Source organism: Oryctolagus cuniculus, chromosome 15 (assembly GCF_964237555.1).
Source record: "Oryctolagus cuniculus chromosome 15, mOryCun1.1, whole genome shotgun sequence".
Lineage (NCBI taxonomy): Eukaryota > Metazoa > Chordata > Mammalia > Lagomorpha > Leporidae > Oryctolagus > Oryctolagus cuniculus.
The window spans coordinates 36,244,159-36,782,328 of NC_091446.1; the positions used below are offsets into that span (position 1 = coordinate 36,244,159).

Sequence of the window (538,170 nt, forward strand, 5' to 3'; positions counted from 1 at the left end):
CAAATTTAAGAAGGTTTCTATAAATAGTTACAATCCAAAAAGTATACATCTAGAAAAACAAGAATGTAGATGAATATAGCTAACTATCAAGAAAAGAATGCTTGGAAAGGCAGCACAAACTACATGGCCATTTTAGTACTTACCTGTTGAATGATTTTGGAAGTTTTCTGAAGATTCTCTCTGGGAGGGACTTTACCAAATAATTTCCAACCAGGAGCACTAGGGACAACTGATTTGAGTTCCTTAGTCCTTTTTGGAAAAAGGTTTCTGAAACAAAAAATTACATGAATGTGTTTTTTGCAACCCGGGAACTATTTAGTAATTTTTAAAATATGTTTATTCCTAACGCAAATATAAAATACTTGTAAATAACATTCCTACTTATACTACTATTATTGTGGTTATTAACAAGACACAATAGTATCTGGCTTTATAGAAAGGTTGTAGAAGAATTATCATTAGAAATAAATAACAAGGGACCGGAGCTGTGGTGTAGCAGGTAAAGCCGCCAACTGCAGTGCCAGCATCCCATATGGCTGCCAATTTGAGTTCCAGCTGCTCCACTTCCCATCCAGCTCTCTGCTATGGACTGGGAAAGTAGAAGATGGCCCAAGTCCTTGGGCTCTTGCATCTTCGTGGCAGACCCGGAAGAGGCTCCTGGCTCCTGGCTTTAGATTGGCGCAGCTCTGGCGTTGTGGCCAGTTGGGGAATGAACCAGTGGATGAAGACCTCTCTCTCTCTCTCTCTCTGCCTCTCTTTCTCTCTCTGTGTAACTCTGACTTTCAAATAAATAAATAAGTCTAAAGGAAGGAAGCAAGCAAGGAAAGAGGGAGGGAGGGAGGGAGGGAGAAATGACAGCCATAACCAAATAAAATAAAAATGTTTGCTTTGAATTTATGACTAATGTCCTTGGCAATAAAAGCTGAGAATCCAGAGTAGGAATTGTGGCACACCAGGTTAAGCTACTGCTTGCGATGCCCGAAACCCCTATCAAAGTGTCAGTTCAAATCCCCACTCCTCTGCTTCTGATTCAGCTTCCTGCAAATGGACTTAGGAAAGCAGTGGATGATGGATCAAGTAATTAGGTTCCTGCCACTCACATGGAAGACCCAGATGGATTTCCTGCCTCCTGGCTTGGGTCTGGCCCAGACCTGGTTTTTGTGGACAATTGGGAAGAAGACTGGTAGATGAAAGAGAACTCTCTCCCTCTCTCGATTATGCTTGTTCTCACTCTGCCTTTCAAGTAGATGAAAATAAATGAGGGGCCGGCGCTGTGGCGTAGGAGGTTAAGCATCTGCCTACAACACCAACATCCCATATGGGCGCTGGTTCAAGACTTGGCTGTTCTGTTTCCAATCCAGCTCTCTGCTGATGGCCTGGGAAAACAGTAGAAGATGACCCAAGTGTTTGGGCTCCTGCACCCACATGGGAGACCAGGAAGAAGCTCCTGGCTCCTGGTTTCAGAATGGCCCAGCTTTGGCTGTTGCGGTCATTTGGGGAGTGAGCCAGTGGATGGAAGACCTCTCTCTCTATTTCAATATCTCTCTCTGTAACACTGCTTCTCAAGTAAATAAATAAATCTTAAAAAAATGAAATGAATAAATAAACTTTGTTTTTAAAGCTCAGAATTTGAGAACAAAAAGAATCTATTAAAATAGTTAAAGGCCGGCACCGCAGCTCACTAGGCTAATCCTCCACCTGCGGTGCCGGCACACCAGGTTCTAGTCCCGGTCAGGGTGCCAGATTCTGTCCCGGTTCCTCCTCTTCCAGTCCAGCTCTCTGCTGTGGCCCCAGAGTGCAGTGGAGGATGGCCCAAGTCCTTGGGCCCTGTACCCGCATGGGAGACCAGGAGAAGCACCTGGCTCCTGGCTTAGGGAGCCATTTGGGGAGTGAACCAGAGGGTAGAAGAGCTCTTTTTGTCTCTCCCTGTTTCAGTCTGACTTTCAAATAAAATAAAAGCCTGTCAAAAAAAAAAAAAAAGAATATATAACCAAAGAAAAAAGTATCTCAATGAAAAGCCTGAAAGAACAAGTATCGAGAATTGTTATGTATTAGCTCCATGTTCTAACCAATAACATTAAGTACCTATCTATTTGCAAACATAAGCAAGCATCATATTCAAAACAGGTATTCAGGGTGGGTGTTTGACCCAGCAGTTAAGACACAGATTGACATGTCATCATACAATGTCAAACACCAAACACCAAACCCAAGACTCTATCATATAAATATATAAATATATATTAAAAGTATAGTATATTGATAATAAGGAAATGTTCTTCTTTACATATTTATCTTTTGAAAGGCAGAATGACACAGAGATAGAGAGGGAGTGTTGAAACAGATACAACAGCAAGAAAATATAAGATACTTGGGAATAAACCTAACTGAAGTTTTTTATAAAAAAATGTTTTATTTATTTGAATGGCAGAGTTACAGAGAGACAGAGGGAGAAACAGAGAGAGAAACGGCTTCCATCCTCTGGTTTACTCTGCAAATGGCGACAACAACCAGGGCAGGCTAAAGCCAGGAACCAGGAGCTTCTTTCACATCTTCCACGTGGATGCAGGGGCTCAAGCACTTAAGCCACTTCCACTGCTTTCCCAGACAAATCTGCAGGGAACTGGATCAGAAGCAGAGCAGGGGCTGGCGCTGTGGCATAGTAGGTTAATCCTCCACCTACAGCATTGGCATCCCATATGGACACTGGTTCGATCCAGCTCTCTGTTATGGCCTGGAAAAGCAGTCGAAGATGACCCAAGTTCTTGGGTTCCTGCACCCGCATGGGAGACCTGAAAGAACCTCCTAGCTCCTGGCTTCGGATCAGTGCAGCTCTGGCTGTTGAGGCCATTTGGGGAATGAACCAGTGGAAAGATCTTTTTCTTTGACTCCTCTCCCTCTCACTGCTCTCACTGTCTGTAACTCTACCTCTCAAATAAATAAATAAAATCTTTAAAAAAAAATAAGAAGTGGAGCAGCCGGTACTCAAACCAGGCCACATGGGATGCCAGCATTGCAGTTGACAGCTTATTCCATTACACTTACAGCATCAGCCCTAATTAGCAGGGAGCTGGAATGGAAGTAGAGCAGCTGAGACTCCGATTGGCACCAATATGTGACACTGGCACCACAGAAAGCAGCTTTACCCGCTACACCATAGCACTGGCCAGAAAGCTCACTATTACAGAAAGGAAATCACTCTCATAAAAATGTTCATTCTCCTCAAATTTACCCATATATTCCATGCAATTCCCATTAAAAGCCCAACAATATTTTGAGGAACTTGAAGGAAAAAAACCCCTAAAATTTATATTAAAATATCAAGAATAATCAAGACGCTTTGAAGATGAACAAAGTTAGGCTGAGTTAGTTGCACTATCAGAAACTCAGATTTACCATAAGTATGGTAAAAGTCAGGAATAAAGAAATCAATCAAGGGACTGGCACTGTGGCACAGAGGGTAAAGCCACTGCCTGCAGTGCCGGCATCCCATACGGGTGCCGCTTCAGGTCCCTGCTACTCCACTTCAAATCCAGCTCTCTGCTATGGCTTGGGAAAGCAGAAGATGGCCCAAGTGCTTGGTTCCCTGCACCCGCATGGGAAACCCAGAAGAAGCTCCTGACTTCAGATCAGCACAGCTCCAGCCATTACAGCCATTTGAGGAGTGAACCAGCAGATGGAAGACTTTCTTTCTTTCTCTCTCTCTCTCTCTCCCTCTCTCTGATTCTGTCTCTGTAACTCTGCCTTTCAAATAAATGAATCCTTTTTAAAAAAGAAATTAATCAAAAGAAAAAGAATACTCTCTCAGAAACAACTTCAAGCATAAATAGAAACAGAACACACTGCAGATCAATGAGGAAAAAATAGATCATTTAATAAATAGTGCTAGCAACTTTGGTTATCAATGTTAAGTAAAAATGAAATTGGATCCTTACTGCATACCACACATAGGAGTCAGTTGCCAATGAATTAAACAGTTATAAAAGGTAAGCTCTAGGGCTGGCGCTGTGGCATAACAGGTAAAGATGCCATCTGCGGTGCCAGCATCCCAAGTGGGTGCTGGTTTGAGTCCCAGATGCTCCGTTTCCAATCCAGCTCTCTGCCGTGGCCTGGGAGAGCAGTGGAAGGTGGCCCAGACGTTTGGGCCCCTGCACCCACGTGGGAGATCCGGAAAAGGCTCCTAGCTCCTGGCTCCAGATAGGCCCAGCTCTAGCCATTGCGGCCATTTGGGGAGTGAACCAGCGGATGGAAGATTCTTTCTCTCTCTCTTCTCTTCTATCTATAGCTCTGCCTTTCAAATAAATCAATCAATCTTTTTAAAAAAAAGGTAAGCCTTTAAAAAAAATTTATTTATTTATTTGAAAGCCAGAGTTACAGTTAAAGAGAACAAGAGGGAGAAGCAGAGAGATCTTCCATCTTCTGGTTCATTCCCAAAACAGCCACCCTGGCCAGGCCAAAGCCAGGAGCCAGGAACTTCATCTGGGTCTCCCCAGGTCTACCCTTCTATGTGGGTACAGGGGCCCAAGCAGTTGGGCCATATTCAGCTGCCTACTAGGCCATTAGCAGGGAACTGGATTGGCTGTGGAGCAGCCAGGACTCAAACCAGAGTCCATATGGGATGCTGGTGCTGGCTACAAAGGTAAATTTTTAAAGTTTAGAAAGACACACAGGAGAGGCTGGCATTGTGCAAAAGAAGGTTAAGCCACCACCTGCAATGCTTGCTTCCCAAAGCATTGGTTCAAGTCCCAACTGCTCACTCCCCATCCAACTCTCTGCTAATCCACCTGGGAAAGCAGCAGTTTGCCCATGTGCTTGGCTCCCTACCACCCACATTTAAGACCCAGGCAGAGGTCCTGGCTCCTAGTTCCGGCCTAGACCAGCCCCAGCAGTTACAGCTATTTGGAAAGTAAAGCCAGGAGCCAGGAACTCCATCCTGTCTCCCATGTGGGTGGCAGGGGCTCAAGTATTTGGGTCATCTTCCGCTGCCTTCCCAGGTGCATTACTGAAAGCTGGATTGGAGGCAGAGCAGCCAGGTTTCAAACTGGCTCTCCAATAACAGCTGTCATTATTGCAAGTGGTGGCTTAACCTGCTGCGCCACAATGCTGTCCCCAGCATTAATGGCTTAAAACTTGATGAAGTCACAAGAATTAAAGATTTTTGTTCAAAGAACAGAAAAGACACAAATTTGGAGGAGCAATTCCAACACATATTAAAAAAATGTAAGTACAGGTTAAGCATTTCTAATTCAAAATCTGAAATCCAAAAATCTCCAAAATTGGGAACTATTCAAGTGCCCAAAAAGTTTTCAACTTGGGAGCATTTCAGATTTTGGATTTCTGGCTTAGAAATACTCAACCAATAAAGTCTATGCAAATATTCCAAATCCAAAAAACTCCAAAATCTGAAATTCTTCTGGTCCTGAGCATTTCAGATAAAGAATTGGCAACCTGTGTACAGAAAATATAAAGACCACAAACTAATCGCTTTCATAAAAGGCAGCAATGAAAAATAAAAGGTATTAAAAAGTTTTATACAAGGAGGGAAAGCAAATGGCAAATAAAGACAAAGATATTAAACTAGAATAATGTTTTACATATATTGAACCAGAAAAAACTCAGACAACTGACAATAACAAGCTTAGAGAGAAGACCACTGTGAGAAATTTGCATTGCTTTGATCACACTTGTTTCCAGCTCATACAGCTGAACAGCTGCGTACTCTACCATCTAGCAATTACACTTCTAGTTACAAGCCCCAGAGAAAATCTTGGACATGTGCACTTGAAGATGTTCTAGGCACTATTGTTTAAAAGACCAAAAACCTCTCACAATCCAAAAATTTACTGACAAAAGAATAGAAAACTTCAATTGTAGTATATCCTTAAATGTAATAGTATTCCACAGGGAAGATGAACCATCAAGCAAACTTCAGAGAATTTCAGATTTAGGATTTTCAGATTAGGAATGCTTAATCTGAAACTGATTAAAGCTATTCAAAGATTTTTGTATTTTTAATCCACAGTTAAGGAGCTATAAATTTGCCTCTTCCTGCACTGTGTTGGGTATCTACATTTGCCACAATATTAAGTATACTTCTTTGGTCCAAAGTTGGTAAACATTTCAGATTTTAAGCACTCTTCTTAGAATCAATTCCAGAACATCTACTACATCTACTAAAAATCTGTCTCATTTATCATTTTGAAGTAGTTACTGGGTCAGAAGCCTTTATACTATTTGTATTATTTTTATTAATTGGGGGGAAAGTCTATAATGTACTATCCCTTTTTTTTAAGCTACTACCAACTCCAATTACTGACCAGAACTATGAATAGCTGATACATGAGGGCAGAAAGACAGTATTTCATTCTTTATACCAAAAATTCAGCATTATACATACAATTAATTAAATTTAAATTCAAATAATTTAATTGAATTTAAGTTGAAGATAACCAGAAAAGTACTTAAGGAATTTTTTTGCAAACTCAGCATTGCTTTGAATAATGTGATCTTAGAAAAGAGACATAATAGACTGAGAAGATCACAAGTGTAAGAAGAAGTTATACCAAAGGACAGTAACACTCACAGATCAGAAAAGACTTCATGTGCAATTTTATAAGGAGCCATTTGGGTTGGTTATGTCTCTAAAATTTTACCTATAATTAGATAATGTAATCTCTAAGAAATATATTCTCATGAAAAACTAAAGGTTATATATTTCAATACTGTGCAAAAGACATCTTTAAGTCACAAAGTTTTTTTTTGTTGTTGTTATTTAGTAAAAAATTGTATGTACTTAGGTTATTCAGAATGTCAACAAAACAGCTGTAACTTTTTTTGCAATCACACAGAGTGTATTCAGTTAACAGAACAATGGTTTTGTATAAGCGGCATCAGAGACAAAGAAACAACTGAAGATAAAAAAAAAAAAACTACCATCTCCATATATATGTAATTTGTGCTGTGTATCAACCAGAATCTGCTTTAAATTTCCATTGCAGCTTACAATCCTCAAACTGTCCCAGGCAAGGTTAGCAGATACAGAAAATACCACCAGGACAGGGCTATTCAAAGACAGATTTAATAGTATATTAACTATTAAAAAAAGATACTATATATAGTTTAAAAACAAATCTTACACAGCCTTACATTTCAATTTTTTTGTTGTTTTTGTTTAAAAGGAGTTTTGTACAGGGGAGTTAGATGCGTTATAGACAAGAAAAAAAACAAAAAACAGCCAGACACAATTTATTCATCATCTTCCTTTTCTTTCTTGCTGTTTTCAGCCTTGAGACGTCCTTTTATATTCATTGAGCTTTCCTTGGTACGCAGCAATATCCTGTTCTTTGTTTTTTGTTTTTTTTTTTTTATGTTTATTTATGTATTTGAAAGTCAGAGTTACAGAGAGAAGGGGAGACACACAAAAAGAAAGGGATCTTCCATTTGCCAGTACATTCCCCAGATAGCTACAATCGCCAGGGCTGGGCCTGGCCAATGCTAGGAGCTTCTTTCAGGTCTCCCACAAGGGTGGCAGAGGCCATCTTCTGCTGCTTTTCCTAGGCCATTAGCTGGGAGCAAGACAGGAAGCAAAGCAGCAAGAACACCAACTGGCATTCCAGGCATCACAGGCAGACACCATAACATCCATCCCTCTGTTTCGCAGTTTTCCTTCAGTTCAGCAACCATCTTTTCATCAGGCTGCTTGTCATCTGCAGCACTGATATTCCACATCTCTTCAGTTTCTTTGCAACATCGCTAATGGATAGGCCAAGATGTTCTCCTTTGGTGGTCTGAGGGCAAAATACTCAGAACAGAAAAAGAAAAAGGCCCAAGGAGGCCTTTTATGTGCACTGGTATCCCGGAACTGCTTTCATTTCCCCTTCAGGAGGGATATAGGATTTCATTTCTCTTTGACAACCTGCTCTATCCACCTTTGTCATGTCTTCATATTTTCCCCTCTCTAAGCACTTCTTAGAAAACTATGAATACAAGCCAGAGATATGGTGTGGCGGGTTAAGCTGCTGCCTGCAGTGCTGGCATCGCATATGGACGATGGTTCTCTTCCTGGCTGCTCCACTTCTGAACTGGCTCCCTGCTAATGTGCCTGGGAAAGCAGCGAAGATGGCACAAGTGCTTGGGCCTGTGCACAAACTTGGGAGACCCAGAAGAAACTCCTTACTTCGGCCTGGCCCAGCCCTGGCTGTTGTGGACATTTGGGGAGTGAACCAGCAGATGAAAGATCTCTCTCTGTCTCTCTCTAAACTCTGCCTTTCACATAAATAAAATAAATCTCTTAAAAAAAAAAAAAAGCCGGCGCCGTGGCTCAATAGGCTAATCCTCCACCTTGCGGCGCCGGCACACCGGGTTCTAGTCCCGGTTGGGGCGCCGGATTCTGTCCCGGTTGCCCCTCTTCCAGGCCAGCTCTCTGCTATGGCCAGGGAGTGCAGTGGAGGATGGCCCAGGTGCTTGGGCCCTGCACCCCATGGGAGACCAGGAAAAGCACCTGGCTCCTGGCTCCTGCCAGGATCAGCGCGGTGCGCCGGCTGCAGCGGCGGCCATTGGAGGGTGAACCAACGGCAAAAGGAAGACCTTTCTCTCTCTGTCTCTCTCTCTCACTGTCCACTCTGCCTGTCAAAAAAAAAAAAAAAAAAAAAAAAAAAAAAAAAAAAAAGATAACTATGAGAAATTGACAGAAGCATCTGGGTGCTGCTTCTTGGGCTCCTCCAAGCAAGTCTGCACAAAGAATGAGTATGATGACATTTCATTAATCGGCCTCTTAGGATCTTTTTTGCCTGTTTTTAGTTATTTTTCCTCATTGAGACACACAGTTGCCTGTGGGGAGCAACTCGGACTAGACTAAGTTACTGGAATTAAGACTTATTCTATGCATCTGCTCTCCCACAATATGGCGCTGGGAGAGGAGAAAACAGCTTCTACGCAGCTGCCTCTTGCCAACTTGAGTGATGACCTCCAGGAGCTGATCCTGCTCCTGATTGGAGGAGAGCAGCGTACTCGGCGTGTGGGCAGCCGAGTTAGGATTGGCGGAGGAGGACTATAAAGGAGGAGAGAGACAACATGCACCAGGAACATCTAAGGGGAACATCTATCTGAAGGAACACCTGTGCAGCTCCCGAGAGAGCCGGCCGGCGGTGTGCCGCTCCCCCGCGGAAGTGGGGAAAGTGGCAGGGGGAACCGCCCTTCCACGGAGGTGGAAGGGATGGTAGCCAACCCGGGAAGAACCAGCAGCAAACCCGGGGAGGGCAGAGCAGACAAAAGAACAGCGCAGGGTCCTGTGTTGCTCCTCCGCGAAGAGGGGGAGCGACATAATGGTGCCGTGACTCGGATATGAAGCCTAGGCAGGGTTTAGTGTCGTTCCTCCATGAAGAGGGGGAGCGACAGTCGCCTAGTGCCCATCCAGCTCTCAATTGCCCCAGTGTTGCCTCTATGTCACAAAACTTTTTAAAAAAAAAATCACACCTGGTGGGGTCAGTGCTATGGCGTAGCAGGTAAAGCTGCCACCTGCACTGCCAGCACCCCATATGGGCACCAGATCAAGTTCTGGCTGTTCCACTTCCCATCTGGCTCTTTGCTATGTATGACCTGAGAAAGCAGCAGAAGATGGCCCAAGCACTTGGGCCCCCACACCAATGTGAGAGACCCAGAAAAAGCTCCTGGCTCCTGGCTTCAGAATGGCCCAGCTCCAGACATTACAACCATCTGGGGAATGAACCAGCAGATAGAAGACCTCTCTTTCTCTCTCTGCTTCTGCCTCTCTGTAACTCTGCCTTTCAAATAAATAAAATAAATCTTTAAAAAAATCATATCTGAAACCAGTGCTGTGGCATAGCAGGTTAAACAACTGCCTGCAGCTCTGGCATCCCATATGAGTGCCATTTTGAGTCCCAGCTGCTCCACTTCTGATCCAGCTCCCTGATAATACACCTGGGAAAGCAGCAGAGAATGGCCCAAGTACTCACTTGGACCCCTGCACCCAAGTGGAAGAAGTAGAAGATCCTGGCTCCTTCCTGGCCCAGCCCGGGCTGTTGGTGTCATTTGGGGAGTGAATTAGAAGATGGAAGATATCTCTCTCTCTCTCGCTCTCTCTCCATCTCCTCTCTCTCTCTAACTCTGCCTTTCAAATAAATAAAATAAAATCTTTTTTAAAAAAATAACAACTAAACTACCAAATACACAGGAATCTTAGAATAGGACTATTAGACATTATCATTTATCACGTCGAAATATGTATTCAAAATACAGTTAAAACAAAAGAAATTATATTAAAACATAGATGAAATAGGCTCCTACTGTACAGACTAAGAAGAGAATCACCACCTTATTAAATCGTGAGAGCCTGGACCAGTGCTGTTGAGTAGTAGATTAAGCCTCTGCCTGAGGCACCAGTATATTATATGGACACCAGTTGGAGTTTCGGCTGCTCTACTTCCCATCCAGCTCTCTGCTGATGCCCTGGGAAAGCAGTGCAAGATGGCCCAAGTGCTTGGGCCCCTGCACCTACATGGGAGACTAGGAAGAGGCTCCTGGCTCCGGATCTGCCCAGCTCTATCACTGCAGCCATTGGGGACTGAACCAGCAAATGGAAGATTTTCTTTCTCTCTCTCTCTCTCTCTCTCTATCTCTATCTCTATCTCTCCTTCTCTCTGTCTATAACTCTGCCTCTCAAATAAATAAATAAATCTTTAAAAGAAAAAAAAAGGTGAGGGGCAGGTGTTTGACATAGCATGTTTCTTTCTTTCTCTCTCTCTCTCTCTCTCTATCTCTCTATCTCTCCTTCTCTCTGTCTATAACTCTGCCTCTCAAATAAATAAATAAATCTTTAAAAGAAAAAAAAAAGGTGAGGGGCAGGTGTTTGACATAGCAGTTGATACACTGCATCTCAGATAGGACTCCCTAGATTTGATTCCTGGCTCTGCTACCAAATCCAGCTTCCTGCTAATACACATCCTGGGTAGCAACAGATAAAGGAAGGAGTTGGGTCCCTCCGCTGAAGTGGGAGACCAGGACTAAGTTCCAGGATCTTGACTTCAGACTGGCCCAGCCCCAGCGGCTGGTAGGCATTTGGGGAATGAACCGTGCCTGGGAGCTCTTTCTGCATTTCAAAAAATAAGTGTGTCGACCAATGACAGAAATACTTTATTTTTTAAAAAAGGGAAGAGAACACAATGAAAATCTAGATAAATAGACCCAAAATGTGCCATACTCTTTCATTCTTTTCATGCACCATCCCTTGTCCCTCAATCCACTGTTAGGGAATTGGTGAAATTGAGGTCCCAGTGTAAATAAATGTGTAAGATTACGTTCTTTTCTCATCACATTTTCAAACAGAAGACACACATTCTCTTCCCTTTCTCCTAGCCAAGATAATCAGATTTCTTTAAATTCAAATCAATATTACAGAGTTCTGAACCAAGCAAACCAAATGTGTTCAGGTATACACACCCAAAAGTGAATAATTTTTCAGGATTTCTGGAGTTAGAGTTGAGTGTATGAATAAGATACATATGACAATGTTAAGGGAGGAAGTGTCACTGTTACTTGATAGTCTTCACAGCTGAGGGTGGGGAGGAAAGAGAAGGATAACCCTGTCTCACCCCTTACTGATCTCTACCTCAGAGGTTGAATTTGGATGGCTATTTGCTGCAGAAATAGCAAAGAGGATACAGTCTATTCTTTGAGAAGCCAACTTACCTCTGCACCCCCTACTTCACATCCCACAGGTAAGACCTGCTGTGATAATGACTTCCAGATAAATTTAATTTGAGCAAAATATTAGGAGGCCCACTGCAGCTGTATTTGAAACCATGTGTTTTGATGCACATTTTGTGTATATTCAAACTGAGGTTTTTGAGTCCCATCTGTTCCCTATGTTTTTCCCCTATTGATTCCAAACTCATATGAGTTCATAAAGAATATTATTTATTAGTCCTCCCCAAACCCCAAGAGTTTCTCTCATGCACATTTTAGAATCTTTTCTTTATGTTTTACTTTGGTGAGTTTGATTACAATGTGTCACGGTAAAGATCTTTTCTGGTCATGTCTATTAGGAGTTCTATGTGCTTCCTGTACTTGATGTCCCTTTCTTTCTCCAATCATTTCACTAAAAAGGCCTGCTAATCCTTTCTGTCTTTCTACGCCTTCAGGAACTCCTAGAACCTGTATGTTGGGTTGTTTGATAGTAACCTGTAGATTCCAAACAGTGTTTTTTAGTTTTCTAATTTCCTCTTCTTGTTTTTGGTTTGACTGTATAATTTCCTGTGCTTTGTCCTCTAAGTCCAATATTCTTTCTTCTGCCTCACCGATTCTGTCACTTATGCTTTTCACTGCATTTTTTATTAGTTCTATTGAATTCTTCATTTCATTTTGATTTCAAGATCTCAATTTCATGGGAGAAATTTTCTTTCATGTCCTGTACAGATTTTAGTAGTTCATGCATTTGCTTCAGATTACTTCTATGTAATCTTATGATCAATTTTTTAAATTCCATTTCTTGCATTTCTTCCATCTCATCATCTTCACAATCTAGTACTGAAGTGATGTGTTCTTTTGTGGGCATCATGTTGTCTTCCTTATTCTTATTTCTTGAATTGGTGTATTTGTTGTTAGGCATTTGTGGAGATACCAGTTGGTTTCTTCTTTGTTTTTCTGCTGTAGCAGCTTTTATCATTGTGCTATGATTGTGTAGATAACTGGAGTGTCTGCTTTCAGTGAATATCTAGAGGTTTGTAGTGGGTGTGGCCAGGGAGCTCTGTTCAGTTCTCAGGGGTAAAAGGCATGTCAAAGGTGACACACCCAGGTTTGGCATGGTAAATCTCTTCTTTTTTTTTTTTTCTTTAATTAGATGGGAAGTTTATTCTGCTCAGCTGAGCTGCTCTCCTCAAAGGAGACCAGTGCCTGAGCACTAGCCCCAGTGGGTATAATATTCATCTACTCTGCTCCAAGGATCACACAAAGGATCTGTGCAGTCTCAGTGTAAGTTCAGATTCCCCAGCAATGTCGCTCACCAGGTAACCAGGAAGCCCTGAATGTGTGGAGTCTCCCACTGGGACTGCCCAAAGTCCCAGTCACATTGTGAGTCCTCCCATACACCCTCAGATTTTTTCACAGTCCCAGCACCGAAGCCTCCCACAGTCAGGAGCTCCCAGCCCCCTGTTAGTTCTCCCCACCAGAGTCAAGAGTTTCCACTCGGCTGGTTGCTGAGCACAGATACAGGCTGGCACAGCTGTTAACGTATGTTGAAAATGACGGCCACTCTATCAGCTTGTCACAGGACGCCATTGTCTAGTGATAGGGGAGAAATATGTCCTTCCAGTTTTTTTTCTCCTCTAGTTTGGCAGGTACACTATCCTCCGCAGGGCTCCAAGCTGGGTTCCCTGCAGGCTCTTCCTGCAGCTTTATCACCAGTGGCTTGGGCTGCTATGGTCTGGTCTCATCTCACTTTCCAATGCTAGTGGTAGGCTTTCGGCTGCTGGAGTCCAGAGTTGTGGGCGTCCACACCCTCCACATAGGTTCACCATGTCCCTCTAATTTGCATAGAGTTTCCTCTGTTTTCTAACTCTTCCCTGAGACTGCATTCTCTACACTTTTTTTAAACTATCTTCTTCTGGACGATAGCAGTAAGCTCCCTCTCTACTCTGCCATCTTGGAACTCCCCTAGAAATCCAGCTTTCTTTTTGTTGTATAAGATTGTTTTAGCTATTCAGGGTCTCCTGTGTTTCCATATGAATTTCAGCATAATTTTTTCTATATCTGTGAATATCCTTGGTATTCTGATTGGTAACACATTAAATCTGTAAATTGCTTTAGGTAATATGAACATTTTGATGATATTGATTCTTCTATTTTTTTTAATGTTTTGTAATTGTCATCATAGAGATCTTTGACATCCTTGGCTAAATTTATTCCCAGGTATATGATTTTTTTGGTAGCTGTTGTGAATGAGATTGATCTTAGAAGTTCTTTCTCAGCCATGGCAGTGTCTGTGTATACAAAGGCTACTGATTTTTTTGTGCTGATTTTATATCCTGCTACTTTGCCAAACTCTTCTATGAGTTCCAATAGTCTCTTGGTGGAGTCTTTTGGATCCCCTATTTATAGAATCTTGTGCGAATAAAGATAGGCTGACTTTCTCCTCAATTTGTAGCCCTTTGATTTCTTTTTCTTGCCTAATGCTCTGGCTAAAATTCCCAAGACTATACTGAATAGCAGTGGTGACAGTGGGCATCCTTGTTTGGTTCTGGATCTCAGTGGGAATGCTTCCAACTTTTCCCCATTCAATAGGATGCTGGCCATAGATTTGTCATAAATTGCTTTGATTGTGCTGAGGAGTGTTCCTTCTATACCCAATTTGCTTAGAGTTTTCATCATGAAAGATGTTGTGTTTTATCAAATGTTTTCTCTGCACCTATTGAGATAATCATATGGTTTTTGTTCTTCAATTTGATAATGTGATGTATGACTTTGATTGATCTGCGAATATTGAACCATCCCTGAATATCAGGGATAAATCTGACTTGGTCTGGGTGAATGTTCTTTTTGATGTCTTGTTGGATTCGATAGGCAAGTATTTTGTTGAGGATTTTTGCATCTGTCCTCATCAGATGAATTGGTCTGCAGTTCTCTTCTCTGTTGCATCTTTCTTAGGTTTAGGAATTAAGTTGATACAGGTTCCATAGGAAGAATTAGGGGGGATTCCCTCTCGTTCAACTGTTTTGAATAGCTTGAGAAGAACTGAAGTTAGTATTTTTTTCTTTTTTTAAAGATTTATTTATTACTTATTTATTTGAATGGAAGAGTTACAGAGAGGCAGAGGCAGAGAGAGAAGTCTTCAACCCACTGTTTCACTCCCCAAATGGCCGCAATGGCTGGAACTGCACTGATCTAAAGCCAGGAGTCAGAAACTTCCACCAGGTCTCACATGTGGGAGCAAAACCCAAGCACTTGAGCAAAATTCTACTGCTTTCCCAGGCCATAGTAGAGAGCTGGATCAGAAGTAGAGCAGCAGGGTCTCAAACTGGTGCCCATATGCAATACCAGCACTGCAGGTGGTGGCTTTAACTGCTATGCCACAACACTGGCCTCTGGAGTTAGTTCTTCTTTATATATCTGGTAGAATTCTGCAGTAAAGCCTTCTGATCCTGGGTTTTTCATTCTTGGGAAGTTCTTTATTACTGATTCAATTTCCATCTTGGTTATGGGTCTGTTTAGGTTTTCTATGTCTTCATGGTTCAATTCAGGTAGGTTGTATGTGTCCAGGAATCTATCCATATCTTCTAGGTTTCCCAGTTTGCTGGCAGACAGCTCTTTGTATTAGTTTCTGATGATTCTTTTTATTTCTATAGTGTTTATCATTACATTTCCTTTTTTTTTTTTTAATTTAAAGATGTATTTATTTACTGGAAAGTCAAAGTTACACACAGAGAGGAGAGACATAGAGAGACAAAGAGGTCTTCCATCTGCTGGTTCACTCCCCAACTGACCACAACTGCTGGAGCTGTGCCGATCCAAAGCCAGGAGCCAGGAGCCTCCAGGTCTCCCACGCAGGTGCAGGAGCCCAAGTACCTGGGCCATCTTCTGCTGCTTTCCCAGGCCATAACAGAGAGCTGGATTGGAAGTGGAGCAGCCAGGAGTCAAACTGGGATGCCAACACTGAAGGTGGTGGTTTTACCTGCTACACTACAGTGCCGGCCCCACATTTCCTTTGTCATATCTGATATTATTGATATGGGTTTTCTTTCTCTTTTTTTTTAATTGGTTAGTTGTGCCAATTGTGTATCTTTTTTGTTTATTTAAAAAAAAAAAAAAAAAACAGCTTTTGGCCGGCACCGCAACTCACCAGGCTAACCCTCTGCATGCAGCACTGGTACACCGGGGTTCTAGTCCTGGTCAGGGCACCAGATTCTGTCCCGGTTCCTCCTCTTCCAGTCCAACTCTCTGCTGTGGCCCAGGAAGGCAGTGGAGAATGGCCCAAGTGCTTGGGCCCTGCACCCACATGGGAGACCAGGAGGAAGCACCTGGCTCCTGGCTTCGGATCAGTGCGGTGTGCCGGCCGCAGCACGCAAGCAGGCCGTAGCACCCATTTGGGGAGTGAACCAACAGAAGGAAGACCTTTCTCTCTGTCTCTCTCTCTCACTGTCTAACTCAGCCTGTCAAAAATAAAAATAAAAATAAAAAACTGATTTTTTTTTATTTTTTGTTTCAATTTTATTTCTTTTCAAATTTTAATTATTTCTTTCCTCCTACTAGTTTTGGGTTTGGTTTGATGTTGGTATTCTAGGTCCTTGAGATGCACTGATAGCTCATTTATTTGGTACATTTCCAGTTTCTTCATGTAGCCAGTGATTCCTATGAACTTCCTCTTAACACTGCTTTTGCTGTATCCCATAGGTTTTGGTATGATGTACTGTCATTTTGATTTGTTTCCAGAAATTTTTTTATTTCTCTTTGGATCTCTTCTATGACTCATTGTTCATTCAGAAGCATGTTGTTTAGTCTCCATATGTTTATGTATGTTCAAGAGATTTCCAGCCGGCACCACGGCTCAATAGGCTAATCCTCCGCCTGTGGTGCTGGCACCCTGGGTTCTAGTCCCGGTTGGGGCGCCGGATTCTGTCCTGGTTCCTCCTCTTCCAGTCCAGCTCTCTGCTGTGGCCCAGGAGTGCAGTGGAGGATGGCCCGAATTCTTGGGCCCTGCACCCACATGGGAGACCATGAGAAGTACCTGGCTCCTGGCTTCGGATCAGCACAGTGCGGCGGCCGCAGTGTGCCAGCCGGAGCAGCCATTGTGAGGTGAACCAACGGAAAAGGAAGACCTTTCTCTCTCTCTCTCTCTCTCTCTCTCACTGTCCACTCTGCCTGTCAAAAAAAAAAAAGAGAGAGAGATTTCCGAGTTGTTGATTTCTTGCTTTATTCATTGTGGTCAGAGAAATTGTATGGAATGATTTTAATAATTTTTAATTTGCTGAGACTTGGTTTGTGGCCTAGCATATGACCTATCCTAGAGAAAGTTCCACACACGGATGAGAAGAATATATATTCTGCCACTGTGCGGTAATAGGTTCTGTAGATATGCGTTAGCTCCATTTGGTCTATAGTGTCAAATAACTCCATTGTTTCTTTGCTGATTTTCTGTCTAGCTGATCTGTCCACTGCTAAAAGTAAGGTACTGAAGTCCCCCATTTCTATTGTATTGGAGTCTATGTCTCCTTTTCAGTTTATTAACATTTTTTTAAGTAGCCAGGTATCCTGTAATTGGGTGCATATATGCTTATTATAGTTCCATCTTCCTGCTGGATTGATCCCTTAATCATTACATAGTGCCTTTCTTCATCATTTTTAACAGTTGTTATGTTAACGTCTATTCTGTCTGTTATTTAGATGGCAACACCAGCTCTTTTGAGGTTTCTGTTAGCATGGACTATCTTTCTCCAACCTTTCAGTTTCAGTCTGCATGTATCTTTGTTGGTGAGATGTGTTTCTTGTAAGCAGCAAGTAGATGGGTCTTGTTTTGAGGCCATTTACATTCAAGGTGACGACTTGGCCTTTCCATTTTTCTATAATTATTCCTATTTACTTTGAATTTTTTTTGTACTCTACTGGTGGTTTTTCAGCATTCTCATTCTTTCATAATGATGGCTAACTTCCTGTGTTTCTGTGTGTAGCACATCCTTAAGTATCTTCTGTGGGGCTGGATGAGTGTTGGCAAATTCTTTTTATTTCTGTTTGTTATGGAAGGTCTTTATTTCACCTTCATTCTTAAATGCAAGCTTTGCGGGTTACAGTATTCTGGGTTGACAGTTTTTTAAGACTTGGTCTATATCTCATCACCCCCTTCTAGCCTGTAGGGTTTATAAAAAGTCACCTGTGTGTCTAAATGGAGATCCTCTGAAAGCAGTGTGGTGTTTTTCTCATGCCCATTTTAGAATTTTTCTTTATGTTTTATTGTGGAGAGTTTGACTACAATATGTCATGGTAAAGATCTTTTCTAGTCATGTCTGTTAGGAGTTCTATGCACTTCCTCTATTTCAACATCCCTTTCTTTCTCCAATTCTCTGTAATTATTTCACTAAATAAGCTTTTTATTCCCTTCTCTCTTTCCACTTCTTCAGGCACTCCTAAGACCCTTATGCTTGGTCGTTTCATAGTATCCCATAGGTCTCCCACACTGTTTTTCAGTTTTCTACTTTCTTCTTGGTGTTTTTTTTTTTCTTGTCTAACTGTAAGATTTCCAAAGATTTCTCTTCTAGTTCAAATATTCTTTCTTCTGCCTCATCAAGTCTGCTGTTAAGACTTTGAACCACATTTTTTATGTGATCCATTGAATTACTCATTTCTTTTTTTTAAAAAAGAAAAGATCTGATTTATTTATTTGAGAGGTAGAGTTATATAACAGTGAAAGGGAGAGACAGAGAGAAAGGTCTTCCTTCCACTGGTTCACTCCCCAGTTGCCCACAATGGCCAGAGCTGCACCGATCTGAAGCCAGGAGCTTCTTCCCAGTCTCCCACGTGGGTGCAGGGGCCCAAGCATCTGGGCCATCTTATATTGCTTTCCCAGGCCATAGCAGAGAGCTACATTGGAAGAGGAGCAGCCAGGACTAGAACTGGCATCAATATGGGATGCTGGAGCTGCAGGCAGAGGATTAACCTACTGTACCACGGCAGCAGCCCCTGAATTCCTCATTTCTAAAATTTCATTTTGATTTCTCTTTATATTCTTGATTTCCTAGGAAAAATTTTTGTTCATGTCTTGTATAGTTTTCTTTAGTTCATAGATTTGCTTCTGATTTTTTTAAATAATCCTATAAATAATTTTCTAAATTCCATTTCTGGCATTTCCTCCATCTCTTCATCTTCACATTCTAACATTGAAATGTTGTTGTGTTCCTCTAGGAGGGTTCATGATGACTTTCTTATTCTTGTTATTTGAATTTCGGTTCTTATTTTTGGCATTTTTGGAGTTGATTTTTAATTTTTTCTTCCATTGACTTTTATTTTGGGGGGCTATGCTTCCGTGCTTCCTGGAATGTCTGCCCTTCCAGTCAGAACCAGGAGGTGTGTGGTGGGGGGAGGGGGTTGCTCTGGTCAATGTTCTAGGACAGGGCAAGTAACAATTCCCAGCTGCCTCCTGCAGTTGTACATTTAGCTACCTAGGCCTCAAGGTTTCAGCACCTAAGGTTCCCCCAGATGCAGCTGGCACGGGTGCCCCTCCGATTCTGGTAGTTGCCCAGCCACTTCCCAGTTGATCTCTGAGATAGTGGTGGCTGTGCGCTGTTCCCTCCATTCCTAGCTCTGGATCACATGCTACAGTCACTGAATTAACAACCACCTGCTGCTGCTGCCAGTGCTGCATTCAGGAACCACGTCTCAGTGGACTATTATGTCCGTGCCTGCAGGCTTCCCTGGTTGTAGTCCTGATTTAAAATGGCATCTACCCTCTCTCAGCAAGGTCGTGGGTTTTGTTTTGGAGAGATTGGTTTGAATCAGCCACCTCTCTCCACTTCCACTTGGACTTAAGGTGACCACTTGGACTTCAGGTGACCGACACCAAACACCAGCTCTCTGGGTTCACAACCAGACCCACACTACATTCTCATAAATTCTATACACATGGATTGCTGCCGTTAATCCTGCCCAACCCCCATCTCAAAAATGCCACCGACTCTGGCTGTCTGGGGCTCTGGCTTTCCAAGCTCTCTGGGTGTACACCAACACTCACCACACCGGTTCAAGCTAGTTCCCCTCCTCCCACTGGGCTTCCCAGGCAGTTTTCTCTTCTATTCTCCATCGAGTATATATCTCCTATACTTTTCCTCACTGTCTCTCCATAGCACTGTGAAGCATGCCTCTCCCTAATCCACCATTTTCCCCATCTCAAGCCTCTGAAAGACTTTTAAGCTTTTAGATTCATTAGATAAAATTTATATTCATTTCTATCATATTATAAAAAAGGACTGAAATATTTTCCCAAACAAGGAAGAAGCCAACTCAAACAAATGATTAAGAACAGCTTAAAAAAATAAGAAATCATAAACTGATCTAAAAACTATCTCAGGGGGCGAGCGCTGTGGCATAGTGGATTAAAGCCCCCAGCTTGCAGTGCCAGCATCCCATAAGGGCACCAGTTCTAGTCCTGGCTGCTCCACTACTGATCCAGCTCCCTGCTAACTGCCTGGGAAAGCAGCAGAAGATGTCCCAAGTCCTTGGGTCCCTGCACCTACATGGTGGACCACAAAGAAGCTCCCGGCTCCTGGCTTCAGATCAGCTCAGCACTGGCCATTGCGGCCATTTAGGGAATGAAAAGCCAATGGAAGACCTCTCTCCTTCTCTACCTCTCTCTGTAACTCTGCCTTTCAAATAAATAAAATAAATCTTTAAAAAAAAAAAAAAAAAAACTGCCTCTGGAGAAAGTGGACCACTAAAACGTATCATCTTCCTAGGCCATATACTTAAAATTTTCCCTGAAGTGTAGGCCAACATTATGGCACAATGCATTAAGCTTTTTTGCTACCTGTAATGCCAGCATCCCATACGCTGTAATGGCATTGCTACCTGTAATACCAGTATCCCATATGGGTACCAGTTCTAGTCCCGGCTGCTCCACTTTCAATCAAGCTCCCTGAAAATGCACCTGGGAAAGCAGCAGAAGATGGCTCAAGACCTTGGGGCCCTGCACCCACGTGGGAGACCTAGAAAAACCTCCTGGCTCCTGGATTTGGTCTGGCCCTGCCCTGGCCATTACAGACATTTGGAGAGTGAACCAATGTATGGAAGATCTCTCCTTGTCTTTCTCTCTGTAATTCCGACTTTCAAAGACATAAATAAATCTTTAAAAAAAGATTCAGTATATTGGCTACCCTTGAGTATTTTGAACTTAATATCTGGCAAAAATTACTTAGATTCTTTCCAAACCTCAATAATTTGCCATTTGTAAAAGACTTTCAACAGAGTAAGCATGAAAAAATATTATTTTGCCAGATAACTCAGGCTTTTTGCTAATTCCAAGAATTTTCTTTTTTTCAGGCTGTCTCTAGATCTTGCCTTTGACATTATTTTAAATCCTTAAAAAATTCAAAACTTTTATTTACTAAACACTACTTAGGTAACTTAGATATTTTCAGGGATCACAGCTACCAAAGGAGTTTCAATATAATTCTTCGTCAAGAAATAAAAAGAAATAAATAGAAATTCAAAGGATGAAAGTGGTTATAATATTTTAGTAATCTTTTGGAGTTGTCAGAGATTTAAGAGAGTATCCAGGTCAAAGTTTCCTCATTAAGGATGAATAAACCATGGCCAGCATTGTAGCATAGCACAGCAGATTAGGCTGCTGCCTATGATGCCAATGGCATCCCATATGGGCGCCAGTTCAAGAACCAGCTGCTCCACGTGCTTGGGCCCCTGCACCCACCTGGGAGACTAGGAAGCAGATCCTGGCTTCAGTCTGGCCCAGCCCTGGCCGTTGCAGCTGTTCCAGGAGTGAACCAGCAGATGGAGGATCTTTCTGTCTCTCCCTTTCTCTCTGTAACTCTGCCTTTCAAATAAATCGAAATAAATCTTGGTGCCGGGGAGGGGGGGGGGAGGTATTGCAAGATGACCAAATAGGGGGAAAATGTACTGATTCTGATCAAGGGAAAATAGTGGAGGAAGTGTATTCCCAGGGAGAGTTGGAGAGAAGTTTGTGGTGGAAATTCTACAGAAAGAGAAGGAACACAATGAAGCAGAACGGAAAGTGCGAATGTACAGCAGCAACCTGGGACACCACCCCATTCCTGCAGCCAGGGACTCGGGGAGACATGCCAGGTTCTGAGAGCAAAGTGAGAGTAGACTGAAGCAGCCCATGCCACTGGTGATACTGCCTGAGGGAGAGCCCTGTGGACCACACTGACTTTGAATCCAGCCTGGAGCCCTGGCAGAAGGCAGGGTACACACTTAATCCAGAAAAAGAAAGGCACATTTCTTTCTCCCTGCTCCCCAACAAGGGTGCCTCGCAAAAGGTGAGAAAGCACCACCTTGACACCGGTAGAGGCTGCAGTGGCTTTCCCGCATGTGACCAGGGGATTTTACCACAAGGAAAAATCCATGTTTGACTCAGTCTTAGAGTCAGCATGGGAGGGTTTACAGGGAGCAGGGCAACCATGTAGGATTGTGAGGTGCCTCCATCCTCTCAACCTATCATAGGCTAAGTGTTCTTACCAAGGTGGAGCACCCACAGGCAGCTGGCTCTGGTAACGACTCTGTTCTCTCCACAGAAGGGGCAGCCTTGTGGGGCAGAGAGGGGATCCTCTGCACCCTGTGACTGTGGAAGCCTTGCCTGCTGTGAATATGGGAATCCTGTAACTGCATGACAGGGAGTGGGGTGTAGCTGTGTCTCCAGGCAATCACTGCATCTGGCGTCAGAGGCTCAGAGCTCCCTGACTGCCTGGAATAGGTCATTGCAGAGGGTTCTATGCTCACACTGAGGACTGCAGATATCCTTTGTGTGGTTCATATGCCAGCGTGGGTGAGGGTGGTACCCACTGTGGGCTAACCCTGGGTATTGATCACCTTGGAAGAGAGGAGGTAAGATTGTGATTAAGCCAACAAGAATGATAACACCCTCCCCCTTCACACAACAGAAGAGATTAACCACATCCAACTTAGATGTCAACCTGGATTCTCACACCACCCTTGAGCAATGACCAGAACTCCCCAGTCCAACATAGCACACACCTCTGAGTATTCACTGAAGGAGCAGACATTCCACTAAGCCACAGGGGCATAGTTCAAACATAAAACCCATCAGTAGAGAAAACCAACAAGTGTTCCTGCAAATGACTGAGAATAAATGCAGATATACAAAATAAGAACAAGGAAGACAACATGATCCCCCCCCCCAAAAGGAACACAACAACACTTGAATATTAGAATATGAAGATGAAGAGACTGATGAAATGCATGCAAAGGAATTCAAAAGAATGATCATAGGTTTACTCAGAAGCAATGAGAAGCAAATTCCTGAGTTAAAGAAAACCATACATGACACGGATGAAAAATTCTTACAAGAGACTGAGATTCTGAAAAGAAATCAAACTGAAATATTAGAAATGAAGAATTCAATATGTCAAAAAATAAAGTCAAAAGCCTTAACAAAAGACTTTATGAGACAGAAAAAAGAGTATCCAAGCTAGAAGACAAATCTTTGGAAATAGACAAACAAGAAAAAAAGAAATTAGAAAAATTAAAAACAGCGTTCGAGATTTATGGGCTATTATCAAATGGCCAAACATATGGGTCTTAGGAATTCCTGAAGGTGTGGAAAGAGAGAATGGTTTAGAAGACCTATTTAGTAAAATAATTACAGAAAATTTTCCTAATTTGGAGGGAAAAAAAGGGACATTCAAATATGGGAGGCACATAGAACTCATAAACATGACCAGAAAAGATCTTCACCATGACACATTGAAGCCAAACTTTCAACAGTAAAAGATAAAGAAAAGATGCTAAAATGTGCAAGAGAAATGCCAGATTACTTCCAGAGATCTCTCACTAGACTCACAGCTGACTTCTCATCAGATACCCTGTAGGCTAGTAGAGAAAGGAGAGACAGTCAAATCTTAAAAGAAAAAAAAAAGAAAAAAGAAAAAAAAAAACACACATTAACCCAGAATACTAAAAACTCTCATGTATGAATTAAGATGAAATAAAGACATTCCATAACAAACAGAAATTGAAACAATTTGTCACCACTCATCCGACCTTACAAATGATGCTTAAGGATGTGCTACACACATAAACACAGAAAGATAGTCGAAAGAATGTAAAGGCAGAAAATCCCCTAGTAAAACTACAAAGCAAATTCAAACTAAACAATAGGAATATTTAATGGCAGGGCCAAGTTGCTACTTATCAGTCATAATCTTAAATATAAATGGCTTAACTATTCCAATTAAAATATACAGAATGGCTGAATGGATTCAAAAACAAAACCCATCTATTTGCTGCCTACAAGAAACACACCTCACCAATAAAGATACATGCAGACAGAAAGTGAAAGGATGGAAAAGGATATTCCATGATAAAGGAAAGCAAAAATGACCAGGTGTACCTATCCTAATGTCAGACAAAATAGACTTTAACACAAAAACTGTTAAAAAGAGACAATAAATATATATGCACTCAATGCCAGGGCACCTGGCTATTTAAAACAAATGTTAATGGAGCTAATAGGAGATATAGACTCCAATACAATAGTAACAGGGACTTCAACACCCCACTTTCATCAATAGATCATCTAGAAAGAAAATGAACAAAAAAATAACAGAGCTAATCAACACTGTGGACCAATATCTATAGAACACATCATCCCACAGTTGAAGAAAACACATTCTTTTCATCAGTGCATGAAATTTTCTCTATAAAGATCATATGATAGTCCATGAAGCAAGTCTCAGCAAATTTGAAAAAACTGAAATCATACCATGTATCTTTTCTGACCACAATGGAATGAAGCTAGAAATAACAACCAAAGAATCTCTAGAAAATATGCAAACACATGGAGACTGAAAGACATGCTCTTTAATGAACTATGGGTCATAGAAGAAATCAAAAGAGAAAACAAAAGATTCCTGGAAATGAATGAAGATGACAATACAACATATCAAAACTCATGGGTGACAGAAAAAACAGGCTTAGGAAGAAAGTTTACAGCAATTAGTGCCTACACCAAGAAATTGGAAAGGTATCAAATAAATGAGCTAATAATGTATCTCAAGGACCTAGAAAAACAACAACAAATCAAACCCAAAATTAGTAGGAGGAGAGAAATAATTAAATTTAGAGAGGGAGGAGGTGTATAGTTGCACATGCTCACTCGGACTTACTCCTAATAATAGAGCTAGAAACGTGCCAGGGGATTCCAAATCCATTCCATCAAGATGGCATGTACCAATGCCATCTTACTAGTCAAAGTGATCAGTTTCAGTTCATATTTGATCATAATGATAGGATTAAGTGTCAAAAGGGATCACATAAACAAGACTAGTGTTCACTAATAATAACTGATAGAATTAAAAAGGAGAGAACAATCCAACATGGGAAGCTGGATACATAGCAGACTCATAGAATGGCAGATGCACTAAACAGCACTCTGGCCTCAGAATCAGCCCTTAAGGCATTTGGATCTGGCTGAAAAGCCCATGAGAGTTTTTCAGGCATGGAAAGCCAAGATACTGTTGGGGGGGGGGGGGGGGGAACTAATTGAAAGATCTCTGTGAGTAAGATCCCAGCAGAAAGAATGGGCCATCAAAGAAGGAGGTACCTTTCTCTGAAGGGAGGAGAGAACTTCCACTTTGACTATGGCCTTGTCTAAATAAGGTCAGAGTTTGTGAACTCAAGAGGCTTCCATAGCCTTGGCTGCTGGTGACAAGAGCCTCGGGTGATTACTGATGTCATAAACAAGAGTGTCAACTGTTAAATCAACAACAGGAGTCACTGTACACTTACTCTCCATGTAGGATCTCTGTCCTTAATGTGTTATACTATGAGAATTAACGGTAAAACTAGTTTTCAAGCAGTACTTTATACTTTGTGTATCTGTGTGGGTGCAAACTGTTGAAATCTTAGTATATACCAAGTTGATCTTCTGTATATAAATAAAATTGAAAATGAATCTTGATGAAGAATGGGATGGGAGAGGGAGTGGGAGATGGGATGGTTGTGGGTGGGAGGGAGGTGATGGGGGGAAAAGTCACTATAATCCAAAAGTTGTACTTTTAACATTTATATTTATTAAATAAAAGTTTTTAAAAAATTAAATTTAGAGAAGAAACAAAATAAAAAAATTCAAACAATTCAAAAAAATCAGCAAAATAAAGGGCTTTTTTTTGAAAAAAAAAATAAAAATTGACACACCACTGGCCCAACTAACCAGAAAAAAAAAAAGAGAGAGAGAGATAAAATAATCAATAAAATCAGAGATGAAAAATGAGATTTAACAATGAATACCACAGAATCATTCAGAATTAGTACAGTTATATGCTAACAAATTGGAAAATCTAGAAGAAATGGACAGATTACTGGACACAAGCAATCTACCAAAACTGAGTCATGAAGACATGGAAAACTTAAATAGACAATAACCAAGACAAAAATTAAATTAGTAATAATGACCCTCGCAATAAATAAAAGCCCAGGACAAGATGACTTCAATGCTGAAATCTTACAACTAATTAACTGCCTAGGACTGAACCTATTATATTGTAAGTATTTAGAGTACTCACTATGGCTAACACAAAACTCAATTTACTTGGCTTCCTAATGTGTTTCAATTATGACTTCCCTCTAACAATCAATTCTTCAATTCCATTTTTATATTGACCCAACTGATCTTTCTTCTACAAAAACATCTCAAAAAGACAGGCAGCAAATATACTTTAAGATTGACACCATTAAAGTAATAAGTAGAAAAGGCCCCAGTGTGACTGTGTAAGCAAAGCTCTGCTACCTTTAAAAAGTTTCTACTCCAGTAAGTCTTCACAGTATTATCTTACATGAGATTCCATATGTCTCTACGCAGAGATAAAAAAAGACAAGGCCCCCAAGGAGTTTGTTATTTAATAGAAGAGGCACACATAATACTACTAGTAATTATGGAAGTCAATACTTTTTATCTCATTCAAACCTTAAAAAAAGGCTAACAGGTTGGGGGAGGCCAGCATTTGACACAGTTGTAAAGATGCCAATTAAGATGACTGCGTATAAAAGTACCTGGGTTAGGCATCTGGCTTCAACTCCTGACTTCAGCTTCATGCTAACCAAGACCCTGGAAGGCAGTGGTGATGGTTCAAGTAACTAGGTTCCTACCTACCACCTGGGTGACAGATCTGGATTGTATTCTCAGCTCCCATCTACGGCCTGTCCCAGTTACAGCTCTTGTGAATGTCTGGGGAGTGATACAGCAAATGAAACTGCACTTTGTCAAATTTTTTTGTTAATGGCTAATGGATACAGTGTCATGATCCACTTTTTTTTTTTTTTTTAACAGGCAGAGTTAGTGAGAGGGAGAGACAGAGAGAAAGGCCTTCCTTCCATTGGTTCACCCCCTCAAATGGTCGCCACGGCCAGCGTGCTGCACCAATCCGAAGCCTGGAGCCAAGTGCTTCCTGCTGGTCTCCCATGCTGGTGCAGGGCCCAAGCACTTGGGCCATCCTCCGCACCAAGCACTTGGGCCATCCTCCACTACCTTCCTGGGCTACAACAGAGAGCTGGACTGGAAGAGGAGCAACCAGGACAGAATCCGGCGCCCCAACCGGGACTAGAACCCAGGGTGCAGGCACCACAGGCAGAGGATTAGCCTATTGAGCCGTGGCGCCGGCCACCCTTCTCTCTTTTTTTTAACTTCAATAATCATGTTTCATTTTGAAGGCAGAAAAAGAATTCCATCCACTGGTTCACTCCTCCAAATGCTCACAACTAGGGCTGGACCAAACTGAAGTCAGGAGCCCAGAACACCATCCAGGCAACCCAAGTATTTGAGCCATCACCTGCTGCCTCCCATGTACACTAGCAGAAAACTCAATCAGAAGCAGACTAGCCAGGACTCAAGCCTAGCACATGTGATATTATGGGATGCAGGCATCCGAAGCTGCAACTTACACTGTGCATACTCTCCCTTGTTTAAAAAAAGAAACATCCTCTATTCTATGAGTCCGCTGAGTATCTCGCTTCCCATGTTGGATCACTCTCCCCTTTATTTATTCTATCGGTTAGTATTAGCAGGTACTAGACTTGTTTATGTGCTCCCTTTGACTCTTAGTCCTTTCATTATGATCAATTGTGAACTGAAATTGATCACTTGGACTAGTGAGATGGCATTGGTGCATGCCACCTTGATGGGATTAAATTGGAGTCCCCTGGTATGTTTCTAACTCTATCATTTGGGGCAAGTCAGCTTGAGCATGTCCCAAATTGTACATCTCTTCCCTCTCTTATTCCCACTCTTATGTTTAACAGGGATCACATTTCAGCTAAATTTCAACACTTAAGAATAACTGTGTATTAATTACAGAATTAAACCAGTAGTATTAAGTAGAACAGACAAAAAAAAAACTACTAAGAGGGATAATGTATTAAGTTGTTCATTAACAGTCAGGGCTATGCTGATCAAGTCACCGTTTCTCATAGTGTCGATTTCACTTCAACAGGTTTCCTTTTTGGTGTTCAGTCAGTTGTCACCGATCAGGGAGAACATATGGTATTTGTCCCTTTGGGACTGGCTTATTTCACTCAGCATGATGTGTTCCAGATTCCTCCATTTTGTTGCAAATGACTGGATTTCGTTGTTTCTTACTGCGGTATAGTATTCTAAAGAGTACATATCCCATAATTTCTTTATCCAGTCTACCGTTGATGGGCATTTATGTTGGTTCCAGGTCTTGGCTATTGTGAATTGTGCTGCAATAAACATTAGGGTGCAGACAGCCAGGACTCTGGCCTCAGAATCAGCCCTAAAGGCATGCCGATCTGGCTGAAAAGCCCATGAGAGTATTTCAGGCATGGAAAGCCAAGACACTCTGGCAAAAAAAAAAAACCTAAATGAAAGAAAAGATCTCTGTGAGTGAGATCCCAGTGGAAAGAACAGGTCTTCAAAGAAGGAGGTACCTTTCTCTGAAGGGAGGAGAGAACCTCCACTTTGACTATGACCTTGTCTAAACAAGATAAGAGTCGGAGAACTCAAGGGGCTTCCATAGCCTTGGAAACTCATGACTGGTGCATAGGGAGATTACTGATGCCATAAACAGGAGTGTCAATTGGTAAAGTCAACAACAGGAGTCACTGTGCACTTACTCCTTATGTAGGATCTCTGTCCTTAATGTGCTGTACATTGAGACTTAATGCTATAACGAGTACTCAAACAGTATATTTCACTTTGTGTTTCTATGGGGGTGCAAACTGTTGAAATCTTTACTTAATGTATACTAAACTGATCTTCTGTAAAAAAAAAAAAAAAAAAGAAAGAAAGAAAGAAAGAAATTATCAATTCCCAACTTGACTCTCACTGGGATTAAACATGACAATAGGTCTGATCTGATTTCATCATCAGTTAAAAAATCATCTATTATTTTACACTTTATGTTTCTGTGTGGACCAAACTGTTGAAATCTTTACTTAATGTATGCTAAACTGATCTTCTGTATATAAAGAGAACTGAAAATGAATCCTCATGTAAATGGAAGGGGAGAGGGAGTGGGAAAGGGGAGAGTTGCGGGTGGGAGGGACGTTATGGGGGGCAAGCCATTGTAATCCATAAGCCGTACTTTGGAAATTTATATTCATTAAATGAAAGTTAAAAAAAATAAAAAATAAATAATAAAAAAAAAACAGGCCATGCATTTCCACCTCTCACTGCAGCAGTTCAAATTTCTTAGTTCTGCCATACAAATTATAGGCCCTCTATAATTTAGCCCCAACCAAAAGGTAAAACCAAAAGACAAAAATGCCGAGGCCGGCGCCACGGCTCAATAGGCTAATCCTCCACCTAGCAGCGCCGGCACACCGGGTTCTAGTCCCGGTTGGGGCGCCAGATTCTGTATTATGTGTGCCAGATTCTGGTTGCCCCTCTTCCAGGCCAGCTCTTGGCTGTGGCCAGGGAGTGCAGTGGACAATGGCCCAAGTGCTTGGGACCTGCACCCCATGGGAGACCAGGAGAATCACCTGGCTCCTGCCTTCAGATCAGCGTGGTGCGCCGGCCGCAGCGCGCCAGCCGTGGCGGCCATTGGAGGGTGAACCAACAGCAAAAGGAAGACCTTTCTCTCTGTCTCTCTCTCTCACTATCCACTCTGCCTGTCAAAAAAAAAAAAAAAAAAAAGACAAAAATGCCAGGGTTTTTGACATTCTATCTCACTGCCTAAGGGCAGTCATGCTAATGGGTATCTGCAATCCCAAAAAGTACTATGTTAGTATATTAAGAATAATTCTTCATATGCTATTGTGTATCTATACTGTCATCATGCTTTCTTGTTCCATCTACCAGGAAGAGTTCTATAACTTTTACTCCAAAGACAATCACTCCTTCTTCAGTGTTAATGATGCATCCTTGTACTGCCTTTTGTAAGGCTAATCAAGTAACAATGTAAATACTGACTTTATAGGATTTCTCCCATCTTAAGTTTCTCAAAAGGTTTTATCTAATTTCCTTGGCATCTAGTGTACATTACAGGGCTCAATACCATTAGTTAAATGAATAAATGGTAAGAAAATGAAACCTAGTTCATTAAGAACTGTATGTGCATAGCTAGGACAGTAGAAAAGGAAAAATAAAGGTTTAATACCAATCTTTACATTTCTATAGTGTTATCCTGTAAATGAATTGACTTGTTCTTTGTGGCTCTGATGGGCAAATTGGGACCCTGAACATTACAAATAGATATACTGTGCTTGGACATAAAGAACCTTCTGGGTCTGGCATTGTGGTACAGGGGGTAAAGCTATCGCCTGCGATGCAAGCATCCCATATAGGCAGAGGTTTAAATCCCAGCTGCTCCATTTCCAATCTAGCTCTCTGCTAATGTGTCTGACAAAGCAGAGGAAGATGTCCCAAGTGCTTGGGCCCCTGCACCCAAGTGGGAGACCCAGAAGAATCTCCTCGCTCCTGGCTTCAAACTGGCCCAGCTCTGGCCATTTGGGGAGTGAACCAGCAGATGGAATATCTCTCTCTCTCTCTCCCTCCCTCCCTCCCTCCCTCCCTCCCTCTCTCTCTCTCTCTCTGTAACTCTACCTTTCAAATAAATAAATAAATCTTAAAAAAGAAAAGAGCCTTCTAACAAACCCTCAATAGGTTGCCTTGAGGAATGAGCTTCAACACCAGTAAACAAATTTTCAAGCAGAGGCTAACTCTAAAAACAAAAAGGCAGTCAATTAGCTCTAGGGTCATTGTTGCTGCTTTGCTTTGTTGACATTTACTCATGACTGACCTAGAATTACTTCCTGAATTGATAGTATGTTTGATAGAACCTGTCTTCCAGTAGCATAGCTCAGCATTACTTGACCTAAGTAATGGCCTTTTTTTTTTTTTATACTACACAGTGTTATGTTTCCACTATATGGAAAACTAAACCAAAAGATTGTGTTTCAGTGGTCTTACAGAAACACAAAACAATCTTATCTCCTCATTAAAGTAAGTGTATAGAGGTGGATATTTGGCATAGGAGTTAAAGTGCCCACATCCCAGAGGAACTAGGTTTGAGTTGCAGCTCCACTTCTAGTTCCAGCTTCCTGTTAATGTGAATGTCGGAAGGCAGCAGGTGATAGCTCAAAAAGTTGGGTCCTTGTCATTCATGTGGGGACCCTGACTGAATTCTGGGCTGCTGCCTTTGATTTGGCCCTGCCTCAGCTATTGAAGGCATTTAGGAAGTGAATGAACAAATGAAAAGATCTTCCTTTCCCTCTTTCTTATTCTACAGTCGTTTCTTCCAAAATTCTTCCCTCAAGCAATATAGTTTCTGTTCTCATTTATTTTAATTTTCTTTCACTTATTTGAAAGGCAGAAAGGCACAGACATAGAGAAGTCTTCCATCCAGTGGTTCACTTCCCAAATGACCACATCAGCCAGGGCTGGGCCAAGCCAAAGGCAGATACCCAGAACTCAATCTGGGTGTCCCAAATGGATGGCAGAGATCCAAATATTGGAGCTATCATATGCTGTCTCCCACAGTATGCATTAGCAAGCAATTGGAATTGGAAGCAGAGTGAAGACTCAAAATGCAGCCATTCTGATACGAGGTGGGGGCATCCAAATCAGCATCTTACCAAACACTCACCCCAGTTCTGCTACTTTAATTGTATATCCAGTTTGTTTCTTATTTTAAAATTTATTTATTTATTTGAAAGGCAGAGTTAGAAAGAGAAAGGAAGAGACAGAGAGATCTTCCATCTGCTGGTGAACTCCTCCAATGGCCACAACTGCCAGGCCAAAGCCAGGAGCTTCATCCAGGTCTTCCACGTGGATAGTAGGGGCCCAAGCAACTGGGACATCTTCCACTGCTTTTCCCAGGTGCATTAGCAGGGGCTGGATCAGAAGTGGAGTAGCCAGGATGTAAACCACTGCCTCCATGGGATGCCAGCAGTGCAGGCAGCAGCTTAATCTACTATGCCACAACACCAGACCTTGTATATCCAGTTTTGAAAATAAATCCCTATCTTAATATTCTTGAAAATATTTTTGTGCTTCTGGGAGTATACCAGAAAGATAAAATCATCCTGGGAGTGGGAGGGGGCTGATGCTGTGGTGCAACGGGTGAACGCCCTGGCCTGAAGCCATCCCATATGGGCACCAGTTCTAGTCCCAACTGCTCCTCTTCCAATCCAGCTCTCTGCTATGGTCTGGGAAAGCAGTAGAAGATGGTCCAAGTCCCTGGGTCCCTGCACTCAACGTGGGAGACCCGGAAGAAGCTCCTGGCTCCTGGCTTCGGATTGGCGCAACTCCAGCCGTTGCAGCCAACTGGGGAGTGAACCAACAGATGGAAGACCTCTCTCTCTCTCTCTCCGTGTAACTCTGACTTTCAAATAAATAAATAAATCTTTTAAAAAAATCATCCTCTGGTTATATGTTTGATTATTTTGCTAGTTCACTTAAATAATAATTGCCTATCAAAAGTTTTATTTCAGATAACAAAGTTTGGTGGTCAATGCTGTCGCTCCCCACCTTCGTGGAGGAACGACACTAAACCCTGCCTAGGCTTCATATCCGAGTCACGGCACCATTATGTCGCTCCCCGTCTTCGTGGAGGAACGACACAGGACCCTGCGTTGTTCTTTTGTCTGCTCGGCCCTTCCCGGGTTTGCTGCTGGTTCTTCCCGGGTTGGCTGCTGTCCCTTCCACCTCCGTGGAAGGGCAGTTCCCCCTGCCACATTCCCCACTTCCGCGGGGGAGCGGCACACCGCCGGCCGGCTCTCTCGGGGGCTGCACAGGTGTTCCCCTTAGATGTTCCTGGTGCATGCCGTCTCTCTCCTCCTTTATAGTCCTCTTCCACCAATCCCAACTCTGCTACCCACACGCCGAGTACGCTGCTCTCCTCCAATCAGGAGCAGGTCCCACAGTTTATTGGTTGAACTAGAGGCAGCTGTGTAGAAGCTGTTTCCCTTCTCAGCGCCATATTGTAGGAAAGCAGATGCATAGAATAAGTCTTAATTCCAGTAACTTAGTCTAGTCCGAGTTGCTCCCAGTTGCTCCCCACAAATGCTAATTCTCTGTTTTCCAAATTACATTCAAAGATTATTAATTTCTTTTAATTCTAGGTAGTATATATAAAGCTAAAAAGTAAATGAGGAGGTTTTAGCATTGGCCTTAAGACAACAGTTGGAAGCCCACATGCCATACTGGAGTGCCTAGGTGCAGACCCCAGCTCTTCTCATGATTCCAGCTTCCTGCTAATGGGCACCATGGGAAGCAGCAGGTGATGGCTCAATTACTTAGGTCCTTACCACCCATACGGGAAACCTGGATTGAGATCTGGGTTCCTAGCTTTGGCCTGCCCCATGCATGGCTGTTGGGGCATTTGGAGAATAAACCAGAGGATGAGAGATGTCAGTCTCTGCCTTTCAAATAAAATATAAATAAATAAATAAATAAATTTTTAAAAATCAATGGAGACAAAGGATGTATGCAAGTGAAAAAAGTAAATTTTATCACTCTTCAAAAACACAGGATACAGAAACTACTTAAGTCGCTGCTTACCACCCCTGCATCCCAAATCAATGCACCTGGTTTAAGTCCCTAGTTTGAGACCCAGTTTCTTTGTTTCTGATCTAGCTTCTGCCCACATGCATCCTGGGAGGCAGAAAGTGATGGCTCAAATACTTGGGTCACCACCACCCTTGTCGAAGGCCCAGATTGAGTTCCAGCTCCTGGTTTCAGACTGCCCCAGCCCTGGCTGTCGCAGGTATTTGGGGAGTAAACCAGCAGATGAAAGATGGATGTCTCTGTGTGTGTGTGTGTGTGTTTCTCTCTGCCTCCCCCCACAAACCACCTTGAAAAAAAATGAAAAATATAAAAAAAGAAAGAAAAAAAAAATGTTAGAAGGATATGGAGATAATCTGTGGTAATACTCTGAAACCCACAGGCCAAAGTACTAACCACAGGGCTAACTTTCACCCATTCATTCTCTCCAGAATTTTTTCTTTTTACAAACCTCTTCAGATTCATTCATCTGCAGTTTCTTATATCTCTAATGGTATTTCCATACACTTTAAATTTCTTTATCTTTTCATTACCTTAACAAGAAAAATACAGAAACAAAAATACTTATCTTTTCCTTTATATTCCTTTTCCTACTTTTCTCAAGCAGATAATGTGAACACTTTTCTAATGCTTTTCTAATCCCTAACCCCCCCTCAATTAAGTTATTACAGTCCTTGAATAACAACAGAAAAGTATTTCCCCTACTTGACTAAAAGATAGCTACAGTCTAAATGAAAACCAGATCTGGAAATTCTAACTGTCCAATGTATAACGGGTAGTTGAACATTATAGTATTTGGGAAAATATGAGAAAAGAGCACATAATTTAATTTCAAAACTATCATGTTCAGTTCCAAATTTAAAACGTTTTAATCTGTATATGGTTAGAGAAAGGCAGACAAATTTTTTTAACCAAAACAGTCTCCATAAACATAAAATTCAAATTAATAAGAAACTGAAAAGCCTAATTCAAAGGTATCTAAACACTTTATCATGTTCACTCTCCAGCTAGCTCTAAGTAGCAGCATGACTTGTAGTTGGTTTCCTAAGGCAAACTTCTCTTAATTGCAGGAAAGAGCCTGCTGAAAACCCAGACAGTCACATGCGTTTTCCTCTTTCTTCTTTTAGCCACAGAAATAAGAAGTGCAAGAAAGGCTGAAGCAACAAACTGTGGAGGGGAACAAGCCATGTGTAGCTTGTGGGGTTTCTTCTTAAAGTCACGGAAGAGTTAAAACTAGCAGTAGACAGAAAATTGACAACTTTTTGGATAAGGTGTAAAAAGGTAAGAAAAGTACAGTTATATTGCCACACTGAGGAAATCTTAAACTTTCCTTAGGTTTAAGATTTTTAAATTAAGATTTAATTAGGCAAAGATAATTTCTCAAAGAAGCAAAGGTTGGCAAGGTAGCATATACTTGTATTTGTTTTTCTCTATTTTCTACTGCAGTTTTTGTTTTTACTCATTAATTACAGAGTACCTACAAATGATCCCATCTTAAAACAATAAAGCAATGTTAGCTACAAGTGTGTATGATATCTCTTTCAGTTACTACCTGAGAAAAGTCGCCTATCTGCTAGGCCAGTCCAGACTAGGAGCCACCTGCATCAGAATCACCTGAGGCCATCATTAAAAATTTTGATTCCCGGGGTTGGTGCTGTGGCATAGTAGGTAAAGCCAACACCTGCAAGGAAGCATCACATATGGGTACCGGGTCTAGTCCTGGCTGCTCCATTTCCAATCCAGCTCCCTGCTAGTGTGCCTGGAAAAGTAGTGGAGGATGGCCCAAATGCTTATGCCCCTGCACCCATGTGGGAGACCTGGAAGAAGCTCCTGGCTCCTGACGTCAGCCTGGCTAATCTGATTGTTGTGGCCAACCGGGGAGTGAACCAGTAGATGAAAGATATCTCTCTCTCCCTGTCTCTTTTTTTTTAAAGATTTATTTATTTATTTATTTGAAAGTCAGAGCTACAGAGAGAGAGAAGGAGAGGCAGAGAAAGAGAGGAAGAGAGGAAGAGAGGGAGGGAGAGGGAGGGGGAGAGGGAGGGGGAGAGGGAGGGGGAGAGGGAGGGGGAGAGGGAGAGAGAGAGGTCCTCCATCTACTAGTTCACTCCCCAATTGGCCACAAAGGCCGGAGCTGAGGCAATCTGAAGCCAGGAGCCAGGCAGGTGCTTCTTCCAGGTCTCCCATGCAGGTTAAGGGGCCCAAGGACTTAGGCCATCTTCTGCTGCCTTCCCAGACCATAGCAGAGAGCTGGATTGGAAGTGGAGCAGCCAAGGACTTGAATCAGCGCCCATATGGGATGCCAACGCTTTTACCTCCTACGCCACAACGCGGGCCTCTCTCTCTCTCTCTCTTTCTGTGTGTGTGTGTGTGTGTGTGTGTGTGTGTGTAACTGCCCTTCAAATAAATAACATAAATGTAAAAAAAAAAAAAAAACACAGGTTATGGTCTGCATCCCACATTAAAGTACCTGAGTCCAATTCCTGGCTCCAGTTCCCAATTCCAGCTTCATGACAACACAGATCCTGGGAGGCAGCATGTGATACCTCAAGAAGTTGTACAGTGGATTAAGCCACTACCTGCAACACTTGCATACCATAGGAGCACCAATTCAAGTCCTGGGTGCTTCACTCCAGATCCACCTCCCTGCCAATGCACCTGAGAAGGCAGCAGAAAATGGCCCAAGTGCTTAGTCTCCTACCAGGAGTTCCAGGCTCCTGGCTTTGGCATTGACCAGTCCTAGCTATTGCAGCAATTTGGGGAGCTAACCAGTGGATGGAAGATATCTCTCTCTCCCTCTGTTTCTCCTTCTGTCTCTGTATCTCTGCATTTCTCACTGTAATTCTGCCTTTAAAATTATAAAATAAATAAATCTTTTTTAAAAAAATTAAAGTCTAAAATTCACTGTAGTAGGGTTCAAGTGATTATCAGAATGGAGGACAACTCTTAGCATAGCTAACAGTTCCTAGGAAGAAATAAGCAGTCTCCAAAAGGACTCATTTTCCCTTGATGAATGCATTTAGAGATGGATAACAGATGTATTGCCTCAAATTCTCCAAATGTTTCCACTCTTTCCCAAAACCATCCTACCACAACATACTAAGTATGAAATGTATGAGTAAGCCAAGTTAAACATTTCATGAACTTAAACTAAAAAATTGCCTTTGTCTATAAAAGCCCTATAAAACAACAAAGGATACATTTTAATCTATCTCAACCTTCTCATTCAGTTCTTTTGCAGATATGCTTTTCATTCAAATCTTCAGACTTCTGGAAAATTTTTATCACTATACCAGAATCCATTTTAATAGCCATCCAAATCCATGTACAAATTATGTCTTAAATTCTCTTACTACACAAGTTGTGTCATGCTTCCCTAGTACACAAAAATTCATTCCAGTCTCTTCCTTTCCTGTGTTGGAAAATGGATTATAGTAATCCTGCCATAGTGATTAATAACATTTGAACCCTCACTATGTATAACACATAATAAACACAAAGCTTTTGGAATATTAGCTCATGCAGCCCTCATGACAATCCCATGAGGTAGGTATTATCATTCATCTCCCATTTTACTGAGGAATTGTCTAAGATCCAGAAAAGTCCAGACGGACAAGGTAAACGAATTCAAAATCAGGCAGTCCAATTACAAACTCAGCACTTTTAATCACTATGTCATTCTATAATTTAAAGGTGCCATCTAGGAATAAGGTATCTAAATCTTCAATCCACCAAAATTCAGATGACAAACTAAATCAATTGGAAGTAGCTTCCTAAAAATGCAAACTTACCTGCCAGGATCAGTCCCCTGAATCTGCCTAAATGTAGGGTATAGATTACATAATATTTTTAAACGTGTTTTTAGATGATTTTGAAGTATACCAAATATTAAACTACTGCACTAGTTCACCAAAGTGGAACCCTGGAAACTTTTAAGAAACACACAATCTGGAAGTTAAAGTCTTATATTCTAGTTAATTGGTTAACTAACTTCCTACCACCCTATTCTCTACCCCATCTGCCACATACCAAAGAAATGAGAGAAAGAGAAGGACAGAGAAACAGATCTAGGGATCTGTTGGTCTGTACTGTCTACACAGTGAAGAATCAAACAAAATCTTCAGCATGATCACTCTAGACAGAGTTCACCTTTACTGAAAAAAACATTCAAGGTAGAATGTAGAGTTGAAGGTGATAGTTCTATCTCTGGCAACCTTTTCAATTTACAGATGAAAAGAAAATTCTGGGGCCAGCTCTGTGGCACAGCAGGTTAAAGCATTAGCCTGCAACACCAGCTTCCCATATAGGCACCAGTTTGAGTCCAGGCTGCTCCACTTCAGATCCAGCTCTCTGCTATGGCCTGGGAAAGCAGTAGAAGATGGCCCAAGTCCTTGGGCCCCTGCACCATACAGGAGACCCGGAAAAAGCTCCTGCTTTGGATCAGCTCAGCTCTGGCCAATGCGGTCATCTGGGGAGTGAACCAACAGATGGAAGACCTCTCTTTCTCTCTGGCTCTACCTCTCTCTCTGTAACTGTGTCTTTCAAATAAATAAAATAGATATTTTTTTAAAAACTATTTTTTAAAACATCCTTTTTTAGGAGAGTGATCCAACATGGGAAGTGAGATACTCAGCAGACTCACAGAATGGAAGATGTCCTAAATAGCACTCTGGCCTCAGAATCAGCCCTAAAGGCATTCGGATCTGGCTGAAAAGCCCATGAGAGTATTTCAGGCATGGAAAGCCAAGACACTCTGGCAAAAGATCTCTGTGAGTGAGATCCCAGTGGAAAGAACAGGTCTTCAAAGAAGGAGGTACCTTTCTCTGAAGGGAGGAGAGAACCTCCACTTTGACTATGACCTTGTCTAAACAAGATAAGAGTCGGAGAACTCAAGGGGCTTCCATAGCCTTGGAAACTCATGACTGGAGCATAGGGAGATTACTGATGCCATAAACAGGAGTGTCAATTGGTAAAGTCAACAACAGGAGTCACTGTGCACTTACTCCTCATGTAGGATCTCTGTCCTTAATGTGCTGTACATTGAGACTTAATGCTATAACGAGTACTCAAACAATATATTTCACTTTGTGTTTCTATGGGGGTGCAAACTGTTGAAATCTTTACTTAATGCATACTAAACTGATCCTCTGTAAAAAAAAAAAAAAAAAAAAAGAAATTATCAATTCCCAACTTGACTCTCACTGGGATTAAACATGACAATAGGTCTGCTCTGATTTCATCATCATTTAAAAAAAATCATCTATTATTTTTCACTTTTTGTTTCTGTGTGGGAGCAAACTGTTGAAATCCATACTTAATGTATACTAAGCTGATCTTCTGTATATTAAGATAATCGAAAATGAATCTTGATGTGAATGGAAGGGGAGAGGGAGTGGGAAAGGGGAGGGTTGTGGGTGGGAGGGATGGTATGGGGGGGAAGCCATTGTAATCCATAAATCGTACTTTGGAAATTTATATTCATTAAATAAAAGTTTAAAAAAAAAAAAACATCCTTTTTTAAGTCAGTTCACTTTTGTAATATTTACCCAGTAAATGTAGTCCTCCGCTGTGTGCAAAAGAACTGTATAATATAATATCACAGTATATTAGAACCAGAAGGAACTCTGAATCTCCCAGTTTCACAAATGAGTAACCTAAAATCCAGAAATTCCATGATTGCCCAAGGTCACACAATTATTTAGTGGTAAAAGAAGCCACCCAGGACAAAAGCCAATTTTCTTATCTCTCAAGTCAATAGTATTTTCACTTCACCAAAAGCTGTGTTTTTGTTCTTAAATTTATAGTTCGTTAAAATTTAAAAAGCAGCTCCAAGCCTTAGGAATATGAACTAAACCTAGTTCTAATTCTTATATTTATTAGCCACCTGACTGTAGATGAGTAACTGTAAGATGAAAATAAACCATAGGTCACAAGCATATTTTACAAACCAAAAAGGCAAACTTAGAAAATACATAAAAATGTGAAATTATGTAGGGCCGGCGCCACGGCTCAATAGGCTAATCCTCCGCCTGCGGCTCCGGCACACCAGGTTCTAGTCCGGGTCAGGGCACCGGATTCTGTCCCGCTTGCCCCTCTTCCAGGCCAGCTCTCTGCTATGGCCCGGGAGTGCAGTGGAGGATGGCCCAAGTCCTTGGGCCCTGCACCTGCATGAGAGACCAGGATAAGCACCTGGCTCCTGGCTTCGGATCAGCGCGATGGGCTGGCCACAGCGCACCAGCCGCGAAGACCATTGGAGGGTGAACCAATGGCAAAAAGGAAGATCTTTCTCTCTGTCTCTCTCACTATCCACTCTGCCTGTAAAAAAAAAAAAAAAAAAAAAAGAATTAAGATATACATTTGTACTTTTTCTAGAGGCAAACGGATTCTATAAACACTGTCCCAAATAATCTACAATGAAATGCTTAGAAATCATTGTTCTTGGTCCACCTGAAGAACAAGTTGTTAACTAAGTCACTTCCAATGTTAACACCACCTTACCAGATCATATCTGGCAAATAAAATATTTCTATGATAACAGCGTCCTTGGTTTTTCATAGAGTACTAAGGGATGAATAAAGTGAGCCCTAAAGTTCCTCCTACTTCAACCATCTCTGATTTTATAGAATACAACCACCCCACCCTAAATGAAATAACCTAGTGAAAATCCTCTTCTGAATAACGTGTAAAGTGATACCAATTTACCAACTTCAGTTCTTACTGTGCCAAGTGTACCACTGTAATGTGATGTTCCATCAGACGAACTGGGTGAGGGGCACACAGGAATTCCCAGTGTTCTCTCTCAAACTTTGCTGTAAATCTTAAACTACTTTAAAATAAAATGCTTATTTTAAAAAATAAGAAATAAATCTATAATGCTCATTTTGGATAGTTCAGAAGACTACCAAGCAACTCCAATACTATAATAATGGCCTGTTTATTTATGCAAAAGGCAGAGTTACAGAGAGAGAAGGAGAGGCAGAGAAGGAGATCTTGCATCTGCTGGTTCACTCCCCCAATGGCCACAACAGCTGGGGCTGGTCCAGGCTGAAATCTGAAGATAGGAACTTCTTCCATGTTTCTCATATGGATGCAGGGGTCCAGGCACTTGGGCCGCCATCGCTGCTTTCCCAGGCCATTAGCAGTGAACTGGACGGGAAGTGGAACTGCCACTTATATAGGATACCAGCGCTGCAGGCAGAGGCTTAACCTACTGCACCACAGTGCTAGCCCCAAAATGTTCATTTCATTTAGCACTTCAAAATAATACGCAAAGGCTTGAGTGCCTAAATTGTCTAGTCTCACAAAAACTGCAGTTTCCCATCAGGTTATCAAATTTCTAAACTCCCATCTTAACAAATGTTTAAGGTGAAGTCTTTACACCAATGCTGGATTTCCAATGGTTTATTAGTTCAGATCCCTAAAATGTTACTTACTGGTTTATTGGTTTTGGGGTAGGCATTTAGCCTAGCAATCAAGACACCAGTTAAGATGCCTACCTTGTCTATCAGAGTACCTGGGTTGGATACCTGGCTGGAGTCTCCTGATTCCAACTTCCTGCTAATGCAGACCCTAGGAATCAACAGTGATGGCCCAAGTAACTGCGTTCCTGATAACCACAGAAAACACCTAGATTGAGCTCCCAGACTTGGGCTTTGACCTTATCCAGTCCCAGATGTTGCAGGGATTAGGAGAATGAACTGGCAGACAGGAGTGTACTCACTCTCTCACCTCTTACTGGCTTTAATTTTTTGAATGTTAACAGATATCCCTTCATTCTCCTTGTAAATAATTATATCACAAGAGTATTAATGAACTGCTTGCTTCAGGGATCTTTAAAAATCTTTTAAAACTTACAAGAAGTTTGATATTTTATCTTTTCTTTATTGAAGAAGGATTTTTTTTTTTCCTTTTTCTCCTAGAAACTAGCTTTGAAGTTACGTTATAGTCTATTTTGGGGCTTGTGCTGTGGCATAACGAGTAAAGCCACCACCTGCGGTGCCAGCATCCCATGGGAGTACCCGTTCAAGTCCCGGCTACACAACTTCCCATCTAGCTCCCTACTCGTGTGCCTGGGAGAGCAGTGGAGGATAACCCAACTCCTTAGGCCCTTGCACCCTCATGGGAGACCGGGAAGCTCCTGGTTCCTGGGTTCAGACCAGCCCAGTTCCAGCCATTGAGGCCATTTGGGGAGTGAACCAAGATGGAGGACCTCTATCTCTCTTTTGCTCTCTCTGCCTCTTTGTGGCTCTGCCTTTCAAATAAATAATTTTTTTAAAAAGTTATAAAATATAGTGTATTTTACTAAGCTGAAAGGAATATGCACCATGGAACAAACCTGAGAGCCCTATCTGACAGATATCTATGATGGCTCAAATGAATTATGATTCTGTCAACTAGTGAAGTTATAGGTGGAAAAAAAAGTGGTTAATTATGTTGTTTCTGAGAATCTCAAATTTAGAAAAATTATAATCATAGGAATTTAAAATTATCAGTATCATTTTTAATGAAATCATCTACTTTCATCTCTTTTCATACTGGAGAGAATGGAGACTATGTGGTTGTGAAAAGAACTTTTCTTCTCTGTTCAGCCCACCTGTTCTAAGTAGAGCTCTGAAACAGTTTTTGCTATCATTTAGGAGGTTTCAGAAGTCAAAAACTACAGGGAAAGCTACAGGAATCTGTATGTTCCAGAATCTAGAAAGTCAACTGTCTTTTCAGATAAAGGAGAAAAAATCTTCAATACTTTCTTCCCTACTTTATAGGGAAGCTATAGCTATAGCTATAGCTATGTTCTTTAGGGCTACCAAATTCTTTTTTTTTTTTTTAAGAAAACTTTTATTTAATAAATATAAATTTCAAAAGTACAACTTTTGGATTATAGCTGTTTTTCCCCCTGTAACCACCCACAAACCATCCCATCTCCTACTCCCTCTCCCATCCTATTCTTCATTAAGATTCATTTTCAATTATCTTTATATACAGAAGATCAACTTAGTATATACTAAGTAAAGATGTCAACAGTTTGCACCCATACAAACACACAAAGTATAAAGTACTGCTTGAAAACTAGTTTTATCGTTAATTCTCATAGTATAACACATTAAGGACAGAGATCCTACATGGGGACTACATACTACACAGAGATCCTACAGTAACTCCTGTTGTTGACTGAACAATTGACACTCTTTGTTTATGACCTCAGTAATCACCCGAGGCTCTTGTCACCAGCAGCCAAGGCTAAGGAAGCCTCTTGAGTTCACAAACTCTGACGTTATTAAGACAAGGCCATAATCAAAGTAGAAGTTCTCTCCTCCCTTCAGAGAAAGGTACCTCCTTCTTTGATGGCCCATTCTTTCCACTAGGATCTCACTCACAGAGATCTTTCATTTAGGTCATTTTTTGCCACGGTGTCTTGGCTTTCCATGCCTGAGAAACTCTCATGGGCTTTTTAGCCAGATCCAAATGCCTTAAGGGCTGATTCTGAGGAGGGGCTACCAAATTCTTATGACTCATTATGTAGACTTCACAAAAAAAAAAAACTATCATCACTATAAGGACACACAGATAGTTACTTGTGTATTTCTAAATAACAGTAACTCTGCCACTGTAACCCCCAACAAGTCTCAGAAGTATTAAATGGACTAAAAATAAACAAAAAAGAAAACCATTAAGATTCTATCTATGTAAAAAATAAATCATTCTAGCTTGAAAACATCAAGACATGAATTTGCTTGAAGAACTCTTCTGACTGTTTTTGTAACAATCTAAAACTACTATATTTTTTTCAAAGAGTAACTGGTACATGGGGCCAGCGCGGTGGCATACTAGGTTAACCCTCCACCTGCAGCGCTGGCATCTCATATGGGTGCCGGGTTCTAGTCCCAGTTGCTCCTCTTCCAGTCCAGCTCTATGCTGTGGCCCGGGAAGACAGTGGAGGATGGCCCAGGTGCTTGGGCCCCTGCACCCGCATGGGAGACCAGGAAGAAGCACCTGGCTCCTGGCTTTGGATCAGCACAGCGCTGGCTGTACCGGCCATTTGGGAATTGAACCAACGGAAGGAAGACCTTTCTCTCTGTCTCTCTCTGTCTCTCTCACTGTCTGTAACTCTACCTGTCAAATAAATAAATAAAAAATATTACAAAAAAAAAAAGAGTAACTGGTGCAGGCATTTAACCTAGCAGTTAAGACACCCACATCCCACATCAGAGAAACGGGTTTTATTCCCAGCTCCTGTTGCTGATTTCAGATTCCTGCCAATGCAATCCTTGGGAGGCAACAGAGACAGCTCAAATAACTGGGTTTCTGCTACCCATGTGAGAGACCTAGATTGAGTTCCTGTCTCCCAGCATTGGACCTGCCCAGACAGGCCACTGCAGCCATTTGGAGAGTAAAATAGTGGATGCGAGCTTTCTGTCTCTCTGTCTCTCAAACAAGTAATTAAAAAAAAAAAAAAAAAAAAAAACACACACACACACAGTAATAAATGGGTCCTTAGGAACAATGCCTAGCCTCGAAACCCAAGAGATTTCAAAAGTTTTCAGTCTTCCTCATTGCTGAGTTGGTGAAAATGGAGCAGTGCTGTTCACTCAGCATTTTAGTTTTTATAAGGTCAGGGATTTGAGGGAATGTTACTGCTAGGAGTCCCCTGGACAAGTCACCACAAACATAGGGAGGTGCCTATGTGAAGGTGAAACAAGACCCCAGCAGGCACTGGAACAAAACCCCCCTAATCTGGAAGCAAAGATCCTCCACAATGACAACAGTCCTAAACAAATTCTCTGTCTCCTACGTGATTTCTACCTAGTCAATGAAGCTCCTGTCAATGATGGGTCTTAACTGACCACAACAATGTGTATAACAATAAATATATTGCCATAAAATGTTCCCTCCATGTTTAAAGTAAAACAAACACAAAACTACTTTTTCCAAAGTTTTCTGTTACAGACTTTTTCCCAGTTAAGCGAGGGAAAAGGGAAGCATGGAGAATAAAAGGGGGAGCAGAGAAAAAAGCTGTAAGACAAACAGGTGATGAGCGAGCATACGTGTGGACAGAAATCAAGAGTGCTAGTTTCGAATCCTAGTCTGCCACCAGCTCACTCGAGCTCTCTCTCTTTCTCACTTAAATTAAGTGAGAGCAGGGGTTATACCCAAGAACATGAATCTATCCCTAAACATGCCACTCCCCAAGGGAACCCTGGCCCCAAACTTCAGAGCTAAAGATGTCAACTAGAAGGTAGGAGGTAGGGGGAACCTCTAGAGTTGCTCAGAGAAGCCTAATTCTGATTATTTTGCCTGAGGATAGAAAATTTTTTACAATTACACCACCTAGAGAACAGTAAAAAAGAGAAGTCCATCAAAGCTGTTAATTCAACTCAGTCTGAAAGGGGTTCTTCACACCAGTGCTGTGTATTGTAGATTCCCGAATGAATGTCACAGTCCCTGCTTTTAAGAATTGCAGAATCCAGGTAACAGGCTGACATTATGCTGTAGCCGCCTGCCATGCCAGCATCTCTTATCAGAGCACCGGTTTAAGTCCTGGCTACTCCAATTCTAATCCAGCTCCCTGCTATGTGCCTGGGAAAGCAGAAGATAGACCAAGTACTTGGGCCCCTGCCACTCACATCAGAGACAGGGATGGAGTTTCTGGCTCCTACCCCTGGCCATTGCAGCCATTTGCCGAGTGAACCAGCAGATAAAAGATATCTCTTTATCTCCCTCTCCCTATCTCCCTCTAATTCTGCCTTTCAAATAGATTTTTAAAAATTAAAAAAAAAAAAACAGTTAAGCTTTATCTAAATGCTAAGAGAAAAACTATGCCTTTGATTCTGCCCTTTCCCAAAAATCTCATATTAAAGCAAGGACTCTTGAAGTGTTTTTTTTTTTTTCCTTAAGATTCATTTATCCATTTGAAAGGTAAGGCAAGACAGAGAGAAGGGGAGAGACAGAGGGAAACATATCTTCCATCTGCTGGTTCTCTCCCCAAATGGACTAGGCCAGGCCAAAACCAGGAGTGAAGACCTCCTACATGGGTGGCAGGGCCATCATCTGCTGCCTTCCCAGGCACATCAGAAGAAACCTGGATCCAAAGCAGAGTAGCCAGGACTCAGACCAATGTGGGATGCAATTGTCACCTGGTGGCAGTTTAACCTGCTGCACCAAAACTCTGGCCCAACCCCTAGACTCTTGACATCAGATCTCAATTAAGAAAAATGAGGCCTAGAGAAATTAACTTTTGAATACCTAAGTTTTCTGATTTCATACCCAGTGCTCCAATATGTATGAATAATGTAGCCACATGAATGCTATCTGGCTATATTAATAAAAAGCTGCTAATGCTGTATAAGTTAGGGGCTGGCGCTGTGGTATAGCAGGTAAAAGCCACCACCTGCAGTGCCAGCATCCTATATGGGTGCTGGTTCAAGTGCCAGCTGCTCCACTTCCAATCCAGCTCTCTGTTATGGCCTGGGAAAGCAGCAGAAGATGGCCCAAGTCCTTGAGCCCTGCACCCACGCGGGAGACTTGGAGAAAGCGCCTGGCTCCTGGCTTTGGATCGGCACAGCTCCAGCTGTTGCGGCCAATTGGGGAATGAACCAGCAGATGGAAGACCTCTCTCTCTGCCTCTCCTTCTCTCTATATATAACTCTTTCAATAAATAAATCTAAAAAAAAGTCTATAAGTTAAAGAAAAACTTTAATTTGATAAAATTTTATGCTTACTGCTAACAATATGAAAGCCTCTTATACATAAGTTTGCGCTGTCATTGTTCATAAATTACAATGCATTTATCTGTCTTCAAACTTAATCCTCACGAAGAGACACTCCACCTCCAGGTCAAGGATCATTATTCAAATCATCTCTATTCCCAACATCTGGCACAAAGCAAGCACTCAGGATGATCTCCAAAGCTCCTTCCAGGTCTAAAACTCCTCCCACCTGACCTTAAAACATAACCAAGACAGATACAATAACCAATAGATGCCCAAAGGCCACATAGTATCACAAAGATACAAACTCATCTCACCTTGAGACATTTTGGAATATAATTTTTGCAACTACAGACCCAAACACAGATCTCCTTATTATATATTTTGTCCTAGGAATACTTGAAATTAGAATTTCCCATTCTTGTTTTAAGAAACTTTGTAAATTTTTTGTAAACTTACATAAGCAGGAAAAATAAGGGATAATATCAATTGCAATCATAAAACTGCATCTTTGTGTCCAGCAGCTTGCACACTAATTGTACAACCTCCTGAAACCTAAGCTGCAGAATTGGTTGCTTTCACTTCCGACTATACTCAAGATCCCTCAAAAAGGAAGGAAAACAGAAAATTCTAAAATGGAAGGTTTTACAAGTACAAAATACTTTCTTATTTGCCCAAAAATTTAAAAAACAAAATTTTATAAGCATGTCAAAATCTATCTCAAGAGAAACTGTTTTCTCAGTAATGTTAATGTTTTCTATAAACTTCTCTGCTTATGCATCCCCATTAATCAACAAAGCCCCATTCTTAGACTCACAATGTCCAGCACCGTATTTCAAGGACATCTTATCAAATCACCAAAACAAGATAAAAAAAACTAATAAGAAGCTGTTGAAAAAAAGTGAAGGGATATCTGAGCGAAGCAAAGAAACCGAGCTTCCTAAGCGCTACAGTAATTTGGCTTAGAAGGCTAGAATCAAATTCTAAACACAAATTAGTTTAATTTTTAATAAAGATCACAGTGGGGGAAACCGATTAAACACTATGAGCCGCAATCCCTTCGAATTTCAAGCATCCCCAAACTACTTAAATGGGTTTATATGTTCCACGCAAATAAAACAGCTCTGCAAAATGACTTCCCTTTCACAACCACACCCGAACGCCCATACCGCCCCTCCAATCTTTGCAAATCCTTGCAGTACAATTAAAAAAAAAAAAATCGGAGACATAGAGACATAGAAGGTTATCGGCTCTTCAGGAAAAGACAACTGGAGATAATGGCACTAGCAGGCTGGCCAGATCTGAAAGCAGAGAAATCAGGTGTGACTAGCACGTACAGCCCCCAGTCGACAGAGCAACAGAAAAATCCGCTCCCCACGGAGCGCGCAACTTCTCCAGAAACACAAGTAGATCCAGTTCCTCTTCTCTCGGCAACAAATCAAAGCTAAGCACGGACGCGCGCGGGGGCCGGCAGGAGGCGGCCATCCCGGCCCCGGCCCCGGCCCCGGCCCCGGCCCCGGCCCCGGCCCCGGCCCCGGCCCCGGCCCCGGCCCCGGCCCCGGCCCCGGCCCCAGCTCCGGCGCAGGCTGCGCTGTACCTGGCGAAGAAGTCGGCGAAGCCGCCGGTCCGTCGAGCCCGGGCAGCGGTCCCCGCGGAGCCCGGCTCGGAGGCGGCCGAGGACTCCGGCAGCCCCGCCGGGGGCAGGGGGTCCCGGGCGCTCTGGCGGCGGCTCACCTCGAACGTGTTCCGAGAGTTCAAATGAACGTCCGGCAAGCACAGGCGCGGCTCGGCGCCCAAGCCCCCACGAGTCCTCTCGGCCGAGGTGGCCGGGGGCGCGTCCTCCTCCAGACCCCGACCGCCGGCTCCCGGCCGCCCCAAGTCCTCGCTGCTGCTACCGCCACTGGCCAGGCTGCCCCCGGATCCGCTGCCCGCGCCCTCGGGCTCCGTGCTGTCCGCAGTCGCCAGACAGCAGCTCCGCAGCGGGTCCTCGAGCGGCGCGGCCCAGTCCGACGGGCTGCTCGCGCGGTCCGCGCTCTCGTCACCAGGCCCCTCCAGGCGGAGGCGGCCGCAGGGGCGGCGGCGGCGCGGCTCCGGGCCGCCGGCGCGGGCCAGCCCGCGAACCTCCTCTAGGTCGCGACCGGCCCGGCCAGGCAGAAAGCCCGAGTCCCCGTTGATCATGCCTCCGTGCCGTGGCGCGCGGACATCCGCCGCCTCGGCGCCAAGGTGCTTGGATCCCGAGCCCGGCGGGCAAGCGTCCGAGCGAGGCGCTGCCGCGAACTGCGGGGCGCCGGCCTGGCTGCTGGGCACCGCACAGTGGCAGAGCCCCGGCTCCAGCTGTGCACCGGCAGCCGCGAGGTAACACTGAAGGAGCTGCCGCGGCGGCGTCTCCTCCTCCTCCTCCTCCTCCTCCTCTTCAGGCGGCTCCACAGCGCTGACGCCTCCGCCAAAGCCGCCCGTGGCCCGGATCATCTTCCCGTCCTGGTCCACGGGCTCCGGCGCCGGCACCGGGAGCAACTTGGGGTTTCTTCCCGAACAGGCTGCGGCATCCTCCGGACCCACCATCTGGGGTCCGGGTGGCTGCCACCCAAGGAGACGGCGGAGAACTCCCCGGCGCAGTCTCCGCCAGGGAACAGCCCTGGGTGTGGGGCCGCGGCGGTCGCCGCAACGTTCCCAGACCCACCCCTCCCACCCGCGGGGTCGCACAGTTGGGCGAGGGCGGGCACGCGCCTGGGCTCGCGCACGCGCAAAAGCCAGATCGGTCAAGCCCCCGACCTGGAGATTCCCCGAACCATAGAGACGGAAGCTAGAGAGGCGCACTCAGCCAATCTGGGATCGGCCGTCCGGGTGGTGGAAGCTGATTGGCTGGCTCCGGGCGTGACAGTGCTCAACAGAAGCGCGGGTGCTGCTCGCCTAACAAAAATTCACTGGGCGTACTATGTGCATGGGAGTAGAATTGCAAGACGCCAGCGCGTTAAGTCCTTCCAGTGCTAACTGGCCACCGGGCGGCTCTTCAATTTTTACATCCTTTTCCATCGTCATAGCCATAGCTCAGGGCTGTTATGGCCTCAAGTCAACACCCTCCCTTTGCTTCGGCTTCCACAACGCTACCAAAATTATCTGTCATTCGTCATTAAAGGAACCCGAAGCAAAAGTACAATAAAGTCCACTTACCGTCCACTAGGCTGTCTGTGGAAAATAGCAAGCATTGGAAAGGATGTGGAAAAAGTAGAACCCTTCTATGAGGGTACTTCAAAAAGGTCAGGCAAATGGTACTACAAGAAAAGCTTATTTTGCTGCAAAAACTTTTTGAAATCCATGCACAATTTTTCCTTAACGTTCATTTTCCGTGAACTTTTTGAAGACCCCTGTGTGCATAGATTTCAAGAATTGTGTAGAATGTGAAATGGTACAGCTATCCTTGGTAGGCAGTAGGTGATGGCTCAAGTATATGGGTGCCTCCTACTCACTGGGAAACCCAAATGGAGTTCCTGGCTCCTGGCATCTTCCTGGCCCAACCCTGGCTGTTGCCAGCATTTAGCATGAACAAGTAGATGGGAGATCTCTCTCTCTCTTTCAAATAAAATGATAATAACTACATTTTTAAAATAGTTTAGCAGCCATGAAAAATAGTTTGTTGGTTCTTCAATAAATTAAACTTAGAATTTTATTACATGACCCAGCAATCCCACTCCTAGGTATATACTCAAAAACTTGAAAACAAATGTTCAAACAAAAATATTTTAATAAATGTTCATGGTAACACTATTCATAACCAAAAGGTACAACAACCCAAATGTCTTTCAACAGAGGATGGATAAACAAAAATGGTATATCCAGACCATGGAATATTACTCAATTATAAAAAAGAATAAACTAGTGATACATGCTACAATGTGGATGAATCTTAGAACATGCTAAGTGAAAGAAGCCAGACACAAAAGATAACACGTTGTCGGGTGTGCACCTTGACATAATAGGCTAGGCCTCCACCTGCATCGCTGGCATCCCATATGGGTGCTAGTTGCTGTCCGGGCAGCTCCATTTCTCATCCAGCTCTCTGTTTATGACCTGGGAAGGCAGTAGAAAATGGCCCAAGTGCTTGAGCCCCTGCACCCATGTGGGAGACCCTGAAGAAACTCCTGGCTCCTGGATTCGTATAGGCCCAGCTCCAGCTGTCGTGGCCATTTGGGGAGTGAACCAGTGAATGGAAGATCTCTGTCTCTCCCTCTCTGTCTGTAACTCTGCCTTTCAAATAAAATCTTTAAAAAATATATAACACATCTGCTGTGGCCAGGGAGTGCAGTGGAGGATGGCCCAGGTGCTTGGGCCCTGCACCCCATGGGAGACCAGGAAAAGCACCTGGCTCCTAGCTCCTGCCATCGGATCAGCGTGGTGCGCCGGCCGCAGCTCGTCGACCGCGGCGGCCATTGGAGGGTGAACCAACAGCAAAGGAAGACCTTTCTCTCTGTCTCTCTCTCTCACTGTCCACTCTGCCTGTCAAAAAAAAAATATATATATATATATATATAACACAGTATATACTTTACTTATATGAAATGACCAGAATGGGTAAATTTGTAGAGACAGGAAGCCAAGCGATGATTGCTAGTGACTGGAGGAATGGGGAAAAGAGAGTTATTGCCCAGTGGTTATAGTGTTTTCTTTCTTTGAGAAGCAGAGTTACAGAGAGAGGGAGAGATAGAGAGCAATATCTATCTTCCATTTGCAAATTCACTCCCCAAATGCCTACAATGGCCAAAGTTGGGCCAGGTTGAAGCCAGGAACCAGGAACTCTATCCAGGTCTCCCACGTGGGCAGCAGGGGCCCAGGTGCTCAGGCCATCTTGGGCTGCTTCCTCAGGCACATTAGCAGAGAGCTAGTTTGAGTAGCCAGTACTAGACCCAGCACTTAACCTACTGGACCGCAACACCAGCCTCTGTTGGTGTTTCCTTTTGGGGTGAAATGAGGTGAGTGAATATGGAACGGATATGAAAATATTTTGGAACTCGGTGGAGTTTGTGACTGTACAACATGATGTATGTGCTAAGGAACACTGAATTGTATACTTGCACATGGTTAGTCTGATGTAATGCAAACTTTACCTTAATTTTTAAAAAGCGAAGTAAAAACAGATATCTGGACATAAGATGAGGAAAGCGGAAGGAGTCTACTCCCAGTCTTCTGTCTCTTCAGCCTGTGTCTTCTGCCTAGGGAATTTATCCTGCAATTTTCTTCCTGGTGTGAAGTATTTCTCAATTTGTTAATGCATTACTTTCTAGTTACCACCATAAGTATCCCTCTATAAAATTATACTGTTTCTTTAAAGATTCATTTATTTATTTCAAAAGTCAGAATTAGAGAAAGAGAAAGAGAGAGCACTTCCATCCATTGGTTCACTCCTCAGATGGCTGCAATGGCCAGCGCTAGGCCAGGCCGAAGCCAGGAGCCAGGAGCTTCCCCTGGGGTCTCCCATGCGGGTACAGGGTCCCAAACACTTGGGCCATCCTCTGCTGCTTTTTCCAGGCACATTAGCAGGGAGCCTGGTCAGAAGAGGAGCAGCCAAGACTCGAACTGGCACCCATTTGTGATGCCTGCATCACAGGCAGTGGCATTACATACTATGCCACAATGCAGACCCCTAAAATTATACTTTTTTTTAAAGATTTTATTGATTTATTTGAAAGGTAGAGTTACAGACAGTGAGAGGGAGAGACAGAGAAAGGTCTTCCTTCTCTTGGTTCACTTCCCAAATGGCTGCAATGGCCGGAGTTACACCTATCTGAAGCCAGGAGCCAGGTGCTTCATCCTGGTCTCCCATGCAGGTGCAGGAGCCCAAGGACTTGGGCCATCCTCCACTGCTTTCCCAAACCATAGCAGGGAGCTGGATTGGAAGAGGGTCAGCCAGGACAAGAACCGGCGCCCATATGGGATGCCGGCCCCACAGGCAGAGGACTAACCAACTGTGCCACAGCGCTGGCCCCATATACTGTTTTTAAATTCTAAGTTCTTTTGTAAAAAAAGAGTTTAGTTATTTGGAAGGCAGAGTTAGAGAGAAATAAGCAGAGAGAGAGAAAGAGAGATCTTCCATCTGCTGTTTCACTCTCCAAATGGCCGCCACAGCTGGGCTGAGCCACCCAAAGCCAGGAGCTAGGAGCCAGGAGCTTCTTCAGGGTCTCCCATGTGGGTGCAGGGGCCCAAGGACTTGATCCATCTTCCACTGCTTTCCCAGGCACATTAGCAGGGAACTGGATTGGAAGTGGAACAGCTGAGACTAGAACCGTGCCCATATGGGAAGCCAGCACTGCAGATGGTGGCTTAACCTGCTATACTACAGTGCTGGCCCCTAAACTCTATTTTTTTTAGATTTATTTATTTTTTACTTGAGATTCATAGTTACACAGAGAAAGGAGAGGTAGAGAGAGAGAGAGAGAGAGGTCTTCCATCTGCTGGTTCATTCCCCAATTGGCCGCAACAGCCAGAACTGCACTGATCCAAAGCCAGGAGCCAGGAGCTTCCTCTGGATCTTCCCATTCAGACACAGGGGCCCAAGGACTTGGGCCATCTTCTTTTGCTTTCCCAGGCCATAGCAGAGAGCTGGATAGGAAGTGGAGCAGCGCCCTTATGGGATGCCAGCACTTCAGGCCAGGGTGTTAACCCGCTGTGCCACAGCGCCAGCCCCTAAACTCTAATTTCTTAAAATGGTTTATTTTGTTCATCTCCTTCTCCCATGGTCAACAGCAGTAAAGGTTTTATGAACCATGATAGCTCATATAACCCTAGTGCAGACTTCAAAACTAGCCGGCGCCGTGGCTCAATAGGCTAATCCTCCGCCTTGCGGCGCCGGCACACCGGGTTCTAGTCCCGGTCAGGGCGCCGGATTCTGTCCCGGTTGCCCCTCTTCCAGGCCAGCTCTCTGCTATGGCCAGGGAGTGCAGTGGAGGATGGCCCAGGTGCTTGGGCCCTGCACCCCATGGGAGACCAGGAAAAGCACCTGGCTCCTGGCTCCTGCCATCGGATCAGCGCGGTGCGCCGGCTGCAGCGGCGGCCATTGGAGGGTGAACCAACGGCAAAAGGAAGACCTTTCTCTCTCTGTCTCTCTCTCTCACTGTCCACTCTGCCTGTCAAAAATTAAAAAAAAAAAAAAAAAAAAAAAAAAACAACTAAAGCACAGGCCGGCGCCACGGCTCACTAGGCTAATCCTCCGCCTTGCGGCGCCGGCACACCGGGTTCTAGTCCCGGTTGGGGCGCCGGATTCTGTCCCGGTTGCCCCTCTTCCAGGCCAGCTCTCTGCTGTGGCCAGGGAGTGCAGTGGAGGATGGCCCAAGTGCTTGGGCCCTGCACCCCATGGGAGACCAGGAGAAGCACCTGGCTCCTGCCATTGGATCAGCACGGTGCGCCGGCCGCAGCGTGCCGCCCGCGGAGGCCATTGGAGGGTGAACCAACAGCAAAAGGAAGACCTTTCTCTCTGTCTCTCTGTCTCTCTCACTGTCCACTCTGCCTGTCAAAAAAAAAAAAAAAAACAACTAAAGCACATTTACATTCTCTAACTTTGTCTAAAATAAAATGTATAATAACTTATATTAGAAGTTCTTGCTATTATTCCCACCTTTTCAACAACAAAAGTTCCTGTAATATCTGGTAATATTATATCCTATTTCACAAAGAATAGTTTTAAGATGCAGTATATCCTTTATATGGTCCCTTAAAAATATGACATTAAAAACTTTTGAAAATTAAGTATGCATTTGGTGAAGGGGTTAAGAAGCCACTTGGGATGCCCGCTTGCCATATTGGAGTCCCTGAGTTCAAGTCCTGGCTCCGTTTCCAATCCAGCCTTTGGCTAATGCACATCGTGGGAGGTAGAAGGTGAAGTCTCAAATATTCGGGTCTCTCTGTCATCCACATGGGAAACCTAGATTGAGCTCCTGGCTCCTGATTTCAGCCTGGCCCAGCCCTGGCTGTTGTTGGTATTTGGGGAATGAAACAGCCATAGAAGACCTCTTTCTTTCTCTCTGCCTTTCAAATAAATAAATAAATAAAAATGGAAAAAACAACAACGAAAAACTTTTGATACCATATTATATTACCACAACTCTTGACATAAATAATATATCCTTATACCTTCCTATAAATCAGATGGAGCAATTATGGTGAGAGAAAATCTTCTCAGCCTCAGTCATAGAATATTAATTTATTCAAACATGGAAAATCTTGGTATACTTACTCATATTTTTTAATAAAATTTTACTCTCAAAAAATTGTCAAAATATGGGCCGACGCTGTGGCATAGCTGTAAAGATTCTGCCTGCAAGTGCCAGCATCCCTTATGGGCGCTGGTTTGAGTCTCAGCTGCTTCAATTCCAATCCAGCTCTTTGATATTGCCTGGGAAAACAGTGCAAGATGGCCTAAGTCCTTGGGCCCCTGCACCCATGTGGGAGACCCGGAAGAAGCTCCTGGCTCCTGGTTTCGAATCAGCACAGCTCTAGCCGTTACGGCCATCTGAGGAGTGAACAGCGGATGAAAGACCTCTCTCTGCTTCTCCTTCTCTGTGTAACTGTTACTTTCAAAATAAATAGATATTTTAAAAAAATGTAAAAATGCAAATGACTGGCCATATTCTACATGTATGACCCATTCCTCATTATTGATGTGTGAGATGTGGTACAATAATCTCGTATTATTACTTTACTACAGTTGGACTCAGGGTACAAAGTTCTCAAACAAAAGACCTCAAGCTCCTCATATACTTTTGCAATCCACAAACCATGTCTGGCTGTACTGGATTACCAAATAGCCTTCACAGACACTTTTCCTTCTATGGTGTTAAGTCACCACCAGATTTCCTTACAGCAGTGTTTCTCAAAGTTGGCTGCATATGAGATACACTTAGGAAGGTTTTTAAATTACTGAGGAATGGGCCTCACCCCACAACAGTTAATCAAAATCTCCAGAGGAGGAGCCCTGGTTATTCAGTCATCATCATATTAACTTTTCAAACTTGTAAGAGAACCACTGTTTTTTCTTAGTTTCCATAATTCTGTTCTCTCCATTTTTTTTTTCTGCTACATTTTGACTATTTCTTCTAAGTACTCCCTGGGAGGATTCTTCTTCCTTAATCCAAATGCAGTGGCTTTCTCTTCTCTTAAGGCCAGACACAACATCTTTTCTGTGGCTGTAAGACTCCATGGTCTACCTGTGCAGTGCTCTCTCCCACTTCTCTCTCAAACTCTCCCAACTTCGATAATAATGGGGTTTGTCATGGTGGTGGTCGCTGTCGCTGTCGCTGTGCTATCTACTACAATGCCCATTCTGAAAGCTTCTACGTCTGGGCTGTTCTCCAGGACAATTTAGGTCTTTGTGATACTTTTATCTCCCTCACCAGCATCATCTCACATTACTCTCCTCACTCATCATGTTTCAAATGTGATGTCTTTGCCTCTGTTTCTGAAATTATGTGCTAAGTCCTCCTGCCTAATGCTCTTCATGCATGTTGGTCTCTCACCCCGGAGCACTCTTCCCCAGTTGTTATTCAGCTCTGATGAAGGGGACTCTTAACCTAACAATTATTTGTTTTGTATGTGTCAATGAAACCTAAAATAGCCATAGGAAGTCCTCAGTATACCGATCTGATAATGAACAGATTAAACCAAAATATAGTCAATACGTCCCTTTGAAAATTGTTTAACTAGATATGGAATAAATCTGATGTCAAAATCCAAATGAAACTTCTGTAAAGCAGTACAAATGTACAAGCTTCTGTAAGACTGTCCCTCTTGGTTTGCTAAAGAAATCTTCAACTTCTGCAAATGATCTAAATTCCATGCATTCCTGGTAAAACCCCAGCTGGTAAGAGAGGGTCACTAGGACTAAGGTTGAGGATTATAGTTAGATAACAAATATTGAAAGGATGCGTATTGCAGATTAACTCAGCAGGGTGAGACATGTGTGGGAAATGAATGAGAGCAAGATCACAAAGCGGCTGCTGTTTGGTAAGCCACAGCGGGACAGCAGCAAACCAAGAGACGGATGAAATGCTTTAAAAATGCACACTGATCCTTTGGGGCAGCAAACCGATGCCACATATTAAGAGGCCTGTAATTGTGCTCCTGGGAATTCGTCATAAGGAAGTCGTTCCAAAGAATAAAATAAAACCAATACTAAAATGCTTATAGCAAAATGTGGAAGAGTTAGAAATTAGAAAATGCTTAAATAACCAATAATATGGGAAGTGTAGGAAAACTAACTATATCAGCGAAACAGTATGTAGACAAAGTGACAGAAATGCAGAAATACAGGGAAATTTTACAAAATATTATTAAATAAAAAAGTAAACATACACAATTGTGTCCATAATTACAATGATGTATAACATTTCATACATAGCTTGATAAAGTCATGAAAAGAGAATGATGGGTTTTTAAATTTTTATGTTTCTTCTTATGGTATTTTACCAATCCTCCTCTTATGGTATTTTAAAAATAGATTAAATGGTAACTTTTAAAGGAACATTCTGAAGTGCATTTCCAAATGCATATCATAGCTGTAGATTGTTCAGAAATGGGTTATAATAATTTCTTATGTAGCAAGAGGACATTAAGCTACATTTAGAGGAAAACTCACCTAAAACTCCTCACCAGTTGCTACTGGTGTAATCAAATGAGAGTATTTGCATAAATCCAGTATGAGACTGATTAAAGTTCATTAATTGTTAAACCATTTTGCAACAGGACAGAATATAGAAATTTAAAAAACAGGCTGGTTATTTGGCTTAATGGTTAAGTTGCCTGGTTTCTTTGTTTGCTTGTTTGTTTTTTAAACATCTATTTATTTATTTTGAAAGTCAGAGTTACAAAGAGAGATGGTGAGGGAGAAACAGAGAGAAAGAGATCCTCCATCCACTGGTTCACTCCCCAGATGACTGTAAAAGCCAGCACTGGGTCAGGACAAAGCCAGGAGCCAGGAGCTTCATCCAGGTCTCGCACATGAGTGGTGGGGGCCCAAACACCTGGGTCATCCTGCACTGCTTTTTTAAACCATTAGCAGGCAGTTGGATAACAAGTGGAGCATGGACCACCACTCATATGGGATGCCAGTGTTGCAGGTGCCAGCTTTACCCACTATGCCACAATGCCATCCCCAAGCTTTACCTACTATGCTACAATGCCACCCCCCATAAGGGATGTCAGCACTGCAGGCGCCCCACCAGCTACGCCACAGCGCAATTCCTGGAGAGTAACATTTATTTAAAGAAAAAAAAAAAAAAGAGGCAGCCCTGAGGGCTCACGTGACTGGGTTCTTGGCACCCATGTGGGAAATTCAGACTGTTTCTGGCCCTCAGCTTTGGTCATAGCTGGGAGCCTTTGCAGGCATTTTGGGGAATAAACCAGCAAATGGGAACTTCTCAGTGTGCTTCTCTCACTCTGCCTCAAAAATAAATTTTCTACAGAATGTTACAGTGAAAACACTACTTTCATAAAATGAAAATATGGGACAGCACTCTGGCGCAGCAGGTTAAACCACTGCCTGCAATGCCAGCATCCCATATGGGCACTGATTTGAGTCCTAGATGCTCCACTCTGATCCATTTCCCTATTAATGGGCTTGGGAAAGCAGAAGATGGGCCAAATACTTGGTTGCACCCATGTGGGAGACCCAGATGAAGTTCTTAGTTCTTGACTTTGGCATGGTGCAGCCCCAGCCATTGTGGCCATTTGGGGAGTGAACCAGTGGATGGACGATTTCTTTGTCTCTCCCTCACTGCAACTCTGCCTTTCAAATAAATAAATTTTTTTTAAAAATAAAATAAAAATAAAACCCAAGATACTCACCTGTTACTCTAAAATAATTAATATTAATGTTAATTGAGTACTCTTGTAATGTTGGAAATAAATAAATCCCTATTGTTGGCCATTTTGATAGTGTCCAGATGTTTTCTATTATAAACCACACTATAGCAATAAAATTCCACATATGCAGGGGCAGGTGTCGTGGCACAGGGGGTTGGGCCACTGACTTGGATGCCTGTATTCCATATCAGAGTACCTGGGATGGAGTTCCAACTTCACTTCCTTTCCAACTTCCTGCTGATTCACACCCTGGGAAGCAGTAGATAATATCTCAAGTACTTGGATTACTGCCACCAGTGGGAGAGACCCGAGTGGAGTTCCTGGTTCCTGGTCTCGGCCTGACCCAGCCTTGGCTATTGCAGGCATCTGGGAAGTGAACCAGTGAGTGGAAGATCTCTCTCTCTCTCTCTCTCTCTCTCTGCCTTTCAAATAATTTTTTTAATCCACATACATAAATAGTTGTGCTTATCTTTGTTATTTTCTCTGGAAAATTTAATAGAAATGGCATTTACAAGGAAAACTGTATAAATAAATATTTTTATTAGACTTAAAAACTAAGAACTTTTTATTACTTTACATGCTTTCTACTTATGACCAGTTAAAATATCCTTTTTTAAAAGATGTATTATTACTATTACTATTATTATTATTATTTGGAAGGCAGAGTGACAGAGAAAGAGGGGTAGAGATAGAAAGTTCATGTTATCAGGACCAATTTTGTGGGCCTGCTCCCTGTGCAGTCACCCAGAGCCCTACAGATTTGGTTTAACGCTCTGCTATTTTTTTTTTAAGGATTGATTTATTTAATTTGAAAGAGTTACAGAGAGGAAGAGGCAGAGGCAGAGGTGGAGAGAGCGAGAGAGAGGTCTTCCATCTGCTGGTTCACATCCCACATGACTGCTACATCCAGGGCTGAGCCAATCCGAAGCCAGGAGCAAGGAGTTTCCTTCAGGTCTCCCTCATCAGTGCAGGGGCCCAAGGACTTGGGTTGTCTTCCACTGCTTTCCCAGGCCATAGCAGGGAGCTGGGTTGGAAATGGAGCAGCCAGGATTCAAACTGGCACCCATATGGGATGCGGCTCTGCAGATAGAAGCTTTACCTGCTGTGTCATGGTGCTGGCCCCAACCTCACATTTTATATACAGTTCCTGTAAATTAGCTAGCTGATCCTGTGTAACAGTCCTGTGTAACTTTGACACTTTTTTTTTTTTTTTTGACAGGCAGAGTGGACAGTGAGAGAGAGAGACAGAGAGAAAGGTCTTCCTTTGCCGTTGGTTCACCCTCCAATGGCCGCCACGGCCGGCGCGCTGTGGCCGGCCACCGCGCTGATCCGATGGCAGGAGCCAGGTACTTCTCCTGGTCTCCCATGGGGTGCAGGGCCCAAGCACTTGGGCCATCCTCCACTGCACTCCCGGGCCATAGCAGAGAGCTGGCCTGGAAGAGGGGCAACCGGGACAGAATCCGGCGCCCTGACCAGTGTGCCGGCGCCGCTAGGTGGAGGATTAGCCTAGTGAGCCGCGGCGCCAGCACTTTGACACTTTTTTAAAAAGACCAGCCAATTATTTGTAAGATGTCTCTCAATTTTAGTTTGTTTAATGCTTCCTCATAAATTCAGGCTCTGCGTTTTGTAAGGATACTACAGAGTGATGTTATGCCCTTCAGTGCATCATATCAGGGAGCACATACTGTTGATTTATCCTGATATTGATGATACTAATTTTAATAACTCAATTAAGATGGTTTCTGCCAATTTTCTGCATTGTAAAGTTATTATTTTATCCCTTGTGGTTTTTTTTAATTAATTTATTTATTTGAGAGGCAGAGTACAGAAAAGGAGAGACAGAGAGAAAGGTCTTTCATCCGCTGGGTCACTCCCCAATGGCTGAAATGGTGAGAACTGGGCCAATCTGAAGCCAGAAGTCAAGAGCTGCCTCTGGGTATCCCACACGAGTGCAGGGGCCCAAGTACTTGGGCCATCTTCCACTGCTTTCCCAGGTCGTAGGCAGAGAGCTAGATCGGAAGAGGAGCAGCCCGGACACGAACTGGCACCCATAAGGGGTTGCCTGTGCCACAGGCAGAGGCTTAACCTACTACACCACAGCACTGGTCCCACTTTGTGTTTTACGAGTTCTTTTTATTTATAATTAATTGGCAAAGAAAAATTATATATATACTTATTATGTGAAGCATGTTAGTTTGAAATACATATATATTATACCCTTTAAGATAATATAAATTTCTGTTTCCCCTCATACTTTTTTTTTTAAGATTTATTTATTTATTTGAAAGGCAGAGTGACAGAGAGAGAGAAGGAGAGACAGAGACAAAAACTTTTCGTCTGCTGGTTCACTTCCCCAGTGGCCAGATGCCAGGGCTGGACCAGGCCAAAGCCAGGAGCCCAGAACTCGATCTGGGTCTTCCACATGGGTGGTAGGGACCCAGTTACTCAGGACATGTTCCACCGTTCCCAAGCTGGAGAGGAAATGGGGCAGTGCAGTGATCCAACGTAGGTTGCTGGGCCTTAAAGCGGTGGCTGAATCTGCTGCACCACGACACTAACCCTTTTTAAAGCTGAAATAGCTTTCATATTATGAACCAAATGGCATTTATATCTACACCATTTTTTCTGGCTTCAGCCTGGCTCAACCCCGGCTGTTGCAGCTATTTGTGCAATGAACTAGCAGATAGAAGATCTGTCTCTTTCTCTGTCTTTCCCTCTCTCTGTAACTCTGCCTTTCAAATAAAATAAATAAATCTTCGAAAAAAACTCCCCATTTTATATGAGTAAAAGGACTTCTCTTTACTACTTCAAGTTACATTTCTTTGATCATTAATGGTGCTACACCTCCACACTCCAACCCCTACCCTGACATTACCCATCTATTTGTATTTCTTCTTTTGAAACTAGATAAAAATGGTGTTTGTTCCAATCCACCTCTAGTCCACCATCGTGACTAGATAATCCTAAGAAATATTTAGGGATAAAATTGAGAAGTGTACAAATTGTGGGCTATAAAACAATCTCACAGCACTTTAAATGTTTAGGAAAAGACAACAGAAGCATCTGAGATGATTATCTTTAGCATGCAACCACAAAGAGTTGTGAATTCCTGAAGGGGATAGGTATAGTGGCTCTGGCTCTAGGCTCCTGGGGGACAATGTAACACCAGTAACTTGCTCACAATAGCTTTGTGAAGGATGAAAGGGGTTTGGGAGAAAAAGGAGTTGAATAGAAGAGTCCAGGATTCTCTGGTGGAGGTAATCATATACCAGAAAACCTCTGATAGCTGCAGCTACTCCAGAGAACACAGCCGGCATGGCTCACTCAAGTAAAATACGTGCATAGCTAGGGACCTAGCAGTTCCACTTCTGCTTAAACCCTTCAAGGGAATTTTCTCACAGTCCCTAAGAGGAAATACTTGAGAATGTTTATTAATGGGTGTGAGTGTCCTTTGAGGTGGAAAGGAATTGGAGACAGTCCAAAATTGGAGTAAATATGTAATCAAGTTAGGAGTAAATATATAATGAGTGACAGATGAACCACCACAGGGCACTATGCAGTGATTAAACACAGCACATTAGATGTACACAGGCAATGAGGCAATCCTGTGTGTAGCGGGTAAAGCCTCCTGGCTTTGGATCGGCGCAGCTCTGGCCGTTGCGGCCATCTCGGGAGTGAACCAACGGATGGAAGAACTCTCTCTCTGGCTCTACCTCTCTCTGTAACTCTCTTTCAAATAAATAAAATAAATATATTTTTTAAAATGTACACAGCAGCTTTGAGAGACAGCAAAAACAGTGTCAATTTTAAAACTAAGAAATGAGATGAACAAAAAATTATTATTTGCATAATTAAAACTATGAATAGACAATTTTTTCACAACAACACACATTTAAGAAGCACATTTGTTGTAGGCAGGCATGTAGGATAGAATTGATCAGGTTTGTGAGCTGGAAGACCACGCTTTCACCACGCCCTCTGTGTGACTTCATTCCCCTACCAGACCACACCTGTGCGCCCACCTGCCTATCAGAGTAATTAACCACGCCCCTTTGGAAGTAGATTAAAGGCCTGAAACACTGTGGGCCCAGCCTTTTTTGCCCTTTCCCCTTTTTTGCCCTTGTTAGCCATTGCAGGCCCTGCTGCCCTGCGCCTTCGGGGTGCATGGCCTTCGGGCCACCTGCCCCATGCTTCCTGACCTGCATGCTCCTGCACGTGGCTGGCTCCTGGTGCTCGGTGTGAATCTACATTTCCCTCTCTCCTTTAGATAGGGCCCTCACTCTCCTATGCATCTCTCTCACTGAATAAAAAGCTTAAAACATCACGCTGCCTGGATTATTTGTGCCAGTATTCAGAATATGAGGCAAGAACCCACAAGGCTTATTAATATTGTGAATTTATTAATAAGCAGACTGGTAACACATTTAGTGAATTAAAATGGTACCTGTTTAATGCATTAAAATAGAGAAAGGAATTGCTGAAAGAAGATAAACCAATATACAGAGAAATTGTAAGAAGCAATAGAGGAGCCAGCACTGTGGTGCAGCAGGTTTAAGTCCCAGCCTGCAGCTCTGGCACCCCATATGGGCACCAGTTTGAGTCCCGGCTGCTCCTCTTTTAATCCTGCTCTCTGCTATGGCCTGGGAAAGCAGTAGAAGATGGTCCAAGTCCTTGGGCCCCTGCACCCATGTAGGAGAACTGGAGGAAGCCTCTGGCTTCGGATCAGCTCAGCTCTGGCTATTGCAGTCACTTGAGGCATGAACCAGTGGAATGGAAGACCTCTCTTTCTTTCTGGCTCTACCTCTCTCTGTAACTCTTTCAAATAAATAAAATAAATCTTTAAAAAAAATGCAATAGAGGCTCTTTGCAGAGTGGAATGATAATGTGTCAACAATTGAGGAAGTTGTTAATGCATCGCTGAATTCAAGGTGAAGGAAGGAAAGAGCCAGAAAAAAATGAAAGGCAAACCATAACCAATACATAGCACATGACAGTACATGTGCTTCGTGTGATCACAGGGCTTTGCACATGCTATTCCTTTTGCTAGACACTTTAGTCACCCCTAACACACACACGGAGTGACAGCGAGAACGAGAGCAAGAGCAAGTTCTAATTTTTACTTTCTTTGGATCTCAATTCAGTAATTTCTTGAAGAAAAGCCTTCTATATCCTACCTGATCCTGCCATTTTCCCCTTTTATGATAAGTCATTACACTATATAATCTTTCGTTTTGGGCACTAATTACAATTTAAAAAAAAATTTTTTAAAAAGATTGAGTTTGAAAGTCAGAGTTACAGAGAGAGAGGGAGAGGGAGAGGGAGAGGGAGAGGGAGAGGGAGAGGGAGGGAGAGAGAGAGAGAGAGAGAGAAAACTTCCATCCGCTGATTGATTCCCAGATAGCCGCAATGGCCAGCACTGGGCCAGGTCAAAACCAGGAGCCAGAAGCTTTATCTGGTTCTCCCATGTAAGTGGCAGGGGCCCAGACATTTGGGCCACCTTCCACTATGTTTCACAGGCCCTTAGCAGGGAATTGGATCAGAAGTGGAGCAACCAGGACATGAAGCACCGCCCATAAGGGATGCTGGTATCACAGGTGGCAGCTTTACTTGCTACACCACAATGCCAGCCCCTAAAAAACTTTTACATCTATGTTTGTGGTTCTTTGGTTAATAATCTGCTCTACCTGCTCTAGTTTGGATGTGATTTGTCCCCCAAGGGTTCATGTGTTGAACCTAATCCTTAGTGTGATGGTGTTGGGTTGTGGTATGCAACCTTTAAGAAGGGGAGCCTCATCAAAGATAATTAGGTCATTTGGGACACTACCTTCAGAAGAGATTAAAGTGGTTCTTGTGAGACCCTGGTTAATTATTTCAAGAGATGCTATAAAACTGAGAGCCTGGCACCTCCCTTGGTCTCTCTCTGCCTTCCTGTCTCACCATGTGATCTCTTCCTCCCACACACACTCCCACCATTAGGATGCCATCTAAATCTAGTCGATGCCAATGCTGTGGCCTTGAAACTCTAAAACCATGAGCTTAAAAAGCCTCTTTTCTTTATAAGTACCTAGCCCCAGGTACTTCATTATAGGAACAGAAAATGGACCTATAGACCATATTCTCAATGGCAAAAATGGTGTCTTGCTTATTCTCAGCCCCAAACACACTGGCAAAGTAAATGGGTAATTCCACAATTCATAATTGTGGAATAAATGAATTAGTAAAAGCATAAGTGAATGGACCGAGAAAGATAGACATGGGAAAAGAGATTCAAAATGAAAAAGCTGTGTGACTGGTCTTGAAAGAATTAGCCAGAAAGGATCAGGGAAATGATTTGGAAGTTTACATATCCTTTGAGTGCCAGGTACACACATTATCTCACTTAGAGGCAGGCATTGTTATCCTCATCTTTAAAATGAAGAAATACTAAGTCATTGTGACCTTAAGGGTTTAGCAGTATATAGACTTAACTAAAAAGGAAGATAGCTGCCATAACAACACTTTGATCTAAAGTCAAAAATAAATTTACAGAAAATAGTTCACCTTTGTGATGGAGAAGAAGAAGAAACTGGACTAATAATAAATAGTACAATCCTGGCTTGAAAATCTAGATATAAGAGTCTCACAAACAAGTGCCATTAAGTATAATCAGGCTGAGAGATCAGACAATAGGAAGTAGTGGGCTATGTAGGAAACCAGAGAGTGTGTACAGAGTGCTTGCCCCACCTAAACATATTCAAAACTGTAGTTAAACACACACACACACACACACACACACACACTGTTTTAACCAAACAAATGATTCCAATGATACCATCTGGTTCACAGTCCTCCAGTTTGTGTCCATGATTGCCTTAAATTTGGAGAGAGCATGCAAGAGGAGCTGTCATATCAAAGAAATAGATAACAGAAAATACCTTTGAGAGCCATAGTACTTAAAATCTGCAACAGGGGCTGGCACTGTGGCATAGCCGGTAAAGACTCCACCTGTAGCTGGCAACCCTTATGGGCGCTGGTTTAAGTCCCGGCTGCTCCACTTCTGATCCAGCTCTCTGCTATGGCAGGAAAAGTAGTAGAGGATGGCCCAAGTCTTTGGGCCCCTGCACCTGCATGGGAGAAGAGGAAGAAGCTCCTGACTCCTGGCTTTGGATGGGCACAGCTCCGGCCATTGTGACCAACTGGGGAGTGAACCAGCAGATGGAAGATCTCTCTCTCTCTCTGCCTCCCCTTGTCTCTCTTTGTAACTTTCAAATAAACAAATGAATCTTTAAAAAAAATCTACAAAAATCCAACAGGAGTTCAAAGCTCTGTATTTAGGATCCATCTTAATTAATCACTTAAATTTAATTGGACAAATCAGCTAATATTTATTGATTCTTTCTAGGTACAGAGTACTGACCCAGGTGTTCGGGATTAGAAGATAGAATCAATCACCATCTCTGTACTTTGGTGTTTGGTTATCAGCTCAGGTCCTAACTGCATTTTATGAATTGGTAGTAACACAGGGTACGAGATAACTTTTTCTCTGCTCAGCAAAAAAGCAGTCCCTCACAGTGTCCAAGATTTAAATCTGAGCTCAGGTCCAATTAGCTTTAAATAGCTCTATAATTCTGTTTCTCTCTCTCTCTCTTTTTTTTTTTTAAGATTTATTTATTTTTTATTTGAAAGTCAGATTTCACAGAGAGAGAAGGAGAGGCCGAGAGAGAGAGAGAGAGAGAGAGAGGTCGCTCACCGATTGGCCGAAACAGCCGGACATGCGCCAATCCAAAGTCAGTAGCCAGGAGCTTCCTCTGGGTCTTCCCATGTAATTGCAGGAGACCAAGGACTTGGACCATCTCCTACTGCTTTCCCAGGCCATAGCAGAGAGCTGGATCGGAAGTGGAGCAGCTGGGTCTCAAACTGGCATCCATATGGGATGCCAGCTCTTCAAGCTAGGGCGTTAACCTGTTGTACCACAGTGCCGCCCCCCTCTCATCCACCCCCTCCCCGTCTGTTTTCTAAAATTGACTTGTCTACCTACATAAAAACTCCTATTTATTTAGTGATAGGAAAAGAATTTGTATTTGTTTTCCAGTTCCTACACAGGCCCCAATAAAGATGCCCAAAAGATGTTCACTGAACCTGACTCTGGTGGCTTTAAAATATGTCCACAATTCTTTCATGCTTCTCTCTTCAAGAAGTGAATTCTAATTCACCTACCATTGAGTGTGGTCTGGATTAACAAATAGAATAACAGATGATGTCCAAGATGAGGTCTTGAATAGAAGTATTAGAGCTTACCCATCACTCATTCTTGGGTAATGTGTCCTGTGGGAAGACAGTTGCTTGGTCATGAAGAGAGTTAAGTGCTCCTATGGAGAGGTTCACATGGCAAGAAGCTCAGTGTTTTTGCCACAACTGTATCAGTGACTCATTTGGAAGTTAATCCTTGAGCCTCAGTAAAGTCTTCGGGTGATTATGGCCTTGATCACCAACACCTTGACTGCAGTGTGCAGAACCAGAACAATCCTGCCACGTCACTCCTAAAATACAGAGCTACAGAAACCATGTGAAATAATAAATATTTTCTATTGGTTTAAGTTGCTAAGTTTTAAGCTAATTTGTTGGGCATCAGTGGGTAACTCATTCACCTGCTAGTACTGACGCCGCATCATTTTATAATGCTTGAAACCTAGCTGTTTTGGAGCCCGTCTCTTTTACTTACCTCTTTCCCTTTCTCCACTTCTGTTTTTTTGCACTTTCAGAAACCACCAATTCCCCTTTTTCAATGGGTGTTAATAAGTCCTTGGGGCCAGCCCTGTGGGGCAGTGTGTTAAAGCCCTAGCCTTCAGTGCCGTTGTCCCATATGCACCGGTTCTCGTCCCAGCTGCTCCTCTTCCAATCCAGCTCTCTGCTATGTCCTGGGAAAGCAGTACAGGTCCTTGGGCCCCTGCACCCATGTGGGAGGCCTGGAAGAAGCTCCTGGTTCCTCGCTTCGGATTGGCACAGCTGCAGCCATTGCAGCCAATTGGTGAGCGAACCATCGAATGGAAGACCTGTCTCTCTCCAGCTCTACCTCTCTTTGTAACTCGTCTTCCAAATAAGTAAAATAAATTAAAAAAAAGAAAAAGTCCTAATTAGGATGTTTAAAAGCTCTTTTATCCTAATAGGCTCAAGAAAAAGACACTTGAGGGCAGATAGGTATCTTCTTTCAAGTCTGAGTGATGTTGGAGGAAATATTTTGCATCATTAAGACCTTTGGTCAATCTCATAGATATCTGTGGGGAGCAACTCGGACTAGACTAAGTTACTGGAATTAAGACTTATTCTATGCATCTGCTTTCCCACAATATGGCGCTGAGAAGGGAATCAGCTTCTACACAGCTGCCTCCAGTTCAACCAATAAACTGTAGGACTTGCTCCTGATTGGAGGAGAGCAGCGTACTCGGAGTGTGGGCAGCCGAGTTAGGATTGGCGGAGGAGGACTATAAAGGAGGAGAGAGACACTATGCACCAGGAACATCTAAGAGGAACATCTGAGGGAATACCTGTGCAGCCCCCGAGAGAGCCAGCCGGCGGTGTGCCGCTCCCCCGCGGAAGTGGGGAAAGTGGCTAGGGGGAACCGCCCTTCCACGGAGGTGGAAGGGATAGTAGCCAACCCGGGAAGAACCAGCAGCAAACCCGGGGAGGGCCGAGCAGACGAAAGAACAGCGCAGGGTCCTGTGTCGTTCCTCCACGAAGAGGGGGAGCGACAATATCCACTTATTTTATTTATGTATCCATTTGTTCAATCAAGTGTGTTTTAAATTTTCTTTTTACTTGAGAGGTAGAGAGTGCATGTGTGAGAGAGTGCTTCCTCCACACTGGCTTGCTCCCCATATGCCTACAAAGATCAGGGCTGGTACCAGGATAAAGCTGAGAGACAGGAACTCAATCCATGTCTCCCATATGAGTGGCAGGAACCTAATTACTTAGTCTATCACTATTGCTTCTCAGGGTCTGAAATAACAGGAAGCTGCAGTTAGGACCCAGAGTCAAATATTGAACTCAGGAATCCGATGTGGGTGCAGGCCTCTTACCTGCTCTGCCAAATGTTTGCCCCTAAATGGATTTTAAATGTAATCAGCAGAGGCAGACATTTAGTGTAATGCATCCCATATTGGAGCGCCTGGGTTCGAATCCCAGCTCCACAGCAGGTGATGGCTCAAGTCCCTATCATTCATGAGGGAGACTCTGATTGAGTTCCTGGCTCCTGGTCTTGGTCTGGTCCAGTTTCAGCTGTTTTGGGCATCTGGGGAGTAAACCAGCAGATGGGAAATTTTCATCTGTCTGCCTGTTTCTCTCTGCCTCTCTGCCTTTCAAAATTAATAAAACAAATAGGCATATATTTTTATGTATTATTTATTTATTTTATTATTTAATAAATGTGAATTTACAAAGTGCAACTTTTGTATTATTGTGGCTTCCCCCCTCCAACCTCCCTCCCTCCTGCAGCCCTCCCCTCTCCCACTCCCTCTCCCATCCCGCCCTTCATCGAGTTTCATTTTCAATTACCTTCATATACAGAAGATCAACTTAGTATACACTAAGCAAGGATTTCAACAGGCTGCACTCACACAACCGCACAAGGTATAGGGTATTGTTCGACTAGTAGTGTTGTCTTTAAGTTTCATAGTAAAACACGTTAAGGACAGAGATCCTACGTGGGGAGCCTGTACCCAGTGACTCCCATTGTAGATTTAACAATTGTCACTCTTATTTATGGCATCAGCAATCACCCGAGGCTCTTGCCATGAGCTATCTAGGCTATGGAAGCCCCTTGAGTTCACCAACTCTGAACTTGTTTAGTCAAGGCCGTATCACAGTGGAGGTTCCTTCCTCCCTTCAGAGAAAGGTGCCTCCCTCCTTGATGGCCCGTTCCTTCCACTGGGGTCTTGTTCACTAGGATCTTTCATTTAGATTGTTTTTGCCAACAAGTCGTGCCTTTCCATACCTTTGAGACTCTCATGGGCCTTTTAGCCAGATCCGAATGCCCCAAGGGTTGATTCTGAGGCCAGAGCATAAGCATATATTTTTAAAGATTTATTTATTTATTTGAAAGTCAGAGTTACAAAGAGGGACAAGGAGAGGCAGAGAGAGAGAGAGAGAGAGGTCTTCCATCTGCTGGTTCACTCCCCAAATGGCCACAACAGCTGGAGCCGCGCCAATCTGAAGCCAGAAGCCAGAAGGTTCTTCCAGGTCTCCCCAGTCTACGCAGGTGCAGGGGCCCAAGGAGTTGGGCCATCTTCTAAGGCCTTCCCAGGCCATAGCAGAGAGCTGGATCAGAAGAGGAGCAGCCAGAACTTGAACCGGCGCCTATATGGGATGCTGGCACTGCAGGTGGTGGCTTTACCCACTACGCCACAGTACCAGCCCCGATAAGCATATTTTTAAAATAAATAAATATAGTCAGTTTGGAAAATGAAGTAAGGCAATCAGAAGCATAAATTCCCAAACATGTTTTTGTAATGTCTGTGGAAAAACTCCTTAGTAGAAGTAATTCCAAATTTGTAACCAGAAGAAGGACTTGAGCTTTGGTGATAGGTAGAGAATACATTAGAATAAGCAGGGGAGGCATTCTGAGAAGTGTGAGAATGGTAGACACAAAACCTTAGATACTAGTTTCGTTCTATAGTCTCTTCCCTCCTTGTATATACTTCCCAGCAGTTTTAGAATAAAGGCCTCAAAACAATACATCCTTGTTTTACAAAACATTCTTTCACAGAGAGCTCCTAGCAGAGTCTGGTACAGAGAGGATTGTAGAACTATTACTGCCCAAGGGACTGTTAGAAACTGTACATGACTTTGTGCATGGAAACAACTTCTCCTACCCTAGGGATTTTGAAAGGTAATGAATAAATAAAGACTAGTTCTGAATAGCCAGTGCAAGTAAACAAAGAGGAAATGTCACGACTTGGGTTAATTTGTCAGTAAAAATCTGAAAAAGAAAAGAACCTACATCACAACTCTAGGGAAATTCCTTTTGATTTTTGCCCTGATCTATAATGTTGCAATTTAGGAAAAAAGCTTAAGATATTTGATCCTGTTTGCTGAAAATCTACTCCCACTGGTGGGACTGGCATCTTGTTACACTCCCTGTCTGGTGTAAACACAGGCTTCGCTGCACTCTAACATCTAATCATCTGATTCATTAATTAAATAAAAATAAATTAACTAAATGGCTAATATTTATTTTGCAAGATTATTGAGAATAAAATGGAATGATTTATATTTAGGGAAACATAAAGGTGCTTAATAAGTGATTCCTGTTTTAAGCTGCAGTCCTCTGAATCTGACCCTGAGTCAAAGTGTTAGGGGTTGAATTGTGCTCCCCTAAAAAAAAGACGTATTCATACCCTGGTGTCTGTCTATGAATGGGATATTGTTTGGAAATAGGGCCTTTGCAGAAGTAACCAAGTTAAGACGAGGTTGTCAGGGTGGGCCCTTGCTATGATTTGAATGTGTCCCCTCAAATTTCATGTTGTGGAAACTTAATCCCCAAATTCATCTGTTAATGGGGTGTGGAAGTGGGATCTTTGGGGTAGTAATTAGGATCAGATGAAGTCACGAGGTGAGGCCCACATGATGTGGTTTTATACGTGGAAGAGGAGCCCGAGCTAGCATTCTTGCTCTGTCTCGCTGTGTGCTGCAGCAAGAAGGCCCTCGCTAGATCTAGACTCTGGAATTGTAAGATAGAGTAACCTTTAGTCTTTTTTTTTTTTTTTTTTTTTAAAGAAAAAAGATTTATTTATTTAAAGAGAGGGAGAGGCAGAGGTAGGGCTGGGCCAGGCTGTAGCCAGGAGCTGGAAGCTTCATCTGGGTCTCCCACATGGGTGCAGGAGCACAGCCACTCCTGCCATCTTTTGCTGCTTCCTCAGGTGCACTAGCAAGGGACCTGGATGGGAAGTGGAGTAGACAGGAATTGAACCTGCACCCACATGGGATATTGGCGCTACAGGCGGTGGCTTTACCCACTACACGCCGGCCTAACCTTTAGTTTTTATAAATAACCTGGCCTCAGCTGTTTGTTACAACAACAGAAAGTAGACTAAGAGAGCCCTTAATCCAACATGACTAGGTGTCCCTATAGGAGGGGAAGATGGCCACCTGAAGCCACAGAAACCCAAGCAGAACGTTACTTAAAGGTGGAGGTAGAGATTGCACTGACACACCTATAAGCCAAGAGATGTTGCAGATGGCCAACTGTCATCAGAAACGAGGACAGAGACATGGAACGGCTTCTGCCGCAGGGCCCTACAAGAAGAACCCTGATTTCAGTCTCCTGGCCTCTAGGACTGTGGGAAAATCAATTTCTATTGTTGTAAGCCACCCAACTTGTGGCATCATCTGCTGCCTCCCAGGACTCAGTAGCAGGCTTAAATCTTTGGAAGACATTTCTCAGCCTATTTCAATTGGTCTATTCCTATTTATTCTGCAGATTCCATTTGTTGCTGGTTGAAGATTCCTCCCGGGGTGGAAATTCCTTGGCATTTCTGGCTTGCTTTGTAGGGTCCAGAAAAAAATTTTTAAGTGAAAAATTTCAAGCACTAATGGAGTATATTTTGGGCATATATGGAATAGGAAGTGCTGAGAAAACATAAGTGGGAAACCAACAATGTCTGCTATATCATTATTTGTTCTTATGTTTTATTAATAATTTTAATATCATACTTAAAATTATTAATGGGTGATGGTCCTGATGGGCTACAATATAACGCATTTATACTGCCTTATGTGACTTGCTTAGAACATATTATCTCATCTATCTGACTTTTTATTTTTATGCATAATTATCTTTCTCAACTCCATACATTTGGATTTTTCACAACTGTATTTTAATATTGTCAAAGGTAGAGACTGACAAAAATGTTTTCAAATTCTTGTTTTTAGGATGCTGAAGATTTACATTTTTTTAAAAGATTTTATTTATTTATTTGACAGGTAGAGTTACCAACAGTGAGAGAGAGAGACAGAGAAAGGTCTTCCCTCCGTTGGTTCACTCCCCAAATGGCCGCAATGGCCTGAGCTGCGCTGAACTGAAGCCAGGAGCCAGGAGCTTCTTCCTGGTCTCCCACGTGGGTGCAGGGGCCCAAGGACTTGGGCCATCTTCCACTGCTTTCCCAGGCCACAGCAGAGAGCTGGATCGGAAGAGAAGCAGCAGGGACCCAAACCTGTATCCATATGGGATGCTGGCACTGCAGGCGGAGGATTAACCTACTGCACCACAGCACTGGCGCAAAGATTTACATTTATAACATGGCATTATTTAATAATTTTTCCTAAGAAACATAAAGCATCCTGAGCTGGCATTGTGATACAGTGGGTTAAGCCACTTCCTGCAATGACAACATCCCATATGAGTGCTGGTTCAAGTCCTGGCTTCTCCAGTTCTAATCTAGCTCCCTGCTAATGCACCTAGGAAGACAGTGGAGAATGGCCCAATTACTTGGCCCCCTATACCCATGTGGGAGACCTGGATGGAGCCCCTGGCTTTGGCCTGGTCCAATTCTGGCCATTGTGACCATTTGGGGAGTAAACCAGTAGATGGAAGATATAAAGTGGCACTTCAAAGTGCCACCACTTTGAAGGCATCCTGTGCAAGAAACACACCTATGGGGAACATCAAGCCTGGTGCAAATAGAGCTGTAGTGTTCCAAGATATATATATCTGCCTTTCAAGTAAAATAAATAAATGTTTAAAAAACTGCGAAGTATCTCTTTGAACCTCTTACAGGCATTATTTACTGATTTCTGTAAAGGATTTATTAGGCACGGGGAGGGGAGCCCAGTCCTTGGCAACTGCCTTCCTTATGGCTTTCGGGACATAGCTCAGCTCCTCCTGCTTCCTCTTTGCATGGATGTGCGTTCCCACCCCTTCCTCTTCCCTTTCTCTCTCTCTTTGAAAGATTTATTTATTTATTTGAAAGTTAGAGTTACAAAGAGAGAAAGAGAAACAGAGACACAGACAGAGAGATCTTCCATCCCTGGTTCACTCCTCAGATGGCTGCAATGGCCAAGGTTGGGCTGGGCTGAAGCCAGGAGCCCAGAGCTTCTTCCAAGTCTTCCACTTGGGCAGCAGGGACCCAAGCACCTGGACCATCTTTAGCTGCTTTCCCAGGCCATTAGCAGGGAGCTGGTTTGAAGGTGGAGTAGCCAGGACCTGAACTGGTGCCAAAATGGGATGCTGGCATTGCAGGTGGAGGCTTTACCACCTATTCCATAATGCTGCCCCCCCCCTTTCTTGATGAACTTGAGGGCCCTTTTGTCCTAGGAGACCTTGAGTAGCTCCTTGGCACTGCACTCATGCAGAGCAAAGCCACACACCTGCCAGATAATGTCCCACATAAACTAGGCTGCTTGGTGAGTACCCATGACTATGGCTGTGCCTCAGTTTGTCCATGGTCTTGGCCACCTTGTGGCCAGCTGAAGCCCAGAGCCACAGAGTAGTGCAGAGCCGTGGCTACTGCTCTTCTGTGTCTGTCCTGGCAGAAGAGCTGCTATGAGCTTTTAATTTCTTCAAGGTAATCAGCCAATGGGACGAAGCCCAAAATATAAACACAGAGACAGATATGAGACAGGATACAAGCAGGACTCACAAAATCAAGTCCCTCCAGCCCTGACACATATCCATCTCTACCCACATGTTCCTCTACCCAGTTTCAAACCAAGAAAGGGCCATACCTTAACCGCAAGACCCACTACTGCCTGGGGGCATGCCCAGTTAGATTGATATGGGACCTTCCTGAGGAGGCAGTAGTGACCAGTGCCACCACTTTGAAGGCATCCTGTGCAAGAAACACACCTATGCGGAACACCGGGCCTGGTGCAAATAGAGCTGTAGTGTTCCAAGGGACAGGAGCCAGAACCCTGGGCCAGGTGCAGATCAAAGTGGTATGTGCCAATGGGGAGCTGTCATGCCTCCCCACCCAACAGAAGTCCTGCCTGGTTGTCCTTATTGGGCCAGTCAGCAGTTGTCTCCCTTGTGCTAGAGCATAAGCCCCTAATAAACCTTGTCTGGATTGCACATTAGCCTCTTGTCAATTTCTATTACAAGGGAGTCGAAGATCCTCGGGTTGGTATCAGAAACATGATTTTGAAATCCAATTCCAATGAAATAATCAAACACAGATATGTCTTCCACATCTATGCAGTTTTGTGGAGGACAGTTCTCAGATGTCACAATGACATGATCCTAAATAACTCAAATTTAATTTATTTTTATTATTATTATTATTAGGGACGCAGAGAGAGAAAAAGAGGGAGAGACAGAGACAGATACATGGAGCTTTTCTCCACTGGTTTACTCCCCAAATGTCCAGAACAGCTGGGGTTGGGCCAGGTTGAATCCCAGAGCTCACATGGGTGGCAATGACCTAAGTACTTGAGCCATCACCTACTGCTTTTTTAAAAATGATTGCCTTATTCCATTTTCTTATTTATTTATTTATTTGAAAGAGTTTCACAGAGGGAGAGACGGAGAGACATCTTCTATCCACTGGCTCACTCCCTGGATGGCTGCAATGGCCAAAGCAGGGCTAATCAGAAGCCAGAGCCAAGAGTTTCTTCCGGGTCTCCCACGTGGGTGCAGGGGCACAAGGACTCAGACCATCTTTTGCTCACCTGCTGCCTCTCACAGCGCACATTAGGAATCAGAAGCAGAAGTGGGACATGAGCCCATGTATTCCAAAATGGGATACAAGTGTCTTAACCACCAGGCCAAATGACAGAACCAAGAACTCACATTTTTAAACAATCAAAGATGAAACCATCTGTACCTCTGGAAGTGACATCTCTCTTTGTCCTTGCTAACTTCCATTTAGGAGTTAACTGATAGCCGTACAACTCGAGTCTGCCCTCATAAGAGGTGCAAAATAAATAAATGGGTTCTTTTTTACAAATTACTGAGTGAAAGGTTTAGAATTCTACAAGACTGACATCTCAGAAGTATTTTTCAGTAAGTTCCTTTTATTTTGTAGTCAAGATAACTCTAAGTAATACTTAAATATTCCCTACCGAGATGTCTTAACTCTCTGATGGCAAGATTTCCTTCCTAACTGAGTACATTCTAGACTCCTTCCCTCCCCTGATTCATAGAGCAGGAAACAGAATGATGATTGAACATAGTCAAGCACTTTGAAGTAGGAGGGAATTGTACTCACATATTGTACAACTCTAGGGGGCAACACTCAATTTATTTGTAGAGACAGTTTTTTTTGTTTTTTTTTTTTTTTTTTTTTTGTCTATTTTAAAAGTCTTCAGAAGGGGCTGGCGGGTAAAGCCGCCGCCTGCAGTGCCGGCTTCCCAGATGGGTGCTGGTTTAAGTCCTGGCTGCTCCACTTCCAATCCAGCTCTCTGCTATGGTTTGGGAAAGCAGTAGAAGATGCCTCAAGTCCTTGGGCCCCTGCACCTGCGTGGGAGACCTAGAAGAAGCTCCTGACTCCTGGCTTCGGATCGGCACAGCTCCGGCTGTTGCGGCCAGTTGGGGAGTGAACCATTGGATGGAAGACTCTATCTCTTTCTCTCTCTCTCTGCCTCAGACTCTCTGGAATTCTGCCTTTCAAATAAATAAATCTTTTTAAAAAGTCTTCAGGAAATGGGGCCGGCGCCGCGGCTCACTAGGCTAATCCTCCGCCTTGCGGCGCCGGCACACCGGTTCTAGTCCCGGTCAGGGCGCCGGATTCTGTCCCAGTTGCCCCTCTTCCAGGCCAGCTCTCTGCTGTGGCCAGGGGGTGCAGTGGAGGATGGCCCAAGTACTTGGACCCTGCACCTCATGGGAGACCAGGAGATGCACCTGGCTCCTGGCTTCGGATCAGTGTGATGCGCGGGCCACAGCGTGCTGGCTGCGGCGGCCATTGGAGGGTGAACCAATGCCAAAGGAAGACCTTTCTCTCTGTCTCTCTCTCTGTCCACTCTGCCTGTCAAAAAAAAAAAAAAAAAAAAAAGTCTTCAGGAAATGGAAGCTTTTTCCAATTTCTACAAGGTCTTCTTTGTGTGATTATTTTATGTCCAAGATGATTGACAATAATGACATCCAATTTCAACTTAATTGTCTAATTTCAGACACTGAGAGGTAGGTTGCATCTAACACCAAACAGATACTACAAAGTGTCAAACCTTAAAACAGTCCCTTGTTAGAACTTACATAAGCTGTCTTGAGGGACTGGAACACCAGAACTTTCTTGTGCTGTGTCCACTTAGTGACAGTTTCCAAACCCATTTGTTTAGAGAAAACAGAATTGTAACATGTGAATGTCCAAGAAAGTTCTGGCCTGTTCACAAAGATCCCTGGAATCTTGGGATTGTAGTTGTGGGTCCTTGAATGAAATAGGGAATACTGAAAGAGGTGTAAGCAAAACAAGTTCAGTCTTGAACATGGAGATTTGAACTTGCGTGGGTTCCACATGGATATGTCGAGAGGCAGCTAGCTACAAAACTGAAACTCAGAGGAGAAGCACAGGTTGGACAAAATCTTTTTGCAATAGATGGATTGATGAGATCATGCTGGAAGAGCAAGTAGTACTAGAAGTGAAGTAGAAAAGTGGGCCAAGAGTAGAACCCTGAGTGCCACCACCTACGATGAAGAGGCATGAGGAGGAAGCAACAGAGGTGGAACTCAAGGAAGAGGCTGTTAGCAGAGCCAAAGGAGTCAATATTCTAATGGAAGAAAGGAGAAAAATGTAGCATCAACCTAATGGAGAGGTCCAGTGAGGTTAAAAAAGAAAGAAATGATAGAATTCACCGCTCACTTGGAGAAGTGCTTGGTGACTCTAGTGAGATCAGTGTCAGTGGAATGGTATAGGCAGATCTAGCTGCGTTGGTAACAGGTCTCCAGAAGGGCTCACAGCAATCTCGGGGTACGATCCCTGCAATGCCAGTTTGGGATAGCCCAGTGACCCTTCCTAGCCCAGCTGTTCAGGAATGCTATGAATGACCTAAGACAATGTGGGGCCCAAGCTGGGCTTAGCAGTGGACTGAATGGGAGATAATACAAAGCAGGAGAAAATATGATTAAGAAACCAATAGCATTTAAGAGTCATGGAAACTTCATTTTTCGTTAGTTTTCACACAATAGGCTGCTCAAATTTGAGATGGAAGAGATTAAGCTTGGCAACAAACACTTAAACATGATCCAAAGATTTTAGTTTATTGTAAACTTAGAATGGGCCAAGTGTATGATGCTGTTCCTAAAAAAGCTATGCAGGCTTGGGCTCTGATAAAAGAGGAAGTGGAGACACCGGGAGAGTATTACTTTTTCCTGGAAGTAAGGACAAGCAGGGCAGGAATACAAAACAACAAGCAAAACGAGATGTGGTTGTTAGGAAACAAATTTAAAGCTAGGAGGACTAATGAATCAACAGAAAAGGGCGAAAGGGCAGAAGAAGAAAAAGATAATTAATGATCCAGAGTCTGAAGAGGCTGGGAGGAGTTGGTTTTGAACTGGAGTGGGAATGCCTCATCCCTGGAGAGACTGCAGGGAGGGTGGAAAGGATGGGAGTGACTGAGATATGCTGATATGGCCGGGAAGGAATTCAGGCACTTGAGAAAAGCACAGGCTGATGTTTTCAATTTGGTGAAGTAATACCCCAGTGGGACAGGCTCTGCCATTTCTGCGACAGGGTGTGGAGGACACGGCAAAGGAGGCTGAGAAGGCAGAAAGAGAGGCGCTGGACGAAAGGGAATTCTTGTCTTTGAGATGGGATCTGGAAATTGCTAAGCTTCAGGGCCGCCAGTGTGGTGCAGAGGGTTAAGCCATCACTTGCGGGACCTGCACCGCCTACTGGAGTGCCAGCCAGTTCAAGTCCCTGCTGCTCCACTTCCGATCCAGCTCCCCGCCAATGTGCCTGGGAAGGCAGTAGATGGCGGCCCAAATGCCTGGGCTCCGGCTACCCGTGTGGGAGACCAGGACAGAGTTCCCGGCTTCTGGCTTCTGCTTGCTCCGGATCTCGCTGTTGTGGCCATTTGAGGAATACACCAGTGGATGGAAGATCTCCCTGTCGTCACTCTGCTTTTTAAATAAATAAATAAACCAAAAGTCTTTGCGCGACAAGCATTTTGAAAAAACATGCTTGCAATGAATAAATCTTCCTGCTAAAATTAACGACGTTGGCAGAATTGACAAGCACATAGAAGAATTCATCCAGAGTCAACAGTGAAATGAGGAGCAGATGAAGCTCGCTGATAGAGCTCTTCATCAGACAATGGCTAAAATCAAAGCAAAATGATTTCGAAGTAGAACATCAAGAACCACAGGCTTTTGAGTGGCAGAAGGCGGTGAGAAGTCATTTGTCACTCCACGAACACGCCCAGAGCGTCCGTGGAGGGGTGGGCGAAACAACGCAAGGAGTAAGCTTCTCCCTGTCGTCAGGTTTCACGGAGGAGAAATTACCAAAATCGAGAACAGCAGCTAGGAGGGTGAGGACAGGCACAAACCGCCGGAAAGTGATTGTAAAAACAAGTCCTATTTTCCTCGGCTTTAAGAGACCTTGGACAAAAGTCCAAGACTCAACCCCATAAAGTGCCCGCCGTCCGCCGGACTCCGGCCTCGACCCCGCCCCCACCCACCCCTTGTTGGCCCCGGCCCGGGCTCCGGCCCCACCCCTTTTTGGCTCCGGCCCCTCTCCGGTACAGCGCGTGTCCGTGCGCGCGCACGCTGGCGGCGTGCCGCTAGCCCGTCACCGCCAGAGGGCGCGCGCCCAAGCCAGCCTGCGGAAGTCCCGCCCCCCGTTTCCGGCGGCGGAGGACTGGGAGGGCGTGTAGCCAGTTTCCGGCTCGCGCAAAAGCGGTGTGGTTTTCGCACGTGTGGCGCTGCTGGGCTGCTCGTGGATTTTCCGGGACTCTTAAGGCCTAAGGATGAAGGCGGTAAGTGTCCTCGGCGGCCCGGGGCCTGCGACTGGAAGGTTCTGGGCCTCGCTTAGGTTCTCGGCCGGTTTTCAGCCTTGTGTTGGGGGTCGCGGTGCCTGGAGCGCGCGGATGCTGAGCGGTCCGCTTCCCGGTGCTTAGACCCGGCTTCCTTAGTCTTCCTCGGTGGTTCCAGGGACGCTGCGGTGGGACGAGCGCAGGTGGTCTGACCTGGAAGGGCTCCTAAGAGCGGCCTTTTGGACTCTGGTGCTGCAGATAAGAAGCGAGGTCCTGCCCTCTGAGTTTGAGTCCTGGGATCCGGGACGCGCTCGTCCGGGGAAAGGGACTCGCTTTGGTTCTCACAGAAAATTAGAGCTAGTTCTGAGATTTGGGTTTCCGGATGAATTTCCGAATGTGGGGTCGCCAGAGAAAGAGTGAGAGGGGCGGAGACCGACGCCCCGAATTCGGCTTCCCCTCCTTCGTTGAGGAGTCCTTGGCAAGTTGCACAGCTTCGCTGAGCTTTGGCTGCTGCGTCGGTAATGAGAGGACAGCAGCAGTCACTATTTCCCTAGGCCCTTTGAGCTGCCTCTTTGGAGGTTTTAAATGGTGAAACAGCATAGAAACGTCAGCTGTGAACGGCCGGTGTTCTGCCCTGAACTCTTAACCCACAGATGGTGGTGAACTAGCTCCGAGCGATCGTCTTCCAGTAGGTCAGCGCTTCTTAATCTTTTTTGGATCTTAGACCCGTTTGGTTAGTTGTGGATTCTAGTCACCGGAAGACCCGTGGTTGAATGGCTGATGCCCTGTTGCTGTTATGTGCAATTAATGCCATAGTCTGGTTTTAGCTATTATATTCAAGATTGATGACGGTGGGACATTCAGACTGTGGAATTGATTTGATGGCATTTAAAATAAGTTGTTTTTCTCCTTAACCTGCTTTTAAAAAAAAATAATTACAGTTGACATTGCCCCTCTTGCAATTCTTTTCTAGAGAAGAAATAAAAAACAGGTCCCAAGCTTTCGCAAGTTGATAAAAACTAGTAAAGTTAAACTTGAAAATAAGCTAAAAAATAAGCAGTTTAAACAACAAAGCACGCTCAAGAAGTACCGTAAAGAACAAAGGAAGCTAAGGCAAGCTGTAAAAGATGCTGTGTCCAAGAAACCTGTCCCATTGGAGGACCCAAAGAAGAAACGAACAGGTAATGGTGGAGACGTTCACGGGCTTTAGTTTCCATGGGTTATTCTGAAAAGTTCTTCATGGAAACAACTTGGCTTTCTAGTAATTGCTCTTGTTTTTAGATCTTCCTAAGAGTAGGTGAGTGTAGTAGTCCTGTGTGCTTTATCACAGTCAGTGTGAGAAAACATTTCGGTATTGTACTCACTGTGCAAAGCACAACTAGCTGAAGATGAAATAAAAGGAGAAAGAAACTCATAGTAGCCATGAAAATAAAGGTTGCACATCATGCCAGTACTGTCACTTGCCCATTCACTGGAAGTTTGTTGAGGATAGACCGCTGCTTGTCTCTGGTTCATTATTCACACCATTATCAAGGGATACTTGATTTACTCATCTGTGGCTTAGAAACTTGGCATAAAATCAAGCTATAAATTGTCAGATTTATTTAATAAAACTACTCATGATCTCCAAATAAGGATCGTAGTTATTTGAGTCAGGCTGGTTTTACATCTTACTGGTGCTTTTAGCATATTTAGTGTGTGTCTGTGTATATATATGCACACACATTTAAGTTTTTATTTTCATGTTTTCCAAGGCAAAGAGACAGTCTTCCATCTGATGATTTGTTCCTGAAATGTCCACAATAGCCAGGATTAGGCCAGGCTGAAGGGAGGAGCCCAGAACTCAGTCTGAGTCTCCCCATGAGGGTGCAGGGACCCAAGTTCTTCAGCCGTCATCTGTTTCCTGGGGTATGTGTTAGCAGGAAGCTGGAAATGAAAGCAGAACGAGAACTCAAACTAGGCACTTGGATATGGGATGCAAGTGTCCCAAGTGACAACCATTGTGCCAAACACCTGATAAATATATTTTAAAAGGTGTGTGTATGTGTATATATATAAAATGATTTTATTTATTTGGGAGGTAGAGTTAGAGATCTTTCATCTGCTGATTCACTCCCCAAATGGCCTCAATGGCTGGGGCTGGGCAAGGCTGAAGCTAGGAGCCAGAAGCTTCATCTGGGTCTTCCACATGTGTACAGGGGCCTAAGCAGTTGGGCCATCTCCTTTTGTTTTCCCAGTGCATTATCAGGCAGTTAAATTGGAATTGGAGCAGCCAGTACTCAAATTGGCATCGCAGGCAGTGGCTTAACAATGCTGGCCCCAAAAGATATTTTTTTGGTGGTAGAAGGGAGTTTATTTTGCGATCTGTAGAGTGAGGAGTCAGCTGTCACTCAATTCCTGAACTCTTAATTTAAATTTTTATTTGATAGGCAGAGAAATGGAAAGAGAAAGGAAGCTACCATTGACTGGTTCATTTCCCGAATATCCACAACAATTGAGATTGGGCACAGGCTAAAGCTGGGAACTGGGAACTCAGTTTAAGACTCCCATGTGAGTGTCAGGAACCTGATTACTTGGGCCTTCACTACTGCCTCCCAGGGTCCTCATTATCAGAAATATTAGTCAGAGCTGAGTATTAAACCAAAGGACTTGGATATGGAACATGGGTTTCTTCTTTTCTTAAAAGATGTATTTATTTATTTGAAAGGCAGAATGACTGAGAAGGAGAAACACACAGAGAGAGATAGCTATCTTCCATCTGCTGGTTCATTCCCTAAATGTCTGTGACAGCTGGACCAAGAACTCCATCCTGTGTAGGTAGCAGGGCCTCTAATACTTGAGTTGTCATCTGCTGCTTCCCAGGTCCCTTAGCAGGGAGCTGGATTTAAAGTGGGATAGTTGAGACTTGAACCAGGTACTCTGATATGGCATGTGGGCATCTCAGGCTGCAGCTTAAGCAGCTGCACCACAATACCTACCCCATGACATGGACTTTTTCATTGTTGTTGGTAAGTGCTAGACTTAATGCCTACCTCTTAGGGTATTCATATTAGACTGTATATAATTATTTAATAGCTATTAAGTCTTCCCATGGCTGTGTCATTCTTTTATTTATTTTTATATATATATGTATATATATGTGTGTGTGTATATATATATATATATATATATATATTTGACAAGTAGAGCTACAGACAGAGAGAGAGAAAAGTTTTCCTTCTGTTGGTTCACTCCCCAAATGGCTGCTAAGGCCAGCGCTGCGCCGATCCGAAGCCAGGAGCCAGGAGCTTCTTCCTGGTCTCCCATGCGGGTGAAGGGGCCCAAGCACTTGGGCCATCTTCCACTGCCCTCCGGGCTATAGCAGAGAGCTGGACTGGAAGAAGAGCAACCGGGACTAGAACCCAGTGCCCATGTGCGATGCTGGCGCCGCAGGCGGGGGATTAACCAAGTGAGCCATGGTGCTCTCCCAGCTGTGTCATTCTTAATCCTGGCATGTAGTTTGATCCATTGGCAACATATTATTGTGATGTATAAAAGAATGCTGGGGTTGGGGTTAGCTTTGTGGCTTAGTGGGTAAAACTGCTGCCTGCAGTGCCAGCATCCTACAGAGCTCCAGTTCGTGTCCCAGCTGCTCCACTTCTAACCTAACTCCCTGCTGGTGGCCTGGAGAAAGTAGCAGAAGATGGCTCAAGTGCCTGGGCCCCTGCTACCCACCTGGGAGACCTGGTCCAGTGCTGGCCGCTGTGACCATTCATCTAGAGAGTGAACCTGAAGATGGACGATATCTGTTTGTCTCTCCCTCTCTTTAACTCTCTTTCAAATAAATAAATAAATCTTAAAAAAAAAAAAAAAGAGATTATTAAGCTGGAAGTCAGGAGACCTCAGCTTTTCTCTTGATTTTATTACTGGCAGTGTGGCCCTGGTTGGTTACTTAGTCTGCAAGCATTTCATCTGTAAAAAAATGAAATGATTGAGTTGGATACTTTTAAATGATTTTATTCATCTGAAGTTTTAATAAATTTAAAAAGCATGATATGTTAATAGTTATGTAATAAAAATGAAAGCAAATGCTTTATTCTTATAGTTCAGTATGTAAATGAAGTTTATCAGACAGTTGGATATAAAGTGTAAATTTCCAAGCTGGTGTTTGATGCAGTGGTTAAGGCACTTCATGGAATGCATGCATCCCATTATTAGGTTGCCTGGTTTGAGTCCTGGATACTCTGCTTCTGAGCCAATTTCTTGCTAATGTGCACTCTGGGAGGCAGCAGATTTTCACTCAAATACTTGGATCCTTGCCACCTATATGGGGGACTGGGATTGAGTTCTGTACTCCTGGCACTTTCCTCTGATTCAGTAATTCTGCTAGAAATTCATCCTGTGACTGTTTGAAACAGTTTGTGAAGACTCATATACCCCAAGCCTATTCATACCCAGCAGAAGTTGCAAGTTCATTGCAACATTGTTAATGGCAAAAACACAAAAACTCAGAAATGATTAAAATGTCCATCAACAGAGAATTGTCAATAAATTTTATAAATGTGTAGTATACCTATGATATGATATACCCAGCTGTTAAAGCTGGGGTAGATCAATTTCCCATCTATATAATCTCTGATCTATGCAGCAGATTTAAAGGATCTGGTTGTCAACACTTCGTGCTTTTAGGATCTTCAAATTTTTTTTAGCAGCAGCATATTTTTAACTCATAGGGAAATTCATTTAACCAGTAATAGGATGACTTTTTAATTTTGGTAAGATATTGACATGTTGCCACATGGAAAATGACCATCTTAAAAATGCCAATATGAAGAAGTCATAGATTGGAGAGGTTGAAGATGCAGGATAGAGAAAGCATAAATGATTAAAGGCAAGAGTTTGGGGGATCTAGAGCGCAGGAAGAGAGACATGCTGCAATGTTATAAGAGGGGCTGGTGCTGTGCGGGCATCCTATATGGGCTTGGGTTTGAGTCTCAGCTGCTGCAGTTCCCATCCAGCTCTGCTTTGGCCTGGGAAAGCAGAAGATGGCCCAAGCATTTGGGCCCCTGCACCCATGTGGAAGACCTGGAAGAAGCTCCTAGCTTCGGATTGGCCCAGCTCTAGCCATTGCAGCCATCTGGGGAATGAACCAGCATATGGAAGACTCTGACTCTCTATGTAACTCTGCCTTTCAAATAAGTAAATCTTTAAAGAAAAAGAAAAGAAGAGGGGGGAAGAAAAAGATGGTTTTAAATGCTGTTGCACTTGGTATGGACTTTGAAGGAGTTTCTAATGTATGGGCTGTCTTCTCAGTAAAGTAGGAAGCTAGGTCCTCTGATGATTATGAAATGAGGTAGGTGATGGTATTAGTAGAGAGGGAAAAGATTGACACTAGGATTTAGGATGTGGCCTTTGAAAAGATTGGCTAAAGTAGGATGGAAGTGAAAATCACTGGAGATGAGAAAGAGCTACGAGGCTGAGTCATTGGTTCTCAAATGACCTGAAAGGCATTTGATAATGTGTGGAGTCATTCAATTTTTTCACTGGTACAGTGACCTGGGAATGCTCTTGATATTTAGATTTAACGACATGCTAGCATTTTGCATAGCTTAGGACACTCAAATAAGAAAATTGTCGTGCCTAACATGTCAATAGTGCTTCCTTCTGGAAATACTAGGCTATGGTATTAGAAAAACATAAGCTTTTCCTATCTATTGTAAACACAAAAATTTAGAGTTCTTTAATACTTGGTGTGTTTTTCTTTTTTTGTGAAACAGCTAAAAGGATTGAGATGGAAGAGGAGGAAGAAGAGGAAGCCCTTCCCTTAGATATGATGGATGAAGATGATTTACAGTTAATGAAAGATTTAGGACAAAAAGCATCTTTTCTAACAAGAGATCTTTCCTCTAGGTAATACTTCATTTGGATTACAATCGTGATATCCCTTCAGTGGTGGAAACTTGACTGTAAATTTTACTTTGGTAGGCAGTTCAAGATGTTTACCTCTGAACACAGTGTTTACAAAGTGTAAACTCTTACTCCTAAGTAAAGGAAGAGCGTGAATAGACAAGCTTATTTGATTTGGTGTACATGTCTTTTTATCTAAATAGTGAGGTAGAGTAAATGAAGGAAGAATGTTGTTCTGTTGCAGGCATTGGCACAGTACTCAAGTTCTTCATGGCCATGATCTCACATAGTTTTCCCGGTTAGGTATTACTCTCAAATCCAGAGAGGAAACTGATCTTCTCCCTTATCACAAGTAACAGCTCTGGAATTTAAACTTAGATCTTTTTAATTCTGAAATCCTTAGCAATACTATGAAGAATTTTTGAAAAGTGTAAGAGCGTGGTGTCATCCTTGGATCTGAGGAATGTTCCTCAAAAAGAATCTACTATAACTTCCATCTTTATTTTGCATCTAAAGGGAAAGGTAGATACAGCTCTCATTTGAGTCTTGGGGTAGGCTGTTCATTTGAGTGGCTGCTATGTGCTAGGCATTGGTCTAAGGTATATATCTATACACCTGTTGAAGATTCAGCTTGTCGCTTACTTTTCTTTATTTTTAAAATGATAGATCTCTAGATACCATCTAAATGTCTTAAATCTGAAAATTGTTTTTTTTTTCCTGCAGTGAGCCTATTCATGCCAAGAAACGAAAGCATGAACACATTATAGATAAATATGAAAAAATACCAAGAACTTTGCAAACTGCACCAGAGAAGGAACTGATTCATTTGCTTCCTATCAAAGATAAAAGTGGTATAATTCCACAGACCAGGGAGAAGCCAGGTAAATCTAATCAGCTGGTATATTTAGCTTTTCTCTATATCCTCATGGGTTTTTTTTCATTCAGAATTTAGTTTTTTTTTATTTTTTTATTTTTGACAGGCAGAGTGGACAGTAAGAGAGAGAGAGACAGAGAGAAAGGTCTTCCTTTGCCGTTGGTTCACCCTCCAATGGCCGCCGCGGCCGGTGCACCGCGCTGATCCGATGGCAGGAGCCAGATGCTTCTCCTGGTCTCCCATGGGGTGCAGGGCCCAAGGACTTGGGCCATCCTCCACTGCACTCCCGGGCCACAGCAGAGAGCTGGCCTGGAAGAGGGGCAACTGGGACAGAATCCGGTGCCCCGACCGGGACTAGAACCCGGTGTGCCGGCGCCGTAAGGTGGAGGATTAGCCTACTGAGCCACGGCGCCGGCCCAGAATTTAGTTTTAGAGTGGGAGTTTGGCATAGCTGTTAGGCTGCCACTTGGGATTCCTACTTGTTATATTTTGAGTCCTGGCTTCACTCTCCATTGTGTCTTCCTGATGATGTGATCCTTGAGAGGGACAGGGGTTAGTTAAATACCTGAGTCCCTTCCACCCTTGTGGGACACCTGGATTTTGTTTGGGGCTTCTGGCTGTAGCCTGACTCAGCCCTGACCTGGCTATTTGGGGAGTGAACAGTAGATGACAGTCCTGCTGTCTACCTCTCCCTCTTTCAGATAAATACACTTTTAAAATAATAATAATCTTATTTTGACTTTTATTCATATCTCCAAAGTAGGGGAAGGTGCAGTTAGTCATAGAGCAAGCTTGATGATTTTGGTTAAAAATATGAGAGGACTTCAAAAAGTTAGTGGAAAATGGGATTAAAAGACACTTCAAAAAAATTGTTTTGCACTAAAACTTAATTTCATTTTGAATTAACCCTTGTACAGCTGATTGTCTCAGTTGACCATTGTGTTGTGATTATAATTGAAGCTACAGGGTTCAGGTGTTTCTGTCTTCAGTCTCTTCACCAAATCCTGTTGTTTCTAATTATTCTTGATTAGCTTCCTTTGTGTTTAAATGTTTCTTTATGAAGTAAGATACAGGCAAAAGTCAGAGATGTGATGTTAACAGGATATTTTGGGTAGTGCACCCTGTAAGACTACCAGGCAAGAAACAAATACTTTCATTGTTCAGAAACTTCCCTTGTGCTCCTCTCAACCACTAATTGCTTCTTCCCCTAATTACTATCCCGAGTTTTACAGCAATCATTTGTTATCACACTTTTAATGCACATTTTTCATACAGTTATTGACAGTAATAAAGAAGAAGAGGACCAAGAAGAGATGGATATTGAGGAAGGTAATGGGATATATATTTAGATTTATCAAATTATTCATTAAGAATAATATTTTGCATAGTTGCAAATGTAAGTTAACTTTAAAATCTGGAATGTAAATTATGGAGTACTGCTCATTGCAAGATCATTTTGAACATTTAAAGTTCTTAAATTATGGAATTGATTTTTTTATTATGGAAAAATTTTAATGCGGTTTCATTTGTAATGAGAATGGACACAGTCTTCTTAATTGTTACTGTTCTTGATTCCTCTTAATTCCAAGAGAAGGACCTGCCTGCATAAAACTATTAACCTTTTAGCTTTTAGTTAGAAAAATGATTTAGTGATAAGAAGCCATTTTCGTTTGCTCTGAAGAGCAGTTAGACAAATTCTTTATATACTTGCATGTCTGTTTTAGATAAATGAATTGGGTTCCTGAAAGCTAGAGTGGTTTTAACTAATGAGAGTTAAATTGAAAAAACATTTTATTGTTGGAAATTTGTAAAACAACAAGTTTGTTTAATTTTACTTTTAATTTAGTAGACCTCATTAATGATGTAAATGAGATTGCAAATGAGCTATTTGTTTTCAGCCATCCACTATAAGCTATTGTAGAATAGCTTACTCTAATGAAACTAAAATTACCTTTCTCTAAATTAGTGTGAATTGTTGTGGATTTGATAGCATAGGTGTGAAATTGAGACAGATCTAGAGATAGTTAGTTGAGTTACTTTCTCTTTGTCTCATTTTCCTTGTGTTCAAAATGGGTTTAATGATAGTGCCTGTCTTACATGATTGTTGAGAGTATTATATGTAGTGATAAAAAAATTTAGGCATCATTACTGTAAGAAAATAATTTTATTAAAGGCTTTGATGCTCTTACTTAAATATTTAAGAGGGAAAATTTCTTCTGTTTCAGAGGTCATTGAAAATCCTGTTCGAGAGCTGACTATAGAAGAACATTTGGTTGAAAGAAAGAAGAAACTACAGGAGAAGAAAATGCACATTGCGGCGTTGGCCTCTGCCATTGTATCAGATCCAGAAAGTAACGTAGGTAGTATTAATTGTTTCAGGCTCTTCAGATTAGATATGGTATAGATGGCTAACATTTTCTTGTTACTCATAAGAATGCACAAAACGTATTAACAAAATGTAGTAGCTTAGTTAGCACACAGAATCTTAGCTTAATCTTGTGTCTGAACTTAATTCCTTCTGTGAGCTTAGATAAGTCACACTGAGTCTTATTTTCCTGTTCTCCAGTTGAAGACATGGGACTTACTATTGTAACTCTCAAAGTAGTTTATACAAATTGGTTGCTTTAGGAAGAAACTGCTTGTGAATTTGCTTGACTGATTCATAGTTTTTGCAAATCATGGAGTATTTTATTGAGTAATTTTAGAAGCTGTATGAGCAGAAATCTGTAACCAATTAGTTTTTAATAAGGAACATGCTACATGGAAGTCAGTGAAATTCAGAAAAAATTTTAAGCGGGAAATAATTTAGGAGAAATGCAACCACAGTTGTGATGAATTATTATTGGGCCATATGTATCCTGGTGAAAATAATCATAGCATATGAACTCAAGAATCCTGAGCTTCAATCTTGATCCTGATTGGTGGTATGTGTGCAAATTTCAATAAATTGTTTTACCCAAGACACATTTTCTTCATTTCTAAAGAGAGAATGAGATCTGTTTCAAAAATTTTGTTGTGTGAGGATTAAATGATAACATGCATGTGGAGTCATATAAAATGATACAATTTTATTTCTGTTTTTAAAGATTTATTTATTTAAAAGACAGAGGGAATGAGAGACAGAAAGCTTCCATCTGCTGGTTCACTCCCCAAAAGGCCAGAGCTGGGCCAGTCCAAAGCCAGGAGTTTCTTTGGGTCTCCCATGTGGGTACAGGGGCCCAGGGGGCCCAGCCTGGCCTAGCCTTGGCGTTTGTGGCCATTTAGGAAGTGAATTAGTGGGTGGAAGATCTTTTCTCCTCTCCCTCTCTATAGCTCTGTCTTTAAAGTAAATGTAAAAAACAAAATCTATGTATTTCTTTTTATTATTTTTTAAATTCATTTATTTGAAAGTCAGACTTACACAGAGAGAAGGAGATGTAGAGAGAAAGGTGTCTTTCATCTACTACTAGTTCACTTCCCAGCTGGCCGCAATGGCTGGAGCTGCACCGATCCAAAGCCAGGAGCCAGGAGCCTGTTTCAGGTCTCCCACATGGGTGCAGGGGCCCAAGGACTTGGGCCATCTTCCTCTGCTTTCCCAGGCCAGTGCGGAAAGCCAGATCGGAAGTGGAACAGCCGGGACTCTAATGGGTGTCCACATGGGATGCCAGTACTGCAGGTGGTGGCTTTACACGCTATGCCACAGCACCAGCCCCGGTCTGTATATTTCTACATACAAAAAATATGATTACCTAGGGCCAGCGTTATTGCTCAGTGGGTTAAGCTGCCACCTACAGTGCTGGGATCCTACATCTCTACTTCCAGTCCAGCTCACTGCTAATGTGTCCGGGAAAGCAGTGGAAGATAGCTCTAGTGCTTGGGTCTTTGCTACCCACCTGGGAGACCTGGATAGAGTTTTAGGCTTCTGGCGTCTGCCTGGTTCAGCCCTGACTATTATGGCCCTTTGGGGAGTATACCAGCAGATGGAAGATCTCTTTCTCTATATAATTCTCTCCTCCCTGCCCCTGTCACTCTGCTTGTCAAATAAATAAAAAGAAATCTTTAAAAAATATATGATTACCTTGTAACTTCAGTGATACATCGTTTGGTAAAGTAAGCAGTATGACTTAACGAGTCACTGGATCATTGCGTGAATTCTTCTTGTTGAGCCAGATATGGAGCTCTTGTTTTTTGTTCATGATTGTTTTGCCATGCTTTCACTAGCCTTTTATGTTGTTTCTTTAACAGATTAAGAAACTTAAAGAATTACGTTCCATGCTGATGGAACAGGATCCTGATGTGGCTGTTACTGTTCGAAAGCTGGTGATAGTTTCTCTGATGGAGTTATTTAAAGACATTACTCCTTCCTATAAAATCCGGCCCCTAACTGAAGCAGAAAAATCTTCCAAGGTACTCCTGGATAATAATTACTGTATAAGAAAATGAACATTTTAAAACCTTGGGAAGAGAAATATTAGATTTTTCTTGTTTTATTTTCTTTGTACATTATGAGACATATACTAGACACTCAAATTTTGTGCTTATTTTTAGATTTTCATATTTTTAAAAATGATTGACCATTTTTTTCTTTTCAGATCCGCAAAGAAACCCAGAAGTTAAGAGAATTTGAAGAAGGCCTGGTTAGCCAGTACAAATTTTATTTGGAAAATCTGGAGCAAATTATTAAAGGTATATTAAACATTTTTTATTTTTAAGATTTCTTTTATTTATTTGAAAAACAGAGTTACAGAGAGAGGTGGAGGCAGAGAGAGAGGTCTTCATCTGCTGGTTCACTCCCCAGTTGGCCACAATAGCTGGAACTGCGCTGATCAGGAGCCAGGAGCTTCTTCCTGGTCTTCCATGTGCGCGCAGGGTCCCAAGGACTTGGGCCATCTTCTTTTTTTTTAAAAAAAGATTTATTTATTTGATAGAGTTACACAGAGAGATGAGAGGCAGAGAGAGAGAGAGAGAGGTTTACCATCTGATGGTTCACTATTCAACTGGCCGCAACGGTCGGAACTGCACTGGTCAGAGCCAGGAGCTTCTTCCAGGTCTCCCACATGGGTGCAGGGGCGCAAGGACTTGGGCCATCTTCTACTGCTTTCCCAGGCCCTAGCAGAGAGCTGGATTGGAAGTGGAGCAGCCAGGACTCAACCAGCGCCCATATGGGATGCTGGCGCTTCAGGCCAGGGCGTTAACCCACTGCGCCACAGCACCGGAACTTGGGCCATTTTCTGCTGCTTTACCAGGCCACAGCAGAGAACTGGATCAGAAGAGGAGCAGCCGGGACTACAATCGGTGTGCATATGTCTTGCCTGCGCTTTAGGCCCGGGCTTTATCCCACTGCGTCACAGCGCCAGCCCCAAGCATATCTTCAAAGTATGTAACATGTAAATTAACAAGAGGCACTGTGTACTCTGTTCCCATGTAGAACCTCTTTCCTCAGTAAGTTGTATTATGATAATTTACTGTAAAACTTGTTCTCAGTTCTTTTTTTGTATGTGTTTGCAAATTGTTGAAATCTTTACTTAGCATAGAGTTGGTTTTCTGTGTTAAAAGTTAATTGAAAATGAATCTTCCTGTTCGGTGCCGCTGCCGCCTGGGGGCTGTGAGCGCAGAGGAGGCCAAGGCAGAGCGTGAGTGCAGCCCACCCTGCCAGCCGCTCTAGGGGCTGTCTTGCCCTATGCCCTTGCTCTCTTCCTCCTCCTCCTCTGGTGGCCCTCAGCTGTCACTGCCCCGCTCTGTGCCTGGTGGTGCCCCTCCCCCCGCCCATGCCTAGCCCAGCAGACCGTGAGCAGCAAGGCTCAGGTCTATGCCAAAGTGAACAACCTGAGGAGCTATGAGTACTGGGACTACGAGGCTCGCATCCAAGCTGGGATAATCAAGGTGATTACCAACTGGTTCAAAAACTTGGTCAGGGAAAGTATATCGAAGTATTTGAGGCTATTAATAACATCACCAACAGTGAGAGAGTAGTTGTAAAAATTCTGAAGCCAGTGAGGATAAAGAAGATAAAATGAGAGTTAAGATTCTGGAGAACCTTCATGGTGGAACAAATATCATTAAGTTGATTGACACTGTAAAGGATCCTGTGTCAAAGGTACCAACTTTGATTTTTGAATATATCAACAATACAGATTTTAAGCCACTCTACCAGATCCCTACAGACTTTGATACCAGGTTTTATACGTATGAACTACTTAACGCTCTGGATTACTGCTACAGCAAGGGAAACATGTCCAGGGATGTGAAACCTCACAGTGTCAAGAAAAAGCTACGACTGGTAGACTGGGGCCTGGCAGAGTTCTGTCGTCCTGCTCAAGAGTGTAATATTTGTGTAGCCTCGAGGTATTTCAAGGGATCAGAGCTCCTTGTGGACTGACATACAGTTATAGCCTGGACATGAGGAGTTTGGGCTGCATGCTGGTAAGCATGATCTTCTGAAAGGAGCCTTTCTTCCATGGGCAGGACAGCTGTGACCAGCTTGTTTGGATTGCTGAAGTTCTGGGTCTGGGTGAAGAAGTATAGACTTAGATCCACACTTCAGTGATACTCTGGGAGAACATTCGCAGAAACACTGGGAGAACTTTATCCATGATGAAAACAGACACTTTTTCAGCCCAGAGGCCCTAGATCTTCTGGACAAACTCCTGCGACAAGACCATCAACAACTGACCACTAAATAGGCCATGGAGCACGCGTACTTCTACTCTGTGGTGAAGGAGCAGTCCCAGCCTTGTGCAGATAATACTGTGCTCTCCAGTGGTCTCATGGCAGGACGATGAAGATGGGAAAGCAATGGGTAATTTTGTATTGATGCTTGCCAATAAAATCAACCAACCAAACACAAATCTTGAAAGAACTACAGTGTGATAAAAAGAAATTCCAATCATTCCTTCTATAAAGAAGAGTAAAGACCTAAAAGCCTGTCAAAAAGAAAGCAACTCCCCAGTACTAGTCAGCAGGGAGCTGCCATGGAGGTGGCCTGGCCCTGCATGTAGTTCAGGCACTCTCCCTTTGGAATACATGGGAGATGAGAAACTCGGAGTTGTTGTACATTGCCCTTATTTCACAGGACAGCACTGTGGAATTAACCCGTGCAGTCAACAAGCTCTGAATATCTGAATCTGACTTCCTATCTATTCCATTGTGGTCTGGGTTTCCTTTGACGAGAATTCAGGCTCAAGTTTTAGTAAATGTCAGCAGTCTGTACTGACACACCAGCCTCATGTACAAGAAAGAGATTAAAACAGTGACTATTTTTTTCAACTCTTACAAATTCATGTTTTATGTTTTTTTCATGACATGAGCTCTCCAGGAAATGTGTCTGATCCCTGTAGCTTTCCGCTAAGTGTGCTATCCATCACCTACTTTCACAAGAGTCCTCTCTGATGTCAGAAGGCAACACTTTAAATCTGATGCCATGAACAGGCCCATGGGTCTCAAAAGTTCCATGCTAAGTGGGTCACGATGAGCACACTGTAACCTTTGTGGATTTGCCTAACCATAAAATCTTGCTGCTATTTTTTAAAAAAATTGAATAATTAATGGAGAATGGAACAGGGAATAGGAGAGAGAGGAGGAGGTGGGGTGGGAGGGCGGGTATGGTGGGAAGAAAAAAAAAAGTAGTATATTTACCCTTGAACATGAAGATGAATTCTGTATTCTGCCTTGCATAATGAGAGGCAGGTATAGTGTATGGACAAGAGCAGAATTTAGAGTCAGATTTACTAGATGCAAATCCTGTGTCTACCACTTACTACCTATGCAATGGGCAGATTACTTTCCGTGTTGCATTTTTCCTGTCTGTAAAATGGGAACAATAATAGTATTTATTTCATAGCATTATTATGAGAAGTAATTGAATTATAGGTGTAAAGTGCTTATAGCTTTGCCTAATGTGTATTTTATTGTGGCTGCAGTCTGTTACCTAGTAAGTCATTATACAGTCCTTGAATTTATGAACAATTAGGCTTTATTTTTTATTTGGAGGTGGTAGTTAGGGAAGAAAGCTTGAAATGGATGTGAGTACTTTGAAAATGGATTATGACTCAATTATTCAAGATGATAAATTATTCTATCAAACTTTTTTTTTCCTTCATTAGAAAAGGCAGATCATAGGGAAAACTTGAGAGATTAATTGGGAAAGGAGTTGGTTGCCTGGGCCAAGTGCCTTCATTTGACCTACATGGGCCCCTTTACTCAGTGCTAGACCTAAAAAGCACCCAGTTACTGTCTGCTAAAACAGGACTACTGAATCCTGTTGGCTCAATAAAGGCAATAAGGTAGTAGAATATAGTGGGGTGGGAGTGGGTGGGATGGGTATTGATTCTGTGCTCTGACATCTCAACTGGAACCTATTTACTGGCATTTGTTTTCTCAAGGATAGAGCCTGGGAGCTTTATGTAGACTAGTACTTTCCTTTTTTTTTTTTTTTTGGACAGGCAGAGTGGAAAGAGAGAGAGAGAGAAAGGTCTTCCTTTTGCCGTTGGTTCACCCTCCAATGGCCGCCGCGGCCGGCGCATCGCGCTGATCCGAAGCCAGGAGCCAGGTGCTTTTCCTGGTCTCCCATGCGGGTGCAGGGCCCAAGGACTTGGGCCATCCTCCACTGCACTCCCGGGCCACAGCAGAGAGCTGGCCTGGAAGGGGGGCAACTGGGACCAGAATCCGGCGCCCCGACCGGAACTAGAACCCGGTGTGCCGGCTCCGCAAGGCGGAGGATTAGCCTACTGAGCCACGGCGCTGGCCACTAGTACTTTCCAATAGCAATAGGACATAACTACATGTCTCATTAAAAAAAAGTCATGGGGGCGGCACTGTGGTGTAACAGGTAAAGTCGCCACCTGCAGTTCCGGCATCCCATGTTGGTGCTGGTTAGAGTCCCGGCCGCTTCACTTCCGATCAAGCTCTCTGCTGTGGCCTAGGAAGCAGTTGAGGATGGCCAGAGTCCTTGGGCCTTTGTACCCTCATGGGAGACCTGGAAGAGGCTCCTGGCTCCTGGCTTCGGATTGGTGCAGGTTCAGTTGTTGAGGCCAATTGGGGAGTGAGCCAGCTGATGGAGAAGCCCCTCCCTCTCTCTCCCTCCCTTCCCCCCCCCCCAACTCTTTTAAATAAATAAATCTTGAAAAAAAGTCACGAGAAAACAAAAGCCTACTAAAAAGCAGATTAATATTAAGAGCCAATTATATATATATGTATGTATATACTTTCAACATGTAACCAGGTTTTAATATTAGTGAGATGTATGTTTTATGCTTACAGCATATCTTAATTTGGACTAGCCTCATTTCAGATGCTCAGTTGCCATCCACATGTGACTAGGAGCCTCTGTATTGGAACATGCAAATGTGAACCTTTCCTAAGCATATTGAGCCATTATGAAGTCATTTATTTTTTAAAAGATGTATTTATTTATTTGAAAGGCAAGTTACATAGAGATTCCCTCATCCACTGGTTCACTCCCCAAATAGCCACCATGGCTAAGGCTGGATTGGTGAGGCAAGGAGCTTCATTCAGGTTTCCCATGCGAGAGGCAGGGACCCAAGCACTTGGACCATTGTCTGCTGCTTTTCCAGGTGCATTAGCAAAGAGCTGGATCAGATTGGAACAGCCAGGGCCTGAACTGGCTCCCATATGTAATGGCTGGTGCTGTAGCATTATGCCACAGTGCTGGCTCTGAAGTCTTTATTTAAAAAATTATCTTTTTTAGGTTTTCAAATATTGTAGTAAAACAAACATTTATTTTAAAAGAAAGCTAGTTGTTGGGACCAGTGCTGCAGCACAACAGGTTAAGCTTCTGCGTGGGATGCCGACATCCCATCTGGGCAAAGTTTTGAGTCCTGGCTGCTCCATTTCCAATCCAGCTCCTTGCCTGGGAAAGCAGAGAGGGATGGCCCAAGTGCTTAGGCCCATGCACCCATGTGGTAGACCCAAATGAAGCTCCTAGAGGCTTTGGCCTTGCCCAGCCCTGGCCATTGTGGCCATTTTGGGACTGTACTAGCAGATGGAAAATCCCTGTCTCTGTCTCTCTTCTCTGTATAACTCTTTCAGATAAATAAAAAATCTTATAAAGAATGAAAAGGGACTGGCACTATGGGGTAGTAGGTAAAGTTGCCGCCTGCGGTGCCAGCATCCCATATGGGCGCCGGTTTGAGTATTGGTTGCCCTACTTGATCCAGCTGTCTGCTGTGGCCTGGGAAAGCAGTAGAGGATGGCCCAAGCGCTTGGGCCCCTGCAGCTACGTGGGAGACCTGGAAGAAGCTCCTGGCTTTGGATCAGCACAGCTCTAGCAGTTAGCAGTTGTAGCCGTCTGGGGAGTGAACCAGCAGATGGAAGACTTTCTCTCTCTCTCTCTCTCGCTGTCCTTCTCTGTATCTCTGCCTTTCAAATAAATAAAATCTTTAAAAAAAAAAAAAGCTAGTTGCTTTGAGGTTTGGCGACCAGTGAGTAAAGTGATGAACTGCAATTATCTTTTAGATTGGAAGCAAAGGAAGCTGAAGAAAAGTAATGTAATTTCCTTAAAGGCATACAAAGGGCTAGCAGAAGTGGCTGTGAAGAGCCTGTGTGAGCTGTTGGTGGCACTTCCGCATTTTAATTTTCACAACAACATCATTGTATTGATCGTCCCTCTCATGAATGATGTGTCAAAATCGGTAGGTTGCTTTAAAGTAATTATTGCTGTTGTCCTTAACAGAAAATTATAGACCATGCGATTTCTTTTTTCCACAAAGTTGTTTTGGAACTATTGTTAGTAAAATAGTGTCAATTTATTAAACACTTTCTTTTTAATTATTTATTTAACTGAGAGAGAGGGTGGGCTTTCGTCTGTTCACTCCTCAACTGCTTGGAATAATCAGAGCTGGACTAGGCCAAAGCCTGGAGCTTTGAATGTCATTCAGGGTCCCCCATAGGTGGTAGGAACCCAACCACCTGGGCTGTCGTCATTGCCTCCTATGGTCTGCACTAACAGGAAGTTGGATTCAGGAGCTAGAACCAGCAGTGAACCCAGGCAGTGCATGTGGGACACTGTCATATTAATTGGCCTAACCACTAAGCCAAACTCTGGTCCTAAAAAGTGCCTCTTGAACATATTTATTGTAGTGGGTGTCAACAGGAGGCATTTTGGCCCCCCAGGGAACACTGGGCAGTGTTTCTGAATGTTTTTGGTAGTTATGACTCCGGTGGGCTGAGAGGGGTAGTACAGTTGGCATCAAGGAGGCAAAGGTGAGGGAGGCTTTTAAACATACTGTAAGGTGCAGGACAGTCCCTCCACAACAAAGAATTATCTAGCTGAAATGTCAGTACTTCCAAGCTTGAGAAGCACTGGTTTAGTGTCACATTTTATTTTTCAGGTATCTGAAATGTGTTGTGAGGCAGTAAAGAAACTCTTCAAACAAGATAAATTAGGCCAAGCTTCTCTTGGTGTAATTAAAGTGATTTCTGGTTTTGTGAAGGGCCGAAATTATGAAGTTAGGCCAGAGGTAAGCCTTTTTTTCCTTACATTGGATTTTTAAAAAATTAGTCAATTTTCAATAGGACGGAGAGAGAGAGAGAGAGAGAAAGTCTTCCATCTGCTGGTTCGCTCCCCAGACGGCTACAACTGCTAACTGCTAGAGCTGTGCTGATCCAAAGCCAGGAGCTTCTTCCAGGTCTCCCACGTAGTTATGAATAATATATTAGAAACAAATTTGTATAAAATGAAAAAGCAGTCAAACTCCTTAAATGTAAATACTGTTAAAAGTTTAGTATGTATCTTTATAGATGTTTTTCTGGATACACAGAGACATACATATGTGCTTGCTTGTATTTTAAAATAAACATCCATTGGTTAATGCATAGAACAGCTAGGGTTGTGCTGGGCCAAAGCCAGGAGCCTGGAATTACATCTGTGTTTCCTACATGAGTGTCAGAGCCCAAGCACTTCAGTCATCTACTGCCTTCCAGGATGCATTAGCAGAAGCTGGGAGGTAGACTAGTCAGGACTTGAATTGGCACTCTGATGTGGGTATGCCCAATAGGAGCTTAACCCACTGCTACGCAATGCCTGCCCTAGTTGCTAAATTTTTTGTTTGTTTTTAAAGATGTATTTATTTGAAAGAGTTAGATGGGGCCGGCGCTATGGCACAGTGGGTTAATGCCCTGGCGTGAAGTACCGGCATCCCATATGGGTGCTAGTTCTAGTCCTGGCTGCTCCTCTTCCAATCCAGCTCTCTGCTGTGGCCTGGGAGAGCAGTGGAAGATGACCCAGGTCCTTGGGCCCCTGCATGCATGTGGGAGACTGGGAAGAAGCTCCTGGCTCCTGGCTTTGGATCAGCTCAGCTTCGGCTGTTGCGGCCAATTGGGGAGTGAACCGTCGGATGGAAGACCTCTTTCTCTGCCTCTTCTCTCTCTGTGTAACTCTGACTTTCAAATAAATAAATAAATCTTTAAAAAAAATAAATCTTCGGGCTGGCGCTGCGGCTCACTAGGCTAATCCTCCACCTGCGGCGCTGGCAACTGGGTTCTAGTCCCAGTTGGAGCGCCGGATTCTGTCCCGTTTGCTCCTCTTCCAGTCTAGCTCTCTACTGTGGCCCGGGAAGGCAGTGGAAGATGGCCCAAGTGCTTGGGCCCCTGCACCCGCATGGGAGACCAGGAGGAAGAACCTGGCTCCTGACTTTGGATCAGTGCAGTGTGTCGGCCGCAGTGGCCATTTTGGGGGGTGGACCAATGGAAGGAAGACCTTTCTTTTTGTCTGTCTTTCTCACTGTCTAACTGCCTGTCAAAAAAAAAAAAAAAAAAAAAAAAAAGAGTGAGGAGACAGAGATCTTCCATCTGCTGGTTCACTCCCCAGATAGCTGCAACTGCCAGGGCTGGGCCAGGCCAAGGAGTTTCAGCCAAGTCTCCCACATGGATGGCAAGGGCCCAAATAGTTGGGCTACCTTCTGCTGCTTTTCCCAGGCCTTTAGCAGGGACATGACCTGATGCCTGTAAAGGTTTCTGGTGTCTTAAGGTGATGGCATCACCAGCTGTACCACAACACCCCCTGCACCGCCACCACATCACTAAATTTTTTGAATGACTTAAGGCAGTAGTTGTCACTTTAGTCCCTGGACCATCATAACCTGGGAATTAGAAAAACAGATCCTGTCGCTCCACACCAGACATACTAAAAAACAGTTTTTAAAATTTTATTTTTCAGAAGATTTATTTGAAAAGCAGTTACAGAGAGGGAGAAGCAGAGGCAGAGAGGAGTTTTACATCCTCTGGTTCACTCCCTAAATGGCCTCGATGACCAAGGCTAGGCCACAATGGAGCCAAGAGCCAGGAGCTTCTTTTGGGTCTCCTACATGGGTAGAGTCCCAAGTACTTGGGCCATCTTCCACTGCTTTCCTAGGCACATTAGCAGGGAGCTGGATTGGAAATGGAACAGCCAGGATTAGAACTGGGGCCCATATGGGCTGCTGGCACCACAGGTGCGAGCCCCCTTTTTTTTTTTTTAAAGTTTTTAAAAAAGTTTTGATGTAACATTTTTAGTTTCTACTACAAAGGCTTAATACTACACTAGAAGAGTTCAGCAGTTGAAAGTAAAAAGACTGTAAGTAGTTCAGTAGGAATATATGTGAGGGTATAAATGGTAATCAAATGAAAGATGATGTCATTTTCACTAATATACAGTAAATTTTAAAATAATCACATAATTCAAACTTAGCAACTTGTTTGAGAAAGTTATAAAACAAAGTTTGACAGAACCATATTTGCAGCAGTACTATTAGAAGTATTTTTTTGTTGTATTTTTTTTTTAAATTTTATCTTCCACATATAAGGGAGAACATGTGATATTTAAAGTATTTAATGTATTCTATCGGCTGCTCGTTTTTGGTTTCTGTTTGCCTAGGATATCATTTTCCAGCCTTTTATTTTCAGTTATGTGTATTTTTTTTTTTTTTTTTTTGTAAATCCCTTCAGTCATCTTGAGTCTTTTGGCTGGGGAATTTATTCCATCTAAATTTAATGTTAGTATTCATAGATAAGAACTAAGTCATATCATTTTGTTGATTGCTAACTGATTGTATTTGCTCAGTTAGTGAACTTGGTAGTATCAAGTGTTTTCTTGATGGTTACTTTTTTTTGTTTTTGTTTTTTCTTAAAGGTTTATTTATTTACTTATTTGAAAGAGTTAAGGAGATATCTTCCTTCTGCTGGTTCATTCCCCAGATGGATGCAGCAGCTAGAGCTGGGCCAGGCAGGAGCCAGTGGATTCATTTGGGTCTCCACGTGGGTGTATAGGCCCATGGACTTGGGCTATCGTCTGCTACTTATTCAGAGAGCTGGATCAGAAGTGGAGTAGTAGGACATGAACTGGCAGCCGTACGGGATGCTGTTGTTGCAGGTGGTGGCTTTACCTACTACACCACAATGCTGGCCTCTGTTCTTTTTTTTTTTTTTTTTTTTTTTTTTTTTTTATCTGGGAAATAACTTATTTCTCTTTTACTTATAAAGGATAGCTTCATTGGATATGGTATTCTTGGTTGGAAAGTTTTTTTTGTGAAGACCTTGAATATATCATCCCACTCTCTTATGTCATGTAGGGCTTCTCTTGGGGGGGAAAAAAAAATCTCCTGTTAATCTAATCTAATTGGTTTTCCTTTGTATATGACTTGATGCTTTTCTACATCTTTGGGATTCTTTCTCCTTATCCTTAACTTTTGATAATTTGATTATAATTTACCTTGGAGAAAATCTCTTTTGGCTGAATCTGCTTGGGGTCTTTTGAGCTTTTTGTATCTGGATGTCCATGTCTCTTAGGCCTTGGGAAGTTTTCAACTATTTTTTCATTTGGTAGATTCTCAACTGCTTTTTCTCTCTCTTCTGCTTCAAGAATCCCGTAATACAAATATTTGGTTGCTGAATGGTATACCACATTTTTCATAGGCTTTCTTCATTCTTTTAAATTCTTTTCTCTATTTTTATCTCAGTTTTATTCAGAAGTCTTCTACAGATAAGAAATTGTTTCCTCCACTTGGTCTGTTCTGCTGTTGAATCTCTCAGTATATTTTTTATTTCATTGATTGAAGATTTGTTTCATCTCAAAGTCTGGTTCTGTTCTTTTTAATGATTTGTCTCCTTAGTAGGTGTTTTATTCATGTCACTTATTATTTTCTTCATTTCTGTATCTATTTTCTTGCATCACATTGAGTTTCCTTGCAGTCATTATTTTGAATTCTGTTTCTGACGTTTCATAAATTTCTCTCAGATCAGGATCTGTTTCTGGAGAACCATTGTGTTCTTTTGGAGATGTCATGTTATGTTGCTTCTTCTTGTTTCTGGTGTCCCTATATCTGCATCTGGTGTAATAATCCCTTCTTTATGGAATAGGTTTATTTGAAAAGAGTTTATGTTTTAGATGGCTTGTTGCTTTCACTTTGGTTGTAGTTGAGCCCAGAAGTGTAACCTCTGAGTGATTTCTTTTGCTTTAATCAGTGTCAGCTGTGTCTGTAAGTATAGTGGTCTAGTCTGCTGCAGTTTGTAGGGGTAGAAGTGGGGCTTTGAAGTAAGTGTGGGCTTCCTAGGATGTGTATCTTCAGTCGCCAGAGAGTTGGATTGTGATAGCCAGGGCCTTGTTGCTTGTGTCTCTTTATGCTGAGGGACACAAAGTGGGCTGTCCCTGTATCCCACTAGCAAGCCCAGGTGATGCTGGGCTTTTGGCACCAATAACTGTGGCTCTAGCACTGTGTGATGTCGATGGGACCTTCTTCATGTCATGCTGGAAGTGCAGCTGGTGCTGGGGTTTAAAAACTAAAAGCCCTAGTTCCAGGACAAGGGAATGTGAACTGAACCCTGCAACAGTCCTGTTGGTTGACTGCAAGGTATACAGAAGATTTTGCACTGGCAGATAAGGGTTCAGAATGGTGGAATGCAGGCAGGTTTTCCTCTAGTTCCCACTGGGTAGATCCATGGGTTTGAGGAAATTAGTATTGACTATTAGAGTCCTGGTGTTGCAGGATACAAGAGAGTTGTTACTCAGATTGCCCAGGATGAGACCCAGGTGTTGAGGATGGTGGTAGCCATCTGCCTGAAGCAGAATGATGTAGTAGAGCAATCTAGATACCAGGAGTGAGTGCAAGTTACTTTAGAATTTGTAATACCAACATCAAAAGTCCTGGTTCCACAATGCATGGATTAAACTGCCCCCAGTTCTCATGAAGCATGTGAGTGTGATACTGGCATTTGTGCCAGGGGCTCCTGGTTAGGAGTTACAGAGGAACTTCCTCAGGTCAGTAGTGGATTTCTTATGGGCTGCTACTGGTGCTAGCTCCAAAAAAGCAGAACAGAACCACCCTGGACCACAGAGTGAGTGAATGCAGTAACACAGAGCTTAAACACAGAATTCCCACAGTTGCAGAATGCATTCCACTCTACATTGCCCTAACTCTGGCTTTTCTGAGAGCAGCAAGATTGTGTGTTGTCTGCTGAGTCAGAGCAGGAATAAACATACCTGATTGTAACCAGCCTTTTGGGAGGGTGGAGGAGGAAAGGGAGGCAAAGTGGCCACTCAGACTCTGGTCAGCTCCTCTAATGCTAGACTTAGAGTCAGTGGGGGACTGTGGAATGCTGGAATTCTTTCTCAGTTACAGCTGATGGTGGCAGGGAGCCACAGCATCTTCTGCCTTGTCTTGGCAGCCGCCTGCAAGATTCAGGGTTGGCTCGCTTCATTGGTGTATTTGTCCTATTACTTCATTGTCCTATGGAGTCTGTTCTGTCACTTTTCCACTGAAAATTTGTTAGTCCAAGGGAATGTGCTCATTCCTTTGGTTTTCTGTTATCTTTTTTTTTTTTAATTTTTTTTTCCAAAGAGAGTTTTTATTAAGGAATATAAACTTCAGGCATTTCATAAGTACAACTTTAGGAATATTGTGGTTCTTCCCACAATCAGAAGAGGAGCAGCCAGGATTAGAACTGGTGCCCATATGGGATGTTGGCACTTCAACCCACTGTGCCATAGCACCGGACCCTCCCACTCTTATTTTGTACTGAGATCTATTTTCTTTTTTTTTTTTTAAAAGGTCTTTATTTAAGAAATACAAATTTCATATGTACAGCTTTTAGGAATATAGTGGGTCTTTCCTCCCATTCCCACCTTCCCACTCCCACTCCCATCCCACCTCCTACTCCCTCTCCCATTCTATTCTTCATTAAGATTCATTTTTAATTGTCTTTATATACAGAAGACCATCTCTATATTAAGTAGAGATTTCAACAGTTGACACTCACACAGACACACAAAGTGTAAAGTATAGTTTGAAGACAAGTTTTACTGTTAATTCTCATAGTCACCTCGTTAAGGTCAGAGGTCCAACATAGGGAGTAAATGCACAGTGACTCCTGTTGTTGATTTAACAATTAACACTCTTATGTATGACATTAGTGACCACCTGAGACTCTTCACATGAGCTGCCAAGGCTATGGAAGCCTTTTGAGTCCACAAATTCCATTGGTATTTAGACAGGACTATATGCAAAGTGAAAGTTCTCTCCTCCCTTCAGAAAAAAGTATATCCTTCTTTGATGGCCCCTTCTATCCACTGGAGTCTCACTCACAGAGATCCTTCATGCAGAATAGTTTTTGCCACTATGTCTTGGCTTTCCATACCAAGAATTTTCATGGAATTTTCAGCCAGATCCAAATGCCTTTGGGGCTGATTCTGAGGTCAGAGTGCTGTTTAGGGAGTTTGTTATTCTGAGTCTGCTATGTGGACTGCTCTTTTTCTCCTTTTTTAATTCTATCTATTGTTATTACCAGACACTTCGTCTTATTTATGTGATCCCTTTGACATTTAACCCTTTCTATATGATTAATTCCACACTTTATATGATCACTTTATCACATAAGTTGAGATTAGGATGACCCAGCTTAATGGGAATTGGAGTCCCATGTCAAGTTTTTAGCTTTACCCTTAGGGTAAGTCTGTGGGAATGTGTGGTGAACTATACAGCTCCTCCCTCTTTCATTTTCACTCTTATTTTTAACTGGGATCTATTTTAAATTGACTTAATACACTTATGATTAATTCTATGTTTAAAGTTCAACAAATGGTATTAAGTAGAGAAAAAAAATAGAAAATTATAAAATAATAAACTATTCCTCAACAGTCAAAAACAAGGGCTGTTCAAGTAATGCTTCTTGTGGTTTCAATTTCACTTCTACAAGTTACCTTTTAGGTGCTCTGTTAGTTTTCACAGATCAGGGAGAACATATGGTATTTGTCCCTTTGGGACTGGCTTATTTCACCAAGTATGATTTCCAGATTCATCAATTTAGTTGCAAATGAACGGATTTCATTTTTTAACTGCTGTGTAATAGTCCATAGAATACATATCCCATGGTTTCTTTATCCAGTCTTCTGTTAATGGGTGTTTAGGTTCCATGTCTTAGCTATTGTAAATTGAACTGCAATAAACATGGAGGTGCAGATGACTCTTTTATTTGTTGATTTCATTTCCTTTGGGTAAATTCTGACAAGTGCAATGGCTGGGTCGTATGGTAGGGCTAGATTCAGATTTCTGAGGTATCTCCAAACTGTCTTCCATAGTGGTTTTATCAGTTTGCATTCCCACCAACAATGGATTAGGCTACCTTTTCCCCCACATCCTCATCAGCATTTGTTGTTTTTAGATTTCTGTATGAAAGCCATTCTAACTAGGGTGAGGTGAAATCTCATTGTGGTTTTGATTTGCATCCCCCTGATGGCTAGTGATCCTGAGCATTTTTTCATGTATCTATAGGCCATTTGGATTTACTCTTTTGAGAAATGTCTGTGTTCTTTGTCCACTTCTTGACTGAGTTGTTTGCTTTGCTCTTTTTTTTTTTTTTTTTGACAGGCAGAGTTAGAGAGAGAGAGAGAGAGAAAGGTCTTCCTTCCGTTGGTTCATTCCCCCAAATAAGTTTTTTTGATAATTTTATATATTCTGGTTATTAATCCTTTATCTGTTGCATGGTTTGCAAAAATTTCTCCCATTCTGTTTGCCTTTTTACTGTTTCTTTTACTGTACAGAAGCTTTTAAATTTGATGTAATCCAACTTGTTAATTTTGGTTTTTTATTGCCTGTGCCTCTAGGATGTTTTCCAGGAACTCTTTGTCTATGCCGATATCTTGCAGGGTTTCCCCAATGCTCTCTAGTAGTTTGATGTTATTGGGTTGTCGATTTAGATCTTGAATCCATTTTGAATGGATTTTTGTATAAGGTGTAATGTAGAGGTCCTGCTTCATATTTCTGCATGTGGAAATCCAGTTTTCCCAGCACCATTTTTTTTTTTTTTTTTAACACAGGCAGAGTGGACAGTGAGAGAGAGGGACAGAGAGAAAGGTCTTCCTTTTGCCGTTGGTTCACCCTCCAATGGCCGCCACAGCCGGCGCTCTGCGGCCAGTGCACCGCACTGATCCAATGGCAGGAGCCAGGTACTTATCCTGGTCTCCCATGGGGTGCAGGGCCCAAGCACTTGGGCCATCCTCCACTGCACTCCCTGACCACAGCGGAGAGCTGGCCTGGAAGGGGGGCAACTGGGACAGAATCCGGCCAGGGAATGGTTTTAGCTCTTTGGTCGAGTGTAAGTTGGTTGTTGATGCTTGTATTGATTTCTGGAGTTTCTGTTCTCTTCCATTGGGCTATCAATCTGTTTTTGTACCAGGCTGTTTTGATTATAATTGCCCTGTAGTATATCTTGAAATCTGGTATTTTGATGCTTCTGGCTTTATTGTATAAGATTGCTTTAGCTATCCAAGGTCTCTTGTTTCAAAATTAATTTCAGCATTATTTTTTCTATATATAAGAAGAATGTCTGTGGTATTTTGATTGGTATTGCATTGAATCTGTAAATTATTTTCAGAAAAATGGACATTTTGATAATATTGATTCTTCCGATCCATGAACATGGAAGTTTTTTCCATTTTTTCTTTTTCTTTCTTTAAAGTTTTATAATTCTTGTAGAGATCTTTGACCTTCTTGGTTAAATTTATTCCAAGGTATTTAATATTTTTGTAGCTGTTGTGAATGAGATTCTTTATTGGGGCCACTGCTGTAGCGTAGCAGGTAAAGCCGCCACCTGCAGTGTTAGAATCCTATATGGGTGCTGGTTTGAGTCTACTGATCCACTTCCGGTCCAGCTCTCTGCTATAGCCTGGGAAAGCAGTAGAAAATGGCCCAAGTCATTGGGCCCCTGCACCCGTGTGGGAGACCTGGAGGACGCTCCTGGCTACTGGCTTTGGCTTTGGATTGGCATGGCTCCAGTCATTGGGGCCAACTGGGGAGTGAAGCAAATAAAGATTTATAAAGAAGTTCTCAGTCATGACATTGTCTGTGTATACAAAAGCCTGTTTTTCTGTGTGTGTGTTGATTTTATATCCTGCTATTTTACCAAACTTTTAAGAGTTCTAGTAGTCTCCTAGTGGAGTATTTTGGGTCCTCTCTTCATATATAATCATATCATCTGCAAATAAGAATAGTTTGACTTCATCCTTACTGATCTGAATCCCTTTGACTTCTTTTATTCTTGTCTGATGGCTCTGGCTAAAACTTCCAGGACTATATTGAATAGCAGTGGTGAGAGTGGGCATCCTTGTCTGGTTCTGGATCTTAGTGGGAATGCTTCCAGCTTTTCCCCATTCAATAGGAAGTTGGCCATGGGTTTGTCATAAATTACCTTGGTTATGTTGAGGAATGCTCCTTCTAGATTCAATTTGCTTAGAGTTTTCATCATCAAAGGGTGTTGTATTTTCTCAAATGCTTTCTCTGCATCTATTGAGATAATCATATGGTTTTTGTTCTTCAATTTGTTAATGTGATGTATCACATTGATTTGGGAATGTTGTACCATCCTTGCATACCAGGGATAAATCCCATTTGTTCCGGGTGAATGATCTTTCTGATGTGTTGTTGAATTCGATTGGCTAGAATTTTGTTGGATTTTTGCATCTGTTCATCAAGTGAAGTGGTCTGTAGTTCTCTTTCTGTGTTGTGTCATTTCCAGGTTTAAGAATTAAGGTGATACTGGCTTCATCGAGTGAAGTAGGGAGAATTCCCTTTCTTTCAATTGTTTTGAATAGCTTGAGAAGAATTGAGTTAGTTCTTTAAATGGCTGGGGAATTCAGCAGTGAAGACATGCAGTCCTGGGCTTTTCTTTGTTGGGTGGGCTTTTATTGCTGATTGAGTTTGTCTTGGTTATGTGTCTGTTTAGGTTTTCTATGTTTTCATGGCTCAATTGAGGTAGGTTATCTGTCTCCAGGAATTTGTCTATTCCTTCTGGGTTTCTGAGTTTGTTGGCATGTAGCTCTTTGTAGTAATTTCTGATGATTCTTTTTATTTTTGTGATGTCTGTTGTTACATTTCCTTTTTCATCTCTAATTTTATTGATTTGGGTCTTCTCTCCTTTTTTTGTTTAGTTGGGCCAGTGGTATGTCAGTTTTTTTTTTTCTCCCCAAAAATCAGCTCTTTGTTTTGCTGATCTTTTGTTTTTTTTTTTGTTTTTTTTTTTTTTTTGGTTTTAGTTTTGTTGATTTCTTCTCTAATTTTAATTATTAATTTCCTTCTACTGCTTTTGGGTTTGGTTTACTGTTTTTTTTTTTTCCCTAGATCCTTAAGGTGCATAGATAGTTTATTTATTTGGTGCATTTCCAGTTTATTGATGTAGGCACTTATTGCTATAAACTTTGCTATTAACACTGCTTTTGCTGTGTCCCACAAATTTTGATATGTTATATTATTTTTTGTTTCCAGAAATTTTTTAATTTCTCTTTTGGTTTCTTCTATGACCCACTGTTCATTCATGAGCATGTTGTTCATTCTCCATGTGTTTCCATATGATGTAGAGATCCTTTTTTTTTTTTTTTTTGATAATTACATATTTAATGCATCTTGCTTTTAATGGCAGTTTTTAAACACATCATAGACCTTATAACTTACTAAAGATTTTATAATGCTTACAAATTTTATTCTAAAAATATACTTATTTGTTCTGAATGAATAACATTGTCTAGAATATAGAAAAATTAATTATAGTAGCATGTTTACCACCATTATAGTTAAGTTTGTGTATACATACTCAATGTGAAATCCTCTTAGGACTTTCATATCATTAGCCTGAAATCATAAAAGCAGATTAAAGTTTGGCATATGAGATCTCAGTTTGATAGCAGTCGCTTTTTTTTTTTTTTTTTTTTTTTTTTTTTTTTGACAGGCAGAGTGGATAGTGAGAGAGAGAGACAGAGAGAAAGGTCTTCCTTTGCCGTTGGTTCACCCTCCAATGGCCGCCGCGGCCGGCGCGCTGCGGCCGGCGCACCGCGCTGATCCGATGGCAGGAGCCAGGAGCCAGGTGCTTTTCCTGGTCTCCCATGGGGTGCAGGGCCCAAGCACCTGGGCCATCCTCCACTGCACTCCCTGGCCACAGCAGAGGGCTGGCCTGGAAGAGGGGCAACCGGGACAGAATCCGGCGCCCCGACCGGGACTAGAACCCGGTGTGCCGGCGCCGCTAGGCGGAGGATTAGCCTAGTGAGCCGCGGCGCCGGCCAGCAGTCGCTTTAAAACCAGAAACTTGAAGTATCTAGTCAATGTTCTAGGAAAGCTTGGGTATGTGCACTTCCATATAAACATATACATTCTCTCATCCCCCCCCCCCCCCACCAGAATACTCAAGAGGTTCTGCCCTTGTATATCAGTGTCATCAAAAATGGGAGAAAAAGCTAGCAAAGAATATGTCTAAACCATACTTAAAATGGTCTCATTTTTGCAGATGTGCCCAAGACAGTTACCAAGATCTTTAACATGTACTAATGCCATCTTAAACATTCATTCTTCAACAGACTTGAACTAATCACTAATTAGTGACTTGTGAATACATAAGAAATCCTGTACCCATTCATTCCCCAGATTGCATATAGTAAGGCAGCAAATCCAGGCAAGCCCCTGGCAGATCCCAGCTAAAGTGGTTTGCTTATAGAACCCAATAGATTATAAAATCCAATAGAACTAGAAACTTCATTTGATCTGTTTGAAGTTTCTTATTATATTCCCTGTGCAAAAGGGAGATTCTGTATTGCAAGGGACAGCTACAATCACTGTGCACTTTGTGTTACTCTAGAAGTCCGTGTGTATTTCAAAAACACATATTCTAGTTAAATTCCCTAATAGTGTCTATGTTTAATTATATATGCTCTTCCAAATCAATCATAAAACAATTTAAAATGCTGATAGCCTCTGCTACTCACCACATAGACCTGCAGTAAAATATGTTGAAACAAAAAATTAGTCTTCAGGCTCTCTCTAGCAATGCAGATTTGAAAACACTCTGTGAAAGTTCATCTTCATCTGATATTAAAATACTCAGAAACTGAAACAAAATTAAAATGGAAACTAACCACACCACAGGGCATTTATTTTATTTTTTTATTTTATTTTATTTTTTGATAAGCAGAGTTGGACAGTGAGAGAGAGAGAGAGAAAGAGAGAGAAAGGTCTTCCTTTTTCCATTGGTTCACCCCACAAGTGGCCACTATGGCTGGCGTGCTGTGGCTGGCGCGCTGCGCTGATCTGAAGCCAGGAGCCAGGTGCTTCCTCCTGGTCTTCCATGCGGGTGCAGGGCCCAAGCACTTTGGCCATCCTCCACTGCCTTCCCGGGCCACAGCAGAGAGCTGTACTGGAAGAGGAGCAACCAGGACAGAATCTGGCTCCCCGACTGGGACTAGAACCCCGGGGTGCTAGCGCCGCAGGCGGAGGATTAATATAGTGAGCCGCGGCACTGGCCGTCCACAGGGCGTTTGTAAGTCATACTGCTGTGATTAGAAGAAAGGCATAACAGTAAGTGAAAAGGAAAATACCAGTTTCCCATTTGTTCTTCTTGGTGAGTTTTTTATTTTTGTTTTCATTTGGCTTTCTTCTGATTTTATTTCATTAAGTTTATAAAGTGTTCAAAGTACTGTTGGGGCCGGCACTGAGGTGTAGCAGGTAAAGCTGCCACATGTAGTGCCAGCATCCCATATGGGCACCGGTTCAAGGCTTGGCTGCTCCTTTTCTGATCCAGCTCTCTGCTATGGCCTGGGAAAGCAGTGGAAGATGGCCCAAGTCCTTGGGTGCCTGCATCCACATGGGAGACCCAGAAGAAGCTTCTGGCTGCTGTCTTAGGATTAGTGCAGCTATGGCCACTGTGGCCAGTTGGAGAGTTAATCAGTGGATGGAAGACCTCTCTCTTTCTCTGCCTCTCCTTCTCTCTGTAAATAAATAAATCTTAAACAAACAAACAAACAAAAAACAAAAAAAAACTTATCCCTGTTGTAAAGCTTTTGTGGTATTGGGGGGAAATTACTCTGAAATGTAATCCTGGTTCCTTGGGTAGGGGGTGGTGTGGTGAAGTGGCTACCGCAATTGATGGGGGTGTGCATGGGAGGCAGATGAGATAGCATTCTGTTTACATTCAGAGATGTAAACAGAAAACATGGCTTCTCCCAGCAGGCTGCAGATACAGTTGTGGGGAGGGGGTGGCGTGGATGGGCAGGGGTATGCCCAAGTTATCCATCTATTTCCCTATTCTTCCCACTTGAAATTTGAAACACAGTTTGCCTGGCTCTACCGCCCTCTGCTAATCGCAGTTCTGTGGACCTTCAACTTCATATCTTACCTGGTCTGCCCGGGGACAGGGGAAGGTGTGGCGTCAGTCGCCCCATTCTGCTTCTCCACTGCACCTCTGCTGTCTCTGTGACTCTTTGCTCCCTCTGTGTGGACCTGCTCGCTCTCTGCTGGACTCCTGGGCTTCTCCACGGGAAATGCTTGCTGCTCTGTAGCCAGCCTGTATCCCCTTTTGTTATTAACTATCTGTACTTTTTTCCCCACATCCTCACCAGCATTTGTTGTTTGTTGATTTCTGTATGGAAGTCATTCTAATTAGGTTGTGGTAAAACCTCATGGTGGTTTTGATTTGCATTTCCCTGATGGCTAGTGATCCTGAGCATTTTTTCATGTGCCTGTTGGCCATTTGGATTTCCTCTTTTGAAAAATGCCTGTTTAAGTCCTTTGCCCGTATCTTAACTGGGTTGTTTTGCTGTTGTTGAATTTCTTGATCTCTTTATAGATTCTGGTTATTAATCCTTTTTTTTTTAAGATTTATTTATTTATTTGAAAGTCAGAGTTATACAGAGAAGGGAGAGGAAGAGAGAGAGCAAGGTCTTCCATCTGCTGGTTCACTCCCCAGTTGGCCGCAGCGGCTGGAGCTGTGCCAATCCAAAGCCAGGAGCTAGGAGTTTCTTCCAAGTCTCCCACGTGGGTGTAGGGGCCCAAGAGTTGGGCCATTTTCTTTTCTTTTTTTTTTTTTTTTTAAATAGCAGTACACATTTTTTTTTTTTTTTTTTTTTATTTAACAGAGTTAGTGAGAGAGACAGAAAGGTCTTCCCTCCATTGGTTCACCCCCAAAATGGTCACCACGGCCGGGGATACACTGGTCCGAAGCCAGGAGCCAGGTGCTTCCTCCCTGTCTCCCATGTGGGTGCAGGGCCCCAAGTACTTGGGCCATCCTCCACTGCCTTCCCAGGCCACAGCATAGAGCTGGACTGGAAGAGGAGCAACCGGGACTAGAACCGGCGCCCATACAGGATGCCGGCACCGCAGGCGGAGGACCAACCAAGTGAGCCACAGCACCGGCCCTGACTTAGGTCATTTTCTATTGCTTTCTCAGGCCATAGCAGAGAGCTGGATGGGAAGTGGAGCAGCTGGGCCTCGAACTGGCACCCATATGGGATTCTGGTGCTTTGGGCCAGGGCATTAACCTGCTGTGCCACAGCGCCAGCCCTGGTTATTAATACTTTATCAGTTTGCAAATACTTTCTTGCATTCAGTCAGTTTCCTCTTCACATTGCTGAGGTGTTTTTTTTTTGTTTTTGTTTTTGTTTTTGTTTTTTGTTTTGTTTTGTTTTTTAATTCATTTATTTGGGAGTCAGAGTTACACATACAGAGAAGGAGAGGCAGAGAGAGTTCTTCCCTGGTTCAATCCCCAATTTGCCACAATGGCTGGAGCTGCGCCAATCCAACGCCAGGAGCTTCTTCTAGGTCTCCCACGTGGGTGCAGGACCCCAAACAGTTGGGTCATCCTCTACTGCTTTCACAGGCCATAGAGAGCTAGATCAGAAGTGGAGCAGCTGGGATTTGAACTGGCACCCATATGTCATGCCGGCACTTCAGGCAGCAGCTTTACCTGCTACACCACAGAGCTGGCCCCACTTAGTGTTTACTTTGCAGTATAGAAGCTTTTCAATTTTGATGTAATCCTGTTTGTTAATTTTTGCTTTGATTGCCTGTGCTTTTGGGGTCTTTTCCAAGAAGTCTTTGCCTGTGTCAGGGTTTCCCCAATGTCCTCTAGGAATTTGATGATATCAGGTCGTAGATTTAGGTCTTTAATTCATTTTGAGTGGATTTGTTGTATAAGTTGTAAGGTAGGGGTCTTGTTTCATACTTTTGCATGTGGCAATCCAGTTTTCCCAGCACCATTTGTTGAAGACACTTTGCTTCATCTGCAGGTTGTTATTAACTCCTTTGTCAAAGAGAAGCTGGTTGTAGATGCTTGTATTGATTTCTGGAGTTTCTGTTCTGTTCCATTGGTCCATCTGTTTTTGAGCCAGTACCAGACTGTTTTGATTGTAACTGCCCTATAGTATGTCTTGAAATTTGGCACTGTGATGCCTCCGGCTTTGTTTTTATTGTATAAGATTGTCCTAGCTGTTTGAAGTGTCCTGTTTTTCCATATGAATTTCAGGATCTTTTTTGTATATCTGAGAAGATATCTTTGGTATTTTGATTGATATCGCATTGAATCTGTATTTTGCTTTGGGAATTATGGACATTTTGATGGTATTTATTCTCCCAATTCATGACCATGGAAGATTTTTCCATTTTTTTTTTATCTCCAGTTTTACTAATTTTATCTTTGTTCTTTTGGTATTTTCGGCCAGTGGTGTGTCAATTTTGTTTATTTTTTCAAAAAACTAGTTCTTTGTTTTGCTGATAATTTGTATTTTTTTTTTTTTTGGTTTAGATTTGGTTTGCTGTTGTTTTTCTATGTCCTTGAGATGAATTGGTAGCTCATTTATTTGGTGCCTTTTCAATTTCTTGATGTAGGCACCAATTGCTATAAACTTTCCTCTTAACACTGCTTTTGCTGTATTCCATAATTTTTGATATGTTGTACTGTCATCTTCATTTGTTTCCAGAAATTTTTTGATTTCTTCTATGACCCACTGTTCATTCAGGAGCATGTTTTCCAGTCTCCATGTATTTGCATATGTTCTAGAGGTTCTTGAGTTGCTGATTTCAAGCTTCATTCCATGTGGTCCAAGAAGATGCATGGTATGATTTCGATTTTTTTAAATTTGCTGAGACTTGTGACATAGCCTGGTATGTGTCAATCCTAGAGAAAGTACCATGCACTGCTGAGAAGAATGTGTATTCTGCAACTATGGGATGAAAAGTTCTGTGGATATCTGTTAGGTTCATTTGGTTTCTCGTGTCGATTAACTTTGTTGTTTCCTTGCTGATTTTCTGTTTTGTTGATCTGTCCATGCTGAAAGTGGAGTTTTGAAGTTCCTCATTACTATTGTATTGGAGTCTGTGACTCCCTTTAGATCCCTTATATTTCTTTTAAATAGCCAGGTACTTTGTAATTAGGTGTGTATTTTGTTTATAATAGTTACATCACCTGTTGAATTGAACCCTTAGTCATTACATAGTGTCCTTCTTTGTCTCTCTTAACAGTTTTTGTGTTAAAGTCCATTTTGTCTGATGTTAGCATGGCTACACCAGCTCATTTTTGGTTTCTGTTGGCATAGAATGTCTTTCCATCCTTTCACTTTCAGTCTGTCTGCAACTTTGTTGGTGAGATGTGTTTCTTGTAGGCAGCAAATAGATGGGATTTGTTTTTTAATCCATTCAGTCATTCTGTGTGTTTTAACTGGAGAGTAAGGCCTTTTACATTCAAGGTGCCTATTGATAAGTAAAGATTTTGCCCTGCCATTTTCCATAAATATTCCTATTGTTTAATTTGAATTTCTTTTGTACTTTCACTGAGAGATTTCCTGCCTTCACATTCTTTTGTAGTGATTTACATGCTTCTGTGTTTTTGTGTATAGCACATCTTTGAGCATCTTTTGTAGGGCTGAGCAGGTAGTGACAAATTCTTTGGAAGGTCTTTATTTCACTGTCATTCATGAATGAGAGCTTCTCAGGGTGTAGTTTTCTGGGTTGATAGTTTTTTTCACTTGAGATTGTAATATATCTTGCCATTCTGTCCTAGCCTGAAGAGGTCCGATGAGAAGTCCACTCTGAATCTGATTGGAGATCTTCTGAAAGTAATCTGGTGTTTCTCTTGTGCACATTTTAGAATGTTTTCTTTATGTTTTACTGTGGAGAGTTTAACTACAGTATGTTATGTTGAATATCTTTTCTGGTCATGTCTCTCTGAAAGCTGTGTGCTTCCTGTACTTGGATGTCCCTTTCTTTCTCCAAGTTAGGGAAGTTTTCTTTTATTATTTCACAAAAAGGCCTTCTAATCCTTTCTCTTTTTCACTGCTTCAGGTGCTCCTAGGACCCATATGTTGGTTCGTTTGATAGTACCCTATAGATTCCTAACAGTGATTTTTTAGTTTTCCAGTTTCTTCTTGTTTTTCGTCTGACTGTATAATTTCCTGTGCTTTGTCTTCAAAGTCAGGTATTCTTTCGTCAACTTCACCAATTTTGCTGTTAAGGCTTTCTGTTGCATTTTTTATTCTATTGAATTCTTCATTTCCAAGATTTCATTTTGATTTCTCTTTAATATCTTAATTTTGTGGGAGAAATTCTTTCATCTCATGTACAAATTTTTTAGTTTGTGCATTTTTTAAATTCCATGTCTGGCTTTTCTACAATCTCTTCATCTTTATATGTAGTATTGAAGTATTGTGTTCTTTTGGGGGCATCATGTTGTCATCTTTATTCTTGTTTCTTGAGTTGCTGCATTCATTATTGGACATTTGTGGAAATACTGTTGATTTCTTTGTTTTTTCCCCTGTGGTGCCTTTTATCTTTTGACTGTGCCTCTGTGGGTTGCTGGAGTGAATACCTAAAGGTGTGTGGTCTGTGTAGGCAGGGAGCTCTGTTCAGTTTACCTGGGTGAAGGGTGTGGTAAAATCTCTCTCTTTTTTTTTAATCAGAGGGTAGGTTTATTCTGCTCTGTTGCCATAGACTTAGCTCACCTCCTCTCCTCAATGGAGACCAGTGCTGGGGCACAAATCCCAGTGGGATTAGTCTGCTCTCCCACAGGAACTACACAAAGGATCTCTGTATAAGTACAGATTCCGCAGCAGTGACCATCACCAGGGAATCAGGGAACCTTGAGCCTGTGGAGCCTCCCACAATGACTGCCCAAAGTCCCAGCCATACCCTGAGCCCTCCCACACAGCCTCCTGCAGTCACAAGCACCCAGCCTGTTGTTTGTTCTCCCCACCATACTCAGATATCTCCACTCAGCTGGTTGCTGGTTGTTTGGACATGAGCTGGCACAGATGTTACGTGTGTCATAAATGACACCCGCCCTCTATTGGCTTGTTAGAGAATGCTATTGCAGGGCTATGGAGAGAGAAACCTGCCCCGCACCCCTGCCCTTTTTTTTTTCTCCTCTAGTTTGGTAGGTGCACTATCCCCCACGGAGCTCAGAGGCAGATTCCCTCCAGGCTCTTCCCACCGCTTTATCGCCAGTGCCTTAGGCTGCTGCAGACTGGTCTCACCTCAGTCCAGTGCTGGTGCTGACTTTCTCGGCTGTTGGGGTCTAGTTTTGCATGTCCACACCCTCCAAGTTGTCCACAGTGTCTCTCTAATTTGAATGGAGTTTCCTCTGCCGTTTTTCCCTAGCTCTTTCCCTGACTGTACTCGCCAATTTTTTTAAACTTCTCCTACAGTAGAATAGTAAATTCCCTCCCTGTTCCACCATCTTAATCCAATCCCTGTTAACTTTCGATGGCTGAGGCCAGTGTGGCTCTCACTGTTCAGCCATCTTGGATCCTTGGAGAGTTTTCAATTTGATAAATTAAAGCTAGATTAAAAGTGTCTCAATTGATATCTCCTCCATAGTGGTGAAACCTTTTCCTGGCCTATGTACTCTTCATAGTTCTTTTTCTAATGATTGTTTTATTTATTCGAAAGGCAGAGTTAGAGATATCTTCCATCTACTGGTTCACTCCCAGCTGGCCACATGGCTGTAGCTGGGCAAGGCCAAAGCCAGGAGTCCAGAGCTTCTTCCAGGTCTCCCAGGAGGGTACAAGGGCCCAAGGACTTGGACCATCCTCTACTGCTTTCCAAGGCCCATCCTCAGGGAACTAGATTGGAAGCAGAGAAGCTAGAATTCAAATCCATGACATTGCAGGTGGCAGCTTAACCTGTCATGCCACAGTCCTGGCCCCTCTTCATAATTCTACTCACCAGCAGCAGATAATGTGTTCTGTCTTCCTTATATCCATTAAACTCCAAAGAAGGTTTGTTGTTTTTTTTTTTTTTTTTTTTTTTGGTAGCCAAATCTTATTGTCCTTTCATAGACATAAATTGCTGAATATGATTAAGAGAAACAGGACTTTGTTAAAATGTGATAAAAAGTTTCAAAGTTTTTGTATATGTAAATGAAGAATATAACATTGTGAAAAGCATTTTTCTATATGCCATTTTTGATAGTGATGTAAACATTAAACTATGTGTTTGCATTTTTTTCAATATTAGATGTTAAAAACATTTTTGTGCCTAAGAATCAAGGAAGTAGAAGTGAAGAAAGATACTGAAGACATTAATAAACCAAAAAAGTTCATGACTTTCAAGGAAAAGAGAAAAACTCTATCACGAATGCAGAGAAAGGTTTGATTTATTTCCTTTTTTGTTAAATGTTTGTTTTACTGTATCTTGGCTAAAATCATAATATTGGCATAGGTAAGAATTCATAGTTAAATCATAAAAATAAAAATTTTGAATCTTTGATCTGCTGGTTCACTTCCCAAATGGCCACAATGGCCAGAGCTAAGCCAGTCCAAAATGAGGCGCTTCTTCCGGGTCTCCCATGTGGGTGCAGGGGCCCAAGTACTTGGGCCATCTTCCACTGCTTTCCCAGGTACATTTGCAGGGTGTTGGATGGAAGTGGGGCAGCTGAAACTCAAACTCGTACCCCTATGAGATGCAGGCACTGGCCCTTCAAATTTATTTAAAACTGAAAAAATAATTTCCAGAATATCTGTTTTTGAATTGGTTTAATAAGTTTTAGAAAACATGGCAGAATTGTCAAAAAGATGATAGTTATAAACAAATGAAGGTAGGCCGGTGCCAGGGCTCACTAGGCTAATCCTCTACCTGCAGCGCCGGCACGTCGGGTTCTAGTCCCAGTTGGGGCTCCGGATTCTGTCCCGGTTGCCCCTCTTCCAGGTCAGCTCTCTGCTGTGGCCCAGGAGTGCAGTGGAGGATGGCCCAAGTGCTTGGGCCCTGCACCCGCATGGGAGACCAGGAGAAGCACCTGGCTCCTGGCTTCGGATCAACGCAGTGCGCTGGCCCCAGCAGCCATTGGGGGGTGAACCAACAGAAAAAGGAAGACCTTTCTCTCTGTCTCTCTCTCTCACTGTCCCCTCTGCCTGTCAAAAAATAAATAAGTAAATAAATAAAATTAAAAAAAAATAAACAAATGAAGGTAAATAGTTTAATTATTTATACCTGCCATTCTAATATATTTGAGTATCTATTGGGTATAGCACATACATAGCCATGGTTGGGAGGACAAAAATTAAATTAGAACAGCTAGAACTTAAAATTTTTTTATTGATATTTGGGAGGTAGAGAGAACAGAGACAGAGGCAACAGAGAAAGCCCCTGTTCACTGGTTCACTCTTCAAAAGTTCAGTTTAGCAACCATTGTTCACTACTCTTATAGGGTTAAGAAGTTGGAGAAACAAGTGTTTTACTGAGTTTCTATTTAAGGTCTTGTTTCATTCATTGTATGTAAATGTGATTCTGTTTTTCTTTTTATTTATTTATTTGAGAGAGTTACAGACAGGGAGAGACAGAGAAAGAGGTCTTCCATTCACTGGTTCACTTTCCAAATGGCCACAAAGACTGGAGCTGGGCCAGTCTGCAACTAGGGGCCAGGAACTTCTTTCGGGTCTCCCACGTGGGTACAGGGCCCCAAATAGTTGGGCCATCTTTCACTACTTTCTCAGACCATCAACAGGGAGCTGGATTGGAAGTGGAGCAGCTGGGACTCAAGCTGGCACCCTTATGGGATGCCTGTGCCACAGGTGGAGGCTTAACCTACTGTGCTACAGCACTGGCCCCAAGCTGGTGTTCTGATATGGATAGATGACATAGCAAGAGATGGCTTAACCTGCTGTACCCTCAGTGCTGGCCTTGGAAGTGTTGTTGATGCCTGACATCCATGTTATAGATTATTTTAACTTTAGGAATTATTTTGAGGCTTAGCATGTTCTTCCTTTTCTCTTTAATCTTCTTTGAAAAATTTAAATTGAAGTTGTAGAAAATGATAGCATATCCCATATATCCACCATTCAGAATGAGAAGATATTAATAGATTGACTTCAGTTTTGCCCTTGAGAAGAAAGAAACCATTGAGAAGAGGTGGGAATCACCTTTGTTTCTCTTTCTGATCTCTCTTTCCTGCCTTCCTCCCAGGAGGCAACTGCCACTTGAATTTGGTTTGTATACCTCTTTTTTTATTTTTGCTTATATGTGCATTTATAGATAACTTGTAGGTATTGTGTGTGGATTGTTTATAACATACACATATTCTGCTGTTTTCATGTAGTGGCATGTGCTCTTCCTTTCTTTCCCCCCTGATCTATTTCCAGTGGAAGAAAGCAGAGGAGAGACTGGAGCGGGAGCTTCTGGAGGCGGAGGCTTCAGAGAGCACGGAAAAGAAGCTTAGACTGGTAGGCAGTCTCACATTCTGCTACGCTTTAGGCAGTTAGGATTCTAACAAGAAACCTGTTGTCTGAATTTGTGGTTGTACAGCTCTGGTTTACTTCATGAGACTTAGATACGTGAATTTTATAATATGCAAGAAACATGATGTGATCAGTGCTAGTTTTATGAAATTATTGGATGTGTGTTCTCATTCTGTTAAAATTCCTAGTACTGAATTGCAGGGAAGGGTGGTAAGGAAAAGAGAAGGGAAGGTTGAGCTTTGAAAGTCAAGATTTATTAACTCAAGAGACAACATACCATATTATGCTAATATTGTTGTGTCTGTTTTATCTGCCAGCACACAGAAACTCTGAATATTGTGTTTGTAACCTACTTCAGAATATTGAAGAAGGCACAGAAGTCACCTCTCCTGCCAGCAGTTCTAGAAGGTCTTGCCAAGTAAGGGCTGTGTTGGTTAAAACCTTTTAGATTATAAATAAATAAATAAATAAATAAATAAGACCAAAGTAATCCTGAATTTCACAAAATTCATTGATGATGAGCCAGTGCCCTCAGTTCTGCTTCCCTTTTAGTCAGCCACGTTGAATCTGTTTACAACAATGGACTCTTGGTTTTCTCATCTCAAAACTTGTATTTTGAGGGGCCGGTGCTGTGGTGTGGTGGGTGGGGCTGCTGCCTGCAGTGCCAGCATCCCATATGGACACCGGTTTGAGCCCCAGCTCTTCCACTTCTGATCCAGCTCTTTGCTATGGCCTGGGAAAGCAGTGGAGGATGGCCCACATCCTTGTGCACCTGCACTTGGGTGGGAGACCCGGAGGAAGCTCCTGATTCCTGGCTTTGGATGGGTGCAGCTCCAGCCGTTGTGGCCATCTGGGGAGTGAGCCAGTGGATGGAGGACCTCTCTCACTGCCTCTGCTTCTTTATGACTCTGCCTTTCAAATAAATGAATAGATCTTTTTTTTAAAAAAAAGGGGGGGGGGAGGGTAACTTTATTTATTTTTTTTAAGATTTTATTTATTTGAGAGGTAGAGTTACAGATAGTGAGAGGGAGAGACAGAGAGAATGGTGTGCCTTCCACTGGTCACTCCCTAAATGGCCTCAACAGCCGGAGCAATGCTGATCAGGAGCTAGGAGCCAGGAGCTTCCTCCGGGTCTCCAGCTTGGGTGCAGGGGCCCAAGCACTTGGGCCATCTATTGCTTTCCCAGGCCATAGCAGAGAGCTGGATTGGAAGAGGAGCAGTCAGGGCTAGAACCGGCGCCCATATGGGATGCTGGTGCCGCAGGTGGAGCATTAACCTACTGTGCACAGCACCGACCCTGCAAAAACTTGTATTTTAAGATCTTCACAAATTCTTCCCTTGTGCTTTAGTAAATGCTAGATATCTGTAAGGTCTTAAGGCTCATGTCTCAGTTCTTGGTTCTTTTTACTTATGTTGATTATCTACCATCACACTTTGAGTGGCTCATGCCAGTCGTCTATTTTAATCCAGTTTGTACATCATTTCTCTAGTCCTGCATAATCTATTCCTGCTGAAAAAGGTCTTTGTATATTCTCCCTCTCTCTCTCTTTCTTTTTTAATTGATTAATTTATTTGAAAGGCAGAGTTAGAGAAAAGGAGAGACAGAAATATCTTCCATTCGCTGGTTCACTCTTCAAATGGCCACAACTGCCAGGGCTGGGGTAGGCTGCAGCCAGAGACCAGAAGTTTCTTCCGGGTCTCAGGGAAGTAGCAGGGGTCTGAGTACTTGGGCCACCTTCCACTGTTTTCCCAGGTGCATTAGCAGGGAGCTGGATTGTAAGTAGAGCAGCTGGAACCCAAATTGGCACCCAAATGGGATGCTGGCATTGCAAATCACTGTCTTTACCTGCCACAGTGCCTTGCATATTCTTTCAACACTGGTGAATGACCTTGTAGGAGAATGAGAGTTGTATAATGGTTGTTATAATAGCTTTTCATAATTATTTGAGGTAGTATCTAGTAAGAATATTATGTGAATTATGCATACATACAGTCCCTCTCCCTCTCTCACTCCCTGCACCTCCTCCAAAGCATCTGAGTTTCCTGCATGGGTGGCCAGGGCCCAAGTACTTTGGCTGTCTACCAGTGCTTTCCAAGGCAAATTAGCAGGGAGCTGGATTGGAAGTGGAGCATCTGGGACTTGAACTGGTGCTCATGTAGGGTGCCAGTGTTGCAGGTGGCTTTACCTGCTACACCACGTGCTGGCCCTGAACATGTTATTCCTAAGGTCTTTTTCTAAGATTTACATAGGGTCAAAGACTTCACTAATATTGAATGGTATTCTGACTTTAATCTACACAGTATCTGATATATTAAATGGAATATTCACATTTAGTAGCCCAAAATATCATTTCTCTTTAATTCTGTTAGTACTCTCCATTATTTCTAGAAATAGAAACCCAGGGCACTCGTAATTTTTTGGGTATCACTTAGATAATTAAGAGCAGAGCCTAAACTAGATACCAGTTCTAGTATTATTTCCTTAAAAAAAATTATTTTCAAAGGCCAAAAGAGAGACACCTTCCATTCACTGATTCGTCCCCTACCAGACGCTCTGGAGCAGGTTGGGTGGCAGAGACTCAACTACTTGAGACATTTGCTGCCTCCCAGGACCTGCAGTAGCAGGGAAGTTAGAATTGGAAGCAGAGTTGACTCAAACCTGGGCTCTCCCATGGACGCAGTTGTTTTAATAGGTGTCTTAATGCTTTGTCTAATGCCTAGCCCCTATTTCCATTTTAAAGCTATCATAGCATATAGTCCATATTTTTATGAGTGGCAAAATCTTTCCTCTTTTCTCTCTTCTTAGCACTGATTTTCTTAGAAGCTGATACTTCTGGCTCCTCCTGTATGACTTAGAGTAGTGCTGGAGAAATTATCAACTTTGCTCAGGGATATTTGATCTCAGTGACTTCCTTCTCAGGGCAGAGGTCATTTTGTGGTATTTTTAGTCTGTTTCGTGTATTTTAGTCTGTCTCGTGTACTCTAGTGCTCAGTGTGTGAATTGTCAGGCCAATGAATCAATTAAAAGTATTGATAATTGCCACTACCTCTATCGTAGCTAATATTCTGAAATAAACAACATTAAAAAATTCAGAAATCAGTGTTTATCTGCTTTATTTCTGCTTTCAGGATTTCTGATAACTAAGTTTTGTTTGATTTTAGGTTTGCTCACCTTATAAATGTCGAGTTTTTTGATGATTTATTAGTAGTTCTTCATACTCTCATTGAGTCTGGTGTAAGTAACTCTTATTGCTGAATTACTTTTTAAAGATATTAATGGTAATTATAATTTTTAATGATTTTTTTTTTTTTAAGGAGCTAAGCTATCAAGAAAGTCTGCACTGTGTCCAGACTGCTTTTCATATTCTTTCTGGGCAAGGTAAGCCTTTTTTTTTTTAAAAAAAAAAAAAAAAAAACCAAAACAAAACATTGATTGATTTGTTTGAAAGTTAACTCTAAACAGAGAAAGAGAAAGATCTTCTATCCACTGGCTCACTCCCTAGATTACTGCAACAGCCAGGGCTGAGTGAGGCTGAAGTCAGGAGTCAGGAGTTTCATATGGGTCTCCTATATGGGTGGCAGGGGCCCAGACACTTGGGCCATCTTCAGCTTCTTTTTCCAGGCCATTAGCAGGGAGCTGTTTTGGAAGTGGAGCAGCTGGGATGTGAACCAGTGCCCATGTGGGATGCCAGCTTTATAGGCAGTGGCTTCACCATTATCCCACAGTGCCAGCCCTAAGATTTTTTTAAGATTATTATTTTAAAATAGAGCTATAGAGAGGGAGAGACAAAGAAAGAGAAATCTTCCATCTGCTGGTTCACTCCCAAAATGGCTGAAACAGCTAAGTCTGGGCCAGGCTGAGGCCAGTAGTTCAGGTGGGTAGAAGGGACCTAGGTATGTGGGCCATTCTCTGCTGCATTACCAGGGAGCTGGATTGGAAGCCGAATAGTTGGGTCTCTAGCTGATGCTCTCAGGAGAGATACTAGAGTCAACAAGCGTGGCTTAACCTGCTATGCCACATCACTAGCTGCAAGATATTTCCCCAGTGAATTTTATTTTTTTAAGAATTATTTACGGCGGTTCCACGGCTCACTAGGCTAATCCTCCGCCTGTGGCGCTGGCACTTTGGGTTCTAGTCCAGGTTGGGGCGCCGGTTCTGCCCCGGTTGCTCCTCTTCCAGTCCAGCTCTCTGCCGTGGCCCAGGAAGGCAGTGGAGGATGGCCCAAGTGCTTGGCCCTGCACCTACATGGGAGACCAGGAGGAAGCACCTGGCTTCTGACTTCGGATTGGCACAGCACGCTGGCCGTAGCGGCCATTTAGGGGGTGAACCAAGGGAAGGAAGAACTTTCTCTCTGTCTCTCTCTCTCACTGTCTAACTCTGCCTGTCAAAAAAGAAAAAAAAACTAATTATTTATTTTGGAAGGTAAGGTTATGGAGAGGCAGAGAGAGAGAGAGAGATTGTCCATCCTCTGGTTCACTCCCCAAATGGCTGCAGCAGCTGGAGCCAGGAATTTCTTCTGGGTCTCCCACGCGGGTTCAGGGGCCCAAGGACTTGGGCCATTTTCTGCTATTTCCCAGGCTATAGCAGAGAGCTGGATCAGAAGTGGAGTGGCTGGGTCTAGAACCGGCACCCATATGGGATGCCAACACTACAGCTGGCAGCTTTACCTGCTATGGGACAGCGCTGCCCCCCAGTCAAGGAGTTTTTGTTTGTTTGTTTGTTTTTATTTGAAAGGCAGAGTTGCAGAGACAGAGAGAGAGAGAGGTCTTCCATCTGCTGGTTCACTCCCCAGATGGCCACAACTGTGGGAGCTGCGCCCATCCGGAGCCAAGAGCTTCTTCTGGGTCTCCCACTTGGGTGCAGGGGCCCAAGGACTTGGGCCATCTTCTACTGCTTTCCCAGGCCATAGCAGAGAGCTGGATCGGAAGTGGAGCAGCTGGGACTCTTACTAGTGCCCATATGGGATGCCATCACTGCAGTCAGAGGCCTTACCTGCTATGCCATAGTACCCCCACCTTCCTTTCCCCCCCGGACAAGTTTTGTTTGCTTCATTTTTGGAGGCTGTAAATATACCTAATTAGTATTTATTATTATTTAAAAGGTGATGTTCTGAATATTGATCCAATGAAGTTCTATACACATCTCTACAAAACACTGTTCAAGTTACATGCAGGTATGTATGTTTAGATATTTCTCTATTACAGACTTGCCTCTTAAGAATATATTACGTCTAGAATTACAGTCAATCGTGGATGAGAAATAAGAATGGGTACATAAAATGTTGGCTTCCCAGTGCCATAAATATGTATTTAACTTGGGTAAGACTTGGAGAGAGAATTTTCAGAATTGACTGGAGGTGCAGTAACTATAGCCCACTGCATCTTTTAGTAGTTCACCAGTACTACTTCATTGGTTAGGAAAATGGTTTAGGATTAGTGCAACAGTTCATCTTGGGTTTTTCTCAAGTTAAGTGAAATTTGCATAATGCAGAAATAAAGAGTACAGCCCTGATGGATGTGTGTGCTGTTTCAGGTGCTACCAATGAAGGTGTAGAGATTGTACTCCAGTGCCTTGACATCATGCTAACCAAGCGCAGAAAGCAAGTTTCTCAACAACGAGCCCTGGCTTTCATCAAGCGCCTTTGTACCCTTGCTCTTCATGTTCTTCCAAATTCAAGCATTGGCATTTTAGCTACTACCAGAGTATTAATGCATGTAAGTAGTAATACAGATGAACAGAGCTTAGTTCTTAGTGGTGCAGTGACATTTTGTTGTTATTTTTTAAAGATTTACTTATTAAAGTCAGAGTTAGAAAGATATTCCATCTGCTGGTTCATTCCCCAGATGGCTGCAGTGGCCAGTGCTGAGCCAGGATAAAGCCAGGAGCATCATCTAGGTCTCCCACATTGGTGTCGGGCCCAAACATTTGGGTCATCTTCTGCTTTTTCCTGGCCATTAGCAGATAGCTGGATTGGAAATGAAGCAGCCAGGACCTGAATCAGAGCCCATATGGATGCTGGCTCTGCAGGCAGTGTCTTTACCCAGTATGCCACAGCAAATATTTCTATAAGAAAGATTTTTTTTTTTTTTTTTTTTTTTTTTACAGGCAGAGTGGACAGTGAGAGAGAGACAGAAAGGTGTTCCTTTGCCATTGGTTCACCCTCCAATGGCCGCCGTGGCTGGCGCGCTGCAGCCGGTGCACTGCGCTGATCCGATGGCAGGAGCCAGGTACTTATCCTGGTCTCCCATGGGGTGCAGGGCCCAAGCACTTGGGCCATCCTCCACTGCACTCCCTGGCCACAGCAGAGAGCTGGCCTGGAAGAGGGGCAACCGGGACAGAATCCGGCGCCCCGACCGGGACTAGAACCCGGTGTTCCGGCACCGCAAGGCGGAGGATTAGCCTAGTGAGCCGCGGTGCCAGCCAAGAAACATCTTTACAAGTGGGATTTCAGGGTGAAAAGAATATCTTCTGTTGGAAGGTAAATTATATTCAAAGCAAGCCAAGATAAAACATAATCTTGCAATTTTTGTTTTATAATATAAACCCCCTTTTTTCCTTAAAGATTTATTTTTTGTGGCATAGTGGATTAAGCCTCTGCGTTTGATGCTAGCATCCCATATGGGTGCTGGTTCAGGATCTAGCTGTTTCCTTCCAATCCAGCTCCCTGCTAATGTGCCTTGGAGAGCAGCAGAGGATGAACCAAGTGCTTAGGCTCCTGCACCAATATGAGAGACCTGGAAGAAGCTCTGGGCTCCTGGCTTTGGGCTGGCTTGGCCCTGGTAATTGCAGCTATCTGGAAAGTGAACCAGTGGATGGAAGATTTCTCTCTGTGTGTGTGTCTCTGTCTGTGACATTGCCTGTCACATAAGTTAAAAACAACAAAAAAATTTATTTATGTGAAAGAGTCACGGAGAGATCCTCCATCTGCCAGTTCACTCCCCAGGCAGCTGCAACAGCCAGGCTGAAACCAGGAGCCAAGAGTTCTGTCAGGGCCTTATAGCTCTTATACAACCATAAATTAAAACGTAAATACAAGTACAGACCAATAATATCTTTCTTTAAAAAGATATTTATTTGAAAGGCACAAAGAAGGATATAACTTCATCTGCTAGTTAACTGCCCAAATGCCTGCAATAGCTTGTTTTGGGCAAGGCTGAAGGTAGGGGTGAGGAATGCCTCCCACTTTGGTGGCAGGAACTCAAGTACTTAAGCCATCCTCTGCTGCTTTCCAAGTGGCAATAGCACAGAGCTAGATTGGAAGTGGAATAGTCAAGACATGAACAGGCACACCAATATGGAATGCCTGCAACCCCACCTTCAACTTAACCTATTGTTCCACAGTGCCTGCCTCAACATTCTTTAAATAACAGTATTCATTTTAATTAATTTCTCTCTCTCTCTTAAGATTTATTTTTTTATTTATTTGAGGGACAAAGTTACAGAGAGAGGGAGAGACAGAAAGATTTTCCATCTGCTGGTTCACAATCCAAATGGCCTCAATGACCGGAGCTGAGCTGATCTGAAGCCAGCAGTCAGGAGCCAAGAGCTTCCTCAGGGTCTGCCATGGGGGTGCAATGACCAAGCCCTGGGGCCATCTTCCACTGCTTTCCAGGTCATAGCAGTGAACTGGATTTGAAGAGGAGCAGCTGGTACAGGAACCGGCACCCATCTGGGATGCCGGCGCTTAAGGTGGCAGCTTTACCTGCTCCACCACAGCACCGGCCTTAATTCTTTCTTTTTTAAGAAGATGTATTTAATTGAAAGAGGGAGGGAGAGACAGAGGTTTTCTATCTGTTGGTTCATTTCCTAAATGGCTGCAATAGCCGGAGCTGGGCCAGGCCAAAGCCAGAAGCTTCATCCAGTTCTCCCAGAAGGAATCAGGGGCCCAGGCACTTGGGCCATGTTCTGCTGCTTTACCAGGCCATTAGCAGGGAGGTACATCAGAAGTGGAGCAGCCAGGACTTGAACCGGCACCCATTTGAGATTTTGGCATTACAGGTGGTGGCTTAATCCGTTACGCCACAATACCAGCCCCTAATTAACCTTCTTGTTTGTCGTTTTTGCAGACTTTCCCCAAAACAGATCTCTTGCTTGACAATGAATCTCAAGGAAGTGGAGTTTTCCTCCCTGAGCTGGACGAGCCCGAGTACTGTAATGCTCAGAACACTGCTCTCTGGGAATTGCATGCACTGCGGGTAAGAGCAACCTTCTTTTTTTTTTTTTTCCCCTATTTTTTAACCACAAATAGTTATTGCCACAATACCTAAACTTTATTTTTCTGGGCCTGCCTTTTTCCCCTTTTCTTTTTAAAAATTATTACATTAATATGTCTCATTTTTACTTTGCTCTTACTATTCTTTCATCCATTGAGGAAAAATTCAAAGCAGAAAATGGTAACAGTTTTGTGGGGCAAATAAATATGTATGTGTCTGTGTGTGTGTATGGCTTTTTAAAGAAAATTTTCGCCATGATGAATCTTTGTATTGTAAAGTAATGACCTTTGTAAACTGTGCTTGTCCTCTTCAGAGACATTACCATCCCGTAGTGCAGAAATTTGCAGCGCACCTGATTGCTGGAGCACCTGTTGAAGGCTCTGAAGCACTTAGGCCCGAGCTGAGCCGAAGGTAGTGACACCTTTGCTGTATTTCCATTGACTGTGAAAAGTCTGCTTTGTAAAGTAATAGACCATGAAATACAAGGTGCCAGTTGGATATGAACTTACTTCATACTCCTGAATTATTCTAAACAGAAAAACATGCTGTGATTTTGTTAGTTTTGTGTAATCACTTAAAACCTTTCTTTTTAAGTGATATTTGAAAAGTTTCACATATTTACTTTATGTGCAGATAAATCACCAGTCCAAGGGAGCTTCCATTTATGTATTTACTTACTTTCTTAATTTGAATGGTCCTGCTGTGGCAAGAAAGTGAGAAAATAAGGAGAGAGAGAAAAAGAGATGCCTTGGAACACTGGCACCAGAAGGGCACCACTTTCTTTCCTTGGCCTTCCCAGGAGTACTTCCCATCCTACAAAAAGCTTGGATGGATTCTTCCTACATCTACCTTATGTTCTTCCAGATAGGGGAAGGGGTCTTCCTAAAAGAAATATCTTTGTTTTCTTAAAAATTCATTTATTTATTTGAAGAACAGATCAACAGAAGGAGAGGGAGAATAGGATATTCTGTCTGCTGGTTCATTCTCCAAATGCCTGCAATAGCCAGGGCTGGGCCAGGCTGAAGCCAGGAACTGGAAATCCATCCAAGTGTCCCACATGAGTGGCAGGGCAAGTACTTGGGTCATCCTCTACTGCCTTCCCAGGTGTATTAGCAGGAAGTTGGTTCAGAAGTGGGGTAGCTGGGATTTGAACCAGTGCTCCAATATAGTATGCAGACATTAAGAGGTGGCTTAACCCACTGCACCACAGTGCTTGTCCCAAGAAGCTCCTTTTTCCTCAACTTTTTATTTTGACAGTTTTAGAAAGTATGGAAAAGTTGAAAAAAAATTTTCCTCTCCACTCTTCCCCATTTGGGAAATACTTCAATTATTCATAAGAGGGAAGAAATATAAAAATTACAGAAAAAATTTTTAAAGGTTGATTTATTTGAAAGGCAGAGTTACAGAAAAAGAGGGGGGGGGAGGGCAGGCAGGAGAAAGAGGTAAAAAATATCTCCCACGTGCTGTTTCACTCCCCTAATGACAGTAATGGCCAGGGCAGAGCCAGGCTGAAGCAGTAGCCTGAAACTGTATCCATGTCTCTCCTACATGGTTGTAGGGGCTCCAGGACTTGGGCCGTCCTCCGCTGCTTTCCCAGGCACATTAACAGGGAGCTGGACTCAGACTGGTACCCACCTGGGATCCAGGCATTGCAGGTGCTAGTTCAACCCACTGTACTACAATGCTGGCCCTATAAAGAACAGAAGTTTATTGCTTACAGCTCTGGAGGCTGCAAAGTTCAAGAACAAGGTGGCCACAACAGTTTTTGTTGTCTGATGGAAGCTGCTCTGTGCTTCCAAGATGGCACCCTGGTGCTCCATCCTCTGGGGGATGAAGCACCTATGACTTCATGTGACAGAAGGTCAAAGGGCAAACAGGACAATACTTTAATCCTCTTTTATAAGGGCCTTAATCCCATTCACAAGGGAGGAGCTCTTATGGCCTAGACACCTGTTAAAACCCTACCTCTTTATACCATCACATTGGCCATGGGTTTTGGAGGGCACATATTCAAACCATAGCACTTTGTAATGCCCACCACTCAGGAGTAACATTGTGCTCTTCGCTGCAGATTTCTCTCTTTTACAAGCCCACTGCTTTTTCAATTCAGAGATCCTAAATCAGTGACCTATGGGCCAGGCTGATAGTTTTTGCCTCTTAGAGTTTGTACAAGGATTGAATTAGTTGCTATCTTTTAAATATTGTAAGAATTTGGTTAAAATTCACATTTATTTCTTCTCTAGATTTGGTGACACTGACTGTATTTTTAGATTTTTAGATGGCAGTGGTCAACTGCTGCCCTTACTAAATGAGTCATGACAGTTTTCCATAAACCCTTTCCTTCACACTTGCCAACTGCCCCCATCCTTACCTTGTCACCTGCCCCTCAGCCTTGTTTTTTGAAAGCAGAGAAAAAGGAGAACAATTCTTTGTCCCTCTTTTTAAGAGAATGGAAACTAACCCCAGATCATTAAGGATTCTTTAGCATGCCCATGGGTATAGATATATTTTCTGTCCTAAATGGCCCCTCCTTATTTTTCATCCAGGCCAGCAGCTGCAATGTTGAGTTGTAGCTGAAGCCCATGCTTCAGTCCTTTGGCTACCGTGACTGAGTCAGGCTTCATTGTGTATTGTTCGTGGGACTGTGGTTGGGTTGGGATTTGATCACACTGAGTCTTCTAGGCCTACATTTCAAAATGTATACGAGGTTTCTCTGAGGTGGGTTTAGTTGGATAGTGTTGACATTATGTGAGAAACTAGGATTTTTTTTTAATAAGTAGGTTGGTTGGTTGGTTTCAAAAGCAGGATAGCGTTACACCTTTTATGGGTTTAAAATATGAGTCATTCTTTGGGTGCAATCTAATTATTTTCAAGTTATACGTGGTAGTATCTCCAAATTTCTTATATTTGTGATTATAGATCTGCTGCTGAACTTTTTGAGACTTACAGCATGGCAACAATGACATTCAATCCTCCTGTTGAATCTTCACACTCCAAAAAGAAGGTATGTAATACTTTTTTTTTTTTTTTTGACAGGCAGAGTGGACAGTGAGAGAGAGAGACAGAGAGAAAGGTCTTCCTTTTTCTGTTGGTTCACCCTCCAATGGCCGCCGCGGCCGGCGCGCTGCGGCCGGCGCACCGCGCTGATCCGATGGCAGGAGCCAGGAGCCAGGTGCTTTTCCTGGTCTCCCATGGGGTGCAGGGCCCAAGCACCTGGGCCATCCTCCACTGCACTCCCTGGCCACAGCAGAGAGCTGGCCTGGAAGAGGGGCAACCGGGACAGAATCCGGTGCCCCAACCGGGACTAGAACCCGGTGTGCCGGCGCCGCTAGGCGGAGGATTAGCCTAGTGAGCCGCAGCGCCGGCCCAGTATGTAATACTTTTTACCTTTTAAGAAATTATTTATAAAGATGATTCACTCCCCAAATGCCTACAACAGCTAGAGCTGGGCCAGGCTGAAATCGAGCCTGGAACTCAAGTGGGTGGTGGGGACCCATATACTTGAGCTATCACCTGCAGCCTCTTAGGATGTGCACTAGCAGGAAGCTGGAATTGGAAGTAGAGCTAGAATTCAAACCCAGAGACTCCAGTATGGGATGTGGCAACACATGTAACAACTTAACTGCTGTGCCAAATGCCTACCTCTACTTTTATTTTGAAAAAGAAAAACCAAAATAATAAGTCTCCTAGTAACTCTAACTCCAGCTTGCTTAATTGTTTTATACATAGATTTTTTTCATTGAGGTGTTGATAATAGGATGGATGGTTAGGCTTGGAATTATACAGAGATGGTCATGAGACTTTTATTCAGTACAGGAAATGTTCAAGACTGAGCAAGCATCTGTCATTGTTATGTTTCATGTGTTCATGTCAGCTGTAGCCATTTTTAACTCTGCCTATTAACTGACTTTTGCTTATGGCCAAGAAAACTTCAACTCATACTTTTAATATTTTTCAGGATAAAATTGTACAAGGGGATTCACTTTTAAATGAAGATTTAAATCAGCTAGTCAAAAGACATTGTAATGAAGTTGCTACTCAATCACCCCTGGATTTCACCAAATATTTGAAAACATCGTTACGGTAGTAGAAAGAATGAAGAATCAGTAGACTTTGTTATATATTTGTGTGTGTGTGTGTGTGTGTGTGTGTGTGTATGCAGATACGCATCAAGATATGTTGTCTGCTCAGGACCTTTGTATACAAGGAAAACTTCCTAAGAGTGATTAGGAAGAGGACACATTACCCTTTGCATGGCATATGGCTTCACTCTATATTCTGAAAATGTTACTCATTAAGAGAATCAAGCCTTTTTTTCCTGCAGGTATTTGGAAATTTCTTTCTTCATGATGCTGTTTTTTGAAAAATTAATGTACATATTATAGTTAAAAAACACTTTGGATTGATTCATACTGAACTGTAGTTGCTATATAGAAGAGAAAAATCAAGACCATGAAAAGGTTTTTATTTTACCTAGTTAAGCTGCTCTTTATAAGCAAATACTCTTTAAAACTAAATATTTTTATTGCAATATCATAGATGCAAATGAGAAACATTCTAAATTTGAGTGAAAATATATTTATGAAAATTTTTGATAAAAAAAGCTGGAAATTAGTCCCAGGTTCATTATTATTTTTTTTTTAAAGATGTATTTACTTACTTGAAAGACAGAGTTACAGAAGGAGAGACAGTGAGGTCTTCCATCCTCTGGTTCACTTCCCAAATGGCCTCGATAGCCAGAGGTGGGCCTATCTGAAGCTAGAAACCAGAGCTGCTTCTGGGAGTCTCACGTGGATGTTGGGCCATCTTTCACTGCTTTACTAGGCTATTAAGAGGGTTGGATGGGAAGTGGAGCAGCTGGGAAATGAACTAGTGCCCTATGGGATGCCTGTGCTGCAGGTGGAATCTTAACCTTACTATTGCACAGCGCTAGTCCCTGCTCCCCATTAGTTCTTTATAAATGATATACTTCAGCAGGTAGCCTCATTTAGCCTTCATTGTAGCTGCTTTCAAAGAATGTTTAATACAGTTGTAGTCTCTAAAGTTTTTTGCATTTTTAATTGACATGTCCTGGAAGGTAATTGGAAAAATTTCTCCAGGGTGGTAAAAGCAAGTCTAAGACTTTTCTGTATAGATGGTGGTGGTGGTGGTGGGGGCTTCATTTCGTTTTCCCTTTGTATAGGTAAAATGCCTATTGTAGCAGTACTTTATAGCAGCTTTCCAAATATTTTAGGGCTATCCAGTGAAATGCATGTGTCAGTGACTAACTTGTAAGTATTTTCTACTGTTGATAGTTGAATCAAAACATCTGTTTGATTCTTGTGAGAATTTGAAACATTGTACAGGAATCATATAGTAATATGGCCTGTTATTTTGGTCTGAAGCATAGAGCTCTTTTTCTCATGAAGTAAATGAAAGAAAATTCCTTTACTATTCCAGTAGAGTGGTAGGATATCAACTTAACAGTTGATGTCAATCTTTCAGCATAGTCTTGGGTGAATTATTGTTTATTTTGGAAAGGCAGAGAGACAAAAACAGAGAAAGGTACCTTTGATTAGTTCACTCCTGAGATGCCCACAATAGCCAGACTGGGCCAGATTGGAGCTAGAAACAACGAGCTGGTTCTCTCGTGTGGATGGCAGGGACCCAAGTTCTTGAACCAACACTTAATGCTTCCTAAGGTGCACATTAGCAGGAAGTTAGAATCAGAAGTGGAGGGGCCAGCGCTGTGGTGTAGTGGGTAAAGCTGATGCCTATGGTGCCAGTATCCCATATGGGCGCCAGTTCGAGTCCCAGCTGTTCCACTTACAATCCAGCTCTCTGCTATGGCCTGGGAAAGCAATAGAAGATGGTCCAAATCCTTGGGTCCTTGCACCCGTGGAAGAAGCTCCTGGTTCCGGATTGACGCAGTTCCAGCAGTTGCGGCAAGTTGGGGAGTGAACCAGTGGATGGAAGACGTCTCTCTCACTCTCTGTCTCTCCTTCTGTGTAATTCTGACTTTCAAATAAAAATCTTAAAAAAAAAAAATCAGAAGTGGAGCTGGGGAACCAGTGCTGTGACATAGCAGGTTAAGCCACAGTCTGCAGCCTAGGCATCCCCTTTGGGCACTGGTTCAAGTCCTGGCCACTCCACTTCTGATCCAGCTCCCTGCTGTGGCCTGGGAAAGCATTAGAAGATGGCCCAGGTGCTTCGGCCCCTGCGCACATATGGGAGACCTAAATGGAGCTCCTGGCTCAGCATGGCCCAACCGTGGTCTTTGTGACCATTTGGGGAGTGAACCAATGGGTGGAAGATCTCTCCTCTCTTTTTCTCTGCCTCTCTTGCTGTAACTCTGACTTTCAAATAAATAAAAGTTGAGGCCGGCGCCGTGGCTCACTTGGCTAATCCTCCGCCTGCGGTGCTGGCACCCTGAGTTCTAGTCCTGGTTGGGGCACCGGAGTACTAGTTGTGGTTGCTCCTCTTCCAGTCCAGCTCTCTGCTGTGGCCTGGGAGGGCAGTGGAAGATGGCCCAAGTGCTTGGGCCCTCGCACCTGCATGGGAGACCAGGAGGAAGTACCTGGCTCCTGGCTTCGGATTGATGCAGCGCCAGCCATGGCGGCCATTAGGGGAGTGAACCAACAGAAGGAAGACCTTTCTCTCTGTCTCTCTCTCATACTAACTCTGCCTGTCAAAAAAATAAATAAAAAGAAAATAAAGTTGAGCTGGGACTCAAACTTGGGTATTTCAACGTGGAATGTGGGCTTTCCAGGTGGCATTTTAATCACTGCACCAAACACCCACCCCTGTGATTTTTCTAGAAGTATTTTGTGAGGTCAAACTTTATTTTTAAATATTTATTTATTTTAGAAAGTTGGAGACAGAGAGAAATCTTACATCTGCTGATTCATTCCCCAAATAGCCGCAACGACCTGGCCCAGGCCAAAGGCAGAGCTTCTTCCATGTCTCCCACATGGATGCTGGGGCCCAAGCACTTGGGCCATCCTTCACTGCCTTTTCAGGCCATTAGCAGGGAGCTGGATTGGAAGGGGAGCAGCTGGGACTCAAACCGGCACCCATATGGGATGCTTACACTGCAGGCCATAGCTTTAACCTGCTGAGCCACAGTGCTGCTCCCTGAGGTCAGACTTTTTAGGCTTGATTGCTTCATGATGAGAAAGGTATGATTCAGCATGTAAATATTGGCTTACATATAGCCCATCCTTTAGATAGAAAACAAAACCTAGGAGTGTTACTAATTTGTGGGTAACCAAAGGTCTGTCCCCATAAGAGCACAAGTTACCATACCATGTCACAAATCATTTATTTTCCAAACATATACAAATACATTTATACTTCAGCAACAGGAACTGTAGTTTAGATGAAAATTCATTTGTAAAATAGAAATTCATCAGCTATTTTATGCTTGTATTATGTTTCTAATTTCTTGTTACATGTATATTTGCAGAGGGACCATAAAATTATACATCTAATATTTGAATGTCCTGTATGAATTTGATGATGAAATATACTTGTGCATTAACTTTATATGACCTTATGTTGATGAGTTTCTTTTTCAGAACCAATGCCATTATTCATCACATATGTACTTTGCTGAGGTCATACGAAGGTTTACTGTAGTTTTTTTGTGTCTTAACCTAATATTGAGCATTTACCATGAACTTAGCACTATGCTATGCACTTAAAAGTGAATTGGGGTAGTAATGGGCATAAGACAGTTTTAGTCTTTCATGATTTATGCTGAGGCAAATCATTCACACAGCACTTAAAAAAAAAAAGCAGTATTATCTAATCAATATTAGGAATTATTTCAAAGTTCAGATACTTATGTCATCTGATATAGGGATGGTTTCAGAGAATGCTTTTTGACAGGCTTCAGCATAGTCTATTTTGAATCTAAGACATGTATTTCAAAGATACTCATTTCAGGTATTCTTATGTCAAAGTTCTTAGCCACCAGCCAAGAATTGCTTATAGGAAATTTAAATATAGATACGGCAGAAAACACATACATTGTTAACAGAGGATCAAGAAAATGTGTTGACCCAAATCTGAACTCTGTGGAAGAGGTAGTCTCCCTTTTCTGATACCTTTTTGGGGGAACAGGTATGTTCTTTTTCTGGACTCACTGCTGATGTGAGAGAAGCAAATGAAAAGGGATCAGAGACTGCCATCTTGAGAGCACTTGCCGTATAGGATGCCTTTCACTCTGTCAAGTCTAAGATCAAAAACAGTAGTGAGGAAAATCCTAGTCTTGTTTATTAGCATGGAAGCACATCTGTAAGAGCTTTGTGTTTGAGTTTACTTAGTTTTACTGGATCAGAAAGCACCCCCAGTTACTTTGCAGAATTAAGGAAAGCCTGTAGGTAAAGTGGAGAGATGTACAGAGATACTGATAGGGAGGATTTAGGATCTTGATAGGAAGATTGAATTAAAAAGGAAACTCTACAACATCCTTGGGGACATACTTTGATTAATGAGCCTCAGTGTCTCCAGAGCCACTGAGATAGAAGGACTTGACAAAAGCCAAGTTTGGTAAAAAACAAGGCACTTGATCCTCCACTTTTGCTGAGTCTACACTCTGTATTTATCCCCAGCTGGAGGACTGTAAGTAACACATGAAACAAGGACAGCACTTTCTGCTCAGATAATATTGTTATTTGCTATAGTTTATCCCAACTAATCCTAACTTTGTAGCACAACACTCTGGTAATCTTACATCATATTGCAAAACAGCCAATTCTAGATGAGCAAGTGACTGAGAGGAAGTTAAACTGTATTATTTCTCCATGTCACACATTGTCTTTTTAAAGTGGGCAGACTGATAGAATTCATACTTTAATTCTCCTTTCTTTTCACTCTTAGTGAAGCTTATTAAGTACTATAATAAAACAAACTTGGATGTTTATTCTTTTCATTTCAGGTTAAAAGTATGAAGTGGTAGTTGGTACAGTCCTGGTGGCTGTTTTAGATGCATCATAAATGCATTTGGTATACTGATAATGGCTTTGTAATTCAGATAGGCTCTAAAGAAATGTTCATATTTTTGACAGACACTAGGTTGTGCTGGTCAGTTGTAATGTAAAGTAGACCCTCTACTTAAAAACCCAGACTCAAATAGAGTATATGCGTTTACCTCAAAATGTGATGAACTACCAGATTAGGATGCAATATAGGCAGTAGTCTGGGTTCACTCTTGCAAAACAACTTAGTCTCCCATTCAGTCTCAGAGTAGGATTCAGATTTGTGCTGTATCCAAACCAACTACATTAAAGCTTATGGGGGTGAGGTAGGTGGACTAGTGCTTAGAAAGAGTCAAAGCCAAATGAAGAACCTAGAGAGAACAGTCTTCCTTTTCATTTCTTGTTGCCTCTAGAGTAGTAATCCAGTTTCCAACACATGGTAAGGCAAACCATTTGATCTATTATAGAAGTTTGAAAGTGTTTTGAATGCTGCAGCATTGTGCATTTGTTACAGACTATTTCATTTAAAAGAAAGCTTATAGTAGCACTGTATCAAACTGTTATAGTCTGAATTCTGTTGACAAGAAAATGGTGGTGGTTCTGGTGTTAAGGCTTTGACTTACTAAGATCTTTAAATGACATGAAAGCTGTGTGATGTATTTTACCACTGCAATTTTTGGGATATGCAAGAAATATGAGGACTACTTTATTCATTTTTAGAATTCTTAAAAATTTCTGAAAGCAAAAGTTAGGATTTTAGTGTGCTTCATAATTCAAAGAAAAATACCTTGAAATTTAATAGCAATTTAAAGATAGTTTGGGATTTACTTTAGAGGAAAATGTAATTTGTTTCGTACCAAGAAGAATCCTTTACACTGAACTAATAGTTTTGTACAGCAAGGTCTTAAAAAATAATTTACATTAAATGGCAAGTATTGCTTGGATCGATAGCTCTTAAGCAGAAATGAAGCTCTTTTACATGAAACTCAAGCCCATTTCAGATATTCATAACATATATTTTCATTTTAGGAGGGTTGTCTTCAAATAGTGAAGTAGAAAAGTAACACTTCTAACCCATTGAATATCAAGGAAGTTATGTCTAATAAATATATAAGTACAGTGTCAGTACAAACTTTGAAAAATAAATAAGTTTACCTTAAACACCAACTCAAATCTATTTTTCTTTTAAAAAATGGTTAGGTTCCTTGTTAAGACATCACAACTCAGTAGAATATAAATTACACATCATTTTAAATTCATTTTGTGAAAAACAGGAAGGCAATAATCTGTGAATATATAAGCAATAACCGTTTTTAAAAAACTCATGTCTTTTCTATATGTAAAAAATTCTAAAGAAGAGTGCACTATTGTACACAGTATAGGAACTGCATTGACTTAATTTTAATGAATTTTACGTTGTAGGACATATTTACATTTGCAATGCCCGAAAGCTTCCAATTCTCAGCCAAAATGTATGGCTAACACTGGCTCCTTGTCCTCAGTTCTCAGGTTGGAAAACTATGGCTCTTGGGCCACATCCAGCCTGCCAACAGCTTTTGTGTGGCCTTTGAACTAAGAATAGCTTGTACATTGTTAAGTGGTTGAAAAAATTATAAGAAGATATGTGAAATTCATACCAAATTCTAATTTCAGTGTCCATCAGTAAATTTGTTTTACCAGAATCTAACCATGTTCCTTCCTGTACGTACTGTCTGCAGCTGATTTTGTATTACAGTGGTAGAGGTGAGTAGTTGGAACAGAAACCATTTGGTTGCCAACTCTAAAATATCGCGCATCTGGCCCTTTACAGATATAGCTTTGCCGACCCTTGTTCTAATTCAGTTATTGCAAGCTTATGATGGGTTTTCCAACTGCTTACATTTATAAAATGGCAATCCCTTGGGCTTCCTTCCTTCATTGGTCAGTACATTAACTGGTAGTTACCAACTTGTGCCATTCTGCTTGTCTTCAACATGGACCTTACATCGTGTGTGACAGTTTCAGTTCAGAAATAATCAATTTCCAGTTTTAAGTGTAACAGAAATAAGGAAATTATATTTTTTCTGCCATGTTTGTTCTTTAACTTCTTGCTGGGAGAGCTTCACCTGTAATGTAATATACATAGACTAATTAGTATATTGAAAATGAAGCAGAAACTTTTATAGCATAGCAAGTATTCAGAGTTGTTTAACCAACAGAAACCCAGCAGTGGTGACTAGGTTTGGGGGGACAGCTTGTTTGCTAAAAACACAGTGTTAGAACATGATGTTCCTAATGTTGGAACATGAGCTATTTCTGCCCTGGAACACTACATTCTTTAGGAAAAAAATTTTATTATAATGTTAAACTCTTCAACTTGAAGAGAAGGCAGAATTCTTTCAATTCATTGTGCATTCAGATAAGAGTAAGGTGAATATTTACTTCAGATTCTTAGAATTACTGTAACTTCTTAAAGCAGATAGCATGAATTATGTCAAATGAATGATGCCACATGTCTTTTTTCTATAGGAAAGCAGAATTTAGAGGCAGTCATCTAAATTACTACCACCCTTCCCATTCTAAAATACAAGTAATGAAAAATGTTCACTACAGGGGCTGGTGTTACGGTATAGTGGGTTAGTTGCCACCTGTGATGCCAACATCCCATGTGGGCACTAGTTTGAGTCCTGGCTGTGCTACTTCCAATCAGGCTCTCTGATAATGCGCCTAGGAGAGCAACAGAACATGATCCAAGTGATTGATCAGATCCCTTCCACCCATGTAGGAGACCCCAGTGGAGTTCTGGGCTCTTGGCTTCTGCCTGACCCAGCCATGGCTGTTGTGACCATGTGGGGAATGAACCAATGGATGGAAGATTCACTCCTTTTCTGTTCCTCTCTCTGTGTAACTTTGCCTTTCAAATAAATAAATCTCTTTAAAAAAATGTTCACTACAGCATGCATATTAAGACAAATTTCTAGTGGAGTTGTATTTTTTTTTTTTTTTAAACATATGAAAAACAGAGTGACAGGGGAATGGGCAGAGAGAGACTGAGATCTTCAGTTTACTGGTTCGTTCCCTAATTGCCCACAAGGGCTGGGCCAGGCTAAAGCTAGGAGCCTGGAACTCCATCTGGGTTTCCCACATGGATTGGAGGGACCCAAGTACTTTGACCATCATCTGCATCTTTCCCTAGCACATTAGCAGGAAACTGGATTGAAAGTGTAGTAGCCGGGACTCAAATTGGTACTGTGATACGGGATGTGGCAGTCCCAAGTGGCTGATTAACTACCTGTGCCATAACACCCTCTCCTGGAGTTGTAGTCTTAGCCTACTAAAGCAATCGTACAGTATACAAAGGGCTTCTGAAATATAGGGTGGTACATTCACTACCATGAGTGTTAATTTCACTCTATCCTTCAACGAGTTACAATATAGGTGTGATAAGCACCTATACAATTTATTTGCTGCTAAGTTCTGAATATGAAAAACAATATTTAAGTTTTGACTGCTCTCCTTAACATACTCACAAAGCCATTACCATACTTTGTCACTTCCCTAAAAAGGCCTCAAGCTCACTTGACTTTTGGAGGAGGGACTGATTTAGCAACACTGGGACAGTAAACAAAGTCTGGAACTTAAAAAATTGTAATCCCAGATGTAACTCAGCAGAAAAAGGGTGCTGAACTTCCTTGGAGCTTCATTATCTTATTTACACTCAATATTATCTGAGGCTGTGATGGGAATTGTTACTATAGTTGTGAGATTTCTTTCTGATGAGACTACATACAGAATCTCAACAACCTTGATCAGAATAGATGTATATACAGATTCTTTGAAAGGGGAGATTTCCTGTATTTGGCATTGCTTTTTAATTTTTTTAAGGAATACAAATTTCATCAGTACCACTTTAGGAATATAGTTATGCTTTTCACAATACCTGCCTTCTCACCCCTCCTCCCTTTCCCCCCCTCCCTTCTCCATTAAGATTCATTTTCAGTTAACTTTGTATACATAAGATCAACTCTATAATGGTAAAGAGTTAAACAATTTGCACACACATGCACATTTTGAGGCTGTTTAAAATCAAGTTTGGTTCCACCAAGAAGTGTCAGTGAATTCTTTGTGAGCTTGTGTAATTTTGCAGCAAAATATATATTTATTTGAGAGAACATTTCCATCCACTGGTTCACTCCCTCAAATGCCCTTAACGGCTGGGGCTTGGCTAGACCAAAGCTAGGCGCTGTGAACTCACGCCAGGTCTCACCCCAGGTGGATCACAGGAACTTGATTACCTGTTTCCCAGGGTCTTCGTTAAGAGGAAGCTGGAATCAGGAGTGGAGCTGGGACTGAAACTCAGGTCCTTTGATATGGCATCCCAAACCAGTATTTTAAACTGCTAAACCAAACTCCTTCCCCCAATTTTATATGCAAAATCCCTGATTGTGATAGATATATGGTGATACTCTCTATAGTATAATCCTGCCACAGTGCATTCACTATACGATTGGTCTTGTGAATTTTAAATTTTGGAACTACAGTGAAATAGGTACAGTTGGGCTTTAATTCTCCCTTAACTTCATTACAAAATTAAATGATGGGTGAGTGGATTAATGGTTAAGATGCTGGGTCCCACTGCAGATTACCCAGCTGTGGCTACTGGCTCCAACTTCTTGATAATGCAGACCCTGGGAGGCAGTGATAATATCTCAAGTAATTGGGTGTTTGCCACTCACATGGGAGACTTAGATTGAGTTCCAAGCTCCTGGCTTTGGGTCCGGTCAGCACCGGCCATTGTGGTCATCTGGAGGAATAAACCAGCAGATGGGAACTATCTTTGTGTTTATCCATCTCTCCCTCAAACAACGTAAAGACAAATGAAAGAAACAAAAACTCTTAAGTGAAAAGAATAAGCTTATGTTTTATTTCCTAACATGCCTTTTTGTTCAGGTTCCATATAATATGCTTTAAAACAGAACAAATGATACTCTCTGTGAATACCAGACAGTGAGTTCTAGACTGATAAAATAAGGCTTTGAGATACGTTGGTTAAGTTGGCTGCCTTGGGGTCCTTTGCTTAGTTATCTACAAAATAAGGAGGTCTAATATTATAAAAGGTCAAGCTACATATGAGGATACTGCAAAAACTTTGTGGAGAAATGAATTTTCTTTTTTCTTTTTTTTTTTTTCTTTTTGACAGGCAGAGTGGATAGTGAGAGAGACAGAGAGAAAGGTCTTCCTTTGCCCTTGGTTCACCCTCCAATGGCCGGCGAGCTGCGGCCAGCGCACCGCACTGATCTGATGGCAGGAGCCAGGTGCTTCTCCTGGTCTCCCATGGGGTGCAGGGCCCAAGGATTTGGGCCATCCTCCACTGCACTCCCTGAGTTTATTTTGGTGCAAAAAATTTTAAAATCTGTACATTTTTCATGATATGCATATTTCATGAACTTTTTAAAGACCTCATGTGTGCATGAATTTCAAAATATTTTGCCCCTCAGTAAACTTACAGTCTCATTTTCCATGACCTTTTTGCAGGATCCTTGTGTATCTTCAGAGTCCCTTCCATAGTAAAGGTACCAGTCTTACCTGACTTCAGGTGAAACCCTCCTCTTGGACAAGATCAAATGTAGTACTAACTGTGCCTCACAGAGTAATTTAAGTTGAAACCTGTCTCAGAATGGTGCAATGACAGCATACCTGGGTAAAACATGCTGCCCTTGGTCACTGCCGATAATCCATTGTGTCTCCAGGGGACAAACCACACATGGGTTTCTCCTCCTTGTTTTGGATGTTTTCTGAGGCTAAGAGCTGAGAAGGTGATGTGAGTCCTCGAGGCTGTTTAGTTGACTTGGTGAACTTTTTGAGTTCACTGGCAAAAGAAATGCCTTTTCTTTTATCTTCTCGGGAAGCCTGTGGGGAAAAAGAATCTTTCATTGGTACTGGGTTAAACTGAGAGTCCTCAATCCATGTACCATGTCAGAAGGAGCTCTTTCCTCTTCTGCTAAATAGAGCTTTGGAAAGAAAGGCTCTTCTCAGAGGGGAGCACCTGTTTTTTCACCGTGAAAACATAGCCAAATAATTTTCTCCCAGCTAAATTCCTTGACTTTAAGAACTTTCTCCTAGATTTCACTAGCTCTCAAATCTGATTCTGGTGTGGTTATGAATATCAAAAATTTATGAAGAGTGTAAAGTAACTTTTAAAACATTACCTGCACCTGTTCCTTTAGCTTAAGGATGAATTTTCCCGCACCTTTCCACTTGCTTTGGGCTTGAAACACACACTCCTGATCCAAAAGGACTCGCTGAGAGGGCTTTGGGGTAGAAGACTTCTTGGTGCCAGTGTCTTTCACCACCTCTTCCAGAAGCACGTAGTCACTTGGGTTGGGATTGCTCAGGATGCTGTAGGAATATTTGGCTTTGCACAAGGTCTGAAAGATAAGTTAAAGTCAACTGCATAAAGAAAGACACAGTACCTCCAATATTTGCATTCATTCTAAATGAAACTTTATGGTTGAAAAATGCAGACTTACAGATGGAAGGGATCTTCCAAAGCAGATCACCAAACTCCTCATTTCACATTAGTGTAGTTACAACTTTTAAGATACTTTACCACATTACCTTACTAAACTTCCCAATAGTCTGTGACTTAGGTGGTATTATCCCTATTTTGAGATGAAGAAGCTTAACCTTTTAGAAGGTAAGTAGATTCCAGATTATGCACAACTGATAACATAACAAAGACTTGAACCTGATATTCTTCACAACGAAATGCTGATAGGAAGATCATTACAATCACCAAGGAGCAGACTCCTGCCTCTGGAAGCTATTCTGTCGCACAGGCTGCCTCCTTGTCACAGTCTTGTATTCTGAAGGAATTTCAGAAGTCACTTGGTCTCCTTTTTCATTTAGTACAAGAGTATCTTTGATTTATGATGTGTTGGAGCCAACTGGAATAGGCTAGTGAATTTGGACAGGAGTTGTTTCTACAACAGAAATAAGTTAGGGAGGTTTTTTCTTTTAAAGGGAGCTAGACTAAGGCACAGACCCAAGGTCTTGTTCAGGATCTCATAGTAAGATGCAGAGCTGTAGTTTGAACCTGGATCAATTTGATGTGGGTCTGTGCTCTTAACCATTATTATGCTGTATCATTTCTCAGGCAAGTGCTTAGTAAATGCAAACCACAACAGGCTATGAGGGAAGTACACAGTTCTCTGAACCTGTGTGGACAAAGAAACATGATCTAGAGGAAGGGAGTGGCCTTCTGCTTGTCTTCTGTAGGGTCCTTAAGAGATGGTCAGGCATCTTTGGGACAAGGGAATGATCACTGCAGCCTCGCTTCCTAGATCTGGTATCATCAGTGCCTGATAGAGATCCAAACTCCTGGTAGATACCAGTTCACTGTTGAAGGAATGAACCAATAGCTTCCAGCCTTCGGAGCGCTCTCTTCCTTTCCCCCCATTGCTCTAGAACTTGATTCATAAATTGAGCTGTTGACAACTAATTCTAACAACTGATGTCAAGGAAAGGACTGAGGTGGGGAAGGAAGGGGCTGTCACCTGCTGAATGACGTCCTGTGCAGTGCTGACACGGGGTGCCTTGATGACTGTCCGTGGCTGCTCTGGGGAAACGTCATGCACCTGGACAAAGAAGCTCTCTTCCTCTGAGCTCAAGATCACCTCTCTGTCATCTTGAACAATGGTTTTCTCTTCTGGGATCTTTGTTGAAAGGAGAAAAAAGTATGAGTAATTGGTAGAGAAAAATCTAGCAAAAACAGAGCTGTTACTTAGGAATGTGGAAACAGTTCTTAGTTCTATATCTTGTATACTTTGTTTCATAAACTAGTCTAAAAGAAGACACCTGTCTTTGGAGAGGAAGAAATGTATTTCTCCTGATATTGACAAACCCACAAGGTCTGACCCACAGTAAGCCTGTTCACCTCCTATTAGCTATGGATTTGGAGAGTCCAAAAGAACACAGTGAAGTTCATTTAAGAGAATCCCACCCATTTCCATGTAGCTTGTGAGCACAGAAGAAATGCTGGACATCTGAAATGTGAAACAAGTGAAATTGTCAGCCAAGCTGAAGGAAGCAAAACCCACAGTACAAAGGCTGAAATTGGCTGGAGGCAAGCTGCATTGAATACAAGTATCAGCAAAATTTTCAAGCAGCATAGAAGTATATCAATAAAACAAACTTGTCCCCTACTCTTTTTTTCTCCTTTTTATCTCCACCTCATTCTCCACACAAAAAAACCTCTGATGTTAGGATATGTCCTGAATTTAGCCAGGGGTATTTATCTCCACCTAATTCTCCACACAAAAAGCCCTCTGTTGTTAGGATATGTCCTTCTGAATTTAAGCCAGGGGTATACAAGGTTATTTTTGTCTGAATAAATATTTTATATACACAATAAACCCCTGCGATGCTATGAATTGAGATATATGATTGTAAGGTGGCTCCTGTTCTTTATCCCCATTGTCAGATGAGGGTAGCTTAAAGTTCTCTTTAGAAGGGGGACTTAAGAGGGTAGGAGTGTCAAGGCAAGTAAATGGTAGGCAAACCCATCCAGAAATGAGGACTTGCCAGAAACTCCTGTCCGCAGAATTCTAACCTATTCTCCCATCCAAGCTACTGAAATGGTGCAAACTAAGCAGAGAAAGCCAGGAATCTAACTAACCTGGAACTTCAACCAGCCACATGACCCAGAAGGGTCTCCACTGATATTTAAATAAAAGAAAAAAACTGCATCTAGGTGGCACCAAACTAACAAGAACTGGCTTCTGGAGCTTGCCCCTCATCTGCTTATACCTGTCCCAATCATTTCCTTAACCTTCCAACCATTTTGTGTTAAGAGTTTGCAAGACTCAGTTGTTTGGCCCACCTACTAGATAGTGGTGAGAGGGGAGAAGAGTTATAAAATGAGACTGTACTCTCCTACTTAATACTCTTCTACAATTTGGTTTTTCTCCCCCATTTAAAGGAGTGTGCTCTTTGGGGACAGGGCTGTAGTGTTGTGGGTTAAACTACCTGCAATTCCAGCATCCCATATGGACGCCGGTTCAAGTCCTGGCTGCTGCACTTCGGATCCATCCCCCTGCTAACACCTGGGAAGGCAGTGAAAGATGGCCCAAGTCCTTGGGCCCCTGCACCCACCTGGGAGACCTAGATGAAGCTCCTGGCTTTGGCCTGCTAATGCACCTGGGAAAGCAGTGAAAGACGGCCCAAGTCTTGGGCCCCTGTACCCACGTGGGAGACCTAGATGAAGCTCCTGGCTCCTGACTTCAGCCTGGCTACTGAACCAGCAGATGGAAGACTTCTCTCTGCTTCTCTTCCCTCTCTCTCTTTAAAATAAAGTTTTAAAAAAGTGTGCTCTTTATTTCATGTCCATTTGCAGGGATCTTAGTGCATAATAGGATATGGCTGCATAATATGTCATTGCATTGATCATAATTAGCCAAATTGGGAGTAACCAAAAACCAGGTAGAAATTAAAAAAGGTTCTCTAAGTTATCACATAAAATGTTCCAACAACAATGCACTAAGCATTACTTTTAAGAGATCAACTTGGAGCCTCATTCAGAACATTTTCACTTTCTGGGTTTCATCCATGTTAGAAGCCGCAGGTTTGTGAACAGATGATAAAACCAGGAGAGGGGTTCCAAGATGGCAGGAAAGCAATAGATCGGTCTGATTTAGGCAGGCGAAATTAATATTAAAAAAAGTGGAGAAAGTACACTTTCAAGGGAAACTACAGGGGGAGGTCCTGGGAAAGCAGTGGAAATGCCCTGGACCCATATGGGATGTACAGTTGGAACAAGAAGCAATGAAACAACAAAGAACCCAGCAGCTTAGATCTGGGGGAAAAAAGCACCTGCCCTGGCAAACCAGGTGAGATTGGACTACACCGGCCTGTGCTGCTGTTGATAGAACTGGAAGGAGAGTTGCATGAACTGCACTATTTTTGAGTCTGGCCTGGATCCCGCAGGGCACCAGGGCAACTACTCAACCTGCGGTGGAGGGGTGGGGGAGCAGGAAGTCTCTCGCTCCCCCCTTTCCCCTACAACAGTGCCCTGCAGCCAGTGGTGGGAGGGTTGGCGCCATTTTTGGATATAAGGAGGTAGCAGCTGCTCCAGCTCTTGCGTGTGCACCCAGCAACTATCAGGGCCACCCTACACCCAATCAGGAAGGGTAACCACAGCAGTTCAAGAGCAACTAATGACACTATCCACTGTGTGAGCTGCAACCACTCGGCAATGGGTGTGGAGGGGGAGCCATCCCTACAAAGGGAAGTGCCACCTGCAGGACTCCATTGTACCAGTTGTGAAGTGAGTGGTGCTGTGGCTGATGGGTATTGTGCACATCTGTGACCCAGGGATCATACCAGAGAGAAAAACCTGTGTTCCCCACAGACTTTGAATCTGGTTGGGAGGACTGGACTCTATCCAGCGGGCTGGAACACACACGGACAGTGGCTCTGGGAACACCTCAGGCTCTGTGGACGGGGCAAGCTAATAGGGTGGAGGCACCCCACCTCTACGCCTTGTTCCTGAGAGCCCTGGGTACTGAGACTTGAGAATACACTGAGAGGAGGTAGCATTTACTTGGTTTCCAGGCAATCACAGTGTGCTGCTGCACACTCTCAGAGATACTTGGTTGCTTAGAGCAGCTTATAGCACAGGGAACTGTGCTCACAGGAAGGACTGTGTGGCTCATGTGTGCATTCATATGGCAGTGCAGATGAGTGTTGAACACTGGGGACTAACACCTGGGTATTCCTCAGATTGGAGGAGAAGGGAAAGAGTGGTCCCACCAACAGAGGTGACAATTCCTCTCCATCCAGTTACCAGAGAGTTACCACACACAACTTGGGTGTTATCCTGGATACTTGCCCCATCCTGGAGCATTGACCAGAGCTCCCTGGCCACACCCATCACACACCTCTTGGTATCCATGGAAAGTGTAGACATCCCATTAAGCCACGGAAGCATAGCTCTAAGCCAACAGAGGAGGAAAAAAAAAAAAACTCTACAAATGCCTCAAAATAAATGCATAAACTCATTGAACAACAATAAGGAAGACAATATTTCAATATTAGAATGTGAACATTAAGAGATTGAGGATATATTGGAAATGGAATTCAAAAAATTAATCAGGATTACTCAAAAGCAATCAGAAGCAAATCTGTAACCTAAAGAAAATCATATATGATATGAATGAAAAATTTTCCCATGAAATTGAGATTTTTAAAGGGAAATCAAAATGAAATACTAGAAATGGAAAATCCAATAGAACAAATAAGTACAGTGGAAAGCCTTAACAACAGAGTTGGTGAGGGAGAAGAAAAAATATCTGAGCTAGAAGACGAATCTCTGGAAATTTTACAGTCAGAGCACTCCCCCCCCCCCCAAAAAAAAAAAGAAATTAGAAAACTTAAAAACGGTGTTGGAGATCTATGAGATAACTATCAAATGACCCAACCTATGGGTCTTAGTGCCTGAAGGTATGGAAAGAGAGAAGGGACTAGAAGGCCTATTTAGTGAAGTGATTACAGAAAACTTGCCTAATTTGAGAAAAGAATGTACAAGAAGCACACAGAACAGACATGACCAGAAAAGATATTCACCATAACACACTGCAGTCAAACTGTCCACAGTAAAGTATAAAGAAAAGATTATAAAACGAGCATGAGAGAAATGTCAGATTACTTTCAGAGGATTTCCAATTAGACTCACAGCCAACTTCTCATCAGAAACCCTATAGGCTAGAAGACAATGGCAAGATATAGTCCAAATCTTAAGAGGAAAAAAAAAAGAAACTCACCCAGAATAGTGTACCCTGCAAAGCTCTCATTTACAACTGAAGGTGAAATTAAGACCTTCCATATCAAACAGAAATCGAATTTGTCACCACTCGTCCATCCTTACTAAAGGAGCTAAAGGATGTGCTACACACAGAAACACAGAAAGCAAGCCATCATCATAAAAAAAGGTAAAGATAAAATCCTCCAGTGAAAGTACAAAAGAAATCCAAATTGAATGACAGGAATATTCACAGAAAAATGGCAGGGCCAAGTAGTTACATTGAATGTAAATGGCCTCAACCGTCCTGTTAAAAGATACAGACTGGGGACTGGCACTGTGGCGTAGCGGGTAAAGCTGCTGCCTGCAGTGCTGGCATCCCATATGAGCACTGGTTTGAGTCCTGGCTGCTCCATTTCTGATCCAGCTCTCTGCTATGCCCTGGGAAAGCAGTAAAGGATGACCCAAGTCCTTGGGCCCCCAAACCCACGTGGGAGATCTGGAAGAAGCTCCTGGCTCCTGGCTCCTGGCTTTGGATTGGCACAGCTCTGGCCGTGTGGTCCATTTTGGGGGGTGAACCAGCAGGTGGAAGATTTCTCTCTCTCTCCCTCCCTCCCGCCCTTTTTTCCTCCCTCCCTCTCTGCCTCTGCTTCTCTGTAACTCTCTATCTTTCAAATAAATAAATAAATATAAAAAAAAAAAAAAACAAAGAAAGCTACAGACTGGCCATATGGATTAAAAAATCAGACCCATCTATTTGCTGCCTACAAGAAACATACCTCACCAACAAAGATACACATAGACTGAAGTAAAAGGCTGGAAAAAGATAGTCCATGCTAACAGAAAGAAACAAAAGGGCAGGTGTAGCCATTCTAATATCAGAAAAAATAGACTTTAATACAAAAACTGTTAAAAGAGACAGAGAAGGACACTACATAATAATTAAGGGATCAATACAACAGGAAGACATGACTAATAAAATTATATGTACCAAATTACAGGGCACCTGACTATTTAAAAGAACTATTAACGGATCTAAAGGGAGACATAGACTCCAATACAATAGTAATGGGGGACTTCAACACCCCACTTTCATCAATGGATAAATGAACCAGACAGAAAATCAACAAAGAAACAACAGAGCTAATCGACACTATGGACCAAATGAACCTAATGATATCTACCTAACTTTTCACCCCACAGTTGCAGAATACACATTCTTCTCAGCAGTGGCTGGAACTTTCTCTAGGATAGACCATATACTAGGCCATAAAGCAAGTCTCAACAACTTAAAAAAAATCAAAATTATAATACCATGCACCTTCTCTGATCACAATGGATTAAAGCTCAAACCAACAACTCAGGAATTTCAAGAACATACACAAACACATGGAGACTGAACAACATGCTCTTAAATGAACAGTGATAGAAATTGAAAGAGAAATCAAAATATTTCTGGAAACAAATGAAGATGACAATACATATCAAAACTTATGGGATACAGCAAAAGCAGTGTTAAGAGAGAAGTTTATAGCAATTAGTGTCTACATCAAGAAACTGGAAAGACATCAAATAAATGAGCTGACAGTGAATGTCAAGGACCCAGAAACACACACACACACACACACACACACACACACACGAAACAAAACCCCAAATTAGGAGGAGGAAAGAAGTAATTATAATTAGAGAAAAGGGGCTGGCACTGTGTCTTAGTGAGTAAAGCTGACACCTTCGGTGCCAGCATCCCATATGGGTGCTGCGGTTCAAGTCCTGGCTGCTCCACTTCTGATCCAGCTCTCTGCTAAGGCCTGGGAAAGCAGTGGAAGATGGCCCAGGCCTTTGGACCCCTGCAATGACGTGGGAGACCTAGAGGAAACTCCTGGCTCCTGGCTTTGGATTGGCCCAGCTCTAGCCATTGCAGCCATTTGGGGAGTGAACCAGTGGATGGGAAGACACTTCTCTCTCTGCCGCTGCCTCTCTGTAACTCTTTCAAGTAAAATAAATAAATCTTAAAAAAATTAGAGAAGAAATAAACAAAATTGAAACAAAACAATACAAAAGATCAATGAAATGAAGAGCTTGAAAACAATCCCAGAAGCACAAAGCCAAAATTAACAAGTGGAATTACATCAAACTAAGAAGTTTCTTCACTGAAAAAAAAAAAATACACAGCAAAGTGAAGAGGCAATCGACAGAATAGGAGAAAATAATTGCAAACTATGCAACTGATAAAGGATTAATTTCCAGAATATATGAAGCACTCAAGAAAACAACAACAAAACAACCAACCTAGTCAAGAAATGGGCAAAGTACCTGAACAGACATTTTTCAGGAGAGGAAATTCAAATGGCTAATAGACACATGAAAAAATGCACAGGATTCCTAGCCATAAGGGAAATGCAAATCAAAACCACAATGAGGTTTCGCCTCACCTCTGTTAGAATGGCTAACATGGCTAATGGTTGTTAGATTTCATACAGAAATCAACAAACAACAAATGCTGGCAAGGGTGTGGGGATAGGCCGGCACCATGGCTCACTTAGCTAATCCTCCACCTGTAGTGCTGGCACCCCAGGTTCTAGTCCCGGTTGGGTTGCCGGATTCTGTCCCGGTTGCTCCTCTTCCAGTCCAGCTCTCTGTTGTGGCCTGGAAAGGCAGTGGAGGATGGCCCAAGTGCTTGGGCCCTGCCCCTGCATGGGAGACCAGGAGGAAGCACGTGGCTCCTGGCTTTGGATCGGCATGGCGCGCCAGCCATAGCGGCCATTTGGGGGGTGAACCAATGGAAGAAAGAGCTTTCTCTCTCTCTCTCTAACTCTGCCTGTCAAAAAAAAAAAAAAAAAAAAAAAAAAAAAAAAAAAAAAAGGTGTGGGGATAAGGAAATCCTAATCCACTGTTGGTGGGAATGTAAACTAGTGCACCCGCTGTGGAAGACAGTATGGAGATTTCTCAGAAAGCTGAATGTAGACCTACCATATGACCCAGCCATCCCACTCCTGGGAATTTATCCAAAGGTAATGAAATCGACATATAAAAGAGTTATCTGTACCCTCATGTTCATTTCAGTTCAATTTACAATAGCTAAGATAGGAATCAAAGCCAGATGTCCATCAACTGAAGACTGGATAAAGAAATTACAGATAAAGAAAATACACTATGGAACACTACACAGCAGTAAAAAAAAAAAAATGAAATCCTGTCATTTGCAACAAAATGGATGCAACTGAAAACCATTATACCTAGTGAAATAGCCCATCACAAAAAGACAAATATCCTGTGGTTCATCTGATCTGTGGTAACTAATGGAGTACTTAAAATGTAATCTACAGGAGTGAAACTGACACCTTGAAATACAATGATTTTGAAAAGCCCTTGCCTTGACTGTCAAGGAACAATGTTTTTCTTGTTTGTTTGTTTTTGTTCTCTTTTTCTTTTTTCCTCATTCTATTTGGTGAACTCAGTGTAGGTTTAATCTTATGAGTATAAAATCAATTGGAAATTGATCTCTGTAAAAATAAGAATGGGAAAGGAAGGAGGGGGGAGGAGGAAGAAAGGTAGAAGTATGGGCAGAAGGGGGGAACAAATCACCATGTTCACAAATTTGTATATATTAAATGGTGAAGTAGTATTCTTTAAGCAAAATTAAAAAACACCCACACAATGGAATAATACTGAACCTTAAAAGGCTGCAGTCTTGTCATTTACAACAATGTGGATGGAACTGGATGGAACTGTGTGAAGTGAAATAAGCCAAGCACAGAAAGATAAGTGCCAGATGATTTCACTCATATGTTAAATCTGAAAATATTACTATCACAGAAATTAATCGTATTAAAATATTCCAAATATACAGGAAAATATAAATGTTTGTATTGGGGGAAGGAATGAGAAAACACAGGTCCAAAGATAAAAAGTGGAAGATACACAGGATGAATAAATCTGAAGAGCTAATGTATGATGTGAAGATTGTACTTAATAAAAATTGTGTTAAATACTTAGATTTTAACTTCTATTGTCACAAAAATAATTATGTGAGGTGATATATTGTAATCTGTTTCATTATAGAAACAATTTTACTTCCTATAAGTATCCCATAAAATTTACTTTTTATAAAAATTCAGGCATTCCAAGTGGTGGCTTATTTATTTGAAAGACAGAGATACAGAGAGAGACAGAGCCAGAGGGAGAGAGGTCTTCCATTCCGTTGGTTCACTCCCCAAATGACCACAATCAGCTGAGCTGATCCAAAGCCAGAGCCAGGAGTTTCTTCTGGGTCTCCCATGTGGGTGCAGGGTCCCAAGGACGTGGGCCATCTTCTGCTGCTTTCCCATGCCAGAGCAGAGAGCTGGATCAGAAAAGGAGCAGCTGGGACTTGAACCAGCACCCATATGGTATGCCAGTGCTGTGGGCTTTAACCCTCTGTGCCACAGTGCTGGCCCCATTGTCACATTTTTGATATGAGTCTTCTGATAGTTTTTTTGAGCAGTAAAGCAGTTTCTATTACAGGTTACACAAATTAGGACAGTGAGATTTACATAAGTTAGATGACCTGTTCAGTGTTATCTAATTTGTTGCAAGGCCCAAGTTTGTCTAGTTTCAAATCCAATAGCAATTAGAGGAGGGCACACTCACCACAGATGTGGTATCTGGGAGCCAGCATTGTGGTGCAGTGGGTTAGGTTACTGCCTGAAATGCCAGCATTTCATATGGGTCCTGGTTCGAGTCCTGGCTGCTCCACTTCTAATCCAATTACCTGCTAATGTGCCTGGGAGAGCAATGGAGGACAGCCTAAGTGTTTGGACTCCTGCCACCCATGTGGGAAACCTACATGAAGCTCCTGGTTCTGACCTGGCCCAGCTCTTGCTGTTGAGGCCATTTGGGGAGTGCACCAGAAGACAGAAATTGTTTCTCCCACTCTTTCTGTAACTCTGCTTTTCAAATAAGTAAGAAAATATTTTTTTAAAGATTTATTTATTTTTTGAAAGATAGAGTTACAGAGAGGCAGGGAGAGAGAGGGAGAAGGAGAGAGAGAGAGAGAGAGAAAAGGAGGAGGAGGAGGGGGAGGGGAGGTGGAGGGGAAGGAGAAGGGGGGGGAGGGAGGGAGGGAGGGGACAGACTTCCATCCAGAAGAAGAAGGAGGAGGAGGAGGAGGGAGGGAGGGAGGGGACAGACTTCCATCCGCTGGTTCACTCCCCACATGGCCACAATAGCCACAGCTGGGCTGATCTGAAGCCAGGAGCCAGGAGCTTCTTTGCAATCTCCCACATGGGTGCAGTGGCCCAAGAACTTGGGTCATCTTCTTCTGCTTCCCCAGGCCATAGCAGAAGGCTGGATCGGAAGAGGAGCAGCCAGGACTTGAACAAACACCCATATGAGATGCTGGCACTGCAGGCAGCGGCTTGAGCCGCTATGCCACAGTGCCGGCCCCAATAAGAAAATCTTTAAAAAAGGAGGGGGGGAATACCTGACAGCACAGGAAACAAGGAAATGATAAAAGGCAAGCAGGAGACATCATAGATCACAGACAATTTGGAGACTTTGTATATGGCTAAACTGCTTGTTTATTTCACTGGTACCACAGAATAAATTAAATGGAAATACTTACAACCCAAAATCTATCATCTATGATATGCCATCTTGCTTTCAATAATTGCTAAATTCATTTACCCAAGTGGTAGATATTTATTGGTATCACTATGCACCAGGTAAGCTTACATACACTAAATGTCATTTGTTCTCTTTTTGAGATATATTTAATCATTTAAAAAATTTCCCATTAATGGAGCAGGGATTTCAAAAGTATTTTTTTGCATTAAAATAAACTTACCATTTAATTCATCTTGCCACACAATTTATGAAATATCTTCATATATTTAAGTTGCGTATGGGTACCCTATGGGTACCCTAACCTCCATAGTAGCTTGCTCCCTCCCTCCCTTCCTTTTTTCCTTTTCCCCTTCCTTCCTTTCTTTGAAAGAGGGGGGAGAGAGGAAGAGGGAGAGAAAGAGAGAGAGCGAGCCAGCGAGAGAGATATCATCTGGTTCATTCCCCAGATGCCTGCAACACGTGGGCTAGGCTAGGTCAGCCAGGAGCCAAGAACTCATTCTGGGTCCCCCACATGGGCCACGGGGATTTAAGTACCTGCTACTTTCTAGAGTACACATTAGCAGGAAGTTAGAATTGGAAGTGGTGCCAGGACTTAACCCCAGGCACTCTGATCTGGGACACAAACATCCCACATGGAGGCTAAACCACTGCACCGAACACTCCTGGACCCAGTCCTTCTAATCATGAAGTGAAGTCCCACGAGTGTTCTCAGTACCCCCCATCTCTCCTGCTCTCTGCCTCTCGCTGCCTCCCATGGTGCTGGGTGTACATAATCCACACAGACTGACACAACTCAAGCCCAGATAGCACGAGATGGGTATGGTAGAAGGAACAGTGACCCAGAAGCTTTGAGACTTCAGTTCTTTCTACTTCTGATCCTGTCATGATTTAAAGTTTTTGGATCTCGGTTGTGTAAAATGGTTTCCATTATATCACTAGATCACTCAAGACAGTGGCAGTTTGAAAGCTCAGTGCTGTAAGGAGTGATGCAAATACATGGTTTGAAAAATGTATACTTGGCACCACATGGTACTCCTATATCCCATATTGGACTTCCTGAGTTCAAATCTCAGCTCTGCTTCTTTTTTCTTATAGAAAGCTTTTATTTAATAAATATAAATTTCTTAAGTACAAAAAAAAAGAGAAAAATGTACTTATTCACTGATGTTGTAACTCAAGGATATTTTAGTGGCTGCTGTTTAATGAGAAAAAGACAATTAGAAATGGGCAAAACATTTAAGAGAGAATTTGAAGATGTGTTCCATCAACAGAAGCCAACCAATTTGGAATCAACAGAGCACTGGCTGCATCCCTTCATTCATCTGAGTGATCCTGGGCATTTAGCACATGTGAACATATACTTTCACTAATTCTGACCAAAGCTGATAGACTTTTCTGGCTTTGTGTGAAGTTATGGGATATTTTCAAAGAAATATTATTGGTTTGCTTACCAGCACAGAACCTTTTACAGGTAGAGTATCCTTTACCTGAAATAGTTGGGGCCAGAAATGTTTCAGGCTTCAGTTTTTTGGGGGAGAGTTTAGAATGTTTGCGTAGACTTTACTGGTTGAGTGTCTTTAATCAAAAATCCAAAATCCAAAGCCTTTTGAGCATGATGTTGATGCTTAAAGTTTCAGATTAGGGCTGGTGTTGTGGCACAGCAGGTTAAGGCACTGCTTTTGATGCTGGCATCCTATACTGGAGTGCTGGTTTGAGTCCCAGCTGCTCTTACAATCTAGTTCCCAGCTAATGCACTTGCCAAGGGAGTAGATGATCGCTTGAGTACCTGGGCCCCTGCCACCCATTTGGGAAAACTGGATGGAGTGCTGGGCTCCTGGCTTCAGTCTGGCCTAGCCCTGACTTGTGGCCATTTAAGGAATGAACCAGTGGATGGAAGTTTCTCTCTGTTTCCCCACTCTCCCTGTAACTCTGTCTTTCAAATCAGTCAATGTTTTTTAAAGGAGGGGGGCAGTATTGTGGCACGGCAGGTTAAGCTGCTGCTTGTAATGCCGGCACCCCATATCAGAGTGCTGGTTTGAGTCCCAGCTACTCTGCTTCTGATCTAGCTTCCTGCTAGTGTGCTTGGGAGGGAAGCAAAGATGGTTCAAGTGCTTGGGTTCCTGCCACCCACATGGGAGATATCTGGGTTTAGTTTCTGGTTCCTGGCTTCATCCTGGCCCAGATCTGGTTGTTGTGGCCATTTGGGGAGGGAACCATGGATAGAAGATCCCCCTACCCCCACCCTCATTGCTCTGCTTTTCAAATAAATTAATCTTTAAAATTTAAAGTTTTGCAGTTTGGAGCATTTCAGATTTTGTATTTCACATTAGGGATACTCAACTTGTATGACCTGGGGCCAGTATTGCTGATACAGCAGATTAAATGACCTCCTGTGACACAAAACATCCCAGGAGTACTGGTTCAAGTCCTGGCTGCTCCATTTGCAATCTAGCTCCCTACTAATGTACCTGGGAAGGCAGTAGAAGATGGCCTAAGAAGTTGGACCCCTGCCACCCATGTGAAAGATCTGGATGGAGTTCCCGGATCCTCACTTTGGCCTGGCTCAGCTCCACCAGTCGTGACTACTTGGGTAGTGACCCAGCGGGTTGAAGATCTCCCTCTCCCTGTAGCTCTGCCTTTCAAATAAATAATATAAATCTTAAAACAACAACAACACTGTATGAGCTAAAACTTTAGCAGGCACTAATAGGAAGGCCACCAACCCACAGCTGTACAATACCTACAGGCTTTGTAGTACACAGTACAGTAGTTCCCCCTTTATCTGCATTTTTATTTTCTACAGTTGCTACTGTCAATCATGGTTCAAAAATATTAAATGGAAAATTCCAGAAATAAGCAATTCATAAGGCTCCATTCTGAATAGCCTGCTCTGTTCCAGAATGTCCATAACTAACCACCTGCCCATTTGTCACTTTAAGTAGCTGAGTTAGTTATCAGATCAACAGTCAGGGTTATGGCAGTATTTTATATAGGGTTCTGTGCTGTCTGTGCTTTCTTTTTTTAAAAAAGATTATTTATTGGAAAAGGTTACAGATAGAGAAGGAGAGACAGAGAGGTCTTCCATCTGCTGGTTCACTCTCCAAGAGGCCTTGATGGACAACGCTGAACCAGCCTGAAGCCAGGAGCCAGGAGCCAGGAGCTACTTCCAGGGCTCCTGCATGGATGTGAGGGGTCCAAGTACTTGGCCATTTTCCACTGCTTTCCTAGGCACATTAGCAGAGAGCTAGACTGAAAGTGGAGGAGTTGGGACTCAAACCCATATGAGATGCTGGTGTTGTAGGCAGCAGCTTAAGCCACTGGGCCACAGTGCCAGCTCCTGCTTCCTTTGTTTTATAAGGGATTTTTAAAGACTGGATGTTAACTAGAAATACAATTCTGAATATGTGTAGAAGAATACAATCATTTCTCTACATTTACTTAAGGTTAGTGTAAACCAAGTTGTAATTAGAAGAAACGCTGAACTTGAGGGTGGTGGCAAGCAGGGAGATGGTTACTGACACTGAGCTCTTCTAGTGTAGGCTATTCCTGGACACACTTACTTCCTGCTGAGTTTTGAAGACGATCCTGCCCACATAGCCTTCTTCTGGGAACCAGCTGCTCAGGATCTGCAGGATCTCTTCTTCTGGGCCAATGGCTCTCTGGAAAGGCTGCTTCCTGCACTCATTCTTTTCTTTAGATATAAAATACTTCTCTTCCATCAAAAAATAGTCTGTGGCAACAGGTTTGGTGTCATGGTCCATTTTCAGAATCTAAAAGAAAGAACAAAGGCAAATTTTGGCACACCTCTGAAAAGTGAAGAAAAACCTTGAAAACAAAACAAGTCTGTTTTCGTGGTGTTCAGATAGGTTTGCTGTGCAATTTACGAGTGCATTTTCCTCTGGAGGGATGCATCACTCTGCTGGGAAGATCTAAGAGTTGTTTCAAGTCCAAGAAGGATTGTTCACGTCCACCTGGGCAATAGCACACTTTATTCATAATCCCTGGACAGCGTAACTATGTTTCCCACTGCTGGAATAAGAACTGACTGAATCAAAAACTGTAGATTTTGCAGTCCACAAACTTAGCCCTTTGTAATCTCCCAGCACAGGACCAAGGGTAAAGAACCTAGCCCAACTTTTACTAAAATAATTGTTTTCTCATGTTGGAAATAATCATCTTCTCAAGGCAGGTTCACAGGGCTAAATTCTCATCTGATCCAAGTTCATGGGAATTTCCTTTCAATAAACTCTTGACAGTATGCTTAGAGGGTTCTTTCTCCCTCTTTCCTCCTCTTCCTCCTCTTCCTTCCTTCCTGATTTATTCATTTATTTAGAAAGTAAGAGCTACGGTGGGGGGAGAGACAGACAGATCCTTCATCCACTGGTTCACTCCCCAGATGGCTGCAACTGCTGGGGCTGGACCAGGCCAAAGCCTGGAGCCAGGAACCTCATCTGAGACTCTCACCTGAGGCAGGGGCCCAAACACGTGGGCCATCTCCCGCTGCTTCTCCTAGGCGATCATCAGGGAGCTAGATTGAAAGTGGAGCAGCTGGGACACATACCAGTACCCATATGGGATGCGGGTGTCACAGGTGGCAACTTTACCTGCTATGCCACGATGCCAGCCCCAAGAGTTCTTTGTTAATTAATAACCCCTGTGCAGTCAAACAGAAAGGCTGTGGAGACTGCAGCTGGGCTGACCTGAGTCTGAGGTTTGCCTTTAACACTTATGGGCTGTGAGGCATGGCATAAGATACTTAACCCCTTGGAGACTCGATTTTCCCACCTATAAAATGGGAAATAGTAACTATAATAGTCTCTTAATTTTCTTTTGTTTTGTGGTTGGGGCATAAAGTCTGGCATGGGTATATTATGAGAAATCAATAAATACTAGCACCATCCCAGGTACTTTTTACTGTGTTCTTTCTCACTCCTATTGCACAGATTTCTGATAACAGACTGAACTTGGGAGTGAACGTCAGTGGCGTTGAGGAAGCTCTCACTTCCTGTGAGAAGTGGCTGAGTGCTGAGAGGAAGCTGCCACCACCTGGTCTAGATGAAGCAAAGGCCCTTCTCTCTAGGCCCCAGCAAGGATGCAATGGCCAGAGTCAACACTGTGGCCTCTCGCTGGAGCCAGAGCAGAAAGGAATGTGCTGAGGAGGCGGGCAGACCCTGCTCCTTCCAGCCCAGCCTCTGGTCTGTAATGGAGGCCATTCTAAGCTTTGACTACAGGGGCCAAGACAAAGGGATTACTACATCATTGCTGCTATGGGAAAATTCAGGACCTGACGTTTTTAGGCGGCCATTGGCCTGTCCCCTCCATGAGGGGGCGAGCATCACCCCTTCCTCAGGCCTGCTTTATATCCATGTGCTTATTTGCAAGAGGTGACAAAAAAGCAATGGGTTGCTTCTTGCAGGTGGCCCATGGAATGGTTTCCTTGTCCCTCCACAGTCTCAAGTGCTTTATGGGAGTGCACACTGAAGTTCACAGGATGACGGATTCCAAGCAAAACCCAAAACCCTTGACAACAGCTGCCACTTGATAAACTATGAAATTTGACATCTAAACTTATTTCCTAGGATTCTATTTAAACCCTATATAAAGTTGTGGGCAACATATTGCTGGTCTGCAGAAATACACTCTCTCAAGGGACACAACCATTTATTAACACTTTTTAATGTAAGGTTTTTCAGTAGTTTTTTCTTTTTAAAGATTTATTTGTTTGAAAGAGTAAGAAAGGGGAGGAAGAGGGAGAGGGGAGGGGGGGAGGGGAGAGCAGAGAGCGGAGAGTGGAGAGTGGAGAGGGGAGAGGGGAGAAGGGAGAGGAAGAGAGAGAGAGAGAAGTCTTCCACCTGCTGGTTCTACCATCCGGTTCACCAGATGGCTGCAATGGCCAGGGCTTACCCAGGCACTTCTTCTAGGTCTCCAGGGTAGCAGGGGCTCAAGCACTTGAGCCATCTTCTGCTGCTTTTCCCAGGCCATTAGCAGGGAGCTAGATTGGAAGTGGAGCAGCTGGGACTCAAACCGTCCCCTGTATGGGATGCAGGTGCTACTGGCAGTGGCTTTACCAGCTATGCTACAGTGCTGGCCCCTCAATAGGCTTTTTTTTCTCTCTTTTTTTTTTTTCAATAGGCTTTTGATCCCCTGTGACCGTCCATTCATTACACGATTGCAGCTACATTTCAGCCTAACTTCTAAGGGAGCTCAAGGGTCACTCCACTTGGTCATTGTTCCCCTTGGTCTACTCCAAGAAGGAGAAGGAATTCTGAAATGAATTAAGGATAACATAGTCTGCAGAGGTAGTAGGCCACTGTGTCAAGCACAGTTCGAGCTTCTGGTGTGGACAGAAAAGGGACTACATACAGGCCCTGCCTTGCCCTCCCTCCTCTGGGTGCTGCTCTGCCTTGCTGACTCATACTCCAAGTCATTGCATGGATCACAATACTGCCTACCGAAGATCACAGAGATCCCTAAGGGGATCCACAGCTGATGTGGCACAGCATGAGAGCCCTCAGGAGGTTCAGCTACAGAGTCTTGGGTAATAAGCTGGCATTCTCTTGTTCTAGGCTCTCCATTCTTCCTTGTAGCACCAGGAAGGTGACTCAAGGGTCAAGGTCAAGTGCCAGGGGAAGGAGGCTGCTGGCTGTTCAACATGCAAAGGCAGGCCTTAGGCAGGAGGGGCTGGAGATATCTTCTCGGCCCCTGTGGACCACGCTAATGCTCTTAGAGTTTGATCCAGCTCCTAGGATGGCACGTAGATTTCATTCAGCTAACTGCAACTCTGACTGATGAGTAAGTTCTGAATGAGGAAGGAAGATGAGGCCCGTGTGCCAGCACAGAGGGAAAAGCACACAGGGTTGCAGGGCCATTCATTCTGGTCTCCCCCCTTCTACATCCCAGTGTTTTATGTGGCTGAAGAATTGTTAAAGTTTTTTTCTTTGGTCTAGGTAGCCTGTTTAGTGGTACAAAGATCCCTCAGAACATTTTTAGAGTGCATCTCAATATTAAGATATTTACAAAAAATTCAAAGGCATATCATGAACATCTATGAATTAATGCACGTGTGTGTTTAAACACACACATACATGTTTATATATACACACACCACATACATACAATAGTGGATTCTCCCCACCATGGGCTCAGTGGACTCACTTGCTGGAGAAGCTGTTTTGCCTTGGTGCCTCCATTTATAGTAAAAACCACAAAGGGCTCTGGGCCTGGGACCCCATGTACCGTGACTCTGTGAGTCTGCAAACATTTTCTTTCTTCTGTGTTAAACATCTGTCAAAGAAAATCACAAGGTTTCTCATTCATTCTAAAAAAATATGGTATCTCTAGGCTATATTCAATACAGAAATGCTTATGCTTAGAAGTATATACAGAATATGTAAATACAAAAGACAAGAACGCCTTCACAACCTGAGGCATCTCAAGAGGTAGAGGAAGCAATGGTACATCTTCCTCAAGAGCCTGTTGAGGGTTTTCGGCAGCACACCACCAAAGTATGAATTTATTTTAAATCACAGTGTCTCTTTCTATTTTACTTAGAGACAGATATTATCTGAAAGGCAGGATAGTCTTTGTCCATGGCCTGACATTCCACAGTATCTACTGACTTTCATTTCCCTGGAGTGCATTGGGCATAGGAAGATGCTAAGTGCTCCACCTTTGGAGAACTTACTGTCTAGGAACATAAATAATATTACAAAAACTATGTCTGTAAGAGTATGGTAGGTGTATAACTTACAACTTTTGAGCATTTTGTGGATGAGGGTACTACAAAAAGTTCATGGGGGTGGCTATTTGGCATAGTGGTTAAGATGCCACTGGAGTACCTGCAAACCACATCATAGTGCCTGGGTTAGAATCCCAGCTCTGCTCCTGATCCCACCTGCTGCTGTGTACTCTTGGAGGCAGGGTGATGGCTCTGGTGGTTGGGTTCCTGCCCTGGATTGAGTTCCTGGCTCCTGACTTTGGCTGTTGTGGGTGTTTAGGGACTAAACCAGTGAATGGGAGATGGAGCTTTGTCTCTGTCTCTGTGTCTCTCTCTCAGCCTTTCAAATAAAATAGTTTTAAAAAGGAAAATGTGTTTTGATGTAAAGACTTTTAAACCCCATATTCAATTTCTCATAACATTTTCCATGAACTCTAAAAATATATTAGTATATATTAATTCATTCAAAATATGAATTAATTTATGGGCAGCTAACAGTGAATCAAACATTATGCCTTACTGTGGGGACTCAGGGACAAATGGGAACCTCAGTGAGCTTTGTGATTGACAAGCTGGAGGAAGAAATCCTAAAGATGCAAGCAAAAATACAACCACGCAGGCCTTTGACTAATTGGCTAAAATTCAGATTGAATCTGGCAAAATGGTGACTGGAGGTTTGACATGTTTTAGCGTGTATTTTATTTTTATTTGGGGTGGGGAGGCAATCTTGGCTTTTTCATTCTGCTTGCACAATTTATTTTCATTTGATCAGTTTTACTGAGGTAAGAATTGTGCATTATGTAAACCTATGAACTGTCACTATGTGTTTACGTGTGTGTGTGTGTGTGTATGTTTGAGAGACAGACAGAACTCAGAACTCAATCTAGGATTCCCCTGTGGATGGTAGGACCCAGTCATTTAAATGATCACCACTGCCTCCCACGTCTGTATCAGCAGGAAACTGGAATTGGGAGCTGGAGCCAGGTATGGAACCCAGGTGCTCCTATTTGGGATGTGGCCATCTTAACCAGCATCTTAACTGCTAGGCCGAATGCCTGCCCTGGCCTGTGCTATATTTTTTAAAAGGGGAAATGGTCACCAATGTTTATAGAAATCACGGTGTCCGGATTCTCTTGAAAATACAAAAGATCTGTTGACACTACATGGCAACAAACAGCTGGAGCTGAGAGCTGGATAGCAGCTGCCCTCTGAATGACCCATGAGCTCTCTGCTTTCAGTCTCTGCCCAACCCCTGAAATGCATTTCCATCATCCCCTTGTCACTTGACCCAGCTCTGGATTTTGTTATCTCTGGTATAAACTTTACCCTGAAGGCAATGGAGACCTAAGGGAGGGTTTTTAACAGGGAAGTGACACAATCAGAATAGGTTTGAGATAGCTGTGCTAGGGGGGCACCTAGAGGACAGAGGAGGACAAACCCAGAGGAAAAGAGATCAGTTAGGGACTCAATGCTGGAAGCCAGGTGAGAATGAATGACAGCCAAGGTAGCCAGGGGTAGAGCCAGATGAATAGATTTGAAAGATACTAAGGAAACAGAATCCTCACGTGGTCAATGGAGGGCCATAAGAAAGAGGGAGAAGTCAAGGATGACCTCTAGCAATGTAGGGTGATGCATGCCATGGTCAAAGAAAGTGTTTAGCAAGCAATAAATGCTGCTTCCTGGGAACCCAAGGGTGGCAGGGTGTGATACAACAGGAGCTCCTTAACTCCTAGCACACAGCTCCTACGAATCTTGGAGTCTACAGAGCAGTAAGAGCATCTCTTATTGCTGATGAGATGACTGGCAGCTGAGTAAGACCAACGCGTGATTAGGGGTGGAATTGTAAGCCCAGCTGCCAGACTCCAGGGAGACAGAGGAGATGGAGATTGAGCCAATCAGCTCTGGTCAGTGACTGGATCAGTCACATTTACACCATGAAACCTGCAGAAAAATTCCAATAATGGGGTTCTGAGAGGGTCCAGGTTGGTGAACACACCAAGGTTCTGGGAAGGTGGTCTGGATGCTCCATACCCTTGGTCCTATACCTGGTGCTATGCATCCCTTCCACTAGGCTGATCTGGAGTTGCACCTTTTAAAGGGAACTAGCAATAGTAAGCAAAGCACCTTCCTGAGTTCTGTGAGTCAGTCTAGTGTGGGAACTCCCTGAATTTATAGTGGCTCCGCCAGAAGTCCCAGGGACAAGCTGGGACTTGTGACTAGCATCTAAAGTGGGCCTGAGGCCTTAACATGGGGATGTGGCATTACCTCTAGGTAGACAGTGTTAGAACCAAATTGAGTTGTGGGAAACCCAGCTCGTGCTCAGAGTAGGAAAAGTGGTATGGAAAGACATCAGGTGTCTGGGGTGAGCAGTGTTGAGAGTCAACAGCTCACTCACTGAAGATCTGTGGGATCTTCAGCTTCCTGTGAGATACTGATGTCATGAAGCTCTGTTGTGCTCCTCTGAAAGCCTCTGATGCCTGCTCTTTGGAACTAGACGGTCCCTGCTTGTCAGTCCTCCACATAGGGCCACGGCCTAACCCTCTCCACCTTAGCTATAGTGCTGTTCTCAGCCTTGGTGGCACACTGCAGTCACCTGGCAGTCTTTAGAAACACCAATGCCTGGGGCCCACCCTGAGAGAGGGTGGTTTAATCAGTGCAGGGAGTGGATGGGCATGGGGATTTTTTTTAAAGTTCTCCAGGTGATGCAAATGTGCAGCCAAAGTTGCTATAAAGCAACGAAGCAGAAAGGAGGAAAACCCAAGAAAACAAGGTCAGGGACAGAGATAAAAGAAACTGACAGGGAGGAAGGAAGGAAGAAGGATGAAAGAAGAAAGCAGCGCTGGCTATTTGGAGGTGGCGGTGGAGGTTGTCCAAGCCAGTGCAGAAGCTGCCTTTCTTAGCTGAAGTACAGGATTGATACAGAAGTGACCAGGTTATTAAACACATCAAGAGGGTAACCAGAGGACACACTTCTAAGTGCATTTTCAATTTACAGGAAGCACAATGGAATTAACCAGCTAATTAAAGCAGCGTTTCTTGTTTAAGTGAAGCCATCCTGCATTAGTGGGTTGAGCTCTGGTTCAATGGTTCTTGAACTCTAATGGACATAGAACTTATGCAGGGAGCTGGTTAAAATTCTGATTCTGCAGCGGTAGCCCTTTTCACGGTGTCCAGCTCCCATCCCCAAGGGTGCACATTCTGCCTCTCCCCAAGCAGCAGGTTATACACTGCCAGCAATGCCTCCTGCACACCCCGATCCTGCTCTGCCTGTGACTGTTGCCCCTGGACTGCTGAAGAAGCAAAGGATTTTCCTGGTTTAACTTGAAATTTCCAGAAGTATTCAAGTGGCTCCTACTAGGATTTGGCTAACTAGCCTTCTCCCCATTTTATTTATTTGGGCTGATTTGCTTATTTAGCTTTGCCCTACTTTATTCATTTTGGCTGACTTCCCTAGCAAGCACATTAATATCTGCCTACTCATTAAGAGTATGGGATTTGGTACTAGATGGTCTTAAGTTTAATACTGTTCTGCTGCTTGCTATCTGTGTGACCTCAGATATACTTAGCACTTACCTCCCTCATCTGTGAAATGGAGATACTAATACTACCACAAGAAGTTATTAAGGGGATTGAGTTAGTACATAAGTAAAGTGCTAAGAGCCAAGTTTCATCCACTGTTTTTTTAAAAAATTTTTATTTTTATTTTTATTTATTTGACAGATAGAGTTAGAGAGAGACAGAGAGAAAGGTCTTCCTTCTGTTGGTTGGTTCACCCCCAAAATGGCTGCTACAGCCAGCGCTGCGCCAATCCGAAGCCAGGAGCTGGGTACTTCCTCCTGGTCTCCCATGTGGGTGCAGACACCCAAGCACTTGGGCCATCCTCCACTGCCTTCTCGGGCCACAGCAGAGAACTGGACTGGAGGAGGAGCAACCGGGACTAGAACCTGGTGCCCACATAGGATGCTGGCGCCACAGGTGGAGGGTTAACGAAGTGAGCCATGGTGCCGGCCCTTTTTTAAAATTTTTTAAAAATGATTTAAGAAAGAGAGTGTATGTATATGTTCCTGTTCACTGGTTTATTCGCCAAATGCCTACAACAGCTGGGACTTGGCTGGGGCTGAAGCCAGGAGCTGCAAACTCATGCCAGGTCTCCCAAGTGGGTGACAGGAACCCAATTACTTGAGCCATCACCAGAGCCTCCCAGGTTCCACACCAGCAGGAAATTGGAGTCTAGAACCTGAGCCAGGAATTAAACCCAGGCACTCCAGTGTGGGACCTCTCAGCAAAATGCCCACTCTCACTATTGTTATTATTTTTATAGCTGCCTAATTAATGACTCTCACTGGCCACTTTGTTGTACGACAAAAAAGTCCACCTTCAGTATAGCGATCTCCACAAACACGCTGAGCAGAACAGAAGTTAATTACCAAAGAGGCTGGCAAGGCACTGCCTGAGGGATTTTCTTCCATCCTTCTGCTGTTTATGAATAAACTGGAGATTTCCAAGACTTCATTGTGGAGGTTTCGCAGCTGAAGATGTCGATATCCTGGAATAATGCACAATTGGGAGACGCTTGTTAACACACACTGTTGAACTCTGCAAAGACGACACGCCAATGAAATCAGCAAATGACAGGCAGAAATGGCCCCTAAAAAGGGCTGCGGAGGGCAAGTCCAATGCCTTTCAGCAAGAGAATGCTGCCCTCTGCCCTCTGGAGAGGGTCCTGGGCCACCCAGGGGGGATCAATTTTTCCACATTCTACTGTTTCTAACTTAGACTCAAAACCAGAAAACCTCAGACTCAAAAGGCTGTGGGACAATCTGATCTTTTTGATACTAAAGCATCTACAGATGCCGTTTGACAAACATTCTGTCTTAGAGACACTTTAGTGATGCTCCAGTAATAGATTTGTTAACTAAGTCATAGTGTGAGTACTGTATGTATAAGATGGAATAATATGCAGCCACCAAAAGCAGTAATGTGGATGTATAGTTACTAACAAAACAAATTGTTCACTATATATTTTAGTAGGTGAAAATCAGTAAGTTGCAAAATGCTAAAATTAGCAGGAAGCCAATTTATTCAAAATATATCTGTATGCTCATGTGTTATATACATGGACAGAGAAAGCTTGGAAAAGATGTGCAGCAAGAGGGATTATGTTGAAGAGATGGAAAATGGATAATTTTTTTAAAAGATTGCTTTTGTAGCTCTGTATTTTTTTCTTAATTCTATAATAACTGTGAGGGATGAACTGTGTTTCCCCCATTGTACCCCTGCTACTCGTATGCTGAAAACTTAACCTTTAGTATCTCAGCATGTGACTGTATTGGGAGACAAGACTTTTAACCGGGTTACAATCAGGATCATTAGCGTGGGCCCTCATCCAACATGACTGGTGGCCTTTTAAGAAGATGAAATGAGGACACAGCTGGAGACATTAGACATGTGCACAGAGACCAAGTAAGACTACGAGAGGACACAGCCAGAGGGTGGCCAGTGGCAAGCCAAGGAGGGGGCCTCTGAAGAGAATACACCTGCTGACACTTTGTGATCTTCCAGCGTCAGAACTATGAGACAATAATTTATGTTATTGTGTTCTGCTTCGGAGGTCCCAGCAAACACACACAGTGGTGGGCGGCTACTGGCACAACGGAAAGAGAGAACTAGGAGGAGACCAAGGAGGAGACTGTAATGTGTTTGTGGGGCTCAGAGGATGGCAGCTTGGTGTGGCTAGAGGAGGAGAACCTTGGTACTCAAAGTAGATCATCAGAGTCAGCATCTGTGGGAGTGTGTTAGAAAGGGAGAATCTGGGGCCGATGCTGTGGTGCAGCAGGTTAACACCCTGGCCTGAAGCGCCAGCATCCCATATGGGCACTGGTTCGAGTCCCGGCTGCTCCTCTTCTGATCCAGCTCTCTGCTATAGCCTCGGAAAGCAGCAGAAGATGGCCCAAGTCCTTGGACCCTGCACCCACGTGGGAGACCTGGAAGAAGCTCCTGGCTCCTGGCTCTGGATCAGTGCAGTTCTGGCCATTGTGGGCATCTGGGGAGTGAACCAGCGGATGGAAGACCTCTCTCTCTCTCCTCTTCTTTCTCTCTCTGCCTCTCCTCCCTCTGTGTAACTCTAACTTTCAAATAAATAAATAAATCGTAAAAAAAAAAAAAAAAAAAGAAAAAGAAAGGGAGAATCTTGAGTATTACCCAGGCCTGCTGAATCAGGATCAGCACATTTTTACCAAGAGCCTCCAGGGATTCCTACACATATCAAAATTTGAGAAGCAATGCCCAGGCCAGGTGCAATAGGCCAAAATTTCTTGGAGGGCCACACAAAGCCAATGTGGAAGCCAATAGCTCCGGCCTTTGCTCAGGAGTTTCCATCTTTGCCCTAATCTGCACCTAACACTCATCCCCCATGTGTAACACTGGACATCCGCCCCGCTCGCCTATGCCACTACCACACCCTGAAGCTCCCGCCCTTTGCTTTCCTCTCCTTACATCAGTGCCTGCTTTCAAAGTGCCAGGGTTAACTGTGGGTGCTCTTGGGAATTTTATTCTACCTCTTTTTAAAGCCTTGAGTGGAATGATTCTCTGGGCGGTTACTGCTGAACTGTTGTTTTCCACAACTGCGAAACGAAGAAACACAAGGTCTTCAAAGTGAACCCGGAACAGAAACTGTTCGTTCCACATGGGGTTCAGGGTGTTTCGGTGGATGGGCTTCGTGCGGAAATGGCAGCTGTCCAGGGGCATGCCCAGGACGTCCACTTCAATGCACGGGCTTCCTGTGCTGTTACTGGGGCACACGTTTTGACCAGAGACAATCTGAAGGGGGAAGAAAAGAGTCAAAGTCACTGCAGACGAAAGGAAAACAAAGATGACCTCTGCACCTCACCTCTTCCCTCCACGGAGAAAACCAGACTGGACAAGGTCAAAGATGAATAAAACTACTGAGCCAAGAAAAGTGATTATAATCAGGTGACCCCATGGCTGGAATCATGTGAAAAGCCGATTTTTGTCAACGGCATTCGCTTAGCTGTGACCTTTGAATTGCCAAGACTTCAAATATCTTCAAAGCCAAGTAATTAAGATGAAATTGTTTCTCATAGGAGAGAGCAGGAGACCTTAGGAAAAGAAAAGTTGCTAATATTCTGCTCAAAATGCTGCAGGAGTACTTTCTACAACTTCAATTCCTTTTCCTTGAATAGTTTAGTTTTGGAACACCTCACAGGGTATATGTTGCTAAAATGAATTTATAGCTTTCTGTAAACAGATAAAATGCCACTCGACTCTAACTCAACTGGTCAAAGAGAAAAGGGACTATTGTCCTACTGTCTTAGGGAAAGAAAGAAAAGCAGTTCGGATGGCAGGAAAATCTGAAAATGCGGTTGTCCCAGGGGACTGGGGTGTCCTGCGCGGAGGGCTGCTTGCCATTCTTCCCGCGGAGGGAGAGACGAGATCTAAAGGAGGAGGGAGGAGATGACCTTGACCACCCTCCCTCTCTTTCCTATCCTCCATGCTGCTTTTCTTTCTCTGTTCACTAGGAGGGAGCAAAAGAGCTTGAAATTGAAGTGAAGAGTTAGGGCTGCTGTGTTCTTAAGCAGAATCGGTACAGTTTAATAAGCTAATAGGTGACAAAAGCAATAGAAGACAGACGCAAGCAAGACAAAGATTAACCAAAAGGGGGAAAGGTGCTTAATTGTTTCTGTATATTCATGCCAGTTCGTCTGATCCTACAGCTTGTTGGAGCTTATGAGGAAATGACTCTACTCATGGTTGTGGGGCAGACAGAACTACATCAGCAGTGCCCCTGGTGAAGGGGACCTCACAGCTCCACCACAGTTCCGCCTATGTCTAACCAGGGTACAAGATATCACTTTGGGAACTAAATCTGCACCCTCGGTGACATGACAGCTTCGTAAGGCCTTGAATTCAAAATCTGTTCCTACTCCGGACATGTGATGATGAGTGCCCTACTTACAGTTAAAGAGTAGACAGCAGGCTCCATGTTGTCCAGATCCCTTTCCAGTGGAGAAAACTTCTGGTACATGGGACAGCTCTTGTCCCACAGAACTGGGGGTTTCAAAACATAACCGCAGCCACCATTTGCCTCAAACATCGCAGCATTTAAATGCAAAGGGAGATCTGCAAAACAGAGAGAGCCAATATTTCCTGCTACTCTGTCATTTGAGAGTTGTAAATTTAAAGTTCGAGAAAATCTTGCATTGATTTTCCCTAAGCTCGAGCCTGAAGAAGACATCATCATCCACTCATCCCATAGACTGATGAGTGCCTACTCTGTGCCAGGCTGTTAGGCGCTGGAAGAGGAAGCCAGGAACAAGAGAGAAAAAGCCCTGTACTCCTGGAGCTCACAGCCTGTGGGTGAGCCAAGTGTTTCCACCACAACCAGTTCTGCCACTTAAAATCTCTTGCAAATAAAATTTACCACATCCATTTGAAAAGTCTTGTATATTGCCTCATTTTATACTGATTTTTGGAAAGAAATAATGGTATTTCTTTATCTCCAAACACCAAACCATGCAGATAATTATATGGTCAGCTCTTGCTATTTTATATGTAAGCTAAGGGGTGGGCATCGTAGCAGAGTGAGGACACCTGCATCTCAGAGCACCGGTTCAAGTCCCAGATACTCCATTTCTGAGCCAGCTCCCTGCTAATGCATCCTGGGAGGCAGTAGATGATGGCTCAAGTACTTTGGTTCCTGGAACCCATGAGAGAGATCTGGAAGAATTTCCAGGCTTTGTCCTGGCCCAGCCTTGGTTTCTGTGGGCATCTGATGAGCAAACCAGTAGATGAGAGATCTCCCTGTCAGTCTGCATTTTCAAAGGAATTTTAAAACAATTTAGAACACAAAATGCAAGAAAGTTTTAATTATACAAGAACCCATAGAAAAATAGCTAGAAAAATAACTTCTTGAAATATCAATTTCAACCCATTAATCACAAAACTTCTGTCTCTTTTTAAATTGTAGTTAAATACGAAAAAAGTCATCACATATGATTCACATCATGTCCACAATCCCCTCAACCATAAACTTCAGAAATCTTCACAAAGGCTCTGAGTTTTTTGGGGCCAAATTTTATTTGGCAGAGTTCTCTGATGAATGATCCAATACCTGCACTGTTTCTGGACTCTTACACACTCACACGCTCATGTGATGGCTCCAGTCTGTATCAAAGTTTCCCAAATGAGCAAAAAGTTTATGGGACACACCTGCTGAACGTTTCCTCTGATAGATTCCTTCCATGTACGGCCTGAACTTTGCTCTATGGACCAACATCAAGGAAAAGTGTGGTAAGTGCTTTGGAGCAAGAAGTTGGCTTTTGTGTCTTCTGTGTGTGAAATAGTTCCGTGTATGTGGGGTTGGCCTGGCTTGTGTGCAGGGATTCCTGGGCTAACATGTCTGAGACATACGAAAGCTCCTTGGGTATTGGGGTCAAGTCCGTGCACTGCACCCCATCTTTCTTTAACGTCCTGATGGGACCAACTCATGGTAGCCCTGTGGTCTCATCTGCAGAGGCAGAAAATCCTCTTCTTTGGCCACTCTGTGACAGGAACGTTGACATGGCTAGGATGGCTAAGAGGGTGAGGCAGACTGGCTCAACAGAGAGGAGCAAATATGAAATAGACATATAAAAATACTTCAAAAGCTCCTGGAACATGGAATTCAGATAGATTTATATAGGTATCAAAATTTTTTTGAAACCCATATAGTTTTTTTTTTCACAATACACATTTTCAGGAACTTTAAAAAAATCTCTTTGTATATTAATAACAGGAATAGTAGCTCATACTTTCTGCACTCTTGGACTCCCACTCACTCATGAGTAGATTCTTTTAGTATTCCCATTTTTATAGATAAGAACACTGAGGCACTAGGAAGTAGAAACATCCAAGGCACACAGCTGGTAAGTGGTGGGAACAAGGATTCCAACCCAGATGGCTGGAACTAAGGCCCCTCCTCCTGACACTGAACCACATAATACGATAATGTATGAGAGTCCCTATTCTAGCATTTGGTGCCCAGTGAATGGAAATTATATTATGATCATGCTACTTATGGTTTGAAGTCTGATTTCATTAGCACTCTATCTGTCCTAATAGCTTTCCAAAAATGTAAAGCACGTTTTTTGTTGACAAAGATCTCATTTAGTGACCCAATATGTAAAACTGATCCATGTGGAGCCACTCAATTTTAAATAAAGAGGAGGCTTCACATTTAGCTCTCCTCCTGTTCCCTGGGAATGGTCCCAGAAATTCATCTGGGGTTATTATTTGAAAACCCCTGTTCCAGCCAAGTGAGAGGGCAGGCATGAATCAGTGTCGCCCTATGATCTCTCTACATCTCATACACGATGGTGGTAGGCCAAGAATACCTTTGCCTTTATAGTCTTCTACTCATTTGGAGGCCCTGTTGTAAGTGGACACCACAATCATACTATTTTCCCTGCATTTGGGAGCTCAATGTGTTCTGCTGCACTGAAGGATGGCCCAAGAAGTAGCAAATCCCTGTGTCTTGTTTGCCTGGGGCTCCCTTTGCCATTGGTGGAGCCGGCGTGTCTGCACTGCACTTGGCACTAAAGAAGATTGGGCATATCCCAAACCGAATGCATTTCCATTTCCTTGATAAAATTGCTTTGCTAGTTATTTCAGTTTACTTAAAATATTTTGGTATCAAGGGTGCCAGTGGACGCAGAACCACAGACTGGGCCAGAGATGTGATCCTACAAGCCACTCGGGAAAGATTGAAAAGAAATGGAAACTGACATTTTTACAACTTTCACCCCCAAAGTATTTCACTATTATTTCCATTTGCGAGCCCAAATCATACTGTTTTTATAATTTATCAAACACACTTTATGATGGTTAATATTTGTGGAATGCTCTTCATGTGCCAAGAGCTATGCTAAATATTGTCCTTCATCCACATCATCTTATTTCATTTCAATAGAAAGATGTGTATGCGACAAGGGCCAAAACAAACAAACAAACAAAAAAGACTGCTATCTCTAAGCAGATGTCTTTGAGGTCAGTCACAACTGGGTACTGTCGGCATCAGCACTGAGTAGCTAGCTGGCTGGTCCCAGAGCTAAAGCTGCGGTTTGACCTCCGCTGGAGTCAGGGTTGTGCTGTGGTTTATGGTTCAGCACAGTTAGTTAGTATCTGATACAGTTCACGTGAGAGGAATGATAAGGGCTGCTCACTGCTTGACTGTTTTGTTTAAAGGAGACTGTGGTTTTGATTGTGCTTCTAGGAAACATTCTTTATGGAGTCTTTCCTTACCTCCTGTAGCTTCCCTGCTGCCCTCTAAAACAGCATGGAAACAAAATGCTTTATCCTCCAAACTCCCAGAGTCCTTGGACTTCTCATTGCAAGCCATCCTGTGACCTTGGGCTAATTGTTCATCTGAGAAACGGGGATCATGACGGTACCTGCACCTTGGGGTGTTGTGAAAATTAAACGAGATCAGGGTACACCCGATATAAAGGGTCAGGTATTCACAGTGCCAGGAGCACGGTGAGCATGCAGGAAGTGGTAGCTCCCTCTGGAGGCTCAGGCCTGGTGTCACAGTCTCGTAGATTATGGAAACATGAACACCGCTCTCTCTCTTCCTGCAATTCACATCCTTGTTATCCCTTGAATAGCTACTGTTAAGGTACTTCCCTTTATTCTCCTTTTCACATTTCAAAGTGGTGACAAGAATGTAAAAAAGAAAAAACGGTTTTAACTCACAGCATGTTAGACAATTTTTTTTTTTTTGGCTGCAAGAATTGCATAGTGAGACAGGTTCTAAGTAGCATTAGGAGATCCCTGCTCAGAAATATTTTTATAAACCAAGTGGGCACAGCTCTAGTTTTTGCTTAAAAAGTGCTTTTCAAAAATGGGAGCAAGGGGTGGTGTTCAATCTAGTGATTAAGATGCCCACTTCCTGCACTAGAGTGCTTGGGGCTGGTTCCTGGCCTTGGCTCCTGAGTCTAGCTTCTTGCTAACGCAGACACTGGGAAGCAGTGGTGATGGCTCAAGTAGTTCAATTCCTGCCACCCACATGGGAGACCTGGACTGAATTCTTGGCTCCCAGCTGTGGCCCCAGCCCAGTCAGCTCAGGCATTTGGGGCTGAACCCATGCATGGAGGCTCTCTAACCTGCTCACCCCCCCCTTCTCTGCCTCACAACCAAATCAGTTTAAAAAGGGAGGAGGCAGGGCCAGAAGACTTTGGAGGCCCCTTCGAGGTTCTTCTCTATCACCTGAACTATGAAGTCTCAGGGCCACAGTTCAGTATCAAACACCCTTGCTTTCCGCCCTCTGTATTTTGACCCTGGGGTTCTGTGTGTAGCAGTCTGGAAGCTCCTCCCATTGAAACAATGGTGCTTGTCAGCCGCATTTACTGCAAGGTCAGATACAAAGGAGAGAGGGGAGGCTGCGCCCATTACCGTCCGTCTGGTAGTTGAGGGCCACGAGCTGTATCCCATGGAGCCAGAACATGAGGGGGCTGGGGTTGGAGGAGTCGATGCGGGTGGCGGCCGGGTAGGTCCTGAGCAGCTGACAGGCGGTGTGCTGGATCAGCTTCTGCGAATACCTGCGGCACAGCCGTTTGGCGGCATTTTCGTTCAGCGACGAGATGTGGTAGCATCGGGGAGTTCGAATGAGAGCGCTGAGCGACGTGGCGGGGTTCAGAGCGGAGGGCGTCTCCTCCCAGTTCTGGCGAATGCCTTCACAGAAACCTAAACCCCCCCACAAAAGATGAGGCTCAGGTTAGGGGTAAAAACCCCATCCTTTCCCAAGGGAAACCCGCACAGCTTCCCAGCAAACAGGTGTAACACAGAAAGACAGCAGAAGTCAGCTCATCACCCTGAAACATACAGCTACAGAGTTGTAAAATGAGTGTGTGGGGGGCGCAGCGTTGTGGCATAGCGAGTTAAGCCACCACCTGGGAAGCTGCATGCCACAGGAGTGCAGGCTGGAGTCCCGGCTGCTCCGCTCCTAATCCAGCTCCCTGCTAAGGTGTCTGGGAAAGCAGCAGAAGATGGTCTGAGCGATTGGGCCCCTGCACTCACATGGGAGACCTGGATGGAGTTCCAGGCTCCTGGTTTTGACCTAGCCCAGTCCCAGCTGTTGTGGCCATTTGGGGAGTGAACCAGTAGATGGAAGATCTCTCTTGCTCTCTTGGTAACTTTGCCTAATAAATAAATAAATAACCTTTAAAGATAAAATGAGGCCGGCGCCGTGGCTCACTAGGCTAACCCACCACCTAGTGGTGCCGGCACACTGGGTTCTAGTCCCGGTCGGGGCGCAGGATTCTGTCCCGATTGCCCCTCTTCCAGGCCAGCTCTCTGCTGTGGCCTGGGAAGGCAGTGGAGGATGGCCCAAGTGCTTGAGCCCTGCACCCCATGGGAGACCAGGAGAAGCACCTGGCTCCTGCCTTCAGATCAGCGTGGTGCGCCGGCCACAGCGCGCCAGCCGTGGTGGCCATTGGAGGGTGAACCAATGGCAAAGGAAGACCTTTCTCTCTGTCTCTCTCTCTCACTATCCACTCTGCCTGTCAAAAAAAAAAAAAAAAAAAAAAGAGTAGCAGTACTGATTTGAATTAAAAGCCTGGGCATCCCTGGCCTCAGGACCTCACTGTGCCATAGGTATACTCCCACAAATACACAGCAAAATAAAAATTAAAAACTGGAAGCAATCCAAGTATTCGACCAGCAAGGAGGTAACTAAATCAATGAAATGCTTAAATAAATATCTACCCAATGGAATACCACACAGGCATTAAACAGAGTAAGGCAGACACATGTACAGAAAGTTATGTGAAAAGTTATAGCAAGTATAAAAGTTATACAAATATGTTCATATTCCATTTGGATCATCTTAAAAAGGCATTTATTTTTCTTGAAGAAAACACAATAAACTTAACAGTGGTTACCTCTGAGGAGCAGCACCAGGACACTGAGAGAGGAAAGATTTTTAATAATATTCTGTATTGTTTGAGCTTTTAACTATGAGGATTTATTACTTTCACAATAAAAAGTAATTAGAAATAAAATGGATATATCATCTGGCGTTACAATGGCAAAGAGAGCAGTTTCCAAGAACCACCAGAATGTTCCCAGGTGCCTTCAATTCTTACTTTTGAGGCAAATAGTATGAGGGCATGTTCAATGAAATGCTATTTGTAGTAAGTTCAAAGTGAAAATTAGCAGTTTTAAAGACATTTATACCACACTTGGACAATGAGAACATTCACGAAAATAAAAAAGGAATTAAAAACTTCGACAGTGAAATATCCTAACCATGGCACATGCAGAATCAAGCAAAAATATTGTAAGAAGGTGACTTTACTTTTTCCAGATGTTTTGTTAAACGATGCTGTCTCCCCTGGGCTCATTCTGCCCGGATTGTTGCCAAAAATGGACTTCCTGCTTTTCCTTTCTTTTCCTCTGCTAGAGCCAGATGCATTTAGAGTTGACAGCCCTGTTCCCATAAAATGAAAATAAATAAGCCAAAAACTCCAGGCAAGGGAACTCAACATTTTCCATCCCTGTTCATGTTTATTTTGAAGTTCTACTACTCCCTTATAACCCAGCTCAGAAGATCTGCTAGCATTTTTAGCACCATTAATAATAGTATCGGAGGCAATTATAGCAAAGTTTTTATCTCTGCAATAAAAATGATGTGCTTCTAACCTCAAAGTCATACATGTACCTGATTGGTTGTATACCAGAGAGATTTTGAAAAATTCCATGAGAAGAAAGTGCTGCAATCACTATTTAATTGTCAGGGCCTAATTACTCAATTTTGGGAGATTAAAAGAAATAATTCTGGGACTGGCACTGTGGTGTAGTGAGCTAAGCCGCCAGCATTCCATATGGATGCCGGTTCATGTCCCAGCTGCTCCTCTTCTAAGCTAGCTCTCTGCTAATGGCCAGGGAAAGCAGTGGAAGACGGCTCAAGTGCTTGGGCCCCTTGCACCTGCTTGGGAGACCCGGAAGAAGCTCCTGGCTCCTGGCTTTGGATCGGCTCAGCTCTGGCCTTTGTCGACATCTGGGGAGTGAACCAGCGGATGGAAGACCTTTCTCTCTGTCTGTAACTCTCTCAAATAAATAAATAAATAATCTTAAAAAAAAAAAAAATGGTTCCTATTGTCCCAGGTTAAATTCATGCCAGTGAGGCTTGACCTCTGTTCCTCAATTTCCTTATCTACAGAATGGGTGTGATTATAGGAGCTCACCCATAGGTTAGTCTGAGGAGTCTGTGGGGAATCAACTAAGATGATAATGCGTTTTCATGGCTTCTCCTTCTTGCCTTGTGCCCAACCATTCCCTGGGTGCCCCATGACTGTCACAGTGCCTTCAGCACAGCAGGAGTTCAGGACATATTTGCTGAATAAGGAAATGAATGCACTTCACACAGACCTGGCTCCAGTGTGACAAGGAGGATGACAAAGCACCAGTGATCTACAAGTCTACAAGTACGTACACCTTTGAGTCATTCATCAAGCTGAAGCAGCATTTAGGAAGTCCTCTTAAAGATGAAAATGCACCTTCCAAGAACAGAATTAGAGAAGACAGGCTGGAGTATTGTTAAGAACATAACTTTAGGGGTTGGCATTGTGGCGTAGGGAGGTAAGCCACTGTGTGGAATGCAAAAAAAAAAAAAAAAAAAAAAAATCTTAGAAAAGAGAACATAGACTTTAAAGAGAGGAAATTGAGGCCCAGAGAGGGGAATTATTGGGGTCAAGCTCACAGAGCATGGTAGTCACAAGTCCAGATCTCTGACCAGTGATCATGCCATCTCTAATATTTCTCATAGAATGCTGTACTGTAACTGTGGATAACTAGAGTCCCTGTAGGTACCTGAGCACATGCCTGTACATGCAAGCAGTTCCCAGAAGAGACACCATGATGACTTTAAGAGTCCCGGTACTTCACAGGGAACCCTGGCCTTGTGACTTTGGACCATGCATGGCAAAGGGGAGCGGGAAGAGCTGGCCAGGTTGAGTGCTCTGTGCAATGGCCTGGAAGCTGCAAAGACTGTGATGTGTATAGGAGAGTGAGGGACACAGGGGGCTGGCGGGAAGTAGCTGGAAACTGAGTTGTAGGGCGAGATGATAAAAACGCCGGGTCCTCCCATTTTCCTCTTAGAAGAGCACAAAATACAGGTCAGTTCACAAAGTGAATGTAACTGAGAAAGAAACCCTATGCGAAAGCAGGTATGGAAGTATGGAGGGATGCGTCCTTAAAGACAAGACAGTGTGACGGAAAGAACAGGACGCAGGGAGCTGAACGTGATCATGGGGGTCTCCGTTACTCGTGGGGGCCTCAAACCACATGATCTTTGAGTCCCTCACTGCTCTGAAGTTTTTTTTTTTTTTTTGGCATATGACTCCTGGGAAGGGAATTTGGAAGGACGAAAAGTGAAATACATTGAAATTATAACACAGCAAAATCAAAATCAATGCTGCAGCCACTGAACATTTTATGGTATTTTCTTCATGGTCATCAGAACAGCCATGGTAACAATAAATATTTTAAAGGTGTTCCAGCAGCGATTCTGGCAGCACAACTCAGTTATTTGGAGAAAGGAAATAAAGTTGGGGAAAGAAAAATGTAAGACATTTCAATTACTTAGAAAGCATTAAAGTACAGTATGCCTGTAGGAATGTGTGCTACATAAACACTTTAGAAAAAAACAACATACTTGGACTTTTAAAAATAAGCCAAACCACCAGGCGCTTAGCCTATGCCTCAAGTCAGAAGCGGCAGCAAACGAGCCCTTGACCTCTCTGTGATTCTCTATTGGCACAGAATCTTTATCTTTCGCGCTGATTTCAGACGTCTTTGGGGATCTGCGCTCCTCATCTACTCTGCGCTCCAGAAGCCAAGACAAAGCCAGTGGAGCGGCTTGGCGGTTGCATCAGCTGCACTTCTAAGGCATAAGAGTTGCAGCGAGCAGGAGCCTCGCACGGAGTGGGCTTCATACAGGATCCCTCGGGGAAGGCCAGGCCGGCCAGGTGAGCAAATGTGACCCAACGTACTTGTGTGACCTAAGGTCATGACCTCTGAAACGGAAGCGAGGCGTCTAAGTCCCGGCATTCCTCTGAAATCTCTGCTGGCTATGCGGCCGTTCATCTCTGCCTTGACACGAGCGGACGAGCAGCTAGCAGACAAGTAGCAGCAGCTGCCAGCAGTTTAAAGACAGTTTACGGGAGAAAGCTTAACAGGAACAAAGTTCGATTTATGGTATATTTGTTCCTTCGAGGGTGTGAAAAGGCCACCGGTGCCTCATTTTTTTTAATAGTCCAACACCTCTGTCTCATTTTTCCAGGTGCAGTGTGAGAAGTGGGGTTTAAGACGTGCTCTGGGGGCCGGAACCCGCATTCAGCTCATCTTGGGAAGAGGAAGGCAGGTGTGTGAACGCCCCCCTCTAGACCGTGGCCACATACCCTGTTTACCAACACTCAGGCTGCCCCTCCAAACCAGCCCTCCCTTGTCCACAGACAGCCTGTGCAAGGGAATCCCTTTTCTCGGGACAAAGAAATGAATTTTACTGACTTCCATAATTTATGGGCTTCCCTGCTTGCCCCCCGTCTTCTGGGGTCCCGTCTATGAGCCATCTGATTGGATGAATACATTGACCATGCTCCCTGACAAGAAGGGCACTGCTGATGTTGTGTTTTAAAATGGAGACAGTATAACCCCTACCTCTTAGAATTAGTGAGAGTCATCAAGGAGAGGACCTCCATAAAACACTTAGCACAAACTTCGATACTTAAGTAGTTAATATATTTAATTATTAGATTTCCTTTGTTTTTATCGTTGTTATTAACTATTATGCAAGGAAACTGTGTGGTCTGGAAATGAACATCTTATACTGTTTTTCCTCATAAACACCAAAGCCAATGATAATCATAACAGATATTTAGAGAGTGTTAATACGATGATTTCAGCAACATGATTTCTTTATTTTGGTAGCATTCACAGTGCCCACTGAACTAAACAATATATTTTCATCCTGTGGTGCAGTTAAGTGTTAGAGATGATCTTGCCCATTCTTACCTGGAAATTTCACAGCTTGGCAATAGATGACGAGGTCAGAAAGCTCTGGTGCAATCTGTCTGCTTTCTTTTTTATTTTGAGGAAGATAAAATTCCTCTCCCAGTTCCATGTCATACACCTACCAAGGGGAAATGATACCCTTTTACATGGAAGATTTATGCTGGTTCCCCCAAAGTCCCAAAGCTCATTACCTGCACTTGGCTGCCACCAGGAGAGTTTCCCCCTGCTCTGTAATTATCCATACATTCGTACCAGTCCTCACACTTTCCCTGGGGTGAAAGCTGCTAGGTCATGGGGCGAGCTAGTGCCTCCTCCATCTTCCCTCGGGGCTCAGTCCATGGTCTTACTTGTGCAACAGTCAGTGGACACTTGTTGAATAGGTGGAGGACTATCTCCTGAAGCACAGGGTGTTAATGTATTTTGTTTATTTTCCAGCAACATCGCTGCCGCTGGCTATGATGCACTCAGAGTCCATGTGCTGTGAGGTGCTCGAGGGAAGGGTCTGGGGACTGCAGGTGTCTTTTCTATCCTCAGTGTCTAACACGATGCAATCTGTCCCCATTCAACTTCCTGCCCCTCCCTTTGAAGCTTCTTGCAATTCCCTGAACACAAACACATCAGCTTGTCCTCTTGGCCTGAATGCTCTATTTTTCTCCTTCTCAAACATCACCTTCCCCAGGAGCCTTCCCTGATCCTCTGACAACCCGGGGCACGTATCTGAGCACTGGTGATACGTCTATCTCCGTCACTGGACCACCTAAGCCACTTTGGTGTCTACCACACTTCTACTGTCAATAGGCACTGGTCGGATGAATCAACGCCTGGCCTTGCCAGAGTTGGCGTCTAAAGGAAAACCAAGGGAAAGTTGGTAGGAAGGGACAGAGGAGGTGGAATCTCGCCTGGAACTGACGGGAGTACCACAGCCCAGGTGACACTGAGCACAAACCGTTCACCTACCTTTCCTTTGTTGCAAGCCGAGTTATCTGCTTTCTTTATCCTTTTGGGGATTTCTTCACTGTACTCAAACTGAAGCTTGTCATTACAGGACTTGTTTTCAGGTCTGTCTTCCAGAATGTTGTCTGAAAACCAGTTAGCAGGCTTCAGTGAAAGAGAACCAAACGACTTTCAAGGCTTTGTGTCCACCCCGCAGGGATCCAGCTACTTGTACCTATCTGACGGATGGAGGTTCTGGCTACCTACTACGGAAATGATGGCTTGAAGCACAGTTTTAACAACGGGGTTGAAGTGTTTATTTTCAATTTAATTAATAGCATATAGACAAAATAGAGATGGAATACTCATTTTCATAAAGATGATGAGAACTGTGAACCCATTATGGAAGATACTCTGTGTTGAGAAGCTGACAGCACACAGGTTTGGGAAGGATTTAGTGGCCGAAGCACTTCTAGGTAGGAACACATGATGGAATCACTCTCACTTTAAAGTGAACCTACTCACTTCTTCCTGGAGAAATGTCAAAACCAGAGGGGAAAAGATATATTGCTAAATACAATGCAAAATTTTCACAATTATAATTAATTTGAAAGTAAGGTTTTCATGATTGGTATTAAGTTATTAAGTGATAATAACAAATTAAAATATGCTATATCATAGTACGACAGATAAGTTTATGCTTTGCTTTTCCCCCCCAGCATTTCTATTCCAAATGATTCTAAAGGTGCTTGGGCTATGTTATGATCATGCTCTCTGAAAATGAAAACACCCTCAAGACTTCATCCTCTCATCAGACCACAGACGTTTACACCAATACATCCTTATTCCAAATCAGGGCCACGCAGGCTGCCAAGACGTAAACGAGATAAATCATTTCTTTACATTTGGATTCACAGAGGTGTCACACTTTCATGTGAATCAGGCCCAAGAAATTGGAAATGAATGCTGCCATCCATGCAGTGAAAATGCCCGGTTCAAATGGCCTTTACCTTCCTGACCGTTAGGAGCAGGGGAAGCAGTAAGGACGTCTGCTACAGAAAAACACAATCAGAAAGGGGACAAAAGGAAGGAGAAGTGAGACAGAAAGGCAGACAAAGTAAATTAAGATATGCAGCCAAACATAAACAACAACAGCTTAGACTACAAGATAAATGGAACAAGAAATGTTTCATAGAGTTATATTTTGAGTATTAAGAGGTGCAACCATTAGCAAGAGAAGACATTATGGTTAATATTCATCATGCCAGTGGCTGCCACACTCATGTCATCTATTTCCAGTTCCTTCAAATGGACAGAAATTGATTAATTTATTAGTAATGTGCAGTCATTGTAAAAGAATATGCCTACACTGGGTTATTAACTCAAATTTGTGCTGCAGTAAATATTCAAAACTAGTCAAAGTAAGCGACAACATTGGGGAAAAGAATCTACTTTACTTCTTTAAATTTCATTATATGTCATAAAATTCAGAGAAATAAAAAGTGAGAAGAATCAGACAAAAAGCCAACAAATTAACATAAGATAGAAAGCAAAGCATAAATAATGATAGCTTAGATTATAAGATAAATGAAACAAGAAATATTTTAGAGATTTAATATTTTGACAATTAAGGAGTGCAACCACTAGCAATAAGACATTATTGCTAACATCAAATTTAAATAAATAAATATTCATTAAGAATTTGTTACACAAAAGGTAGAGTCATGATTCCTAAAATGTGTAACCTCACTTGCAACTTCCTTAGGCTTTTTGGGTGCCACAATTCTGTAGGTTGTAATCATGGCACTTTTATAGACCAAAGGGGCAAAGAGGTTAATTCCCCTCCTTTTGCAGCTGTCTGAGATAAACCTGGCCCCTGACTTTAGAGATGGGATCTTAACCTGGCACACCTGCAAGGGCCCTGGGAGACCTGAGAAGCTCCTGCAATTGCTTGTATGCAGGGTTGATTTCTCTTGGAGGTATGCATCCATGGCTTCCTTCTGACTTGCAAAGGGACCCATAAGTCAAGAGCCCTAGAAACCTTTGAGGCCCCTCTAAAAGCTGGAGCTGGTTCTCCACTCTGCAGGCAGGTTTTTGCTTTCCTTTCATCCCAGCTGGAGATTGTAGTAACAGTGGAGAGATGAATGAGGCACCACAAGCACAATCAAAAGCCTACGCTTGACAAGGCATTTAACAGTCCTTGTACATGTACGGAAGGTTCCATGGGACACGCTTCAGTGAGGGACAGCGAAACTGCAAGGTCTGTTTGGGAATCCTCCAGTCCGAGGACCTTTCAGTGAAATGGGAAATGGTCAGGTGGCGGGAGTGGAGTGGCACAGTCAGAGATCACAGGTGTTAGAAGCTGGGAGAACGTCACCAAACACTGCTCAGACCCTTCTCATTGCGCATCCGAGGGACCCATGGTGACAACAGGGAAAGGACGTTCCCCAGGGTCTCGTAGCCCACTGGGGCAGAGCCTGGTGGGGCCCCATTTTCCACTGAAACTCTGCATCAGTACGTGTGGGTTTTAAAAAATGCGTGCAACTAACTTAGAAATTCAGTTTGGGTAGGGTTACATTTTGCTCTCCAGACTGAAAATAAGCCAGAAAGATCCTTCCTCCATCTGTTCATTTTATTTGCAAATCAAAACATCTATAATAATAATTTTTTACAAGGCTTCTCCTTTCTCTGTTCTCAAAAGTAGAGAAAGAACACAGGAGTAATTGACGATAGAGAGTGAATTTGTCTTTCACTGGACTAACTTCTTACAGAGGTAAAGGACATCTGGATTGGTTGAATTCTTAAGTGTGGTTTTCGCTTCATATCTGAATTGTTTTAGTCTTTTCTGGGATACTACCATAACTACAGTAGAAATCCATGGGAAGAATAACTCCATATAAAAATATTCACATTCCCACGACTTCTCAAGAACAGGCTACAAAGAAATGATCTTGATTCCTTTTAATCGTCTGTTATTATATGATGAGATCTATCCCTTGTGTTATCTGATGGAGTTTCAGATCAACTAAATAGATTCTTAAATTAATAGTATGAAGCAAAAATCAATAATTATTAAGGACACACATTAATTTTTAAAATTTATTTTCATTTCATATGAAAGAGAGCCAGAGTGAGTGAGTAAGAGTGAGTGTGAGTGGGCGGGGGGGATTGAGATTTAATCTGCTAGTTCACTTCTCAAAATGCCTGTAATAGCTGGAACTGGGCCAGGCCAAAGCCAGGAGCCAGGAATTCAACCCAGACAGGAATCCACATACTTGAGCCATCACCTGCTGCCCCTCAAAGTGTGCATTAAAGGAAGCTGGAACCAGAAGCAGAGCCAGGGCTTGGACCCAGGCACTCTGATATGTAAGGTGGGCAAACCAAGCAGCATCTACTGCACCAAATGCCCACTCCTAAGGACACACAGGAAGTGAACTTAGTCTGGTATCATATTTGGGGGTAGAAGATGGGGCTGTATCAGTGAAGGAAGCTCGTGGAGCCAACTGTCTGGAGCCAGAGAAGTAGCAACTTGGAGGAAGGTGGCTCACCTGATCTTGGCACCAGTGGCAAACAGCTGCTAGTCTGGGAAGAGCTCCATGTTGAGTTAAACAATGTTCTACACAGAAACAGTATACTCTGCATGCATAATGTGTATATAAGTAGGAAGCTTGGCATTTCCCCATAAGCACATTGTTATCTTTTAGAAGTTATCAAAACAGTCTACCATCAGCAATGGTACCTGAGAAAGCAGTTTGCAATCTCTGGCAAGTGACACTAATTTAGTACACAGGAAATACATTTTAAACCCAATTCTGATGTGAATGGAATGCTTCCCAAGTTATCTGTAGTTATCTCTCTGGTAGGCCAGAGGGAGGGAAATGAGGATTTTTTTCTATATCTCCACACCACCAGTGTGAGCCAGAAAAGGAGAGCACAGAGTGGCGATGCTGCCCCCTGCAGGTGGTGCTGGGGAGAGAACAAATTTGGCCACAGACTACAATTCCTCTGCAGAACTGAGAGGATGGGCTTCTCTTTCTCCAAGAATCCATCTCAGGAATGCCTCACCCCACCCCCACCCCCCGTGTGGCATCCTGCACCTTCTCTTCTTTCCCTGAGAGGTGACCATGGTAACTAACAGAAGTCTTCTTTTACTCTCTTGGTCCTTGCTAAGTAACTGGGTTCAGAAAGTCTTGGACAGGTATACAACAATCTGCATTATTGGTCTATGGGAAAGTCAACATTTATTTTTGGGAAAAAATTGAAAAAATACCCCAAACAAGCAAAAGCCAGAAAACCAGCCAAGCATTTCCCTGCACACAGCATTAGGTTCTGAATCTCTTACCATCTGAAAGGGATTCATAGTCATAGTCATATTCATCCTCTTCATCTTCTTCTTCTTCATTATTGGCAGGTGGGGGGTTGCCATTCCCACCATTATAAGCCTGTGCTTGCATGGAAGCTAACTGATGAGCCTGTAGAGAGAGCAATACTTCAATGCCCAGCTACCGAACTGTCATCTGTAACCGTCAAAACTGCATTTAAAGCTCAGCACAGTCACTAACCCATTTTCACTCATTTGGGATAGGCAAAAAATATCTTGGACTCACTTGAAATGCAAGTCAACACTTAGGTGGATGTCAACCTCATCCAGGAAGAATCCTGGACCTTTTAGAAACAATCATGAGGAAACTGTGTGGTGCCTAGGACAAACCATCCAAGAGACACCTTCAGGGCCCTGGGGAGCCACCAGCAGTCCCAAATGACTGAAGAAGTTACTCAGGGGGCTGATGCTGTGGTGTAGTGGGTAAAGCTGATGGCTGAAGAGCCAGCATCCCATATGGGTGCTGGTTCAAGTCCCAGCTGTTCCACTTCCAATTCAGTTCCTTGCTAATGCACCTGGGAAAGTAGCAGAGATGGCCCAAGTCCTTGGGCCCTGTGCCCTCATGGGATACCAGAAAGAAGCTCCTGGCTCCTGGATTTGGCTGGCCCAGCTCTGGCCATTGCAGCCATTTGGGGGAGTGAAGCAGTGAAAGGAAGATTCTCTCTCTCTCTCTCTAACTCTGCCTTTCAAATAAATCTTAAAAAAAAAAAAGAGTAAATTAATGCTATAACTAGTACTCAAACAGTACTTAACACTTTGTGTTTCTGTGTATGTGCGAACTGTTGAAATCTTTACTTAATATATACTAAATTGACCTTCTGTATATAATGATAATTGAAAATGAATCGATGTGAATGGAATGGGAGAGGGAGCGGGAGATGGGAGGGTTGCAGGTGGGAGTGAAGTTATGGGGGGGGGGAAGCCACTGTAATCGAAAAGCTGTACTTTGGAAATTTATATTTATTAAATAAAAGTTAAAAAAGAAAAAAAGAGAGAGAAGTTACTCAGCCCAGCTGTGTAGGAATGCTACGTCTCTGCTAAAAAAAACCAATTTCTTAAAATAAAGCCCTTTGGCCTCCAGAATCATGTCAGAATCCCTATGGACAAAGAGATTAAAGGAATAGCTGGATTGGGGCGGATGTTATGGTGCAGTGAGTTAAGCCACTGCTTAGGAGGCCCCCATCCCATATCAGGGCACTGGTTTGAGCTATTTTGCTTCAGGTCCCATTTCTTGCTAATGCACCTGGGAAGGCAGTAGATTATACCCAAGTGCTTGGGTCTCTGCCATCTCTGGGGGGCCTGGGTGGAGTTCCTGGCTCCTGGCTTCAGCCTAGCCCAGATCTGGCTGTTGTGGGCATTTGGGAAGTGAGCCAGAGATGGAAGATCTCTTTCTCTCTCTCTCTTTCCTTCTCAAATAAACAAACTTAACAAAATGAAAGATAGTTGGTTCAAATAAGATTTTTTCCAAGAGACATCATCTGAATGGTAAATCAAATCAACAAAACAGGCTTAGAAACTTTAGGAAACCTAATGTGTCCAGCCAGGGAGGTCATTTATTGAACATAGAATTGTGTGTATATTTAATATCTGTACATGTGAATATATACACATATCTTTTAAAGTATGTATAATTATATTACACAAAATGGCATTCATAAAGAGGCCAGTTAAGGTTGACACCACAGGCTGCCTACCTGTTTCTGTGTCACAGAGCCCTCTGGTAGTCTCATAAGCTAGGATCCCTTCTCAGAACGATGTTTAAATGCATAAAACAAAATGATTACAGAAGGAAATAATGTTCAATATAGTCGCCACAATGTTACAAGGCACATTTGTGCTATCAGAATGTGTGTGCTTCCTTTACCAACAAAGCAAACACATAATAATGGTGGGCCGGGCAATGATGAAAATATGATGAGCATAAATAATTCTCACGGAGACAAGTGTTAGCAGAATGGTGAAGTTACAAGAAAAAGCCATCATCTCCGCTGGTGACAAAGGCATAGGTGCTGCCAATGTTACCGTGGTCTGTTCCTCACACAGAAGAAATGCCAAATTTCAAGTAGAGGTTAGAGGAAATAAGGATTTTTTTCCTTTTATGTTCATCTGCTGCTTGGATTCTATCTGTAGATATTATCAGGGTTAAGAATTCCTGTGATAGAGTCTGTATTCAACCTTGGAATTATGTGTGTTTAAAAATAATCCTCTATTCTAAAATGTGGTTATAATAACTTTATAATAGAAATGTATACATAAGGAAGACATATTTAGGCTGTGTCTATACCTAAAGTATTTTACAACATGGTCTGTCCCAGAAAACTGAACACTGTCTGGGCTGGGATTTTCCAAGTGGGTATATGGACCCCTGTGGGTGTTAAAATATATCATGGGAAAACTGAAAAAACAGTAACCATGAAGCACAAGGAAACTTTTCAGATGGTGGCTTAACCAAACTGAAGCCCACCCCTGCCACAGGGCTTCACAGAGCCTTCCTTTACTGTGCTAAAAGGCAATCACGGTTCCTCAAAAGTCTGTCTCCAGGGCAACATCTCCCACACTTATTTAACCAGGGATTTGTTTCCCCTTCCTTTTCTCAGAGCGTCTCATAGGATGAGTGCCAGACAGTGTTTGAGGTAGGGGTAAGAGGAGACAGCTGGCTCCAGCGGGACTAGGCAGGAGCAGGTCTCACTCTTCCTTCTCCCCAGTGCTTGCCATCTAGTGGAACTATTTGAGTCTAATGGATCAGAGTTCTGGGACCAAGTCAAAATCCTGGAGGATTCTGCTGGGGTGCAGTAGGAGGCTCAAAAGAGCCTTAGCACAAGACTGAGGCAGAAGAAGGCATCGGAATCCTTGCTGCGGGAGAGCTCTCTGCATGCAAAGAGCTCAGGCCTTCTAAGCCAGGGCTGGGGTCTATGCACACTGGCCTCCGGGCATCCACTGGCCTTATGGGAGGCCAGATCACCAGGTCTAGACCCACTGCCTGTCAGAGCACTGAAGGGCCTTGCAGTGTGACAGTGGAATCACTGAAGGTGTTCCCTGGGAAATCGTCCTGGGTTTGCAAGCACTTTGAGACAACAGGGAATGGGATTCCACTGCCCCAGTCTTTCATAAGGAGGAAGAAGTAGGTTGTGGAAATCATATTGTGGTCAGCGTCAAAAGTTCAAAATGGTTTGTTTGTTGGTTTTTGAGAACTTGAAAATGTAAAGAGGTGATTTAGCTAGAGTAAGCATGGGTTTACAAAGAACAAGTCTCCTGAAGTCACCTCTGTCCACTCCCCAAATGGCCACAACACCTGGGGCTGGGCCAGGCTGAAGCCAGGAGCCTGGAACTCCATTCAGATCTTCCATATGGACGGGAGGGACCCAAGTACTTGGCTCATCAGCTGCTGCCTTCCCAGGAATTAGAAGAAATCTGGATTGGAAGCAAAGCAACCAAAACTTGAACTACTACTCCAACATGGGATGCTGGCATTGCAAGTGATGGTTTAACCTGTGATACCACGATACCAGCCCCTTTATTATATATCGTGTAGAATAATATATGAAGAAATACAGTCTTTTAAACTATTTGAACTTGTGATATTTAATGTTGCCTTTCAAAGGCATGAGAGGTGCACAGTTTTTCAAAATTCTGACCCTTGAACAGCAATGTTGGAAGAGCCCAGGCCCAGAGGATCTGGGTTGCGGGATAGAATGTGATAGAGCAGTCTGCCATGCTGACAGGTCCCACAGTCCACCTTGGGAGATTTCTGTGAGATTTTAATGTCAGGAGGTTCTATGAGGCCAGTTACCTTAAGACTCCCATTTTACAGAAGAAGCCATAAAGGCCCAGAAAGACTGATGGCTACATGGTCACAGGGCGGTTTGTGACAGTCAGTGGCTGCTACCTGGCTTTTCTCAGTACCACTTCTCGCCAACGCCAGGCTGTGTACCATTCAGGCTTTCAACCCAGGACCTGCCTGTGAAGCTTACAAATTAAAGCTTCGACGATTACTTCAAGTGGACTATTCAACAAACCCAAATGAACACTTAACTTGACAATTTTTTATTAATGACCTGGGACAAGGGTTCTAGATTTGTTGGGCTTCTAGAACTCTCGTGCTGAATTCCCCATTCTCTGAAAACCTCTACTGCAGGACTGGAACAGGACTGGGAGTTTGGAGGTGATGGCACGGGAAAAAATGAAAAGCTCTAAGCCCCGCCCTGGGGTTGGCTCTGCACACCTGCTCCTGGTACTGGGGCCTGCTCCCTGCGTGGGCTGGGGCTCCTGCAGTGCTCCTGGCTGCTCTGTTTCAAAAGTGAAGCACTTGGGCCAACAGTGCCCTTTAATGGGATAATTAGCTTTGGCAGCTGTCTCTCTATAGCATAAGCAAGTGTGGCCTGGTACGCGGCCTTAGCCTCCTGGATCTGAACCTTTGAACACATTCTTGGGCTGTCCCCCTGCACGGACAGGTTTATGGAGCTAAGGCACAGAACTCTGTGAGCGAGGTGGGCGTGGCAGCAGCTTGAGGTCAACATGCTGCAGACACACCAGGATCACAGGGCTGCTGCTATTGGGCTTTCCCCAAGAGCTCACATCCAAGGGCCATCCCTAACGGGGGCTTCCCTAGTGGGGACTACCACAACCACTTGTGGTATTCCTGCAGGCTGGCTCCAGAGATAACAGTTACACATCATCCATTCCAAATCACTAAATAATGGTGGCGTATTCTCCATGGGAACAATTCCATAAAGTAGAATTTTAGGTGAGGGGGATGAGAGACTTCACTGGCATATGAAGTAGAAATCCCAAAATCAAATACATCCTTTAAAGAAACTCAGTTTTCAAAACTGGCTTCCTGGGACTGGTGCTGTGGCACAGTAGGCTAAGCCTCTGCCTGCGGTGCCGGCATCCCATATGGGCACTAGTTCGTGTCCCAGCAGCTCCTCTTCTGATCCAGTTCTCTGCTGTGGCCTGGGAAAGCAGAAGATGGCCCAGGTGCTTGGGCCCCTTCACCCACATGGGAAACTTGGAGGAAGCTCCTGGCTCCTGGCTTTGGATCGGCGCAGCTCTGGCTGTTGCAGCCATTTGGGGAGTGAACAGTGGATGATCTCTCCCACTCTGTCTCTCCCTCTTTCTGTAACTCTATATCTCAAATAAATAAATAGAATCTTAAAAAATAAAAAAGCAACTGGTTACCTTGTAAATCAAATGAAAGGTCTGAGGGATGTTAATTTCTTTGTTCTAAGAACACGCACAGTCATAACCTGTATAGCAAGAAGGAGGTACCTTTTGCTTTAAGATATCCACTGGTGTCTGATGGGCCTTGAGCTTCTTGTTTTTAAGAAGCACTTTCCTCCTCAGCTGGTCAGGTGAAGGAAGCATCGGATCATCTGAGAAGTCAGTCTCAAACAAGAATTTAGCCACCAGCTTTTCCCCAAACACTGTCTAAAAGAATAAAGGAGAACACACAATCAATGCCTTTTATCTATATTCGATAAAATCCATATTCTGTAAATACACCAGCTATTTCAGTATTTCAGTCTGGATGATTCATTTTTTTTTTTTTTTTTTTGACAGGCAGAGTGGACAGTGAGAGAGAGAGACAGAGAGAAAGGTCTTCCTTTTGCCATTGGTTCACCCTCCAATGGCCGCCGCGGCCAGCGCACTGCGGCCGGCACACCGCGCTGATCCGATGGCAGGAGCCAGGTACTTATCCTGGTCTCCCATGGGGTGCAGGGCCCAAGCACTTGGGCCATCCTCCACTGCACTCCCTGGCCACAGCAGAGAGCTGGCCTGGAAGAGGGGCAACCGGGACAGAATCCGGCGCCCCGACTGGGACTAGACCCCGGTGTGCCAGCGCTGCAAGGCGGAGGATTAGCCTAGTGAGCCGCGGTGCCGGCCTGGATGATTCATTTTAAAAACCCAAGGAAGAGGACTAGGAAAGGAGTTGTCTTTTTCCTGCTCTGCAGTTCCTTCCTTCCTTCTTTCTTTATTTATTTGAGAGGCAGAGTTACAGGGAGAAGAGAGACAGAGATAAAGGTCTTTCATCTGCTGGTTCACTCCCCAGATAGCCCCAATGGCTGGAGCTGTGTCAATTCAAAACCAGGAGCCAGGAGCCAGGAGCTGCTTCTGGGTCTCCCATGAGGGTACAGGGGCCCATGCACTTGGGCCATCTTCCACTACTTTCTCAGGCCATAAGCAGAGAGCTGGATCAGAAGAGGAGCAGCCAGGACACGAACTGGCACCCATGTGGGATGCCGGTGCCACCGGCAGAGACTTAACCTACTACGCCACAGCACCAGACTTTCTGCAGTTTCTTATTAGAAAGAAGAGAGGTGTTTAGAAGGACAAGGAGAGAAATCTAGGTCATTCTGCAGGTGAGGCCAGAGTTAACTCTTTAGTAAAAGATTCTGGGGTCTGATGTATTGAAGAAGAAAACAGATTCAGGTAGAAGCTGTAGTTTGCAGATTACAGAGGAGGATAAGGAGTCAAAAAGATATAAACAGGGAGAATTTGTCCTCATCTAGTATAGAAAACCACAGACGCCATTCTCACAAATATTCTGAGCACTGGTCTCCACAGTGGAGCATGCAGGTGGAGGGGGGTAGACACAGGGTGATTCATTTGGGGAGAGGGCAGAAAAAATGGCAATTTCTGTTTCTAGTGGTTTTTTTTTTTTTTTTAGTTTAAAAAAAAAAGAACAAAAGTCAATGCTTGAGACAAGGCAATATGAAAGTCTACTTAGTTTGTTGGCATTAGCATTGCAGTACAATTTCCTTTGTCATTGTCCTTCCCTCCTACTGACAGCCAGGTTTCCATAAATGCCTGCGGCATTTGGAGGAAGGCCATGGTCTAATGGAATATCCACTCCTAAATCTTTGTGCTATGGCTTGGATGTGGTTTGTCCCCCAAGAGTTCATGTGTTAGAAGTATGGTCTCGATGTGGAGTTATTAAGAGATGGTGGAACCCTCCAAAGGTGGGGCTTGGGGTGAGGTAGTCAGGTCCCTAGGGCACTGCCATCAGAAGGCATTCCTGTGGGTCTCACGGGACCCCAGTTGGTCCCTGAGTCACTCTGCCTTCCCGTCCTACCAAGTGATCTCTTCTGCATGTACTCCCACCATTGTGATGACATCTGTCATGGGGTTCTCACCTGAGGCTGGACTGAAAAGGCCACCCAATTTTAGACTTTCAGCTTCCAAAACTGAGCTAAATAGACCTGTTTCTTTTATACATTACACAACCTGATATTTCGTTGTTATAACAGAAAATAGACTAACGCACTTGTACTCACGCCAGTCTGAGCTCTTTGCTAACTCAGATCCCCATGCTTTAGTGTGGGCCTCTAGAAGCTTTGACTGGCTCTGAGACTGTCAGCTTTTCCTCAAACAATTGACAGGGGAGATTGTGGCATCCCTGACTGAGGTATTGGGAAGTGGTGGAGGGTTGCTTATCCTTATCTCCTGAAGTTTTTTGGAAAGAGTCAGGAGACCAGAAAACAACGCTTATATCACTCAAGTTGAAAAGATGGACCATTCAAGAGAGAGCCCAAGGTCGAATACAGCCCCACTTCTCAGACCTGTGGGACCTTAACTATATAAGCTTCACAGCCAAGGTTTGGCTGTGGCATGGTCCATAGTGGGCCAATATAAAATTCAATGATGATTACGAGACGAGGGCCAAGCTACATCTCTGCTTCTCAGCTGAGCACTCACCTTGAAAATCTCGGCCATTTTTCGTTGCTGAGGCAATGAACAGTGGTTCTCAATTGATATGATGATCGGCAGGTCAGAGGTGATGAAAGCATTTCGATCAATGGCTTCAACTACTTCCTATGGGAGTCAGACAGCTCATCAGAGTCTACGTCTCTGTCCAGGGAGGTCAGGAGGTAAGGGACTTACAGACACAGACAGCCTCTCGACTGCTGCATGCAGCAGACTTGGGTCCAGGGTAGTTTTAGTCTTTCCAAATTAAATATGAGGATAGGGCTATTTTGTAAAAAGACATTAAACTATTCATTTTGAGTCTTCCATACATACTATAAGGAACAGCTATCACTGCTTTGTTTAATGAATCTATCATCTATTGGGTATATTATAGGTAAAAGATACTGTTTTAGTTATGGCATTAAGCACAATGAGACATAAGAATTTCTTGCTTTCAAAGGGTTTAGATTTTATTTTAGGCAACAAAACATATACCACATCTACTTAAATGTGTAAGTAAATGCAGTTATCAACTCATCCTCCCACAAATATTGAGTACAGGCATTTTAAGAGTTAAAGCGAAAAATACATTTTAGCCACCACCATCTCTGCATATAAGATGAAAATAACAATATTGCTTCCCCACCTGAACACAGTTCAGAGAAAAATCATGCCACATAGTCTAAGACTCTGAATAAAATAACAACCTAGTAATACACTAAATACTCAGAATTTGAAACAATGATCCCATGAGACTACTTTATAATGCTAACTATTCAATCACACTCTAACATATGATGTTGGCCTTTGTCAGCAGGACACCAGGACAAATGACCTTGAATTCCTTTAGCTAGAGAACAGTCTCTGTCTTTATATAGCTAAATCATCACATTCTATAAAAATGATAACAATATCATTATGTGCTAATTAACATAAGGTAATACTTACTAAACTTTGGCTAAATGAGAACTTAATAGGAGTTCTAGATCAACTCCTGGACAAATTAACAAATGTACATCCCATACAATACTGCATACACTTTCAGGAAGTTTCCATTCAGATCCAGCATCAAAGCCCTTGACAAAAGGCATAATTTGGTAGTCACTGATTTAGATGACAGAGGAAGACAAGCTCTACTTGTGATTTGATTTCAAGAACATTATGAAGCATTACCTTGAAGGGGATCTTGGTTGTCAGTGTATGTCCATGATAAATGATGGGCATCCCATCATCTCCATCCCAGCAGTCCAACTCTACACTCCTACAGCCTTGCAAGAGGACCTGTATGATCAATAAATTAATTCACCCCAGATGAGAACCTGCAAATAAAGCCACTAACTAAACACAGAACACAGTCTGATATATCCATTGGTGTCAACATTCATGTGTTAAGCAGATGAGCATAAGATGTAACACAAACATTGCATTTTGGCCAAAGGCCACCATGAATCTGGGGCAGGGGAGAGAGAACAGATTGAGAAGGAAAGAGTGTTCACCAGAGCTGAAGATTACTGGAAGGCAAAGTTTGATAGCAGAAACATGTGACCACTTTCTTAGCAACTTTGATCCCCTGGAAATGGTACATCTTGAAATTACAGAGCCAGGTAGGCGCTCTATCTGCAAAGATGTCAGTAGAGGCAAAGGTGCCAATGCCACACCCCAGAGCAAACAAGGCCACTAATTCCTTAATGAACTGACTAAACATTTATATTATGCCAACCTGGACAAAACTTCTTCCATTAACACCCAAGATCTTTGCTAAGAACACGTAGCATCTAACAAAAGTACAAGCAAAGAGTTATCAAATATTTGCCTGGCTAGCTAATTCCAGAACAGCAGCTAAAGTGATGGGCAAATCACCCAAACTCCCTTCTCCCACACCCAGTGCAGACATCAGCAATCAATTACAGCACACTTTATGCTGTGCTAGGCTTTGATATGTTATCACACACCTTCTTCAGCAAAGTGGTCCAGGAATCAAGTATCAACAATCAGATGAGATGATACCTATCTGCTATCCTGGATCTAAAACCAGAAGCAGTGCTCCAAACACATGTGCTTAGGTTACAGCTTGTGAGATTTGCATGGCGCATCCACTTCCTTTTTACACTCTATCTGTAGACGACCTCAAAAAATTATAACATACTGGAAGGGTAGCCCAAACCAAGAGTGACTGGGATGACCCACAGAATCCACTTCTTTACTAATATCTCCATGTGACAGCAATCCATTAAGGGGCCTCTAGTGGCCACTAGAGTTTCTGGAACAAAACTCAGTAGAATGCCTTTTATTTTAATATTTTGGTATAAGACAATAGAATCTTCCCATTACATAGCATCATCTGTGGCCTTCAGTTCCAAGGCTCAGTTCCTTCAGAAGCTAGTGTGTCTAAAGAAGGGGTAGGAACCTTCTTTCTGCCAAGGGCCATTTAGATTACTTATGACATTTGCGGGCCATGCAATATTATCTAGTTAAAAATTAGTTCCCTATAGATTTATTGAATTTATCTGCTGTTGTTTTTAAAGATTTACTTATTTGAAAAGCAGAGTTAGAGAGAGAGAGAGGGAGACAGAGAGAAAGAGAGAGAGAGAGAGAGAGATCTTCCATCCGTTAGTTCACTTCCCAAATGGCTGCAATGGCCAAGGCTGGGCCAGGCAGAAGTCAGGAGCTTCTTCCAGGTCCCCTACATGGGTACAGAGGCCCAAGCACTTGGGTTATCTTCTGCTGCTTTCCCAGGCACATTAGCAGGGAGCTGGATCAGAAGTGGAAAAGTTGGGATTCAAACTGGCGCCAATAAGGGATGCCAGCCTCATAGGCGGCAGTTTTACCCGCTGTGCCACAATGCCAGCCCCAGATTTATTGAACTTCAAGCCTCACCTGAGGTTGCCTTGGCAGGGCCAGATCTAATGATTTCATGGGCCATATATGGTGCTATGCAAAATGCTCTCCACCCTTGATTCTAGAAGTATGTAGGGTCTTTACAAAGTTCATTGCAGATGCTTTTTATGAAAGAATTATGTATGGATTTCAAAATTTTTTGCACCAACATAAATTTATCTTTTTAATTCTGTTTTTCTGTGACCTTTTAGAAGTATCTTCATTTACTGCCTTGGGCTGAAGACTGCTATATAATACGACACCCAGGACCTGAGGCTGCTTCACTGCTGTGGCAAGCAGACTGGGTAGGAAGTTCAGCGACTGGCATCAGATTAGAAGGCTTTGCAGCCTGCAGAGACCACAGGTTTTTATCGACGTCTGCATGACTGGAAGACCTCTGCAAAAGGTTAGGAAATTCCTGGTGAAGAGAACAGAGCCTACCCCCACTTTCCATCTGCCCACAGAGAAGAGTCGGGAGGCAAACAGGAGGGCAGAGAACGGTTAGAAACGAGGTAAAAGGGGCCTGCACACAGCCTCTGCCCTGTGTGAGGCCATCTGGAGGGGCTCCTGTGCCGTATTCAAAAGTTCTGATAATTTCTACTTGAGGTTTGAGAGCTGAAACACTCTTTGAGAGTCTGGCGCTGCACTGTGGTGTAGTGGGTTAGGCCACCACCTGCAATGCCAGATTCCCTGATGGGCACTGGTTCCTGGCCTGGCTGCTGTACTTTGAATCCATTTCTTTCCCTGCTAATGGCTGGGAAAGCAGCTGAAGATGGCCCACATGTTTGGGCCCCTGCACCCACGTGGGAGACCTGGGAGAAGCTCCTGACTTCCGGCTTCAGCCTGGCCCAGCCCCTGGCCATTTTACTCATTTGAAGAGTGAATCAGTGGATGGAAAATTTCTCTTTGTAATTCTAACTTTCAAATAAATAAGTAAATCTTCAAAAAAGAAAAGCTCTTTGAAGTCAAACAGAGAAATAAATTAGGAATTAAAGCTAGGATAGTGGGCCTCACTTTTCTGGGAAACGCACACACACACACAAGTATGCAGATACAGACACACATGTATGCACTTAATATATGTATATATACACATGTATGTATATATGTATATATGAAACATATATAGTATCTGTGTGTACGCGTGTGTACATGCACATCTCATTTCTTTCCCATAGGACAATGGCTTTCAAACTTCTTTTGACGTTGGAATTCTCCATGCAAATGTCAATATGTAAACCAGGTAAAAGAGTAACTAACCATTCAGTTGCAGTCTGTTGCTTGCCCATCTCAGGCCTCTGGATATCACTCTTATTTTGAAAATCATACTACATGGACAAATCTTCATTTAATAATAAAAGTTCCTTAGAAAACAATTTAAGGGCCTGGTGCTGTTGTGTAGCAGATAAAACCACCATCTGCAGTGCCAGCATCCCATGTGGGCACCAGTTTGAGTCCTGGCTGCTCCACTTCCAACCAGTTCCCTGCTGGCATGCCTGGGAAAGCAGCATAGGATGGCCCAGATGCTTGGGCCCTGCTCCCACGAGGGTGATCTACAAGAAGCTCCTGGCTCCTAGCTTTGGATTGGGCTCAGCTCTGGCCATTGCAGCCAACTGGAGAGTGAACCAGCAAATGGAAGATCTGTCTCTCCTCCCTCTATCTGTAACTCTGTCTTTCAAATAAATAAATGAATCTTTAAAAAAAAACTGGGGGCCAGTGCTGTGGTGTAGCGGGGGAAAGCCTCCACCTGCAGTGCTGGCATCCCATATGGGTACCTATTCAAGTCCCGGCTGCTCCACTTCCAATCCAGCTCCCTGCTCAGGCCTGGGAAACCAGAAGATGGCCCAAATCCTTAGGCCCCTGCACCCCACGGGAGACCTGGAAGAAGCTCCTGGCTCCTAGCTTCGGATCGGCTCAGCTCCAGCTGTTGCAGTCATTTGGGGAGTGAACCAGCAGATGGAAGACTTTTCTGTATCTCTGCCTCTGCCTCTCTGTAACTCTGCCTTTCAAATAAATAAATAAACAAGCCTTTTTTTTAAAAAATGTAAAATATATATTCCACGTAAAATAAGCTTTGGGACAAAAATTTGTCCCATGCTTTGAGGACTATCTGGACAAATTTGGAGAACAAAGAAATCTCATTGCTACTAGAGTTGTGTAAGCAACACAACCATAATTTTCAACCTTGGACCCATACGCACATAACGGCCCATTGATACACTCTGTGGACCTGGCCTAGCTCCTTCCTCATTAATCCTTCTTGTAGGAGTTCTGGAAACAGGCAGCATAGCTGAGGAAGCTGCAGACAACACAATAGAGCAGCAACAGACAGCAGACTGTTCAAAGTTGGCCGTTTAGGTCAAAAGGATGTGCTTTTCCCAGCCCAGAGAACCTGCTGACTTTCAAAGAACATTCCCATGGATCTGAGTGCCGAGGGACAGTGCCTACAGTCTGTGCAGACTTTTTTCTCAAGGTGGTTACCATAGAGATGGACTGATTGTCTAACAAATTGCAAAGCAAAACAAACTATATTTTGGTATTATCTTTGTAGAAAGTTTCATTTTCTACTATGCTTTCCCACTACAATGTATTGATTTATTTAGCATTTTGTGAAACGATTAGATAATTTTCCCATGAGAAAATCTAATTTTAGTAGAAGTAGGTCAGATTAACTAGGATCTAAAAGCTATGAGTCTCCAACAAATCCTTTTTTTTTTTTTTTTCGCCAGAATAAAGGTTAAGTATAGATGGGGGAGGAAACCAAACCAAACAAAAAGCAGAAAGAAAACAAGTGCTGGATGTATAGCTAGTTTTCCCACACATCATGGCTTCTCACATGTCACATATAAACCCTTCAAAGCAGTCTGGGGTCAGGTTTTGTGACTTTGCCAGCTATGTAAATAATGAAACTTAATGAAAACCATGTTCCAAGTGACATTCTTGGTACCTGGCTGTAGAGTTCTACTGAGGACTCCCCTTTCAGCTGATGGCCTGTGAGGTAGGTATTGTGTGAAGACTCAATGTAATAGTAGGACAGGGGTAGCTGCAATTCTTTAATGTTCTCCTGTGACTCATCATTTTTCGAGGCAAAATTCTCTTTATCCATCAGAAACCTAGATGAAACAAATGTTCTTAAGCTACGTGGGAAAAACACATGCTTTTAAATGATGATCAAGAGACATTTTCAAAATTACCTCGCAAATCCTTCAAATGACATTAGACCTTGGTGACACATACTGATGCTAGGCTCGAACTTCTGCAAGGGATAGAAAAAAAAAAGTATAATTTAGGTAAAGGAAACCATGAGGGGGGAAAAAAACCACATCATTTTTTAAAGCTGTTCTGTTTTCATCAGGAAACATCTAAACCAAATATTTGAACTAATTTAGTAATGTAATGGTAAGATGTAGTTTTTAGTCCAAAAGAAAACATTTATTATATGTGAGTTTATTATACTGAGCCTATTTATTTAAGAGGAAAAAAAAGGAGCAAGAGAAAAGAATAAGGCTGATTTATATGAAAACAAAGGGAATCAGTTTATCCAGGTGAAAATGGGGATAATAATAGCAGCTCCCAGAGACAGGGAGCACTTAGGACTGTGCCAGCACTCGGGGACGCTACAGGGAGCACCCAGCACTGTGCTGGTTCTCTCAATTGTTGCAAGGCTGGTGATCAAATCCAGTGTTGGAAAGCACGTCCACTGGTCCCCCATCAGGCCCAAGAGTACCTCTGCGGCAAGTGACCCAGCCACAGGGGACGCTCCCGCCGCCTCTCGTCCCCGCCCCTCTCTGGTCTAACCGCCACCACCACCACCTCCTAAATGATCTCTGACTCCCACTCCTTCCCCAGCACAGTTTATTCTCCAGTGGGGCCAGAGTGACCTCTTAGAAACATAAATCATGTGACTCTCCCGCTCGGAAAACCCCAACGGCTTCTCCTTTCTCATGGACTGAAGGCGACCTCTCCACCACAGGCTGGCTGGGTCCCGGCACACCTGTGTGGAACCAAGTCCACCTGGCTTCCTCAGACCCCAGGACATTAGCTCTGCCGTGGCTCCCCAGCCTGCGCCTGCCCAGCCTCGGAGCTGCTGCCCCCTGCCTGGGATGCGCTTTCCTCAGACCTTTCCATGACATTTGGACTAAACAGGGCCCAGCTCCGATGCCAGCTCCTCCGAGTGGCCTTTGCTTACTCCTCTCAGCCCTCCTCCACGACTCCAGCCTCTGCCTGGTTCTTTTCAGAACCCACTAGCACCTGCAATTATATCGTATCCTTGTTTCTTGTCAGTCTCAGCACTGGAATATAAGCTGCACTGAGGGACAGAGCTCTGATCTTTTCCCCAACTCTCTTCCCCGCTCCAGGAACTGAGACAGCATTATAGGGGCTAATAACCACTTGTTAAATAACAAAAGAGGTAGAAAATCCAGACTAATTATGTTGCCTGTGCAAGAATAAGAAGGAATTAGGTAATGATTCCTTAGTCACTGAGTCAGACATTGCCTGGGACACATGTTAATTATACAATAAGTAAGAATACATATATTTAGCATTTAAAAAGCCCCTTTTGGGGCCGGTGGTGTGGCACAGTAGGTTAAAGCCCTGGCCTGAGGTACCAGCATCCCATATGGGTGCCGATTTCTAGTCCCGGCTGCTCGTCTTCCAATCCAGCTCTCTGCTGTGGCCTGGGATAGCAGTAGAAGATGGCCCAAGTCCTTGGGCCCCTGTACCCAGGTGGGAGAACCGGAAGAAGCTCCTGGCTCCTGGCTTTGGATCGGCACAGCTCCGGCCATTGCAGCCATCTGGGGAGTGAACCAGTGGATGGAAGACTTCTCTATCTCTACCTCTCTCTGTAACTCTTTCAAATAAATAAAATAAATCTTAAAAAAAAAAAGCCCCTTTTATTTCTTATTTCTGTCACAGGTGAGAGTTTTGAAAAGAAGTATAGAGGCCGGCACCACAGCTCACTAGGCTAATCCTCCACCTTGCGGTGCCGGCACATCAGGTTCTAGTCCCGGTCGGGGCACCGGATTTTGTCCCGGTTGCCCCTCTTCCAGGCCAGCTCTCTGCTGTGGCCAGGGAGTGCAGTGGAGGATGGCCCAAGTGCTTGGGCCCTGCACCCCATGGGAGACCAGGAGAAGCACCTGGCTCCTGCCATCGGATCAGCGTGGTGCGCCGGCAGCGGCAGCCATTGGAGGGTGAACCAACAGCAAAAGGAAGACCTTTCTCTCTGTCTCTCTCACTGTCCACTCTGCCTGTCAAAAAAATTAAAAAAAAAAAAGAAGTATAGAAAAAAACAATAAATACGTCGCAGCAAATTGTTAAGAGTTAGGAGCATCAGCCACACGCGCACAGGGAAAACAGGTACCAACCTGGATGATGCTGAGGATGTCATCGTACGTGCAGTGTTCTCCTTGGCAATTCACTAGGAAGTCGTTGAGCTGGAGAATTCCAACCCCAAATATGCCCAGGGATGTACTCTCGATCCCAGTGCCATTTGTCACGATACTCGCAGCAGCAATGGCGTCAGAGATCTGCCTCTGGTTGTCTGACAGTTGCTGCTTACTCTTAATGAACAATCCCAAATCCGAGACATTTCTGGTCAACAAATCTGCAACAGAGCCACCCAGAGAACATGCACAAGCCAGCCGGCACCTTCTACAAAGTTCATTTCAGAGATACCATACTACAGAAGCTCGTTACTCATCTGTCAACACAAGCTACCAAACTACGGGTTTATTCCTGGCTTCATACATTTGAGAGAATAAGAAACAAATCAGTGGGTCTGGGAATTTGGCATGGTGGTTAAGATGGTGCCTAGGACACTGGATCACATATCACAGTGCCTGTCTTGGCTCTACTCCCGATTCTAGCTTCCTATGGGAGGCAGCAGGTGATGGTTCAAGTTCATGGGTTGCTGCCACCCACACAGGAGACCTGGATTGAGTTTCCTGGCTCCTGGCTTCAGCTTGGCCCTGCTTGGGTTGTTGCAGGCATTTGGGGTAATAAATCAGCAGATGGGAGCTCTGGCTGTGTCTCCTTCATAAATGAAAATATTATTAAAAATGTAACTGTAACATTTTGTACAGGTTTTTGCATGAGTATAAATTTTTCAACCCAAATGGGTAAATACCAAGAAGTGTGACTGCTGGATCATATGGAGAAAGTATGTTTAGTTTTCATAAGTCATAAGCCTTCCAAAAAACATTCCCACCAGTAACATTCCAATGTTCTGGTGGCCGCACACTGTGGTTCTCAACCGTGACACACCACACCTAGTTTGGAAGTGGTTGAGAAAGGGTTTCGGTTGTCAGGATGATGAGGCCACGAAGGGTTAAATACCCAGGAATACACGGATGAATTTCCTTGCCCAACATCCCAGTAGCACCTGCTCCCATGACACCAGGTGATACCTTGAAATAATTCTCCAAGTGTTTCACCACCTCTGGGGGTCAGTGTGCCACGTGGGACAGCTTGAGTTTGTGTAACTGGTTCTCTTTCATTAGTAGAAAGGATTTCAAAAGGCAATTCTAAAACATTAAACAAACCTAGGTCTGGCTGCAGGTCGCTAGTGTTTTCCTCAATGGTCAGGTTGGTGTAGAGCGGGGCCGACTCGGAGCCAGATCGGTTGCAGGGCACCGCGTACACATCGAAGAGATCCTTCAGGTCTTTGCGGCTCCTTACACTGAGCAAAGAAACAAAAACATCTCCCATTAGGATCATTATAAACCTGTGGGCTTGCGAAAGGCTAAGAAGGGAGGTTATGCCATACCTGAACGATTTGAACAGCTCAACAAATTCAACAAAACTCATGTTACTGTCTGAAACCATGAAGCTCTGAAATCCCTTCATTCCTCCTTTGATCCGCCCATGCCAGCTGCTGCTGCTCCAAGCACTGCAAACAAAGACAGGGCCTTCATGGGCAAAATGCTGGGCTACTTGTATCATCTGCCTCAACACTGTTCGCTGATTAGCAGCAACATGAGCAAAATGATGGGTGGCAAGTCATTCAAGGCTTAAGCTAGTCTCCTGCACTCTTTTTATTTTCTCTAAGATAATCTCTATTGTGTCAGAGGAAATAAAACATATTATATGTTGAGACCATGTCACATGTCCAGCCTATTCAGCAAGGGAACAAAGCTGAGGTTCATGCCCCTCTACTAGTCAGAACAGTTCTTTAAAATCCTAGATCAACGTGGGGTGCGGTATTCAGGGTTTCTGAAAAAGTTTCTTTTTTAAAAAGGGTCCAAAATTATTCAATCATAATTTATAAGAAATAATGTCCTTCCGTATGTTCTAAATTATAGAAATACATTTTAGGAGAAAGTTTTGGGTATGTCCCTGTCTTTTCTTTTTCCTTTATTAACTAGTTTTTAGATAAAAACAGGGAAGAGCTTTTCATATTAATGGAAAATGTGAGTCAGAAAAATATTAGCAATGGAAACAGGCCAACTCTGCCTAGGATTTTATTTGCACCTGCTAAGACTACATCCCTTCAATATAAAAATATCAGTCAACCCAGTCAAAAACTCAGTCTCACTGCTTCTCAACATTTTCAATTTTCTACATGATTCCCCAATGGGATACACAGTATAGAAATGGTGACTGTTTTTTAGTCACATCATGAACCAGATCTTCTTTTTGGTCTTGGATTTATTAATTTTTGGCAATATTTCAAATACATGAGAAAATACAGAGAATGTTATAAGGAACAGCCAGACTACTCTCAATCCTGCTGATAATGTTTCCTCAGGGGAAATCAATTTGTGTTGACATATGGAGGTCACTTTCATTCATGGAAAGTCTTAGGGATCGTCGGATTTCTAGCAGTGTGTAGGCAGAGGCTGTAGGTGGCTCATCCCCCAAAGTGGTGTGGAAAACAACAGGGTGGGGGCTCAGGAAGGGGACAAACGTGGCTTGATCCTTTGCGTTTCAGCGAGTAAATCCCTGTCTTCCTTGTGCTGCAGGTGCAGCTAGTGTCTGCAGGCACCCGTTCCCTTCTGAGTCCAGGGACTGTCTAATCATCCCCCTGCTACCGAGACTTGGTCCTCTTTCTCCTTTAACAGCACTCAGGCTGACTTTTCTTCTCTTGCCTCGTCTTCCCTTCAGCGTTTAGAACACTGCTCGAGAGGCCACTGAGCCCTGTCCTGCAGAGGCTGGGCCCCCTAATCTTGCATCCGGCACATATAGCTCTCTTTCAGAGAGAACTCTTCCTCTGCCCTTCCCTTTCCTGCTCTTGAGTGACTCAAATAAAAGGAAAAGCCATTGAATCCAGGTTATTTGGCTATTTCCCCAGGTTACTGAATAGGCTGAAAATATAACATATACATACATAAAACATATCTGTATAAACATACTGTTTAATTATAAATCTAGATTTACAGAAAAGTTGCAAGAAGGGTACAAAGAATTCCTATATACCCTTGAACAGTTTTAACCAGTTGTAACACCTGAATGCATAAATCTTAAATTACACGTTCATCACTCACAATGGAAAATAATTGCTCATTTTTCTTTTCTAAAAACATTATTCTATTTATTTGAGAGGCAGAGTTAAAGACAGAGAGAGGGGGAGACAGAGAGAGGTCCTCCATTTGCTGGGTCGCTCCCCAGATGGCCGTAATGGCCGGAGCTGGGCTGATCTGAAGCCAGGAGCCAGGTGCTTCTTCCTGGTCTCCCACATGCATGCAGGGTCCCAAGCACTTGGGTCATATTCTACTGCTTTTCCAGGCCATAGCAGGGAGCTGGACCAGAAGAGGAGCAGCTAGGACATGAACCAGAGCCTATATGGGATTCTAGCACTGCAGGCAAAGGCTTAGCCCACTACACCACAGCACTGGCCCCAGAATTGTTCCCTTTAAAACATAATTTACTTAGGCTCTCTTAGCAATAGGGAACTTCCAAGAGACAGAGAGAACAAGAGCTCTGTGGGTGTGGGTGTGGGTGTGGGTGTGGGTGTGTATGTGTGTGTGTGTGTGAGAGAGAGAGAGAGAGGGAGAGAGAGAGAGAGATATGGAGGGAGATGAATGTTTTCAAAGTTAGGGTCTGATGGCCCCACTTCTCTGTGTGATGCAGTAAAGAGTACCTGTTTTATCTTAGTTCTGCCTGGAACCTCCAAGTTTCCTCAATGTAATATGGAATACAGGGAAGTCGAGGGACATTTAGGTTCCTTCTGGAAGGCTTGCTTGCTTTCCTTTTTTTTTTTTTAAAGATTTATTTATTTATTTGAAAGTCAGAGTTACACAAAAGAGAGGAGAGGCAGAGAGAGACAGAGAGAAGTCTTCCATCCACTGGTTCACTCCCCAATTGGCCACAACAGTTGGAACTGCGCCAATCTAAGCTGAGAGCCAGGAGCTTCCTCCAGGTCTCCCATGCAGGTGCAGGGACCCAAGGACCTGGGCCATCTTCTGCTAGTTTTCCAGGCCATAGAAGAGAGCTGGATCAGAAGTGGAGCAGCTGGGACTCAAACCGACGCCCATATGGGATGCTAGCACTGTAGGCGGTGTCTTTACCGCTACGCCACAGTGCCAGCCCAGAAGGCTTCCATTTTACTATTAGCTTTTCTTCTGAGAGGGTAGATATTTCAAATCTGTAACTTACATGGAATTTCTAAAAATAATTTATTATAATATCAGTTTTAGAATTATAATGAAATGTAATAGACTTGTTGTAATGCCTGTATTTATTTTTTCAGGCATGTCAAACTTATCTGCAAGCAGGGGCTGGTTGTGGTACAGTGGGTTAAGCTGCCGCCTGCAAAGCCAGAAACACACATGGGTGCAGGTTCAAGTTCTGGCTGTTCTGTGTCCAATTTAGCATTCTGCTACTGCTCCTGGGAAAGCAGAAGATGATGCGTGTGGGAGACTGAGATGGAGTTCCAGACTCCTGGCTTGGGCCTGGTCCAGCCCTGGCTGCTGCAGCCATTTGGGGAATGCACCATACGAGGGAAGATCTCTCTCTCTCTCTCTCTGTATCCCTATAAATCTGCCTTTCAAACAAATCAAATCTTAAAAAAATTCTCGAAAGCAGTGCTATCCAATAAAACTTTTTGCAGTGTTAGAAATGTACACTATCTGCCTTGTGTGGTGTAGTGACTGACAGGGAGCCCCTCGTGGCTGTGCAGCACATGAAAAGGGGCTACTGTGAGTGAAGAACTGAGCTTTAATTGAGTTTTAATGAATTTAAATTAGAATTTAAATATCCACATGCAGTCAGTGGGTAACATACTGGACAGTGCAGATTTAGACAATCACGTTTGGGTTTTGTTACTGCTGCTGACCATTGAAAGGTTGGTTTTTCTAATACTCAGCAGCAATTACAGTTATACGGGAAGGCAGGGATATAAAAACAGGAATATTAGGGTTATTTAAAAAGTTGGGGGTTTTGGTCTTCAGTTTCACTGTAAGTCAAAATTACAGAGAGTGTTTTGATAGACAGCTGAGAACAGGCCCTTCCATGTGACTGGAATGACATAAGGGCCCTCCTGCTTTGTCATGTTAAGGCCCCACCTGGACGGGCTCTTGTTTGAAGAAGACAGCACAGGGGAGGACACTGGCCTGATGGGAGACGACGTCCCGGCAGCCAAGTTGGGGGACGCAGCCGTGGTCAAAGAGTGGGCTCTTCTGGAAGGGAGGGGGTTGGGAGGACTGGAGATGGCATTTGCCTCTGTGAGGATGAAAGAGAGAAAAGAAACAATGACTCACACTGTACTTTCACTCAGAAATCAAAACAACCAAGGATGCTCTCTGAGCCAACCAACCTAGACAAGAGTCGTGAGAGCATTTTTATGAATGGGCCAATCTGGTAGGTTCTCAACTGGCTACACATCAGAATCATCCAGGGAGCTTCGAAAACATGGACGCCCAGGTCCCAGACACGGAATGCCTAAGCCAGTTGATCTTGTGTGTGGTCAGATTATTTTTTTAAAAGCTCTAATATCAAGCAAGGGTAGAAACTTGCTGATCTAATCCACCAGATTGGACCGTGTGCACCTACTACCTCCTGTCAGTAACAGAAAGTTCATTTATGAGAATTTTCTGCCAAGCACATCAGGCTTGCAGAAGTGTGTCTTCGGTTTCACCATCTGGCTAAAACAAAGTCAATTTATATAAGAATGTCCACAATATTTAAACCACAATGAAGAGCCAAATGGGTAATTTTTCCCAATAAAATTAAAAAAAAAGAAAAGAAAAGAAAAACTCTGAGATGTGACCATGCTGCTTCACCTGGTTCCTCCTGTTCATTAATGTCTTGAGGATCCGAACCGCTGCGGCTTCGACACTCTTTGTACATCTTGCCCTTTCGGGTCACCATTTCGTCATCTGTTGCATCTCCACTCTCACCCTGGGAACACAAAACTCATGATGGTTCCTGTCACTCCCCCATTCGCGGAGGAACGACACAGGACCCTGCGCTGTTCTTTTGTCTGCTCGGCCCTTCCCGGGTTTGCTGCTGGTCCTTCCCGGGTTGGCTGCCGACCCCTCCACCTCCGTGGAGGGGCGGTTCCCCCTGCCACTTTCCCCACTTCCGTGGGGGAGTGGCACACCGCCGGCCGGCTCTCGGGGGCTGCTCAGGTGTTCCTTCAGATGTTCCCTCAGATGTTCCTGGTGCATGTTGTCTCTCTCCTCCTTTAGAGTCCTCTTCCAATCCCAACTCTGCTACCCACACGCCGAGTACGCTGCTCTCCTCCAATCAGGAGCAGGATCAGCTCCTGCAGGTTATTGGTCGAACTGGAGGCAGCTGTGTAGAAGTTGTTTGGTCTCTCTCTCAGCGCCATATTGTGGGAGAGCAGATGCATAGAATAAGTCTTAATTCCAGTAACTTAGTCTAGTCTCAGTTGCTCCCCACAGTTCCCAGCCTGCATTGCTTTCCCATCACTGCTCTAGTTCAGGTAGATCTCTATTTTTTGACCCATCTACCGACAATACCGTCTCCCCTTGGTGAGACCAGTGAAGACCTTCAAGAAGGTGACCAAGTATTCTCACGTCACTTTATCTCACTTGTTCTTCTCAATGAAGCAGCGCTCCTTAGGAGGAGGCAGACAAGAAGAGGCACACAACTCCTGCAATCTGTGCTCACACAGAATTATGAAGCAGATAAAGTTCAACTTTAGCATCAATAGGCTTCCATACGCCTTTTCTTAGGTAGCTTGAAGCAAATATATTGCCATGTTACAGTGATGACATATATAACATGCTTTATAAAGGACAGGGATGATATATTTTAAATTATATTCTACATACAGCATTGTGGCCATCTGAGATCTTCATCTGTCCTTGGCTCTATGAAGCCATTCCTGCCTGCCTTTCAGTCTTCTACTTTCCCCCTGTCTGTCCCAGAGCACTTTGCAGGTGACAAGGACTCTCATTTAGACTGCACTGTGTTTCCTTGTCTGTGTCTTTTCCCTGCTATTGACTCAATTCCTGGCACTGGTTCTGGTACCCAACAGGTACATGGAAACCCTTGCAACATTTGTTTTATGTCTCATCTTGTGCCCAACCCAAATGACTTAAGGAGATTTCTGCTGGTGTAGACTGTACAACAATCCTGAAGATTGGGTGTGGTACTCAATAAACAAATCACACAGTACCCTCATAAGCATTTTCTTCTTCTTCTTGGTGGTGCTTATGCCCAGGGTGTTGTTTCTCTGTACATTAGGCTTCTCGGCATTCTTTGCTGATGTCCCAGGGCTGGGGTTTCGAGTACTCCACCGCCTGCCACCAAACAACTCCACAGCATGAGCCAATGTTGGGCCTTCATATCGCCCATCCTCCTGTAAAAGAACCACCTGCTGAACACACAAGGAAGCAGCAAGCAATGAAGAAGGCAATACATTAACGGCTTCCAGTAAACTCTCAGATGAAAGTCTGCAGGCAGCCACAGAAGAGTAATGGTCTGGTCACCCAAGGGGCTCTGTTCACCAACTTTCAAGAATCTCTGTTGGGAATTTCATTGTCCTCTGTCCCCTGCTGTCCTGGTCACATCTCTACTGAGTTCCAGTGATGTGCTTTAAAAACATCAACAGGGGAAAAAATTCTCATCCCAGTCACAGAGATTGTATTCCAGAACCTATACCATTGGAAAATTCATTAAGACTTACTTACAAAATTAGAGCTGTGGATGTCTTGGGGGTGGGAGTTAGGGTGGGAATCTATTTAAGTAAAATCAAGTTCCACTTGTATGCTATTGTATCATTCCAGGTAGATTTTTACCTACTTTGATGCTTGTGTCTGACTTGAAATACTCAGATAGGGTGTGTGGCATACATGAAATTCACTTCGGAGGGTCCTGAGGAGCTCCTTAAATAGTTGAGCTGCCATCCTTTTGAGTGACTGAAATCCAAAGATAGATACAGAACCCATGGGACTCAGAATGTCATGCGTATTATGCTCTGATCAGCTAAAATACAACTCAATGGGCAGGCAATGGTTTGTAATCACTACTGCATAAGACAACTGTGTAGCATTCTTTGAGTGAATAATAGTAGATATTTACTTATTAAATAATGGTCAATGATTTTCCCCCATAAGTCATGAAAGTCAGCAAACAGAACTATAGACAGTGGCACATGCAAATGTCCATCAACTGAAGACTGGATAGGGAAAGTATGGTATATGTACACTATAGAATACTACACAGCAGTAAAAAAAAAAAAAGTGAAATCCTGTCATTGGCAACAAAACAGATGCAACTGGAAACAATTCTACTTAGTGAGGTAAGCCAGTCCCAAGAAGACAAATATCATATGTCTATGGTAGCTAATAGAATACCTAAAAGGCAATCTATAAAAGTGAAATTGACACTTTGAAATGTGATGATTCTGAACAGCCCTTGTCTCAACTGTTAAGGAACAGTTTTTTTCTTTTTTCATACTATTTGTTGAACTCTTTACCTAGTGTAGGGTCAATATTATGAGTATAAAGTTAACAGAAAACAAATATTTGTAAAAAAAAAATAAGAATAGGAATACAATAGAGAGGAGGAAGAGGGTGGGAGTTTGGGCAGGAGGGAGAATCACTATGTTCCTAAATTTGTATATATGAAATGCATGAAGTTTGTATGCCTTAAATAAAAGGTTTCTAGGTTAAAAAAAAAAACAGTGGTGTTTGAACTACAGATAATATTAATGAGATTTCACAATTTTACAAAAGGGCTTCTTTAAAATTAATTTCTACTGACTGCCTTTACTTCCTGAAAACTTTTAGAGGTAGTCTTCCTTTGCAATTCCAAGGAAGTACCTGTAAATAGATTTTGCTTCCTTGCAGATAACAGGTAAATAGTAGAGAGGCTTCTTCCTTCATCCTAATCTTCAGTGACTTGACCTGTGACTAAAGCCCAAGAATGTCAACTTGGGTATTTGACATGGAAACCTTTGGGTAACCTCCTCTAGTAGCATGTCTGTGACTGATGCCCATCCATTACATATTTCTCAATTCTCTAACCACACCCACTTTTTTTTTTTTGGACAGGCAGAGTTAGACAGAGAGAGAGAGAGAGAAAAAGGTCTTCCTTCCGTTGGTTCACTCCCCAAATGGTGCTACAGCTGGCGCGCTGCGCCAATCCAAAGCCAGAAGCCAGGTGCTTCCTCCTGGTCTCCCATGCGGGTGCAGGGCCCAAGGACCTGGGGCATCCTCCACCGCCCTCCTAGGCCACAGCAGAGAGCTGGCCTGGAAGAGGAGCAACCAGGACAGAATCCGGCGCCCCAACCGGGACTAGAACCCGGGGTGCCGGTGCTGTAGGATTAGCCTAGTGAGCCGCGGCACTGGCCACCACACCCACTTTTACTTTTATCTTTTCCCCACAGGGTTTACTGTCAGTGGGACTGTCAGTCAAGGTTGACTATCATCCCTTGACCAATGATTGGCACATGATCAGAATAAGCTAGTTGGAACCTCTTTCCCTGGAGGAAGATTCTTGAAAGTAGTGATACAGACAGTGAACATAGCTAGAGACCAATCCACCTAATGCAGGACTGTGGAAAAAGGCCTGCTAAGTGACTAGAATAACAGAATAAACTAGAATAAGCATTGCATGATATCATTGAATAAACAGGGTTCACATACCTTATTGAATATCATTCTGAATCTAAAAAAAAGCTTGTAAACATTTACTTACAGACTTCTAACCAACATATCTTTGAAAATGTAATAGATCCATTATATCTCACATATAAAAAACACCACCACCATTACCTTCTACTGCTTAGATTTTCCAAATTTCAGAAAATCCCAACATGGACAAAGTATTAACCTTAACAGAATTCAGATTGGGCCAAGAAAAGCTAGGATGCATTTGTCTAATGTTTTAACAACGCTTTCTGGGGCTGGCACTGTGGCATAGTGGGTAAGGCTGCCGCTAGTAGTGCCACCGTCTGTGGCATCCCATATGGGCGCCAGTTCAGGCCCCAGCTGCTCCCCTTCCAATCCAGCTCCCTGCTATGGCCTGGAAAGCAGTGGAAGATGGGCCCCTGCACCATGTGGGAGACCTGGAGGGGGCTCCTGGCTTTGGATCAGCCCAGTTTCGGCCATTGCAGCCATCTGGGGAGTGAACCAGAGGATGGGGGACCCCCTCCCTTTTCTCTCTCTCTCTTCCTCTGCCTCTGCCTCTCTGTAGCTCTGCCTTTCAAATAAATAAATACATCTTAAAAAAACACAAGGCTTTCTGGGAACTAACGTAGCTTGAATCTTTCTTTTGTTTTACACAAGACAATAAACTTGCTTGGGGAGGGTGAAGGATATAGGAGGGATCTTCATGAAGTTTATGGAAACTTTATGAAAAAATGCATGGATTTAAAATTTTTTCCATAAACTTATTTTTAAAATTCATTTAAAAATTTATTTATTTGAAAATCAGAGTTATGGGGTTGGGTGGGGGAGAGAGAATGAGAATGAATCTTCCATCTGCTGGTTCACTTCCAAAATGGCTACAACAGCCAGGGCTGGACCAGGCTGAAGCCAGGAGCCAGGACTTTCTTCTGGGTCTCCTTCTTCCTGGGTAACAGGGACCCAAGAACTTGGGCCATCTTCTGCTGCTTTCCCAGGCCATTGTAGGGTGCTGGATCAGAAGTGGAACAGCCAGGATTCAAACTGAACCCCATATGGGATGCTGGCTTCGCAGGCTGAGGCTTAACCTGCTATGCCACAATGTCAGGCCCTAAATTCATTTTTTAAAAGATTTATTTATTTTATTTGAAAGGCAGAGTTACAGAGAGACAGAGGCAGAGGCAGCAGCAGAGAGGGAGGGAGGGAGGGGAGAAAGAGAGAAAAAGAGAAAGAAACAGAGAGAGAGAAAGAGAGAGAGGGAGGGAGGGAGAGAGAGAGAGAGAGAGCAAGCTGGGCTGATCTGAAGCCAGGAGCTTTCCCTGGTTCTCCCATGTGGGTGCAGGGGCCCAAGGACTTGGGCCATCTTCCATTGCTTTCCCAGGTCATGGTAGAGAGTTGGATTGGAAGTAGAGCAGCTGGGAATCAAACTGGAGCCCATATGGGATGGGGGCACTGCAGGTGGCAGCTTTAACCACTACACCACAGAACAGGCCCCCTAAATTCATTTTTAAACATCTATTTGAAAGGGAGAGAAGGGGAGGGAGAGAGGAGGAGGGAGAGAGAAGGAGAGAGAGGGAGAGAGAGAAAACACTTCTCTGATGGTTCAGTCCTCAAATGCCTGCGTTTCTGGGGGCATGGTGGGGGCAGTGTAAAGCCTGGAGCCAGGAACTGAATCTAGGACTCCCACATGAGTGGCAGGGACCCAACTTCTTGAGCCATGATCATTGTCTCCCAGGGTCTGCATTAGCAGGAAGCTGGAATCAGAAGCCACAGCTAGGAACTGAACCCAGGCACTCTGATACAGCACATGGGCATCCTTGGCATTAGGCCAAATGACCATCCTTAAACTTATCTTTAAATTCATTTCTCCACACACTTTTTAAAGTACCCTCATACCTTCTTTTTAATGTAGGAGAAGGACCATGTTGAGTGAGGGCACATTCTTCTATGAAACAGTACATAAGGAAATCAATTTCTTAAAAGGTACCCAAGAAAATGGGCATTTGGTGAAGATGCTACTTGGGACACCCACATCTCATACTGGAATGCCTGTGTTCAAGTTCTGGTTCTGTTTTTTTTTTTTTTTTTTTTTTTTTTTTTTTTTGACAGATAGAATTAGACAGTGAGAAAGAGAGACAGAGAGAAAGGTCTTCCTTCCATTGGTTCACCCCCCAAATGGCCACTACAGCCGGAGCTATTCCGATCCAAAGCCAGGGGCCAGGTACTTCTTCCTGGTCTCCATTGTGGGTGCAGGAGCCCAAGCTCTTGGGCCATCCTCCACTGTACTCCCGGGCCACAGCAGAGAGTGGGAATGGAAGAGGAGCAACTGGGCCTAGAACCAGCACCCATAAGGGATACTGGTGCCACAGGTGGAGGATTAACCAAGTGAGCCATGACGCCAGCCCCTGGTTCTGCTCTTGATTCCAGTTTTCTGACCTTGGAGGACAGCAGGTGATGGTGCAAGTATGTGTGTGCCTGCCACCCACAGAGGAGACCTGGACTGAGTTTGAAGCTCCTGGCTTCAGCCTGGCCTAAACTTGGCTGTTGTGGGTGTTTAGGCAGTGAACTGGTAGAAGAGAGATCACTCTCTCTCTCTCTCTGCCTTAATAGAAAGTGAAATAAGGCTGGCGTTGCAGCTCACTAGGCTAATCCTCTGCCTGCGGTGCCAGCACTCCGGGTTCTAGTCCCAGTTGGAGCGCCGGTTCTGTCCCGGTTGCCCCTCTTCCAGTCCAGCTCTCTGCTGTGGCCCAGGAAGGCAGTGAAGGATGGCCCAAGTGCTTAGGCCCTGCACCCCGCACGGGAGACCAGGAGGAAGCACCTGGCTCCTGGCTTCGGATCAACGCAGTGCCGGCCATAGCGGCCATTTGGGGGGTGAACCAACAAAAGGAAGACCTTTTTTCTGTCTCTCTCTCTCTCTCTCACTGTCTAACTATGCCTGTCAAAAAAAAAAAAAAAAAGAAATAAAATAAAAATTCATGTACTTTTACCTCTTGGTACATCCTTACGTATGCTGCTTTTGAAGACTTAAAACTAATCCCCATCCTTTGAACAAATACTTTCTTTCCTTTTTGAAGACAGCCAGAACCTATTTCTGTTCCTTATAACGAAAGCCATCTACCTGGTAATTCTATTTTCAACCTTCTCAGCTTCCTAGAGTCCCTTCTAAACACCCAAGATTATGGGTCCTCAGCCCTGCCATCGGTCGCGCCAAGCCAAAGCTCTTGATATCTGTTTTTCCTCTGTACCCAATGACAGCATCTCCGTAGTTTAGTTTCTGATTTTCCTGTATTTTTTCCTAAGCTTCGCTATCAATGTTACTAGTTATTCATATCTTTTGTGTTATGTCCTACTACTGTGTTCATCAAATCAAATTTCACTTATAGTACTAAAATACCTGTAGTACTTCGAAGTAACTTCCTATACATTTCCAACACAACTCCCATATCAGAAGGGTGATTTTCTACACAAGCACTTCTCAAATTGGCAATAAAGGAATATCTTTAGAGGGCTGTCAACAGAAGTTTGGAAAAACCAAAAAGACATCTCACAAATCCCTGAAACTTACAGATAAACTTAAATGTGTGCATTCTAGGGCAGGGTGGAGCATTTAACATGCTAACGTTGTACAAGTCACCAGGAACAGCTTTTAACATTAACAAAAGATCGATATGAACCTGCGTGTCTGAGGACCAGATTAGCATCTTTTCGGTGCTCCTTGTAACACTCTGGGAACTGGTCTCTAGGGTGAGAAAATGATCACTGTCCTCCTGCACTGTTGTGTTTTGAAAGAAATCTGGGCGTCTATTTGAAAGGCCTGCAGCCTGTCTTTGTACACGGCTCAGGTAGAATCTATGTTTTCAGAAGCGACTGACATATGGAGCTGCTTGGCAGGGGTAGAGGGGAGGGCTGGGGCTGTGAGTGCAGCTGGGCAGGGCCAAGTCTTTTCTAGAGAAATCCACAACATGACAGGTCTTCAAAATGTCCCTGGAAAGTGCGTTTTATGAAACAGTTATGCAGTTTCTTGGAACTTTTCATTCCATTTCCACGAAGCTTCTGAACCACCCTCACCTATGAATTCAGTTACTTAGGCTACACACATGGAGCAACGAAATCAGTCAGGCCTAGTGACAGGGAATATGATTGAGGTCCATGTTTGGTGGGTGTTCCTGAATTTAGAAGGCTGAGAAATAATCAGAATTAAAAATCAATATTCATAATGGCTCCCGAAGATGTTTTTCTCAGTCACTAGCTGTGCTGAAAGCACTCTGGAGTACATGAGTAGAGATGTTGTGGTTTCCATTTCAGATGAGTTAACTAAAACTGGCTCTGTGCTATGTAGCATCACTATAACCATGTCCATAGGCCTATTTGATTATTAATGAATTAATTGATCAAACTGGTTACTCAGGATCTGAGCTCTACTCATACTCAATATGGTACGGGGAGAAAGGAGAAAAAGGAGTATTAAATGTACTGCTACTGGGGCCGGCGCTGTGGCGCAGCGGGTTAACTCCCTGGCTTGAAGCACCGGTTTCCCATATGGGCGCCAGTTTGAGATCTGGCTGCTCCACTTCCTGTCCAGCTCTCTGCTACTGGGAAAGCAGTAGAAGATGGCCTAAGTCCTTGGGCTCCTGCATCCATGTGGGAGATCCGGAAGAAGCTCCTGGTTCCTGGATCCTGGCTCCTTGTCGCTCCCCCTCTTTGTGGAGGAACGACACAGGACCCTGCGCTGTTCTTTCGTCTGCTCGGCCCTCCCCGGGTTTGCTGCTGGTTCTTCCCGGGTTGGCTACTATCCCTTCCACCTCCGTGGAAGGGCAGTTCCCCCTGGCCACATTCCCCACTTCCGCAGGGGAGCGGCACACCGCCGGCCGGCTTTCTGGGGGGGCTGCACAGGTGTTCCCCTTAGATGTTCCCCTTAGATGTTCCTGGTGCATGCCGTCTCTCTCCTCCTTTATAGTCCTCCTCCGCCAATCCTAACTCGGCTGCCCACACGCCGAGTACGCTGCTCTCCTCCAATCAGGAGCAAGTCCTACAGTTTATTAGTTGAACTGGAGGCAGCTGTGCGGAAGCTGTTTACTTCTCTCCCAGCGCCATATTGTGGGAGAGCAGATGCATAGAATAAGTCTTAATTCCAGTAACTCAGTCCAGTCCGGATTGCTCCCCACAGCTCCTGATTGGCGCAGCTCCAGCTGTTGTGGCCATATCGGGAGTGAACCATCAGATGGAAGATCTCTCTCTGTATAACTCTGACTTTCAAATAAATAAATAAATCTTTTTTAAAAAATGTACTGCTACTAACTTCCTTGGGTAAAAAATGTTTTTAATTGTCAGAAACATGTTAGAACTGCATCTGTCATTTGAATAATAAAAGTCATAGTGCTATCTGTTCTGTGACACTAATAAAAAACATAATATTTTCCCATGAAGATAGAGAAGTGTAACAAAAGCTGAATGCACTGACACAATTCACTTGACAATGCCATTTTAACTGTCACCTGGGGCAGCTTTCATGATGCAATTCCAAGCAAACCATACCCACGTCCCATGGCAAGCCTGCTACTCTGGCTATGCCCAAGTCTCTTCTCACCATCCCATTTAGCTCAGCCCTGTCCTCCCCCTTAGCTGCAGTGGTAAAGCATCTGATAACCTAGCATTTATGAGAAACTCACTCAATTTTAGTAGCTGACTGTGAAAACCTGCCTGCTAATGGCTGCTGCTGCCAGGAACCTGGTAAGGCAGAATGCCATCTAAGAATTAGCCCATATTTGGAATGGTTTCTTTGACCCTTAAAAGTTCTACAAATATGCAGCAACATAAGTTAGCTACATCTCTCCAAGAGTCACATAGCATGTTAGGTGATAAATCAGGATTCAATTCCCAAAGGGAAATTTTCCAAGGCATCCATTAGTCATGAATTAATAATAAAACATTCCATATTACAATACTTCCAGCTGAAACCTCTGGTAAGTGAAAATATCTCTATTAACTGGTTTCTTTCCAGAGAACTACAATGACCACAGTCACTAATTTCACATGAAATAATAACAGGACCTACTATGGGCAGACACCATTCCTTGCACATCTGAATTCACACTGTGGTTTCACAGACATTCACTCAGTTAATTCTCACAGGTACCTTATAAACAGGTGTTACTATTTACCGTTTATAGACAGGGGGACAATGGCACCAAGAGCTTAAGTAAAAGCTGTCCAAAGTCACTCAGGGGGTAAGTGGCAGAGCTGGGACAGGAACCTGGTGGTTTCATTGCCATCTGTATGCACCCAAGAATCACACGACTGAGGAGAGAGAGAGGGCCACATCCCTTACCTGGTAGAGGCTGACATACTGTTTCCGCAGCCACTGCTGTCTTTGGTCGGGGAACTTCCTCATCTTTCTCACAGCTTTAGTGAGTTCCAACAATCCACTGAAGAGCATTTTAGCTGTGTGCTTTGGTGCCACAAAGTGCAATAATCTATTGTCTGTGGTCTGAAGCCCATAGAGCAGTGTCACACCGGTCTCAGACAGAAACATGCTACTCAGTTTGTTCTGAACACACACAGTGTGTATATCAATGCCAGGGTGTCCCATGTACACAGCCTTCACTGAAAACAGATCCAAGACCCCCTCCGCTAGGCCATTTAATCCAGCATTGCCCAGTAACGGGAATTTGCCAGGCTCGGTTGTGTTACTAAGCATACCAAGTTTTGCTTTAGTGCTGGCTGGGGAGGCAGTGGTGGGCTTTATCCAGGTCAAGGTGCTATTGTCAGGCTGAAGCTGGAGGAAGCAGCGGGCAGATAGGTGTGTGTCCTGGTCGTAGTGGATGACCGTGGCCCCCTGCAGCAGGAACTGGTGCACATCAGCTTGGATGGACAGCACATACCATGGGATGAGCTCTGTCCCATGATCAAAGGCCTTCTGCGACTCCTCAGATCCGTGCGAGTCACAGTCCTTGGGCTGCTCAAAGATATCATTTTCTGAATCCAGCAAATCTCCAATTATAAACCTGATAGGGACAGACAGAAATTGGGTCTTATAATCGGAAGTAAGAACAACCCAAAGCCTTTCACTGACACTGGGTTTCATTTTTTGTCCACTATGTATTATAATTACCATTCGGTTATAAAATGATAAACATGAGTAATTTTTCATAATCATGTTCTAAAACCTTATATCTATTGAGGTGTCTGACCATAGCCGTAAGAAAGGAACTACTAATGAGTTATTGTACTTTTATTGTTAGTAATAACCTTTATTATGTATTAGCTTTCCCTCTTGTATGTTAAATACTTTACATATATTTTTGCACTACTAAATTTGACCTACTTGCAAAGCTTTCTCTCCCCTCCCCCCCTTTTTCTTAATCTTCGTGGAAACAGATTCAGAAAGGGGAATTAATGTGCTAAAGGTTAGCCAGCCTATAAGAGGCCCAGCCACGCTGGGGTTGGGTCTGTGTGATTCTACAGCTTGGAATCTTTGTCACCAGGCTTATTTGACTTCCACTGAAATCATAAACAAAAGTCATTACCTGAATACAATGGGGCTGGAAGAGGCAAAAAAAAAAAAAAAAAAATTAAATAGGCTGGCCTGAGAAGAAACCTCTGTTAAAAATAAAATATGACTGGTTCAAAGACTCTCATTGAGAAATATGGGCATGGTGGCCAGACACGCAACAATGGCTCTCCTTGATCTAACCTTAGATTTTCACTCCTTGCTTATTTTATTTATTTGTTTAATTTACTTATTTGAAAGGCAGAGCTACAGAGAGGCAGAGAGAGGTCGGTTGGTCTTCCATCTGCTGGTTTACTCCCCAATGGCTGCAACGGCTGGAGCAGTGCCAATCCAAAGCCAGGAGCCAGGAGCCAGGAGCCTCCTCCAGGTCTTCCATGTAGGCACGGGGCCCAAAGACCGAGACCATCCTCCACTACCCTTCTAGGCCACATTAGAGAGCTGGATTGGAAGTGGAGCAGCCAGGACTCAAACCGTTGCCCACATGGGATGCCAGCACTGCAGGCGGTGGCCCCACCTGCTATGCCACAGCACCGGCCCGCCCCTTCACTCCCTGTTTATATGTGGGCACACACAAGTGCAGATAGAAGACTTGTCTAACTGGAAAATTTGGGAAGTTCCCTTCCCTGGGTCAGGACTCTGGATTATCTGAGCCAAAGGGGTCTTGGGGGAGGCCAGGGAGACCTTACTGCTTCCTTTTTGGACACTTTAGCAGGAACCTGCCCCAGAGAGATCCATTCTCTTCAAATTAATCTGCTGGACCACAAACAGCTCTAATGTGGTGGTGGATAAGGCTGTGAGGGAGCCAGTCCCAGGCTGGTCCAAACATCTCTGGGAATTATGCTATTATCAAAATATACTGGATAGTTTTTCCAATGTCTTGAGGCACTTGGGCAGCCACTGCCTCTTGGTGAGGGATGGGCAGAAGCACTGGGCTTTCTGATGCTCCTGAGCCTGGGCTGTGGTCCCTGAGCAAGATCCCCATTCTCACCTCCAAGCAGTAGGTTCTTCTTCCTTGTCCCACATAACTGAATAGTCTTTTGAAAAAATATCTACAATACATTTTGAATTTAGCATCTCACAAAACTGATGGTTAGAAAATTCTTTTCAGAGCCCCATATCAGAAACAACCTAAACAACCAGCAACAATAAAATGTATACACAAACTCTGGTGTGTTCATATAGTGTAATTCTGTATAGCAATGAAAATGAGTAACCAACACCAACTACATGCAGCAACACAAATTTTAAGCAAGACACACAAGAACACATAGAATATGATGACATTTATACAAACATAAATTTCAAACCAGGCAAAACTACCCTATACTCTTTAGGAATGTAAATTAGCAGAAAAACTTTAAAGAACAGCAGGTTATCATAAAATATTTTCCTCTAGTGGGAAAGCTGATGATATAACTGTGAAGAGAAACAGGCTTATAAGTACTGGTGATGGTCTAACTCTGGGTGGTCATTTACATAGGCAGTCGTATGATAGTTATTACCTTTTAATAAGCTTATTTTAGAACAATCTTAGATTTATAGAGACATCTCAAAGTACTTCATCCTGCACAGAGTTTTCCCTTTTATTTACATCATACTTTAGTGTGGTACATGGTTAGTGTTGTCAGAATTCAGAAATAAATATTGGTACATTACTAATTAAAGTCCACACTTTATACAGATTTCCTTAGTTTTTACCTCATGTCCTTTTCTCCCAGGATCCAACATCACATTTAATCATTGTGTCTCTTTTTTTTTTTTAAAGATTTATTCTTTATTTGAGAGACAGAAACAATCTTTCATCTGCTGGTTCGCTCCTCAGATGGCCACAACAGCCAGTCGTCATTGTGTCTCTTTAGGTTCTCTTGAATATGATGGTTTTACAGGCTTCTCATATTTTTTGATGATCTTGACAGTTTTGAGGAGTATTGGTCATGTGTTTTTTGTAGAAGTTAACTTAAGTTCGAATTTTTTAGATTTTTTTCATAGTTAGATAGGAGTTAAGGGGCTTTGGGGAAGAAGACCACAGGAGCAAAGTGCCTTTCTCTTCACATCACAGAGAAGGTACCCACTATCTTTCTTGAACTTGAACAGGAACCAGAATACATTATTTGTTTTTTGAACTTGGAAGGTACCCACTACTAATAAGACTTATCCCTGTTAGTATCAATCCTGATCTATTGGCTGAGCCAGCATTTGTCATGTTGCACTGTGATTTAAAACTCCTTTCCAGCCGGCGCCGTGGCTCAATAGGCTAATCCTCCACCTTGCGGCGCCGGCACACCGGGTTCTAGTCCCGGTTGGGGCGCTGGATTCTGTCCCGGTTGCCCCTCTTCCAGGCCAGCTCTCTGCTATGGCCAGGGAGTGCAGTGGAGGATGGCCCAGGTGCTTGGGCCCTGCACCCCATGGGAGACCAGGAAAAGCACCTGGCTCCTGGCTCCTGCCATCGGATCAGCGCAGTGCGCCGGCTGCAGCGGCGGCCATTGGAGGGTGAACCAACGGCAAAAAGGAAGACCTTTCTCTCTCTGTCTCTCTCTCTCACTGTCCACTCTGCCTGTCAAAAAAAAAAAAAAAAAAAAAAAAAAAAACAAAAAAAAACCAAACTCCTTTCCATACTGTACTTTGTGGAAGGAAGTCACCATGTGCAGCTCACACTGAATGGGGTGGCGAGTTACACTCCACCTCCCATAGCATGCAGTATTAATAAAGTCTTTGGAATTCTTTTGCCTGGAAGATTTGTCTTCCTCATTTGTTTCATTTGGTCATTTGTTCATCATTTACAGGTATTATTTACTTATCATTCTATGAAGTCATGACTATTTAATACCTTTGGTGGGTAATAATTTAATCCTACTTTACTCATGTTGTTGTTTTGGCTATGGGGCGCTCTTCCAGTGGGCTCTTGTGTTCCTTTCTCATACTCCGCCATTGTGGGGGTGTTCTGAGCACTTTCTTAGTTTCTGGCACAACATGCCCTTGGCTCGTTTTGTATATTTTCTGCCCTACTCCTGCAGTCAGCCATTTCTCCAAGAAATCTTGCTTCCTTTTATTGAAGAATGGTATTAAAAACAAATATCGAGGGGATAGTTGCAAATATAATTTGTGCGCTTTTCTTATTATTTCATAACAAAAAGTAAAAGAAAGATAATCACTTTGATTTATCTCTATCCATCTGAAATTGCCACCAGTAACAGTGAAAAATCAATACTTATGTCCTCTTACACAACTGCTTCCAACATGGAGTGTGAAGGCTCGGGATCTGCCCTTGGGATTCACCTTGGGTTTAGTAATCAGCTCCTGTTTAATGATCAACTCTACCACCTGTTTGCTGTGTGATCTCATCGAAATACTCAGCCTTTCTGTGTCTCCCTTGTCTGTTAAATGGCAAAAAGACAATGCTCATCTCACAGAAGTGAGAATCAAATACAATAACACTTGAGAGCAGTGTCTGAGTATGGTGGGAAGAATCAGCATGTTCCTAAGTTGTAATTATGAAATATATGAAGTTTGTATCCCTTAAATAAAAGGTTTCTGTGGGGAAACTAAAGAAGGCAGTGTCTGGCTTGGTCAAGGGCACTGCCATGATTCAATATAGAAAGTCCAGTTCCCATTCCTTCCACTGCTTCCCCACTTCCTCTTCTTGAGCCTAAATCACCTGGCTGCTCTCTAGAGGAGCTTTCTCCAGGGGCACCTGCAAGCTTCTCTCTGATCTTTTTTTTTTTTTTTTAAGATTTATTCATTTATTTGAGAGGCAGAGTTACAGACAGAGAGAGGGAGAGACAGAGAGAGAGGTCTTCCATCCGATGGTTCACTCCCCAGAGGGCTGCAATGGCCAGAGCCGGGCCGATTTGAAGCCAGAAGCCAGGAGCTTCTTCCAGGTCTCCGACGTGGGTGCAGGGGCCCAAGCACTCAGGCCATCTTCCACTGCTTTCCCAGGCCATTAGGAGGGTGCTAGATGGGAAGTAGGACAGCTGGGACTCGAACCAGTGCCCATGGGATGCCAGCACTGCAGATGGAGGCTGAACCTACTACGCCATAATTACCAGCCCCCATTTCTACATTCTCTATGTCACATTTCTTTTTGTTATTTCTTTAAAGAGAACACAGGACTTGATTGCTCTGCATCAATATCTATTAAAATATAACATGCTAATTTGGACAAAGAGCCTCTGATTTTACTTTAGCAAAAGGAATGGTGTTTCTCAAACTCCATTTAATCTACCATTCTGAGTGAAATCAAACATTTTTCAGCAAAAACAGGATCTTTGAAAAGTAATGTCTGGAAAGAAAAATTCTATGGCTTTCCTGCAGCCTGTTTTTGCCTCTCAGAGATGATGTAAACTGGAGAGAGGGGACCCTGTCTCCCCTGGCATCAGCTTTTATTTTGGAATGCACAAAGAAGTAAGGCCAGATGGCAATAATTCCATTAAAAAACATTCTTTTAGGGACTAATGTCCAAAATAAAATTGACAATTGTTTGTAATGAAGTAAGTTCATTTTAAGCAGGAAACTAGTGGTAGCTCTGTCTGTTAGATAATATAGGGCATTTTATGCAATTATGTGCCTGATTCTCTCAGGAGACAATTTTCTGTGAATTTATGAGAAGAAATAATGTGAAACACTAAACAGTTATTTAGGAATTAAATACCATTAAACAACATTAGCCCAACATCAAAAATGTAGTTTAGTGGTGAAGACATCACCTTGTCACACTTAGGTCGTGAGCCTGAGGGAGAGGACCAAGAAATGAAAATAGAAAGAGGGTTTCTATCCTACCCCCAAGGGGCTGCTGCAGCACCGTCAAAAACCACACACTGACACATGAACACTGATGTTCCCTGATGACAATCTCATATTAGGTGACAAGATGGGTATTTGTCAGCTTACTTAAATATTTTCTTTGCAAGGGTTCATTACCTTGTACAAATTTAATAAGATTACTTGAACATAAATCATCAAGTGATAAAATAAGGCTAAATTTAACTTTTTAAAAATATTTTTAATCTGCATGGCAGAGTTACAGAGAAAGAGGGAGAGGGAGAGAAGGAGGAAGAGAGGTGGAGAGAGGGGGAGGGAGGGGGTGGGAGGGAGAAGGAGGTGGAGAGGGGGAGGGAGGGAGAGAGGGAGAGCGAGGGAGCCAGGCTGAGCCAGGAGCTTCATCCAGGTCTCTCATGTGGGTGCAGGGACCTAGGCACTTGGGCCATCTCCCACTGTTCACTCAGGTACATTAGTGGGGAGTTGGATCAGAATTGGAACACCCAGGACTCAAACCAGCCATCATGTGGCATGCATGACAGTTTAACCCACTGTACCACAACACCGGCCCCTAAATTTAATTTTAAGATGGAAGAAAATCTATACCTTTTCCAAAGCACTTGCTATCTCTTTTGCTTGTGATAAAATCTAGCATTTTTAAAGCTCTTCTCTGGAAAACGCTTTCTTTAATTAACCTAGCACCTTCCTCAACTATACATAGTCTCTAAGTTATAACTAGGTAATGCGTAGACATGGAGCTAGCCTTCCTGAATTTAAATGTTGGCCCTACTAGCTGATTAAAATGTGAATGTTGTTCTTTATTGCAGCTCAATTTGCAATAGCTAAGACATGGAATCAACTTAAATGCCTGTTGTGGGGAGCAATCCGGACTAGACTAAGTTACTCGAATTAAGACTTATTCTATGCATCTGCTCTCCCACAATATGGCGCTGGGAGAGAAGTAAACAGCTTCCGCACAGCTGCCTCCAGTTCAACCAATTAACTGTAGGACTTGCTCCTGATTGGAGAGCAGCGTACTCGGCGTATGGGCAGCCGAGTTGGGATTGGCAGAGAAGGACTATAAAGGAGGAGAGAGACGGCATGCACCGGGAACATCTATGGGGAACATCTAAGGGAACCCGTGCGGCCCCCCAGAGAGCCGGCCGGCGGTGTGCCGCTCCCCTGCGGAAGTGGGGAATGTGGCCAGGGGGAACTGCCCTTCCACGGAGGTGGAAGGGATAGTAGCCAACCCGGGAGGAACCAGCAGCAAACCCGGGGAGGGCCGAGCAGACGAAGGAACAGCGCAGGGTCCTGTGTTGCTCCTCCACGAAGAGGGGGAGCGACATAATGGTGCCGTGACTCGGATAGGAAACCTAGGACGGATAGCAAACTTAGGAGGGAAGAAACGGGAAGAACTAGGGAAAATATCGGAGAGAGAGACTAGCAAATAGCCTAGGGAAAAGCCGGACGAAAAAGGTGCCGGAAGAAGCTATTGAAAGCCTAGGCATAGACTCGGATACGGACTACGGGGGGAAGCTGGGAGGAATCTCTAAGGTCGAAAGCGAAAGTGAAAGCTAGAACAAACAGACTCGGACGCGGACTGTGGGGAGAGGCCAGGAGAAATGAGGGAGGAATATCGTTGGAGGAAAGCTTGGGGAAACATACCGGGTAGAGAAAACTGTTAGGGAAATTGAAGCCGCGGGGGGCAGGCCGAGGCGGAAACGAAAGCCACTTTGGGGTTCTCAAGTTAGCCCGGGAATAGGGGGCGAGAAGTTGAAACCAGAAGCTGAGACGTAAGCCAGATTGGGATCCGTCTGATTAGCCCGGGGAGCAAAGGACGGGAAGCCAAATCGTGGGGCGGAGACGTACGCTGGGTTGAATTCGCCAGGCTAGCCCGGGGAACTTAGATTGAATCCTAGTGGCGGAGACGCAAGCTACGCTGTGTTACTCGCGGAAGCCGCCGCGTGCAGAGAGAGCACGGGGCGTGAATAGATAGGGAACGCTGGCGTAGGCCGTGGTTCAGACGCGAAAGGGTTAAGCGTGGAGACCGCGGAGCGCGCAAAGCCGAGCCGCGCAAAGCCGGGAAGCTGCGCAGATGAGAGAGGCGCGCGGGCTGAAGCGGTGCAGAGCCGGGAACCCGCCGGCGGGGCGAGGTGCCGGAAAGCTGCGGGGATAAGAGAAACAGAAGTTTAGAAGTAAAAGAGAAATAGGAATGTTGGCAGACAGAAGTAAAATGGGAGAAATAGAAATGCCCGGAGATAGAGAAATAGAGAAAAATAAGGCCTCCCCTCAACATGCCAATTAGGAGGCTCGGATTCGGTCTGCCTGATTTAAGGCGGTAAGCGCCAGCAAAGCTCGACCAGAGTATGAGCTGCAGGTCACCGAAGATAGGCACGAACCAACACTAATAAGTCTCCCCCACAATACGGCAATGAGAAGGCTTGGATTCGGTTTGCCTGATAGGTTTTGTAAACACCTGCGGGCAGTTCTAGCAGAGCAGAGCATGCGCTGCAGGGCACCGAACACAGGCACGCATCAGCGCCTAGAAACCTCCTCACAACATGGCGAAGAGAGGACCCGGATTCGGTTTTCCTGATTGATAGGACTTGTAAGAGCCTGTGGCAACTCTAGCAAGTACAGCAGAGTGTGTGCTGCGGGACACCGAAGACAGGCGCGTATCAACGCCAAAAAATAAAAAGAAAGGGGGATCTGTGGGGAGCAATCCGGACTAGACTAAGTTACTCGAATTAAGACTTATTCTATGCATCTGCTCTCCCACAATATGGCGCTGGGAGAGAAGTAAACAGCTTCCGCACAGCTGCCTCCAGTTCAACCAATTAACTGTAGGACTTGCTCCTGATTGGAGAGCAGCGTACTCGGCGTATGGGCAGCCGAGTTGGGATTGGCAGAGAAGGACTATAAAGGAGGAGAGAGACGGCATGCACCGGGAACATCTATGGGGAACATCTAAGGGAACCCGTGCGGCCCCCCAGAGAGCCGGCCGGCGGTGTGCCGCTCCCCTGCGGAAGTGGGGAATGCGGCCAGGGGGAACTGCCCTTCCACGGAGGTGGAAGGGATAGTAGCCAACCCGGGAGGAACCAGCAGCAAACCCGGGGAGGGCCGAGCAGACGAAGGAACAGCGCAGGGTCCTGTGTCGTTCCCCCATGAAGACGGGGAGCGACACCTGTCAATGGAAGATTGGATAAAGAAACTATGGGCCAGCGCCGCGGCTCAATAGGCTAATCCTCTGCCTGCGGTGCCCGCACACTGGGTTCTAGTCCCGGTTGGGGCACCGGATACTGTCCTGGTTGCTCCTCTTCCAGTCCAGCTCTCTGCTGTGGCCCAGGAGTGCAGTGGACAATGGCCCAAGTGCTTGGGCCCTGCACCTGCATGGGAGACCAGGAGAAGCACCTGGCTCCTGGCTTTGGTTTGCGCGGTGTGCTGGCCGCAGCGCGCCAGCTGCAGCGGCCGCTGAGGGGTGAACCAACAGAAAAGGAAGACCTTTCTCTTTGTCTCTCTCTCTCACTGTCCACTCTGCCTGTCAAAAAAAAAAAAAAAAAAAAAAAGAAACTATGGGATATTTACTCTATGGAATACTACACACAGTTAAAAAATATTAAATCTGGTCATTTGCAACTAAATGGATGAATCTGGAAAACATCATACTTAGTGAAATAAGCCAGACCCAAAGGGACAAATATTATATGTTCTCCCTGATCTGTGATAACTAACAGAGCACCTAAAAAGTAACCTGTAGAAGTGAAACTGACACTACAAGAAGCAATTACTTGAACAGCCCTTGTCTTGACTGTTGAGGAATAGTTTATTATTTCATTTTCTTATTTATTCTTTTTTTCCTACTTAATACCATATGTTGAACTCTTTCCTTAACATAGAATTAATCATATGTGTATGAAGTCAATTGAAAATAGATCCCAATTAAAAATAAGAGTGGGGATGAGAGAGGGAGGAGCTGTACAGTTTGGCACACATTCCCACAGACTTACCCCCTAAGGATGAAACTAAAAACTTGCTATGGGACTCCAATTCCCATTAAGCTGGGTGGTTTTAATCCCATCTTATGTGATAAAGTGATCTTATAAAGTGTGGAACTGATCATATAAATAGGATTAAATGTCAAAGGGATCACATAAATAAGACCAAGTGTCTAGTAATAACAATAGATAGAATTAAAAAAGAGAGAAAGGTCCAACATGGGAAGCAGTCCACACAGCAGACTCATAGAATGATAAATGCCTTAAACAGCACTCTGACCTCAGAATCAGCCCCTAAGGCATTCAGATCTGGCTGAAAATCCCATGAGAGCATTTCAGGCATGGAAAGCCAAGACATAGTGGCAAAAACTGTTCTGCATGAAGGATCTCTGTGAGTGAGACCCCAGTGGAAAGAAGGAGCCATCAAAGAAGGATGTATTTTTCTCTGAAGGGAGGAGAGAACTTCCATTTTGCATATAGCCCTGTCTAAATACTGATGGAGTTTGTATATAAAGTCAATTAAAAATGAATATTAATGAAAAATGGAATGGGAGAGGGAGTAGGAGGTGGGATGGGAGTGGGGGTGGGAAGGCAGGAGTGGGGGAAAGAATCACTATATTCCTAAAAGCTGTATATATGAAATTTGTATTCATTAAATAAAAACCTAAAAATAAAAAAATGTAAATGATGTAAGCATTAAATTACTTAATACATGCAAAGTATTTAGGACACTCTTTGCTTAAAAGTAGGTTCTCAATAAGTATTAGCATGTTAAATATTTCTAATATTCTCTACATATTTATTTATTTTTTTTGACAGGCAGAGTGGACAGTGAGAGAGAGAGACAGAGAGAAAGGTCTTCCTTTGCCGTTGGTTCACCCTCCAATGGCCGCCGTGGCCGGCGTGCTGCGGCCGGCGCACCGCGCTGATCCGATGGCAGGAGCCAGGCGCCAGGTGCTTTTCCTGGTATCCCATGGGGTGCAGGGCCCAAGCACCTGGGCCATCCTCCACTGCACTCCCGGGCCACAGCAGAGGGCTGGCCTGGAAGAGGGGCAACCGGGACAGAATCCAGTGCCCCAACCGGGACTAGAACCTGGTGTGCCGGCGCCGCTAGGTGGAGGATTAGCCTAGTGAGCCGCGGTGCCAGCCTTCTACATATTTTAACATTCCTAATTTCCATTTTCTAGCAATGGCACTGCATGACACTCTTAAATCTCCCTGACTTAAAAATATTCACATAGGCATAGCTTATTTATTTTTCATGATGATACACACAAAAGCTATTGTTTGTATCTCAGCTGCTCCACTTCTGATCCAGCTCCCTGCTAATGCTCCTGGGAAAGGCAGTGGAAGATGGCGCAAGTGTTTGGGCTCCTGCCCCTCCTACGTGGGACACCCAGATGGTGTTCTTAGCTGCTGGCTTCAGACTGGCTCAGCCCTGGTCATTGCTGCCATTTGGAGAGTGAACCAACTAATTGAAGATCTTTTTCTTTCTCTCTGTAACTCTTTCAAATAAATAAATACACCCTTTTCTTAAAAAAAAAAAAAGAAATATAATTGGAAAGCTTTAAGATGATCCCACTGTACGGGAACTAGACATATAAAGAAGTCGAGGGTTAGCCCCTGTCCAGTGGAAAAGCAATGCCTTAAACATTGCTGGATAAAGGATCCTGCCCTGTGACTGACCACGGCCAGACCCAGGCCCAGCTCTGCTGCTTACTGCATCGGCAAGGACTTCAGCTGTCTGGGCCCCACTTGTTGGTCAGTGCAGAAGTTCAGCAAGCCCATCTTTAGGTCCCATTGATATCCTGAGAGTCCTCAACCCATTCCTTTCCTGCCGAAGTCTTTCCCTTTTCAGAACGGCTTTCCCAGGGCTTCTGTAAGGGCACTGAGTGGGTGTTCTGGCAGGAGTAGCTGAGAGGTTTGAAGAATCTGAGTGCCCTGGAGGACCAGGAGATGCCCCTTCTCTCCTGGCTGTCATCTTCACAGATGGTACTTGCCGAGAGCGGGGGCTGGAGGCTGTTGTTCAGAGAGTCATTTCAGCACAGCAACAAAGCACACTTCCTCTGCGCTTCAGGATCTGCGGTTCCTTTAGCCACGCCCTGCCCCCCACATTGGACACGTTAATGCCAGGATCTGAACCAGCGATGGATTCCCCAGTCCCGGGGGATGGTCACGGAAGCAGTGCTCGCTGTCCCGGTTTAAGTGAATCCTGGTAAACACGCCTAACCTTGACCTTGTGTGTTTTCTTTCAGAGTAGCAGTCACCTGGAGGTAAGGAAACTGTGACTGGTACTCAGGTGCAGAGGCTTCAAAGTGAGGATTTCAATAGGACTTCAAAGGCTTTGTGAAATAAATATTTGCATTTTTGTATTTTTTCCTCCTGCCTAGGAGTACTTACAGCATGGTCTGAAAAGAATGCATTGGAAGAGAATGTTCTCTAGGATGCAGATGATAAAATGAGGACCAGGGACTGCGCAGAATATTGGGGGAACATAAATTCCTGGGAGGTGATGGAACCATGCAAGAAACTGATCACTTGAAGAAACCCCTGGGGAGGGGAAAGCTCAGAGTTTACATATCTGAGGCTCCAGCCAAGCCAGCCTTCCTGAGGGTAAAGCAGACACACACAGTCTCCAATGAAGACTGCGATTTTTAAAAGAAGCCCTATGAAATTCAGTACTTTATCTATTTAGTGATGATGTTTCCTTCACAGATTTAAGGAAAGATGTCAGCCAGATGTCACTCTGAGAAAAAGGCTGGCTTCTCCCAAACCTCTGGCTACTTTTCCTTACAAATGCTGGGAAACTGGCAATGAACTGCAGTCCAATGTCTCCTTTTTTTTTTTTTTTAAAGATTTATGCATTTATTTATTTATATATTTATTTATTTGAAATACAGAGTGATGAGAGAAAAAAACAGAGACACAGAGACAGAGAGAGAAATAGAAAGAGAGAGATATCTCTTTCATATGCTGGTTCACTCCCCAAATGGCCCAATAGCTGGTTCTGGACCAGGCTTGCACAGGGAGCCAGGTTCTCAATCTGGGTTTCCAGGTGGGTGGCAGGGCCCCGACTCCCTGAGCCATCAGTACCGCCCTCAGGAGTGAGCAGCAGCAGGAAGCTAACACTGGAAGCAGAGCCAGGGCTCCAAACTGGGATGTGGGCACCATGGGAGGCGTCTGAACGCTGTGCCGAACGTCTGTCCCCTAAGGAAGTTACTTTCCAGAAATACTGCTGTCCTTCCCGACGCAAAACAAACAGCCATGCCTTACAAACACCCAGACTCCAAGACAACCACCCAACCACGATGCGGGACCCACGAGCACGACCACAAATACAACTTCTCGACACAAAGTCAGAAAAACCAGAGGACCTGACAGCTGTGAGGGGCTTCACAGGATTCTCTCCCCCGGGCCGAGCTCTGCCCCTTGAAGTTAGGCTTGGCCATGAGTAACAGACACCGGAGAGATGCGAGGGCGCCTCAGCCCCACTGACGTCTACGCCTTGCCTTTGGTGGGGGTGAGCATGACTGGCTGCTAAACAGCAACTGGAACAAGTGGGCAACTTCCCAGCTTCCAGGGGCTGAGGGGAGTGGCAGGAAAATGCCTCACAGGACACTGCTTCATAAAGCGAGGTCTTCGAACCCTGACTTAGTCACCTAGAGCCTGGGTAACTGCTCAATACTGATTTCTGGGCGTCACCTGTTCTATCACATCTGTCTATTTGACTTAAAAATATTCTAATACCCACCATGGTACCCCACCTGAAAATTAATGAAAAAATTACAGGAATGGTGAAAGAAATAAAAAATCATGGTTCTAATCTTGAAATTTAACTTGTTGAATTTTTAGAAATGGCAAGAGAAATAGCCCTAGAAATTTTTTTAAAAAGAAATGAGATGACAAGAAGTTAAATTATGAGCAATAATTTTAGAAAAAAGCAGTGAAATGAGAAAGGTAAATTCTAATTTGGAATTGGTAAAGTTTCAAGATAAAGAAGCATGACTTTGTGATAAAAAGGGGTGGATTTTATCAAGTGTCTTTGTGAAACTAAACTGAGGTAGGGCAGAGACTAACCAGCAGGAAAAAAAGAAGCAAATGAGCATTCTCTCTTTTAAAGTTTTTTTTTTTTTAATTATTTATTTGCGAGGCAGAGGGAAAGGAAGAGGGAGAGGGAGAGAGTGAGAGCGAGAGTGACAACAGTGACAGACACTGTTGAGAGACCACCTGTCCTCTGGTTCACGCCCCAAATGCTCACAACATCCAGGACTGCAGCAGCGGATGAAGCCAGAAGCTGGACACTAAATCCCGCCTCCCGTGTGAGTGGCAGGGACCCAACCCTTGAGCCACCACTGCCACCTCCCAGGGTCTGCACTGGCAGGGATCTGGAGGCAGGAGTGGAGCTGGAAATTGAACCCAGGTGTGAGTGTCCCAGCTGCTGACCTAAGTGCCAGGCCCAGTGCCCATCCCGTCCCCTGTTTAGAATGTCTGAAACTTACTGCCACCTGGCTTTGTCCTTCAAGGAATTTTTCCTGGAGCCACCGCCTTCACTGGGGCTGTCCTCCTCTTCTGTCTCCAGACTCCGACTGCAGCTTCTGATGACCTGGAAGATGCTGTTGACCGTGGACTCCTTCTCCGAATTCTTTAAGCCATTCTGTCCCACGCGTTGTAAGAAATTATCTTGGCCACTGTAGTCGGCTACAAACTAGAGAAACACATGGACAAGTCGCCGTTGCAACTTAGGCTGATACGTCTGAATAACCCACTTGGCTGGGGAAAGGAAACCATAATAGTAATAAATAATGGCATGTGTGCCTATTTTATTGGAAAGAAAACAAGAACCTCCAGGAAAAACATTTTTTCATTTCACCACGTGGAATAGCAAAACTTACTCTCGCTTCTACTCAGACAGTTTTAGTCACCCTAGGAATCAACACTCCGCTTCGGCTTTAAAACACAGAAAGCAATATTATTGCAGGGCTCCCTGGGGAGAAGATTAGCCACTTTACAGAGGAAGGGCAGGGATATTTTGTCCTTGTAGTGAGAACTGAGGAAAACCATGACAAAAGCGTCCCACTCACTGGAACCACACAGAATCACGGAGGACCCAGGAAAGCCCTGGGCAAAGGTGCTTTTAGCTGTACGGAGCCCATGTCTACAGTAATACGGCAGCTTACTGGGGGCTTTTCAAGCTGTCACTGATCTGGAAGTGTCTCCCAGGGGAGGGGAGAGCTGCTGCCCAGCCAGGAGGTGAGGGAGTCCCTCTGCCCAGGACCAGAGGGGCTGGGGCGGGGGCAGCATGGGGGGCCTGCTTGAGGCCTGCTCCCTTTTCCTTCCTTTGTGTCCCAGCTGGTAAATCAGGTGAGCCAGGGGTGGGGCGTGTACCTGCCAGCGGTTCTCAGGTCTTCTGATACCAGGGATGCCTGTGTTCCCAGAGAGGTGGGTGTTTGAGGAGAGTCCTCCCACGCTCACGGAGAAGAGGGATGGGGGGGGGAGGAAGAGGGGGAGAGAGAGAGGTGGGTAGCGAGTGCACCAGAGAGAGAATGACCCTAGGTGTGTGTTTGGGATTTCTGGGAATGGGATTTCTCTATTTCAGTCCCTTCTTTCATTTAAAAAATGATTTATTTATTTATTTGAAAGAGTTACAGAAAAAGGAAGAAGAGGAGAGAGAGGTGGGAGGGGAGGGGGAGAGGGGAGGGGGAGAGGGGGAAGAGGGGAGAGGGAGGGGGGAGGGAGGGGGAGAGGGGGAAGAGGGGAGAGGGAGGGGGGAGGGAGGGGGAGAGGGAGAGGGAGGAGGAGGGGAGAGAGGGGGGGAGAGGGGGAAGAGGGAGAGGGGGAAGAGGGAGGGGAGGAGAGGGAGAGGGAGGGCAAGAGGGAGAGATCTTCCATCTGCTGGTTCACTTCCCAAATGGCCACAACAGCCAGGCCTAAGCCAGGCCAAAGCCAGAAGCCAAGAGCCAGGGGCTTCATCTGAGTCTCCCACCTGGTGGCTGCTTTCCCAGGCACATGAGCAGGGAGCTGGATCAGAAGTGGAGCAGCCAGGTCTCTAGCCGGCACCCATATGGGATGCCAGTGTTGCAGGCTGTGGCTTAACCTGATGCACCACAATGCTGGCCCCTCTTTCTTTTATTTTTAAATACCTCAGGGAGGTTTCCTGATTTTTTTCCCTCTAGTTTCTCAGTGCCCCTTCTCTCCAATGCCCAATGCCCTGAGTCAAAGCTCACACCATCCCTTCCACTCTGGAAGTCCGGAACAAGGGGCACTGAGCCCAGGAGTGCCGAGGCAGCTGGGACCAGGAGCCTGGAGCTCGTCTTAAGATGAGGCCCCAGATTCCCCAGCACCTTCCCACAAAGGATGGAAGGAAGGCAGCATCGACTTATTCCTTCTCCCACTGGTTTGGAAAAGCAAAACTCTCACCTGACTTTCTCTAGTCCCTGCATCTAGATATTCCCACTCAAAAAGAAAACCTGTCTACCTTAAAACCCAAATCAGAAACCAACACCTTTTCCCACTTGTGCTTACACACTGTCACATTAAACTAACTGAACAATAGGGAGGCCCTGACAACACTCTTTGGCATTCTTTTCCACAGGGCACTCAAGGACATATCTGCTACTCAGAAACAACATAACTACTATTAACCTCAGGCTCCATACAGGCAAGCGGGGGTTGGTTGTAGTGCTGTGGTGCAGCCGGTCAAGCCACTGCCTGTGACACCAGCATCCTTTGGGCCATTATCTGCTGAACTCCCAGGGACATCAGCATGGAGCCAAACCCAAAGCAGAGCAGCTGGGACTAAAATCGGTGCTCCAACACGAGATGCTGGCATCGCAGGTGGTGGCCTAACCTGCGGCACTACAGTGATACCTGTGCACCCAGATGACACAGAGAGGTGGGAGTTTTAGGAGAGTCTTCCTACTCCCACTTTCCCATCGTACCAGTGTGTGTGTGTGTGTGTGTGTGTGTGTATGAGAGAGAGAGAGAGACAGAGAGAGAATGGCAAGTTCAAGGATTCAAGTCTCGGTCACTCCATTCAAGCCCCCTGCTAATGTATAATGGCCAAAGGACCCCTGCTAACCCATGTGGGAGACCCGAGTGGAGTTCCAGGTTCCTGCTTCAGCCTGGCCCAGCCCCAGCCATTGAGATCATTTAGGGAGTGAACCAGCAGATGGAAGCTCTCCCACCCCCGCCCTCTTTCCTGTCCTACCTCTCTCTTTCTCTCCCTCTCCCTCGCTGTCACTCTTCCTTTCAAATAAATAATCTCAAAAATAAAATAACTCCAGGCACGAGATCTCTTCCTGCTTTAAGCGGTACAGACACAGCCTGATGAGACAGGTGGCCACGGCGGCGAGGCTTCACCTTGTGACGACCGAGCGCGGCCTCACCTCTAAAGTCTCCTCCTGGGAATTGTAGCGTGGGCAAAGCTTCATGAGGCCGGAAGCTCCGTCGAGGACCTCACAGAGCTCCTTCAGGAACACACCGCAGAAGGGCACCACCCTGCAGCCGGGGATATGCAGAGCTCGCGTCACCGCCTTCCGGTACTCCCGCGAGGACTCGTGCAGGGCCATGGCATCCTTTAGGCTTCTCATGGTATCCATGTCTGACTGCTCCATGAACTGCCACATTTTCAAAACTTTTCTCGACCTGTTGCAAATCAGTGACATGTTTTAGACCAAAGGGAGACTAATTTGGCTTTGGGCAAACAGCCGAAATTCCATACCAATTCATTCTCTTTACCTTCTAAATGTTCCTTCCTTGTTAACATTTATTGAGGACTCCCACCTATGTCTCATTTCCAAAAGGCTAGGAACATTGCTTTTGTGAGTTGAAGCACAGAATTAAATCAGACAAACAAAAATGGTCATATGGGATGGGATAATTGTGGGAGCGAGGCACTGAGTGTAGGTTTGAACTCCTCTGGAAACCATGGGCAAAAGAGAAGCATGGTGGGCGGCGTGTTTGCACAAATATTGACGGAGGCTTGCACGCAGAAAGCCTGCTCACTCACCCTTCTCAATCGTTGTAAACGTTACCCTTGGATTAAGCCAGTGATACACACGGAATCTGTTACTCTGGCCTCTTTGGTAGAATTACTTTTTACAGAATTAGGCTTTGGCATTGAGTTCCATCCCACTTTGCCTAACAGGATGTGAAGTGAGACTTCTCTTACTTTGAATTGCTGCTGAGAACAAACAGGTGACACTGTACCCGGCCTTCAAAAGAGCCGTCAGGTTGTCCCGGGTGATTCCCAAACTGCCCAACCTCAGCGTCCTCTCACCCCCAGTGGCCCCCACTCAGCAGTGAAGCAGGAAGGCAGGGAAGGTTTCCAGGGAGAGGGCTGCAGGAGGAAAATTGCTCCAAGATCGGGGCTTCAAGCGAACTCCACAGAGACACTGACCCGTGTCCTGGGCAGTTTGTGGATCGCACAGCCTGGCGGGTGACTCTCGCCTAGAGACGGAAGGCTGGCTGCAGCCCCCCGGCAGTACAGGGAGGGAGAAGCGTCCAGTGGACACTCCTGCATTTGCAGAGTTGGGAGGACAACGTGCTAAGCGCCCCCTGTGAGTCAGCAGTGGACGCTGGGAGGAGGCTGGCCCAGAGCTACCTTGAAAGGTCTGCCTGCCGAATGAGGTGACTACAGTGGAAAGAGCCTGTGAGGGCGGGGCCTCCACAGTGAGAGCCTAGGGGTGGGGAGCGTGCACTGCATGTTGCCAGGCTGTGGGGGAGGTCCCTATAAGACGGGGTTTGGGGGGCGTCAGAAGGAATAACCAGGAAAAAACCCTAAAATCACCCCTCTCTGGGAGGGCACCAAAGATGGCTCTCCCCGGCCCCAGGCAAGGAAGATGCTTTGTTTGCTCCATTCATTTCCCTTCCCCTCTGCTCTCCTGTTCATGTTTTCTGCAGGGACGGGGAGCTGGTAGGAAGAGAATGAAAACAGATAATCCACATCTTCCCACCTGAGACTAGTTAAGCTGTGAACGGTGGGGAAGGGAGGAAGCTACAACGTGAATGAGACTGAGATTCTGATTCAGATCGGACTGGTTTAAAAAGTCATTACACAATACAGAGGCATCCAAAAGACATAAAGGAGTACAAGACAAACACCACACGCCGGCCTCTCAGTTACAGCGTGGCTGAGGCCGCAGGAGATTGCACACTGAGCGCCTGCTTCTCGCCCCTCCTCAGAGGGACCATGACTGGAACTCCGCTGCTCTCTTTCCAATTCTTTATGCTTTCCCAACATGTGTATATATCACCAGGCACGTTGTAGAACTACCTGTGTATCTGGAAACTTCAGGTAAATGGGTCACACTGTGGGTTCTCTCAGGCAACCTGTTTTTCTTGAAAGCCTTGCCTCTGGGATTTGTTCATGTCCCTGAGTATGGAAGAATGATCCTGCCTGGTAGCCACAGAAGTCTTTGGGAAAGCGAATAGCATTTCTCCATGGATAACCAGCAGGGCAGGTTAAAATGCATGAAGTCAGACAAATAAAATCATTTTCTGATTTCACCCCACTCAGTCCAGCTGGTCTCATGACTAGATTTTTATAAAGCAGTGAGAATCATTTTGGGGGGATGAAGAAGAGTTATAATCAATGAATGAGACCAGGTTCTCATCATTTAATGATCCCCACTTCTGTAAATAGAGGAGCTGTCATGACATGCTTGGGAACAAAGATCAATAAGTCTTCGTTAGACTGAGACCTGACACTATTTTTAAAAACTTTTATTATTTTTATGATAAAAGTACAAGATGCTCATTGTAGAAAGTCTAGAGAATGCCAAAATACAGAAGAAAGCATCCATAATTCCGTAACACATAGACATTAGGTGTCACTCCCCGTCTTCGTGGAGGAACGACACAGGACCCTGCGCTGTTCTTTCGTCTGCTCGGCCCTCCCCGGGTTTGCTGCTGGTTCTTCCCGGGTTGGCTGCCGTCCCTTCCACCTCCGTGGAAGGGCGGTTCCCCCTGGCCACTTTCCCCACTTCCGCAGGGGAGCGGCACACCGCCGGCCGGCTCTCTCGGGGGCTGCACAGGTGTTCCCTCAGATGTTCCCCTTAGATGTTCCTGGTGCATGTTGTCTCTCTCCTCCTTTATAGTCCTCTTCCACCAATCCCAACTCTGCTACCCACACGCTGAGTACGCTGCTCTCCTCCAATCAGGAGCAGGTCCTACAGTTTATTGGTTGAACTGGAGGCAGCTGTGTAGAAGCTGTTACCTCCTCTCCCAGCACCATATTGTGGGAGAGCAGATGCACAGAATAAGTCTTAATTCCAGTAACTTAGTCTAGTCCGAGTTGCTCCCCACATTAGGTATATTTCCTTCCAGTATTTATTATATTTACATTCTCCAGGTGAACAAAATATTGCTGAAGTTATTAAGTATAGATGGCTTTGTTATCACGTTTTATGAATTTTATGTTATTTTCCAATGATTTAGAAATTTTTCATGAACATCATTTTGATGGTTAAAATATCTTTCATTATGTGGATGCATATTATTTTCCTATTATTATTCATTCAGATCATTTTAAAGTGACACCATAAATATCAAATACACCATAAATACAAATTTGTAAAATTTGTATTTTTTTAAATGAGGATTTATTTATTTATTTGAAAAGCAGAGTTACACACACACACAGAAAGAGAGAGAGAGAGAGAGAGAGAGAGAGAGATATGTTCCATCCACTGGTTCACTCCCCAAATGGCTGTAATGGCCAGGGTTGGGCCAAGACAAAGTCATGAGCCAAGAGCTTCCTCTGGTCTCTTCTGTGGGTGCAGGGGCCCAAGCACTTGGGCCATCTTCTGCTGCTTCCCAGACACAGTAGCAGGGAGCTGGATGAGAAGTGGAGCAGCCGGGAATCAAATTGGTGCCCACATGGAATGCCAGCATCACAGGCAGCAGCTGAATCCACTAAACCCTATACTGTCGCTGTTAATCTTTGTATTTCTCTTTAAGAAAGCTGAGAATTTGTACAATACCAATACAAAACCAGAGTCATTTAACAAAAAGTCTGCTCTTTCATCACATCAAATTGCTAAAAAATTTTTTTTTAAATAAAAAACCGCCAGTGAGTCTGGGGTGGGAGATAAAATGCATAGGGGTCAGTGGTGAAGTGTGGCTTGGCTTGACCTTATTCCTTATCTTAGAGAATCTCCTGGCACTAAGGCCTTCTTGAATTTTGAATTCAAATGAAGTTGGGTCTGAAAGTCAAATTCACTCCAGGCCTGCTAGGGCCATTCTTGCAGCAAGAGAATCTAAACATAGCCTGTGGCAGCCAGTCTCCAGGATGGTCTCTAACCACCCCTGGCTCCTGGTAGAGAGTCCCCACCCACAGTGAGTCAGCGCTGATGCTGAGGTGATCGGTACAGGATGGCGGAGGTGACAGAGACCTCTGAGTGAAAAGCCCTGCTGCCCCTGCCTCACAGTCCTGGGTCATTCACTTGGAGGGGGCCAGGCAGCATGCTGTGAGGTCCCCAGCCAAGAGCCAGCACTAACATGCAAGTGAAACAGAAGGCTAAGCACCGTTAACATGGACCGTTATCTTGAAATAATCACTTTTTTCCTTAAAAGAAATGGAACACAGGTTCCTCGTAGAGCTTATTGCAAAGAGAATCAGAATCATCTAGATAAAGTCTCGGTACTCCAGTTTTTCTTTTTCTTTTTTCTTTTTTTTTATCTTTTCCATCTTTTGAGCCATGCCTGGGGCATGGTATGATCATTTTAAATGCCAATGACATGATCATCTCAGTTTATTGTTAGTTAAGAGAGTTCAAAAGGACAAAAAAATTTCAAATTCTTGGAATTTGCATTCTTTGTTCCAACCCAGATCCCTGTGTAAGGCCCTGGAGAATCAGTCTTCATAATGTTATGAAGGCAGATTCATTTTTAAAAATATGATCTGCAGTAGCTGTTTTCTTTTTAAATCTATCTATTGATTTTTTTGAAAGGCATTGGTAGAGAGAGAGAAGGAGACACTGACAGAGACAGATCTTCCATCTACTGGTTCATTCCCCAGAGGGCCACAACAGCCAGGGTTGGACCTGGCCGAAGCCAAGAGCCAGGACTGGGTCTGTCACATGGATGCAGGGGTCCAAGCACCTGGGCTATCTCCTGTTGCTTTCTCAGGCCATAAGCAGAGAGCTGGATCAGAAGTGGAGCAGCCAGGACTTGAATTGGCACCTATATGGGATGCTGGTGCTGTGGGCAGAGGCTTAAAAAGCTATGCCACAAAACTGGCCCCAAAGCAAGATTCATTTATAGTGAGAACCCTCATTGGGACAACAGCTTCTCTTTATGGAGACTTCCTATACGCCAAGTTGCATATCTGATGTGATTTTACTCAATCCTACCCACAGAGGTGCATGTTTTTTAGTATTATCCCTATCTCACAGATACACTGAGGCTCACTGAGGCCAGGCGACTTGCTCAGACCATACAGCTATTCTATGGGGTAGCCAGGAGCAGATTCCCTGTTACTACTCAACAACTCACGTGCTGCATCCTCACACATCATGCTTCTTCCCACAAAGGTGACAGCAATTACTCCCAGCCAGGTCACTGAGGCCGAAAGGGGTTAAGGTGGGAGACTTTATGGACAGAACGACAATTCTGTTGTTAGCTCAATGGAGAAGGTGTAGGGGCAGGATATCACAGTGGTTAAGGGCATGGGCTGGGCAGTCAAGGCTGCCTGCGTGACATCTCAGACACACCAGGTGACCTAGGCTGATTAGTTCCCTTGTTGTGTAATATGGGAATGATCGTAATATCTAGCTCAGAAAGTGATTTTGAGAATTAAAATACCCAGTGTGTGGAGTGTGTCTAACCTGGGCTTAACATATGGTAAGTGTTCAATAATAATGGGAACCAATATTATTGGATGCTTATTATCGACGTTAGCCATTGTAACTACTAAGGGTAGCTGATGGACAGGAGTGTACAGTGCTGAGGCAATTAATAGGGCAGAGCTGGGCAGAAATCAGTTAACAATGGGGTTTAGGGGGCAGGCAGAGGAAGAGGGGGATCAGTAATGGGGCTGAGGGGTTACAAAATCAGGTCATTTCACTTAGCTTGGACAAGAGCCTGGGATCAGAGCAGACATTGTGACGAGGGACAGTCACTGGCCTTGGGCTGGTGGTGTTGGAAGAGGAGGATGCATTTCCCTAAATAATCACTACAGTTGCCTGGCTTGGTAAAATGTGGCTCTCTGGGGAATTTAACTTAGCTGGTAGGAGGAAAGCACAGCTGGGTAACTGTCTTCCCCGCTGTCCCTACCTGAGGCCAGCCAGGAACTCCATGACAGCGTTGTAGTTGCCCATGTTCCAGCAGCATTTGGCCACGTGCACCAGGTAAGAGAAGACTTCCCGCTTCTCCTCCATGGAGCCTGCTGTGAGGATCAGCCACGTCACCCAGGAGCTCACCTGGAAGACACAGAGAGGGGCATGCACTGAATCGTGTCTGGGAAGCTTGATACATTTTTTTTCCCACAGGAAAATAAAAAATCAATTTGCTATCAGGAAACAAAGGATCCAGCCAAGAACCCTGAAGTGATACCCCAGCTCCTTCACTGCTTTGATAGACAATTCTGGGAAAGCTACTCAGTTTCTATATCTTCGTCTTAAGATAAAGAGGTTAGGGGCCAGTGTTATGGCACAGTGGGTTAAGCCTCTGCTTGCGATGTTGGCATCCCATATGTGGGATGAATCCTGGGGTGCCGGTTTGAATACTGGCTTCTCCACTTCCCGTCCAGCTCCCTGCTTTTTTTTTTATTTTTATTTTTTTTAATTTTTGACAGGCAGAGTGGACAGTGAGAGAGTGCGAGACAGAGAGAAAGGTCTTCCTTTGCCATTGGTTCACCCCACAATGGCTGCTGCGGCAGGCGCATCGCGCTGATCCGAAGCCAGGAGCCAGGTGCTTTTCCTGGTCTCCCATGGGGGTGCAGGGCCCAAGGACTGCCTGGGAAAGCAACAGCAGATGGCCCAAGTACTTGGGATGCTGCCCCAATATGGGAGACCCAGATGAAGCTGCTGGCTCCTGAGTTTGGCCTGGCCCAGTCCCAGCCATTGTGGTCATCTGGGGAGTGAAACAGAGGGGAGACCTCTCTCTCTGTCTCTCCCTTTCTGTCTGTAACTCTTGCCTTTAAAATAAATAAATCTTAAAAAAGAAAAAAGATAAGGAGGGTGAAGACAGCAATTCATAAAACCCCTCTTGATCTACACAATTCCATCAGATTATAAGAAAATAAGGCCCATGGGTAATTTTGATTGAAATACATTTTTCTGCTGAGCATCAAGACTAAATGAAACCAATGCACTTTGCCTGAAAATTAAATATATTCATCAAGCAGTAAAATAGGTAATACAAATTGAAAAAAACACAAAAATATTTTTGAATGATTGTTCATAAATGCATATTCTTTAAGTGGCAAAATAATGAGAAAAGTAAATACTTAGAGAGCACCTATTATACACCAGGAACCATTCTAAGCACTTTACCTATCTCTGTCAACAGTCTTGAGAGTCAGGGACTATCCTTGTCCTCAGAGGCTTACTAAAAGTCTTCAATCAACAAGTAGCCATGCCTGGATTTGAACTTCAGAATGTTTGCTCCACAGGTCGCACTATTAATTACTGAACACATGCTTCACTTGGACATACAAACTTGGATGCTTTCCAACTCTGGGCTTAAATTTATTCTGACATGATTTTTTCTATTAAACAAACTATACTACTTAGCAATATGCCATATTCATACCCGCTTTATGATATACAGTCTTTAAATAATCTGCTTAATCTCTAAGATTATGAGTGGCTTTCAAAATTCATGGAAAATACATATTATGAAAAATCTATATATGGCTTTCAATCTTTTTGCATCAAATGAAACTTACATTTTTTAATTAAATATTTATTTATTTATTTGAAAGGCAGAGTTACAGAGAGTCAGAGAGAGAGAGAGGGCAGGGGAGGGGGACGGGGAAGAGAGAATGAGAATCTTCCAACAGCTGGTTCACCCTTCAATTGACCGCAATGGCCAGAGCTGGGCTGATTTGAAGCCAGGAGCCAGGAGCTTCTTCCTGGTCTCCCATGCAGGTACAGGGGCCCAAGCACTTGGGCCATCTTCTACTGCTTTCCCAGGCCATAGCAGAGACCTGGATCAGAAGTGGAACAGCTGGGTCTCAAACTGGATCCACAGCGTCGGTCCCAAAACCCATGTTTTTATAAAAAATATTTATTTATTTATGTGTATATTTATTGATAGGCAGAGAACACACAGAAAGCGATATAGATCTTCTAACTGCTAGTTCACTCCTTAAATGCCTATAACAGCCAGGGCTGGGCCAGGAACCCCAAATGCAGTCTAGGTCTCTCACTTGGGTAGCAGGCACTCAAGTACTTGTTCATCATCTGCTGCCTCCCAGGGATTTAGCAGGAAGCTGGATCAGAAGTGGAGGATACCTGATATAGGACACAGCTATCCCAAGCAGTGTCTTAACACTTGTGCCAAATATCCATCTCCAACTTAATCTTTTAATTCTATTGTCCATGAACATTTTGAAGTACCCCCATAATTGGTTGCCCCCTCTACTTAGGTGCTTGGGCAACAGTGTTTATCTAAGCTAATTTTCCATCCTGGCTACCATCTGGGTTGACAGCCTCAGTTGTTAACAAACTAAAGCCTTGGTCTTGAGCCCACCTGGCCCCATTAGCTGCCCTCGGTTCAGCAACAGCGCTGAAATCTGGGAAGCAACTGTTTTCCCTGGCCTGAGGGACAGTGAGGCCTGGACAGAGAGTTCATGGTGACCTAGAAAACGAGAGTTCAAGGCCGAGGGCGCACTGCCCACATGTTGATAGAATGGCAAGAATTAATGTATTTAGCACTGAAAGTAACCACGGAGGGCAGTCTAACCCCTTTCCTTCCCAGATCAAGAATCTATGTCTTATGGGAAATGTGACTTTCTGAGGCCACAATTCTTGTTGATGTCAAAACTAGGACTCCAAGGCTGGTATTCCTTCCTCTGATGGAGGCTCAGTTTCCGTAAACTTGGTCCTGGCAGTTCTTCTAGTAACTCAATTTGAACCGCACATTTGAAGACAAAGCTAGAATGAAAGAAGATACAAAGATACCAAGACACCCCAAAAATATTTAAAGAAATGAAAAAAAAAATCTAGAATGTGAGGGATTAATGTTCTTTCCTATCTCTACACAGAAACAAACAGCTGTGGTGCAATAGGCTAAGCCTCCACCTGTAGCACCAGCATCCCATATGGGTGCTGGTTCATGTCCTGGCTGCTTCTCTTCTGATCCAGCTCTCTGCTATGGCCTGGGAAAGCAGATGAAGATGGACCAAGTGCTTGCGTCCCTGCACCCACATAGGGGACCCGGAAGAAGCTCCTGGTTCCTGGCGTTGGATTGACCCAGCTCTGGCTGTTGTGGCCATTTGGGGAGTGAACCAGTGGATGGAAGACCTCTCTCTCTCTCTCTCTGCCTCTGCCTCTCTCTGTATAACTCTGCCTCTCAAATAAATTAATAAAATATTTACAAAAAGGAAAATAGGAAAATAGTAGAAACAGGGAATTTCAGCCACAAAAATAGGGCTATACTCTAGTACCAGCCAAGAGCACTGGAATAACTGACACAGCTTATGTGCTTTCTGACGTAGGCTAGGGTAAAATGTGATAGGCTCCCAGCATGCACCTGTGCTCTCCACCTGCTCTGGATGTTGTTGGATCCTCAGGCAAAAACAGGACAGCGGAACTTGAATCAGAGTCCTAGGATAAGCCCTGCTCATGATCATTTCAAGAACGTTCTAGAAGTCCCAGGGCCATTCCTTCGCTTGCAGGCACAGGGAAATCCCCTGCTTACCATCTCCATATCTTGTCCCCTCACCAATTTACTCAGTTCAAAGCCACTTTTTTGAATTCCTGGCCAGCTAGAGCAAGAGATTATTTTGTCAGTAGAGACTGACTTTTGGTGCTACTGTACAATTCTTCCTTAAGTCTGATTTGCTTTTTTTTTTTTTTTTAAAGATTTTGTTTATGTGAAAGTCACAGAGAGAGAGAGAAATTGATTGATTCTCCATCTGTTCAATTACTTCCCAGAAGGCCGCAAAGGCCAGGGCTGGGCTGAGCCGAAGCCAGGAACCAGGAGCATCCTCCATGTCCCCGACATGGGTGGCAGGGACTCCAACACTTGGGCCGTCTTCCGCTGCTTTTCCCAGGCCTTTAGCAGGGAGCTGGATTGAAAGTGGAACAGCTGGGGTAAAAACCAACATCTATATGGGACATCAGCATCGTAGGTGGCAGCCTTACCAACTACTCTGCAATGCCAGCCCCAGTCTGACTTGTTTTTGATGGGTCCTATCCTACAAAAGATAATCTTTAGCAAACACTTAGAATCCTCACACTGTTGACTCTAAGTTGGAAATTAAAATCATTCTCCTTACAAATAAACACAAGAACCTGAAAAGTTAAAATAATTCCTCAAAGTCACTCAATTCATTAGTGTTCAGGCCTCTGGTTATATTTGTTTCAAGTCTTCCTCTCCTTTCCCATTGAAACTGATGGCAAATCAGGGTCTCGGGAAAGTCACCCTTCATTCACCCTCTTCTGGCTTCTTGCAGAGACTCAAGGGACAGGAAAGGGTTAACTCATCTCCCCCCAACACCCTGCCACCCCAGAGGCCAGCTTCATAGAGTATGGGAGACCACCAGGCTTGTATCTCAGTGCATTCAGATTTGTTTTCTATCAGTCAGATTATTTTCTATATACTTTCCCACAATGCCAGGGAAAAAAAGTGGTACCATATTTCACATGGAAAACTAATTTAAACCAACTGTTCCATCACCGAGTAAGAGTCCCCAGGGTCCCGGTTGTTGAGATTATATAAGCAGTGTTATAAACACACACACACACACACACACACACACCCCAACATCTGCTTACAAGCATCAGGGACAATTCTTACTACCACTCAGTATATTCATAATTTTATAGGTATTAAGTGTTAATATTATCATAGCCAATTATGAAAGAAACAAACAAATGTCAAAATGTTACCCAATGCACATTTATTAATGGAAAATGGGATGCACTGCCAGTTCAGGAGTTTTAGGACACAAAATAATACAAAAATTGCATGAAGTGTTCTGGCTCTCATGTTGGGAGCTCCTCTACAGCAGAAAGGTGTGAACTGGGGCTGAGCATTTTCCCTCCACCAATGGTCAGCACACAACACTCAGTCTCCCAATTCTTTTTTTTTTTTTTTTTTTTAAGATTTTTAGAGAGGTAGAATTACAGAGAGGGAGAAACAGAGAAATGTCTTCTGTCTTCTGGCTTACTCCCTAAATGGCCACAACAGCCAGAATTGGGCTGACCCGAAACCAGGAACCAGGAGCTTCTTCTGGGTCTTCCATACGGGTGTAGAGGCTCAAGTACTTAGGCCATCTTCCACTGCTTTCCCAGGCCATCAGCAGGGAGCTGGATTGGAAGAGGAGCAGCAGGGACACAAGTCAGTGCCCATATGGGATGCCGGTGCCGCAGGCAGAGGCTTGGCTGACTGTGCTGCAGCACTGGCCCTTCTCCCACTTCTTGAAGAGCTTCTTGCAGAAGGCCCTGGCTAACCTTGACCATCCCAGCCCTGTGGCCCATGCTCACAACTCCTCCGCAATTACTGCTTTCCCTTCCTGTGCCTGGCTCAGTTCTTTCAGGCCTTGCCAAACTGAACAGCTGCCTGTCTCTCCTCAGAGCAAACACCTGTTGGCACCACTCCAGCTCAGATGGGAAGGGATGTTCTGATACCAGTCAAAACGACCTTTCCCTGGTCCACGGGTCTCGCCTGTGTCCTCTGCGAAGCTGAATCTTGACCGCACCCATACTCCAACTTCACCTCACCTCTCCCCGACCCTTCTGCGGCTAAGGGAGTAAAGCAGGCTTCTTCCCACCGCCTCAGGAATCTTGCACCAGCTGTTCCTCCCACCCGCTCGGCTTGTCACTGAGCTAACTCCCTCTCACCCTTCAGGGAGTGGCCTCAGACCTGCGGTCAGCACTCCGCCCTGGGCCCAAGCTTCCGAAGGCCCCCTTAGTCCTTGCCCAGCTGTGCCCCCTCAACAGACAACCAACCCGTGGGGTGCAGGGGACAAGTTGGCTCACAGGCTATGTCTTCACTTGTGCATCATGTCCCCCTGTAGGTCCAGGACTCCAAAATCCCCTGATGAAAAAGCCTCAGGTCTGCCTCTGGCCTGCAAGGGTCTCTTATCTGAATGCATCCTCCTCGGCGTGGCCTGTACCTCCTAGGCCTAAAGGCTGGCCGTGGGGTCCCAGTGGAGTGTGGACAGGGTGTGGAATGGAGGCCTGAGGCTTCCACACTGGCAGACAAGGTGTGTAGGGCACCAGGGTGGGGCCTCCTTTGTACCTGGATGAGGCTGGCTTCAGGAGGCTGACGGAACATCACTCTTGAGCAGGATCTCCTCGACTCCCCACCTTGGCAGCGTCCACATGTCCCGCATGTTCTGGTGCCCCACATCACCCCGTCCTCCATACACCTTTAGTGCCGTGCTCCCCATAAAGACAGGCACAGGTAGGTAGCAGTGTCAGCGACCAGCCAGGACCCGCCCTCTGTAAGTCTTCTGGGGCATCAGCAAGCGAGTGAATGAATGACTGACACTTGCCTCCCCTGGGAAGGCTTTCCTGAGGGTTCACCTAACAGCTTGCTTTTACTTTCTTCCCATTTCTCTCTGACTTAAAGCAGGACCTTGTGTCCAAAGTTCCCTCTGGATTCTTGGATTCTCACCACGCCTGGCTTTGCATCTGGTCTATTTTTGTTCTATTTGTGGGCCTGCCTCTTTCACATGCGTCAGTTTCATCTCCCCCTACAGACCCTAAGTCCTCAAGGACAGAGACCATCTTTCCCACATTTCTAGTATGGGGATGCTCAGTGCATCGGGCCAACAGGCAAGCCACCCTCAGTCCCAGGGGGCTGTCGGCAGGCAGGATTCTCAGCCTCCCAGCATTCAGGGATTATATTTGGGAAACGGCCCGGACATTTCCTATTGCAGTTCCCAGGTCCAGAAAGAGAAGACAAATGACTTTGTGCCAAAAAGCTTTCCAATATGCTGAGGAAAATGCTTGCTTAGGAAGAGGATCCTTCGTAATGAGTGTCTTGTCACCCAAACTGCAAAGCAGGCTCAAGTGGTGAAGCTCACAGAATACAATGAAAGTTTAGGTAAATCTCTTCTCAAGTGATTAATGGGCAGCACACACACACACACACACACACACACACAGATGCCTGCCTAGGCAGTGCTTAGTGGTGGGGTACTCATATAATAATAGGAACTAACAGTGGCGGTGATAGGGTGTTTGTTCAAATGCAGGTCCCAAGGTCTCACTCAACCTAGAAATCCGACTTTCTAAAGGCCGAGCCTGGCAATCTGCATTTTAGACAAACTCCCTGGTGATTCTTGTGTGCACTGAAGTTTGAGAACTAGTCCAAGAGTTCAGCATCCTCCCTCTCTACCCAGGGGCCTCAAACCAGAAAGCACCATTTCTGTAGCACTAGACCAATGCTGTCCATCATCTTTTCTGGCCCCACTGAGCTAAGTGGACCTGAGACCAGAACCATAGCCCAGTTGGTAGAGAACATGAGCAGTGGAGGTGGTGAGTGGATCTGGGTCCCACCATTCCCTTGTACACACCCTGAAACAAGCCACCCAAGTGCTTCGAGTCTCAACTCCCCTTTCAGTAAAATGAAATTTTACTCATAAAATTACCGTGAGGATGAAACTGGAGAACGTATCTAACGATCTCAACATGGCCCTTAGCATAGTTAAGGGCTCAATAACATCTACTATTGTGACTCCTGCTACGGCTGCTGCTCCCCACCACTGTCAATATCACCACCCAAGCTGGAGAGAGGCTGACTTCCAGGGAATAGGACACAGAAGTCCTGCAGAGAGGCGTCTCCAAGTCCCACTCCCTGATTACAGCAAAGCTGGACCACAGAGTCTGTGATTGCTAGAGAAGCGTTTGTGCCCCGAGTCCAATCTTCCTAACAGAACGATAGCTCACATTATCTCTTCTCTGAAGGCCTCCCTGACTCCTTGCTAGAAAGCAAATATGTTTATTTTTATTATAATTGCCATATCCTTTCTGTCTCGCTCTCTGCACACACACATAGACTTCAAAAAGTTCATTGAAAATGTGTATTAAAAACTATGAAATTATGCTTAGATGTAGAATGTTTTGCAACAAAATAAACTTACCTTTTAATTCCATTTTTTTCTGTGAGCTTTTTGAAGTACCCTGGAGTGCGTGCGTGCATGTGTGTGCGTATTCTTACGCTACCTTCAGAGACCAATTTCCACAACAGTCCAGCAGTGCAGGTCATGACTTCCTCATGCCAGGGCCCCAACTGTGAGGCTGTAGCCACTGTGTTTCCCACGCCCAGCATCCTCCTTGACATGAAGTGCCTGCAGAAGAGTCTCTTGAACTTGTTCTGCTTGGCGAGGTGCCACTGGTGACTCTTTACTTGGAAGGGACACAGGGGGTGGGGGATGGGAAGGGGAATGGAAACAGCCAAAGGTGGCTTCTTCAGAAGCTTGTTTTATACCCATGCCCCCTTCCCACAGATCACATCACAGCTGATTTCAGATAAAACTCAAAATCTCTTTGTGGCCTTCACAGTTGGCACCATCTAATCTAGTTTGCTTCTGCAGTATTTGCTCTTACTGTTGCCCACCATGTGTCTGTCTGTCATTCCAATCCGACTGCACGGGTCATTTTCTATTCTATAGCTATTCTTAGCTCTAGGCCATTTTTTAAAAAATCTGATTCCTTGTGTTGTGACTATACAGGAAGTCTGTTTATTTCTTTTGCCCAATATTTGTGTCACATCTCCCTATCTTAATCTATCAAGATAGTATGGCACTAACTATACTCCTAATCGCAAGGTAGGCCTCAACGATTTGTTCAAACATTGGTATATGACTCAAACCAAGCCAACTAGAGTCCTCCTTGAGTCTTTTAGCACTATCAGGAAAAGAGACACAGTCCTTTCATTGGAATCATAAGCTAAAAAGATAAAAGCTTGGGGCTCTTTATAACTATCATTGTTACAGTATCAGGAGAACCTGCCTGAGGATGACATCAACATAGAGGTAGAAGGTAGCTGTTCTAGAGGTCATTGGTCAGATTCTTAGATTTAACCAGACCTGGAAGTTTCCGGCAGCTCTATGTACTCTTTTGGTTTCAGCAAGTTTGAGTCAAGCTGCTCTTCATTTGCATTTGAAGAAAAGTTTTGACAAATACATCTTGGCTTGAGATGGCCCTTCCGCTTTCTAAGAGACACTTATTGAGTACCTACTGTGTACTGTGTGCCATGGCACTCAATCTTGCGTAGCTTGGAGCCCCATGGGAGAAAAGCATTTATGCAAGTAATAAAATAGCAAAATGCTTGATATTATGATGGGATGACTACAAGGCCAACTTTACTCATTTATGTGCCTCCATCTTTGGAAGGCAGGTCTTTCTTCCATTTCTTGGTCCCAGGTGCCCTCCCAAAGCATTTTATTGATGTGTCTGTAATAGTGCTTAATCTTCCCACAGTTACTGCATGCCTATACATTTGCAGGGAGCTATGCTAGGCTGGGGGCAGGAATGAATGGAGCAAGCATAAAAAAGGTAAGAAGGCATACTCTACTTGGCAACCAAGCCAGTTGTGTGAATGTCCGTCTTCTCTGAATTGCCAACTCTTCAAGGGCAGGGAGCAACTTATTTTGGCCATCTTCCTATCATTTACAGAATGTCTTGCCCATAGTTTGCAAAAGATAGTTACTTATTCCCAAGTACTTCAACTATAAATTTCCACAATACTGAGAAATTAACTTATAAATCCACTGGAGTTATTTACTGTCTTAACAACAACTAGGGAAAATATTTTGATTAAGATACACAAAACCACAAACTTTGGAGAACTGCCAACAGCTACGCATGCTATGTTATCCTCTTTTTTACCATACTGCCAGTGTTTGAATACTTGTCCCCTTGGTTCTCAAGGTCTTATGTTAATGGTTCTAACAGGGAGGAAACTTAATTCCATCATGATGATTAGAGTTGGAACCTTCAGGAAGTGATGTGATTGGATGAGGTCATTAGGGTAGAGCCCCAGTGATCGAATGATGGTACTCCTGTAAGGAGAAGCGTGGACGCATGCACACTCCCTCTTGCCATATGACACTCTGTGCCACCTCAGGCCTTGGCCAGCAGGAATGTTCTCACCAGAGGCTGAACCAATGGAGCTACCCGATCTTGAACTGTGAACTTCCAAAACCAGAAGCTGAAATAAACCTTCTTTCTTTATAAGTCAGTTGCCTCAGCTATTTCAGTGTAGTAACACAAAGCTGAAGAATACATACACTCAACTGAATGGGTCATTCATTCCGAAGCCATTATTAAGTGATCGCCAAAAGCAAGACTCATCTCATCATTTTCTACTGTTTCTTACGCAAGAATTTACTAGTAGCCCTAGAATAAATCGGGTCTTGGTTATCTCTCCTATTTTAATGTGATGGGATTAAAATCCATAACAGTTTACATAAAAATCATAATGTAAGTGAGATGTTTTCTCCAAACTATCTTGATCTCATTGCAGGATCATTTATGAATTTCATTCTTTTCCTCTCTGCATGATTTTGATGATCACAGCAACAGTGTGCATGGGTTGAGCATATACTTGTCAGGAGGATACTGCATATCTCATTTAATCTTCTTAGTCTCACATGGCTGGTAGCAATACTGTTGCCATTTTGTGAATGAGGAAACTGAGGCCCAGAGTGGCTAAACAAGCTTGCCCCAGGTTATACTCCTGTGAACTGGGAATGAGCCACGCCAATAAACCTGGGCTTTTAAAGCACCATGCTCCATTACCTTCCATTTTTCTCTTATGAGGATTATACTCAAAAGTAAATTATTTATAGCTTTGAGCCCTAGACCACTGCCTTGATCCGGTGGGCAGAGAATTGTTCTCAGCAATGATCACGAGGAGCTCAGCTAAAGGTCTGAGAGATGCATCTCCTCTGGAAACAGAATGTTAGAGTTCTGACAAACTGCAGAGAATGTGGTGTTGGCACTTGCAACTATTTACCAATGTTTCTACTCTGTCATCCTTCTAAAAATTTAAGTTTCCTACAAGTCACATTGAATCTCTTAAAAATGAATTAAAAATTAAAATAAATTTTTTAAAAACATCAGCAAAATTATATTTAAACTTTCTATGACAGGCAGAATAGGCAGGGTCCTCCTGTACTAAAGAGTGAAGACAGGAAACAGAATACAGGAGAAGGGGTCTGCGGCAGAGGCAGAGAAAGCCAGGAGTTCTCCCTAGGAAATCTGCTCACCGAGCTGCTGCCACCGCCTGGGTGCCTGGTCCCTGAAGCACCCTCATTCCTGCTAAGCTGGGGTAATGTTGAGTGAGCCACTACTGAGAGTCTACTCTCAAGGATCCAGCGGGCCCTGTTCTGAGCACTGGGGTGCAGTTAGTAAGGGAGACACAGTCCTGGCGGTGCCGGGAGACGGTGGCATTGGCACACCACCCAGCACACCTGGCACACCTGTCCCTCCCCTGGTTCCTAGGGTGCTCTCCTTTCCTGAATGAGGAATGTACCATCATCATCCCACTTCGATCATGAAACTAAAGTACAGGGAGGCTGAGTCACTTGTCTGAGGTCACAAAGGTAGTAAGTGCTGGAGGTGGGACCCCCACTTGGGCAGCCCAGTCCCAGAGCCCATGCTCGTCACATGTACTCAGCTGCCGAAGTTGGCTCTGGGACACTGGTGCTCCTCGTGGCTCTCCTAGACTCCTCCCTGCTGCTGCATGCTCTCCCTGGATACTACCCTTCCTCTACCCACCACCTCTCTGCTGCTGTCTATCTTGCCTCATGCATTCAAGAATGAACTGGGTATTTCCAAAGGCTCCTCAAACTCACCCTGCCCCTGGTGCTTGACCTTCACCTTCTGTCCCTCTACCCTACTGGCTTCCAAGTAGCACAGATGTCATCTCCTCCAGGAAGCCTTCCCTGAACCCTGAGATAGTTAGTGGGTGCTAACATGACTTGATTATGCACTTATTATACTGCGCTGTCACCACCACCCTCCTGGTCCCACCACTGGAGTGGGAGCTCCTTGCAGGCAGGCCTTGTCCTTCATCTGTTTCCTGGCATGCATGGCAGGAACTCAGTAACTTTGTTCTAAGTTATGCATTAAACACACATAGCAGCAGTGGCTGGTGCTGTGGTGTCCGGGTTAAGCTGCTGCCTATGATGCCAGCTACCCACATGGGTGCCAGTTTGATCCCTGGCTGCTGCACTTCCAACCCAGCTCACTGTTAATGTATCTGGGAAAGCAGAAGATGGCCCAAGTGCTTGAGCACCTGCACCCACGTGGGAGACCTAGAAGCAGCTCCTGACTCCTGGCTTTGGCCTGGCCCAGCCCTGGCTGTTGTGGCCATTTGGGGAGTGAACCAGTTGGTTAAGATCTTTCTCTCTGTCTCTTCCTCTCCCTCTCTGTAACTCTTTCAAATAAAAATAAATAGACCTTAAAAAAAAAAAAAAAAACCCCACACACATAATGGCTGACTCCTTGATGGAGCTACCATTCCCAGAAGATTGCTCAGCCTTGGAGTGGCCCAGGGCATCTGGGACTGCAGTGTGGGAGGTGAGGCAAGGGCATTTACCTTGGAGCTGACAGCCCCTTCGTAGTCACTTGCCAGCTTGCTCTTTGCCCAAGAGGTTCAAAAGACCAGCACCAGGAAAGGATACCCAGGGAGCCATGGCTGATGGGCATTGAGCCCCTGACCAGAGGACTTCATTCCCCTTAAAGGACCGGGCAGGGATGGCTGATCTCACCATTTTGCAGGTTTCCTGGATTACAGACAGAGAGTGACTGACTCAAGTCTCCCGGATGAGGAGGCCACTGGCCACAGGCCACACTGCCTGGGGAAAGGCAGTAAGTGAAGGTTGCCTTCCAGGGCCTGGGAGCAGGACAGGAAGGTCACAGAGGTTGCAAATCACTCTGGGCCCTAGGGCAGGCAGGCACCTGCCACAGGGAAGCAAAACTGCACACGAGTTTTACCAATTGTAATGTGGACGGTGAGCAAGTAGCAGGAGACTGACCACCACATAGGTGCTAATGATCAACAGGCAGGAGAGAATGGAAAGAAATAAAATGGGCTGCATGCATTGGAGTACATTGCCTTGAAGACACGGAGTGTGAAGAAATGTGGGATACTTGAGGGCCGACGCTGTGGCGCAGCGGGTTAACGCCAAGGCCTGAAGCACTGGCACCCCATATGGGTGCTGGTTTGTGTCCTGGCTGCTCTACTTCCAATCCAGCTCTCTGCTATGGCCTGGGAAAGCAGTAGAAGATGGCCTAAGTCCTTGGGCCCCTGCACCCACATGGGAGACCAGGAAGAAGCTCCTGGCTCCTGGCTTTGGATCCGTGCAGCTCCGGCCATTGTGGCTAAATGGGGAGTGAACCAGCAGATGGAGGACCTCTCTCTCTCTCTCTCTCTCTCTCTCTCTCTCTCGGCCTCTCCTCTCTCTGTTTAACTCTTTCAAATAAATAAATAAATCTTAAAAAAAAGAAGAAATGAGGGATACTGGGCCCCGCAGAGATCAATTAGAAGCTGGCTGTGTGGATGCCAGCAAGCAAACAGAATACATCGCTGAGACGATAATGAAATCATCTGTCTGGTACCTATGTATGGGGGTGAGCTTCAGGGAGTGAAGCTTACACAAAGCTGATGGAAACGTGAATTCTATCTGCTGGTGGGGAGGAAGGTGTGTGCCTAGGGGGGCAGGATGGGGTACACAACGGGGAGGAGCATGGGATCTGGAACAAAAGAAATGCAGGTTTGTTTCTTGGCTCTGCCGTTGGTTGTTGCCGTAACCTGGAGCAACTTTCTTCCCTATCCTGAGACCCAATTTATATTTATAAAATGTGCTGTGTCCTAAGGGGTGGTGACTAATAAAAGGATAGTACATAAAAAAGGCTCTGGTGCATAGAGGGCAGGACGTAGCCAATAAATGTCAACTCGTATTGATAATGAAAAGTAACAAGCAGCTCCTTCGTCAAGGTGGAGGATTGTGGAAACAGTGTTGACTTTTTTACTACAGCAGAAAGAGAGACTTCCCAAGGGCTGGAGCTTCCAAAAGAACAATCCCTTATCGTAAAGAGGCCAGGGAGGGGAGGCAGAGGGAAGAGAAGGGGCAGGAAAATGTTCATGAATAAGGGCAGCTGGCGGCAAGGGGTGGGAAGCAGGAGAGGGCAGGGGTGCAGGGGAGGGCTCGGTCGGGAAGTTAGGATGCACAGATGCGGCGTGGTAGGTCCAGGAAGTCTTGGGAAAACAGTGCATCGCACACAGCTTCCCAAAGGGCAGGCACCCTCAGAACCCAGGGCCTCTGTCCAGGAAGCATCAGGCACTCTGGACGGCAGTTAGTTACAACATCCGATGGAGATCAAACCCCATCACACGACACCGGCCAGTTCCACATCTTCCTTGCTATGTGAAAAGGAGGTCACCTTTTCTGGGGAAGGGACAGATGCCAACTCTGAATAACAACCAACAGAGCCAGACATGAAAGGCAAACCTTCTAGAATGTTCGGCACAGGATGAAATTACTCCAAAATGCCTCACCATCGACCTAATCTATAAAAATGTCCTGTGATGAGATCGTGTAACTGGTGAGTGGTAATTGCCCGGTGGAGCAAAGCAGAGAAACTTGAGACCGACAGCTGAGAGCTCTTGGAATTCCATCCGGGAAGTCAGACACCCGCCCGTGGCCTGGCTCCAGCACTTCCAAACCGCGCTTGATGCTTCATTTGTCTCGCGTGTTGACCTGCCTGAGAGCACATGTGCCTGTCCCTCTACGGCATCCGATTTTGAAATCTGGATGGGTTGACACTGGATCTGCCAATGTTGAATTACTCTCACATGTTCTGCACATAGTAGGTGCTCAAGAAATATTCCAGCAGTTGTTGTAATCCCTGTCTGTCCCACAGACCCCAGAGAGAAATCAGTCAGTAATGTTCTGTGGCACTGTTTCCCAAACCGGGTTCCAGGGCACATGCTCCTCTCCATGTTAAGTGCAAATGCTAGATTATATATATAAAAGTTGTTTTTCTTGGAAATTTACTATGCTAATGTGTGTGATAAAGCTCCAAGAAGGAACTAATACTCAGTGTTTCCCAAGTCCTTTTGACCACAGATTATTTCCTGCCAAAGAAATACTAATTAACATGTAGAAGAACCCTGGCATATTGGCACTGGGTCCCTCCCGAAATGAGCACTGCCAGCAGTTCATCACCCCTGGCCATTCTGTGGATTTTCCACCTGCAACTGGCCCAAACACACCCCCTCATTTCTAGAAACTGCTGGGGAGGGGGCTGTGGGAGGTAGAGACATCCGAAACGCCAGAATCAATATGTCACAGGAAGAATTCTAAAACCAAGACACAAAACACATTTTCCCTATCACCCAACATGAAGACATTTAAGGCCCAAGGGCAGCCAAGGCTATCATGAGGAAGTAGCCCAGAGAGCAGAGCAGCACGCAGCCATGGGGTTCTGCAACAGAACATGATGACAAATCAATCAGCGGGCCTTAGAACGTCTGATCCGGAAAGGACCTCAGACATCATCTAATTCAATCCCGTTACTGGATCGATGAAGACACAGATGGCCAGAGAGGGCAGGTGACGTGCAACAGCCACCCAGCTAACAGGTGGCAGGGCAGGGGCTAGAGCCCAGGTCTCCTGACCGCAGCATGGCCCATGGTCATCCATCTGCTGGGGTCTGGGTCAGAAGAGGATCTAACGCACCCTCATGCACCCTCCCTCTCTGGGCCTCAGAGTCAGGTTACACTGGGCAAAGAGGTAGTGCCTAACCAGGAGGAGCTCACCGCTCTGATGGTGAAGATGAGGGGGAGAGTTGGAGCAGCAGTTGCTGAAGACCCTAACTCAGGGCGCCTAGGGATGATGGTCCTGCTTAGGCAAGAGAAAAGGAAGAAAAGGGAGAAGCAGCAGGAGGCACAAAGGCAAACAAGAGCGCACAGACCAAGGCCAGCCAAGGCCCAGGCCTTAGCAGGCCAAGCAGGGTCCAAGAGGTGGCTGTGGTGGCAGGTGTGTCTGCAGAACCACAACCCTGCTGGGATGCCAGCTGCGCCCAGCAGAGGGAGGGGCTATGGGCAGAGACTGCAGATGTGGGGTCGGGAGCTAGCAGGGAGGCCTGAGGAGAACCAGGGTGATCTGTCTTCATTAGGGATTGGAGGAGAGGGGGAGGGGGGGCTTCCCCTGCTTCCGGGAGGGGAGGAAGCCGGCAGGAAGAGCCCTTCAGGGAAAACTCTGGTTAGGATCTGTTTTAGGAAGGGAGGGAGCAGCTGCTTACGGCTGTGCGCTATGGGCTGGGGACCCTGATTAACAGTCCAGCAGGCAAAAGCCCAAGATTAGGAGCTGTAGAAGTTCAAAAAGGGAGCTATCTGGGACACTGCACCCTGCAGCTGGCAGAACCTTGGAGTGATTTTGCTGAGTGGGCAGAAGCTAATGCCTGCATTTTTGGTGTGTGTGCGCATGTGTGTGATACTGACAGTTCCTGTATGAATGAGTGACAGAACTGTTGGGGGCCAAATACCAACCTGCCCTTTCTCGTAGAGAAAGGTGAGTTTTGACCACAGAGGGGCAAAGATGTGGTTTCTATCTGGCTCAGGACATCTCTTTACAGAACTATTTGCTTGAGAAATGCTTAGGATGTAGAAGACAAACATGGAGAAGTAAAATAAAAAAATCAAGTATTGGAAAGTATTAATTCTACTCAAAAAAGCAAACCCAAGAAAACAAAGTCCAAAGACAACAAGAGAAGACCATGCTGTTGGCATGAGGGTGGGACAAACATTTGTGCTGGATGCAGCGGGGGAGCCCAGGTCTGAGGTCAGAGGTGCTGGCCTCAAGTCTCACTTCTAACTTCTCCTACCTCAGTGATAGGAGGTCAGTGACTTAACCTCTCTCCTAGGCCTCCAGTGTAGAGCAGGCCCACGAGCAATACTTAGTTTACAGGACTGGACAATTAAAGGGAAGAATATGAAAGTGCTTTCACACATTTGTAAGTACAAGAGGAAGGTTAGATGATTTTCCCAGCGTTAACAGGTGCCTGTATGGATAGCATTACCAGCTATGGCCTTTGGTTTTGTGAGGCACTTACATTTAGTGTGGTGTTTTTTTGAACCTGGAAATTACAATTTTAAAAATGTCTTATTAAGTCTCCTTTGCTGCTCCACCATTCAGTCCCTGCTGGTCTCTACTGGAGAGCATCACTTCTTATACTCGTGCATAGACTATGTCTACACACATCCAATCTCATCCATCCCATCTTACGTTCTTACATCTCTCACAGGACAGGGAAGAAATTGGTAAAGGACAATGCATTTAACGTCCATGAGTTACAAAAGGCAAATGGACAGAGGTCAACAAAAGAGCAAAAGCAAATTTTTTGGAGTTGATGAGGATTGAGTATATAATATAAAAGGGAATATCTGAAGACTAGATTTTCATATAGAATTGAATAAAAGATTTCTATTTTCTCGTATTTTCCTAAGTGTTAGAAAACACAGTTCAAAAATTTAAAAAGCTCTAAAGACTTTGAAAACAAAATTGTTATGCATACTTTTTATTCCTTTTAACTCTAAATGAAGAAACTCTAGCCTTCTATCAAATATATCCAACACCTGTAGCATATAAACTCAGGTCCAAATTTCCTAAAAAAAAAATGCTGGACGTGTTTTAATATTTTAATGATAAAACCCAGATGTCCTGTCTTACATGCCCTGGAAGAAAAGAAACACACAACCTTACAGAGAACACTCTCCATTTTAAATCTGATTAAACTCTATGCCAAACAAGGACTGGAAAGAGTATGATGTTTGTACAAACAATCCTTTAAAAAGTATTTTTCAAATCCACTTAAATGTTCTAGAAAACTCCTGAAATATGAACGAGCAATATTTATTTACATTCCACTCCTGCATTAAAGTATTAGTTTGAGGTCATGCCTTGGTGCTTAGAGCAGGAACCACAGTGATTTATTTGGTTCTCCAACCTGTTTCAAGGCCCAAGTGGAATGAGCCCTGCTTTGGCCACCCCTGCAGAGACAATACCATTTAGATTCCAGTGAGTCTCAAATGTATCTGGGAGAGATTCTTAAAAATACCCAGTTGCAGATTCCATCATTTGGGCATCTGATTCAGTAGATCTGGGAGTAGGAATCTGTCCTCATAAAAAGTTTTCCTAAGTGATTATGATAAAGCCTTGTGTTTGGGAACTGCTATCTAGTGCTCTGGCCACTCTCAACGTTAAATGTGCACAGGGATCTCTGGGATCTTGTTAAAGTGTAGATTAGGATCCAGTGGGTACAGGAGGATGGAAGGCTTTGCATTTCTTTTTAAAATTAAAAAATGTATTTATTTGAGAGGCAGAGTTAACAACAGAGAGAGGAGAGACAGAGAGGTCTTCCATCTGCTGGTTCAATCCTCAAATTGATCTGAAGTCAGGAGCTAGGAGCTTCCTCAGGGTATGCCTTGTGGGTCCTGCAGGGGCCCAAGCACTTGAGCCACCTTCCACTGTTTTCCTAGGCCGCCAGCAGAGAGCTAGACAGAAGTGGAGGAGCTGGGACTGGAACCGGTGCCCAAATGGGATGCCGTCGCTGCAGGCAGAGGCTTAACTCACTGTGCTACAGCACTGGCCCCAAAGCTCTGAATTTCCAAAAAGTTCCCAGATGGTGCTCATGCTGATCTGGTGACTGGAATGCGGCATTTCGTCTCAAAGGTCTCTTCAGTCTCTTGCCACCCGGAACAGTTCCTTCATCCTTCCACATTTTTCATGTCTTCATGCAATTTCAAAGATTACAGGCCTGGCATTCAGCAGGAGATGCTGTCCTGGCAGGAACACACAATGAAGCTGGGCATCCCCAGGGCATCGCCCCAGAGGGCACGCAGTGTAGACCCTTTTACTCCACTTGTGATAGGAATCTTACTTTACTGGTCAGGCTGGTGTCTCTATGATATATCTCTACGATAAAGTCATCATTTCCCTCCAATGACTTGCTAGTATTTCCTTGGGAGATATTCCAAGAATGCACCAATAGCCTGTTTCACATACGCCCTCTATCCACCTGCCTTCCTTTGATAGCTATCACCTGAATCAGCCCCCTCTGTGACAGCTACTGAATAACAACTTGTATTTCCATTTCTTCTACATTTATTGGTTGCATTCTTTGCTAGAAAAGAACTTTCCCTTTTCCTATTTGGATGTATGTATGGAATTATTTAATCAGCATAGATTCATGGATTTAAGATTTCTTCACTATATTGAAATCCATCACTATTATTATTTGAAAGCTCAAATTGCTGCAAAGTGGCTCCTGTATAAATGTTTGGCCTTACTGATCTGTTCACTGTTGTCAGTTGATGCATAGCCAGGAACCATGCTTTGTTTTTTCTTCCTACCACAGATTTATCTTATTATTCATTTTCACCTAATGAGTAAACCTCATGAGAGTAGGGATGTTTGTTTTTCACCGATGGATCCCCAGAGACTAGAACAGTGCCTGGCACACAGTAGGCACTCAATCAAAGGGTGAATGAATAACTGAACAAATAAATGACGTCCCATGAGAAACAGCCAGAAGTGCCGGCCATCTGACAGCAGGAGGAAGAACTCATCTCCAATTAGCCCGGATCAGAAGAGTGGTTACTGGCCGCCTGCCTCTGACACACAACTCTAGCTGACAGATGAACTCATTTAGAAACTGAGGGTGTGTTTTGGGACTAATCCTGAAAAGAGTGTTAGGGTGCTGCGTACTCATGACCAAGTGTTCAATTTGTTTCCTGGTTGAGGTGGCCAGTCGGCAACTCCTGCCTTTAGACACCTGCCAGCTGGTCATCACTTCCACGTTCTACTCAGTTAACCATTCAAGGAGCACGGGTGGAGCACCAGCCAAGTGCCAGGACCACCCCAGGGCTTCACGGGCGCACCTTCACCCTCCTTGTTAGACAGAGCTTTTCAAATTCATTTGCATGCAGCTGTATGTCATCGTCATTCTCTGCTTCCTTCCCACCCTCCCCAGCCTGGTCTGTGGTTTAAGCTTTATGGTCGAAAGCAATCTGCTTGATGTAAAAAACAAAACATGCAAAAATATAGCACTTTATACATGGGTCACTATCATAAGATTTCTTGGTCTTTTTTGGCCGGTAGATAGGTGAAGAGTCCTTTAGGAAATGGAAAGGTGGTGGACGGCAGGAGAATGTTCTCCAGCCTGCATTACCTCGACAGAGAAAAGAACTTGCCAGGAATTCCACTTTCGATTGCCTGTGGCCTTTCACACTTGTCACCAGCTTGGCTGAGGCAACCAGTATACATGAGAAGCATTCTGAGGGTCACGCCGGGCATCCGTTCTTTACATTTCTGAGCTCTGTCTGTGCCAAGTAAGACTGTCAGGGAGCAACACCAGGACTAGATGACCCTGACTCCTCACATCCAGTATGTCGACAGTCATGCTTTTGAGTGATGTCCTGAGATACGGCCAAAGGGCTGCTGTTTCTGCACATGGTTTTGCCTTCAAAACTGGTTGTTTTTTTTTTTTTTTTTTTTTTTTTTTGGACAGGCAGAGTGGACAGTGAGAGAGGCAGAGAGAAAGGTCTTCCTTTGCTGTTGGTTCACCCTCCAATGGCCGCCACGGCTGGCGCACCGCGCCTATCCGAAGGCAGGAGCCAGGTGCTTATCCTGGTCTCCCATGGGGTGCAGGGCCCAAGCACTTGGGCCATCCTCCACTGCACTCCCTGACCACAGCAGAGAGCTGGCCTGGAAGAGGGGCAACCGGGACAGAATCCGGTGCCCCAACTGGGACTAGAACCTGGTGTGCCGGCACCACAAGGCGGAGGATTAGCCTACTGAGCCGTGGCGCTGGCCAAAACTGCTCTTAGGGTGTTACAATGGCACAGAGGATAAAGCAGCCACCTGCAATGCCGGCATCCCATATAAGCACTGGTTTGAGACCTGGCTGCTCTGCTTCCATTCCAGCTCCCTGCTGATGTGCCTGGGAAAGCAGTGGAAGATGGCCCAAGTGCTTGGGACCCATGTGGGAGGCCCAGATGGAGTTCCAGGCTACCAGCTTCAGCTTGGCATAGCCCCAGCTGTTGTGGCCATTTGGGGAGTGAAGCAGTGGATGCAAGATCTCTCTCTTCCTCTCTCTGTAACTCTGCCTTTCAAATAAACAAACAAATCTTAAAAAAGAAAAGAAAAAGAAAAACCCCATTCTTGAAGATGCCGTCCATTTGCCATAGGACATACAGGAGACAAGATCTCCCAGAGTCTAGGAGGCAGCCTGCAGGAGTCCTGGGTGTTTCTCTTCTTTCCTTCCCATTCTTTTCCTTCTCTCCCTGCCCCTCTTCTTTTTCAGATAATGAGAATATAAATTATCACGTCCTATTTCTTGCTGAGACTGTGAGGAAGCTCTGGTCGCCATTTTAGTCAATGGCATCTATTCCCTTCTTGTGTCATCCTAGCCTTCCCTGCATTTGACCATTTAAAAAATTCCCCCAAATCCTTGATTTTTTGTAAGTAGAAGGAATCATAAACAATACGTTAATAGTTGCATGCTGACCTTGTACAATTTATAGGAAAGGAAAGTCAGGACCAGAGAAGTTAGCTTTGCAAACAGGTACAAACAGCTGGTCAGTAGAAGCGTTCAGACTGAAACCGCAGGAGTCTGTATTACCCAATGTTGGTTCAAATTCAAGACTACACATTGTGGAGACTCACTCAGTTTTTGCTTGCTCTTGGGAAGGGAAGGCAATGCTGGGGCCTGAGAGCTCCTCTCCCCACTCCTCACCATCAAGGCACGAAGTCTCCAGAGCCCAGAGGGAGGGCTGTCGTCTCCAACTGTGGAGGCCCAACTCCGGCAGCAAAGCACGGCCCTGTGAGACCCACCCGCAGCGATGGGGAGACGGCCGAGAAGTCTAGGAATCATGGCGGACAAATGCAGCCAATGTAAAGGCAGGGCCAGGAGATGCTAACTTGAATGAATATTCAGAGAGGGCTGAGGGGGCTGGGGCTGGGGAGGAGGTGTCAAGGGCAGAAGTAGAGAGTGGGACAGAGGCAGGTGCCTCAACCTCAGGCACTAAGTCTGCCCTCTGCTACATTTACCCAGTGCCTAGTTAGTACCTTCCGTAACTCCTGGGTCCTCTCTGGATTTTCTGACTCCGGCCTAGTTGGTTAAGTAAAGTAATCTGGCTCCGAAAGTAACTCTAGCCTAATTCCTAGCTATGATTAGTTGACACTTCAACGAGTTGGCACCATGCTGTGTGCTTCACACTCTGTGTGAAGCTTTATTCAATTTTCCACGCAGTCCTGGGGTTGTTCCCATTCTACAGATGGAAACACCGAAGCTCAAAGAACCTCCAAAACGTCTCTGAGTTCACACAACTGGCAAGTGGGAGAACCAGGAATCCGGGCACTTGGTGTGCCGCCAAAGCAGCCACACACAGTGATCCCACGTGGCTGAGGTACCTGCAGAGATTAGTTTTCAGACTGAAACTGTCATGAGCCAGACTAATGTCAGGATAAATCAAATCAATGGATAAACTCCGCACCTGCTAACTGTCTAACTCGGCTGTGCTTACTCAGCCTGTAGTCAAGCACAGGGTTTCCCCACGTTGTCATCAAGTCATAAATGGCCAACCGAGGACATGTACGTGGCCAAGTGCTCCTGCAGAGGAGTAACGGCCAGAGATGCTAAGCACAGCCCGAGGAGAAGCAAGCTGGCAGCCCTGAGTCTCGCGGGGCGGGGGTGGGGAGCGTCAACTGCTCCAGGGTGGTGGTGGTGACGTTCCTGCCTCAGCTTTGTCGCACACAGTGATCTGGATCTGAACGTAGCAGCATCCTGCCAGAAACTGTGCTGCAGGAAGCTCACCAGAAAGCACTGGAAGATGAACCTGCTACATGTCCTTTAAAGGCTTTGCCATTATCTTGGGGGTGGGGGAGGACACTTGTGGTCAGGAATAAAGTTGATAAGAAGAATACGAGCGCTTTCCCCTGGTATACAACATCCTGACTGGCAGAGCCCGGTGGTGCAGATGTTTACAGGTGGACACATTCTACAGGGGTGGTCACTTTTACCAACACCGGGTTCTACAATATCTGTAAGTTGATCTTATTTCTACAGTGACTTTTATTTGTGCGTTTGAAAACCAAAAGTAAATAACATTTAAAAGAACAAACTGAAACCCAACTAAAGCTAATTATTAACTTAGCAAAAAAGAGTGGCTTTGGTTTTAAGCCTGATAGTCTGAATGATCATCTGCTGATTTTTTATTATTTTTGTTATTATTATTATTTTACTAATTCTGTTTAAGGAGCCTCAGAAAAGAAATGACCCCCAAATACTTATAGCCATTGTTCTTTTGGGTGTTTGTTTGAACAGTTAAGAAATATCATAGTAGGACTTCTTTTCTTGCCTGGCCTCCTGCCAGGAGGGGCTTGCTGTAGCCCTGCGCCTCCAGGACGTGTGGCCTTCAGACCATGTGCTCTAGGCTTCCTGGCCTAGATGCTCCTCGGCGTGGCTGGTTCCTGGTGCTCAGTATGAACCCAGATTTACCTAACTCTCGGCCTCTGCTGTGCTGCCAGTGGTAAGTGGTGAATAGCAGCTCGAGGTGCTTGCTGCACGTGGCTTTTGCCTGCTCCCTGCTTGGTATGGACGCTACCCTAGTTTCTAGACTTTCCTCCCTCTCCTACCTGAACTAAACCCTCACTTTCCTAGATACCTCTCGCACTAAATAAAAGCCTAAAACGTAAAAAAAAAAAAAGAAATATCATAGTAAATGTCTAACTTGGGGCTCTTATAATCCAATGCCACACAACTTTTCAGAGAACATATTAGGGGGTAGGCATTACAGTGCAGCAGGCTAAGCTGCCACATAGGATGTCTGTATCCCATATCGGAGCACTGGTTTAAGTCCCAGCTTAAAGACCTCTCTGTCTCTGCTTTTTTTTTTTTTAATTTTTATTTAATGAATATAAATTTCCAAAGTACAGCTTATGGATTACAATGGCTTCCCCCCCCCATAACTTCCCTCCCACCCGCAACCCTCCCCTTTCCCTCTCCCTCCCCCTTCCATTCACATCAAGATTCATTTTCAATTTTTTTATATACAGAAGATCAGTTTAGCATATATTAAGTAAAGATTTCAACAGTTTGCACCCACATAGAAACACAAAGTGTGTCTCTGTTTTTAAAACAAATGAGAGAGAGAAAGAGAAATATGAATGAATATCTTGTTAAAATTTCCATAAAGATTATAAAGATTAGCTGAGAGAAACAGCAAGAACAGAGCACAGAATTCCCATATGCTAATTAGTACCCAGTTTCCCTTTTTATGAACATCTTACATGGTATATTTATCACAATGAATGAAAGAACATTTTTTTTTTAAATGAAATTCCATCCTTTGTTATTTCTGTTTTCACGTATCTATTTTCTGTCCCAGGGTCCTATCCAGGATACCACATTACATTTAATCATGATCAGATATCCTTAGCCTCTTCTTGGCTACAACAATGTCTCAGACTTCTTTTGAGAGGTACTGGCCAGGTATTCTGTAGCATGGCCTTAAATTGGGATTTATCTACCATAGTTATCACAGTTGGACTGGCCTTCAGGTTTTGTGGGAGGAAGATCCGGAAGTGCCATTCTCATTGTCCTATCAAGGGCACACACTCTCATGAAGACTTGTCCCTGTTGATGTTGACCTTGGTCACCTGGTGAGGCACTATTTTTCCTCCCTTTCCATATTGCATCCATTGGAAGAAAATCACTACACACAGCTCCCACTCAAGGAGCAGGGACTCTCACTCCACCTCCTAGAGGGTAGAGTATTTCTGATAAGTGCTTTGAGATGCTTTTGTATAGAAGTTTGTCTATTTCTCCCATTTATTCTTCCTATTTATTTATTCAATAACATCAGCATAGGTTCATGAATAATTATTTTATACTTTGGGCCATACTCCACACACTTTTTTGCTATTGGGAGCCCTTTTGGTTGGCTCCTGCGTCTCCTTGACTCAGTTTTGCATCACTGTGTTTTTGGTTGAGCACTTCCATACCTCCTGCCACACTACCAGATGCTCCAGGCTCTCCTGTATACTTTCTGTTTGGATCCTAGAATCAGCCACTCTTCCAAAGAGTCTTGGTTCCTTTTACTGGAGAATGGTATTAGAAATCAAGATGTGGGTCCTAGGTGTACTCATTGCTACTAGGGTGCCACATGTTTCCATGAGTTCTCAGATGACAAACAAGTCAATATATGGGTGCATATTCAGCTGCATATATACACATATGTATAGTTTTATAGGCAACTACATAATATGTGAAACATTAGTACATTCTAATGTCAAGGAGATTAAATTTTGAATTTGCTTGTTTCTTACACTTCTTTGTTTTAATTTTTTCTTTGAAAAAGCCTTTCAAATTTGAAAAAATCTGACATTAGTACTTTGTAGGTTTTCTTATCCACTCCTCCCACACTCACCATAGTGGGACAGAATGGACAGCCAGTCCTCATGCCTCACACTTGTCTTAAATGTCTTACTCCAGGGACACTGCCTGTTAGGATCACATTCATTTCTCCTGCAGCAAGTCACACTGTCTATAGTGCAAACTCGCAAACTCCATTCCAACACACAGGGTCTTTTTTTAATTTTTTTTTTTTTTTTTAGCAAAACTGACTCACATTTGATGATTTACATCTCAATCATTTGTCTGTTACTGTGAAAAGTTCAGTAACGGGAGCCAAAACAAACTCCACAATGCATCTAAGGCAAAACCTCTTGCTGGTTTAGACTTCCTAGGACTCCCTTTACCAAGATGGAGGGAATTTGGCTCCTGTGGGAAACACATTTACAAAGAAGCGAGCACAAGCCCTGTCACACTGAGCGGCAGCAGCGTCTCTACTGGGGTAAAGCCCTTCACGGTTTACACAGTGCTTCTGCTCAAGCTATTTTACTTCTTTGCCTGTCTTCACAACAGAAGAGAACAGTGGGACAGGGATTGCTGTCCCATTTACAGAGGAAGAAACTGAGGTTTGTGACAACAACAAGTTCTGGTGAGATTGTAGAGCCACTGAGACCCATACATTGATGTTGGGAATGCCAATGATAGAGCTACTTTGCTTTATACTTGGAAAAACCAACTTAATAGTCACTCAAGAGAAACGAGAACTTACATTCACCTGTTTGAGAATGTTTTTAGTGGCTTAGTTAATAATTAAAACAACAACAAAACAAAAAGTTGGAAGTCACCCAAATGTTCTCCAATTGGTAAATGGATAAATAAACCATAGTAGATCCATTCAGTGGCATACAAACCAGAGCAAGCTATTGATATGTATAGTAACATTGATAAATTACCAATGCATCATGGTAAATAAAAAAGCCAAGCTCAAAAGGCTGTTATACCAATATCTCATTTATATGGAAGTCTCCAAAAAGCAAAAGGAGAGAGAAATCAGATCGAGTAATTACCAGAGGCTTGTAGGGGGACGCCCGACTACCAAGGAGCAAAGGGAGCTTCTGGAATGAGGGAAATGGTCTCTATCCAGCTCTGTGGTCAAGACACACTGCATGCATCTGTCAAAACTCACACTGCACACCAAAAAAGTGAATTTTACTGTATGTAAATCACACCTCAATCTAAATAAGGAAGGAAGATAACTAAAAACTATGGGGGTGGAAACAAAGATGAAAAAAACTAAATTACAAAATTACTAAGCAACTTGTTCATAGTCACCAAGCAGAATCAGGAAGCGAACCCACATCTGTTTAAAGGCCAGCATTTTTGTTGTTTTTGAGACTAGACACATGCCTAGAAAACAATTCTTTTCCTCTATTCCCAAATGGAATGGGAACTGCCGTGCTGAGCCCTCCCTTTGCAACCACACTGACAACCAGAGCTCTTACTTTCCCTACTAAGGACACGCCTTCACACACAAGGAATTAGCATGACAGAAGTCAGCCTATGGAGGACGACACTACATCTTGCCATCCTGCTTCACTGTCAGAAACATTGCCAGCAAGGATTTTAATCATGGCTTCTCCAGAGAAGAACCACAAACACAAGCACATGAAAGGATATGCAACAGCACCAGTCACTGAGGGAAATCAAATGCTATGACAATGAGATACCACTTCACACCTACCAGGATGGCTATACTCAGAAAGATACAGAACAGCGATTGTTGATAAGCATTTGGAGAAAGGTGCAGCCACTCCAGAACACATTTGTGCAATTCCTCAAAATGCTGAACATGGATTTATGCTATGACCCAGCAATTTCACTCCTAGGTATATGCCCCCCAAAAATAGACATGCCAACACAGAAAAATTTAACCAAATGTTCAGAACAGCAACAATAATAATTACCAAAGAATGTAAATAACCCAAATGGGATAAACACACAATGGGATATTACCCAACCATAAAATGAAATGAAACACTCATTTAGGCTATGGCACTGACGGATCCTGAAAACACACTAAGTGAACGAAGTCACTCACAAAAGGTCCCACGTTGTATGATTTCACTTTTGTGCTGTGTCCAGAACAGGCACACCCCTGGAGATAGAAATGTGATGAGCGTTTCCCAGGGGCTGGGGTTAGGGCAGAATGGAGAGGGACTGCAAATGGGTACAGGGTTTCTTTGGGGGGGGGGTTAAGCATATTCTAAAATTGACTGTGGCAATGGTTACACAACTCTGGGTATACAAACAAAACAAAACAAAACCACTGACCTTTAAATGTATCTATCTGTGTGGTATGTGAAGTATAGCTCAATAAAGTTGTTACAAAAACCAAAGTTCAACTGTGAGCAAACAAAAAAAAGAAATGTTGCTAGGAGTGGAGAAAGCAGAGGGGTGGAGGACCAGGGGTTCTGGACGGGGAGTCCCAGCTCACTGTGCCCGTTTGGGGCCCCTTCTCTCTCAACCTCTCACCAGAATGGTAGCTGGGAGCTGTTCTCTCTCCTTGAGACATGTCCCCTTACTCTTAGCTGGGAGTGTAGCTGCTTCTCCCTGGGGGGCACTGGCCAGCTGTGACAACCAAGCTGAGGGTGGATCAAACAAGAAATCAGTATCTGAAAGGGGTGAAGAGAAGAACAGCTTATGCTACAATTTATAGGACACAGTAATAGCAAAACCCTCATTTAACCCTCACTCCATAGGAAGCAAGCACCTGAGTATCACTTAACAGCAGGATACATCCTGAGAAGTGCATGGTCAGGCAGCTTTGTCATTGCACAAGCATCGTAGAGTGGACTTACACAGACCCAGATGGTAGAGCATACTACACATGGGCCATGAGGCACAGAGTCTGTTGCTCTGAGACTGCTGTGCTGTACAGCATGCTATTGTACAGAATACCACCAGAAATCATAACACAATTCTAAGCATCCGTATATCTAAACATTTAAATATGGAAAAGCTGTAGTAAAGATAGTAGGTATCAGGAATTTTGCAGCTCCATTATAAGCTACAACTACCACTAATATATGCAGTCCACCGTGGAAACATCATTTTGTGGTACACGACTGTCGTCATAATTTACCCTATACATTGAGCATCTGAGGATTATAATATTAATAGATGGTATTTATTAATTATAACAACCAACCTCAGCAAACACTGTCCTAATTTGGTAGACGGGCAAAGGGATGCTCAGACAGACTTAGTCACTTGCTGCAGGTCATGAAAACAATGCAGCTCAGACCCTCGAGTGTAGGTTCTAGGTGGGGTGTGAGGTCATCCAGCTGTTCTCAGCCTTTGTCTTCGGGGGCAGGTAGAACAATCCAGACTCAAGATCCTCTAAGGACTTCCTTGGCCTCTTTGAGATTCACAGCACACACAAGAAAGAAATTCCCTGAAGTCAGGAGCTCATATTCACAGTCCGGAGTTATCTAACTCGAGTCCTAAACTATCCCAAGATGGGTATGTATTGTTTTCTTAAGGATTTCTCAGAAATAAGTTTTCAAAATCTTCAGGGAGTTCTACGGCTGACAGAAGATCAGGACTATTTTTCTGTTTGCTTGTCTTCCCAAGAGAAAGGGAATCCCTGGGTGAAGTGCTATCTTCCTACGAGTTGTGCCATGCCATTCCTCTTTCCCCCCGCCCCCAGAGGAAAAGGCCCCGATTCTTTCCCAAACTTCTGCTGCCATCTCGTCTCTCATGTGTTCCTTCAACAAGGACTCCTTGTGTGGAGAGGGGCTTGGATCTCCAGGGTTTGGGCACTTCAGTCTCCACCTCATAACGTCTAGAACTAGAAGAACCCTTTTTAAGGGACTGTGGAATCCGGACCAGCTCACCACACTTTCTAAGACAGAGTCTCAACCTGGAAGAGGGTGTTGATGGTCTCGGTCAGGACTGGGGTGGGGCAGTGAGAGGAGAGGAGAGGAGAACACATGATGCTTTTAAAGCACATATTTCATCATCAGAAATTTTTTTATGCTAGTGAAATTTTTTATGCTAGGAACAGTTCCCAGCTACCATATTGAAATTTCACATTACATTAAATGTGGATATGAGGTTTCTTTTCACACTTGAAAGAAGGCATGGGTTACCAATGTTGAAGAAATTTACTGTAAGTTCAGTTTCAGTGTTCTGTGAATTGGGATAAAGATAGCAGCACCAACCCTAACACCAGCACCAGCTTCTGCTGTCTTTACAGTCAGAGTCCAGAGAGGGAGGTTGAACTGTTCAAAATGGTGGCCTCTGTTTCTCCAAAATTCCAGATGGCTTCTGAACAGTGATCTCACAATGTAACAGAATTGGAAGCAAGGAAGACTGCATCTGTTTGAGAAGCGATCCAAAGCTGTGGGTTTATTAGAATTATTAGCTTCATCCTTAGTTACTTATTCAGTGCTTAACTCTGGGTCAATTGCCTTGGTCAAGACACTCCCTCCAAATCTGTCTTTTAATACTTGTGACATCCCTGTATCTTTAAAAAAATATTTATTCATTTGAAAGGCAGAATTACAGAGGAGAAGAGACAGAGAAAGAGAGAGTGATAATCCATTTGCTGTTCGCCCCACAAATGGTCAAATCCAGGAGCCTGGAACTCCATCTAGGTCTCCCACATGGGTGCAGGGTCCCAAGCACTTGGGCTGTCTTTTGCTCTTTTCCCAGGCACATTAGCAGGGAGCTGGATCAGAAGTAGAACAGCTGGGACTTGAACTGACACCTGCATGGGATATCAGTGTTGCAGGCAGTAGCTTAGCTTGCTGTGCCACAGTTCTCACCGCATCGTTCTTATATTTTGGGGGGTGCTATTAACACCATTGCACAGGGAAGGAGACTAAGGAATAGAATAGCTAGGACACTTGCCTTGGGTCATACAGACAGTAAGTGTTGGACTTGGAATTTGAGTTCACCTCTCAGAGCCAGCACACCCTCAACCTGGGCTACTGCTTTGTGCAGCAGGAAAACGATGTCCTCTGGAAGTATGCTGAGGCTCTGTCACATCCTGTAGGAATGTTGACAGATGTGAAAGGGACATGAGGACGAAAAGGGACAAACAGGATGCATGCGCTGCATCCTTGGATATGGCCAAATTGCCTGGACATTTCTTGGCAGGCAACCAGGAGCTACTAAAAAAATTTGGAGCAGAGGGCTATCTTGTAGTATCACCACAGGAACAAAGGATGAAGGTACAAATCAAATGAATGAGTGCAGCTCTTTTGTTACTATCACGTAATTCCTCTGGAGAAGGACGGCAAAACCATCAACCAAAGCAGGATATTTGGCTCTCTGTAGATTTTTTATTAGTAGAACCCCGTTCTCTCATTGGTGTAGACAGTAAAACTTTACTTGTATCTGACGACCCTAAGCTATCTTCCCTTGTTTGGAGTCACAACAGGTGAGTTCTTCTCTCTGTCTTGAAATTCTACTTGAACACCATTATGTTTTAAAACAATGTGCAGTAAACATTTTTGTGACCATTACGAGATGTTAATGAGACCCTACTGTAAGACGTAATGCACTGCTGCTTTCTGTAAAAAGACCACTTCCTACCACCTACCACACTTGCTGTGGCATTAGCCTGCTTATCTCATCCACTGGTTGGTGCCCAAAAGATGGAGCGCTGCCGCAGGGAAGCCCTCCTGTGTTTACATGACTGCAGAATTAGCTTCAGCTTACTTGCTGAAGTAAACTTCAGAGGAAGAGATCTGACAAAGTTGTTAAACCCAGTGGAGGCAGAAGAGGAAAGCTGGCTGATTATGTATCTGAGCGCTGTCATTTTGAAATTCGTTTTGGCCCCCAGAGTATAAATACACTTCAGTATTTTTGTTAGGATTGCCAGAAAATCAGCAAGTGCTCACTTTCTTTGGCCAACAAAAGCATGACTCTCAGTGCAAAAATTTTCTTCACATTTATAAACAAGAACATTTAGAAAATCCCCTCTTGCTGAGAGAGCTGACAACAGATATATTTAACTGTGCTGTAAAATAAAGCAGATACTGAGACTGCCATTGTGTTCATCAAGCACAGGAAAAGCTTTTATGTTTCTCTTTTGCCACAAACTCAGACGTGACTTCCTATCCCTCAAAATACCTTCCAGGGCTTGTGATGTTTTGATGCAGCCCCGTGGAAATTTTCACTTGTGGTTGCTCAGCCTTCTCAATCAAGCGCTCCTTAATCCATCAGCCCATTTTCTCACTCCTGCAGTGTGGCTCTCCAGCCCGCAGCCCGTGGGACCAATGGTCTCCCAGTGACCTTTGACCTCCTATACTAGTCTCGGGTAAAAACTTTTCTCTCTCACAGAACCTCCTTACAAGTCTCCCAGTTAAGAGAAATAAATCAACACGTATTTTGAGTCCTCCCTGCTTGTGCGTGTAGAAATCCTTTCACGAATCTTGACTCAGATCCAACACTGCAGGTGTGCCTCGGTGAGGCGAGAGGATGGTAAAACCACGTCATTCTCTGATCTGAATTCTCTCTCCGTACTCTTCTCAGCTTCCTTGGTTCAGGGCAATGTAATATTTACTTCTTAGACACGCCCCACCCTGGTTTTTTTACACCCACACTGCCCAATCCTTTCGTGACACGCACAGTCTCCTTCTCACCAGATCCATTTGTTACCTTTCACGACAATGGAAGGCCTAGTGTTGGGACAGGGGACTGGACTCGCACGCCCAGCACAGTCTCTGTGTTAGTCCACGGGGCACTGTTTTCCTGCAGAATGCATTCTGACATTCCACAGAACCCATCTTGAGACACTGCCCTGGTCTCCTGTGGTTACTACTAATAACATTTATTAGTATTTGATGTCCCCTTTCCTTTATTCATGGCATTTCCAGAACAAGTATTTATCTTGCAACTGAGTATAACATTATACACACAGCAATGTAATGAGTTTGGGCTGTGGGGGTCACAAAAGTCAAAGTTTAATCTGGTTTTGAAAGGCACAGATACAGAGAGGGACAGACGGAGAGAGGTCTCTCATCCATTGGCTCATTCCTCAACTGTCTTCAACAGCCAGAACAGAGCCATGCCAAAGCCAGGAGCCAGGAACCCAGTCATGATCTCCCATGGGGGTGGCAGGGACCCAAGTACTTGAACTATCACCTGCTACCTTCCAAGGTGTGCACAGCAGGAAGCTGGAACTGGAAGTAGCAGGGGCACTTGAACCCAGACACTCGAATATGGGGTGTGGGCATCCCTAGCAGTGTGTTAACTGCTGTGCCCAACGCCTGACCCCTGAGTTTCATCTGGGCTAGCTACTGTCTAGCTACATGATACTGGACAAATTATGTGGCCTGGCTCAACCTCTATCTCCTTATTCGTACAATAAAGCAAAATGGCTGCCTTTCAGGGTTGTGTGAAAGCCGAATGTAATCACGTTTGAAAAGTGTTTGGCACACTGCCCACTGTGATGCACAGACTGAACAACAGCTCCACCACCACCATCATTCTCATCATCGATAAATATATGGAAGAAGATGTAAACACCCTCAAGTAGGTAATGGTCAAACTAACCAACAGCTTCTCCTTTCTTCTGATAGGTAATTGGACTTGTATACCCACTACGTGTCTCACTTTTGAGAATGTTTCAGAGTCTCTTGAGTTACACCATGGAATGGAAGGGAGAAACATTTGTTGGATGCTTGTGGAATTAAGGAAGTCCATATCCAGCTTTAAAAATACTCAGCAAGGAGGGGATTAACAGTTCAAGGCCAACCTGGCTCTAGTATGTGACTTAAGGCTCACTACTAATTCCTACTCGGCTTGAGGTGTTTTTTTTTTTTATTTTTTATTTTTGACAGGCAGAGTGGACAGTGAGAGAGACAGAGAGAAAGGTCTTCCTTTTGCTGTTGGTTCACCCTCCAATAGCCACCGCGGCCGGCACGCTGCAGCCGGTGCATCACGCTGATCCGAAGCCAGGAGCCAGGTGCTTCTCCTGGTCTCCCATGGGGTGCAGGTCCCAAGGACCTGGGCCATCCTCCACTGCACTCCCGGGCCATAGCAGAGAGCTGGCCTGGAAGAGGGGCAACCAGGACAGAATCCGGCGCCTCGACCAGGACTAGAACTGCAGGCGGAGGATTAGCCTATTGAGCCATGGTGCCGGCCTTGGCTTGACATTTTTATGAAAATGTGAATAAACATACACAAGACAACCTGAATTATACTTGAATGTAAGAAAATTCAGGAGCAGTAGCTATGTCAACTCATAACTGAATTAAGATTCGAAATTATTTTGATAGGCTTGAATGTCCCAAAACTTAAAATACAGTAGACTCAAATACAAACTATTATACCATTATAAGAAAACAACAAACAAAACAATCTAGATGCAGGAGAAGAGATGAGCTTGGTGGCTCTTTGAATGCTAAGTCTAGGATTTTAACTGACCATAATCTGGGTTAATAATCAGACACAGCTGATGGAAAAAAGAATTAACTGAGCAGGCAATAAAGGCAGCAGGAAGACCTAATGGTGAGAAGGACAACAGAACAGGGAGCTTCATTTTTTGCATACTGAAAAACAAAGTAAGTCTTGGAGACATGGGGACTGTCCAGCCCCGAGAGTACCAGACCAAAGGAAGCCATAACTCCTGTTATTCCCCTGGGGACTGACAGGTGGAATCTGCAGGAGGAAGACTTCAGCTTGGCGTATGGAAGGATTTTAAAACGAACTCCATGATCACAACAGGCTTGTTGAAACAGACTGAAGTTCACCTTACAAGTTTTTAGCAAAATTGGATAAAAAACTGTAAGCAGGGATTCCTACGTCTGGCCAATGTGAGAACACGACCTTGGCTTGGCAACCTCACCAAGGTCAAGGTAAATAACTGTGCCTGGCAAAAGCCTTCCGTGGCCCTCAGGGGAGCTGTGCTGTAGCTCTCTCTCCTCACCTCTCAGGGCACGTTCAGTCTTCACCTCCCACTTGGCACGAATCACACCAGTCTTGTTTAAGCGGCCCAATAACCTCGTGAAGTCAATAAGATTACCCCATTTTACATTTATTTATTTACTTATTTATTTTTTTAACAGGCAGAGTGGACAGTGAGAGAGAGACACAGAGAGAAAGGTCTTCCTTTGCCGTTGGTTCACCCTCCAATGGCCGCCGCGGCCAGCGCGCTGCGGCCGGCGCACCGCGCTGATCCGATGGCAGGAGCCAGGAGCCAGGTACTTTTCCTGGTCTCCCATGGGGTGCAGGGCCCAAGCACCTGGGCCATCCTCCACTGCACTCCCTGGCCACAGCAGAGAGCTGGCCTGGAAGAGGGGCAACCGGGACAGAATCCGGCGCCCCAACCGGGACTAGAACCCGGTGTGCCGGCGCCGCAAGGCGGAGGATTAGCCTAGTGAGCCACGGTGCCGGCCTCCCATTTTACATTTTTAACAAGTATTTATTTACTTTCATCCTCTTGAAAGGCACAGAAAGAGAAAGCAAATCCTCGGGCCCCTGCACCTGTGTGAAGACCCAGAGGAAGCTCCTGGCTCCCAACTTTGGATTGGCCCAGCTCTGGCCATTCTGGGAATGAACCAGCAGATGGAGAATATTCAATTTCTCTCTCTCTCTCTCCCCCCCCCCCTCCTTCCCTCCCTCCCTCTGTAACTCTTTGCCTTTCAAATAAATACATCTTTCTTTTTATAAACAGGCAGAGTGGACAGTGAGAGAGAGAGACAGAGAGAAAGGTCTTCCTTTGCCGTTGGTCCACCCTCCATTGGCCGCTGTGGCCAGTGTGCGTGGCCAGTGCACCGCGCTGATCCGAAGCTAGGAGCCAGGTGCTTCTCCTGGTCTCCCATGGGGTGCAGGGCCCAAGGACCTGCACCATCCTCCACTGCACTCCCGGGCCACAGCAGAGAGCTGGACTGGAAGAGGAGCAACCGGGACAGAATCCGGCGCCCTGACCGGGATTAGAACCCCGTGTGCTGGCGCCACAGGCGGAGGATTAGCCTATTGAGCCACGGCGCCGGCCTTCAAATAAATACATCTTAAAAAAAAATACCAACTGGGGCCGGTGCTGTGGCACAGTCCCGGTTGCTCCTCTTCCAATCTAGCTCTCTGCTATGGTCTGGGAAAGCAACAGAAGATGGCCCAAGTCCTTGGGCCCCTGCACCCACGTGGGAGACCTGGAAGAAGCTCCTGGCTCCTGGCTTTGGATCGGTGCAGCTCCAGTGGTTGTGGCCATCTGGAGAGTGAACCAGCAATGGAAGATCTCTCTCTCTCTCTCTCTGTCTCTACCTCTCTCTGTAACTCGGTCTTTCAAATAAATAAAATAAATCTTTAAAAAACATACCAACTAACATTATTTGCTCATTAAACACTTACTGGTCATGTACTATATACAGCTGACACTGAGCAAAGAACCAGAGAGAGAACAATGAACAAGTTAGAAAAGCTCCTGGTCTAAGTAGATAGGAAACAAAAATGAACCAGTTAGTGGCTTCTCTGACTTCTGAGTCAGGTGGCAGCTGTGACACAGTGCGGGAAAGGGGGCCTTGGGCAGAGGGAATAGCAAGTGCAGAGGCCACATGGAGAAGAATGGGCTTGACTGTTCCAGAAGCAGAATGAAGGTCTGCATGGATGCCACAGTCAGAGAAGCGGAGGACCGCGCCAAGTCGGGCTGAAAAAGCAAGCAGGACCAAAGTCGTGCAGCCTGGTTATGATTTCACAGGCAAAGGGAAGCCACTAGAGGGACTTACATCAGGGGGTGAACTTTATGCTTGCAAAAGATGCCTCTGGCTGCTCGGTGGAGAATGAATTACAGGGGACGCCAGCCTGAAAGCAAGACTGCAGGTGCGTGCAGCCGTGGCTGGCTCCAAAGTGGAGGCAGATGAAACGCCACGTTGTGCTCTGATTCAGGACGAACTTCATAAGTAGAGTAATTGGGACTTGCTGATGGCTTTGATGTCCAGGGTTTGGGGAAGGAGAATAAACCAAGGATGGCTCCTGAGCACCTGGGCAGATGTTGAGGCTGTTTGTTCAGATGGGGAGGATGGCCGTGCTGGGTGAGCAGGGAGATCGGCTGGGTGATACGTGAGGGAGGGAGGGAGAGGTCAAGGTTCGATCGACATGCTTTTTAGACATTATTAGAATGTAAGCTCAGTGAGGACATGGGCTTCGCCTCTCTTGTTCTGTGCTGTATCTTCAGTGCACAAAGCAGCTTTTAGCATAGAAGCTGGTACTCAAAAGTCTCGTTGAATGAGAAGAGCCAAGGGGGAGCATCGCGAAGGCGGCTGGATTTATGAACGTTTACATCTTTCAGTGAATACAGGTCCTCAGCAAAGCATAAATACATTTCTCTCTGTCTCTCACACATGCAGTAAAGGTCTCCAAGAGAGTGGTTTCCAAGAAGCCGAAGTAAACATCCTCGTAGGGTCAGCTAACGCAGTCCCGGTGAGAAGCTCAGAACCCCAGACGCTGAAGCTCACCGTCTTTCCCCGAGTTCAGGCTCATTTAAAGGAGCTATCCGAAGGCCTTGTGCCTTGAAGAGCTGCTGCACTGCTTCTCTGCAGCGAGTTCACTATTTCTAATAATGCTAACGCTCACATAGGCCAACATTTTCATTTGGTTAGCTGCTAATTTCCCTGTGATCCATTCTTATTTTTACCAGCCTACAACGGAAGTGTTAACTTGATGCCTGCTTTCAACAGAATAAAGCAGGCCTGCGAGAGGTCATTGGCTTTGGCAGCTGATCTTTCTGGGCTGGTTAAACTCTAGAGATGCGATGCGGGTTTTAAGGAGAACTAAGAGAATGAAAATCGCCTGTCACAGTAACAAAATAGTTTGAATATTTAAGCTTTGGAAAACCAGGTCCTCCACTGTAGCAGTATGACCAAAACATGACTTTACAAAATAAACAGAAAGAAAAGGAAGGGAGGGAGGGAAAGCAGGGCATGGCATTCATCTAAAATTTACTGGACAAGTCTCAATTATCTGCACCAGCAGATGATCCCAGAGCAAGGAATCGTTTGCTTTTCTTTTTGCGTTGAGATACAGCCTTGTTCTCCTCTCTGAAAACAGGTGTGGCTGATCTTGCAGAGTAGTGATTCTCAACCATCGGTGGTATCAGAATTATCTCATGGAACTTTTAAAAATTACAGATTCCTGGTCCCCACCATGCATCCACGGAACCACAATCTCCTTGGGGTAGGTTGCGGGCATGTGTACTAACTTTTAAATATTCTGATCCTCATTGTCTTCATTTTGCTGGACAGTGAAAACCATCTTTCAAGGAAAAATCACGTTAGATGACTAAAGAAGTGGAAGACACTATTTGCAAGGTGTTTGGCTGCCTCCTGCTGCTGCTCCTACTTGTAGTACAAGTGAGACTTAAAATTTTCAAATTTCAATAACTATCTTAATTTGTTCTGTGTGACTGTGACAGAAAGCCACACCGAGAGTAGTTTATAAAGAATGGAAAATGATTTCCCACAGCTCTGAGGCTGAGAAGCCCTGACACAGGTGCTGGCAGGTTTGGAGGTCAGATGAGGGCCACTCTCTGCCTCCAGGTTGATGTTACATTGCTGCATCCTGCAGAGAGGTGGAGAACTGGGGTCCTTGCATGGCAGTGGATGGAAGCAGAAATGAGCTGAATGCTGCATGAAACTGGCTTTGCTCTCATGGCCTAATCTTTTTTTTTTTTTTTCAACAGGCAGGGTGGACAGTGAGAGAGAGAGACAGAGAGAAAGGTCTTCCTTTGCCGTTGGTTCATCCTCCAATGGCCGCTGCGGCTGGCGCACTGCAGCCAGCGCACCGCGCTGATCTGAGGGCAGGAGCCAGGTGCTTCTCCTGGTCTCCCATGGGGTGCAGGGCCCAAGCACTTGGGCCATCCTCCACTGCACTCCCTGGCCACAGCAGAGAGCTGGCCTGGAAGAAGGGCAACCAGGACAGAATCCAGCGCCCTGACCGGGACTAGAACGCAGTGTGCCAGCACCACAGGTAGAGGATTAGCCTATTGAGCCGCAGCGGCGGGCCTCTAATAATCTCTTAAAAAGTGCCTCTTTTATTGTTTGTTTGCATCTACTTCAAAGGGGGAGGGTGAGAGCGAGTGAGAGAGAACACAACACCTAGAGGGTCGGGGGTGGGGAATGGAGGGTGAGAGATTCCTATCTGCTGGTTCCCTCCCTGATGCCCAACAACAGCCAGGGCCAGGCCAGGCCAAAGGCAGGAGCCTGGAATTCCATCCAGGTCTCTCACCTGGGTGGCAGGGGCTCCAAGCACTTAAGCCATCACCCGCTACACCAGGATGTATTAGCAGGAAGCTGGATAGGAAACAGAAGTGCTGGGACTTGACTCAGCATGGTGATGGGGTATGGGTGGCGCATAATCACTGTGCTAGAATGCTCGCCCCCAGGCCCTACCTCTCAGTGCCAACTCACCAGCCATTAGGTTTCAGCACTTCAATGTTGGAGGGGACACATTCAAACCATCTCTGTTGGGCACGTGGCTTTCATGTGACAAACGGGGCAGGACGGGGAGAAGGAAGAGGAGGAGAAAGAGAAGGAGGAAGAACATTAGGATTTTACAGGGGAATCTGACATTCCCAGGAATTCAGTACTTATGGGGCTCTCAAAGGCAACAAAGGACCTTGTAAAGCCAAAACCTGAAATCCACCCTCTGCCTTGTGCTGTGGAGTTGACAACTCCTCCATTATGCAGGGAAACTCTCAGACCCGTGGAGACGCTGCTCCCCACTGCCAGGGCCACCGTGCCCCAGCTCAGTGGAGTTGCCACATTTCAGTATCCCAAAGCGAGCACCTGGGCTGATGTCAACGAGGAGGCCAACAGAACTGCACAGGCTGAAATCATACCGAATACCCTGCACCCTGCACTGAAGACTGGTTTCATTAGACTAAGAGAACCAAGTTCAGGAAGAAGAGACGCCCTCAGCCTTTCATTCCAGCACCGAGTAGAAAAGCTAAGAACACTGGCCCTGAAGCCGGAACACCTCGGTTGAAATCCTGGCTCTGAAACCATGATCACACAGTCTCTCTGTGCCTCAGGTTTCTCTTCTGCAAAGTGGTGGTGATCATCTCAAAAAAGTCATCACAGAATTTACTCTCAGTAGTTACTCTGGAAGGGGCATCCTCGGAACTACCATTGAACTGCCGCTGTCTGGTCCCTGCCGAGCGCAGGGAACATGCCCTTTCTCCACATCCTACTCTAAAGCACTTGGGGCAGGCACTACTACTACTCCTCTCCAGCGGGAGGGACTAGCGGTTGGTTTGGGATTACACAGTGGGGAATGGGGGATTAGAACATAGGCAGCCCGACTCCACCGCTGTACCCTGAATGCGTGATCAGACCCCTTGTATTCCTGAGCCCTGTTGTTTACCGAGTGCCACTGGGAGTGACAAGTGTCTTGGAGGTGCTGACTGCCCAAACCACAAAACACGATTTGCCGGCGATCGGTTCCAGTACAGCTGTGCCACCTACGCCTCGTCTTGCCCCTGGAATGCTGCCCTGCATGGCTCAGTCTCTGTGGCCTAACTGCCTTTTGCATTTTTTTAGCTCAGAAATCTTGGGAGTAAAATGTCTGTTAGCCCAGGAATGCACAATGACATGACCTGGGGAAGGGGACACCCTCTGCTTGTAGCTGTGCACCCCTGGGGAGGACGCGCTTGGCCAAGCAGAAACCTGGGTTTCTCTGGACCCTGAGAGGGCTGCATCTGTAGCTGACCTCATGACTGTTCACACTGGAGGAGAAGGTTTGTACGGCAGCCCTGAGCAGACGATTGCTTGGCTGGCCGCTATTACAAAAAGAGGGAAAAGCTTTGAGAGAACACCTTTCTTAACATAGCTGAATATACAAACGAAAACACCTCACTTTCCTCCCAAACATTTCCAGTGAAGGAACACATCTGGATGCGGGCACACTGCCCCTACCCCCAGACCACTATCATTTGCAGGCAGTTGGGCATATTGGGCCAAACCGGTCTTTCCTGCACTGAGTAGGTGCTGGAGCCTGCAAAGTGACCACCTGTGAAGTTCATAAGGGATGCACCCAGCTCACATACTCTTGTCTGGCCACAGGGTTCCTTTATGCCAATGATTCCTTCCCAGGGGACTAAACGGCACCTTAGCTCTCTTGACAGACAGAGAGAGGCAGCCTTGTAACTGCTGGGGAGACACGGGCTGCAGCTTGCAGAAGGAAAGGGTAAGCCACAACTGAGTGTCCCCTCGGCTCGTCCCAGTTTGTGGGGCTGAGGGCGGCTAGTTGATGGATGCCACGGCTGACCATGCAGAGGGGGAGTTGAGGGAGAAGCCCAACAGAGGCTCCTGGGGCCTCAGTCTGGGGCCCACGGCCTGCCCTTGGGCCAGCTGGTCCTCGCGAGTGGCCTTGACCCAGATCACTGGACAAGCACAAACTGCCTTCGCAGGGCACAGGACAAAGAACTTGCTAATGGTCTTCTGAAGTCACCAACCACTCGTTATCGACAGATACCAGTTCTCTGCTTCGCTAAGGAGTGCCCAGCTGTGGCGTGGGCAGGGGCAGGCCCGAGGAGCCCTAGATTCACTTTGGTGAAAGGCTCTGAGAACTAGGTGTGGACATAGGCCACAAAGAGTTCCAGCTCCAGGCTCCACCACTGGGTGAGCAACAGGATGAGGAGGTACAAGGTCTGGAAAGTCGTGACCGGAATTGTCCTCCCCAAATCCCTCCTCCTCATGCCACGGTCACCACGGCGCTTCAAGAGTAAAGGGGAGACAGACCACAGGGCCAAGCATCAAGCTGCCTCTGCTGGCCTCTTGGCTCTTCTCAGCTGCGTGTGCTAAATACATTCCGTGATCTCTTTGGTCAAATTACCCACAAAAATGTCTGTCTCTTCCACAAAAGAAAAATGGCTCAGGGATTTATTCTAAGAGAAGTTTCAAAAAGCGAGATCAAAGGGAGTGTAAGCTTGGGGAGGAAGATGGAGTGAGGAAGAAAAAGGGGGAGTGGGAGAAGAGAGAACAATGTGACCCAAGACTGTAGACACAGGAGGCCTCGTGGGGGACAGGAAGTGAGGTTGGTACTGTGGTGTAGACGGTTAAGCTGCCACCCGGGGTGCCTGGTAAGAGTGCTGGTTGGAGCGGCTGCTCCTCTGCTTCCCACCCAGCTGCCTGCTAATGCATCGTGGGAGGCAGCAGATGATGGCTCAGGTGCTTGGGCCCCGGCCACCCACGTGGGAGACTAGGACGAAGAGTTCTGGGTTTCTGGCTTTCGCCCGGTTGTTGGCAGGCATCTGGGGAGTGAGCCATCAGATGGAACATCTGTCTTTCTTTGCCTTTCAAGTAGAGGAAATTAAGGAGAACCACATCTAGAAGAGTAGGACTAGAGAGGTGTCCATATTCAAGCCGTACTCAGCAGGGCTGAACTGACCTCCAGTGCGGTCTGCATGGGTTCTGGGGTTCTGTGCCCGTTCTGTTGATGTTCTTTTTTTTTTTTTTTTTTTTGACAGGCAGAGTGGACAGTGAGAGAGAGATAGAGACAAAGGTCTTCCTTTTCCGTTGGTTCACCCCACAATGGCCGCTGTGGCCGGCACACCACACGGATCCGATGGCAGGAGCCAGGTACTTATCCTGGTCTCCCATGCGGGTGCAGGACCCAAGGACTTGGGCCATCCTCCACTGCAGAGAGCTGTACTGGAAGAGGGACAACTGGGACAGAATCCAGTACCCCGACCGGGACTAGAACCTGGGGTGCCGGTGCCGCAGGCGGAGGATTAGCCTAGTGAGCTGCGGCGCTGGCCCGTTCTGTTGATTTTCAAGGAGAAAGAGGGACCGCCATTCAGAAGCATCACTGTGGGCACCATGGTTCTGCAGGGCAGGAGAAGGGGAGGAACAGCGCATCCAGGCTACAATTCTAACCGATTTTACATGCTTTCTCTCCTTAAGAGAAACTAAGCCCTTTCAGTATCTCATGGCCATACTCTGGTGTTTCAGCCACCCTTTCCTAAGAATGAACATTGCAACATTGCCCCGAAGGCACAGGAATTTTCTGCCTTTTCCCCACATTATTGCCAAGTCGCTGTGCACAGTCATCAGACCATGGAAACTTCTAGCTCATGATCATGTTCCACTGATAATCAGGCCCAAGCTGCATCCCTAAACAATGAGTCTTGCCCATGCCAATGACGACCTGATCTTCCTGTCTGGAATGTCCTTCCTTCCCGACACTCCCCACCTCCATCCCTTAGTCCCTCTGTCCCACACGGCCCAGGTCCAGTCTCAGAGCCCAGGAGAAAAATCTCTGTTCACTCACCTCGACACCTCAGCCCTCGCTGCCTGTGCCACGCACACTGCACGTACTTTCTGCCTTTTTTGGAAGTGCCTTGTGCCCATGCCTGGTAGCCTCTGGCAGCCGCAGACTGTAATTTACTCTCCTTAGCGAATACCCAGCACACGGGTCTGCTTCTAAGGAGTGCTATGAGTAAATGCTCACTGGATGACTGAATGCATGAAGAAATGCACTCACTTCAGGCACTCCTGCAACGGGCAAATATTCTCTTTCTCATCTTTAAGATGCTACAACGTACCAAGGAATAGACAGACACCTTCTTCTACTGAAGAAAGTACATCTACTATGCATCCAATTTTGAAAGAACCAGTTTCCATCATATTTTGGTAATTTCTTATTTAAAAAAAATATGTTTGGCACACGCAGGGAAAGGGGAGAAGAGGGCTCGAGAAATAAGTCCCGGGTGAATGACTGCATGAGGACCTGGTGGAGGGGGTGTAGGTAATAGGAAACTGGATAAAAACAGAAACAGAAAGAGGAGATCGAAAAGGGAGACACACACAGGAGATCGAGAAAGGAAGTAGAAATGGAGAGAGGGAAGAAGGGAAGGAGATTCGAGCTTAATTAAATTCTGGTCTTCCTAAAAACCCGAACTTGGTAAGTTAACAAAGCAGAGAGGGAGCTGGGTGAGAAGAACGGGACCGTGCAGACAGACAGATCTGGATACTGATCACCCATCCGCTACTGTTTGACCCTGGACAAGTGACTCAATCTCTCCGAGCTCACTGCTTTTTGAAAAACACTTTGTGTTTGAAGTAATTTTAGATTTACAGAAAAGTTCCAAAAATAGTACAGAGAATGCCTGTGTACCCTTCACCCCGCTTCCCTGAATGGTAACATCGTTCATAATCATAATATAAGTATCAAAGCTAGGAAATTATTATTGACACCACAGCACTAACTGCAGCCTTGTTAGAGTTTCTGCAGGGATTCCAGGCGTGCCGCTGTCTAGCCCACCATCCACGGGGCTCCGCTGCTGTGTCCCGTCGTCACATCTGCTCGTCTCCTCTGGTCTCTGAAAGGTCCTCATGCTTCTCTTACCTTTCTTGACCTTGACATGACTTTGAAGAGTCGAATTCTGGGCTGCCTTGATGCTCTAAAATCATTTAGAATGAGCCCTTTTGGCAAGAACATCCTAGGGATGATGGCCCGGCCTTCCCAGGGCGTCCTCGAAGGAGGTACCTGCTGACTCGGTCATGTTCATCTTGATCGCTTGGTGTAGCCAGTGCCTACTGGGTTTCGCTACTATTCTATTTTACACTTTGTAATTGATAAACATCTTGTGGAGACATTCTTTGAGACTCTGCAAACATTCTGTGTCTCATCAGACTTACTTCACCCAAAATTATGTCAAAATTCATCAGTGGTTCCTGCCTGCAACAATTACTGCTGTTGTGTTCTGCTGATGATGTTCTATATCCATTGTTCCTTCCCCATTTATTAATTAGAACGATTTTATAAGTAAGAGCATTACCTCCTCCCCACCCTAACACTTTCATTTATTTATTTGCCATTTACTTTTATCAGTATAGATTCAAGATTACTCTATGGTCATGATCCAACACTATCATTATCTATTTGGTTATCTATGTCTCACTTTCTTCATTTACAAAACAGAGTTAATGACCACTGTCACATGGATTAAATGGGATTAAACATGTGAAAATGGTCAGTCTGGAGTATCTGTTAGGTAAATGCAAGCCCCTTTTCTTCTTTTTCTTTACAGTATATAAACCATGCTGATTTGAGGACAAGGCCATTCTAAATAGGTGAAAATCTGAATTTAGTAATTTTCTTTTTATTTATTTTTTATTTTTATTTTATTTATTTTTTATTTTTTGACAGGCAGAGTGGACAGTGAGAGAGAGAGAGACAGAGAGAAAGGTCTTCCTTTGCCATTGGTTCACCCTCTGATGGCCGCCGTGGCCGGCGCACCACGCTGATCCAATGGCAGGAGCCAGGTGCTTCTCCTGGTCTCCCATGGGGTGCAGGGCCCAAGCACTTGGGCCATCCTCCACTGCCTTCCCGGGCCACAACAGAGAGCTGGCCTGGAAGAGGGGCAACCGGGACAGAATCCGGCACCCCGACTGGGACTAGAACCCGGTGTGCCGGTGCCGCAAGGCAGAGGATTAGCCTAGTGAGCTGCGGTGCCGGCAGTAATTTTCTTTTTACGTAACTCAGCTTTTCTATCCATTGATCTATAATGCAACTAGAATTTAGCTATCCCAGTGTTACCTAATGCAGGTCATTTGGAGTCTGCCTGTAATGAGGACATAAGGCTGATTTTTAATCAGCATACTCATAATTTGTATGAAAATAGATGCTTGAGAATACTTGAAAACAGACTGTTCTCTCAAGTAGTTTAAGTGTTTTCCCAGAAATCCTGTTTATGTTCTGAAGTTGCTTAGCTAAACTATTTTCAGAGATAGTCCAAGGCATGCTTCAACCCAGCTGTGGGTCAAATCACTAACTCTGAATTAGTGAAATCACTGATTCTCCTCTGGTTCCCAAGGTTAAAATGGCAGTGAATAGAAGAAATCTAAGTTTAATTTAAAATTAGGTTTTAAAAGTTCCGGTAATTCACTTTTAAGTTCAGGTCGAATTTTAAACAAAATGACAAAAATAGGGTCCTAAGAATGTAAAAGCAAGTACATTTGTAAGTTCAAAATAATTCACAAGATACAGTAAAATCTACTATTGAAATCACTCAATTTACTGGAACTTTCATTTTCCACTCCATTTTTATCAGAAAGGAAATCAAGAACATCAGGAGATTTATTTTTGCAAAAACAGCTTTGGGGCCTCAGGGTTTGCAAGCTCCCACGTGGCCTCCCAGAGACTCTTAATTCAGTTTGGGATGGGATGGGGAAGCTCCCCTTTCATCAGGATCCACCCCCAACATGAGCCCGATGCAGGTGAGAGGCAGGTTACTGCAGCCACCCACTGCCTGGTCGCTGGGCTTGCTCAGGTGCATGTGAATCTCAACAAGGAATTCACTTCCTTGAACCTCCATTTCCCCATTGGTAAACAGGGCTCATGACAATATCTGTCCGGCAAGGTCGTTTTGAGGAGCAAATAAGAGCTACATGTGAAATAGTTAGCATGGCAACATTAGATGGACACTAGCTATCCCTGTGCACAATGGATCTCTCTGTGAGGAATTGTATCCAGAATATATCTAGACGTAGAACTGCCCAGGCTCAGCCTGACACATTCTGCATTCACTGGGCCTTACCACAGTCACTGGCATTTACAACCACCAGCACGGTCTTGGTTGGAGAGCTTTGGAGGCTGCAGGGTAAGCTGCCATAGCTAGGTAGTGTTTAAGCAACAAAGGCCAAATGATCCTCTGTCAATCAGAGACATATGTGACCCAGAATGGAAGTCTTTCCTAAGTATTTAGTTAGATTTTCCTAAGACTGAAATAGGAAACAACTGTTTGGGCAGTTCAATCAACTAAAATTCAACAAACACATGGATTAAAATCCTGTGATGTAATATTCAAGATAAAAGAAATTAAACCTAAAACAAAATGTAGACTAGAAAATACTGGGTGTAGGGTTGCACTATGCTGAGACTACACCCCTTTAGTCCCAGAGCACAGACTGCCATGACCCCAGCATGCAGGCAACTTGTCTCTCTTTACTGTCGCTCCTCCTTTTCCCAGGGCCACAGGGATGCTAGTCATTGGCTCTGTACCTCCCAAGTGACCCAAGTCCCAGGACCTTGCACAGAGGCTCCATTATAAGAGCCCCCAGACCCTGGTCACACTTGTCCTCTTCAGAACTGACTCACACATGAAAAGATCCACAGTGGCTTCTTACCTCATTAAATCTCATCACAAGGTCTTCCAGGGCATTGCGTTCTCCATTCTGAGAGGTAAGAATCGATGCTGAGATGGATGCTTTGAGACAGGGCAGGGACCTCTGGCATTCTGGTGTGCCTAAGTCCCTGGTTAAGAAGCAAAGGTAGTCAACAGGCAAGACCTTTCGGTAGATATTCTGTTCCTGCTCTGTTAAGATGCTGGCCACTTCCTCTGGGAACTGGATGAGGGGCTGCAGATCGATCAGTTCCTTGCTGATTCCAGCTGAACTTGAAGGGAGGGCATTGGAACTGGCCATAGAGGTGCCTGGTTGGCGTTCTGAAATAAAGCAGCAAAAGCCATGGTTACACCAAGGTTGGGATCTCCTATAATAGATATTTACTTGACTGCCAGTCAAACCTTGTAGGTTCCTTGATCAAATCCTTTGCTTGGTGAATAGCTCTCTACCATCATTCTTGTCTGGGGACATTTCTGACATCTCATCCATCTCCCCAGCACTCCCTCTAGGAGATGGGAGGGGCCTGGTTTTCCATTTTCAGAAGGAGTGTTAATCTAGCACACTAGCCTCTGAGCAGGTCACCATGATACTCTGTAGAGTAAAATTTGCTTCCTTAATCCTCCTTTGCTAAACCAACAGAGTTGAAAAAAATGAGGTGAGTGTGGGCACAGGCAATTGAATGGGAAGAACCCAGACTTATGTGGTGGGGAAGTGTGTCAGTGCATGTTGTCTGTGAACATGCAGGAGACCTGGGCACCCCAGAACCCTTTGTACTCAAGGTTTCAGAACTTTATCATGTTGTGATCTTCCAAATCTCCCCCTCAGAGCCTGATTTCACTGAAAGCCACTTGGGGGTTTGAAAGAAGAGAACCACATATTAAAGTAATGAAGGCATAGGTAACAAGGAGATGTATCAAAATAAAGAAATCTTACTCCTTGGTCCATTACTGATTGCAAGAAGGTGGTAGAGGGATGTAGGAGAGAGGGTGGAGAGTGCCTTAGAGGGAAGTACCAAAGAGAGAATTCCCAGGCTCAAAATGATTCCCTGAATTGAAATGCCAAACATACTTTCTTTTTATTTTGTGCCTAGAACTGACTTACTTCATCCACTTAACCATTCATTCAACAAACTCTGAAAATTATGATAAGCTCTAGAACAGTTTCCCAAAATATGATCTTCAAACTGGTATCTGCAAGGAAAAATCTCTTTGTGTTCACCTAAGTTGGGGAAATGTCCCATACTTGTGTCCCACATCCCCTTCCTGGAGACACATGAGGCACGTGGGTACCTTGTTTAAGGCTCTGAAGGGCTTGCAGTAAAGAATCCCATTGCCCTCAAGTTAACCCAGCGTTTCCCCAGAACCACTACACCATTCCGCACAAGCAGCATCCGTGGAGCCACTTGAGAAGACGCTGCTGCGAGGCCCCAGCTGTTCTCACTTTCTATCCAGCGCACAGCTTTTCCTTCCACAGCCCCTCCCAGGTGCTCTGCTGCCCACTTCTCTTTGTGCTTCAGGAGGGCACCACATTCTATTTTCCCAGAATCTGTCTAACACCCCTGTCTTCCCTTAAAACACTGCTAGTGATTCTTTGCCAAAATAAAACCTCATTGTCTTCTGACAGCACTGTGTTACACACTGCCTACCCGTCAGCCACCCTGGACAGTGGACAACAGCAAAGTTCACAGGGATGATGCCTTAACACTCAGACTTCATATCACCCATTCACTCCCCAAATGCCCACAACAGCTGGGGCTGCGCCACTCTGACACCAGGTCCTGTAACCCAGTAGAGGTCTCCCATGAGGGTAGCAGGGACCCAAGTACTTGAGATATCACCTGCTGCCTCCCAAGGCACTAGAACCCAGGAGCTCTATTTGGGATGTGGGCATCCTCAACAGCGTCTTAACTGCTGTGCCAAACTGCTCTCATCTCTGTTACTGAGCTCTGAAGTCATCACCCCTGAACTTGACTTCCATCTTCCCTTCGACCCTCTCTAGTTAACCTTCTCCATCCTCAACAACCTTCTCCTTCCTTGGCCTTGATACGGTGCCATGGTCAGCATTTTAACACCTTGGTTTTCTCCCACATGAACTTCCTACTCCGCAAGCCTGGGCAAACTCTAATCCCCCACTTCCTCAGCTTCTGGGCCATCTTACAGTGACACTGACAATCATGCTGCTTAGTGATGGGGCCACTGCTAACTCCTGTTACCTAACTGCACAAAGGCCCCGAGGATGGCTTTAAACATGGACATGAAGTTGTTGATTTTTCCCTCAACTACCCACTGTCCCTTTTTCCTCAACAGCGTGCCTTTTGTATCTTCACTCGGCCAAAGCCACTTTTGCTTCCCATAGAGTTGTTCGATCACTTCTCAGCTTATTGTGCTGAGACAATTAAGGCCAAGTATCAGGAAGTCCTTCAATTCAATGCCTATTTCTTCCATCTTCTCCTCCTTCTCTGAGAACGCTATGTACCTCCTCCTACGACCCATCTGGGTTTGTGATTAAATCTACAGTTGTCTCTTCCAGAACTTGCTTTTGTAGTAATTGTCACCTTCAATCCCTTTCTTTCAACCAACTTCTTTGTCTACACAAGGGATCAGCTTGAATCATCACAACCCTTCCCTTCATTCTGCTCCTTCTCTGCAGGGTAGTCTACGTGTCCTGAAGTCTCCTCCTGGGGGGTGATGACCCCATCCTCTGACAAAAGTATCAAGCCCCAATGGTTTGTCCTTACTTGTAAACCAACGGGGGGTGGGGGGGTGGGAGAGGCTGTGGGAAACAAAAATGGGAACCAGGTCCATCCTGGGAGATCCAAGTTTTTTGGCCGCCATGTTGACATGGCACTGCTGGGCCCCAATGTCCTCTCCTCAACTCTCCTTCCACTGAGCAGCCCAGCTGCCTCTGAATCATAAACACAGGAAAAGCTCTTGACAGCACAGCCATTTAACCACGGGAGGTGCTCTCCTCCTGGAGGAATGCAGGAATCTCCTCCTGGAGCCACGTAAAGAGAAGTTTAATCTCCACCGATCCAAGTCTGCACTTGTTTTGCACAGACTCCAGGCAAAAACTTCTGTTTTGCCTTCCCCATAAAATCCATAATGGTATTCCAAGTATTACTTTTCTTTGATTCTAAAAGGCAAGCAGAGAAGGAAGGAATTTATTCTAGGCATTTTTATTCATCTGTTGTACAAACTACCAAAAACATCTACTGTAGCAAAAAGGGGTCCATTCCAATTATATCGGGTTCTCTCTAAATTCATATTCAAAAAAGTTATAATGAGGCAAATGTTTAAATTTAGTCTACCAGGTCTTACTTTCCAAAACTTTTTTTTTTTCAAGATTTATTTATTTATTTACTTGAGAGGCAGAATTACAGAGAGAGGGAGAGAGGGGTCTTCCATCTGCTGGTTCACTCCCCAAATGGTTGCAATGGCCGGAGCTGGGCCGATCCAAATCCAGGAGCCAGGAGCTTCTTCCAGGTTTCCCATGTGCGTGCAGGGGACCAAGCATCTGGGCCATCCTCCACTGCTTTCCCAGGACCTCAGCAGGGAGCTGAACCAGAAGTGGAGCAGCTGGGTCTCGAAACTGCGCCCATATGGGATGCTGGCAAAGCAGGCTTAGCCTACTATGCTATAGCGCTGGCCCCCTCTCCAAAATTTCTTTATCTGAATGGTTTAGAAAGTGACTAGATTTCCTGAAAATTGAGTCAGAACATAGCCCAATGACAGAGGCAGTCTGGTTTCTGGATATTAATAATGTATGCACAACGGAATTAGCTGCATAGAGGAACTCTTCCCAGAAGTGATCAACAGAAACATGATTTCAAATTAATGCACTCTACAGAGGAAATGAAAATAAGTTCCAAATTTCATGAAACAGCCACTTGCCTATTACATTAAGAGGAGAGATGATATAATAAAATACATAAACAATAGAAGGTAAGATGATATATTGGAAACTGCAATATATGTTGATATGAATCACAACAGTGAGTGCAGTGGCTGGTGGGAACCAGCGATACAGGAGTCCTAAAAATGCTGAGTAAAAGTAGAAGAAGAAGCCCGGTCAGTGTAACTCTAATAAATCCAGATACCTCTTGTGTCTCAGTATGCACCCAATATCACCCTTAAAGGAAACACAAACCTAATGCTAGAAGCCTGAAATGGAGTGTAGACCTTTCATGTGGGTTTCCCTGAAGCGGGATTGCTCAGGGATTTCACACGATGTATCAAGAAAACATCCCAGAAGTCCTGGGGATGTGATTTCCTCTCTCCTTAGTTCTGCATTGTCAGCCCCTGTCCCATCGCACTTCCTCTTCCTTCCTCAGTAGCTCCTCCTTCCCCTTCCCATGCCACAGGGCCCTGGGGCTTAGCTCTGGCCTTCCTCTGTACAACATGGGACCATCTTCACTCCATCAGATTAAAGACCACGCAGTTCCATGACGCCGTATCCTCCCATCAGCAGTGGAGAAGTGTTTCTAAAAAATCCACAGGGCGGGCAGGGGGGAGGCACTGTAGTACAGTGGGTTAAAACCCCAGCCTGCAGCACTGGCATCCCATATGGGCGCCGGTTTGAGTCCTGCTGCTCCACTTCCGATCCAGCTCTCTGCTATGGCCTGGGAAAGCAGTAAGAAGATGGCCCAAGTCCTTGGGCCCCTGCACCCATGAGGGAGACCTGGAAGAAGCTCCTGACTCCTGATTTCAGATCGGTGCAGCCCTGACCATTGTGGTCAACTGGGGAGTGAACCAGTGGATGGAAGACCGACCTCCCTTCCTCCTTCCCTCCCTCTCTGCCTCTCCTCTGTGTAATGCTTTCGAATAAATATTTTTAAAAAAATAGATCTTTAGTGATCTCATGAGAATTAAATAAAAAAAAAATCCACCGGACACTGTAGTTGTTCTCTTGTGAAAGCATTTTTAGAAAATTTCTGGCTGGTGCCGTGGCTCAATAGGCTAATCCTCTGCCTGTGGCGCCGGCACCCCAGCTTCTAGTCCTGGTTGGGGCGCCGGATTCTGTCCCAGTTGCTCCTCTTTCAGTCCAGCTCTCTGCTGTGGCCCGGGAGTGCAGTGGAGGATGGCCCAAGTGCTTGGGCCCTGCACCCATACGGGACACCAGGAGGAAGCACCTGGCTCCTGGCTTCGGATCAGCGCAGCGCGCCAGCCGCAACGCACCAGCCACTTGGGGGGTGAACCAACGGAAAAAGGAAGACCTTTCTCTGTCTCTCTCTCTCACTGTCTAACTCTGCCTGTCAAAATAAAAAGAAAATTTCTGAACAACCAGTGTGTGGTCTCAGCTCATGTTCTTCAGCTAACCATTCTACAGCAGAGTTGGGCTGTGTCTCTACATACTGTCAGGGTCTGGAAGTATTTACCACTTGACACTGGAGCACTGATTCTGATTCTCTGCTCAAATAAAAGCTTCCAGTACCAAGTGCCTTACAGGGATGAATGTGGGAGACAGACACGACTACCCGTACCACTGGTGAGAAGTCAGGCTCACATAAGGCCACAAAGCAGTGTGCTGGAGAGCCGGGATGGAGCGGGAGATACTTGACTCAGGAGCCCGTGTTTCTATCTCACTATGTACGGCCCACTGACCTCTGGTTTACAGATGCATCCCATGTGGTTTTAGTTAGCATAGGTCAATCGCTGTACTACTATACTTGGAGCGATCTGGTAAAATCACCTCTTTCGATGACAAAGGTAAGGCTTTGATCCAGAGGGTGGAGAGCTCCCGTCGTGGGTCAGCCTGGAGCCACCCTTCACCCACGATGTCACAGCTGTGACACTGCAGCACGCAGACGCTCAGACGGGCCCTCGCCTTTCCTTCCCAAGGGTTCCTAAGAATGTTCCCATGTTTTAAATTGGCATTTTCCCAAGTACGTTATATTGAATTTATGCAAAGTGTGGTTCCTTGGTTAATAATTTAGGGAAATACTGGGCTAAACAGACTTTTTTTCCTGTTTTAACTGTAGGACTTCTGAAAGCCTCTAGCAGTTCCCATGTGGGGGCTGTAATATCGTAGCAGATTGCAGCCCGCACTGACCTCACTGTCCGCCTCTGCATCACTGACAGGAATCACAATCCCTTCAACACATTTCCCTGCACACTCAGCAATTCTCAGCACGGGACAGAGCCTAAGGGGGCCTAGGGAGTGCGTGAGGTTGGTGGTTCCAAGGAGGCCTGGTCCACCATGTTGTTGAAATCCTATTAAAGATCTAAGAGTGAAAGACAGACCATGGCTTATTTTAAAAACAGTACATTAGGGGCTGGCACTGTGGTGTAGTAGGCTAAGCCTATGCCTGCAGTGCCAGCATCCCATCGGGCACCAGTTTGAGTCCCGGCTGCTTCGCTTCTCATCCAGCTCTCTGCTATGGCCTGGGAAGGCAGTAGAAGATGGCTCAAGTCCTTGGACCCCTGCACCCGCGTGGGAGACCCAGAAGAAGCTCCTGGCTCCTGGCTTCAGATCGGCCCAGCTCCAGCCATTGCAGACATTTGGGGAGTGAACCAGCAGATGGAAGACCTGTATTCCTGTCTGTAACTCAGCCTCTCAAATATATAAATCTTCAAAAACAACAACACCACCCAGTACGTTTTCCTCCATGGCTGAAGCTTACATTGAGAGGCAGAGTATTACTGTAGGACACCAAGAAAGAGGCTTCAAGGAACCTCCAAAAAGTTCATGGAAAAATGCATATATTGAAAAAAAAACTATGCGTGGGTTTCAATTTCTTTCACTACACTAATCTTACCTTTTAATTTCACTTTCCATGAACTTTGTGAAGTGCCTGCATGCAAGTATTTCCCAGTGGGCACTAGAGAAGGGATGAGGCTCTTGAGGGAACAAAGGCAGACAGGGGTGGTGAGAGGTAAAATATCCACGTATCCTAGTCTTTGGGGATCTTGGGGTAGATCTAGACATTAATCCTCCTCCCAGGGGGATTCCAGCCACATACTGTCTCAAGGGATGCTGCTCGGAGAAGCTGACACATCCCCAGAGCCCTCCTGACAGTCCACATACTCTCTCCTCCTCTACCTCCTTCCTTCCTTCCAAGTTCTTTCCTTCCTTCCAAGTGATCACCAGCCCTTGACCTTGTCTTCAAGTTGTCATTCCCAGGGGTTGTCCATAAATGCACAGCCCAGAGTTCCCAGAGAGGGGTGTGAGATAAGCTTCTAACGTTGAGGAGTATATTGCCTTAATAATCATTCACTTAATGCCTTGGAGTAGGATTTCCTTGGAGAAACCCCTCCCCTAGGGCAAACACTTAAAAAATTAAAAAAAAAAAAACCTGTTCAGCTTCTGAACCCATCCGAGAGCCTTGGGTTTGGGCTAGAGTTCAGCAGAATCTGTCATTACCCAGTTTTTTTCTCTTTTTTGCTTTCTGGTCCATACTGGAAGGAAAACCATGGTGTCTCCCTTTCTATGTCTCATATGAAAATCTAGAGTTTATAAGATAATCTCACAGCTGGCGCCGCGGCTCACTAGGCTAATCCTCCGCCTGTGGCACCAGCAGCCCGGGTTCTAGTCCCGGTTGGGGCGCCGGATTCTGTCCCAATTGCCCCTCTTCCAGTCTAGCTCTCTGCTGTGGCCTGGGAGTACAGTGGAGGATGGCCCAAGTGCTTGGGCCCTGTACCCACATGGGAGACCAGGAGAAGCACCTGGCTCCTGGCTTTGGATCAGCACAATACGCTGGCCGTAGTGGCCATTTGGGGTATGAACCAACGGAAGGAAGACCTTTCTTTCTGTCTCTCTAACTCTGCCTGTAAAAAAAAAAAAAAGATAATCTCACATAATCTGCATAATGTGAAAGTCTCCTTTCACAAGTAGGCACTGCTAATCTTATTTTTTTATAAAGCTGGAGTTATGTTATGTGATTTGCCCAAGAATCCAATTTATGAGTGTCAGTCCTGGAATGGGCAAAAACTGAGAGAGAGCTTGAAGGTGCTGGCCCATGGCCCGGGACTCAGTGTTACCCCCCACGCTGAGCCTGAGCTATCTTGGGCTTGCTCAATGTCCAGGGGTCAGCCTGTGATCACTGATACATGTGCATGGGTCTAAGAAACGCTTTGCAGAAGTCCTTTCATTTGTTTATTCAGTGCTTACTGTGTGCCAGGCTTTGTTTCGGGTTATGCTGATGTTGGGATTTATCCACCAAGAAAAGATCCCTGCTCATATAGAAATCCCAGAAGAGGCTGGTGCCGCAGCTCACTAGGCTAATCCTCCGCCTGCAGTGCCGGCACTCCAGGTTCTAGTCCCGGTTGCTCCTCTTCCAGTCCAGCTCTCTGCTGTGGCCTGGGAAGGCAGTGGAAGATGGCCCAAGTGCTTGGCCCGGCACCCACATGGGAGACCAAGAGGAAGCCCCTGGCTCCTGGCTTTGGATTGGTGCAGCGCGCCGGCTGTAGCGGACATTTTGGGGGTGAACCAATGGAAGGAAGACCTTTCTCCTCTCTGTCTCTCTCTCACTGTCTAACTCTGCCTGTCAAAAAAAAAAAAATCCCAGGAGAGACTGTCCTACAGATGAATAATAGACATAATGAATACATACTGCTGCATGTTAGAAGGTGATGCACGTTCTATGGCAAACATAGAGGGCTCTGGAATGTGAGTGGGGAAGAGCCAGTGTTACTCATCACATATTCACTAGAACATTGGCACTTTTCTCTCTTTCCTGCAAAGTTCTTCCAAACTCTACACTCTGGGATGCTCTTGGCTTGATCATCCTAATTGTTTCCTAGCTGTCCCTATAACAGCTATTCACCTACCTCTTGCTCCTCCCCATTTATTAGCCCTTTGCATTAATTCTCACAAAGAACCCCATAAGGCAAGTGTGATTGTAATCGTGGTAAAGATGTTGAAGCAGAGATCAGAAATGTTAAGCAATTTGCTGGGAAAAAAAAAAAAAAACCTGGTTCTAAGAGATAGGGCTGGAATGGAAACCCAGCACTGACTACAAAAGTCTGCCTGCTATTACACTCAGCCTTTGGATCTTCTGCAGAGGCAACTTATTCATTCCCCTAATTTTCTACTAAGTGTGTTTTGTGTGCACGTGTGCACACGAGCAGGCGTGTGCACACACACACACACACACACACACACCAAATGAGGCTGGAAAGTTAGGCAGAATTATGCCTTATAAGAATCTGTCTTTAGAAGGTATCCCTTCCCTAAGCAGAACAACCTTCTGATCATAGCTTCATATTATATCACAACTTGGCACAACTCATCATGTGGTTCTGCTTCTGCAAGTTGACCTTTCATTCTTATTCTCTAGGGGGTGGTGAAATGGACACACGATTTTTTTTTTTTTTTGAAAGGCAAACCAAAATTTTAAGTCTAATTTTTGCAAGACAAAGTAAGGTAAATTTATATGGTGTATCGAAATGGAATTGGTTTTGTGTTAAATTTAGATAAAAATAGCAAGTTGAGGACAATGGAATATGATCCTATTGGGGAACAAAAGGATTTTATAACTGTAAGTATATGTTTGCATATCTCACCAGTATACACCATATCAATAGTGTTTATGTTATATACTTCTCCTTTGCTTAACTTTTCTGTAATGCACATGTAACAGTGTTTAAAAGAAAAACAGATCAAAGTGATACCAGAAAAGCTCATCCAGAGAACACAAACTCAACCTTCTCATGCACAAAAAAACTGATTCAACATCAGTTGAATCAGTTCAACTGGTCCAAATGTTTTTCCAGTCAATATTATTGTTTTTTGAAAAGTGAAACTTAGACAAGAAAGTAGGTAAGACTTACTGTGTCTACTAATCCATTTTCCTTTGATTTAATGTTGTAGACACGTCTTAAAAACTGCTGTGCATTAGATTCTCGACTGCAAATTTAATACTACACCTCTAATTGTATGAAATCAGACAGAGGAAAGGACATTGATTTCTTTTTAGAAGATTCAGAGTTAACTTAAAAACACTCAATCCCAGGCAGAACTGAAAATTGTTTTCAATAGTGCAGTGATGGATTTAGAAAGCAAGTTAATTGGTGACCTTTTTCTCATTATCTGTTATTGGTTTTCAAAGTAACAAAATCAATCTTGCAACAAACGTGTTAGGCTTTTCCTCAACAATATATGACAAAGATGAGTTAACAAAGATCAGTGGAGCAAATTATTTCTGAGTCAGTCCTATAAAAAGAAAAAACAATATGTCTAGACTAAGAGTTAAGATGTATTCAAACAAAACAATCTACCGAGTAGCCTCAGAATAGAAAAGAAATTCTGACAGAATTCTAATTAACAAAAACACAAGTCTAGTACCTGCTAACGCTAACTGATGGAGTAAATAAAGGGGAGAGTGATCCAACATGGGAAGTGAGATACTCAGCAGACTCGTAGAATGGCAGATGTCCTAAATAGCACTCTGGCCTCAGAATCAGCCCTAAAGGCATTCGGAGCTGGCTGAAAAGCTCATGAGAGTATTTCAGGCATGGAAAGCCAAGACACTCTGGCAAAAGATCTCTGCGAGTGAGATCCCAGTGGAAAGAACAGGTCATCAAAGAAGGAGGTACCTTTCTCTGAAGGGAGGAGAGAACCTCCACTTTGACTATGACCTTGTCTAAACAAGATAAGAGTCAGAGAACTCAGAGGGCTTCCATAGCCTTGGAAACTCATGACTGGAGCATAGGGAGATTACTGATGCCATAGACAGGAGTGTCAATTGGTAAAGTCAACAACAGGAGTCACTGTGCACTTACTCCTCATGTAGGATCTCTATCCTTAATGTGCTGTGCATTGAGATTTAATGCTATAACGAGTACTCAAACAATATATTTCACTTTGTGTTTCTATGGGGGTGCAAACTGTTGAAATCCTTACTTAATGCATACTAAACCGATCCTCTGTAAAAAAAAAAAAAAAAAGAAACTATCAACTCCCAACTTGACTCTCACTGGGATTAAACATGACAATAGGTCTGCTCTGATTTCATCATCATTTAAAAAAATCATCTATTATTTTTCACTTTATGTTTCTGTGTGGGAGCAAACTGTTGAAATCCATACTTAATGTATACTAAGCTGATCTTCTGTATATTAAGATAATCGAAAATGAATCTTGATGTGAATGGAAGGGGAGAGGGAGTGGGAAAGGGGAGGGTTGTGGGTGGGAGGGATGGTATGGGGGGGAAGCCATTGTAATCCATAAGTCGTACTTTGGAAATTTATATGCATTAAATAAAAGTTAAAAAAAAAAACAATTTTGGCTTCTTGGTTTTCTAAGAAATATGCACGCATCATGTGAAGGTGTAAAAAATGTAAAGAAGAAAATTAAAATAATCCCACATCCAGGCATAATCTCTAATATTTTGTTGGAATTTTCCATGCTTTTTTCTATAAATTCATACAATATTTACAAATTTAGAGTCAGAGAACATAGAATTCTATTTAAATAAGTTAAATAAACTGTCATGCACATTGACTGGAGGTTAAAACTACTGGCTCTTTAGTGGCTAATGTTATGCTTGCAATTTTTTTCATTATAAATAACACTGTGATAAACAAACTTGGAAATACATCTTTTATAGATGCTTATGTTACAAAATAACACCATAAGAGTGAAATTCCCTACTCACACTGGGAAATTTCCAAGGATTAGTGTTGCCCCATATTTTCTTCGCTCGGCACACTATTTCATTGTATCTCTCACTTACCTGTTTCTGATTGCATTGGGTAAGAAATAATAATTGAGTCATAATTCATATGGTAAGCATTCCTGTATAGGGAAAATGGCATTACTGACTCACAGTTACAGGAAAGGACTCCAGCAGTAGCACAGTCCTGAAGGACTGGCTGATCTAGGAGATATGGACAGTTCTAGAACCAAGTCCACTACTACCCAGGCACTAGAGTCTGACCTGGCTGAGCTGCTTAAACACACATCAGTTACCATGAAGGGACTCTGTGTTTGTATGTTATAATATTAAATAATAATGGTAATAATAAATAAATTGTTCAGTGTTATATAATAACCACTCTAGTACTGCTTAAGTGTCAGGAATTGCATGAAACTCTACATATCTCACCCTCACAGACTCTCTATGCAGACAGCACAGCACTCTGCTATGACTATTCCCATTGGCAGTTGGGGACAACGGGTTAAGTAGCTTGTTACACTGAGCTCAGTCAAGGAACCCATACCAACCCTTCAGACACCAAAGCCCAGGCTCCTGACATCACAACCCTATACTCACTCCAAGGTTGTCTTCCTTTTGGCCCCTATACATGTCTGATGATCAGATGTTTCTCAGGGGCAGGAAAACGAGGCAGGACTCAGGCTGGAAGGAACTAAAGGGCCAGCTGGGATAAATTTTCCATGCTTTACCGATCAGAAAATCATACTTCTTAGCGGTCAACCTTCTTTTCCAAGGTCACTGACCTGACAAGTGGCAAAATGGGACTAGAATTCAAGGTCTCTGACTCCCAGTCCAGGGCTTTCCCTCTCTACTCCATGACTTCTCTTACTTGCTGTGATGAGAATCTCAGTTGCTATAAACTCCTAGAAAACAGTGGAATAGAGAATAAAATCCAGGCAGTATGAGGGAGGTCGTGGGGGAATCACACAGACACAGGGCTGCAGCCCAGCTCAGTGACCTGCTGCATGACCTTGGGAAGCTTCTAAAAAAGTGTGTCATAGAGATGGTGGAGACATTGAAATGAACAAACACAGGTAAATGTTTACTACTTGCTCAGGTCCCAATACTCATTTTGTCATCGTCATTAGTTCACCATTTGAAAGAGCAAGAAAAAATTCTGCGTCCTTTCTTCAAAGCCAGATGGGGAAACCTAGTCATATATTAAACCATTTTGGGCAATGGAAAGTTTTGAACTGTTTTTATAACCTGTATTTTGTACCCTCTGGTATGGTGCCCATTGTAACCGAAAAAGTTTTTAAAAGTTTCCAAGTGATACCATATTTATTCACACAAAAAGAAATGTCTACGTCATCTCACCACACAATGTAGTAACAGACTCCTGAATTCTCTCTCCCCAACAAAAAAGCACACAAAAAACTGCAGTTCTTAAATCTGTATCTCTTCCCTCCACAAAGAAAACATCTGTAGAATCCAGAGTTGATCTGGGAGCATCTTTTTTTTTTTTTCTCTAATATTTGGTTTACGACCTTAATTCCTGACACCAAGTTCCTAAATTTCTAAGAGTTTCATATGATAGTAGTATCTTTTTAACATTTATTAATTAATTTTACATCCTATTCAAAAGCAAGCGAGCGAGCAAGAGAGAGATCTTCTGGTTCACTCCCTGAATGCCAGGGTCAGGCCAAGTTGAAGGCAGGAGCTCAGAACTCAACCCAGGTCTCCACATGGGTGGCAGGGACTTAAGCCATCACCTAGTACCTCCAAGGCGCGCATCAGCAGGAAGCTGGATCCAATGTGGAGGAGCTAAACTAAAACAAGGTTTTCTGACACGGGCTGTGGGCATCCCAACGGGCAACTTAACTACTCTGCCAAACACCCAATCCAGTAGGATTGCCTTTTGTTCTAATGAGGTGACTGTTGAAGGCTCCTGGACAGCTTCAGGAGGGGACTAGGCACCAGACCACCAAGCAGTGACTAGAAGCTTGGAACCTTCAACTCCACCTGAGGAGGGGAAAGGTGCTAAAGACTGACTTAATAATCAATCACGACTACGTGATGAAGTCTCCATAAAATCCCATAACTATGGGCTTATAGAGGTTCTGGAGGTAATACTGAGCACATGGAGGAGGTGGGAAGGGGCCACACCCAGGGAGGTCATGGAAGCCCTGTACCCCCTTCCCCATCTGTTGCCCTCTGCTTCTTCATCTGCTTGTTCTTGAATATTCTTTAAAATCAACCAGGAAATGTTAAGCGATGTGTTTCCCCGAGTTCTGTGAGCCACAATAACAAATTATTGAACCTGTGCAGTGGGTCATGGGAACCCCAGATTTCTAGCCGATTTGCCCTGAGGTATAAGCCCAGGACTTGTGATTGGTGTGTTAAGCCGGATTGGGAAATCGGTTCTTGGTGGAGAAAAATCCCACACACTTGGTGTTAGGAGTGTTGTGAGTGTGGAAGAAAGAGATTTTTCCTTTTAACACTCATATCCCTTTTAGCCTGACATTATCAGAAAATCCCAAGAAGATCCCAAAGCAATTTCAAAATTAAATTCTTAGAGAGGGCATTGCTCACAGTGGGTTAAGCCACTTCTTGGGCTTGCCCACATCCCATATCAGAGTGTCTGGGATCGAGTCCCACTTCCACTGCCAATCCAGCTCCCTAACGAGCACCCTGCGAGGCAGCAGATGATGGATCTAGTACTTGGATTCCTGCCGCCCACACGGGAAACCCAGATGGAGTTCCTGGCTCCTGGCTTTGCTCTGGCTTAGTCCTGGTCGTTATAGGCATTTGGGGGATTGAACTAGCAAACGGAAGATATTTTTTTTCTCTTCTCTTTCTCTTTGTTGCCCTGCCTTTCAAATGAATAAAAAGAAGTAAACTCGTAAAAACGTTAAACTTTTTTGTGTATTTTAAAAATTAAATTCTTTATGCTTAACTATTACTTCTGTCCATTAAAAAGATATAATTCACATATCATAAAATGTACTTTTCAAACTTTACAGTCAGTGGTTTTTAGTATATGCAGAATTGTGTAATCATCACCATGGTCAATTTTAGAACATTTTCATCACCTTTCAAGATGTGTAACCCCTTACATGTTGGCAGTCACTTCACTCTCCGATTAGCCCCAAACCAAATACTAATCTAGTTTCTGACCCTGTGGCTAGGCATATTCTGGACACTCCATATAATGAAATCATAGAATACACGGCCTTTTGTGTCTGGCTTCTTTCACTTAGCAAAATGGTTTCACGGCTTATCAAATGCTGTAGCATAAATCAGTACTTAATTTCTTTTTATGATTGAATTCCAGGGTACGAATCTGGTTTATCTGTTCATCAGATGATGGACATTGGGTTGTTTGTTTTCTGGCTACTATGAATAATGTTGTTATGAACCTTTGAGTAAATGCTTTTGTGTGAACATATGTATTCCTATGTAGGGGAATATATCTAGTAGTAGACTGTGCGATCATATGTTAATCTCATATTCAGCACTCTCGGGATGCTCAAATTGTTTCCAACAGTGTTCGCACCAATTTACATCCCCAACAGCAAAGTGACAGGCTCCAATTTCTTCACATCCTTTTCAACATTTGTTTTCTGTTCTTTTCAACTCTCTGTTACAGTAGGTGCAACGTGGCATCTTATAGTTTTGATTTGATGATCTCTAATGCCAGTGAGGCAGAACATTTTTTCACAAGCTTCTTGGCCATTTGTACATAGCTTTTTGTTTTGTTTTGTTTGCCTTTTTAGAGAAATGTCTAGTCAAGCCCATTGCTCATTTTTAAATTTGGGCTTTGTGTGTGTGTGTGTGTATGTGTGCGATTTTTAGTTCTCTCTCTGTATTGTATTATTAATCTCTTACTATACATGTGATTTGCAAATATTATCTCCTATTCTGTGGTATCTCTTTCTATTCTGTTGATAGCCTTTTGATGTAAACAAGTTCGTAATTTTGATGAAGTTCAATTTATCTAGCTTCCCTTCTGTTGCTTGTACCTTTGGTATCGTATCTAAGAAATCACTGCGAAATCCAACATCAGGAAGCTTTTCCCTTGTGTTTTCTTCTAAGGATTTTTATAGATGTAGGTCTTTAGTTAATTTTGAGTTAACTTTTTATATGTGATGTAAGGTAAGGTTCAATCCCCCCCCCCTTTTTTTTGGTGCGTGTGTGTGCTGTGGGTATCCAGTTTTCCCAGCACTACTTATTGACAAGACTGTTCCCAATGTTTTGTTGAACCCTTTACTTAGTGGAGGATTAAACTTATGATTATAAAATAAACTAAACGTATGTCATTGTAAAAATTAAATGAAAGAGTAAGAAAGAAAGGAGGAAGGAGGGTAGGCATGTAGACAATAAGGAGGGTAGGGTGAGAATTATCACTATGCTCTTAAATCTGTATATATGGAATATAAGAAATTTGTTCATCTTATATAAATAAAAAATTGTTTAAAGAATAAAAGATTGTTCCCTCCCCACTGAATAGCTTTGACATCTTTGTAAAAATTGTTTGATCATATATGTGAGAGTTTATTTCTGGGCTGTCCATTCTATTCCATTGGTCTACAAATCTGTTTCTATGCCAGTATTACAAAGTTTTGATGACTATAGCTCTGTAGTAAGTTTTAAAATCAAATTTTCTTTTTAAAAATTGTTTTGGCTTATTTTGGGTCCCTCAAAATTCCATATGAATCTTAGAATGAACTTGCTAATTTCTGCCAAAAAAAAAAAAAAAGACAGAATTTTGGTAGGGATTACACTGAATCTAATACTTGGGAGCAGTATTGCTCTTAACAATATTAAGTCTTACACTGCATAACCACAGGGTGCTTTCCATTTATTTACAAATTTTGAAATTTCTTTTAACAATGTATTGTAGTTCATAGTATATAAATCTTGTATTTTCCTTGTTAAATTTATTCCCAGGTATTTAATACTTTTTCACGCTACTGAAAGTGGGACTATTTTCTTAATTTCAGTCTTAGGTGGCTCACGGTAGCATATAGCAATACAAGTGACTTTATATCCTGCAATCTTGCTGAACTCACTGGTTAGTTCTAATGGCGTTGGTGGATTCCTTAAGATTTCCCCTCAATGAGAGCACGTCATAATATAGTTTAACTTCTTTCCCATCCTGATGCCTTTTATTTCATTTTATTGCCTGAATTCCGTGGTTGGAAGCTCTAGTGCGTATGCTGCAGGGAGTGGCATGAATGGGCACCTTCCGAGGTTCTTTATCTTGGGTGGAAAGTTTCTGTCCTTCACAATTATGCCCAGCGTTAGCACGGGTTTTCACAGATGCATGTTTATCAGACTGGGGAAGAACTGCTGTGCCTACTTCATTGAGCACTTTTATGTATGAAAGTGTACTGAATTATGTCAAATTCTTTTTCTGCATCCATTGAGATGACCTTGTGGCCTTTGTTATTATTCTATTACTATGGCACATTACATTTATTTACATATGCTTAAAGTCATCTTATCCAAGTATATTAAAGTACAGTTTAACTGCGAAGAGCTATGTATAAGACCAAGAGACATTACTGTCTATTTGGTTTCAACTTGGACCTGCACACTGGTACAAGAACAGAAGGCAAACTGGAATGTGAGTGTAACCATGACTTCAAATCACAAACAACCTGATATTTTTAAGAACTATGTTTGTTTTTTTAAAAAAGGAAACAAATATTTTTAAAATTTTAAGCATGTATTATTTTTTTAAGATTTATTTATCTGAAAGGCAGAGGCAGAGGCAGAAAGAGATCTTCTACCCTCTGGCTCATTAGCCAAATGGCTGCAATGGCTGGAGTTGGGCCAATCTGAAGTCAGCAGCCAGGAGCTTCTTCTGGGTCTCCCACGTGGGTGCATGGGCCCAAGGACTTGGACCATCTTCTGTTGCTTTCCCAGGCACATCAGCAGGGAGCTGGATCAGAAATGGAGCAGCCAAGACTCAAACCGGCACCCATGTGGGATGCTGGCACTGTAGGCAGTGGCTTTACCTGCTACACCACAGCACCGGCCCCTAAGCATGCATTCTTTACTGCTATTTGTTATTATAATCACATTTGCAATCCTAACGACACAAGTATCAATTAAAATAGCTCTATGACTTAAAATCCAGTGTGTGATATTTCTGATTCAGAACAGATTATTGCAGAAATAACCTATGCCAGACTTTGGGTAGGTCAAAGTTATTTTAATGAGAAAAACATATATGAGCCTGGAAACTTCTTTTTCTCTCCATAAAAGGCAAAAATAATGGTACTGATAATATTACTTGCTATCACTTATAGAACTTACCACTTCCACGGTAGAGCTGAGGAAAGAGAGGGTAAGTAGTCTGCCCATATATTCACAGGTAGTGAGTAAGGTGGCCAGAATTCTGAGCCAGACCAACAGACTCCAAAGCCCACATTTTTAACCATTTCTTGTAGCTTGGATACAAAAGTTTAAGTTACGTACAAACTCAGAACTGTTCATTTCACCGTCTCAACTAAAACGGGAACAAAACCTGGCAAGTCATAAGACTTTCAGTGTTCTGTTTGGTGACCAAATGTTACTACAATTTATTTATTTTGTACTTACTATGTGGCTTCAACCTACATGATCTAGCTAATCCAGTAATGCACAACGTTGTTCAAGAACTGTTTTATACGTACTCAATACTGGTAGTGACTTTTTTTTGACAATGCTTGATGATTTAAGTAGATCTTTACTGACAGAATCAAACAGGAAAAAACAATTCTGCCAAAGTGGCTATCGATACATTTGGGCACATTGTAATTGACAGCATGGATATCACCATCAGGTCATTTTGTGGAAGAAGCTTGGTCATTTACAAGTCCAACAAACCATGGATGGTTGTCACATCTGGTTCAGGACACTAAATTATCAACTCTCCAGCTGTGATGCTGGTGTCTGGGGTTCCTCACAGCTCCTCAGCCTGAACTCAATTCTCAATCCTCTTTCATCGTTCTCTTCTTCTAAAAACTCCCATCTCAAGCTGTCAGAAGACTTACAGATGTGAAACTCCAGTTGTGATCTCTCACTTGGATCCAATCCTGCTGCTTCTGTTGGGTACATCTACTTGAATACCCAGCACCTCACGTCAGGGTAACCAAATTGGATGTAATGTTCTTGGTCTTTTTATAGCACCACCTTCATCCCCAGGGCCAAACTCTTGGAGGCATTTCTGATCCCTTACATGTCCTAGGCTGAGTTTATGACCATCCATCCACCAGTTTGTCCTGAGAACTGGTCAGTCACTTCCCTTCCGCTCTTATAGCTTACCCCTATCTCCCACAGGTGTGTATGGTTGCAACAATCTTCTGAATGTCCTGTGCAGTGAAAGACCAAGAGGAGTCCTTACAAAACTCCCCTTAGGCCAGGGTCTACGAGGTCAGAAGAGCCATTTGGTGCTGCAAGATGATGTCTGTGTTGGCGGTGGGAGGTGGGGGGAAGGATGGAGGCCAGTCCAACAAAATGTATAAACAAAACAAATGCAGACAGAGACCTCACATTTCCTCCCAAAGACCAATTTCTCTGTGATTTGGTGCAAAACAGTCCCAGGGCCTAGGCAGAACAGCTACTGGCCTCTCTCTGGTGACCCTGAGCCATATAAAGGAGATGTCAGCTCCTAGAGTTGGACAGGAACAGCCCACGCCTCCAGCTGCCAGACCTCACTGCGCCAACCAGGGCTGCGAGCCCATGAATCGGGCACCCTCATTCACTGCAGAGGTCTCTTCAGGGCTTATCAAATAAAGGAGAGTATACAGGGGCCTGGACTCTGAGGTGGGATGGACACCCAAGCTCAAATCCTGCTTAGCCACTCTCTAGGTGCTTAACCCTTTAATTAACCTTCCTGGACAAAGCGGACCATCTGGTCAACTTCCTGTGAACTCCCTGCCAGGAGGAATGAAAAACATCTGAGGATATGGTTGGTGGTGCAAGGCACTTTTCTGAGTCTCGCAGGTTCAAAGATTCCAAGAGGCTGCAACAGACGCTCTGGCACATCTTTGAGGCCAGAGAGGGAGGCAGGACAGGCAGTGGGATCACCAGGTCATCCTCTAACAGCTACTAAAACAGGGGCACCTACTAAGCCTAAACACAGAGCCCTGGGTTTGTGGACTGGGGCAGGCACATTTGAGGCTAGCAATGAACAGCTCAGAATAACAGTGCCCAGAAGTCACCAGTATCTTTCCTCTCCTCTCTCCTTAAATAACTGAAGTTTGTTGGAGCACCAGCTTACAGTCTCCAAGCCAGTTTTCTCATCTTTGAAATGAGGATCATAATTCCCCTCTCTCTATGTCGTTCTCAAGACTTTCTGAGAAACCCATAAAACACTCAGCACGGTGGTTACGCCATTAGGGGAAGGCCTGCATGTTTCCACATGAACTCCTGGCAGGCTGTCACACACGTGGGGAGCGTGTTCCTGTTTACTTGTTTACAAGCACGTGGGAAAGGGGGAAATGGGTCACTGATACACATAAGGCCTGAGGCTCCTTCACTCCACTGGAAGTCCTGATTACTACTCAATGGTCTGTTAATTTCCCGGTGATTTCCTCTTTGTCTATAGTTACAGATATAAATAAAGAAAATAGAAGGTGATTCAGTTTTATGACAGCTTGTGGATCCTGCCTAATTACTCTGAAATCCCTTCATTTGAAGGGATCCAACCTGCCAGCCCCTGCCATCTCTCTAAGGGAACAGTCATCAATCAGAACTCCCCTCTGGCCTCTCCATAGAATTTAGAGTTTAGACACCAAAGAGAACCCGTGAACATTTTGCCAATGGAAAGAGCTTAGAGTATTTAAAAGTTGATCATGAAAGCGAATGAGACTTACGGCTCAAAGAAAGAGTCCCAAGAGAAAAGATTAAGATTGCACACATATATAATAGTAAGTGGCACAGCCAGAACTTGGCCCCAGACTTTTTCCTGGGGATTTTTTTTTTGACAGGCAGAGTGGACAGTGAGAGAGAGAGAGAGAGACAGAGAGAAGGTCTTCCTTTTCCGTTGGTTCACCCTTAATGGCCGCTGCGGCTGGCGCACCGCGCTGATCCAAAGCCAAGAGCCAGGTGCTTCTCCTGGTCTCCCATGCGGGTGCAGGGCCCAAGGACCTGGGCCATCCTCCACTGCACTCCTTGGACACAGCAGAGAGGAGCAACCGGCACAGAATCCGGCACCCCAACTGGGACTAGAACCCAGTGTGTCGGTGCTGCAGGTGGAGGATTAGCCTAGTGAGCTGCGGCGCCGGCCTTTCCTGGGGATTTTACCTAAAAATACACAGACTCTGACTCTTAAAGTCTCAGGTGAGGCCCAAGATTCTGCTAGTTCTGGGACCACACTTCCAGGTACAAAGATTGGTGTTGGTAAAACACTCGGAATCGCTTACGGCAGGTAGTACTTAATTCAATAAGTGGTAGTTCTTGTTACTGGCAATAATTGAGTGGCATGTAGTTCTCAGAAACTGGGAAGGGTATTTGCATTTAGAATAGAATATAGAATTTTCTATAAACTTGGTTGGCTGCTGTCAGTGCCCCAGGGTTAAAGGACTGATCCAAGGCAACCGGTGAACTAAGCATTAGAAGCCACCTTTTGGGATGAGAATGTGACACTAAGGTAGAGTGCAACAAACAGGGCCCAAGGGATGGAAGACTCAGGCCCTATGTGGAGAGCTCTGAGGGTTCAGAAGGGACAGGGCAGCCATGCAGGCAGCCCATTCTCGGAGAGCTGGTTCAATCTCCGTAAGCCAGACACTCAGGTCACAAGGAAGGAAGAGAATGAGGACTGAGGTCCTGTTCCTACCCTCTCCCTTTCCCTTTCTTTTGTCCCCCTTTCCCACCTTCCCTTCCCTTTTGTCCTTTGAAGGAAAATTTTGCACTAAAAACTTCGTTTTCTCATGGCTGAGCTAGGGAAGGAGAAAAAGGATTTGCCGGTGCACTGTGCATCTGCTAGTTGGGAAGACCAGCGGGACCTTGCTCACTGCAACTGATATGCCTCGGACTCATGGTAAGGACTGGGTGTGGATGGGCAAGGGCCAGGAAGAGCTGCTGTCCTGAATTCTGCTTTGACCTTAACACAGTGACAAAGGCACCGTTCCCAGTTCCATTTCTCCCACTCCTGTCCATGTTTCCTCCCTCTTTCAAATCCCTTCCCGAGACCCATCCTGCTGCTAAGCCTTTGTTCCTGCTATCACAGAGTGTCCTTGCTCTACCTCTACTTTTTCTGAACAGTGTTCTACTCATTAATTCATTTATTTTGCACCATTATAACTTTGTAAGGCATGTATCTGCAGCGTTCCATTCCACAGATAGGATGCTGAAAACTCAGGATGATAGGAGTTAAGTGACCTGCCTCAGATCACACAGCTTATACGCAGTAGGTGTAGATTTAGGTCTGTCATCAAACTTCACATTGTTAATCACCAATCCTTGCCTCCATGTATCATACAACAATCCAACCACTCCTTCATGGATATGTATGACTCTCTGTCAACTAAATCATCAACTACTAGAGTTACTGTCTTTATTATTCTTGTAGTTACTGTTCTCATCTCTACCTACAACAGGGCCATGGTAGAAACTGTTCAGTGTTTCCCATATGGTGCTGCAGGCAGGATAAGAGCCCAAGTCTAGCTCCAGAATAGTTCAGACCATGTGTCTGCAACCATTCAGCGCTTGATTCTTAGCTGCTGTGTGCCTTGGTTTGCTATCTTGATGTCCATATCTATGTCTTAAGATTGTGAATATCAGGGAAAGAGTATATGGTTTCCTTCTTTTCTACAGATTTATTTATTTGAAAGGCAGAATAAGAGAGGGAGAAAGAGAGAGAAAGAGGGGGGGGGGAATACCTTCTATTTACTGATTCACTTCCAAATGGTTGCAATGGCTGGGACTGGGTCAGGCTGAAGGCAGAAGGGCAGAACTCCATCTGGGTCTCTCACATGTGTGGCAGGGGCCCTAGTACATGGGCTGTCCTCTGCTACTTTCCCAGGTGCACTAGCAGGGAGCTGGATCAGAAGCAGAGCAGCCAGGACCCAAAAGGACACTCTGATATGGGATGCTGGCATGACAAGTGGCCACTTAAGCCACTGTGCCACAACACCAGCCCCAGTTTTATCTGCCTTCAATCCAGCCACCTCTGTTATCCCCTAACAGTGCCTTGTGTATTGTCCAGGCCACAGCAGATGCTACATGGACTACTTAGGGAATGAATGAACATTCAGAATTATCTAATCTACCTCTCTCATTTTAAAAAAAATGAGATTTAAAAAGTGTAAAATGGGGGCCAGCACTGTGGTGTAGCAGGTAAAGCTGCTGCCTAAAGTGCCGGCATCCCATGTGGGTGCCGGTTCGAATCCCGGCTGCTCCACTTCTGATCCAGCTCTCTGCTATGGCCTGGGAAAGCAGTAGAAGATGGGTCAAGTCCTTGGGCCCCTCCACCCATGTGAGAGACCTGGAAGAAACTCCTGGCTCCTGGCTTCATATTGGCACATATCTGGCTATTGTGGCCATTTGAGGAATGAACCAGTGGATGGAAGACCTCTCTCTCTCTCTGCTTCTGCCTCTCTGTAACTCTGCTTTTCAAATAAATGAATCTTTTTTTAAAAAAGTGTAAAAATAATGCCACTTAACAGTTACAGGGAGAAACATACAAAGTTACCCTCTGCCATGCATACAGAAAACTCCAGAACCATGAAGCTGGAAAGAGTGACAAAGGATATGGAAAATAAAAATTGTGGCTGGGAACTCACCAGGACCCTGAGCATGGAAAATGTGATGCTCTCTGGAATGTGTCCAGCCCAGCTCCTGACTCTGCAGCGCACACCCTAAAGGTCTAACCGGGACTTCGACATCCCTTTCACAGACAAAAAGAGACTGCGTATGTGATAGGCTCACAAGGCAATTCTTTCGTGGGTTTGCACTGAACTGTGAAGATACTTCAACAAAGGACGCATGAAGCGCAGTCTTATCAGACTTGAGCTACATGGCCAAAGCCAGACACAAACCCACTCAGAGACCCTTGATGCTGCAGCCTTCTCCTTGGACAACTCTGAAAGGCGTCCAGCGAGTTCCAATTTGGGCAGGGGTTTGTTTATTCTGCTTGGTTCAAGTCAAGGCTACGGATCCCTAATGGTTTTCATGTCCCTAAAGGTTTTCCACATTTGGGCAAGATCTATGCTTTATGTAAGCCCCGAGGAGGCCTAGCTCCCGGCTGCTCCAGGGAGCTGAGTGCGCCAAGAGCACTCAAATGCCCCAAGACTCCGGGGAGGAGTTTAGCAGCATCTACCCCTTGGCACAAGCCTGCAGATTTTTTACAATGGTGCAGTGTTGTAGTAAAAATGCCTCCATTCTTAACCAACCATAGTTTTTACTGCACTTCATTTTTCTCCCGGTGATGCTAAATTTTTAAGACTGGTCCTTTCTCCTGCACCCAGTGCCTCTTGCCAAAGAAAACGAAGTGGGCCCATAGTGGCTTCTGGCCCTTATTTTGAGCACACAGATTCCTAATCCAGGAATAATCATTCAGATCTGTAGCTGTCACTCTCCTTCTTACGGGGGTATCTTCAGGCTCCTGGCCCTCATGACACTGTGTTGGCTTGACCTTCCCAGAATTCAACTTCCTTAAGAGTGTGCAATGTCTTTCTAATGTTTTAGGTCCAAAATTGCACCTTGGCCGCTGAATTGTTAGGGCATCTCCCAAATGAACTTGACCTCTCGCTATATCTACTGCATAATTTCCTCATTGTCTGCCTGGCACACTGCACAGAATCCCCACCCCGGTCCCTTCTCTCACTAAAGCCTGTTCCAAGATGACCGGCCTGTGTTTAGAGCCCTTCTCTCTCTGTCCTGACTCTCAGGCTGGCCTCCTCACCCGTGACAGCACAATCCCCAAGTCACACACAGACACACCAACAGGGCCAGGCAGGTAAGCACAGGGAGCCTGAGCTGGGAGGAAGACTAGCTGGGTGCCACCAGCTGAGTTGGACATGGAGCTGGTACTCTTATCTGGGAAGCTTGTGTGGGTCAGTGCCAGCCAACAAGGCACAGGAGAATCGTGGTCCAGGGTTGCCAGAGGAGCTAGAACTCTACACTTGAAAGCAAAATTGCCTATTTTTTTTTTTTTTAAAAAAACACTGAAGCTGTTAAAGAAAAACACATGCGGCCCCGGGTATAGTCATGGGGAATGGGTTTTTGTTCCCCTGACAGATGTAAAACACTGTTCTGACTCAGAATATTTCAAGACTTTGGTATGGGGCACAGCGACCATTAACAGCCGCCCTAGGCTGGAGGGGGAGGGTCTAACTGCCCCTTTCTACTCTGCACCCACGCTTCTTATAATTCTAACGTCTAGGAATACAGTTCTCAGGAAATAGAGCCATTCCTCCTCCCCGCAAATCCTCAAAACAGCACTTCCACGGACACCATTCCAGTCTTCACTGCAGAGCAATCATTTAATCTCAGATTCAATATCCATGACAGTTTCAAATGCAAATACTTTTATCTTGGGTACAAAGAGGCTGGAGGGGCTAGGCAGGTAGGGATGATCTTAGTTGATTTTGTTCCAAGTTGTGCTCTGAAATATCAATCTTATTGCATCTCTACTGCTTAAAGCCCTCTGATAGGGGCAGGTGTTATAGTACAGTGGGTTAAGTTGCCACTTGAATCCCATATTAGAGTACCTGGCTCAAGTCCAGGCTACTCCATTTCTGATCAAGCTTCTTGCAAATGCACTTGGGAGGTAGCAGATGATGGCTCAAGTACTTGAGTCCCTGCTACCTATGTAGGAGACTCGAATGGGATTCTTGGCTCCTGGCTTCAGCCTGGGCCAGTCCTGGCTGTTGCAGGCATTTGGGGAGTGAACCAGAAGATGGAAGATCATTTGTTTTCTCTCTCTCCCTCTCTCTCTCACTCCCTCCCTCCTCCCCCCCCGCCTCTGTATCTGTTTCCCTCTCAGTCTCTTTTTGCCACTCTGCCTTTCAAATAAAGAAATCTTAAAATAAGACCTCAGCAGGATCTCATTGCTCACAGAGCCCTTAGAAAGAGCCAGTGCTATCTGGCAATTTGTTTTGCTCCCCTGTGCCTCTATTTCTTCAAAAGTAAAAACATAAAGCTTAATTTATGATGCTTAAAAAACACTGGTCAGGGCCTGTGCCTTGGCTCACTTGGTTAATCCTCCGCCTGTGGCACTGGCATCCCATATGGGCACCGGGTTCTAGTCCCGGTTGCTCTACTTCCAGTCCAGCTCTCTGCTGTGGCCCAGGGGGGCAGTGGAGGATGGCCCAAGTGCTTGGGCCCTACACCCCCATGGAAGACCAGGAGGAAGCACCTGGCTCCTGGCTTTGGATTGGAACAGTGCTCCAGCTGTAGTGGCCATTTGGGGGGTGGACCAATGGAAGAAGGACCTTTCTGTCTGTCTCTCACTGTCTGTCAAAAAAAAAAAAAAAAAAAAAGCTGGTCACAGTGCCCGGCACCCAGTGAGTGCCCAATACCTGCCAGTGCTAGTGATTATGACTTCTCCACAGTTTCTTTGCATAATGAACCTTTTAGCTTGTCATCCTCCTGCACCCAGTGGCAAACCTGCCATATTCCTTGCTGCCTCCAGGCCTTTGCTCATACGACTACTTCTGCCCATTCTTCCAGCTCCTCTTAGTTACCACTCAATGGACCCTTAGTCCTCAAAACTCCCCTCCCAGACCCATGTCCCTTTCTCTTGTAGCATATGCCACAACTACAATTTGTCAGCTATTTTTGTGATTACTTGAATCTCTGCTGATCTTTCAACTTTATGTGGGTGAGGGCAATGTCTGTTCTATTCTGGGCCCCAGTCGTGTAGGTGTTAATAACAATTTGTGAAATAAATGTATTTCTACCATCAGTGTCCTTTTTTTAATGTGATGGTGTGTGCCAAACATGAGAAAGAGGGCCTTTCCCAGAGTTATAGAGGAAATGGAGACCCCTCTCCTGGCTTGAGGCCTGGACAGTGGAAGCACCATCAACACTGGAATAGGGGAAAGACCCCAGACCCTCCTAAGGAGGGCTAATGCAGAGGTGGGGGCCACTTCCTTCCTTTTCCTTTTCTGTCTCCTTTGCAGTGTGGGCCCCCTGCGCCAAGATGAGGCTACCAGGAGCACCTGCCAATGAGCTCAGGAGCACGAGGGCACTTGGGGTGACCACAGAAACAGATCAGAGAGGTCACTCCATGGCTGGTTACCTCACTGTGTCCAATTAACACCTCCCAAATAGGCAGGACTTTACTGCTCAGAGGCCAGGAAGATCCAAGGTGGAAAGGTCCCCATATATTTCTCATTGGATCTGCCATCTCCTTTTGGTTACACCTAGGACAGGGCTAGGACCAGTCCAAATAATTTTTGTACATCATGTTTAAAAAGAGTCACCGTTGGGGCCAGTGCTGTGGCATAGCGGGTAAGGCTGCTGCCTGCAGCACTGGCATCCCATTTGGGTACCGGTTCGGGTCCCGGCTGCTCCACTGCTGCTCCAGCTCTTTGCTATGGCCGAGGAAATGGGTTATAGATGAAATTGCTATAGCAGAAGATGGCCCAAGATGCACCCATGAGGGAGACCCAGAGGAAGCTCCTGGCTTCAGATCGGCACAGCTCCGGCAGTTGTGGCCAACAGGGGAGTGAACCAGCAGATGGATGACTCACTCTCTCTGCCTCTCCTTCTCTTTCTTCATAACTCTTTCAAATAAATAAATAAATCTTTAAAAAAAATAAAAAGAGTCATTGCTGATAAATTCCCTTTGGATTTTGGTGATGCCCACAAGATCAAATTAGTACAGGCAACTAAGTTTGTGTTAGCCTGGAGCTAGGTACATGTTCACACATTCAGCCCTTCGTTTACCCAACAACCATTTTTTGAGCACTGTCATGCAAAGTGGAATACACTGACTTGGTCCATTAACCCAAAGGAGCTGCTGTTTTGTTTTGTTTTGTTTTCACTTGATTGATTCTGTGTTATAATGAAGAAGTTCAAAGTGGAAAGATCCCCCAACTATCCTTATAGGTGCCCATGTCAAAAAATGGAAGGCTATTATTTTCAGGGAGATCCTTGACGTCCTTGAAAGTCCCTAGGGCAAGGAGGCAAGAGGAATGTGGGGAAATGGCTGTTTTTGTAGTCAAATTAAACTGTATTGAAATCTGGAGTTCCATGTTGTACTGTATATACGTACATATTTACATACATACACACACACACACACACACACACACACACACACACACCAGGAAGGAGGTTCCCTGAGTGGGAGATAACATTACAATGTTACCTAGTGATTAAGAACACAGGTTTGGGGGCTGGCAGTATAGCCAGTAAAGCTGCTGCCTGGGGTGTCAGCATCCTATATGGGCTCCAGTTCAAGTCCCTGCTGCTTCACTTCTGATTCAGCTCCTTGTTAATGCACCTGGGAAAGCAGTGGAAGATGGCTCAAGTGCTTGAGCCCCTGCACGTACATGGGAGACCTGGAAGAAGCTCTTGGTTCCTGGCTTCCTATCAGCTCAGCTCCAGCCACTGTGGCCATTTGGGGAGCAAACCAGCAGGTGAAAGACCTCTCTCTCTCTAAAAAGAAAATAAGAACATAGGTTTGGGAATAATACTGGCTTGGTCTCTCCTAGCCAGTCAACCCCAATTAAAGACTGTACATCCACATTTGGTAGCCTAGGAGTCCAGATCTTTTGAGCTATTAGCTACATTTTATTCTCCTCCATTTCCCTTCATACTCCAGATCATTCACAGCAATATCTGTTTGAAATGGGTTATAGATGAACTTGCTTATTAATGCAAAAATGTGGCCCTGGGTATACACAGGGATAAAATACCCACCACACCACTCAAGGTGTTTCTGTTGACTATAAAATTCACAGACAGAGCCTCAGAGGGATGGAAGCATACATTTGTTCAGGCCTTCATAGACTCACTTGCAGAATTAATATATGGAATTTTTTTAAAGACTGTTGCTATAATGAAATACAAGAGTAAGAAGAATTAAAGTACCAAATATGCATTTTCAGTGGACAGAACATTTTAGACTTTCCTGAAGATGCTAAAAATATCTTGATAGAATTTGGTCCACCAAAACCCAATACCCTTTAAAATGTCCTTTTATTAACTTTTACTACAACTTCTTTATTATTTCTTGGTTTGAAGACTCAGTTCCAACAGAAGTTTAAATAATGACTCAGGCTGCTTTGAGATCATCTCTTTTTTTCCTCTTAAATATTTGCTACTGACCCACATGCTATTATAAACAGATTATAAGCATAACCCATTATCTTCTATAAATGTTCCCATGGTTAAGAATTTCATAGCTCATTTTCAAATGAGTTTTAGTCTTTTAAAATAACAAACAACTTAGAAATACTCAAAAGGATTAGTTTTATGTACTGAAAAAAATCTCATGATGGTAATGAGTAATTCATCTTCATAAAAACGTACAAATTTTAACTCAAACACCAAGTTGTATGCTAATCACAGATTCACACACACACAAGGCTCCAAATATCAGAAGTGAATACTTAGCATTTTCGCTGCCCTGGAAGGAGTGGAGAATTCTCAGCAGAGAATGACTTAGAAACCACAGAAGCTTCATAATGTGAGTCAGGGTCTCTTTGCCCTGTAACCAGCGGGTCACAGTTCTCCAGCTTCTTCATTTTAGAAACTTCAGACTTCAATCAAGATGATCCAGAAACCTCCCCCTGGGCCCCTATGTCTCACGCTATACCACTCTAACCTTGTATGCTTCTTGGTGCATCTCCTTCACTAGCGGAAGAATTCCTTGAAAGCGGGGTCTGCATTTTGTTTACTGTTACATCCTTGGCACACAGTGGGTACTCAAGAAATACTGGTTGAATGAATGAAGCAACAAGTGGCGTAATGCAGCAGCCCTCAGAACACAGCTAAAGGAGCTACACAGTGGAGGGGCCTCCAGCCACTGCAGAGCTCTCCACTGTCCCACAAGCTGCTGGTGCTCTGGGCCCACAGCCTGAGGAAACCAGAGAGTTCTTCTCCTGCTGATATGCATCTAAGACTGAGCTAAAAACACAGCCTGGAAACCAAGAACAGTGCAGAGCTAATACTTCAAGGAGCTATAATCAAGGGTGACAGCAAAATTACCTTCAATGCTCACCACTACCACCACCACCATCTTTAGCATGAACATCATCATCTTCATAAGATTTATTGAACACATATTAGGTATCAGCTACTGTGCTGAATTCTTTATATGTTGCCACATTTAATCCTAAAAACAACTCTATGAGGCTGTTGCTCTTTTTACCATTCTACAGATACTGAAACTGAAGCGCAGAGAAGCAAAGTCATCGACTCTGGATGACATTGTGTTGTTGGGTTATTGTCAAGATACAAGTGAGCGCTGCGGCTCACTTGGCTAATCCTCTGCCTGCAGCACCAGAATCCCATATGGGCGCCGGGTTCTAGTCCCGGTTGCTCCTCTTCCAGTCCAGCTCTCTGCTGTGGCCCGGGAGGGCAGTGGAGGATGGCCCAAGTGCTTGGATGCCTGCACCCATGTGGGAGACCAGGAAGAAGCACCTGGCTCCTGGCTTCGGATCAGCATAGCTCTGGCTGTAGCAGCCATTTAGGGGGTGAACCAACGGAAGGAAGACTTTTCTCTCTGTCTCTCCCTCTCACTGTCTGTAACTCTACCTGTCAAATAAATAAATAAATCTTTTTTTTAAAAAAAGATACAAACCCAACACAGAATGGTACTCACGTTCAATCCCTTGTAACCATAAAGCAATACAGAGGCTCAATATCCTAACAGGATAGAGAGACCAAAATAACATTTTTTCATTCCAAGTCTTACTTCAACAAAGCCCTCATTCCTTTCTTCTTCTGCCTTATTTCCATTTTAACATAAGACCTGGGGGCAGGCGCTGTGGCGCAGCAGGTTAACGCCCTAGCCTTAAGTGCCAGCATCCCATATGGGCACCGGTTCGAGACCCCGCTGCTCTACTTCCAATCCAGCTCTCTGCTGTGAACTTGGAAAGCAGTAGAAGATGGCCCAAGTCCTTGGGCCCCTGCACTCACATGGGAGACCCGGAAGAAGCTCCTGGCTCCTGGCTTTGGATCGGTACAGCTCCGGACATTGCGGCCAACTGGGGAGTGAACCAATGGATGGAAGACTTTCTCTCTTTCTCTCTCTCTCTCTCCTCTCTCTCCTCTCTCTGTGTAACTCTGACTTGTAAACAAATAAATCTTAAAAAAAAAGACCCAAATAGTCTTTACTGTGGCTGTGCAAAACAAAAGTATTGGAAATAAGGGGATTGAAAATCCATCAAAATCCTCACATAGGCTTTTAAGTGTTTCTTGTTAAAAATCATAAATGGACTACATGCAAATAGAAATTAAAAGTCAAGCAGTATAGAAAGGTGGAAGCTAACAAGTTAATTAGTTGTACATGTTTTCCTTGGTAGGTGTCTCCTTACTGTAAGAAGTGATTACAGATATTATATGTTCACATTTAAGAAGAATGTTGATCCAATCACCTTGATGAAAGATGAGGAATTTGGACCATTCTCCCAATATTCCAGTTATTTTTTAGTTTTGTTTTTCTATTGGTTATCCTTTCATCATTAAATGCCTATACTACTCTTTTTTTTTTTTTTAAAGATTTTATTTGTTTATTTGAGAGGTAGAGTTACAGACGGAGAGAGGGAGAGACAGAGAGGTCTTCCATCCTCTGGTTCACTCCCCAAATAGTCACAATGGCCAGAGCTGGGCCAATCTGAAGCCGGGAGGCAGGAGCTTCTTCTGGGTCTCCCATGTAGGTGTGGGGCCTAAGCACTTGGGCCATGTTCTGCTGCTTTCGGAAGAGGGACAGCCAGGACACAAGCCAGCATCCATATGGGATGCCAGCACCTCAAGCAGAAACTTAGCTGAGTACAACACAGCGCCGGCCCTGCCTGTACCGCTCTTAAACCTCTCCCTTTACCCTCCAGTTCAGATGTATTTCTTGACTCACTCAAGGTAATTATGCTCTTTATTCTATAATTCAATCTGCCTCTTTCATGATAAGCACAATAATTTCTTATTCCAGTTTGCTTTTCTGGAACATTTAATTACCAACACTGGAAAGTCATCTTTTAGCACTATTTTTCAGTTTAACTATTCAGTAAGTTCTTTGGGGATACCTTGGAGTCTAATCAATGCTGTCTCTTTGAGTACAGAGTTTCAAATAATGATCTAAACTTCTAGAATATGAACCATTCTGAGCTTCTGTACCTGGGACCTGGTATTTTACGAATGGCTCATAAGGCAACCCAACTGCCTCTGTGGCATCACCACTCTCCTTCCCATATTCACTGATGAGGGTTTCTCTAGCCCTTAATTATCTGATTTAGCTCTCTTTCTTCTCCCTCTCCCTTTCTCACTTCTTCTCAAAACTTACACTAAGAAATAGGACACAACTTTTTCCCTTTCACAAAGTAGCTTCTGAACACAAAATTATGGCATACAAAGGAACTGAACACAACCAGTGTTGCAGCTCTAACTAGGTTATTTCATACCTGGTCATGAAGTGCCATGTTTGGGTCACACCAGGTCATGAAGTCACATGTGTGCAGTTCATGTTCAGGATACACCTGAGAATAGACTTCTCAGGGCACACCTGGGAGTGGAGTCACACTTCAGAGTGATATGTGACCACGTGGGGTCCTGAGGCACAGAGTTTTTGTCCTGTGCCCATCAAACTTCCTGTCCCTGTGACCTACGGACACCACCTTCAACTCAGCAGCCCAGTATTTTAAGAACTCTTTTCAGGTGGTAAGGACTACTTCAGCAAATCTGAAACCTGACATTGCCTTTCCTCTGGGAGGAGACACGCTGTTTTACAAACAGAAGGCATCCAGGTGTGACCCTCTGCATTTTTCCTACAGGTGACACAGCACTAGGCCATAGTGGGTAGCTAAGGAACAGTTTTTCATTAACTGGTACAGAAACACACTCAATATTACATTAAGGCATACTCTTCAAGAAAATAATTTCAAGTTCACACAACTACTAAGTTAGACTGTTTCTTTAAGTAAACTTAATTCTTGGAATTAGAACTATGCACATGCCCTGCCTGCCTGGTAGGCATGTAAGGGTAATTGTTTTGATTATGAGGAAGTCAACTAAGACAGCCTTTATAAACTAAACTATTTATGAGGTACAGTCACACAGCTCAAATGTATCTGTGTATCTCTACGATGACTTCTAGTCTTCAAGTTAAAGCTATTAACTTTAGAAAAAAGACATAGTATACAGTGTTTCAGTGGAAGGAAATAATGCTGAAAATGTATTAGACTTTTCTATCAAAAATAAAATATTCTCTATTTTCAAGAATATTAAATCTGTAAGATATTTTTTATTTTCATTTTCTGACTTTTTACAGCCTGCACATGACTAATAACTTTATTACAGCTCGCTTGCTCTCTCTAACTGGTTGAAAACAAACATGGAGTTTTATTTTTTACCACATAACTTAAGTATGAGTAAGCATTGTCCTGGTTTTATGTAATATTTAATCCTTTAATTTATAAACTTAGCAACAATGAGAAGGAAAAATTGAGTGGAACATCCTAAATTCATTATATTGGTTGGCACACACATTTGAAAACTAAAAAATCTTAATTTTTCTAATTTTGCTATTTTAGTACTTTACTCCCAAATTTCTTATTTTCTCCCTTCCTTTTTACTTGATTTTGCTTTTGTGATTTTCAGCAGGTAAAATTTCAGAAACGAAACAAAAGCAGGTGATGCATTTGAAAACTTCTTCCTGATTATTGAAGTCAATGCTTCTTTCGCACACCACTGCCACAAGACACTAGTCCTGAGAGTCTAAGGAGGTTAATGGGGTGAGGGGCACAGGGCCAGAGACAGGAAGAAGAAAGATCTTAATTGCATCACACTGACTGGCTGGTGTGAACTTTCCATCTGGAGACAGCATTACCGCATGGTCAAGGGCACACCCTTGCTCATCAGTGATTCCTATCAATGTCTCTCAGAGTTTGGCAACTTGCCACTCCATAGAGCATCCCTGATGGTCTGAAGGCAGAGGGACAGGCGGGGGTGTGTCCTGCCTGCTGCTTCTCCCCTACACTGTGCTGAGTCAACTGTAGGGATGCACACCTCTGCTGGGTCGCGCCTTGACTCCCTAACTCCTGACCAGCGGGTGAGGTGCAACTGGCTGGACATTTTCTCCTAGCTTCACCTCCCTTAGCCACTCCACTTCCCATCGTGAAATCATAACCACTTCCCGAAGAAGAGTGCTAACATTTGAATACACCTGGGCCAGAGACCAACCCCTTCCCCCAAAATTTTAATTTTTTTTTGATGCGGCTAAATATACACACTATACAATTTACCATCTTAGCAGATTTAAAGGTACAGTGACATTAAGTACATTCATATTGTTGTGCAACCATCACTGCCATCGCTCTCTACAATTCTTTCCGTCTGGCCGAACTGAAACTCTAGTCCATTAAACACTAACTCCCCATCTCCACTGGCCCAGCCCTGGCAACCACCTTCCTGCTTTGTGTCTATGCTTTTGACTGCTCTGAGTGCCTCCTGGAAGGGAAGCTGTACAGTATCTGCCTTTTCCCTCCTAATTTTTCTCCACCTGTCCCAATTTCACCCACTGCAAACATGAGTCCTCTCATTCCTTTGATCCTCTTCCTTCCCCTTTCTCTCTCGGGGCCAGGGCAGGGGGCAGGTGGAATTTGAAACTCGTGCAGCTCCTTCAGCTCTTCATTCCTTTATAAGAATCCAATTAAAAAATTCTGATATGGGGCTGGTGTTGTGGAACAGCAGGTTAAGGCACCATCTGCAATACAGGCATCCCATATGGTGCTGGTTCAAGTCCCAGCTGTTCAACTTCCGATCCAGCTTCCTGCTAAAACACCGGGGGAAAGCAGCAGAAGATGGCTGGCATGCTTGGGCCACTGAGCCCATGTGGGGAGACCTGGATGAACTGTGTATGTGTGTGTGTGTGTGTGTGTGTGTGTGTGTGTGACTCTGCCTTTCAAATAGATAAGCCTCTTTTTAAAAAATTCTTATTCTTTCATACAGGTATGTGTTTCAAAGTATAATTAGTCACAACAAAGAACTATAGCTATCAACATCTAAAATCTCTGAAGTGGCTAAAAATTTGTTTCAAAACCCCAATAAAAGTTTAACTCTTAATTCATCTTTAAATAAAATTATTTCCCTCGGGGTGGGTGTTTGGCACAGAGGTTAGGCCACAATTTGGGATTTCTGTATCTCATATGGAAGTTGTTGGCTCCTCTGCCTCCGATCCAGCTTCCTGTTAATTTGTACCCTCAGAGGCAGCAGGTGATGACACAAGTACCTGGGTCCCTGACACCCACGTGGGAGACCTGGATGGACTTCTGGGCTCCTGGGTTGGGCTTGGCCCAGTCCTGGCTGTTGTGATCATTTGGGGAATGAAACATGGACAGAAGAGCTCTGTTTCTCCATCTGTCTCTTTGCTTTTCAAATAAATATTTCCCTTCAATAACAAATGTCTTCATTGTATTGCTTACTTATTTTTATTATTGTTTTTGTTATTATTTTTGGAGGTTGAGACTCAGTGTTCTACTAATGTGCTTTTCTCTTTATTCCGTGAACAGTTGTGCAGATTTCAACTGCGTTACAGTTAAAGAGGTCTTGGAGACTAAAGTCTGGGAGCCAAATCACGACATTTAAAACTGCTTCTCCAGGAATGTATTCTAAGTTGCTGGAGAAATGAACTTCCTGAACACAACCCATTTATAAACTGGAGCCTGTGGTATATTATGCACACCCCCTCCCAGATTTTCATTAGTGACTCAAAGTTGGAAGGTGTTAGCCAGATCTATGCCACAGGATAAGCACCAAAGGATGAAAGAAGCAGACAAGCAAATCTTAGCAGCCAGCAGGTCCTTGAGGGCCTCGGCCAAGAGATGAGCATCAGAGCTCAACCCAATGGCGGATATGTGGATTGTGAACATTCTGGGACTGCAAAGACCCAAAGAACCATTTAAATTAAATGTTTAAAAATATTTTTGCAAAAATTATATATATGAAAACACTTCAAAAAGTTCATAAAAAATGGAACAAAAAGTATGAGGTGATCTTGGTGCAGAACACATTTTTTTCTTCAAACACAGAAAATGCGTCTCCTGAAAAGGTAATGGGTTCAAAAACAATAATTCATACTTTTAATTCCATTTTCCCACAAGCTTTCTAAAGTAGCCTCATATTTAGCATGTACAACACGGTGTGTCAAAATATGTGTATACTGAGGAATGGCTCAGTTGAGTTCATGGTCCCAGTCTGGTTGGCAGTCCCCTGCCAGGGAAGACTGCCCAGCAGCCTGTGACAGCTGTTCAGGGCACAGACCTCCACGGCTCCTCGGTGCACTGCCATTTCTGACCCGCCTTCTGCTACTAATGGGAAGCAGGTGGGGCACTCAGGTGCTGAGGAGCCCCTTTTCCTTGTGGCCTTCATTTTCAGCAAGTTGCCTGCCATCTAGTCCTTCAAGATGGGAGTTGCTAGAAGACGTCCTTTGGCTTTTCTGGCCAATAGAAATCTACTGATTCAGCATATGAAGGAGATTTGTTTTACTGTGTTCCTGATCACCACTGGTTTTAAATGTGACCACAAGACCATACTATTTACTAGCATTTTTATCACAATAATTAACATCTATCACAGATTGCTACTAGGAGAAACCATTTGGAAAAAGAAAATGTGGTACATATACATAATGGAATAGTACTTAGCCATTAAAAAGAATGAAATCCTGTCTTTTGCAACAAAATGGATACAACTGGAAACCATTATGCTTAGTGAAATGAGCCAGACCCCAAAAGACAAATAACACATGCTTCCTTTATATATTAGCTACCAAAAATCAAAGTACAAAAAATGTAATGTACATGAGTGAAATTGACAACCTGAGATTTGATTATTGTCTGTAACCCTTGTCTACACTCCTGTGGTACAGTGATCTTTCTACTTTCTACTTGTTGAATTTATTTAGTGGAGGATTAAGCCTGACTATAAAGTAAACTGAAAGATGTTATCACAAAAAAATAAAAGGAAAAAGAAAAAAAAGGAAAGAAGGAGAGGGTGGGAAGTATCATTATGGGCTTAAAATTGTATATATGAAATATACAAAATATTTTCTTTTTACATAAGCAAAAGTAAGTAAATGAATAGCTCATCATCAAAAAACAATAAAGACAGTATTGGGATCCCTTACTTCTTTTGAAAAAGAAACTTCAAAATGTTAATGCTTATAATTTAGAGTATTTATACCTGAAGGGGCTTTAATAAGGGACCACCTTTTTGCATTGTTCTAAAGCAGATACTATGACTTAGAGTCACTGACAAGGGAACTCACTTTCCCAGCAGGAGCTGCACAGATGTTAACTTAGCCTCGTCTCTGTGGTCAAAGGTGAAAAGTCAAAACTGACATTTCAGACATTACCTTTCAGCATCATTCGTCCAGCGGAACCTCCAAAAGTACTGAGAAGACCACTTCTTGTTCCTAAAGACGTGGTTGCTTCCAGGAGAGAACCGGTGACGTACTGAGAGATGGAGGTCCTTTGCAGGGTGGCACGATACTCACACACAGTGTCTCGGACGCACTGCTTCAGGCAGGGACCTAGGCTGACCCTCCCATGAGCTGTCTCTGAGGCTGGGAGCTTTGTGAAGAACCGGAGAAGAGATCCAACTGGATTTTCTGTTTCTTCTCTTCTCACTGCATGGTAGATCTGTGAATAGCACAAAGTACAGGAAGTATTAATCTAGTTTCTTAGAAAAGCAAATGAACTTGTTGACAGAGTGCCAAGATGACTTATTAAGAAGGCTCGGTCTCTCCAAGCACCAACATTCTGGGCTCCGGACTCATGCATTAACCTGAACATTCTACAGACACCGTGTATTTGGAAAAGCTGTGGGTGGTTATGGAATGGGCCATTCAAACAAGCCTGCTATGAGAGCACTCACAAGTTGTACCAACCAAAAATACATGCAGCTCAAATTTCCCGTCCTCCTTGGCAGAGACAAGCTCTTCTGCTGATAGATGAGGGTGAAGCTGTCTGTTTGCCCCTTTTGGAGTCCCCTCCTGTCCATCTGCTTCCTGAAACCCCTCAGCTGGAAATTCATGGGGAACCACTTGTCCACGCTCAAATTGAAGTGAGGATGAGAGGGTTGTGGGGAAGGAGCACTTCCCCATTTCTCTCTCGGGCTAAATCCCTCAATCCATCAGCTGAGATCACAGTGTTTGAATCTTTTTCCTCGCCCTCCTCTCTCACCTCCCACATCCTAGAAGTAGACATATCCTGGTCAACTCTATCTGCCTTGTCTCTGTCACCATCCTGACTTCTCCTTTCATTACCTGAATTCACCAAGAATTATCTCACAAAGATTGAACCATTAGAGACAGGTACTCAACTGTGTCTTCAATGCAATCATTCAACATGAGTGTGTAAAGACTCTGCTCTGGGCCAGCGCCACAGCTCAATAGGCTAATCCTCTGCCTGCAGCGCCAGCACACCGGGTTCTAGTTCCGGTCAGGGCGCTGGATTCTGTCCCGGTTGCCCCTCTTCCAGGCCAGCTCTCTGCTGTGGCCCGGGAGTGCAGTGGAGGATGGAGCAGGTCCTTGGGCCCTGCACCCCATGGGAGACCAGGAGAAGCACCTGGCTCCTGCCATCAGATCAGCGCAGTGTGCCAGCCGCAGCACGCCGGCCGCGGCGGCCATTGGAGGGTGAACCAATGGCAAAGGAAGACCTTTCTCTCTGTCTCTTTCTCTCACTGTCCACTCTGCCTGTCAAAAAAAAAAAAAAAAAAAAAAAAAAGACCCTGCTCTGTGTGAGACACTGTGTCAAAGGTCATGGGTATGGTGGCACATACCTAAATTCAATCTAACTTTGAAAATTATGAAAATTATGAGGTTTGACATCATTGCAGGAAGGTTTTGGCCTTTGTCAAGCCTTCTGGAAGGCCAATGACTAGCAGAGAGTCTATGAGGGTATTTCAAACAGTTTGTAGAAAAACTGAATTAAGATATGCACATTTTCCATCAACTTTTTGAAGACCTCCTTGTATAAACAACCAGGATACAACATCACACAGGGTGAGGTAGCCATCTGATGGTGGAATAAAGGCTGACTACATTGTGCCATTTTGAGTACCTTGTCTTGGCAGACTCGTCATTCACTCATCAAACCAACAAATTGTGATGCTTTTATATCCCAGTAACAGCATCAGACCTGGGAAAACTAGGCAGTTTCTCCCCTTAACGAGCTCACAGTAAAAGAAACAGATAAGCTAAGAGCTTACAGTAGAGTTGAAACGGAGGTTACTCCTTTAGGATGTATCAATCAACGGCCATGGAAAGGAAACCCTCATGTGGCCTCCAGGCCGTGTATGTGCCTCCACGATGCTGCACACTCCAAATATCACCTCACCCAGGGCCCAGAGCCTTACTAAGCCCTTACAAGGCCCTCCATTAAACCCCGAGCCTCAACGATACTCAAATTGCACTGACCTTAACTGGATTTCTAGTGTACCCTCCTCTGCCTACTAAGAGATGCTTCCACCAGGAGGCAGAGTGTGAAATCTTAGCTGTAATTCTCTGTCATTATATTTCTGGTGGCCAGTGTAGCCATGGGGATGGTTTACTGAGACAGAAAGAACTCAGAGCTTAGGGTCAGAGTCAATCATGAGAAAAAGGAAGCTACCTGAGACGGTTTCTTCTCTATAAATTGGGGAAAGCAACACCCTGTTTTAGAGATGTTGGGAAATTCACAGACAGTGTATGAGAAGTTCTCAGTGTAGTGTTTAGAAATGGTGGCCAGGGGCCGGCACTGTGGCATAGCAGGTTAAGCCTCCACCAGAGATGCCTGCATCCTATATGGGTGACTGTTTGAGAACCAACTGCCCCACTTCCTATCCAGCCCCCTGCTAATGGCCTGGGAAAGCAGTAGAAGGTGGGCCAAGTGGTTGGGCCCATGTATCCATGTGGGAGACTTGGAAGAAGTTCCTGGTTTCTGGTTTCTGGCTTCAGACAGCCCAGCTCCAGCCACTACAACCATCTGGGAAGTGAACCAGTGGATGGAAGATCACTCTCTGTCTCTTCTATTCTCTCTGTAACTCTGCCTTTCAAATAAATAAAAAATGAATCAAAAAAAAAAATAAGAAATAGGGCCAGCACTGTGGTGCACTGGGTTAAAGCCCTGGCCTCAAGCACCGGCATCCCATATGAGTGCTGGTTCTAGTCCTGGCTGTTCCTCTTCCGATCCAGCTCTCTACTATGGCCTGGGAAAGCAGTTGAAGATGGCCTGAGTTTTCGGGACCCTGCACCCATGTGGGAGGCCCAGAAGAAGCTCCTGGCTCCTGGCTTCAGATCAGCTCAGCTCCGGCCGTTGTGGCCATTTGGGGAGTGAACAAGTGGATGGAAGAACTCTCTGGTCTCGACCTCCCTTACCTCCCTCTGTAACTCTTTCAACTAAATAAAAATAAACCTTAAAAAAAAAAATAGTTCCAGGGGTCAGTGCTGTGATGTAGCGAGTAAAGCCCTTGTCTGCAGTGCCGGCATCCCATATAGGCACCGGTCTGTGTCCCGGCTGCTCCATTTCTGATCCAGCTCCTTTGCTAATGGCCTGGGAAAGCAGTAGATGATGGCCCAAGTCCTTGGGCCCCTGCCGCCAATAAGGTAGACCTGGAAGAAGCTCCTGGCTTCAGCCTAGCTTAGACCTGGCCATTGAAGCCATCCGGTGAGTGAACCAGCAGATGGAAAATCTCTCTGACTCATTTAAATAAATGTTTTTTTTTTTTAAAAAAGAAATGGTGCCCATTACTGTTGGGCAAGTCTACATAAGAGAGGACTCTCCTCCCTTCAAAGGACAACAGGTGGTTTACGATTGTATAGCTTGTGAAATTCAGTGTGTGCAGTTATATCTGCGCTTCCCTGTGTTTCTGGACGATACCACTGAGACATCTGAGGGTGCTGTTAGGGCAGTTGGGGGTAGAGAGCTGCGGTCTTCAGTACATGATTTTCTCTTTTCAGTTCTAAATCACATAGGCAATCCCCAACACACTACGCAGTGAATCCTCTAGAAGTCCTGGATAAAGGACCCCCTGTGAGGTCTGATGGCTAAAGGAGGCTTCACTGGGAAAGCGGGATGCGATCTGTGCCTTGGAAAGTGGCACAGTTCTAACTGGAGCAGCAGCAGGAGACAGCCAGTGATGTGAGGAGCAAGAGTGAGGAGGCTGGAAAACAGACTGTGTCCTAAGCATTGTGGGTAGAGCAGGGTGTTCAGAGCGGAGAGTGTACGTAGGGAATAGCCTGCCAATGTGAACGGTCAGCCGGCCTGGTAAAGGACACTTGAATGCTAAAGCAAAGAGTTTTAAACCACCAGAGGTGAGCAATACTTCATGTACTGTGTTTGCTTATTTGTTTTTAAGCACAGCAATAATGCTAAGTTGTTTTGTTTTAATAAGACGATCATGCGGGCAGTGCCTAGTGATGAATGGGTTGGCTAACTTTGTTTACTTGCCAAGCTGCTCCACTGGCTTGCCACACCCTCACTCGTGACCTTACGCATTGCACTTTCCATATCATGTCTTCAGAGATGCCCAGTTGTGGGGAGCAGGGCCCGGCTCCCACAACATGGCGCTGAGAGGGAGTAAACAAGTTCTACACAGCGGCTTCGGCTGCTTCATCAATCTGACTAATGAGCTGCAGCGGCTGATCCAACCTCTGATTGGAAGAAAGCGGGGTGCTCAGCACGCGGGCAGCGGAGCACGGATTGGTGGAAGAGGACTATAAAAGGGGACTCAACTGCACTTTCTGGGACAACTACTGTCTCCGGGCTGGTGGAGCGTTCACTGGGGAGCTCATTATTTCGCTCTTCTCTTTACCTGTTTTTGCGTTGCTAGAGAAAAAAACCTACTGAAAGGGAATAACAGCGTCCGGTCCGGTGCCGCTCCTCCTCTCGCGGAGGAGCGACACCCAGTGGTTCATTCAGTACCCGACCCAACTTTTGCAAGGTGTTTTCCTCAAAACAGTAGATCAAGGGATTCCATGAGTTAAGGACTCATTAATCAGGTTTGAAACTCTCAGCAAATATTCCCCACTTTTAGAGATTTATATTTTACAATTAGAAAGGGGCAGAGTAAAGAAACCTACTTTATTTAACTTTATTTCCCACGTTGTTTGACCATGGATTTTTTAAAAAGAACATTTAGCCTACACATGGAATGTTGTACCAATGATTCGCTCTAATCTATTGGTCTTTTCTTATTCTCACTTCTTTAAACTTTGTGGAATTTCTGAAGCATAAATCATCCATCTTCTAGTCTTGTAACTCACTGGTCTATATCCACCTCATTCTGTGTCTCTCCTTCCACCTTTGGCCTTCAGGACAGCTATCGTGCAATAAAGATGTGCCAACAGGTGCCTAATAGGTGTGTGTTGGGTGGGGGATAGGTGGGCCATAAACTGATTGGCCACGGGCCAGATTCAGTCAACAGGTTGTCAAACAGTGTTACACAGTGTTTCAAAATCATGAAATTTATATACACATCTGAAGTTATGGCAGCTAATGAATTGATCTGGGTCCTCCAGCTGGTGCCAGTCCCTTCCCTACACCAGCCAAGTCACACTTGGCCAATATCTGTCACCATTAATGCAGTCATCTCCCCTTTTCCACAGCTTCAGTTACCCAAGGTCAACCATGGTCTGGAAAGATTAAACTGAAAATTCCAGAAATAAAAAATTCATCAGTTTTAAACTGAAAATCTTTGGGGATAACCTTATAAAATCTCATGGCATCCCACTGCATCCCACTCTGTTAATTACCTAGTAGCCACCCTGGTCATTAGGTTGACTGTCCTGGTATTGCAGTAGTTCTGTTCAAGTAACCCTTGTTTTACTTGACAATGGCCTCAAAGCACAAGTGATGTTGACAATTCGGATATGACAAAGAAAAGCCAAAAGGGGCTTCTTTTACATAAAAAGCATGACGTTCTCAATAAGGAAAGGGGGAAAAATTCATATGCTGAAGCTGCCAAGATCTATGGAAAGAATGGATTTCCTAACCATGAAATTGTATGAGGGAAGAGCCCGCAGGATTGGGACTAGTGCGCCTATAAAGAGACCCCAGAGAGCTAGTTAGTGCATTTCATCATGTGATGCAGTTGGAAGGCACCATCCACGAACCACAAAGTGGGCCTGCACCAGGCCATGAATCTGCAACCACCTTGATTTTAGATTTGCCGGATTCCAGAACTGTGAGAAATAAATCCATGTCGTTCATAGGCCAATGGTTTATGTTACTTTGTTATAACAGTTTGAGCAAAGACAATTGCCCTCAGTGACTCTGGAATGGCCATGTAATTTCACTTAACCAATGATAAACCTACAACTGTGATATAAGCAGAGTCTAGAAAAACACTTGTGCATTGGACCTAGCTTTCTCCTGTTGCTTTTAGGAACTCTACAACAGCTACCTTGTGAAAAAGCCTGAGCTAGCTTGTTGGAGGATGAGAGACAATGGTCAGTCTCTCCTGTCACTTCTGGTGACAGCCTGCCACCAGCCAGGCACATAGTAAGACCGTGAGACCATTTAGAAGCTAAATCTTCCAACTGCCATATATCTGCCACCAGAGATACATAAGGGAGCCTAGCAGAGATCAAATAAGCCAGACTTAGAGAACCATCCACCCATTCACATAATCATGGGCTAAATGATTGTTGTGAAGTTCGGGAATACCTTGTTGCAAAGCAAAAATTAACTGACACACTGATGATGTGTTGGGCACAATGATAAATCTTTTAGTTATATAACAATTGAACTCATACACTGACCCTATGCGGTTGATTCATTTTGCAGATGGGAAAATAAGCCTAGAGAGATAGAGAAATACAGGCAACCCTACACAGCTAGTAAGAGGCTAATCCAAGACTGAAACTTAGTTTTGTACAACTCTGGGGTCCAGTTTTACCCACTGCACTATATATTGTCACCCCCACAGCCTCACAGTGGAATTTAAGAGCACATCATTATTTGGCAAGTGGTTTAAGCAGTGTTTATACTGCTATTGTTATTGTTTTTATTAATAATAATTCTTTCCATGGTTATCCTAAATCACTTTCAAAAATAGTCAAGTTATGACTAATGAAGTATGTTTCCTTTGCATGGAGATTTACAGTTTTACATTACAAGGTAAAATCAATATATAAACTTTATCTCACTTGATTAATGTGGTATAAGAAGGTGCTGAAAGCTAGGAAGGCTACTGCCCTACCTGAGGCAATATTTTTTTTTTTTTTGCGATAAAATCCATGTGTCACAACATGACATCCAAGCTTGCCAAAAAGCTATGTGTCCATTAACTAATCCAACAATTATATCTGCTGAGCACATATGCTGTGCCAAGCCCAATTTCTAGGAATCTAACAATGAGCAAGAATAGCTTCAGTTTAGTGGGGAAGACAGACAATAAGCAAGTAGGCCAAATTAATTAAAAATTATAGACTCTTACATTCATATGTAGCCAAGATTTTTTTGGGATGTAGATTTTATAGCACTTGCTGAAGTTGTTGGGAGTAAGGAAAAGAAAAGGATCAAAGTTTCTACATTTGGTCATAAATTCTTAAGAAATTTCCATTTTGCATAGAAGGCTACAGAGCAATGTTTCAAATATTGCCCCTCAAGGTTCCCAGGTTTAATAAGGACTGAACTGTGAATGGATCTTTTCACTGACTTACATTTCTTCCATTACGGCAGGTGCCGTGTGATGACATGGCCTGGTTTGGTTCAGGCAAAGCTGACTTTGATATTATGAATTAACTTACAGAAAAGCAATCAATGCTTAGGTAACACTTGAAGAAACTCTTAGAAAATATCGGAAGTTTCCTGTGACTCAAGAAAGAGGAATGCCATGTAGAAACAAGCACTGGGGTGTGGAGTTCAGATCCAAAACAAAATACGACAAACACACCGAGGCTGAAGAGAGCAGGGTAATTCAGATGGAGACAAAGCCAAGGATGTCAGTGTCCTGAAAGGCATGAAGCAGCCAGATCCACATCTGCAGCACCCAAGAGGAAGCCCCTTCCTGTAAACAGCCTGAAAGGTTCTGTCTCACTTGACTTCTATAAGGCTCAAAGACAGTATTGTTGAGGGGATCAATCCTGTCCTCACTGTTTCAAAAGCTATCCTTCTGGGATTGGAGTAATAGGAAACTGTACAAGGTCTGATGACATGTCTTCTGAAATCTTTAAACATGATGAAGGCTCTTAGGGAATCCATTAACTTCATAACAATACTTAAAAACACTGCGATATTTGTTGGGTACTTAAAATGAACTAGCCAATGAGCACTGAGACATGATTTCATTTGAGTCTCAGGACAACTCTGTAAAGAAACCACACTACTAATGGCATTTCAAACAAGGAACCAGTATGCATACAGCTAGGATGTAAAATTAGGACCCTCCAGCCCTAAGCCATTGCGCTAACCAAAATGAACAGTGTGGGGAGCCTACTACAGATACCAAGGAAGGCACTTCCAAGAGAGGGGTGATTGTACCAACAATCCCTCCATCTTTGTTTTTTCTTTTCTTCATTGCTGTATCTCCATGTTGAACAACCCTTGGCATTATACCTTCTCAATAAATAGTTCTTGATCAATGAGTAAATATCTCTACTCTACGTCTTAACTAAGACTTACGATAAAATCCTCCATTTTTTTGGCCATGAATTCTTTGGATTCAACTGAACCACAGATGTCACTTTATTGTCACCTAGGGGAAAAAAGTGCAGTGATATAGGAACCACCAAATATGAGTCAACAAATTTGCAAGGCTGTTGGAGGGGGATGGTAGCTGTGGCAGCCTGGTGCCTTGAGTGGCAGGGATGGACAGTTGGATTCTGGTGGCAGGCGATGCTTTCCTCTGCTCCCAATTCCACATTCCATTCAAGTGCCTATGCAGAGAATTCCATTCTACTGAGAGTATTTAGAGCATGCACGAGACATTGACCAAACAGAACTCCAGGGAGCCAAAAATAAAGGCTTTGCTAAGGCCAGGCCAATTAAGCAGAGCTATGCTTTTACAGGAAGTCGGCAAAACCTTTATGACTGCAGGCAACATCTAAGGAGGAGGGTGGGGAGGACATCCTAGGACATTTGATAATCTGGGAATTTCACAGCTGCAAATACCCTCCCATACAATTCCTTTCAATCTACAATTTACCCTTTCATTAACATTTTGCTTTCTCCATGTAACCTTCCTTGGGCTCCAGCAAGAAAAAAAAATTACTTTCTTTTCTGTGCTCCATCTGCTAACTATGGAAAACTGTCCACAGGGCTTTCTGTGAAGTATGGACACCATGGTTTCCTCCCTGCCAGGTCATGGGGCAGGGGTCATGCCTTATTCAATATTCTGGCCTCAGCACAGGACACACTGCTTAACACACTGCAAGCGATGGAAACAGGGTGTGATGAGAGAACAACCAAAGCCTTAAGGCATGGTCCTCAAAGCGTGGGCCCCCGGCCAGCAGCAGCATCATCACACAGGAACTTGTTGAAAATACAGATTCTTGGGCCCCGTCCCAGACCTCCTGAATCAAAGCTCCGGGACTGGGCCCCAGTGGTCTGTTTCATTTAACCAACTCTCCAGGCGATTCTGGTTCCGGCTAAACTGAAAACCATGGCCTTCGCCTTGAAGGGTGTACACCCTTTCATCTCTGACTGCACTCTTCCCTTGATCCACCCCATAGCATTGTCGTCCGTGTCACCTGCCTTCTAGAATGGGAGCGACTGAGGGCAGGCCCAAGGATTCTTCACCTCAGTATCCCTCAAAGCCCCTAGGACAGAATCCAGCACAAGGCAAAGCTCAGCAAATGTTGGTTGAACAAAGGGGCACCTCACATAGAAATTCCCTGGGGCTGTGAGTTTGTAACAGGCCTTCTGAAAATGATGCTTCCAGCTTAATATTTCCAAAGATGAATCACATCTGAGATATTAATTCTAATGGGAATTACCGCATGGATGAATCATACTATAATGAGAAAACCTGGCTGCCAAGGAAGCCTCTTGAAAAGAAAGAAATCAAATTAGGACAAATGGATTACGTTGCTAGGCTTGTGATATCAGACCATGAACTAGGCCCACAGAAAGGACTTAATGGCCTGAACCACCAGGCTCCTTGCAGCTTTAAGGAGCACAGATCAATTAATGAATCACATGGGGACAAAGCCCCTGGAAGACAAGAACTAAGTTTCACAAATCTTTGGCCTGTGCTCTCTGGCTCTGAGGCTCAGGGCCAGTGTTCTTTCTAAGCTGTGCATGTGAAGCTGTGAAGGACACAAAGTTCCTGATGTCCTGTGGGTCTGAGCTGCTGCATGTCCACAGCAGGTGGAAGGGACCAAGGCCAACCTATAGGAACAGGCTGTTAGCTTTCCGGGCCGCACCCCTTTGTTGCATCAATTCCTGCTCCATTTGTCCTGGTTTCTAACTTCCCTCTCTCTGCCCACTGGCAAAGGACCAGTGTTGCTTCCATCTTCAAGGCTCCTCTGGACTCGCTTCTACCTAGGTCATTGTATCTGGACCAATACTACATTCCGCTCCCAGACTTTTACTCTCATGTGTCTCTGAAGATGGCCTGAGACCAAGGCTGACTTTCTAGAACAAACTGTGAGTGAAGGGCCTCCTCATAGTAGGCTCAGTGCCACCATGCAGTAGCAGTAGGAAAGTAACTAGTTTCTTCAATCAAGACTATTATAAGGGTTGGCGCTGTGGTGTAGCAGGTAAAGCCACCACCTGCAGTGCCGGCATCCCATATGGGTGCTGGTTCGAGTCCTGGCTGCTCCACTTCCGATCCAGCTCTCTTCTATGGCCTGGGAAAGCAGCGGAAGATGGCTCAAGTCTCTGGGCCCCTGAACCCTCGTGGGAGACATGGAAGAAGCTCCTGGCTCCTGGCTTTGAACTGGCACAGCTCCAGCTATTGAGGCCACTTGGGGAGTGAACTAGAGGAAGGAAGACTTCTCTCTTCTCTACCTCTGCCTCTCTATAACTCTGCCTTTCAAATAAATAAATAAATATTTGAAAAAGAGACTATTTCAGGGTTGTTACAAACAAGAGTTCACAGAGGTAATATAGCTATAAGTTTTTCTGTTTTTGTTTTTTATTTGAGAGGGAGATGGAGATGGAAAGAGGGGGAGAGAAACACAAGAGAGCGCTCCCAACTGCTGGTTCACTCTCCAAATGTTTGCAAAGGCCTGGTCCAGGACTGGTCAAAGTTCAGCACCATGAACTCAATCCAGATCTACCATACACATGGCAGGGACCCAACTACTTGAGCCATCAACTGCTGCCTCCTAGGGTCTGCATTAGCAGAAAGCTAGAATTGGGAGTGAAGCCAGGACTGGAACCCAGGCGCTCCAATAAGGGAAGCAGACATCCCAAGCAGAGTCTTGACCACTAACCCCAAAGCCCATTGCAGCTATAAGTTCTTTGTCTTAGGTTCACCAGCCCTGAGTATCCAAGTAGTCACAATAACTAATTCTATTGCTGGAATCGTTAAGTTCCAAGGCCATGCCTATTTTGGCTAAGATGGAATTACAGTAGAGATCCTCTTCCACTCCAGGTTTCTTCCTTTCTCTCACTCTCTCCTTTCTTTTGTCTCTCCAAGCTGCTCCTGGAAGTGTGTTCTTCAACTTCTTGGTCCCATGGTTTCTTTACTCTCAGAATTTCTTGGCCTTCCTCTGCTTGTATGGGGGACCATTATTGAATATACTGTCTTTGTTCTACTGGAAAATTTTAGGGATTTAGCTATTTTTCAAAGGTTTATTTATTTTGAAAGTTGGAGATATAGAGAGGCAGAGAGAGAGAGAGAGAGAGAGAGAGAGAGAGAGAGAGAGAGATCTTCTATTCACTGGTTTATTCCCCAGACAGACAAAACGGCCAGTGTTGGGTCAGGCTGAAGACAGGAGACAGGAGCTTCAGCCGGGTCTCCAATGTGGGTACAGGAGTCCAAACACTTAGGCCCTCTTCCACTGCTTTTGCTAGCCTATTAGCAGGGAGTTGGATCAGAAGTAGAGCAACTGGGACACTAACCGGCACCCATATGGGATGCTATTGGCTTAATCTGCTATGCCACAAACCCAGCCCCAGGATTTAATCCTTAAAGGCCTTTCCTAAGAAGGGAGCCAAGTAAATGTTCACCAGAAAGAGCTAGAGACATTCCTTCACTAACCTCCAATTCTCCACTGGAACAGAAACTCTGTAATTGGGCCAATACAGAACCTACCCTCAGAAACAGGACCTAACGGTGTCTGACTTCTGGTACTTATTAACTGAGCTGCTGCAAGAGGGATAGCAGCTACTTCTGAGCCTCATGCCTATGTAAGAGCCATGAGAACAAGCAGTTCAGACTTTCAAGTGCTGTCCAAGGGTAGGAAAGACTTACTTTGTTAGTGAACACACTTCAGCCAGAGCAAGTGGAGGAGATAGCAATAGAAGAACAGACCCAAATGGGTTTCCAGGAGTCACAGTTGTCACCAAACTCAGATGAGGCAGGATGACGCAGAGCCTGGGAGAAGAACTGAAGACCTGTTCAGACTAGATGGCCAGAGGCAGCAGGGGCACGCAAAGGATGGAGGCGTTGAGCAAGGGTACAGAACAGGGGTACAACTCAGCTTCTTGGGGCCTTCACCCAGAGGGAGATAGCATCTGGGACGGCATGGGAAACAACCAGGCCCCAGAGATTGCTATCCAGTGCAGACAAGAACCAAGTCCCTAGCTGCACTTCAATTTCTGAAATATAAGAAATCCACGCTTAAGAAAGACTCCTTTGTTTGAACTCCATTCATTCATTCATTCAACAAATATTTTCTGAATGTCTACTTTGGGCCAAAAAGCTTGCCTGGCACTGGAGACAAAATGGATGAATAAAACAGCTTTTTGTTCTCAAGAAAGTTACCGAGTATCAGGGAAGGTAGGCAAGAAAATGGCAATTAGAGTACAGCAGGCAACTGTGCTACGGAGTCAGCACAAAGTGCTTGAGAAACACAGAGAAGGCACTTAGGAGGCTCCGGAAGGCTTCTTCTAGAGGCATCATCTAAGGTACAGCCCAGCAGCAGCAAGAGTTAGCCAGGCAAAGCTGAGGGAAAGCAAGGGAATAGTGTGCACAACGTAGCTCAGTGTTGAAGCTAAGAGGTCGAGGGGTGAGTCTGGGGAGATAGACAGGGGCCTTCTGAATTCCTGTAGGTAGGTACGATTCTAGTCCAGAACTATTTCCATTCAGAAATCTTTTCTAAGAAAATTCCCAAGAAAGTACAGCTGGAGGGTCATAGCTCCCATGCCTGAGCACACACACTGTTCTTCCAGGGGTGCAGTGCTAAGTCCTAAAGAGGCGACCTCAAAACAAGTCATGGTATCTGCTCTTAAGGCACCCACGGTATAGAGATGAGCATGTCCAAGAGTTCCTATAACTCACTGCTTTCCTTGTTAGTACAAAAACCAATGAGGGGTGGGCGGTACGGCAAAGCAGATAAAGCCACCGCCTGCAGCGCCAGCATCCCATATGAGTACCAATTCAAGTCCCAGTTGCTCAACTTCTGATCCAGCTCTCTGCTATGGACTGGGAAAGCAGTAGAAGACGGCCCAAGTCCTTGGGCCCCTGCACCTGCATGGGAGACCTGGAAGAAGCTCCTGGCTTTGGATCAGCACAGCTCCAGCTGTTGCGGCCAATTGGGGAGTGAACCAGTGGATGAAAGACCTCTCTCTCGGGAAGAGATGTGCAATTCGGGACATGCTCAAGCTGACTTACCTCAAACGGTAGAGTTAGAAACATACCAGGGGATTCCAATTCAATCCCATCGATGTGGCATGTACCAGTGCCATCTCACTAGTCCCAGTGATCAATTTCTGTTCACAATTGATCGTAATGATAGGACTAAGAACCAAAGGGATCACATAAACAAGAATAGTGTCTGCAAATACTAACTGATAGAATCAAAAAGGGAGAGAATGATCCAACATGGGAAGTGAGATACACAGCAGACCCATAGAATGGCAAATGTCCTAACAGCACTCAGCCTCATAATCAGCCCTTAAGGCATGCGGATCCGGCTGAAATGCCCATGAGAGTATTTCAGGCATGGAAAGCCAAGACATTCTGGGGTGGGGGTGGGGGGGACCTAAATGAAAGATCTCCGCGAGTGAGATCCCAGTGGAAAGAAGAGGTCTTCAAAGAAGGAGGTACCTTTCTCTGAAGGGAGGAAAGAACTTCCACTTTGACCATGGCCTTGTCTAAAAATTATCAGAGTCAGTGAACTCAGGGGGCTTCCATAGCCTTGGCAGCTCATGACAAGAGCCTAGGGTGATTACTGAGGCCATAAACAAGAGTGTCAATTTGTTAAGTCAACAACAGGAGTCACTGTGCACTTACTCCTCATGTAGGATCTTTGTCCTTAGTGTGCTGTACATTGAGATTTAATGCTATAACTAGTGCTCAAATAGTATTTTTCACTTTATGTTTCTGTGTGGCAGCAAACTGTTGAAATCTTTACTTAATGTATGCTAAACTGATCTTCTGTATATAAAGAGAATCGAAAGTGAATCTTGATGTGAATGGAAGGGGAGAGGGAGTAGATAAGGGGAGGGTTGAGGGTTGGAGGGATGTTATGGGGGGGAAGCCATTGTAATCAATATTCTGTACTTTGGAAATTTATATTCATTAAATAAAAGTTAAAAAAAAGACCTCTCTCTCTCTCTCTCTCTGCCTCTCTTTCTCTCTCTGTGTAACTCTTTCAAATAAATAAATAAATGTTTTAAAAATGAGAAGGGACAAAATGCATGTTGTCTACTGGTCTGGAATAGGAGAGGGACCACCTATGTTTGCACTCACAGATATCCCACAGGGTGGGCAGTAACTTAGGACTATTCCTATCTGGTTGGAGACATAGATGTGAAAAGAAATGCTACAGCTTGAAGGAAATATCACCTTCCTTTCCCTCTTTGGAAGACAGCAGCATTCAAGACAAAGGAAAAGCAAATCTTTAGGGAAGTTGTAAAGTACTGGGGAACTACAAAACCAATAAACAGATAAACAAGTCTTAGCGTGAAAACTACACGTGGGATTCATGGCACCAGTCAGGGACTTTGAGTCTGTTCCTGGTTAAAGTGCTTCTGACCTGTAATAGAGGCTGCAGCCCTGTGTGTGTGTGTGAGTGCTTGTGTTCAGAGCTCAGATCACACTGAGAGGGAAGGACAGAAACAACAGATTTGGTCTTTAGGGGACTCGGGTTTACAGAAAGCTACGACCTTCCCGCTCACCTGCACCTACGCCGCAGTCGGGTAAGAGTCACTGACCTGCACTCCAATCAGCAATCAACCAACAGCCCTAACGCCAATGAGATCTTTAAAAGAGAAAAAAATTTAGCTTAAAAAATAATTCTATGTTTTAAGTTAACAAAACTTTTAAAACACTTTCCAATTTACTTCCCCAAAAGATGGCATGCGAGCCCTTACATTTTGCAATCTAAAAAGCCTGTTCTGTTGTCTCTGCTGAGCTTAAGGCTTTCCTTGGCTATCAAAACAAAGAGGTCTTGTTGAAAGAATCAGGCGACAGTGTTTTGGTGAAAAGATTATATATAGAATAATGGTATGAAGCTCTATTGTGTGGAAAGGAGACTTAAGAGCTTTCCTTGTCTCCAGATACTCTGGGCTCCTTGTAACAGTTTAAAATACTGTTGCCTTTCACTTTGCTGGAGCCCTCAATAATTGTGTGCTCTTACTTTCCAAGAGTTTACAAAATCACTCTATGTAGTTGTGACTACAGATAATTAAGGGCAGTGGCAACAACAGCAGGGTATGTAGTGACTACAGCCATGACCAGCCCGCTGGGATTAACCACTTGTGGGGGTTCCAAAGACATTCTCTCCTTTGTCTTTTCCATGATCCTGTGATTCACTGCACAGTCAGAATTCATGAAAAAGTCCTTGGATTTATTTTAGCTGTCTGTGACAACAGCATCCAGTGGGCATCCCCAATAATGAAAAGGTAACGGGCAGGTAAGATCTATGCAGCCCAGTCCTGGTGTGAGCCCATGGGCTGGGTGGCCTGGAGTGGGTGAGCATCACAGGAGACGTAGTGAATGCGATGCTGAGATGGAAGAAGGAGCCTTTTGACAGGTCCACACGTCTACTAAAATTCCAGTCATTGCTGCAGTTGTGTTGGCTATCCACGGGTGCCTTCTCAGGAGCCACGGTCCACACTCCTTTGTCTCCCAAAATCTACCCTCACTGTAAGAATCCCAAACTTGGTTGGCCATTCGCATCGTGAGCATGAAGGGGAGAGAAGGGAGCTGTGTTTTCTGCACTAGTGGCTGGAAGAGAACGTGCACACTTCAGTGATGAGCCTCTCAGCTCCTGCTCATTTGTGACCCAGCAGTGAGAAGGATGTGCTCCAAAATAAGAGGCAGAGGTACTGGGAACACAGACACACACACACACACACACAGAGCGCACAGCTGGAAAACAGAAAGTCAAAGAGGCAGGCATAGCAAAAGCTTGCTTGCTTTTCTTTTGATGATTTCCCTCCAATTGCTCTTTTCAGTGCTCCCCTGGGTGAACTTGTAGCCGTCTCATCTCATCCAATAGGTTTCCTCACGTGCTCTTCTTCATTCTACCCCTAAGAACTGTTTAGGACTAATTGACAAGTTTTTCCGATTGATATCACAAATCCTTTCCAAATCAATCAGAGTCTGCACACAAAAAATTAAACAGTCATTATTTTCAGACAGACGGCACAGAAAATAAGAAAAGCTAAAGTCTGTAGGTATAGCAACTGAGAGCATAAACGAGATCTAAATTGTGAGCAGTTCAGCAAATGAAGTGCAGGGGCGGGCAGGGAAAGAATCTGGCGAGGAAAGGATCAGAGAAAGATCTAGAAGCGATGGAAGAAGGATGGACAGAGGAGCAGGAACAAGAACAGGGCGTCTGAGACCGAGCTCCGGAGATACCTGCTGTGCACCCACGTTTCGGACCTAAGAGCAATTATCACCCTTCATCACTGCCCTACAGTGCTCTCTGATCAATCAATGACTCCTGCTTCATCGAGTGTCTCTCACATGACCAGGAGTGATGGGGGAGGCAGCACAGGAGAGAGAAAGGTAACTACCAGTCTGAGACGGGAGATAATAAGTGAGAAGAGAGGGTTCAAGTGCCTGGGACTCCAGGACTTCAGGCTGATTTCACTGGGAAGTGAGCAGCTACTGGGGCCTAAAACAAGACAGTGAGGGAGGACACATCTATCGTGAGGCCCAGGGGACAGGAAAATGAGGAAAGAGCGTTTGATTACTTAGGGGGTAAAGTGGAGCTTGTAGCACAATGCAAAGCTACCTACAAGTGCTAATGGGGCTTGGTATAAAAATCCAAGTCGGGGCAGGTCATGGAGAAGTCTTCATGAAGGAACTGAGCCCTAAGGTGATGCTAAGATGGAAATGTTAGGGACAATGGGTTCATGGGGAGGTGGAGCTGCTGGCTCTGACTAAGTGAATGAATCCATGTTAAGTATCTATGACAGTTTCCAAGGCACAGTGAGTTGGATGAATAGTTTTGTCTTGTTTTTCCAGTTGTGCAAAATTTGGATTAGAGGGCAGGCTTGAGACGCCGGAAGGACACAGCTTCCACGGCACTCCTTCCTCCTCGAGCCCTACACATTGTATCTCGCGTGCCCTCAGCTTCACACATCTGTCAGTCCCATTGCAAAGGAAGAGAAAAGCCAGGAGACACAATTGCTCCTACTTCCAGAAGAGCAAAATGGTTGAGGGAGAACAGCTTGTCTTTCCTACCTGGAGGTCTACTGTTCTCAGCATGCTGGTCTCAGGATGTGCCCCTGGGCTGCACTTTGCTATCACTGCCCTGGTTGTGGTGACCTCTCTGGACCCTCCCTAGGGCCCAGCTCATGGGCCAGGTGGGATGGCGGGTCCTGTATTGTGTCCACCCACACAGCAGATGACACACAGAGAACAGACCCAGAGAGACACCCATCCAGACACAAGGATTTGTGCATTTAGAAACCAGAACATGGTTTCTCATGCCTTGCTTTGACTTAGTACCTTCAGGGACTTCCACCTGCTGCGTCTGGATACCTTGGCAAGGTCCTGGTAACCTCAGCTCCATTTTTGCCCTGTTGGAACCTGTTACTAACTACCACCCACTCCCCTCAACACCCCCAAGCTTCCCCGCACACTGTCACCTGACTTCCTGTGTACCATCCTATCAGAATCCTTGCCACTCTGGAAGGCGGGCTTAATGCACTGCTGAACAAGCTGAAAGATCTTGGGCCAGCTGTTTTCTCTTCGACTCGGTTCTGATGCGGTAAAATGAGCATAACTGTGTGATGAGCAAATAAATTAACCAAGTTAAGCACCTGTAGCAGTGCCTGAGGCACAGTTGAGTTCTGTGAATATTCTCATCTTTCTCTTTTCTTGTCCTGGACAACCACATGGCTTCCTGTCCCATGTACCCGCCTGGACACTCAGAAGCCATCTGGAGCACAGGTGGTCACCACGTGCCTCCAAGGGGTATTTACCCCATTTTGCTCCCGGTTACTGTTCTGTCACATTTCAGGGGATGGAGGTTCCACACCCAGCTCCTTCTCTGCCATTCTTAACCCATTTACTCAGCGTGAAGCCCGGCCAGCAAAGGATGCCCTTGGCTCTATTGAGATATAACATTCCGTACAGTTCACCCATTTAAAGGACAGCAATGGTTGCAGTGGTTTTTAAACATTCAGAGTTGCACAGTCATTGTCACAATCAATGTTAGACCATCTTACTTACTCCAAAAAGAAGTCCCATACCCAGTAGCAGTCACTCGCTGTTTTCCTAAAGCTCCCCAGACTGAGGCAACTACTAATCTACTTTCTCCAGATTTGCCTATTCTGGACATCTCATATAATCCTCTACATTTGTAAATCTGTTTAATATTTGTTTTCTTGAGAGGCAGAAAGATAGATATGGGAGGGGGAGATTAATTTCTCCAACTGCTGGTTCACTGCCCAAATTCCAGTAAAAGCCAAGGCTAAGCCAGGAGCTGAGAATGCAATCCCAGTCTCCCAAGTCGGTGGTAGGGGCCCAATTCCTTGAGCCATCGCCTGCTACTTCCCAGGGTTTGCATTAACAGGAAGCCAGAGTCAGGAGCTGGAGCCAGGAACTGAACCCAGGCCCTCCAACGTGGGATACAGGCATCTTAACAGTCATCTTAACCCCTGCTAAATGCCTACCCTCCCTCTGGCTTTTTTTTTTTTTTCCTTTTCTCTTTTTCTTTTTATTTGAAAGACAGCGATCCAGAGACAGCTCCCATTTGCTGGTCTACTCCCCAAAATGTCTGCAATGGCCAGGACGAGCTGGGTCAAAGCCAGGAGCTGGGAATGGAATCCAGGTCTCCCACGTGTGTGGCCGGGGCCCAAATACTTAGGCCATTGCCCACTGCTTCCCATGGTTTGCATTCACAGGGATCTGGAGTGGGGAGCCAGAGGCTAATATCAAACCCAAGCACTCTGACATGGGGTAGGGGTGTCTTAACCTGTAACTCAGCTGCTAGAACAAATGCTCACACCTCCCTTGGTTTTTAAAATTTTTTTTCAAAATAATATCTATTTAATCTATTCATGAAAAGCAGAAAAACACAGAGAAAGAAAGATAAGGACAGAGACCTCCCAGCCGCTGGTTCATTCCCCAAACAAGGCCTAGATTCTTCTCTTTCAACTTGTCATGATTTCCCCAAAAATACCCCGCCATGGGACCAGGCACATAGTAGACACTCCAAACATGCTTTGTTGAACAAAAACCAAAACATGAGTTCCATCAAGTTAAATATTTCACATCTCATCTTTGGACTTATTGGTCCAAAACAAGAGAGGGAAATAGATGGGAAGCAGAAGCACTGCATTTTTGTCTTTCTAAGGGGTAGAAAAGCTTTAATGAAACCCTTGAAGGCACAATTCTAGCATAATCACTCACAAAGCTGGTTTCACCTTGGTGTTACCTGAGGGACAAAAAATACGGAGGCCTAAGGCCTCTGCGTACCACCTCTAAAGTACTGATTCACTAGGCCAAGGTGGGAAGCACAGACCAGTATCTTTTTTAACTTCCCCCAAATGATTCTGTGAGTAGCCTGGGTTGAGAACTCTTGTTCCAATGGAAACAGTCATTCTAAGCAAGAATAACTTGCTGAATTCCAGCCATGCCCAGTATGAGACATAGCCAAAGTTTGCAACTCTGTCTTCAGGGAAATGAATCTTTGAATTTTTAAGAAAGCAATAAAAAAAAACAGAATATTCACTTCACAAAAATTTTCTTTATAGCCAACATTGCTATTAGACCAAACCATGTGAAATTGTTGATATTTAACTGTTTGGGGCCTATAAAATGGAAATTTCCTATCACTCAACTTAATTACATGTATTTATTTCATGAGGTAGAAGATACACATGAGGGGGCTTCCAAAAACTTTGTGGAAAGTAGAATTAAAAGGTAACTATATTTTGAGCCTTTTTTTTTTTTTAAAAAAAAGATATTTACTTTCGTGCAAAAAGGTTTTGAAATCTACGCATAGTTCTTCCATAAACTTTTGAAGCCTCCTTGTATAATTCTCAATCTGAACCACTGTCTTAATCCTTAATCATTCATCTTCCTTGTACTTCATATAGAGTTAAAAGAGCACTTCAAGTTTTCTTAGATATGCATCTGTAGTACAGCATGGATAGTAGCTTACCCACCAAGGCAGACAAAGGCATGAAAGTTCAGACACACAGACACCAACTGGACCGAAAACATCTACTTTTTGCCACACATTCATTCTACAAAGCAGGTCAAAAAGCAGATTGTCACAAAGCAAGATATATTTTCCCATAGGAAAAATTTTATGATTAGCAATTGTGTTCCTAACAAGGCCTCACATAAATCAGCTATGACCAACAACAGGTCATGAAAACAAAACTGCACTAGCCACCAACTTCTATAAACGTTTAAAATAATAAACTTATTATTCAAGCACTATGACATGCCAAAATTACATTTTACCCATTGATCATTGTACGGTCACCTGAAAGGCAATTGCATACTATCCATTAAAATTGAACATATGCACCTTCTTCGATCTGCTTCTAGAAATGCTTCCTGTAGGAAAGCTGGCTCCATTTTTTTTCCCCAGAATCAACTGTAACTGTATGGTTCTGAGGGGGCTCTCCAGCAGCCTGCCTCTGCACCCCACCCCCATCCTCACCCCCCACCCCCACCCCGGCCAGCTCCTCCTCCCAGGCCCTGCTCCTCCTCCAGGGAGCTGAGTGCAGCCTGGGGCTCTGAGGACAATCCTGCTCCCTGTCAGGAGGAATTTAAGGAGCTTTAGTTCTCGGGAGCAGGCTCCACAATGTCTAGTCAACTGCATTTCTGCTTTCACTCCCATCTCAGGCTGGGAATTCGCCTTCCACAGCCTTCTTGTGACCAGCACTGCTGGTGCCTCGGTCCTTGTGAGCCCTGTCACTTGCCAGGCTGTCCTCACTCCACCTCTGCTCACAAAGAGCAGAGTTCCCACTGATTCCCACCCCGTGGCTGGACAGAACCTTACTACCTACCGCCATGCCTTCCTGATACCAGACACCTCTTGGGAAACAAGTCTTTCGTGAATGAGTGAGCACATTCCTCGATTTCTAAATACTCCATTCCTGTGGACAACTGATCAGCTACTGCTACCTTGTGTTGGGTCTCTCAGGGGAGTGGGCCTTAGAGAAGTATCAGTGAATGAATCTAAAACAATGGTTCTCAGAGTGACTGCTCCCCCCCCCCCCCGCCCCGGGGACAAATGGCAATGTGTGTAGCCAGAAAGGGACATCTTCTGTCTGCTGGTTCATTTCCCAAATGGCTACAACAGTCAGGGTGGGGCCAGGACAAAGCTGGGAGCCAGGAACTCTATCCATGTTTTCACATGGTTGGCAGGAACTCAAGGACTGGGGCCATCATCATCTGCTGCTTCCCAGGTGCATGAGCAGGAAACTAGATAGGAAGTGGAGCAGGACTCAAAGTGGCACTCTGATACGGGATGAGGGTGACTTGGGCAGTGACTGTGAATGCCCGCCCCAGCGTGGGAACATTTTTGTTGTCATGGTTGCAGACATGATACTGGCATTTTATGTGCTATGGCCTGACCAGCTCAGGGTATCACTGTTCTAGAGAAATCCAAAGAACCTTTCATAGCAGTAGAAATCCAAACTGAAAATTGGCAACTGAGAAAGATAATGCTTCCCATCCACTCATCAAAATTCACAATTATAAAAAGCTAGAAAATAAAGCAGAAGATCACTTGTAAAAAAAAAAAAAACACTATCACTGCACATATTTGCATAGTTGTGCTACCATTATATACATTTTTTAAAAAGATTTTATTTTTATTTATTTGAAAGGCAGAGTTAGAGAGAAAGACAGGGAGAGACAGAGAAAGATATTCCATCTGTTGGTTCAGGACCCAAATGGCCACAACAGCCAGGGCTAGGCCAGACTGAAGCCAGGAGCCAAGAGCTTCTTCTGGGTCTCCCAGATGGGCGCACAGGCCCGAGGACCTAGTTCATCCTCTGCTGCTTTCCCAGGCACACAAGCAGGGAGCTGGATTGGAAGTGGAGCAGCTGGGACTCAAACCGGTGCCCATATGGGATGCCAGCAACGCAGGTGGCAGTCTAACCCATTATGCCACAATGCTGGCCCTCGTTATATAGTTATAATCCGCTTTCTCTATATAATGTGTTCATCAAGCCTTTCTCCATGTTACTAAAAGTCTTTAGAGTTCACTTTGATCCCTATGTAAGGGACTTTCCAATGATCCTTAAGAACTCTTTTGTTAGCATAACTATAAGTTGCTTCTAGGTTTTTAGCCATTGTAACATATGTGTGCCTAAGGCTTTTTCTGCAGGGGTGGTTATTTCCTTGATGACCTTTAGAAAAGATCTATAACCCCTGATAGCATCTTTTTTACAAAATTTTATTTATTCATTTATTTGAAAGGCAGAGTTACACAGAGACAGAGGCAGAGAGAGAGAGAGAGAGAGAGAGTCAGTCTTCTACCCACTGGTTCACTCCCCAGATGGCCAGGAGCTGGGCTGACTGAAGTCAGGAGCCAGGAGGTTCTTCCAGCTCTCCCATGTGGGTGATGGAGCCCAAGGACTTGGGCCATCTTCCACTGCTTTTCCAGGCCGTAGCAGAGAGCTGGATCGGAAGTGGAGCAGCTGGGACTCAAACTGGCGCCCATATGGGATGCCGGCACTGCAGGCGGTGGCTTTATCTGCTACACCACAGCACCAGCCCCCCCTTGATAGCATCTTAATAGGAAAAAGTGATTTGCCAAAAGGATTCTAACATTTTTCAAAGCCAATGAAACATATCTTTGGAGTCCAGCTCTGCTTAGCTCAGGTTTAAACACACACAATCAACCTGTAACCTGCTCAGTTTGAGAAACGTCAAAGGAGTTTGGGAAGGGGGAGGCGGGGGGAGGGGGTCCATCCCAGAACTTTCTGAATAGAGCATTGCAGTGGATCATGAGAACAAGAACAAAGGTCTTGTGGTTTTTGGCACCGAGACACAAAATACGTTCTTAAGATGGCAGGATTTACTGGTGGCAGAGGCAGAAAATTTCATTTAGAATGTCTTTCTTATAAGCACAACGTCCATTTTCTGTTCGTTAAAACAGTTGCTTTGTTGTTGTTCTATTTCACTGTTTTCTTGTTTTTTTTTTCTTTTTCTCTATACTCTACATATTTCTTTAGACATTTGACATTGCAAGATATCTGACAAACACCTCAATAGCTGTTCATTAGGATAAATCCAGAACACTTTGAAAGAATAGGTCAAAAAATAAAGTTTTTGCTCGTTAACAGCCAGGTGGTTTTCTTATGTTTCAGTAAATGATTACAGTGTAGCTACAAAGGAGTAGAAGTAAAAATCTTACTTTCTTCCAGCTCCCAGATTCACAGGGAACACCACAAATTTATATGAATTAAAGCAAAATAATACAGCCCGATGTGTAAACTCAAAATTAATAGAGAATGGTAGGAAGGTAGAAATCGGTGGATCTGAGTTTTTGCTTGTCTGTGCCACTAGTAAAACCATGGCTTGGGGCAAGTCACTGACATTTCAGTATTTCAGCTGCAGAAAAGGAAGAATACCAAACATGAAACAACATATGGAGGCTCCTTTTTGTTTTCTTGTTAAACTTTTTTAGTATAAAGATAATAGATTTCATAGGTACAGGTTTTTTTGTTTGTTTGTTTTGACAGGCAGAGTTAGACGGTGAGAGAGAGACAGAGTGAAAGGTCTTCCTTCTGTTGGTTCACCCTCCAAATGGCTGCTACGGCCTGTGCGCTGAGCTGATTTGAAGCCGGGAGCCAGGTGCTTGGGCCATCCTCCACTGCCTTCCCAGGCCACAGCTGAGAGCTGGACGAGGAGAGGAGCAACCGGGACAGAACCAGTGCCCCAACCAGGACTAGAACCCGGAGAGCTGGCACCGCAGGCAGAGGATTAGCCTAGTGGTGGCGACCTCATGGGTACAGTTCTAAGAAGAAAACCATACTTCCCTCCCCCCTCAATCTCCCTCATTTATGCCTTTTTTTTCCTTTAATTTTTGCAAAGACTAATTTCACCACTCTATAATCACAGGCTTAACTCAGCACTCACCATAATATTCAAAGAGTAAAAAGTAGGAAGATGACAGTTCCACAACATTATAAATAAGGGCTAAAAACAACAATATCACAAGATGTCCATTTCATTCCTATACCACCTTTTTTATACTCTATTAACTGCAACATATCAGAGAAAACATATATTTGTCTTTTGGGGACTGGCTTATTTCACTATGCAAAATGGTTTCCAGTTTCATGCATTTTGTTGCAAAAAAGACAGGACTTCATTCTTTTTATAGCTGAGTCACATTCCAGAGTATATATATATATACCACATTTTCTTTATCCAATCATCAGTTGATGAACATCTAGGTTGATTTCATACCTTAGCTATTAATGAATTGAGCTGCAACACACATGGTGGTATAGATAACTCTTTCATATGCTGATTTCATTTCATTTGTCAATTCCTAGGAGTGGGATGGTTGGGTAATATGATAGATATATTTTCACATTTCTGAGGAATCTCCATATCGTCTTCCATAATGGTTGTACTAGTTTACATTCCCACTAATAGTGGATTAGGGTACCTTTTTCTCATATCTTTGCCAGCAATTATTGTTTTTTGATTTCTGGATGATAGCCATTTTGAGGTGAGGTGAAACCTCATTGTGGTTTTTATTGGCATTTTCCTCATGGTTATTGATCCTGAGCATTTTTTCATGTGTCTATTGGCCATTTGATTTTCAACCTTTCAAAAATGCCTATTCATGCCCTTTGCCCATTTCTTAACCAGATTATTGGTTTGTTGTTGAGTTTCTTGAGCTCTTCATAGATCCTGGATATGGGTCCTTATATCAGCTGTATAGTTTGCAATTATTTTCTCCTGTCAGTTGCCTCTTCACTTTGTTAAGTGTTTCCTTTGCAGTGCAGAAGCTTCTCAGCTTGATGTAATCCCATTTGTCTATTTTTGCTTTTATTGCCTGTGCTTCTGGGGTCTTTTCCAATGACAATGTCTTGCAGAGTCTCTCAGATGTTTTCCTCTAGTAATTTGATGGCATCAGGTTGTAGATTTAGATCTTTGACCCATTTTTGAGTTCATTTTTGTATAAGGTGTAAGGTAGGAGCCTTGTTTCATTCTTCTGCATGCATAGATCCATTTTCCCCAGCACCATTTGTTGAAGAAACTTTTTTCTCCAGGGATTGATTTTAGCTCATCTGTTAAAATACTAGTTGGGTATAGATGCGTGGATTAATTTATGGGGTTTCTATTTTGTTCCATTGGTCCAAATATCTATTTTTGTGCCAACACCAGGCTGTCTTGACCTTAACTGCCCTGTAGCAAGTCTTGAAATCTGGTATTATAATGTTGCTGGATTTTTTTTTTTTTTAAGATTTATTTATTTGAAAGTCAGAGATACACAGAGAGGCAGTTAGAGACAGAGACAGAGACAGAGACAGAGACAGAGACAGTGAGGTTTTCCATCCACTGGTTCACTCCCCAGTTGGCTGCAATGGCTGGAACTGTGCCGATCCAAAGCCAGGAGCCAGGAGCTGCTTCCAGGTCTCCCACGCAGGTACAGGGGCCCAAGGACTTGGGCCATCTTCTACTGCTTTCCCAGGCCATAGCAGAGAGCTGGATCGGAAGTGGAGCAGCTGGGACTTGAACTGGCACCCATATGGGATGCCGGCACTGTAGGTGGTGACTTTACCCGCTACGCCACAGCACTGGCCCCTGGCTTTGTTTTTGCTGTTTAATATTGCTTTAGCTATTCAGGTTCTCTTTTGTTCCCATATGAATTTTAACACCATTTTTCCTAGATCTGAGAAGAATGCCTTCGCTATTTTGATTTGCATCACTTTGAACCTGTAAATTGCTTTGGTTAGTATGGACATTTTGATGCTATTAATTCTTCCAATCCACAAAAGTGTAAGATTTTTCCATTTTTTGTCTTCTTGTATTTCTTTCTTTAAAGCTTTGTAATTTTCATTGTAGAGATCATTCAGATCTTTCTCATCCTTGGTTAAATTTATTCCTAGGTATTTAAATTCTTTTGTAGCTATTTTGACTAATACTGATCTTACCCATTCTTTCTCAGCCATGACATTCTCTGTGTACACAAAGGCTTGTGTGTGTGTGTGTGTTGATTTTATACCCTAGAGTTTTATCAAACTCTATGAGTTCCAATAGACTCTTACTGAAGTCTTTTGGTTCTCCCATATATAGGATCAGGTCATCTGCAAACAGGGATAACTTGACTTTGGAGGTTGCCCTTAAGAGACAAAGTACGCTCCTAAATTCAATAGCATACAAACAGGGTTGTCATTTTGGATTACTATGCATTACGTATCATGCTTTGGGATGTCAACCCAGGTACAGGCAAGGACAGAAAATCCAGTACTTATTAGTGAGCTGTAGGCCTGGAAAGACTCAGGCAGATGTCTGAGTGGGGAATTAGTGGCTAAGGCATACTGTCACAGCAGAAGTTAAAAGTCCCTGCAAGTCACAGAGCTGGGAACCAGGCTAACAATAATGATGGGGAGACATTAACATGACCTGATGTCAAAGGCAGCTACAACCGCTGTCACCACCATCTGCTAAGGGTTTACCATGCTGCAAGCACTCTGAGAAATGTTTTATTCACTTTATCACAGTCAATCCTCCAACAACCATTTAGGCATAGACAGAGCTTAGAAAGATGTTCAAAAAGTGCTATAAAAATCGTATGACAGGCCAGCGCCGAGGCTCAATAGGCTAATCCTCCCTCCACCTAGCAGCGCCGGCACACCGGGTTCTAGTCCCGGTCGGGGCGCCAGATTCTGTCCCGGTTGCCCCTCTTCCAGGCCAGCTCTCTGCTGTGGCCAGGGAGTGCAGTGGAGGATGGCCCAAGTGCTTGGGCCCTGCACCCCATGGGAGACCAGAAGCACCTGGCTCCTGCCGTCGGATCAGCGTGGTGCGCCGGCTGCAGTGCGCCAGCCACAGCGGCCATTGGAGGGTGAACCAACGGCAGAAGGAAGACCTTTCACTCTGTCTCTCTCACTGTCCACTCTGCCTGTCAAAAAAAAAAAAATCGTATGACAGCAAAATGGCTAAGCAAAGACTCTAACTGCTGTATTCTGACTCTCAGAGGAGTGGTTAAATCAGCAGCTCAGTGACAGTGCAGAGGAGAAATAAACCTGTGGTGACACCAAGGCTGAGGCTGAGGCTCCTGGCCTGCCTGACTCTTCTTCGGGAGCTCACAGCAGGTAACACACTGAGAAGCACCGTGTGGCTCGTGAGACTGAGCCTGCCTGGGGCGGGGTCTGGTGGAGGCCAGGGAGTCCTACCAACGGGCTGTGATCTTGCTCTGTACTTGCCTTCTCTCACCTGCCCTCCCCTATGCCCAGGTTCAGGGATGGTGGATGCTAGCTAACGTGTGCTATGAAAGCAATGGTGAACTTTGGCCCACAGACAACACTTATCACAGTGGGTTAGACCCACAGTCCTTCCAGTCCAGGGCTTGTCTCTAACAGTGGGGTCAAGAACTAAGGCAATGGTTTGTGGACACTAATTTTTTATAACAGGATTTTCCCCAGCCCTACTCCTCCCAAAGGAACTCACAAGAGATAAGACGTAGAGAGATTCCTTTTAAACAGAGACGCAGGAAGTTCACAATGCTCTCCTCCCACTTCTCCCCTCCCCCAAATACCTTAGTAAGCACTGTAAGCACTGTTGGACCCCTTGACCTCAACGTGAATGGCTAAGGACCCAAAGCATTCCAAGCCCCTAAGAAATCCCATACCAATCCATTGCCATGACATTCTCTAAGAAAAATCTACTTACACGGTGATCTGAAGCAGAGTTCCCCATGTGAAGTTCTATTTACTACCTTTCTCTTGGCCTACACCCACTCTCCTCTAACTTATAGGGGTATCTTCGTAGTAGCTACACCAGAACTATTTATGACTTTAAAAACTGCGCTCACATCCTTCTCCTCTTTCCAGACAGAACATTCCTAATCTGTTTAGTCTGCCCTCACCGTGGATGAAATGCAGTAACGTATGGAAGGCACCAAGCAAGGTGGGGGCAGGGCACAGGGAGCAGTTCAGCCAATAGGATGCTGTTATCCTGCCTTGTTTCATCTCCCAGTTTCGCCTCCCCCTATTCCTTTCTTAACCATATTCATTGCTGTGCTTTAAACAAGGGGGTCAGAATGGGGGTCATCTTTATCACAAAGTCAAATGCTGATGCCGCCAGCGTGAACCCCAACTGACACCAACCATGCAAAGACGCATCCCCACAGCCAGGAGCTCCGAGTTCACCCTCCTCCTAAGTAGCCTCCAGGATCTCTTCATGTGAAGATCGCAGCAAGGAAACCTTGGTCTGTGCCTTTCCGGATGGGAGGGAGGGAGGGAGGGAGGGAGAGAGAGGAAGACGGGGGCAGGAATGGGAAGAGGAAAGTCAGGGAAGAAGAGAAAACAGGAGCCCAGCGAGCAGGAAGGACTTGCTCAGCTGAGCAAAGGTGGGAAGAAGAGTGAAGGTCGTGCTGTAGGCAGGCACGACGAGCAGGCTGGGCTCTGAGGAGCTACTGCCCTCTACTTCCTGAATCTAAACACAGAAGGAAAGAAGTCACGGGGAACTGCGAGACACCTTGTGTGAGGGTAAAGTGACACAACTGTTTGGAATGACCACTTATCACCATTGTAAGTGTGTATACCGTGAGACTCAGCAATCCTGTTTTTAAAAGTGTAAAATTTTGAAATATTTAATATTGCACAAGTGGAAGTCCAAAGATAGTAACTCCAGCATTGATCTTAAGAGGAACACTGGGGCCAGCGCCATGGCTCACTAGGCTAATCCTCCGCCTTGCGGCGCTGGCACACCAGGTTCTAGTCCCGGTCGGGGTGCCGGATTCTGTCCCGGTTGCCCCTCTTCCAGGCCAGCTCTCTGCTGTGGCCAGGGAGTGCAGTGGAGGATGGCCCAGGTACTTGGGCCCTGCACCCCATGGGAGACCAGGATAAGTACCTGGCTCCTGCCTTCAGATCAGCACGGTGTGCCAGCGGCTGCGGCGGCCATTGGAGGGTGAACCAACAGCAAAGGAAGACCTTTCTCTCTGTCTCTCTCTCTCTCACTGTCCACTCTGCCTGTCAAAAAAATTAGAATTAAAATTAAAATTAAAAAAAAAATAAAAAAAGAGGAACACCGGGGGAATGGCCTGTGTGCTCATGGTGTCTCCAGACACTGAGCTATCAGACAACACTGAAAAAGGAGGGAGTGATTTATGTACTGACAGCAAGTCAAAAAGGAAAGTTTTAACATGCATAATGTTAGTTGTAAAATTGTATAACTGCTCATGTAAACATAAGAAAATCATCTGGAAGCACACACATGGATTCTCTGGATCCTTTTCAGAGGGAGGAAAATTGTCACTTTACTTTATACACTTCTGGATTGTTTGCATTTGCATCTAAAAATAAATTAATAGGAGGGCTAGCCATGGCACCAGGGCTCTGGATATGGCCTCTGGAATGATATTCCCTTGTGTTTAACTCCCAGCTCTGCCTTGTCCTAGAAGTGTGACCTTACAGGGGTAACTTAAATCTCTCTATGGCTCAGTTTCTTCATTCTTAAAACAGTCATAATGATAATGCCAGTCTCATAGGGTTGTTAATGAAATGATTTCATCCTCATAAGGAGGTTAGACAAAGCCTGGTATAAGCACACATGAATTGAATATTAGTAAATAATAAATTGTGAGCCTATAAAAGAATAACTTTTTTTTAATCAGTAGAGGACTGAAGGGAGAAGGTGAGCAGAATGGGAAAAGATCAGTGCTAGATGGTGAAAAGCCTTGAACACCAAATAAAAGTGAACATTCGTTCATTCAGTGGGAAATGAAGAGCCAGCCTTTTCACTGAACAGATGTCTACCGAGTGCCTTCTCTGTGCCAGAGACCATTCTAGGTGGTTGGGATACATCAGCAAATGAAGTGGACAATGACAGCAAGGTAACGAAGACTGGCTTTGAGGGCGTGATGGTATGTGTTTTAAAGTGCTTTGTTTGCCATCTCACTCCTGGGAATTTATCCAAAGGAAATGAAATCAGCATGAAAGAGTTATCAGTACACCCATGTTTATTACAGCACAATTCACAATAGCTAAGATATGGAATCAACTCAGACGTTCATCAACTGAAGATTGGATAAAGAAATTATGGGATATGTACACCATGGAATACTACACAGTGGCAAAAAAAGAGAGAAATCCTGTTGTTTGCAACAAAATGGATGCAACTAGAAACCATTGTACTTAATGAAATAAGCAGTCCCCAAAAGATAAACACCTTATGTTCTCCCTGATCTGAGGTAACCAGTAGGTAATCTATAGAAGTGAAATTGACACTTTGAAATGGGAGAAATTTTGAACAGCCTTTGTGTCAACTGTTGAGAAACAGTTATCTTCTCCTCATACTATTTGTTGAACTATTTACTTACTGCAGGGTTAATCTTATGTGCATAAAGCTAACTAAAAATAGATCTTTATAGAAAATAAGAATGGGAATAGGAGAGGGAGGAGGAAGCAGGGTGGGAGTGCAGGTGGGAAGAATCACTATGTTCCTAAATTTGTTTCTATGAAATGCACGAACTTTGTACACCTTAAATAAAAGGTTTCTAGGTAAGAAAAAGAAGGAGGAGGAGGAGGAAGGAGGAAATAAGAATGAAAAAGGAAGGAGAAGAGTTTTGTTTGTATGTTTGGGGAGAGTATCAGGTAGAATGAGAGCTGTCAGTGCTCTGTTGGATGTGTGGTAGAGTGGGCCCAATGCACAAAGGGAATCCAGGCCTGAATTCTGGAAAAGTCCAAGGCCTGAGACAACAGACAGGAGAACCCTGGGGTCTGTGTGATGGCTGAGCCTGGAGAAGGAAGTGAGCACTCAGAGCACTGTTCAGAGCTCAGCTGGCCAGGCGTTGGCACCCTGGTCTAGCCCCATGTTCCCTACCACTGCCCAGGGGGCCCTGGAGAAATGAACTTCTCAGAGCCTCTCATGAAAAGAGGGGGTCATTCCTGATGAACTCCAGACCTCTGTCAGCACTCACATCTTACGGTTTTCATGTCATCACTATGAAGAAAATGAAAGGGCTTTCCTTCGCCATTACCAACATGGTATATTCCAGAGTCAAAAGAGAAACCATTAAAACAGGACTCGGACGTGCAGGATAACATATGAGAACACTATTTACGTTTGCTTCCCTTTTGAGAAAGTGCATGTTGAATTTTAAGCCTGATGTACGTGTCAAGGTCTGAAAATAGGTCACTCGGCTCATTTCATTGCATACGTGCAGCTGTTCTGAAGTACTAACCACACTTGTCTAGTAAAACCTCCACTGCACTATAAGGAATCGGAGCATTCATCTGGCCCTTATTTTTAGAGTGAGAGGTCAAATGTACAAGAGGTGAAGTGCACTGGACTCCACTGTGCCAGATGCAGATGACGGGGTGGGGACAGGGCTGGAGGCCAATTACAAATCATAATATTCTCATTTTGTGGGTATTTAAATTAGATGGCTTAGACTATCAAAAGAAATTCATCACGGCATATCAAAGTGGCAAACAGAAGCTGCACAGGGCCATATTTCATTTGTTCATTCATGTGACAAATCACTCCCACAAAATAAATCACCAAAATAAACAGGCTCTGACTCATTTTCCATTGCTCCCCATGGTTAAGTTCCCCCCCAACCTCCACCCCCGCCTGCCCCGGGTCACGGAAGACGTGAACTTCAGGCTTACTCTCTGTGTGAGAAAATTCCTGCAGAAAGATAACCAACTTTTATGGTAGAAGAAATTGCAACTCTTTACTACCTGCAAATGATGTACATGGAAGCCAGGCTACCTGATTCCTGCCCCCATTTCTACCACCCCCAGCTATGTGACAAGTCACTGAGCCCCGTCTGCCTCAGTTCCCCTCTCCTGGAGCTGCGATAAGAATGTTACTATTTGTACACTGTTTTCAGCAGTGCCTGCTGTACAGTAAGCATTAAATATGTGTTTAGCAAATAAATCTTAGTTGCTAGAGGCAACACAAGGCAGCCAAGAGCAGTTGCCCATTGGTTTTCTCGAGGGATACTTTCCTTGCTGCTCATCTTCCTCAATGTAAAACCATACGCTAGACAAGAGATGGACCAACACCCTTTCTTTTTATTCAGGAAGAGCCAAGAATAATTTATACTTAGAAAAAAAAAAAACTCCTGTAAGGATTGCTGAAATCCAAATGACCCTTGTCTTCAAACAGAGATTCAAATTTGTTGGTAGAGATACAATTAGAATAGCTGGCACGGTGCCCACCAGCCCTGGAGTCTGTCATTTCAACCAACTGTTTGCTTCAGTTATTTGAACCCACTATATTCTTAGCTGCACGTTTTGCTGTGTGTGTGTGTGCGTGTGTGTGTGTGTGTGTGTGTGCATGTGCATGGATGTATGTACACGGCGGCGGGGACAGTCTAGGAAGAGGAAAGATGTTCGGGGTTGAGTCCTTTTGGCTGCAACACTTAAGAGTTGTTATCTACAACAGATTTCCTGAGCCTCAACTACTGCAGTTGAAAAATGGTGTTGATGTTAATCTGGAAGAAAGGAAGAGTCTTAACAAGCGGCCTTTAATTTTTTTTTTTCTTTCCTTATTTTTGAAAGGCAGACAGAGACAGAGACGTTCCATCTGCTAGTTCACTCTGCAAACGCCTGCAACAGCCAGGGCTGGGCCAGGCCAAAGCAAAGCGCCTAGAACTCAATCCGGATTTCTTATGTGGGTGGCAGGGATCCAAGTACAGCTGAGTTATCACCCATTGCTTCCCAGGGTGTGCACCAGCAGGAAGTCAGGATGGAAGTTGAGCCTGGGCACTCCAGTGTGGAATGCACGAGTCCCAGGCAGCACCTTAACCGCTGTGCCAAATGCCTGTTCCTTGACAAGCGATCTTCTGTTCACGATCTGGTACAGACTTGTGCACAGGGTGTCTGGGAGCACAAGCAAATGAGAGCACAGACATTGATTTGGGCCCCAGTTCAAGGGCCAGCTTTACCAACAACTTCTAACCTTGAGAAAAGTATCTGAACTCTTGAGCCTGTTCATCTACCTTTAAGATGGTGCTAAAGACAATAAGAGCATCTGTCTTCCCGGATGGTTGTGAGGAATCAACGAGAACATGCAAAAACTGAGTACACGCTTGCCAGCGCCCATGCGACACAGTTCCCAATAGCAGCTGTTCCTGTCTCCTAGTGCCCCAGGAAGACCTCAGGGTGTATTTCTCTTTGGATTCTGATGGGCAGTTTATTAGCCAGTTTTTATGCTGGCTTTTAACATCTCCAGTGAGAACTCTTTTAAGACATGCCATCTGCCTCCTCTACAGTTTTTCTTCTTCACTTTTATTTCTTAATTTCAAAACAAAGCAGCTATTTTAAAGCATGTATGAGTGGTTACCTATTATTCATCAGAAGAGATTCCAAGGCTTTTTGTAGGAAGGATTTCATGTCAGGATGCTTTGGGCTAAGAGCTGCCTGTCCTGTTCTTTCTTCTCCTGGACAGCCTAGGGAATGAGCAGGGCTTCTCATACCTCCCACTGAGGGGCTGGGTGAGGAGTTGGAAGTGCAGCCCAGGGCATGGAGGATCCGGTCGGAGGCCCAGTGGGTGGAGCTGGTGTACCAGCGCTGGACTTGCCCCTTTCAGTACCCAGAAACATGGCCTTGGACAGGTTGCTTAAACACACTGGTCTGGTCTGTTTTCATTTGTGACATGAGAGGGCATGAAAGAGGAGGAGACTCTATGCAGGACGACCAATGAGCAAATTGCTGTTGACCTTCACTAGTGATCAAGGAAGTGCAAGTTAAAGGGGGTACATTGATTAAAGTGATAATGCTGCACCTTGTGCTTTCGCATTACTGAAAGCATGGCAGATCTGTACAACACAATTCCTACTGGGCTCAGGAAAGAGAAGGACATAGATTTGGTTATAAGTCCTCATCTCTGCAAGTCACTAATTTCAAGGTTCCACCTTTTTGAGACTCACTGGAATTTGAGGTAAAATGAGGATAAAGAAACAATGCCCACTAGACAGGCTGCTCATGGGGCTGGGGCAGCAGGGAGTAAACGGACCTGGCGGAGTGTTTGGCATGGAACACATGCCCACTGTTGCTATTGTGACGACGATGACAATGAGGAGGAGGATGTTGCCTGATACAGTGCATCTGGCCCAGATGCACAGATTAGCTCTTCTAATACCCCGGGGGAGAAAACCCGCTCTCCTCTCCATTCCTGGATTCCGTGCCAGACTCTGATTTCTGCTTATCTGTGTCCCAGCTGCACCAGTTGCCAAGTGGTTCAGTCCCAGGGCCCTTGCCATGTCCAGAGGACTCTGGACGTGTGTTGCCCACAAACAGCTATGACAGACCCACCAGCCCACAGGCATGCGCTCTGCTCCACAAAGGGCCTTCCAGTGCCTCCAACACCTGCTCCCCACCCTGCATCCAGCCAGCCTCTCCTGACTCAAGTCTGCATCCACTATTACCCTACCACATCTTCCTGTGCCAGTCACAGCTGCCAGGGATTTTTTTTTTTTTTGCAGTAAAATAAACTTTTCTTTTAATTCCATTTTCCGTGAACTTTCTGAAGTCCCCTTGTATTCCCCGAGTCACCACCCTGTCCCAGGGGAGGCTCTAGCACTTGTAGCCAAACATCCATCTGCCTCTAAGGCAGTTTCTCCTCTTCCGCAGAGTCCTCCTGTGATTCATTCCTTGTTTGTTGAAAACGCGAGGCCAGCATTGACCAGGGTTGCATAAAGCTTTTATCGACTCAATATCCAAGATGCCTCTCAAGTGTTTCTTTGAATTCTTTCTCAATATCAGGTTCTGTCTCTGCTCCTATTTGCAACCTAATAAGGACTCAAATCTGTTTTCTGGAGTTACTTGATGTTTTTCCCCCCCTCGGCTTTAAAAATAATTTCAGACAGCCCTAGAGCTAAGGAACTCAAAGGAACTCAGTTCATTCATGAGGAAACGGAGGCCCCATGGGGCAAGTGGCACAGGGCGAGGCACTGGGGGACAGACTGCAGGAGCTGCTCCTTCGGCCGCCCCATTTCCTCACCACGCCAGGGCCAGGTTCTTACAGGGACTGCACTTCCCGTCTGCAGAGTTCTGGGGCACTTGGTGGCTCTCCCCATAGGGTCCCCAAATGATCACAGGAGCCGTTTGCTCTCCCTGGTCAGTAAGGCTGAGTCGCTCTCAGTCCTCAGATGCTTTCTCCAGGAAGCCCGAGGTCCACGGGTCCCCTGGCACATCCTCCTGGGGCAGGGCCGCCTGCCAATCTCACCACAGACCCTTCCTTCCCATGTGTCTCCATGTCCCTAGTGGGCAGCAGGAAGAGCAGACACAATGAACTCACAGCAGAGTATTAGTGAGCTGCAAAATCTGCCCTACTACGGAGATGCAGGCACCAGGCACTGGGAACCAGAAGAAGGGAAGAGTCCCAAGGACGGGCAAGATCCCAAGGACAAATGACTTTATCATTTTAAACCACGTACCCCTCCTCTACAGTTTTCAAGAAATTGGGAATAAGCTTCTTAACCCAGGAAATGTGAGGAGCAAAAGCTATCGGCTGGCCCAGATGAGCTTATCCAAGCTCTCTACTCTTGATTCTCACCAGGGACCCATTGCTGAGAAGGACTGGGCCCTTGAGAGCATCCTTGCCCTGTTGCTTTGGCGCTGTGGCCTGCTCCTGCGGGGCCCCAGGGTGCCAGCTGCCCTTCAGTGGAGTGAGGAAGAGGGAGGCGGCAACCCCAACAGGAACAGGGAGGGCATGGGGAGGTGGGACAGGGATCGCTCAATTCTTGACTTCTCTGGGTTCCACCCTGGGTGTTTCTGCCACTACCTTTCTCTGTATTGTCTCACAGAATCCTCCGAACAAGATGTGGAGTCCTCTGTGAGCTCCACCTTCCCTGGGAAGAAGCAATGTGATACACAGAAGTGCGCTCAGACCCAGAACTGGCCCGCGTGGTGCTCAGACTCAACCTGAGTCCCCCCACCCACCCACCCAATCAGGGCCTCTTCTAGTCACTTCCCACACAGCCTTCCTAAGGGGCGGGGTGCAGCATGTGCTCTCCCCGACCCTGTAAACACACACATGTGTCAGCGGGACAACTGAGAAGTTAAAGTGGGTATTTCTAACAATCCCTCTGACAGCCCAAGACCCACTGGATCCCACAATAAAGTCTTCAATGCAAGTTAACGTCTCTATTTTCCATATTTCTTCTGTGTTTAAGAATGATCTGCACCGTTTAATATTTCACAGGATAGTCCAATAGTAAAAAAAATTGTTTCATAACAACCATGAAAAAAAAAACATTGATTACTTTCTATCTGCAGAGTATACTTTGTCTTAGTTTTCATGATAAGTCTGTAAAGTAGATATAATGTCTCTTTATAAACAAGGATAGTGGGTCTTACTGACCCTACTTTGAAAAATTAATATATTCTAGCAATTTAGAGAATGAGCTCTGAGCTCTAAATTACTCTTCCTGGGGTTCAAATCCTAATTTTCTAAGCCTCAGCTTTGTGATCTATAAAGTAGAGTTGCCAAGAGGCTTAAAATGAGGTAATACACATGCAGTGCTCAGCACTAGAACAGCACGCTGTAAGGTGCAGGTGACTGTGGATAACGATATTACAGGGAAGGAGCAGTCCTTACAGTCAGCTCCCAGCTGCCTGGCTCCGAGGCCAAGCTGCCTACGTTTCCTATATTCCTGAAGCAGGCAGAGTTTTTTCTTCCCTATTTTGAAGATGAGGAATTAGGTTCAGAACTGTGAAGCAGTGTGTGCGTGATCAAACAGCTGTTAACTGTCAAGGCTGGGGTTTGTGCCAAGTGTGGCTGGACTTCCCAACACCCTGCTGCCTGTGTTCATCTGTTAGTTTCATGCAATTTTCTTCCTTTCAACTGAACGATAAGCTCCTTAGAGCCAAGCAAAGGCACTTGCACTTCCTTCGCGTTCCCCAAACGGCCTGGCACAGCATCACACCGCCGGGAGGGAAAACGCTCGTCGCCCTGGCCCAGCCCGCACCCAGCGCTCTCGGCAGAACCACAGCACAGTCAGCCACGATGACTGAGAACCCGAGACAGAAGGCACACGAGAAAGATACTTCCAAAGCCACCTGACAGACGCTTGCCCAGTGTGCTCATAGGAAGGAAATTCTCAACAGTCACTCTGTGTGCTCTAAAGAGGGCCGGATGTTCCACAGGACAGTCACAGCTTCTTCTATAAGTGAGTGGCACATACAAAGAGAACAATATGTCAGAGACTAAAAGATAAGAGAAACATCAGCCAAGTGTGGTATTTAGACCTCATTCCATCCCTTTTCCAAATACCAAATATTAAAAACCACTTAGGGGACAACCGGAGAACTCTGAATGTAGACTTGTTATTAAAAAAAACAATTTGGAATTTATTTCTTTTGTATGATAAAATTATGATGTTGGTAAGTGTTGAGGCTAGCCGATGGACACACAGGGTCATTCTATTCATCTCTGTATTTTTGTGCTTATTTGAAAATGTACACAGTTTATTTTTTGTTTAAAAGGGAATGAATGGTTAAGAATGTTATACTACTATAGCTTTAATGATCAGTGTTTTTTTTTTAATTTACTGTATATGGGTGAAATGGTCATCTTTCCATCTGATTACTGTTTATTGCACTTGCCTGCATTATTACTAAATGAGCTTCCTTACTTTTTACTTGTTGATCTCCTTATTTAGTGAAGCCATTGACTGTAATGTTAATTAAAAATATGTGATCTTAAAAACTAGAAAAAGAAGGCAAGGGAAGGGAGAGGTTGGGACTATCATTATATTCTTAGAATTGTAGCTATGAACCACATTACATCTGTTCTCTTTGTATTAACATTACACTAACATGAAAAAAGAATAAGGTATCAGGAAAAAAAAGGGAATGAATGGTGAATTCCCAGCAAACTGTGGTTTTATTCTGCAACTGCTCTTCTTCCAAAAGAGTTCATCTTTTTACCTTTGACAGTTCATCTTATTACCTTTGACAGTTCACCATACACCTTCCCTAATCATTTTAGAGTTAAGTCAGGTTACAACTAAACTAGAAGCTCCAAAGAGGAAGGGCTTGTCTGTGCATCGCTACATCCAAGTACTTGGACTAGTGCTTGGCATATGGCTGTGGGTGCTCCATAAGCACTGGTTGAAGGAACAGATTCACTGATAAACAAACACTGGAAACCTCATGGAGTCACTTTTCCCTCTGTGCATGCCTAACTATGAGCCAAGTCCTAACCTGGTTAACACCATAGACCACAATCCCATGAGGACCAAATCTTTAAGAATTTTTGTTGGGAGAACCTACCAAAGGTTATTTGAAAATCTCTGTAAAAAAATATTCTAGAGTTTCCTTTTCCTAAATTCCAAATGAGCCTTAACTGATAGGCCAAATAGGTTGATCCTGCCCTCCAACTACATGTGAATTTGATCTAACTATCCATGTCTCTGATTCTCCATGTTTATCATCAAAGGAAGAGGGTGGTTGGGTAATCAGTGGGGTCCTTTCAGGTATAATCTTCTTGGTACTTTCTTTTACACGCGCCATAATGCCTGTGCCTGACACAGTATACTACCTAAGTGTAGAGAATCTGCCTTCAATCCTACATTCCAGCTGCTTCTCTGATGTGGACATCAGACGCACCGATATGAATCTCCTCTCTGGAACCCACCTCCTCATATTCCTTTATTCAATAAACATGTTTCTGCCAATTTCCCCCTCCCATTCCTGAAGGAGTAGCCCTTTATGATGGTAAGTGATGCAGCAACCATTCCACCTTTATTCACACTGCATACTTTCACACTTAGGGCAACCAGTCAAAGAGCCAGGTAGGGCTTATGGTTGGTTGATCATTTTGCAAAGGAGTCAACTGAATAAGAAACACACTCAACACCAATCAGCAAGTGAAAGGCAGCGGTCCCTGGAGCCTGGATCTCCTAAATCCTGGTCCTGAATTCTTTAGGTTGGAGGCAGGCAGCAGGGCAGCTTTGAGGGTGAAAAGAATTAGGCTCCCTGCCTGTGAAGCCAACTCAAGAATTTGGGGAGGAGGTGATGAAGTGAGGGCCAAATAAGGATGCACGTAGGGCACAAGAAGCCCACCGTGCACTGCTGGGGATAAAGCCTCATTTTTGGACCTGGAGGTCACGCAACTCCAGACCTGCCTTGTAGCCCAAGAAGAGCCCTGATGAGCCCAGAGCAAGAGAGCTGGGTCCTGGCAAGGATTTCTGGTCTGAGGGCTCCTCTAGAACATGCACGTGGAAGGAACATGGATTTCAGGTCTGACAAATGGGGAGGATCAGACCCCACCTGCTCCCCTGAGCAGCTGCACGAAGTCAGACCGGGCTCTCCTCTGGACAGGGAGGAAGACAGCAACCACTAACAAGGGTTACTGAGAGGAATTCACCGACACGGAAGTGGCTAGCATGGGGCCAATCCTCATTATTTCCTATCCCCTGCCTTTAGATTGACACTTCTTCCTCTCCTATGCATCACAACAGGTGCTCCATGTCAGTTACTACTGTTAAGGGACTAAAGGGCCCATGAGGTACAAGGGTGATCAAGGAGCCAACAGAAAAATGCATGTTGCAGAAGGGATACTGCTGTGTGAAGACACAGGTACGTCCTCTCCGAATGTGCTCATCAGTGTAGAAGCCCCGAGGAGACCTGCCACTGGGGACATAGGTCTCTGCTGGTAGAAATACAAACCAGTCCCTCTGTAGCAAGGAGGCCATTACAGAGGAAGGCAGTGCAGCGATGCGGGAGCACATTCTTGGTTAAACCGTGGCCGAGGCAGTCTGTAGGCACCAGCAAGTGGAAGCAGCTTGGAGGGCAGTCATGTGAGAAAATTTTTCTACAAACAAGTTTTGAATTTTGGCCTAATTTGATCAGATTTAGTTAATAAAGAGAGATGCTTGAGCCAATCAGAATTCTATGTATTTGGAAAATTTACCAAGCAGGGGGTTGGATGCCTACTTCTTCCCTTTTGGGACCTGAGATCCCTGGGCCTAAGCATCTCTAAGCCAACATCACCTCTCACTTGGGGATGGCTACCTGTATTTAAGCACAGCATGCAAAATGTTAGCTATTGACGGGCTGAGCATGAAACGTTGTCTCTGGGGATGTGTAAAGTTCTGTGCCAAAGAGTCTCTACGTCCCCTGGAACCAGCTGAGGCTGGTCCAGGGCCTCCTCTGCGTGGTCTCCAGGCCTGGCTGTTCCCTCCACTGGAACACCTCCTCGCCTCAACTTTGCTCCTCCAACCTTGCATCTGAGGGCTACTCACCCTCCAGGTGTCCTCTAAGAGGTGCTGATTGTCCACAGGCAGCCCCCTCTGTCAGCCAGGGTCGGGTTAAGGGGTCTTGCTAGGAAGCTCCCACATGGCCTACTTTTTCTCCATGCTAGCACCTACCATACTCCCCTGCAGCGGTTCTCAATCAGGTGATTCTGCCTCCAGGGGTCACTCAACAGTGCCTGGAAACATTCTTGTGTTGTAAGGAGGTAGGGGTGGTTGAGTGGGTAGGGGGGAGTGGGGGGTGGATGAGTGGGTAGGGGGGAGTGGGGGGGTGGATGAGTGGGTAGGGGTGGGTGGGGGGGTGGGAGTGTTGGGGACTTGCGGATGGCATCCAGGGACGCTGTGAAACTTCCTGCAATGCACAGGACAGGCCCCCATAACAAAGCATTATCTTTTTTTTTTTTTTTTTTTGGACAGGCAGAGTTAGACAGTGAGAGTGAGAGAGAGAGAGAGAGAGAGAGAGAGAGACAGAGACAGAGACAGAGAAAGGTCTTCCTTCCATTGGTTCACTCCCCAAATGGCTGCTACAGCCAGCGCTGTGCCGATCCGAAGCCAGGAGCCAAGTACTTATCCTGGTCTCCCATATGGGTGCAGGGCCCAAGCACTTGGATCATCCTCCACTGCACTCCCGGGCCCCAGCAGAGAGCTGGACTGGAAGAGGAGCAACTGGGACAGAATCTAGCACCCCAACTGGGACTAGAACTGGGGTGCCGGTGCCGCAGGCAGAGGATTAGCCAAGTGAGCCGCGGTGCCGGTCCAAAGCATTATCTTAAAATGTCAATAGTGCCACAACTGAGATACCCTGCTCTACCAGGTTTACTTATTTGTCTTTGTCACCTTGGCTGTCTCATTCATACCTGGAACCCAGGTACACTGACTGGCTCATTCTAAGAGCTCAGGAAAATACCTGTTAAATGATTAAATAAACCTTCACCCCCAACTCCACATCTCTTGTTACTCCAGCTCATTTTGACCATGACCAACTCCCTGTACTGGCTCTACTCTGACTCTGGCTGGGACCCCTCACCATGCTACTGCTACAAGTAGTGTGGGTCAGGGGTGCTAGAGGATCAAAGACACTCGCAAACAGAGCACACGGCACCTAGGTTTCGAGGTTCGATGGAGTCAGGACCACCAGAGAGGGAAGGCAGCTGGGAGCAGGGCCAGACCTCCAGGCAGATGGAGCAGCAGAGCTGTGCAGTTAGGGGCTCAAAAGCTGGTTAGTGTGCAAATCCACAGGCTGCTTACTCGCTTGCTGGGGAGTGAGGATCCGTTTCTGAGGCTGTGGGAATCCTCGCCCCATTTGGTGAAGCAGCACTGTGTAGTGAACACTTTCTTGAAAGACTGAGTCACTGCCCATCTGCTGCTTGGTGCTTTTGCTACTGAGCTCACATGAATTACGAAGTGTTTATTTTACATGATTGTAAGGGGCTGGTAGTTCTCAGCAATTTCAAGAATGAAACGTCCAGAGAGACTTTCCAGGCAGTGACAAAACAGGATTTGGGAACTCAAAATCACGACCTAAAACATACCATTTGATGTTCTCTATTTTACACCTTATATATATTTATTATCATCTCTGGCCCAGGAAATGAAGCGAGCTCATCAAGCCTCAGGGGACTGCAGGACTTCTGAAGGTAAAAGTCAATTGCTTTCATTAGCAGTCCCAGGATTTCTCCCTTCAGTTCCTTTAGAACTCCTGGAAGACAGCCAAGCTGTTCCCAAGATTTATGCACATCCACTTTGTCATCTAGGTCTGGAACATTCTGTGCACCTACTCCTTCTTGATCTAGTGTGTCTGCTTCCAAAGACGATTTGAGATTGGTACTCATTTTGATCTATTTTTCTGAAAGGAGCAAAGAAAATAATTTATTATGTTTGCTGGCTCCTTTTCATGTCAACCAAGAAGTATTCCCTTCATCTACAAAGGTCCTACCGAGTGTGGGGCTGGTTCCCTCACTTTAATTACTTTAAAATGCCCTTACACTTGTTTTATTATCAATTTCTTATAGATCACTCGTCAAATCATGTGTGGATCTTTTTTGTGGGCTCCCTAAGTGTGTTTTTCTGTTTTTCCAACTGAACAAACTTTGTACTTTTTTCAGAGATAACTCTTTCTTGTGAAGCGTCTACTTGAGCAATTCTTTGTGCTATTTCTGTAAATATTGATTATTAGCTCAGATAACACAAAATCCAGAGCTACAAGGATAAAACAAATCAAGGCACATAGAGGGTTTCCCACAATGCCTGAAAGAAAAGGCTGTTTGTTCTTCTTTTGTTGGGCCATGAAGGGAGGATAGGAAAAGAAATCTAGTTCTTCTCAATCACACCTGCCAAAATGACTTTTCAAATCTTGTCATATGTTGTGCTTCCCAAAAGGTGTTTGGTAGTTATACTTAAAAATTAGATGGCAAGGGATCGGCATTGTGGTGTAGTCAGTAAAGCTACTACCTGTGACTCCGGCATCCCATACAGGCGCTGGTTCAAGACCCAGCTTCTCCACTTCCAATCCAGCTCTCTGCTAATGTGCCTGGGAAAGCAGTGGAAGATGACCCAAGTGCTTGGGCCCCTGAACGCATGTAGGGGAACTGGAAGAAGCTCCTGGCTCCTGGCTTCAGTCTGGCCCAGCCCTGGCCATTGCGGCCATTTGAGGAGTGAACCAGTGGATGGAAGTTCTCTCTCTCTCTCTCTCTCTCTCTCTCTCTCTCTCTCTCTTCCTCTGAGTAACTCTTTCAAGTAAAAATAATTATTTAAAAAAATTAGATGACAAAATTCTTGAGGTTTATTGACCTTTTTCATAATCTCAATCTGTGTTTTTATTTAGTTCTCATCATGTATACATTATCTCAGTTTTCCACTCTCGAGCCGACTGTTACTCTTACATTTATTAGAACCATTAAATCACAGCGGCTCACTCACAGACACCCTGCACCTTCTACGGTGCTTCTCCTCCTCGTCTCTAAAGTCATTAGCACAGGAAATGATCATTTGTCCTAATTCCATCCCAGGGAGGTATTTTGCCAATCTACAAGCGAGTAAACACCCTCATTATTGCTAATTGGCCTGATTCCTTTTTTTTAGCTCAGCCAGTCCTATTCCAGTTTCCAGCTCAATCTCATTATCCCTGTCAGGTGGCTCCTCGCCCCTTTCTACTGCCACATTTTCATTAAGTATTGACTATTTCCACCCACTGGGCATTTCCTGAGGCATTTTTATGCTGTGGCTCCTTGGATTGCTCCACTACTCCAGCAATCTGCTTCATGACCCTGGCTTCTTGTCCTTCTTGGTCAGCTGTTTCAAGAGAGCCTTTCATTCCTGCTCTCGCGGACCTTCCATTTCCACTTCTCTCTCGGGTGCTACAGACTACAGCTATGTAAGTACAACGGACCACAGTTGGTGCTATAAGTATCTATGTATCTATCCATCTTTCTGTGGAAGAGCCCAGGATGGTGTGTGTTGAACCAACTTTGCAAGTGTTGCTTTTGCATCCCAACATTCCAGAAGCAGTTATCAAGTACTATTTCCTCTTTTTCCAAATTCTCTCTGAATACTTACCCATGGAGAAGATATTTCATGGTCTACCTCTATTTACTATGCGATTTTTTTCCGATCATATACTATTTAAGTACATAAAATAACAACAGAGCCCTTTTTAAAGAGGAAAGGATAACTCGGGGCCATTATTCCTGGATGTTACTGGCAAGCGTTCCTCAGTTGTTTACCTGCACAATTTTCCCTCTCTCCACAGTGACAGGTACCGAGTAAGAGGAGGACACAGTAGTACAGTGACAAAACCATATTTTGTTTGGTCCTCTAAAAGTATTTGAGGACCAAAAATATTTCTTAAGTTTATATCAATATAACATGAGTGAGGTCAGATAAAACCAGCGTTTCCCACTTTTGCACTATATACTATGATTTTTTTTAAAAGCTTAATTTTGAAAAGCATTCATAGCAATGGCTTGTCTAGATTTTTCAATAATAGGAAGAGAATGGACACTCAAGTATGTTCCCTTTTTAACCCTGAGGATGATTAACTTCTCGTAAAAGATAGCAGCCTCTCTCACATCTTTTCAGATTGAGCCTTAAGCCACCTTCTTATTGGTCATTCCACAAAAACAAAAACAAGAAAACACACACATATTATTATTAGCCATCCCCACTAAATGAAAACACAATGGTTAAAATGCTAGATTAAAGCAATACTAAATGCGAGAGTTTCTACTTCCAGTCTGTTTCCCAAAACACAGAGGACTATGTGAACCAACAGAACTCAGGAAACAAAAATAATGAGAGAAATGCAATGCATAGCCACGCCCTCACCCACAGAAACCATAGTGCCAGAGTCCCCTGGACTTAGGAAGATTTTATGTGGAGTGCGTGGAAGTCCCTGCACCGGCAGCCTGCCACGAGGACCGCAGACACTCTGCGCCCTCGCTGGCAGCACATGTGCCCAGGGCCCCCTTTCTACACAGTGCTGGACACAGGAAAAGTGGGCTTGGGGCTGGAAACTGACACACTTTCTCGTGTTATTAATGTTGTCATTCACCTCCCAGGGTAGTGGAGGGAATGAACACGCAACCAAAATTTTCAGTCCTGCTCCTCAGACAGCATCATCCGTGGAAGCCCTTGGAGAGGGCTATAGACACACGCGAGCAGAGCTGCGCGAGCCATTTCAAGAGTAGTCTTCATAGCTTGAATTCCTTAAACACAGCACTGTGCAATGAAGTTAGCCAAATACAGAGAAACAAAACAGTTTTCAACTTTTATTCTGGGTTATTTTTAACTCTAGATTAAAAAAATTTTTTTAAGAAAAGGAATAGATTTTGGAATTGAGTTGGTGGTAAGCAGAAAACTCCTAGTGATCTCTCCTTGAGCTAATCTTATCAAAGGTCTAATATGCTTTCATTGTTTGTGAGAAATAACCACTCAGATAAGTTGTATCATCTTTCCCACAAACTGGACATTAGCACTTATTTTTTTTTAAATAAAGCCTACCTAAAGCACCAAAAAAATAAAATACTCAAGTTGTTCATTTCAATTAGGGATAACATCAAATATGTTTCTATTTCTGAGTGTAGTTCTCTTAAAAATTACTTATAATTCAGGATATTTCTTACTAGTATCATATTCGCAGAAGTCAAAAGATCAAAACAAGCACACACAAAAAAAGAAAACCAAAAATAAATCAAATCTGCAAAAAAGAACAACTAATTCAGAGCTAGTATCCTGTAGAAAAGACCAAGTTAGAAGTTTTCATTAAACTAAATGCTGATATATAACACACCATAGGCTCTTGTAAACAGAATGAAAACAAACTATTAAGATCCTTTTCAAGAACTTCTAGCTCAAAATACAAACAAACAAAAAAAGCCGTCTCAAAGTTGTGATTGGGGGAAAGAAAAAATTCACGCCTATGAAGTTAAGCATTTTGGATTAAAACATTTTAGAAGCTTTCTTAACAAGGAAAGAAAGCTGATTCTCTTTGTAAAATGTCTCAGAGAAGTTGTATTTTGGCTGACACTGCACGGTGGTACAGTTCCCCAGGATTCCATGAAACAAGCCCACCAGAGGACTGCTTAGAAATCGGAGCTCTTACCTGGTCTTCTGGACGCCTCCTGCATCCACATCCATCCTTTACCAAGGTAAAACTGGGTACCTCAGAGAGGGAAGAGCCAAGCACCCTTCAAGGCAGGCTGGGAGTGTGCAAAGCCTCAGCTGACAGCCTGCTTCCCTCTCCTGGGGCTCTCTGCCTAAGAGGCTGCACAGAAACCAAGCCGGTGCCAAATCTTAATCCCTTTGCAGAATCTCACATGGAGCTGCCTCACCTCTTCCATTCCTGCAAAGCCTCTTCCTGCTGCACTTCCTTCTGAAACCATTCATCACCAATACGACTCACCGAGTGCAGCCCAGTCTCAGGCCATGGTGAAGAATCCCACAGCGTGCAGGGTGATGAGTGTGTGCATTAGCCAGAACGAAATGATGTCATATTCAGAATCAAGGCAGGGCTGGGACCCAGACTCAGGGCACTGCAAGAATCTCGCTGAAATACAACTTTTTATGGCAGGAAAAAATGCCCTAAGGGTTTAGGAAGTTGGACTCTGTAAATTTAGGGTTATCTGAATTATTCTGTTTCATCAAAAGTGCCATGTTTTCCAAATAGAAACTCAGAACTTCCCAATCACCCATAGTTTGTCAAGTAAAAATAACAAAAAGCAGCGAATGGAAGCTAAAGTGTTTTAAGGCACAAAGAACTCAGTATCGGGGTATCTGGAGGTCATATGTTGAAGGATGTGCGCGCCTGCCCTGGTGCCCAAAACCAGACTCCTTCAACGTAGAAGTGGCTTCAAAATTAAGGTGACTGAAGAAAGGCAGTGTTGGCTAAGCCAGTGGTCCATTTTTTGCTGACAACTAATTTCTAAAAAGATTTATTAGAAAGAGGGAGAGACAAAGAGAGAGATCTTCCATCTGCTGTTTCACTTTCCAAATGGTGGCAATGGCTAGGGCTAGGCCAGCTTAAAGCCAGGAGCCTGGATCTCCATCTGTGTCTCCCAGGTGGGTGCAGTGTCCCAAGCACTTGGGCCATTTTCTGCTGCTTTCGAAGGCACGTTAGCAGGGAGCTGGGTTAGAAGACAAGCTGCTGGGACTCAAACTGGTTGCTCACATGGGAAGCTGGATTTTGCAGGGAGCGGCTTAACCTGCTACACCACAGTGCAGGCTCCTGCCTATAACTGTTGATGAACTGAAAACCCAGGGGCTCCCAACTCCAATCCTGATGAGCAACAGCTACTGATTTACTACAAAGCTCAGGTTCTCTGGTTGGGGTGGACAGATCTGAAACACCACATTGCTGCTGGACGCAAAGGGGATTGCTGGAGAGCGTAGAGTTTGCCAAAGCACCTGCTCAGAAGAGAGATCAGGTCAGGCTTCGCAGGTTACACAGGTCCTGGAGGGAATGTGCTGATGATCCTGATAGTCAGTTTTAAGCAGTGGTTACCATGTGCCAAGCACAACACCACCATGAGGTAGAGACTATCCTTGTTCCTGTTCTAATGACGAAAGCAAAGCTCAGAGAGGGTATGTGGTGGTAAGCTGGCAGGTAGGGCACCAGGTCTGTCGGACACACTCTTTAACCATTAGTCTGGAGGGCTCCAGCCAGCACTGTGAGCTACACAGCCAGCACAGGCCCTGCACCCTGTGTTACTACCCAGAGTGTGGGAAGCATGTGCTGGGAGCTCCAGGACGGCAGATCCCAAATCCTTGGCTTCCGTTGCCCAGGGGCACCAGGTCCCAGAGCTCCTGGGCTGGTGTGAGGCCCTTGCACAGCAGGGGGGAACCTCCCAATGCAGGGGCAAGAAGCAGAGGCCACAGGAAAGGAGCTCTGGCCTGGCCCACTTCTGCCAGGTGCCAGCAGGTGAACTTACTCAATCCACTTAGTCCACTTCCCTTCCTGGATCTCAGACATTGGACCGAGATGGGCTCTAGGATTCCTTCCTGCGTGAATTTTCTATGAACAGTGATTTTAAATGATACAACTACTGGATAAGTCCAGATTTTTCAAAAATCAGCACTTAGGCATCCATAAAGATTTCACTCCAATTGGATAATGACAATCACCCCCATTTAGACCTTGTGCCTGGAGCACTCCATGAATAGTCTCCCATGTCCTTATCAAAGCCCCCATCAGAAAAGCATTCTTTGCTCCATTCCACAAATGAGTAAACAGAGGCTCAGAAGCAGTGGACAATTTGCACTGGGCCACAGAGCTGGTAAAAGGGGTGGACAGGCTGGAGGCGGGCCTGGCAGATTCCAGAGGCACTACAAGGCCCATTGTTCCCACAGTGCCCACAATGCTGAGCAATTCTGCGATTTGGAAATGTTTTTGAGAACCCGATGTTTGATTTTCGCAGATACACCTAGTTGAGGATCTGCCCCGTGCTGGGCACTGCAGAGGGTGTGAGAGGGTGTGGAGACAGAGATAGCTATGCCATACGGGAGATCGGGCAAAGTGTCGTGGCCCAGACACAAAGCACAATGGGAGTTCGGGCAAGTGAGAAATTGCTTTGAAATTATCCAAATTACTGCTAATATGCTCACGGGTGGTAAATACCCTTCCTCCGAGGTTGGATCCAATTCTGGCACACAGGCAGGCCCATCAGAGCCAAGTCTGGGGAACAGAGTGGGTCATCAGGCTGGGCAATACCATTTTTGGTCACAAGCTAGGTGTGGCTATAAAATACAACAGTGAGATGGATTTTCCTGTGTGGCCCAGACCAGCTCCAACAGCAGTTCCTTAAGGGCAGCTCCCCAAAGGCTTTGAGCAATGATAGCATCTCTAGATCAAAGGCAGGGTCACCCCAGCGATTCCTAGAGACCTGGCTTCCCCAGCTCAGCACTTGGCCACCCCAGAGGCAGTGTCCGGCAGCATCATTTGTCTGCCTGCCTGCTGTGACTCCCAATTAGCGGGTTTCCAGTTTGCTTGCTTGCTGTACCTGGCACAGTGCTAACCTCAGGAAGAGCCTCAATAAATGTTTGTTGACTGGCCAACTGACTGAGAGATACTTCTGAATGAATAAATGCTATTATTTGTTTTTAAAAACTGTCTTACTATTTTGTCATATTTGGACATCTGCATAGTGACTGTGGGCACATAGCTCAGCCCAGCAGACAAATTAAGGCTATACTCTCTGGGGCCGGCGCTGTAATGCAGCAGATTAACACCCTGGCCTGAAGCGCCAGCATCCCATATGGGTGCCAGTTCAAGACCCGGCTGCTCCACTTCCAATCCAGCTCTCTGCTATGGCCTGGGTTAGCAGAATATGGCCCCAAGTCCTTGGGTCCCTGCACCCGTATGGGAGACCTGGAAGAAGCTCCTGGCTCCTGGCTTCAGATCAGCAGAGCTCTAGCCGTTGTGGCCAATTGGGGAGTGAACCATTGGATGGAGGACCTCTCTCTCTGCTTCTCCTCTCTCTGTGTAACTCTGGCTTGCAAATAAATAAATATATCTTTTTTTTTTAAAGGCTATACTCTCCCAGTCTGTCTACCAGACTGGGCCCTTGGTGGCTGGCTTGGCTATGACTGGCCACTATGATTTCCCATCCTGCCCCTACCTGTGGCCACTCTTATATTCAATGATCATAGGAGAGGCATAAGACAGTAAACCTTCCAGCACGTAGGATCTGTTTGGGACTTGTGACAAAGGGCTGACTGCTGCCTCCATTACTGCCTGCACTGGCAGTCAGGCAGCCAATGGGGATTGTCGCTGCGACCCCAACAAGGCCAGGCGGGGTGCCTCCTGGACATGTGGAGCTCCCCACAGCCAACCTGGCTTCCTAGCAGACCTAAGCCCCAGGGAGGGATCCCGCAGCACAGTCCTGCCCAATACACACTCCAAATCATGGCTCCTGTCCTGAGAGTCCACAGATTCTTTGAATCAGGAGAACCAACCAGAGGTCAGAGCAGATCTCATGACAGCCAGAAACCAAGGAGGTTTCTCTAGTCCCGCGTGGTCCTCAATTTCCCCCTCCCCTCCATTGCCTTTTTCCCTGATTGTTTCCCGTTTATGGTTTGCTTACAGATGAGCCACAGAAACAAGCCAATCCCAGAATGCCGAAAGTCAAAGGAATTTGGGGGTTTAAGAATTGGGGGAGTCTCCAATCCCAGGTCGCGCCGGTCCACCACTAGGGAAGGAAGGAGATGGTGAGACCTCAGCCAGGCTACTTAACCTGCCTGGATTTCCTCATTTGTAAATAAAGATGAGAAACAGCACCACCAAACCCAGGCCAGGTAACAAGAAGCACAAAAACACTTAGAATAGGGTCTGGCCACGGTAGGTCTCTACCAGTGCCGTTGTTGTGGCCGCTGTTGCTGTTTCAGACTCCTGCGGATGGAGCAGGAGCAGACACGGTGTGCGGCTGACACTGCGGTGTGCATTTGCCACATCCTTTTGCACCACACACGCGGTTTATCGCATTTATTGACACCAACGGGTCTGATGGAGCCTTCTAGAGTAAAGTACCTAACGTGAATGGCAACTGCATGCGGTTCTAGGATTTCGAGACCTGAGTCATCTGAGGGAAGCCGGAGCTGGGGGTCCCTGCCACTTAGCTTCGAGGTACTCGGCAAATGGAACAGCAAAGGAAACACCCGAGAGATGGCACTGACGTCATCCAGTCAGCAACAGTGTCAGGCTTCAAGCAGAGAGAGAAACATTTTCCTGGCTGCAAATTGGAAGAGCAATTTATAAGCTGGGCTACCCAGACACCAGATAACATAAAGGACAGCGCCTTCCTCTTGCATCAAAGATTCAGAGACATCGCTCCCACGGCCCAGACCTAAATGGCCTCTCTGTAAAGGCTGCAGGCTCTCGGGAAAGTGTAGCTCGAGGCAGGCATTCGAGTGGTCTCGCAGGATGTCGGCATGAGAAGGGACTTTTAGTCTACCCCCTTGTTCTACAGACACTGAGTCGGGACAGACTCAGCTCTGGTCCAGTTCTTCTCATCCCATTCCAAACTCTTGCCTTCTTCCCTCATTTCTTCTACCAACAAAAACAAGCATCCCCTGGGCTTCTCCCCACCAAAAAAACAGCAAAACTGCCAGGCTCCTGCACACTGAGAATCTCTTCAGAGTTCACTGAAACATGAATGTGAAGGGTCAGCATTGTGGTGCAGCCACTTGCAACACCAGCATGCCATGTGGGCCCTGGTTCGAGTCCTGGCTGCTCTACTTCTGACCCAGCTCCCTGCTAACGTGCCTGGGAAAGTGGCAGAGGTTGGCCCAAGTGCTTGGACTCTATCACCCACATGGGAGACCTAGATGGGTGTTCCTGGCTCCTGGCTTCAACCTGGCCAGCCAGGTTCCAGCCATTTGGGAAGTGAACCAACAGATGGATGATCTCTTTCTCTCTCTCTCTCTCATTTTCTCTCTCCCCTCACTCCTCTCCCGTTCTCATTGTAACTCTGCCTTTCAAATAAATACATATTAAAGAAAAAAAAAAACTGGTAACAGGTTTCAATTTTCAAAGTCCAGCCTCAAGAACTTGTAGGTGGCTCTAGGAAGCTGTGCAGCACACAGAGCTGCTCTCAGCTGCAGCTGGCTACTGCTGATAGCCACGATGCACTCCTTACCTGCAAGTCTGCTTTGAAAAGTCTGTGTGTGTGTGTGTGTGTGTGTGTGTGTGTATTTGTAGATATTATCCTGAAAAGTGTTGTGTTAAGAGCTCTAAGGGGTAGCTTCCTTTAATTTTTCCAAAAATAAGACCCAGGAGTTCCGTGAGTAAACCAGGATTTGAACCGTATTAACTGGCTGCAGAGCACAAAGTCTTGCTTCACTTTGGGCTGTCTCCACAGCCGGTTCCCAGTTCCCCTTCCAGAACGTCAGGCTTTGCAAAGATGATCTTCAGATCGGGACAATTCTTTAATTGTGGTATTCTAGAGAAAACTTCAAAATGAGGGGCCCCCCAAAGTACACCCACACATCCTACCTAACAGGGCCAAACACCTCTAGCCCACTGGGGAAACCAGTGTTTGCTGTCGCCAGCCTAGAAACAAGGGCGGCAGACCAGGGCAGCTGGACACATGGACTGTGGCCAGCAGATGTGGGCGCAGCTTCCAGCTCTGGCCCAGGCTGGCGCATGGCTCCCTGGTCCTCAGCGTCCTCCTCACGGAGTTGTGAGGCATGGCAGGCCGTGACATCAACAAGGTTGCTTAGAAAAGCAGCAGGCACCTACTGTGGGCTCAGCAGAAAGGAGCTCACAACAACCACAGATGTGTGTTCAGGATATCAGAAGCCAGACCAACAGTTGCAGTCAATATTAGTGAAGCTCCCGGATGCGAAGTAGACGCCGCTGAATGGCTGAGGCAGCCTCCCACTCTCCACACGCAACCCCACACTCCTCCTCACCAACATGCTCCTCTCCTACTCGCACAGCACCCACACGCCGTGGGTGCTCCTGGGTCCCCAGCAGCACCCTGACTGCCAACATACTACATCCACGCTCAGACTCTCAGTCAGGAATGGAAACACCAACTCTCTGTTGCTCCTTCTTACCAGGAACTGGGCTGTGAACGTAACAATCGTGGGGAACTGCCGAGTGTGTCTGAGCTTAAAAGTTGAAACTATGGCCTTTGACCTGATCCCCAGACAGCCACACACCTAAAATCTCACTCTCTTTACTCCACATAAAATTGCATTTAACACATTTGCTCAAAACTTTTCCATTGGTTTTTCTACAATGTTCTGTAGTTTCTCACATATTAATCTTGCTGTTTTTGTTAAATTTATTGCTAAGTATTTTATTCTTCCTGATGTAACTATACTGGGAATTTGTGATAATTTCATTTCCAGATTATTCATTGCTGGTGTACAGAAATACAACTGACTTTGGTAGAAGGATCCTATACCCAGCCATTAGCGCTTATTAACAGATGTTACAAATAACATTCATGCATTCATTCAAAAAGTACAATCTGGGTGTGGGCATTGGGTGCAGCCACCCAAGACGCCCCCATCCTGTATCAGGGTGCCTGGGTTTGAGTCCTGGCTCTGCTTTTGACTCCAGCTTCTTGCCAATATGCACTCTGGGAGGCAGCAGGTGATGGCTCAAGTACTGGCCCACATGGGAGACCGGGAGGGAGTTCCAGGCTCCTGGCCCTGGCCTGGCCCAGCCCTGGCTGTTTCAGGCATTTGGGAGTAAACCAAGGGATGGGATATATCTTTCCTGCTATCTCTTTCTGTCTCTTTCTGCCTTTCAACCAAATAAATAAATAAATATCTTTAAAACACACATTATGGGAGCTGGCGCTGTGGCACAGCAGGTTAACACTCTGGCCTGAAGCGAGAGCATTCCATTTGGGTGCCGGTTCTGATCCCAGCTGCTCCTCTTCCAATCCAGCTCTCTGCTATGACCTGGGATAGCAGCGGAGGATGGTCCAAGTCCTTGGGTCCCTGCACCCATGTGGGAGCCTCGGAGGAAGCTTCTGGCTCCTGGCTTCGGATCGATGCAGCTCCTGTCATTGCAGCCATCTGGGGAGTGAGCTATCGGATGGAAGACCTCTCTCTCTCTCTACCTTTCCTCTCTCTGTGTGTAATTCTGACTTTCAAATAAATAAATAAATCTTTTTTAAAAAAAGAAATAGTGGCCAAAATTAAACACACACACACACACACATTATGAGCATCTGTTATGTTTCAGGCACTGCATGGGGCTCTGGTACATCATGAAGAATCAAGCTTAGACGATCCTTGCCTCCTCCAGGAACTTGGGGCTGGGGAGGGGAATGAGGTACAGGCAAGGTGCACTTCCATGCAGAGAGAACGCCACTGAGCACTATCTGCTTCATGAAGCCAGGTGCCTGCCTGAGGGCCATGGCAGCAGCTTCTCTCCAGTCTCCCATCAGGAAACACTGAGCGTCCCCGTAGCAACTACTCTATTTTCATCCCATGCCCACTGCGAGTTGTGTAGCTGGACAGGCTTTCTTTGCTTTGGTTGCTAGGAAGCTTAGGGCTATGTTGTGGGCAAACTCTAGCAAATGACACGAAGGCAAGGATTATTTTTTATTTTACCTTATTTATTTTCTCTTTGCCCTGATTTTCTCATCTTCTTATATTACCTTGTTTTGGGTAGATCTTTGCAGATTGCTTCAGTTTTTTTTTTTTTTTTTTTTTTTTTTTTTTATAGAGACAGGCTGGAAAGGCAGGAAGGCAGGGAGATGTTTCAGTTACTGATTAATACTGGTTAATACTCCTCAGATGCTAACTTACTGTAAGGATCTACTCCATATTTCTGAAGTTCCACCAAGATGTGATTGTATTACCTGCCTGAATGCTTGTACCATCTGCAATGAGAACTATTTCATACTTATAAGGTGCTTTAATCTACTCTTGGCAGGTCTAAATTAAACAAAGTCTATTAGTTTTGTTCGGACACACTGGAAGTGCTTTCCTGGCATCACTTCAATAAAATGTCCTCTCCTTACTAGAAATAGAGAATCCAGGCATGAGCAGGCAAGGTGGAAAGGGAGCCCTTTCCGCCAAGCCATCTGTGATCCAGGAGTTGTGTAGCAGTTAGACCTTGAAGTCTCCTGGACCTGGGTTTGAATCCAGGCTCTGTGACCTACCAGCTGGGGGGTTCTGGAAAGGCTACCTAACCACTCTCCAGTTTGTCACCTCATCTATAAAACTGGGATAACACCCACATCACTGGTTAACAGTACAATCAAATGAGATTTAGCAAATGGCTGAGGACCTGTCTATTAAATACCAGCAACAGAGGTACTAGGTAGTGTAATAAGAAAAATAAGCAGAAGTAGAGAAACATCAGGGAAAGACACAGACCCAGCTGCATGCGGGGCAGTTTGGTTAAGGCAAATTAGATTTCTACCTAATTAAATAAATTAATTCCAGGTAAAGTAAAGATCAAATTGTGAAAAGCCCAAAATTTAAGACATTTTGAGGAAAATACCTTTGTGATCTCAGGGTAGGGAAGGATTTATTAATCAAAAAATATAAGGGGCTGGCACTGTGGTGCAGCAGGTTAATGCCCTGGCCTGAAGCGCTAGCATCCCATATGGGCACCGGTTCTAGTCCCAGATGCTCCTCTTCCAATCCAGCTCCCTTTTATGGCCTGGGAAAGCAGTAGAAGATGGCCCAAGTCCTTGGGCCCCTGTACCCATATGGGAGACCTGGAAGAAGCTCCTGGCTCCTGGCTTCGGATTGGTGCAGCTCCAGCCATTGCAGTCATCTGGGGAATGAACCAGCGGATGGAAGACCTTTCTGTCTCTACCTCTGTGTAACTCTGTCTTTGAAAAAATATATATATGTGTGTGTGTATATATATCTATATATATACACACATATATATAAAAGGTAGAAGTCATAAAGGAACATGTTAACTAGATCACACTAAAATTGAAGATTTATGCACAACACATAAAAATATAAACAAGGCTGTAAGATAAGCGATGAATGGGAAGAAGGTATCTGCAACACATAGGACAGGCAAGGGAATAATTCAAGTATAGAGAATGGTACAAACCAATAAGAGACACAGCCTTGAAGATAAATGGCAAAAGATATAAACAGCCAATGTGAAAAAGCATCCCAAGTAGCCAATAAACATGAACAATGTTCAAGTAATCAGGGAAATGTAAATCAAAGTAAAGAAAAGCCAGAGTCAAGTTTTCTATCCACTGCCATGCTCAGACTCTCCAGTGACGGGTGTAGCAATTTCCACAAGCCGTCACGTTTAAGTGGGGAGAAGACCTCGAAGAATGGAGCCTCCAACTGCTTCTGCAACCTTGTATTTCTTTAAAATAAACAACAACAAAATCCTGAGACAAACATGGCAAATGCTGCCCCTCTTGAGTCTGGGCAGTGATAGGTGGTCACACGGTCTGTGCCCCTGAGTTTCTTAGTATGCCTTAAATACCCACAACAAACACAAACAAACAATTTCTCTCTAAAGCCATCTGTTGCTACTAAGGAAGAACAACAGGACAGACAGATGGCTCAACAAGGCTGGGACTGGGCCCAGAAAACCAACCAGGATGCCTCAGAGAGGGGCGGTGTACAGGCCAGCAGGTGGGACCAGCAGGACAGGTGAGTGGTGTGAAGACACATGTGTGTTTCAGAGGAAATGCTGGTGAGAAAACAGTCTAAATGCAAGGGAGCCAGCTGGAGTCAAGAGGAGCAGGAGCTGTGCTTGTTCCTTCACTGCACAAAGAGTTACTGCCCCGGAATACTGCCCTGGTCCCTAACAGCACGTCTAATCTTATGCTGGAGAACAGATTCATGAAACGACCTTGGTTAGGAGAAGGAGAGGTACTTTAGGGCTTCCCTGAGGCTCTGAACTAAAGGAAGCCATCATGTAAGAGGCTGGTAGGTGGGAGAGTGTGTCCCAGACACGGTGGACCGGTGTGGGCAAAGGCCCTGGGGTGGACATGAGCTCAGATCCATGAGGCATCACTGCAGACTCTAAAGAAACCTTCATGACAGGTGCAGGGGTGCTGGGAGGAAGAGAACTTCAACGAGGCATTAGGGGGTGTGCATTTACATCTTCCGCAAAGAATGACAACCAAAGAGAACTCATCAAAGATAAAGGACCATGGCTAAACCGTTAAAAAAAACTTCTACATGCGACAATAAGAGGCTGCCAAGCCACAAAATAGCAATAGTACCTACTGGTCCATGCACAGTTCCCCTTCACCACAGTAAAACCAATGATAAATCTGAGAACAGGTCAGTAGACAGAGCTACAGAGGACACTGGAGATTCTGCAGAGGACCAGGAAAGAAATCCCTAGAACCAGGAAGCAGCAAAGCAGATTGGGTCAGCAGCAGATCAACACACCAACCCCGGAGCACCTTTCTTAAACACTATTTCAGCCTGAGCTGGGCATAGGCACCAAATTCCAGCTGGCATGTGGTGAGATTTTTCCTAAGGGTTTTTGGATGAGCTCTGATGTTAGAGAACAGAAGATAGTATGTTTCAGTTTTTAAAGATTTATTTTATTGGAAAGACAGAGTGAGAGAGTGAGAGAGAGAGAGAGAGAGGTCTTCCATCCACTGATTCACTCTCCAAATGGCTGCAACAGCCAGGGCTGGGCCAGGCTAAAGCCAGGAGCTTCTTCCAGGTCTCTTACATGGGTGCAGGGTCCCAAGCACTTCAGCCATCTTCGGCTGCTTTCACAGGTGCATTAGCAGAGAGCTGGATGGGAAGTGGAGCAGCAGGGAATTGAACGGGCATCCCTATGTGATGCCAGTGTCACATGCAGTGGTTTAACCTGCTGTGCCACAACACCGGCCCCAGAAAATAATATTTTTACACCTGCAATTTTCATAATGGAAACTGACATTTTCTTGGGGTAAAACCAAGGGGAAGAAATATTACTGGAAGCTTTCTCCTAATATCACATCAAACCCAGGCTCCAGGGAGGACATTAATGCCTTCTCATTTCAAACAACACTCAGCACTGGAGTTCTTTCATGGGAGAGCTTTGAGACCATAAATTTACTCCAATGACTTTCTTTGAAAGTTGTGATGAAAATATCCCCAATTGACTGAAGTCATATTTGCTTATTTGCCCTCAAGTGCAAATGTAGTCAACTTGGGACTAATTGTATTTTCTCGAAAAACTTTCAAGAGCCACCAATCGAGAAATATTAAAACTCAGCCAGGGCTTTTGGCACAGTAGTTAAGACATAGCTCGAGACTCCTGTACAACGTATCAGAGTGCCTGGCTTTGAGTCCTGGCTCCACTTCTAATCCATTTTCCAGCTAATGTGCACCCTGGGGATGATGGTTCAAGTACCTGGGTCCCTGCCACCCATGCCAGAGAGACCTAGATGGATTTCTGAGCTCTTGGCTTTGGCCTGGCCTACTCCCAGCTGGTGCCTGCATTTGGAGAATGAACCAGCAGATGGGAGATCTCTCTCTGCTTTTCAAGTAAATAAAAATTAAATTAGAAGAAATATCGAAAGCATCCAGAAAGGGGAAAGTGAACTGGAATAACCCTGCGGAGGGATGCTGCACACACAGTGGCAGGCTTGGGCTCTGGTCTTCCCTGATGGGTTACTGCACAGCAATCCTCACGTTCCTGAAGCCCATTCCCTCAAGAAGGAGGAAGATAAAAAGACCACCTCCGGGAGGTGTGAAGGCTGCATCTAGAAAGGCTTGGTAAGCAGGAAACACAGGAAGCACTCAGTATGTGGTAGCTATGGCCAACATCGTAAGTGAAAAGCAGGACGTGCTTCTCAGGGTCATACTTTGTGTGTTTGCTAATTTGCATCGAAAATGACAAGGCACTGGCAAGAACAATGTCCCAAAAAGATGCAACTGGTTTTTTTAAGATTTATTTTACTCATTTGAAAGTCAGAGTTACACAGAGAGAGAAGGAGAAGCAGAGACAAGAGAGGTCTTCCATCCGCTGGTTCACTCCCCAAATGACCACAATATCCAAAGCTGAGCTGATCTGAAGCCAGCAGCCAGGAGCCAGGAGCCCCCTCGGGGTCTCTACATGGGTGCAGGGGCCCAAGGGCTTGGGCCATCTTCCACTGCTTTCCGAGGCCATAGCAGAGAGCTGGATCGAAACAGGAGTGCTGGCCCCGCGCTGTTCTTTATAGGACTAAAATCACCTTAATACCTAACCCTTTTAAGGCTCAAAACAAAATCACCCTTAACTGCTCATTTCAACACAACAGGAGCACAGGGGCCGTATGCCACACATCACTACAACATTAAATTCTTGGGGCAAACTGTTTTTATTAAATAGATTTACTAGGCGGATATGCATCAGAAATCTGGAAGAGCTTTGGAATTCAGTGTTTTTCAGATTCAAAAAAAAAAAAAATGAGGTACTTATATGCTACATCACAACCCAGAGATAGACACAGGGCTGGCACTGTGGTGTGATAGGTTAAGCCTCTACCTGTGACGTTGGCATCCCATATGAGCGATGGTTCATGTCCTGGCTACTCCTCTTCCGATCCAGCTCTCTGCTTATGGTCTGCGAAAGCAGTGAAAGATAATCCAAGTCCTTAGGCCCCTGCACCTGCGTGGGAGAACCAGAAGAAACTCCTGGCTTTGCATCAGGTCAGATTTGGCCATTTGTGGAGTGAACCAGCAGCAGATGGAGGACCTTTCTCTCTCCTTCTTCCTCTATCTGTAACTCTACTTTTCAAACAAACAGAATATTTTTTGAAAAAAGTGATTGAGACAGCATCCTGTAATCACATTAATATTTCTTCAACAAAATGTCTAAATCTTCACATTAAATGGAATAAAAACTAAATAGCCTCATACCAGTTCAAGTCGAGTTTTGCTACCAATGAGCTTCCTGTGAATTTTTTTTCAAAGAAACCATTTATTTAATGAGTACAAATTTCCTAAGTACAACTTTAGGATTATAGTGATTCGTCCCATCATAACTGCCCCCCCACCCCTATTCCTACCCCACCTCCTCCCCCCTCTCCCATTCCCAGTCCCATTCTCCTTAAGAAAAAAAAAAAACTGTTACTCGACAGTCAAGACAAGGGCTATTCCAGTCATTGCTTCTCAAAGTGTCAGTTTCACTTCTACAGATTTCCTTTTAGGTGCTCTGTTAGTTCTCACAGATCAGGGAGAATATATGATATTTGTCCCTTTGTGATTGGCTTATTTCATTAAGTATGATGTTTTCCAGATTCATCCATTTTGTTGCGAGTGACAGGATTTCATTTTTTTTACTGCTGTGTACTATTATATAGAGTACATATCCCATAATTTCTTTAGCCAGTCTTCAGTTGATGGGCATTTAGGTTGATTCCATGTCTTAGCTATTGTGAATTGAGCTGCAATAAACATGGGGGTGCAGATGACTGTTTTATTTGTCAATTTTATTTCCCTTGGGTAAACTCCCAGGATCAGGATGGCTTGGTCATATGGCAGATCTATATTCAGATTTCTGAGGTATCTCCAAATTGCTTTCCATAGTGGTTTTACCAGTTTACATTCCCACCAACAGTAGAGTACCTTTCTCCCCACATCCTCACCAGTTGTTTGTTGATTTCTCTATGAAAGCCATTCTGTCAGGGTTTGGTGAAACCTCACTGTGATTTTGATTTGCATTTCCAAGATGGCTAGTGATCCTGAGCATTTTTTTCATTTGCTTGTTGGCCATTTGGATTTCCTCTTTTGAAAAATGTCTGTTTAAGCCCTTGGCCCATTTCTTAACTGGGTTCTTTTTTTGTTTTTGTGGAGTTTCTTGATCTCTTTATAATTTGGTTATTAATCCTTTATCAGTTGTATTGCTTGCAAATAATTTCTCCCATTCTGTTGGTTGCCTCCTCAGTTTCCTGAGTGTTTCTTTCACAATATTGAAACTGTTCAATTTTATGTAATCCCATTTGCTGATTTTGGCTTTGATTGCCTGTGTCTCTGGGGTCTTTTCCAATAACTCTTTGCCTGTGCTAATGTCTTGCAGAGTTTCCCCAATGTTCCTTACTTATTTGATGGTATCAGGTCAGAGATTTAGGTCTTTAATCCATTTTGAACGGATTTTCTTATGGAGTATAAGGTGGGGGTTCTGCTTCATACTCCTGCCTGTGGAAATCCAGTTTTCACAGCACCATTTGTTGAAGAGACTGTCTTTACTCCAGTGATTGGTTTTAGATTCTTGGTCAAACATAAGTTGGTTGTAGAGGCTTGGATTGATTTCTGGTGTTTCTATTCTGTTCCATTGGTTTATCCATCTGCTTTTGTACCAGTACCAGGCTGTTTTGATTATAATGTCCTGTAGTAAGTCTTGATTGTGTTGAGGAATGTTCCGTCTATACCCAGTTTGCTTAGAGTTCTCATCAAGAAAGGGTGTTGTATTTTATCAAATGCTTTCTCTGCATCTATTGAGATAATCATATGGTTTTTGGTCTTCAGTTTGTTAATATGATGTATCACATTGACTGATTCACGAATGTTGAACCATCCTTGCATACCAGGGATAAATTCCATTTGGTTGGAGTGAATGATCTTCCTGATGTGTTCTTGGGTTCCACTGGCCAGAATTTTGTTGGGGATTTTTGCATCTATATTCATCAGGGAAATTGGTCTGTAGTTCTCTTTCTCTGTTGTATTTTTTAGGAATTAAGGTGATGCTGGCTTCATAGAAAGAATTTGGGAGGATTCCCTCCCATTCAATTGTTTTGAACAAGTTAAGAAGTGGAGTTAGCTCTTCTTTAAATGGTAGAATTTAGAATTTAGCAGTGAAGCTATCTGGTCCTAGGCTTTTCTTTGTTGGAAGGGTCTTTATTACTGATTCAATTTCTGTCTTGGTAATGGGTCTGTTTAGGTTTTCTATGTCTTCATGGCTCAATTTAGGTAGGTTGTATGTGTCCAGTAATCTGTCCATTTCTTTTAGGTTTCCCAGTTTGTTAGCATACAGCTTTTTTTTTTTTTTTTTGGTTAGTTGGGCCAATGGTGTGTCAATTTTTTTTTTTTCAAAAACCAACTCTTTGTTTTGTTGATCTTTTGTATTATTTTTTCTTGTTTCAATTTTGCTGATTTCTTTTCTAATTTTATTTCTCTTCTCCTAATAGTTTTGGGTTTGGTCTGATGTTGTTTTTCAGGGTCCTTGAGATGCATTAATAGCTTATTTGGTGCCTTTCCAATTTCTTGATGTAGGCACCAATTGCTATAAATTTTCCTATTAACACTGCTTTTGCTGTATCCCATAAGTTTTAATATGTTGTATTGTCATCCTTCATTTGTTTCCAGAAATTTGTTGATTTTTTTAATTTCTCCCATGACCCACTGTTCCTTCAGGAGCATGTTGTTCAGTCTCCATTTGTTTGCATATGTTCCAGCTTCATTGCATTGTGGTCTGAGAAGATGCATGGTATGATTTCAACTTTTCTGAATTTGCTTAGACTTGTGACATGGCCTAGCATGTGGTCAACCCTAGAGAAGATTCCATGCACAGGTGAGAAGAATGTGTATTCTCCAACTGTAGGATGAAAAGGTTCTGTAGATATCTGTTAGGTCCATTTGGTCTATAGTGTTTATTAAATCTGCTGTTTCCTTTGTTGATTCTCTGTCTAGTTGATCTGTCCATTGCTGAAAGTAGAGTACTGAAATCCCCCATTACTACTGTATTTGAGTTTGTATCTCCCTTTAAATCCCTTAACATTTCTTTTAAATAGTCAGGTGCCCTGTAATTGGGTGCATATACATTTATAATAGTCATATATTCCTGTTGAATAGAACCCTTAATCATCACATAGTGTCCTTCTTTGTCTCTTTTAACAGTTTTTGTGTTAAAGTCTATTTTGTCTAATATTAGGATGGCTACACCAGCTCCTTTTTGGCTTCTGTTAGCATGGAATATCTTTTTTCATCCTTTCACTTTTAGTCTGCATGCATCCTTGTTGATGAGATGTTTCTTGTAGGCAGCAAATAGATGGGTTTTGGTTTTTAATCCATTTAGTCAATTCAGTCATTCTGTGTATATTAACTGGAGAGTTAGGCCTTTTACATTCAAGGTGACTATTGATAAGTAAAGATGTTGCCCTGCCATTTTCCATAAATATTCCTATTTTTTACTTTGGATTTCCTTTGTACTTTTACTGGGAGCTTTCCTTCCTTCATTTACCTTCTTCTGTAGTGATGACCATGTTTCTGTGTGCAGCACATCCTTAAGCATCTTTTGCAGAGCTGGACGGGTGTTGATAAATTATTTTAGTTTCTGTTTGTCATAGAAGGCCTTTATTTTACCTTCATTCATAAATGAGAGCTTTGCAGGGTAAAGTATTCTGAGTTGACAGTTTTTTGGGTTTTTTTTTTTTTTTTTTTTTTTTTCTTAAGACTTGGACTATATCTTGCCATTCTCTCCAAGCCTATAGGGCTTCTGATGAGAAGTCTGCTATGAGTCTAATTGGAGATCCTCTGAAAGTAATCTGGTGTTTTTCTCATGCACATTTTAGATTCTTTCCTTTGTGTTTTACTGTGGAGAGTTTGATTACAATGTGTCATGGTGAAGCTCTTTTTTGGTCATGTTTATTAGGAGTCCTATGTGCTTCCTGTACTTAGATGACCCTTTCTTTCTCCAAATTGGGGAAATTTTCTGTTATTATTTCACTGAAAAGGCCTTTTAATCCTTTCTCTCTTTCTATGCCTTCAGAAACTCCTGGAACCCGTATGTTGGGTCATTTAATAGTATCCTATGGATTCCCAACAGTGTTTTTTAGTTTCCTCATTTCTTCTTCTTGTGTTTGGTCTGACTGTATAACTTCCTGTGCTTTGTCTTCTAAGTCAGATATTCTTTCTTCTGCTTCATTTATTCTGTTGTTAAGGCTCTCCACTGTAATTTTAATTTGTTCTGAATTCTTCATTTCCAAGATTTAATTTTGATTTCTCTTTAAGATCTCAATTTCATGGGAGAAATTTTCTTTCATGTAATGTATAGATTTCATTAGTTTGTACATTTGCTTCTGATTACTGCTAAGTAATCCTATGATCAATTTTTTGAATTCCATTTCTGGCATTTCTTCAATTTCATAATCTTCACAATCTAGTATTGAGGTGTCATGTTCTTTTGGGGGTGTCACTTTGTCTTCTTTATTCTTGTTTCTCGGATTGGTGCATTTGTTATTTGGTATTTGTGGGGGGGGGGATACTCATTGGTTTCTTTGATTTTTCGCTGTGGCAGCTTTTATCTTAGGACTATGTCTGATTGGATTAGTGGAGTGTCTGCTTAGAGGGAATAACTAGAGGTGTGTTGTGGGAGTGGCCAGGGAGCTCCTTTCAGTGCTCCAGGGTAAAGAGTATGTCTGAGGTGACACACCCAGGGTTTGGCGTAGTAAATCTTTTTTTTTTTTTTAATTGGATGGGAGGTTTCTTCTTGTCTGTTGGCATAGACTCAGCTGAGCGCCTCTCCTTGAAGGAGACCAGTCCTAAGCACTAGTCCCAGTGAGTGTATTATTCATCCGCTCTGCCACAAGGACCACACAAAGGATCTGTGCAGTCCTCAGTATAAGCTCAGATTCCCCAGCAATGTCTCTCACCTGGTAACCAGGGAGCCCTAAATCGTGTGGAGCCTCCCACAATGACTGCCCAATGTCCCAGCCACACAGAGTCCTCCCAGGTAGCCTCAATGTTTTCACAGTCCCAACACACAAGCCTCCCACAATCATGAGCACCCAGCCCCCAGATTGTTCATCCCATCAAAATCAGGAGTCTCCACTTGGCTTGTTGGCTGGCACAGCTGTTACATATGTTCAAAATTATGCCTTTGCAGGATGATCAGGGAGAGAGAAAATGTGCCCCCTTTTGTTTTTTTCTTCTCTAGTTTGGCAGGTACAGTATCCCTCACGGGGCTCCAAGACGGATTCCCCTGCAGGCTCTTCCTGCAGCTTTTTCACCAGTGGCTTGTGCTGCAGTCTGGTGTCACCTTCCTCTCCGATGCTGTTGCAGAGGCTCTAAGCTGGCAGGGTCCTAACTTGTACAGTTCTCACCCTCCACGTAGGTCTACTGTGTTCCTCCAATTTATGTAGAGTTTCCTCTTCGGTTTTATCCTTAACTCTTCCCTTTGACTGCACTCTTTCCACTTTTTTTTTAAACTATCTTCTCCTAAACTCAAGCAGCAAGCTCCCTCCTTATTCTACCATCTTAACCCAACTGTGAATTTTCTAAAAAGTTTAGCTCTTAGATCTTTTTGCATTCTAGAACTGTAGATTACAGAGTAGGGAATGAATAAATAAAAGTCCCTATACTTGGGCATTTCACCCGTATGTCCTCATCTTGCAGAAATAAAATCTCAAAGTGCCCCAAATGCAAATCAGTGTTCATTATAACACCATTTTTAATAGCAATGAGTTGGGGCCGGCACCGTGGCTCACTAGGCTAATCCTCCGCCTTGCGGCGCCAGCACACCGGGTTCTAGTCCCGGTTGCCCCTCTTCCAGGCCAGCTCTCTGCTATGACCTGGGAGTGCAGTAGAGGATGGCCCAAGTGCTTGGGCCCTGCACCCCATGGGAGACCAGGAGAAGCACCTGGCTCCTGCCTTTGGATCAGTGCGGTGCGCCAGCCGCAGCCATTGAAGGGTGAACCAACGGCAAAGGAAGACCTTTCTGTCTCTCTCTCACTGTCCACTCTGCCTGTCAAAATAAATAAATAAAAATAAATAAATAATAGCAATGAGTTGGAAACAACTTTAAGTGACTGCCAACAGCAAAATGTATTAATATAGAATCAGAAATCCACACTGTAGAATACTGTGCACCCATGGCATAGAATGAGGTACCTGGGGCAGGCATTTGGTGTGTAAGTGAAGACACCAGCTAGGATGCCATCATCCCATATCACGATGTGCATGGGTTCCAGTCCTAACTCTGAAGGTGACAGCTAACTCTGAGGCAGCAGGTGGTAATGCAAGTCCCTGCCACCCACGAAGGAGACCCAGACTGACTTCCTAGCTCCTGGTTTCCACTTGCTCCAACATCACCTGTTGTGCGCATCTGGAGAGTGAACCAGCAAAAGGCAGTTTTCTCTTTCAAGTAAATAAAATTTAAAACATTTTTTAAATACCTAGATTGAGATTCTCTAGCGAAAATTTCTCAAGCACAGCTCTAGGCAGTAGGGACTAGATAAGGGTTGGCTCTGCTGTGTGCCACAGGATGTCAGTGGCATCCTGCTGTAACAACCAGCCATTGCCAAGTGTTACCCAGGGAGCAAGAATACCCGATTGAAAACCACAACCCTGATGCACTGATAAGTGGAAAAAGCAAGATGTGGAAGGACACATGTTATTTGATGCAAATTTATTCAAATGGAGATGGATCACTGTGCATGCACACCGAAGGTCTGGATAGCTCTGTTGGAGCTCGTGAGTGAACCTACAGGGAGGTGGTGTGGGTGGTAGGCTCTCCTCTTCTCCTCTTTCCAATTACACCATATTTCAGACTGGGAAATTTTTATTTCATCAATGTAGCTTCTGAAATTAAACATGACACAGTCGAACAGTCTGGACGATGCTTTGAAACTGGGAGGGCCAGTCTTGGGCAATGCCAGGCCCCTGTCAGGGTGGACGTCCAGCGGGGCCACAGCGCTGCTTCCAGCACCTGGCCTCTGGCACACTAGAGCCATTATCTGACCATCAGACTGGAGACAGCCCAGTCAAACAGCAGAGTAACAGTCCTCGACGACACACACCAAGCTTCTCCTGAGGATTTTTTTTTTTTCCCTTTGAGGCAGAAACGAAAGGAATCCTGCCAGGACTCAGCTGAAAGAGAAACTGGCGATAGATTCAGTTCTATTTCCACCTACTGGTAGGAAGAAAGACAACACCGTGAAGTCCGAAGAGGCAGCGCCCCCTTTCCCACTCGGTTCACATCCACGCCCTCTAACCCCACGAAGACCTTTTCCCTCTGAACTTGGGCCAGGATGCAGCAATGTCCCAGCAGAATACAAACATAACTGGATTCAAAAGCTCTCCAGAGACTGAGCCGATCAACCACTGGGCAGTTTTCACACAATCTGTTTTTACTCTGGACTGAGAACGCTCACAAGGAAACACATGTTATCATTATTAACTTCCCACTGAACACTGTCTCCAACAAGGACACCCCTGCCCCATCCCTTGCATGGAAAATTTGGGAGTAGGCACTGTGGTTCGGCAGCTTAAGCCACTGCCAGTGCATAGGGGAATACTGGCTCCAGTCCTGGCTGTTTTGTTTTGGATCCAGCACCCTGCTAATGCATTCTGAGAGAGTGATGGCAGAGGACAGCTTGTGTGCTTGGGCCTCTGTCACCCACGCTGGAGACCTGGTTGCAATTCCTGGCTTTGGCCTGTTCCAGTCCAGGAGCACTCTGTGATGCAGCATGTGGGGATCCCTAGTAGCGTCTTTTTTTTGGGGGGTGGGGGGGACAGGCAGAGTTAGAGACAGAGAGAAAGGTCTTCCTTCCCTTGGTTCACCCCAAAGTGGCTGCTACGGCCGGCGCACTGCGCCGATCCGAAGCCAGGAGCCAGGTGCTTCTCCTGGTCTCCCATGGGGTGCAGGGCCCAAGCACTTGGGCCATCCTCCACTGCACTCCCGGGCCATAGCAGAGAGCTGGACTGGAAGCGGGGCAACCGGGACAGAATCCGGCACCCTGACCGGGACTAGAAGCCGGGGTGCCGGCACCACAGGTGGAGGGTTAGCCTAGTGAGCTGTGGCGCCGGCCCCTAGTAGTGTCTTAACCTGCACCTTGATTGCCAGCCCCAGGAACCGCATTCTTTGCAAAGGGTGCAGGTATTCTACAGTGTAGATTTCCTCCCCTTTATTAATGTATTTTCCTGTTGTCATTTAGAGTTGTTTCTGACTCATTGCTATTATAAATGATGCTGCAATAACACTGCTCTACATCTTGGGCATCTTGAGATTTTTATTTCTGTAAGATAAAAGCATAAAAATGCTCAAGTATAGGGAATTGGGGGAGTGAACCAGAGGATATATCTTTCAAGTAGATGAAAATAAATATTTTTTTCAACGAAAATGTATATTATGAAAAAACTGTAAGTGGATTTCAAATTTTTTTAGGAAAGTAAACTGCTCCTTAACTTTCTCTCCCACAAACTTTCTGAATCTCCTTCATATTAGCGCGTTCATGAAGCTGTCCATGGCTGCCACAGAGGCAGCTGAGCTCAGCACAAACACATGGGTTCTGGGGTCGGAAAGACCGGGACTCTGGCCTGAGACTTCCTGGTTTCCTAGCAGCTGACCTTAAACCTCTGCTGGCCGTCATCTGCTCTCCTGGAGAGAGGCGATCCTAACGTTACCCTCTCAGGAGGCCGCCGCCAGAACCAAATGAGCTCAGGCACCAAGCACGGTAACTCACCAGGAAATAAGAGCTGCTGACTTTTACTAAGCAGTAATTCCCACTGACTTTCACCCATTTCCCATGTGGAAAACTGAGTCAAAGGGTGAAGTCCAGGGGTCAAGGAACTCTGACCAGCAGGACACACACGGAGCTCACTCCCTCCCCCCAGGTCACGGCGCAGGCCTGGCCAAGCTCCCTGTCTGTCCCATTCCGCTCCGGAAGAGGATATCATCTGTTGTCACGGCAGGAATGCTGGCGCATTTATCCCATGAGACGCATCTTTCCCCCAGCCCGCTCCTCATGCTTCCATCACTCAGATGACGCTGGACCCTGTAACTGGTGCTTTCAGTGTGTGGCACTTCCATCGTACAACACTGAATGTCTGCAGCTTAGTCAGTAAAGTATTCAGTCTTCCAAGAAAAATGACTCCCTAAATCCACGTGTATGGATTTGCCACCTAATTTTACACCAATTCTACTTTCTCAAGTCAAACAGCGTGAACATGAATACATTTGAACAAAAGGAAAAGTCCACCCACCTAATACTTTAAAATGATTTATGACTGGCACAGAAAATAGCTCATTGGAGCCAAGCACTCATAAGGGATGGATCGGGTGCCCACATTGCAATAGACAATGGGGAGAAGGTGAGTGAGGCAAAGCTGCCCCTCCAAGGTCTCCAAGTCCAGCGGGAGGTGGGCATGTCCCTGGCTACCTGGTCATCCTGCCAAAGGTGCACTAACAAATCGCCACAGAAGGGAGAGGAGACGGAGGCCAATTCTGAAGGTGAACGGAGAGGTTCAGATACGATCTCACAGTTCTAGAAAGACTGGAATCAAATCAACAGGAGGAGGGCAAGAAGACAGGCAGTGAAGGTGAGCCACAGGGGCGAGAACAGGAGCCCACCCACTTGAAATCCTACCAGCCCTATGGAAAACACAGTGTGCTGTCAAGGTATTCGTTGTTTATTTTATAAGAGAGAAACAAAACTTATTAATATAACTACCTCAGTAGTCTAAATATAATTGCTTAAAAAATCAACACCAGGGGCTAGTGCTGTGGCGTAGTGGGTAACGCCATTGCCTGCGGTGCTGGCATCCCACATGGGTGCCGGTTCAAGTCCCGGCTGCTCCACTTCCATCCAGCTCTCTGCTATGGCCTGAGAAAGCAGAAGATGGCCCAAGTCCTTGGGCCCCTGCACCCATGTGGAAGACCCAGAAGAAGCTCCTGGCTTCAGGTGGGTGCAGCTCCAGCCATTGCGGTCATCTTGGGAGTGAACCAGCGGATTAAAGATGTTCCTCCCTCCCTTCTTCCCTCTCCCTCCCCCCACCTCTCTCTTTCTCCTTCTGCCTCTCTGTAACTCTGCCTTTCAAATTAATAAATAAATCTTTTAAAAAATCAATACCAGTCCCTCAAAAGTTTAAAAATATTACTATCACATACTCCAGTAAACCCACTACCTCAAAAAGTGCATGCTATGAATGCACAGTATGAAAAAACATGCATGGATTTCAAACATGTTTGTGCCCAAACTTCTTTAATTTCATTTTCTGTGAACTTTCTGAAGTGCATTGGTGTACAATGGAATGCCATTCAGCTGTACACAGGGGTGATATCCTGTCATTTGTCACAACATGGAAGTCCTTATGATAGGTAAAATATGCCAAGCAGAGAAAGACATGTACCACCTGACCTCATTCATGCACAGAACCTAAAAAGGCTGATCACACAGCAGCCGAGAGGACTCCTGGTTCCCAGGGCTGGGGAGGGGGAGGCAACGGGAGGCATGCGGAAAGGCTGGTCAGTGGGTGCCAGGTTACAGTGAGACAGCAGAAAGGAGTTCTGGTGGTATATTGTGCAGCAGAGTGACTGCAGACAAGCTACTATATATATTTTATATATATATATATATATTTATTTATATATATATTTATTTATATATTTTTTTAAACTTTTATTTAATGAATATAAATTTCCAAAGTACGATTTATGGTATATATATATTTTTTAAAGGCAAACAAACTTAGAGGGCCCAGCACTGTGGCAAAGCAGCTTAAGCCAATGACTATAATGCCAGCAACCCTTATAGCAGCAGTTTGAATCCCAGCTACACCACTTCCAATCCAGCTCCCTGTTAATGCACCTGGGAAAGCAGCAGAGGATGAACCAAGTGCTTGGGTCCCTGCCACCCATGTGGGAGACCCAGGCTTCCTGCAATAACCTTCCTGCAATAACCCAGCCTGGTTATTGCAGCCATTTGAGGAGTAAACCTGTAAATAGAAGAGTATCTCTCTCTCCCTCCCTCCCTCCCTCCTTCCTTCCCTCCTTTCCTCCCTCTCCCCTTCTCTCTCTGTAACATTGTATTTCAAATACATAAATAAATCTGCACAAAGAGAAATCTACAAGAAAGGATTATGAATGTTTTTAAACACAAGGAAATGGTAAATATTCGAGAAGATATGCTTTCCCTGATTTGAACATTGCATAATACACACATCTATCAAAACATCATAAATATGTACAACTTTTACGTGTCAATTTAAAAAACCAATACCATGCTCTCAAAAATACATCAATGCTAAAGTGGGACCTGAGGAAGTCAAGCAATTAATATGAATAACTGGACTAATGTCATCTTCTTAAAGCACAGGTAGGCAGGCATTAGTTAAAAGGGCTTTGATGGAGCAGTATGAAATTTGCATCCTAAGACAGTATCAGAATGGATGTGAGGAATTCTATTAATGCTATTATAATGGTTATTTCCATTTCTCACTTAACAAGGTTCCCATAAAGCAGTCCTCCTTAGAGACAAAAACCAGCAGGTAGACTAAACCCAGGACCTGACCAGCAAGCCAGCTTCACAGCACACACCAGCTATCAGCACCTTGCGGAGGCGCTCGGGCTGCTGCCTGATGAACGATTTCCAGGCCATGCTGAGACTCCCCAAGAAGCACGATGATGAACGCTATCTTGCCAGGGCTCAGTGGGCAGCAGATGGCAGCACACGTGCCCAGTGTTGCCATCCCTGAATTAAAACTTGATGAAAAGCAGGAAAGAACGAGGCAGCAAATGAAATCAACCCAGTGGCTTCTACGTATTGAGCATGTTTTCTTCTGGCTACGCCTCCCCAGCGTGCCCTATCACTCTGCCTCTGTGTCTAGCCTCTTCCATCCATGGCATCTCTGCCGCTGACCTCCTTCCACACCTCCCTCAAGACCACTGTCCCCAAAGCCATCCCTGACCGTTTTCTGCCCTCACCGAGCTCCGTGTGACTCTAGGCAGGTGTTATGCACAAGTTCATGAGTGGCTCCCTGCCGTGGAATTCAGAACATGGCTGCCCATATGGATGGTAACATAAGTGGGTGTCACTGCGGGCAGAAGTGGGGTGGTGAGGAGAAGAAAAGAAGAATTCGTGAAGCCGCCCTGGAGGAGGGGACACTGCAGCTGGAAAGACCAGAGGGGGCACCTGAACTGTGACCGAGGGGAAGGTGACGGGGCCCTGGCCTCCACCAGCACGACAGGGTCCTCAGTCCTCCCCACACTGCTGGCCAGTGCCTCTCTTGACCTCAAAGCCCACCCATCTAACCCACGTTACTGTGCAAGGAAGGAAAACAGAAAATTCTTCCTGCAGTTCTAGGGATTAACAGTGACAGAAAATAAAACCCAGTGTCACTGTTGATACCTGAGGGGGAAAAAACCTGGCTTATGTGTAGGAGAATAAAAGGGATAAGTGGAAAATCAAGGGAGGCATTCGGAAGGGTTTCTAAGTTTTGGTCTCCATAGGTCACAACTTCAGACCCCTGCAGGAGCCAGACAGATAGCCAATTCACACAGGTGAAGTGCGAGAAGTAAGGGAGGGACAGAGACAGGAACACAAGGGTGAACACACGCAGAGGGACAAGGGCCAGCTAAGAGCAGTGACAAACAGAAGGGGAGGACAGCACTGGGTGGCACAGAGAGGGAAGACTCTCTGATGTCAGCAAGCAAGGGTACAGCAAGAGCTACACAGAGAGGAAGGCAGGGGGCTTAGGAGGGGTGCGCCTACACGGAGGGACAGACTGCCTGAGGGCGAACGGCAGTGGAGAGGAAGGAGTTAGGTGACAGACTCCTTGTTCCAGAGCAGGAAGAGGCAGGGACCAGGCTCGAGGCAACACCCCTGGCGTGGGGGCCACACTGCGAGCCAGGATGGCCTGAGTTGTGAGAGGAGCATGGAAGCAGGAGGTGAGGCTGGTGCCCCTGCCAGCCCTTCACGTCTCCCTGTGAGACAGCCTAGGCTGGATGGCCACACCTCGGCAGAGGAACTGTTAGTTTCACAGAATGGACAAGAAATCCAAGGCACGGTCCAGCTCCAGAACTTGCTACCTACCTCATCGTGAGCAAGCCGCTGAGTCTCCCTGAACCTCACAGCACTCATCTGTGAAGTGGGGATGGTCAGGGAAAAAAGCAAGTAGCCGGAATAGTCAGAGAAAATGGGGCTGGCACACGGCACAGGGGGTTAAGCTGCCGCATCCTGCGCTAGAGCACCAGTTCAGCACCTAGCTCCCCCACTTCCAATCCAGCTCCTGATAATGCACCTGGGAAAGCAATGGAAGATGGTCCAAGTGCGTAGGCCCCTGCCACCCACGAGGGAGACCTGGAGAGAGTTCTGAGCTCTTGGCTTCAGCCCTGGTCATTGCAGCCATCTGGGGAATGAACTGGGATGGACCATCTCTCTCTCTGTCCCTCCCTCTCTGTCACTCTGCCTTTCAAATAAATACATCCTTTTTTTAAAAAATAGGGAAAGTGTTTAATATGTAGGGGAATCAGATTGTTGGCTTTGAAGTTTTGCTCAAAAAAAGAGCTGCTCTGTGCCCAGGAGTAACCTGTTGAAAATCAATCAAAGGCGATGACCTAGTAACTGGGCAGTCATAGCTGCAACTGAGAAGGTAGTAAAGGAAAGGGTGGGGAGGGGCCGACTGAGAAAGCACTGGCCTGCACTGGGGATCCACCATCCCGAGAAGGCCAAGCACTCAGCTCCTCGTCCTCAGGCTGAAGCGATGAGCAGAGGCCAGTGGGCTCAGCGAGCGCACATCAGGTATCTGGGCATCCTGACCCGAACCTGATACTCCTAACATATTTACTCAACATTTCTTTGTTGGAGCAAGGACCAAAACTGATCTTCTATTAATAATAAAATGCCCACCTCACTCTTTATGTTTCAGGATAAAATAACCAGGGAGGGCATTCTTCCCCCAGTGGCTAAAATGCCGACTAGCATGCGCATGTGCCACATCAGAGCGCATGCGTTTGACACCTGGTTCTGTTCCTGCCTCCAGCTTCCTACTAACACAGATCCTGGGAACCAGCAGGTGATTGGCTTCCTGCTGCCCACATGGGAGACCTAGAGTTCGTTCTCAGATCCCAAAATCAGTTCCTCCAACCTGGGGCTATTGTGGGCACTTGAAGAGTGAATCAGCAGATAGGAGCACTCACTTCCTAAAATACTTAAAAATCAATTAATAAAATAATAGACTGGTTGCATGCATTATTTTTCTATGTCAGGCACCCTAACTTTAGAATTTATGTGAGAAGGTAAGTCATTATCGTGCCATGCATTTCTCAGCTTTGGAACTTGCTGATCATGCCTTCTGGAGACAGCTGACCGCTTGCTGGGTTAGGCTTATGCGTGTGGCTGCACGCCCTACCACTCCTCAGAGGCTGGCCAGCATGGTGAGCAGCATTTAAAACAATTTTTATTTGAAGAGAAGAGACTTCCATGAGAAACAACACATCTCCCTTCCTCTCGTCATTTTAGAAGTTGCCTATGGAATGTGGGGTTAACTGGCACTGGCACTTTATGTGCAATATATTCTGGCACTCTGTTAGCATCTCTTACAGAACAGGAGCTCCCAGGGAGCTGTCCTATGCACGTGACTTTGGTGTCTACACCTCAGAAGACATACTCTTTAAATCATGGCCACACTGTTGACTCAAATCACAGCTTCAAAGACAGCCAGGATTAGGTCAGATGCTGCCAAAACATTAAACTACAAATGTCTGGCCTCTGCTTCCACAACTCTGGTCCTTAAGCCCCAACTCCTTGGATGTTGACCTGAATTCTGACCTAGAGCTATCACTCTATGCAGTAATCCCATCCCCACCCTCAGCTGTAGCTTATTATTCCTGCACAGCGGTTCTTGACCTCAGATGGCATCAGTCTCAAGTTATCTGAGTTATGCCAACTCCGAAATAGGAATGCGATTTCCCATAACTTGGGGAAAGACAATTCTATGGCATTCACGTTTTGTATTTTCTTGAAAGCAGCCTGATGTGGTAGATGAAAAAAAGATGGGCTTTGTACTCAAGCAGACCTAGACTGAATATGCAGCTTAGGCTATGACTTCGAACAGGTTATTTAGCATCTTCAAGTTGCAGTCTTCTCAACTGTAAAGTGGGCATATTTCTAAAACATTTGCTTTTTTTCATTCCCTACTCATCACTTACCAAATACCTCCTTTTGCCAGGCTCTGTGCTAAGTACTGGAGCAGGGCAAGGAGGCTGTGAGGAAAAAAATAAAACCCCACCCTACCCTTGGTGAGCTTACAGTTTAGTAGAGGAAGCCGGGCACATAAACGAGTGCAGGTGAGTAGTATGAGTGCTATGAGGCCCCGTGGAAGAGTGGCCAAGCAGTTTAGAGACAGACTGCTGGGCTTCAAATCCTGGAGTTGTTCAGTGAAACTTCAATCAACCACTCTGTTTCTCAGTATTCTCACTTGTAAAATGGGTATAATTGAGTTGATATGAGGATTTAATTAGGTAGGGCAGGCAGACTTCTCAGTGCTTGGTACATAAGCAAGCATTCCACACATTAGCTATTACAATCAGGATGGGAAATGTGGGGTTTGATGGCAGCACAAGGGAGCAGGCGTCAATTTGTTTTGGTCAAGATATTGTTAGTTGGGTCTAGTTTTACAAAAGGCTGGGCAGGTATTAGGTGGACAAGAGCAAGGTGGGCGTTCCAGACACAGTAGGCTGCATGAGCAAAGGGCGGAAACAAGTACACAGGGAAGGTAAGAGTCTGGGACAGCCACAGCTCCCTCAGGGCAGCAAAAGGAAGTCTGATGGAAGAGGACATCATGTGGCCCCATGAAGGTTTGGTGCCTTTATTAGTCTATTTTGCTGTTACTATAATAAATTGCCTGTGGTGGGGTACTTACAAGGAAAAGAGGTTTGTTTAGCTTACAAATTTGGAAGCTAAAAATCCCAAAAGCATAGTCCCAGCTATGGCAAGGCCTCCTTGGCTGCATCACTCATGGCAGATGGCAACGTAATAGAAGCAGTGTGTGTCAGAGGGAATGATCTCTTCACCAGACAGGAAGTGATTTGGGGGTCAGACTTGTTCTTGTAACAGCTTGCTTTCGGAGAACTCAAGCTCCCATGAGAACAGTCTTAATCCCTTGCAAGGTCAGCACCCCCAGAGGCCTAACCAACTCCCACTAGACCACCACCTTTGAAAGGCCCTAGAACCTCCCACCACCACCACACTAGGGACCAAGCTTCAACATGTCAATCTTTGAGGGTCAAACCACAGCGGCCCCTATCCCCAGGGTGCTGGTTGGAAACCATGCTACATTACTTCTATTTTCATGCTCCCCCGCCAAGACCCACACTGCTCCCTTCTCCCACTCCACACCCCAAGACTGGCCAACACAGACCATACCACAGGCTCCCTTGCTTTCATCCTCTGCAGAGCACTAACAAGGGTTCAGAGAGAGGAAGCAGATGAGAGAGGCACCTATTCTTTTCTGCCCTTTGCTCAGGTTAGATGCTTCTCTCCTGTAATTACAGGGCAGCCCTCTCTCAGGACAAATAACCGTTCCCTCCCCTTACCTTTCAAGTCCACTGGTGGTTGCCCTAGTGCACTGCCCTGACCCTCATGAACCCACATCCTGTCGCACTTTCAAAGACAACACCTCCATTAAACTCTCTTCAAATTGTCACTTTTTACGTGCCATGCGCTTTCTGCCTTGAGCCTGACATTTTTAAAATTCTTGAGTGGCTTTTAACAGGGACCTATGTGGTCAGATTTGCATTTTGGAGAGGTCTGTCTGGCCCTAGGGTGAGGATAGTTTCAGGGCAGCAAGAACAAAAGGCAGAACTTGTAACAGCACTTCCTAAACCAGGAGCTCTTGTTACAAATAGATTCCAAGGCCCTGCCACCAAAGACTCTCACACAACAGGCCTGGAATAAGGTCCCCAAATCTGTATCTTTAAATAAGGACTCCATGGGCCGGCGCTGTGGCATAGCAGGTAAAGCTGCCGCCTACAGTCCCAGCATCCCATTCAGGCACCAGTTCGAGTCCCAGCTGCTCTACTTCCATTCCAGATCTTTGTTATGGCCTGAGAAAGCAGTAGAAGATGGCCCAAGTCCTTGGGCCCCTGCACCTGCATGGGAGACCAGGAAGAAGTCCCTGGCTCCTAGCTTTGGATCAGCACAGCTCCAGTCATTGTGACCAATTGAGGAATGAACCAGTGGATGAAAGACCTCCTTCTCTCTGTACCTCTCCTTCTCTCTGTACCTCTTTCAAATAAATAAATAAATCTCTAAAAAATAATTAAGGACTCCATGTGATTCCAGGAACACTGGTCAATATGTTGAGCAGGAACCAGTAGGGGCACAGAGGGAGAGAGAGCATCGGATGGAACAATGTCTGATCCCAGAGCTCCTGTAGGATTGAGGAGAGAAATCAGAAGCAGAGGTAGGAGGATCTGTTCTGAGGGGCACAAAGGATACTTTTTCCTTTGAGGATGGACATAGCAAAGTTAGTGTAAAAAGGAAATTAAAGGAATTCTCACTTCGTAACTTCCATTTCTTGTGGAATTAGGAGGCAGAGTCGTGTCCTGAGACTGAAAGGGATGGAAGAGGTGTGAAGGGCCAGGGTAGTACAGCTTGGGGATCATGGTAGAGAGTGATGGCAAGTGGTGCTTAGGACTGCTTGGTGGAACTGCAACCACAGATCATCTGTGCCATCTTTTTCCAGCAGTGTTAGGCAGTCCATGTCTAGAAATGGAGAGGGCAGTAGTTGGACTGGTTCTAGTTGAGAGGGTTGCAGATAAGGTGTACAGAATGTCGGGGCGGGGGGCAGGATGTTGAAATCACCCACAAACATGGAAGGAGAAGCACTAAGTGCGAGGGGAAACGTCCATGGGATGCTGTCCTTGGTCCTGAACTAGCATTGCACACTAGGGCATGGTCATTTCACTGTGCAGTTGGGAGTGGGTTGATCTGTGTTCCTCTGCCTCTCTAATCATACACCCAGCACCCTAGACTTACAGCATCAAAAAAAGCATGTTCCTGTGGCTGGCACTGTGACAGAGCAGGTTAGGCTGCCACCTGCAATGCCAACATTCCATATGAGCACCAACTTCAGACCTGGCTGCTCTGCTTCCAATCCTGCTAATGCACCTGGGAAAGCAGCAGAAGATGGCTCAAGGTCTTGGTCTCTTTCCAGGCCTTGGGAGGCCTGGATGAAGCTCCTGGCTCCTGACTTTGGTCTGGTCCATCCCTGGCTGATGTGGCCATTTGGAGAGTGAAGCAGTAGATGGAAGAGCTCCCTCTCTCTTTGTAATTCTGCTTTTCAAGTTAAAAAATAAACCTTTAAAATAAAAAAGTGTGTCCCCAAACTCACAATACTGTGAATATTGTGAATACAGGGTCTGCAGCCTGAGCTGAAGGCTACAATTCCAACAATCACACATACTAATTCAATAAATGCTCATAGAGAGTTTTCTACATGTCAAACACTGTGTTGAGTGTAATGGAAACAGGAATTAAAGTCACATAGAAAGTTCATTTCTAATTCAAATCTTATTTTCTTTTCTTAAAAGACATTAAAGGGACACATTTATCCTTCCCTTTCCTCTCCAATTCCTTTTCACCCTTCAGCTGCTACAGTGTGTTGTCTACAAAGTGTCTTCCTCCAGGTTCACTCTGTCTCCAAATGGACCTCTGTCATTTCCATTCTTCTCCCTGGCCCCCTGAATATCCATGAGTCTATGGATGAATTTAGCTTCTCTCTTGGCTACTCAGCAAACTCTCTCTTTAGGAAGATAAAGCAAACAAGACACTGAAAAAGGAAATACATATTTATCTTTAGTGGGTCAAAGGATGGGATTTTTCTACCATAATGCTACCTAGAAAGTCCACCCCAAGAAGAAAGGGAGGCCACCTCACTGACTAATCAGCCAACCATAAATCCTTCCAGCAAACACTTTGAAGCCAAAATAGCATCCCTGGAATTGTTCCAAGGTCCCTGATATCCACTAGACACCAAGGTCTCTCCTCTCTGTTGGTTACAAGTTGATGATAACCTTTTCTGGCAGGCTGACAACTGCCAACCAGCTTTGAAAACTACTACTAAGTGTCTTATTTTATAGGATCTGAACAAAATTATGTAGATATAGACATGATTAAGGATAATTGTTGTCTTCAGAGATTTCAGAATTTCAAGGAGTAGGAAAAAAAGGATGCAATCCATTCTATATGTGCAACTTGACCAACAGGCAGAGAGAATGAGGCATGCAGAGGTGAATTCTGTTTTCAATATGTTGGGTCAGAATTGGTAAAGGGAATTTGAGGATCATGCCACTTATTCAGGAAGAAATGAAGGCATCAAGAACATGAGAGTCTTAATATAGGGCATAAGGCCAAGAGAAGGCCGGGCACGAGTCCGGATCCAGGATTAGAAACCAGGGCTTATTTCCCCAGATAGCAAGTGTCAAAAGTGAGCTATGGCTCCAGAGGCCAGAGGTCAAAGACAGGGGAGGGAATACATGATATCACCTACCCAGTGCAATCTGAGAGCCTGGGACCAGAGACACTGACAGCTGAAACAAAAACAAGCAGATTCCAGTGACCAGAGCAAATAAACGTCCAGAATCCAGGACAGGCGATGGCAGGGACTGAGAGGCAGGAATGGAAATTAAAAACACAGGAAGCGACATTCAGAGACAATCAAATAGAAGACCTAAGAACAGTTTCCCTAAGGAATGCTTACTGAGAAGCCAAAATCATGGCTTAAACATGCCAGCACAAGAGTTGGCACTGTGCCATAGTGGGCTAAGCTCTCGCCTACAGCACTGCTATCCTATATGGGTGCCGGTTCATGTTCTGGTTCTCTGCTTATTGCCTGGGAAAGCAGTAGAAGATGGCTCAAGTGCCTGGGACCCTGCACCTGCACAGGAGGCCCAGAGACAGCTCCTGGCTCCTGGCTTTGGATTGGTTCAGCTCTGGCCGTTGTGTCCATTTGCGGAGTGAACCAGCAGTTGGAAGACCTTTCTCTTGTCTCTCCCTCTGTCTGTAATTCTGCCTCTCAAATAATTAAAAAAAAAAAAACTTCAGAGTAGAACAAGGAATGGGAAAATGTCTTTGAATGATACACTGAAAAAGCAGTCACATCACCAAATTCTCATCTCCACCACCTCTCAGGGCTCTGCCATGAAAGGTCCAGAAGAAGCAGAACAGGGCTGAAGCTACTCTGCTTCCTACACTGCCGCTCGGCCTTCAACAAGCATGGCATGGAAGGAGCAATGCAGACAACCCAAGTTCAGCAACTTCACTGCATTTTTAAAATCTAATCTTTATCAAATCCACAGGGTCCACATAATTATCATCAGTTTCAGATGGAAATTCAGGGAGGCTGAGTAACTGGCCCAAGATCACCCAGCCAAAGATGATGAAGATAGGATCTAACCATAGTTCTGCCTGGGTGCAAGGGTCACACACCTTTTTCTTTTAAAGCAAATGTTTTACTGTTACACAGGCGCAGCTTTTTTATTTTTTAAGATTTACTTGAAAGGCAGAGTTACAGAGAGAGAGTGCACACAAGAGAGAGAGCGCAAGAGCGAGCTTCTATTCATTGGGTCACTCCCCAGATGGCCTCAATGACCAGAGCTGGGCCATTCTGAAGCAGGAGGCATCAGCTTCCTCTGGGTCTCCCACATGGGTGCAGGGGCTCAAGGACATCAGCCATCTTCTGCTGCTTTCCCAGGCCATAGCAGAGAGCTGGATCAGAAGTAGAACAGCCAAGTGTTGAACCTGTGCTCAGTGGGATACCAGTTTCGCAGGCAGTAGCTTTACCTGCTATGCCACAGCATCAGCCCATCCTTTTTTAATTTTTTAAAAGGTTTATTATTTTATTTGAAAATCAGAGTTAGAGAGAGAGGGGAGAGAGAGAGAAGAAAGAAGGGAGAAAGAGAGGTGAGAGAGGGGGGAGAGTGGAGAGAGGGGAGGGAGGGGGGAAGAGGAGAGAGGGGAGAGAGGAGGAGAAGGGGAAAGGGGGAGAGGGGGAGGGGGGAGGGGGAGGGGGAAGAAGAGGAAAGAAGAGGAGAGAGGAGGAGAGAGGGGGAGAGAGGGGGAGAGAGGGGGAGAGAGGGGGAGAGGGAGAATCTTCTGTTCTTTAGTTCATTCCCCAAATGGCCACAATGGCCAGAGCCAGGAGCTTCTTCCAGGTTTCCCATGTGGGTGGCAGAGGCCCAAGGACTTAGGCCATCTTCTGCTGCTTTCCCAGGCATATTAGCAGGGAGCTGGATTGGCAGTGGAGCAGCTGGTACTTGAACCTGTGCCCATATGGGATGCTGGCCCCACAGGCAGGGTCTTTACCTGCTATGCCACAATGCTGGCCCATACTCTTAATCAACCAGCTTGCCTGCCTGACCATGATGAATTTGCTCCCAATCTAGTCATTGTGATCAAAGACAAGGCGAAAGAATTTCATACAAAGGGAAAGGTATGATGTGTAGAAACAGGCAGGGCAAAGAAGCACTTGAACAGAGTTCACAGCTGTGATGAAAGGATATCAAGTGTCAACAATACAAACAGAGAAGCCCCAGCCTGGCCCGTGCCCACCTCTCGGTACCCTCACCTGCTGCCCCCACTCCAGCTCCGGCACCTCTGGTCTTCTTTCATCCCTTCAGTGTGTACCAGGCTCCTTCCTGCTACTCACTCTGTCTGGAACATTCTTTCTTCCTCCTGCTTCCATGGCTTTTGTCCCTCCTAGTACAGAGTTAAACCTCACTTGCTAACAAAAGCCTTCACTGACTACCCTCACCCCCCACTGGCCAGGCCCCATAAAATCTTGTTCTTTGTCCATCAAACACTTCTCACAACTGTACTTAATTTATGCATGCAGGAGAGGCACTTAGCCCAGCAGTTAAGACACTCATGTCCCACATCTGCATGTCTATGTTCAATTTCCAGATCTAGCGTTGATCCCAGCTTCCCACCAGAGGGAGGCAGCAGTGATGACTCAAGTGACTGGGTTCCTGCCAGCCACGTGGGGGACCTGGATTGCATTCCCAGATCCCAGCTTCTGCCCCAGGCCATTCCCAGCCATGGTAGGCATCTTGAGTGAACCAGTAGATGGGAGCACTTGCACCCTTACACTCTCACTCTCTTTTCCCCTTTCCCAAATAAAACAAACAAAAAAAATTAAATAATAAAAACGTTGGGCTAGCACTGTGGCACAGTGGGTTAAAGCCCTGGCCTGAAGCACCGGCATGCCATATGGGCGCCAGTTCTAATCCCGGCTGCTCCCCTTCCAATTCAGCTCTCTGCTGTGGCCTGGGATAGCAGTAGAAGGCAGCCCAAGTCCTTGGGCCTCTGCACCTGCTTGGGGGACCCGAAAGAAGCCCCTGGCTCCTGGCTTTGGATCAGTGCAGCTCCGGCCATTGTGGCCATCTGGGGAGTGAGCCAGCAGATGGAAGACCTCTCTCTCTGTCTCTACCTCTCTCTGTAACTCTGTCTTTCAAATAAATAAAATAAAATCTTTTTTAAAATAATAAGAATGTCACTGATGCAACATATCTTCCCTCACCAAATGAAATGTTTGAGGAGAGGAACACATCTTCCTATTTACCTCTGTAACTCCCAGTGGGGAATTACTTTTAGCATCTCTATACATGTTTACTCAGTGGACCAATAAATAAGATGATAAAATACGGTCAGGACAGGTAAAACTGCTCATTCATTCTGCTCACACAGCACAGAGACTGCCTGCTCTGTGCCAGGCTGTATTCCAGCTTTCAGTCTAAGTTGATGGACATGAGATGTGGCAACACTATAGCAAGAACCTCAGACAAGTGACAGAAACTTCCTGTGAGAGCCAGCGCAAAGGCAGCATTCAACTGTCGACCCCTGGACAGGACAACAAGAAAGTCAGATCTCCTTGTTCCCAAAGAAGATGTGGCTCCCACTTGTGAAGACAACAGGGTATGTGATGTCTTTAGGTAAGAACAAAAATGCTATATAGGAAGGAGGTAAGCAGGAGGGAGGTGAATGAGGCAGAGAGACAAGGATTCGCTCCCTGTAGAGCAGGAGTTCTGATAAGAGAGGGAAGAAAAGGTAGTAGGAAGGGAGGTGAGGGATGAAGCCAGGGGGAAAGGGCTGGATCTTTTGTAAGGGTTGAGCTAAAGGCAGCGGGAGGGGAAACATGGGCATGGAGACCAGAGAGGAGATGAGAAAGCAATGGAAGGAGGTGCTGAGCCAGACGTGAAGAGATGAAAGGAAGTGAGAACATTAGGGAAGATGGATACTTCAGACAGCTGTTACCGGAATCACATATTTTCCTGTAGTTCTGAAACAGAACTGAGAATCCTGTGATGATTCATGTACTTTCCTGGAACCTGATGTGTTGCCAAGACCTGCTATAGAACATCGTGGTCTGGGCCATGGATTTAGAGAGACAAGAATTGACTTTGTTGTTCAATTGCCAACTCAAACCTTCCAGCAATGGAAGGTGGAGATAAGCCTCCAGAAGTCGTCATTCTCAGATTTTCCAGCTTTCTGCTGCAGCGCAAAGGATGTTGTCTTGGCAATCGAAGGGCAAGAAAGAAACCAAGAAACTAACAGTGCGCACTTATTGAGTGTTTAATATATTCCAGGCATGGTGTGAATGACCAAGTGCTCTGCAAATTTCTCCTTGAATTCTCACATCAGTCCAATCAAGCCCATGTAAGAAGTCTAACCATTTAATAAATGCAGAGTCTGAGAAGTCTGAGACCAGCTCATAAACAGGCGAGCTGGAACACAAACTCAGGTCATCTCAGTCTAGTATCCATGCTGTCAAAGCTATCAAAATAATCCAAGCTGTCAAAATAACAGCTAATCCATGCCAAGTGCTTACTGCGAGTACCAGGCAGTCTTCCTAACTTATTTCATCCTTACAACTTGAAGGTAGTACGGCTATGCTGCCATTTTAAAGGTACAAAGCCTGAGGCCATAGTAGCCAAGAAACCAAAGGTGCAGAGCAACAGGTGGAGTCTGGACTTGACCTCAGGCAGCCTGGCTCTTCATTGTGATGCTGACGGCTCACATGAGCTGTCTCTCCGCCTGGTGTCATGTATAAGCAAATACTAACTTTTGACCAGTGTGCCCCAATGGAAATACCACTGGGTACAGCTTTCACTTTCTTACTCTCCTGAACCAGAAAATTCTGGGGACAGCCTCTTGACCACATAAAATAAATGCCAGTTTCTCTTTGGTAACGGCTGGCACATTATAAGAAACTTGGCTGTTGTTCGCTGTGATGTTAATTAATGCCTTACGTTTGTCCTGGACACCTAACCGGAGTGTCCTTAGTACACTTCAGCCCCCATCCGCAGACACAAGCCATTTGCTGGTTTGTGAATGTCTTCAACTTCTACAGACTGCAGGGAAACTGCCATTAAAGACCACCTGTGTCAAGTAATCTCTGGTCTCCCAGGTGCTTCATTTGCACTACCTATCTGTAAGAACCTTCCTACACAACTGGTTTTTTGGAAAGTTTGCTCAGACCAGAAAAACAAACAAACAAACAAACAAACAAAACCAGAAAACTGGTTTTGCTTGAGACTTGCCATGCAGAGCACCCAGCACCCTTGTCTCAGAGCTTCCTCATGGTTGACCCTTGGGAATCAAGTAATCTTCCATTTCCTTGGTCTCACAGCAGAGACTTGAACACACAGAAAGATTTCATAAAAAGTTGGGACAGGGCAGAAAAAAATATGCTAAGTCCAATCATTGTGCCTGGGTTCATGCTAGCATTAATGCATCACAGCTGCAAAACCTATTTCCTACTTTACCATCAGAATCCAGGAGTTCAGTATAAATGCACTAATCCTTGTAATTTTCTTGTAATGCAAGCCACAGGAGTACTCATTTCTTCAAGGCGTGGGGAAGTCAAGTCTTGCCAAGCTCACAAAACTAAGAAACAGACATTTAGAGCAAGCTGTTTATTTCCTTTATTTTCTGCATGTCTCTACTCTTTTCTATTTAGCTAAAATTTCCAATTATTTCTATCAGTTGCAGACCTCACATATTTCCACTTCCAATGATAACAATAATTATAGGAATTTCTATTTCTTGAGCACTTACTAGTGCCCAGTACAATGCTAAACTTTTAGACATATTACTTCACTCAGGTCTTACAACTGCATTAGAGAGGGAGCAGGGTTATCTCCATTTTACAGCTGGTAGAGCTGACATTGAGATGATGAAAACAACTTGACCAACACCAGGCATGCAGTAAGCCTTCATTTCAAAGCCACATTGCCTTCCACACCACCCAGTCTTGACCTACATACCACATGCCACTGAAATCATGAAAATCAAAGTGTACCCATGGATATTGCTTTTAGTTGCCTCTTGATTTTAAGGCAAATAACACTTCCACTATAACTTGATACAACTTATCAGTGTGCCAAATTTAATCAAACCCAGGCACTTTCTCCAAAAGCCATGATGGACATAAATAAACAGTAGCCACCCTGGGGCAGGAAGTGAACACGGATTGCTTGACTTGAAGCAGGGACCACTCTTTATGTTCACTTAAAAAATAAGCTAAAAGGAGTTGGAAAAGCGGTATAAATATCAAGTGTTTTGAAACACTACCATAAGCTCACCCACACTTAAGGTAGAAGTTGTGCTAAGTGGAGTACAAAGGTACCGGCCCAGTGTAATAGTACACCAGTAAATAAGATTGGCATGTAACACAATATGACAGATACACAAAGCCATAGAGTCATTTTCTCAATCCCACTTCCTGAAATGGTCACCTGGCCAGCTCCATTTGGCTGCCTCACTAGATCTCAATGCATCTAGTGAAAATCATCCCTTTACTTCTGAATCAAGATCTCTGCATACCCCTTTGCACCACCAATTGTAACTTGTTCCTCTTTTGAGATCTCCATCCTGTAGTACTTAAGAGAGTTCTTTTCTTCCTTCTCCTTCGACAATCAGACCTCATGAGCCCTATCCAACAACCCTTCCTCTACACTTCTCCAGACATCAGTGTGACACTGCATCCTCTCAGCACACCACCTTGTGGATCAGGCCCCAGCAATTCTCTTCTCTGATCTATCCAATGCACCACAGCAAAGCAATCCATCTAAATCATACTTTCTATCAGGTTATTTCTAGGTTCATGAGCTAACAGGAGCTACCTTCTTGCCCTGCGTCATTCAAGGCTCTCAACTCATTCCTTCTCACGTGTCTATTTTTCTCCATTTCCATGACTGTGCCCATCCAAACTTATTTCCTCCCTTTCACTTGTATATTGTCACCAACCTCATTGGTCCAACTTGGAGGAGTGTACAACTGAATCTGTTAGACCAACACAAGCTATATGCCCGTATGTCATTCTGTGTAATTATTCAAAATTCATGAGAAAAGATTCCTTTGATGCAACTGTTACTCAGATGTCTAGCAGATGACTTTAATTTTTTTCACATTGGCATGGTTTTTGTTATTTATTTTTGGGAAGGTTGTATTTATAAGATATTTTTCCTCTAGGCTTTTATTATACAGTAAATGATTGAATCCCATAATGTGAGAATAGAGGCTTTAAAGCATAATTAACATCCCACTCTCATTTTACCAAGGAGGAACTAGCTTCCTAGATTACTATTCGTGATCACCAGAACTCATACCTCAGGCTCTTTGTCATTATCCAACCTATTGGTGACTCACACAACTCTGCTTAACCTGATTCATGAAAGGAGAGAGATGCATAAACCAACACAACACAAAGAAAGCTCATTCTGTAGTCAAGGAAAGCCTAGTCTACTTACTGAATAACTCTTCCCATGGTCACGTGCACTGTGACTTTCCTGAAGGGCATGAGGGGATAAGGATATGAAATGCAATGCTTCCCAAACTTGGTTATCATGGGATGCTTTGCTAAAAAAAAAACAAAACACACACACACACACACACACACAAAAACCTCCCGAGGCCTAGAATTTCATAGAACACACCTGGAAAGGTCATTATAGTGACTTATGAAGAGACACCTTCCATCCAGTGGCTCACTCCCCAAAGGTCCACAACAACCTGGGGCTGGGCCAGGCTGAAGCCAAGAGCCAGGGATGCAATCCAGGTCACCCACTTGAGTGGCAGGGACCAAGAACTTGAGCCTCCTGCTACCCTCCAGGATGCACATGAGCAGGAAGCTGGCATTGAGACCAGAGCCATGACCGGACCAGGTAGTCTGAAATGGGATGTGGGCATCCCAAGCAGTGTCTTAACCACTGCACCAAACACCCACCCAACTGTGTTTCTTTTCACATACATTCATGTTGGCGGAATGATGGTTAATGCCACATTTTCCGCTATGAAGGAATAGCAACCTACAGGAAGCTGGATCTGTTACTTGATGATTAAGTAAAAAATTGGATAATCATACAATGGCACAGCAGGCAGCCACTAAAAGGATTCAAGTGCTAATTAAAACATGGCTAAACCTTGGAACCATTATGCTCAGTGAAAAATGTCACAAAAAGCCAAATATTGCGTGATTCCATTTATATGAAATGTCCAGAACAGGCAGTTCACAGAGACAGAAAGCCCACTGGTGGTGGCCGGGGACTATAGGTAGGGGAGGGGAGAGGAGGAGTGATAGCTGATGGGTATAAAACTTCTTTAGGGGTAAAGAAAACATTACTAAATTGGTTACAGTTCCAGTTGTATAACTCTGAATGCACTAAAAATCACTGAATCACTTCAATATTTTATGCTTTATGAATCATTTTAAAAATGTCATTTTTTTAAAAGGTGCTATGGTTTGGATGTGGCTTGTCCCCCAAAGGTTCAGCTATCGGAAGCTTGTTCCTCAGTGTGGCAATGTAAGACGGTGTGGAACCTTTAAGTGACAGGGCCCAGCAGGAAGTCCTTAGGTCACTGGAGGTGCTACCCATGGAAGGGATTAAGGTAGTTCTCATGCGACCCCCTGGTTAGTTCTCCCAAGAGCATGTTGTTGGGAGAATCTGAAGCTGACCCCTGAATTGTTCCTCTGCAGGGATGTAACCTCGCATTCCCACACGTGTTCACAGCATGATGCAAGCCACTCTGATGTGACACAACCAGGACAGCCTTCACCACACCCATGCCAATGCCCATGCCACGCCCTTGTACCCCTAGGATCTGAAGTAAATAAACCTCTTTTATTCATGGAATAACCTGCCTCAGGTATTTCCTTACAGTAATAAAAACAAATACAAAAGGCTATAAAAATAATGTATGATAAGACTTATATTTTATGGGAAAAAATATATATAGAATAAAGATTGGAAGGGAATTCACCAAATATTAATACTGGGTATCCTCTGGTGGTTGGATGATATATATCTTTTCAAGTTTCTAGAAAAGATACATGTCCGTGTGTGTGTATGTGTGTGTGTGTATGTAAACACATGCATATGACTGAAACTTAAAATATCAATTACTCTAAAAGGATAAAAAGGTGTATAATTATATATATAATGATATTGTTATTTATTCTCAAAGAACAGAATTTCTGCCAAAAAGAACCATAAACTGTATGGGCTCTTTGGACTAACTTAAAAAAAAAAAAAAAACACTTATCTAGGCCAACCTTCTTTCTCTTTCTCTCTCTCGATCCTCTCACTGATAAAATGCAGGAATAATTCATATGAATCTACTGCTGAAACCAAAAGAAGACATCTTTAGCTTTCAGAGAATTCAGAAACCCAGACACAGGGAAGAGTCTGCTACAAAAGACAACTGTGCTCTATGGGCATCCATAGAACATCCAACTCTACCCAAACCCACTGGGATGTAGCCCATTCAACTGAGCAGAGCCTCAGAATGGATTCAAAGGCTCTCTGATGGCTCAGACTTACCCACGGTCACAACAATGACACCACCACTCAAATTCATATGAAATCACATCATTCCTTGAAAAGTTATTTAATTCTTACGTACATTCTGGCCTTCCAAAATGACAGTAAGGCTTCTATGAGCAACAATCTCAGAGTACCTGAATGGAGCCCAAGGCTGCTTAAGTTAGAAAGTGCATAAATTTATTATACACTGCGTTAGGTAATGCCTCATTACTCCTTACAGTAACACAAAGAGGGGCATATTACTACCACCTTCACTTTATGAGTAAAGAAACTGAGAAACCTGCTCAGGGGCCAGCACTGTCACCTGCAACAGCAGCATCCTATATGAGCACCTATTTGCGTCCTGGCTGCTCCACTTCCGATCCAGCTCCCTGCTAATGCACCTGGGGAAGCAGCAGAAGATGGCCCAAGTGCTTGGGTCCCTGCCACCCACATGGGAGACATGAATGGAATTCCTGGCTCCTGGCTTCAGCTGGCTCAGCCCTGGCCGCTGTGGCCATTTGGGGAGTGAGCCAGAGGATAGAAGATCTCTGTTTTTCTCTCTCTCTCTCTAACTCTGCCTTTGAAAATAAATAAATTTCTAAAAAAAAAAAAAAAAAGCAAGAGACTTGCTCAAGGTTACAGGTAACAAATAGGGCTTTGAACCTAGGAAGAACAACTCAAAAATAAGACAGCAAAAATAATAGTTATTACAATTCAGGCAATGTTCTATGTATTTTACTAATTATGTAGGTAACTATTAACTTATTTACAAAACAACATTAATGTAATCCCTAACCCTATGATATGCAACCAATTACTATTTCATAATAAAATAATTTATTTTTCTCTCTCAAATCATGATTCAAATTTGTTCCTAAAAAATTACTCTGGGGGCAGGGTGTGGCTCACAGGTTAAGTTATTGCTTGAAATGCCTACCTCTCATATTGAGAGCTTGGCTGAGTCCAGACTGTGCCACTCCCAATCTAACTTCCTACGAATGCATACCCTTGGAGGCTGCAGATAAGGGCTTAGGTCCCTGCTAGCCATACTGAAGATGTGGATTCTGTATCTGGCTCCTGGCTTCAGCCTGGCCCAGTCGTGACTGTTGTGGGCACTTGAAGAGAGAACTAGCAGATGCAAGATCTCTCTTCATCAGTCTGCTTCTCAAAAATGTTAAAATTTAAAAATAAAATGAGGGGCTGGCATTGTGGTGTAGCAGGTAAAGCTGTGGCCTGCAGGGCTGGCATCAACATATGGGTGCTGATTCATGTCCTGGCTGCTCCACTTCTGATCCAGCTCCCTGCTGGATGGCCTGGGAAATGCAGGAGAAGATGACCCAAGTGCTTGGGCCCTTGCTACCCTCGTGAGAGACCAGGAAGAAGCTCCTAGCTAATGGCTTCAGCCTGGCCCAGCTCCGGCCATTGTGGCCATCTGAGGAGTGGACTGGTGTCTCTCCCTCTCTCTCTATAACTCTTCCAAATAAATAAATATTTAAAAATATCACTTCGTCATCTGTTTAGGCTTGTTCTTATGTTCTCTTACTGATGAGGGTATTTTTCTTTCACCTGAATAATTTGGGTAACCATGAATTTCTTCGTGTTCACCCCAACAGATTAAGAACACGGTAAGGGGCTGTAACTAATGGCGAGCGTATCTGACTGCTGTCAAAGATGAACCCCGAACCCTGGGGGCCTCACAGAGTGGTTGATTTCTTGCTCCCACAGTCAGCAAGCAACTGGCTCTTTCCATCTTGCTCATTATCTGAGGGCCTGGGAGAATCCTCCACTTCCAGCAGGCAGAGGGGAAGAGAGAAGGGACAGAGGATGGGCTAGGAGGTTGCTACAGGTCAAACTCAGATGGGGATTGCCTCACTTCTGCTGGCACCCAGGCCACGGATGCCTCCAACTGCAAAGGAGCTTGGGAATGCAGTCTAGTGAGGTACTGGAAAGGAAGTGCAAATACGTCTGGCAAGCAGCTAATTAGTCTCTTCATGGACCAGAACGCCGCATAGGCACTGGGCTGTTTTCTGCTACTTTAAGGTACTGCGGAGACACAGTGAGCCTTTTGTGAGCCTTTTTCACTCGCTGGTGTCTTTAATCTACAAGACACAAGAAAGGCCCCACAGCAGAAATGGTTCTGTCTTGTCTTGGTCATCAAAATATTCCTAGAGCTAAAAAAACTTAAAGTGACTGCAAAATAATAAATAAGAATCGAAGAAATAATGTATTGGCTGAAACATGAGACAAACTATAGTGTCAGGATTAATAAATGAAGTGCACCCAAAAAGGGACATGTTGAATTTATTAAATGTAAGTTCATCCTATGTGGCTATATAGAGACTTGAAAAAGCCCGAATAACAGTGATGGAACATTTCCAAAAACTTCAACAACAGAAAACAAGAGTCGTATTTAAAGTGCTTGACAGAGTATGGAGAAGGGCTTCAAAATGAGTGCGTGGGGCAGAGATCATAATCCGACAGCCTCTCGTTCAGCGCTGGGCATGCAGAGGTCTCCATCAGTATTTTCCCATCGCTGTGTTTGTGAGTGACAATGGGACATCTGGGATTCTTCACTGAACCCAGGAAAGCAGCAGGCTGAAGATTTAGTGGAGAGGAGCAGCAGTAAGGAGTACCTGTGATCACAGAGCAGGGGAGCAAGTGTGCAGGGGATTTCATGGTGACTTCCCCTCCAAACACCTCCTGGAGCCCAGGCGTGGCAGGGACGATCTGTCATCTCTTCATCTCCTTCGGTTTGATTTCACCTCCGTGGGCCAGGGAGGCCCGCACGCTGACTTCAGCCACAAGGAAAGCTCGTGGAAATGACTGTTCCTGCTCCCCGGGCAGGAGGACTTTCTCCACCGCGTCCCGAGCCTAAAAGACCTGCACGCTCGCCTCGACGGTCTCACAGCTCATACTGACAGTCACTCTACTTCTTCAACTTGGATTCCGGCAGCTGACACATCTAAATCTGGAGTTCTGGTCATTTCGTTTTTATAATTTAAAATACTTACTAGGGGAAAAAAAAACAACAACAACAACAAAAAAAAAAACACAAAACTTCAGAGAAATGAATCTGGCCACTCTGAAAAAAGAACAAACTTCTGTTTTCTCAATCTGCTCTGCTTTTCAGTTTCATTCAGACTAGAAGGCTGGCTCCTCATATGGTGACGAGCAGCTTGGCAGCTCCAGCTCCTGGTTGGAGAGCAAAACCCAAACCCTGACCCCAGCCCTCATTTAACTACTGGGAGAGGAGATTTCCAGGACAGAGTCCTCACTCTGGAGCAGACGGGACCCATGCCCTCCACCTATAACGTCCTAGTGCTATTCAATAAGCCTTTCTTGGGGCCAGCGCTAAATGGCCTGGCAGCTAAAGCCACCACCTGCAGTGCCAGTGTCCCATATGGGCACCAGTTCTAGTCCTGGCTGCTCCACTTCTGATCCAGCTCTCTGCTATGGCCTGGGAACGCAGTGGAAGATGATCTAAGTCCTCGGGCCCCTGCACCCACGTGGGAGACATGGAGGAAGCTCCTGGCTCCTGGTTTCAGATGGGCCCAGCTCCAACTGTTGTGGCCAACTGGGGAGTGAATCAGCTGATGGAAGACCTCTCTCTCTCTCTTTCCGCCTCTCCTTCTCTATGTAACTCTGACTTTCAAGTTAGTAAATAAATCTTTTTTTTTAACTTTTATTTAATGAATATAAATTTTCAAAGTACGATTTATGGATTACAATGGCTTCCCCCACATACCGTCCCTCCCACTCACTACCCTCCCCTTTCCCACTCCCTCTCCCCTTCCATTCACATCAAGATTCGTTTTCAATTATCTTAATATACAGAAGATCAGCTTAGTATACATTAAGTAAGGATTTCAACAGTTTGCTCTCACACAGAAACATAAAGTGAAAAATAATAGATGATTTTTTTTAAATGATGATGAAATCAGATCAGACCTATTGTCATGTTTAATCCCAGTGAGAGTCAAGTTGGGAATTGATAATTTCTTTTTTTTTTTTTTTTTTTTTTTTACAGAGGATCAGTTTAGTATACATTAAGTAAAGATTTCAACAGTTTGCACCCCCAGAGAAACACAAAGTGAAATATATTGTTTGAGTACTCGTTATAGCATTAAATCTCAATACACAGCACATTAAGGACAGAGATCCTACATGAGGAGTAAGTGCACAGTGACTCCTGTTGTTGACTTTACCAATTGACACTCCTGTCTATGGCATCAGTAGTCTCCCTATGCTTCAGTCATGAGTTTCCAAGGCTATGGAAGCCCTCTGAGTTCTCCGATTCTTATCTTGTTTAGACAAGGTCATAGTCAAAGTGGAGGTTCTCTCCTCCCTTCAGAGAAAGGTACCTCCTTCTTTGAAGACCTGTTCTTTCCACTGGGATCTCACTCGCAGAGATCTTTTGCCAGAGTGTCTTGGCTTTCCATGCCTGAAATACTCTCATGGGCTTTTCAGCCAGATCCGAATGCCTTTAGGGCTGATTCTGAGGCCAGAGTGCTATTTAGGACATCTGCCATTCTATGAGTCTGCTGAGTATCTCACTTCCCATGTTGGATCACTCTCCCCTTTATTTATTCCATCAGTTAGTGTTAGCAGGTACTAGACTTGTTTATGTGCTCCCTTTGACTCTTAGTCCTTTCATTATGATCAATTGTGAACTGAAATTGAAAAAAAAAAAAAAAAGCCGACAGTATTCCGGGCAAGATGGCGGAATAGGAAGGGAGCACACTGATAGTCTGGGGAGAGATAGTTTAATAAAAGTGGAGATACTGCAGGTTCAAGGAAGAGTAGGGGAGGAAACAGCAGAAGAAACTCTTCCGGAACGCGTGACTCACAGCGGACCTGCGTGGAGAGCGTGGGAGCCCACAGTTCGGGACATCAGCGGCAGACTCAACACACCAGCGCTGGAACGCGAGGTGAGCCGAACCTCAATAGCCCGAGACACCGGCAGGCAAGCGGAGAGAGGAGACTAGAGGGAACGACCCCTGGGGGGGGAAGTTCACAAGGCTAACTGGAAGAGAGAGAGAGAGAGAAAAAAGGGTGACTAGTACGGACACGGGTTTCTCTCTCTCCGCTCACCTCTCAAGGGCGAGCAAGACAAAGAGCAGGCGCCATCTTGGACATACGTCATAAGCAGAGCAACCTCAGGTCTGCACCGGCCCTGAGCCTAGCAGAAAAACCTGACTCTGGGCGGGGCGAATTAACAGGAGATTAGGAGCTAGTAAATTTGTGGTGCTACTGAACTGAGACTGTGAAAAAAGAGACGGTGGGGGAGAGAACTCACGGAATTCACGTGAGCACTCTCCAGAGACGCTACAATTCCGTAACTTTGGCAACCCAGTGGGAGGCTGAAGGAGAATTTGAGCCCACTCTGAGGGCCGAACAGATTCCCTGTGGGGATCTTGGGAAAGAGCTTCCGATCTCTGGCTCCTGTGGGTATATCATTTGCCTGCTAACTACCTCCAACTTCGTTCAGCTGTGCGGAATTACTTCCCTTTTGAATCAAAAAAAAAAGAGAGAGAGAGAGAGAGATTTACCACGCCTAACCTGGGAGTGTCACCTTTGGCACACCAAACAGAGCTCTCAGGCCACACCCATCTCAAGCCCTAAGGCTCCATCAAAAACAGATAGTCCACTTAATCTAGAGTCATAGTATAACAAGAAAAAGCACCACAGTGAAGAAACAAAATATCTCCAATATGCCAAATAACAAACGCAAAAACCGAGGTAATAAAAACAAGGAAGTCACCATGACGCCCTCAAATGAAAAAGACACCCCAATTCAAGATTATGAAGATGATGACATAGAAGAAATGCAAGAAGCAGATCTCAAAAAATTGATAAGAACATTAAGAAGTTCTCAAAAACAAATTCTGGAACTACACAAATCCTTAATGGACAAGATAGAAAATCTCTCTCGTGAAAATGAAATATTAAGGAGGAATCAAAATGAAACGAAACAACTAGTACAACAGGAAACTGTGATAGTGACTGAAGTGAAGAATTCAATAGATCAAATGAAAAACACAATAGAGAGCCTTACAAACAGAATGGGTGAAGCAGAAGAGAGAATATCGGACTTAGAAGACAGAGAACAGGAAAGGATACAGTCAGACCAAAGAAAAGAAGAGGAAATTAGAAATCTGAAACATATTGTCGGGAATCTTCAGGATACTATTAAAAAACCCAACATTCGGGTTCTAGGAGTTCCTGAAGGCATGGAGAGGGAGAAAGGATTAGAAGGCCTTTTTAGTGAGATATTAGCAGAAAATTTCCCAGGTTTGGAGAAGGACAGAGAAATCCTAGTACAGGAAGCCCACAGAACCCCTAATAAACACGACCAAAAGAGATCCTCACCACGACACGTTGTAATTAAACTCTCCACAGTGAAACATAAAGAAAAGATCCTAAAATGTGCAAGAGAGAAACGTCAGATTACTCTCAGAGGATCTCCAATCAGACTCACAGCTGACTTCTCATCAGAAACTCTAAAAGCTAGGAGGGAATGGCGAGATATAGCCCAGGTACTAAGAGAGAACAACTGCCAGCCCAGAATATTATATCCTGCAAAGCTATCATTTGTGAATGAAGGTGAAATAAAGACTTTTCATTGCAAACAGAAATTGAAAGAATTTGTTGCCACTCGTCCAGCCCTGCAAAAGATGCTTAAAGATGTGTTACACACAGAAACACAGAAACACGGTCATCAATATGAAAGAAGGTAAAGGAAGGAAACCAAGGAAGGAAAGCTCACAGCAAAAGATCACAGGGAATTCAAAGCATATATTAGAACTTATCTTTGGCAAATGGCAGGGCAAAGTTACCACTTATCATTAGTCACTTTGAACGTGAATGGCCTGAACTGTCCAGTTAAAAGACACCGAGTGGCTGATTGGGTTAAGGAACAAAACCCATCTATTTGCTGCTTACAAGAAACACATCTTTCCAACAAAGATCCATACAGACTGAAAGTGAAAGGCTGGAAAAAGATATACCATGCCAACAGAAATGAAAAAAGAGCGGGCGTAGCCATCTTAATATCGGACAACATAAACTTTACCACAAAAACTGTTAAGAGAGACAAAGAGGGACACTATATCATGATTAAAGGATCAATTCAACAGGAAGATATAACAATTATCAATGTATATGCACCTAACTACAGGGCACCAGTTTATCTAAAAGATTTATTAACGGACTTAAAGGGAGACTTAGACCCCAATACAGTAGTACTGGGGGACTTCAATACTCCACTCTCAGAAATAGACAGATCATCCAGTCAGAAGATCAACAAGGATACAGTAGATTTAAACGACACTATAGCCCAAATGGATCTAACAGATATATACAGAACTTTCAATCCTACAGCTAAAGATTTTACATTCTTCTCAGCAGTACATGGAAGCTTCTCTAGGATTGACCACATACTAGGCCATAAAGCGAGTCTCAGCAAATTCAAAAGAATTAGAATCATACCATGCAGCTTCTCAGACCATAAAGGAATGAAGTTGGAAATTACCAACTCAGGAATCCCTAGAGCATACGCAAACACATGGAGATTGAACAACATGCTCCTGAATCAACAATGGGTCATAGAAGAAATCAAAAGAGAAATCAAAAACTTTCTGGAAGTAAATGAGGATAACAGCACAACATACCAAAACTTATGGGACACAGCAAAAGCAGTGTTAAGAGGAAAGTTTATATCAATAGGTGCCTACATCAAGAAATTGGAAAGACACCAAATAGATGAGCTTTCAATTCACCTCAAGGATCTAGAAAACCTACAGCAAATCAGACCCAAATCTAGTAGGAGAAGAGAAATAATTAAAATCAGAGAAGAAATCAACAGGATTGAATCAAGAAAAACATTACAAAAAATCAGCCAAACGAAGAGCTGGTTTTTTGAAAAAATAAACAAAATTGACACCCCATTGGCCCAACTAACTAAAAAAAGAAGAGAAAAGACCCAAATCAATAAAATCAGAGATGAAAAAGGAAATGTAACAACAGACACCACAGAAATAAAAAGAATCATCAGAAATTACTACAAGGACTTGTATGCCAGCAAACAGGGAAACCTATCAGAAATGGATAGATTCCTGGACACATGCAACCTGCCTAAATTGAACCAGGAAGACATTGAAAACCTAAACAGACCCATAACTGAGACAGAAATTGAAACAGTAATAAAGGCCCTCCCAACAAAGAAAAGCCCAGGACCAGATGGATTCACTGCTGAATTCTACCAGACATTTAAAGAAGAACTAACTCCAATTCTTCTCAAACTATTCAGAACAATAGAAGAAGAGGGAGTCCTCCCAAATTCTTTCTATGAAGCCAGCATCACCTTAATTCCTAAGCCGGAAAAAGATGCAGCACTGAAAGAGAATTACAGACCAATATCCCTGATGAACATAGATGCAAAAATCCTCAATAAAATTCTCGCCAATAGAATGCAACAACACATCAGAAAGATCATCCACCCAGACCAAGTGGGATTCATCCCTGGTATGCAGGGATGGTTTAATGTGCGCAAGACAATCAATGTGATACACCACATTAACAGACTGCAGAAGAAAAACCATATGATTATCTCAATAGATGCCGAGAAAGCATTTGATAAAATACAACACCCGTTCATGATGAAAACTCTAAGCAAACTGGGTTTGGAAGGAACATTCCTCAATACAATCAAAGCAATCTATGAAAAACCCACAGCCAACATCCTATTGAATGGGGAAAAGTTGGAAGCATTTCCACTGAGATCTGGAACCAGACAGGGATGCCCACTCTCACCACTGCTATTCAATATAGTTCTGGAGGTTCTAGCCAGAGCTATTAGGCAAGAAAAAGAAATTAAAGGGATACAAATTGGGAAGGAAGAGCTCAAACTATCCCTCTTTGCAGATGACATGATTCTTTATTTAGAGGACCCAAAGAACTCTACTAAGAGACTATTGGAACTCATAGAAGAGTTTGGCAAAGTAGCAGGGTATAAAATCAATGCACAAAAATCAACAGCCTTTGTATACACAGACAATGCCATGGCTGAGGAAGAACTTCTAAGATCAATCCCATTCACAATAGCTACAAAAACAATCAAATACCTTGGAATAAACTTAACCAAAGACGTTAAAGATCTCTACGATGAAAATTACAAAACCTTAAAGAAAGAAATAGAAGAGGATACCAAGAAATGGAAAAATCTGCCATGCTCATGGATTGGAAGAATCAACATCATCAAAATGTCCATTCTCCCAAAAGCAATTTACAGATTCAATGCAATACCAATCAAGATACCGAAGACCTTCTTCTCAGATCTGGAAAAAATGGTGCTGAAATTTATATGGAGGCACAAGAGACCTCGAATAGCTAAAGCAATCTTGTACAACAAAAACAAAGCCGGAGGCATCACAATACCAGATTTCAGGACATACTACAGGGCAGTTGTAATCAAAACAGCATGGTACTGGTACAGAAACAGATGGATAGACCAATGGAACAGAATTGAAACACCAGAAATCAACCCAAACATCTACAGCCAACTTATATTTGATCAAGGATCTAAAACTAATTCCTGGAGCAAGGACAGTCTATTCAATAAATGGTGCTGGGAAAATTGGATTTCCACGTGCAGAATCATGAAGCAAGACCCCTACCTTACACCTTACACAAAAATCCACTCCACATGGATTAAAGACCTAAATCTACGACCTGACACCATCAAGTTACTAGAGAACATTGGAGAAACCCTTCAAGATATTGGCACAGGCAAAGAATTTCTGGAAAAGACCCGGGAGGCACAGGCAGTCAAAGCCAAAATCAACTATTGGGATTGCATCAAATTGAGTTTCTGTACTGCAAAAGAAACAGTGAGGAGAGTGAAAAGACAACCGACAGAATGGGAAAAAATATTTGCAAACTATGCAACAGACAAAGGGTTAATAACCAGAATCTACAAAGAGATCAAGAAACTCCACAAAAACAAAACCAACAACCCACTTAAGAGATGGGCCAAGGACCTCAATAGACATTTTTCAAAAGAGGAAATCCAAATGGCCAACAGGCACATGAAAAAATGTTCAAGGTCATTAGCAATCAGGGAAATGCAAATCAAAACCACAATGAGGTTTCACCTCACCCCGGTTAGAATGGCTCACATGCAGAAATCTACCAACAACAGATGCTGGCGAGGATGTGGGGAAAAAGGGACACTAACCCACTGTTGGTGGGAATGCAAACTGGTCAAGCCACTATGGAATTCAGTCTGGAGATTCCTCAGAAACCTGAAGATAACCCTACCGTTCGATCCAGCCATCCCACTCCTTGGAATTTACCCAAAGGAATTTAAATTGGCAAACAAAAAAGAGGTCTGCACCCTAATGTTTATTGCAGCTCAATTCACAATAGCTAAGACCTGGAACCAACCTAAATGCCCATCAACGATAGACTGGATAAAGAAATTATGGGATATGTACTCTTTAGAATACTATACCGCAGTAAGAAACAACGAAATCCAGTCATTTGCAACAAAATGGAGGAATCTGGAACACATCATGCTGAGTGAAATAAGCCAGTCCCAAAGGGACAAATACCATATGTTCTCCCTGATCGGTGACGACTGACTGAACACCAAGAGGGAAACCTGTTGGAGTGAGGTGGACACTATGGGAAATGGTGGCTTGATCAGCATAGCCCTGACTGTTAATGAACAACTAAATACATTATCCCTCTTAGTAGTTTTTTTTATCTGTTCTACTTAATATGACTGGTTTAGATCTGTAATTGATGCACAGTTATTCTTAAGTGTTGAAAATTAACTGAAATGTGATCCCTGTTGAACATGGTGGTGGGAATGGGAGAGGGAAGAGATGTATAATTTGGGACATGCTTGGGCTGACTTGCCCCAAGTGGTGGAGTTGGAAGCATACCAGGGGATTCCAATTCAATCCCATCGAGGTGGCATGTACCAATGCCATCTCACTGTTCCAGGTGATCAGTTTCAGTTCACAGTTAGTCATGGTGAAGGGACTGGGAGTCAAAGGGAGCACATAGACAAGTCTAGTACCTGCTAACGCTAACTGATGGAGTAAATAAAGGGGAGAGTGATCCAACATGGGAAGTGAGAATCTCAGCAGACTCATAGAATGGAAGATGTCCTAAATAGCACTCTGGCCTCAGAATCAGCCCTAAAGGCATTCGGAGCTGGCTGAAAAGCCCATGAGAGTATTTCAGGCATGGAAAGCCAAGACACTCTGGCAAAAGATCTCTGCGAGTGAGATCCCAGTGGAAAGAACAGGCCATCAAAGAAGGAGGTACCTTTCTCTGAAGGGAGGAGAGAACCTCCACTTTGACTATGAGCTTGTCTAAACAAGATAAGAATCGGAGAACTCAGAGGGCTTCCATAGCCTTGGAAACTCATGACTGAAGCATAGGGAGATTACTGATGCCATAGACAGGAGTGTCAATTGGTAAAGTCAACAACAGGAGTCACTGTGCACTTACTCCTCATGTAGGATCTCTATCCTTAATGTGCTGTACATTGAGATTTAATGCTATAACGAGTACTCAAACAATATATTTCACTTTGTGTTTCTATGGGGGTGCAAACTGTTGAAATCTTTACTTAATGTATACTAAACTGATCCTCTGTAAAAAAAAAAAAAAAAAAAAAAAAGAAATTATCAATTCCCAACTTGACTCTCACTGGGATTAAACATGACAATAGGTCTGCTCTGATTTCATCATCATTTTAAAAAATCATCTATTATTTTTCACTTTATGTTTCTGTGTGGGAGCAAACTGTTGAAATCCTTACTTAATGTATACTAAGCTGATCTTCTGTATATTAAGATAATCGAAAATGAATCTTGATGTGAATGGAAGGGGAGAGGGAGTGGGAAAGGGGAGGGTTGTGGGTGGGAGGGACGGTATGGGGGGAAGGCCATTGTAATCCATAAGTCGTACTTTGGAAATTTATATGCATTAAATAAAAGTTTAAAAAAAAAAAAAAAAAAAAAGCCTTTCTTGAGGACATGCTAAATGCAAAGCACCCCGGGAGTCTCCCGGCAGATACAGACGCTAAAGAACAAGAACTGGTCCCTTGGGCCAAGAGGGGCAAGCGACAATACCCAACCACCAGTTCACAGGGTAAAAGCATCACACGTGCTCATGAAAAAAGCTTGGGGGCTGGCACTGTGGCATAGTGGGCTAAGCCTCTGTCTGCAGCGCCGGCATCCCATATGGGCGCCAATTCGTGTCCCAGCTGCGCCTCTTCTGATCCAGCTCTCTGCTGTGGCCTGGGAAAGCAGCAGAAGATGGCTGATGTCCTTGGGCCCCAGCACCCAGTGTGAGACCTGGAAGAAGCTCCTGGCTTTGGATAGGCACAGCTCTGGCTGTTGCAACTAATCAGGGAGTGAACCAGCAGATGGAACACCTCTCTCTCATTCTCTGCCTCTCACTATAACTCTACCTCTCAAATAAATAAAATCTTTAAAAAAAGGGCGGGGCGGGGGGAAGCTTGGGGTCACGTGTACAATTGGTCAGCTCCGAGGAAGACATTCCTCTACCACAAACCTTTACAAATCATGACCTACTAGAATGCAGAGTGATCTTGATCGCTAACAGCAAGCGCTAAGCTGGGCGGAAGGATCTCTACGTGCCACGTTTAGTTCTTTTTCAGCCATCCAGTCCTCATGACTCTCTGGATTAGGTGTTATTTTCATTATTCTCATTTTCCAGGTGAGAAAAGCCGAGGTTCAGGGAGACTAAGTAAATTGCTGAGGCTCCACTGCTAGTTAATGGTGGAACTGGGACTCCTTCCAGGGCCCAGCTCTTAACTGCTCACCCAGCTGCCTGTATAACGCATTCCACTATTATGAAAGCTCAAAGACATGGAGCGCCTTCCAGAAGTTTCCCCTCCAGAAAGCTCTCCCTGGGACAGTCCACTTCAGGTTCCCAGGGAGGATGTAAAAGCATATCCAAGACAATTAATCAGGAACAGCAAATGGCTCGTTCTAGTCCAGACGTTTTCAATTTGCAAGTACCAAATAAACGTTCAGTCAAGGAGTCAGAGAATAATAAAATGAAAATGAAACCTTGGGGAAATAATGAGAGTCTCACCTTAAGACTACAGTTTTTTAAGCCTTCCAAAGTCATTGTTCTTTACAAAGACAACTACTGGTGAAGCAGGAGGCTCACTACCCTTCATCCTCAAACAATAAGTCAGTTTTAGTCCAAGTAGCAAAAGACACTTTGGACATTTCTCTTTTTTTTAATTAAAAAAATGAAAGAAAGAGGGGATAGGAGAGTCCACTGTCTTTGTGCTTAAGGAAATAAAATACAGCATGTTTAAGTTGCAATGTGGAGCGGAGCCTTCATATGTTATTACCAGCATAATTTCAACTCTCTCCAAAGACATCTGCAAAAGAAATTACCAGTCAAAAGGCTCCACAGCAAATTTTGCAATCAGGCCATACGAAGTCACAATGTATCTACTGCTCAGACACCTCACCTGTAGTCCCAGCCTCCTATTCCCATGCCCTGAACTCTCTGAGGAGGAAGAGGTGAGGAGAGTAAGTCATACTTACTTTTTCTCAAAGATTTCGTATCATCTTATCATAGATTGGTATTTACAGTGGAGGAAACAGCAAAAGAACCATTGGAGTGCTTCTTTAAAGATTGCTGGCAATACTTCTGGTCACATGCAAATCAATCAGACTTAAAATATTGCTTTTGGTATCTCACAAGCTTCCAGGTTTTCCACTCACTCTTCCTTCCCGCCCCTATTTCATCAGTCATCAGTCAAGGGGTTGGCATTGTGCTGCAGCAGGTTAAGCCACCGCCTGCTGGCATCCCATGCAAGTTCCAGCACGAGTCCCGGCTACTCCATTCCCCATCCTGCTCCCTGTTAATGTGCTTGGGAAAGCAGCAGAGGATGGCCCAAGTGCTTGGGTCCCCACAGCCATGAAAGACCCAGAAGGAGTTCTAGGCTCCCGGCTTCAGCACCAGCCTAGCCCAGCCTAAGCCCTTGTATACATTTGGGGAGTGAACCAGCGAATTAAAGATCTTTCTCAGTGCGTCTCTCTGCCTTTCAAGTAAATATGTAAATCCATTTTTTAAAAAAAAACATTAGTCAACTAACCCTGTATTGAGGCCCTGTTTTGTGCAAAGCACAATTCAGGATAGAAAGGGCCACACAATTAAATAAGAGCCTGGACAGACTTCATAGAAAAAGTCTGGAACCAGAACCAACAAACAATTCAGGGGTGGCACTGGGGTCATGAGAAATTAGGAGAAGACCAATCAATTTTAAGGTTTTCTACACTAATGTTTCTCTACAAGGAACATGTATTACTTTTGGTTTTTGTTGTTGTTGTTTGAAGCCTAGAGAGATAAGACTTGAAAAATACAAACGAAGCTCCAAGTAGTGAGTCTCTGATCACGAGGCTGTCTGCCGCTCCGTGGGTGGTTTGATTGTGATCCCGTTGGCAAAAACACCCGTCTTTAGCATGCTGAGTCATCCTCAAGAACAGTGGGCTGTATTTGGCTCCAGCGCATTTCAATTTGGAACCCAAGTTATTTTACCAATGGTGATTTTAAGCTTTAAAATGTTAAATGCAGTGCTCTCATAAGAATGTACTTCAATCATGCCCACCGGCCTCCAATACTGTCTGGTGTTTGACCATGTGATCAGAAATTTCCCAAAGTACTGCTTGGTGTTTGATCATGTAATCAGAAATTTCTAGCTGGTCCCTAGATACACATGTTTATCTCCAATATTTATGGAATTATGTATCTTTAAAAAAAATTATGGAGAGGCAGAGAGAGTAGAGATGAACAGAAAAATGGACAAAGAGAAAGAGAGTTCCCATCCTCTGATTCCCTCCCCAGCTCCCTGCTGATGCCCTGGAAGAGCAGCAGGAGGTAGCCCAAGTGCCAGGGTTCCTGCAGCCATGTGGGAGATCCAGATGCAGTTACAGGTTCTTGGCATTGGAGTGGCCCAGCCATCTGGGGAGTGAACCAGCAGACGGAAGGAAGATCTCCCTCAATCTCTTCATCTCTTATGTAATTCTGACTTTCAAATAAATAAACATGGGTGGCAGGGGCCCAAATACTTGAGCCATCCTCTGCTATCTTCCCAGGCCATTAACAGGGAGCTGGATAGGAAATGGAGCAGACAGGATTCAAACCTGCGTTCATACAGGATGCCAGCAATGCAGTCCATCGCTTAACCCACAGTACCACAATGTTGATAACAATAAGTAAATCTTTAAAAAAAGATTTATTTATTGGAAAGGCAAAGTATCAGAGAGGGGGTAGAGGGAGAGAGAGCAAGAGAGAGTGAGAGAGAGAGCAAGAGAGCGAGAGCAAGAGAGAAAGAGAGATCTTCCATCTGCTAGTTCACTTTCCAAATGGCCATAACAGCCAGGACTGGGTGTGGTCAAAGCCAGAAACCAAAAGCTCCATTCTTGTCTCCCACAAGGAAGGCAGGAGCCCAAGTACTTGACCACTTGAGCCATGATTTGCTGACTTCCCAGTGTGTTAGCAGGGAGCTGGATCGGAAGCAAAACAGCCGGACTCAAACCAGAGCTCTGACATGGAATGCTGGTGTTGTAAGCAGCCTAATCTATCGTGCCACAATGCCAGTCCCAGCTGTCAAAATTTTAACAAATGTCTCTTACTCCTGAAAAACAATCTCTTCTGTAACTACAATTTCAATTTCTTCTAAGTAACTCTAGATTGCTTGGATTTTTCTTTTCTATGTACATTTTCTAGTTCAGACTATTTAAATGTCTTATCTCACAGTAAGAAAATGTTGTATTTTTAAATCACCATTAATTCACAAAGCGATTTTGGTTCCCAAAAGTCCTTAACCTGAAAAAATCATCAAGGTCTTGTGAGCAACTTTCCACTACCCAGTCATCTGATGGCATCCAACTAAGCTAAATATCAATGTAAGACTCTGCTGCAGCTTCCTCCAAGGACCCCATCTCATAAACTGGCAACAGGCAAGGGCAGAAGCATGCAGGACATTAACAACCTTGCTTGTTTGCTCCATCAGTCATGCTATGAACCTGGCTTAAACATTCTCCACAAGAAAGGTAACAAGGAAGCTGGTTGCACCAATGACCTCTGACTTGAACACACCGTTGGCTGCTGTCTATCTCCACCTTTCCTTGCACTTGATTATGATGAACTTAGGATTTATATGCTTAGGGAAAACTTCTCAAAATTTTTTCTGGCAAGTAGTTAGATCTTCTAATTCATATTTGGTATACAGTAATTATTTTTAGAAAACATTAAAAATATTATGAGTATTGCATTTAGAATTCAACTCACAGGCTACTAGGTTATATGCCCTGTCAGAGAAGAATGTGTAGACTGGAGTGCTCTATGAGGTCTTCACAACAGGGATAGGACATAGTTAGGCTTGGAAAAATGGCCAGGATCCTAAGTAGTAGAGTGACCACAGCAAGACAAGAAGAGGGAACCTGCTTATGCAGGAGCTTAAGGATTAGCAGGAAACAGAATAGCACTATCCATAATAGCTTCAAGCTTGGAACAACCCAATGACTGAAAGGAGTAATAGAATCAAAGTAGCATCCTCAGGAAAAGGAATAGGAAAGAGCAATGAGATTGCACCAACTATAATCACCTGCAATAACATGAGCGAATTTCAGACACAGTGTTGGGCAAAAGACGACATACATACCGTGCTCTCCATGAATTCATTTATTTGAAGTTAATAACAGGCCAAATGAGGGGTGAGAGCTGAGTGCAGTGGTTAACATACTGCTTGGGCTGCCCTCTTTCCATATCAGAATGCTTGGGCTCAAGTCCCAGCTCTACTCCCAATTCCAGCTTCTTGTGTTTGCTGTCCCTGGGAGGCAGCAGTGATGGTTTGAGTACTTGGGTCCCTTGCCACCCACATGAAGGAACCAAACTGAATTCCTGCTTCCTGGATTAGGCCTGGCCCAGCCTGACTATTGCAGGCATTTGGGGAGAAAACTAGACCATGGAAGATCTATCCATCTTTCTCTCTGTGCTTGTCAATTTCTAAAAATAGGTCAAGCAAATCCACGGTGTTAGAAAACAGGACTAGTGGGGCAGGCATTTGGGATACCCATATCCTGTATCAGACTGCCTGGTTCTTCAAGTTCTGGCTGCATGCCAAATTCCAGCTTGCTGCTAATACAACCCTGGGAGGCAGTAGATGATGGCTCTTGGGCCTCTGCCAAACTTGTGGAAGACCAAGGTTAAGCTCCAGGCTTCTGGCTCAGCCTGGCCCAGCCCTGGCTATTGTAGGTATTTGGGGGAATAAATTAGCAGATAGAATGCCTCTCTCTCTTTCTCCATCACACCATCAAGTAAAATGAAAATAAATAAATAAAAATTATAAAAAGAAAACAGGACTAGGTAGTTTAGGGAAGGCAGGGAAGGAAGAAAGGAAAGAGGCTATCGGGATTCAGTGAACTTCTAGAGATGGCGCTAATGTTCCATGTGTTGATTTGGAACACTGCTCACTTTGTGGAATACAGTGACCTGTACACTGTGTATGGCTTATCTATTTCTCTGTGGGTGTACTATACCTCAATAATAACTAAAATGGAGGAAATAAAAGGCCAAGGATAGTAAGGACAATTCTGGAAAGGAGTTGTTAGGACTTCCTCGTGTTCCTGGTAGGGTGATAAATGAACCAGTCAATTAGAAGGTCCAGAGAAAATCCATGCATATAAGAAATTTTGATAAGTGACAGAGATGGCATGTCAAATTAGAACCAGAAAATGAATATTGATATGGATGAAAATGGATCCCTACCCTATAGCAATACAAAAATCAAGCATTTGAGATCAGGGAATTGAATGTCAAAAAGAAAAGTTTAAGACTGCTAGTAGAAAACACAAGTGAATATGTTAGACTTTGGGTAGAGAAAGAAAATTTAAAAGCCAAAAGCAGCAATCACAAAATAAAACAAACTATAAAAATTAAGAATATTGGGGCCACCACCGTGGCATAATAGGCTAAGCCACTGCCTGCAGTGCTGGCACCTCACATGGGTGCCAGTTTGTGCCCCGGCTACTCCTCTTTTGATCCAGCTCTCCACTTGTAGCCTGGGAAAGCAGTGGAAGATGGCCTAAGTGCTTGGGTCCCTGTACTCACATGGGATATCTAGAAGAAGCTCCTGGCTCTGATCAGCTCAGCTCCAGCCATTGCATACATTTGAGGAGTGAACTAGCAGATGAAACACCTTTCTCTGTCTCTCCCTCTCTCTCTCTCTTTCTGTAGCTCTACTTCTCAAATAAATAAATAAATTATTTAAAAAATTAAGAATGTTATTTATCAAAGAAAATCTTACAAAAAAGATAACTTAAAATTTGGAGAAAATATCTGCAGGACACACAAGCAAACAATGATAGCATCAGAAACATATATTTAAAAAATCCTACAGATCAATAAGAAGCACAATCAACCCAACAAAAAATGGGCGGAAGAACTCATGCATTTCATAGAACACACACACACACACACACACAGCCAAGGAAAACCTCATCTGTGACTAGGAAACTGCAAAATTAGCCATGGGGAAATATTTATGACCTGTTTGATTGACAAAATAACAAGTCAGACAATTTCAAGTACAAGTATTGGAGAGGCTGCAGATGAAAAGAATCTTGTATCCATTACTAGGGGAGGTGACATGAGAATGGATATGCAACCCCTTTAGACTCTTTACCACTGTCCCCCAAATTTGAGCACATGCCCTGTGTCCTAGTAATTCTATTCCCAGGCATTCCTATCTAAGAGAAACTTCTAGCCATATGTCACAAGCAACATATCCAAACAGGTTCATGGAAGGACTGTTTAAAATAGTAAGAACATGAAAGCAATCTAGTTGTTCAACAACCAGGGCAAACATAGTGAACTATATCATACACAGAGACATTCTACGGTAATTTAAACAGACTAAAGCAACACACAACAGTGTAAGTGAAACTTAGGGAAATAATGTTGTACAGAAGTTCTAAAAGATTACACACTTTTATATAAAGTTCAAAACAATCAAAATTAAAAATGTATAGTTTTTTAATTGAAGTTTCAGTAAAGAACAATTAACCACTCCAAAGTGTACAACACAGCAGCACATGGTAAAACCATGAAGTTCTTAAGAATATATTCAGTGCAATGATGTGACGCAAAATGGAAAGTAAGGGGATGAGAGAGCCAAGCCTCAAGATGATAGTACCAGGGATAGGGTAGGGCGGAGTGGGAGGTGGGAATCAGTGTAAGTTTGGAATGCCTGGAGGGCCCCCCATGTGGCTAGATGTAGGGATTGGTCAAGGTCCTAGCTTTAGTTCTGGGTGATAAGTTTATGGGTGCTGATTTCAGGATTGAAAACGACCACCCACAGAAACCAACAAAGCAGCCAGTCCTCTTTGCCTCACGTGAACAGATGCTGTCATCAACTTTTTGCAGAGTACAGAAGGCAAATTTCACAATGACTGCTTTGAAAACAAAAAACCGGAGAAGTACCACTCTGTTGACGGCAGTTACATCACTTTCCATTTTACGTAATTTCTTGGGAGTAAAACAAAAAGAGGTGTCTAAGACAAAAGGGCCTCTGACATAAGCATTAGATTTGGAGTAAGTCACGTGGACGTGGGAGAGGGAGGAAGTTGGCCCGTTGTCTTAAAGGGACACAATTGTCCTCTCCCTGCTGCAAGAGAATTAGCTCAAACGCTTAGAAGGTCAGGCTGATAACCCACCTCCTCCATGAAGACTTCTCAGACCACACAACCCTCCTGCAACCCTTCGAGTGCTTGGAGACTACATCATTATTCCATCAGGGCCCCTGGAGAGAAAAATCTGTATTTGCAGGGAGGTAATACAACACTGTGGTTAAAAACTGAGGCTTAAGAGTCAAAGGAATGCTCGAAATGTTCGAACAATGTTCGAAATTTTAGAAGGTTTTGGAAAGTGCCTGAACCACAACAGTAACAAGGCCAAGCACTTTCCAAAATGTTCTAAAATTTCGAAACATGGTTGTTAACATATGTTAACATTCAGCATACAACAACCTATTGGTCTTTACAGCAACCCTAAAAGGTCGGTTATATTCATATCCCCAGTGTAGAAATGAGAAAACAGAGGCACGGAGAGGTTATATAACTTGCATGAGGTCACAGAGCGAGTAAGTGCAGGTCTAGAATGTAAGACAGGCCGACTCCCACGCTCATGCACCTAACCACCATGGAGCCGTAAGCCCTCAATAACCTAGCTGTTACGACTCCATCAGTTCCGGTTTCTGTCCTACGGTGCACAAAGCGTGTTTGGCATCCTGGGACAAGACAGAGGAGTAGGATTGAGAGCAACCTGGGTTTCAGGCCTGGATTTGAAACATGCCTAGCCAGACGGAGCAAAGCCAGCGTCTCTCTTTGAGTCCTGGTTTTTTCTTCTCTGTAAAACAAAGGATTGGCTCTGCTAAGGTCCCTGCAGAGCTGATGTTTAATGAGCCTGGGGTTCCTGGCTCAATTCCTCCCAGACTAGATGATACTGGCTCTTCCTGGGCCAGCTCTGACCCCTCCTGCTGGGCTCAGTGTCTTGCATTTGGCTCTGCTTCCCATAAATAAGAGAAAAAGAATGAGCAAGAGTGCCCTCCTGAGAGACTGGGAGGGAGCCCATGGCTCCTCTGCGTGCTTTGAAGAACGTGCAGTCGTGAACCAGAAAGTACTGCCTGCCAAGGGAAGGAAGGAAACCAGACTAAAGGGAGAAAAGAACGCACACAATCTGGCTGCATTGAAGAGCACCTCTGAATACTCCAACAACCCACAATGTTACTGCAGCAAGGATGAGCCAGTATCTTACAGAACTGAGACAGGATGTGCTGTGAAAAGCCACAAGGACCAGAGAAGGCAAGACAAATGCGATCAACTCTGCACCATTCAAAGCCATTTACTCTTGGGAAGCTGGTGGAAGAAACGAGAGATAGTATATCCACCTCTGACTCTCTCCTCTCACCATGAATCTCCCCAGGCCAGCACTGTGTCTTAGGAATGTAGGCATTTCAGGGCCCCCAAAGGTACCATGGTTCTGAATCAGTTAACATTAGCAGATCCCCATCAGAAAGATGCATTTCTATTCAGGATTAAAAAGGAGCTATCAGAGTCAAGAGATACCTGGACTGTGCTTCTGGGTCTTCCATCATGAGCTATGTGAACCTGGTCAAATAATTTCACCTGGCCAGGGCCTTGGCCACTTTATCCATAACAATGAGTGGCTGAGTAAGGGAAGAGATGTATAATTTGGGACATGCTCAAGCTGACTTGCCCCAAATGGTAGAGTTAGAAACATACCAGGGGATTCCAATTCAAACCCATCAAGGTGGCATGTACCAATGCCATCTCACTATTCCAAGCGATCAATTTCAGTTCACAATTGATCATAATGAAAGGACTAAGAGTCAAAGGGAGCATATAAACAAGTCTAGTACCTGCTAACACTAACCGATGGAATAAATAAAGGGGAGAGTGATCCAACATGGGAAGTGAGATACTCAGCAGACTCATAGAATGGCAGATGTCCTAAATAGCACTCTGGCCTCAGAATCAGCCCTAAAGGCATTCGGATCTGGCTGAAAAGCCCATGAGAGTATTTCAGGCATGGAAAGCCAAGACACTCTGGCAAAAGATCTCTGTGAGTGAGATCCCAGTGGAAAGAACAGGTCATCAAAGAAGGAGGTACCTTTCTCTGAAGGGAGGAGAGAACCTCCACTTTGACTATGACCGTGTCTAAACAAGATAAGAATCGGAGAACTCAGAGGGCTTCCATAGCCTTGGAAACTCATGACTGGAGCATAGGGAGACTACTGATGCCATAGACAGGAGTGTCAATTGGTAAAGTCAACAACAGGAGTCACTGTGCACTTACTCCTCATGTAGGATCTCTGTCCTTAATGTGCTGTGCATTGAGATTTAATGCTATAACGAGTACTCAAACAATATATTTCACTTTGTGTTTCTATGGGGGTGCAAACTGTTGAAATCTTTACTTAATGCATACTAAACTGATCTTCTGTAAAAAAAAGAAAAAAAGAAATTATCAATTCCCAACTTGACTCTCACTGGGATTAAACATGACAATAGGTCTGATCTGATTTCATCATCATTTAAAAAAAATCATCTATTATTTTTCACTTTATGTTTCTGTGTGGAAGCAAACCGTTGAAATCCTTACTTAATGTATACTAAGCTGATCTTCTGTATATTAAGATAATCGAAAATGAATCTTGATGTGAATGGAAGGGGAGAGGGAGTGGGAAAGGGGAGGGTAGTGGGTGGGAGGGACGGTATGGGAGGGAAGCCATTGTAATCCATAAGTCGTACTTTAGAAATTTATATTCATTAAATAAAAGTTAAAAAAAAAAAAGAAAAAAAAAAAGAGATACCTGGACTGTGCTTCTGGGTCTTCCATCATGAGCTATGTGAACCTGGTCAAATAATTTCACCTGGCCAGGGCCTTGGCCACTTTATCCATAACAATGAGTGGCTGAGTAAGGTTGGAGACAGTAGGCTTCCAGCTCAAGAACTCTGTAGTTCATAAAGTTACCAAATACTTATTTTTAATTCACCTAGAAAAGCATTCACTTGTGCTAACTTAGTTTTTATATTCCAGGTCACTGGGGCACAATAAACTCCATGGTTCTCAGCACATGACACTTGAATTCAAGAGAAAAACGATGATAGCCTCAGGTCTCAATAGCACCCTGATTCTTTTCCACCACTTGGTACCAATGAGCATCGCCACGTATGGTGACTTGGCCAAGGGAGGTGAGGGAGAGGGACCAAACTCTAGTCTGAAAATTCTGTGCCCAGGACACTCAACCCAAACCAGAGGTGCACTGAGGATATGTGGGTGCCCCTACCTATCTCTCCCTGCTGCAGGAAAGCAGTAGGTGAGATGGTAAAGCAATGGCCAAGTTTGTTTCAGGGTTGTGTTTTATACAGAATTTATAATTTTACCTGTCTTAAAACACTTCCAGAAACTGCCTTTCATCTACAGGTAGCTTACAAGGCCAACAGTAAAACCAAGCCTATCCTTTAATGCCATATATCAGCCCAATCTGTATCAGCTGGGGCTACTAGAATGAGACTCTAAAAATCTCAATCCTAGATAAAAGAATTAAGACATTTTGTATCATGACATCATAAGTGGAAAACAGAACCAGTCTCTCAAGGTAACTTCAAAGGAACACCCTTTATTTAGCTGAGCATGTCTTGGTATTTAAAATAAACCTATTTCATTACCTTCATACTCCTAAGCAAATGTATTTTGTTAAAAAAAAAAAAAATACAGGCCAGCGCCGCGGCTCAATAGGCAAATCCTCCGCCTGCAGCGCCGGCACACTGGGTTCTAGTCCCGGTCGGGGTGCCGGATTCTGTCCCGTTTGCCCCTCTTCCAGTCCAGCTCTCTGCTGTGGCCAGGGAGTGCAGTGGAGGATGGCCCAAGTCCTTGGGCCCAGCACCTGTGTGGGAGACCAGGAGAGGCGCCTGGCTCCTGGCTTCAGATCAGTGCGGTGCGCCGGCCGTGGCGGCCATTGTGGGGGTGAACCAACGGAAAAAGGAAGACCTTTCTCTCTGTCTGTCTCTCATTGTCCACTCTGCCTGTCAAAAAAAAAAAAAAAAAAAGACAAACATTCACTGGCTTCTCCAGGCTTCTGATTTCCTCTCTTTACTGAGAACAGTGGCTCTTGGCCACCACCATCAAATCTTCCATTTTGAGGTCCTTGACTTTTCTAGCCAGGAAGATGTGCACTGGGTCACTTGCATGTTTCTTCCTTTATGGTGTGATCAGTAGCCACCACAATCACTCACGCTGTACTTCTGGGTCAGACTCAATTTCAGATACTCTGCCTCTCCTTCCCCTGAATAAGAAGTTCCCCAAAATTTTTTTTTTATTTGGAAAATATGGCCGCCGGAATAATGGAGTTCTCATCACACAAATATCAATCATGCCAGAATCACACCAGCATACAGTGCCCACATTTGGTGTGTGGCCATCAAAAGGAAACTGGCTGCTCCACCCAGGGCCTGGGACCATCTCCTTGGTCTTATTAAAGAGAGAAAATAATGCATTTGCTATTAAACAGTTTAGAACTCAAATGAACTTTTCCCTTGTAGAACAGAGTTTTTCAAGGCTAAGGAATGGCTATTGGGTGGAAGGATACACAATCTGGAAAAACTGAAGCCATGGGGCTCTCCAACTGCCAAACTCCCACACACTGGCTCTGGAGGCACATCACACTCACTATTAAAGTGTCACCATTTCTAATTCGGTGCTAAATCTTTCTGAAGCACAGCTACCCAACACAGCCTACCCGACAGACTCACTCTCCTATCAAAACACAGGGACAAAACAAAGTAGGTGTTGGTGCTGAAGATCGTCTAATCTCAAGTTGAACGTGAAGTTCTCATTCACACTTGGTACCCTGAAAGGGGAGTTGGGGGTTGTTCACTTAGCTCGCAGCACTTCTGAAAAGAAAACAGGCTGCCTCCGGTTTTGTTTTGCTGGCTCCAGAGTCGTTTTGTGTCCCCCGTGCACCCAGGTTCCTCATTCTGAATTCTTAGCGCCTGGTGTCAGAGGAGAAAGAAACATTCCACTTGCAGGGAGATTGTGTAATAACTGCCAAGCACTTGAACTTGACCAGCTCAAATGTCTTTTCTCCTGTTTCTAGACCTTGTGAAGTAGGTGGCAACCTCATTTTAATGGTGCGACCATGCAAAGAGATGCTACTGAGTCAGGTTTCTCAGCCTCAGGCCAGCTGCTGAGAGCTCTTGAAGGTCATGGTGGACCTTAAATTAAAATGGAAAAATGCTAAAGTACATTCCCAGTAGTTTCAGGTATGCAGTACGATGGTGAATAAGCTATAGGTTCTGACTCATGTGCAATCTGCTTTGGACTTTGTTCTTGCTTACTTACTTCTAAAACTTCTTAAATGTACTTGTAAATTACAGCAATTCAGTTTTTTTAAAAAAAAATCAAAACTTCGGGCTTGGTTTCCTCCCCCTAGCAGGCTGAGTCATAAAAATAAATCCTACCATTTCAATAGCCAACACACCCCTCACATTAAGAATTGGTATTGTTCCCCACCATCTCCTATTTCATCCCAAGGTCACACCCAGCTCACATGTGAAGAAAGAAACAGTTCAAGGACTCATCCAGCCAACATTTGCACATTGACTATGAGAACAGAATCTCTGCCAAGTTACAGGGGCGAGTTGCATCAGAACCTTCCAGAGGAACTTCTGAGAAGCAGTTATGAGCATGGACTTCAGAGACAGCCAGGCCTGAGTCCACTTCCTCACACTGGGTGACCCTGGTCATCTTACACGTACTGAGTATGCTTTGGGGATGTGGAGGCACCCGCCTCGCAGACCCTTGCTATGAGAAGGAAAGAGAAAAGGGCAGGCACACAGGAAGCCCAGTGCCCCGCACACTGTGAGCACCCAGCAAGTGCTTGCTTTACAGTGCCAGGCAAGCCAAGGCTCATCAGTGATGGAAGAGCGCCTCTCCTCTGCCCTGCCAACCACCAAGTGCTGGGGGTGACAACTCAGACAGCAAGGAGGCACTGCTGGGAGAGGAACACATTCACTCAACCCAAAACCCAGGGCCAGCATTTAAACCAGGAAGTCATAGGCTAAGGTGCTTCGAGAGTTTAGGGGAAGTGTATAACTTACAATTTACAGGACAACATATGCCAACTGTATACACACTATCTGACACACAGCAGGCAATGAATGTGCCTGTCCTCACTCTCTCTGTGTGCCCAAAGGAACTAAAATCCCAGGCCCTAAAGTGACTTGCTCCCAGTCACACAATCAGCTAATGGCAGAGCTGGAGTCTGTATTTGGGTATTTTTAGGAGAGGGGGTTGGTGTCTCAGGTCTAGGATTGAGGGTACTGGGGTCAGATGGCTTGCAGAAACTGGATGAACACCTGCCAAACCCCAAGAATGATCTCCCCAAAACTATAACCACAGCAGGCTGTCCCAACCATCCCCTGCCACCACGCACGATCCTCTCCCTGGCCACCCCTGAGAAGCAGAAGCTGGATTCCCTCCAGGGCGTATGGACCCTTAGCTGGGATGGACTGGGCCTCCCGGAGGCCAGGGACCCAACCTTGGGGTCTTGAGAGCAGGGCTCCTTCCCTCTCCAGCCCACTGTAGCACATGGCCGTCTCGGGAGCTCCCTTGCAAGCACAGAGAAGCTGGACACTCTCCCAAGGCTTAAAATGGTGAGCCAGGGACACAAAGATGCAAATATGACTTCTGTTTCTCGGGCCAAGTCTGGGGAGGTGACAGGCAAGGATCCCTGGCTTCGTGGGACTGAAAGAGCCTCTTTGTGAATTTCAATGGAAAATCCTAACTCTGCCCTAGGTATTGCACAGCCAAGCCGCTTCCAAGCTTGGAGGGTCAGAGGGAGGACAGCTCATGCGCCTGCCCTAAGAGTGGGGAAGGAACAGAGGAGACATCAGGAAACCAGTGTTCTTCATTTGCAATTCGGCGAGTCGTGCACGAAACATCTATTGAGAGCTCTGGGGCTGAGTCGGGGCCACAGTGGGTACCGGGGGTGGGGGGTGGCTAGCAGGAAGACCACCAAGAGGATGGAAAACAGCTCACCCTGAAGGCTGGATGGGAGTGAGCCACATCTCTCAGGCAGGAGTAGGCGATGTTTGCCATAAGTGACCGGATAATAAATATTTTAATCTTCGCAGGTCATACAGTCTGTCACACTGCCCAATTCTGCATGACAGCATGAAGACAGCCACTGGCGGCACACAAAGGAATGAGTGTGGCTGCGCACCTGTAACTTTTATCTGGGAACACTGAAACTTGAATTTCATATAATGTTCATTCATAAAAAATTATTCTTTTAAGATTTTTTATCCTTTTAACAATGTAGAAAGGATGGTGTTATGGCACAGTGGGTTAAAGTCACTACCAGGAATGCATGCATTCTACGCAAGTGCTAGTTCTAGTCCTGGCTGCTCCATTCTGATCCAGTCCTCTGCTTATGGCCTGGGAAAGCAGTGGAAAATGGCCCAACGTCTTAGGTCCCAGCACCCACGAGGGAGACCTGGATGAAGGTCTTGGCTCCTGGCTTCAGCCCGACCCAGCCTCAGACATGCAGCCTCCTGGGGAGTGAACCAGCAGATGGGAGATCTTCCTCTGTCGTTGCCCTCTCTGTCACTCTTGCAAATAAGTAAATAAATCTTTTAAAAATGTAGACTCTACTCTCAGCTTACATATTAAGAATATCTGGATTGAGGTATATGGGAGTCCAGCCAAGGCCTTTCCAGGATTACCTGATACTACAGATTCTTCGTACCAATGCTGGGACTGAGCTGAGAGAAGGGAGCTGCACAGCACCCAAGTTTTAAGGAGACACTCACTAATAATTACAGGGCTGGCACTTGTCAGACCCTCAGAGTGAGTGCCCCCTTAAATTCAACACTCTAGACATCCATCAGTCTCACCCTAGTTCTGCTCCCAACCTGAGCAGAAGAGGACATTATTATGAAGAGGTGGCCTCCTTCTCAGCTATCACTGTGCTGGTTGCCTGCCTTGCGATACACAGGTTTGCAGATTGACAATCGAATTAGCAGCCACTTGTTATAAAATGCAGAATTTGGATAAGAAAAACCGTGTGTGTGTGTATGTGTGTGATGTATAGGTCATCTCTATACACATAAAATATAAAAAGCTTAGGCAGAAATAGAGGAGAGAGAAACTGAAAAGTCATACAGCCCGACTGCAGGGAAAATCGAAAGGAGGAAGATTTTAAAACATCTCACTTGATGTGGCTGGCACCGTGGCACAGTAGGTTAATCCATTGCCTGTGGCACCGGCATCCCAGATGGGCGCCAGTTCTAGTCCCAGCTGCTCCTCTTCCAATCCACCTCTCTGCTGTGGCCTTGGAAAGCAGTAGAAGATGGCCCAAGGGGCCCCTGCACCCACATGGGAGACCTGGAAGAAGCAGCTGGCTCCTGGCTTTGGATCAGCGCAGCTCCAGCTATTGCAGCCGTTGGGGAGTGAGCCAACAGACGGAAGACCTTTCTCTCTGTCTCCCTCTCACTGTCTGTAACTCTACCTCTCAAATAAATAAATTAAAAAATCTTTAAAAAAAAAAAAAAAACTCACTTGAGAGTTGTTTCTGGTAGGATAATGTGAGAAAGGCCAAGAAGATCAAGTCCAAAGAATGTGTCTGACGAGTTCCACTGTGCATCAAAACTGTCAACCCTCTTTGCCACATTCTTGACTTTCATCCATTATACCTATATAAACATCAAAATGTATCCTGCTAATCACATGTCTGATAATGTATTTTCATCCAAATTATGTAAACATCTCAGAAATAAAAGATAACAAGTACACACACACAATGACAGGACCCAGCAATTCTACTCAAGAGAAATGGAAACCTTTGGCCATATAAAAAGTTGTACTTGGGCCGGCGCCACGGCTCACTAGGCTAATCCTCCACCTTGCGGCGCCGGCACACCAGGTTCTAGTCCCGGTCGGGGTGCCGGATTCTGTCCCGGTTGCCCCTCTTCCAGGCCAGCTCTCTGCTGTGGCCAGGGAGTGCAGTGGAGGATGGCCCAGGTGCTTGGGCCCTGCACCCCATGGGAGGCCAGGATAAGTACCTGGCTCTTGCCATCGGATCAGCACAGTGCGCCGGCTGCAGCACACCGGCCGCGGTGGCCATTGGAGGGTGAACCAACGGCAAAGGAAGACCTTTCTCTCTGTCTCTCTCTCTCACTGTCCACTCTGCCTGTCAAAAAAAAAAAAAAAAAAAAAAAGTTGTACTTGACTGCTCATACATCATTCACAATAGTTCAAAAGTGGAGACAACCCAGTGCACCAAAACTCATGAGTGGGTAGTAAAATAAAAATACAGAACATTATTCAGAGTAGACAGTAATGAAGTACTGACACATGCTACGAACCTTGAAAACGCTATGCTAAATGAAGAAGCCAGTCACAAAAGACCACGTACAAAATGAGTCCATTCACATGAAGTCCAGAAAAGGTGAATTTATAGAGACAGAAAGTAGATCAGTGGTTGTTTGGGTCTGCAGGAGGGGTGGAAAATGGAGGGGATGAGGGGCAGGATACTAGTGAGAACAGAGCTTCTTCTTAGATGAGAAATGTCCTACAGTGTAGCTATGGCAGTTGTACACATATCTGTGATTATATCAAAACCATTGAACTATACACTTTAAGATATATACTGTGTAATCATATCTCAATAAAACTGTTCAAAAAATATACAATTACACATTTCAAAGTAGAAGAAAAAATTTTGAATGTTCCCAAACACAAAAAAAGATAAATGTTTGAGGTGATAGAAATGTTAACTACTACACGTTGTACACATGCACTGAAATAGCACACTGTATTCCATAAATTATGTCAACTAAAAAATTTAAACTAAATTTAAAAAAAACAACCAGGAAAACAATCAGAGCGCTCTCCTGCCCTGCAAGGAGATCTGCTACTGTTTCAGAGGAGGATGTGCACTCCTCACTCTGCAGCCCAAACACCCGGATTTGTGTTGCTGTGGGCGGACAAAGTTTACCACTGAGCTTTCTGAGCGTTTGCAGGGTGTGGATGAGATCAGGGCTCCACCTGACGGCCTTACCCTTGCCTACTAGTTCTGATTCTTTTCAGGCCACATGCTAACCATGGGCCTGTTCTGTTTGAGAGGGAGAGGGGAAGAAGGAGAGGGAAAGGGTGAGAGAGCAACTCCTCCAGTGGTTCACTTCCCCAATGCTCACAAATGCTGAGGCTGGGCCAGGCTGAAGATGGGAGCCAAGGACTCCATCCAGGACTTCCAAGTGGGTAGCAGGGACTCTGCCTCCCATGGTGTGCCTCAGTAGGAGGCTGGAACCACAAGGACAGCTTGGCCTCAACCCCCCAGGCATGCTGATCCTGCATAGGGGCATCCTGAGCTCAGCTTAACTGCTGCATCCCAAATGCCCACCCCAGCCTTGGCCAATTCCAAAGGGTGGGTCCGCTCCAGCTGCTCATTCATATTATTCAGAAGATGGAGAAGGAAAGGGAAAGGAATCCCAACACCGACACTGCCCCAAAGAGTCCATGAGGAGAACAGCAAAGGCAGGAGCATTCACCTCAAATCAGAGTCAGGGGCACGGGTTTCCATCTTGCCTCTTACCAAGTCCTAGCCAAAGAGGTAGTGCAGCTACAGAGATGTACAAGAAGATTCAGCCTACACTCCCCAAGGCAGCTAACAAGGGAAAGCGGTGCAGCCATTGCAGAGCTGGCTTCTGACAGCCCGTCACATTTTCCACTGATGCACCAGACGTGACTAAGCCGCACAGGGGCTGAGCAGAGGCTGGGTTCTCTTTCACTGTGCTCAGCAGGAAAGGGCCAGCAACATCCTATGCCATGTCATGAACCCGACATAGCCCTTAGGAACGGAAGCAGCAGCCTGGCAGATCACCAAGCACAGGCTTCTGGTTTAGCCTAAGTGCCCCACAAAACTTGAATTACTGCACCATCTAAAGCGTCATAACATCTAAGCTTCACAACAACCAAATTTCCAGACTGGAGGACAAGCTATGCCTCCAATTCAGCTGCCATCTCGTACAACCTGTACAGCAGAGCTCATTCATAAAAGTACGAACTTAGAAGATGAATTTGTATTGGTTGGTCCCTTTATACATTACAGGACATTGTTTTTCTCTTGAGCTTCCATTGAGTTCAATGAGAAAGAGACATAAAATATAGAATGATGGCCATATGTATCAACAGAGGTACTTTTGATAAACACGTATCATTGGCTCTTTAATTTTCCATGCTTCAGAGTAGAGGAGGAGGTGAAAAAACATTTTTAGAAGGAAGAAAGCTGAACAGGAAGCAGCAATACAAAAGCCGGCTTGGACCTTCCTTTTCAATTTATAGTTTTTCTAGTCTGATTTTTCAAAATAAATTTTATTTTTAATTTATTCTTTTCATTTTTGTTCTTTTTCTATCATACAAAATTTTGCTTTCTATTTTGCAATCTATACAAGGGTACTTCAAAATGTACATGGAAAAAAGATTTGAAACTTTATTTTAGTATAAAAATTCTGAAATCTATGCACATTCAGGGTCTTCAAAACATTAATGGAAAAGGCATATTATGAGAAAATTGTGCATGGATTTCAAAATTTTTTGCACCCAAACTTATCTTTTAATTCCATTTTCCCATAATGTTCCGAAGCAACCTCGTCCTCTTGCACAGTAAATCCTCCTGGGGATCAAGGAAGGAAAGTAAAGGAAGGATCGCACTCGGGAGCTGGTGGAATTTCCGCCCTCGCCGCCCCTGCCTTCTCTGTTACATGAGCAATTCCAGCAGGGCAGAGCAGGAACTTCTTGTATTTCACACTCATGGTAACTCTAAGTATCGATACGCCCCCCAAAACTCAGGCAGGGAAAGAATTTTCTTAAAGGAAAAACACCCTCACCCAATCTTTAACCTGGAGACTTTAGGCATTTGCCAGAATGCCCCATTTTGTTGAGCAAATAAATCAAGTGTGGAAGAAGGGAGTATGGAGGGAGTACGGCTGGAACTGGATGAGGGCAGGGTTTTAATTTTTTACAAGCAGGAGGAGGACCTCCATACAGTTCACCAGTCAGCAAGCATTAATCCTCATTAATGTCCTCTGTACAGATCCATTCTTCTCTGCACAGCTGTGCAAATATAAGTTAATTGGGCCGTTTTGACTAAGGCATCCAAAAATAAAACAAAAAAATTAAAAATGTGAGGCCAAAGGAATTAATTGGACAAATAACACATTCTTCAAATGTGTGAGGATTGTGCATGTAGCCACATCACAGATGGAGAGACACACAGTCGTTCCTTAGTATCTGCTGGGGATTGGTTCCAGGACCCCTCAAATACCGAATCTTGTGCTCAAGACCTAGTACTTACACAGAACCCACACATCCTCCCACACACTTTAAATCATCTCTCACTGGGGCAAGCATCTGGCACAGTGTTTAAGTCATCACTTGGGATTCCTGCATTCCCTATCACAGTGCCTGGCTTCCAATCCTAGCTCTGCTCCCAGTTCCAGCATGCTACAAATGCACACCCTGGGAGGCAGCAGGGGATGGCTCAAGTAGTTGGGTCTCTGCCACACCTGTGGGTGATCCAGATTGAGTTCTCAGCTCCTGGCTATGGCCTGGGTCAGCCCTGGTTGTGGTGGACATCTGGGGAGTGAACCGGCAGATGGGAGATCTTGACTCTCTTTCAAATCAATTAGAGAAGTAAACCATCTCTACATTACTTATAATATCCAATATTCTGTAAGTGCTGTGTAAATAGTTGTGATGCTGTACAGTCTAGGGAATAATGACCAAAAAAGGTCTATATGTGTTCAATACAGATGTAATATTTTTGCAAATATTTCTGATCTGCAGTTGGTTGAGTCTGTGGATGTGCAGCCTACAAATATGGAAGGTCAACTGTACACTCAAATCTATACCTCTGTAGACCTCCTTAGGGAGTAGCCCACCCAGGCGCAGAAAGCAAGGGCAACAGGCTCCCGACACAGCAGGTCGTGAAGGGCCAGAGTGAGGGCAGTCGCGCTCTCCTCGCTGGCACCTCTCCTGCACTTCCTTTAGTGCCCATACTAACAGAGTCATTCCTCACCCACGTATAAGCGAATCAGGAACAATGAGCTTCAGCAGCCTGCAAGAGTTCACACGCCAGTCAGCTGCGGAGTGCCAACTTAAACTCGGGTCAACTGACTCCAGAAACCATGCTTCTCACCATGACACTGAACTTGACACTACGCCTGCATTGTGGAGAGTAACAGAACACCTTGGGCCCATTTCGTGCCCTTCAGAAATTCATAATCTGATCAGCAGACCAGGATGGAGATGCATGAAATAATCAGAAAACAGGACGAGCAATAAATCTTAAAAAAAAAAAAAAAAAAAAAAAAATGGGCCGGAGCTCTGTGGCACAGCAAGTTAACGCCCTGGCCTGAAGCGCCTGCATCCCTTATGGGTGCCAGTTCAAGACCTGGCTGCTCCACTTCCGATCCAGCTCTCTGCTATGGCCTGGGAAAGCAGTAGAAGATGGTCCAAGTCCTCGGGCCCCTGCACCTGTGTGGGAGACCCAGAAGAAGCTCCTGGCTCCTGGCTTCGGATCGGCCCAGTTCTGGCTGTTGCGGCTAATTGAGGAGTGAACCAATGGATGGAAGAACTCTCTCTCTCTCTCTCTCTCTCTCTCTGCCTCTTCTCTCTCTGTGTAACTCAAGTAAAAAATAAATAAATCTTGGCCGGCGCCGCGGCTCACTAGGCTAATCCTCTGCCTAGTGGCGCCGGCACACCAGGTTCTAGTCCCAGCTGGGGCGCCTGATTCTGTCCCGGTTGCCCCTCTTGCAGGCCAGCTCTCTGCTGTGGCCAGGGAGTGCAGTGGAGGATGGCCCAAGTGCTTGGGCCCTGCACCCCATGGGAGACCAGGAAAAGCACCTGGCTCCTGGCTCCTGCCATCGGATCAGCGCGGTGCGCCGGCCACAGCGCGCCGGCCGCGGCGGCCATTGGAGGGTGAACGAACGGCAAAGGAAGACCTTTCTCTCTGTCTCTCTCTCACTGTCCACTCTGCCTGTCAAAAAATAAAAATAAATAAATAAAAAAAATAAAAAGTAAAAAATAAATAAATCTTAAAAAAAAATTAAAAAAAAAAAACACCAGGAAGAGCAGCAAGCCATCCAGTCTGCAGCGTTCAGGAGAGGGAAACCACTCACAGCAACAGGCAGGGGCTAGGGGCCGGGGCCAGTTATCATTCATCTGTGCAACTTTTCAGGATTTCCACCAGGTTCTGAACTTCAAAAGATGGCGAGAACGCCCTAGGTTAGAAAACACAACTTAGTTCCTGCTGTGGCAAGGTGTGGATGTTCAGAAAGTGCTCTCCCTTAGAGAAGCTCCCTCAAGAAAGGAAAAGGCAGCTGGCTCATCCCCCAGCTCCACCTCCAGGGTTCATGAAGACACCGAGAGCTTGCTTCAAGCTGGTCAGACAGGAAGAGACAGAAGGACCAGAGAGAACTGGCAACCTCTCCCAGCCTCCAGAGACTCAGCGCCAAGGAGGAGACCATTGGCATCCTCTCTCTCAGTTCTTTTCACTGGAAATCAACCATCCCAGGGCCCCTGACTGGCGGGGCAGGGCAGGGCTGAGCCAGGAGGTGGCGAACACGCTCAGAAGTAGCAGGGCTGCAGATGGAGGAACTGGAGCAAGATAGGAGCATGTCAACAATGATTCTGAAGCTTGTGCCAGAGTCACACCCTCACTGGGAAGCTCCAGGGAGGGTTCTGAAGCACCCTCATTCCACTGAAATTCCTGCTGCACTCCAAATGCTCAAGTGTACGTGACTGCAAACCACCCCCCTGCATTTTTCAGCAGGCTGGCTCGCTACTCTGCAGCAGCAGCGTCGTGGTGGGGAGAGCGGAGCAGGGCAGGCAAGCCCGTGACCAGCGCCTGGCCTGCGGCTCAGGTTTCATGTGGGCTCAGATGAACAGATGCGGAAACAAATCCACAGACACTGGCTGGGGCAAGCGGCTAACTGTCCGGAGAAGGGCCTGCAGGCAGGCTCCCAGGTCAGCCCTGATGCTCCTGAGAGCCCGAGCAGTGTCAAAGACTTCTGGGCAGGGCAAATGCTCCCCAAACTGCCCTGATTTAAAAAAATAAATAAATAAAAAATAAGAGCTAGGGCAGGTGAAGATGCCCATGGAGATGCTTCATCCCACATCAGAGTGTCTGAATTTGAGTCACAGCTCTGCTTCAACTCCAGCTTCCTGCCAGTGCAGACCCCTGGAGGTAGCAGGCAATGGCTCAAGTGATTGGGTCCCTGAAACTCAAAAGGGAGACCCAGACTGAGGTCCTGGCTCCGGGCTGGCCCAGTGCTGGCCATTGTGGGCATTTGGGGAGTGAATTAGTGGATGCAAGTGCTTCTTTCTCTTTATCTCCCTCCCCCCCCAACAAAAAAATTTAAGTACACAAACAAAAACCCACCAAGAGTCCAGTGTAAGCTCCTAGCCAATGGTTATCAACTCCCTGGAATCACTAGGGGAACTCTGACAACAGATGCATGGGGTGCCCTGCCTCTGTGATCCTGACTCAAGGATCTGGTGGAACCAACAAACTGTGACATGGAACCACCGTGAGAATCACCAGATGGAACACAGCCGATTCTGACATACCATAGGCAGAATCCACGACTGCTGAAATGAACTGCATTCCTGTAAAAGCTTTCTCGAAATTCGGTAGCCTTCTGGTCTTGAGCATCAACTACCCAAGAGTGCCAACTGACTAGATTACAATCCTACTTATGCCGCTTACTAGCTAAATGACCTTGGAGCAGACATATGACTTCCCAGAGACTCAGTTTTCCTAGCAATACAATAGGGTTAATAATCACACCGACAACATTCAGTAGTTAATATGATGCCATAACCTTGAACACATAAATTATTTAGCCCAGAGTCTGGCACATGCTCAGTGTTCAGTAAATGTTAGCTATTATTTTGATGATGAGGACAATGATGATGAAAATAAAAATACACCAGTTGCATTTCAATAAATGTGGTGTTTTTCTATTATAGTATTTATTTCTAGGGACAGGCTTTAGAGGAATTATGAAGAACTGAAATGTGGGGGAGTTTTAGAACAGTTTCACATGGAGAGCAGTTGAAAGAAACAGGAGTGTTTAACTGAGATAAGTAAAACAGGAGAAGGTACATGGTACTGCCTGCAGATGTAAAGACCAAGTCAAAGGCAGGTGGCTTGATCATGTGTATTTCTAGAGTGGGATTCTGATCTTAAAGAGGGCAGATTGGCTAAAATTCAGAGGACCTGGAAATTCAGATAAGAAAAAAATGCTTTATTTTTATTAATCTCAGAAATTTAGCATTTCCTTCAACTATGAATATAGGCAACAAATCTTAGTAGTTGCAGTAATTTGTCATCAACAGAAATTAGTTATTTACAAGTCATATTACAATTGCAGTAGGTAATTAATTGATATTTAAGGTCACCATTGCCGTGGCTTGTGCAGGACTGAAGGCTTTCCCAGGAAAGTGCTAAAACTGACAAGGTCCCAAGCAAACCATTCCCGACATTCTCATTATTACTTTGAAAGGATGGTTGTTTTCACCAATACCATTACTTAGTATGTTACTGAGGAAGCACTAAACTGTCATATCATGGTTCCAAAACATATCTTGAAAACATATATCAAAATAATTTGCCTTGTAATGCTTAATATTTCATCTGATGCATTTAAAAACATTATTCTAAATCCATTAGCTTCATTAATTTTCCAAAGGGTCCATGACACAAAAAGTTTATGAGGAAAGAAAACCAGATATAAATTCCTTTAGGTCTGAGAACCTAAAAACCATGAAATGACACAACAGAAGACCCTGGTGTTTATCTCAAAGTACACAACAGATAAGCAATCGATAGACATTTTTCCACACTAGGCAATCTCCTTAATGCCCCTGCTCTCAATGACATAAGTGTGGGTGTTGATACTTACTCATTTACAGGGTTTACTCAATCTGGATAGCTATCAACTGGAATATCTATCTTCCAATAACTGCAAATGCTTCCCCTAAGAACTACAACTTGACAGATCTTAACATTTTCCATGAATTAAGATAATGGAAATTTAAATCCTAAAAAGATAAAGAAATGATGAAAAGAAACTTGAACTCTTACCAGATACCACGGGGCTTCTGACAAATGATGGCTCCCACCTTGCCTCATCTCCAAAGAAGAAAGAGGTTCTGTCACTCTCCCACGAGATACTAAGAGAGCATTTCTCTTTTGATCAACATAACTCCAAGCGACCCTCCCAATGTGGCCAGAAGGCAGAGTTCTCACAATTGCTCTTGTCCCAGTATATACAGATTTCTTAACTTCCCTGTCATTTTTACAAAATCTTCTGACCAGCAAAGTGGAACGTTCCTTTTTGCTTTTAAAAAAATCTTCTACCTCTTCACAATTATCAGGAAAGTGCTCAAATTGGCTCAAAAAGGTCTTGGCAGGCGGTCTGGCAGTAAAATCCTCCTTGTCAAAGCTATCACTTGAACATACCCCGTCAACCTTCTGGCAAGTGCCTTCAAAGCACAAGTATTTTTCATTCAAGGTGTCACAATGACCACACGGCAGCTGCCCATTCTGATTATCACAGCTTTGGGCCAAGCCCGCCAGTTGAGAAGTGTATGCCATGTAATTTTTCTTCTGCTCCCCCTCAACAGGAGGCAGTGGTACACAGTTTCCACAATCATCCAAGGTTAAGTTTTCTGCCATGGTACAGAAAGTGTCTGATGTTCTTCTGTCAACCTCATAATGAAAATGCAATAGTGCCACGTTGCTGCCAGGGTGTGATCCATCAGTCTCCATAACCGCTGGATGATTTCCTAAAGGACTAATATCCATGGGAGGTCCAGCTATTTCCAGTTGAATTCCAGGAAACACCTTTCTTTCCAGTGGAGAAGGAATTCCAGTTTCCAAACACAAGTCTTGCTCGGTGACAGAGTCACACGTTTCATAAAACTGGCTCGGGGGCAGGCCATGCTGATGGTTTCTCAGCAAGCTGCTGCAGCTAATGTTAAGGTTCTTCATCGACTCCGGCACGCTCTGCTCCCAGCACCTTTCATTACTGTTCTCGTCGCTCACTATTTTCTCCCTTGCTATTGAGATAACCTCGGGCAAATGGCTCCTGGAGCAGTCTTCTTTAAATGTGTTCAGTTGTGAGATGGAATGAGGCAACTGCCTGCTCTGCCTCCCGGTACACACCTTTGGAACGCCGATGCCGGAGGCCTTTTCCTTACTTTCCTCTGCTGTTGACAGAGCAGACACTACTTTTCTCTGAGTCGCAGGAGTAACAGAAGCTGCCATTTCCTCAGAAGTCATCTTGACCAACTCAGGTTTTAGTGATTGCTCTGTCCCTCCTCCCAGCCGATCATGTCAAGATTTTTTAAAACATCACTGAGTATTAAAATAATTGCAGATATACAAGTCTTTCCAAGAAGCAAAATGACAATGTCTTTCATTCAGGTGCACTAAGAGTCAAATAATTTTCCCAACTGTAGCCTCCTATCATAAATATTTTTTCTAGAGCAGAGTTGTAAGATGGTAGACCAATTTTCTTTCCTCTATTTGAACTCAATTTTTTGATGACTTTTATCATGGATTGCATTCTGCAACTTCTGATCCATCACTGCCTTGGAGTGACTTAGAAATCCAGTTTGGATGTTTCCTATTTCCTATAAGAAAAAAGATAATATCAAATATATGGCACTAAATGAACTGTTTTAAATGAGCTCATAATTCTAAGTTAATACAAAATACAATCCAGTTTTCAGGAAGAAGTTTTGCAATCAAAAGTTAGTTTTAATGTTTTAAGCCTTTATTTTTCTGATTTGACATTTCAAAACTTCTGCTTCTTTCCAAAATGGAGTAGATATGAATCAATATTAGACTGGCTTAGGTAACTGCAGAAAATCAGGAAAAATTATTTTCAGACATTGAACAATACACAAGACACAACAGTGATCTCTGAAAAAAAAAAAAAGTGAAAATGAGCCCTACAAATGTCACAGCCTGCTGCTGAGGGAGTTTCCAGGTCTAGGCAGGGAATGGGAACTCAGACAGAACTCAACCATGTATGTGAATAAAAGGAGAAAAAATTGAGACTCTAGAGAGGTTAAGGAAGACAGAGAAAAAAGGCACCTTAGGTAAAAAGGAGCAAAGATAATAAGGACAGTAGTCTTCTCATCAGAAACAATGCAGGCCAGAAGACAGTACAGCAATTCTTTAAAGAACAGAAAGAAAACAGCACTATTAACTTAGAATTATATACCCAGCAAAAAGTATTTCGAATTCTATACCCAGCAAAAGTATCAGCTGCAAGTAAAAATGAAGCACAGATTTTTTTCAGACATCTAAAACTTAAAGAATTCATCACCAGCAGAGCGGAACTGCAAGAATAAAAAAGGAATTCCTTTAGACAAGAGGAATACACTCATATTAGATGGAAATTTGCATCTGAGGAAAGAAATAAAGAGCCTGAAATATTAAACATGTGGGTAGACACAATTATTCTTACTGTTTAAATCTCTCAAAAAAATTGAGAGATTAATGCAAAAATAGTTGACTATATTGTGGGGCTTCTAACAAATGTGGAAGTAAGGGGCCGGCACTGTGGTGCAGTTGGGTAACGCTCTGGCCTGAAGTGCCAGCAATCCTATGTGGATGCCGGTTCAAGACCTGGCTGCTCTACTTCCGATCCAGCTCTCTGCTATGGCCTGGGAAAGCAGTAGAAGATGGCCCAAATCCTTAGGCCCCTGCACCCACGTGGGAAACCGGGAAGAAGCTCCTGGCTCCAGATCGGCACAGCTCCAACCATTGTGGCCATCTGGGAGTGAACCATCAGATGGAAGACCTCTCTCTCTCTCTCTGTCTCTGTCTCTCTTCTTTCTGTGTAACTCTTTCAAGTAAATAAATAAATCTTTAAAAAAAAATGTGGAAGTAAAATGTATGAACAAACAACACAAGGGTCAAGATAGGGGAAATGGTTATATTATTCTAAGGTTATTTTCTACATGAACCATTACAATTTTACTCTATGTAGACCAAGATAAACTAAAGATTTGTGAATAAGCATAAAGGTAATCACTTTCAAGAAAAGACATAGGGAATAAATTTTTTAAAACCTAAAAACAGAGCCGGCGCCGTGGCTCAATAGGCTAATCCTCCACCTTGCGGCGCCGGCACACCGGGTTCGAGTCCCGGTTGGGGCGCCGGATTCTGTCCCGGTTGCCCCTCTTCCAGGCCAGCTCTCTGCTATGGCCAGGGAGTGCAGTGGAGGATGGCCCAGGTGCTTGGGCCCTGCACCCCATGGGAGACCAGGAAAAGCACCTGGCTCCTGGCTCCTGCCAGGATCAGCGCGGTGCGCCGGCTGCAGCGGCGGCCATTGGAGGGTGAACCAACGGCAAAAAGGAAGACCTTTCTCTCTGTCTCTCTCTCTCACTGTCCACTCTGCCTGTCAAAAAAAAAAAAAAAAAAAAAAAAAAAAAAAAAAACTAAAAACATTTAAAAATTCAATTAATTTAAAAAGCCCGAGAAAGAAGAAAACATGAACAAAGAATAGACAAGACAAATAGGAAACTAATGGTAGACTTGAATATTTCAAAAAGCATCATCAGGCTAACTTTTCTCTACAGAATACACATTTTCAACTTCTCTGTTTCATTTGAATAAAAAATTATTCAATTGGTTACCAACAGACCTAAAAGTTTTTTTGGTTTACAAAAGGCATTAATTTTTATATTAGTTTAGCCTGTCTGTATTCTCCAAACAAATTCTTGGAACACTCACTCTGTGTTGAGTGCTGGTGTCATGAGCTAGCCAGCCAGTACTGCTTGTAACTCTGCTAACAGAGAGGAAGAATCATACAAATGTCAACCAACATGGGAAGTGTAATCATAAAGGACACAGAGGGCAGCCTGGGACCACAGCATTTTTTGGAGACAAAACTGCTCCTCCCAAGGCAAATGATCAGCAGTCACACCTTGCTGTCAACACCACCTTTGTCTTGCCTTTTCCACATAGATGTCCTTCTTCCTCTTGCTTCCCCTGTTTCCCGAAAAGTCTTCCTTTCCCTCACATTTATGTCCCCTAAGCACAAACATAGGCTCTCACCTACTCCCTGCCTATACTGGTCTTCACAGCTACCCTGAAAGATCATCAGACACCCCAGCAGTCAGACTCTGCACAGGGACAACCCAGCCACACAGAGCAGCAGTGTCCTCAATCAACATCCCAACCCTTTCTATCTTCCACACACATCCTCCTGCCAACTTGGTTTCTTTTTCCTTCTCTTTGGAAAATTCCCTTATTATTTTCAAAGATATAGAATCAGTATCAAGAAACTCAAACAATACAGAAAACAATAAAGGGGAAAAGTTTCTTAAGCTTAACATAATTCCCACTACCCAGAGGTAATTATTATTAATATTTCAAGGAACCTCCTTCCAGAACACTTTCTATGCATAAATAGGCATAGGGACATACATACGTAACCACACAAACACCAGATCATTGTACACGCTGTTCTGCATCTGCTTTTTAAAATCCAAAGTATGCCATGAGCAACTTTTCACATCAATGACTCTACAGATAACTTCAATGAATTACACTACTAACTTAGATCGAATGTCTTTGCCCTATTTTCAGTGGAAGAGTTTTCAGGCTAAAGTCTTAATGTTGACAGCTAATCTTTCTCTATCACAAAGTAAGCATTCAAGGTGGAAGAGAAAGAAACCCTTTTTGGTGATGCGTAAGTCCAGTTCTAACTACTTTGCAATGATTATCTCATGTAATTCTCACTCAACCCTGTAAGACACTGTGAAGGTTTTAAAATGTCTACAATTTCTTTTTAAAATGCCTTCCTTCAAAAGGTGTAGCTTAATTTCTCTCTTGATTGTGGGCCTCACCAACTAACTTCCTTCCAACGTGCAGAATGTGATGAAAATAATAAGGCACAACTTGATAACAGATCTGATCATAAAGGGAGTTAGGGCTTCCTCCTTGCTCCTCTCACGCATGCTCCAAGAGCAATCAGCTCCGGTACTGGACAGAGAGGTCCCTGTTGCAGGTACCGAGGACATTTGCCAACAGCCACATTCGTGAGCCATCTTGGAAGTGAAACCTCCAGCCTCAGCCACTGCTTCAGATGATTGCAGTCTCATGAAAGACTGGCAGCCAGATAAACCCTCTCCCAAATGGCTAAGACAACTCTGAGCTAACAAACATGTGTTGCCTTGAGCCACTAAATTTTGGGCTATTTGTTATACAGCAATAGGTAACTAATACAGGCAAGTTCATTATTCACATTTGAAAGATTAGAAGCCAATGCAAAGAAAAGCTAAGTCAACTGTTGAAGAGCATTTTGCTGGAAGATGATGGAGACAGGAAGAACCCTGACTCCAGATCTCTTCTCTTAATCACAGAAGAAAACTCATGGGTTTGGGGTTCTAAGTTGCCTTGGCTGCAAAGACCCACGGCTGCTAGGAGGAGCCTATGTTTTCTTGGAGTTTGCCTCTGGATGTAGCCTATTCAATGCTTACTACTAAAGAAGTGGTCTCTGTTTTTCCCCTAGCTGTAATCAGAGATGAGCAATGTCACAGGAAGCTAAGTCCCTACTGCACCAGACTTGGTTCCATCTGGGCAATTTCTTTAGTAATATTCATTGAGTACAAAACTCAGTGAGGCAGAAATTTTTATCTTGATTTCCTTACAAGCTAAGACCAGTCAAGGCACAGTCAAACAAGGTTATAATCTATGTTCACACAGAGGAAAAGCATCTAAATCAGGTGATGGGGATGAGGTGAGGCTGATTTCCAGGGAGCACCTCCTGGAGAGGATGATGATTGAGCTGAGTTTTAAAAAACAAGGAGGAGTTAGCTAGATAAAGAGTTGGGTTGGACTTCTTAGGGGAGAGAAAATATGATAAAAAGACAGCCAGACACTGGGGTCTGGCACCTTGGGCAATTATTTCAATAACCTTGGGTTTGATTTCCTTTCTTGTAAAATAGAAATAAAATAACCTACTCCATAATCTTGTGAAGGAAATGCTTCAAAAATTAAAAATTCAGGGCCCATGTCTGTGACTTTATGCTCTTCACATGTCTTGATGAAAGATGACCTTGGGCCAGCAGCTCTGCTGTGCAGGGGACACTGTGTTGAATCTACTTTGGCCATATGCACACTTGCTTCGCCAGGCCCACTCAGTCCTAGAACTGCAGGACCACAACTTGGTTACATTATCCACCTTGAATCCTACTCCCTACAGCTCTCACATTGAGATGAAACATGCAGATTTTATATGATCACAGGGGCTGAGCCATTAATAAAGGTTAATTTCCTCTCTATCCCTTCTTGGGTAGCCCTGGGTTGTCTTTAAGGGAAGCTGTGGGCTTAGGTTAGGGTTAGAGCTATATTACGCATTAGACGGTCAGCTAAAGAAAACCTGCATTAAGATCACACTGCATCAGGTGTGAAGAATAAAAGGTGGGAAAAGGGATTCTTCTTTTCCTAGTGTACACAGGTTTGTGGAGGAGACTGGATAAGGGCAAGACTGGGAGAGGTCAACAGATGTGTGGACTAAGCATGCGGCAGAACAGATGACTTGCCAAGGTAGCATGGCCACACTAGAGAGACACCAAGATAGACAATATGACTTGAGAAATACTGACCAGGAAGTAGAGGCATGGAGATGTAAGAAATGCTGAAAATCCTAGCCAAAGTAATAAGACTCAACTATCTGTTGTCTCTTACTTAGTGCAGGGTAAATTATACGATCATTAAGTAAACTGAAAGTCGACCTTTGTAAAAATTCAGAGTGGGAATGGGAAAGCGAAGAGGAAGAAAGGTTGGAGCATGGTAGGAAGGAGAGTAGGACAGGGTGGGAAGTATCACTGTGTTCCTAAATCTGTATATGTGAAATACTTGAAACCAGTATAACTTAAATAAAATTTTAAAAATAATAAGAGTTGAGAAGCTGTGACAGAGATCATGTGGTCCACAAAGCCAAAAATGCCATCTGGCCCTTTTGTCAATCCTTGTGCTAGATAAATACTGCACTAACGAATGCTTACATAAAGCAAGAAAACTAAATGGAAAGTTTGGTGGCTGTCTTCATCTATTTGCAGAATTAAGATATGGAATAGGGATTATTTCATCTTGTTTCAAAAGGTAGGATCCAGGCCAAGACGCATGAATCACTGGCATGATAAGCTTCGGCTCTGTCTGATAAAGAATGAACAGGGTGAGCTTGGCCCAGTGGTTAAGACATCAGTTAGGATGCCCATGCCCCTCATCAAATGCCCAGGCTTCATGGCCAGCTCCACCTCCAGACTCCAGCTTCCTGCTAGTGCAGATCCTGTGAGGCAGTTGCAGAGCTGCAGTGGTTTGAGTGGCTGGGTTCCAATTACATAAGCAGGATACCTGGATTGAGTTCCCAACTCCCAGCTTCAGTCCCCCAGTCACTGACAGAATCTGGGGAGTGAACCAGTAGATGAGATGAGACCATGCTCGCTCACACGTGCTCTGCCTCTTTGCCTCTCAAATAAAATGTTTTTATCTGAAAAAAAAAAAAAAAAAAAAAAGACTTCCTTAACTTTAACTTTTAGAGCTATTCAACAAAGCATTTGCTATCTTGGATAATCTTTTGGTTATTGATAGAGAGATTTAAACAGAGGCATATTATTCAGCATCAGAGTATTCAATATATACTGAACAAATAGAAAGAATGGATAACTATCTATCAAGTTAATTATAAACATAATGGCTAGTATTTGGCATGAATTAGTGTTGGGCATGGTATCCATCCATCCTTCCTCCCTGCAAGTCTTATTTGAGAGAGACAGAGAGAGAGAGAGAGAGAGAGAATGAATGAATGAGAATGAATCTCCCACATCTGTTATTCTTCAGATAACTCCTCAGTGCTGAGATGGGCCATATTCAGGTCCCTGGGTGGGTGGCAGAAACCCAATTACTCGAGCCTTCATTGCCACCTCACTGGGTCTGCATTAGCAGGAAGTGGAACCAGGTACTGAACTAACCCAGTCCTCTGAAGTGGAATTCAGGTGTCTTAGCTATGTTTTAACTACTAGACTAAACATCCATCCTAGGGTCAAGTATGTCCTAGGCACAATGTACACATTATTTCATTTGATCTTTACAGCATCAGTGTGGTAGGGTGGCAGAGATCCCTAATCGTCCTCTAAACTCTCCTCTGTAACAGAACCTCTGAATTTTAGCCAATTCAATGGTTATCCTTTAATCAGCTTCAGTGTAAACAGATAGGACCATGTGGTCAAGTTACAGCTAATGAGATGCAAGCAAAAGGCACTGCAGCCTCCGGGAAATGTCCTTGAAGGGACAGATATGCACTTCTGCTCTTGCTCCTTCCCATTGGTTGGAAGAAAGGCATGATGGCAGGAGATGGGGAAGCCCTATCAGACTTTGAGGTAATCATGAGAACAGATGTTTTGCATACCAAAGAAACAAGATCAGTGTTTATGTGCCAAACATAAAAAAAGTGTATTTTGGAGAGAGAAAAATAAAAATCTATTGTTTGAGTTGCCACTTTTCCTAACTAGTGAAAGTGTATATTATGATCACTCCTACTTTATGAATGGGTCTCATAGTGTTTAAATGACTTATGTAAGAGTACAAAGATGGATAGAAGGTCTTTTAAAAACATTAATATTTCTGTGGGGATGCTGATAGGATTGGCTTTAGTCAACACATCATTTGGGAAGAATTAACATTTTAATAACATCTAGGTTTCTAACCCACAAACATGATACAGCTAGCAAGTGCTGGGCACTCTGCATTGTCTCTCTCTTTCCTTCTCTTTCCACATAGATTTAGAAATAAATAAATATATACACACACATATGCATTAGAGAAAATATGTATGCATATATATGTAGGTATACAGATATACAAATATGTACATATACCTTTATGTCTAATTCATCTAAGTGATGCTTTTTGTATTTACATATATAGAGGTCTTACACATCTTTTGTTAAATTTGTCCTTAGGTATTTTATGTTAATAATGATATTGCCAGTGGAATTATTTTAAATTTCATTTTCGACCTGTTAGCTACTGGTAAGTAGAAGCATAATTGATTCTGTACAGACATTATAACTTTTACTCTTGTTAAACTGAATTATTATTTCTAGGAGATTTTTTAAGTGACTTAAATTTTCTACACAGGCATCCATGTGATCTTCAGATAGTTTCACTTCTTTCTCTCCACATATATACCTTTCATTTCTTTTACTTGCCCTGCTGCAGTGACTAGGATCTCAAATTATGCTGTGTGCTAAAAGCATTAATGTGTTATCTATAAGTTTCTTTCAAATGACCTTTTTTAAACCAAGAAAATTTTCATGGGCCAGCGCCGCGGCTCACTAGGCTAATCCTCCGCCTTGCGGCACCGGCACACCGGGTTCTAGTCCCGGTCGGGGCGCAGGATTCTGTCCCGGTTGCACCTCTTCCAGGCCAGCTCTCTGCTGTGGCCAGGGAGTGCAGTGGAGGATGGCCCAAGTAGTTGGGCCCTGCACCCCATGGGAGACCAGGAGAAGTACCTGGCTCCTGCCTTTGGATCAGCGCAGTGCGCTGGCCGCAGCGCGCTGGCCGCGGCGGCCATTGGAGGGTGATCCAACAGCAAAAGGAAGACCTTTCTCTCTGTCTCTCTCTCTCTCACTGTCCACTCTGCCTGTCAAAAAAATAAATAAAATAAAAAAAATAAAATTTTCATAAAGAATACTGTCTAATGTTTTCTCTGCATCTATTGGGATGATTATATTATTTTTCTTCCTTTAATAGGTTGTAAGAATTGAAATCTTGAAGATTCATGGAAAACATAAGGGACCTAAAGTAGGACCTAGTCTTAGAGTAGAACAAATTAGAATCCTGGTTCCGCTCCCAAGTCTCCCTTTCTGCCAGTACACACACTAGGAAGAAGCAAGTGATCATGACTCAAGTACTCGGGACCCTGCCGTCCACACAGGAGGACTGGGTTGAGTTCCTGGCTCCTGGCTTCAGTGCAGACCAACCCTGACTGCTGCAGTCATTTAAGAAGTAAAAGAGTGGGTGGGAGATCTTGGTCTCTCTGTCTCTCTACCTCTCTATTTCAAGTCAATAAAATAAAAACTTTTAAAATAATTTTTTTTACAAAATTAATCCACAATGGATTATATATCTAAACATAAAATCTAAAACCACAAAACTTCTATGGAAAAAAAAAAAAACAGGAAAAATCTTTATGACCCTGGAATACAGAAAATACTTTTTTTTTTTTTTGGTAAAGATTTTATTTGTTTGAGAGATAGAGTTACAGACAGTGAGAGGGAGAGACAGAAAGAAAGGTCTTCCATCCGCTGGTTCACTCCCCAGATGGCTGCAGCAGCCAGAGCTGGGCCGATCCAAAGGCAGGAGCCAGGTGCTTTTTCCAGATCTCCCATGCAGGTGCAGGAGCCCAAGGATTTGGGCCATCTTCTACTGCTTTCCCAGGCCATAGCACAGAGCTGGATCTGAAGAAGAGCTGACAGGACTAGAACTGGCGCACATATGGGATGCCGGCGCCACATGTGCAGGATTAACCTACTGCGCCACAGAGCCGGTCCCCAGAAAATATTATTAAGACACAAAAGTACTAATTATATAAAATAAAAAAGACAAAATGCACTTAATAAAATATATATTTATATATAATTATATTTATAGATAATATATATTTATATATAATAAAAATAAAAATATTAAACTTCTGCTTTCCAAAAAAATGCTACTCAGAAAAAAAAAAGTTGCGGTGGCACTGTGGCGTAGCAGGCTATGCCTCTGCCTATGGTGCCAGCGTCCTATGTGGGTGCCGGTTCATGTCCTGGCTGCTCCACTTCCAATCCAGCTCTCTGCTATGGCCTGGGAAAGGAGTAGAAGATGGCCCAAGTGCTTGGGCCCCTGTCTGTGTGTCCAGTCTGGAAGAAGCTCTTGGCTCCTGGCTTCAGATCAGCCCAGCTCCAGCCATTATGGCCAACTGGGGAGTGAACCGGCAGATGGAAAACCTTCCTCTCTGACTCTCCCTCTCGTCTCTCTATAGCTCTGCCTCTCAAATACAATCTAAAAAAAATTAGGCTGAATTATTAAAAAAAAGTAAGAAAATATTCATAAGACACATACATACCTGCAAAGGGTCTTGTATTATTACAAGATGTACATATATAAAGGTTAGAATAAGCACTTCACAAAATAAGAAATACTAATGGCCTAGAAGCACATGAGAAGATGTTTAATTTGGCCAGCGCCGTGGCTCAATAGGCTAATCCTCCACCTAGTGGCGCCAGCACACCGGGTTCTAGTCCCAGTTGGGGCGCGGGATTCTTTCCTGGTTGCCCCTCTTCCAGGCCAGCTCTCTGCTGTGGCCAGGGAAGGCAGTGGAGGATGGCCCAAGTGCTTGGGCCCTGCACCCCATGGGAGACCAGGAGAAGTACCTGGCTCCTGCCATCAGATCAGCGCGGTGCGCCGGCCGCGGCGGCCATTGGAGGGTAAACCAACGGCAAAGGAAGACCTTTCTCTCTGTCTCTCTCTCTCTCTCACTATCCACTCTGCCTGTCAAAAAAAAAAAAAAAAAAAGAAGAAGATGTTTAATTTCATTAGTCATCAGGGAAGTACCAATCAAAATCACAATGACACAGCATTTCAGAATCAATAGAATGCCTCAAGATGACTGCCCACATCCAGGTTGAAGAGAATGAGGAGCAAATACATCATATATACACATACATATCAACTCAATAATAAACAGACAACCCAAGTTTTCCAAAGATGGGCAAAAGACTTGAACAGTTCACATAAAATGTGAATGGCCTTCAAGTGAAGTGTGATGGAAAAAAATTTTATATATATATAAAAAAAATGAACCTCAATCCCTACCTCATACTTACACAAAAGTTAACTCAAAATGGTTTACAGTCACACACATAAAAACTAGAATTATAGAACTTAAAGAAAACAGAAAATCTTCACAGTGTTAGAATAAACTGAAATTTCTTACACTGAATGAACACAAAGGCACAAACCACAGAAGAAAAATGATTGGAAAACTGAACTCCATCAAAATTAGAAACATCTGTCCTTCAACAGGCAAGCCACAGAATGGTAGAAAATATGAGAATTTATAACACAAATATCTGACAAGGGATTTGCATCCAAAGTATATAAAGAACTCCTACAACTCAATAAAATCCTTTTTTTTTTTTAAATGGGCAAATGTTTGTATAAGCACTTTATAAAAGAAGAAATTCAAATGGCCTAGAAGCACATGAAAAGATGTTTCACACCATTAGTCATCAGGGAAGTATTGATTTAAATTGCAATGACATACTTAGCACTTCACACCCACTAGAATGCCTAAAATTAAAACGACTGCCTATCCCAAGGCTGATGAGAATGAGGAGCAAAGGCAACAGTGCTGGTGGGAATAAAAAGTGGCACAATCACTTTGGAAAACGGTTTTGAAGTTTCTTGTAAAGTTAAAGATACAATCACCATACGGTCCCAAACTTCATGGCTAGAAGAAGAGAGAGATGCTTTGAAGTGTTATAAATGTAAATAAATATTACATGTGTAAATAAAATGTTGCAAATGTTTATACGAACTTTATTCACAGTACCCCCAAACTGGAAATAACGCAAAAGTCTATCAACAGATGAATGAACAACTTTCAATGTATTCATAAAGTAGAATACTACTTGGCATTACAAAGAATGATCCAATTGTGTAACAACACAGAGAACCTCGGAAACATTACATTGCACGAAAGAAGCCAATTAAAATAGAACTATTCCAAGTTCTAGATCTGGGCTGTCCAACACAGATGTCACCACCACATGTGACTATTTAATCAACATTAAGTAGAACGTTACGAGTCAGTTCCTCAGCTGTGCAAGCCGCATTTCAAGTATTCAAGAGTCACAAGTGGCCGGTGGCAACCACACTGGACAGCCCAGGTACACAGAATACATCCATCATTAGAGAAAGTTCTACAGGGCTCTGCTGTTCTGAAACATGCAAAACTAACCTATGGAGCTAGATCAGTGGTTGCTGTAGTCAGAAAGAGGGGTTGAGGGAGGTGGAATAAGAGCAAAGTCATTTCTGAGAAATACAGGAAATGTTCTACACCTTGAATGAGGCAGCGACGCTCGGGACATTCCTTCAGCTGTGTACTTTATCCCACAGCCACTGCCAATGGACCACAGGCTATAGCTCAGTTCCGCTGTTCCCTCAGCTGGGCACCTGTGAGCAGTGAACAACCTACTCAACTGTACAATAAAATGCTGGGAATCTCAAATGACCACATAACGCCATCATAGAGGAATCAATCCATATGGTGCAGACTGTGCCTCCACCACTTTAACAGGTGGCTCGTAGGCAAGTCAACCTTGCCAGGGCTTAGTTCCCATAGCTGGAAAATGGTGGGAAATGAAATTTCCCCATGCATTCCTCACAGCAGTACTATGAAGCAATGATCGTCCCAAAGATGAAAACCTGATAAGAACAGATACTGCACTTGGTCTGCGGTCATTTTTAAGATTTATTGTATGTGAATGAAATTGACATTTTCATTTGATTACTTTCTATAGCCCTTCCTTACATTCCTGCTGAACCATGGTTCTTCTTACTTTTTACTTGTTGAACTATTTATTTCATGGACCATTAAGCCTTTGACTATAATGTAAATTTAAAATGTCACCTCAAAAATAAAAGACATCTGGCCGGCATCGCAGCTCACTCGGCTAATCCTCCGCCTTGCAGCGCCGGCACACCGGGTTCTAGTCCCAGTCGGGGTGCCGGATTCTGTCCTGGTTGCCCCTCTTCCAGGCCAGCTCTCTGCTGTGGCCAGGGAGTGCAGTGGAGGATGGCCCAAGTGCTTGGGCCCTGCACCCCATGGGAGACCAGGATAAGCTCCTGGCTCCTGCCATCGGGTCAGCGCAGTGCGCCGGCCGCAGCGCGCCAGCCGTGGTGGCCATTGGAGGGTGAACCAACAGCAAAGGAAGACCTTTCTCTCTGTCTCTCTCTCTGTCCACTCTGCCTGTCAAAAAATAAAATAAAAATAAGACATCAATTTTAAAAATTCTCTAGAGTCTTCACATTACTTTCTGATATATGACAATGTCTGCTACTTTTAAATCACTCCCAGCACTATAACAATAATGACTCAGTATTTGTTACCTTACAGTTGTATGTAGAATGTGTTAGTATGTGCTAATTCTCCATATCTCATTCAATGCAGGTAGCTACATGAATTTTTTTTTTTTTTTGGACAGGCAGAGTGGACAGTGAGAGAGAGAGAGACAGAGAGAAAGGTCTTCCTTTGCCATTGGTTCACCCTCCAATGGCCGCCGCGGCGGGTGCACCGCGCTGATCCGATGGCAGGAGCCAGGTGCTTCTCCTGGTCTCCCATGAGGGTGCAGGGCCCAAGTACTTGGGCCATCCTCCACTGCACTCCCGGGCCATAGCAGAGAGCTGGCCTGGAAGAGGGGCATCCAGGACAGAATCTGGCGCCCCGACCGGGACTAGAACCCGGTGTGCTGGCGCCGCAAGGTGGAGGATTAGCCTAGTGAGCCGTGGTGCCGGCCGAATCTTAAGGTTTTATAAGTTTACTGGGTGCTTAGCACATGCACAAGGGAACAAAGGGTTCAGAAGATAAAGGTACCATTCTTGCTTACAGGAGACTCAAATTGTTACTACAGAGCCATAAAGAAAGAACTGGTATAGAAACCAAGGTCATAAAACACTCTAGTGTAGGCAGTTAAAAAGTAGGGGAATCACTCCCCAGTGTGTGCACTATTTGTGCAACAGGTCAAAACTGCACATAGGCATGGTCGAAGTCAGCATGAATTCCAGTCATCAGTGAAGACCTGCCAGAGTGTGGCACAGTCCATACAGAGGGCCTTCCCTGGGAAATGAGGCCAGAGAGAGACAGGAGCAGAGAGAGTGTCTTGGTCATTACTTGGAGCTGGGAAGGAAAGAGACGCCTTGGCCTTGGCTCACGAAGGCCACTCTGTCCTATGCCAAGCATCATCTCGGCAGAGGCAGCAGCACCACCCCGGACAGCCCTGGGAAGTTCTCTTCCAAGGTCAAGGCAGCACATGTTGGAAGCTTGGCAAGAAAGGGGAGAAGAAAAGTGGGAAGGCCCGCCTCCTGCTTCCTCAAAGGGCTGCACTACATGTCCCATGTATCAAAAATATCACCAACCTCCCCATGCAGCCAATTGTCACCATTTAGCTAGGGTCACTATAAGCTCGTGGTTTCTCAAACCGGTCACCTACGAGTCATTCCTCCATTAATGTATCTGTCTTTACAAGGAATTAAAAATACATGTAAAGAAAACTCAACTCTGGATGAGATAAACATAATAGGACCACTCTGCTACCCCAACACTTTCTCGCGTTACAGTCTCTCAGTAAAATGATCCTGATGTACTCTGCAGAAGATATGATTCGGCTTCTATAAACTCTGCTTCATGGCCATGGCTCATGCAGCCCTGGCTGGGCCCCCTACATCTGATATCCAGCCTGCGTTTCCCCATCACACAAAGAAAAACCTTTCCAGACTAAATACCTGTGCGGTCACATAGAGGTCCCCTCCCCACAGGGCTAGCAGATGGAAAGCATCTTAATTCACACAGGTAATGTATAAGATGGCCACGTCTGGCCCTTTCTTTTTTTTTTTTACATTTTTTTGACAGGCAGAGTGGACAGTGAGAGAGAGAGAGACAGAGAGAAAGGTCTTCCTTTGCCGTTGGTTCACCCTCCAATGGCCGCCGCGACCGGCATGCTGCAGCCGGCGCACCGCACTGATCCAAAGGCAGGAGCCAGGGACTTCTCCTGGTCTCCCATGGGGTGCAGGGCCGAAGCACTTGGGCCATCCTCCACTGCACTCCCGGGCTATAGCAGAAAGCTGGCCTGGAAGAGGGGCAATTGGGACAGAATCCGGCACCCCGACCAGGACTAGAACCTGGGGTGCCGGTGCCGCTAGGCGGAGGATTAGCCTAGTGAGCCGCGGCGCCGGCCTGGCCCTTTCTTTTTTATTCATATTATATTTAACACCAGCACCAACAAAGGCCATCAAAAGCCCCCCAAACACTTAGAAAATGATTCCTGCTCTTCCCAGATGCCCACCGGTGACCTCAAGTTGGGTGGGCGCCCAAACCAACAGCTGATTCAAGCAGTTGATGTCATTCTGATAGCTTGTTTGGGGAACAGCTACACATGCAAATAGGGACAGCTCATTAAAACTCAACATTCATTTTTAGCTATGCCTCTGATTTGCCACTAAGAAAGCATCGGCCAAAGGGGCGAAGCAGTACAATTCACATTCATCACCTGATGGAAAGGAAAACTGAAGCAAACCAGCTTTGGGGATTTTGCTTTGTTTCCTAATTGGTTTCATCTGCAAGTCGGAGCCCTGAGATTTGTGCTGGTTTTCAGGATGGTGTAACCCCAAGTAGAACACACAGAGCTGTCTGCCAAGTCCACCATCTGAAGTGAGCAGGGTTGCTCTGACCTCACTGTCAGTAGTCAGGCCTTTCCAGAGGTTCTGGTGGAGGGAGGAGGTGGCAGTACCCACAGAGGTTGGGGGATGCCCAGGTCGGGAGAACAGGGCGATGGTGTGGAAAATTCCAGGACTTGGAAGGTGTAGGATGCACAGAAAGTGCTATACTTGGTAAGGACAGGAAGTATGGGAAGTGCAGTTCACTTTGGGTGTCTTATTAAATAATATTTAATAACAGTTGCAATTTTTATAGGTGCTAGGATGAAAAAAAATGAAGAAAAAACAAAGCAAACTTTGGCAAAAGTGGCGTGCCATATTCTAAACCAACGTTTTAAAAAACAACACGTTATATTTTTCTGATTATGATAGTTATACATATGTACTGGGGAAAATTCGAGGAGCAGGCATTGTGGCACAGTGCATTAAGCCACTGCTTGGGATACCTGTATCCTATAACAGAGTACTGGTTTGAGTCCTGGCTTTTCAGCTTCTTGCTAATGTGCCTGAGAAAGCAGAAGATAATGGCCCAAGTGAAGAGTCCCTGCCACCCACGTGGGTGACCCGGTAGGAATTCCTGGCTTCTGGCTGCAGCCTGGCCCAGCCCTGGTGCAGGTATCTGGGGAGTGAACCAGTAGATGGAAGATCTCTGTCACTCTGCCTTTCAAATAAGTAAATCTTAAAAAAGAAAATTAAAAAAAAAATTCTGATACATAAAAAATAACATCATAATCCTAATTTTGTTATAACTTCCAGTTTCTTCCCCATGAGCATAAATCTTTCACAGCACTGAAATATGTATGCTTTAACCCTGCTTCTGCAGACAGCATATCACATTGTCTAACTACAACAAGGTAATATGATGCTGCTGAATGAATAACTTTTGGACCTAATGGAATCTCTACAAACATCAGTCATCTCCTCCCCAAAATTCAAAATGTTATTTTTAAAAGACAGACAGCAGGGAAACTCCTGTGGCCCTGACCCTCTGAATCACCCATAATCCCACCTGTTTTATCTATTTGTAAACATTGCCTCATCCTTTCTAACAGCTTCCAGTTTTCTCTGCCTTTCTTCCAAGGGTTCACTGACCAAAGACTACAATTCCCTCATCTACTCATTCAACAAAAATTTTTAAACACCTACTCAGTGCCAGACCCTGAGCCAGCCGCCGAGCATAAATGATCCATAAAACTAATGGGTCTAACAGGTATGTATCCAAGGGATATTTGGTATGCTTAGGTGATAGTTTATATTTAGTTGAGGCCAACAGAACTGCATTTCAGGCTGAGCTGAACAACACCAGCTTCTCCTCCAAGCTGACACCACTTCAGGCCGGGTGGTCTCGCCCACAGGTCCAGCCCCTGAGTGCGGCTATTCAGTTCCAGATCTGTGTCCTGTTTGCCACGCCCGAGTCCCCCTGCACTTTCCTTCCTGCCCAGCCACATTCCATTTGGGAAACATTTCTGACCAGCATCTAGGAGTCTCTCTCTCTCAAACAAGTGCAGCTCCAAACATCCAGAACATTCTTCAGACAACCCTGCCTGCCTGCATTTCCAAGTGGAGTGGTAGTAAGTATCTGGAACAGGCACCACAACTTCATTTTTTAAAAATTATTTCCTACAGATCAACAATGCAAGCGTTACTATTAATCACTTACCAGCGCCATCTGAATCCATCTCTGAGAAAACTTTTCAAAAAAAATATTCCAACCTTCAACTGCTCCAGGCATTTTTTCTTTCCTATCCTAGAAACTTTGGTTATTTTTCTGCAATGGAATAACAGCTAAAGGTAAAGTACTCCTGAAGGAGTCAGCCTTGCTCCAGTTTACCAATAATTCCGCAAGAAAACACAGCTACCAGGCGCAGGGTGGACACGCCTTATCTCTATATGACAAGCACTGTATCTTACTCCCGGCAAGAAACATGGGGCTGAGCACCTCGCGTGTATTTCATTCATTCTTTACAGCAATGGCAGTGAGGTGCGGCCACTATCACAATTTCCAATTTTGAGATGAAACAACCAAGGTGCAGGCCAATTAAGCACACTGAAGCCAGTTAGCCACTTGGGAAGCTGAAGTGGAAATTCAAATGCAGGCAGCTGCCTCCCTGGAGCAGCCTTTTCTGTGACATGTCCCACGCCCTCACCCCCCATCCCCTCCTGGTAATCATCCGGCCTGTTCTCCCCATGAAGCTGAGACCAGCAAGTTGCACGTTTCCATTAGCATCAGAGGCATGCGGGAGCTATGGGAGGCACACACAGGCTTAGGTGCTTAGCCCAAGAGACTCTGACTCGGGCAGGGGAGAGGAGCTCTGCATTTTTTAACAGGCACCTTGGGGCCAGCCGTTGTGGCATAATGGACCAAGCCAACGCCTGTGATGCAGGCATCCTATCCACTCCCCAGTTTAAGACCCAGCTGCTCCATTTCCCATCCAGCTGCATGCTAATGTGCCTGGGAAAGTGCAGAAGATGGCCCATGTGCTTGGGCCCCTGCACCCACATGGGAGACCTGAAAAAGTCTAGCCCAACTCTGGCTGTTGTGGCCATTTGGGGAGTGAACCAGCAGATGGAAGAAGTGTGTGTGTGTGTGTGTGTGTGTGTGTGTGTGTAATTCTGCCTTTCCAATAAATCAAAACAAATCAAAACAAACAGGCACCTATCCTCCCACCATCACCACCACCAGCTGATTCTGGCTCTGCACCCCAAGCTACTGCGTGGGTAGACGAAACACTACCTACTGGGGGAGAGGCTTTTGGAAAATGGCATTCATTCCCTGGGATCTATCACCTATGCCCCGTCGGGGGCTTTGAAAGAATTCCCGTTTATTGGATACAAGGTTCCCGTGTGGGGTGATGGATGTGGCGACGGAAGCACAACACTCTGAAGGTACCTACTGCTACTGAGCTGGACACTTCAGCACGGCTGAGATGGTAACTTCTACACATTTTAAAATGGCAGGATGCTAACCCCTCAGCTGCCCGGGGCGGGAAGGTGTCTCTCACACTCCCTCCTGCTGATGGGGAGAGAGGTGAAGCTTAAAAAACCCAGCTGGCCCTCAGGCGTGCCCTCTTCCAAGTCAGCGAGCTGGCTGCATATTGAGGGCACGAGGTCTGGGCTCAGAGGAGTTCCCAACATGCTGTACCACACCTTATCCCCTGCCTGGCTACAATTTCATCAATCATCTTCTTGTCCATGAGATAACTCACGGATGTCCCTGAACATGGCGGAGAGGGAAGAGAAGAGTTGAGGGAGAAAGAGTCCTCTTTAAGGGTTCCAGTGCCAGCTCCACCCTGGGACTTGCGTGAGTCCCACAGGTGTCAGCTTTCTGATCTCAGCTCAAATGTCACCCCCTCAGAGAGGCTATTCCTGCTCCCGCCCACCCGTGACTCTGTAATGTCACACAGCCTGCTTGTCTTCCTAGCAGGTGCCATTGCTAGAAAGTTTGCTTCTTACGTTTATACAGCCACTTTGTTCCCCCCACCCCCCTCCCCCGATTAGAACTAGAATTTCCTGAGCGCTGGGAATGTGCTGCTTTGGTTCCCTGCACTGTTCTCAAAACCTGGCCGGAGACATAGTAGGAGCTCAATAAATATTTGCAAGCTAAGGGAATGAGTCAGCCTCATTTGTTTCACTCCGTCTAATCTGTTCTTTCTATCCTCAAGGTGATTTGTAGGAAAGGTCATAAGGGACCAGGCATGCCAAGGTACTCCACACGCACGGTGAAGTACCTGGGAGTGGGGGAGGGGCAGCTCAGAAAACCCTGGACACCTGCCTCAAAGACCCCCTTCTGTGATGACCATGGCACAGGGGGTGCCTTTCTTCACTCCCCCCTCCCCTTGCTGCCCTCGTAGGCATAGGTTTGTCTGGAATCTAAAAAATGGTGCAGCAGGCCATGCAAACAGGATGCAGACACAGTAGCACAAGGTGAGGCCTCTCAAGGCGTCTTCTCATTTTCAGGTTGAAATAACAAAGACAACGAAGACGGTGCTGGCAAAGTGAGGGGGAGAATCACGGAGGTGCTTCCCACCCAGGGGACCCAGGTTCAACAAGCAAGAACCGGGTGCCTGCTATAGAGCCCAAGTCCTGGGCCCACCCCCAGCGGGAGAGACAGATGCCAGAGACTGTCACACTGGAGCAGGGCAGGCACACACTCACCGGCAAACTCCAATTCGCTGGATCTCGCCTAGGGGAACTGCAAGGCAGGCCTTCCAGAATGAGTGATACCTACACGGGATTTAAAGAACGAGGAGGGAGAGATGGGAGGGGTGAGCAGCCGGCCTGGGACAGAAAGACCATACATCGTGTTCAGGGCACTCCCAGTGGCGGAAGCACCGGGCATTTATGGCTTGGGGGGTGGGGGAGGCGGGCAGGCAAAGCACTTCTCTGGGAGATGCATGCAGAGAAGGGGGCGTGGCCGCTCTCCCACAGGCTGTGAGCAGACCCTGAGACCAGGCACTGACCCAGCGGGTGAGTCGGGCTTGGCTGGAAGTAGAAACAGGTGACACTAAAAAGGCAAACCAGACTTGACCTCCTTGGGCAGCAAGCAGGGAGGAGTTGAGCTGGGAGGAGCTGGGCCCCGGGAACTGGCCAGAGATACCAAGGGAGGAGATTCCCAGGCAGCCTCGTCACACGTGCAGGAGAACACGGGCTGTGTCACTGACTCAGAACTGCCCTGCAGCTGTGGCCAGGCAGCCTCACCCTGGGCTGCTGCAGCTTCCTCGCCAGCCTGGCCGAGCCACGCAGCTGCCGCGTCCCTGCTGAACGGAGCGGAACAAGAGAAGGCCATTCGGCCCAGTGGGGCCGTCCCTGAGCCCTAAGCGGCAGGAATGAAGACAAGTATAAGGACGACTCTGGTGTCTTCCACGAAATTCTCATGCAGGAAAAGGAGAGGGAGAGGAGAAGGAACCCTCAGGCCGGCAAGAAGGCGACCACAGTAAATGCAGGGGCCTCTGCATTTCCTTTCCCACCTGCCCCACACAGGAGCTGCCTTAATCCCACGCACTCGGGAAAATACAGAGGAGCCTACCAGGTTCTCACGTGGGGATACACTTTCAGAGGCTCCCAGGTGACAATCTGAAACCTTGTACAGATCCCTCTCTCAGCAGCCAACGGGATTATGTCCTGGTAAACCCATGGACAGCTCAACATATCCTAAATGAAAATCGCAGGTAATGCACCTAAGCTATGGAACACCCAGGCTCTGCAGCACGGTGCATGTGGAGTGCGAGATGTTTGCTCTTATCACCATGGGGCTGCCTGGGAGCCATCACCACAGGGGATCCTACCGCATGTGGGAGGGACAGGTACACAAGTTGAAAACAAGGTTGACTACATGAATAGATGAATGGTTAAATAAAACGTGGTACATTCACACCCTGGAAAACAGGTACTGCTGCTTTGACAACTCAGATCTGGATCATTTTACACGGAAATAATTCCAGAACAGTTTTAAAAAATAAAAATAGGGGCAAACACTTAGTTCAGCAGTTTTAAGCCGCTGCTTGAGACGGCCAATTGTAATATCAGTGTGCCTGGGTTCAAGTCCTGGCTCCACTCTCCTTTTTAGCTTCCAGCTAATGCGCACCCTGGGAGGTACCGGGTGTTGACTGAAGTATTTAGGTTCCTGCCACCCACACGGTAAGACCCAGATTGAGTTCGGGCGCCTGGCTTCTGCCTGGCCCAGCCCTGGCTGTTGCATGTATTTGGGAATGAACCAGCAGATGATAGATCTCTGGGTGTGCATATGTGCGTGTATCTGCCTTCCAAATAAAATAATAACTACTTTAAAAAATAAATTGAACAAAACATGGTGTGACCTTATTTATATAAAACAGCACACACATAAGTATATGTCTGTGCCTACGCAACTGTATAAATGCTAAGGAAAGTCTGCAAGAATATTCACCAAAACAAGTAACAGTGATTACTTCTAGGGAAAAAAGGATTAGATGGGATTAATGGGGCTTTTGCTCTGCCTGTAGTGTTTATATTCTTCACAAACAAGAATGGTTTCACCTATTGTTTAATGAAAAATGAATTTACAAGCACTGTTTAAAATATCAGATTACTCTGGGAGACTTTTGCTGTTGAAGACCTTTGCTTTCTTGAGTTAAACGGCACCAGGAAGGCAGCATGTGGGTAAGGGTTTGTTTATCCGGCTTATCTCAGGCTGGAGCCAACAATGCTAATGGTCCTGAATAGCACCGGCCACGCCTTGGCCATCAGATCCCCTCCCACCCCAGCTCCAACCACCCCTTCCATGTGGGTGCCTCCCAAACACCTCTTTCCAGACACACACCCTCTCCCTCATGATGCAGCCCTGACTTCCCAGGTTCCTGCCCGCCCCCCCTTCCTAAAGCGGTTCCTCTGGCTAACTTCCTCTTTCCTATGAACAGGTGCCTCTTCTCCCTGGAAGCTGGAAGAGACATCTCCCAGCCATCTCTAGCCCTCTTCACCTACACAGTGACCGCCCTCAAATATTCCATCAGTTGTCACATTCTTTCTGGCGATTTTTCTAAAAGGTTCTTCCCACCGACCCAACATACTTTCCACACAACACCTGGACCAGCAGGGTCACCTTCAAGCCTCCTTGTCCTGGACGGGTTGGATGCCCCTACTAGATGTCTCAGTAGGTAAAGGGGCCAACATGCCAGCCTGGTGAGGTCATTTTGAGCCCCATTCCATAGTTCATCGTATTAACTGTCTTCCCAGCTTTGAGTCATCTGCAAATCTGGGAAACCAGGTCTTTATACTCTGTCCAAGTATCTGATAGAAATGTTAAAGTGACTGGGCCAAGAAGGAGGCTCTGAGTATAGTTCTCTTTCCAAGGGAACCCAGGGCTTATCACTATAGTAAAGAAAGTAACTTAGATGTTTTTCAGAGACAGTCTCATTTACCACCTTCTAACAACCCCTGGTAGGGGATATTATGATCCCAATTTTAGAGATTTTGAAATTGACACTGAGAATGGCTAGGTAACTTGTAAAAAGCCCCACAACTATTAAGCAGTAGAATTTTCATTTGAACCTATCAGTTGATTCCAGAGTTCACGGTTTTCCACCATGGAGTGGGAATATTGTATGGCTTCTAACCCTCTAAAAGAGCACTCACCTCTTAATCTGCATCAAGGATTGTCCGCATTCCAGCTCCAAACCTACCTTTCTAACAAGATACACCACGTGACAAACAGTACTCCATTTCACCTGCTCTATGTCATTTAATCCTCACCACCATGCTATGAAATAGGTACCATCATCATGACCACCTTGCAGATTCAGAAGTTAAACATAGATTACTCTGTAAATCAGAGATTATCTCAAAATCAGTGTTTTTAAACAGCTTCAACCCAGCCAACCAGCCAGGAAACAACAAAGCTGGATGAAATCCAGGCCTGCCTGCCTTGAGAGAGATTTAGGCGGTAGCAAGGACATAAATTTCCATTTGTACAATCGGTATGTAATTACTGAGTATCTTTACTGCAGGCTCAGTATGGCATGAAGGCTGGCAATAACAGCAGTGAACAGTCAACAACAACCCGTGCCCTTGGCTTGGTGGAGCACACACTCCCCCGAGGAGACAAACAGTAAGACGGAAGGTAGCAGAGTATGCAGAGGTCTGGGAAACAGCAACTCCAGCATTAGAAAACCATGGACTCGGAGGGTCAAGGATTTTGTTCCCAGCAAGTGGAGTGAGCAAAGCTCTATTCACTATGATGGAGGACATGAGAGAAATAGGTTTGTGGAAAGACGGAGTTCAGTTTGGGGCAAGGATCTTGGGGAGATGCCACGTGGGCAGCTGGCTCTGCAGAGAGGGCTGGGCTGCAGAGAGGTTTGGAATCAGCAGTGGGAAGGTGTCACTCGTGGAAGTGGATGTCAAAAGACTGAGGGATTGCAACGTCCCTGTGCAGGGAGCCAGGAAAGATGGGGCCTCCAAGGAGACCTGCCCACCTGGCCAACCAACTCCCCACGGTGCAGAAACTGGCTACAGGTGCATCTCTCTTCCCCAGGAAGGAAGACCTCTCCATCATCTCACCTAGTCACGCCTGTCTTGTTCAAGCCCTTTGCTCTACATCAGGGAACTCCAGCCCAGAGCTCTGTCTCCTGACAAGGCACCCTGAGACTTAGGAACACAGGTATTACCAGATGTTTGTGCCCTGGGTCCCTAACTGAACAGTAAGATCTTCAATGATCTTTGACGATTAATCTTGGGTATGGAATTAGGAACATACTAGATCTCCTCCCTATAGAACCAACCACAGTACTCAATTTCAAAAAGAGTAACTAAGCAATAAATCAACAGTAGAGCATTTCTGTCACCTAGTTACTCTGGCCGAACCTGAACAGCCTCCTCAATGCAACAGCATCCAATGTCCTGGGCGTTCTGCCAAGTTCTCCCCTGGGCCTTTGCACTGAATAAAACTGGTCACAAGGTGAGAATTCGCTGCCTCTCCTTATTCATTCTTTTTCCTTGGAATGTGCTGCCTTGGTCCCAGCAGCCCTTGGCTTCTAGAATTCTTCAAATTGAAAGAAAATGTCTTGAGAAAGTTAGAAATGAGGATGGAATTGTACAAAAGAAACCAACCAAGGAGCAGCAATAGAAGGTTCTTTCCCATGAGTCAAGGTTCAGAGGTGTAACCAAGCCAGTCCCTTTAACAAAATATCATCAAAATTTACAATCTATCAAGGAACCCTCACCTACAGTGTTTCATATTACCCTTCCCTGCATAAATAAACGTCTGAAATAATTAAAAAGGGAGAGAAATAGCAACATCTTGTTTCCCAAACTACACAAACTGCCAGGCTCTCACCTGTCTTATCATCCCGCTCAGGTAAGTTCAGGTGGGCAGAGCTGAGAGGTCATCAGGGTCCCCATCAGCCAGCACAGCGCCTGGCAAACTGGAGTGACTCAAAATGACTGTACAATGCATGAGTGTTGAATGGATGAGAAAAGATGTTTGAGGAAAAAGAAAATGATAGGAAAAAACAAGGAGGCAGGGCATGAGGGGTGATGTGTAAGTGGAACAAATATGAAGAAGACTAAGGAGAGAGGACAACCAACTGCCTCCTTCTGTGTGAGACTCAGAGTCTCAACACCCCACAAAAGACACCCACACAACACCTCCATCTTTGGGTCTGTTGCTGAGTCCTATATGCACTGTTAAATGCAAACTAAAAGGTATCTGCCATTTAACTGTTTAAGTTTTACAATTGCTTCCTCTTCTCTATGGGCCTTAGAAACACATTTTTTAACCCTTTCACCAAAACTACAACTTGACATTGGGTTGATCTAAGGAAATGAGGTTGCCCCAGTTTTGTCATTTCAGTTTGCTACTTCACATTTTTTTTTTCATTCCAGAAAAGGAGGTCCATGCTATGGTTGGAATGTGGTTTGTCCCCCAAAACTCAGGCAGATGTTCAATCCCCAAAATTATATGTTAACAATATTAAGGGGATAGAAATGTAATCGAACCACGGTGCTTAGAGGTAGCAGCTTTGGAAAGTGGTTGGGATTAGATAAGGCCATGTAGGTGGAGTCCCCAAGATTGAGTCCTGCTGGCTTTATAAACAGAGGGAGAGAGCGGTGCAGACACATGTGTAGCCTGTCTCTTGTAACCCTATGCTCTGTGTCACCTGGGAACTGTCAGCAAAAAAGGCCATGGCCAGATGGGGTCCCTAGAGCTTGTACCTTAGCAACTACGAGTTAAATGAACCTCATTAGCCTGCCTCTGATGTGTTGTTACAGTACTGAAGAAGCTAACACACTGGGGTCTGGAACCCTCAGGCTGTGCCCAGTGGTCTAACGGTAGAGCTCCAACCTGCGTGTCTGGTGAGGGGCACACAGGAATGAGTGTCCCCAGTGAAAATAAACCAGGCATTCCATGCCCACTTCATGGAAAGGCAAATCCAGAGGCTGCCCCATCCACTCTGCAACTTTTTCTAAGAGCACAAGCCGGGATGAACCAGCCCACCTTGTGCACTTTATTCTTGTTACTCTGCCCTATGTGACCAGAGTCCCTAGTGCCTTTCCAACTCTGAAGCTGCCCCTGTCACTCTCAGGAAAGCACAAGGGGTCTCCCGGAATTCAATCTATGCACACTCATGAGCAGCAAGCTAATTTTACTTCTGGCCTTTGATGACTGTGGCTAGTTCAAGTAGAGCTATTATTTTTTTTAAATCCGATATAAAGTCTAAATGGGTTCTAAATGAGTATCTCTATTTTAGAGATTTAATTTGTTCACCAAGTGATAGCAAAGTGCCGCAACAGGATTGCAAATGTAGTTTAATGCTGAGAAATTTGCCATAACACGGCAGTAGGTCAAATGTGACAAAAGCATGCAAACATCGCAAAGATGGCCTTTTTAGTATTTGATAAAATTCCACTCCCTTTCCTTTTTTTTAAACCCAGGCCTACAAAACTACTTCTTCAAAGTAAACTAAAAGCCAACATCATACTTACTAGTGAATATAAAAACTAGTTCCATTAAAATTGGGTATAAAATAAAAATACTTATTATCCTCACTCTTAGTTATTAATGTTATGGAATTTGATTTAAAAGAGAAATCATGGGGCAGCGCTGTGGCACAGTGGGTTGAAGCCCTGGCCTGAAGTGCCAGCATCCCATATGGGCACCGGGTCTAATCCCCACTGCTCCTCCTCCCATCCAGCTCTCTGCTATGGCCTCGGATAACAATGGAAGATGGCCCCAGTCTTTGGGTCCCTGCACCCATGCAGAAGACCTGGAAGAAGCTCCTGGCTCCTGGCTTTGGATGGGCATAGCTCCAGCTGTCGCGGCCATCTGGGGAATGAACCAGTGGATAGAAGACCTCTCTCTCTAACTCTTTCAATCAAATAAAATAAATCTTTAAAAAAAAAAAAAAAAGAGGGGATTTTTGTCCCTTAAAAAAAAGGAGAGAAATAATTATTTTGGACAGAATTCCCCACCTAGAAAACCCAGGAGAATCCACTAAAAACACAGGTAGATTAAATAAAAATGTAAATAATTTAGAAATCAATGAGGAAGAAATATCAATTGAGAATTCTATAAACCTTAACTCAGAGATATAAAAATAGAGTAAAGCAAGAAACATACCAGGAAGTCAAGATTAAATACCATAAACATATTACTTCTGAATTAATGGAGAATCTTATTATAATCCCAACCAGAATTACAATGAGTTTCTGAGATTTTGACAAAATATTTCAAAATATAATTTGTAAGAATAAACAAGCGGCTGGCACCACGGCTCAACAGGCTAATCTTCCGCCTTGCGGCACCGGCACACCGGGTTCTAGTCCCAGTCGGGGCGCCGGATTCTGTCCCGATTGCCCCTCTTCCAGGCCAGCTCTCTGCTGTGGCCCGGGAAGGCAGTGGAGGATGGCCCAAGTGCTTGGGCCCTGCACCCACATGGAAGACCAGGAGAAGCACCTGGCTCCTGGCTTCAGATCAGCGCGATGTGCCGGCTGCGGTGGCCATTGGAGGGTGAACCAAAGGCAAAAGGAAGACCTTTCTCTCAGTCTCTCTCTCTCTCTCACTGTCCACTCTGCCTGTCAAACATAAAAAAAATAAATAAATAAACAAACAAGCAAGGTTTAGATAAATACAATAGAAGAGAATTTGTCCTGTGAGATATTAATATAGGTTATAAAGCCAACAGAACTAAAACAGTGTGACACTCATACAGGAATTTAGACTGGGACCCACAAAGTGGCCCAGCGGGTAAAACGGCCACCTACTATGCCAGCATCCCATATGGGCACCAGTTCAAGTCCCAGCTGCTCCACTTATAATCCAGCTCCCTGCTAATGGATCTGGGGAAGTAGTGGAAGATTGCCCAAGTGTTTGGGCCCCTGCACCCATGTGGGAGACCCAGAGGCTCTTGGCTCCAGGCTTCAGCTTGGCCCATCTCAGCCATTACAGCCATTTAGGGAATGAACTTGGGGATGGAAGATTGATCTCCACCCCCCCTTCTCTGTAACTCTGCCTTTCAAATAAATTTTAAAAAGAAAATTTAAAGATAGATACCACAGACTTAAACTGACCTTAGAATATACAATATGCAACTAGGAAGCATCTATTATTATTCAATAAATAATCCAGGGAGAATTAGTTAACTATTCAGAAAATAAGTTCAGTCTTTAGTTCATAATGTACTCACACAAAGCTGATTCCAGATACAAAGCTGAAGGTAAGTATGAAAATATAGTTAATCAAAGAAAGCGGATAGACTACGAAGGTAAAGGTCACGGAAGTCTCACCAGAGTGGACAGAGTTCTATCAGGCCACACAAAAACTCACATTTTCCATACATTAGAAAGCATGGCAAACACTTTAAAATGATTTAATGAACAGTTACATACAGTATGAATAAACAATCCACTTAATTATGACGATCAACGTTAGGTGCAAAAGCAAATTATAAAATGTGAACATGATACCAGTTTGGGAGAAAACACAAAAATGTAGAAAAGTATACAAATGTTAGCAATTACTCTGTTTTTACTTTTAAAAATTTTTTCTTAAAGATTTATTTATTTAAAAGGCAAAGTTATAGAGAGAAGAGATAGAGACAGAGACAGAAAAAAGAGAGAGAGAGAGAGCTTCCATCCACTGGTTCATTCCCCAAATGGCCACAAGTGCTGGGGTTGAGCCAGAATGAAGCTGGGGCCTGAAACTTCATCTAGGTCTCCCACGTGGGTGGCAGGGATCCAAATACTTGGGCCAACTTCCACTGCTTTCCCAGACACATTAGCAGGGAGCCAGATCAGAAGTGAAGCAGCTGGGTCTCGAACCAGTGCTCATATGGGATGGCAGCATCAAAGGCAGCTTAACTCTCTTTGTGACACAATGCCAGCCCCAGTATTACTCTAGAAGGTAGAAGTAATACATTTTCTGTATTGTGATTTTCTCTATTTCCCAAAATATCCAAAAGCAACTTGTATTATTTTAGAATAAGGAAAAAATTCCAGTTAGAAAAAACAATCATCAACTGATAAAGATGGGAAAATACCTGCCTAGACACATGATCAAGCCATGTTAAATCCTTAATTAAAAGGCATTAAAAAAAGACAAAGACAAATGCACAAAGAACATGTCTTCAATACTTAACCAAGAAAAGGCAAATTGATGATAAATACATAAAAAGTGGGTTTCCCCACTATTCAAAGAAATGCACATCTAAGCTATGAAATGCCAAGTTTTGCTTATTAAACTTGCAAAAAAAAAAATAACAAGATACCATTAACCTCATGCCTCACAATGATACCGCCTGGAAAGACCACTCGACTAGATAATCAGTAAAACTAAATTGCTTGGGCCGGCGCCGTGGCTCGCTTAGTTAATCCTCCGCCTGCGACGCCAGCATCCCATATGGGTGCCGGGTTCTAGTCCCAGCTGCTCCTCTTCCAGTCCCGCTCTCTGCTGTGGCCTGGGAGTGCAGTGGAGAATGGCCCAAGTGCTTGAGCCCTGCATCCGCATGGGAGACCAGGAAGAAGCACCTGGCTCCTGGCTTCAGATTGGCACAGCTCCGGCCATAGTGGCCATTTGGGGAGTGAACCAACAGAAGGAAGACCTTTTTCTGTCTCTCTCTCACTGTAACTCTACCGGTCAAATTAAAAAAAAAAAAAAAGCAAAATTGCTATATTTTTGGAGAGCATTTTGGAAATATGCACCAGGAGTCTAAAAAACACTCCCCTCTTTGATCTAGTAATTCCACTTCTAGGACTCTGTGGAAGATGATAAATTAGTGATCTGGACAATGGAGTTACTTAAAGAGACAAAATTCCACCAGGACGGACCAACAACCAAACCCTCCTCCCACAAAAGGGGACTGTGCAAGCTTCCACAGACCCACAAGAAGGCTAAATCAAGAAATGGAAACATTTGATGCCTTGAGAGCATCTTCATGGTGGAATTTTCAACAAGGACTGCAGAATCCAAAACTGTATAGGATGTATTTATGGCACGGTCTCAATTTTGTTGGGAACAACAGACGTCCCAGCTCGACCTCTCCCCAGCAGAGTAGCTCTTCCTTGAGTCTCTCAAGGGACCTGCTCCTTCAATTCTAAAAACAAAAAAAAAAAAAAAAAAAGTGAACTTGGACCCCGTCTTTCTAGTTCTCAGTTCTATTAGATGATACAATATATCAAATCATAAGCAGATGGATAACATCTGCACGAATCATTAAAAGATAAAATATAGCCTTTTCATAGTTAAAACTGTGTTTTGGATTGAAGAGTTTTCTCTAAGTAGGATCTCCAAAGTAGGGGGCTATTTTAGACCTCACTGCTTAGACAGTGATAGCCCATTAGGAACACACAGCACTGCCAGCCATAAGCCCCCCCTCTTATCCTCTGTGACTGATTAGATCTGGGTGTGCCTGCTGCCACAGGAACACCCCTCACCTGTTGTCAGCCATCCTCTGACTTGGCCTTGGAGAAGCCCTAACCACCCCCCGGAGAGCAAAGGGCAGTCAAAAACCAAGATCCAAGCTCCGGCACAAGGCAACAGGCCAGCTGCCTTACTGCTAGGCTGCACTGCTGGTGCAGGACATGCACTTGAGGAGTTCCTTTGCAAACGTAGGCAGCTTCCCTGCATAGCTCAAGAAATGCCTGTCTTCCTCTCTTGAATGCAATAATAACTGAGCCTATTTCTTCCACAGCCACCTCTCGCTTTACCAGTCCCTCCCATTGTAATTGTTAACGCTGTGCCCAAGCCACAATGAAAGAAAAACCTCAAGTCTCGTAAATCAGGCTGAGGTAGGGATGAATTCGCCTGCTAAGCAGCAGAGAAGTGAATGGGCTCAGACCCCAGCAGTTAACAGAAAAGCACAAGCTCTGTCATCCAAATTCATTCTGCATTTAAGAGGGGAAAAGCGATACACTTTCATGCCAAAAGTATTTCAGCTCTGTGAATTGTATCCACCTCTCTGAGATTGACAAAACAGGCTGATATTAAGGCTTCAATTCTTCCAGAGAAACATTTCACCGGTAAAAATATGGTCATCAATTAAATCTGATTTCATGTTATGAACAACAACTAAATTGAAACTTCCTCAAACAACTCAAGGGGTATCCAAATTAAACCGTGTTATTTGATATTTTAATCCTGGATGTGCATAGCATGTACTTGGTCACGTGCATTTTTCCCAAATGATTTTTTTCCATTCCCTGGATTTTCCATAGTCAGTAATATTATAGAGTTTAAACTTAAAATGAAGTCATCAAAACAGAGTCTTTCTTTGCTTCTGCCTCTTCCTTAATTCCGAATACAGCAGCCTCGCTGCTTTATCATTATATTGTAGCTCTTCCTACCAAGCGGCACAAACACACGGATGCTGGCTAAGTTTTGTTCGAACATCAAACTTGTGCAACCACAATCAGCATCATGAAGGAGAGCTTTCACTATGTTTATAGATGACGCACCTATCATGTGGGACCACCGTGCAGCCACAGAGCCAGGAGCAAAGCCATCACTAAATAGGCACACACAACAGGTTAGGTCAAACATCACACAAAGACCCCGGCCGGTCCAGTTGGACTAACAGCCCTGGCAAGATGAGCCACCCTGTTTGTCTTTATTGTTTTCCCCAGGGTATCGTCCTCTTCCCTCATTGAAGCAAGGGGCCCTGTGCCCACCGCCTTAGGGGAGGGATGGAGGGACATGGATTTGTGAGTCTCCGGCTTTAGTTTTCACAACTGCAGTCTCAAGGGCAGAGGGGAAAGGATTCAAGGGTACTAAGACTATCATAAACCAAGGATTCGAGGGTACTAAGACTGAGCAGAAGCAGGCAGGACCCCTGGGCCTCCGCTGCCCTCCCTCCCCATCCCTTCTCCTACAAGGTGAGGGGCAAGGGAGGAAACAAGAAATATCTGTGGCCTGCTTGCTGGCAGAAAGCAGTGAGACCTCAGGGAGGTGATGAGGAGCAGCCTGGTGTCACTGCCTGTGAAGTCACCTGCAGCCAGGGATGGTGGGCATTTGCATGCCAACCAGGCAAGGAGAGAGGTGTGACACCACCACCCAGGGAGCAGGGGAGGGGAATCCTTAGACCCGAACAGACCAAGTGTCTCCAACAAGGTCACACAGATTATAAATAGCAGAGCCAGGATGTAAATGAATCCAGGCTGGCTCCAGATCCCAAACTTGAACAAAGGAATTGGGGAAAATACAGAGGTCTATTTCTTGCACACATCCAAGTTCACGGGCCACAGATCATACTTATGCATAGTGCTTTGACTTTTATTCTTCACAAACACCACTCCTTCTGCCTCCCTAACAATCCAGCCCTCCTTTCATGCAAAATCTGAAACTTAAAACAAAGAAGCAACAGTGGGGCTGAACTTTTCATTCCCCATGCACTTCCCTCTCCCTGCAGAGGCCCCAAACACTCCTGGAGCATGGTTTGAAAACACCGTGGTCCAAACCAATCTCACTGGGAACATGGGCTGGAGAGGCCAAAGCAGCCCAGCTGGGACATCAACACCAGCCAGAGAAATCAGAGGAAAGGCAAAAAAAAATACCACCCCCTCACCCTGACACTAACCAGCTCAAGTCTCAATACCAAGGGGCCAGAAAGGGTGGAATTCGGGGCTGAGGGGGAAGAGTCAGGAATGAGGCAAATCCAATCAACAGGCAGAGGTGGCCAGCGGTCTGTGGTGAGCAGAGGTGGGGAGGCAGAGGGAGGCCCACGCAGGCAGGGCTCCCACAGCAGGCTCCTCCCGCTGCGAGCCGGCCAGATGCAATGCCAGGGATGGGAGCAGCAATGCCCACCACGTCCTCAACAGCCAGGGTTTGGGGGGGAAGAATCAGCACCACCCAGCCCTCTTCCTTCCCCATTCAAACAGAGCCTTTCCTCACACTCACCAAGGTACCGCTCGGTGTTGGACGCTGTCAGCTCCAGCAGTTTAGGAGCAGTGTGGGTCCCAGCTCAGAGCGCCAGGCTGCTCAGACTCACCTCCCAGCCAACCATGGACCAGCTGAGAAACCTCAGGCAAACAACTCAACTGCTCAGAGCCTCGGTTTCCCCATCTGCATCTCTAGTTCAGAAGGTGGTGGTGAGAAAGGACTCAGCACAGCACCCAAGGCAAAGTGCTCATGCAGCGTAAGCTCATTGCCATCTATTTGGATGCCTTCATTGCACTCCTGCCCGCTTTCCCTTCTGTCTTCCACCATGCACTAGACTCCTGTGGCTGCTGAGACAGATGGCCGCAAACTTAGTGGTGGCAATAACAGAATTTCTATCTTACAGTCCTGGAGCTTGGCCAGGCTGAGTCCCTCCTGGGTGCTGTAGGGAAGAAGCCATTTTCTCTCCTTTTCCAACTTCTGGAGGCTTGGCTCCCAACTCCTTCCCATACTCCAACCTCCTGCTACTGACTCTGACCTGCCTGTCTCCCTCTAAGGCCCCCCATGATTAGACTGGACCCATCCTGGTAATAAAGGATCATTTCATCTGAAAATCTTGAATCACACCTGCAAAGCCCCATTGGTCACATAAAGTAACACACTCACAGGTCCCAGGCAATGGGACCTGGACGTCCTCTGGAGGCCTTTATGTGGCCTCCCGCACACACCTTGCACATAGGCGAGACCGAGGCCAAGAAACAATATTAGTAGCTAGCATTTTGCACATGTGATATGTGTTACGCAAAGGGGTTTGGCTGAATTATCTCACATAGGCCCTGATTTACAAAAGGTCCCTTGCTTGCCTAAGGTTGTAGAGCTCACAGTGGTGAAGCCTATGTAAACTCAGGTCAATTTGATTCCCAGGGCTTTATATTTGACCAAGAGAATGTCTGGGACTGGGCTGTAAACCTTGATAACCTTGAGACAGGGTTCCTGTGAGCCCAGGCTGAAATGTGCACACAGTCGCTGGAGCAGCCACAAGTTTCTCAGACCTCCCAGAGAAACCTTCGGGATTCTCAACAGTTTCTTGAAATGCAGGTTTTGACCACAACACCAAGAAGAGGCCATGCGGGCCTGCCACCACCTGCTAAGGGAAGGGGAACACTCCAATTTAGCCTTGGAGTTCCAGCAGAGCTCCCAAACCCAGAGAGACTTTCACACTTGATCTTAGCCAAAAGGCCGAGAAGTGATCCCAGAGAGACTTTCAACACAGTCCGGTCAATCCACAACCCCATGAAATCTCAGCAGGAAGGCTCAAACCCCGGGTGGGTCACCAGAACAGCCCCACCTGTGGCTCCACTTGGTCCACTCCAGGACCAAACAGCCCCCACCCTCCAGCCCACAACAGTGATCAATACCCAGGTCCTGGTGGGCCACAGCTTTCAATAAGGCCCAGAGGGTTCACAGCATCCATAATAAATGACCTCTTTTCCTACCAGTTCTCAGAGAGCGGCTCAAAACCAAGTGTGGTTGGCACATGGTAAAAAGGGGCAAACCAAACAATGGCCAAGCATGCCTATTACGGTAGATTATCCAGAGCATTTCAGAACCTCAACCGCTAAACAATTCAACCATCGCCCTGGCTAAAAACTTCTAATGAGCTGAGTTGAAGCTATTAGGTTTCACCCAGACAAACAGAGGGGCCAGTCACTTGTTTTGGGTCAGGGGCCCTGAGATTGATGGATGGCACAATGTCAAGAGACTGGACCCTGGAGCCAGCCTGCTTGGAGCGAATGCTGGCTCTGCCACTTTCTGGCTGTAACTCCATGGAAGTTACTTTGCCCTTCAGCGTCTCCATTCTCCTGTCTTCAAAACGGGCATAATAATGCAAGTCCACACTCCCTCATCTGAGTGCTTGGAACGCTTTTCTAGATTTTGTAATGGTGAAGGGCCACACAGCACTGAATCCAACATATCTGTTATTTCTAAAGGAAACATATAACTCTCAGCAGGAAAAGAAAATAAAGACTGTCAGTTTTCAGAGCCTTTTAGGCTTAGGAATTACAGGTGAGGGTAACAGACCATTGGAACTTACTGCCAAATATCATAAGAGCTAAATATCTGGTGGAGCAGCTTAAGTCACACCCTGGGATGCCCACATGCCATGCTGTAGTGCCTGGTTTGCCACTCTGCTTCCAACTCAGCTCCCTGGGAGGCAGCAAGCAAGGGCTCAAGTACTTGGGTCCTTGCCACCCATAGGGCCAAGCTCTGGCTGTTGCAGGCATTTGGGGAGTGAACCAGTGGACAGAAATCTGTCTTTCAGGTAAAATGAAAATAAATAAAAATTAAGTGGGTTAGCAGATGTAAAGTACTTGGAATGGTACCTGGCATGTAGTAGCAGGCTACATTATTATTTTCACCTAAATTGGCACAAAAGGAGACTGTAAGCAGGAAATCTAAAATTTATGACAAAACTTGCTTTGGGAAGTAGTCTGCCTAATAGATCAATAACTCTTTGGAACAACTCTCTGGGGCAGGACTTTCTGAGATAACGGAACTGTTCTATACCTCCACAGTCCAGTGCAGTGGCCACTAGCCATAGGTAGTAGTCATGGAGCACTTGAAGTGTAGCTAACTTTTACCCATTTACACTTAAATGTCAATAGCCATAAGGTGATAGGGGCTACCATGTTGGACAGTGCAGCCGTAGAGGGCTGGGTTCCCAGTCTGAGCCTGAAAATCTGAGTCATAACACTGCCGAGCTAGATCATCAGTAACCACAAGCTAGCATCCTGCATGCTGGGAGCAGATGGAACCTCCCGATGCTGGAGACAGTTTTGTCTTCCTTTCCAGGCCCCACGGTTTGCCAATGGCAAAGAGCATCTTTGATATCTTTGTCACAGCTCCCCATCTCCAATTCTCTTCTTTGGGACCTAGCAGGGTCACAGGCTTCCCCAAGGCCCATCAGTATTTCCTCACCCTACTCCAGGAGCACCACCTGACCCAGTCACCTGCCCTCCTGCCCTCCAAGCCAACCCCTACTTGCTCGATGCCAAAGTTCTCAACTGGTTGTTGGAAGGGGAGCAGCTCCATCAGATTCACACTCTGAGCTGTTACTGCCTTTGGTGACTTCTTCCCAACTTCTCATTCAGAACCCAGCAGGTCTGAGACGCCATGTGTGTTACTATCATTGACAGCACACCGAGCAGCCCAGGCAGAGGGAGGGAGAAGCAGCCAGTACTGAAGCCGCTGTTCAGGAAGGGTGTTTGTGGAAGGCTGGGACTGCCCACACTCGCATATGTGGAGAACAGCCTTGCTCGGCGCAGAGGCCTCCTCTCCCCAGACATGGGCAACGGCACCTGTTCTCAGCTTTCCCCAACTCTTCCACTGTGCGCAGACCCCCTGTTCAATCTTTATGCATTTAGAAAGTCATGACAAACTGCGAATCAAACAAATTGCTTCAAAATATACAACGAAAGCACAGAAAAGAATGTGACTAAGAATGGTTAAGAAGAGAAAAAAAGAAAACCAGAACCTGCACTGGAATCCAGCTGCACCACCATCCACTTGAGTGCAGATTTTTAATGACCCAGGTCAAACCTGGAGCAGAGCCAAGAAGCTTCTGAAAGCAGCAGCTCAATCTCACCTCCTACCTGGTCCCAAGGCACAGACCAAAGACAAGGATCAGGCAGAGCTCCTAGGTGTAAAAACAATGTCCTGGCCAGTGCCGTGGCTCACTTGGCTAATCCTCCGCCTGCGGCGCCAGCATCCCATGTGGGCACCGGGTCCTAGTTCCGGTTGCTCCTCTTCCAGTCCAGCTCTCTGCTGTGGCCCCAGAGGGCAGTGAAGCATGGCCCAAGTGCTTGGGTGCCTGCACCCACATGGGAGACCAGGAGGAAGCACCTGGCTCCTGGCTTCGGATTGGCGCAGCACGCCGGCCGTAGCGGCCATTTGGGGAGTGAACCAATTGAAGGAAGACCTTTCTCTCTGTCTCTATCTATAACTCTACCTGTAAAAAAAAAAAAAAAAAAAAAAAGCCCCCTCTGGGGCTGTGAATAAGGAACAGTACTAATGGAAAATGTTATGCATTTCAGTTACATTATCTCTTCCTCCTATACATGTAGTAGAAGCAAAGTCTTATTGTTTAATCCTGACCCCTGTAAAGAGCCGCCTAGGTACAAGCACTGTGTCAAGGAGCCACAGTAAATGGGGAAACAAGACATCTCCCTAAAGAACTCTCCTGAAAGGGAGAGAGCAGAAAGGCCCCTTCAGGGCAAGTGTTGCAGGAATCAGCAAGGCCAGGTCAGCAGCAACAAGGTTCAGTCTGAAGAAGAGTTAGGGTTTAGAGCAGACGTCTTAGAGGAGGGGCATGCAGAGGGAGGAGGATGTTCTAGGTGACTCCAGATGCCAGGCATTCTTCAGCAAAGTGTGCAGGGCTGCAAACACCACCCTGGAGACAGCCCACCTTTCCCTGCGATAACAATCCCCGTGCACCTGTACAGACATCTACGGGATGCACCTGCCTCCTCCTTCCGAGGCAGGTTCTCAAGGAGTCTTCTTAATGGGTGGGTTGGGGGTGGGGTGGGGGGGTGGCCAGCGTTGCTTGGTCACAACTGTGCCCATTCGGTGTGAAGGTCCCCAGCCCACCCTAAGCCCGGGTTTCTACAACAAGCACCGGGCAGCGCACTGATCCTGCAGGGGTCTGAACGACCCACCTGCGGGCAAATTGGGCAGAGGGCAGCTGCGATGAAATGAATCCTGCTTCCACTCGGGGAGCTCACTCCTTAACGTGACTCGTCCTTATGCTGAATAATTGCTTGAGGCAGTGGAATCAAGTTTCTCGTGGCTTAAACACCGGGTGTAAAACCCCACGAATTTCCACCACGCTCTTAACACCAGCAGGACAGAAGACTTCTAGCTCCGGGTCTTTTAATTGTTAACACCACGGGAGGGCTTTAAGGGAAAGCCACAGGCATTCTTCGAGGGACCGGCTGGAGTGGGCCCAGGTCCACCACTGTATTGGCTAGGACTGAGTGTCCAGCACTCCCTCCGGGAACCGTCTCTGGAGCACTTTCCTTGAAACACGCTTGCTAGGAACCGCCCCGAAAAAGCTGATCCAGTACTTTTTCCTCCTGCTGCTGCCACCTCCGCCCTGCACACACAAAGCGAAGCGGCGCCCCGGGAGGGACACCTGATGGATGAGGAGGGCGCGCAAAGGACGTCCTGCAGCCCCCGCCACGGGGACCGCCCGCTCGGCTCTCCCCTGGGAAGCTGGGGACACCCCTGCACCAGGCACGCGGAGTTAGGCGGCTGCCCAGCGGGTGCACAGCGTTCAAGCGGAGAAGCTGCCCCGCTCTAGCCTCCTCCGATCCCGGGAACCGAGCTGCACAGCCGTGGCCTCACCTGTCCTCTTTTGGACACTCCCGCCGCTGTCCCCAGCGCCGTGTCGTTCCGGGAGTTCCGCTCCGCGACCGTCGCTCGCCGCGCCGGGGCCGCCGCTCCTCTGATCGGCTGCAGAGCCGATGCCCAGGAGCTCTCGGGGACCAGGCCGGTCTGCTCTCGGAAGCAGAGCCCAGGGCGCACCCGCCTGGCCGCGCAGCTGTGCGCCGCGCCCGCCGAGCTGTACGCGCGGCCCGGACCGCGGCGGCGGCGGCGGCGCGGGCGGCAGCGGGGGCCCCCGCCCTGGGCAGGGCTTTCCCAGAACTCGCCCGCCCCGGGTGAGAGCCCGCGAGCGCTGCCGCGGGCAGCCGGGCGGCCGGGGGAGCGGCCTGCGCCGGGCCCGCCCCCCGGCTCAGGCCGCGTGGGGAAGGCGGGCGCGGAGGGCGGACCCGGCTGCCGCCCCCGCCCTGGCCGCCGGCGGCGCGACCCCGGCCCAGCGCCCTGGCCGCGGCTCCCGGGAGCCACCCGCTTGGCTCCGGCCCGGGCGGGGGCGTAGGAGAGCTGCCGGGTCGCTAGACCTGGGGAGGGCGGGAGCTGTGCACGCTTCAGGCCGCGGAGAGTGGAGTCTCCCGCTGCCCCCGGGGCACCATCCGTGGTAGGCGGAGAAGGAAACTGAGGCTCCACCAAAGTCACTCCAGTAGATGTCAGGCCCGCGCTTGAGTTTGTTAGGCCGTTCATTCATGCAGCATGTGCTGATGGTGGCCATCAAGCACGTGGACTCCGGATCCAGTGCTCTTTCCTTGCTGAAGCAAACCTGGAGACTTCCACCGCTGCAGCAAACTACGGGGTCTGCACGACGCCTCCTTAGCTGCTGGAGTGGCTTTAACACCCAGTGGGCTGCCTTGGGAGAGCCAGGGACCAGAGAACAACCAAACCCTCCACCTCCTCCCTTTTCCCTACACCTGCGCCTCCTCCTCACCTGTTCTAAGACCCTTCCCTAGCCTGGCCTCTCCTGCTACCTCCAATCAGGACAATTCCCGTGGCCCCCTCCCCTCCATGCAAACCTAAACGAACTCCTCACGCTACAGCCACGTTTATTGTTTTCTCTTCTAGGGCTTTAGTCTCTGCAGAAATCTTCCCCGACTCCCATGGCTGTAGGAAGCCAGCGCGCCCTGGCCACTGTGGGCCAAACAGCAGAACGTCTCTCCCAATCCACCGCCTCTAGTCCTTGGGCTGTGCCTCCTCTCCCACACTTTCCTCCTGCTCAGGTTTGACCCTTCCTTCCAGATCCGTCCTAAAAGTGATCTCCCCTTCTTCGAGCCTCCAGAGCACAGGAGAGATTGAAGCAAGAATGCACGGGAAAGCCAAGGAATTCTGCCTGTAAGAAAAAAATCTGCCAGCCCGATGCATAAACTGTTTTTGCTGTTTCCTCCCCACTAGGGTTTTAATGAAAACTAACATTACCTCCTCCCCTGTGAGCTGGCTTCAGAAAAGATCTCTACAGAGGGCTCTGAGGACACTCTGCTCATTAAGAACGGGGAGTTTTAGCACTAGAGCAGTGGGAAGTGGTCGTTGTCTCCAATCCCTGAGTCTGCACTGTCCTGGACAGGTAGATGGAGGCGCCAGGGAAAAGGTAGCATCGCTTAGATAAACAATTTACTTAATATACAGTATTATATTGTGGTTTTATGATTCACTTAAACAACCTAGTAATATCAGCCATCACCAATCACCTGGAGACGCCAAGGACTGCTATTTTTTATAATTTAATTTGGCCCATGGGAATTGGAGATTGGTGCAGACTGGTGGATGCACACGCAGTTAACATTGAATCCTCCAGATGAGTCATTGCGCCATTGGTAGCCAAGGGCAGTCGAGGTCTGGTGAGCAGGAAAGTTGTAGGAGCGTGATCATCAGCATGGCCCCACCGCTGCAAAGGGGCACCTTCCCCAGGGCTTTGTGACAAGGGCAGGTCTAGATCGATGTCCTGTGCTTGCCCCCTTGCTCCTTCTCCAAAGGAGACCGGAGGGAGCCGTGTCCCCACAGCTGCCTCACCGCATTGGAATGTCTGAGCTAACAGTACTTCCAGAGGGTTCATTGCTCCTCTCAACAGCACTGCCCAGACTTTCTGGAGATTTTACTTCACTCCCCAGCCTCGCCAACAGTTGCACACAAGGTGCCTTTTTTACACCCTGCTCTCTGTTCAGCGAAACATGCAGAGCATCTCAGAGGAACAATGGCCCCATTCAAGACTTTTTCGAAAAGTGCAGCATGTAACCTCCATGCTGTGGGTTGCTGCCAGCCATTATCGGGAGGAAGAAAGACGGTCAGATAAAGCCCCTGAGAACTCGGGGAGCACTGGACAACTTCCATGGAAAATTCGGCTTCAATAAACTACGTTCTGCATCTCTTCCTACAAGCCCATTGTGCACAGGGCAACAACAGCAGCCCCCAAGAAACAGTGCTGTGGAAACTTTGTTTAAATATAGTGCATCCATGTTTGAAATCTCAGAAGGGAGCCCACATTGCCTTGAAACTGTTACATAATGGTCCATTCACTGGAAATTGATGTGAATCAGTGATAAATGTTGGGACCAGGAAATTTAAGTCATACAATCATTTTAAGAAATGTAACCATCTTCCCTCTTTCTTTCTGCCTCCCCTATTCTGTAATTTTAAGTTGGCAGGGGGGTTTGGGGGGGCGGGTGGTCCCTGACTTCATGGTTGTGGCTGCCAACAGCAGGCCCACACCCTGTACTGCACATTTTATGAAAAAAAAAAAAAAAAAAAAGATTGGCCCTTTGCCACCCTCAACACGCTAGCCATGGGTTAACCCATTTATAAACAAGGTTTAGGTTGGGATCTGAGTAGGCAGTATCTGAGCTATTGACTACTAATACACCAATCCTTGTTAAACGTCTCCAAGTTGCCAAGCAGACGGCTGGGCAGCTTTGAAGGCCAAGGAAGGGCTGAAGGAACAAGGCAGCCCTTAGCTTTAGAAGTTGCTATTTTCCTTCCTTTCCAAGTTGCTGATCAGTCTGTGCAGGGCTTACTTGCTGTCTGCAGATAGGCTAGTGAGTTCAGACAGCAAGCAGAGTGCCAAGAGCAAGCTTGCCAGAGTTCCTTTGCACAAGGGTCCTTCAGAAAGTTTGGAGAAAATGGAATTATGAGTTGACTTTGGTGTCCCAAGTTTTGAAATCCATGCATATGTGGGGTCATCAAAATTTTCCTGGAAAATGTGGATTATGAAAAAGCTATGAGAGGATTTCAAAAACTCTCTTTTGGACCAAAGTAAAACTTCTCTTTTAATTTCATTTTTCCATAAACGTTTTGAAGCACTCTCATATTTGTGGTTAGCTGCACTAAGGCAGTTTGAGGTTGGTGTGAAACAACCAGCTTGCTAAAACCATAGGTAGCTCTACCTTGGGTGGGAATCAGAAGTGTAACAGGGAAAGACAGGGTTGAACGTTTTCTCTGTACAGAGGCAGCGTTGGAGGCAGGGATTTTGGTGTGGGACCACCGAGCGGGTCCTAGGTGTGAGTCCTCACCTCCCTGCCCCTCATTCCCATCTTCTGTAACTTGTTCCCGCCTCTCAGAGGTGCTGAGGACCACATGAATGCATCTGTGCGAGGCTCTTAGGACACACAAGGGTTTGCTAATTAAAAAACAAAATCAGGACTTTATTTCTATTATTTTTCAATTATTTAGAAAGCATCAAAAAATTTGTCCTTTCTTTCTTGAGACACCCTGGAATCTTATTGTAGTACCTAATTCAGAGCTGCCCTACCAGCAAAAGGTGCATTCAGGTCAAATTGTCCCAAGGAACCACAGTGAAAAATTGTGAACAAACAATTTTCAAAAAATGCTTAGGGGCCAGCACTGTGGCATGGTGGGTAAGGCCACTGCCTACAGTGCCGGAATCCTGTATGGGTGCCAATTCGAGCTCTGGCTGTTCCACTTCCTATCCAGCTCTCTGCTGTGGCCTGGGAAAGCAAGTCCTTGGGCCCCTGCACCCGCTTAGGAGACCTGGAAGAAGCTCCTGGCTCCTGGCTTCAATTCGGCACAATTCTGGCCATTGTGGCCATCTGGGGAGTGAACCAGTGAATGGAAGACCCTCTCCCTCTCTCTTTTTTTCTCTCTCTCTCTGTAACTCTGCTTTTCAAATAAAAATAAATAAATCTTTTTTAAAAAATGCTTAAGCAATATTGGAATCCCAAAACATAGACATGGGAGTCTGAGACCCCTCTAAATGAAGTTACAGTTTTGTGTGTGTCTCTCTCTCTCTCTCTCTCTCTCTCTCTCTCTCTCTCTTTCTTTTTGACAGGTAGAATTACAGACAGTGAGAGACAGAGAGAAAGGCCTTCCGTTGGTTCACCCCCTAAATGGCCGCTACGGCCAGCGCTGCGCCAATCCGAAGCCAGGAGCCAGGTGCTTCCTCCTGGTCTCCCATGTGGGTACAGGCGCCCAAGCACTTGGGCCATCCTCCACTGCCTTCCTGGGCCACAGCAGAGAGCTGGACTGGAAGAGGAGCAACCAGGACTAGAACCCGGTGCCCATATGGGATGCCAGTGCCACAGCAGAGGATTAACCAAGTGAGCCACGGCGCCAGCCCCTTTGTGTTTTTCTTAATGGTCAAAATTTTCCTTAGAGGAAGAGAGCTCTGACATGATCATGGAACTCAAAGGAAAATAATACTTGGAAAACACCTTGGCTGGGGACAGGGGGAGCTGTGGGTCAGAGGATACAAAGTTGCAGTTGTGTGGGATGAATTAGTCTAAATACCTCTAGAACAGCTTGACTGGAGTTAATGGCAGCATGGTGTTGTATACTGAAGTTTTCTTAATCAGAGTGTAGAATTTAGTGTTGTTAGCATACACACAAAAAAAGGAACAACCATGTAAGATGATGGATATTGGCTTGACTGTAGTCAATTTACCATATATGTGTATATCAAAATAGCATGTTGTATGTCTTATATATAAGACAGGTAAATATAAAAAAAGGAATAAGAAAAAGATTACAGTAAAAATATAACAAAAATGTAAGTACTGATGTTATGGTCATTTGGCACAATGATTAAGAAACCTCGTAGGGGGCTGGAGCTGTGGCATAGCAGGTGAAGCCACCACCTGCAGTGCTGGCATCCCATATGGATGTCACTTCGAGTCCTGGCTGCTCTACTTCTGATCCAGCTCTCTGCTAATGCACCTGGAGGTGGGGCAGTGGAGGATGGCCCAGATGCTTGGGCCCCTGCACCCACATGGGAGACCCCGAGGAAGCTCCTAGCTCCTGGTTTCAGATTGGCCCAGCTCCTGCTGTTGCAGCCATTTGAAGAGAAAACCAGCAGGATGGAAGACCTCTTCCCTTCTCTCTCTCTCTCTCTCTCTGCCTCCATCTCTGCCTCTGTAATTCTCCCTTTCAAATAAATAATTTTTCTTAAAAAAAAGACACTTCTTGGGACACCCGCATCTCATATTGGAGTGCCTCAGTTCTAGTCTTGGCTCTGTTTCCAATTCCAGCTTCCTGCTAATGCACACCCTGGGAAGCAGGATGATGGTTCATATACTTGGGTCTCTGCCATCCACATGGGGAACTCCTATTGAATTCTGGGCTTCTGGCTTCAGCCTTGCTGAGCTCTGGCTATTGTAGGCATTTGGGGAATGAACCAGCAGATGGAAGATCTGGATCTCTCATTGTCTTTGTTTCTTTCTTTCTATCTTTCTGCCTTTCAAATAAGAATTTTTTTTAAATAAATAGTAAGCTATAAGAGGTATTTATTTGAACAAAGCTATTGCTCACAAATCTTAAAATGAAATACGATAAACCTAAAAAAATGAAAAGAAAATCATCTTTTCTTCTACAAATGTTGCTAGAGTAAGTCAGCTAGGAAAATGGCTGTGGCTTGGGTGGGCCTGCCCCAGAGAGGGAGCTGTCTGACAGTGGAAGGTGAAGGTCAGGGGTGGGTGGCACAGCTGCTTTGCCCACCAGCTCTGTACCTGGAACCTCCTCACTGAAAATTCTACAAACCCCAGCTAACCCCTCTCCTCAGTGTCTGCTGCATCCTCGTGGATCCTAGTGTACCACCATCGGTGAGAAGGCAGAGCTGCTGCAGCAACCCCCGGCCACTCACTTCTATGCGATCGACAGAGGAAATTACAGTGTATTGCCATGCTCTTAGGAATGGCTCCAAAGAGAGACAGAACGCAGAGGCCAGAATTTCTGAGGGGAAAAAACTGGACTTGTGTGTGTGAGAGGAAGGGAGGCAGCTTTAGCAGGAGCTCAAACACTCACATAAAGCAACTGCAGAGCAGAGAGCTAGAACGAGTATTTCCCGACAGTGGCCACCGCAAGCTGTCCAGTCTCTCACACTCCTCCAGACCTGGCCGCTGATAACAGGCGGCCAAATGCCCCTCCTCTCAAGGACAGGACAGCCCCTGTGACCGCTTCTTAGCCAATAGAAGGAGTTGGCGGCAGTGCTGTGTGGCCACAGTAGCAATGGCCTGACAAACGGCTTCTGTCTGCTTGTCTCTGTCCAGAACTCTCCCCTCGGTGAGAACCCAGAGGCCATGTAGTGAAGAAGCCTTGCTCCTGCTTCGGGGGAGGTCGTTTACTCGGCTTGGGTGTCCTCTCAAGCGAAGTCTACCTCTGTGTAGCCTGCTCTATTTGACATCCTTTCTTCATGTGATGATGTCTGAGGTCGGTCTTAATCATTTCTTCTTTTAGATGATGTGATCATTTTCATGGATACTAAAGGACGCTTTAGTTTTCTTTGAAGTTTGACACACAGGAGCCAAGATGACTGGTGCACAGTAGATAAAGGAAAAGGATGTATCCTACCAATATAAGACCTTTGAACCTTCCAGATGAAAATAAGTGTCTCGGAGTAGAAAAGGAGTTCTTGATGAGGTTTTCTAAAAAGCTAAAGTAACAAGAGAAAATTACTAAATTGGACTTTAACCTCTATAACTGTAGGCATCTCTAACAAACCTAAAAGGAAATTCAAAGATTAGGAGAATAAAATTACAATATACATAACAGATAAATTATTAGCATCCCTTAAGGAATGTATTCAAGTAAGCAGAAAAAATAGAAAATGGACAGATGGTGAAAATGTACTAAATCTCATTTATAATTATGGAAAAAAACAAATTTTAAAATTTTCAGTGACATAGGTTTTTATACCAGCTGCTTGGCAAAAAAAAAAAAAAAAAAGCCTGTGGAAATTAACATACAGTTGTGGAAGAGTAAATTGGTATAACCACTTTGAAGAGCAGTTAGATGGCCGGCGCTGCAGCTCACTAGGCTAATCCTCCGCCGGATTCTGTCCCGGTTGTCCCTCTTCCAGGCCAGCTCTCTGCTGTGGCCAGGGAGTACAGTGGAGGATGGCCCAAGTGCTTGGGCCCTGCACCCCATGGGAGACCAGGAGAAGTACCTGGCTCCTGCCATCAGATCAGCGCAGTGCGCCAGCCGCGGCGGCCATTGGAGGGTGAACCAACGGCAAAAGGAAGACCTTTCTCTCTGTCTCTCTCTCTCACTGTCCACTCTGCCTGTCCAAAAAAAAAAAAGCAGTTAGACAATATCTAGTAAAGGTGAAAATATCCTTACACTACAAACTCCAGTTCACATCTATGTCTCTACTCCAGGGAAATTTCTGCCTAAGTGAGTCCAAGATACACTACATATTCTCTGCAACTTTGTTGATAATTGCCAAGATAAAAATCAGATCGACAACAAACCTGAGCGTCCATCTATTGGGCAGTGGGTTAACATATTTGTTCCTGTTTATTCATGTGAAGAATATTATATAGGGGTTTAAGTGAATGAATTACAAGCATAAACACAGATTTGTTTCAAAAACAGAATGCTGAATTAGAAGGAAAAGTCATAGAATCTTAGGTATAGTTACTCGTCACTGCTGTAAATTTGATAAACAAATAAGATTAGAGCTGGCTCATGGGTATGAAATGCAAGTGCAATCATATGAATGCCATGTGTGCATACAAACTTCATGACAGTAATTTGCCTCTAGATAAGCAAGAGTGGGAAAAATCATACCTCAATTGTTTCTGTAATGTGTTTTAGTCTTCAAAAATATCTGAATTGGACTTCACTAAAGTTAGAAAACTGCTCTCCAAAAGAGAATGAGAATGAAAAGGCAAGTCACAGACTGGAAGAAAATATTTGCAAAAGACACATCTGATAAAGGACTGTTGCCCAAAGCATACAGAGAACTCTGAAAACTCAACATTAAGAAAATAAGCAAACTGATTTCAAAATGGGCAAAAGACCTGAACAGACCCTTCACCAAAGACATCCAGATGACAAACAAGCATCTGAGAAGATATTCAACATCATATGTCACGAGAGAATTGCAGACTGAAGCAACAGTGAGATACCACCACACACCTATTATAATTGCCAAAATCGAAAGCACTGCCAACTTCAAGTGCTGGCAAAGTTGGGAGCAACAGACACTCTCATTCATTACTAGAAGGAATGCAAAATGGCACAGCCACTTGGAAAGACAGTTGGCTGGTTTGTTTGTTTTTTTTTTTTTCCAAAACTTAATGTACTCTTACCATATGATCCAACAATCCCAGTCCTTTCATATCTACCCAAAAAATTGAAAACATATGTCCATCCAAAAGCCTAGATACACCAAAAACATGGATATTTATAGCAGCTTTACTTATAATTTCCAAAATATAGAAGCAACCGTGATGTCCTTCAGTAGGCAAATAGGTAAACAGACTGTGGCACATCTGTACAGTGGGATGCTGTGCAGTGCTAAAAGGAAATGAGCTATCGAAAGAAAAGACACACAATTGGTAAAGTCAACAACAGGAGTCACTGTGCACTTACTCCTCATGTAGGATCTCTGTCCTTAACGTGCTGTACACTGAGGCTTAATGCTATAACGAGTACTCAAACAGTATATTTCACTTTGTGTTTCTATGGGGGTGCAAACGACTGAAATCTTTGCTTAATGTACACTAAACTGATCTTCTGTAAAAAAAAAAAAAAAAAGAAATTATCAATTCCCAACTTGACTCTCACTGGGATTAAACATGACAATAGGTCTGATCTGATTTCATCATCATTTAAAAAAAATCATCTATTATTTTTCACTTTATGTTTCTGTGTGGGAGCAAACTGTTGAAATACTTACTTAAGGTATACTAAGCTGATCTTCTGTATATTAAGATAATCGAAAATGAATCTTGATGTGAATGGAAGGGGAGAGGGAGTGGGAAAGGGGAGGGTTGTGGGTGGGAGGGACGGTATGGGGGGGGGAAGCCATTGTAACACATGAGTCGTACTTTGGAAATTTATATTCATTAAATAAAAGATTAAAAAAAAAAAAGAAAGAAAGAAAAGACACAGGAAATCCCTATGCATACTACTCTGCAAAAAAAAAAAAAAAAAAAAAGCCACTCTAAAAAGTTCATGCACTAAATGATCCCAGCAGTAGGACATTCTATAAAAGGGTCAGTGGCTTCCAGGGGGTGAGGAGAAACGATTAAGGCAGTGAAATTGTTCTATATGATACAACAATGGTGGATCCATGTCATCATACATTTAAACAAAGCCACAGAATGCATACCGCCAAGAGTGAACCCTCCCATCAACTATGGATTCTGGGACAGCACAGATTCAATTGTGACAAATAGACCACTCTGCTGAGGAATGTAGATAGTGGAGGAGGTCATGCATGTGTGGGGGCAGGGGATGCATGGGAAAGCTAGGGACTTTCCACTCAGTTTTGCTGTGAACCTAAAAGCACTTGGAAAAATAAAGTTTATTGCAAGGTCTGGGCTGCTGAACACACGGAAGTGCTGGGAGGGTGGGGCACCCAGATAGCACACAGAAGATCTGAGCCCATGCCTTGCACCTTGCCCTGTCCACCTCTTCATCGGGCTGCTCATCTGGATCCTTTAGAATAAACTGGTAAATGTATAAAGAAAAGAAAGCTGGAAACAGAAATGCTGCTGTCACTCTCAGAGTTGAGTACTTTCTGTACCTGGATGTATGTTTAAGGAATTTCACAATACTACAAAAACAAAAGCATGTGATCGGATCACAAGAGTAGCCTGAACAAAATAGCAAAAAATACATAATATATATGGATATGGTAAATGATTTGGAAAAGGATGGATTATTAAATCATGGGAAAATTGGCTAGTCCATTCAAAAATATGTCACTTAAGAACCTAACCCCACCCCCATGTACACACGCATACTCGTCGAATAAACTGCAGAGGAATTAATAGCTGAGTGCTAAAATAAAGCACTCATCTAACCATGGGAAGAGGTTTTCTAAGTCGAAAAACGCTAGGAGGGATTTGAGTGAAAGTTCAAAATACGTAATTATTTTAAATCTGCCTGTTCAAGTTAATAATGAAGAACTAAAAATACAGGAACCAAACTGCAAAATGAGTGAGGGTGATTTTTACAGTCTAAAAACAAACCCAAACCAGGAACCATGCATCACAACTTTGGCGTGTCCACCCGTCACTCTCACCGTGTCGCCTCACCCAATCCAAGTCTCTGCACAATTGTTCCTAAGCACCAGGCTGAACATTTCCAGGAATCATTGACTCCTCAAATTTTTCTCGTCCTCTCCATGCATAAATCAGCAAAAACATCTCAGCTGCCATTTAGTGCCTCTGTGCCCTGTATGCAGGGCTGTGTCTGGTGCTGCACGTGCTCGGCTTTTACTCACCGCCCCCCCCCCCCCCCCCCCCCCGCCAGCTCCAGACATTGCTATTATCTCTGCACAGATAAGGAAGCTGAAGTTCCCAGAGGGGCGGTCATTTCCCTATGACCCTGTAGTTCACCTGCAGGCTGAGGCTCAGTAAAGGGCCGTGAGTTAATCTGTGGCCATGGTTATTAGCTTTCGAAGAAAAGAAATAAAGTACAAGAGGAAATATCATATCTACGGCCTTTGATTCAGGTGTGTGTGTGTGCATTACAGATGTGTCCTGGAATGCAATGTGAAACATCTTTATCAGCGTGTGTCACAGTCAGAAAAGTTTGAATGCCACCGCCTTCCTTAATATGAGAGGGAACCAGAATTCACACTCAAGTTGAGGGTTCCGAAGCCCACAGCCTGGCTATTGCAACTCTCTCTGTACTCTTTTTTTTTTTTCCACTGAATACAACCACTACATAAACTACAACATCTTCAGATGCATTGTGGATACATCATTTCCTATGTTAATCAGGGACATTTTTGGACCATGGCTCCAGAATATAAATGCCTGTGTGATCCAATCACTCGGTAGAGTAAAGCAAGCACCACCACCACCCTCTTTGATGAAGGGGTCAGAAGCATGTGCCAGGGTCAGCAGGTGGCAGCTACTTGGAAAGCACTTGCCGGAGTGACCCAGAGACTCGCTCTGTGCTGCTGGGTTATTTCACCGATCCCCAGCTCCTAAGGTAAAATACAAGTGCTGAGACCCCGCTGAGTGGTGAGGACTGCATTCTTTCCCACCACCAATGGAGCAAATTGCCATGTGCTTGGTGGCTTGACACAACACACGTGTATTCTCTCTCCTTTTCTGACTTCTAGAGAGCGCCTGCTTCCTTGGGTCGTGGCCTCAATCACTTCAACCTTTGCTTCCATTGTCACATTTCCTCTTCCCACCCTTCCAATTCTCCTAAGGACCTTTGAGACGCTCTTGGGCCCACCCAGATAATCAAGGATAATCGCCCCCATCTCAAGATCATCAACCTAATCACTATGGAAAGTCCCATTTGCTATGTATATTCACAGGTGTCAGAAATTCAGGTGTATTGACGTCATTAGGGGCCCACTCTTCAGCTAGATCTTAACCAGACAGAGTTCACCGTGGGCCTTGCCTTGTAAAACACCAGGTTCTTTTCAGCTCTGATTCCTTGGTAGCTGTCCTGACCTACTTTGTCTTAGGTATTTCCTTTGCTATGATATTACTATCATGTAATAATATTACCAGGGGCCAGACACAGTTTTACATACCTCATATAGTCTAATTCACTTTAAGCAGGCACAGAAAGACAAAACCCAGCTAATCCATAGCAGAATTGGGATCACAGCCCAGGAAGTTTCTCCCTGGAGTTGATAACTATACTGTCTTCTCTCTTCAATGGCCCAGCTCCCACCTGCGCACCTTGGTGCTGTTTGTGGCCCCTTCGTTAAGCTTTTTGATATCTCACGACATTCTCAGGAGTCTGGCTCCTACAGGGACACACCCACATGGCCTTGGGCCACTCACACCCTTGGTCAGGCCAGGAGCCGCCCCCACTCCCTAAGTGGCTTTGGGTCAGTTGACCGCACTAAATCTCTGACCCACCGAAGCCAAGGATGAGGCCTTGACCGTGGTAAGTTCACAGGGATTCAGTTCTTGAGATCCAGTCCGGCGCATTCCTGCAGGCTTTACTCAGTATCAAAAAGTATTACTTTTATAAATGGGAAAGTGACTCACACTTCGGCTTTTGTTGAGTTCATGGAAGCAGCAGTGAAGGCAATTTGGTCTGAACTTGGAGGATAGTTCCACTGCTGGAAGAGCAGTCCTGCTCAGGTGTGTTAGAAGCTGGAGGTTCTGCCGTGATTCATTGTTTTTCGTTTTTCATCTGTATCAAGCTTGGAAAGTCAGCCAGCAAGAGCAGCTACTCTGCTAGATACTTGACTTTCCTTAACGAGTTCCTCGTCCAAAACAATGGACACACGGGAGATCCACAAGGAGGCTTCATGGAGCCGGTGGGTGCACCTACTGGGCAGCAATGGGTGTCTGAGACTCAGCCACGTGGTCCAAAGATGGTGCTCATTTCCCGCCCCTCCCTCTCTGCTGGCCAGAGCTATGCCTGTACAACTGCTGATAGCCTCTTGGGTCTCTGCTTATGCTCTTGGACCTATCATCTATTCTCCAGACAGCAACCAGAATGATCCTTTCGCAAATATGAATGTAATCATGTTTCTACGACACTCGGCATCCTCTGGTGCCTCCTATCTCGCCGGGCATCCTTCCTCAGCCCCCTGACCCGGTTTTTCTCTGTGGTTTTATATCTAACAGACATGTTCTACGTTGATTCCTTGATTTAATTGCTTTCTGTCTCTCCCAATGAATGTTTTAATGACTTGGCTTGTTAACTAATATCCAAAGTAACTAAAATAGGGCCTGAAACATAATAGATGCTCAGTAAGGAGATTTAGCACTCTGGGTTAAGATGCAGCCTGGACTTGGAAGGCACTGGCTCATGGCTGACACCTTCCTTAAACCCTAGCACTATTGCAGTGTCTGCAACTACTTTCACAGGGACGAATACCCCCTCTGTCTTCCTTTCCTTGCTGACTACTTCATTCATAATAGGTGTGCCAACCTGATAGCAAGAGTAGTGGAGGGAAAGCTCAGAACACAGATACTCCCACCAACCCACCTCTTCCTAGGGACACTCACAGGCAGGAGTAGGTGAGTCTGGGAGTCCCTAAAAATAAAGAGCCAAATGCTATGCTGGTGAATTTCTCTGTGTAAGTTTCTCAGCTTCCATCGGATCCTCAAAAAGCCCTAGACCCCAAAACATTCCATAACTGATGTTCCTGAACCTCAGTTTATCTTTAAAATGGCAATAATCAGAGTGTGAGAATGAAATAATTGCATAAGCAGGGCACCCAGTACAGTTCCTAGCACGTGTAAGTACTAAACCGACCAATATGGCTGAGAGTCATAGTATTGGGGCCAATTGCCCTGGGAGGCCTCATCATAAGGACTTAATCCCATTCATGGTGGGGCCGGCTCTGTGGTATAGAAGGCTAAGCCTCTGCCTGCAGTGCCGGCATGCCATATGGATGCAGCTTCAAGTCCTAGATGTTCCATTTCCAATCCAGCACCCTGTGTCTGGGAAAGAAGCAGAGGCTGGCCAAAGTTCTTGGGGTCCTGCACCCACATGGAAGACCCAGAAGAAGCTCCTGGCTCCTGGCTCTAGCCTGGCCCAGCCCTGGCTATTGCAGCATCTGGGGAACGAACCAGCAGGTGGAAGACCTCTCTTTCTGTCTCCTGCTGTCTCTCCATAATTCTGACTTATAAATAAATCAATAAGTCTTTTTTAAAATTATGCTACTTCTTTTGTAGGGGAAAACAGGAAATAAAATTTGTGCATTTCTTTGCTTATTTTTGTAAAAAAGAAAAACCTCGATGTGATGCAACAGATGTCTAGAGCGGGAGGAAATGGCATGAAAAGGAAGGGATGGCACAGCAGTGCAGGGTGGCCACACGTCCTCTGCCCTCTTCCCCTCAGCAGGTGGGGTCTACACTCCTGCCCCCGGTTACAAGCACACTGTGGCACTGCTTTGAGCCGCAGAATACGGTGCTCGTGACACGGCGCCCGTGTGCACGCCTGGGCCTTCAGAGAACAAGCTGCCATGCTTGCTCTCGGGGTCCTAAGGGGGCTGAGAGGCCTCAGACACTGCACAGCAAAGGCTCCCTACCGCGCTTTTTCTGAATTCTTGACTCACTAAGGCATAAGCGTAACAATAAATTATTGCTTCAATTCTTGATGTGTTGGGGTCGTTTTTTGCGCAACAGTATGTAATCAAAACAGATCCACATCTCTTGGGACTTCTTTGAGTATGTCTTTTGCTTTAGTCACTGTGTACAATCTAACAAACCACCCCACAATCCCTGGCTTAATGACTGTGATTTCTTGCGACTCTGGGTGGTTCTTCTGCTGGGTGTGGTGCCAGCTAAAATCCTCCACGTGGGTGTTGTTTGAAGCTGGAAGTGCAGCTGGGGTGCCTCAGTTCTCCTCCTCCTGGCCTCTCCGTCCACATGGCATCTTGTTCTCCTGGTTCTCTCTACCTGTTCTCTACCTCTAGCTGGACACCCTGGGCTTCCTTACAGTGTGACAGAGAGAAGGCTACACAGGACGCAGAACCAGAAGGCATGGTTCGTCAAGAGCTACCAATATGGTTGGACACTGCGCCTCACTAGGCTAATCCTCCGCCTTGCGGCGCCGGCACACCGGGTTCTAGTCCCGTCGGGGCGCCAGATTCTGTCCCGGTTGCCCCTCTTCCAGGCCAGCTCTCTGCTGTGGCCAGGGAGTGCAGTGGAGGATGGCCCAAGTCCTTGGGCCCTGCACCCCATGGGAGACCAGGAGAAGTACCTGGCTCCTGCCATCGGATCAGCGCGGTGCGCCGGCGCAGTGCGCTGGCCGCGGCGGCCATTGGAGGGTGAACCAACAGCAAAGGAAGACCTTTCTCTCTGTCTCTCTCACTGTCCACGCTGCCTGTCAAAAAAAAAAAAAAAAAAAAAAAAAAAAAAAAAAAAAAAAAAAAAAGCTACCAATATGATAATCCTATGTCACATACAGGTTTCACCTTTGAACCACATAATAGTCTACATTTTTTTTTTAAAGATGTATTTATTTATTTGAAAGGCAGAGTTACAGAGAGGTAGAGGCAGAGAGAGAGAGGTCTTCCATCTGCTGGTTCACTCCCTAAATGGCTGCAATGGCCAGAGCTGGGCCAATCCAAAGCCAGAAGCCAGGAGCCTCTTCTGGGTCTCCTACATGGGTGCAAGGGTCCAAGGATAGAGAACTGGATCAAAAGTGGAGCAGCTGGGACTTGAACTGATGCCCGTATTTGATGCTAGCACTGCAGGCAGTGGCTTTACCTGCTATGCCACAGCACCAGCCCCAATGGCCTACATTTTAGTAAGTTACATTAAAATGGTGAAAAAAGCAAATTATAAAACTGACTTCAGATACAGATCAACACAAATAGATATTAAATTGATAATGTATCCACACACAAAAATAAATCAATCAAAATGACAGGCAATTAGCCTAGTAGTTAAGCTAAAGGTTAGGATGCCTGCATCCTGTATCAGTCCCTGGTTCCTGATTCCAGCTTCCTGCCAATGCATAACCTGGAGGCAGTGGTGATGTCTCAAGTAACTGGCTTCCTGCCCCCTGTGTGGGAGACCTGGGTTGAGTTACTGGTTCCCAGCCTCAGCCTGGCCCGGTGCTAGCCACAGCAGGCCTTGGGGATTAAACTCTGCATGGGAACATGTCCTTTTTTGCTCTGTCTCAAATGAATAATTTTCAAAAAAATCTTTTAAACATAATACTCTAATAATACACCCTTAGAATATGTTTTAAAGAAAAAAAATTGCCTTTAAGAAAATCCTGAATTTTATTTAGTGAGTTTTATTTTCTTAGTAGCATTGACACAGTAATTCTGAAACTATTTGTGCATATTGTAAATATGCCAATATTTTGGGGGAACTGGGACTCTCACTGCGTAGAAGGAAAATACAAATGTGGAGTAGAGGAAAGTGAGGAGGAATTTTAGAGGTTATATTGGAGCTATCAGTGTGAAGTCACGATTTTGTGTGCGTGCATATGCACACACACACATGAGCTCTTTCCACAGACAGGGCCTGAGAATCAATGACACTCAATAGCAGTAAGCTCAACTATACCACTCCCCACTAGCAGGAGAAATTGCTCATTGCAAGTCTGGGAGCAATGAGAGTACAAGGTGAGCCTGGAATGTCTTGTGGAGCCAAAAAGCACAGAGATGCAGAAAGACTGATGGGGATGCAGGAGGCAGCCGGAAGAGCCCTTACCAGCGAGATTCGGGACAACTTGTGCTGGCGTTGGGATGTCTGTGTCCTTCCTGAATTCCTGGGATGGTGTTTAGAGGTAGGCCCTTGGGAAGCAGCTAACTCATGAGGGTCCCACTCCCAGGAACAGGATGAATGACCTGGTAACCACGGCTCCCTCCTCTCTGCCCTTCCATCCCGTGAGGACCACAGGAGGGGCCATCTGGGAGGGACAGCCTTGACCAGACACCAGCTCTGATGATGTTTTGACCTCAGACTTCTCAGCTTCCAAACTTTAAAAGGACATTTCTATCATTTATAAATGGCCTAGATTAAGGTATTTCATTATAGGACTAAGACAATGTGAGCTTCAAAATGAATAACAATGTTAATAGATTGTAATATAGTATTTAAAAAGAATCCATGAGTTGAGACGGTTACCTTAAAGGAGCATATAATTCATTTATAAAGATAAGCTAATATGTAAAAAGGGGATACCAATTGAATTAGAAATCATCACTTTGTAGCCACCAATGTAATAATTAATTAGGAAGAATCATCAATGGATCCAAAACCTTCTGGGTAAAATGTTGTTGTGGAACATGATATTCGCACACTCCTTAAGTATCACCTCCATAGGTTACTCAGTAATTACGAAGAGAAAAGGTACTATTACAACAGACTCCACTCTGGCCCAGTGAAGAAATGCAGCATGACCAATGTTTGGACCATCTGACATCACCAGTATGTGCCTCCTGACACAGTGCAATGGGCAGTGCACTTCATCACGTATATAGTGTCGTTGACCAAAACATCTGACCTGAGTTGAATCATGAGAACACAATATGGAAAATCCAGAATGTGGGATATATGAGGGGGTCTTCAAAAAGCTCATGGAAAATTAGTATTATTTTAAAAACTGCATAGATTTCAAAAATTTTTAAGGATTTATTTTTATTTATTTGAAAGGCACAGTTAGAGAGAGAAAGAGATCTTCCACCTGCTGGTTCAAATAGCTGCAACAGCCTAGAGTAGGCTGGTCAAAAGCCAGGAGCTTCGTCTGGATCTCCCATGCGGGTTGCAGGAGCCCACGCACTTGAGCCATCCTCCACTGCTTTTCCGGGCACATTAGCAAGAAGCTGGCTCAGAAGAGGAGCAGCTGGGACTGGAACTGCACACATATGGGATGCCAGCATTACAGGTGGCAGATTTACCTGCTATACCACAGTGTCAGCCCCAAATAAATGTAATTTTATGTCTCCATGGACTTTTTGAAGTACCCTCACATTATCCAACAATTGGCCAGGACTCTTCAAAGAAGTCAGTGTCATGGAGAGTAGTTTTCTAGGCTAACAGACACTGTAGAGATATGACCAACAACTCCAGCACATGAACCCTGGCTGAATCATAGGTCAGGACTATTGGAGGAATTTGCCCATTAGATGTTGTTTGGCTTCAATGCTAAATTTCATTATATGATGTGTATTTTTATGGTTATATGGGTAGGAGACACATGATAGAGTATTTAGGAGTAAAGCATCCTGTGTGTGTGTGTGTGTGTGTGTATGCTTGTGTGTTGGGAGAGAGAGAACAAAAGCAAATGTGGGCCAGCGCCACGGCTCACTAGGCTAATCCCCCGCCTTGCGGCGCCGGCACACCGGGTTCTAGTCCCGGTCGGGGCGCCAGATTCTGTCCCGGTTGCCCCTCTTCCAGGCCAGCTCTCTGCTGTGGCCAGGGAGTGCAGTGGAGGATGGCCCAAGTCCTTGGGCCCTGCACCCCATGGGAGACCAGGAGAAGTACCTGGCTCCTGCCATCGGATCAGCGCGGTATGCCGGCCAGAGCGCGCCGGCCACGGCGGCCATTGGAGGGTGAACCAACGGCAAAAGGAAGACCTTTCTCTTTGTCTCTCTCACTGTCCACTCTGCCTGTCAAAAAAAAAAAAAAAAAAAAAAGAGCAAATGTGGCAAAATGTTACTGATAGATGAATCGGGAAGGAAATGAGGCAGTACACCATTTTTCCAACTTCTCTAAGATTAAAAATTTTCAAAATAAATTTTGGGGAAGTAACCGTAGAAAAATAAACAGTTCAAGAAAGACAAATACCATCGTATGCCTATTAAACCAGTCCTTCCCACCTCGCTGTGGTTTGTTTTCAAAATAACAGCCAATGCTGCCCAGGTCGTGGGGAGGTTGGTACAGCTGAACAGTGGGTGGTAAGGCCATAGGCTCAGTCTGTGTGGCTGGAGCTTCACCAGGCCCAAACGGATCCAGCCACCTGCCTGAGAATTTGTTTCAAGGAATTGGGCTGACAAAAGTGAAAATCTATGCCTGAAAATTGGGAATCAAAACAATCTAAATGTCTCACAATAACAGTTAGGTTTAGGGAATTATGCTTCACCACTCGATGGAGTGTTATGCAAGCATTAAACATAGGCTTTAAGAGTTCCTAAAATGAAAAACAACAACTTTTGGCTAGCATTTAATAAAAAATTAAAAAAAAACACGGAAGGCAAACTGTGTGTGTGTTTCCCATTTTGAAAATAAAAGCATATGAGTGCATATGAACAAAAACTAATAGGGGCTTTTGGGGGGCACATTGGTAGGAAGATCTCAGCCGAGGATGTCAGCTTTCATTGAGTCTCAGCACATCTCCAAGTTCCCTGACCTAGTCAGACTCCTCAACCAAGTACTTTGACCTCAAAAAAAATAAAAAGACTAACAGGGAATAACATTTAAATTCACTGTATTAGGGTATTGGTGTTATCCATTTTTTAAAATTTGTGCATTTATTTTAGAGGCAGACGGAGAGAAACAAATAGAGAGCCAGGCAGAGAGACGGAGCTCCTATCTGCTGGCTCATTCCCCAGGTGCCCACGGCAGCCAGAGCTGGGATGGGGCCAAGGCTCCAGTCGCTTCCAGTGGCCTCAGGACTGCTGTGGCTATTTATCTCCAGGAGTGAAGTTCAACTTTGGCCAGCTTATGCCATGTCTTAGTTTCCTCTTGCTGCTGTAATAGATCACCACTAACGCAGTGGCTTAAACCAACACAATTTTATCATCCTACAGTCTGGGGGCCAGAAGTCCAAAATAGGTCTCCCTGGGCTAAACTCAAGGTCTCCCTGAGTTGCACTCGTCTTCCTCCTGGAGATTCCAGGGGTGGAGATGTCACTCCCTTGTCTTTTCTGTTTTCTGGAGAATGTCTGTCTTCCCTAGCACATGACCCATCCCCCATCTTCAAAGCCAGCAGCGTAGCATCCTCAAGTCTCCGCCTCTGCTCCCATCACTGTATCTTCTCTATATTCCATCTCCCTCTTCTTTGTGGTTATAGTGGATCCACCCAGACAATCCAAGATCATCCCCCCCATACTAAAGTCCTTAATTCAATCACAACAGTGAGACCTCTTTTGTGATGAAGAGATTCATAGGTTCTGGGATTTAAAATGTAGGATATACCTGGGAGACCATAAAGGAATATTTAGGATGGGTACTACATAGTCTCCTGGGACCCAAGGAGTTGAACCACCGTGATTCTGGGTAGGCAGGAGCCTCGTCACCTCCAGAGACCTGAGACCCAGGAATTAGTAATGCAAGAAAATGCTCCCACTTGCAGAGCTCTTGCTATCCACCAGCCACCGCCCCAGGCATTCCCTGGGCATTGACTCCTTCAATCCTTCCATCAGCTGCGTGGAGCAGGTACCATTACTCGTCCCATCACACACATGGCGGGGGAAATAGGCACTGAGACCTTCTCACCAGGGCCACACCACTGAGGCAGAAGGGCACCAAAGCCTCTCCAGCCTCTAGGTTTTAGCCCACACTTCTGGATGCCTGGGGCAGATCCGCATGGCCTGAGTCAGGAGAACACTGGGAGGTTTGGTGGCCAGACGTGGCCATCAGGTACCTCTTTCAGAGAAGGCTGGGCTTGTAGCTGCTCTGTGGCCCCCCAAGCAAGGGCCTACTGCAAGGGTGAGGATGGCTGCAGAAGCTTTCTCTGCTAATAGGAAAATTGCCTATGAATAGTTCAAGTTAATTTTGACCCAGATCATGATCTGTGGACAGCTGTGGGAAAAAGATAATTTAATGTCGCAATGACCTAGCCAATTAGGATGGAACTAGGCTGAAAATATTACCTTATAACTAAAAGAATAATTGCCCTACCATAAATGGAACCATATTTTCCAGATACTGGAGAGCAGAGATTTCTGTTTTCAGAAAGTTTGGGAGATGTGACATTTCTCTTAGATATTTACATCTCATTTTACTATATTAAATATTAGCTTAAAGAAATCCATTTTGTTGGTTAAGACAACAAACTTATTTTCTTAGTATAATTACTAATATATCTTCCACAATATTTTCATCTTAACACCAATTTGGGTATCTCTGAGATAGAGCATCAATAAACTAAAATATTTGTGGGATTTTACCTTTTCTCATTCTGGCATCCACAATTTAAATTCTATCCAAGGGAGCTGGCAAGTTAAGCTGCTGCTTCAATGCCCACAACACGGAAGGGTGCCAGGTCATGTCCCGGCTGCTCTGCTTCTGATCCAGCTTCCTGGTAATACAGCTGGGAAAGCAGTGGAAGATGCTCCAAGTGCTTGGGCCCTGCACCCATGTGGGAGACCTGGATGAAGCTCCTGGCTCTGGCTCCAGCCTGGCCCAGTCCTGGCCATTGCAGCCATTTGGAATGAACCAGCAGATGGAAGACCTCTGTATGTCTCTCCCTCTGTGTCTCTGTAACTCTAGCTTTCAAGTAAATAAATTTTTGTAAAAAATTTTATCCAAGTATAGTTGTGTTTTTTTGTTTGTTTGTTTTTGTTTGTTTGTTTGTGTTTTTTTGCTAATAGTATATTGAATTTTAAATGCATAGACTGGTGCTTCTCAGTTCATGGTCCTGGTACAAGTGACATCAACATCACTAGGGAGCTTGTTTAAACAAATACAAATTCTCAGACCTTACCTCAGATCTACTAAATTAAAAACTTCAGGGGCCAGCATTGTGGCATAGCAGGTACAGCTGCTATGAGATACTGGCATCCCATATGGGCGCCAGTTCATGTCCTGGCTGCTCCACTTCTGATCTAGCTTCCTGCTAACAGTCTGGGAAAAGCAATGGAGGATGACCCAAGTATTTAGGCCCCTGTCACCTACATGGGAGACCCGGATGAAGCTCCTGGCTCCTGGCTTTGGCCTGTCTTGGCCCCAGCCTGTGTGGCCAACTGGGGAATGAACTGGCAGGTGGAAGATCTCATCTTTCTGTAACTCTGACTTTCAAATAAATAAACAAATCTTTTATATTAAAAAAAGAAAAAAGAAAACTTGGGGAGTGGGATCCTGCCATCTGTGTTTCAAGAAGCCCTCTAGAGGTGAGCTTTGGCCCAGGGGTGAAGGTGTCAGGCAGAGATACTCAGATCCCATTTCGGAGTGTGTGGCGTGGAGTCCAGCTCTGCTTCTGCTCCAGCTTCCTGCTACTGTGCACCCTGGGAGGCAACAGATGACAGCTCAGTTACTTGGGTCCTGCCCCCACATGGGATCCTTGAATGGAGTTCTGGACTCCCGGCTTTCTCCTGGCCCAGCCCCAGCTGCTGCAGCTGTTTGAGAAACAGATGAGCAGATGGGAGTTAAAAACGATATCAGGCCCTGGGGACAGAGTCCAGATCTCAAAGAAACCATCTGATAAGAGTCAGAGTAAAAAAAAGAAAGATAATATCAAAGAGCAGCAGTTAGTCTCATGGGAGACTACACAACTGAACTGGGCATACCCACGAGGACTTGCACTGAGAAAGGCACCTAACTGAGCCTGCCGAAGCAGGATGGCACCAGCCACGTCTAGAAGGACCAGCAGGAAGCCAGTCTTGCACACAGGGTCAGGTGTGAACATGCCAGCAGAGCTGCAGCTTGCCCGGACGACCGAGGCATGACGGCTGCCACCTTTTGTGAAATCAACAGAGGAGGAACGCATTTGCACTCTTGGTCTCCAGAGAGACCAGCAGACCCAGCGTGTCCGGGCTGCAGTGGGAAAGAGCGTGTGTTCTCTCCCACCTGCTCCGAGCACACAGTGTTCTGGGTACCAGAGCCCAGAGACCATCAGGTAGAGATGTGGCTGAGTAGCAGGAAAGTTCAGCAAGCGGGTGAGGGCCCCTGTTCTCAGCCTCGGGGAAAATTTACTATTCATTTTTATTCTCTGATGCCAAGTCCAAGCTTCTGCAAAAACTGGGTGTTCCCCAAATGCTTCAGACAGACTGGCAGGGCAGAGACACGGGCAGCCAAAACTGTGAACAGGCTCCCCAGTTGTTCTGGGGACTTGCTGTTCCCCAGCCCTTCACCCGGAGGGGCTCTGGAGCCCAGTATTGTCCATTTTGACAGAAATAGACTCTCTGGCATGGAAAGAGAGGCCCCACATGGAGATCAAACCAGCCATGTGGTGTGTGCCCCCAGATGCACTTTTACCCCTCAAGTAGAGATCGCATATTTCTGATATCCTCCAAGCTGAACTTGGACAAAACTGCATGTAAACAAATTAGTTTCCCCAAATCACTGTCTTTTGGCATCTAGCAATTAGCTTGTGATCTACCGGTTTTCACAATTAGATTAAGGCAGCAGGTTGGTGATTACTCTTATTAAGATAATATCTGCCAAAAAGAAAGTCTCCAAGTTGGTTTTCATTCCAAATGATTCAAATTGCAAGGCCCATGTCTTCTCTCTGGGCTGCATCCCTAATCCTATCGAACGCTGTCTTAATTCTATGTGAGATGTGTTCATCTTGAACAGAAGCTTGATAGGCTGAACCGGAATTACCATGTTGAGATGGATGGCTCTGAAGGGACCAAAACTGTTTTCTTCCTTAGATTTATTAGAAAGTCGATTTCAGCTCAATTGGTTTAACTTCATTGGTTCTATTGGTTTAACTTCCATTTCTTTTTTTTTTCCCCTTTCATGGGGAGGTCAAATGGATTTTGACTGCAGAAAAGTAAAGAAAAGCAGGCTCTTCAACTATGAAAGTACAAGGTTAGCAGTGCTACAGCAACCTGTGTCTGGGGAAGTCGATCCCTCAGAACAAACCAACAGACTGCAACAACCTGCAAATGACTGTTTTCACCCTCTGGCCATCGAAATTAACAAGTAAATATAATAATTTGAGGAAATAAATGGGGCATAAATACATCCAGCAAAGGGAGATAGCGCGATTTAGTGGCTTCTAACCCCAGCTGAGCTATGTAGGCAAGCCTTCTGGAAGCTACTAGAATCTGTAACTCTGGTTCCTCACCTGTCCATAGAAGATGAAAACACCTATGGGAAAAGTTGATGAGAGTTTGCGAAGGGCTGGGGGCAGGGCAGTGACTACTAATGAGTGTGGCAGCTCTCTTTTGGGGTGACGAACAGTTCTGGAATCAGATGGTGATGATGGTTGCATACCTGGTGAATATATGACAAAATAATGGAGTGTGCATCTGATAATGGTGAAGCTTATGGTCTGTGAATAATGTCCCCATTTGAAAAGGAAGTAGGTGCCACTGCACTGGGCGATGATTAAGAGGCAGAGAATACACACAAACCTTTATAAAGCTATCCATTGTTTTTAGTGAGGATAAGTTATATGAGTTGTGGAATTTTGGTTTTGTTTTGGGGTGTTTTATGGTTGCAAGTAATAGGGACCTGAGATTTACTGGTTCAAAAAAACCAAACCACAGGGTGCCGCAGACTCTGGCGCAAGAGGTCCCCACCAGCCCCCAATTCTCCCCAAACCTCATCATGGCTTTGCAGAGGGTTACCTTCATTCCCTCAGCTGTGGCAGGCACAAGGGTATTCGTGGCCGGGCTCCCCACAGAAAACTCCTGTTTGTCACCAGACAAAGGTCAGAGTCTTTGGTTCTCTGGCCTGAAGTTCAAAACTGCTGTGGACTGGCTCCAGCTGGCTCGGCTTGGATACACCGTGCAACTTCAGACCAGTTGCATTGGCCCGGGAGGCTTCTGTAAGAAGACTGGCAGCTCCTGTTGGAATCACATGAGTGGAGGTGAGCTACCCAGAAAGGGTGAACAGGATGCTGTCTGCTGCAGGCAAAACAACAGATGTCCACAGCACATCAGTGACTCAAATCTTCCCCGTGCCAGAGCCGGGGGGCGGGGGGGGGGGGGGACATTAGACATCTCCTGGAGCGTCGGGTCCAATTTCCTTCATTTACAGAGGAGGGACGCTGTGTCAGAGGGCTGCTCAGCAGATCCCTGGCTTCTTCACTGCCAACCTCATGAACATTGACAGGAAACTCCCAGATCAAGTCAAAAACAGGGGAATGCATTAAAAATACATAGTTTATAATTGATGACGAACACTTAAGACCCTCCCAGGGAAGCAACATTACCATTTCTCAAATACCTGGACCCAGTCATCGAAAGATTCGAATTTAATGTTTGGGACTCGGGGCATTGATATTTCTCAAAAGTTCACCAGAAAATTCTGAAGTTCAGTCAATGTGGGGAACCATCAACTTGGACCTTATTACCTTCCTTTCACAGGAGTTATGGATGAAGTACACACGTGTAAAGTTATTGCCATCTAACATGTTATAAAGTGTGATGATTAATGATGATAATGATGACAGGGATGAAAACATTTTCAAAGATTTATTTATTTGAAAGATAGAGTTACAGAGAGAGAAGGAAAGATAGGTCTTCCAATTGCTGGTTCACTCCCCAAATGACTACAATGGCCAGAGCTGTGCCAGGCCAAAGCCAAGAGCAAGGAGCTTCATCCAGGTCTCCCATGTATGTGGGCACCCAAGCACTTAAGCCACCCTCTTCAATTTTCCCAGGTCATTAGCAGGGAGCTGGATCAGTAGTGGAGAAGCCAGAAACTGATGCCCACAAGGGATGCCAGTGTCACAGGCAGCGGGTTAGCCCGCTACGCCACAGCACTGGCCCCTGAAAATATTTCTTGCATGCTTCTTGTGTACCAGGCATTATGTAAGCATTTTATGGGCATAATCTCATTTAATCTTCCAGCACACTAGCCTGTGAGTATTATTTCCTCCTATCCTTGATTACAATATGTATGCCATCAATTGTAAACTATCAGCTTAATAACAGTTATTAGAGAGTGTCTGTTGTTAGTTAACACGAGAAAGATGGAGATTTCATCAGCCTCCAGAGACAAAGATTTGCTTTACTTAGAAAATATATAAATTTATAGTTAAGAAGAGGAAACACAAATGAGTGTGTGTGTGCTGTTCATGCAAAGAACTCATCTGAGGTGACATCAAAGGAGCAGGCATCATCTTTCATAACCTTTCATGCCCACTGCACTCACAAATGTCTCATACTAGGGTGGCCGTCGTGGGCCTGGAAGCTGGCAAGTTTGTTCAGACACGTCCCATCATTTTAGGAATAAGAAAATGTAGAGGGGAATGTGCATCTCTGGGTCACAGAATCAGGGTATTGTCCCTAGTTTCTGATGGAGCTTTAAAAGATTTAACTTGGGAGTGGATATTCAGCCTGGTGGTTAAGACGCTTTGTGTCCCACATCATAATACCTGGGTCCAACTTCCAGCTCTGGCTCCTGACTCCAACTTCCTCCTCATGCACTTAGGAGGTAGCAGATGATGGCTCAAGGACTTGGCTCCCTGCCACCCACATGGGAGACCTGGGCTCCCAGCTTCTGCCTGGTTCAGCCCTGACGGTCACAGGCATTTGGAGAGTGAACCAGTAGATGGAAACTCTCTCTCTCTCTTTCCCAAACAAAATACAGATAACAGAAAAGATGATATAACTTGTCCAGAGTCACCTGGTTCCTCATATGGCCAAGCCAGAACACAGCCCCGTGCCCCTGCTGCTGAAGTTCTCCAGAAGTCTCTCTATTGATAAACTTGCTGCGGGCAAACATCCCCTGACCACAACGAAGCAGTCTGTTCTGGAGGCTCTGCCAGTTGCCAGCACGGGAAATAGTGGTCCCACGGGGTTTGCAAATGAGTGGACACAGCAGGAGCGTTCCCAAGCCAACCAGTCCCTGGAGGAGCATCCCTGGAGTTTGTCAGTGCAATGGCAGAACTAACTTTAGAATCTTTTCAAACACACATGGTCACTGAAAATTCAGAGCCTACAAGAAATAAATATATTGTTCTTGGGGGAACAACAATCAAGTCAGTTAAGAGATGAAAATGGGTTGAGACTGAAAAGATAAGGATGGATGTGACCAGCTGTTCAGTTTTAGACTTTGAACAGGCCCTTGTCAAGTGGTTGGCATGATCAAAGCCATGGAACGGTGTTTGGTGGTTTTCTTTCTTTTAAAAGCACTGCTAACTCATAAGAAAATTAAATATGGACTCTAAAGAGAAAGAAAGCAACAAAGAACAATTCAAAACAAGAAGAGTAAACACCCCACTTTATCCCATGCCCACTCCTCTTCAAGATCATGAGTTCCATGCATTTTCCCAAAATGCATGTGTCCAGAAGTTATTTTTCTTTTATTACAGTTGGGACTTAGGTATACAGTTTATAACTTGCTTTTTTTCTCACTTAACAATACTATATGGTGACGTTTGACATTACTTTAACCAGAAAATAAATGAAACACTTTACTGAAAGCACTTTGCACTATTTCTGTAGCTCCCAATGTTCTTTTGGTACTGCAGACATGTCCTTAAATGCAGCCCTATTCTCCCAGCTTTAGTAAAACTCTATTTATAAAGGAAATCCAAAGTCACCGGAGAAGTTGGCTCAATCTTTGATTTTCTCGGCTGGTATAGAGAAGCCAAGGTTTGTGGTTTCCAACATTTGTGGGGTTCTATGTAGCAACCTCCCTCCCCATCTGCTCCCACCTCAGGTCAACACTGTGCTGGTGGTAATGTGTAGCCTTTGCTGACTTCCATGGTGTAAATATTCCCGTGGCGGGGATGCCAGAGAGGGCTGGTTTCAAGGATCAGCAGTTTGATAATGGGCTGGCAATATTCCTGTGTTTCAACAGTCAGCTTTGAGTTGCTCTGATACCTCGGTGTCAGGCCAGCCAATGACCAAATAATTATGGCATCCATGGGACATTTGTCTCTTGATGGAACATTACTGCAGGCTGATTTCACTGCACCTCAGAGAAAGGTGGGTACGAATGGAACAAATGACCAAAGGCCAAAAATGGGAGCGAGAAAAGTGAATTAGGGGAACAGCCTGCTCATATTTCTCTCTATGTAAGAAGAATTTGTAGCATAAAACCTCCAGGTACAATGAGGCTCCTCTGCAGATGTATAGGAATCAATATTGTTATGCTAACATTTTTCTTTTCCCAGATAAAAATAAAGTAGCCCACAAGTCTGGTTTTATGTTAACATCCATTAGGTGTTCTTTGTAATTTTTCCTCTCACAGCTGTTAAATCGCTTATGCCTTCAATATTTTTTTCCTGCATAATGATTTTTGTGGAAGCGAATACAGTAAGCATTCTGAAATCTTACCAGTGTGATAATGAAATACCGGGATTTTAAAATCCAACCATGTATCTAGAAAGATAGAAAAACCATGAACTTATTTCTTAGGAAACCACACACTCATTCTACTGAGGATTCCATTACTAAAAATGTTTAGGAAATTCTCTTTTTGAATAATATTGTATAAATTATGTTGTATGAATGAAAATTTGTTATGTTGTCTAATTGCTTCTGATTTTCTTTAATTAAAAATGCAACCTCTGACATAAAGCAAAGAACACTGGATTTGGAATCAGAAGATCTGGATGCAAGTCTAACCACTGCCACCCACTAGTTTCATAACTTTGCATATACCTTAATTTCTTTTAACCTCCCACTCTTCCTTTGCAATTTGAGATTTAGAGTGCCAACTCCAGGGATTGCCATGAAGATGAAATGATGCAAGGCTCTGCTATGGCACTCTTGCAAAAGGAAACACACTAGCCAAATGGTTCAGCTTGATTAGAATTGAATGGGCTTGCTGTGGTACAGTGGGTTAACGCCCTGGCCTGAGGTGCTGGCATCCCATATGGGCACCAGTTCGAGACCCGGCTGCTCCACTTCTGATCCCGCTCTCTGCTATGGCCTGGGGAAGCAGTAGAGGATGGCCCATGTCCTTAGGCCCCTGCACCTGTGTGGAGACCCGGAAGAAGCTCCTGGCTCCTGGCTTCAGATTGGCACAGCTTGGGCCGTTGCGGCCAACTGGGGAGTGAACCATCAGATGGAAGACCTCTCTCTCTCTCTCTGCCTCTCCTCTCTCTGTGTAACTCTTTCAAATAAATAAATAAATCTTTAAAAAAAAAAAAAGAATTGAATGGGCTTAGCTATTTCCAAAATGTTCGTTCCTCTAAATGGCCTCAGGATGGGGTCATTTGCCAGGAAGACCAAGCAAGTACAAAGTTAGAACTTTCAGCCCAATCCAATGACCTCTGGAGAGGTCACCCAGCTGTGGGATAAAGGTTCTGAAAACTTCAACCTGGGTCAGTGTTGTGGCTTAGTGGGTTAAAGCACTGCCTGTAGCACCAGCCTCTCATATGGGTGCCCGGGCAATTCCCAGATGCTCCACTTCTCATCCAGCTTCCTGCTAATGAGCCTGGGAACAGCAGAGGAAGATGGCTCAAGTGCTTGGGCCTCTTCACCCACATGGGAGACCTGGAAGAAGCTCCTGGCTCGTGGCTTTAGTCTGGCCCAGCTCTGGCCATTGTAGCTATTTTGGGAGTGAACCATTGGATGAAGGATCTCCCCCCTTCAAATAAAAAATGAATAAATATATAAAAATACAAAAAAAGAGGAAATTCTTTAACCAAATATTTGATGAGTCTCCAGGTTGATGAGCACCCTGAGCACCAAGAGCCATGGAAACCCCATTCACACAAGACCCCACTCCTTCTCCTCTGCATCTCTTCCACGTGGCTGTTGCTGAGTTGCAGCCTTTATAATAAAACAATAATAACAGGGAAAGCGATTCCCTGAGCTCTGGGAGCCATCCTAATGGGTAGATGGTGTCAGGATGGAATTAAATTATAGGACACTCAGCTGATATCCAGAGAACTGGAGAATTGGTTGGTATGGGGAAGCCCTCCTCCCAACATTTGGTGTCATAAGTGTTGTGTGAGTGTGGAGTAGCAGTGGTTTTTTTTTTTTTTTCAGAGTATTCAAAAGACTATGGCAGGAGCTCCTATAGATCACTGAGGTCAGTTTGCTGAATCCCAGTGAAGACTCAGGCCTCACGGGCCCTCAGTGCTTTAGAAGTGGCGTGCAGAAATTCCATCCTATACTAAAGCCTCCCTCACTCTCCAGGTCCTGGCATTCTCGTTTCTTCCTGACTCTCTACTTCCCACACCCACTCTGTTGGCTGGAAGTAGGATGGCTAAACGCAGGGCATTTATGAGAATGAAATTTGAGAGAACGGGTGTTGGCCAAGAACATCATCATCATCTCTGTCTCACTCCCGCAGCCCGCATCAGCCAGCCCTCCTTTTTTGAAATGGATGGCTTAGACTGCTATTATTCTCACCCTTTCAAGATAGCCTTGACCTGAGAGGCAGGACCACCAGTGCCATGGCGGAGCGCAGGAATGATGAGCTTGCTGTGTCACCGTCTGACGCTGGGAGGGAGAGGTTAACCCAAGCCCATCCCAGACACAGGTACCTGCACTGCCAAACAGATCCCAAGCCAACAGATCCCATGAGGGGAAAAGGTAGCCAGGTTATCCCACGCTTCTTGCGCTAAAGCTTAGCCCTTTGTGGTCTGCTGGGACAGCTGCTGAAGACTGTGTGTCGCCTGCAGTACTCCTTTCAGATCTAAAAGGGTTCTCTCTCTTCATTTTCACCATTAATCAGAAAATCAAATAGCAATCGCTTGTAACACTGAATACATCACTTTTGGTCTACTAGATACACAACAGATAAACACATATCACGGTACTGCGTTCTGCATCTTTTACTTTTTTCATTCTAAGCTTAAAATTGTGCCTTGTTTGTAAGAAGCTAAGTAAGGAGAATGGCTGGCATTCTGAGGGAAAAGACAACTTCTCATGTGTGGCTACAAAGTTCTCCTTGGTGGTGAGAACGTGTCCTGTATCACAACATCCTTATTCACCACGTTTTGCCATGGTACCTTCTCTGCAATGTACCGTAATCTGATGGTACTGTTTTTATAATTAATACGTGTAGACTCTGAAGTGCTTTACAAAAAAGGGAAACACAAATCTGATACTATCTGAAATAACTTACAAGATACAACTGTTCCAGTGGTAGGTTAAACACAAAGAATAATTGGTTTCCAAGAACTTGTATTGAATCATTTACTTGACAGAGACAGAGGGTTCTACTTGCTGGCTCATTCTAGCTCACTCAATGGCTGGAAGAGGACTAAGCTGAAGCTGGGAGCCAGGCACTCCATCGAGGTGTCCCACTTGGAGGGCAGGAACCCAACTACACGAACCATCATTACTGCCTCTCAGGGTCTAAATGAGCTACAATGTGAGCTCTGGGCATCTCCATCACTAAGCCAAACACCTACCCCAAAAGCATAATTTGGTTTTCCTTGGTCAGAATCATTATGGAATAAAAAATTTCTCAGATTTTTAAAGGAATTCCTTGAGATAAAGGAACTCCAATGAGAAGCCTCTGTTAATTTTTTTAGACCATCAACTTAGAAACTAATTATTTGATATTTTAAAGTAAATTCAACATCGAAGCAGATCAAATGTTAGTATGTTGTTATCTAGAAGTAATCAATGCCTATTGCCCATTTTAGAGGACGTTCATTGCATATTTCCTAATCTGTTCTTGCAGCCTATAAACATTTACAAACACCCATAAGGGTTTCTGGTCAGTTACTCTCATCAGTTATTAGTTTCTTAAATTGAAACACAACTTTGAGTTGTTAGACTAACATACAAAGAGTTACTTGAGGAATATTTAAGCAATTATTAACTAAATATTCTTTTTCTCCCATTGTTGAAACATACAAGTTACCCAAAGCAGTTTTACAGATTCAACACAATCATCATCAAAATACCAATGACATTCTTCATAGAAACAGAAAAAAATTCTAAAACTCGTCTGGAATCCTGAATAGTCAAAGCAATCTGGAGCAATAAGAACACAGACGGAAGTACCACAACCCCGGACTCCAAAACATACTACAAGGCTATAGTGACTAAAACAGCATGGTACTGACACAAACACCAGACATAGAGTAACAGAGCAGGGTAGAAACCCCCAGAATAAATTCACACACCTACAACCAACTGGTTTTCAACAAAGGTGCCAAAAGCTTACATTGGAGGAAAAATATTGTGTGATGGAGGAAAAATGTTCTGTGGTAAGTGGGGCTAGACCAACTGGATACTGATATGCAAAAGAATGAAGCTGGATCCCGATTTCTCAGTATAGATAAAAATCAACTAAAAATGGATCAATGAACAAAATGTGAGACTAGAAACTCTAAAAACCACTAGGGAATAAAGAAAAAAAAAAAAAACACTTCAGGACCTTGGTCTGGACAAAGAAGTTTAGGATAATGTGGGGAGCAACTGAGACTAGACTAAGTTACTGGAATTAAGACTTATTCTATGCATCTGCTCTCCCACAATATGGTGTTGGGGAGCAGTAAACTTCTACGCTGCTGCCTCTCGCCAACTTGACTGATAAACTGCAGGAGCTGATCCTGCTCCTGATTGGAGGAGAGCAGCGTGCTCGGCATGTGGGTAGCAGAGTTGGGATTGGTGAAAGAGGACTATAAAGGAGGAGAGAGACAACATGCACCAGGAACATCTGAAGGAACACCTGAAGGAACACCTGAGCAGCCCCCGAGAGAGCTGGCCGGCGGTGTGCCACTCCTCCGTGGAAGCAGGGAAAGTGGCAGGGGGTGCCGCCCCTCCACGGAGGTGGAGGGGCTGGCAGCTAACCCGGGACGGCGTCGTTCCTCTGCGAGTGAGGGACCAGCAGCTAACCCCGGGAAGAGCCGAGCAGACGAAAGAACAGCACAGGGTCCTGTGTTGTTCCTCCACGAATGGGGGAGCGACAGGATAAGACCCCAAAAAGCATAGGCAAAAAAAGCAAAAACTAACAAATGAAATTACATTAAACTGAAAAGCTCTACACAGCTAAAGAAGCAATCAGCAGAGAGAAGAGGCAACCTGTAGAACAAGAGAAAACATTTGCAAACTGTCCACCTGAAAAGGGATTAATATTCACAAAAACACAAGGAACTCAAAAACTCCACAGCAGAACAAATAATTTGCTTTTAAAATGGGCAAATGACTAGAATAGACATCTCCCAAAAGAAGAAATGCAGACAGCTGAAAAGTATATGAAAAAATGCTCAACATCATGAATCATCAGGGAAATGCAAATCAGAACCACAATATCATTTTACCCCAGTTAGAATGGCTTTAATCAAAAAGACCAAAAGCAAACAAATGCTAGTGAGGACACAGATAAAGGGAACCATTATACATAGTTATGGTAAATTAGTACAGCCAATGTGGACAATGGCATGGAGTTTCCTAAAAATATAGGGGCCGGCGCTGTGCCATAGCAGGTAAAGCCTGCTGCCTGCAATGCCGGCATCCCATATGGGCACTGGTTTGAGCCCTGCATGCTCTACTTTTTTTTTTTTTTTTTTTTTTTACAGGCAGAGTGGACAGTGAGAGAGAGACAGAGAGAAAGGTCTTCCTTTGCCATTGGTTCACCCTCCAATGGCCGCTGCGGCCAGTGCGCTGCGGCCGGCGCACCGCGCTGATCCCATGGCAGGAGCCAGGAGCCAGGCGCTTTTCCTGGTCTCCCATGGGGTACAGGGCCCAAGCACCTGGGCCATCCTCCACTGCACTTCCTGGCCACAGCAGAGAGCTGGCCTGGAAGAGGGGCAACCGGGACAGAATCCGGCGCCCCATCCGGGACTAGAACCCGGTGTGCTGGCTGCATGCTCTACTTCTGATCCAGCTCTCTGCTATGGCCTGGGAAAGCAGCAGAGGATGGCCCAAGTCCTTGGGCCCCTGCACCCACATGGGAGACCTGGAAAAAGCTCCCAGCTCCTGGCTTCTGGCTTCAGATCCATCCAGCTCTAGCGGTTGTGGCCATTTAGGGAGTGAACCAGAGAATGGAAGACATCTCTCTGCCTCTCTATAATTCTGCCTTTCAAAAAAAAAGAAGTACATAGATTTTCTATATAGATACATATATAACTACTATTTTGATACAACAGTTCCACTACTGGGTGTATATCCAAAGAAAATGAAATCCATGTATCAAAAAGATAACTGCACTCCCACAGTTATTATAACACTCTCCACCATAGCCAAGATTCAGAAGCAACTGAAGTATCCACTGACAGATGAATGGGTAAATAAAATGCTGTGTTAGGACTGGCATTGTGAGCAGTAGGTTAAGCCACCTCCTGTAAAACAGGCATCTCACAGGAGCACCAGCTTGAGTCCCAGCTGCTCCACTTCCAATCCAGCTCCCTTCTAATGTGCCTGGGAATGCAGCAGAAGATGGCCCAAGTGCTTGGAGCTCTACTTCCACATGAGAGACCCAGTTGGAATTCTAGGCTCCTGACTTTGGTCTGGCTCACTCCTGACCATTGTGGCCATTTAAGGGATGAACCAGCAGATGGAAGAATTCTCTCTTTCTCTCTCTCTTTCTCTCTCTCTCTCTCTCTCTCTCCCTCTCTCCCTCCCTCCCTCCTTCCTTCTTTCCCTCTCTGTAACTCTTTTCAAATAAATAAATGCAAAAAAGGTGATTATTATTCAGTCATTTGCAGCACCATAGATAGAATTGGAGTCAATTGTATTAAGAGAAATAAGCCAGGTACAGAAAGACAAATACTCCATGTTGTCACTCATATGTGGAAGCAAAAAATAGAATTCTCTCATAGAATCTGAGAGTAGAATAGTGGTCCTTAGAGGCTGGAAAGGACAGAGGGAAGGAGTTAGAGAGAAGTTGATAGTAGGCACCAAAATATAGCTACACAGGAAGAACAGGTTCTAATGGTCTCCAACACAGTAGGCTGACTGGTTCACAACTACATATTACATGCAAGCATCCTATAAAGAATTACAATACAGGGTTCAAAGGGTCCTGGCATTACAAAAACAACAAATGTTTAAGGAGACTCAAAGGCTAACCACATTGATTGGATTGGATCATTACATCCTGCATACATGCATTGAGTTATTACACTGTACTCCATAAATATGGACAATTACTGTATGTCAATAAAAATAAGAATTTAACATTCTGATATATGTCCTTTAAGAAATATTACATTTCAGTTGAAAACATATCCCTTGTTTATTATATGCCCAGAACTGTTTTAGGTGCTGAGAGATGGATGAGGTCCTGTTCTTGTCTCCACGGGTTCACAAATAAGGCATTGATTTTGCTCATCAGGAGCTAGTTTGTGGCAGATGCATTAGTTGACATTTGACAGTTTTCTATGTTTTGAATATTTATGGTTTTAAGATTAATTGAAAACAGTTCTATTCTCCATGTGTCAAAGTCTACTACGTCTTAGAGTCTGCTATATCTTCTTTTTAGCTTACTATCTTTTGTATCTTGTTCATTTGTCCAGGATTACAATAAAAAATTTGATGGTGGGGCCAGCATGGTGTCATAGAAAGTTAAGCTTCTGCCTATGATGCTGGCCAGCATCCTGTATGGATGCTGGTTTGAGACCCAGCTGCTCCACTTCCAATCCAGCTCCCTGCTAATGTTCCTGGAAAAGCAGCAGAAGATGGCCCAAGTGCTTGGGTCCCTGCACCCATGTGGGAGACCAGGAAGAAGCTCCTGGCTCCTGGCTTCAGTCTGGCCCAGTCCTGGCTGTTGTGGCCATTTTGGGAGTGAACCAGCATATAGGAGACCTTTCTCTCTGTCTCTCCCTCTCTGTGTATAACTCTGCCTTTTAAATAAATAAATAAAACTTTAAAAAAATTTTGATGGTATCCAGACATATTTATCAGTTTGGGTTGTTGTGATTTCCCTGGGGAAACATTCAGTTCTCAGTGTGTTTTATATGCTAATTTCTTGAAATGGAAATAGGTGTCATATACAGAAATAGATTTCAAGACCAAAAATGTTTGGGAAATTCTGGATAGAACAACCACACAAAATACAAAATGAACAGTTTGATGGGTGATTGGCCTCATAATGGAATCTAAAATTAAAAAGCTTCTAAAAATATAGAAAAATATTTTCATGACCTTGTGGTAGGCAGAGATTTTTTAATAGGACAGCAAATAAATTGAAAAATTTGACTTCAACAAAATTAAAAACATCAACAAAGCAAAAATAGTCAAAAATTTTAAGATGGTAAAAATTAGAAATTCACAGACTAAGAAAATATTCAAAATACTTACATCTAACATACAATTACTTATATGCAGAATATATAAAGAACTCCTACAAATCAATAATGGACAGAATTGAAAAAGATTAGGAAAAAGGCTGAAGTGATATTAGAAGATACAATAAGGCTTCAGAAAGTTCCTGGGGGATTTATATTATCTTAAAATTTTTTTTTAATTTATTTGAAAGGGAGATAAGGGAGGAAAGAGTATACTTTTGCCTTGACTGACTTCCCAAATGCCCACAATAGCTGGTGTTGAGCTGGGGTCACAGCCAGGAGCTGGGAACACAATCCAGATCCCACAGTGGGTGGCGGAAACCCAATTATTTGAGCCATCACCTCGCCTCCCAGGGTCTGCATTGGCAGGGAGCTGGAGTCAGAAGCCAGGGCTTGGAACAGAACCCAAGTACTCCAAGGCAGGAGATGGGCATCTTAGCTGATAGGCTTCATGCCCGCTGCCCACATTATCCATCTTATTTAAAAAAAAAAAAACTCTCTATAATATTTTAAAAGATCTTTCAATTTCATTTTTCCCACAAACTTTTTGAAACATACTCATATAAGTGGCCAATAAGAACATGAAAAGCAAGAAAATGCAAATTAAAACGACAATTTCCATAAATTTTATCTTGTTTATTTGTCCAGGATTACAATAAAAAAATTTGATGGTGGGGCCAGCATTTAATTTATAAATTAAAATGAAACTTTCTGTAAATTACAATGACTAAAAAAAAAAAAAGATTTAAATATCAAGCCTTGGCAAAGAAATGGAATATAAAATGGTACAACCACTTTGGAAAAGAGTTTGCACCTAAACAGAGAGCTACTGGCAGCAATAACTTCACTCCTATATCACACACACACACACACACACACACACACCCTTGCTGTACCCGACAGGAATGAAAGAGGGTACCCACAAAAATACCAGTGAAAAGAATGTTCGTGGAAGCTTTATTTATGTTGGCACACATGACCCTTACAACTGTGGACGACTGATTCACAAAACAACAGAAACCTTACATCAAGAGAAAGAAGCAGGCACAGCTAGTACTTATGATACCATTTACATAAAATTCAACAACGAGCAAATCTAAGCTTTGGTGACAGAAATCCTTTAAGATACTGAGCACCTCTAGTTAAGGTCTAAGGCAAATTGAGAAGCAGTAGGAAGGAACTCTGAAATGTTCTCTCTCTTGACCTAGGTGTTGACAACCAAATGTATACTTTTTTTTTTTTTTTTTTTTGACAAGCAGAGTGGACAGTGAGAGAGAGAGACAGAGAGAAAGGTCTTCCTTCTTCCTTCAGTTGGTTCACCCCCAAAATGGCCGCCACGGCCGGCATGCTGTGCCGATCCAAAGCCAGGAGCCAGGTGCTTCTCCTGGTCTCCCATGGGGTGCAGGGCCCAAGCACCTGGGCCATCCTCCACTGCACTCCCAGGCCACAGCAGAGAGCTGGACAGGAAGAGGAACAACCGGGACAGAATCCGGCGCCCCGACTGGGACTAGAACCCAGGGTGCTGGAGCCGCAGGCAGAGGATTAGCCTAGTGAGCCATGGCGCCAGTCATGTATACTTTCTTTGAACTTTTAATTTTGATACAATTTTCAATTTATAGAAAAGCTACAAAGCTAGGACAGAGAACTTCCTCATTCCCTTTTCCCAGATTCTCCACTTGTTGGGCTCATACATCTGATGAAACTCATCATTGAAAATGTATGCGCTCGGGGCTGGCGCCATGGCGCAGTAGGTTAATCCTCCGCCTGTGGCGCCAGCATCCCATATGGGCGCCGGTTCATGTCCTCGCTGCTCCTCTTCCAATCCAGCTCTCTGCTATGGCCTGGGAAAGCAGTAGAAGATGGCCCAAGTCCTTGCGCCCCTGCACCCATGTGGGAGACCTGGAAGAAGCTCCTGGCTCCTGGCTCCTGGCTTTGGAACGGTGCAGCTCCAGCTGTTGCGGCCATCTGGGGAGTGAACCAATGGAAGGAAGATCTCTCTCTGTCTCTCCTTCTCACTGTCTGTAACTCTAACTCTCAAATAAATAAATAAAATCTTTAAAAAAAATAAAATAAAATGTATGCCCGCTATCTGATCACTTTACTGAGTGTAAATGTCACCTTACTGAAAAGTTTCTCAGAATTTTTGAAAATCTTTAAGAGTGTTGAATACTTCATGCATTACTTCCCGTTATATTTTGGATGTGAAACTTAGTTTTCAGTGAAAATCTGCTGTGCCAGGGTTCTAAGGAAGGTTCTGGGACCCAGTGCTCTAAGAAAATGACTCAGCCCTGACTGCATGTTGGAATCACCTGGGGAGCTTTTCAAACCCCCCTTGCACGTAAGTCCAGGCTGGACGCGAGCCTTCAATCCCAGGTGATTCCAGTGTGCAGCCATAGTTGAGAACCACTGTTTTACAGAAACACCAGAATGACAGAGAGAAAGAGGGAGACACTGAGAGACAACTTCCATCAACTAGACAATAGCTCACGCTGAATAAATGTTACCACGGAGCCCAAAGACTGCTGGCCTCACTCAGGGGGTGTCTACACTGGGCGCAGGAGTCTGTCTCGCTTGCCAGTGCCTACTTGGCTGCCTCTCTGACTCCAGGACTCTGGATTCCACCCTGGGGACCTCCAGTGCCTGCCTGTGTTTCCTTGCAGGGACCGACCTCTTCGGACCAGACCTTCAGAGAGGCCCACAGTGCTTGCCTGTTTCATTCCAGCCCAGCTCTAGACTACTAAGGGATCTCATTGCTTGCCCAGCCCCATCATCTGACCAGCACCCAACAGGAACCAGGCTTTGGTCTCAGGCTATTGGGTTCATACCCTGAATTTTCTCAAGCCATCCTACTTGCCACTGTGTTTCTAGACCTGTTTCTTATCTCCTTTCCTGGTCTCTTGCCTCATTCTTGACCATAATCTCAAACTGACCTTTCAGATCCGGCAGCTTCTCTGGCCCAGCCACTGGCTCCAAAGGTGGCTCTGCCACATGCAACTATCCTAGTGGTTCCCTCTGTGTTTTCTGGTGCCAGCACCTTCCAAGCCAAACCAGGACCCCTTTCTGGGGCTATCTGGATGAGTTCCAGATTAAGAAAGAGAACAGTGCAGTATCTCCCTGCCTCAGCTCACCTCCCTGGGCTCAGTTTGGGCCTGACTACTCTGGCTTATTGGTATCAACCTCTGACCTGGCCTGGCTGGCCTCGTCCTGTTGGATGTCACAAGGAATTGGAATTAAGTGAGAAAAAAATATGCCTGAGTGGCATTGGCCCTAAGCTGTAAAATCAGGTTTCTGTGTGTGTGAGAGGGGCTGGTGTCTGTTGTACATTCCATTCCCCTGGCCATGTGGTGCGTTCTCTGGGCAGGCGGCTGGATGAAGTGTCTATCAGAAAATACAGCTGCTTGGCCCCACGTGCCCTGTCCTGCCATCCGCGTCCCCTGCCTCAGGCCTGCCCCTTCCTGGCCTGCGTCATCACTTTGATCCAAGGCTTATCTTCATGTCTGCTCGTGGTTTGCTTTCGCCCCTAGCCCCAAATGCATGTCAGAGAGGGCAGGTTCCCGACGTCAGGCTCATGGATGTCGGATGTCCTTGCCTGCCCAGCCTCCACTCTCTTCCTCAGGTGAAGCCAACTTGGGATGGGAGGGACTCAATGCTCACCTCCAATCAGAAACCACGTAAGACCCATCACGCAGGCAGAACGTCACTCCCTTCACCAAGACATGGGCAGAAGTCCTCAAATAAATCGTTCAGAAGCTGCCTCTCAAATGGGAGTGGAACAAAACCAACCCACCTACTTATTGCAAAGCTCATGCTTGTCTCTGTCACCTGAGCCTGAACTCCTTTCCTTGCTCTTCTCCTGTTCTTCCACGCTACATGTTCTTCGATTCCCAGAGTTCCTTTATTATTATTCTTGTTGTCACCTTATAGTACCAAAAGCTGGTCTGTGCCTTGTTTACAGTAAATGTTTATTCTCTCCTTAGGTGTTTATAAAAAGATTTTTATTTATTTATTTGAAACTCAGAGTTACAGGTAGAGGGGGAGAGAAAGAGGGAGTGAGATTTTTCCAACTGCTAGTTTGCTCTCCAAATGGCCACAACAGCCAGGCTGGGCCAGGCCAAAGTCAGGGACCAGGAGCTTCATCTGGGTCTCCCACATGGGTGAAGGGGCCCAAGCACCTGGGCCATCTTCTGCTGCTTTCCAGGGAGCTGGATTGGAAGTGGAACAGCCAGGATTTGAACCGACACCCATGATACCAGCATTGCAAGTGCCACAACACCAACCCCTCTCCTTAGGCTTTTACTGAATTATTTTGTAGGAGTGATTTGTGTCACAAGATCACCCTAAAGGGCTGTAGAGCAGAACTAAAGATCTTTCTGTTCAGTCCTCAGGGGTGTGCAGGTGAGAAAAAACTTCAGGAATTTAGGTAATACACAGTGTGCTGGTCAGCTATTACTGGTTTTAAATTAGGGCAACTGCACATTAGTAGCTTCTAGATGAATATGAAGGTGGGAAATTTAACATTTGAAGTACTCCCAATGAAATGTGGATAATTCATTTGCCTGGATTTTCTTAAAAACCACATCTTAGAGCTTCCAAACTTCATTAGAGTTTTTTTTTTTTTCTCTTTCTATTTTATTTGACAGGCAAAGTGACAGAGATCATCCACCCACTGACTCAGTCCCCAGATGCCCACAATAGCCAGGGCTGGGCCAGACTGAAGCCAGGAATGGAACTCAGTTTGGGTCTCCTGTGTTCTCATGTGGGTGGCAAGGGTCCAAGGACTTGACCCAGCACCTGCTTCTTCCCAGGGTGCACATTAGCAGGAGGCTGGAACTGGGAGTGGAGCTGGGACTTGAACAAGTCACTCCAACACAGAATACAGGTGCCCCCCTGCACCAAATGCCATCTGCAGAGGGGTTTTTTTCTTTAAAAAAAAAGTGCTTTATGATATATATTTGGTAACTGAAAATAAAGGAATTTGCTCAAATTTTTCCATTTTTTCATAAATTCTCCAATAACAGGAGGATGAAATATGCTCTTCTTTTGGTTCTGAAAGGTACTGTTGTCATTATCAGCATTTGTCATCTCCAACACGTTATACACTCACATGCAAAGATAACATTCTAGATCCATCAAGAATGAAAAACGTACAATCAGAATGGTTTTTGCGGGGTGCATGAGTGTCAAGTCTTTGGGGTCCTGTAGATGCTGTCTATTCCCTGTGTATGCCTAGTCAAGGTAATTCTTTCTCATTTCTGAGGCTCTGTTTTCTCACTGGTAAAATAGAAGAGCCAGCCGGCGCCGTGGCTCAATAGGCTAATCCTCCACCTTGCGGCGCCGGCACACCGGGTTCTAGTCCCGGTTGGGGCGCCGGATTCTGTCCCGGTTGCCCCTCTTCCAGGCCAGCTCTCTGCTATGGCCAGGGAGTGCAGTGGAGGATGGCCCAGGTGCTTGGGCCCTGCACCCCATGGGAGACCAGGAAAAGCACCTGGATCCTGGCTCCTGCCATCGGATCAGCGCGGTGCGCCAGCTGCAGCGGCGGCCATTGGAGGGTGAACCAACGGCAAAGGAAGACATTTCTCTCTCTGTCTCTCTCTCTCACTGTCCACTCTGCCTGTCAAAAAAAAAAAAAAAAAATAGAAGAGCCAATGATATCTGTCTCTTGGAGGTGGAACCAGGACAGGTTCCACGAGACGCATTCACCACCTCTTGCTTTGAGCCTGGCCCTCATGGGCACACACAATGGCTGAATGAGGCATTTGAATATGCCTCCATTTTGCTGTCCCCAAAGGCTTTCTTAAAATCAGGTCATGGGCGGATTGCGTAAAACTGTCCCTGGAACTTCATCATAGGAAATTTTTCTGACAAAGTATATTCTGGGGTATTAGGTCCAGGAACATATCCTGTGATTTTGCAAACATGTGCATCCTGCAAAGACAAGGCCCTTGGACAATGGCACCTCTCATTTTTTCAGCTTCTTGCCTGCTTCAGATTGCTCTAACCCCTGTAGCCTGTCAAGGAACACCTGGAGGAGACTGGGGTCTGACCCCACTTTCTCACTGAGGCACAAAGAGACAAAGTGTGCAACTCACCCACGAACACAGTGGAGACAGAAGAAAGATTTCCAACCCAGCTTCCTGCCGATGCACACCCTAGCAGGCAGCCAGATGGCTCAGGTGCTTGGGCCACCCCTGTGGGAGATCTGCATTGAGTTCTGGGCTCCTGGTCTTAGCTTGCCTCAGCCCTGGCTGTTAAAGGCATTTGGGGAGTAAACCAGAGGATGGGAAAACTCTGTTTCTGTCTGCATTTTGGGGAAAAGTAAATAAATGGGTACAAAACATATTGATCGGGGACTGGCACTGTGGCGTAGCAGGTAAAGCCTCTGCCTGCTACCAGCATCCTGTATGGATGCCAGCTTGAGTCCTGGCTGCTCCACTTCTGATCCACTTCCCATCCACTTCCCTGCTGATGACTTTGGAAAGCTTCAGAGGGTGGCCCAAATGCTTGGGCCCCTGCCAACCACTTAGGAGACCCAGGAGACCCTGGCTGCTGGTTTCTGCCCAGCCCAGTCCCAGACATTACGGCCATTTGGGGAGTGAACCAGTGGGTGGGAAATCTTTCTCTCCCCCTCTCTCTGTAACTCTGCCTTTCAAATCAATCAATCAATCTTAGAAAAAAGATTGTTGAGCAATGAATGATTGGCTAAGTACTTATATGAGCAAATCAAGTCAAATTAATTTTTATGTTAGAATTATGGAATGTGTTGCAGAAGAAGGATCCAAGAGTTCTGGTCCAATTCCAACACCTCACAAGGGAGGAACTGAAACCAAAGGAGAGTCACGTGACTAAGGCAGGGCTGGTATCAGCTCTGGAGATGTTCTTACTTCCCTGAAAGTTATCATCCCAGATGTCTTCCACAAATTGACATTTAGTGTATGTACCATTGGCACCCTGAATTAATAGTCTCCCTTCCTACATTTGCTCTAATAATTGAGCATTATTTCAAAAATTCACACAGCATATTTTTTTTGCATGGCTATTACCCAATAGCTACTAAGCAGTGAACACAGCAGGGAGAAGGAAATAAGTGAATATATAAAATATCAGATGATAATAAGTGCTCAAATATAGCAGGATGCAGTGATGAGGATCTGCTTCTAGTTAAAGACCCGAGAGAGAGAATACCACACGACACAAAAGCTTATTCACGAATGTTCTGAACTTGATTCATAACAGCCAAGAAGTCTAAACAACTCCAATGTTCACCTGCTCAGGAATCGAGAAATGAAATAAGGTTGAGGTGTACAATGGAATACTGTCTGGCAACGAGAAGTGAGGTACAATGTGGATGACTCTTGAAAACACACCAAGTGATAGAAGCCAATCACAAAGGACTATCAACAGTCAGAGTGCACTTGTATGAAAAGCCAGAATAGGCCAATACAGGGAGACTGAAAGGAGATTACTGGCTGGCTAGGGTTGGGAGTGATGGCTAAAGGGTACAGAGTTTCTTTTTTGGGGTGACAGAAATAGTCTGCTATTGATAATGGTGATAGAGGCACAATTCTGTGACCACACCAAAAGTCAATGAACTGTACAATTTAAATGGCTGAATTATACAGTACGTGGATTATACCCCAATAAGGCTCTTTTTTAAAATGACGGGGAATACTGAAGGAGGGATGAGCTGCTATTGTTTCAGGAAGGTATCATTGAAAGGCAGTCTGCAAGAACAGCATTCCAGGCAGAGGGGACAGCACATGCAAAGGCCCTGTGGTTAATACCAGGTTAAATGTTGAGGGACAGCAGGAAGGCTCCATGGCTATAGAGCAAATGAGGAGGAGATGGATAAAGAGGAATTTGGAGAGTAGGGTGGGATGGATGGATGTTGGCTTAGACCACTGGAGGACTTCTGGCTCACTCCAAGTGAGAAGGGCAGCCCCTGGAGCCTCCGAGCAGGTGTGACACGATTTTTAAACAAATCATTCTGCCGCCCTTGTGACAAACCACAAAGTTATCCCATTCCAGGGGCTGGCGTCATGGTGCAGTGGGTTAAACTGCTGCTTGCCATGCTGGCATCCTATGTGGGAGTGCCGGTTCAAGTCCTGGTGGCTCCATTTCTGAATCAGCTCCCTGCTAATGTGCCTGAAAAGGCAGAGGAAGACAGCCTAAGTGCTGGGGTCCCTGCCACCCACATGGAAGACCCGGATGGAGTTGCAGGCTCCCGTCTTCAGCCTGGCCCAGCCCCGGCGGTAGCAGCCATTTGGGGAGTGAATCAGCAGATGGAAGTTCTCTCGGTCTCCATCTCTCCCTCCCTTTCTGTTACTCTGCTTTTCAAGTAAATACAAGAATCTTTAAAAAGCAGAAGAAAATAACTGCTTTTATAGCGCTTTTCAAAAGCACCGTTGGCCTCACTTCTGGAGTTCAAGTTCAGAAAAGAAATAAAACCAGAGCTGGGTGCCCTCTCACCAAGGCCTGCCTAGAGCACTGCCTGCCTGGTCTGTACTGTCCAAATTCAGAGCCAGGCAGGAGTCTGGAGAGCTGAGAACTGGCACGCCTTTGCCCAGTCTTGGCAAGCTCTGTAAAAGTTTTCTTTATGAGAGGAGACACAGGTGCACCAGCAATTGTATTTGCCAGTAAGATGCCCGGCCATAAGGCATTATCCAATAGGATTGGAAGGTTCCAAGATCAGTGATAAGAGAGATATAGTGGGGGCGAGAGCTGTAGCATAGTGGGTGAGGCCCCCACCTACAGTACCAGCATTCTGTTTGGGCACTGGTTCAAGTCCTGGCTGCTGCACTTCTGATCCAGCTCTCTGCTGTGGCCTGGGAAAGCAGAAGATGACCCAGGTGCTTGGACTCCTGCACCCATGTGGGAGACCTGGAAGAAGCTCTTGGCTCCTGGCTTTGGATCAACTCAGCCCAAGTCTGGCCATCGCGGCCATTTGGGGAGTGAACTAGCATATAGAAGACCTCTTTCTCTCCCTGGCTCTCTGAAACTCTGCCTTTCAAACAAATAAATAAATATTTTTTAAAAATTACCAAATTTTATTAAAAAGAAAAAAAGAGATGTATAGTGGAAGCTATCTGAGTTCATGGGCTTGAAAATCCATATATCTGCCCTAACTCCTTTCTCTGTAGAGCACTTTTTACCAGTACACATGCAGAGTGGATGGGGGTGTGGTGGGGGTAGGGGAAGATGGGAGTGATGAAGTTTATTTGCTTTAATGATGACATAAGTGCCTTTATATATTTAAGAACTAGGGCCAGAGCTGTAGCGTAGCAGGTAAAGCCGCCATCTGCAGTGCTGGCATCCCATATGGGTGCCAGTTTGAGTCCCAGCTGCTCCACTTCCAATCCAGCTCTCTGCTGTGGCCTGGGAAAGCAGTAGAAGATGGTCCAAGTCCTTGGGCCCCTGCACCCGCATGGGAGACTAGGAAGAAGCTCCTGGCTTCTGGCCTCGGGATCAGCACAGCTCTGGCCATTGCAGCCATCTGGGGAGTGAACCAGCGGATGGAAGACTTCTCTGTCTCTTCTGCCTCTCCTTCTCTCTCTGTGTAACTCCAACTTTCAAGTAAATAAATAAATCTTAAAAAAAAGAACTAAAAATTTTTTTCTTCTACTATCTTTTTTTTTTTTTTTTTTTGACAGGCAGAGTGGACAGTGAGAGAGAGAGACAGAGAGAAAGGTCTTCCTTCTGCCGTTGGTTCACCCTCCAATGGCCAGCGCACCGCGCTGATCCGAAGGCAGGAGCCAGGTGCTTCTCCTGGTCTCCCATGGGGTGCAGGGCCCAAGCACTTGGGCCATCCTCCACTGCACTCCCTGGCCACAGCAGAGAGCTGGCCTGGAAGAGGGGCAACCAGGACAGAATCCGGTGCCCCGACCGGGACTAGAACCCGGGGTGCCGGCACCGCTAGGCAGAGGATTAGCCTGTTGAGCCGCAGCGCCGGCCATCTTCTATAATATTTCAAATCAAACTATTTAAAAAATATACATACTTGGGGCTGGTGTTTTGGTGCAGTGGGTTAAGCTGCCACTTGCAACCCAGCATCCCATACCAGAGAGCCTGTTCAAGTCCTCGCTGCTCTGCTTCCAATCTAGCTCCCTGATATTGCAATTGCACCTGAGAAAGCAGAAGATGGCCCAGGTACCTGGACCCCTGCCCCCACTGTGGGAGACCAGGATGAAGTTCCAGGCTCCTGGCTTCACCCTGGGCCAGTCTGGCCATTGAGGCCATTTGAGGAGTGAACCAGTAGATGGAAGATTTCTCTCTTCCTCTCTCACTCTCTCTTCCAAATAAATAAAATAAATCTTTTTGAAAAATACACCAACTCCAAAGCATTCTATTTCCCGTGGGTGTCGTTTGATTTTTTTTTTCCTTCTATGTACTCTGCTCTGCTGATGACAATTTGCATTTACTTAAGGAAAAGAAATCAGAGATACACCAGCTATTTTGACAAAAACGCCTAATGGTCTGGCTACTCCAGAACTACTTGGTAGGAGGGAGAAATGCCCTCCAGAGTCCAGCTGCTCTCAGCCTGCATTCAACAGGAAGACAGGAAATGCTAAGTGAGCGATGCCTTTGGGGTACAGCAGGTCATGTGCTTTCGTGCGGCTCCTGCACATGAGCTGCCCCTAATGCAGCCAATAGACTCACAAGTACTCTAGAGACAGAGCTGGACAGTCAGACGGATGACCCAGCGTGGGGAGACTTCTCCGCTGAGTGTGCTCACCCTTCTGTGTGGGGAAAGAAGATCCTGTGGTTGGTTTGATCAGGGCGTCCAAGACTAGAAGGGCCAAACTGAACAGACCGAATGCACTGAAGGCTCATGGGACCAGGCCAAGCAGTGAGGCATTAGCATGTGCAGGGTCGAAGGTGAGTTTAGGGGCTGGTCATTTGGAGCTAGGCAGTGGTTTGAACAAGGGGTTAACTTTTCTCTCTTCTCTTGCATTCTTTGATGACACACTCTCTCTTACCTTACTCTTCCTCCCTCCATGCCATCTTTCCTCTCTCTCTGCCTCTCTGTCTACTTTAACTGAAGGCTGGATTTGTTGATTTTCATACTGACAGAGCTAAGTCTTATGTTTCTGCTTTTTTTATCCATTCTTCTGCAGGTTGACTGAGAAGAAAATAAAAATGAAAACCAGTATGCACTACACTTACTTTTAAAAAGTGGCCAATTGGGGCCAACTGGGGCCAACATGGTGGCGTAGTAGGTAAAGCTGCCACCTGCAGTGCCGGCATCCCATATGAGCACCGGTTTGGGTCCCGGCTGCTCCACTTCCGATCCAGCTCTCTGCTATGGCCTGGGAAAGCAGTGAAAGATGGCCCAAGTCTTTGGGCCCCTGCACCCGTGTGGGAGACCCAGAAGAAGCTCCTGGCTCCTGGCTTTGGATCAACACAGCTCTGGCTGTTGCAGCCATCTGGGGAGTGAACCAGCAGATGGAAGACTCCTTTCTCCCTCTCTCTCTCTCTCTCTCTGCCTCTCTTCTCTCTCTTTGTAACTCTGGCTTTCAAAAAAATAAATAAATCCTTTTTTTAAAAGTGGCCAACTGAAAAAATTCTTTTACAAATAGATTCTTTTTATTTTTTTCTTTTTATTTATTTATTTTTTAATTCCCTTTCTCTGTTGGTCCAAATTTTAAAAAAAAATAAATAAGTGGAAGAAACAGAAACTACAGATAATCAAAAAATGGGAAGATAAAAATCAGCCATATTTGCTACCCAGAAATAATCACTAACATCTTAGTGTTTACACTTTTTCACACACACACACACACACACACACACACACACACAGAGTCAGACCTCCCTTAACCTTGATGGGAATACATTCTGAGAAATGTTTCATAAGGATTTCACCATTTTGGGAACATCATAAAGTGCTGTTATACAAGCCTATATGGAGATTCTTATTAGTGGATTAATAGCTTTAATAGGATAAAAAATAAATCTTTCCCAATGATTCCAAATCATACAAACGTGCTCAGAAAGATCCCTCTGGTCAAGAAGAAAAAGGGCAAACTAGAGAGCAGGAAGGCCATCCTATTTATGCTATAGAATAGGCAGAAATTGATTTTTGATAAGGAGGCAAGCAGCTGCACACACTGAAGTCCGGCTTTCAGAAGAAATGCCTGCTCTATTTTAGGGTTCATGCTAAAGCTGGAACAGGTGCTCAAAAAGTTTTTTTCTCTTCTTTAATCACTCATAGCTCACCAGGGTTTAACTGGCTGGAAGAAGGCTGCCTCTCGATGGACTTGTGCCCGCACGGGCTGCTGTTCAGGCAGCACAATGCACCCACCAGCTTGATGCTCTGATACAATTCTCAAAGCCCTTCTGAAATAGTTGGCTTGGCGGACTCCCACCCATATTAAAATTAGAATCGCACCTGCCACAACTGGCATGTGTCAAGTTTCTGAAAATACTGGAGACGCAAGATAACAAAAATATTCATACCAATGTCCTGAGAGAGACTCGTCCTAGGACTTTTATGTGGGGGTGAGAGCACAAGGGGTTGGAAATAATCAATTGCCTTTGCTTCTGAAAGTATCTTAACCAGTACACAACTATGGGGATTCTTGAATGTGAGCCGTGGCAAAACATCTCTTTGTTTTATGATTTTCAAACATAAAGTTAGTTTTGTCAAACTTCTGAGCATGTTTACTTCTTTTGAATATTTATTTAAGTGCTAGGCAGCCAGCATAACAATTAAGATGCCCACATCCCCTGTAGTTTGATCTCCAGCTTCCTGCTAATGCAGACCCTGGGAGGCAGACGATGGCCCAAGAGCTGGTTTCCTGCCCCTGATGTGGGAGACCTGGGTTGAGTTCCTGCTTTCAAGCTCTGGCCTCTGCCCAGCCCTGGCTGTTGCCCACACTTGGGGAGTGAACCAGCAGATGGGAGTTTGTCCACCCCTTCTCAAATAAAAAAAATTCTATTTATTTTGCTTATTTTAAAATTTAAGATTTTGCTGAGAGCACCAAGCAACACTGAAAGGAGAGTGGAGAGGCCAGGAGGGGCTAAGACAGGAGGCACGAGGTGGGTTTTCAAGAGAAAGTGGAGAGTTTACAAGCTCCCCTCTGCCTGTCGGGAGCTTAAACACCCACGGAGCTCACAGGGCCTGTAAATGAGACCTGGGCTGGGTGGAGAGACCTGGGAGTGGCAGGTGCTCCCTGCAAGGCTACCCAGTCCCAGCCAACTGCTGGTTCACCTGAGTTTTCAAGAGAAGCCAGCACCCTGGGTGGCATATAATTACCCGATTTTTAAAACACGCAAATGTCTTAACCCACGTGTGCTGCACTAACAAGAACACCGAGACTGGGTGATGTACAAGAAACAAAAATTTATTTTCTCACCGTTCTAGAGACTGGTATGTCTGAATGAAGGCACTGGTAGGACCGGCGTCTCCGGAGGGCTGCTCTCTGCTTCCAAACTGGCGCACTGGGGCTGCATTCTTCCGGAGGGGAGTAATGCCACGGCCTCACGCGGCTGCAGAAGGTGGAAAGGCCAGCCAGCCAAGTGCACTGGGAAGCCTCTTCTGTAAGGGCCTTAATTGATTCACAAGGGAAGGGCTCTCACAGCCCAATCTCCCCTTAAAGGACCCCCCTCTTAACTCTATCACGTTAGCAACACCCGAATTTTGGAAGGGACCTACTTAAACCATAGCAAAGAATCTGTTGGGCTCTCTGTCTGGTCCATGGCCTGCTGATTTGTGACCACTGTCCAGCACAGCTTGCTACGTTTGTGTCACCTTCCACTTACCAACCTCCCCTTCTGTGCCGGTCATGAATCACCATTGATTCCAAGGTGACCTGGCTTGGCCCCATCCTGCCAGCTGCCAGGTGTGTCCCCAGCCTCAACAAAACCTGACCGAAATCCTATTTGACCCTCCCTCTCCCTCCCTCTTTTTTTTTTTTTTTTTTTTTCTGCCAGGCAGAGTTAGATGGTGAGAGAGAGAGAGAGAGAGAGAGAGAGAGAGAGAGAGAGAGAAAGGTCTTCCTTCCATTGGTTCACTCCCCAAATGGCCGCTACGGCCAGCGCTGCACCGATCCGAAGCAGGGAGCCAGGTGTTTCCTCCTGGTCTCCCATGCGGGTGCATAGCCCAAGCACTTGGGCCATCCTCCACTGCCCTCCTGGGCCACAGCAGAGAGCTGGACTGAAAGAGGAGTAACCGGGACAGAATCCAGTGCCCCAACCAGGACTAGAACCTGGTGTGCCGGCGCCGCAGGCGGAGGATTAGCCTAGTGAGCTGCCTTTCTGGGCGCATTCTCCCACTTCAAACATATTTCCTGATGCTTGTTATGTGGCAGGCACTCCTATAGGCCTGGGGACGTGTCTGTGAACAGGACAGGAACATCCCCGCCCTGGCTGAGCTCCTGTGCTAACCTTGCTCCACCCCTGCCGTCCTCAAGCCCACAGAACTGGCTGGGAACCACACCTGGGCACTAGAGAGTGGATAGATCCTGAGTGAATGTCCCAGCGTGTAAATTCTTCCCATGACTAAAACGCAGAACTGGACGGCAAAGTCCATTTCAGAATCGCACGGCATTCCCTCAAATGAGCTTCAGCAAATAGACATCTAAACGCTACTGTTGGGATGATTAAGTCGGTTTCATCAGACTCCGTGGAATGAAGCAATTAAAACACGCATTCTTACTCTCAACATTTTAAAGGAGATTAAAGGGACTTCCTTTACTTTGGATTTCAAATAACATTTTATTTTGAAGCACAGCTTCATGGACCTCAGAGAGGAAATACTTGGATTTTAGAATTCACTTTGGAGACTGCGTTGTCCATGGGTTTTAGGTCTTCAGGCTGCTGGAGAAGCCAGCCAGAGGGGAGACGGGGAGAAGGGAGCCCCGGGCTACACTGCCCTTGTCCTGCTGACTTTCTATAAACGGTGAGGCTTTGAGTTTGTGCTTTGAAAGACTGAAGGCTCACCCCACAAGGCGGCTAGTCATGCTCTGGAAAGTGTCCCCTCTGGGCTTCCCTGGAGGGTACAATTAGGTTGGGAGCGGATCTGTCCTGGGGGAGCTACTGACTGTCCACCTTTGCTACAGCCTTTGGCCCAGACCCAAGAGAGCGCCAAGGAGCAAGGGGAGGGTTTAAGTTCTTGTGTCTCGGTTCACACAGAGGTTCAGCAGTGGCCCGGTGCCGATCCCCCTTTCCTGGGACTCGCTGACTCCCGAGAACTGTGCTGGCCTTCCTCTCACCCCGTGTGATTTGGGTCAAGGTCCCAAATCTCAGGTCTGCCCACGAACAAACATCTGTCATCCTCTCCGAACACTCGAGTCAGCTCAGTGAGATGACAGTGCACTTCAGGAACCAGTTATAGAAAAGGGTCCCTTTTGCTGCGCTAGAGAGGTACAAGGGGCCAACACGTGGGAAGCAGTTTAGGAGAGCAAGGAGGAGTGGGCACTTAGCTTAGCGGCGAAGATGCCTGCGTCCCACGTTGGAGCGCTTGTCTTTGAGTCCTGACTCCAGCTCCTGAATAGCTTCCTGCTAATGTGTTTCCCGGGAGGCAGTGGGGATGGCTCAAGTAGTTGAGCTCCTGCCACCAAGTGGGAGACCTGGGTGAAGTTCTCAGTTCCCAGCTCCCAGGTCTGGACCCTGCCCAGCCCTAGCCATGACAAGCATTTGTGGAATGAAGCGACAGATGGGAGCTCTCTCTCTCTCTCTC

The 538,170-nt window shown here is 44.6% G+C and overlaps 3 protein-coding genes, 2 long non-coding RNA genes and 1 pseudogene across 26 annotated transcripts in view; 4 read left to right on the forward strand and 2 right to left on the reverse strand.

Moving 5' to 3' along the window:
• Positions 1–49,216, reverse strand: part of TBC1D12 (TBC1 domain family member 12) — a 131,632-nt gene extending 82,416 nt beyond the window's left edge. The window contains exons 1-2 of one of the 8 annotated variants that reach the window (XM_051823424.2): positions 48,029–49,216; positions 144–267 (exon numbers count right to left, since the gene is read on the reverse strand). In XM_051823424.2, the coding sequence (XP_051679384.2) occupies positions 144–267; positions 48,029–48,993 (1,089 nt within the window). In that variant the 5' untranslated portion in view covers positions 48,994–49,216. The remainder of the gene's footprint in view (positions 1–143; positions 268–48,028) is intronic. The other 7 variants (XM_070057574.1, XM_070057575.1, XM_051823428.2 and 4 more) reach the window with 7 other exon arrangements.
• Positions 49,217–78,996: 29,780 nt separating this feature from the next.
• Positions 78,997–134,588, forward strand: NOC3L (NOC3 like DNA replication regulator). The gene is made up of 21 exons (XM_002718388.5): positions 78,997–79,152; positions 80,123–80,330; positions 84,906–85,038; positions 85,759–85,916; positions 87,185–87,238; positions 88,135–88,265; positions 90,134–90,295; positions 90,481–90,574; positions 96,362–96,537; positions 97,237–97,365; positions 116,635–116,766; positions 118,755–118,835; positions 119,168–119,268; positions 122,013–122,085; positions 122,166–122,229; positions 123,953–124,024; positions 124,384–124,565; positions 126,918–127,046; positions 127,378–127,475; positions 129,984–130,068; positions 131,023–134,588. Exons 1-21 carry the CDS (start codon positions 79,144–79,146, stop codon positions 131,149–131,151), a joined length of 2,400 nt encoding a protein of 799 aa, XP_002718434.1. The 5' UTR covers positions 78,997–79,143; the 3' UTR covers positions 131,152–134,588.
• LOC103351378 (casein kinase II subunit alpha' pseudogene) lies at positions 91,532–92,820 on the forward strand (annotated as a pseudogene).
• PLCE1 (phospholipase C epsilon 1) lies at positions 134,346–486,874 on the reverse strand. 15 transcript variants are annotated; one of them, XM_070057579.1, is made up of 35 exons: positions 486,637–486,774; positions 455,271–455,406; positions 447,975–449,527; positions 323,155–323,440; positions 286,049–286,365; positions 239,638–239,783; positions 233,748–234,006; positions 230,862–231,067; positions 216,431–217,106; positions 207,651–207,851; positions 206,287–206,404; positions 205,570–205,726; positions 201,834–201,956; positions 201,610–201,746; positions 200,434–200,672; positions 198,262–198,323; positions 198,015–198,180; positions 193,364–193,471; positions 192,200–192,316; positions 189,773–189,931; positions 184,466–184,595; positions 181,134–181,175; positions 180,148–180,269; positions 179,191–179,308; positions 175,475–175,606; positions 173,572–173,862; positions 169,100–169,263; positions 167,682–167,943; positions 165,552–165,670; positions 160,563–160,691; positions 156,968–157,177; positions 143,560–143,718; positions 142,213–142,431; positions 141,701–141,913; positions 134,346–138,129 (listed from the first exon to the last, which is right to left on the reverse strand). In XM_070057579.1, exons 3-34 carry the CDS (start codon positions 449,172–449,174, stop codon positions 141,725–141,727), a joined length of 6,963 nt encoding a protein of 2,320 aa, XP_069913680.1. In that variant the 5' UTR covers positions 449,175–449,527; positions 455,271–455,406; positions 486,637–486,774; the 3' UTR covers positions 134,346–138,129; positions 141,701–141,724. The 15 variants fall into 15 exon arrangements, 14 of the variants coding, with proteins under 14 accessions (XP_069913680.1, XP_069913685.1, XP_051679377.2 ...); XM_070057584.1 differs by lacking the exon at positions 455,271–455,406 and having other exon boundaries at positions 205,618–205,726; positions 207,651–207,833; positions 230,868–231,067; positions 486,637–486,874; XM_051823417.2 differs by lacking the exon at positions 455,271–455,406 and having other exon boundaries at positions 207,651–207,833; positions 230,868–231,067; positions 486,637–486,874.
• Positions 169,258–178,651, forward strand: LOC127484156 (uncharacterized). Its single transcript, XR_007910925.2, has 4 exons — positions 169,258–170,433; positions 176,480–176,603; positions 177,940–178,145; positions 178,460–178,651. It is a non-coding gene; the product is annotated as an uncharacterized lncRNA (long non-coding RNA).
• Positions 366,952–369,659, forward strand: LOC138845337 (uncharacterized). Its single transcript, XR_011382358.1, has 3 exons — positions 366,952–367,090; positions 369,257–369,362; positions 369,523–369,659. It is a non-coding gene; the product is annotated as an uncharacterized lncRNA (long non-coding RNA).
• Positions 486,875–538,170: the final 51,296 nt, after the last annotated feature.

What these genes read in the sequence shown, in the direction of transcription:
- NOC3L (XM_002718388.5), top strand. An exon ending in TCTGGAGCAAATTATTAAAG is followed by an intron (nt 90,575 to 96,361) that starts GTATATTAAACA and finishes ATTATCTTTTAG; the next exon opens with ATTGGAAGCAAAGGAAGCTG. An exon ending in TCATATTCTTTCTGGGCAAG is followed by an intron (nt 122,230 to 123,952) that starts GTAAGCCTTTTT and finishes ATTATTTAAAAG; the next exon opens with GTGATGTTCTGAATATTGAT.
- PLCE1 (XM_070057578.1), bottom strand. Translation starts at nt 449,174, where the DNA reads ATGACTTCTGAGGAAATGGCAGCTTCTGTTACTCCTGCGACTCAGAGA. An exon ending in CAACCAAGATCCCCTTCAAG is followed by an intron (nt 192,317 to 193,363) that starts GTAATGCTTCAT and finishes TGACTCCCATAG; the next exon opens with GAAGTAGTTGAAGCCATTGA. An exon ending in CCAAGCTGTGAAATTTCCAG is followed by an intron (nt 175,607 to 179,190) that starts GTAAGAATGGGC and finishes TTATGGGAACAG; the next exon opens with GGCTGTCAACTCTAAATGCA.